Here is a 549415-nt window from a genome sequence, read left to right on the forward strand (position 1 = left end):
GCAAATTATGCCCGACACTTGTGCCTGTGATGCTCACTCTTCTCAATAGAGGAAGCCCTTTACTATTTATAAAGCTTCATAGTTGGGGGCCCTGTTACAGTTTTTGCATTGGCTTCAACTTACGCCTCCAATTCCAGCCATGTGTCAAAGACAGCTTTTTCCAAATAGATGTGAAGCAGGAGTAGTGCAGCTAAGAACTATATAAAATAAAACATCCAAAAAGCGAGTGTTGAAGCATGCAAGTGTGTGTGTACTGTGATCTAAAGTGTGCTGTGTCTTAAGTTTGACTTAAAGATTGAGTAACCTTAGATTCAGAGACTTATTTATTTACTACTTCTCTTTTATTTTTCACTTGTATATATTAATCTTATCTAACTTATCTGCACAATCCCAAGTTAGAATGTGCTCTACGATTGACAATGCTGTCCAGTGCACTTCATGTGCCATGTATTTAGTCCTTGAACAGTCATTCAAGGGTGCATAAGGCTGTACAAGATGTGAGCGTATTGCACATTTGGGAGCTGAGATCCTGGATCTAAATGAGAAGCTTGCAACACTGAGATTCATTGACAAAATGGAAAGGAGTTTACTACTTACTGAGCAGGTAATCCTTGAGGTGGATAGTGTCATGGAAGTGCAGGGTGATCACGCAGCTAGCTGGAGTGACAGCAGGAGAGTTAAAGGGAAGAGTGTCTGGGACTAGTACTGAACTGGTGCACCAAACAATTTTGCAAATTTGTCACATGATGGGAATGCCATTACATGGATAGCACTGTTGCAGCATGACAAGACCTTTGACTGCCAGGGGGATGACTGCTTGATGAAGAAGGGGAATAGAAGTGCAGGGCAGGGTAGACAAGTCCAGGTAGTGAGGGACTCCATTAAGAGTGGGACAGACAGGGCCATCTGCCACAAAGACTGAGGTCACTGAACAGTGTGTTGTCTTCCTTGTGCTTGAGTTTGACACATCACTGATCAGGTTGACAGATTACTGGGAAGGACTGATAAAGACCCAGCAGTCATGGTGCACTTTGGCACCAATTACAATGTTCGAGGTTGATGGTAGGTCTTTAAAAATTATTTCAGGAACTTAGGATGTAATTTTATTACAAGGACCTGCAAACTAGTATTTTCTGAAATACTATCTGTACCGCGTGCCACTCCTGAAAGACAGCAGGATATTAGGGGCATTAACAAGTGGCTCAGGAGCTTTTGCAGGGAGGAGGGGTTTGGGTTCCTGGAGAACTGAGCTGACATTGCTGTTGGCTACAGGTTCTACTGTAGGCATGGGCTGCATCCCAATGGGAAGGGTGGAGCTGTGTTTGAAGGGAAGATGGCTAGAAGGTTAGAGGAGTGTTTAAACCAGGGACTAGGGGAGGGCAATCGCAGAGAGTGAAAGACAGTATAGACAATGACTTTGAAATAAGTAATACAAAAGGAGATGGAGCGTTGGGAAGGGTTAATACAGTTATAACTGTCAGAAAATTAAAGTGTTGGCTCTTGAAAAAATAATGATGGAAAGTACATCTAATAAATAGTTTTGTTTTACAGTGTATTCACAGAGGAAAATGAAATGTCAGGTGAAATGTTGAATGATAAAGTAAACTCTTCATTCATCTAAAGGTCCCGTTACATGGAACGATTGTCGAATGCATAAGTGCCCGACAGCCACCCCACAGACTACTGCCTGACTATCGCTTCTGTGCTTATGCAGGAGCTATAGTCATTCAAATGAATTATGGCGAAGTGGGCTGGGATCATTCCGGTCCACCTGCATACAGTCAAAGTAAATAGTAGTAGCTCAAACATTGATTGGCTTCTGTTTACACTTCCCAATAGTTGCTTGGTTTTTAGTTGTCCAATAGTTGCTTGGTTTGCTGTCGTGGCCAAGTGAACGTGGGACAATTATCATCCAAATTTGCTATTTCCAGTGAAGATTTAGGTAATAATTGCCCCTTGTAAAGTGCCCTTTAAGCAGGAAGACGTGAGCAGCCACCTTAAAAAGATTAAAATAGAGAAATTACCAGGTCCCAATCGCATACATCCCTGGGTTCTAAGAGAATTAAGTAATGTGATTAAAGTAATGTTTCTTTGACTCTATAGTGATGGGGTCTGTTCCACTGGGGTGGTGCATAGCAAGTGTGATACAATATTCAAAAAGTGTTCAAAAAGTGAAGCTGGACAATCTAATTTTTATTGTGGGTAAAATGTTATGTTTTTTTTTAAGAGATGCTATCCTGCGGTAACTCAATGAAGATAGCTGCATAACTCCATATGAGCAGTGGTTTATGAGGGGTCGCTCCTGTCAAACCCATCTGATCAGCCTCGATGGGGAGGTAAGTTCTGGACTGGACTGAGGAGTCATTGGATCTTGTATATCTTGATTTTTCTAAGGCATTTGATAGTAATGTGATAGACCATTATTTCTTATATTCAAGGACTTTATATTGATGGGGGTCCGTTCCACTGGATTGGCGATTAGCAAATGTGGTGTCAATATTCAAAAAGAACCAGAAAGGTGAATCAAGAAACTACAGGCTCATAAGTGAGATGATATCCTGGAATACCTCAAGGAAAATAGCAATATAACTCAATATCAACATGGGTTGACGAGGGGTCACTCCTGTCAAACCAATCTGATCAGCTTCCATAAGGAGGTAAGTTCTAGATTAAAATGAGAATGCTTGGCCTGGGCGATAATATATGTAAGTGGGTAAGTAACTGGATCAGTGATAGAAAGCAGAGGGTGGTTATTAATGGTAATACTCTAATTGGGTCACAGTTACTACCATGTTCCCCAAAACATAAGACACTGTCTTATATTATTTTTTGCCCCAAAAAGAGCACAGTGTCTTATTTTCGGGGGGGGGGGCTTATACTCACCTGGTCTGCTGCTCACCTGTCCCGATGCCTCCCGATGGTCTTTGGCGGCGGCGCTGCTGTAAACTTCATCCCCCTTGTCTCACAGCTGAGCTTCTGCTGGTGATGGGGCTTTGAATACCCTGCCTCCAGCAAAGCAAGCGCTGTGATTGACTCATCAAGTGTCAGCAGCCAATCACAGCCGGCGCTCAATGAGCCAATCACAGCCATTCAGTGATAGGTCTTACTATCAGGGTAGGACCTATTTTCGGGGAAACACGGTAGTAGGATACTACAGGGTTTGGTATTCGGCCCTATTCTTTTTAAAATATATATTAGCAACCTGTGTAAAGCAATTAACACTACAGAGGACAGGATACTGTAGCAAATGGATTTGGATAAGCTGGAGGCTTGGGCAGAAAAGTGGCCAAAGAGGTTTAACACTAATAAATGTAATGTTATGCACATGGGCAGAGGAAATACATGTCACCATTACATACTTGATGGGAAACTGCTGGATAAAACTGACACGGAAAAGGACTTGCAGATTTTAGTTAACCCTAAACTTAACTGAAACAACCAGTGTCAGGCAGCTGCTGGTAAGTCAGATAGAATCAATAGGTGCATCAAAAGAGGTCTAGGGGCACATGATGAGAACATTGTTCTTCCTCTTTACAAGTCACTGGTCAGACACACATGGAATATCGTGTACAGTTTTGAGCACTGGTACTCAAAAAGGAAATATTAGAACTTGAGTGGATTCAAAGGTCGGTAACTAATGTGATGAATGTAATGGGTGGACTACAATACCCAGAGAGGTTGTAAATTAGGAAAAAGCTGAGAGGCAACTTAATAACTATGTATAAATATATCAAGGGTGAATTTCTCTCCCATCATGTATTTATACCCAGGACTGAGACTGTAACAAGAGGACACCCTCTAGAATAAAGAATGTTTCTGCACCAAAATTAAGATGTTTCTCTACAGTAAGAGCAGTGAGACTTTGAAACTCTGCCTATGGGTATGGTGATGGCAAAATCACTAAAACAGTTCAGGAGGGGCATGGACACTTTTCTTGAGTGTAACAAAATTATACGTTATGGTTGCTACATTACTTTAGAGGAATAATTGATCCAGGGAGTTATTTTGATTGCCAAATTTGGAGTTTGGAAGGACTTCTTTCCTTAAAATAAGGAAAATGGCTTCTATCTCATTCATTTTTTTGCCGTCCTCTGGATCAGCATTGCAGGATAATATGCTGAACTGGATGGACATTTGTTTTTTTTTAAAGACCTACATACTATGTGACTATAAAGAAGACTTAGCTTCTGAGCCTGCTTTATACACTTACACCCAGCATATGTGTAAAAAAGGAGATAATTAGAGATGAGCGAACGTACTCGTCCGAGCTTGATACTCGTTCGAGTATTAGCGTGTTCGAGATGCTCGTTACTCGAGACGAGCACCACGCGATGTTCGAGTTACTTTCACTTTCATCTCTGAGACGTTAGCGCGCTTTTCTGGCCAATAGAAAGACAGGGAAGGCATAACAACTTCCCCCTGTGACGTTCAAGCCCTATACCACCCCCCTGCAGTGAGTGGCTGGCGAGATCAGGTGTCACCCGAGTATATAAATCGGCCCCTCCCGCGGCTCACCACAGATGCATTCTGACATAGTTCAGGGACAGTGCTGCTGGTGCCGGAGCTGCTATAGGGAGAGCGTTAGGAGTTATTTTAGGCTTCAAGAACCCCAACGGTCCTTCTTAGGGCCACATCTAACCGTGTGCAGTAGTGTGGAGGCTGCTTTTTGCAGTGTTGCACTTTTTTTTTTTTTTTCTATATCGGCCGTGTAGAGCATTGCGTCCTGCAGTAATTTTACATTGTCCAGGGCCAGTAGTGGTGAGGCAGGGACAGAAGACATATTTAGTGTATATGGGCAGTGGGCCTTTCCAAAAACATTTGGGAAAAAAAATCTATTTGGGCTACCTGTGACCGTCCTCAGTGTACTGGGTCTCTGCTGGGTGTAGTTGTCCTAATTCATACGCAGCCAGCTAAGTGTTACAGCAGGCTTGCGCAAAATTCTTTCCTGCCTCTGTGTTGCCTCTTACATCACCGCTGTATTCCTGTCCACAAGTGTACTGGGTCTCTGCTGGGGGTAGTTGTCCTAATTCATACGCAGCCAGCTAAGTGTTACAGCAGGCTTGCGCAAAATTCTTTCCTGCCTCTGTGTTGCCTCTTACATCACCGCTGTATTCCTGTCCACAAGTGTACTGGGTCTCTGCTGGGGGTAGTTGTCCTAATTCATACGCAGCCAGCTAAGTGTTACAGCACGCTTGCGCAAAATTCTTTCCTGCCTCTGTGTTGCCTCTTACATCACCGCTGTATTCCTGTCCACAAGTGTACTGGGTCTCTGCTGGGGGTAGTTGTCCTAATTCATACGCAGCCGGCTAAGTGTTACAGCAGGCTTGCGCAAAATTCTTTCCTGCCTCTGTGTTGCCTCTTACATCACTGCTGTACTCCTGTCCACAAGTGTACTGGGTCTCTGCTGGGGGTAGTTGTCCTAATTCATACGCAGCCAGCTAAGTGTTACAGCAGGCTTGCGCAAAATTCTTTCCTGCCTCTGTGTTGCCTCTTACATCACCGCTGTATTCCTGTCCACAAGTGTACTGGGTCTCTGCTGGGGGTAGTTGTCCTAATTCATACGCAGCCAGCTAAGTATTACAGCAAGCTTGCGCAAAATTCTTTCCTGCCTCTGTGTTGCCTCTTACATCACCGCTGTATTCCTGTCCACAAGTGTACTGGGTCTCTGCTGGGGGTAGTTGTCCTAATTCATGCGCAGCCAGCTAAGTGTTACAGCAGGCTTGCGCAAAATTCTTTCCTGCCTCTGTGTTGCCTCTTACATCACCGCTGTATTCCTGTCCACAAGTGTACTGGGTCTCTGCTGGGGGTAGTTGTCCTAATTCATACACAGCCAGCTAAGTGTTACAGCAGGCTTGCGCAAAATTCTTTCCTGCCTCTGTGTTGCCTCTTACATCACCGCTGTATTCCTGCCCACAAGTGTACTGGGTCTCTGCTGGGGGTAGTTGTCCTAATTCATACGCAGCCAGATAAGTGTTACAGCAGGCTTGCGCAAAATTCTTTCCTGCCTCTGTGTTGCCTCTTACATCACCGCTGTATTCCTGTCCACAAGTGTACTGGGTCTCTGCTGGGGGTAGTTGTCCTACTTCATACGCAGCCGGCTAAGTGTTACAGCAGGCTTGCGCAAAATTCTTTCCTGCCTCTGCTGTGCGTTCCGTAAGCGAAGTCAGCCTCCAACCACAGGCCAATAAGCGGCACTTTTAATTACAGCGTTCTGTTTCTGCACTACTGGTAATACACCATGCTGAGGGGTAGGGGTAGGCCTAGAGGACGTGGACGCGGCCGAGGACGCGGAGGTCCAAGTCAGGGTGTGGGCACAGGCCGAGCTCCTGATCCAGGTGTATCGCAGCCGACTGCTGCGGGATTAGGAGAGAGGCACGTTTCTGGCGTCCCCACATTCATCTCACAATTAATGGGTCCACGCGGTAGACCTTTATTAGAAAATGAGCAGTGTGAGCAGGTCCTGTCGTGGATGGCAGAAAGTGCATCCAGCAATCTATCGACCACCCAGAATTCTGTGCCGTCCACTGCTGCAACTCTGAATCCTCTGGCTGCTGCTCCTCCTTCGTCCCAGCCTCCTCACTCCATTTCAATGACACATTCTGAGGAGCAGGCAGACTCCCAGGAACTGTTCCCGGGCCCCTGCCCAGAATGGCCAGCAATGGTTCCTCTCCCACCGGAGGAGTTTGTCGTGACCGATGCCCAACCTTTGGAAAGCTCCCGGGGTCCGGGGGATGAGGCTGGGGACTTCCGGCAACTGTCTCAAGAGCTTTCAGTGGGTGAGGAGGACGATGGCGATGAGACACAGTTGTCTATCACTCAGGTAGTAGTAATTGGAGTAAGTCCGAGGGAGGAGCGCACAGAGGATTCGGAGGAAGAGCAGCAGGACGATGAGGTGACTGACCCCACCTGGTTTGCTACGCCTACTGAGGACAGGTCTTCAGAGGGGGAGGCAAGTGCAGCAGCAGGGCAGGTTGGAAGAGGCAGTGCGGTGGCCAGGGGTAGAGGCCGGGCCAGACCGAATAATCCACCAACTGTTTTCCAAAGCGCCCCCTCGCGCCATGCCACCCTGCAGAGGCCGAGGTGCTCAAAGGTCTGGCAGTTTTTCACTGAGAGTGCAGACGACCGACGAACAGTGGTGTGCAACCTTTGTCGCGCCAAGATCAGCTGGGGAGCCACCACCACCAGCCTCACCACCACCAGCATGCGCAGACATATGATGGCCAAGCACCCCACAAGGTTGGACGAAGGCCGTTCACCGCCTCCGGTTTGCACCGCTGCCTCTCCCCCTGTGCCCCAACCTGCCACTGAGATCCAACCCCCCTCTCAGGACACAGGCACTACCATCTCCTGGCCTGCACCCACACCCTCACCTCCGCTGTGCCCGGCCCCATCCACCAATGTCTCTCAGCGCACCGTCCAGCCGTCGCTAGCGCAAGTGTTGGAGCGCAAGTACGCCGCCACGCACCCGCACGCTCAAGCGTTAAACGTGCACATAGCCAAATTTATCAGCCTGGAGATGCTGCCGTATAGGGTTGTGGAAACGGAGGCTTTCAAAGGTATGATGGCGGCGGCGGCACCGCGCTACTCAGTTCCCAGTTGCCACTACTTTTCCCGATGTGCCGTCCCAGCCCTGCACGACCACGTCGCCCTCACCAACGCGGTTACTGCCAAGGTTCACTTAACAACGGACACGTGGACAAGCACAGGTGGGCAGGGCCACTATATCTCCCTGACGGCACATTGGGTGAATTTAGTGGAGGCTGGGACAGAGTCAGAGCCTGGGACCGCTCACGTCCTACCCACCCCCAGAATTGCGGGCCCCAGCTCGGTGGTGGTATCTGCGGCGGTGTATGCTTCCTCCACTAAACCACCCTCCTCCTCCTCCTCCTATGCAACCTCTGTCTCACAATCAAGGTGTGTGAGCAGCAGCACGTCGCCAGCAGTCGGTGTCGCGCGGCGTGGCAGCACAGCGGCGGGCAAGCGTCAGCAGGCCGTGCTGAAACTACTCAGCTTAGGAGAGAAGAGGCACACGGCCCACGAACTGCTGCAGGGTCTGACAGAGCAGACCGACCGCTGGCTTGCGCCGCTGAGCCTCCAACCGGGCATGGTCGTGTGTGACAACGGCCGTAACCTGGTGGCGGCTCTGCAGCTCGGCAGCCTCACGCACGTGCCATGCCTGGCCCACGGCTTTAATTTGGTGGTTCAGCGCTTTCTGAAAAGCTACCCACGCTTGTCAGACCTGCTCGGAAAGGTGCGCCGGCTCTGCGCACATTTCCGCAACTCCAAGACGGACGCTGCCACCCTGTGCACCCTGCAACATCGGTTTCATCTGCCAGTGCACCGACTGCTGTGCGACGTGCCCACACGGTGGAACTCTACACTCCACATGTTGGCCAGGCTCTATGAGCAGCGTAGAGCTATAGTGGAATACCAACTCCAACAAAGGCGGCGCAGTGGGAGTCAGCCTCCTCAATTCTTTACAGAAGAGTGGGCCTGGTTGGCAGACATCTGCCAGGTCCTTGGAAACTTTCAGGAGTCTACCCAGATGGTGAGCGGGGATGCTGCAATCATTAGCATCACCATTCCTCTGCTATGCCTCTTGAGAAGTTCCCTGCAAAGCATAAAGGCAGACGCTTTGCGCTCGGAAATAGAGGCGGGGGAAGACAGTATGTCGCTGGATAGTCAGAGCACCCTCCTGTCTATATCTCAGCGCGTTGAGGAGGAGGAAGAGGAGCATGAGGAGGAGGGGGAAGAGACAGCTTGGCCCACTGCTGAGGGTACCCATGCTGCTTGCCTGTCATCCTTTCAGCGTGTATGGCCAGAGGAGGAGGAGGAGGAGGAAGATCCTGAAAGTGATCTTCCTAGTGAGGACAGCCATGTGTTGCGTACAGGTACCCTGGCACACATGGCTGACTTCATGTTAGGATGCCTTTCTCGTGACCCTCGCGCTACACGCATTCTGGCCACTACGGATTACTGGGTGTACACACTGCTCGACCCACGGTATAAGGAGAACCTTTCCACTCTCATACCCGAAGAGGAAAGGGGTTCGAGAGTGATGCTATACCACAGGACCCTGGCGGACAAACTGATAGTAAAATTCCCATCCGACAGCGCTAGTGGCCGAAGGCGCAGTTCCGAGGGCCAGGTAGCAGGGGAGGCGCAGAGATCAGGCAGCATGTACAGCACAGGCAGGGGAACACTCTCTATGGCCTTTGACAGCTTTCTGGCTCCCCAGAAAGACTGTGTCACCGCTCCCCAGTCAAGGCTGAGTCGGCAGGAGCACTGTAAAAGGATGGTGAGGGAGTACGTAGCCGATCGCACGACCGTCCTCCATGACGCCTCTGCCCCCTACAACTACTGGGTGTCGAAGCTGGACACGTGGCCTGAACTTGCGCTGTATGCCCTGGAGGTGCTTGCTTGTCCTGCGGCTAGCGTCTTGTCAGAAAGGGTGTTTAGTGTGGCTGGGGGAATCATCACGGATAAGCGTACCCGCCTGTCAACTGACAGTGCCGACAGGCTTACACTCATCAAGATGAACAAAGCCTGGATTTCCCCAGACTTCTCTTCTCCACCAGCGGACAGCAGCGATACCTAAACAATACGTAGGCTGCACCCGCGGATGGAAGCATTGTTCTCTATCACCATCAAAAACGTGGACCTTTTAGCTTCATCAATCTGTGTATAATATTCATCCTCCTCCTCCTGAAACCTGACGTAATCACGCCGAACGGGCAATTTTTCTTAGGCCCACAAGGCTCAGTCATATAATTTTTGTAAACAATTTTTTTACGTTTCAATGATCATTAAAGCGTTGAAACTTTCACCTCAACCAATTTTTATTTTAACTGGGCTGCCTCCAGGCCTAGTTACCAATTAAGCCACATTAACCAAAGCGATTAATGGGTTTCACCTGCCCTCTCGGTTGGGCATGGGCAATTTTTCTGACGTACATTAGTACTGTTGGTACACCAATTTTTTGGGGCCCTCACCTACAGTGTAATCCAATTAATTTTTTGCCCACCTGCACTAAAGCTGACGTTACATCAGCTGTGCTGGGCAATGCAATGGGATATATTTATGTACCGCCGGTGGCTTCCTGGCACCCACCCATGCTGTGGGTCCACAGGGAGTTGTAACTGCATGTGTCCACTTCTAAAGAACCCCAGTGTGACTGGGGCATGCAGTGTGGGCCGAAGCCCACCTGCATTTAATCGGACGTTACCTCAGCTGTGATGGGCACTGCAATGGGATACATTTATGTACAGCGGGTAGGTTCCAGGGAGCCACCCATGCTGTGGGTGCACACGGAATTCCCATTGCGGAGTTGTACCTGCCTGTGACTATTTATAAAAAACCGCGGTCTGACTGGGGCATGCAGACACCTTGACAGAATGAATAGTGTGTGGCACATAGGTTCCCCATTGCTATGCCCACGTGTGCAGCTCCTGATGGTGGTGGCACAGGATTATATTTCTCATTGCTTCTGTACAGCATTGTGGGCTATCGCCCCGCCCCTTTTAAAGAGGGTCGCTGCCTAGCCGTGCCAACCATCTGCAGTGTGTGCCTGCGGTTCCTCCTCATGGCAGACGCACTTATAAATAGACATGAGGGTGGTGTGGCATGAGGGCAGCTGAAGGCTGCACAGGTACAATTTGGTGTGCGCTGTGGACACTGGGTCATGCAGGGGGGGGTTGGGCAGCATGTAACCCAGGAGAAGTGGCAGCAGAGTGTCATGCAGGCAGTGATTGTGCTTTGTTGGAGGTAGTGTGGTGCGTAGGTAAGGTATGCATTACTAATGAGGGCTTTTCAGAAGTAAAAGTTGTTGGGAGGGGGGGGGGCCCACTATTGTGGCTTAATAGTGGGACCTGGGAACTTGAGATGCAGCCCAACATGTAGCCCCTCGCCTGCCCTATCCGTTGCTGTGTCGTTCCCATCACTTTCTTGAATTGCCCAGATTTTCACAAATGAAAACCTTAGCGAGCATCGGCGATATACAAAAATGCTCGGGTCACCCATTGACTTCAATGGGGTTCGTTACTCGAAACGAACCCTCGAGCATCGCGATAATTTCGTCCCGAGTAACGAGCACCCGAGCATTTTGGTGCTCACTCATCTCTAGAGATAATGTAAGTTTTTGTGTGCATAAAACTTACTTTTTCTTAACTTTTTTCCACAGGAAAGAGCAAACTTCGAATCATATCATTCAGGGTGTTGAGAAATCTATCTGCTGCTTTTTTATCACCTTGCCAAAAAAAGAGACACTCATCTATATACCTCCACCATTTATACAACCCTTGAGGCTAATTATTTATAAAAAGTTCCTCCCACTCAATCATAAAGATATTTGCGTACCAGGGCATGAATCGCACTCTAACTGCTGCTCCCGTCTTCTGTAAGTAGAACTTACAGATTTAATAATCACAAAGTGACAGATTCTCGAAACATACTAGTTATATCCAGTAATGTGTTTTTTACAGGTATGTTTGGGCTGGCATATTTTTAATTCACACGGTTTTCCACTTGTTTTTTTTTTAATGCATTTTTCCATTCTTATTCACTTACAGCAATGTCACTGACCTAAAAATGCATCAAAGGATAGAAAAACACCGCAAAATATACTAGTGCACATATTTTGAGGGTGTTTCACCAGAATTCTAGCTTAAGTTTTATCTCTTGTGGTGCAAGTGAATTTACTATTGATTTGCACCAAAAAATACTTTAATCCTCTCACTCATCTATTATAATGTGTCTAGAAAAGAACTCAGGGTTTGAGTGAAGTGAGGTTTTTAGACATATTTACGAATTGTGACTTAAGATTGCGGTAATGATGCACTTTAAAATAATTACCATAAATAGCAGAAAGAAAATATTCTACACCCTTTATCCTACCTTCCGCACTTTATTGATGTATACTTTATACTAGCCCCTTTGAGCCTAAGGGCTTGACTCAAAGGACTCTTCCATGGAACTGAATCAACCCTCAAAGGGATAAAACTTGTGCAGCCACTTCAAAATTCACCAATTTCACCGTACCCAAATCACCTGCGCTATTCCTGTTGCCCCTTAATGACATACCACTGGCTACATGTAAGTGTTCAGTGGTGCAACATCTGGTGAATGCAGTAACAGCCTGTATACCTAGGCTGTGGTGGCAGACTACACCTCCCCTCCCTTTGGTCCGGATGTGGTTCAGTGTTATAGAGGAGATGATGCAGATAGAGGACCTGACAGTATCATTAAAAAAGGTACTCAAGACAAGTTCAGGAAAACCTGGTTTCACTGGATTTAATTCAAAGACACAATGGAATACCATAATGCTTACAACTCCTAATTACACTAAGCGCCAGAGGGAATTCTGGGTAGCAAGGAGATTAGTCTCATTCCAGTAAAGTTGGTCACATCGCTGGAGTTGTGGCCACATGTGACCTGCCTCACATCTTACCCTTCATAAGGTAGGATCTCTCCCCCTCACCCTTTTTTTCTCTTCTCTCTTCTTTTTCTCTCCTTTCTCCCACTTGATTTTCCTAGGTCTCTGTCCCCCCACTCCCTCCCAACTAGTTGCTTTTAGAATAAGAGCAGTGGTCTCACAGTAGGGAAAGTTCAGGTTCCTGGATAGTAAGTAAAGCACAAGTTGGAAATAAAGAACCAGAACGCGGATTATATCTTACTAGGGTCTTCCTTACAATACTTAAAGAGATGAAACTGCAGGACGTGTTAGGGGGCTTATATCCCCATACGTGACTCTACTCCGCTTGATTAGTTCATTGGATGAGCTTGAATCTGGCCCATTTGACCAGGAGTTTTATGTTGCACTTAAGTAATGCAAAATGTTTATTACCAATTTTGTTTTGATGGTTATTTTCTTTATATGACCTGACAATGTCAACCGTGATGCTTGAGCAAAAGAGAAAACATTTATAAATAAAGAATTTATAAAGAAAAACTTGTGCAGTGTCAAAATAACTGATCCTGGTCCCACCAGAGCAAATGCTTCTGAGGATCAACTCTCCATCTACACAGATACAGTACCTGTTGCTTTCCCATTTGCTCTTATTACTCTACTTGCAGTGTTGCACAATGTCCCGAATACTGTAATAAATGTGTCATAACTATATCCACTCTTATGATAAATAATAATTTATTAAGTCCTAAACTTTGTTGTTATCATTGAACACAAAGGACAATCAAATGGCTCCAAAGTCAGACACAAATTCGTTTGCCCTCTGCTAAAGTTTTGGGACTCTGTCTTATAAGAAGTTCTTTGTTGCGTCAGACCCTGCTGCCTCTGAAGGATCCTCTGGTACTTTAGTAGGTTGGTCCAATACTTCCCATTTGCATAAAAAAGGTGTTTCTGTGTGGTTTTTCATGGATTCCTTGTGAAGTAGGTGACTGATCTGGGATTCAAAAATTGAAAACGTATGTTGATATACTGTCTAGAGACCCCCTCAGAAACATGGAGTGGATTTCAACATATTCCATTTTATTGACATTGTCTGTCTACAAATATAGTCCAGTTTTAATTTTCTTTTTTATACACCAATATTCATAAAACGCCATAGGTAAAAATCTTAAGCCTTTCTCTACACCAGTGTTCCCCAACTCCTGTCCTCAGGGACCACCAACAGGTCATGTTTTCAGGATATCCTATGGTAAGAACACCTGTGGCAATGTCTGAGGCACCGACAATAACTACATCACCTGTGCAATACTGAGGAAATCCTGAAAACATGACCTGTTGGTGGTCTCTGAGGACTGGAGTTCGGGGAACACTGCTCTACACTATCTATGATTCAAAACTACTTGCTCTACATCCCCTAAGTACACATTTGATTTTAAATATTAAAGGGATATGGAATAAATTCCCGATCGCTAGGGTTCTGACCACTGGGACCCCTACCATTCCAGAGAAATCGCCCCAGTGCATCCATAAATTTTTATAGCAGTGCTGTGCCATTCACTTCAATGGGAACTGCCGGAAAATAGCCGAGTTCAAGCACTTGGCAATCTCGGACAGTCCCATTCCTTTCAATGGAACAATCGGAGATTGCAAAATGCTTCAATTCTGGCAAGCCCACAAAAGAGAATGATGCATTGGCATGTATGTACAACCACCACTGCCAAAATTTCAGGGCACTCCAGGGAAGATTTTTCTGGATTTGTGGGTATCAAATGGTTCGACCCCAGCCAATCTGCAAGTTATCCTCTATCTGGTTAAGTTTCTGAGAGGGGATTACCCCTCTAACCCCTTAGTGATGGCCCCATTGTCTTTTTATGTCCTGGCTTTGTGGACTTTAATGCTCAGGGATGGAAAAACATGCATCCCCTGAGGATTAAAGCTGCAGGCCCGGTGAACATGATCGCTCCGTGCTGACAGCTACTGGAGGTAGCCGACAACCTGGAGCTGTCATGGGGGACCGTGGGGAGCGACCCTCAATCATACGATCGATGTTATCCAATGGATAAAGCCAATCTCATTAAACTGAATAGAAAGTTTAAAAAAATTAAAATTTTAGCTAACAGTACTCACCCCCATCTGCCACGATGTCCCGCAGTGTTCTGCTGTTTGAGGACCTGATGCCGGCATCTGCGCATGCGTGCCAGACGTCAACACATCACGAGCACACGCAGACTGCCGGGAGGCTGGGGAAAATTTAAAATCACCCTGCTCCCAGCTAGTATGAGTAGCCGAGAACAGGATGACGACACCAGGAGTCTTTATGCGGTTACTGGTCCCATGGATAACAGCGATCATGTAAAGTTTAAAAAAAAGTTGAAAAAGTGTTAAAGAAAAGGAAAAAAGTTTAAGTTTCATTTCCCCTCACGGGTCATATGAAATGAAATTACGTACTTAAGGCCCCCGGATTTATCCGCAAACCTTACCCCGTCTCCTGCGCATGCGCTTGTCGCCAAAATGGCGGACACATGCGCAGAAGCCGTGGATTGTGGAGGTAGTTTAAAATCTCCCTGCTCCTGGCTACCAAACGTAGCCAAGAGCCTAGAGATTTCACAGGGTGCCGCAGTACTCGTTCCCTGGTCACGTGATCGCTGCTATCCAATGGATAACGGTGATCACGTTAAGGTGAAAAAAAAGTTAAAGCTTCACCTCCCCTTACGGATCCGATTATATGTGCAGTACAAAAAAAAAATGTTTAAATGACACAATTGCCAAAAAATGAAAATCATAATTTTTCCTTCTGTTTTGCTTAAATTCATTCAAAAACTGTGTGGTCAAAATACACAGTACACACTTAGATGAATTCGTTAAGAGATCTAGTTTACAAAATGGGGTCATTTGTGGGGGTTCCCTATTGTTTTGCCCATGTAAGGGTTCTACAAGTGTGCAATGGGCCCTAAAACACCTTCAAGCAAAATGTCTGTTCTGAAAACCACTGGCTGCTCCTTTCGGTTTGGGCCCCGTTGTGCATATGGACATAAGATTAAGGCCACAATGGGTATGTTTCTGAAGAAAGGACAAACAGGGGGATCCATATTGTGGTGTAAATCCTCATTTTCATGTGCACCATAGAAAAAAATATGTCTTTAAAAGTGCAAAAATATCAAATTTAGTTTTTCTCCTCGAAATTACATTAAAGGGGTTGTCCCGCGCCGAAACGGGGTTTTTTTTTTTTCAACCCCCCCCCCCGTTCGGCGCGAGACAACCCCGATGCAGGGAAGTAAAGAAAGTTTACCGGAGCGCTTACCATAATCCCCGCGCTCCGGTGACTTCAATACTTACCGCTGAAGATGGCCGCCGGGATCCTCTGTCTTCGTGGACCGCAGCTCTTCTGTGCGGTCCACTGCCGAGTCCAGCCTCCTGATTGGCTGGAATTGGCACGTGACGGGGCGGAGCTACACGGAGCCACTCTCTAGCACGAGCGGCTCCATAGAAGACTGCTGAAGACCCGGACTGCGCAAGCGCGGCTAATTTGGCCATCGGAGGCCAAAAATTAGTCGGCACCATGGAGACGAGGACGCTAGCAACGGAGCAGGTAAGTAAAAAACTTTTTATAACTTCTGTATGGCTCATAATTAATGCACAATGTATATTACAAAGTGCATTAATATGGCCATACAGAAGTGTATAGACCCACTTGCTGCCTCGGGACAACCCCTTTAACTCCTGAAAAAACCTGTGAGGTCAAAATACTCATGACACCCCTCAGTGAATATATTAAGGGGTGTAGTTTTTTTAAATGGGGTTATTTGTAGGGGTGTCTAATGTCTATCATTCTGATAGCTATGAGTCTTTGCAATCTTGGCTTGGTGCAGGAAAATAAAATGTTCCTCAAAATGTTGATAAGTAATGTTAAATTTGTACATCTCCTAAATGGTTAAAAAAAACTAACGTTTTTTCAAATGTGCATCTAGAATAAAGTAACCAGATGGAAATATATATCTTATCAAAGATTTGTACACTATGTTTGCACATATTTGAGATATTACAGTTGAAAATGTAAAAAAAATAACAATTTTTCCCAAATTTTCCTCATTTGGGCAATTTTAATAAATATACACAAATTCTATTGGTCTATTTTCCACCTAAATTAAGTACAATATGTGGCGAAAAAACAATGTCAGAATTACTTGGATATGCAAAACTTTTACAGAGTTATGATATGTTAAGTGACACATGTCAGATTTCCAAAATTCAGCTCCGTCACTAAGGCGCAAACAGGCTTCGTCACTAAGGGGTTAACAAATAGTGACTATTAAAAGGATTGGAATTTATTTTCTTGTTTTTAAACTGATAGAGTTATATATACTTAAATTAATTGCATGAGAAATGTAAACACATTCTGCTAAATATTTGTCAAAAACGTAGAAAGAATTGGAGAAATATACGTTTCAACAGGTTATGGCACACTGATGCCCCTATTCATTAGGATAATTGCCTCTTCACAGGACTTGTAAAAATAGTCTTATTGCAATCAAGTCAAATGTTAATCAAGGTCTCATAGTGTCATAAGACGACCGTACATTATGCATACTGAAGACCCAGCTTGAGAAATTGTTATTAAAATAAGGTATTTTGAATAAAAATTTTAGAAAGAGATACAAAGAGGAATTTGCTTTACAAAAACGGTTTTAGCCCTTTTATGTACAATCTACTTATGGAGTAAGAACTACATACTATATACATTTTTTATTATACCAACATAGAATGCATTGTAATCACATATAGGAACACAATTCTAATTGCTAAAGTCAAAAAATACCCATAGGTAATATCCCCCAAAATATAATCCTATGTGGAAATTAACGACAACCAGGGCTATAGTGAGGTTGTTGTTCCCCCTGAGGACCCTGCAAGTCGATACATGTCGGGTGGCTATAGACTAGATTTTAATAGGGTTTTGGTGTTGCTGACTTATTCATTTCCACATAGGCTTTTGGAAGTTGGGCTATTCAGGCCTATGTTGTAGTGTGTATATGCACAATTACACACAGGATACTAACTGATGACTGCTGGACACATTTCATTGCTACCAGTATTTGCCCCTTTATTTTAAATATGTGATGCTCCCTTTGTCTTTTTGGAATAATAAATAGAGATGAGCGAACGTGTTCTTCCGAGCTTGATATTCGTGCGAATATTAGGGTGTTCGGGATGTTCGTTATTCGTAACGAACACCATGCGGTGTTCTGGTTATTTTCACTTCCTTCCCTGAGACGTTAGCGCGCTTTTCTGGCCAATTGAAAGACAGGGAAGGCATTACAACTTCCCCCTGTGACGTTCAAGCCCTATACCACCCCCCTGCAGTGAGTGGCTGGGAAGATCAGGTGTCACCCGAACATAAAAGTCGGCCCCTCCCGCGGTTCGCCTCAGATGCCGTGTGATTTAGATGAGGGACAGTGCTGTTTGTACCGGAGCTGCTGTAGGGAAAGAATTGGTAGTTAGTGTAGGCTTCAAGACCCCCCAAAGGTCCTTATTAGGGCCACTGATAGCTGTGTGTTGGCTGCTGTTAGCAGTGGCAATTTTTTTTTTCTCAAAATCGCCTCTGCAGACCGTTGCACCTGGCATTAGGGACAGAAGTGCTGCATAGGCAGGGAGAGTGTTAGGAGTGAGTGTAGCCTTCAAGAACCTCAACGGTCCTTTCTAGGGCCATATTTATCCGTGTGCAGTACTGTCCAGGCTGCTGTTAGCTGTGCTGCATTTTTTTTTGCTTCTCAAAATCGCTTCTGCAGAGCATTGCACCCTCCATTGATACTGCAGGGAAAGAATTGTATAGGCAGGGCCACAACACAGTTATTATTCATTGAATATATGCAGTGCTGCCTTTTGCTTGTAAAACAAGTGAAAATAATTCTATTTGTCCGGCCTCTGTCCGTCCTAAGGGCGGTGGACACGTGTCGGCTGCGTGTGACACCTTTAAAAATCATACGCACCCAGCTACGTTTTACTCCTGGCTTCGCCATTTGCTTTCCTTAATTGGGAAAAAAATACCTGCTCTGCCACAGTTAATAACTCTGCTACCCTCACGTTCTGTGACACATTAGCAGGGACACAGCACAGTTATTGAACTTCTCATGTTCATAGAATATACGCAGTGCTGCCTTTTGGTGCCAAAAAACGGAAAATAATTCTATTTGTCCGGCCTCTGTCCGTCCTAAGGGCGGTGGACACGTGTCGGCTGCGTGTGACACCTTTAAAAATCATACGCACCCAGCTACGTTTTACTCCTGGCTTCGCCATTTGCTTTCCTTAATTGGGAAAAAAAATACCTGCTCTGCCACAGTTAATAACTCTGCTACCCTCACGTTCTGTGACACATTAGCAGGGACACAGCACAGTTATTAAACTTCTCATGTTCATAGAATATACGCAGTGCTGCCTTTTGGTGCCAAAAAACGGAAAATAATTCTATTTGTCCGGCCTCTGTCCGTCCTAAGGGCGGTGGACACGTGTCGGCTGCGTGTGACACCTTTAAAAATCATACGCACCCAGCTACATTTTACTCCTGGCTTCGCCATTTGCTTTCCTTAATTGGGAAAAAAAATACCTGCTCTGCCACAGTTAATAACTCTGCTACCCTCACGTTCTGTGACACATTAGCAGGGACACAGCACAGTTATTAAACTTCTCATGTTCATAGAATATACGCAGTGCTGCCTTTTGGTGCCAAAAAACGGAAAATAATTCTATTTGTCCGGCCTCTGTCCGTCCTAAGGGCGGTGGACACGTGTCGGCTGCGTGTGACACCTTTAAAAATCATACGCACCCAGCTACGTTTTACTCCTGGCTTCGCCATTTGCTTTCCTTAATTGGGAAAAAAAATACCTGCTCTGCCACAGTTAATAACTCTGCTACCCTCACGTTCTGTGACACATTAGCAGGAAAACAGCACAGTTATTAAACTTAGATTATTCATTCACTAGAGGCAGTGGGGCCTTTCGTTTTCAAAAAAGGGAAAAAATTATATTTGGCCTGCAGTCTTGCGCCAATTTATTTCCTGCCTGTGAAATCAAATCACTGGTAATACAGCATGCTGAGGGGTAGGGGTAGGCCTAGAGGACGTGGACGCGGCCAAGGACGCGGAGGGCCAAGTCAGGGTGTGGGCACAGGCCAAGCTCCTGATCCAGGTGTGTCGCAGCCGACTGCTGCGCGATTAGGAGAGAGGCACGTTTCTGGCGTCCCCACATTCATCACCCAATTAATGGGTCCACGCGGGAGACGGTTATTAGAAAATGAGCAGTGTGAGCAGGTCCTGTCCTGGATGGCAGAAAGTGCTTCGAGCAACCTATCGTCTACCCGCAGTTCTGCGCCGTCCACTGCTGCCAATCCGAATCCTCTGTCTGCTGCTCCTCCTTCCTCCCAGCCTCCTCACTCCACTACAATAACACCTGCTCAGGAGCGGGAGCACTCCCAGGAACTGTTCTCGGGCCCCTGCTTAGATTCGAAAGTTCCCGGGGTCCGGGGGAAGAGGCTGGGGACTTCCGCCAACTGTCTCAACAACTTTCTGTGGGTGAGGAGGACGATGACGATCAGACACAGTTGTCTTGCAGTGAGGTAGTAGTAAGGGCAGTAAGTCCGAGGGAGCAGCGCACAGAGGATTCGGAGGAAGAGCAGCAGGACGATGAGGTGACTGACCCCACCTGGTGTGCAACGCTTACTCAGGAGGACAGGTCTTCAGAGGGGGAGTCAAGGGCATCAGCAGGGCAGGTTGCAAGAGGCAGTGCGGTGGCCAGGGGTAGAGGCAGGGCCAGACCGAATAATCCACCAAGTGTTTCCCAAAGCGCCCCCTCGCGCCATGCCACCCTGCAGAGGCCGAGGTGCTCTAAGGTCTGGCAGTTTTTCACAGAGACGCCTGACGACCGACGAACAGTGGTGTGCAACCTTTGTCGCGCAAAGCTCAGCCGGGGAGCCAACACCAACAGCCTCACCACCACCACCATGCGCAGACATATGATGGCCAAGCACCCCGCAAGGTGGGACGAAGGCCGTTCAGCGCCTCCGGTTTGCACCCCTGCCTCTCCCCCTGTGCCCCAACCTGCCACTGAGATGCAACCCCCCTCTCAGGACACAGGCACTACCGTCTCCTGGCCTGCACCCACACCCTCACCTCCGCTGTTCTCGGCCCCATCCAGCAGTGTAGTTCAGCGCACCGTCCAGCCGTCGCTTGCGCAACTGTTGGAGCGCAAGCGCAAGTACGCCGCCACGCACCCGCACGCTCAAACGTTAACCGTCCGCATAGCAAAATTCATCAGCCTTGAGATGCTGCCGTATAGGGTTGTGGAAACGGAGTCCTTCAAAAGTATCATGGAGGCGGCGGCCCCGCGCTACTCAGTTCCCAGTCGCCACTACTTTTCCCGATGTGCCGTCCCAGCCCTGCACGACCACGTCTCCCGCAACATTGTACGCGCCCTCACCAACGCGGTTACTGCCACGGTCCACTTAACTACGGACACGTGGACAAGCACAGGCGGGCAGGGCCACTACATCTCCCTGACGGCACATTGGGTGAATTTAGTGGAGGCTGGGACAGAGTCAGAGCCTGGGACCGCTCACGTCCTACCCACCCCCAGAATTGCGGGCCCCAGCTCGGTGGTGGTATCTGCGGAGGTGTATGCTTCCTCCACTAAAGCACCCTCCTCCTCCTCCTCCTCCTCCTCTGTCTCGCAATCAAGATGTGTTAGCAGCAGCATGTCGCCAGCAGTCGGTGTCGCGCGGTGTGGCAGCACAGCGGTGGGCAAGCGTCAGCAGGCCATGCTGAAACTACTCAGCTTAGGCGATAAGAGGCACACGGCCCACGAACTGCTGCAGGGTCTGACACAGCAGACCGACCGCTGGCTTGCGCCGCTGAGCCTCCAACCGGGCATGGTCGTGTGTGACAACGGCCGTAACCTGGTGGCGGCTCTGCAGCTCGGCAGGCTCACGCACGTGCCATGCCTGGCCCACGTCTTTAATTTGGTGGTTCAGCGCTTTCTGAAAAGCTACCCACGCTTGTCAGACCTGCTCGTAAAGGCGCGCCGGCTCTGTGCACATTTTCGCAAGTCCCACACGGACGCTGCCACCCTGCGCACCCTGCAACATCACTTTAAGCTGCCAGTGCACCGACTGCTGTGCGACGTGCCCACACGGTGGAACTCTACGCTCCACATGTTGGCCAGGCTCTATGAACAACGTAGAGCTATAGTCGAATACCAACTCCAACATGGGCGGCGCAGTGGGAGTCAGCCTCCTCAATTCCTTTCAGAAGAGTGGGCCTGGTTGGCAGACATCTGCCATGTCCTTGGTAATTTTGAGGAGTCTACCCAGGTGGTGAGCGGCGATGCTACAATCATTAGCGTCACCATTCCTCTGCTATGCATCTTGAGAAATTCCCTGCAAACCATAAAGGCAGCTGCTTTGCGCTCGGAAACGGGGGCGGGGGAAGACAGTATGCCGCTGGATAGTCAGGGCACCCTCCTGTCTATTTCTCAGCGCGTACAGGAGGAGGAGGAGCATGAGGAGGAGGAGGAGGAGGGGGAAGAGACAGCTTGGGCCGCTGCTGACGGTACACCGGCTGATTGCCTGTCATCCTTTCAGCGTGTATGGCCTGAGGAGGAGGAGGAGGAGGAGGAGGAGGATCCTGAAAGTGATCTTCCTAGTGACGACAGCCATGTGTTGCGTACAGGTACCCTGGCACACATGGCTGACTTCATGTTAGGATGCCTTTCTCGTGACCCTCGCGTTGCACGCATTCTGGCCACGACGGATTACTGGGTGTACACACTGCTCGATCCACGGTATAAGGAGAACCTGCCCACTCTGATTCCCGAAGAGGAAAGGGGTTCGAGAGTGTTGCTATACCACAGGACCCTTGCGGACAAGCTGATGGTAAAATTCCCAGCCGACAGCGCTAGTGGCAGAAGGCGCAGTACCGAGGGCAAGGTAGCAGGGGATGTGCGTAGATCGAGCAGCATGTACATCCCAGGCAGTGCAACAGTCTTTAAGGGCCTGGCCAGCTTTATGGCTCCCCACCAAGACTGTGTCACCGCTCCCCAGTCAAGGCTGAGTCGGCGGGAGCACTGTAAAAGGATGGTGAGGGAGTACGTAGCGGATCGCACGACCATCCTTGGTGACGCCTCTGCCCCCTACAACTACTGGGTGTCGAAGCTGGACACGTGGCCTGAACTAGCGCTGTATGCCCTGGAGGTGCTTGCTTGTCCTGCGGCTAGCGTCTTGTCGGAGAGGGTGTTTAGTGCGGCTGGGGGAATCATCACAGATAAGCGTAGCCGCTTGTCAACCGACAGTGCCGACAGGCTAACACTCATCAAGATGAACAAAGGCTGGATTTCGCCAGACTTCTGTTCTCCACCAGCGGACAGCAGCGATACCTAAGCAATACGTAGGCTGCACCCGCGGATGGAAGCATCGTTCTCTCTCACCATCCAAAACGGGGACATTTCTGCTTCATCAATCTGTGTCTAATATTCCTCCTCCTCCTCCTGCTCCTCCTCCTGAAACCTCACGTAATCACGCTGAACGGGCAATTTTTCTTAGGGCCACAAGGCTCACTCAAATAATTTTTCTGAACAATTTTTATAAGTTTCAATGCGCTTAAAAGCGTTGGAACTTTAACTTGAACCAATTTTTCGTTACACTGGGCTGCCTCCAGGCCTAGTTACCACTTAAGCCACATTAACCAAAGCTGTTAATGGGTTTCACCTGCCCTCTTGGCTGGCCATGGCCAATTTTTGGGATGTACATTAGTACTGTTGATACAGCAATTTTTGTGGGCCCTCGCCTACAGTGTAATCAAATTAATTTTTAGCCCACCTGCATTACAGCTGACGTTACCTCAGCTGTGTTGGGCAATGCAATGGGATATTTTTATGTACCGCCGGTGGGTTCCAGGGAGCCACCCATGCTGTAGGTGCACACGGAGTTTTTAATACATGTGTCCACTTCTAAAGAACCCCAGTCTGACTGGGGCATGCAGTGTGGGCCGAAGCCCACCTGTATTACGCACGACATTACTACCTCAGCTGTGTTGGGCAATGCAATGGGATATTTCTATATACCGCCGGTGGCTTCCTGGCACCCACCCATGCTGTGGGTCCACAGGGAATTATAAATGCATCTGTTTCCACTTATAAAGAAACCCAGTCTGACTGGGGCATGCAGTGTGGGCCGAAACCCACCTGCATTAACCCTTTCCAGTCCACTGTGTGACCTGTGAAGACATTAGGGTTTAAGGCTGTACAGCTCCGTTGTTGGTAGACGTCCGTCGGGGTTCTCTTACTGTATATTGCCAGCCTCTCTGCTGTCGGAGCCTATCCTACGTGTCAGCTCATGCAGTACTGGCTTTAGCCAGCATATAGCGCCGTTGTATAACGGCAGAAAAAGAGTAAGCCCCCTAGGAAAACCATATACAAATTGGATTGGAAAGGGTTAAGCACAACATTACTACCTCAGCTGTGTTGGGCAATGCAATGGGATATTTCTATGTACCGCCGGTGGCTTCCTGGCACCCACCCATGCTGTAGGTGCACACGGAGTTTTTACTACATCTGTACACTTATAAAGAACCCCAGTCGGACTGGGGCATGCAGTGTGGGCCGAAGCCCACCTGCATTAAGCACGACATTACTACCTCAGCTGTGTTGGGCAATGCAATGGGATATTTCTGTGTACCGCCGGTGGGTTCCAGGGAGCCACCCATGCTGTGGGTCGACAGGGACTTCACAATAGGGAGTTGTACCTGCCTGTGTCTATGAATTAAAAAGCCCGGTCTGACTGGGGCATGCAGACACCTTGACAGAATGAATAGTGTGTGGCACATAGGTTCCCCATTGCTATGCCCACGTGTGCAGCTCCTGATGGCGGTGGCACAGGATTCTATTTCTCATTGCTTCTGTACAGCATTGTGGGCTATCGCTCCGCCACTTTTAAAGAGGGTCGCTGCCTAGCCGTGCCAACCTCTGCAGTGTGTGCCTGCGGTCCCTCGTCATGGCAGACGCAATTCTAAATAGACATGAGCGTGGTGTGGCATGAGGGCAGCTGAAGGCTGCCCAGGGACACTTTGGTGTGCGCTGTGGGGGGGAGGGGGTGCGGTTGGGCAGCATGTAACCCAGGAGAAGTGTCAGTGGAGTGTCATGCAGGCAGTGATTGTGCTTTGTTGGAGGTAGTGTGGTGCTTAGCAAAGGTATGCCATGCTAATGAGGGCTTTTCAGAAGTAAAAGTTGTTGGGGGGGGGGGCCACTCTTGCCGGTATTGTGGCTTAATAGTGGGACCTGTGAACTTGAGATGCAGCCCAACATGTAGCCCCTCGCCTGCCCTATCCGTTTCTGTGTCATTCCCATCACTTTCTTGAATTGCCCAGATTTTCACACATGAAAACCTTAGCGAGCATCGGCGAAATACAAAAATGCTCTGGTCGCCCATTGACTTCAATGGGGTTCGTTGTTCGAAACGAACCCTCGAGCATCGCGGGAAGTTCGTTCCGAATAACGAACACCCGAACATTTTGGTGTTCGCTCATCTCTAATAATAAAGTATTTAGATTATATTTTAGGCTATATTACCGACGGGTATTTTTTGCCTTTGGCAATTAGAAATGAGGTCATTAAATTGAGTACCTAGCTTGCTGGGGGTAAAAGATGACTGGGGAAGGCAACCCACCCTGCAAAAGCAGCCTGCCAAGAAAACTTCACAATGTGACATCACCCTAGGAGCCAGTCATGTGTCGGTGCTTGCACCAGGGGACTTTACCTTTACCCTATATAACCTGGAGTATTCCTAGGGCAATTTCATTATACATATAGAAACACGACAATTAAAAATAATAAAAAATGAATCATAGGTAGAATCACAGTAATCATATAAAATATAGGGTAAGTAGAGAAAAGAAAGTCTACGTGCAATATTATTTAACAAAGTGTACATGTATAAATATAGCAATGAACCTCTGTCTATATAGACTCCTGAAATATTTATAATACATGGCTGCATAATAGCAATGGGTGTATCAAAGGCATAAAAAAGACCCACCCATGAAACACAGAAACATGACAGAAACACCTGTCATTCATAAGTGGGATCACACTCATCATATAAGATATAGGATAAATAGAGGAGGTAAAGGTTATACATAGTCTGATAACAAAGTGCAAGTGCATAGATGTACACATGGCAGAAAAGTATTGTACATTTTGGTAGTAAATCTCTCTCAATGAACTCCTAAAAAGTATAATATGTAGAGATGAGCGAACGTACTCGGTAAGGGCGATTTCGCAATCGAGCACCGCGATTTTCGAGTACTTCACTACTCGGGTGAAAAGTACTCGGGGGCGCTGTGGGGCGGGGGGTTGCAGAGGGGAGTGGGGGGTAGCAGCGGGGAACAGGGGGGAGCCCTCTCTCTCTCCCTCTCCCCCCCACTCCCCGCTGCAACCCCCCGCTCACCCACAGCGCACCCGAGTACTTTTCACCCGAGTAGTGAAGTACTCGAAAATCGCGGTGCTCGATTGCGAAATCGCCCTTACTGAGTACGTTCGCTCATCTCTAATAATATGATTATTAGAGATGAGAAAGCGTACTCGTCCGAGCTTGATGCTCGCTCGAGTATTAGGGTACTCGAGATGCTCGTTACTCGAGACGAGCACCACGCGGTGTTCGAGTCACTTCCATTTTCTTCCCAGAAAAGTTTGCGCCGTTTTCTGGCCAATAAAAACACAGGGAAGGCATTACAACTTCCTCCTGTGAAGTTCCAGCCCTATACCACCCCCCTGTAGTGAGTGGCTGGGGAGATCAGGTGACACCCGAGTATATAAACTGGGGCCGGCCGCGGCTCGCCACAGATGCACGCTGAGAGACATTAGGGAAAGTGCCGTCCTGCTGTAGCTGCTATAGGGAGAGTGTTAGGCTGTTATCTTCGTCTTCAAGAACCCCAATGGTCCTTCTTAGGGCCATATCTAACCGTGTGCAGTACTGTTGAGGCTGCTTTTAGCAGTTTTGCACATTTTTTTTTTTTTTTTTGTATATCGGGCGTGCAGATCATAGCGTCCTCAGTCTGCAGTCATTTTACTGAGTATAGGGGCAGTACTGGTGAGGCAGGGACAGTGGTACAGGGAAAGAGATATACTGGCTATATAGGCAGTGGCCTTTTTCAAAAAAATTGGAAAAAATCTTTGGGCTGCTTGTGACCGTGTTCAGTTTACTGCGTGTCTGCTGGGGATAGTAGTCGCTCATTAATACCCTAGACTGCTACTACTACTGAAATGGAACTAATACTGTGCTCCCCCTATATTGCTGCTTTGGAATTGTTACTGGGGCCTGTCTTGACTGCTACTATTACTGAAATGGAACTAATACTGTGCTCCCCCTATACTGCTGCTAGTGATATGTTACTGGGGCCTGTCTAGACTGCTACTATTACTGAAATGGAACTAATACTGTGCTCCCCCTATACTGCTGCTAGTGATATGTTACCGGGGCCTGTCTGGACTGCTACTATTACTGAAATGGGCGGTTGGGCAGCATGTTACCCAGGAGAAGTGGCAGCGGAGTGTCATGCAGGCAGTGATTGTGCTTTGTTGGAGGTAGTGTGGTGCTTAGCTAAGGTATGCCTTGCTAATGAGGGTTTTTCAGAAGTAAAAATTGTTGGGGGGGGCCACTCTTGCCGCTATTGTGGCTTAATAGTGGGACCTGGGAACTTGAGATGCAGCCCAACATGTAGCCCCTCGCCTGCCCTATCCGTTTCTGTGTCGTTCCCATCACTTTCTTGAATTTCCCAGATTTTCACAAATGAAAACCTTAGCGGAGCATAGGTCCCATACAAAAATGCTCGGGTCGCCCATTGACTTCAATGGGGTTCGTTACTCGAAACGAACCCTCGAGCATCGCGGAAAGTTCGACTCGAGTAACGAGCACCCGAGCATTTTGGTGCTCGCTCATCTTTAATGATTATGTATCAACCATAAACATGTCAGAAACATACAGGGAACCTACCTATGATGCAGAAGCACCCCAACGTGCGTTTTGACCTCTTTGTCAAGGGGTAATGTCTCCATCACAGATTACCCCCCTATATATAATGACTAATGAGTCTTGCGCCCTTTTTATTTACCTATTGTCCCGTTATCTGATGCATTCATATCTGCCTAACCTTCATAATATTATATGCAATTTAACTTGAATATATATTGTAAAGATGTGGTCTCCAAAGCTACGGTTGTTTCAAGTCACATGAAGAAGAATTCTTATCAACTCCGCTTACCCATGCATATAATTTTTGTGTGTGTTCTTCTCACTTTCTGGGCTCTTTTGCCCCATACTATGAGTTTTACTTTTTATTTGCTTCTTTTTAGTGGCATCTTCTTGGAGATATTTTCTCCTTTTATGCTTTGCACTGTTTATATACATTCACAATCTGATTTTATTATGAATGTTGTTACTTTTTTCATGTAGTCCTGCAGAATATCACCCAGCTTTTTTTGTAGTTCTGCAGTATGTCACCCAGCTTTTCTGTAGTTCTGCAGAATATCACTTAGTTTTTCTGTATTCCTGCTTTTCTGTGGTCCTGTATGGTTGCCTCCTTGTATGTAGGTGTGGTTGTGTATTTTGGCTCTCCTGGAGAGGGGTGCTGGGTCCCGCGGTCGAGGCGCGTCCCACCGGCTTGTGGTCCGGCTTCCGGGGGCGCGGGTGCCTGGCTAGTGGTGCGCTGGTGGCTCGCGGCGCGTGCATCAGTGAGTGCAGCTGTCGTGCACTAGCTTCCTTTTTATATAGTCTGTTGAGAGTTGGCTGTCTCCCTCTCCCTGCCCCTGGGCGGAGGCTTTTGTTTATAAGTCTTGCAGTGACTTTCAATCACTGTTATTGGTTTCCCTCAGTGAACTAGCTAGCCTGCCTCTGTCGGCCTCCTGCTCTTGTCAGCTTGTTTGCTATTTCTGCCAGGTTATTCCATCTGCCTCAGGTCTGCTTTGTATTTTTGTGTTGGTTTATTACATCTGCCTTTTCTGTAATTATTCTGCCCTTTCCATTAGGTACGCCAGCGTCCCTTCTCAGTCTCTAGTGAGTGTAGGGACTACCGCCCAGTTGCCTGCCTGGGGTTGGCCAGGAGTGGAGGCAAGTAGGCAGGGATAGGGGTCTGGGTGAGATCAGGGCAACCCGGGCTGGCGTATCAAGGGCAGTATACCTTAACATAATAACTGGCCCTTAAAATTGCCCAGCGGGGTTTTGTTTTTGCCCTCCAATGGAGGCCATGACTACTCTTGCAAGTCAGTTGCAGGATTTAGTGGGCGTGATCCAAAACCTGTCTGGTTGTATGGTGGCCCAAGAGCAGTGGGAGGTTGTGCTTGTTTCTGCCGACCCTTCTAGTCCTGAGCCCAAGTGTCCTCTTCCTGAGGTGTTTTCAGGGGAGAGGAGCAAGTTTTTTGTCTTCCACGACTTCCTGGGGGTATTCTTGGTCATATATCTGGATGACATTCTGGTGTATTCCCCAGACTGGGATTCTCATTTGCGGCATCTGAAGCTGGTTCTGACCTGTTTGCATGAGTACCAACTTTTTGTCAAGTTGGAGAAATGCAATTTTGGCATTAAACAAGTATCTTTCCTGGGTTATGTGATTTCACCCACGGAGATTCAGATGGAGTGTGATAAAGTGGCAGTAATCTCTCAATGGGTCAAACCAGATAACCTGAAAGCTCTCCAGCGGTTTTTAGGTTTTGCGAATTTTTACCGTAAATTCATTAAGAATTATTCTGTTATTGCGCAGCCCCTGACCAATCTGACCAAGAAGGGGGCCGACTTGGTAAGATGCTCGCCAGAGACCCTAGAATCTTTTAGTCATCTCAAGAGGGCATTTACTGCTGCCCTGGTACTAGTACAGCCTGACGCGCAGCGACCGTTCTTCATTGAGGTCGATGCGTCTGAGGTAGGGGCAGGGGCTGTACTGTCTCAGGAAATCAGCGGGAGATCTGGGTATAGCCCACGTGCATTCTGCTCGCGGAAGTTCAGTTCGGCAGAACGTAATTACGACATGGGTAATCGTGAGTTATTGGCGATTAAGTGGGCTCTAGAAAAGTGGCGCTCCATCTTGAGGGGGCAAGGTATCCCATCACTGTGTATACTGATCATAAAAACTTGGTATATCTCGCCAATGCTAAGAGACTCACAGCTCGTCAAGCCAGGTGGGCGTTGTTTTTCGCCAGGTTTAACTTCATCATTACATGTATTTCAAGGGAGAAGAACGTGAAGGCGGACGCCCTGTCATGGAGTTTTGGTTCGCCGGAAAGTGAGACAGTGGCTCCCGAGAATATCTTGGCACCTGGGGTGGTGGTGGCAGCTGTGGAATCTGATCTTGTTCCTCGTCTACGGAGTTGTCAGCAGGACACTCCCTTGGGGGTGCCGGAGGGCAGATGGTTTGTGCCAGAGACCTTGCGTCTCAGGGTCATTGAAGAGTCTCACTTATCTGTTCTCGCAGGTCATCCGTGTGTTCAGGGGACTCTGGATCTTTGTTCTAGACACTACTGGTGCCCAGGCATGTCTCGGGAGATCCGTGACTTTGTTAAGGGATGCTCTGTTTGTGCACGCAGTAAAAGTCGTCGTCGGTGTCCGGAGGTGCCTCTGAGACCGTTACCGGTGCCATCACGTCCGTGGTCACATTTATCGGTAGATTTTATCACCGATCTGCCTGAGTCTCAGAAATTCACCACGATCCTAGTTGTTGTGGACCACTTCTCAAAAATGGCACATTTCGTGGCGCTAAAGAAGCTACCTTCTGCGATAGAGTTTGCCAAGATTTTTGTAAAAGAAATCATTCGTCTACATGGGGTTCCCGAGAACATTGTATCTGATCGCGGGGTTCAGTTTGTTGCGCAATTCTGGCGAGCCTTCTGTAGAAACCTGGGAACGTTGCTTTCCTTCTCGTCAGCATTTCACCCGCAAACTAATGGTCAGACTGAGCGGAAGAACCAAGATTTAGTGCAATATTTACGGTTGTTTGCCAGCAAAAAGGTTCATCAGTGGGCAGAATTCCTGCCGCTGGCAGAGTTTGCGCTAAACAACCGTACTTGTTCCTCCACTGGGGTGTCTCTATCACGTTTCCTTACAGCTATTTCTACTCTGTCTGCCTGTCCTGCAGCTGATGTCCTCACAGATGCGCTGCAGGGAGTATGGAAAGAAGTACAGAAGAACCTGGAAGCAACGGGGGCTCGTATGCAGTTGCATAGTGGGAGGAGTCTGTCAGTATCTGAACCATACAGGGTGGGACAGAAGGTATATTTGTCTTCTAGAAATTTCAAATTGAAGGTTCCGTCGTTGAAACTGGCACCACGTTACGTGGGTCCCTTTGTCATTACCCAGGTAGTAAATCCGCTCACTTATGAACTTGATTTGCCAGCTACATGGAGGGTTCATAGGGTCTTTCACAAGTCATTATTGAAACCTTTTGTCCCTTCGCCGCCCAGTTGCCCGCCTGGGGTTAGCCAGGAGTGGAGGCAAGTAGGCAGGAACAGAGGTTGCGGGTGAGATCAGGGCAACCCGGGCTGGCGTACCTAGGGCAGTATACCATAACAATACTAGTATGTTGTCAGTAGTCTTGTTCTCAGTGTATAAAATCACTCATGGAGATGGGGAGGGATTAGAGACTGGATGGCACCTCATCCAATACCATGAGAGGGGTACCAATCTAGCCTGATACACAATATTTGTTGAAGTCTAGTGGTAGAAATCTTCTCACCAGATTACGGTGTACTAGATATTGATTCTAAAAAATAATTAATAAATAAATTAAAAGATCCTTCTGCTATTTCAATCCTATAATCTATATTTGTACCCTTGTATACTCCAACTAGTTATTAGTATTACTTATAGTACCAGTGTTTCTAGAAACAGCCATTCAACACTCAACAAAGAAGGACAAGAACCAAGAGAAAGGTAAGTAATCTGGGAGGAAGAAAATAGAAGAACAGGAGAGAGAAATGAAAGGGGGAAAAAGACGAAAAAAGAGTGTAGGACTGCTTGTCCAGTCGGTCAGGTGCAGATAGCCAAGGAAGTTTGTGACTAATAGGATTAATGATATCCATCTGCAGGCCCATGCACTACTTCACACCTGCATGAAAATGCCAGTCAAACATACGAATCAGGACAGTTGCAGCATGGTATAATTGAGGGTTTGGTAGGTCTGGCATGTGTCAGGATCTGAAAATTAAGTTGGGTACATCCACCTCCTCACACAAACCTAGAGAAGACCCCCTGTAAGTGTCTGAAGAATGCGTTTGGAAATTTAATGGGAAGGGCCTGAAAAACATAGAAAATCCTAAGGACTATTTTAATTTTAAGTGCATTGATGCAGCCAAACCAGGACAAAGACTTTTGTTTATCTGAATTAAAAGATGTGTCCATCTGCTCTAGAAGAGGGAGATAACTAAGGTGATAAATACAAGTTGGATCAGAAGAGATGTGGAATATGTGATTGAGAAAGTGCTGCACTGCAATGGGAATTGGCTAGAGAGGTGTTTAATGTACCTTGCAAAGAGAATCACATTTACGGCTACAGACTTAGTAAAGTTGACTTTAAAGTTGCTCATATGTCAGAATCTACCTAATTAGTGTAGTACCAAGGATAAGGATACTCAGGGTTGAGAAATGTACAACCATAAGCCATCATCATATAGAGACATTTTATAATGTCAAGATCTACCTGTAGACTGCATACACTGGGACAATGATGAAGGGCTGTCGCTAAATCTGTAATTACAATGGCATATAACAAAGAGAAAACCCTGCTGAGTACCCTTCCAAAATAGGGAAGGCTTCAAAGAGAATACCGGTAGTTTGGACTGTGGGATCCTTATAGAGAGCTAGAATTCTCGCGAGAAATTTGGGTTCCAAACTGATCTGCTCCAAGGATGCCTTCAAAAAGCCCCAGTGCACATGGTCAAAGGCCTTTTATTAAGCAAAAGAGAGGAGGCAAAGGGGGCTGCACATGACCCTGGCTCTATCAATTAATAAAAGGATCTTATTGGTATTATTCCTCTCCTCTCTATCCTTCACAAATCCAACTTGATCGTTATGTATCAATGAGGGAAGGTCTGGAGTTAACGGATTAGCCAAGACTTTTGCAAAGAATTTTACATCCAAATTCAACAGCGAGATAGAGTGATAATTCCCACAGATGGTGGTATCTTTACCTGGCTTTAGGATAACCGAGTCCATGGCCATGCGGACTGACTCACAAAGGGGGAGGTCATATACTATTCAATATTTTTGTTAGAAAAGGCCTGATGGATTCCCCTAAAAAACCTAAAGAAGTGAAGTGAATCTATAAGATCCTGCTGACTTCCCTGCTTCATTTTTGATTAACAATATGGTCAACATTTTGTACCTTGAGAGCCACATTTAACATTTCTAGAAGCCACAAAAAATAGAGAAGAGGCATAAATGAGAAGATTTTTAAAACATTTGCTAACTGAAATTTGATACTAGTAATATAGTATTCAAATTGGCACTATTTCATGGTTAGTGTAACCACAAAACCAATAATGTAAATTGCCTGTTGCCTGTGTGGTCATATGGGCACCTATATACAGAAAAACAACATAGCTGAACTACAGTGAGTGCAGAGAAGGGTGAGCAGACAAGTTATCAAACTTGTGGCTGTTCAGATTGGGGCAATCTGATTACAATGTACAAATATGTGTATAGACAGTACAATAATTATTTATACACCTAAGCTTGTAACCATGAAGAGGGGATATCCTATGCATCTAGATGAATATCTATCAGACATGGATTCTTTACTGTAAGAGTAGTGAGATTATCAGCTCTCTGCCACAAAATATAGATTATTATACTGGATGACTTTCTTAAAAAAATATATAATATTACAATTTATGGGAGATTGATTTCTGGAGATGGAACATTGATCTAGGGAGCTATTCTGACTGTGATTTGGAGTCAGGAATGAATTTGCCCCCAAAATGGAGCAATTGGCATCCACCTCATAGGGTTTTTTTCTTTCTCAGGATCAACACAGTAGGATTATAGGTTGGACTTGATAAACCTGCTTCATTTTTCAACATTTTCAACTAAAGTATGTAATTATACCTTACAATTCCTATGGTGAGCCAAACAGCAAGGCGTACTGGCCCACATGGGGCTCCTGAGCCACTGGTTGGGGACTAATGCACTATGGCATACAAAAGGTGGGCCCCGATTTATAAAAATGTGTTTTTACCATACACTAGTGTATTAAAAGTGTATCCCTATTATTTACAAATTTGACTCCTGGAACATACTGCATTTTATTAAAGGTGAAAAACATTATTCCTGAGGTATTATGTCTATAAGTGCATTTTTATATACAGCACCGTCATGGATGAGGAATCATGCACAAATACCCCTTTATGTATTCTTGATCCATCAAGTAGGTACCGTAAGCATATGTTAGAATGACTGTAGTCACAATCAGTTTAATCTTACAGCTTGTTACAAAGAATGAACACATTCTACATTGTGCTAAATTAACTTTAATGACTTAATCATGCAGAACCCCTTTAAATTGAGAATATACTGCCAGCCATGCAGTAATATAAATTGCATGTACTGATAGAATATGAAACAGTTAAGTGTGCCGGACGTCACAAACACAATAACGTATCCTTTTTGCAGAAGTAAGGTCTGCTGCACTGACCTCCTTTATTTTGCAGTTGAACATAGTTGGGCTGTCTGCCTTTCTGTAGCTCACACAGATGGAACATAGACACTAACAATACACAGCAGGGGGACAATGAGATCCATAGCACACACAGGCTGAGTCAGGTCCAGCACTGATATGCGTCCACAATGGGTATTCTATGCACCACCTACACGTCAATGCTTGGGGTGTCTCTCTCCAGTCTGACGACAGCTGGAGTGTTTAGCCTTGCAAGAATCCATCCAGATGAAAAGATCCGGTCGACCCTTTCACACAGTCTCTCTGTCTGCCGAACTTCTCTGTTGCTACTCTGGAATCTGGGAGCCCCAAACAAAAAGCATTCAGTCTCGTCACTGCTGCTTCTCATACACAGATGTCCTAGAGCCATTCCTGGCATTGTTGCCCTCTATCTCTGCTAAGCTATCGGAGGGAAACATTTCAGATGCTTTCCTACGCATTGGAGCCTCTGAACTAAGTGCCATTTAATCAGTTACAAACAATCATAATGAGGATAAAAGAACAATACAGTCATGTGAAGCGGATCATAGTATTAATACGTAGGCAGATGTAAAAAGATTATATTTCAGAATACATCATAATACATTCAATATATCCTGCCAGGGTTGTATGGCTGCTAATGCCAGCACAGACTTCTGGGAGAGTTATCTCTAAATTAACTATTGTGGCCTTTTGTTTAAGGTATAAAGGAATCGCTTACATATATGTAGTACTCCCTATAATTCTTAACAGCACCAATTTTCTTTTGTATTTACTAGATTTCTATTAAATGATACTATTTTCACATCATTTCAGTCTACAACCACTATAGCTTTAATACATGGAAGTTACTGTTTGCTGTGTACTGATAATAATAGAAATGTATCAACATTCTGCAGGTATAAAATGGATTTGCTAACATTGAAATTGATGACCTATTGCTAGGATCATTGTCTAAATTGTGGGGGGCTAACTGATGGGTCTCCCAAGGCAAAGTTGGTGGGATATGGCTGTGGCTTTTTAGTCATAGTTTTGAGATAGTTACTATATATATGGACAGAATTTTGTCTGAAGTATGGCACATATTGAACTCAACAGACATGGTCAGGGCTTGTGTTTGTTTTATAACAGCTAATTTTGTGCCATCTGCAAATGTTGAAGCAATGGGTGTAGAAGAGATGGAAACAAATCTGTCTTGTATCATATTTATTCAAATCCCGTGCTCCTGAGAAGATCCTTGGGTAAAAATCACCAATTATAAGGCCAGAGGTTTCACATCTGCATTGGAACCTCCGGTTCGAGAATCGGACGCAGATCTGGCTAAAAATGCCGGAAGAGAAGACTCTGCATGCAGCAGCTGACTGAAAAGTGGGCATACCCCATTATAGTCAATGGGGTTCACCTGGCGCTATTTGGTTCCAGCCAGAGTTGGAACCATTCGGCCACAGGGATTCCCCTTTTCTGCTCCCCGAATGGAGCAGGAAAGCAGAATCCCCAATGCAGGTGTGAAACCACCCTAACCAACATTTTTGAAGATGAACTGGAGGGTTGTGATTATAGGGAGATGAAAGGTTGCAGACGAACCCAGGCTGTAGTGCTTCAGGGGCTCCAAAGCCAATCTGGCACATATGAAGGGTACAACCCCTTTAGTATATCTCCACGGCTACAGTAGTCTAATGGAGACCAAAAGAGTATCATGTTGCCATCAGCTTGGTGTATTTCAGTAAAGTGCTTTTGCAGAAAAAAAAGAATGGAATATTTTAGGAGACTAAGGCTAACTTTACCCTGGCGATATGGCTTCCCACCATGTGAATTCCTCCTTGGATGCGAGGTGTAAAAACAGCCTCACACCACTTCGAGAAAGAAGCAATCCTCTGCCACGGCTGTCAGCCGCAGCAGAGGATCGCAGAGTTTCTACCATTGCTTTCACTGGGAGAACTTGCTATGCTGATGCTGACCCATTGAAAACAATGGCGCTGCAATGCGAGTGCACGCAGGGAGATAGAACATTCCGTGATTCTTTTCCTGCATCGCACTGCAGAAAAATAATGGGGTTCATATTTGTGCTTCACACAATGCACAAATCTCACGCGATTTTCTTGCTCGTGTGAAGCCTACCTAAGTGAAAAAAGGTCTAACCATAGTATAGCCTTCCTGTGGATTTTGATCTGCATCTAAATCCACATGTTAGATGCGTGGATTATGGTGTGGATTTTTCTGCACAACAGAATGTTCTGTAGCATCCTGCAGAATAATCTGTCCTACATAAAAGCACCCTAAGAAATAGTGCAGCATGTTCTGTTAAAATACAAGATACTAGGCCTTTCATATACTTTTGCATTATGTCCTATGAAGGATAGACTACATAAACAATCTCCAAAATTAATCAGTTATACCATTTTGCTTTGTCAGCATTGTATTGTATTAGCTATTTAAGTTGCAATAATAGTTACCTTTTTTATGGAAGAATTTGGTGAGGACTTTGAGACAATGGGCTCACTTTCTTCTCAACCTAAATCATCCTTGCAAGTGGACGATACCTCAATTTAATTCTGCAACTCAAAAACCTTATTAACAGAATTTTATCCAAACCTAAGGCCTCAGTCACACGGGCGCATCGGCGCCTGTGTTACTGCAGCCAGCAGACGGCCGTACCTAAAGACGGACATCTCTCTGCAGCGCCGGAGGAAGAACATGTGACCAGCTTCATTGCCAGTCATGTGTTCTTTCATCAGCGCTGGAGAGAGACGGCCGTCTTCTGGTACGGCCGTCTTCTAACTGACAGTCACACGGGCGCATCGGCGCCGGTGTACGGGTGCCGATGAGCCCGTGTGACTGAGCCCTAAGGCACACAGGCAAATTTGTATTGCAGAATCCAGAGCGGGCGTTTTGCCCATAGCATGCACGATTATGATTTTCCACTTGCGGAGGAGAAATCACAGCATGCGGCTTCTGTGCGGACGGCTTCCTCTGAAGTCAATGGAAGCCGTCCACACAGACCCTTCCACAATCATCATTGCGGTAAGGTTGCGGGATCCGCGCCATTCCTTAGTGACAGCGTGGCATAATTCGTACTGTGCATGTGCGCCGCACGCTTGCTGGCGCATCCGCAGCACAGATATGAAGACAGAGGACAGGTACGCAGGGGTCACTGGCCAGGCACAGGGTTGGATTCTACTGTGAGATCCCGCATGCGGAATCCGTCTTAGCTGTGTGTAGGCGGCCTTATCAAGTAAAAAGCAAATGAATAGAACTGGCATAAGTGTCTGAAATGGAAAGCATAATGAGAGAGGTCATATGGTTCTAAAAGGTTTGAACACGGGTAGAACAGGGCTACTGTTCTAGGAAATCGAGTCCCTAATAATTTTGACCCATTTACCCTAAAATAGCAAACAAAGAGCAACCAAAAAGAAAGCAGTAGTTGGCAGTGAAAAAATACCCACCTCCTATGGTAATATGCGAGCAAGGAATCCATGGTGTATTACTTTGTCTCAATCACATACACTACTTCCAAACATGTGCCAGTCAGAAAGCTAAATATACTAGGTTGAACACTGGTATAGCACCTACTTTGCCAATTCTGTAGTGCACAAAATAATATTGGCTATGTGCATTGAACTGAATAGTCAGAAACAACATATGGAATCAAACATAGAAATGCAAATCACAGTCTCTAAACAAGAATCCCTGGAAACATGGCTGGGAACCTGCAATTCTCACTGAATATGAAGAAATCATCATTTTATACTTTTAATTATAAAGGTGTTATAAGAATAGACTTGGTTGACTAACATCAGAAATTGTATACACTGCACAATATCATCTAAAATCCTCTGTGATTTATAATACGTTATGGCCCACAATAGATACACAATGGTTGACTTTTGCCCAGGACCAGAAAAATCGAGGCACAGGTTTTTGAAAGCCTCTAGATGACCCATGACTGATGCTAGGGAGGGGTAATATAACTGACTTTCACTAAAACTTGGGGCCCAGCCCACTTTCACAGTCTAAGAACCCAGCCATATGGCTATGCTGAGTTAAATTTTTACACGTCAGATTGAATGGCGTTTTCTCAAGCGACCCTGTCTCGTTTTTTTGTTGACCTGTCAGACAGAACAGCAGCTTTGACTGATCCCAGGACCCCCTCCTCCTCATTTTCCCCTCCTCCTTCTCCCAGCTGTAGAAGGCAGGGCAGCAGGTGCAAGAATCTGAAGCCGGCCTCAAGGAAAAGCCGTCAAAGGCCCCCCTTGTGACACAAAGATGGGCTGTGGTGTGGAGGGAGAGACCTGCAAAAGCCAGGGACAATAGTTACACAGCAGGGATCCTGTAGGCTAATTTACACTGTTGCCAGGTGGAAGAAATATATAAGAAACTGAAGAAACCTCTCTGGCAAACTCGATTTCCGCAACCTGTCATATTCCTGTCGAGCAAAGCTGGAGATGGATATCTACTATCCAGCTCTCATAGAACTCTAAACTCTTTGTGAGAACTGAAATTGTGAATATTCCCTAATTCTGGCCAAGACTTGCTGCTTTTACACTTTGTTATGATATTTATATCTACATAAAAGTATTTGTTACAAATTACAAAAAAAAGTATATTTTATAACTTAGAATCTATATAGACAAGAAAACATGGAGAGATTATAGGACTAAAACTAAATACAGTTGTTTGAATGAGCAGTCCAAGTTATGTCTATATTGTGTAAGGGTTGTGTAATGAGCATTGTGTAAAGGGTACTTTACACAGGGTGATTATCAACCAAATTCTTGCTGGAAACGGCAAATTTGGGTGATAATTGGCATGTGTAGATGCAGCCACCAACTCTTTAGAGTGGCTTGGTGGAGACTTTCAGCTCATGTAAACAGGAGCCGCTCAATGTTTGAGCAACTCCTGTATACTGCTAATAGAAACGAGGGGCCGGAGCCATCCCAACCTGATCCACTTTCATTCATTTAAACGACTATCACTCTTGTGTAAGCATAGGAGCGGTAGTTGGGCGGCCGTCCATGGGATGGCTGTTAGGCGCGTACGCTTACAGTTGTCTCATGTGAAGGAGCCTTAGAGGCAGTGAAAAGTCTACTAGTCCATGTTGGGGGATGTTTATATTGTGCCATTATCCTTGATATACATTTACAGACAAATTGTATTCAGAACATACTGCAAACTTGTATTTAAGACCTACCCTTCAAGTTCTACATTTTTAAAACCCTTTTCTATGGCCTCTTTGATATGGTTTTATTGCTATATAGCAGGGGAACTCAACTAGTTTTTGTAAAGGTCCAATTACCTAGGTCTGCCATTAGGTTGAGGTCCATCAAAGGCAGATAATTACTATTAAAAAGCAAATCACATCAGTACATATAAATTATAGTATGATTATAGTATACCAAATATATATACATTTATTGTTTCTTACTGCTTAGGCACTATAGAACCTCACCTATAGAAGATCATAATATACTGAGAGCCATAACTTTTTTTTATTTTCCCACTAGCGGTGCCTTGTGGGGGCTTGCATTTTTCACAATGAGTTGCTGTTTTAATTTATACTATTTTGGGGATACACGTAGGTTTTTGTCAAGTATTGTCTAGCAGAAGTAAGGGTGCATGCACACGAGCGGATTTGAATTGCAGAATCCAGAGCAGGCGTCTACCTCCGGATTCCGCAGCAAACATGACCCATAGCATCCAATGCAAAAGTGATTCCTTATGCACACGAGCAGAAACCAAGTGCGGTTTCTGCTTGCGGATGAAGAATCACAGCATGCTTCATTTGCCTGTGGTGTCTCACAGACGGCTTCCATTGTCAGTGGAAGCCATCCGACCTGTGGCCCGTCCGCAACTGATATTGTAGATGGGCCGCGAATTCCATGGGAAAAGCAGAAGTTTAAAAGAAAAAAATCTGTACTGCGCATGTCCAACGGCGAGCCGTGCAGACTATCCGCAGTACAGATGAGACTGAATGACAGGAACACACGGACGCCGCTGCTGCAGGGACGGATTCCGATGCGGGTTTCCACATGTATGCAGCCTAAGCAAGCAAACTTTACACCACCTAGGCCTGAGAATCAATCCAAAATATTGAAGTCTGTACTTCCTCCCTGTGCTTAGCGGTCTAAGGCCACTCTCACACAAGCATGTTTTACAGCGTTTAGAGCTATGTTTGAAACGCCCGCTAAAAACGTTGTAAAACGCCTCAATTGATTTCAATGGGGCTTCTCTGATGAGCTTTTCCAATGCTATCTGTTCTATTTTAGTGCATTTCGCCCATTGCAATGATGGGGTTTGAAAATGCAGTAATATGCCTGTATGAGAGTGGCTTATGGGTCATTTATGTAGATAGACTGGCTAAGTGGTATGCCAGTCTGGGAAGCATTGCAGTTAGGGCTGTATTCCCTTGAGTTGACATTACATCTCACCTGGCAATGTTCACCACCGCTCTTCTAAGAAAAGGAGAGACGGGAAACAGTGCATCAGTCACATTAGAGCAACTGGAAGGCCAAGCTCCCTTTCAGGAAGGGAAATTACATTTTCTTTCACGCAAATACAGATAACTGTAAGGTAACTGTCATAATAACATTGATATGTTAATTGGCTCTATTGCTCTGTAAGAGAGATTAGGGGTGTAGTGAGCCTGACTGAGGGAGTCATTACAGTCTGTGAACTGTGAAATACATTGGCGATATATAAGCAATTATATTATTAAATATGATCATAAATAACTGAATACCACTGTAGAGGTAGATAAAAGATCAATAGTGCAAGATTGTCGGCGTCTGTCTAGAATTGTTCGTGTTCCCCACATGCATATCCCGCAGGTCAGTGCAGCGTTCTTTATCTTCCATTGGATATGGGAGCAAAAGACTCACCAGATGCCTCTGTAATCCCCACAAAACTGGACACAGCACCTCACCTAGGCTTTAGAGATTGCTAACTGGGCGCTAGAGGACTGGCAACATGCAGAGTGGTCTGATAAGGCACGATACCAATTGTTTCAGACTAATTATAGTGTTCATGTGTAGTGCAGCCCCTATGAAGCCATGGACCCCAGTTGTCCATAAAGCACTGTGCAGGTTGTGGGGGGTTCCATACTGGTGTGAGGTGTGTACTCATGGCATGGTTTGGGTCCACTGATCAGCCTAAACACATCATTGACTAATTCCCACTACATTTCACTGCTTGGTGACCATTTTCCACCATTCATGGACATTATGTAACCCCACAATGATGCGATATTATAGAAGGATAATGCACCATGCCATTAAGCCTAAGTTTTCCAGAATTTGTCCAAGGAGCATTCTGGAGAGTCCCTTCGAATGGTGTGGCCTGTACATCTACCTGACACGAGCCCAATTGAATATTTATGAGATCCGGTGCAGTGGTAGATTTGCACCTGAGATCCTGCACTACACCAAGTTGTGGGTGGCTATACAGATGGCATGGTTCAGCATCCCTCTAGATGTCATCCATCCACTTATTGAATTGATGTCATGTCAAGTTGCTGCACTATACTAGGTTAAATAGGATCTACACAATATTAGCTCCTATCCCATGACTTTTGGCACATCAGTGTATACCACTGCAGAATGTTTCCCACATCTTACATAGTGATACATTCTTCTACAAAACAAACAACAGCATGGTAATAGGAAATTGTTTCTACACTGGTCTCCTTTAAGTGCAAAATCTGCATGGGGTGTATATGTTCCCCCATGATTGCATGGGATTCTTCTCCATAGGTTTTATCTCAAGACATTTGCTGTACTTAATGCATTTAAATAAAATATCCATTTTACATAATAAAGTAGAATTAATAAAGTTTATTCACTGTACTTTGAAAAGTTCTATAAGTTTTCTAACATATTTTGTATTTTAAGTCTTCACCATTTTTAAGTTTGCTACCAGCGAATGAGAAACTCCACAGCCTATGAATTATGGCTCTTGGAATACATTGAGGCAACAATGGAAAAATACTCTGCATCCTCCAAGCCAGAATGAGCTTTGTTTGTAAGGGGTTAATGCGACTGGGAGCTGTCATTCATACTGTCTGCACAAAAAGCATTTTTGATTGTAAAAATATGTAAAAACGTTGTAAGTGTAAAGTCACAGGTTTTCCAGCCAGTCAGCAATGATCCCAACGGTTTGGTCTTTAAGCTGAAAACAACTACAGCTATTAAACTGAGAGCCGCTGATGGCAGAAAGTCAAGTTGCATTACATGGCAACTCAGTAGAGAATGGTGATCTGATAAATAAGCAATTGTGCTGGGAAGGTTTTTGACTGATTAACATGTCTAGCAGCAGACAATGAGAAGCCTTGCACAGGCCCATGTGAGGAGTGAGGACATTAAAATGTACCTTTTATTTGATCTAATCTGGTATAAACTACACTAATGAAAAATGAGCCTAGACATGACTGCACTATAGAGTGTATTATCTTGTACTGCTATGTGTATGGGATGAATGATCTGGTCGCTGTAGTCTTATAATGACCCTGAGGCCACCCATCATCTTCAGCCTGTATTTAACCTCTGGAAAGCTAGCAAAAGTAGAACTCAAATCATAGTTTCAATGATTGATGGAAATCAATGTTCACACTCTGTCATCTATAAAACGGACAGGTTTGTTCTGTCGTTATGTGCATTATATTTGTCCCCAGTTCATTGGAGTGTGCCAGAAAAACAAATAGGAAGATATTTCTATCAGTCTGTTAATATGTATCATTTAGCAATTACCCTAAAAATGTTTCGTTGTGTGCACTCACGACAGACACTGTACACATTAACATATACAATGAACATACAAACAACAACAAAATACTTAGCATATGTACTTACAGACAAGTAGATGGTAATAAGAATAAGCTCATACGATCACATGAAAGGTCCTCATTGTCTTGTGAGTCCCTACACTAACAAGACAACTACAACAAAAAAAGGGGGACCCTGCATACAAGCAGGGCGATTGTCCTGATAGGGACAGCCTCACGCAGAAAGCTTAGGATACCTGTCTCGCCCTAGATGATAAGAGGCAGGAACACCAAACAAGGATGTAACACACAATAAATGTCTGCAGACGCAGTGAAATTCAAACACAGGACATCATTCACACATCTGCACACCTATAGACAGATAAACAAGACAAGGCCATTGCATTCACCTACCAATGGATGAAGGAGACTGAACAGAACAAGGCTCGGACATCAGCCCACTAATGGACAGGTGGGACAAACAGACTTGGACCGGGCGTCTAACAACGGACATATGCATCATCAGACGAAAAACAAACAAAACTACATGCATGTAGACGACAAAGAAGACGGACTGAACAAGACAAAAACGGAACAAAGATCTGCACAGCATGCATCCCAACACCCAGGTTTAGTTATGTCCCTTTTACGCAGGATGACAGCAGTCTAAACGACTGCACAAGCACTGATGTCACCGCTAAGGTCCATAATAGCAGAGAAAAAAAACCTATGCCAGCAGCACAACCTGAATTGCTGTTCCCAGCATGGCAGATAATAAATGCACAGTCACAGACAGGACCCCAAATCAAGGATCCACCAAATGTAGCAAAAGAAATAGTGTGACAGCATAAGTGGGGCAGAAAAGTAAAAAAAGATACTTTATTCCTCCATAAGAATGTGCGGCGTTTTGATTTGGAAAGGTTGCACATTCGTAGGGAGGAATAAAGTATCTTTTTTAGCTTTTTGCACCATTTATGCTGTCACATTATTTCTTTTGTCACTACTGAGGTCATTAGTGCTTGTGCAGAGCGTTTAGGCTAGGGTCACACAGGGCGGATTTGCCGCGGTTTTGCCGCAGCAGATCCGCCCGCGGCAAAACCGCCCGCAGCCGCTAATCCCGGGATTAGCCAGCCATGTGGATGAGATTTCTCAGAAGTCTCGTCCACACGGGACGGCTAATCCGCTGTGGTAAATCCGGTTGAAACCGCGGCTGCGGCGGCCGCAGCCGCGGTTTCAAAAGAAGCAGCATGTCCATTCTTCGCTGCAGCCGCGCTCTCCTCTATGGGGGCGCCGGCCGCAGCGCGGCCGGGTTGCTTCAAAGCCGCCGCGGCTTAAACCGTGGCGGTTCTCCCGGCGGAAATCTCGCGGTTTTTGCTGCGGCCAAACCGCGAGATTTCCGACGAAAATCCGCCCTGTGTGACCCTAGCCTTACACAGACAGACCTCACCGCTGGACCGCAGGCTTCTGGCTCAGCTCCTCACCTTCTATGTGAAGCATTGAGCAGGGAGTCTTTACACTGAACAACAAGTCCATGATCCGGTGATGGTATTTATGCTGACTGAAAGTCAGCACTAACATGGAGTGAATGAATAGTAAATAATGTTTTTGCATTTACACTGGATGATTATCATTCCAATTTTTTCATTTGACCAAATTTTGAATGATATTCGTTTCGTGTAAATGGTCCATTAGGGGATGTTAAGGTGTAAAGCGACCAGCCCCCTCTACCAAGAGACGCATGGTGATTGGCTGGCTGGAGAAGTCCACACCATCAGCCAGCCTAATCATCCACACCTGCAGCAGAGGAGTTGTCATGTCTGCTTATTTTAAGAGTGACTATAGATGCACACATCCCACTGTCATTGTCAAGGGATAATACTGAAGGCCTAAGTAAGTGAGTTGAATACATTGCTCTTAAAAGTGTAATGGTGTATTTACACACGCTGACAGCTTTGAGCAATCATTTTGCATAGGTACTAATGGGGTAAATCAGCCCTTTAGTACTTCATTGCATGTATTTAGAGAACAGCGGGTGGTCTGTTCTCTAAATACATCACTATTGTTCTCCAATGGGACAGCAGCTCTTAAAGTAAGTTATCAGCTGTTATCAGCGCTGCCCGCGGAGAACAGTGTGCGGTCCATCTTATCTTCCTGAGGGACGAGGATTTCATGCAAACCTGAAGTCAGCGATGGATGAAAAGTGCACGGTAAGTGCACAATGGGCATACATTTACACACAACGATTATTGCTCAAAAGATTGCTTTTGAGCGAATTTTAAGCGATAATTATTGTGTGTAAAAGGGCCTTTAGTCCTACTTTAAACACCATTTAATTTAAGTGCTGGTAAATTTCATGATACATCTTTATAGGAAATGATGTTGTTCAATATCCACCAATGGGGATTGGTAAACTTGAAACACATTTATACAACTCTTACTAAGCCTAATTGGAGCTGTATAAATCAAGTTCATTTACCAAATTTGTATCATATTTTACTTTTAACTCTATGGTTTTGTGAAGCTCTATGATTATTGAAGCCCTATATGCAGGGTGGGGCAACAATCTGGACACACCTGTTTAACTGGTGTAATAAAGAGAAAATTGACTTCCAATGTGTAAGAATATTCATTAGGAGCCTCGTGTGGCGCAGAGTGTAAGCTCTCACGACCTGAAGGTTGCAAGTTCAAACCCTGAATGGTTCAGGTAGCCAGCTCAAGGTCGACTCAGCCTTCCATCCTTCCAAGGTCGGTAAAATGAGTACCCAGCTTGGTGGGGGGTAATAAATTTTTAAAAAATTACCTGAAAGCACTGCGTAATAAGTTGGCGCTATACAAATAACAAGATTAGGTGAGAAACTGCGTATTTTGGTGGAGGAGATATTTTCTGTGGCTATTTTAAACTCTTCACCATATTGGTTTCAGGTTAGGTTTTTCAAATAGGAAGGGAGTCATGTGATATGTCAGTGTTGGCTATAATTTACTCAGAAATACACTAGTAGTGTCAATTTTGTCATATCTTTACTTGTTTAGGAGTTAAGTGAGAGCAAAGTTTCACAAAGTGCTTCACATGACGTGTTTGATGTATCCACTATTTTGCCAAATCCACATGATTAAACATATAATATAGTTTCCCTGAACATGCTGAAAAACTGCAGGTTACATTTTTTCACCACACTGTAGGATTTGACGTTCAGGTGAACTATATTGCATATTTTTCCCACATACTGTACACATAAATGTTCAAAGTCGTTAATTCTGGCAGCCATGCCTGCCATTCAACTGGACCACTACACCCAATTCAGTGACCAGGTAATTGCACATCCAGCCATCTGCATACAGCCATAGCAAAGTACAGAGATGCGCAATCCTGTTGAAAGTAACATAGGTACTCACTGTTCTCATTGAGCACAGATGGAAACAGGATATCCTGTAACATCTGGAAGTACTTTTCACCATTAAGTAATCTGTGAATTTAAAAAAGGCCCCTGGATGTCAGACATAATTTACCAACTTTGCCCTTACTTAATTCCTAAACAAGTAAATATAGGGCAAAACTGACACTAACAATGTGTTTCTAAGTAAATTCTAAGCAAGACTGATATGTCACATGACCCTCCTTCTATTTGAAAAACGTGAGCTGCATTCAAAATGGCAGAGTTCAAAATGGCTACCAAACAAGTCTCCTGTGCCAAAAATGTAGCTTCCCTCTGAATGAATGCTTTCACATATCAGAAGTCACTTTTTTTTTATTATTACACTAGTTAAATAGGTGTGTCCAGAATTTTGCCTCACCCTTCAGATGTATTATGATGTTTATCAGCGCAAATCTTAATACTTAAAAAAAAAAAAGAAATGTTGTTCAACGACGGTCATTTAAGTTCTAAAAAAATTCCCAAATTTCACACTAAGCCTCGTAGTGTTTTCTTTTGTGGTTACTTACCAATATAAAGTTTCCCAATGTCAGTGGTGTATTAAATACTTATTCTAATACTTTATTCTAACTACCGTAATACATAATATCCCCAGCCTAAAGAAACTGTGGATCCAGCCAAATAGATATTCGGAATACATCTTAACTGTCTATTTGCCATTGCCTTTTACTGGGTAAAAATCTGTTTGCTGAACATTTTCCTGTCGTGATCCCATTGTTTATAAGGTGTATCTCCTGGTACACACAGCATTCTTAGTAATACATTAGCTAAGTGATGTCACGCTTGTGATGTATTGTGGTTATACATTCCCATAGCAACAGCATTCTGGTAATGTATGACAGTAATATGTTATCTGGGCACCCAGTCCCTATTGATATATGAATGGAGCCTGGGAGCCAGAGGCTGCTCTCTTACAGATACCAAATGATTAGCAGAAATGTCCTATGGGAAGCTGGAATACAACACACTCTGAAAGGAAAACGTATGGGGTGATCCTCATGTCAAAATATCCTATTAGCTATCACAGCATGTCTAATACCCAGATGTCATGCTAACTTTCTAACTAACTCTTCATAACTCCCATTCCATTCTACAGCTAGAATTTATATATGTCATCCTGTTATTGCTCTTATGGGTAATCAAAGAAGTTATGTCTTGTCACAGTATTCTGCCTGGCAGCTAAGTCTTAGCTTTCTGGTGTCAAATACTGACTCCCAAAAAACATCAAAAACAAGTCAGAAAAAGTAGAATCAACATAACGTCATATCACTAAACCATAAGAAGCCATACTTACTGGTATAATGCCCGTTCTCCGCAGGATACAGACAAGTCCCAAGTTATATGTAGTTGCTGTCTATTAATATTTTGCACCTTTGCTGACTTTCCTGTGTAACATTTTGGCTTGTTTGCGCCACTTGGTAATTGGTATTTTAACCTGCCCTTGTATTGTATATCAGTAAGTATGAACTCTTTTGTCCTATTAACATATTATATTATATTATTGCATGTCAGTCAATCAATGCAGCACTCGGTTTATTGAGTGCTGCATTGATTGGTTCAGTTGCAGCACTCGAGAACCAATCAGAGCCATGACTTGCTGGAGGCGGAGTTTACAAACCCCGTTACCAGTAAGCGACCTTCTGTCGGTGGCTGACAACTGCAAGCATGCCTGCCGGGACTCTGGAGACCAGCGAGAGGGACCCGGACAGTGCCTGCTAGGTAATGTATTGTTTTTTCTTATGTAGTGTAGCTAGGGTTTATTTTCGTGGTATAGCTTATATTTTAAAGCCCCTTGAAAATATGACAGGGCTTATTCTAGGGGTAGGTCTTATCTTCAGGGAAGCATGGTAGCTACAATATATATGTAATATGTGTTTTCTAGAACCCCTTTGAACTACATTTCCAGTTTACAGGGATATGACAATGATTTGAATGCTGCATTGAAATTTCAGTGACAACATTTTAGAAATAACAGCAGTAGGACCCCTTGGTCAGTTTGCTTATCACAATCAATACATTTTAATTATAGACGTAAATGTCTGAATTGTAAATGAATAATAATAATAATAATACCAATCATTAAAAAATGTATGTAGCTAGTTTGAACTCAATCAGGGGAATTTAGCATTGAAAAATCTGGTGTAAAAAAGTCACAACATTTGAGGGAAGCCCTACTTGCTCCAAAAATTGTGATTCTTAAAAATTGACACCACTTATGCCAGAAAAGCAGGCGTGGCTTGTTGGGAGGGGGTATGGCCATCCCAACCTGACACATTTATAATTTACACCAACAACTGACAAAGTATATAAAAAGGCTATGCTAGCTCGTAGGTGGCATTGATTTCTTTTTAGGCATATGAACGTCCCGGGATGTGCTTAAAGGGGTTCTGTCATTAGAAAAAAAAAAATCACTCCTTACCTATTCTTCCCCGGGGCAGTCTTCTTAATAGATCTTCACCTCACCGAACTTCTCCTGGCTCCTCCAGTCCCCGGGTCACCTCACCACAAGCTGGCCGAATCCTCTTCTTCCTGTGATGTTACGTACATTCTCAGCATTCTGATTCCGGCAGCTCAATGTATGCTACCTCACTAGTGACGTAGAGTTCACTGCCTAGCAGGGAATGTCGAATCCTATACCGGACTATTGTCGCGACTGCGAATGCGCAATGTCTCGTGGCAATAGCATATGAACACTCGCGGCGAGACAGAGTGCATGCGCAGCCTTGTCAATAGCCCAGCATAGGATTTGGCATTCCCTGCTAGGCAGTTAATGCTATGTCACTAGGAAGTGAACTGCAGCTACATAACAGGAAGAATCTGATACAGCTTGAGGTGAGGTGACCAGGGAGACTGGAGGAGCCAGGAGAAGATCGGTGAGGAGAAGATCCGGTAAGAAGACTGCCTGGGGAGGAATAGATAAGTATAGGATTTTTTTTCTAATGAGAGAACCCCTTTAATGTATTAAGAGCCAAGCATGCATGTTTAAGGTGGAGTTTGAAGATATGTTTTGCTGATCCTGCATGCATGTTTATGGTGGAGTCAGGAAAGAAAGCTTTTTAGCCAAAAGTTATTTAGTGCTCTTTTCTTTGACACAGTTATAGTCTTTTAACCCTTTCCAATCCACTGTCTGACCTCTGAAGACATTATAATTTAAGGCTGTACAGCTCCGATGTTGGAAGACGTCCGTCGGGGTTCTCTTACTGTATATTGCCAGCCTCTCTGCTGTTGGAGCCCATCCAACGTGTCACCTCATGCAGTACTGGCTTTAGCCAGCAGATACCGCCATTGTTAATGGCAGAAAAAGAGTAAGCGCCCTACGAAAACCAGGATACAATTTGGATTGGAAAGGGTTAACTCTCTTTTCCCTTTTGTGGTCCTCCAGTTAACTATTAGAACAGACACCTATAGATATACTACATATTTTTTTCTAGATACACTTATGTGTAATAATTTATAGAGCAAACTCGAAGCACTTACCCTTGACCTCTAGTAAAACAGGTAGATTCTTAAAGATGTCTAAGATGCATCTAAGCACTTAATAACTTTCATTTGTCTAAACAAGCCAGCTGTAAATAATACATGTGGTGTGTAGACTTCACAAACCACAGGCAACTGTCGCTCTGTCTATCAATAAACATCAACATCAAGTACAAAACCAGAAAAACATTCTATGGAACAAAGAGAAAAAAACATAAGCAGCTGGGAATAAGATGAGAAATGACAGAGCTGTGGGGACTTTTAAAGCCCTATGTGATTTTTAGCCTAGAGATGGCATGGAGTGTGCAGCACCAGCTCACTCCTACTATCTATTTCTGTGATGACCATCAACAGTTCAAGAAAAGGACTAAAGACTTTTCTTATTCTGTGAGCTAATGTTTTCATGTTTATTAGTCTCAACAATGTTAACCCAGTGTAGAAATCAGATTGAGAAGTGGAAGTGGAATCGCACTCCGACATGACTCATCTGTCTATCTGTGGCTCCAGATAGTGCTAAGGAGGAAATCCACAATTTGAAAAGTTTAATAGCAGGTAGGGGAAGAACACATTGGGTAAGACAAGAGGTTTCTCTCTTCTGGTCCATCTCTTTCTTCTTTAATTCACTGTGTTCTGTGCAAGGAATAATACTGGCTCTTTGAAGCAGTAAATCAGTGACTATTGTAACAGAGCAGTGTGTGACTTAAGAGAGTCCAACTCTCCCTCTATACTTTGCATGCTAAAAGAAGACCACCCTTGAGTTCAGAGCTCCGGGTTTTAGTTTCAGGGACTGATGGTTTGAATCAATGCAGATTACGGGGGATTTACCCTATCTGTGTGTACACTAGAAGAACTCACCTACACACAGATGTCTATGACCTCCTGCAGCTGAGAATGTCAGCCCCAACGGGGAGACATGGAGAGCCTGCAGTGGGCTAGAGTGTGAGAACATGATACAATCATTAAATCATCAGCTATGTTGCTGGACACATATCAATAGATGTTTGTAAATTTCAGCACCTAATTTCTGATATCCTCATATCTGTTTAGTAAATCTGCAAAGTAAATAGACAAATATTGATCACATAAGATAATTGTACAGTCACGTTCTAATAATGACACATCCGTGAATGGGTATCCGATTATTTTTTAAGATTTTCTGTTCAGTGTATTCATGGCACATTTTATTTATTTTATTTGCTACTATTGTTATTGGATGGATTTTCGCTTTGTGTTTTATTTCACCTTTTGTTTTTTCATTATGACTTTCTATGGAAAGTTTCTTTCTTATAAAATAATAATTAACAATAGTTAACATAATGAATTCAGGTCATGGGTCTAATTTGATCAGCTTAATTTTTTCATTCAGGGCAAAAGATAAAAAGCTATGGACACCATTGGTGGCAGTTTTGTTTCCCCTTAAACGCATGTAATTTGGGCTGACAATAAGTTTTGCAGTAGGGTTTAATTAAAAATTTAGCACAGTTTGTCTTCTGCAGCTTTTACATATCATTGTACATAGACACTGCAGTTTGAGGGTTCTTTTACACAGCACAACTATCAAGTGTTTATGTGCCAACAGTCGTCACAAAGATTATCGCTCCTGTGCACACAGGAGCGATAATCACTCACTAATTGGAAGGGGAGTGCACAGGAGATCTCTTCTGGATGGTTGTCACCATTCAGAGTAAACAACTGCAGTGTCTGAGGAGCGGGTCCACAGCCGAGGAGACAGCGGGGTAGAGAAAGGCTTTGTCAAGGGGCTCTACCATCTCCTCCCCTGAAGGTAGCTCGGGACCCAATCACGTTACCGCTGAGGAAGATCACAGGGCTTGTAACCAGTGGTTATGTTAATTCCAGTTGTCATTCATGACGCCACCGTTTCATCCACTGTGGTGGATCTCCCAGATGTAATAAAGTAGTCCACACAGAGAGTAACTTTTGGAACAGGAAACGGTTGGATCTGCTCGTTTACTAGAAATTCTTGAACTTCAATCCAACAAACAGTCTTAATACAGATACAATAAGCCAAAGAAGTGTAACAGGGAGGACTCTTAGGGCATCAGGATATTCCACAGTCCAAGTTATCTGTGAAGTTCCTCTCCCCACAAACTCTCTCTCTCTCTACTGGTCAATACTCACTATCACTTTCTCCTCTTCTTGCTTGGCAGCAGGTTGCTTCTCTCCAAGCGCTCACCAGAAACACTGAGGATCCCTGGGTTGGTTAGGCCCAGGCTGAGCATCAGACCATTGCTCGGCCTCCTCCATGCTCCACAGACGGACCGACTAGTCCGGTGTGTGGGTGTCAGACACTCCAGACTTCCACTGACTACAGTACTCCTACTCCTCCTCTCTCTCTCTCTCCTCTCTTCCTTATCTCCTTCCCCTCCATTCTGCAAACACATATATCAAGCATGATCACATGACCACAAACAATACACACGAAACGCTCCATTTTCCAGACAGGACAGAACATAGCAGACATTAACCCATTCAGTCAAATGCACTCCACAAACAAGACATTGATAATACAATGGCACGAGAAGGACATATAACATTATGGAGGGGCCCTATTAACTCTGGGCCACTACACAACTAGTCATACATAAATGAACAGGACAATAGTCGCTCAGTTTTTATGCCTGTGTTGCGGTAGGGAAGGGCGGCACAGAAATCAGAAATGATGCGGACACCAAGTTTTTTTTTACCAAATAAACTTGGAAATTAGTTCGCAGTAGAAGCTTCTGTTAATAGATAAGCAATACACAGTTATTCAGAAACGTTAGACAACCTAATGGACTCTAACTAAGAAGATGCTTAAGGCCCAATGCACACGGACAAATTTTTGCTGCGGAATTCGCAGCCAGGCACCTGCTGCGAATACCACAGCATTGTCCATGCATAGCATGCGATGTGAAATGATTCTTCCACGTATTACTTGCAATTTCTGCTCGTGGAGGAAGAATCGCAACATGCTCTCTTTTTTTGAGAGACTCGTATGAACGGCTTCCATTGCAGTCAATGGAAGCCGTCCGTCCCGTAGAGATTCTGAAACATCAATTGTGAAATCACCGCAAATCTGCGTCATCACCGGCGCGATGGCGCGTCATTCTATGCACTGCACATGTGCGGCAGCGTGCCAGACGGCATATTTTCAGTGCATCTGAGGCAGGTATGCAGGGGTTACTGGCCAGCACAGGGTTGGATTTCACTGCGAGATCTCGCAGCCAGAATCTGAACTGGCCATGTGCATAGGGCCTAACTCTAACATGTGTGGGATATGGTAACAATGTTCTATAAATCACAAAGATCAGCAACAGACTTCTACTGTAAAACACGTGGTATTACCACCAAACATTTCAACCCAGCAATGGCGTCACCCTCACACAGTCTGAAAGTAAAACAAGTGTTATCCAATATCTTATCTGCAACTGCTGTATGAATATATGTTCCTCTGGTGTTCGCTTGCGCCTGTGTATTTTAACTGGCAGGCCTGTAATTAAGTCACTGCCCATGTGTTCCTGTCCGGCCTTTTCCTGAGGGCCCACCACACTTATATATCTTCAGTGTGTTTGGTACCACAATGTAGGTCACGCATCTTTGGATATCTATTGGGGGTACCCCAATTCACAGGGCTGCAGGATGATGCAAATTCTTTGTACCCTGTTTCCCTGAATATAAGACAGTGTCTTATATTAATGTTTGCTCCCAAAGATGTGCTAGGTCTTATTTTCAGGGGATGTCTTATTTTTCAATGAAGGAGAATTCACATTTATTGTTGAACAAAAAAAATGAACATCTCTTATATACTGTACAGTAGTTGTCATCACAAACCAGCATAACCAGACAAACTGTGGATCCTATCAAGAATTTCTACCATTATTTCCATGTACACACTGTCTGGAGACTTTCGCGATCACCCACTTAAGAATCAAAGTGACAGACTGGTTGCCTGACTCACACACAGGCCCACAAAAGATAAGGGCTGTAAAGTACCTGGCTTCCACACACTGTCTGGAGATTGTAACGATCACCCACAGCAGTTCCTAGGACCACTTGTACAGCAGGAACGGTATTGCAGCTTCCGGCCACCATGGGAAGCTCATCACACCAAAATTCACACAGCAGGGACAGAGCTAGGTCTTACTTTCGGGGGAGGCCTTATATTTTGAACTTCATCAAAACCTCCACTGGGTCTTATTTTCGGGGATGCCTTATTTTTGGGGGAAACATGGTAGCCGTCTCTCTAGCTGTAGTCCTTACAGCTTTGTTCTCTCAGCAACATCAGCTCTGGCGCGTTATGCAGGCAAGCATCTCAAACATCTCGTTTCTTATGCCACTGTCCCTCTCTAACAGGCACAGATTCTCCAGGGCAAATCCTCAATGGTCCCCCAAGCCAACTCCTTAGTCCTTTGACAGCTCTTGACCTCTACAGACAATGGGAAGTCGCATACAACATTGCATAAAGAAATGCACAAACTGCAGTAATGTATGGTTACCGGTAGAGGCTATTACATAGCTAAAGGAACCATAACAGTGCTCATTACAGCACAAACTGGAACCTGGGCTCCCTCCTTACACCTGTATAAAATGAATGATGAACAATAAGTGAACAAATTAATGTTTGTCGTTCAATCGTTGGCCATGTTTACCCTGAATGATTCTTGTTCTGTTTCACATGAACCAATTGTTAACTGAATGTTAATCATTTAGTGTAAAATGGCCAGTTACCAGAGAGCACCCGTTCAATAGGGCAGACTGTAGTAAAATAACAAAACTGGGGAGTACTTACCTCTCCGCTGCCACCGGGATCCAGCGTTCTGCTGCTGTACTAAAAGAAGGAAGAATAGGAATTTAGGGGAAACTGAACAAGTTTGCTGATGACACAAAGCTAGAAGGGGATGGTTAACACTGGAGAAGAGGGAGAGAAGATTCAAAAAGATCTGGATAAACTTGAACAGTGGGCGGTGACTTACAGAATGTCATTTAGCAAAAAGAAATGCAATGACCTACATCAGGAGAAGAAAAAAGAAAAAAGCACATACAGAGTGGGAGGAATTGTGCTAAGCAGCAGCACATGTAAAAATTCTTGGGTATACTAGTAGATCACAGACTGAACATGAGTCAATAGTGTGATGCAGTATCAAAAGAAGTAAACACAATTCTGGGATGTATTAGGAGAAGTATAGAGTCTAGATCACGTGAGGTAATTACCCCCCTCTACTCTTCCTTAGTCAGACCTCATCTAGAATACTGTGTCCAGTTCTGGGCAACCCATTTTAAAACAGACCGACAAACTGCAGCAAGTTCAAAGAAGAGTTACCAAGATGGTGAGCGGTCTGCAAATCATGTCCTATGAGGAACGGTTAAAGGATCTGGGAATGTTTAGCTTGCAAAAAAGTAGGCTGAGAGGAGACTTAATAGCTGTCTACAAATACCTGAAGGGCTGTCACACTGCAGAGGGAGAGGCTTGTCACCCCTGTGACTCGGAGCGCTGTTCGTGCTCAGATATCAAAGTATGTTTATTCTGAATTATCTGACTCATCTTTACACACTCTCTCCATCCTGCCACTACCTCTGGTGCCCTCAGAGTCCCTCACACAGTTAGTGTTCCACTTGTGGCCCCCACAGTACATCCAGTCTCCAAGGGAGATTTAGTGAATCCTGTATTAAGAAAACGGTTAGACCTAATGACCCTGAAGGTCCCTTCCAACTCCACCATTCTACGAATCAGTACTACTGCCCCCTTTTGTTCTGGATAATCTCTTTTTGTTACTGTTGCCCCTTTTGTATCCCAACAATAATATTGCCCCCTTAGTGCCCTACCACAAGGTAAGTGCGAATTTTAGGTCCTCAATAAAGTTATAATGCCCTCTATGTTTCCCCTACAAGATAATAGTTCCCAGGTGCCACAGCAGGATGATAGTTACCTCTTTTTGACCCCACAAAATAATTATGCTCCCTTTGTGCCCAAATAAGAGAGCAGTACCTTCTTTATGGCACTTACAAAGTAATAATACCACCTTAGTTCTCCTTTGGTACCCACATACTGTAATATGACTCTCTTAGTGCCCCTTTTGTACCCCTATGATGTGATAGTGCCACCTAGGTGTCCTTTCTGTACCCGTAGGATGTAAGAGTGCCTTCTTTATGTCCGGTGCAGAGTAATCATTCCCCTTCAGACTAGTGATCCTTTTGTGTTGCCACAACTTTCTCTGCTCCTCCCTCACTGCACTATATATCTTTGCATCAGTGAGATCCTTACCACCTCCAGTCCTCTTCACTCTGTGTAAAGCAAGCAGAAGAAGATGATAGAAGATATCACACAGCCCAGCAGCCACATAGCGTGGAGGACTGGTGTGGGAAGGATCTATCTGATGCAAATATTTACAGTGCAATCTATGTGAGTGTGGCAAGAGGGAGAAGTATGACTGCTGTAAGCCTCATAGCCATGCCACTGGTCTCATGTACATACTGTAAGGTCACCTTTATGTGGCAGATAGGTTCACATATTTTGATCAAAATGTGCACTAAGAACCTTGCATTTTCATTTGGTTTGTAAAGACAGTGTATACTAATTATGCAGCTTTATTGTCATTCAGATATTAAATGTTTGTAGTTTTGTAGTTTTGCTGGTCCAGACATGGTATACATGCACCTGTACATTTATTTCTTTTGTAGGAAGTGCTTACTGAATCGGGTTTTTGCTGTGTTCATATTTGTATTTCTATATAATCTAGCTTTGTGACTCATATACATTAGGGTCATCAAATGGAAATTTAACTCCAGTGGGCCCTTGGAACAACATAGTCACAAAGGGACTCTTAACTAAGTCAAGGCCTGAGCCAAGTGTACTGTAGAGTACAGTGACCAAGATTACAAAGGGTCCACCAAGCCCACCAATCCTTGGCCTCTACCTAGGTTTCTCTGGTGCTGGCATCAGCCCTGATCTAGTAATCTATTACCATAGTTGCAGAGATTAAATATTTTTTTATTATTTTGGAACAAACTTAAATTATCATAATGTCTTGTAATGAGTGTTTACTGCTGACACTCATTAAGGTTTATCAATGTTTCAAACAAGAGAAAGTTTTTTTTCTCCAATGTAGGTGTAAAGGCCCCCATATACAGCAATCTTTAGTTGTCTGAACCCACCGATTGCAGCAAGATGAGACAACTGTCAGATGATGTTGGAGGATAGAAGGAATTAGGCATGCTGAATTTCACTGCTTGCTCCTTCGGTACCCTCTGGAGATAAGTGACTACCAGAGCTGCCTAGCTGAAGCTTTCTCCACAAAACACATGAATGCTCAGCTGCACTGAACGTTTATGTGTTGAGGGGAGTCAGGAGAAAGTGCTGTTGTATGAAGAAAGGTTCAGCTGACAGCTATAGAAGGTGTATGGGGTCTGTATGGGGTATTTGCTGCTGTGAGACTTACCACTTGGATCCTTCGGTATTCATATATAAAAAATACAATATATTACAAATCCTGCCTTTGTAATAGCACTAGAGTGAGGATTATTAAGAGAACTAACCACCATAATGTATACACTGTCACCAGACAATAAATAGTGCTTGGTACCAGTTACAGTAGCATTTTTGGACAGTATGGCAAAACTGGCACCAAGCTTTGCATGGCATCAATAGCAGTGAAAAAGTGCTAGCAAGTATATCTGGCACCAGACCCAAAACAACCTCTGGTGTTTTACTCAGAACCCTATCAGTGCTATTTGCTATACCCAGACCAAAAATATTAGTTTTAGCACTGTACTACTGCCATGTTCCACCATAGTCAGCATTGTAAAAGTGACCTTGTACTACCACATCTTCCATTTTATCACTTCTTAATAAAAATAAATCACAGTTTTATTTTTATTGGTTATAGTAACTTCTATTCAGTCTTTATTCAAAAAAGCTTCTACTACAGTAAAGACTTGCTTTATCATTTTCATCAAGGTCAAACCTTCAGAATATAAGGTTGTACACAAATTAACATTTGAAAATATATTAATTTAGGTAATTATTAGGCTTTGTGTAGAACTCAAGTGGTTTATAAAAGTTCAAGAGAAAAACACTGAGCATTTTATTAATCTGTTGACTGCAGACATTCATAACCCCCTTTAATCTTGTCCATCTTATCACCACCAAGTGCATATAATAGAACAGCATTGTTTCCAACTTCTTGCAGAGAATGGGCGTCTCTGCTCCCTATATTTGCCTTCCTGCCTTCAGGAGTATTATACAAGCTGCAGAAATGATTGACGTATTTAATAGAAGGCTGTGGGTGTAATGGAATGTGGATGGAATCCAGGCTCACACAACACACACTACTGATACAGCTAGACCCCACTGTACACACCCGAGGGGGGGCATTCCCCGCAAAGCAGCACTTGCGTGCAAACTGACATTATCGTTGGCTTCAGTCATAAGGCTTTGTCTGTATGCTGGATGGCTAGGCCTTCAGAGGATTTAAAACTAATGTTTGGAGCTGAAGACCTTAGCTTGGTGACCTACAAGTTGGGTTGGATACAGTACTGTATAGGATTTGCATAGACTCTGCATCATAGACTGTACTTTTGCCTAATTAGCCCTTTGTCATTACATGTTTAAAGCTGGAACTGCTAACATAAAGACAGTAAATACAATATATGTGATGCAATGACATGAAGAAACATTGCTATTACCATTCATCAGATAAAGTTCTTGCACATTTATTGCATTTGTCTGCATTTGTGGCAAAATATAAACCTTGGGCATAATAGTAATAATAATTTTAGCTATAAAGCACCAGTATTTTCTGTGCAATAGGTTTCCACATACAGTTACGCATTGTGCAGGTAGACGTTATACGCTGGCTCACATCCTTCCCCTTGATTTTTTTAACCTGCCATAGACTTCTATGGCAGCTTTTTGCATAAAACGCAGAAAGATAGGGCAAGTACAATATTTTTTCTTGTGCAGGAATTGTATGTGAGAAACAAGCTCATGAGAACAAACCCAGTGAAATCAAAACGTGTGCAAACACATTCGTCTGTTTAAGCCCTTAGGGCTCCCACCCACTTGCGTTTTTTTAACACTGTGATATCGCGGCCTTTTTAAACGCGATTGTCATTGGGACTTTCTAATTTTTAAAACGCATTGCAAGTTTGTGCTTTGCGATTTTTGTGCGATGTTTTTTTAACATTAGAAAGTCCCATTAACATTCACGTTAAAAAAACTCAAGTGGGTTGGAGCCCTCAGTCAGCATCAACTTTTTCAGCCTTCGCTCCCCATGTGCATCAATGAGTCTTGGGCACCCATGATCATATTGTTGGTTCACCAGTTGTCCTTCCTTGGATCCATTTTGGTAGGTATTGACCAGTGCATACGGGGATCACACCACAACACCTGCTGTTTTGGAAATATTCTGACTCAGTCATCTAGTTATCACAATCCAGCCCTTGTCAAGCTCACTCAGATCCTTATGTTTGCCAGTTTTTGTGTTTTTAAGGGCTTTGACAGACGAGCGTGTAAAGGCCCATTTACACACGATTATCGCTCAAAATTCACTCAAAAGGCTGTCTTTTGAGTGATAATTGTTGCGTGTAAATGTGCCCATCTTTCAGTTTTCTGCCGTACGATGGATTTCAGTTAAGCTTGAAATTCGTCATTCAGCAGAACAGCTGATAAGTTGGACCGCACGCTGTGTTCTGCCCGGGGAGCACTGATAACAGCTGATTACATTGTCTCAGCTGTCATTCAATGAATGGCTGAGCGCTGACTCTGATTGGTCACAACACTCAACCAATCAGACCGCTTTCAGGAGACAGGGATTTTTAAGAAAATGCTTTAGAACAGTACAGGGGAGGACATTTAAAAGGTGCTATCCCTGCGGGGACTAACAGGAGTTAACAGCGGGACATTTAAAAAGTGCTTCTGGCCAGAAGCACCTTTTAAATGCCCTGCTGTAAGCAGTAGGTATCTATTCCCTGCTCAGGAGTTTCCATTAACTCCTGTTCCCATAGGAGTCAATGGAAACTCCTGTACAAAATGCACCTATGCTCTATCTTTTTTAGCTGCGTGCTATTTTGCACTGCAAGTTCTGTGCATATGAACGCTTCTATAAGAACCCATTGTTTTTTTTAGAAGCGTTCATTTTACACGGACCTAAAACACACTCGTCTGACAGAGCCCTTAATGTAACTCATTATCTGTACAATCCAATTGAAAAACAAAATTAAATCTTTTAGGGTTGAAAAAAATACTAAAATAATGCACACCCTAAAATAATTTTTATTTGTTGATGTACCCTTTGACTTTTTCAAATCATTCAGCCTTTTTTTAATAGGTGTCTATCAGCTTGGCACATCTTAACTAGGCAATCTTTGCTCACTCTTTCTTGCAAATGCTCTCCAGGTCAACCAATGGATTTTCAATGGGATTCAAGTCTAGGTTTTGGCTGGGCCATTTGTTGTCATGCTGAAAGGTGAAATTCTTCTTCCTCTTCAGGTTTTGGTCAGAAGTCTGAAGGTTTTGTGCCAAAATGGACTGATATTTGGAACTGTCCATAATTCCCTCCACCTTGGCTAAAGTCTCAGTTCCAGCAGCAGAAAAGCAGCCCAAAAGCATAATGCTGCCCCCACCATGCTTCACTTAAGTTATGGTGGCCTTTTGACGATGCACAGTGTTGGATTTGCGTCAAACATATCTTTTGGAATTGTGGCCAAAAAGTCCATCCTTGGTCTCATCAGACTATGACATGTTCTCCCACATACTACTGGCAGACTTGATAGAGGTTTTGGCAAAATGTAGCTGGGTTTGGATGTTTTTCTTTATTAGAAAAGGCTTCCATAATGCCACCCTACCCGACAGTCCAGACATATGTTGAATATGGGATATGGTTGTGTACTTGCCAGAAATTTCTGCAGCTCTTTAATGTTGCTGTAGGCCTCTTGGCAGCCTTCTGTACCAATTTGCTTCTGGTCTTTTATTCAATTTTGGATGGATGTCCTGTTCTTGGTAATGTCACTGTTGTAACAAATTTAATCCCCTTCTTGATGTGCTCCATGGTATATGTAATGCCTAGGAAATGTTTTGGTCCCTTTCTCCTAACTGATACCTTTCAATAATCAGATCCCTTTGATGTGCTGTAAGCTCTTTACGGCTTTTGCTGAAAAATGTAATTAAGAAAATGTCAGGAAAATCCTACTAGAAGAGCTGAATGTTATATGGCGTAAATCAGAATCACTTTACATAATGGCAGCCGTGTACGGACTACTATTTAACATGAGTTTAATGTGATTGGTTAATTCTGAACACAACCACGCCCCCAAATATAAGAAGGTGTTCACACTTATGCGATCACATTATTTTAGTTTTGTTATTTTTATTTTTGCACCCTAAAAGTTTTAATTTTGTTTTTCATTGGAATTGTAGATAACGGGTCACATTGAAGGTGGAAGTAAATCTGAAGGAATTCATCTTTGTCAGATGAAGTGTGTAACTTATTACATCCACTGTAGAAGTGATTTTAGTCAGTTAGCAGATCTGAATATAGCGCAGGGACCAATCTGATTGGTCCCGCTGAGCCAATGAGAGGCAGCAGTCACTCACCCATTCATGAATTCATGAATGGGTGTGTGAGTGAAAGCTGCCTCTGATTGGTCAGGCTGTGACCAATTAGAGGCAGCTCATTCAGCAGGCGGGGATTTTAAAGCCCCGGCTGCTGAATAGTATAGAGAAGCAGTTCAGGAAACTGCCGGCCGGCTGCGCAGAACTCCGGCTGCCGGGACCAGGTGAGTATATATATATTTTTTGTTTTTACACATTTCTGGATGAATTGCAGGGAAGGGCTTATATATTTAACCCCTTCCCGACAATTCATCCCGCGCTCGCCCGCAACGCATTGCTTTCAATGGAGCCGGCTGTATTGCCGGCTCCATTGAATTCAATGCGCTGGACAGCTCCGGCCCGTTTCTAATGAAACGCGGCTAGGAGCAGATTTTTCGGGCGATTTTTCGGCCCCGGTCACGCGATTTGCGGATGCGCATCCGTCATGCGATCCGCAAATCGCGGGAAAAAACGCCCGTGTGACTAAGGCCACACAGTGCAGAGTACTTTCTTGTATTTTCGTTACAAGCAGAAACTCTATTACATTACCAAGTAGAATGGGAACGGCTTACAATCTACAAGAAAGGGCAATAAGACAACAGGAACAAATGTAATGTTTTACTGACCCATCCAATAGCAGAAAGCAAGCTTGAATTAATATGTAGACATAAGTGCAGACTCATTATCTGTGGGTTGTGGTAGACTTCTTTGAAGAGATGGGTTTTAGTGCCCTCTTACTGCATTGTATGCTGGTGGAATGGAGGAAACATTCCAAAGAAGCGAAGTAGCAGAAGTCTTAGACACGAAGTGGGAGGTGATTACCATGCTGACAGTAGTCAGTCCCCTAGCAGAGGAAAATGCATAGCTAGTCGCATAAAAAGAGATTAGAGAAGGCAGATATAGTTTTACTGATGGCCTTGAATATTAGAGTAAGTTACTGTTCACAATTCCACTGACCAGTAAATCACCATTCTGGCTGATATTTTTCACTGGAAGGTAAGTGCCATTAAAAATAAGTATTTAGGATACCTGTACAGGAAGACTATCCGGTGATATAGAAAATATAACTCTCATACAACACCCCGTACTAAGCCACATGCCCAAAACCACACCTCTTTTATTCTGGCCAGTAATTTTGAAAGATGGCAAACTCTACCATCAATGGATCCCATTGACTTATAATTGTTCCTTTCTGGTTCAACTGTGCTGTCCATTGACAGAAAGAACAACACTGCATGCTCTGCTATTCTTCCCATCGAATATGGCAGAATCTGCAAAAAAAAGCTCCTGACAGAATCTCCATAGCAAATGTCAACACAGCCTAAGCCTCTGCTCATATGTTGATTCTTCTGTTCTGTTATAGAACAGAAAAGCAAAAAATAGTCACCAGATTTTTCAAAATGACAGATTCTGGCAGCACCTAATGGAACCCATGACCATGGGTGGGCTGGGATTGGGAGCTATGCCCCCAGCAAATGTTTGAGGCTACCCTCCCCCTGAACCTAAAAGTCCCTACCAGAACTTACAGTAGCTTCCTAACGCAGACACATAGAAAACCTGCACCTAAGGTCTGACTCTGCGGACATTCTCTTGCACCATAGCCTTGCTCCTCCTCCCCCCATCTCTGTCACTCAGCATACAGTCAACGTGGAGCTGGGAAGAGGAGTGAGGCTTTGCGGCAAAAGATAACGGGCACAACTTTAGACGTCAAGCCAAAGGTTTTGTGTGTGAGTGTGTCTCTGTCAGAAACCTATTGTAAGATCCGCAAGCAGACAAATCTTCTGGACCACAGGGAGAGACTTATGTTAAGTGAAGAGGTCACAGAGGGGCTACAGAAGGTTTCATTACTAGTTGGGGGGTACAAAAGGACCACTTACTTATTGGGGAGCCACAGCAGGGGTCCTGTTACTAATTGGGGCCATATAAAGCTCATTACTACCAAATGGGGTTATAGAGAGGTCACTATTATCAGTTGGGGCCACAGTGGGGGACCTATTACTAATTAGGGCCTGTCATGGGGCGATTATCACCGCAATTATTACTGGAAACAGTGAATTTGGGCGATAGTCGTCCTGTGTGCAAGCAGCCGTCAACAGGACACTTGAGTCACTTGGTTTAAGCTCACCTAAAAACTAAAGGCCCATTTACACACACAGATATCTTTCAAAAGATTAAAAGATCAGCAATCGCTTTGCATAAAGAACTAATAGTTGCTATTAGTACTTTATTAGCTTAATTTGCATGCAAATGAGCTTCTGGGAGCTGTTACAGAACTCAGTAGGAGGTCTGAGCTTTGTAATTAGCTACATTGTTCAGCCACAGGCTCACCTTGGAGAATTCAGCACCATTTACAGCAGACACAGCGTGCGGTTCTGCCTATCAGCTGTTCTGCTGGGAGGGCTGAGAGCTGAGAACAGCTGTAACAATGTTATGAGCTGTAATCAGCTTTCCGCGGGCAGAGCACAGTGTGTGGCCCTGCTTATTAGCTGTTGTGCTAAACGACGGTTTTCAAGCAGAATTGAAAACTGTCATTCGGCCGAACAGTGAAAGATGGGCACATTTGGACACAATGATTATCGCTCAAAAGACGTCTTTTAAGCGAATTTTGAGCGATAATCCTTGTGTCTAAATGGGCGTTAAGTGACTGTTGGGCTGTGTAAACAGGAGTTGTTCAATCTTTGAGTGACTGCCTATTTACTATGAATGGAGGCGGGCAGGCTGGAATGATCCCTAGCCCGCTCTGCCTCCATTCCCAGAACGACTATTGCTTCTGTGTAAAAAAAGAGCAGCAATAGTTACTGGGATAGCTGTGGGGCGCTAATGTGCCTGACAGTTGTCCAGCATAGAAGAACCTTCAGTGGGACCACAGCAGGGGCAAGATTACTTTTTGAGATAACAATGGGGGCACAGCGGTGGTACTATTAATAATTGGGGCTACTAAAGGATTTTATTACTAGTTGGGGCTACAGAGTGGTTACTATTACCTATTGGGGCCACAGTGGAGGTCCTATTGCTGATTCAGGCCACAAAAATCTTTTATTACTAATTTGGACCACAGTGGGGTACCTATTGGGGCCACAGAGGATGTATTATTGGGGCCACAGCAGGGGCACAATTACATAGTAAAACCACAGCGTGGGACTGTTACTATAATGAGGCACAGAGAAGTTTATGAAGGATTGCAGAATTTGGGATAGGGAGAATATGCAAAAACAAGCCATTGCTGGAAGAAATTTCAGTGGTGGTCTAGACCCAGAGAGAAGAAAATTAAATACGGACAACTACAAACAGAGACAACATCACCTCTGATCATTGAAAATAACTGCACTGCAATCACTATCTTTGTCTAGAGCTAGTATTCAACTACATTATATGATAACTGTAGACCTACAAGCAGGCTGATACTCTTGTCTGAAACTGGACATATAGAGAAGAAATATAGTTCTTGGTTCTGGTGCTGTATTTATTTTATGAACATGGTTTTGGTACTGTGTTTATGCATTGAGCTTGGTTCTGGTGTGGTATTTATATTATAAGCTTGCTTCTGGACCTGTAATTATTTACTGAGGTTATTTTGTGCTGTATTTATGTTACTAGCTTAGTTCTAATAGTATATTCAATCTATGAGCTCGGCTCTGGTGTTATTTTCTTGTTTCTGGTGTCATACTCATGTTTTGAGCTTAGTTTTGGTGCTGTATTTATATTAAATAGATAAACAAGGTAAGAATGAAACGACATGGCCAGATTTCGACCACCTACCGCTTCCAATGCCCGCCCAAGTTTTGTTTGTAATTTGTGTGACCATGGTTTGGTTGGATGTGGACAGTCGAGGCATGTTTCCACCTTCGTTTTCTGCATGGTTTCCGCCTCTAAAACCATGGCAGGAATCTTTAGCTTTTCTGCAATGGATATTGCTGTTGGTCGACACGTGGTTTAAGCCGTATCTATGGGCAATACCAATGTGTGGAATTTCCAATGCGCTTCTGGGTGAAGAAGTGACATGTGCATGGAATTATGTTAGAAATTCTGTACTCGGATTTTGTCCATTGACATTGATAAACTGCGTGTGGATTTCTGCCCCAGTTTTAAAGATGAAATACTTGCCTAAAATTCCACCACGGATTCCGCCATGTGAACATATTATGTTTAAACTGTTTCATTGGTATTATGTAACATAGTCATACAACATATGGTGCAAAGATTTATTACTCTACACACAAATACAATGCCCGTATATATTGTACACAGCACTTCGGGTATCCACATATGACGAAATATCAGTCAAATAATTGTGAGCTGTTTAGGACTGGAAACTTAGGAGGAAGCCCTTAAGGATCCCCCGGTTGCTACCATAATATAATAGATATTAACACAAACTTGGTATCCATAGCAACTGCAATCTTATGATTGTCAGTATAGCATTAGAAACGTAACCTTTTACAAACATTGGGTAGTAATGAATTTCTTAATAAAGGGAAAATGGAAGAGATAAGAGACTCAAACAGAGAGAGAGAAAAAACAAAGGCGGGGGGGGTTAAAGTGAAAGAAAGAGAAGGGGAGAGAGGGAAGATGGAAGTGAGAGGTTCCAGGCGAAGGGGTAGTAAAGAGGAGGTTAGGGGATAAAACGTATCCTGTCTAGTTGTGTTCATTTAAGTCAATATTTAAGACTGCCTTGATCTAACTACCCTAGGAATTCCTGGAACTCTGCCGTCTCTAAGAAAAGGGTCCAAGCTGACCGCTTTCCCATACAGTCCCCTGCTCTGGGTAGTCAGTCTTCTGACATTAATTCCGCCATGTATTTCAGGTGACACAATTCCTGAACAAATTCAAGTATCGTGGGGGGCCGTGTACTCCGCCAGTGCCTAGGGATCACGGCTCTCACCGCTGTGAGAAAGTGCCGTAAGAGGCCCTTTTTAATCACTGACAGACTCCCTGGGATAATGGAGAGCAGTGCTAGCTGTGCTGACTGAGTGACCACGCCATGTATCCCCCTTTCCTACAGGCAGAATACATCATTCCAGAAAGGCTTTCCCACCATATGTGGAGCATCGTCCCCGTCGCACCGTTACACCGCCAGCACTGGACTGAGACTGATGCATATATACGGTGAATTACAACTGGGCATCTAAAGCACCTGGAAAGGATCTTATAGTTCTTTTCCTGGGCAGCGCATGCCACCAGTAGCTTGTGTGAGAACAGATATGCCCTATCCCAATCAGGGTCCGGTACCGAAACGGCCAATTCTATCTCCCAACCAAGGACAAATGAGGTGACGTCTGGAGTGATGATACTCAGTAATATACTATATATCTTAGAAAGGCCATGGGAGGGAAAGGAATCCTGCAAGAACAAGTTTTCAAATGCTGTGGGAGCATCTCCCAGTTGGCAGGGTTTTGTTTGGGAAGTGAGCAAGGCTGATAGTTGTCTGTGTTCAAACCAGGAGAGCGTCTTGTCTGGTATGTGAACATATTAAGGTGGGCTGCTACTTATGGGCTGTGTTCTTGTTTCCCAGGCTATGATTGTAAGCAAGAGTGCTCTGATTCATTGAAAGCAAACTAATATCTTAAAAATGGTGGGTACATGAAAAGACATAGTACATTAGAAAGCTGTAGAACTTTTCATTAATGAATAAACAGTCATTAATGGAGTCATATTAAAGCTTCATCATTAACCTAAATCTGAAAACCCCATTAAGATAATATTAAGATAACACCTGCTTCAATACACACAAATCTTGGTTACGGATATTACTGTCGTCCATGTATTCCTTCTAGCTTTATATGCCTGATATATTTTTACAATGGAAGACTGCTGGATTGTACAAAGCACAAAGCTTTCCATTGTCAAAAGAGGAAAACAGGAAAGGAAACAATGTGGGTTTTCATTACAGAGAACAGAAAAAATGTATTTTAGCTATCTACAAACTAGAAGGTTAGAAAACTGATGCACTGTGCTATCTGTTCATTCATTGTGTTGAACATATGAAACTTCACTTTTAAAGAAATTCCACCAGCAAACAGGTTGCTATGAAGTCGGAGCATATTTTACCTTCACAAGCCAATGATCCTTTGGCATCAGTCACTTGTATTGAAGGTGACTATTCAAACGTGGTCAATCAGGTGGAATAGCACCATTGTCTGTGGGGTCTAACGAAAGTCCAGCAGATCAGCACCTAGTACAGTGTACCCATCAGCATATTTTAGCAAGATCTGTGAGTGCTGACTAAATGACGTTCAGGGATGAGATTTGTCATGGCAAGTTTGTCGCTGCAAGGCAAAGATATGACTTCTTAAAACTTAGTACACGTGCAAATCATCCTCTACTGTGACTCAAATATTAACATCAAAGAAATAATTGAAAGCAGACATTCAACATGAAAATATACAAAGATCTTTATTTGGAATATTCAGACATAAGGTTAAATTAAAAACAAGGTCATTACAGCAAGGAGGAGGGATGACAAGTTGTACAGTGAACTATAAAATCATAAAAAGGATCAGGACTGAAATATACAACAGTGCAATAAAAAGATATTGCTACAAAAAGTTACAACATGATGTTACAAATCACATATTCGATCTCCAACAATGAATGGCAACAGTCTTGATGCATGATTTGATGCAGCCTTTGTCTGGGGGTCTTCAAACATGCTATGGGTCTGGTGGACTTTATTCCTCCTTCCACTGATGTCGCCCCATTATGTGTATGACTTTTTATTTTAACCTTCTGTATGATTATTCCCAATCGAGATTTGCGTGTATTTTTATAATTGTTTTGATTAGTGGCTCTCTTTTTGTAGGTTGTGTGTTTCTAATGGTGGCATTTAAATCATATAGAGGCTTCCATACAGTAAAACATTGAGGGATTCCCCTACAAATAGCATGTATAATAAGGTGCATTAATTACTATTACTTACTAAATTGGCTGTCTTATGTATTTTATCAGCAGCAATATTTTATTTCACAAAACATGTGATTTGATTTTCTCTTTGTAGCTTTCTTTTAAATGTGCCTTTAAGTAAGAACATCATTTCGCTAAGGCATACTGAACTGCATTTATAAAGCTGAATAACAAATTTATCTTCAGTATACTTTTAAGCTTTCCCTGGTGTTGGGTTCAGACAGATTTTATTAGGACAGGATTAAAACATTAGAGATGGGCAGGGACAGCTTTTTAACCCCTTAACGCCACAGGACATAAGTTTACATCCCGGCTGCGGGGTACTTAACAGAACTGGACGTAAGCTTACATCCTATGGATAATGTGGGATCAGAGGGAGCTAGCTATAACTGATAGCTGACTTCCCGCTACAACACCGGGGATGCATAAAAACGGCAATCTCCGCTGTTAACCCTTTACATGTCGCAAATCTATATAGATCACAGCACATAAAGGGTTCACAGAGGGAGTGCGCTCTCTCTGTGATGTCATTAGATCCCTGCTATGTAATCGTGGAGGGCCGATTGGTTGCCATGATAAGAGAACACCAGATACTGGCGTCTCAGCTTGCCATTACCTGTGATCGCTATTGTAAGCAATAAGGCATTGCAGTACAGAAGTCCTGTAATGTATTATCCTAGCGATTAAGTACCCAACACGGGTATAAAAAGTGTAAAAATGAAAACAGTGTGAAAGAAAACACGTAAGAAAAAATAACAAAAAAAACCTTTTTGAGCATTTTCCCCTATTTGTATAAAAAAATGAAGAATTTAAAATCATGTCTGTAATGACCTGTACAATAAATTGAATGCACTATTTATCCTGCACAGGAAAAAACGCCCCCCCCCCCCCAAAAAAAAGAGGCAAAATGCTTATTTTGTTTGTTTTGCCTCCTGAGGGCTCAGTCAGATGGGCGTTTCTATGTGCACAAAAACGCATGCCTAAAAAATTTTGTGCGACCGAAGCGGGCGTCATGCTGAGAAAAATCGCACTTGGCCGTGTTTTTGTGCACATGAAGTGCGCTGCCCACTAATCCCTGCTGCAGCTGGGATTCCTTGCATGTGAAACCCCTGGATGCTGTCACATCCAGGGGTTTCACCTTTGGTCATTGGGGCCAGTGACAGCAGCGGCGGCCCCATTGACATACAGTGAACATTGCGATCCTCTGCCATAGCTGTGACAACTGTGGCTGAGGACTTCCTTATCTCCGCGGGGAGTCCGCTTGTCACTGAACACTGTGACAGCATTGCCAGAGGATCAAGATCTTCAATCTATGTTCTCAATGACGTCAGCGCTTCTACCGCCGGCCCCATTGGGCACAAGGTGAAACAGCATCCAGGGGTTTCACATCCAAAAAAGACGGATGCCGCAGTTACCTGCATTTTAAAATCTGCTGCCCTATATTTGCCGTTACGCATTTTTGTGTGCAGGTAGATATCGGGCATATGACTGCTGCCATTGAAAAGCATTGGTTCTTAATAGATGCAGATCGCAAATGCAGGTAACATACGCACAAAAAAAACGCCCATCTGACTGAGCCCTGAAAAATGCAATAAAAGTGATCAAAAAAGCCTTAAGTACCCCCAAATAGTACAAATAAAATCTAATGCTCGTCACGCAAAAATCAGGCCCTAACAGATGTCCGTCCATTTAAAAAAAGTTATGGGACTTTGAATGCAACAATGTAAAAATAATATTTTACAGAAAGGGTTTTTTATTGTGCAAGAGTGGAAAAGCCTAAAAAAAACACTTTTACGCCTGCATGGAAGGATAGTCCTTCAACTATCTTCCTAGCCTAACTACGGCCACTGCCATAGGCTCCTATGGGAGCCAATGACAGCGGTTGGAGAAGGGAGGTGGGAGGGAGTTTAGCAGCTGGACTGCTAAACTCCCTCCCCTTTCTCTTCTTCCCTCCGCCCCTTGCCGCTGTTTGCTTAATTTCGCAAAAGGGAGGTGGGAGGGAGTTTAGCAGTATGACTGCTAAACTTCCTCCCCCTTCTCATCTCCGCCCCTTGCATTGTTTGTTAACCTCTGCCCCGTCCCACCCCCTCCCATTGCTGGCTGCAGACAATGGGTGGGGAGGAGGCGGGAGCTCAGCTCCGCCCCATCCCTTCCCCTCCCTCTGCAAACAGTCGGAGTAGAGAAGAGTGGAGGTGAGTCGGGAAGGGAAGGGCCCCCGCCCAACGGCATATACACGGAGCCCATACATCACATGGTAGCATATATTGGCTGGCTGAGAAAACGCCAATATACACTCATGTGAATAAGCCCTAACTCTGAAAAAAAAGGCAAAATTTATGCTTTCTTCTACCTGCTCTAAAAAAAAAACTGTTTTACGATACATTAAATGTACCTAAAAATGGTACCATTAAAAATTACATTTTGCCACACAAAAAACAAGCTCTCATATGGCCATGTTGACAGAAAAACAAAAAAGTTATGGATTTTGAAAAGTGGATATGAAAATTCCCCAAAATTCATTCCGTTCTCAAGGCCAAAATAGGCCATGTTACTTAGGGGGTTAAATATTCCTGTGATAATGCTGTTACTGGAGCATCATTGTCATAAAGAACTTTGAACCTGGTATTTGCTGCTTCCGCAAGTGTAACACAGGAGGTCCCTTGTCCTATAATACTGCTTTGAGTGTCAGATGTAGCATGTGATCTGGAGACCAATACAGCTGGAACTTGGACCAATTAGGGGGGCTACAGCCCTTTAAAAGTTATACCAGAAACTACACTGCTTTCATCTGAGACCTACGTTTTGTATTGTAGCTCAGCCACATTTATGTTTGGGTGGGTTGCAGTAGTTAGACCCCCAACGATCATACACTGATAGCATATCCTACGAATAAGCACTATTGCATAGAACAAGCACTTGTTCCTCATTTGCCACCCTTTTTCCTAATAGATTGTAAGCTTTTGCAGGCACAACTATTGATGAATTTGGTTACTAGTTTTATACTGTATGTAATGTATGACTTCGTCTTTATACAAATCCTCTAAAACGCTGCAAAATATGTTTGTGTTAAAGAAAGATTTTTTTATTATAATATGTCATAAAGGTTTTCAATGTGGGAAAAAAGTTAGTTCAAATTATTGTACCAATCATTATGGATGCAATGGTACCAAACATGGTTTTATTTATTTATTTAATAAACAAAAACAGGAAAAGTACTCAAGAAAGAGATCTTCTTTACAATTTTTTGCAACTATTTTTTTACATTTTTTATGTTTCCATAGAGGACTTGAACCTGTGATCGTAAGTTTGCTCAGATAATACACTGTACTACTTTTGTACTGCAGCGTATCATTACTATTGCTGCCTATGGCAAGCCATTATAGACCCATGGCAACCCATCAGACTTTCACAATTTTATGGTGGAGGGCAAAGACGTCACAAAGGGACATTGTTCCTTAGTCATTCTTATGACTTATTCTTTGTCCTGGGATTACACAAAACACATTGGGAGTTTTTATCATCAGAGCATTTGATAGCAGTTTTCTGGCAGCTTTTTGCCCTCTCTGCTTTAAAGATGTGACATATTTATCAAATGTTGCACAAATCGTGTCCAGAGATGTGGAGTTACTTCGTACACCACCCAGCTACTGGAGTGAGCTGTACATTTTTCAACTTTTTTAATAGTCTCATATCATAAATATCCTTAAAAACCTCACTCCACTCCAACCCCATCCCTTTTCTAGACACTTCTGAAAAGTGGAATGCGAGGCGTAACATCTGTTCTTTCTGCCACAAATCAATAGCAAATTTGTCTACATTTATTTGCAGGGAAAAAGGGACAATTTATGGTAGAATTCTCACACAACACCAGTAAAAAATGTGCCCCATAGTATTTTTTCATCCAGAAAAATGCATTGAACATGAATCATGGCAAATCATCTAGACCCCACAGAATTCCCAAACACCAGAATACGGTCTAGCTGGAGTTTTTTTTCTGAAAACAGAACCCTGAGAACGTCAGCAGGCTGTTGTTGCCTAAGGGACCTTTGCCCAGTGTGGGCTGGGATGTGTCGTTAGAAATGGGACATGTAACAGGCCATAAGAGCTTGGGCGATCCAGCAGATTCCAGAGAACAAATGATTTGTATGAGAGGGGCTGCTCCTGAGTAGGTGGGCAAGAACATGAGAGAGAAATATTATGGTCTTCTACAGGCAAGTTCACAAGGGCAAAATGAAATTGAGCTGGCACGAGCTTTTACCTTCAATGGCTAGATTCTTCTAACCCTGACCGAATACAGAGCACTTGCTGTCCAAGCAATCTCTCTTTGTTCGCTTATGATTTTTTTTCTTTTTGTTTTGAGCTACACAAGTTCATCGTGAGACACGCGTTGACTATTAGGCTACTACAAAAGGCTGATTTGAGTCCATAATTTAGAGACTCATAAAAACATTATTGTCTCTGTCAGGACATTTATTTACTAGCTCAACAATGGGACTGAGTACTGTAATACAGAGGGTCAATGGGGGCTCTATGTCAATGTACAATGAATGGATAATAAACAGTGAGTTAAAGGAGTGGAGAAATATGCTGAAGATCTACAAGGGGCTGGTTAGCAGGAAAAGTTTGCTTAGCTAGTAATGTGACCCTATACACAACAAAGCTTATAATACAGTCAAAACCATAATGGGGGAGATTTTTCTCAGCTCAGTGTATCAGATTTCTAGTCTATTAGCGTCAAAACACTTTCATACATTCTTTAGGCCGAATGCAGACGGCTGGGTCGGATTCAAACTCTGAGATTCTCGCAGCGGGATGCAACCCTGTGCCCCTGCAGTGACGTCCGGCTTACCTGTGGGGCATCTTCACTCTCCTTTGCGGATATGCCAGCTGGCGTACAGCCGCACATGCGCAGTGCAGAGCCGGCGCATAAGAGATGACACGGCTGTGCGAGGCTCGCACAGAAATAGGACATGCCGCGATTTTTTTATCGTGTAAGTTTTCCACGATCAAAATCGTGGCTGGCTGCATTGGTTTGCGCAAACCAATGCAATCCTATGGCAGCGTTCAACGGCGGAAATTCCGAGCAGAATCCCGATGCGAAATTTTCGCACGTGTGCATTCGGCCTTATCCATCCATTTATTATGTTGTTGACACTTTTTGCACCTCATTCAACAGAGGGATGTGGCTTGGTGGAAAAGGGACATGGCACAAAATACTGTCAAAGGAGTGTAACTATAGGGGATGCAGAGGATGCAATTGCACCCGGGCCCAGAAGTCTTAGGGGGCCCATAAGTCCTCTCTTCTCCATATAGGGAGCCCAGTATTATGAATAAAGCATTATATTTGGGGGACCCATTACAGATTTTGCATGGGGGCCCAGAAGCTTCAAGTTATGCCTTTGGTCATCACCTAAGCCAAACAGGAGGTGGTGTAAAGTTAGACAAAAGTGTCTAAAACCTCTGTGTTCCTCCAGATAAAATCTGATGTATCTGGAGGTATAGTATTGCCCATCAAATTCTGTGAGTATTACAGGTAAATATCTCATGGATCTATAATACAGCCTTGAGAAGAACTTCAAACCATAACAACCAAAATATACTTATTTATTTAAGGGGTTAATTGATTGATGATCTATCCCAATGGTATTGCAAGCAGAGGTCCCATTCACTTCAATGGGAGGTGTGCCTGCAATACCATGTTGGGCTACTACAGTATGTATGCCACTGTGTTCTTCCAGCTCCGTACGTATAAACAGTGGCCTGGCAAACAGCGAGTAGCAATTATTTAGAACTAGACTTCTCATTTAATGTTAAAATAAGAAACAAATAGTAGCACTGAAGTGGCTCAGTTGTTAACACTGTTGCTGTCACTTTTTGCACAGAATTTGTATATTCTTCCTGTGTTTGGTTGGATTTCCTCTGGGTCTTTTGGGTTTTTTTTCCCAGACACCAAAATCATACTGATAAGTTTATTTTGAATATAGATTGTGAACTTCAGTGGGGACCGGGAGCCCATGTGAATGATGTCAATCTTAGTACAGGGCTATGGAATAGTGTATGTCAAGTATAACATTTTTGCTTAGATTGTAGGTGTTTTCCTATATAGCAGTTTTGATGACTATCACAAATTGTGTTCAATTAAAAGAACATAAAGAGATGGTAACTAAAGCTCATCTGTGTCGGTACTCACACATTCACTAGCACTGCTACTTGTATACGTGAAGTGCTAAGTGTTGTTGCCTAGTGTTTCACTATGTTTTCTAAGTGATGTTCTGCACGTTTAATGCTAGGTTTTCTTTATTGTAACCTTATCCCTTAAGGATTTAGACAAGTCATTAATTTGTGTGGACTGGTGATGCTAAATAACATTGATTTCCAATACATAAGACTAAATGACATTTAACTGGGTGTTCATAGGTCAATAATGCCATATGCAGTAACGTATAGTCAGTTACATCTGACTTGCAGTAATCACCAGTTCTACATGTTTTCCAATACATGTTTCTGTCATATAACTGAATTTTTACATATAAAAATGGGGTCAGTTTTATATTAGGCATAGGCAAAATCGGTTAATGCTGCAAGTGGATTATTATAATATAATTAACATGGCCAATGGAAAAAGAGAAATGTTTAAGACTAAATTATTCCATATATGTGAAAATATTGAGGCAGATCGGATAAAGTTATATAGATGTAATAAATATCTATTATTTAGTAGTAGACTTAATGTCACAAACAGAAAATCAGCCAAGAAACGTAGAAAACTGCTGGTTTCTATGAAAAGAAGTTAACATGGTAGCTGCACCAAGGTTTTATAAGATTAGATGAAAAAGGTGTTTTTTTTCTGCAGAAGCACTACTACTCTCATCTATGGGGTTGTCTGGGGTTGTCCGGGCTGTATATCAATGGGGAGTGTGCAGCCGAGCGGGATGGGGGGGGGGGAGAAGATGGCTAGAAGGTTGGAAGAGTATTTAATCTAGGAACTGGGGGGAGGGCAACCAGAGAGATACGGGGGAAGATAGTGTAGACAGTGACCTTGGACAAAGTAGTAGAAATGGGGGTGGAGTGGTGAGAGGGGTTAGTACAGTTAGAACTGGCAGAAAAGTTAGTAGGAATACACGTACTATAAAAAATAATCAAAACCTTCTAAACTGTATGGTAACTAATACTAGAAGTCTGACCAATAAAGTAGACAAACTAGAAGTAATAATGTCTGAGGAAAACTACGACATAGTGGGAATAACGGAGACCTGGTTAAAGGAAAGCTGTGACTGGGCGGTGAATTTACAGGGTTACAGTCTGTTCAGAAGGGATTGTAATAACCAGAAAGGGGGAAGGGTTTTGTGTCTATGTAAAATCCTGTTTAAAGTTCACATTACAGGAAGATATATGGGAGGGAGATGAACATGTGGAGTCACTATGGGTAGAAATACATTAAGGAGAAAACAAGAATAAAATCCTCATAAGGTTTTCTATAGACCACCAATATAACAGAAACCACTGAAAATCTGTTTTTGAAGCAAAAGGATGAAACAGAAAATCACAATGAGGTAATTATTATGGTAGACTTTAATTATTCGGATACAAAATGGGAGGCCAAAACTTGCGGATCTCAAAAAGGTAAGATAATTACCTCATCCTCCTTGTACAGGACCCGACTAGGAGGACGGCCATTTTGAACTTAATACTAACCAATAGACCTAACAGAATAACAGGAGGGCAGGCTGGGGGGCACATGGGAAATAGTAACAATAGTATAATACATTTCAACTTGTTCTTCAAGAGTGAGTTCTATTGGTGAGTTACAAAAATGTGAAACTTTAGAAAGGCCAAGTTTAATCAGCTTAGTGATGCCCCTAACCTTATTGACGGGGATAATGTCCTCAAAAAATAAAAGTACAAACAATAAATGGGAAACGTTTAAAAACATCCTAATTACTTACTGTGAGTGCTTCATATCTTACAGGATTAAAGACTTAGTAATAGGAGAAAACCAATGTGACTCAATAAAGATGTAAAGGGGCAATAAACAGCAAAAATAAAGCGTTTAAACTACTGAAACAAGAAGACAGCAAAGAAGCACTAACAACTTATAAGGAAAAAATTGAATTATAGAAAAATCAGATAAAAGCAGCAAAGATGGAGACAGAGAGACTTATTGCTAAAGAGAGTAAAACTAACCCGAAATTGTTCTTCAACTATATAATTAGAAAAAAGATTAATATTGAAAGTGTTGGCCCTTTAATAAAGGATGTAGGAGAAATTGTAGAGGGCAATGAGGAGAAAACTAATCTATTAGGCCTTAGTCAGACGGGCGTTTTTAGCCGCGATTTGCGCATGCGCATGCGTCCGGCGATTTTATAAAACCATTGCTTTGCAATGGTATTGGACACATGAGCGCTTTTTATGCGCTCGCCCGATAAATTATAGAACAAAAAATCGCAGATCGCACCTATCTGCGATCTGCGATTCCTGTTCTCTTCTCTATATGCGCTCAATGGGGCCGGCGGCAGCAGCGCCGACCCCATTGAGAACATATAGAAGACAAATCATTCTTCTCTGCCACAGCTGTAACAGCTGTGACAGAGAAGAACGATGTTTGCCCATTGAATTCAATGGAGCCGGCAATACAGCCACTCCATTGAAAGCAATGGGCTGCCGGCGTGCGCAGGGTTAATTGTCGGGAAGGGCTTAAATATATAAGCCCTTCCCTGCAATTCATCCTAAAATGTGTTAAAATAAAAAAAAATTGTATACTCACCTTTCCGCTGCAGCCGGAGTCCAGCCGCGGCCGCTGTCAGTTCTCCTGAACTGCTTCTCGGCACTATCAGCCGGCGGGGCTTTAAAATCCCCGCCTGCTGAATGATCTGCCTCTGATTGGTCACAGCCCTGACCAATCAGAGGCAAGTTTCACTCACACACCCATTCATGAATTCATGAATGGGTGAGTGACTGCTGCCTCTCAGCGCTGAGCCAATCAGGGGCAGGTCTGACTCACATCCATTCATGAATTCATGAATGGGTGTGAGTGAGACATGCCTCTGATTGGCTCAGCGCTGAGCCAATCAGGGGGCAGGTCTGACTCACACCCCCTTCACACCCACTGCAGGACGGCCGCGCGGAGCTCCGGCTGCCGGGAGAAGGTGGGCCCTATCAGTTTTGGGCCCTATTCTTTTTAATATATTTATTACTGACCTGGTAGAAGCATTGTGCAGTAAAATATCAATATGTGCAGATGATACAAAACTATGTAAAGAAATTCACAAGACAAGATGCAAGGAGATTGCAAGAGGATCTGGATAAGGGTACTATTGTATCTTGTCTCCACCCCAAGTATGGGTGAAGACCTAGTGATGGGCTGTATCCCCCCACAAGCTATTGATTGGCTGCCTGGAGCAAGGTCCTAGTAGTATGGGGATTGAGCTTTGGCTTTGTTGGAGGATTGGGGTTAGTCTTAGTGTTACATCTGCAAAGGAAGTGCTGGACAAGCAACTGCAAACACGCACAATAATTGCTCACAGTGTGGTGGCCAAAACAAACTAACAAATAATAAATGGGAAGTCTTTCCCTAAATACGTAATGATTGAGGGAGAGGGCCCTGCCTGACACGGCAAACTGATCATGTCAATAGATACGTGCCTGCACTCATTCCTGGGACCTAAGTAACCCTTTTTGGCAAAACTGATAAAGGACAAAACAAAATAAAACACAGCACTTAGCTTTAGTAGAATAAGCCACAGCACACAGAGCTGTCCAGAGTAAGGAACAGGGGACACCACACTGTCCATGGCAGCCCCAACTGCCAGCTCAGACAGTGAGCAAATGACAATTTACAACACTTTAGCTTCCTATCCATCCCAACTAAATATCCAGCCAATCATGCACAGATGTGAGCACATTTACATCTACTAAGCTAGTAAGCTTAACTGGAGCAACCAGTGTCAGGCAGCTGCTGCCAAGGCAAATAGGATCATGAGGTGCATAAAAAGAGGTCTAGGGGCACATGACGAGAACATTGTTCTTCCTCTTTATATGCCACTGGTCAGACCACACGTGGAATATTGTGTACAGTTTGGAGCACTGGTACTCAAAAAGGACATCAGAGCTGGAGCGAGTACAAAGGTGGGAAACTAAAGTAATAAATGGAATGAGCGGACTACAATACCCAGAGAGGTTATCAAAATTGGAAGTATTTAGTTTAGGAAAAAGATGACTGAGGGACGTCCTAATAACTATGTATAGGTATATAAGCGGTCAGTACAGAGATCTCTCCCATAATCTATTTATACCCAGGATTGTGACTGTAACAAGGGGGTGCCCTCTACATCTAGGGGAAGAAGGTTTATACATCAACATAGAAGGGGTTCTTTACTGTAAGAGCAGTGAAACTATGGAACTCTCTGCCTGAGGATGTGGTGATGGCAAATTTGATAAAGGAGTACAAGAGGGGCCTGGACTTCCTTCTTGAGCGTTACAATATTATATGTTATAATCATTAATAACTTGAAGGGTAGTTGATCCATGGCTTAATCCAATTGTCAGATTGGAGTCAGGAAGGAATTTCTTTCCCCTTAAATGGGAAAGATTGGCTTCTTTTTGCCTTCCTCTGGGTGAACATTGGGGGGTAATAGGCTGAACTCGATGGACATATGTCTTTTTTCAGCCTAACATACTGTGTTTGTTACTATGTTACAGCTTCAATAAGAGTGTTGACGAGGCTGAATGAACTGCATTTATGTGTGCTTTATAGCATAAAGCTTTTTTCAGAGAAGCGTGCTGTAACACGTCCATAATATAGATCCGTAGTATGGCCATGTTATAGATGACATTACAACTGTAAATCAGCAGTATTTTTTCAGTATTTGACTCTGTATATTTTATTGTCCACTGGGCAAATTGTGATCCGTATTTACCCAATAGAAAATAATAACAGTATGGAGGCAAAAAACACAAAAATAGATCATGCTGTGTTTTTGAAAAATAGCCCTGAAAGGTATGTCCAGTGAATAGCCTGATAGAGTTACGTTAGCTCTATATCATGGTCCCCAAAACACAGATAAAATGTAGAGCTAAACTACACTTGTCTGAAAGTGCCTTTAACCCCTTCCCGCTCCAGGATGTACATTTACGTCCTGGAGTGTCAGGGTATGTATGTGCCCTGTCTCCCAGAAAAAACGCAATAAAAAGCGATAAAAAAGGTGTACGTATTCCAAGTTAGTACTAACGGAAACTACAGGGCATCCAGCAAAAAATGAGCCATTGCTGAACTATATCGATGGAAAAATAAAAAAGTTATTGCGCGCACAAGATGACCGCAGAAAATAATTGAAAAAAATTAAATGTCTTTTAAAAAAAAAAAAGATTAGTATAGTAAAAAAAAAACTATACAAGTTTGGTATCGTAGCAATTGTACCGACCCATAGACAATACCGACAATAAAGTTGTCATGTCGTTTTTGTTGCAGTTTGTGCGCCGTAGAAACAAGACGCACTGAAAGATGGCGGAATGTCGTTTTTTTCATTTTACTCCACTTTGAATTTTTAAAAAGTTTTTTAGTACCTTATATGGTACATTAAATAGCACCATTGAAAAATACAACCCCTCCCGCAAAAAACAAGCCCTCATACAGCGACGTCGATGGATAAATAAAGGAGCTACGATTTTTTTAAAGGGGGAGAAAAAAACGAAAATGGGGAGAAAAAAGGGCCACGTCATGAAGGGGTTAAAGACATAATTCACTTTGTATTTGAGCTAAGTGTAAATAGTTAAGCAGCAAAATGCATAATAAATCTACATTTCATAAACTTTTATTTATTTTTTTTTCATTTGAATAATCATTCAAGAGAGAATGAGCTAATAGGATGTTGCAGTACAAAGGGCAGCATGATTTTGTAGATCTATTTTTTATTCCGACTGCATAAGTATTCTAATCTCTATCTATTGGGTTTAGGTTTTCACATCAGGATCTAGGATTGCATTTAGGGTATATTCCAATGCTCTGTCCTGCTTCAATACAGTAGTTGTCAGTACTGGATATGCATAGTTTTTCTAATTCCCCTAGACACACTATGCCTCCAGCTTTAAGAGTGTGCTATTTCCAGCTTTGTCGCCTGCAAGACACTCGAGAAAGCGAGAATGCAGGTAACTTCAACACCTCCTTCCACAGCCCGCAGGGGGTGTTCAGCAGGTTTGAGACTGCAAAGTGTAAGGGTGGGAAATGTGACTATTTGTATTCCACAGGAGTGTCCAGAATGACTGAGATAAACTGCTGTCCATCACATGCTGTTTTACACATGTACAAACTAGAAAAAATGGAACTAGCAGTAGTTTGGAATACTACAGCTATTAACACAAATGGCATGAATTAGGGATGAGCTTCATTTGTAATGGTCTAGCCTTCTTGCATATACATATATACAAAAATCACATCACACTCACTTGCAGATTTTCATGCGAGTGTAATGCAATTTTTATTTTTCCTATTGAAATTACATGTACAGCAATGCGATGCATTTTTCTTACAAAGCTTGCAGAGAAAATCATATTTACAAATGCAATATCAGCCTGAGTTTCTCCGACCAATATCGCACTCGCCCAGTGCAACTGTAAAAGTTGCAACACTGCTTTAAGGGCTGCACTTAAGGTCCATTTCCCAAAAAAGTTGGGACACTGTGTAAAATGTAAAGAAATGTAAAGAAAAATGATGTGTAAATCTTATATAACCATATCTTATACACAATAGAACACAGATATCAGAAGGTGAAAGGGAGACAAGTTTCCATTTCATAAAAAAAATAAGTCATTTAGAAACTGATGGCAGCAACACATCTCATAAAAGTTGGAACAAAGGTAACAAACTGCTGGAAAATTAAGTGCATTAAAAACAGGCATGATTCTGTAATGTAAATCACGGCATGGGCTCAGGAATACTTAATTGTCTGTGATGCACAAACTGAAGTTAAAGCTGCTTCATGCTATACATCAACACAATCCAGAAACACTGATGTCTTCTCTGGACCAAAGCTCATTTAAAATGGACTGAGACTTAAGCCTCATGCACATGGGCGTATTTTTGCTGCAGAATCTACGGTGGGCGCTTGCCCGCAGTTTCCTCGGCAATGTCTTTCCATAGCATGCAATGTAAAGTTATTGTTCCAGGCACACGAGCGGAAATCAACTGTGATTTCCGCTCATGGAGGAAAAATCACAGCATGCTCCATTTCTGGGCGTTTCCCACAGGGACTGCTTCCACTGAAGTCAATGGAAGCTGTCCGATCTGCGGCCTTTCCTGAATGTCAATTCCAGGAAGGTTGCGTCATGGCGCAGGGAAATCTGTACTGTGCATGTGCGCCGGCGTACTGGCCAGCACATCCACAGTACATCAGAAAGAAGAAAAATGCAGGTACGTGGGGTCACCAACCATGGTCATGGGCGGATTCTGTGCGGGATCCCCCACATGGAATCTGTGCATGCTGTGTGCATTCGGCTAAAACAGAAAATTGTTCTGTGTTTAGATGAATCAATCTTTTAAATCTTTCTTGGAAACCATAGATGTCATGTCCTGCAGACTCAGGAGAGGGACCATCCAGCTTGTTATCAGTGCACTGTTCAAAAGCCAGCACCTCTGATGGCATAGGGTTACATTAGTGCTTATGGCATGGACAGCTTACACATTCTGAAAGGCACTATCATTGCTGAGCAGTATATAGAGGTTTTAGAAGCACATGCTCCCATCCAGACAGTGTCTCTTTCAGGGAAGCACTTGCATATTTCAGCAAGACAATGAAAACCACATATTGCATCTATCACAACAGCATGGCTTCGCAGAAGAAAAGTCCAGGTACAGACCTTTCTCGAAGAAAAAACATTTGACGCATTAGGAAACAAAAAATTCAGCAAAGATGACCCAGAACTGTTGAGTGTTCAGACTAAAGAGGGACAACATTCCTCTCCCAAAACTCCAACAATTGGTCTCCTTACTTCCCAGATGTTGTAAAAAGAAAAGGGGATGCTACACACTGGTAGACATGACCCTGGTCCAACTTTTTTGAGATGTGTTGCTGCCGTTAATTTCTAAATAAGTTAATTTTTGTAAATGAAATGAACAAATGTCTCCCTTTTACCCTCTGATATGTGTTCTATTGTGAATGAAATATAGTTATATGAGATTTCCAAACCATTGTATGCTTTTTTTCTTTACATTTCTTTACATTTTACAAAGTTTGCAACTTGGAATTGAGGTTGTAAATTTCCTTATAAAAGGTTTAGTTCCTCCAGGAAGGTAAACAGAAGTTCCACTGTGGAGAAACAAATATGGCCGCAAATAGTGCAGCATCCTAAGGCAGTGGTGGCGAACCTGTGGCACGCCCTCCAGAGGCAGCACGCAGAGCTGCCGGCTGTTCACAACATTAGTGAATACCGACAGGGGCCGTGCCGCGGCTCCCTTGCCGGTATTCACTCAGCAGCGCTGATCCCAGCAGACACTGTGATGTCAGTGCGCCGGGGGGGACGTGGGGGCCGCTGTGGGATGTCACTACTACACTGGGCCCGCTGTGGGGTGTCACTATTATACTGGGGGCCACTGTGGGGTGTCACTATTATACTGGGGGCCGCTGTGGGGTGTCACTATTATACTTGGGGCTACTGTGGGATGTCATTATTACACTGGGGCCACTGTGGGATGTTACTATTACACTGGGCCCGCTGTGGGGTGTCACTATTATACTTGGGGTGCTGTGGGATGTCACTATTACACTGGGGCCTCTGTGGGGTGTCGCTATTTTATTGGGGGCCGCTGTGGGGTGTCACTATTATATTGGGGGCCGCTGTGGGGTGTCACTATTATACTGGGGGCCACTGTGGGGTGTCACTATTACACTGGGGGCCACTGAGTGGTGTCACCATTATACTGGGGGACGCTGTGGGGTGTCACTATTATACTGGGGGCCGCTGTGGGGTGTCACTATTATACTGAGGGCTGCTGTGGGATGTCACTATTACTACTGGGGGCTGCTATGTGATGTCACCATTATACTGGGGGTCGCTGTGGGGTGTCACCATTACTACTGGAGGCTGCTGTGGGGTGTCACCATTACTACTGGGGGTTGCTGTGGGGTGTCACTATTATACTGGGCGGCGCTTTGGGGTGTCACTATTATACTGAGGGCCGCTGTGGGGTGTCACTATTATACTGGGGCATCTGTGTGGTGTCACTATTATACTGGAGGCCTCTGTGTGGTGTCACTATTATACTGGGGGCCACTGTGTGGTGTCACTATTATACTGGGGGCCGCTGTGGGATGTCACCATTATACTGGGGGCCACTGTGGGATGTCACTATTACTACTGGGGGCCGTTACATGGTGTCACCATTATACTGGGGGCCGCGGTGGGGTGTCACCATTACTACTGGAGCCACTGTGGGGTGTTACCATTACCACTGGGGGCCGCTGTAGGGTGTCACTATTACCTCTGGGGCCGCTGTGGGTCACTATTACCGCTAGTGAGGGTTACTACTATCGCTGGGGCCGTGGGATGGGGGGGGTCACTATTATCGCTGGGGCCGTGGGGGAGAGGGGGGGCACTATTACCGCTGGGGTATGTTTACATGTGGCGGACATGGGCAGGGCTGTTTCAAAACAGACAGCATGCAGATTTTGACTGCTTTTTGGATGCGGAAATGCTGCAGACGTTTCCACGGAAATTTCTGCTGAGGACATTCTGCAGTATTTCCGCATCCAAAAAGCAGTCAAAATCTGCATGCTGTCTGTTTTGGAACAGTCCTGTCCTTTTTAGAATGACGGGGGTAAAAATTATATGTTGTGATAAACCCTACCCCCTGACTTGTTCGCACTTTGCGATAAATAAGTGGGTTTTGGGTTGTAGTTTGGGCACTCGGTCTCTAAAAGGTTCACCATTACTGACCTAAGGGTACCTTCTCACACAATTCAATCACTGCAGGCCTTCTGCAACTGAATACCCACAGCAATTCTGCAGGAAATCTGCGGTGGCCAAACCCACAGGTGAAGACTTGGCAGCGATTTCCTAATTGCGGATCAGCTGCAGAATTTAACCCCTGTATTTCAAGATGATTTTGCAGTGTAAATAGACACTGCAGATGTAGAATCCACAGCATTTAAAAAAAACTATTGCACCATGTGAAAGAGAGTTCTGAAATCCCCTCCAAATGGCTGCTAGTGGAAATTCCACAATATTCACTGCTTTTGTGAAAAGGGCTTCTGCAAACGGGTGATTTTGCAGACATTTTCACGTGCGCAAAAATCGCTTGCACGAACCGCAGAGAATAGAACCCATTGATTTGAATGGGTTTCCTCACATTGAGCGTAAGTGCTCCCTTTATAGTGCTATTACGTTGCGTGATCGTGAGTGTATCTACACATATGCCCATGTGCAGGAGCCCTTAATGTTCTTATAGAGAAGGTTTCATATTGTACTCACAAGAATAGAGCAAGTAAACGCATAGAGCTGTAATCTTTTAGGAAATTCAGTGTCAAGTGTTTATTTCCCCTTCAGCGCCACTGCAGGAAAGATTAGGCATTACATAACTTCCACTAAAGTCACGTAACACATGTTGGCCCTTCCAGAGCAAGAGACGTTCTTTGTATGAGTTTTCTAAAGCTGGATTATAAGGTCTATCGCCATGATACGGATCTCTACAATTACACCTTTATATAAATTCATAGCTATATAATTTTGTTTCTCTCTTTACCCTGTAAAATGCCTAACCTTCAGCTTTTTGTACATACCGCTATTCTGTGTAGCTCTTAACTGCAATAGAATTATTATAATCATTGGGTATGACCGTAGGATATAGTGTATCCATATGCAGATTTTTCAACAGGATGCAAACTGATTTATAAAATCACTGATAAGAATTAAACATTTGGGGGCTATTCCCTCCAATGGAGACTACCTAATGCACAAGGCTAGACCCTGTCCAAAAAAATAATTTGAACATAACAGATTAACTTAAGTCACAATAGCAACAATTGCTTCCAGCTATTTGCATACAGCAATTATTGCTAGATATTATCAAAATTAGTCAGCTCACACTACAAGAACGGAGTTACTAAATTATAGTTAGCACCTTTGAGATAAGTCTTTAGGATGATGCCTGATAGGATGTAAATCCCTGTCTTCAAACAATGGCTACTTCCCAAAAATGGTGGCCAGACTAGCCCTATTAGGTGCGTCAGAATATCCAAGCCAGAGAATATACCCATTAGGTCTCTTTCACACGAGCGTTTCGATTTTTGCCTGCCTGCGTTATGACCGAAAAGCGCAAGAGCTAGAGGAAGCCGCGACCAAGTCGCAACTAAATCTCGGGTTTTCTCACCCATTCAGATGGCTAGGTGTGGTGTATGTATGCTGTTGCAACACCCCAGAGGGGTGACACTGGGCACCTGGTTAACGTGAAGAGCTGGGAGGGTTAAGTGCTGACGTGTCACAGTGGCACTTACCAGGCTCTGGTCCTGGAGGGATGACACGCAATCAAGGCCAGTGTAGATTGCCAGCCAAGCTTCGACACTCCTTTGGGTGGGAGTGCCAATAAAGGGGACGAGAGGGGTTATGGTAGATATTACTCGTGACGCCACCATTCCTACACACCGTTATTCTATGCGGCGGGGTAATAACACAAAGACTTGTGTGTAGTACCTCAGGTCCTTAGAACAGTTAAGGCCCGTTATAACTTTTACTTGAAATAGACTGGAACAACAGGTATTACAGATATAATTCACTTGTAGCAGTTTTAGGCTATAGCTCAGAGGTAGGGAGGATACACAAAAACAATGTGGCCCTATAGTCCACGTTATTTTTATGTCACCAGTCCTGGAATTGGGAGCACTCCGGAGGAGGAAAAGGGTAGGAGTCACTCTACAAACACTCTGGCAGACAAATTACTCAAGAAGATGGCTTAGTCTAGATACACCCCGCACAACATCTGCGTGGGTATCACAATTAAGTACCTCTGTGCGGTGATCCTAATGACAGATGGTCGCACAGGAAAAACGCCTGTGTTGTGAATAGGTAACTGTTTTAGTAAACTGGGGTAGTGCGCTCTCTCTCTGGAAGGGACTCACTCCTCTTACATCCACTTGCCAGACACTTCGGGTAGTCACTCTTCTTCCTCCATCTTCACCTACATGGAAGCTAAAGGTGCTTTTATGCGGCTCTGTGTTAGCACTCTCTCCTCCAGAAGATGGACTCCTTTCCCGCTCTCAGACACTCACTTTCATAACCTTACTTGTACTACATGACACGGTAGGACAGATACATTCAGCAGCAGAGTTGACAGACAATGATTTTATGGCAGTTAACCCTTCAAACGCCACAGCTGTGCAACACACATACAAAAAACGGCATGACAGCTTTGCACAATGCATCAATATAAGACAATACATTCCTGCTTTCTGTAAAAAATTAACTATTTTAAACTTTGGGCTTTAAAATTTAGACTACTGAAATATACAAAATGCACTAGGAAAATAAAGCTACTAGTACTAAAAATTAGATTATGTCTCAATATGCTAATTTTATATCTGCTCCTTTAGTGAAAAGGTTGTAAATAAAGCATCTGCTATATCCAGTAAATAGTCTTGGCATACCTTGGAGGTGAGTATGTCTTCATATTGTTTTAATACATGTTAATATATGACAAATATGACAATTGCTTGTTCTCTTTTTCCTAGACTATGTTTCGCAATCTGCTCTATCTGCTGTAACAGCTAACAGTGGTGCTATGTTGTTTCTGTGGCTTTCATTCACTTCAATAAGAACTATGCAAACAACGTTGAGCTGAAGCGCTTGGCTTTTTCCAACAGATGGTTGGGAACAGAGGGCCGGGTTTTTCCATCTCGGTCATGAAAAGCCAAGATGAGAACACCCCTTTAAGGGTTGATTCTTGGATTTGGGCATAATTTAATAGAGTTGTAGTCATAAAGATTTGATCTTCCTGGGTCCTTTTAACCCTCAGGAGATTTGCACTTCTAACTCTGGAAAGTATGGGAAAGTGACACATCTGCAGGGACAACATCCCATATAGTTCAATGCTTGGCTATGGGCACTTAGTATTTCGCATAGATAATATTGCTGTTGGGTTATGTATTTCCTAAATGCAGGAATTTATAAAATGCATTATGTGTCTATGTACTATTCTCCCACCTAATTTGCATCTATCGCTTTTTTTTATGTCTTTCCAATACAGAGAGCTACTAAGGGGTCTTTTTTTTCTAATCGTCCAGTTTGTTCCAATAAACTTAATATTGCAACAAACCCATGGTCCACTGCACAAGTTAAAAAATGCCAAAGCAAATCTGGTGTAAATAACACAATATGTAGGTATAGGTCATTTCAGAGGTATGCTTTCTAAGGAAATTACAATTAAAAGTCAATTAAAAGAGAGAGAAAAAGCCATCATTCACATACAAGCATCTGGCTCTTCCAAAGAATATCAGCCAGACGGCAGCATCTCTCATTAGCTCCCATACATCATTAGCATGCACTAAGGATCGCTAAAGACAACTATCACAGTTCAACACAGTCCGGAGGAAGTTCACATTTGCACAAACACTTTCACCTCTTGTCCACACCTTCCTCCATCTGCTGCTCCTTCACTGTTTGCAGCTTGCTAGGGATAATGTAACTAATGTGCTGTTTTATCAGGCAGTAAAATCCCACTAGCCCTCACAAGTGTTGTCAGCGGAGGGCTGCCTGTGTTCACTTTTTTGTCTGTGTTCATAGCATTTTAGGAAAAAATGTGTGTTTTTTATTCTTATGTCAAAAAAGAGACCATTCAAGTCCATATAAGGGTGCACAAACATGGGCGAGTGCAATATTGGTCCAAGAAACTCGGACTGATATCATATCATGCAAGTGAGCTGCGTTTTGTGAGAAAATCGCATCACACTCACGTGCATGAGAAAGATGCCTAAAGATATCCCACTATGGCAGAAAAATCCCATCCCATTGCATCCCACTCGCTTGTATATGCAAGTGTGATGCAACTTTTTTTTCCCTCCCAGATGAATGAATGGGCAATTCTTCAACAGAGTCACCCAAACATAGGACACGCTTCAATTTTTCTCTCGCATCACTACTCACAGAGCTGCAAGAGAAAAATCACACATGTGAAGGCACTAGAGATGAGCGAACACCAAAATGTTCGGGTGTTCGTTATTCGGAACGAACTTCCCGCGATGTTCGAGGGTTCGTTTCGAACAACGAACCCCATTGAAGTCAATGGGCGACCAGAGCATTTTTGTATTTCGCCGATGCTCGCTAAGGTTTTCATGTGTGAAAATCTGGGCAATTCAAGAAAGTGATGGGAATGACACAGAAACGGATAGGGCAGGCGAGGGGCTACATGTTGGGCTGCATCTCAAGTTCACAGGTCCCACTATTAAGCCACAATACCGGCAAGAGTGGGCCCCCCCCCCCCCCTCCCAACAACTTTTACTTCTGAAAAGCCCTCATTAGCATGGCATGCCTTTGCTAAGCACCACACTAGCTACAACAAAGCACAATCACTGCCTGGATGACACTCCGCTGCCACTTCTCCTGGGTTACATGCTGACCAACCGCCCCCCCCCTCCCCCCCACAGCGCACACCAAAGTGTCCCTGCGCAGCCTTCAGCTGCCCTCATGCCACGCCACACTCATGTCTATTTAGAAGTGCGTCTGCCATGAGGAGGAACCGCAGGCACACACTGCAGAGGGTTGGCATGGCTAGGCAGCGGCCCTCTTTAAAAGGGGCGGGGCGATAGCCCACAATGCTGTACAGAAGCAATGAGAAATAGAATCCTGTGCCACCGCCATCAGGAGCTGCACACGTAGGCATAGCAATGGGGAACCTATGTGCCACACACTATTCATTCTGTCAAGGTGTCTGCATGCCCCAGTTAGACCGGGCTTTTTAATTCATAGACACAGGCAGGTACAACTCCCTATTGTGAAGTCCCTGTCGACCCACAGCATGGGTGGGTGCCAGGAAGCCACCGGCGGTACATAGAAATATCCCATTGCATTGCCCAACACAGCTGAGGTAGTAATGTCGTGCGTAATACAGGTAGGCTTCGGCCCACACTGCATGCCCCAGTCTGACCGGGGTTCTTTACAAGTGGACACATGTAGGTTACACTCCGTGTGCACCTACAGCATGGGTGGCTCCCTGGAACCCACCGGCGGTACATAAAAATATCCCATTGCATTGCCCAACACAGCTGAGGTAGTAATGTCGTGCTTAATGCAGGTGGGCTTCGGCCCACACTGCATGCCCCAGTCAGACTGGGGTTCTTTAGAAGTGGACACATGTAGGTTAAACTCCCTGTGGACCCACTGCCTGGGTGGGTGCCAGGAAGCCACCGGCGGTACATAGAAATATCCCATTGCATTGCCCAACACAGCTGAGGTAGTAATGTCGTGCGTAATACAGGTGGGCTTCGGCCCACACTGCATGCCCCAGTCAGACTGGGGTTCTATAGAAGTGTACAGATGTATTAAAAACTCCGTGTGCACCTACAGCATGGGTGGCTCCCTGGAACCCACCGGCGGTACATAAAAATATCCCATTGCATTGCCCAACACAGCTGAGGTAGTAATGTCGTGCTTAATGCAGGTGGGCTTCGGCCCACACTGCATGCCCCAGTCAGACTGGGGTTCTTTAGAAGTGGACACATGTAGGTTAAACTCCCTGTGGACCCACTGCCTGGGTGGGTGCCAGGAAGCCACCGGCGGTACATAGAAATATCCCATTGCATTGCCCAACACAGCTGAGGTAGTAATGTCGTGCGTAATACAGGTGGGCTTCGGCCCACACTGCATGCCCCAGTCAGACTGGGGTTTTTTAGAAGTGTACAGATGTATTAAAAACTCCGTGTGCACCTACAGCATGGGTGGCTCCCTGGAACCCACCGGCGGTACACAAAAATATCCCATTGCATTGCCCAACACAGCTGAGGTAGTAATGTCGTGCGTAATACAGGTGGGCTTCGGCCCACACTGCATGCCCCAGTCTGACCGGGGTTCTTTACAAGTGGACACATGTAGGTTACACTCCGTGTGCACCTACAGCATGGGTGGCTCCCTGGAACCCACCGGCGGTACACAAAAATATCCCATTGCATTGCCCAACACAGCTGAAGTAACGTCAGCTGTAATGCAGGTGGGCTAAAAATTAATTTGATTACACTGTAGGCGAGGGCCCACAAAAATTGCTGTATCAACAGTACTAATGTACATCCCAAAAATTGGCCATGGCCAGCCAAGAGGGCAGGTGAAACCCATTAATCGCTTTGGTTAATGTGGCTTAAGTGGTAACTAGGCCTGGAGGCAGCCCAGTGTAACGAAAAATTGGTTCAAGTTAAAGTTCCAACGCTTTTAAGCGCATTGAAACTTATAAAAATTGTTCAGAAAAATTATTTGAGTGAGCCTTGTGGCCCTAAGAAAAATTGCCCGTTCAGCGTGATTACGTGAGGTTTCAGGAGGAGGAGCAGGAGGAGGAGGAGGAATATTAGACACAGATTGATGAAGCAGAAATGTCCCCGTTTTGGATGGTGAGAGAGAACGTAGCTTCCATCCGCGGGTGCAGCCTACGTATTGCTTACGTATCGCTGCTGTCCGCTGGTGGAGAACAGAAGTCTGGCGAAATCCAGCCTTTGTTCATCTTGATGAGTGTTAGCCTGTCGGCACTGTCGGTTGACAAGCGGCTACGCTTATCTGTGATGATTCCCCCAGCCGCACTAAACACCCTCTCCGACAAGACGCTAGCCGCAGGACAAGCAAGCACCTCCAGGGCATACAGCGCTAGTTCAGGCCACGTGTCCAGCTTCGACACCCAGTAGTTGTAGGGGGCAGAGGCGTCACCAAGGATGGTCGTGCGATCCGCTACGTACTCCCTCACCATCCTTTTACAGTGCTCCCGCCGACTCAGCCGTGACTGGGGAGCGGTGACACAGTCTTGGTGGGGAGCCATAAAGCTGGCCAGGCCCTTAAAGACTGTTGCACTGCCTGGGATGTACATGCTGCTCGATCTACGCACATCCCCTGCTACCTTGCCCTCGGTACTGCGCCTTCTGCCACTAGCACTGTCGGCTGGGAATTTTACCATCAGCTTGTCCGCAAGGGTCCTGTGGTATAGCAACACTCTCGAACCCCTTTCCTCTTCGGGAATCAGAGTGGGCAGGTTCTCCTTATACCGTGGATCGAGCAGTGTGTACACCCAGTAATCCGTCGTGGCCAGAATGCGTGCAACGCGAGGGTCACGAGAAAGGCATCCTAACATGAAGTCAGCCATGTGTGCCAGGGTACCTGTACGCAACACATGGCTGTCTTCACTAGGAAGATCACTTTCAGGATCCTCCTCCTCCTCCTCCTCCTCCTCCTCAGGCCATACACGCTGAAAGGATGACAGGCAATCAGCCGGTGTACCGTCAGCAGCGGCCCAAGCTGTCTCTTCCCCCTCCTCCTCATCCTCCTCATGCTCCTCCTCCTCCTCCTGTACGCGCTGAGAAATAGACAGGAGGGTGCCCTGACTATCCAGCGGCATACTGTCTTCCCCCGCCCCCGTTTCCGAGCGCAAAGCAGCTGCCTTTATGGTTTGCAGGGAATTTCTCAAGATGCATAGCAGAGGAATGGTGACGCTAATGATTGTAGCATCGCCGCTCACCACCTGGGTAGACTCCTCAAAATTACCAAGGACATGGCAGATGTCTGCCAACCAGGCCCACTCTTCTGAAAGGAATTGAGGAGGCTGACTCCCACTGCGCCGCCCATGTTGGAGTTGGTATTCGACTATAGCTCTACGTTGTTCATAGAGCCTGGCCAACATGTGGAGCGTAGAGTTCCACCGTGTGGGCACGTCGCACAGCAGTCGGTGCACTGGCAGCTTAAAGTGATGTTGCAGGGTGCGCAGGGTGGCAGCGTCCGTGTGGGACTTGCGAAAATGTGCGCAGAGCCGGCGCGCCTTTACGAGCAGGTCTGACAAGCGTGGGTAGCTTTTCAGAAAGCGCTGAACCACCAAATTAAAGACGTGGGCCAGGCATGGCACATGCGTGAGGCTGCCGAGCTGCAGAGCCGCCACCAGGTTACGGCCGTTGTCACACACGACCATGCCCGGTTGGAGGCTCAGCGGCGCAAGCCAGCGGTCGGTCTGCTGTGTCAGACCCTGCAGCAGTTCGTGGGCCGTGTGCCTCTTATCGCCTAAGCTGAGTAGTTTCAGCACGGCCTGCTGACGCTTGCCCACCGCTGTGCTGCCACACCGCGCGACACCGACTGCTGGCGACATGCTGCTGCTAACACATCTTGATTGCGAGACAGAGGAGGAGGAGGAGGAGGAGGGTGCTTTAGTGGAGGAAGCATACACCTCCGCAGATACCACCACCGAGCTGGGGCCCGCAATTCTGGGGGTGGGTAGGACATGAGCGGTCCCAGGCTCTGACTCTGTCCCAGCCTCCACTAAATTCACCCAATGTGCCGTCAGGGAGATGTAGTGGCCCTGCCCGCCTGTGCTTGTCCACGTGTCCGTAGTTAAGTGGACCGTGGCAGTAACCGCGTTGGTGAGGGCGCGTACAATGTTGCGGGAGACGTGGTCGTGCAGGGCTGGGACGGCACATCGGGAAAAGTAGTGGCGACTGGGAACTGAGTAGCGCGGGGCCGCCGCCTCCATGATACTTTTGAAGGACTCCGTTTCCACAACCCTATACGGCAGCATCTCAAGGCTGATGAATTTTGCTATGCGGACGGTTAACGTTTGAGCGTGCGGGTGCGTGGCGGCGTACTTGCGCTTGCGCTCCAACAGTTGCGCAAGCGACGGCTGGACGGTGCGCTGAACTACACTGCTGGATGGGGCTGAGGACAGCGGAGGTGAGGGTGTGGGTGCAGGCCAGGAGACGGTAGTGCCTGTGTCCTGAGAGGGGGGTTGCATCTCAGTGGCAGGTTGGGGCACAGGGGGAGAGGCAGGGGTGCAAACCGGAGGCGCTGAACGGCCTTCGTCCCACCTTGCGGGGTGCTTGGCCATCATATGTCTGCGCATGGTGGTGGTGGTGAGGCTGTTGGTGTTGGCTCCCCGGCTGAGCTTTGCGCGACAAAGGTTGCACACCACTGTTCGTCGGTCGTCAGGCGTCTCTGTGAAAAACTGCCAGACCTTAGAGCACCTCGGCCTCTGCAGGGTGGCATGGCGCGAGGGGGCGCTTTGGGAAACACTTGGTGGATTATTCGGTCTGGCCCTGCCTCTACCCCTGGCCACCGCACTGCCTCTTGCAACCTGCCCTGCTGATGCCCTTGACTCCCCCTCTGAAGACCTGTCCTCCTGAGTAAGCGTTGCACACCAGGTGGGGTCAGTCACCTCATCGTCCTGCTGCTCTTCCTCCGAATCCTCTGTGCGCTGCTCCCTCGGACTTACTGCCCTTACTACTACCTCACTGCAAGACAACTGTGTCTGATCGTCATCGTCCTCCTCACCCACAGAAAGTTGTTGAGACAGTTGGCGGAAGTCCCCAGCCTCTTCCCCCGGACCCCGGGAACTTTCGAATGGTTGGGCATCAGTGACGATAAACTCCTCTGGTGGGAGAGGAACCGCTGCTGCCCAATCTAAGCAGGGGCCCGAGAACAGTTCCTGGGAGTGTTCCCGCTCCTGAGCAGGTGTCATTGTAGTGGAGTGAGGAGGCTGGGAGGAAGGAGGAGCAGCAGACAGAGGATTCGGATTTGCAGCAGTGGACGGCGCAGAACTGCGGGTAGACGATAGGTTGCTCGAAGCACTTTCTGCCATCCACGACAGGACCTGCTCACACTGCTCATTTTCTAATAACCGTCTCCCGCGTGGACCCATTAATTGGGCGATGAATGTGGGGACACCAGAAACGTGCCTCTCTCCTAATCGCACAGCAGTCGGCTGCGACACACCTGGATCAGGAGCTCGGCCTGTGCCCACACACTGACTTGGCCCTCCGCGTCCTCGGCCGCGTCCACGTCCTCTAGGCCTACCCCTACCCCTCAGCATGCTGTATTACCAGTGATTTGATTTCACAGGCAGCTAATAAATTGGCGCAAGACTGCAGGCCAAATATAATTTTTTCCCTTTTTTGAAAACGAAAGGCCCCACTGCCTCTAGTGAATGTATAATCTAAGTTTAATAACTGTGCTGTTTTCTTGCTAATGTGTCACAGAACGTGAGGGTAGCAGAGTTATTAACTGTGGCAGAGCAGGTATTTTTTTTCCCAATTAAGGAAAGCAAATGGCGAAGCCAGGAGTAAAACGTAGCTGGGTGCGTCTGATTTTTACAGGTTGCACACGCAGCCGACACGTGTCCACCGCCCTTAGGACGGACAGAGGCAGGACAAATAGAATTATTTTCACTTGTTTTACAAGCAAAAGGCAGCACTGCGTATATTCAATGAATAATAACTGTGTTGTGGCCCTGCCTATACAATTCTTTCCCTGCAGTATCAATGGAGGGTGCAATGCTCTGCAGAGGCGATTTTGAGAAGCAAAAAAAAATGCAGCACAGCTAACAGCAGCCTGGACTGCACACGGTTAAATATGGCCCTAGAAAGGACCGTTGAGGTTCTTGAAGGCTACACTCACTCCTAACACTCTCCCTGCCTATGCAGCACTTCTGTCCCTAATGCCGGGTGCAACGCTCTGCAGAGCCGATTTTGAGAAAAAAAAAATTTCCACTGCTAACAGCAGCCAACACACAGCTATCAGTGGCCCTAATAAGGACCTTTGGGGGGTCTTGAAGCCTACACTAACTACCAATTCTTTCCCTACAGCAGCTCCGGTACAAACAGCACTGTCCCTCATCTAACTCACACGGCATCTGAGGCGAACCGCGGGAGGGGACGACTTTTATGTTCGGGTGACACCTGATCTTCCCAGCCACTCACAGCAGGGGGGTGGTATAGGGCTTGAATGTCACAGGGGGAAGTTGTAATGCCTTCCCTGTCTTTCAATTGGCCAGAAAAGCGCGCTAACGTCTCAGGGAAGGAAGTGAAAGTAACCAGAACACCGCATGGTGTTCGTTACGAATAACGAACATCCCGAACACCCTAATATTCGCACGAATATCAAGCTCGGAAGAACACGTTCGCTCATCTCTAGAAGGCACCCATTGAAAATAATGTTCTCTTTCCCCCGTGCGATTGCTGTGTATCTCGTAATGCACAGAAATTGTCTGGGGAGAATCGCCTGTGTAAATGCCCCCTAAGGCTTCTTTCACATGGGCATTGCGTTTTAATGCTGCCTGCATCTCTGTTGAAAATCGCATGAATGAAGAATAGCCGTGACCGTGGTTATTATTTGCGATTTTTCGTCCATTCACACGGCTGGCTGCGGCGTAATGCAGGGAGAATACGCAGCAGCCTGGAAATCCCTTGGTCTGCAGAACTACTGGTAATTTAAATAAACTTCTAAATGCCTCACTATAGGTACCTGTCAGTGTTTAGCAGCGCTAGCTGCTGCTAATCTCCCTCTCACTCAATTTTTTGACGTGTTTCAGTCAAACAAGGCCTATATTTTTCCACAGCATGATATTTTCGGTTGCTTATGTGCTAATTTTTCAGTCGGACATTTTTGTGCGCCAAAAAAAATTAGTCGAAATGAATACATTTGAAACCAATGCTTCAGATGGTCACGTTTTTTTGCGCAGCTAAATTAAAGTAAATTAAGTAAAAATGCTCATGTGAATTAGTTCACAATAGTGTTTTTTAGGAGGAATCTATTTTACCAAAAAATAGGAATTTGAAAATGGAAGGATAGAAAGGAAAACGGATTGCTTTCCATTTCATTGATTGCAATGTAGAAAAAAAATAAATGTTTTTTTTTAAAACTGGGAACAAAAACACAGCAGTCTGCGCTCTGGTACCAGTGTAAAAAATGGAATGGAGACAGAAAATTGAGAAAGAGATTGAAACGGAAGGTCTTCCGTTTCAATGCATTTCTAGGAGCAGGAAAACTGAAATATTTATTGAATGAGTGAATTTCTTTGCATGCATGCTTGCGCAAATACAGAGCGTATTTGGGCAGGCACCGATCATTCACACGATTTAAGTAGCTAATAGGCATAAAGCGATGATAGTGATCGTGGCTATGTGCAGCATTTAGCGTATACCTGCGCGTGCAAATGTGCATGTTTGCGCACCTCCCATAGAACTAGATAGGGCTCTTTGCTTCACAAATATACACAAAATAAATCATGTCCTATTTTTTTGCCCCTGCAAAAACAGCGAAAAATAGTTAAAGGGGTTGTCTCGCGGCAAGCATCAAAATTTTAAATAACCCCATTCCCCCTGTCACCCCCCTGGCATAAAATAGCAAATTAAAGCGTTTTTTAAACCGCTTGCTACTCACCGATCCGACGAAATAAGGAGTTTAAAAAATCTTCTCCCTAAGATGGCCGCCGGTCCTTTCCCAGGGATGCACTGCGGTTTTCTCCCATGGTGCACCGCGGGTCTTCTCCCATGGTGCACTATGGGCTCTGTGCGTTCCATTGCCGATTCCAGCCTCCTGATTGGCTGGAATTGGCACACGTGACGGGGCGGAGCTACGATGACGACGCGGTGACCAGCTCTCCGGCACGAGCAGCCCTATTCACCAGGCAGAAGACCGCACAGCGCAAGCGCGTCTAAAAAAGCAAGAAGCCAGCGAAATTAGACGGAGCCATGGAGACGAGGACGCTAGCAACGGAGCAGGTAAGTGAATAACTTCTGTATGGCTCATATTTAATGCACGATGTACATTGCAAAGTGCATTAATATGGCCATACAGAAGTGTATAACCCCACTTGCTGCCGCGAGACAACCCCTTTAAGTGAGAATGAACCCATTGAAATCAATGGGCCCTGTTCTCTGCGTTTTGGGGTGGGATTTTCCTGCAATCAAAATCTCAGTAAAACACACTAGTCTGTTTAAGCCCTTACTGATAGTAATAACATTTAAGCCTCTAACACACTTGCCATGTGTTCAGATGTATTGGACACCACATAGACATCTGTCCATGTGCTGTTGGATACACAGACTTCCCACACAGTGAATGAATAAGGGCTAAAACACACTGCAGTGGGCGCAACTACGCTCGGCAGTACGGAGTGTAACTGTGCAGAAAGAGGGAGATTTTTTTCTCTCTCACCCGCAGTTTAAACTCCACGCAAGAACACAGGAGTTTGAAAAAAATAGGCGGGAAGATAGCAGCTGACCGATCTTCTCTGCACAATGTATTCACTGCTATATAAGGGTAGGAAAACATGCACATATAACATAGTAGCAGGCTGAGAAAAGACAAATGTCCATGCAGTTTAGCCTGTCCACCCCCCACCCCCCCACCCCCATGTTGATCCAGAAGACGGCAAAAAAAAACAATGAGGCCAAAGCCAATTTACCCCACCTTGGGGGAAACAATTCCTTCCCGACTCCATAATGGCAGTCAGAATAATCGCTGGATCAATTCAACACTCTTCAGATAAGGTTCCTTCCTTCCAAGTCTGGCAGTCGGAAGATCCCCTGATCAGCAATCCTTCTAGTTATTTAATGTTTATATCCTGTAATGTCTTGGTGCTCTAAGAAGACATCTAGTCCCCTCTGAAACTCTTTAATTGATTCTGCCATCACCACGTCCTCGAGCAGAGCGTTCCACAGTCTCACTGCTCTTACAGTAAAGAACCCCCTTCTATGTTGGTTATGAAACCTTCTTTCCTCTGAACATAGAGGATGTCCTCTTGTTACCGTCATAGCCCTGGGTATAAACAGATCATGGGATAAATATTTGTATTGTCCCCTAATGTATTTATAAATAGTCATTTGGTTGCCCCTTAATCGTCTTTTTTTCTAGGGTGAATAATCCCAACTTTGATAGCCTCTCTGGGTATTCCAGTCCTCTCATTCCGTTTATTAATTTAGTGGCCCTTCTTTGAACCCCCTCAAGCACTGTGACATCTTTCCTGAGCACCGGTGTCCAGAACTGTACGCAGTATTCCATGTGAGGCCTGACAAGTGCCTTATATGCTAGAAGAATAATGTTCTCGTCCCTCGCCCCCTATACCTCTTTTAATGCACCACAAGACTTTATTTGCTTTTGCAGCAGCTGATTGGCATTGGTTGCTCCAGTTAAGTCTACAGTTAACTAGTATCCCCAGGTCTTTTTCCGTATCACTTTTCCCTAGCAGTCCCCCATTTAGTGTGTATTGGTGACATCCGTTTCTCCTGCCCACGTGCATAACCTTACATTTATCAACATTGAACTTCATTTGCCATTTTTTTGCCCAAGCCCCCAGTTTATCTAGGTCCGTTTGCAGCCGTACCTTGTCCTCTGTTGTATTAATTAATATAATATAAATTGTATAGTTTTGTATCCTCTGCAAATATTGATATTTTACTGTGCAGTCCCTCTATCAGATCATTGATAAATACATTGAACAGAATGGGGCCCAATACTGAACCCTGTGGCACCCCAATAGCAATAGTAACCCAATCAGAGTACAAACCATTTACTACCACCCTCTGCTTCCTACCTCCAAGCCAGTTCTTTATCCAGATACACATGTTATCACCCAGACCGAGCTGTCTCATTTTATATATCAGCCTATTATGCGGCACGGTGTCAAATGCTTTAGGAAAATCCAGATATACAAGTTCAATAGACTCTCCCAGGTCCAGCCTAGAACTTACTTCATCGTAGAAGCTGATTAAGTTGGTTTGACATGATCATCCCCTCATGAACACGTGCTGATGAGTAGTTATACCATTGTTTTCCTTTAGGTATTCCAGGATGCCATCTCTCAGAAACCCCTCGAATATTTTACTGATTATATTGAAGTGAGACTTACTAGCCTGTAGTTAAATGTGTTTAAGCCCTAAGGTCACCTTTACACAGGTGTCAATATTGCATGAGATTTGTGTGTTGCAAGATGCACAAATCTCACACATATATGAGCGATGCTGTTAGAGTGTTCTGCTGGGATCTGTTGTTCTACATGGTTTCCCAGCAGCACAGCTCCACAGGTAGGGTTGATTGAGCTGGTTTGATGTGGATTGCTCCAACCAGCCAATCCCCCAGGTCTGCTGCTCATATATACCAGCTCCTCTGCTGCGGCTGTTGGTCTTTCCTCTATTTGTTCAGTATGAATTGTGTCATGCTCCTGCATGTCTGTGCATGTGGCCAGACCTGAGGTGTGAGTGGGCATGTTCAATATGTGTTTTGATGTGATCAGTGTCATGTTCCTGCGTGTCTGTGCAGGTTTTTGTACGTGTGGTATGAACAGTCTTGCTGTGGATCCTTTGTCATCTAGGATCAGGTAGGTCCCTAGGTTCCATCAAGGGGTCATCCCTGTCAGGATGATTGCCCCGCATGCAGGCAGGTTTCCTGGGGTTAGTTGTCTCGTTAGATTAGGGACCTGCGAGACAATGAGGACACGTGAAGTTGGCTCGCGGGCCTAAGTATCTTGGCCAAAATATGAATGAATACCTCATACATCCTATAGTTATTCCATCTGGCTATGTATGCAGGTGAGTGGTTTGTGTGCTTGGCAGTCTTTGGTTTAGGCCTGTCCATGAGTATGTAATCCACCTCTCAGTCCTGCCATATTAAAGTCTGTCCGTGAAGTCTATTTTGCTATTTCCGTGTTCTGTCTTAGTTCACCGTTTAGCGAGTGTGAAGTCTGTTTCTTAGTGTGCGTATTCTGTCTGAGTTCCTGAGTTCTGTCAATGCCATCTGAGTTCTGTCTAAATTCCTGAGTTTGGTGGTTTTGAAGATGTAACAGATGTTTTTCTGCATGGCACTGCAGCGTTTAGTGCGGCGTTTGAAAAGCCATGTTGAACGCTGTTCAAAACAGTGAGTGTGATTGTGTACTTGTGAGTTTCATGCCAGTACAATGCAATTTTTATTTTTTTCTATTGAAAGAATGAAACCTGCTGCAGATCCATGGCAAAATCTGCAGCAAAGGCAACAAATGGTGCAGATTTTGACACAGATTTTCGTGTGGATCCGCAGCAAAATCCACTATGTGTGAAGATACCCTTTAGCTTCATCAGGAAGATAGAATTTGCTCTGTTATATTCATACTCACCCTTCACACTTTTAGGGCTTCGACAGATGCAATTCACAAATAGTCCAAAGTCTTTTTTTTTGCAGTTCAAACTTCACGCAAAGAAAAGACCAAAAATTGGGTAGGACCTATCGTTTCTTGCATGTTTTTAAAATTTATGCGAGACAGAAGCTAGTGATTATGAACATTCATCATCAGAACCTTTGTTCACCAGATCATTGCTTCATTTAATTTGGGCAGCTATCAGCTGAGAAATTAGCAAACGCTCATTTGTTAACTGATTGGCTCATTTGTGCTGCCGGAAAAACCATCGTTGTTGGCAGCACATCTTCCTATGTGAAGGAGGAATGTGCTGCCAATAGCAACTAAAGCGTTTGGAGACAAATAATCCTATGAACAATCGATTGCCTCCCATATAGCCTGAATCGGCTTGTGCACAGGCTATTTAAATGATCTCATTGATCGCGCTCGTCATCTGGCTCATATCCTGCCATGTAAATCCAGTACTTATCTCTTTTTTGCTTTTCAGTTCCAGACAGTCACACAACTTTATTCATGTTTTCAAATTCCTTTATTGTTTTCTGCCCTTCTAACAGTTTACACTTGTTCCGGCTTTCTGTATAGTCAATTGTTTCTATTGTTTCCAGTGATTTCCTTTCCGGCCTACAACACTTGATTCATCACTGGCATATGTTGAAATCCATTATGTAGTTACTTCTTCCAATCCGTAGCTTACATGAAACCCATGAGTGAGATGTTAACTCTGGTCTTCAATGACTACTAACAGGAACACATTTTATACATCCTTTATACATAACCTGCAAGAGCAGTTTCTGATCTGGCTGACCCCATGCAACCATGATATGGATGGCTATTAATCTGAATGATAGGCATGTAATGCTGGGCACTGGGCACTGTACAACAATCTCTGACAATCTCTGCTCCTACCCACTAGCGATAGGTTTTCTTGCAATGCGAGAGTGAGTGAAAACACATGATTATGAAACCAATGATTTTCAATGGCTTCATTCTCATTTGCGTTGTGTGCACTAAAGCCTCACAGCATTAAAAAAAACTGTGCTATCACCCATTGTTATCAATGGGGCCAGCAGCAGCGCCAGCCAATTGAAAATATAGGGAGTGCATCGCGTTCCCCTGACACAGCTGTCAAAGCTATGGCAGTTGATTCCTCTATTTGAAAAATAAGCCCTTTCCTGAAAATCATGGCTAGCTGTAAAAAAACAAAAGTAAAAAAAAAAATCCCTGCCTCCAGAAAATGCTGCCTCTGATTGTCTCAACGCTGTGACCAATCAGAGGCAGCGCCCAGCCATCATTGAATGACAGCTGAGCGCTGCCTGTGATTGGTACAGCGCTCAGCCAATCACATGCAGCGCTCAACTATTCATTGCATTCAATGAATGACTGAGCGCTGCCTGTGATTGGCTGAGCACTGTGACCAATTACAGGCAATGCTCAGCTGTCATTCAATGATGGCCGGGCGCTGCCTGTGATTGGCTGAGTACTGTGACCAATCACAGGCAGCGCTTTCTGGAGGCGGGGATTTTTCAATCCCCGACCTCCAGTAGACAGAAGATGACTGCCGGGGCTGGAGAGAAGAGCCAGACAGCTCTTCTAGTTAAGTAAAAAATTTTTTTACTTTTTTCTACAGCTAGGCATTATTGTCAGGGAAGGGCTTATATTTCAAGCTCTTCCCTGAAAATCATGGTTGCGGGGGTTGCCTGCAACCTATTCCTTTTAATGCGGTGGCAGCAGTGCTAGCCCCATTGAAAGCAATGGGATAGCATCACGGACCTCTGCCACAACTGTAACAGCTGTCACAGAGGATTCTTTCATCCCCGTAGGGATGGAGGATTCCCCTTCTATAGCTGTCACAGCTGTGTCAGGGGAGCATGATGTACTCTCTATGTTTTCAATGGAGCCAGTACTGCTGCCACTGGCCCCATTGAAAACAATAGCCGATAGCGCAGGTTTTTCTTAGCGCTGTGAGGCTTGAGTGCACACGACGCAAATGAGTATGAAACCATTGAAAATCATTGGTTTCATACTCATGCGTTTTCACTCACTCTCGCATTGCAAGAAAACCTATCGCCAGTGGGTTGGAGTCCTAAAAGAAAAACAATATCTTCCCTGTAAAACCTGCCATGGAATCAGGTCTATTAGGCCCTGTCTGTGACAATACAATATACTACAATACAGACGCACTGCAGTATATTAAGTCTTCTATCATGACTATGGTGAGATTGAAAAAGTGATCAACAAATCATATGTACCTCATAATTGTACCATAAAAACTGTATCTCACTGTACAAAAAACAAGCCCTTAGATAGCCCCATTGATGGACAAATAAAAGAGCTATGGGTCTCAGAATATGGTAAAAGAAAGCTATTTTATTATTTAAAAATAGGGGGTTTATTTTTTAAACGTAGTAAAACACAAAAAGGCCCACAGAATAAAGCTTAAAGGAAACCTGTCACCACCAAACAGCAACATAAACTGAGTTATGGTGCTGTTAGATGAGGTGATGGGGAGCCAGGGGATGTATTTTTATACTCATGTGCTCTCATGTTCCCGCGGTGTCTGCTGGTGAAGTCTACACATGGTTCGAAAACTTGACTCTTTTCAGACTGCTATGCATATGTTCTCCCATAGATTTTTAGGGAAAGGGCATGCACAGCGGTTTAAAGAGTCACATTTTTGGACCATGCATGGACTTCACCATCGGACACCGCGGGAATGGGGGAGCCGATTAGTATGATACATCCCCTGCTGCCCATCACCTCACCGAACACCACAATAAGGGCTCTATCACACAAGAGTATGCGTTTTTTCCGTTTTCTCGCTGGTGCCGTAAAATCGTTTGAAAGGACGTTTTTCCGCCAGGGTAATTAGCGTTTTCTCGGCCAATCACACGACCATTGAGCGTGTTTTTTAGTGAAAAAATAAGTTGCAACCCGTAAAACACTCGCTCGGCTTTATTCCTCTAAATGACTTCTAATACCTTCATAGAGGCACCTGTAAGTTTTTCACAGCCTCCCCCTTCCTTTTCTCCCCTGCTCCTATAAGAGTCTATGGGACCCGCTGGCATATATTGGCCAAACATAGTTCCAGAACTATCTTTTTGCCCAACGTATATGTGTCTGCGTGTATTTCGCTTGCGTATGTTCCATTTTTCTTGGTTTGCTGTTTTTACGCGCCGTATATTCGCCCGTGTGAACGGAGGCATTGGAAACCAATGCCAAAGATGGTCTTGTAATTCGGTCGCCCGTAAAAATGCGCTGTTCATGCACTTGTGTGAAAGAACCCTAACTTAGACTATGATACTTCTCCCACCCACAGTGATATGGAGTGGAGATATGGCCCAGCTTGTGTCGCCACCACTCCATTCATTACACTGGGGCTGACGTAATTTGTCAAGTGCTTGTACTCAGCTACCTCCGGCGTTCCCATTTAAAGTGAACAGAGTAGCTATCACTCTGTTTAATCCCCTCCTCACTGCAGGGGAGAGAGGAGGAGGGGGGATACAGGTCCGCCATTCTCAGGATTGCTGGGGGTCTCAGCAGTGAGATCTCCACCAATTACAAAGTTGTCCCCTACTTTACATTTTGTGATAACCCCCTTAAAGGCCACCATTATAAAATAAAACCTGGCCTGGAAGATATACACCCTCATATGGCTATGTCAACAGAAAAATAAAAAAGTTATAGCTCTTGGAAGATGGAGAAAATAAAGCAGAAAAAGGGGTTAAAAAGGGGTGGTCTTGATGAGATAACCGATTTAAACCTAAATTTTAAAAGTGTCCCAGAAAGGTACTGTATGCAATAAAAATAGCCTGTGCCATGTGTCACAAAATGACATTTTCAATCTTCCTCAGGGCCTTAGCAAGTATGAGAGCCAGCAGGTTCACAGCAAAAAGTCCATTTAGCAGCTCATGGACCATGAATGATTCATCTCATAGCACATGGCTTTAAGTCTTTCATTCAGCCATTTATTAATCAGGAGCAGTAGAGAAAAGGAGTTTGCACATAACTTCATTCTGAGTTGGAGCAGATATGGTTAAAACACCAAAGTCCCCCAAATATGATTATGTGCACCCTCATGTTACTGCACCCATCCTTCATCATCATTTTCACTTTTTTTAAGGCTATAAAGATAGGATTGGGTTAGTTCTTTGTATTAGTTGTGTTTGACTGCTACTTTGTCTATCTTCTGGAAAGTTTTATTTCCATTGTATTTCTATTAATTTCTTGAGGAGTGTGATTTCTACATTCTACTAAGACCCAATGGAGGGGGCGGTGGGGGAGGGGGGGGTAGTGTGAGGGGGGGTGGGAGCATGGCAGCTTTTTTTACCAGTTTATTTCATATCTATAATTTTTAACTATACACTACGGCCGGATTCACATAAACATATTTGTGCATGTATTTGCACATGACACTATTGCGTGCACAATACCCAGAAAATAGAACTCAATTATTTCAATGGGTTTGTTCACAAGCATATATTGTGCATGCGCAATTGCATTGCTAGAGAAAAAAAAGCAGCATGCTCTATTTTCTTCTGCATTTGCTAAGGAAGGTGAACAACTCTTGCACTCATTAAAGAAATTGTCCATTTCAATGGCTTGGAGCATTGGTACGCAATTTTCTGCGTGCACAAAAAGTAAAGAAATAAACACAGTTGTGTGCGCAAAAGTGCAGCTTTCATTCTGCAAAAACAGCACAAAAATGTACATATGCTCACACTCGCCTGAAGCTGGTATAAGACTAACTTCCCACGGGCGAGTACGATATCGGGCTGTGAATCACGGCCCGATATCACACTCACCAACATGTGATTTTCCCGTGGATGCAAAGTGTTTTCATCTCATAACCGCCTAGCATCACAGCTGACAACCGCGGTGGAGGATCGCTGAGCTTCTCCCATTGCTTTTAATGAGGAAAAAAATCACTCATGTGTATGACCCCATTCAACAGAATGGGACTCTTAGTCGTGAGAGATTTGTGCATCTCGCAACACACAAATCTCATGTGATTTTCTTGGCCGTGGCTGGGTTTACAGGGGGCGGAATTCCTGCGGAATCCGCACGGAAATTCCACCTGCATTCCTAAGCCCAAGACTAAGCAAAGTCTGCGGGCAAGCCGCATGGAAACTGACATGCGATGCAAAATTCAATTGTATAGCCATTTTCACAGCGGGTTCTCTTCTCTCTATGGGGAGAGATTCCCACAGTGGAATAAAGGCGGACAAGCCGCTTCAACCCCGTGCTGAATGGTGCAGATTTTTAAGCTGCCTTTCCGCTGCTGAAATTTCTCAGAATTGCCATTGCAATCCCGCTGCGGACATTCCGTGAGATTTCCATGGGATTTCCATCCTGTGAGAACCCAGCCTTTTGTACAAGGGGGACCTACGCATGCAAAAATCACATGCGTAAAAAACTTGTGACTATTAGAGCTTAGCAAAGGTTTCCTATGGGAATGTTCAGATGTGGGAATCTGAGTATTTCCATAGGAAACCATTGGTTCTTACAGCTGCATGTTTTTTACATGCATGATTTTTGCGCGTGTAGGTCCCCGTGTAAATGAGCCCTGAGGGTAAATTGAATTTGTATGTGTGATAAGGAGTGAAGATATATGAATTGACCAACCATTTAAAAAAATGTAAAGTTTTAGAAAATTAAGGAAATTGGTCAGTATTTCCGTTTACAGCAGCACTGATAACGGCAGCATCTAAAAATACTGGGTATTATTAACATGCTGAATAGAGTGCTACACTGACATCCTCCAATAACACTGATGCAGAGAAGTGCTTCAATGAGTCTAGGGGCGTTTTCAGGTTGCACTTATTATTTTTCCTTAGGTCGGCATCATACGAGCCTATGCGCAAAAACATTCCCCCTAGCATGACATTTTTGCATATAAATGAGGATGTTGAGGTAGATTTGTAAACGTGTCTGCATATATTACTGTATTTTTTTTTCGCGCACAAGACCATTTCACATGCGACACACCCCTTCCGTGGATTTAATCGCTATTTAGGCCAAATGAGCTCCATAGGTGTTCTTTTCCCCGCATTTTGCAAAGTGTCACACTCTTTCCTTTATGTATTTGTGCACCTACCAAAGGCTTCTATGGGACTATTGCTGCACAAGATACAGAAAGATATAACAGATCCTACTTTTTACAGAGCGAGTAAATTTCACGTGCAGAACACTCTCACGAGAACGATCCCATTAAAAATCAATGGGTTCTATTGTCTGCGTTTAGCAGTGCGGATTTTAGTACTGAATATTCTGCAATGTTGTTTAGGAATATTCCGTCCTGTGTTAAACCTCCAAGTCCTCATTTGAAGAAGTTAAATTTCTGGTGAAAATCTGCAACACAACATGACAAGCCGTGGGTGTAAAATCTGCAGTGCAGGTTAATTTAGGCTGTGGACTTTCTTTTACAGTGTATCAATGGGATTTGTGGAAATTCCATCCACAATGCTTGTAATGTAAAACTTAGTGAATTTACAGCCAAATCTGTTGCAAAAAATCTGCAACATTTTCCAAAATGTGTGAACTTACACTAAAGGTTTTGGAAATAGAACTGTTTGATTGTGACCTAACAAGCTTTCCCATAATTTAAAAGGGCTGTGAACATTATGAAAGGGCAGCCTAGAGGTCCTCCATGGTGTAAAATAACAAAACAGCTGATACCCACCTCTCCTCGCTCCACGGCTATCCCCTGCTCTGGTCCACAATGTGCTGCATTCAGCCAGTGACGTCCCAGCAGAGCGCTGTCATTGGCTACAGCCAGTTTGGAGACAGCTCAGGCTGACCGCAGCCTCTAGAGATGATGTCCGCAGGGAGACCAGAGCCAGCGGTGGGGGACAAGCTGGGAGAGGTTAATAGCAGTTGGTTTATTTTACATCATAGGGCACCCCCTAAACTGCTGTTTCATAACTCAGACAACTCCAGTAACTATTGGGGTTACATCATTAATGGGTGAACATTATAAGTCAAGATATCCGCAAGGAAACAAATGTGAAAAAAGTTATCTAACAAACATCTTTCATGCTCATGTGCATTTGTTTCATTTGATAACAGCTAATCCACTAGGACCATTAGACAAGACCAAGACTTGTTGCAATTGACTTCCATTGGTCCAAACTAAGTTAGTAACATAGACATAATGATAGACTTTAAATGATGATGATGATTATTCGTTCAGTCGCATCCGACCTTCAGTCACTCTATGCATCAATGTTCTCCATGCATTCCTGTCTTTCCCCGCTTCTTTCAGTTTGGCGATTGACATGTTCGCGGTGGCCTTGATTGTATCTGACTATCTTGTTCTTTGTCGTCCCAGACACCCAGGTCTGCTTCACATGGGCGAAGAGAACTCGGATGTGGCCTTGCTGGTTTGCTTCTTCCTGTTTCGCGCATTGGTCTTGTCTGACTTTAAATATGATATTGTAATTGTGAGGCTGGTTTCACACAGGTGATAATCTTGCGCAAGTTTGGTGCATTGAGAGACTCACAAACTTTATGTGAATATGAACCCCATTCTCTTGAATTGAGTCATATACATTGTGGTGCGGGCCCTAATGAACAGTCCATAGTGAACAGTAAAGCAAAATCCCATCATATCTAATTTTAGGAAATGTCAAAACTTGTGAAAATATGGCATCTGTACAGGATTTAACAATCACTGAACCCCAATGATACTATTATGGGGCTTTTGTTACAAGGACCCAGATAAGGCCATCTGGATATATACCGTACTTTTTGCTCTATGAGACGCACTTGATGATATGACGTAGCTAGGTTTTAGAGGAGAAAAATAGAGAAAAAATATATATTTAACTCAGACCAGACCAGGCAGTGAGGAATAAAGAGCAGTAGTATCGCCTCGGAATGAAGATCTCCCAAGCAGAGGATGTTTCAGCCTGATCACTGGTGTACAGTAGGGAATGACTGCTGGGATCAGGACTGCATGACTTCATATACCGTAGGATATGACTGCTGGGATCATGCCTGTAGAGCAGATCATTATTGGGTTTCATGATTATTAACACGCTCCATATTGGAATCCTTAGTGTGACTTTCTCACTACGGCGTTATTCACATGACCGTATATACGCAGCTATTTAGCTGTGTCTAAAAATTGCGCCTATCTGAAGTATTGGATTCCAATGTATTCATTCAGATGAGCGGGAAAAATAGCACATCGGTGACCGTTTTCAGTCGCCGATTTTATACACTTCAGGTCTTGTCCTATTTTTGGCTGAGATATGCAGGAAGCTCCCATAGACTTCAATGGGAGCTGAAAAAAAAGGAGAGGGAGTTTAGCAGCGTCCAATGCTGGGAACAGAAGGCAGCTGGCTCTATTTAACCATTAGCAGTCATTCCGAGTATTTCTGGGATACTGCACTGCAGCGTATTCTTTTGCTGATATGCAGCAGCCGCCCGTGTGAACGGCAGAAATATCGTAAAGATGTGCTGGTAAAGATCGCGGCTATTATTCATTCATGAGATTTGTCAGCACATACATCCGAACTCAAATAAGCATACGGTCGTGTGAAAGAGGCCTAAGTGTGACTTTTTTACAATAGTTGAAAATAATATATGCAAAGGCTAAAAGTGGAAAAAACCCTTGGACGAGACAAAGTATTAGACATACATATGAAGCTGTGATTCTTGCAGAATGCTATTATAGTTGACGTTACTCAAGGAGCTTAGTGGTCATCAACATATCTGTGTATCTCTCTTGTAAGGATAAGAGGGAAATTCTTAAACAGCTACAGTATAGCCACAAAACCTTATATTATTCTGTGTTTGATGGCTGCAGCCTATCATAGTGGGAGTCTTCTTGCACTCATAAGAGGATGGATAGAGCACACAGCTGCCGTCCAGGACCGCTCCATAGCAGGGGAGGAGAGCCGCTCATACGTACAGCTGATTGGTTCACTTTTTATGGGAGTTACTAACACTGCGTAACACAAGATGTTTCCGCAAAGCCCAGCCATCTCTCACACCCCGGATGCAGTAGCCAATGGAACAAGGTGAGGCAGGCGGGACGGGGTCAGTCTCTCAGATGAGAATATACTTTCAAGACCAAAATTGGCTTTGCTCTTCAAGGGGTGTTCCCATATCAGCTTTTCATGGTTGAGATAGAAAAACCTGGCCCTCTGTTTCCAACCACCTGTTGGAAACAACCAAGTGCTACGGAAACAGTGTAGCATGCAGTCTTCTCAGCTGTTTTCATAGTCACAAATCAGGTAGCAGCGGTTTCCCAGGCTATGGGGATTTAACATATTCAACAAATACATGTTACATGCATATTTCCTGTGTACTGTGCATTACGCATGTGAAAAATACACACATAATACGTGGGCCACATACGTCCATGTGAGCGAGCCCTGGAGGTAAGACAAGTATATTTGAAAGTTTTACAAGTTTCCTCTAGAAAAAACTACTGTAAAATGTGAAGTGTGGACATCGGTGAACATATTTGGGCTCATGCAATTCTTCACATGCCCTGATACTTCTGTATAATGAAATACATTTGTACCGGCTTTGAGCACAAGAGCATCACTGGCTACACAATTTGTAAATGTACAATGCACATGACTGCACACAAGCCAAAGCACTGGCATCTCCAGTATGGACATGGTCAGTGGTAAGAAGAGCATGTCTTATTTATTCTCTGAACATAGTGGTATAGCTTTAGCGGTTACAGCAGTCACATTTGCAACCATGCCCCTTAGCTTGGGCTGCCCAAAGGCCCCACCTTCCCCAGCATAGTAGCAGCTAAAGCTGCCCACATGCCACCCTGCAACTTAAACAGTGCATGACCCGGGTATAACGGAGTCGTCCTACTGTAGCCTTCCCCCTTTGCCTTCACCTCCGTAAATTACCTAAATAACCACAGACACCTTCTTTGGATTAAATTTGCCACAGCAGCCATTTATTACAAACAACATAAAATTTAATCTCAAAACATTCCCAATCCCCAAAGAAAGGGAGATCCCTGGAGCCCCGAATAATTCTGTCGCCTTACCAACCAGGGAAATATTTGTAAGTAGCTGATATACCCAGCTTAGTCCGAGTTAATTTGGTACTGGTGTTTATCTGGTGTTCACACAGAAAATCTTATGAAGTCGTGGTTACTTTAGAGATACTGAGGGAAAAAATATGTTCACCATTTTGTATGGTTCTTTGCGTTACCCAGGAAACACCACGTGGAGGTAACTATGCGACGTTTTACTTTATATAAAATGACACCAGGAAGTGAGAGAATTAGATTACGTACGTAAAATTTGGAACGCTAATTCTTTTGCGCTTAGATATGAATTATTAAGTTGGGACCCATTAACTTTTGCTATTTATGACATAATCAATGCTCGTGCCAAATTTCAAGTTTCAATGACATCGGGAAGTGAGAGAATGAAGATTACATATGTAAAATTTGGACGCTAATTCTTTTACGCTTAGATTTGAATAATCAAGTTGGGACCCATTAACTTTTCCTATTTATGACACAATCAATGCTCATGCCACATTTCATGTTTCTACGACATCGGGAAGTTAGAGAATTAGATTACGTACATAAAATTTGGACGCTAGTTCTTTTGCGCTAGAATTGAATAATTGAGTTGGGACCCCTTTACTTTTTCTATTTTGGACATAATCTATGCTTGCGCCAAATTTCATGTTTCTACGACAGCGGGAAGTTGGAGAATCAGTGGTGAGTCAGTAAGTGAGTCAGTCATTGAATCAGTCAGTGAGTGAGTCAGTGAGGGCTTTCATCTTTATATATATATATATATATATATATATATATATATACAGATGCATCCCGCCACACACCAACCGACTCAGGAGACCCTATTTCCCAAACCACGCCTCCCACCGCAAACCAACCGACTCAGGAAGCCCAATTTACCAATTAGCCTCTAGTCGCCTACCTTCTGTCACCGAGGCCCGCTAGCCATACCCAGGCTAGCCACACTCACCAACTAGCCTCTAGTCGCCTACCTCCCAACACTGAGGCCCGCTAGCCATACCTAGGGTAGTCACACCAACCAACTTTACAGGGACTCCGGCCTGTCAAAGCAAAGAGGCAACAGACCCATCTAATGATCAATCAAAGGGGGGAAGGTAGCTATCCAGACCCTGCCTTCTCCCCCCCCCCCCCCCCCACTTTTGTGCTGACTCCAAGGACCCCCTTACCCGCTGCCATGACCAGAAAAGTAATCTCCACTTCCCTTCCAAACGGGCGGCTGGGTGGGACTCTTCACTGTCCCCTCAGGAAGTCCTTCCTGCTTCTTCACTGTTGTTCAGGTCTGGCTCCTCCCACTTCTTTCTGCACTTTTTTCTCTTTCCAGTACCTCCTCTTTTCATTAACTCTTTCCCTCCCCGTTAACTCTGTCGTGCCTGCCTCCATTTACAGCCCTTGGGCTTCAGTTCCGGCATTTCTTGACAAACTCTGCACACAGGCTGCTGCCAGGCAGAAGACAGGCGGGAGTTGGGCTGCGTGAGCCTGCATAGAGATGAAAGTTAGTCATACCCTGTTAAGGGGACAGTGTGGTGCATGGAGGGGTCCATATTAAAATGTGGAGGCACTATTGGTATTTAGAGGCACAAAGGAAGCACAATTGCTTTAGGGGGGGACAAAGAAAAAATCAGAGAGGGAACTGTTAGTTTGTGAGGGGCACAGACAAGACACTGTTGTTTTATGAGGACAGATGGGGAACTATTACTTTGGAGTAACTATTACTACGTACATGGAGAAATTATACTTTCTAGGGACACAGTGGGCATTTTTACCTTATGATGGGGCACAAAGGATAATTATTACTGTGTGGGGTTACAAAGATGGGTACTATTACTCTGGGGTATAAAGGAGGAATTATTTCTTGTGGTGGACATTATGGGAGACACTATTACTTTGGGGGGGACAAAAAAAAGGCACTATTAGAGCTCCTGCACACTTGTGCTTTTCTTGCGCGTTTTTTGTCACGCGATACCGCTGCGTTTTTTTCACGCGATTGTCAATGGGACTTTCTAATGTTAAAAACGCATTGCAAGTTGGTGCTCTGCAATTTTTGAGTGATGCGTTTTTAACATTAAAAAGTCCCATTGACAATCGCATGAAAAAAATGCACAAGAAAAACGCAAGTGTGCAGGATCCCTTACCATAAGAAGACGGGATAATGGCAGGCTGGGGAGACAGTACAGAAAAAGTTGTGGCTGAAAGTAGTCATGGCAGTCTGGGCCCAGAGAGAAGAAAAATAAAAGAGGACATCACCAATTAGAGAAGTCATGACCTGTGATCAACGGACGTAACTGCACTGTAATTACTATCACTGTGTATAGGCGGTATATGACTATAATATGATGACTGCATTATTTAGAGGTATACTAGAACTGAGATACTATATCTAAGCCCATCGTGTTCTAAGAGTTGTCTTGTAGATATGCTATCTTTATCATATTTTGAGCAGGGAGGAGCAAATTTAAAACCTAAATCTTGGGGCTTGTGCCTCTAATGTTTTCAGACCCTAGCATTATCCTTGGCTGCTAGTGGGCCACTTAATTGACCCAGTAATCCAGCAAAATGTTCCAAGTTGACCATGACTGGCAGCCGTAAAGAATAGTTGTCTCAATGTCTCAGCCTCTTTACCATCTCTAACTGGGGGTAGATTTCATGGCCAGAACACAGCTTTTCTCTAATTGAGTTTGTCACATCCCCTATAAAGTATGATCACTGTTTATTCTGTGAAATATGTAATTCCTCTGTACTAAATCCATTCTTGCGCATCAAGCTTTCAATCGCATTTAGCGCTCTGAGTTGCCCTGATGACGAAATTCCTTCGTTAACCCAAAATAAATGTTAGTCTTCGAACATCACACTCAAAGGCTGTTTTCTCCACTGCATATCATTTGGCCGTCATCCCACGCCTTCCAGCTCGTTATAAATATGCATCCGCTGCTGGCGCTACCCCAATCATCTCTGCAATCAGAGCTTTTAATTAGGTTAATTAAATTGTATCAAACCTCACAGGGACGCAGCTCACTGATGCTGATGAGGCATCCACAACAAGACCCTAACTCCGGCTTCTAATGAAGGCCCCTCTCGCTGCTTTAGCTAATGACAGTGCATAATAAATGAGATATTCCCTAGGAAGGTACATCGGGGGCCAGCGCTTAAGTAAATGATGAGCCGACTTCATACTATTTCTGGCTCAGGGTCCTGCCTGGCGCAGACATACCCTGGGAATGAGAGAGAGCTAAATAATGAATGCGCACCTCGGCCGTCTGACCTAGGGATTTATAGCTGCTAAAGCAACAGACGCTATAATAAATATTGTGCTAGGACAGATAGAGGACTTTTCAAGAACCAATCCCATTAACTCAAACAGAAAGGAAATGGGAATACAGTGTGTAATTATTATTTTTTTTACATTGACAGATGTGTTTGAACATAAACATCAATTGGTACACACACAACGGTACATCTTTCTTTGAGTAGTCGCACCTCTTCTGTTATATATGACAGGTGCTTTATTACATAAAAATTCTGGGCTGGATGAATACGACGTCCTTCATGACAATTGGCCCACAGGGTAGTACTGTCTCCTGATGAATTTCATTTACCAGCATGCTGTGCCAAATATATCTAAAGATGAAACTGACACCCATTGAAAGCCAGTATGTCCATAACTGGACCTTTTTAAAGTATCGATTGCACTTTACAATGCCCCCTTAGGCCCCCAGAAATTTTCTAACTACTCTGCAAATTTTGAGTCTTTTTCCTTCCTAAGGCCTCTTTCATAGGACCGTATGAAGATTTGCCACTATCTAGTCTCAATCTTTATTCATGCATAGGCAAAAAAAATACGCAGAAGCAATGAAAACTAGCGGTCAGTAGAAATCCTAGGAATGACAATTAATGCTTAATTAGGGCAATCTGTTTGCTTTTCCCAGCTTTTAACGCAGGTGACCCCCTCCCCTTCCTTTTTTCCAGCTTCCATAGAAGTCTATGGGAGCTTGCTGTGTATCACATGAAAAGATAGGGCAAGATCTATTTTTTCATGCAGTGTATATAAAACCGGTGAATGAAAATGGTTGCGAATGTGTTATTTTTCCCAGCACAATTATTTTCTGCGTCAAAAAATTGGATCCCGCGTCAGATCTCCTGCGGCGGAGATCTGACGCGGGATATCGCTACGCCCGTGGACAGGAGCCCTAAAGAAACTAGTAGATGCAGTGGTCAGTCTGCAATTGGTTTTCCAATATGTATAGAATAACCTCCCTGCCAAGTTTCATAAAAAAAATGTGTGCAAGTGTACCTACAAGAATTAATACTGTTTTGAAAACAAAGGGTGGTCACACCACATATTGACTAGATTTACATTTCTCTTTTGTTCAATCACTTTTTATTTTGTTAATTGACAGAAATAACTATTATCACTTCTATTTCCATTACAACACATTGTAAAAAAAATGAATAGGTCCATTCTGTCTAGTTTCAGGTTTGTTTGTTTTTTAACAGAAAAAAAAGCCCCATTGAACTCAATGAATCCATTTTTTTCTTCAAATTTCCTGCTTTTAGAATGAAACAGAAAAGTGGAAAACAAAATGCTGATGTAAACCCATTAGCGTTTCGTTTTCCACATTTCTGTTCCACCCTAAAAGCAGGAAAATTGAAGAAAAAGAATCCAGTAGGAACTGATCAGGTCAGCTTAACCGCCTCTAGATATAAGCAAGAATGAGATCTTGGATCAGGCAAGAAATATGTTTCAATATCATAAATCAAAAAAACTAATTTAAGGTAAAAATAAAGTCTGAGATTTTTGCTGTAATATTCAGATCAACAGTTATGCAATTTCATGCAGTATTGACAAAAAGTTTTAATTATGAACTCCTTCACACTGGCAAATAAGTTTTGTGTGCAACTAAGGCCGACGCATTAGCAACATGAATGAAGTGCTTTTGCGCGCGTATCAGCGCATTTTACTGTACCTTTTTGCACACGCAGGACATGTTTACATGGGCACGGGACACACGTAATTACATACTTAATCCCGTTACGTATTGTGTGCACATTTGCACTCCTCTGGTGCTCAAATGTGCACAAAATAGAGCCCCTTGAAATCAGTGGGTTCTATTCTTTGCATTTTGCGCACGCAATTTTTGCATGTGCAACTATGCTTGTGTGAAGGAGCTCTAAAAGCTCCTTCAGATGGGCATATCTGAGTGCGCAATTGCACCTAATTTGCAGAGTACAGAACCCATTGATATCCAGAGATTCGTTACTACACACCTTTTTTGAGCGCGCATTTCGGACACGCAAAAAAAAAAAATTTGAACATTCTCTATTTTCATGTGTAATTGGCACTAATGATCCCAGTAGAAGTCTATGGGAGGTGTGCAAATGCACGCTCAATAAGCACGCAAATGCCCAATATACTGCGCAATTCTGTGAAAAAAGGAAATCTGGACCTTGTTAGGCTAAATAGACTTTTGACTTATTCATGCGCAAATATGCTCCGTAATGGCAAGCGTATTTGCACATGTGCTCCTCTGTTTATGCCCTAAGGGCTTAAACACATGATCGTTATATCGTAGCCAAACATGACTAAACGAAAACATTGATTTCAATGGCTTAATTTTGACTGGAGTCATTCTCGCTCAATATTACTTCGCACAAGAAAAGATAGGACTTGCCCTGTCCTTTCTTCCCTTAGGACCTATCTTTCTGCTTTTTTTTACCATGCAAAATTTAAACTGTAAAAAAAAAGACTTTTGACTTGTTCATGCACAAATGTGCTCCGTATGGCGAGCGTATTTTCGCATGCGCTTATCTGTTTAAGCCCTAAGGGTGCCTTCACACTGGCGATAGTGATATCACTGCTGGAAAATTGCAAATTTTTGTCTATAGTCTGTATTTAGTGGGTCTGAATTCATTTAGGTGGTATGATCTCTGTATGCATTTAGCGGGTCTGCCATGCATATATATTTATGGGGTCTGGTTTAGGTCTGGAATTTGGGGTTTGAGAGTCTGAATTTAGTGGGTCTGGGGTCTATACTTACATTCTTTGTCAAAATAATCCGGGCGGGCATGGAGGCTCTACTACCTTGTTCCACCGCCTCTAGCTTGGATACAAGATGTGCTACAGGTAAGCATGGAGGCTCTAGTACCCTGTTGTACCATGTCTAGCTTTGAAACAAGATGTGATACGGGGGGCATGGAGGCTCTAGTACCCTGTTGTACCGCCTCTGGCTTGGATGTAAGATGTGATATGGATGGACATTGAGGCTCTAGTACCCTGTTGTACCGCCTCTAGCTTGGATACAAGATGTGATACAGGCGGGCATAGAGGCCTACAGGTTCTGTATGGTGTCCTGCAGCATATCGCTCAACATTTGCTGTAACTGAGCCTCTAGATCGTGCAAACTTGTAGCCTGTCAAAGTTGGCATCCCAGATGGTCCCATTTATGTTCTATTAGCAACAAATCTGGCAACCAGGTAGGCCACAGAAGTGTGACAATGTTGTGGAGGTATTCCTGTGACACCTTTTTTGTGTGTGGCCAAATATTATCCTGCTGGAAAATGCCTTTTGGAAGCCGCCATGAGAGACAACACATGTCGCTGAGATGTCATTGGCCCTTGTACCACTACAATGTATTGTATGATCAGTAAAAATTGAAACTTTATTTTCAGTCCCATCCACACAGTCATTAATAAAGAGATTTAAAAAAAAATGGGCCTAACTCAGACCCCTGGGGTACCCCACTGCTGACTTCAGTCCACTTTTAGTATGCCATTTACAGCAATGCTTTTTTTTATCAGTCCCTCAACCAATTCTATATCCCTGTGCATACATTGTCTCATAGTACCTGCATCTGAAGCTTCTGTACAAAGCAGTTGCGTGGGACAGTTAAATAAATATGCTCACACTTTCCACTTTATTGAGCAAATTTCTTAAACTGAAATATGCTGGTTCTGCAATGGTAAGCATGAAAGTAATTTTAATTCCCTTATGGCTAGAGGCATGATATAACTGCATGGTTCATCTACCTGGACAAATGCAGACATTTAATCTGCTAATACAGTCCAGAGGATGTTTGCCTACACACAATGCATATACAGTAGGTAGCTAGATAGAAAATAAATGTTTTACTCCTTTCTTTGCCATGTCTGTCTCTTGGGCTAGAGCACTCCAAAGTTTGACTACTCTTAGGTCACCCTCAAACATCCATTTTTTACTGCGATTACCGCGGTGTTTTGAACGCTGAAGTAATCGCTGTAAAACGCTCCCATTGATTTCAATGGAGCCACGCAGGCATGCACTCGAACGTGGCATTTCTAGCACTGTCTGCTCTATTTTACCACTTTTTCACGCTTTCTAACGCACCTCATAACCCATCACAATAATGGGTTGCGGGAAAAAACGTTACGGTGTCCGAAAATGGCGGTAAAATTGCAGAAAAATGCTGTGATTGAAATCGCTGTGTTTTGCCAACGGTACGTTTGAGAGTTGCCTTGGGCAGGGGTGTCAAACTCATTTTAGCCACATCAGGCTTATGGTGACCTACAAAGGGCCGATTGTAAGACAGTCTAGTAAGGGCCTGTTCACACTAGTGTATTTGCGTACATAATATGCAGTGAATAGAAGCCATTGATTTCAATGAGTTCATTCACATGATGTATATTTTCACACAGCATGACCTATTTTGTTGCGTACTACGCACCCCAATAGGCCATTGGAGTAAATGGGCCGCGCAAATACGTGGTGAATGCGCAGGAAACCGATGTATTCACTGCATATTTGCTCACCATTTCAGTGAGCCCATCTGCGTTCTTTTTTGCATAACCAAATATGCAGACATAAGCGATTTTCTATTGAACAAATATGCAGCGTATTTGTGCGACCGAAATACGATTGCGCCCATGTGAACAAGCCCTAATAGTGACCCTATAGTGGTCGCAGTAGTAATAGTGATCCCCATAGTGGTCGCAGTAATAATAGTGACCCCTATAGTGGTCGCAGTAGTAATAGTGACCCCTATAGTGCTCACAGTAGTAATAGTGATCCCCATAATGGTCGCAGTAATAATAGTGACCCCTATAGTGCTCGCAGTAGTAATAGTGACCCCTATAGTGCTCGCAGTAGTAATAGTGACCCCTATAGTGCTCGCAGAAGTAATAGCGACCTTAAGGCCTCATGTCCACGGGCAAAAGAAGAATTAAAATCCGCAGCGGATTTTAACTCTTCTCCTGCCCGCGGATCCGCACCCCATAGGGATGCATTGACCACCCGCGGGTAGATAAATACCCGCGGATGGTCAATAAAAGTGATTTTTTTAAAAATGGAGCATGAAAAAATCTGGACCATGCTCCATTTTCGTGCGGGTCTCCCGCGGGGACGGCTCCCGCGGGCTTCTATTGAAGCCTATGGAAGCCGTCCAGATCCGTGGGAGACAAAATTCGGAATTTACTCACCTGCTCCGGTTCTTCCCTTCGCCGCGGCGCCATCTTCTCTCCGTCGCGGCCGGATCTTTTTTCTTCGGGCCGGCGCATGCGCGGAGCACGTCACCGACGTCCTCCTGCGCATCCGCTGGGACGAAGAAAGAAGATCCGGCCGCAATGCAGAGAAGATGACGCCGCGGCGAAGGAAGGAACCGGAGCGGTCGAGAGGTAAGTTTATTCTTATTTATTCTTATTTTCATCCCTCATGTCCGCGGGGCAGGAGGGACCCGCTACGGATTCTCCATGGAGAACCCGTAGTGGGCCTGATTTTCCCCGTGGACATGAGGCCTTATAGTGCTCACAGTAGTAATAGTGACCCCTATACTGCTCGCAGTAGTAATGGTGACCCCTATAGTGCTTGCAGTAGTAATAGTGACCCTTATAGTGCTCGCAGTAGTATTAGTGACCCTTATAGTGTTTGTAATAGTAATAGTGACCCCTATAGTGCTCGCAATAGTAATAGTGACCCTTATAGTGCTCGCAGTATTAATAGTGACTCTCATAGTGGCCCCAGTAAAAATATTGACCCCACAGTAGGCTAATTAGTAATAGCGACCCCCACAGTGGGCCAATTAGTAATAGCGACCCCCACAGTGGCAGCGATATTAACCCCCCAGCAGCAATATTAACCCCCCCAACAGCAATATTAACCACCTCCCACCCACCCAGCAGCAATATTAACCCCCCAACCCATATACTTACCTCCTCCTCCTTGCTGTCAGCACCGCTTCCCCTCCCACATGCTGACATCAGTGTGTAGCCCGGAACGTTTCCTCGTTGAGTCCTCTCCTGCGGAACTGAAGAGCGGGGGACTCAGGGGAGAAGGATCCCGGCTGCACACTGACGTCACAGTGTGCACCGAGATCAGTGGTAACAGTTTGATTATCAGCGGGGAGCTGCGGCACCCCAGCTGGTAATCGCTTCAGTGGTGAGCAGCCGTCGGCACGCCGCGGGCCACATAACATGAGGCAGCGGGCCTTGTGTTTGACATATGTGCCTTAGGGTTTATTCAAATGCACAATGGCACCATCCTGGCCACCATGGATGTGGAATCCCTATATTCCAACATCCCACACAAAGATGGACTGACCGCCTGCCAGGCACACCTTGAGGCTGATGGGGTTGCCTCTGAATCGGCAAAGAGATATTCCTGCAAATAACCAGAATCGCTATGGGCTATAAAATGGCACTGAAATATGCCAACCTTTTTATGGCAAAAATGAAGAGTGACGTTCTGGCATACTGTTCTAGCAAACCATGGACCTACTTCGCTACATTGATGATATCGTAATCATCTGGATCAACACCAAACAAGAATTAATAAAATTCCATGAGAGATTCAATGCATTTCACCCCACCATAAACCTGACATTAGGCTACTTGTAGACAGAAATAAACTTTTTGGACACCATATAAAAATTTCAAACAACTCAATACAGACATCCCTATACCGAAACCCGATTGATTGGCCCACATACCTCAGATGGGACAGTTCCTATCCCAAGCACATCAAAAAGTCCATAGTCTACAGCCAGATACAACCGGATCTGCTCCAACCCAACAGACAGAGAGGAACATTTATACCATCTTAAAAGGACATGTTTAAATCAGGACTACCATCCCACCTTAATTGATGAACAAATCACCAGAGCCACCAGGATGCCCAGGAATCAACTACTCCAATACATGAGAAGGAAGGAAACGATTGTGCACCTCTAGTAGTGACCTACAATTCACAGCTAGAGGTACTAAGGAAAACTGCAAAGAACTCCATCATACCCTACACAAGGATGAGCATCTGAAAACCATATTCCCGGACCCTCCCCATCTGTGTAATAGGCAACCTCCAAATTTGAGGAACTTTATAATGCAGAGTGCATTGCCCTCTGACACACAAATGTGTGTAATGTAAGAAGTTGCAAGACCTGCTCACATGTACTGACCGTGGACAGGATACAAATCCCAAACACACAGCAAGACTACAAGATATCTGGGACATTCACATGTTCCACGTCTGATGTTGTGTACCTTATTCTGTGTAGTAAATGTCCTATTGGGGGCCTTTCTGTTGGAGAAACAGGACAAAAACTTAAAGGGGTTGTCCCGCGGCAGCAAGTGGGTCTATACACTTCTGTATGGCCATATTAATGCACTTTGTAATGTACATTGTGCATTAATTATGAGCCATACAGAAGTTATAAAAAGTTTTTTACTTACCTGCTCCGTTGCTAGCGTCCTCATTCCCATGGAGCCGACTAATTTTCGCCCTCCGATGGCCAAATTAGCCGCGCTTGCGCAGTCCGGGTCTTCTGCTCTCTTCAATGGAGCCGCTCGTGCAGAATGCCGGCTCCGTGTAGCTCCGCCCCGTCACGTGCCGATTCCAGCCAATCAGGAGGCTGGAATCGGCAATGGACTGCACAGAAGAGCTGCGGTCCACGGAGGGAGCAGACCCCGGCGGCCATCTTCAGCAGGTAAGTATGAAGACGCCGGACCGCCGGGATTCAGGTAAGCGCTGAGCGGTTTGTTTTTTTAACCCCTGCATCGGGGTTGTCTCGCGCCGAACGGGGGGGGTTAAAAAAAAAAAAACCCGTTTCGGCGCGGGACAACCCCTTTAAAGCGAGGATGAGATCTCTCCGCCACACAACTAAAGAAAGAAAGACAAACTTACCTGTGGCTGAGCATTTTTCTAGTCACAGACACAACATAGAACATATGAAAGTTACTCTATGAAACGGCTATTTCAAATTTCAGTACCATCCTTGATAGGCTTAAAAACGGAATGAACCTTGGAGGGGGATTTTGCATCAGTGGAGAATATGAGAACTCTGAAGCAGAGATAACATGCTGGCCTGATGACCCCCTAACACCAATTTAGAGACCATAAAACTTTCACATTCCTTATTAGTGGACTAATTAAGTATTTACTCCTCTGCTTATCCTGGTATGTGAAAATAGTCACACCATGTCTGTGCCTTTTCATATATACGAGTATATGCCTCTTCTGATCTATTTAATTTAGCCTGAGGAAGAAGCCTAAGGGAGTTCAAAAGCTCGCTATAACATCATGTATTTTTGTTAGCTATTATAAGGTATCATATCTACAAGATTACTTGGTTTCTCTTACTGAGAACAATCACATTTTGCTGTACTGGCTAACACGGTACTAACTTTTTTCGTTATATAGTGGTAATACTGTACTATATTTAGATCCAGAGATTTTAATCTCAACAGTTAAAAAAGCGTAAAACACCGCAGCTACAGTATACCATTGGGTCTGTAGAAGATTCTGCAACAAATTAGAAGCAAATGATATATGACTTAGTTCCGTATCAGTAAAGTCGTTGCAGAACTGGTTAAGTTTGCTTTGGAGCATAGGTTTAATATATATCACAAAAAAAAATGGAATACAAATGCTTGTCAGTTTTCTAGCTAAGTTGATTATTCACATTATATTTGAGCCTTCCATCTGAAGTTATACGTCAATAGGCTTTCCAGATGTGCTGTATACCTTGAACTAAAGGTTTGTCTCAATGTCACCATATAGGCATACTTTGGCACAGTTCGCCAATAAGCTCCCGTATCGAGAAAAACCTACTACAAAGTATTTTTTTGGAAGAGTGTTTTTTTTCCTTTGTATGGAAAAGCATAGCCTTCTACGCTTTTCTATACAGTTAGAAAAAAGGTATAAAGACATATTGGCCTGACAGATGCCAAACAGGCACCTTTTTGACATCCGTCAGGTCAATAGAGCTCTTTGGATACATTTGGCACATGTGCCAAAATGTAAAACTGAAATGTAATGTGAACTGAGCCTAAAATGAATACTGAACCGAACTTACTTGCGATACACAACACACAGGACAATTTTCCTCTGGGGTTGCCTTGATAAATGATGACCACAACATCACATCCCATATTCTTTTGTGTGAATTTAAATATCCCCTTAGACAAGCTTTGTGTGCCCAATGCATTCACTGAAGGCTAGCTGACTCTGGGGGTCCGGCTACTGGAAAATCCCACACTTTCTTTGGACATTGCATGGGAGGTAAACCACTACAATGTACCATCTGGAATGAACTGACATCTGCAGAAATAAAGCTATGGGCCAAAGATCCCCAATGATTTGAAGGTCATGAGCCACTTTTCAATATGACAGGTGATGCTGAGCCATACTGAATAGTGAAAGTGGCCTATTAAACCTATGGCCTAGTGATATGGCTTTGACTGTAGAACCAGGGATCCCGTAATGGTACTAGTTTCTAGAGCTGTGACAACTGTAGAGCCTCATGCATGTGGCCCAAAAGCCGCATGTGGCTTAGGCATTGGTTTTGAAACTCTGCTTTAGGTGATGCAAATATAGCAGCCATACCCAGGTGTATGACATGGCCCAAAAATATCTCTGCCCTATAGAAAGAATTCATTGTTACGAATGGACGTGGCAGGTGGGGGAGTCCTCTTAAAGATTTTGCATTAGATGCTGGTGGATCTCCAGCATTAAAGCTGTTCTTTCTAGTGATTTCACAGATGGTAGGAGGCATGTAGCAAATCTACCATTCTGTCAGTAGTTCACTGTCCTGTACTTCCTTTCCCTCACTTCCTATGCTGCATTGCACTGTTCCTGGTCCAATCACCAGGGAGGTAATGTCTGAACGCCTGCCCCTCTGCTGTCCTCGGACAATTGTAGGAGTTGGACATTTAGAGACATTGTGGCCAAATGATTAGTAAACCCAAAGTAATGTGCGCACACATGATATAACAGCAGGAGAGGGAGAGAATGTGGAGATTGTTTACACAGTGTCTGTAGATCTGTCAGTCTGTGAGTGCAGGGAACAGCATATAAATATAGCTCCATCCCACAGCTAACAAAATGTTCCAGCATACCAGCTACTACAGAAGCTTAATATCTGACAATAGGCAGTGGATTGCAGAGCAGCTGGAAGGAAGACCCCTAGTGGCAGCCATTTCAGCCTAGATCTACAATGGTAAAATGAAAAAAGTTAATGAAAGTATATTTCCAGATTGGTGAGGCACACACAAGCTATTAGATGAGCATAAGTTGTCTAAAAAGTTAGTGACTTTAATATTCTTCAGATCTTGAGAACATGTGAATCAGAAATGGTCCTCCCATTGTCAACCTTATACATTTAGAGGGTAATTATGTTCAGTTACATGAATAATAAAACGTATGTGAAATATTTTGTGTGCCATGTATTTCCACAGGCGCACACACTTCATTACTTCTCATTACAGTTCACATTGCGGATATATAGTGTGTAGAAGAAAATCTATTCTGCGGTGCGCTTTACACAGTTAAGGTGATAGTTCAGGTGTTTCTAGGCTTCATTCGATAAATTACAGCCTCAGCAGTACATATCACATAAGTGCGGGGGATATTTTGCTTCCAGCAGTTTGCTATAAACTGTGTTTGACCCTTTTTGCCTGAGAGAGATTAGCAACGCTCTCTAAGCTGGCACCATACTGAACTCCTGCCTGTAATTAATAAGAATCTTCCACTTGGGATCCAGGCAGAGACTTTTCTCTAGAGCTGCCTCTCTCAGCTGGATGCAGGAGCTTTTGATGTGAATATAAACTGTTCCTGATGGATTTCTCAGATTTACCCAGTGCTCTCTTTCATGGCATTTGTTGTATGTGTGCTTTTTCTCAGATGAATGATGTATTGTGTAATACACAGCTGTGGAACATCTCCAACCATTATGCAATGTTGCAGCCCACGTGCAATATAACAATCAGTATTCTACGGACCTGTTCACATGAGTGTCAGCTACAGTCTACTATGGTCACCATGGTATGATCTCATGGTTTTAAAAATATATACCTTTATCAAGATTGACTCTCGCTGGTATATTTATGAATAAAAAAAAAGTACTGGTATTTCACTCAAGAAATATTGGGACATATCTTGACATCAACATGTGCAAAATTATATGTCTGATATCAAGAATGTATCAAATATGTAGCAACTTCAGCTGCTCTTCTGTTCAAGGAAAGTGATACCCCAACTCAGGATGGCAACTTTGCATTGGTAGTGTAAGCCTTCTTTTTGCCACATGCACTAAAATAAAGAAAATGGGAGTGATGCAAAATTAAAGTTATGCCATCCCACAAAGGGTTAGAGGGAAGAAAGCATTATGTCCTTCTGTACTGGATGGAAAGGCATATGACAAGGATCAGAGACCACCAGCTCTGTCTTTGTTCTCTAGGCACAATTAGACTTGTGCAGCGGGCGAGGAGCGAGCCCATGGATGAGGAGATGGGGGGGGTAGAGATGTCACTTGTTACGGTGGCTCTACCATTTCCTTCCCTGTAAGGGATGAACGAGACCCATCCAGGCCACTGCTTAGAGGGAGACCTCAGAAGAACAGTGAACTGAGCTGCGGTTCGGAACTTACAGTTCGATGTCACGTGACGCCACCGTTACTTCCTCTGTGGTGAAGCTAGATGATGGAATGATAGTCCACGTACACAGAGTATAGTTGAAAACAAAGCCAGGAATGGTCGGCAATGTTGCTTTACTTGTAAACTCCAACACTAAACAGTCTAACAGTACAGAGGCCAGAGCAAAGCACCGATGCAGGCACAGTTGGTGGTGAGACAGGGAGGCAAAACTCAGGAGGACTCTCTGGCCCACAGTCTCAGTTATCTGTGCAGCTCGGCTCCTGGAAACACACTCCTTACTCTGCCAGACTCTCGACCTGTCAAGACTCACACTTTCAGCCGCTCTCAGCGCTGCGTGGTGATCTCTTTTCCTCTGCTTAGTGGAAAGAACTCCTGGGTGTAGCAGTGCCTGGGCAACTCTCGGGAAATCACTCAGCCTCTTCCATTATCCATGCACAGACCAATCAGTGTCTGTGGGGATCCAAAAGCATCTCCTCTCTCTCTCTTGCAGACTAAGGCCCAATGTCCATGGGCGGATTTGATTTGTGACACCTGCACAGGAGATCCGCAAATCAAAATGGCCATGTCTTGATTTGGGCACCCACAAGGCAGCTAAAAGCATGCAGATGTTTTTGGGGTTTTTTCTGGCGCATGGATCGCACAGCGGGAAGAAATTGCAGCATGCTTCATTCTCCTGCTGATCCCACACGGACGGTTTCCATTTAAGTCAATGGAAGCCGTCTGAATTTGTGGCACACTCACAGCTGTCACTATGGACGAGCCACGGATCTGTGGGAAAGCAGGAGATTCAAAAAAGAAAAAAAAAAGGCACTGTGCTTGCGCCAGGCACGTTGGCTAGCGTGCCTAGACACATCCGCCGTGCTTAAGAAAAAAGATTTGGGCCGGCATGGAGATCAGGAGTGGTAAGAAACTGTCTTTTTATGTCCATGGATTCCGCTGCGGGATTCAGCAGTGGAATCCATGTGTGCAAGTGGACATTAGGCCTATCTCTCTTGAAAACACTCCACCAACAACAACCCTCTCCTGCTAACTAAAAACACTCATATGAAGCATGGTCACATGACTTCCAATCTCACAACATAGAATAATACATTTTGCAGACACAGACAGCACATTTGCAGACATTAACCCTTTCATTCCTGTAAATATTAATACATTTAGCTGATTTATTCCACATTAAAGATGCTATACCCGACAATCTACATTTCATTCAGGAGGGGCCCAGTGGCTTTGGGCCACTACACTTGGCTTTGCTCTAAGTCAGGAGTAAGCTAACAAGAAGTATTTGAGAACTGGCTTACTAAAGCAGAAGGTAAGTAACATCTACTAAGTTGCCCAGACGTCCTGATATAGGCAAGACAGGGCACAGCCTTTTGTCCTACTCTTGGGACATCAGGTCACCGACAGCAGTGTGTGCAACTGGGATCCTCCCCTGATCACTGACGGCCGCACACAATGTCGCCCGCAGCAGCGCTTTGAAGACAAGAAGGAGGTAAGTATATCGGTCTCGGGGGGAGGGTATTGTGGGGGTCACTATTAATACCCTAAGTCAGCTTGAGGTATGCTGCCACGGGCAGAGTGGCCTCAGTAGTAATAGTGCCCCCTGTCACTATTACTACTGGGGACGATATAGCTGACAGTATCACTATTGAGGCCACTCTGCCCGTGGCAGCATACCTCAAGCTGACTTAGGGTATGTTTGCACATGGCAGAAATACTGCAGAATGTCTGCAGCAGAAATTTCCATGGCAAATTACGCAGCATTTCTGCATCTAAAAAACAGTCAAGATCTGTACCATTGGTGTGGATTTTGACCGGTAATCAGTCGTGAATTCACAGCTGATTTAATATTATGCAATGCTCCCCCTCACCTCCTCCGAAGGCTTCCTGCAGTTAGTGCTCCCTGGCTTCCGCTTCCCAGTGGCCTGGTCAAGAACAGCATTACTGGTCAGGTGAGGCTACTACAGGAAAACCAGAAGCTGGGGAGCGCTGACAGTGGGAGCACCACATTGTATTTCCAGTCAAAATCTGCATAAATAGTACTGATTTTGACAGTTTTTTGGATGCAAAAATGCTGCGGAATTTGCTCCCTGTCTTTTTTGAAATGGTCCTGTACTTTTTATAATGACAGAGGTAAAATTATAGGTCATGATAAGCCCCGCCCCTGACCACACCTCTCTGTCCTGCTTTGACCCTGGGAAAATCTGGTCACCTTACATCTACCATGATAATAAATGTCTTGTTTGAAAAGTGATTCTGTAAATTCTGATCCTGCAATCATAATCACTTCCATCAGACTCTCCTTGTTGCTCACCTACCAAATGCATGTTACCAGGATGTAAGGGGCAGATAACTGTGGGATTAGACTACACAGAGTTGTTTTAAAGTCTGTTATCCTGAAATTTTTAAATGTTTTTTTTAGATGCATTGAGACAATAAAAATATTAAAAATTAGCTTACAAAGGTTGATATAGCCTTTAAAGGCGTTGACCAGTTGCAAATGCCATCAATAGTAGATCAGCATAGGTTCATTGGCTAGGACTCCTATTGATCATCTGTTCCCCTGATTCAGTATGCTCATGCACTAAGCTGATTACTGCAGGAAGTACACAGCTCCATGCTCACTGCAGTGGCGAGGCTTGGTATTGCAGGCCATTCACTTAAATTGAAACTTTACTGTGATACCAAGACTAGTCACTGCAGTGAGAACTGAGCTAATTGCGGTTTTCAAAAATCAGCTCATCAAAGGGGTTCCCGGATGGTGGGCGCCTGCTGATCTAGTCTTGATAGCCTATCATATGGACAAGCCACAAAATTTTACAACTGGACAACCCCTTTAATTTACTTTTTTGGGGGGTGATGCAAAACAAGACAGCAATTTTACTGTTATTTTTTGCAATTTTATTGCTGATTATATGGTATAGCTCAGTATGAATATGGTGGCACCAGTTAAGTAATTGTTGTGTTGCTACATTCTGAAAGCCATAACTGTTGTTTATCTGTCAATGTAGCTGTACGAGGGCTTGGTTTTTACTGGACAGGTTCTAGTTTTTGTTGATATCACAATTTACTCGTATTACAGTGGGAATGGGGAAAAAAAGCGATTTTTTTTCTTTTAAGCAATGCTAACTTTATTCTATTAGTTGTAATGATTCTGGTGGTGTAAAATATACATTTTATGGTAAACTATTTTTTAAATTAAAAAATAATTTTAAATAACTACTTCCTTTCCAATGAGGTATGATGTTCTATCTGATTGATCATATTTTTCAAAACCTCCTGTCTCCTACAGGGACATAAAAAAGGTGAAAACTAAAAATAGCCCAAAAATATCAATCCATAGCTCATCACCCAAAAAACAAGCCCTGTCCATGGAAAAATAAAAAAGTTATGACTTTTTGAATGCAGCAATCCCAAAAAGAAATTATTCTGCAAACAAGGGTTTTTTATGTAAAGTCGTAAAAACCTAAAAAAATGTGAATTTTGGTAGTCATAATCGTAACAACCCACAGAAAAAAAATCATCATGTTATTTATACCACATAAACTTATTACTAAGCAACTTCAGTCAAATATTGTATCCTCCACTCCACTGTGATGACCTTTTGGAGTTTGGAGTGAAGCATCTTAATTAGGAGATCAGTGATCTATTGAGCGCTTGTTAGAAATTGACCAGTAGATCATCATCGACTGGTGGCCTACTTATGCTGAAGGAATTCAAATGCAGTAAACACACTGACCAATGGATTGAACAGAACTAAAAACTGAACCTACGCCTAAATAAATATAAACTGAGCAGAAATTCATGCCTAGACGAACAAGTGAAAAATACAAAACATGGTAATTGACATATAGTAAAAAAAGAGGCCTCTTCCACTTCAGCCACCAGCATTTTTGGAGCAACATAGTCACCGGTCAGTCACTGCATTCATATGAAGCAGTCTCAGGAACTCTACACACATACTGTATACATACAGTATATAGACTGCTGCCAGCATTACTGCAAGAGAAAAACTGTGCCGCTGGGTAGATTTAAGTATACAGAATCTGATTAGGCAAACTGCTGGAAAGAAGGAAGAATTTAGGGAGTAGCAAGAATTATGCTACAAGTAAGGCCTCCAGTTATTTAAGGAAAAAGATTTCCCCTGGGTGGCAGATACCCCACCAGCTAAAGGGTTAATTATTAAAAACATGAAATCTTTTATTTTGAAAAGTGTGTATGGATGTATTGATATTATTATATTTACTACATATTGTATTCCTGTTTTTCTAAGATGCGCAGGTTTGGTGTCATCACAAGTAGTTACAGAATCTCCTGATGGTACAATCTGTCAAGAGGGTGGAATTATAGCCAAGTGTACTGTACATGCATAGGATGTTGTGCTCGGCTGTAGCTTTTCTAATGATTTGCAGCAGAGGTTTTAACTGCATCAGCCCATGGGACACTGGTTCAGCTTTGAATTAATAATATATATCCTATTAATTACTTTACTACAAGTTAAAAGATATGACTGTTGGGATACTGGGTACCAAGAAAACCGCTATTAAATAATTAATTCATAAATAGATCATAGGGACTAAACATCAATGGAATTGAGACTGTTTCTCTCCCAATTCACAGTACAAAACCCCCTAACAAAGCATATAACACTTATTATTGCAAGGGTTGAGCTTTCCAGACATACAGAAATCACTTTTATTTATATCACCAGACTTTTTTCCCATTTTTCTACTAAAACATCTCTGGGACACCAGTTGGTCTCGCTGCTGGATAGAAGCTCATAACTAATCCTAGTATGTTTTAATGGCGGATAAAATAAAAATTATATACAGTACTTCTGTATTTGATAAGGAAATCAAAGGCTGATCATAATTACACTTACATGCAATAACATGTTAATCTGCTCTCCATGACCTACTTACAATGTTGTATGCAAATTTTGTAACTTCTATGCCTACTATACTGACTTGTGTCTGCTTCATATACAGTATATACCAGTATATGTTTATAGTAGTTGACAAAATCAAAGCCAATATACCTCTTTTTGCTGCCCGAAACAAACTTTTTGGATTGCTTTCTGTTGAAGTTGGATATGCAGCTTAATCACTTTCACCTTGTATTTAAACGTATCTTTTAGCCATATTTAAAATAAATTAATGTTTAAAGCAAGAGTTAACATTTAAAAGCATGTTTAATATTCAGACCTAAACAAAGAATGATGTCAGGTAGGGTCACTAACATCTATCCAGAGCCTTCTGATGGCCCATTTACACGCAACAATTGTCGCTCAAAATTCATTCAAACTCAACCCAGCTGCCTTTCAATAGTATTGATACTATGCTATCCTTTGGCCTTTATGAAGTTTTCTCTAAAAAGGTCAGCAAGTACCCCACAGATCAATTATATTGAATGAATGAGGGTGCACTAGGACACAGGCTGTACTCTGTCTATCATGTGAAATCAATTTCTCATTTAGCCTAGGGTGGTGCTGGATTAAACAGAAAATTGTGTATATCACATCATCACAATACAATATGTTTATTTTAACTTTATATTGTGCATGTTTACTTTGTTTCTGTATATTACATTACTATTTTATATTTGAGATCTTTGAAAAATATAAAATTTGCATATGTAATCATTAACTAGTTGCCTACCACTGCACAACTATAAATAATGGCGGTAGGTTCTTCACTGTGAGCCGCCATATACTGTATATACAGCAGCTGCCTTCAGTAACTGTAAGTAAACGGTAGCGCTTCAGATCCCTGTACTATTGTACCTTGTCGACACCGAAAGTGATGGATGTCGACAAGGGTAGGTTGTTTGACAGCCAGGTCACTTCCACAGTCCCTGATTGGCTGCACGGCTCGCTCCCCATCCTCGGCCTTTCACGTCCTGCCACTCACCACTCTGGTCTCCGTTCTCGGCCTCTCAGGTCCTGGCACTCACCACTGTGGTCTCCCTTCTCGCTGCCGTCCTCGGCCTCTCAGGTCCTGTCACTCAGCACTCTGGACTCCCTTCTCCGCTCACGGCTCGCTTCCATCGTCGGGCTCTCGGGTCCTGGCTCTCGCCACCGCCAGTCTCTGCTAGCTGCTCCTGTCCTCATACTGTGCCCATGAAACGGGGGACACTCTGTGCATGGCCCCGGCAACAGCTTGGCAGCGGCAGGAGCCGCAGCAGGTAGGGGAGGAGGATGGTAGACGGCCGGCAATGTCCTCTCAGCGTGGGTAATAATTTTTTGCTGGGATAGAGGGTTAGGGTTGGAGTTAGTTTCTGTGTAAGGCTTACATTATTTGCTATAAATGCTACCATATTACTGCGGCCCTGCCGCTCTCACATTGAAAGATTTACAGCTAATAATGTAAGCCTAACACTGAATCTAACCCTAACCCTGCATCCCAGGCATAACTAAATCCCCACGCTGTTCGGACCTTCCTGCGGACAGCCAATCAGCAGTTTTTGGGCGTACATTGGGCGGGTACAGCCCATCACTAGGTCTCCACCCATTCTGGATAGAATTGTATCTGTCCATACTGCTACTACACATCAATGGTAAGATGAAAGTCCCTGTAGCACTGCTACATTAATCCTTCAGATACCCTGAACAATAGAGACTGTGCTATTGAGGTGCTTAGAAAGATGGAAAGCGGCTGTGCATCGGCGCTGCATAACGTGATCATGGGACACCAATGGATTGCAATGGCAGCTGAGGGTTTAGAAAGCATTCCCTAGGCCCACCATGCCTATGGGGCCTGGTCAAAAGTATAGCCCAAGAGCTCCTACCCACTTGCATTTTTTTAACGCTGCGTTTTCAATGGGACTTTCTAATGTTAAAAACACATCGCACAAAAATCACAAAGCACAAACTTGTGATGTGTTTTTAACATTAGAAAGTCCCATGGACATTCGCATTAGAAAATGCAAGTGGGTAGGAGCTCTAAGAGATTGGCTGTCAGTTTATTACTGACAGACAGTAATGCTGTGATATACAGAGCTTACCAAAAAATCATTAAAGCAATCATATCACCAGTGGATTTAGAACGGGGACCAGGGGTAATCAATCCCCCTAGATCTGCGAAACCAGAGCTAGATCATCCCAATTACTATACCAGTTTCAACTTCCATCTTACTTTCACTGCCTTCATGAATGAATGAATCCTGCCTCTCCCAGCCACTAAGGTGCCTCAGAACATCAGAGGTGAAGATACAGAGCCGGTAGGAAAATTCATCAACTAACAAAAGACACTGCCATATGGTATGTGGAAGCAATAAAAAGATTGTGTAAATCGGAACTTCAGTCAGCTTAAGGGCTCCTGTCCACAGGCGTAGCGATATCCCATAGCAGGAGCCGCGGCCGGGGAGCAGGGGAAGGCTGATGGCTCTCCGCGCTGAGCCTATCTGAGAGATAGGGTCACCACGGAGAATCTGCGATTTAAATCCAGTGGGCGGAGAATTACTATGATTCTCCGCTCGTGGACAGCGGGGCTGCGCTTTTCATAGTAATCTATGGAAAGCATTCACTGCGATCCCCTCAGCCAGATTATCGCCGCGGGAAAAACAGACGATACCGCCGGTGACCCCTGCGTACCAGTCCTTCTTTTCTTTTGTGCTGTCTGTCGCACAGGCGCAGTATAGATTTACCTGTGCCGTCGCTCGGCAATGACGAGGGTCCCGCGACCTTTTCGCAATGATGATTGCGGAAGGGCCACGGAACAGGCAGCTTCCATTGACTTCAATGCAAGCAGTCCGTGCAAAGCCCGTACAAAATCGAGCATGCTGCGATTTTTCCCAAGCAAGCGGAAAATCGCAATTGATTTCCGCCATTGAGCAGGAAAAAGCACTTTTCCATAGCGTGCTATGGGCGGTATTTGCTGCAGAATCCAGAGGCGGACGCCTGCTCTAGGTTCCGCAATGCAAATCCGCCCGTGTGCAGTCGGCCTTACTAGTGTGGCTGTCAAGAGGGAACAGGGACAAAAAAGGGGCCATATTATATTGCAAGGATACTATTGCCTTATGAGGGCACTATTACATTATGGGGCCACAAAAGGGACATTATTACTTTGTGGGTGCACAAAAGAGCCATCTTTACTGTGTGGGGTCATAAAGGGAGCATTTTTATTTTGTGTTGTGCTGAACAGGGGAATTACTGTGTGGGGATAGTATTAATTTGTAAGCACTAATACTATGTAGGGGACACTGAGAGGGACAAGGACACTGCCAGTGTGGAGAAAGTGTGCAGAGATGAGACGTGGCTGGAACAAGCCTTCCTGGCTGTCTGGGCCCAAATAGAAAAGAAAAACAACAGACGTCAATTAGAAAATATATCACCTTTGATCATTGGAAGTAACTGCACTGTAATCACTATCATTGTGTTGAGCAAGTATCTGACCACTATTTTGTGACTGCCATGTTAAAGTTATATAAATAAAGTTGTCTTATGCTGTATCTGATATATATATAGTAACATGAGGGTGAGGGACTGACTGTACTGTAACCCAGCTTTTCCACTGTATGGGTCAGTGCACTGTGGGAAAGCTGGGTAACAGTGATAAGCAAAGTTGACTTTGTTCACCTCTGCATTGGAGCATTGTGTATTCATGCTCCATCATAGGAGAGCCCCAACAATTTCCAGAACGGGATACTTGTGTCACATTCTGCCATTCCTGTTGCTTCTCCCTCACAGTGACAACAGCATGAAATGAGCACTGGCTAAGCTTCTGCAGTCAGTGCTCCATTAATTTCAATGCAGCTGACAAAAATGAGTGATTGGGTTCCATTTGGGTATCTCCACAGTCTTATTGAAAGTAAATGGAACGCTGGAGCAGTTGCGCAACCAGTGCACCATTCAGTCTCCACTTCACTGAGAGGAGCAGAGGGGGTGAAGTAACTCCACAATGAGGAGGACAGGAGACACATGGCCCCCGATCTCGAGATCAGCAGGGAGACCCTGACTGATCAGCAAGTTATCCTTTATCCCATAGATAGGGAACAACTTGCAATCTTGTAAAACCCCTTGAATAAAACGCAGTATACACAAAGCCATTTTGCCAATGATACCACTATACAATGTACAAATAATACTGCCCACTCCATGACCACTAACATTTACCACTACATAGTGAATCCATATTATTACTATACTGTTATTGAACAAAACCGTATATATAGACTAATATTACCGCTATACAACTACCACTACATAGTGACTCAATAATACTGGACCACTGTTGTAACTGAATAAAAAACCCACTAGAAACCAATATTACTAGCATACAGTGACCAGTAAGGACTGTATACGTGATTACAGTACAATAACATTCACTGACTAATGGGTAACAACCCCTCTGACTGGAGTTATACATTTATCCTGTATTTTCCATCTGGCCCGGACCACCACGATCACTTCTTCCATCCATGACTTATCTCTGCAAAGTTTGCTAAACAGAAATCTTTTGACTGCTTGCATTTCTGGCATTCCACCAACCTTTTGCAAACCTATACAGACACCTCAACCTGTTGCTATCTCCAATTCTGTGCTTGCTATTGGCCCACATGCCCCTGTAACTGTACATGCTGTGTGGCACAGTGCTCTCAAATATTAGACCTCACAAATAATGCTATTAGAACTACTATTAGCCTCCGAAAATAGTGCCAGACAACACCCATGAGAACAAAAGTGCAACATAGTTCACCCAAAAATAATAGTACCAAATCTTGCCGATATTGTACCCCAGTTGGTAATTATGTAGCACACAGTAATAGATCCAACTTTATTACCCCACACAGTAATATCCCTTATGTGCCCCTACTTAGCAGTAATCGCAGTGTGCCCTCTTGAAAAATGAAACTGTGTGGCAAGGAGACTTCCCATAGAGGATCGATCACTTTAAGGATAGTCGCTCAGAAAAGTTGCTGAAGGGTACGAACGTCAGTCATTCATATGCTTTTCCAAAGAGAGCTTATTGTTCATTACATGTTTGCCAACATATAGGTATCTCTATGCAAATTTGTTTGCAAGTTGTTCAAATACAAACTATGACTTTACACCAGTCAACTTTTGATCAACCAGCGATCGTTTTTTCTGTGAGCAGAAATAAAATGACTAGTGAGTGAGTTATCACTTGTCACCCTGTTGATGGCCGTTTACACTGAACGGCTATTGGTTGCATTTGCTGTTTCAAGCGACTATTCAGTTGATAGTTGGTACTTAAACTAGTTGGATGACATTAAGTAGTGAGGTGTACCATTCATTTCTTTATGCTGACAAGTGCTTTAGGACTTTAAACTTTATCTTCTTCATCTGCTGCGTTAGATCCACTTTGCTTCACATGCAATAGAAAAAAATGCATCTGAGAACTTTGCACTTGGCAGCCAGTAGTAGAAGTTCAGGCAATAGCCCAAGTAACATCCACCAGCACATCTGACTATGCATAGAACAGCTAAGGTACATACACCCATATATGGCAGCACCACTACTATAAACTTTCCACGTGGTCTCCATTGCAGTATTTAAAAAAAAAAAAAAAACTGAAGCACACCCTAAAAATTCAGAAAGGTCTCAGGCACAAAGGGTTATATTTACTCATTCTGTTACTTGAAACATTGGTCTAAACAAAAAAACTTTGCTCGGGTCTAAGAGTAACAAATGTATTATATGGGTTGTCTCATGACTGACTTATCAGTTAGCTTACATTCGACTATCTTCGTTAGGACTCATTAAAATGAATGGAGTGGCACCACGCATGTGCAGCCACTGGTTCATCTATCACAGCTGAGGTATGTTGCACTGACTACAAGTGGGGGGCATAGAGCCGCCATTCTCGGGATCAGTGGGGGGTCTTAGCAGTGACACCCCCAGCAATCAGACTTTTATCAGCTATCCTACACCTATATGATAAAAGTCAGCCATAACTCTTTAAGGATCTCAATACATTTGTCACATCTGGCAGTACCTGCAGGCTAGCTGAGCTGCAGTAGGCCTCAGCTATAATTTACTCATTTCTGGAAGAGAGAACACACTAGTTGAGCAATTAAGGCCAGGCTCACACAAGCGGGTCACATTCGCGGAAAATAATTGTGAATGATCTTGGAAGATAGCGTATCATCCGCACAATAGAAAGATTTCTCTCTCCCCAGCATTTCTATCTATTCGCCTATCTAGTTGCGAGCGTTTTTGCCACTCTTATGCAATGTTAACTGCATATGGGCTGTGGATCGCTTGCATCCATAGTCATCTATTGAGGCCATCCACGTGGGATCGGCGTTAAAATAGAGCATGCGATTTTTCTTCTGCTCGCGGAATACGCAATTCGTACCTGCCAGTGTAAATGGAAAATTCTTTCAATGTCCGCGTTTTACCGCATATCTTTCACGTGGACGGCTATCACAGAATCCACAATTCAAAAGCGTTAATGAGAGCCCAGCCTCAAACACCCATTGGACCAATTGCAACTAATTTGCAGACTGCATGAAAACAATGATTTTGGGCCGTGCAGAGGAAAATATGGTATGGTTATACTTGTATGTATATTGCCCATATTCTGTTTGGTTTATGATGTTAATTTGGGTGTCAGCTTTTCTTTAACCCTTTAAAGGGTATCTGTCACATCCGAACAGCAGCATAAATATATTAACTACAAACCTCAAAAAAGAATTTAAAAACATTGCAAACAAGAACAAACTGCATGCAGATATTGACTAGATTTTTTTAAACTCAATTACGTATTTTTAGACATTTATGTACTTAAGGATTTTGTAATTCTATAATAGCACTTGCTATGTATTATATATGTACTGTCATATTTATGCACTTTACACTTCTGTTTTGGTACTTTTTATATACAGTATTTTATAAATACCCTTTTCTTGCAATTTATGTACTAATTATGGATTTTTAATAACATGATATGGTTGGATTTGTATATAATACATCATTGTATTTTTTTTTAACTTTTTGCAGTACATGCGATTTGGATTTTTATGAGTATTTCTTACACACAAAGTGTAAAAAAAAGTGGATCATCTATTGTTTATATAATCCCTATATGTGAGGTTTTTTTTTTATTTATTGTCACGAATGTATTTTCTTCCCATATAATTGTAGTCATTTATAGGATGAATTTTTTATATATAAAAGACATGCACACAGCAGAGCTCTACGTGCATGCGAGAGCCGTGCTCTGTGTGTGCGCACGCACAAGAGATATTCACGTAGCAGAGCTGTGTGCGCGCGCGCGAGAGAGACGTGCGCATAGCAGAGCTCTCCATCATGTATCAAACACCCTAGAGGTGCAATGACTATGACATCACCACAGGTCGTAAGCCAGCCGAGCCGGGGCAGCAGCCGTGTGCTTACATGACCTGTGATGAGGTCACCGTCATGTGATGAGTTACTGGGGTTCTGAGCTCCGCCCCTGATCATATGACAGTGCTGTCATCACAGGTCCTTCATCCCTGTGCACTGAATAAGGGATTACAGATGGACTACACCCCACACAAACCCCCACGGGGTTTGTTGCCATGGATACAAACTGTGGGTATGGCGTTTGTAACTCTTTGGCCCCTTAAATGCTACATCAATACACCAATCTATCAATTTCACTTTTTACCAACTCCAACCCCTTGGGAAGCTTCACAGGTTTGAATGTTGCAGTATAAGTATTTGTATTCTGTACATTTACTGATGTGTTTGCAATGTTCTGGAAAATTATAAATAATGCCAATAGCTTACTATTTCCATGGAAAGATTTTGACCAACTCCATAAACTCTCGCTCACGACCTGCAGGTTGTGTGTTCAATCCCCGCTTGGTTCAGCGAGCTGGATCAAGGTTGACTCAGACCCCTCCCCTCAAGTGAGTGCTTCTCATTCCTAATTTGAATATCCCTACCTGGTGACCTGAGCACAGGATTTTTATACATTTGTTTTCTTTCAAAGTTGGACATAATTAATATCACTTTGGTGTACAACATTAATAGCTAGCAGAGCGTTAAACGTAATGAGATACCATTGATGTTTTTTAGGCTTACTGAAAGTCAGCGATAACCAACTGCAAGCGAATAGTGAGCGATTTTTTTGCATTTACACTGAACAATTATTGCTCAAATTCGTACATTTGAATGAATTCTGAGCAACATTAAATTATATATATTTATTTTTCTTCTTTTAATTTGAATAACTGCAATTAAACCACAAATAACTGATGGACTTTGAAGTGTTAACTGTCACCTTGAAAAAGTGCTTCCGCATGCAATATACAGTCATATTTTTGTGAATTTCTAAACAATTAAGAAAGAAAAAAAAGTCTGTGCCCTTGAAACATTGTTAAGGTTGTAGAAACGATTTTATATACATCACATTGTTATCCTTTGCTTTGTACAGGAAATTGAATTTTATAGAATTTCAATTTTTAATATTTGTGTTAATGATTTGCACAAAATGAGGTATAAACTTGCTGGTAAAACTGTGAAAACAATGGTCCCGAGGATAACCCTGAAGAAAGATGCTCCGAATTTAAAGTTGCCAGATCTATATTCTTCTACTGCCACCTAGTGGAATATGTTTAATAAGATCCTTGTGTAGATCTAAAAAGGGACACCAAGGAAAGCGGAAAAGAAACATATACATGTAAGCCATTAGCTTAGCTAAACCATCTAGAGAGATTACTATTCATATTGCAGCCACAACAGAGCCTACCACAGTTCAACTGAACTGAATCTGGATTACCATAGGGTCCTGTGTGAATCTAAATTCATATAAAGGGAAATCTGTCACCAGGTTTATGCTACCGTCTTTTAGGGCAACAAAGTAGTGACAAAGACCCCCATTCCACAGCTGGGTCACTTAAGTTAAGAATCAATAGTTTTCATTAAATCAGAGTTTGTTTTTTTTCAGGAACAAAAGCTTTCTTCCCAAAATGTACATAGGGAGAAAGCTGTCAATCAGCAGCAGGTGATGGGAGTTAGCATACGCACGTTAGAGAGGAATCAAGTGCTCAGCTCCCACAAAAGCTCATAATCAGTGATTTTATAAGATTACAGTGACACAGTGCTGGGATCAGGGGTCTCTGTCACTTTATCCTGCCCTCCGGCGGGGCTTTATGAAAGGTGGTGAAAGAGTCTCTTTGAAACAATGGGGGGGGGAGCCCTGGGTGTTGCAACCATACTACAATTGCTAAAATGTGGCGGCAATACAGCCACCTGTGTTTTATGCATACCACCGACATACAATACAGTTGTACCACCTCTTTAAAGGTAAAACAGCATACTGCACAGTATACTTTGTCATCTTTTTGCTGGATCCCTTGAAGTAAATAGCACAGTCATGTATGTTTTTCAGTACACTGGGAATAGAAAAAAAAATGGCACACAACACCGGAAATTATGCCGAAAGGACACCATTTTAACACAAGTTGGGCATACTGCAGCCTATAGATACATTTCATGAATACACCAGAAGCATTTTCAGTGCATTTGGTGAACATCCATTGCAAAGTTATGATATACTAATTTGCTGGCTAATCAGAGCAGTGCAAAGTTCCTCAGACTTCTGATGCACAGTGTGCATTAGGAAGTTCGAAGATTGCAGCAGTCAGCTTGGATAAGTGGTCCAGTACTAGCAGATCCATGGGGCATGACACTGGTGTGTCCCATGGAAGACCAATATAAAGTCCATGGCAGCATAGGATGTACAAAAAAAAAAAAAAAAAAAGTTAGTAAATCTTTTATTCCTCCATACAATAAAAACTGGCGACATTTCAACCAAAAGAACTGGTCTTTATCAGGCTCAGATGGAAGGCCAGTGGCAGGTGATATAACACGGTCAGAGGTATATACAGCTCTAGATAGAAAGTATAGTTGGATGACAAAAATGGCACACAGTCTGGAAAAAATAAAAATCAGCTTGTCAGGCATCTCCTCTTTACTGCCGTGGCCATTACCGCTTTCTTTCTTGTTTGAATCTATAAACAGGCGCAGAATTCGCCGTTTCTTTCTTCACTTTTACTTTGCCTCTTTTATCCTAAGAGCAACAAAAGACAGAATTACAATAACTAATACAAATATCTGTCAAAGCAATAACTGGTGTAAGGGCTCAGACAAATGCCGTTTCTTGTGGCACCCAAGAACCATTAGAGAGAAGCAGAGAGAGAGAGATTGCTCACCATAAGATCTTTGCGCGCTTGTATTTTTTGACTGATCACAAACATTTTCTTTTCCCTTTCTATTCTTTGGTTCAAAATCTCATACTGAAGTTGCCTTTGTTTAGCCAGTTGCTGTAAAGAGAGAAGAGAACATATTTTACAAACACAGTATCATTGCTCTTACTAAAGTGGTTGGGTCTGAATTGGTAATATCACCTTCGGAAAATATTTAAAAGCTATGGAAACTCCCTACCCCTTTTTTGTGTGGGAGGGGGGGCCTCTGGGTGCAACTTGATACATTTTTCCCCCATTTAAATACATGTATTTTGGGCTGACAGTCATTTCTGCAATAGAAGTTACTTAAAAATTTGTCACCACTGCAGGTTCTTCATATTACTGTGTTTAGAAAAATTGCAGACCGAGTTGAAATAGGAACAGTCAGTGAAGCTGGACGTACAGCTTAGCATCCCTCTGCTCTCCTAATTGCTGGGATGACTGTTGGGTGCTTCTGTGCCCGACAGTCATCCCTCTTAAAGATCATCTTGCAAAAATACATATATTTAAAAAATATCAAATCGGAGGGCAGGACTTGTAAAAAAATAACATTTATTACATATGACTTTTCTATAAATCCAAAAAGAAAAGACACAGAAGTACACACAATCCCCACATAATGATATGAATTTTAAACACGAACTTGTGATACGGGCGTCTGGTGTTTTATGTAACGTACGAGGTTACATTTGCACAGCGGCATTTACCAATAAACATTGTGCTCTCACTTCTATAATCAATCAATTTGATGCCAATGGCCCTGTGACTAAAGGCCCATTTACACCAGCCGATGATCGCTAAAAGATCGCTCAAACGACAGTTTGAGTGACAGCTTTGAGCGATCATTTTGCATAAAACATTAAGTACCTACTCAGCTACGCAAGAGCAGTTAAGTGTGCAAATGAAGCCTTAGCTGAAAGCAGTTAATAGCCAGAGGGCTATTATCTGTGCTCAGATCCTTTGTTTTCCAGCGGGAAACAATGCTATCAGCACTACCCGCGGAGAACTGCTGATAAGGCTGAAGGACGAGTTTTAGGTTGGCCTGAATTTAACGATCAGCTAGCAGTGCACGAAAAGTGCATGATGGCCGCGTGTTTAGATGCAACGATTATCGCTCAAACGATCACTTTTTAGCGATTTTTGAGTGATCATCGCTTCATGTAAATGGGCCTTAATACACACGACTTAATAAATGAAGGATCGTGGTGTGTATTACGCAAACTGCGTTTGAATATCCATTGGAGCACATTTTTATGTATACTTGTTGGGGATAACCAACTACAGAGGGAAATCCAGCCATTTTTTTGAAGTGTTGCACCATCCTCCCTTTTTTCTCTTTTGTGTTGTTTTTGGTTTATACTTTGCTTCACACTAATGTCATCACTATTGGCTAGGATCAGTTCCTAATTTTCTATTAGGATTATTAAAAGTTATACTTTATCATTATCCTTTCAGTGATACCTTGCTATTATTAGGAACACCCGTCATGTTTATACTGAGTACGCCATTTTTCAGTGATAGCATACCTACTTGCAGATAACAAGCAGCATGCAAGTAATACTGTAGTACAAAAGGGAAGAAATAGCACAGTGTGTATACAAAAAGGTCTTACTTGTAACTCATTCATTGTAGTGGGACCCTGTACGGTCTTCTTGTGTAAAGTTTCTAAAGTAGGTCTATTATAAACTCTGTCAACCAACTCTGGAGCAGTATCCAGTTTTTTTGCCAGATCAAAGTTGCGCACTAGAGGAAAAAGAAAACAAACAAACAAAAAAAAAACCCAACATGTTACTATCACCCCTTTCAAAGCCAATCCTTACTGAACTCTTTATTGCTAAGCCCTTCCTAAAAAGAACCAATGCAACTATTTATCTGTCTCTAAACATACTGTATGGCTCTCGAATCAGGGAGATTAGAAAAAAAAAAAAAGAAAAACCTAAAAACCCTTTTTAAAGAAAATTAAAGCTGGTAATGCCCCCTCCCCCCCAAAAGGAGTATATACTCGCCAATTCTTGGGCCCTGCAACACCAGTCCTGCACCTCCCTTCTAAGGATCTCGCAGTCTATTGTAGCCAATCATAGACCTCAGTGGTCAACTGCAGCAGCCTGTGCCGTTCTGTTCATAAGCTGAATCTTCAGCTTGCAAACAGTTCTGGAGGGGAGCATGGAGGTGCGACGCTAGTGTTGTGTGGACAGGTGAGTATATGAAACAATCATATGAAAAAGACATGTACCTAATTAATGCAAGGATCACTGTAAAGTGCTTTCTATACCATTGTGAGACCTCTACACACTCACAATAGTGACATTAATGTATACAACGTGAAGATTTTCATGTGTCATAAATAACTGGATTACTGATTAAATCGGTTCGCTTGCCTTCTCTCTTTGTGTCACAGAAGAAAGTATGTCTATTCTTAGGCTTCTCTTCAGCATCCAGCAGATGGAGCTCAGACTTGAGGCGTTCAATTTTCTGCAATCATAAAAAAAATACTTAGAAGCATTTACTTTGTTCTTCATAATTGTCAATATCCGTTTGCTAGTGCCCTGAGCCACACACTGTAAGCAAGCTGATATATTTAAAGGAGTTAGGAACTGAAACACAAAAATATATTGAATAAAAAAAAATGCATGTATGTTTAACAAAGTCTTTCCACAGCTGGATGTTATCCATTTAAATCGCATCCTACTGCGAGTTCATACAACTGTTGCGAGACAAGGCTTTAAGGGCCATTTACATGGGATTATTGTGCAAAATTCGCTCAAACGAAACTGCGAGATACTCTGTGTCTAAGTGCGCAGCCATCATGCACCATTTGTTTAAGGTTCACTATTCGCGCTCTTTCAACCAACATGAAAATCATCGCTGGATCGCTGACCCCACACGCTGCATAAGCTTCACATATACAGTGAATGTGAACGACAGAATGATTTCTCGTGAGAACGAGCCAAGGATGTATCCTTCTGTATAAATAGGCTGTCCGAGCGAACTCTGACATTGTTTACTCCTTCAAAAGATCTATCGTTTGGTGCGAACGGACCCTTACGTTGGGTAGTTTGGTCAGAAACCAGTGTGCACAAGCCAACAATAAACACATTTCATTACAGTGAAAATACTACACACATTTAATCTATGTAGCATAGCCAATAAAGTGTAGCACTCCACATATACAGCTGAAGCATGTGTCAAATTATGAAGGCAAAGAGAGGCGGTCAAATTATGTTCTTTAGCTGGTTGAGCAAAAGCAAAACAAAAACAAAAGAAACCTTCCACTTTTAAGGCCATCTTCACATGGGCGAAAAAAATAAATAAATAATCGCACAGGATTTATACATTGCAAAACGCACGAATATGACCCTATTCTGATGAATGGGGTCATTCACATGAGCAATGTTATACCGCACTGCTATGCAGGAAACAAAATCGCGGTACATCCTCGCATCTCCCATTGTTTTCAATGGGGCCGGTGTCGGCATCGCACCACGTGCCAGGTGCACGCAATACTAGGTCTTCTGTTAAAACCGATGGGAGAAACTCCACGATCCTCCACCGTGACTGACAGCCACAGCAGAGGATAGTGACTTCCGTGAAGTGATGCAAGGTAGTTTTGAAAGAAAAGCGCGGTATCGGACAGTGATCCTGGTGTCGAGGGTTAATTTGTTCAAACAGACTGATCAGTTATGTTGTCGGTTCCGAATTGACCTAAGCAGGAGGAGCGCTCTTTTGAGAGACCATGCACAGACCTATACACACAGTATATGGTTTGAAACAAGTGACTCTGTTTTATTATCTGCATCTCTTGGTATTTATAGAAGATCGCCCACGCAGGGATGCGACCTCTGGTAATACAAGGAGTAACCTCATGATACATACATTCATCTGATAAAAACACATGACTTCTATATCTTACAATGACATAATCATTCAATAAACTTTGACATTTAGGCTTGATATATGACATTCAAGAAATAGCTGATTTCACATGACTTTTAGACTAGTACATTAGTAAATATAGAGAAATAGCTGACAACTTCTTTGCGGTTAGGCCATGTCTTCCGAGACATCTGGCCTTAGAACTTCCTGATTCCACTTAGATCAGACGTTTGGCCTATTACTCAATAGTCATGAGTCCTTCAGAGCAGAATAGAATATTTGCAGTAGTCAACCTTCTTGATTCAAATAGATTACTAAGTAAAATATATTAACTCCTTTTTGATTAGCGACATTTATTAATTTCTTTACAGCCCCCATTGGCCCTTATCATTCCCCCATTTTGGACATCAGGAAGTCACACACAGGAATGACAATTATGGGGAATTTTGAGGCTGAGTTGATCCAGAGGAAGGCGAAAACCCTTTTAGGAAAAAGCCAATTATCCTTGTATAAAAGGGAAAAATTCCTTCCTGACCCCAAATATGGCGATCGGAACAAGTCCCAAGATCACAGCCGACATCTGACTTTTTAAAATGCATTATTGTTTTCATGAATCTAAACAAATCTCTTATCATTTATGTGAAACATAAAGTGTATGTTTGACCGCATCACAATAGGAACAATATTCATATACATTATGAAAGGTATTCTCCTGGAAAACATTGCTCTCCTCTACATCACTATCGTTATGCACTATTGAATATATATCGCGAAGTGTCTTTATTGGAGTGGGGATAGACAGTAAGCAAGTCCGTAAAATATCTTCCCCACTCCGCAGGTTGGGCATGCACATGTGGGAAATATTCAGTACGTCCTTTGCAAAGTATTCCCACATGTTGGGGTGTCCTTCCGCCCAAACAGTCCATCTTCTTCTTACATCGACAGTTGATGAAGAATTGTCCCGAAAAGAGAGTAGTCCAAGAAAACAAAGGGTAAATAATACACCTATCCAGACTATCAATGCTGGTGTCCAGGTTGCCATCCTCCTCCCCCACCCTGGGTTGGGCTTACTCTCCACCCCCCTCGTGGTGCTGAGGCGTTGGAACTTTCTTGCAGTGTGAGGCATGGATCCAAGTGGGTTTGCCTTCTAGCTTGACCGAGGTGGGAGTGGTTAACAGCACTTGGTATGGTCCGTCAAAGCGAGGTTCCAAAGTCTTTCTGACGTGTCTCTTTACCACCACCCAATCTCCGGGATTCAGAGAGTGGGATCCTTCCAAACTATCAGGGTCTGGAATAGAAGAGAAGACTAGGTCGTGTGTTATTTTTAGCTTTTGGCATAAGTCCTGCACAAAGGAAGTAACTTTATCATGACCCAGGGATAGAGCTTGGGGGTGATACAGTCCTAACCTGGGCACGGAGCCAAAGAGAATCTCATAAGGAGACAGTCCTGTTTTCCTATTTGGTGTGGTTCGTACTGAGTAGAGGGCCAGAGGTAGGCACTCGGGCCAAGGTTTTCCTGTTTCAACCATGGCTTTCTGTATCTTAAGTTTGAGGGTGCCATTGAGTCTTTCTACTTTTCCGGAGCTCTGCGGATGATAGGGGGTGTGAAAGGCCTGTTCTACTCCTAAGGCGGACATGACTTCCTTCATTACCTCACCAGTGAAGTGAGTACCACGGTCGCTCTCAATGGTCTCTGGTACCCCAAATCTGCACACTAACTCTGACACAAGTTTTTTTGCAGTGGCCTGGGCAGTGGCCTTCGTGACCGGGTAGGCCTCAGCCCACCCAGAAAAGAGGTCAATGCATACCAGGACATACTCATACCTTCCTGATCTGGGCAGCTGGATGTAATCTATCTGTAGTCTCTGGAAGGGGTACAAAGGTCGCGGAGTGCACTTCCGAGGGGTCTTTACTACTTGACCGGGGTTGTGTAGTGCACAGATTTCACAAGCCTTGACGTATGCCTTTGCCATCCTGTCAAATCCCGGAGCGTACCACATTTTCTCCACCAGGGCTACCATGGCATTACGAGAAGCGTGCACCTTTCCATGAGCCAAAAGGGCCATACTAGGATAGGCAGCCGCAGGTAAACACATACGGGAACCCATCATCCAACCTTCATTTCCTTTTACTGCCCCTGCACTTGCCCAGCGCTCCTGCTCTTGCCCTGAGGGGAGTAGGTCCACCTCCTTCTGTGGTGGGACAGAGAGGGTCTGGTCCTCGGCAGGGGGATCAGGATCCTCCTCTGCTGGGCAGGACCTGGTCTGAACTCTGCACACGGGTGCCCTCCAGTCCAGCAGGGCTGCAGCCTTTGCTGTTCCGTCTGCCTTCTCGTTGCCTCTGCTTTCCAAGGAGTCCCCTTGGGTGTGTGCCTTTACCTTTATTATGGCTACCTGCTTCGGGAGCATGATAGCTGACATTAAACTACTTACTGCCTCACCATTCTTTATCGGTCTGCCTTGAGCTGTTAGGAAGCTCCGCGCGCGCCAAATCGGCCCATAGTCATGCGCAACGCCAAACGCGTACCTGGAGTCCGTGTAGATATTAGCAGTGACTCCCCGGGCTAACTTGCAGGCCTCGGTCAGAGCGCACAGCTCCGCTTCCTGTGCTGACATATGTGGGGGCATGGCGCGGCCTATCAGTACTTCATTCATTGATACTACAGCAAACCCTGTCACAAATCTGCCCATCTCATTCTGGTATCGTGATCCATCCACAAACATTTCAAGGTGGGGGTTCAGGAGAGGCTTATCTGTGACATGAGCAAATCCAGCTGTCTCCTGCTCCATCAGAGCAGCACAGTCATGCTGGTGCTCGGCGTCAAAAGCTTCCTCTTCGCCTAGGGAATTGACAAAAAGTTGATCCCCTGTGCTTACTCCCCCTTTTGAATCAGTGTCACCTAATGGCAGTAAGGTGGCCGGATTCAAAGTTGTGCAACGTTGAAATGAGACATTGGATGAAGAGTGTACTGCAAGTTCCATTTTGACCTGTCTAGCAAGAGAAAGATGTCTACGGCTCACCTGTGTCAGAATTCCATGTACGTCATGGGGCGTGAGGACCACAAGAGGGTAGTCTAGGACCACCTCAGAAGCTTTCTCAAGTAGTGCTTGTACAGCCAGAACTGCTCTTACACAGGAGGGTGAACCCCTGGCTACTGCATCAAGATGTGCACTGTAGTATGCTACAGGGCGCTTTTTGTCACCATGCTCTTGTGTGAGGACGGCAGTAGCATGTCCCGCCATCTCAGTCACGAACATCTGGAAGGGTTTATCATAGTCAGGCAGACCCAGTGCTGGAGCACTGGTGATCTGTATTTTCAGCTGGTGAAAAGCTGACTCGGCCTCCGGAGACAAAGCAAATGGCTTAGAACTCAGGCAGTCGTACAGAGGCTGCATGGTCATGGAGGCAGAGCGAATCCACGGCCGACAATATGAAACTAACCCCAGAAATGTCCGCAACTGAGCATGGGAGGTAGGGAGTGGCATGTCCTCCACCACCTTGGTACGTTCTGGCGTGAGGTGTTTTGTACCAGGACCTAGGCAGTGACCAAGAAACACAACATGAGATTTGCAAAACTGTAATTTGTCTTTACTGGCTTTACACCCACTGTCTGCAAGAAAACAAAGAAGGCTGAGTGAGGCCGCAACGCAGGTGGGTCTGTCCGGTGCACACAGTAGGAGATCATCAACATACTGAAGCAGGGCCACACCTGGTGGGACCGTCCATGCATCAAGTACAAGCCTCATACATCGGGTGAATTGATTTGGGCTGTTTTGTGCCCCTTGTGGTAGGACAGTCCAGCAGTACTGTTTTCCTCGGAACGTGAAGGCGAACAGGTACTGGCAATCGGGGTGGATCGGGACGGACATAAATGCATTGGCTAAATCGATCAGAGTGTACCAACAGGTTCCGGAAGGTATGGTGGACAACAGAGTGTAGGGATTGGGGACCAAAGGTGTTTCTAGGATGGTCACCTTATTGATTTCTCTTAGATCGTGAACCATCCGGTAGGTATCAGGTTCACCTTTCTTCCCTTTCTTTTTAACCGGGAAGAGTGGCGTGTTAGCGGGTGAGACGCAAGGTTTTAAAGCATTCAAGGCACATAACTCTGTAATAGTGGAGGCTATTGCGTCTTCCTGTGCCATGGCTAGGGGATATTGGCGGATCATGGGGGCTTTTTCCCCATCTTTGAGATATACCATGACTGGGGGTACGTGGAGATGGCCCAAGTCTGTCTTCCCTTTTGCCCAAAGGGTCTCTGGCACTGCTGAGAGAACCTGTGTATCTTCTGGGGTCAACACATATACAGTACAAGAAGGAGGCGGAGTGACCAAGTCTGCTGCCATGAGACAGAATACTTGGTGGTCGGCCGCAGAGGTACTGACATGAGCCTCACCGGAAGGATGGAGCTGAATACAGCACCCCAGGGGTCCCATCACATCGGTTCCCATGATGCAATCCCCAGCGGGTGACACCAGGAAGCGAGTGAGGACTCGTGACCCTTGAAAGGAGACTTCTATGGGCTCGGTCTCACGCATGGGTGTTGGTTCCCCGGACACTCCAACGGCTATGGCTATGGAGTCTGAGAGGGGAATACTAAGATCGTTGACTTGTGAGGTACTGACACATGATTTAGTAGCCCCTGTGTCAATTAAAAAGGGCACCTCCTTCCCCTGGATTTTTAGAGGCTGAAAAATTTGTGGCCCACGTGCGTCAGTAACTATAAGGGACACGGGGGAAGGAGTGCCAGACCTTCATTGGTAATTGGTATACCCGTTATTTCCCTGTGGGCGGGATGATGTGGTAGTGGCCGTACTTCCCTGTTGCCCCCTTTCGTCTGACATGTTCTGTCTAGGGCGTTTAGGGGCTCTACAATTACGGGCCAAGTGTCCAGTCTTCCCGCAGTTATAACACTTACGGGTCTCCCGCCTGGGGTCGTTAAGTCGGACTGTGTCCCCCTCCATGGTGTAATGTTTAACCATAACACCCTTTGCGTGGTCTTCTGTGTCCATGACAAATCCTACAGCTTTCTTATATAGATCACGCGGTTTGGCCTGTCGCCAATCGGGGGTACATGCTTTAACGCGTTCAGACAGGCGCTTATCTATTCCTTGCATAAAGGCTTCACAAAAAGCAGCATTACGTATTGCTTTTGGACAATCATATAAACCCAGATCTCTGCCAACTTCCTCTAAACGGCCAAAGTAACATTCAATAGACTCGCCCTTGTTCTGTCTACACTGGGTTAGGGCTGTACGTCTCTCTTGGGCTTTATCCTTAAACCAGGTTTTAACTTTGTCAACATATTGAGTACCACTAGGTAATGTCTGGGGGTCATCTGGGCGATCTTCAAGACCACAAAATTGAGCAATACTATTGTAAAGGCCCAGAGGACATTTTACATTCATAAGACATTCCATATCTGTCCAAGTGGCAGAGTAGTTTTTCTGTATGACTTCCAACTTTCTATGGAAAGCTGCTGGCTCTGTCTGGGGATCAGGCAGTTGCTGACACAGTGCCATCTGGTCTGTGGCGCTCCAGGGTCGCCATGTAGTGACTGTAGACCCGGGAGTTGGTCTATGTGCGTCCGTAGGTCTGTCATTAGAAGACGATGGTCTGTCAGTGTCCTCTTGTCTGACCGTGCCCAATGGTGGACTTGGTCTGTTTGGTTCTCTATAATGGGTAGTGGAGGTTGTAACTGGGAATAAGGGAATCGGTTGTCTACACTGATCCCTGGGACGTGGAGTCCCACATACTGTACAGAGTTCTTTAAAACAGGCATTCTGTTGACCACAACGTGGACAGTCCCAAGCCGGACCTCTATTTACTTCAGGGCCCGGGGATCCTGATTGAGGGCTGTATGGAGGTGTATCCATCTGGGCAGTAGCCTGTGGATACGTAGGAGGCAAGGGTGGCAAATTGGGATACAGAGAATTAAAGGGATTATTAGGAGACATTGGTGGAGCGGCCGGGACGACAGGAGAGACTAATGGAACCGTAGGGGTTTCCATGGGAACGTCTATTGGTGGCCAGGGCATAGGACAATAAACTAAAATGCCCTCGCCTCGGGACTCGGAGTCCCAGTGTTCGTCTTCTGCTGTTTTAGAGCAGTCCAGAATAGCCTTCATGCCTTTTTCCAAACCCTTATTTCTTATTTCCTTTCTATGCTTATCCTCATATTGTGACCAAAATTCATAATTGAATGTTCCCGCCTTCTTAAGGCCTATACGTTTGTAAACTTTATAGGCTTGTCTGCAAATGTCCTCCCCTTCTCTATCTTTAATTATCTCAATAGGAGTCTGATATATCTTAGATTGTTCAGACCCCATCTTGACCACTTCCGACTATTCTTCACTAAGTATACAGGACGTATATTTCACACAGTAAACTAAGATAATCACTGAGACTATCTGGGAACACACAGTTCCCTGTCCCGGAATAGATTTACAGAACTAAAACGTGGTCAACTTCAAACACTAGGATTCAGGGGAGACCAGACTTCGCCTCTTAGGGAACTTTTAGTAATATTATAACAGATCCAGAGTAAGAATATGACTGCCAGAAATGAGACTATAACAATAACAATTATTTCAATCTCCAATACAGACAACATGACTCTTTAAGTCCCAATGAGTGAGTTCTTCCGTCTAGGACAGTTAAATGAACTTATTCACTCTAAAATATGGACGGGGCAGAAAATATAGGAAACAGGCAACAACATACCTCTAGTCCGTTAGAGACACACAGATCAAAAGAATCCAGACTGTATAATAGTAAGATAAGCTCTTACCTGTTACACCGGTGTTTTAGTCTGGGGTCTCCGAATCCAGTATCCACGTCAACGGGCCAGGAGTTTGTTTCAGTCTACTGGTTGCGATGTCCCGTAAAGGTAAGCCCCGCCCCCTTAGTTGGGCGCCAAGAACTGTCGAGGGTTAATTTGTTCAAACAGACTGATCAGTTATGTTGTCGGTTCCGAATTGACCTAAGCAGGAGGAGCGCTCTTTTGAGAGACCATGCACAGACCTATACACACAGTATATGGTTTGAAACAAGTGACTCTGTTTTATTATCTGCATCTCTTGGTATTTATAGAAGATCGCCCACGCAGGGATGCGACCTCTGGTAATACAAGGAGTAACCTCATGATACATACATTCATCTGATAAAAACACATGACTTCTATATCTTACAATGACATAATCATTCAATAAACTTTGACATTTAGGCTTGATATATGACATTCAAGAAATAGCTGATTTCACATGACTTTTAGACTAGTACATTAGTAAATATAGAGAAATAGCTGACAACTTCTTTGCGGTTAGGCCATGTCTTCCGAGACATCTGGCCTTAGAACTTCCTGATTCCACTTAGATCAGACGTTTGGCCTATTACTCAATAGTCATGAGTCCTTCAGAGCAGAATAGAATATTTGCAGTAGTCAACCTTCTTGATTCAAATAGATTACTAAGTAAAATATATTAACTCCTTTTTGATTAGCGACATTTATTAATTTCTTTACAGCCCCCATTGGCCCTTATCACTGGCAAGCGCGACTTTGAGCAGCGATTCACAACCCACATATCGCACTCGCCTCTGTGAAGTTAGCTTTAAAGTGCAGGACAAATAATTAGGTAAATGTTATTGCGCAGGTCATTCCAGATGCGCCAATACCAAAAATGTGTGTGTATATAACTTTTTTTAAATTTAAATTTCCAAAAATCATGAATTTTGCAATTGGAAATGTTCATAAAGTCCTGGTAGGAGTTAAACATGTGATCCCCTCTGATCACTCATAATACACCGCAATACTTCCACATCCCAATGTATTATTGTCAGTCAGTGCTTAACTGTAATGGACCCAACAGGCACATAAATTTGGCAGATGCAAAGGCCTTTAATAGGTCCCTAAATAGCATGGCAACCCATTGGAACAACTCACAACCAGTGTGCAGGGGATACCAATGGGGTGACAGAGGGTTTTATCTTCCTTTCTCTAATCAGTTAGATGTTGTGGTCAGAAAATACCGTTCAAAGCAAGCTATGTCAAGTCGCTTTTATCTTCACACTTGCGGAAACAAATTGTGATTTCCACAAACGGAGGGAAAATAAATCGCAGCATGCCCTATTTTTATGCAGACTCCGCAGACTGCTTCTAGTGAAGTCAATAAAAGCAGTTTGACCCGTGGCCCATTCGCAATTGACATTATAGATAGGCCGCGGGTACCCACGTCATCTCTTGGCGACGCCGCAGCAAAAACAGACATTTAAAAATAAAATCTGTACAGTACATGACCGACGGTGAGCATCCATGGTCATCCACAGTACACAAAAAACAGGTACGCAGGGTTGCCGGCCACTGTCAGAGCCAGAATCCGCATGCGAAATCCGGCTCTGCCGTGTGCAGGCTGCCTAACTACAAGTTGTAGCTTACCTTAGACTCTGCGACTCTCTTCATCTCCACATACTTTATGTCCTGTGTTCTCATGACTTTAAGCTGCTCATCTGTGACAACTTCTGGCTCTTGCTTTATGACGTGAACCCCATCCTTCAGAAATAGCACACAGAATAAGCAAACTACACTTCTCAGGATACAGATATTGTATGAACCAATAATTACATAGTCTTAAAATAAAAAGAAAGAACAGACATTTTTCAGAGTTGAAAAATTATTTTAAAAAATTGTTACACACACTTAAAGCGGTTGTACCAGAATTAACTTTTATCACCTCAGATAGGTTAGGTCATAAAAGTCTGATCAATGGGGGGTCTCGATCCTGGAAATGGGGGTGGGAATGGAGGAGACCTGTGCCCCCCTCGTCATGTCTCTGTGGGGATGCTTTTCCCACCCGCAGTGATCTCACATTGAATAGAGCGATAGCAGCGCATGAATGGAAGCCAGTCCATTTATTTCAATGGGCCTTACGGAAATAGAGTACTCCAGCAGCCCCACTGAAAATGAATGGAACAGTGCCAGCCATTGCTCTATTCAGTCTCCTCCTCACTGATTAAACTTTTATTACCTATCCCATGAATAGATGATAAAAGTTCATCCTGGTATAACCCTTTTAAATAGCTGATCACTGTAGGTCTGGGTGCTGTAACCGCAGGGGCCACATATTTCTGTAGAAGAGGAAATTAGTGCTACATGTCATCGATTGTAATGAAAGCGCAATTATGTTAAATGATAGAAATTCCAGAGTTAGGCTAGGTTTACATGGTGACTTTGGCTGTGACATGTCATGTAACCCAAGACTGCAATGCATCTCCTCATTTAAGGGGAAAAATGCCTGCCTAACTCCAATCTGGCAATTGGAATAATCCCTCGATCACCGACACTTCTGAAGTTATTAAGGTTTATAACATAATATTGTAGTGCTTAAGAAAGGCATACAGTCCCCTTATTGAATTCCGCATCACCACATCCTCAAGCAGAGAGTTCCATAGTCTCACTGCTCTTACAGTAAAAAAAACATTTTTTATGTCGGTGTAGAAACAGTCTTTTCTCTAGACGTAGAGGACGCCCCCTTGTATTGCCCCCTGTTATATGTATACATAGTCATTAAATTGCCACTCAGCCATCTTTTTTTCTCAACTAAATAATCCCAATTTTGATAACCTCTCTTGGTATTGTAGTGCGCCCATTCCATTTATTACTTTAGTTGCCCAGCTTTGTACCTGCTTAAGCTCTGATATGTCCTTCTTGAGTATCGGTGCCCAAAACTGTCCATAATATTCCATGTGTGGTCTGACCAGTGACTTGTAAAGAGGAAGAACAATGTTCTCATCATGTGCCCCTAGACCTCTTTTGATGCCCCCGTGATCCTATTTGCCTTGGCAGCAGCTGCCTGACACTGGTTGCTCCAGTTAAACTTACAGATAACTAAAATCCCCAAGTCCTTTTCCATGTCAGTGTTACCCAGTGGTTTCACATTTAGTATGTAATGGTGACATGTATTTCCTCTGCCCATGTACAGAACCTTACATTTATCAGCGTTAAACCTCATGTGCCACTTTTCTGCCCAAATCCTCAACTTAAATAGCTCCACTTGCAACCGCCTTGTGTCCTTTCTTGTGTTAATTACTTTACATAGTTTTGTATCATCTGCAAAAATTGATATTTCACTGTGTAATCCTTCTACCAGGTCAATAAAATATGAAAAAGAATAGTACTCCAGGATAGCATCTCTTTGAAACCATTCAAACATTTTGCCCACAATAGAAGTAAGACTTACCAGCCTGCAGTTTCCAGGGTCACTTTTTGAGAAGCTTTTTAAATATCAATCCAGTGGAACAGACCCATCACTAAAGAGTCCTCAAATACGATAAACAATGGTCTATGACATTTCTTAATTCCCTTAGAACCCGGGGTGTATGCCATCGAGACCCCGTGATTTCTCTGTTTTAATCTTTTTAAGGCACATTTGCACTTCTTCCTGGGGTAGACTGGTGACATTAAAGTGGTTGTCGCGAGGAAGCAGTGAATTTTTTTTTTTGCCCAGTCCCCCTAATTAAGCATACATTACTAAGCCCCCCTGTAAATGACTTTTCTAGCTGGTTTGTACTTACAGTTCCAGCGTTTCAGCAACTTATAAAAATTTTCCCAAGATGGCCGCCGGCTTTTTTCCCGTCGCTTGCTGTAGCCCGACGTGCGCGCTCCCGAGACGCTACCAGCTGTGTCTCCCTGACAACCAGACGCCCCGCAGCCGCCGACCGGACCCCTGGATTGAACGCGGCCGACCACGGCACACAGTCACCCACCGCCAGCAGCAGGTAACCGGCGCTAGACCCCTGACAACAGACGAAGGCCCCCCCGGCCCAGCGGCAGCCCCCCCCCGGCCCATCACTTACCTTGGCGGCAGGACGGCGGGACAGCTGGGCGGCTTCTCGGGGCGGCTGGGCGGCTTCTTGGGACAGCTGGGCGGCTCAAGTTTCTGCACCTTCCTCTAAGAGAGGATGGTACAGAATGGCCGCTCCAGTGCGCTCCCGAGAAGTGACAGCTCGTCTGCGCATGCGCAGAAGAGCTGTAGCGGCTAGCAGGCTGAAGCGGCTCGTGCTGAGAGCAGAAGACCAGACTGCGCAAGCGCGTCTAAAAAAGCAAGCTGCCAGCGAATTTAGACAAAACCATGGAGACGAGGACGCTAGCAACGGAGCAGGTAAGTGAATAACTTCTGTATGGCTCATATTTAATGCACGATGTATATTACAAAAGTGCATTAATATGGCCATACAGAAGTGTATAACCCCACTTGATTTCGTGAGACAACCCCTTTAAGTGGAAAGTTTACTTTATCACTCTGCTTCTTTGCTGCCTTCTTGTTTTAGTAGTTCATACGCTTTCTTTTTGCAGCTTATTGCCCCCTTTACATCTTTACTGAGACACATTGGTGTCTCCTATTCCTAAGCCTTTTATTCCTGTAAGGTATGAACCGCTCACAGAAAGTATTTAGGTTATTTTTAAAACATTTCCCATTTATTGTCTGTACTCTTATTTCTGAGGACATTGTCCCAGTCAATATAATCTAGGGCATCTCTGAGCAGTTTGAACTTTGCCTTCCTAAAGTTTAGTATTTTTGTAGGTCCCCGATAAAACTCCCTTGTGAAAGACAAGTGGAAATGTATTATATTATGGTCACTATTTCCCAGGTGCCGCCCCCTCACCCCCGTTCCTTAATATTAAGTCCAAAATAGCTGTCCCTCTAGTTGGGTCCTGTACAAGTTGGGGTAAGGTAATTATCTTTAGCTACTGACAGAAAATGGTTACCTTTATGAGAGGCGAAGGTTTCAGCTTCCCAGTTTATATCCAGATAGTAACGTCCCCCATAATAACTACCTAATTGTGATTTGCTGCTTAATCCATTTGCCTAAGTAACAGACTTTCAGTGGCTTCTGTTATATTTTGTGGCCTATAAAAACCCACTATAAAGATGTCATTGTTTTCCTCTACGTATTTCTATCCATAGAGACTCCACAAGTTCATCTCTCTTATAGCTTCCCATAATGTGGGCTTTAACCACTTAACACTACAGGACATACAGTTATGTCCTGCAAGTTCGGGGTATGTAAGGAGGGGGATCGTGGGTCCATCAGACCTGTTAACCCTTTAAATAATGCTAATTCTGAAAGGGACATTTAAATACTATGATCGATGTTCGGGACTGCCACACTACCCTCCTTGCGATAAGATCGTGGGTTGCTGTGTGGTGGCCATGGCAGCCGGGGGCCTTCTATTCTACCAAGACCTGTCTAGTCTCCCCTGTGCTCTCCTTCCCCTTCTTACTGGAACAGTCATTCACCTGACTGCCAGAGAGCATATTGTGCTACAGTAGTGCTAACCCTGTAATGGCATCACCCTCATCTGCCAACTTTGCAAACTTGTTGGGGTGTATCAGTTCAGGATTAGCCTCCCTGGATCTCTTCCCTCTACCCCCATCACCCAGCCAGCTGCCTGCTCCTCCTGCACTCCTATACCACCATCTACCCCAGCGAGTGTCTACTCAGTGAGCAGTCAAGTCCTTTCCATGGTGCCAATAGATCTCGGTGTTGCAAGCTGTTCAATTAGATCCAGGATCTGGGCTTCCTAATGTGCAAGACACTCACATCTCATACAGCAGTATGCACGCTCTGAAAGCTGTTCAAGGACTGCATACATGGCACAACATGTACACGGGATGGCATTGGGGGATCGTACAGATAGATAAAAGTAATATATACAAAAAAATAGATAAACAGTAAATAAATACAAGTGACTCTTCCAAAGTCACACACTTAAGGCCCATTTAGACAACGATTATCGCTCAAAAGCTGATAATTGTTGTGTGTAACTGCACTGACATCGTGCAGTTTTCGTTAAGTCGTCGCTCATCGTTGTCTTTCAGCATGCTGAAAGACAACGATGAGCCTTATCAGGGATTTACAGCGGGATACAGCTGATACTATTGTTTCAGCTGTATCCCGCTCAATGATAACAGGCTGGGTATGAAGAACAGAGCGCTCCAGTTCTGTTCTCCATACCCGGCACGGAGCGCTCGGCTGTATAACAGCTGGGCTCTCCGTGCAGAAAACAGCTGGATGCAGAAGACAAGCGGGGACACCCAGCTGGCCTTCTGCATCCTCCGCTCCATGTGCTCAGCTGTATAACAGCCAAGAGCTTGGAGCAGGGGAACAGCTGGATGGAGAAGACAAGCGGGGACACCTCGCTTGTCTTCTGCATGCTCGGCTGTGTAACAGTCGGGCGCTTTGTGCAGAGAACAGCTGAATGCAGAAGACAAGCGGGGATTTCCGCTATGATTCTCCGCTCGTGGACGTCGCGGTTGTGCTTTCCATAGCAACGCTATGTAAAGCTTCAGACCGTGTGATTTGCTGATGATTTATCGCCGGCGGAATCATGCCCGTGGACATGCAGACTTAGTGGCAGTCTGGGATCTAAGACACATGCACCTTAGAGCTGAAGGCACTTGGTGCTTAGACAAGCAACGGGACCTCCTTTGCAGGTACTAGCTCAGATTTAAACTGTTCGCACCCTCCCTCTATACCAACCAAATGTAACACTGCTTTCTGGTAGACACATGCTGCCACCTGAGGCCCAGAGGTGGCACTGAGAACAAAGCAGTGATTTAATTCCACAGGTATCCTTTTCATACTTCTTGCAGATATCTTGAGTAACTGCCTAGATGACAGATCCTCTTCAATCACTTTCTCTAAATCTAGAGCTAAATGAATAATGTTGAACAGCGCCGATTACCTGGAGTTTAGTCGAGATCATTTTAAAGTAGAATTCATCGGGATTCCTCTCAAGGGCCTTCCTCCGCAGGGCATCGAGTGTCCTTTTCTTCTTTTGATAGTCACTAGATTAAAAACAAAGTGAAACACCAGAGTCCCATGAAGATACATTAAAAACTGACCAACCCCCCCCCCCCCCCCCCCCCAAACAAACTCAAAGCGAAGCTGGCATCGATCTCCACCACAAGATTTATACAATATCTGGGTGGTTGAAAATAGCTGCTATAGGAACACATGGAACAGTTCCAACCACCCAGCATAAACCCTACAGCATGAGGAGACATTACGGGGGAGAGTCATGAAAACGTCTAAAACAAAACTTGTCTTTGGTGTTTACAGCAATCCACCCCAGCACGGCTTTCATTCCTCTTAGTACTCTTGAAAAATGAAAGCTGCTGTGTGATTGGTTGCTATGGGCAAAAAAAAGAGTTTTCATGAATATGCCCCATAATCTTAAAGGGAGCCCGTCAGCAAGTAGGAGCACCATAATTTCTCTTAGGCTGGCTTCGCACAGTAAAAAAGCAGATTATGAAAGCAATGATTTACAGCGGTTTCCTTCCCATCTGCAATATTTTCACTGATGCAACATTGAAGGGATAAAAAACCGTGACTCGCTCTATCTTTCTGCGATTTTCTATCTCCCATGTATCACTATGGAGCCTCATTTTAATCGCAGCACAACAAACACACATTGCGATGTGATTTTAACATTAGAAAGTCCTATTGACTGTTGCGACAAAAAAAAAAAATGTACGATTTTATGGCGGGCAGCAGCGATGCAATGTAAGGTTATCCTTTTTTTAAAAAAAAAAAAAGAATCATTGACGCTCAAAAAAAAAAAAAATCACGGGAACAAAGATGTGATTTTCTCGCAGCAAAATCGCGGTCACCTGTGTGAAACCAGCCTTATGATGCCCATAAGTTCCCAGGGAGGTAATTTTCATAGTTGCCCACACTGTCATCCCTAAAAGTCGGTGCATGGACTCAAAGCAGTACACCGTATGCGCACAACCTTTAGCTTTCGGGTCGATGCACGGTCTGGCGGTTACCAAGAGGCAGCTGAGTATATGAGCCACCTCCCTGAGATAACTTAGATTATGGTGCTCACAGACAGTAACAGGTTCCCTTTACAGGGGTTGTAACTAAGTCTACTCTTATCAACCATCCGTTGGATAGACAGAAGTGTGATTAGAGGGGGTCCTGCTGATGAGACACCCATTGATCCTGAGAATGGCGTCCCTTGTCCCCCTTAGTAAGGAGGCAATAAAATGGAGCGACACATGTGCAGTGCTGCTCCATTCATCTCTATTGGGGCTGCTGGAGATGGCGAACGCTTGTACTCATTTCCATCAGCTCCATTGACATCACTGTGGCTTAGTGGCCCTCAGTGAAGAGAAGAGGGGGACACAGAGCTCTGCTAAGACCCTCACCGATCTATCACCTATCTTGTACAAAGGCAATAAAAGTAGACTTTGGTACTGTCTCTTTAAGAGAGGTTTACAGCTATTAGAAGTGCAGTTCCCACTGTTACCGGACGGGGGCGTGCACTCTAGACTTACTCGGCTCGGAGTTTGTAGTCTTTCTTCTTCTCCAGGAGTCCTAGATTTTTACGGAAGCCTGGCTATACCAAAAAGACAGAAAGAGAGTTATTACGTTCTGGTTTCCCACGTCATGCGCTAAACCAGACTCGTCCGGCTCTGTGCCGGAACACGGCCTGACCTGTGACCGCTCCTTATGGTTCTTCTGCCGGGACTTCAGCGCTTTCCTAAAGGCTCCAGACATTGTGGCTACAGCAGTTCAAAACTAGTCTGCGACCAAGACGAGAAACACGCTGCTGCCTGCACTTCCGGCTCGCCGGGTGACGTTCGACGATACTTCCGGTCCCACGTCGTGCGTTGCGTTCCACTGTTCCTAAGATGTAGAGGGACGCTGTAATTCTCGAGAACCGCTGACAGGTGGCGCTAGAAGCTGCACATTTGTGCCTGTATGCAGGAATTGTTAGTTGTGACCATTTTCCAATCCGCTGATTTGGGGCAATATAAATATATACTGGGTAGCAGTTGTTGGAATGTCTACAGGGAAATACATCTGGGTCTGCCGATGGGAATGGCTGGTTTTTCCCATAAAGGGGTAATTCTAATCATAATTTGTATTTAGCGACTTTCAAAGATATCCCTTGGGCCTTATTTACACGGGTGAGAATCTGGCACGACTTTTGCGCGTTGCCAGATGCACACAACTCGCATGAATATAAAATTGAATGCACTTATTCACATGAGCGATTTTTTTTCTTTTTTCCCTCGCAGCAATAAGCAATTTGAGGATAAAGTTAGCAGCACGTTCTTTCTTTTTGCGTTTCCTTGGAATGCCTTGCCCATTGTTTCAGTGGGACCTCAAAAGACATCGCATGCCGTACAATGCGAGTGCGATGTGATGTTTCCCATTGAAGTCAATAGAAAACACTTGTGATCTTCTGACACGCGTGGAATTACGTACCAGAGGCGAGGCGTTTTGAATATACAGGCCTTGTATCAGCGTGAAAAACGCACGTTGGCAAGCTCAATATCAGGCCGAGTTTCTCAGCCTGATGTTGGACTCGCCCATGTGAATGTAGCCTAAGGGCTCCTTCACACGGGCTTTTTATATCAGTGTTTTGCAAGCCAAAACCAGGAGTGGAACGTACAGAGAGAAAGTATGATGGAGAGATTTGCATTTCTTCCATATTTTGGACCCACTGCTGGTTTTGGCTCACAAAATACTGATGCAAAAAAAGCCCGTGTGAAGGAGCCCTCAGGGTTGCTGCACACTGGCGAGAGCGATATTGAGATGTGATTGACGCCCCGATATCGCTCTCGCAATCCATCTGAAGCCCTGGATGCGAGGTGTTTTTGCAGGGAAACAGCCTCCCATCCCTGCAGGGCTGAAGGAATCTCCTGCCATGTCTAAGTGGCAGGGGACTTCCCGTGGCGAGGATTTTCAGGAGGGACTTGAAATATGAGCCCCCCTCCCCCCTGAAAATAATCCATGACCGTTGAGAAAAAAAAACACTAATACATCACCTGGGAAGTGCTGTCATCTCTGGCGCGTCTTCTTGCAGGTCCCAGAACTCCTCTTCTCCTTCTCTTCCGGCAGGGGATTTTAAAAAACCCTCCCCCTGAAAGCGCTGTCTCTGGTAGGCTGAGCACTGTGACCATTCATTGAATGAGCGCTGCCTCTGATTGGTCACAGTGCTCAGCCAATATTCAACTTGTGACCCCTTTACTTTTCCTATTTAGGACCTAATGAATGGTCCTGCCAAATTTCATGTGTTCGACACCAAAAAGTTAGAGAATTAGTGGCGAGTCAGTTAAGGAGTGAGGGCTTTCACCTTTATGTATATAGATTTCTCTTCCTAGCACTGTGCATGGGGACACTCTTTAACTGATACTGTTCACTGAACAATCACTGCATTAGGCTGCATTCACACGAACGTATATCAGCTCGGTTTTCACGCCGAGCCGATATACGTCGTCCTCATCTGCAGGGGGGGGGGGGGGATGGAAGAGCCAGGAGCAGGAACTGAGCTCCCGCCCCCTCTCTGCCTCCTCTCCGCCCCTCTGCACTATTTGCAATGAAAGGGGGTGGGGCTAAGTTCCGATAATTAGCCCTGCCCCACCTCTCCCTATTGCAAATACTGCAGAGGGGCGGAGAGGAGGCAGAGAGGGGGCGGGAGCTCAGTTCCTGCTCCTGGCTCTTCCACCCCCCCCCCCCCCCTGCAATCACAGCTATCAGACATCAGGGAACAGATTCCACAAGATAGCAAGCATCCTTCATATTTCCTGCCGCAGCAGCTCAGACAGTTGGTGCAAGTTTTATGGATATATGGAAAGAGATCTCACAGCCCTTCCCTGCATATCCCAAACATGTTCAATAGGGTTATATTCTGGTGAATTTGGATGCCAAGGCAGTGTTGAGAATTCATTGTTGTGTTCCTCCAATCACTCCCTAGTCTTCCAATGACATGGAAGTGTTGTCCTTTGGAACAAGGTGGAAGCTGGGTCCTGAGGGCAAAAGGCGGGTGATTGATGCCTGATGGTATAGAGCGAAGTCTGGAAGCCGGGACACGAGCGTGTAGGGCGATAGTCTGAAACTGGGGCCTGAGGGCAGAGAGTAGAGGCCTGAAGATGGGGCCTAAAATTGAGACCTGAGGGCAGTAGTTGGAATCTGGGCCTGGGGCCGAACCTTGGAGCGCCTGAACATGGCATCTTATTCCCCTCTCTCTATGGACACTTAGCACAAACTGTATATGTATGGAGGAGTTGGGAGGAATAGCTATTAGCTGAATGAGTGCTTGGCCCTCAGTTATGTAAGGGTGCTCACATACCTTAGTAGCAGAATAGCTAATATTCTATTAGATTGTAAGCTTGTGGAAGAGTTTCTATTGCATAGGAGCTTAGGAGCAGGTTGTATTTGTCTATTTCTGTACATTTATATATACTGCAATATGCAGCATGACAGATTAGATCCTGGGTGATAGCCGATTGCCATATCTGGGGTCAGGAAGAAATTGTTTTTCCCCCCTGAGATAGAACTCTCTGGAGATTGTTACCTTCCTTTGAATCTTTGTGTCTGGCGGCTCTCATCATAGGACATTGGTGGTCTGGTCAGAAGGACCGCAGCAAGTTCTGTGGTCTCCACCGGTCCTAACCTGAGCGTCACTGTGGTCAGTGTGTAATTTATTAAAGGGACAGTAATATTTAATTACAATGTTACTTATTGCTATTCTAATAAAATAATATTCTATACATATACATCGTGGTGTTTGTCTTGATTTCTCCTTACACAGCAACCATGATGAGAGTGATCGCTGCTGCTCAATATTCCAGAAGTAGACTTATCTTACATATAATAAAGTGTATCATCTGCCAAAGATACGGCGTCACCTGCTGCAGGGCAGGAACTATAGGGGCTTCATATAGAGAGCAGAGAACATATAACTCCACCTATAGTGATATCATAATATCTGCTCCTATCCCCAGTTACAAGTGTTACAGGGGTTCCATTTCTGATGGAGGTGATAACATTGTCTGTGTCCTTATGTCTACACAACAGACTACCTGAGAAAGGCTGAAGACTGTGACAAGTAGAGCAACTGAGTACAGAACACATAAGGGGTCTTGTATGAAAATAGGATACAGACTAAAGAGGTGTCATTCACAGGGGTACAAAAAGTAGCCATGGTGACTCGATAAAACATGAAAGGGGCCTCCACTGAGCAATAACTAGTATCAGCAAATAATGGCCCACATTTACTAAGGATGCTTTTACACGAACAAATAGAGCTCCTACCTACTAGCGATAGGTTTTCTTGCGATGCGAGAGTGAGTGAAAATGCGTGATTATGTAACCAATGATTTTCAATGGTTTCATTCTCATTTGTGATGTTTTCACTCAAGCCTCACAGTGCTAAAAAAAATCTGCGCAATCGCCCATTGTTTTCAATATGGCTGGTGCAGCAGCACCAGACTTATTGAAAACATAGTGAGTACATTGATTTCCCCTGACACAGCTGTGTCATCTCCTGCTACAGCTGTCTCCTCATCCTGCTACAGCTGTCACAGCTATAGCAGAGATCCGCAATGCTATCCCATTGCTTTCAATGGGGCCGGCGATGCTGCCGCCCCATTGAAAGCAATAGGTTTCAGGCAAACCCTGCAACGATGATTTTCCAGGAAGGGCTTGAAATATAAGCCCATCCCTGAAAATCACCCCCAGCTGTAAAAATAAATACATTTTACACACCTAGAAGAGCCTCCAGAAAGCGCTGTCTCTGATTGGCTGAGAGCTGTCACCAATGAGAGGCAGCGCCCACCCGACATTAAATGGCTGCTGAACGCTGCCTGTGATTGGTCACAGCGCTCAGCCAATCACAAGCAGCGCTCAGCCAATAATTGAATTCAGCAACAACGATGTATAAATAAAAGAGTTATGATTTTTTAAAAGGGGGAAGGAAAAACCGAAAAAGGGGAAAAAAAGGCCATGTCCTTAAGGGGTTAATTGTGGTTCAAAACTGCAACAAAAAATATTAGCCTAAGTTTAATTTCACATGGACGAATACAATATCGGTCTGGGAAACTCAGCCTAATATTACACTCGCCAACGTGCGATATCCCTACCGATGCGAAGTGTTTTTATGTTAAAACCAACTTGCATCACTCCTTTTCTCTTAACAGTAATCTGAAGGGAAGGCAATCATTCTTGTTTTCCAGTTGATACAGCGATTATGAGTAGATACCCAGGAGATCCCAAGAATAACTGGAAATTTAAGGGGCGAGATGAGTTGGTAGCTGATTGTTTCTTGATGGTCGGGTTTCATGCAGAGCTCCAGTTTGATTGTATTCCGTGTGACAGGTCCCAAGGATAAGGGTGACCCATCCATGGTTTCCATATTAATCGGTATGGGTTTCAGCCTGGTGGCAATGTTTTTGTCAAGGGCGAATTTTAAGTGCATGAAACCTCCTCCTACTCCTGAATCCAACATTACTGAGCACTGCGTCTTCTGATTACCCATTAAGGGCGCCCACCCACTGGCGTTTTTTTTTCCCTGCGAAATTCGCAGCATTTTTTTTCTCCTGGGGTCTATGGGACTTGTAATGTTAAAATCGCGATCGCGCAAAATCGCAATTTACCGCGAATCGCTGTAAATTGCGATTTTGCGCGATCGCGATTTTAACATTACAAGTCCCATAGACCCCAGGAGAAAAAAAATGCTGCGAATTTCGCAGGGAAAAAAAAACACCAGTGGGTGGGCGCCCTAAGATTTCTATTGGGAGGACAAAGTGGTGGAGTGGGGGAAGGGTTTTCACACTGTCTTGAACTACCAGTGCAAAGTTGTGTTTGGTGACAACCCCTGGATTGGTCGTGGTCTTGACGTTGGCTAGAGCGAGAGTCCTTTGAGACTTATTTGGACAGTTTAGGGCATAATGTCCAGAGCTCCAACAGTAAAGGCACAGATTTTCAGCACGGTGCCTTTTTGTTCAGTGGTAGAGAGGGGTTAAGGATTTCGTCAACCTGCATCGGTTCTGGTGCAGCTTCAGTCTTCAACTGGGGACTCAAAGTGAATTGACTGAAGGGGTAAGGGGTGTTGGTGCCCAAACCCCGCAGTCTCTCTTTTTTTGTTGCTCAGAAAGTCTCTGGTCAATTTGAATGCACAGTTGGATAAAATCTTCTAGGTTATCAGGGGTCTCCACTCTTGCAAGTTCATCCTTTACCCACTCATATAAACCCTGACAAAATTGGCTCTGTTATGTGGCTGAGTTCCACGTAGTATCATTCGTCTAGCGCCGAAATTCTGCCATGTACTTTGCAACAGAACATCGTCGATGCCGTTGGTTATGTAACCTCCCTTCAGCCATAGCATAATGGTTCGGATGCATGAAGCATGAATCAGGAGCCTTCCACTTATCAACTAGAAGTGACTATGGGCTATACAGGTTGGTTGAGGATACGCTCTAACTAAAAAGTACAATGACGTTGTGCCTGTCCAACCTGGGAAACAAAGTCGTAAACAATATGAAGTGTAGCTGGCATAACTAGTCTGTGGTTTTGCTTCCATTGGTACCGCGCTTTGCCAAACGCAGATGCTCAGTGGATAGAACGTTTCAAGATAGGGAAAACCCTAGATAACCCCTAGAATAATCCACGGCGAGCAAAGTATAAATAAACTGTTTTCATGTGATAGAAATCTTGCTTGTAGTTTCTGCTTTTGCATACTGCAATAGGAAGGGGGGGGGGGGGGTGCCAGTCCTGGAGGTACTGCAATACCAGGTCAATGCACGGAGTGGACAGAGCAAGCTCTTTTTCCAGCTTCCTATTCTAAAAATCTATTTAATATATGGTCCGCAGATAGGGGACGTATCCGTTAAGAACAGATACTATACTTGATCTTAGAGAAAAGGCCAAGAAGTGATAACCAGAAAAGGTCTCGCCTGGAACCAGGCCTTCCAACCGCGCCTTCTACTTGTTGATGCAATAAGCCCTGATAGGCTTCTGCAGTCACCCACAATGTTGTGCTGCAGTTTGAAGATCTGCATAGCTCCACCTTGTTAAACGCCCCTTATTGTTCCTCTTGCCCCACGCATTCTGCCTATTTTTAAAATCACACATATTTGGTATCTCCGTATCTGTAACAACCCGTACAATAAATTGAGCACACTATTTATCCTAACGTAAAAGAAAAGCTAAAAAAACATAGGCAAAATGTTTATTTACTTCTTTTTGCTTCCCAAAAGCTGCAATAAAAGTGATCTAAAAACGCAAGTACCCCAAAAGTGTACCAATAAAATTTACAGCTTCTCACACAAAAAGCAAGCCCTCACAGAGCTCCGTCTATGGAAAATTTAAAAAAATTAAAGGACTTTGAATGCAGCCATATAGAAAAAAAATTGATTTCCAAAAAAAGAATTTTTATTGGGGAAAAGGGGAAAAACAAACAAAAAAATGTTGGTATTGTCATAATGGAACTGCAGAAAAAAGGTACCATTCCATTTATTCTGCGTGATTTAGGGCGCATTCAGATGACTCTATATCGGCTGCGTAGTCACGTCGGCCGATATATGGTGTCTCTCGCTGCAGGGGGAGGAGGCTGGAAAAGCCGGGAGCAGTGCTCTGAGCTCCCACCCCCTCTCTGCCTCCTCTCCACCCCCCTGCACTATTTTCAATGAGGAGAGCCTGGATGGGGGCAGAGCTAATTCCCGGAACTTAGCCCCACCCCGTTCCGCCTCCTTTCATTGCAAATAGTGCAGAGGGGCGGAGAGGGGGTGAAGAGGAGACAGAGAGGGACGGGAGCTCAGAGCACTGCTCCTGGCTCTTCCAGACTCCTCCCCCTGCAGAGAGAGATGCCGTATATTGGCCGGCGTGAATACCCAGCTGATATACGGTCGTCTGAATGCACCCTAAGGCTGTAAAAAGAAAAAAACAATAACAAATAATGGCAGAATTTATGTGTTTTTCTCCCTGCTCTCAAAATAAATTAATAAAAGTTTTACAATATAGTATATGTGCCCAAAAAATGGTACCAATAAGAACTACAGCTTGCCACGCAAAAATGAAGCCCTCAAACAACCATGTCGAGGGAAAAATAAAAAAGTAATGACTTTTTAAAAGTGGAGTCGAAAATCCACAAAAAATCGTTGTGTCCCTATGCCCAAAATAGGCAATGTCTTTAAGGGGTTAATGTGCAAAATCCGCATGCTAAAAAGACCAATGCGTTTTTGCATGGATCCGCATGATGTAAATTCGCTTGCAAATTTTGCCAATTGACGGCTAAATCCGTGTGTGGATCCACGGCAAAAACTGCAGCAGAATAGCTGTTGGTTTCTACTGCAGTTTTACATGCAAATTTCAGGTGGAATCTGCCATGTGAACATATCCTTATTGTCCCCTCATCTCCCCACGTGTCACATTATTACCGTCCCCTCATCTCCCCATGTGTCACATTATTACCGTCCCCTCATCTCCCCACGTGTCGCATTATTACCGTCCCCTCATCTCCCCACGTGTCGCATTATTACCGTCCCCTCATCTCCCCAGGTGTCGCATTATTACCGTCCCCTCATCTCCCCATGTGTCACATTATTACCGTCCCCTCATCTCCCCACGTGTCACATTATTACCGTCCCCTCATCTCCCCACGTGTCACATTATTACCCTCCCCTCATCTCCCCATGTGTCACCTTATTACCGTCCCCTCATCTCCCCAGGTGTCACCTTATTACCGTCCCCTCATCTCCCCAGGTGTCACATTATTACCGTCCCCTCATCTCCCCACGTGTCACATTATTACCGTCCCCTCATCTCCCCATGTGTCACATTCATTACCGTCTCTTCATCTCCCCACGTGTCACATTATTACCATCCCCTCATCTCCCCACGTGTCACATTATTACCGTCCCCTCATCTCCCCACGTGTCACATTATTACTGTCCCCAGACAGAAGATACGCCCATGTGAATGAGGCCCCGCTATCAGGACAGTCTGTATCCCGACAGGCCACTCACATTCACATGGGCGAGAAAACCGTGCAAGATGTGTGCATTACAAGGCACATAACACTCACACGAAAATACAGCCTATTATTTGTACCGCTGTGTTTATATGGGAGATTCTTCTCCCGCAGCGATGTTGTGAGATAAGTAATAGCATGGTCTATATTTGTGCGACTCACACACGATAATCGAATATGCAGGTGTGCGGTCCCCCTGTGCCCATATGTATTCCTGGAATGTCCATGTGCTGGGCAATGCGAGTCATGCCTAAGAATGTCAGACGCGACACACTGTCACCAATGTGAATGCACCCTAAAGCATCAGATCACCACACCTCTTCTCCCCGGGTTCCGTCACATTGTTAGTGCAAGACAACCGCCTGGCACAAAAGCCGGTTGGTGGAGTAGCGAGTGGATGTTTTACAGAAAGAGAGGATGCTGTGCGGATACAGACTGTCCTGACAGTGGGTGATAGACATCACTCAGGAGGTGTGGGGGCACTATTACTTTTGGGGCCACGAATAGTGGCACTGATACTATTGGGGCCACTGCATGGGGCACTGTTTCTATTAGGGCAACCAATGCTGGCACTGTTACTATTGGGACAACCAATGGTGGCACTGTTACTATTAGGGCAACCAATGCTGGCACTGTTACTATTGGGACAACCAATGGTGGCACTGTTACTATTAGGGCCACTGCAAGGGGTCACTGTTACTATTGGGACAACCAATGGTGGCACTGTTACTATGAGGGCCACTGCAAGGGGTCACTGTTACTATTGGAAAGATTTAGATTTAAGCAATTTTTGCTTGTGTAAATATATGCAGCATATTTGTGAAACTGAAATGTGTTTACACCCATTTAAACGAGCCCTGGGGGTATATGCCCATGGATGTATAGAAAGTTGTGCCTGAGATTCTAAAGCAGAACTTGGACAAGTGGTGAGAAAAGATAAGTAGCACATTCTTTGCACAAATATAGCCTGCACTAAAAATTTTAACTTTTGGGCTTTTTGCACCCCATTCCACACTTTAAGGCTGCATTCACAAGAACGTATATCGGCTCGGTTTTCACGCCGAGGCGATATACGTCGTCCTCATCTGCAGGGGGGGGGAGGATGGAAGAGCCAGGAGCAGGAACTGAGCTCCCGCCCCCTCTCTGCCTCCTCTCCGCCCCTCTGCACTATTTGCAATGGGGAGAGGCGGGAAGGGGCATGGCTAATTCATGGAACCTAGCCCCGCCCCCGCTCGTGAAAACCGAGCCGATATACGTTCTTGTGAATGCAGCCTTAGAAAGGTTGGGGACACCCAATATATTTAGTAGAGTTTACACCAGAGAACATAGCTAGTAAAGATTTCTTCTTCTGGCACATGATCAGCCCAAGACACATGTATAAAGCGACATACACTTAATGCCACAGGACATAAAGTTACATTAGTGGTTGCAATTACTGGTCCTAATAAATCAGCTCCATTGTGTTTGAACACAGAAGAAAACCGTGTTCTGTCCCAGTCCAGCACGGAGAGGGTCCTGGAGCCGATTTGGGAAGAGTTGGGAGGATCCCCAGCCCTCTTTCAATCCAATGAAATACACCTGCTGCTCTGACTGACCAGGTGAGAAGAGCTGACTCTTTCTATCCTGATGAGTCTGTGCTGCTAGTATGACCCTGCTAGCACAGAGGAGTACTAGTGAGTGATGGCTGTAAGACTGGAGCAGACAAGAGGGGTAAGACCAGTGCATAGACTGCTGATGGGGCTGTGCTGCTAGTATGACCCTGCTAGCACGGAGGAGTACTAGTGAGTGATGCCTGTAAGACCAGGGCAAAGGCTGCTAATGGGGCTTTCCTGCTACCCTGTTTCCCCCCAAAATAAGACAGTGTTTTATATTAATTTTACTCCCAAAGATGTGCTAGGTCTTTTTTTCAGGGGATGTCTTATTTTTCCTTGAAGAATTCGCATTTATTGTTGAACAAAAAAACCCAAAACATTTATTATATACTGTACAGTAGTTCTAATCACAAACCAGCATAACCAGACAAACTGTGAATCCTATCAAGCATTTCTTGCTACCATTATTTCCATGTACAACAATCTAGGGTACCTTTACCGATCCGGATATTTATGAACACAAAGCAAGATTTATCCAATGACAGTCATGTCATCATCTTCTGGAACATCATCATAACAATCCAAACCCTGTATTTCCTGGTAAATTTCTTGTGACTCCATTTCTTTCAGAATCATTAGCCCAAATCTCTCATGTCTAGCAATAGCACTGTCCTTAAATGAGTACTTCTTGTCTTGCCTGACTCACACACAGGGCCACAAGAAATAAGGGCTGTAAAGTACCTGCCTCCCACACACTGTAGATCACCCACAGCAGTTCCTGGACCACTTGTACAGCAGGGACGGTATTGCAGCTTCCGGGCACCAGGGGGAGCTCATCACAGCAGACTCGCACAGCAGGGACAGAGCTAGGTCTTACTTTCAAGGGAGGCCTTATATTCAGCACTTTAGAAACCCCTCTACTAGGTCGTATCTTCAGGGAAACACGGTAGTGTGACCCTGCTAGCACAGAGGAGTACTAGTGAGTGATGTTTGTGAGACCGGAGCAGACGAGGGGTAAGACCAGGACAGAAGCCGCTGATGGGTCTGTGCTGCTAGTATGACCCTGCTAGCACGGAGGAGTACTAGTGAGTGATGCCTATAAGACTGGATCAGACAAGAGGGGTAAGACGAGGGGATAGACTGCTGATGAGGCTGTGCTACTAGTATGACCCTGCTAGCACGGAGGAGTACTAGTGAGTGATACTTGTAAGACGGGAGCAGACAAGAGGGGTAAGAACAGTGCATAGACTGCTGATGGGGCTGTGCTGCTAGTATGAACACAGGAGGTTTTTGGGCTGCTGGGATGAGTTGGCTACTTATGTTTCTGTGAGAAATGTCCCCTTCGTAAATGGTATAATATACTGTCATATTAAGGCCCAATGTCCACGGGTGTATTTGATTTGCCACTCGGGTGTTTTTCAAGCCACCCATAGGGATGCATTAGCGTCCGCAGAACAGTAAAAAGCATGTGGATGTGATTTTTTTTTTTTTTTTTTTTTTTTCTTCAGGCGTGGAAGAAATTGCAGCATGCTTCATTTTCCTGCAGATCCCATAGGGACGGCTTGTATTGAAGTCAATGGAAGCCGTCCGATCCACGGCACACCCGCAGCTCTCACTGTGGACATGCCGTGGATCCGCGGAAAAGCAGGAGATTTTAAAACAAAAAGACAGCGCTGTACATGAGCCGGGCACATTGGCCAACGCTCCCGGATGCATGCTCTGTGCTGCTGAAAGAAGATGCAGCCAGCACAGAGGAGACCCACGCTGGTTCCGGAGAGGTAAGAAACTGTCTTTTAATGTCCATGGCCGCAGGCACGGCTGGATTCTGCTGCGGGATTCAACAGTGGAATCCGTGCGTGCAAGTGGACATTAGGCCTAAGAACGTATCACTAGTCACAAAGATTAAAACAGGCAAGTCACTGAAAAATGCCATATATTTATTGATACAGGAGGGCAGGCATGTGCATCACCTATCCCTCAGCACGCAGACAGCCAAATGAGGGGGCAAATTACACCTGTGGAGGACACCAATGAGACAGCCTCATTTGGCACTTTGGCTGTCTCCATGCTGAAGGATAGGTGGTGTACATGCCTGCCCTCCTGTATCAGTAAGTATATGGCCGTTTTCAGTGATCTTTTATCTGTTTTTAGATTTCCCTTTCATTGATACTTTACTTGTATTAGTGTAGGGACCAACAATAAGCCTGGGTTCACGCAGGGCGGATTTGCTGCGGTTTTGCCACGGATTGCCGTTACATATCCGCACTGTGGCAAAACCGCTCCGTTTGCAGTGCAATGCAGCACAAATGAGTTTTGCAAAAAACTGTTCTCACAGGGTGGGTTTTTTCCGCACAGCCGCAGTGCGGAAATGCAACTGCGGCGCGGTTTTCAAAGATGCAGCATGTCCATTATTCTGTCTTTTCCGCAACGCTTTTTTGTCCATAGACCTCTATGGACGCAGCAAAATCCGCACCAAAATACGCGGTAAAAGGAAAAAACTCTGCAGAAAAAAACGCTTGCGGATTTTTCCGCAAGCCAAAATTAACCTTTGAAGCGGTTTTGCTGCAGAAGCATTTCTTCTGTGGCAAAATCGCAACGGAAAAACCGCGGCAAAACCACAGCACATTACTGGCTTGTGAGCTCGTATTTTGGCCAAAATATCATCTAATACCTTGCATTTATTAGTAGAGTGCAGTGCGGCTTTTAAATGCCAGTAGAGCCAGGGGTGACGGGTGAAATGTGGTTCACCTTTGGGATTTAGATATGGCATCACTAATAGGTTGCTGGCCTGCATGGTGCACAACATGTACCAGAATGTCTGACACCCTGTATTTACTACTATATGTAGGTATATACACTAAGCCGCCACACCACATCAGGACCGTCTGCACACGACTGGATTTGCATTGCGGAATTCGAAGCGGGCATCTGTCTTCAGAGTCTGCAGCAAATATCTTCCATAGCATGCTATGGAAAAGGGATTCTTCCTGCACACAAGCGGAAGTCAACTGCAATTTTCCACTCATGGAGGAAAAATCGCAGCATGCTGTATTTTTGAGCAGATTCCGCTCGGACAGCTTCCATTAAAGTCAAAGGAAGCCGTTCAACATGCGAAAAAGTCGCGTCATCGCCTTGTGACGGCGCAGGAATATCTGTACTGCGCATATCTAACTGCGAGTCACACTGGAAAAATGAATTTAATTTATTCTATTTTATGCCAGTAATTGGCATCATTTATGGTGTAAATGTGAAATTCTGGTGCATGGATGGGCACTCAAAATGTGGCATATCTATTAATGGGCCTCTTAATAAATTTGGAGCGTCCTGCGCCAAGGCTTGGAACAAATTCTAGTATTAGTAAATTCTCCACTTGACTTTATTGTCATAGCAACATAGCTGTGTGATGTGGAAGCTTTATGGCTTTGCTTGGAATGAGTTGGTAGTAAAACCAGCAGTTGCACTCCTTCTTGTTTTAATTTTCTGAAATTGTACAGTATTAGGCTGCCTGCAGATGGCCGCCTCGGATCTCGCAGCGAGAATTCTCGCAGCGGGATGCGGTCCCGTGCCCCTGCAAAGCCCTGCGGCTCACCCGCTCCTGGCTTCTTCTCTCTGCTGGCTGCCGGCTAGTCAGCGCATGCGCAGAGAGGAGCTGGCCCGTCACCACTGACATTTCTGAGACCTGCACAGAAATAGAGCATGCCGCGATTTGTTTTTTCACGTGTGTTTTCACGTGCACAAATCACGGCCGTCTGCCTAGGAATGCGTTTTCTAGTGCAATCCTATGGATGCAGCCACGGGCGGAAATTCTGCGGGAAATCTCACAGCGAAATTTCTGCCCATGTGCAGGGGGCCTAAGTGCTAACTTTATTCTGCAGGGTAAGATTACTCCGATTCCATATATTTAATTTTTGTTGAAATATTTTCGTATGTGAATACGGACCAAAATAACACATACTGCGTTTTTTTTCACGCACTTAAAAAACATGTCTAAATACACCAATGTAAAGTAATGGTGTTGTATGCTGTCCGGATTACATCCGTTAAACAATAATGAACGTAATATGAATGAAAACACGCCCGCATGAATGCGGCCCTGTCAGGACAGTTTGTATCCCGACCAGCACGCTGTCTCTCTGTTAGGCTAGTTTCACACAGGAGAGAGCGATATCGCCCTTGCCATCCATGTGAAAGCCCCAGTGATGCAAGGCGTTTTCATGTGATGAAGGGAATCCCCCACCGCAGCTGTCGCTGCCACGGCAGGGGATCGCATAGTTCTCCCATTGCTTCCAATGAAGCTGTGGCTGGTGCTGCCGCCGCCGGCCCCGTTGATGCAGATGTTCAGTATCGCAAGATGATAGAACATGCTGCGATGTGTTGCCCGCAGGAAAGATCACTCATGTGTATGACCCCATTCAAATCAATGACGTTCATATTTGTTTGAGATTTGTGTCTTGCAAAGCACAAATCTCGCACGATTTTCTCGGCCGTGTGAAACCGGCTTTAGGTTGCATTCACATAGGCATAAAAATCATGCGACTTGTGTGCATTACAAGACGCACAAAACTCGCACGAAAATACAGCCCATTATTTGTAATAGGTGTATTTATATGGGAGATTCTTCTTCCACAGCGATGCTGTGAGATGATAAATCACAGCATGGTCTAGGTTCATGCAAGTCTCACAAAATATAGAATATGTGCGGTCCCCTGTGTGCCCATATACGGTCCTGGAATGTCCGTGTGCTGGGCAATGCAAGTCGCATCTGACATTCTCGCTGTCATCAATGTGATTGCACCCTAAAGCATCAGATCACACCCCCCCCCCCCCCCCCCAGGCTCCATCACATTGTTCATGCAAGACAACCGTCTGCCACAGAAGCCGGTTGGTGGGGGAGCGAGTGGATGCTTTACAGAAAGAGAGCGTGCTACCCAGATACAGACTGTCCTGACAGTGGGTGACAGACATCACTCAGGAAGTGTTGGGGCACTATTACTATGGGGCCAATAAGGGGGGCACTATAACTATTGGGGCCATTAAGGGGGGCACTGTTAGGCACTATTACTATAGGGACCACTAAGGGGGGGCACTGTTACTATTGGGACCACTAAGGGGGGTACTGTTACTATAGGGACCACTAAGGGGGGGCACTGTTACTATTGGGACCACTAAGGGGGGTACTGTTACTATTGGGACCACTAAGGGGGGTACTGTTACTATAGGGACCACTAAGGGGGGCACTGTTACTATTGGAGCCACTAAGGGGGGCACTGTTACTATAGGGATCACTAAGGGGGGGCACTATTACTATTGCAGCCACTCCAGAAAGAATGGCCACTCTGCACAAGAACTTGCTGAATTTTGGGCCTGTACAGAGTGGCCATTCCCCCTGGAGATAACGGATTGCGGGGTCGTGTCTCCTTATGCCTGACACATAAACAGAAGGAGGAAACTTGTTATATGGATGCACAAATTTCTCAATCCTCATGTAGGTGTCAGTTCATGATCCAGAAAGTCAGATAAACACTTGCTGTGAGCAGATAGAAATTCATACTATAATATATGCTATATAGCAAATCTGTCAGACTAAGGGCTTGTACACACGCAGTGAATAGAACCCATTGATGTCCTATCATGGTGCACATTATGCAACCTAGGAACTCATTGAAATGAATGCAGGAAACCTCCATTATTGCAAATATAAGGAAGTATAAAGGACATTTCCATTGGCCCAACTGCATTTTATTTTGTGTGTGCAAATAACAATAAGGCCTCACGTCCACGGGCAAAATTGAGTTGCAAAATCCGCATGGGTCACCCGCGCAGATGATCCGCAGCTCAATAAGCCCATAGACTATCAATGGGCATCCGCAGGTATTTAAATACCTGCAGATGTCATTTTTTTCCCTTATATGCGGGTCGCACGCTGGAAAAAAAATACAGCATGCTCCATCTTTCAGCGGATCCCGCAGGGATGGCTTCCATTGAAGTCAATGTTAGCCGTCCGGAATGCGGCACGCTCACAGCTAACACTGCGGATGTGCCGCAGATCCGCTGGAAAGCGGGAGATTTTCTTTCAAAAAAGGCACTGCGCATGTGCGCAGCACGTCTGCTGAGCTCATCCGCTGTGCAGAAGAAAGGAGATCCGTCCGCGAAGGAGGAGACCCGCGCCGCATCCAGACAGGTGAGTAAATGTATTTCCCCTCGTCATTCTGACAGCATACACCTGTTGGGACAGGAAGCGGAAAAACACAAAAGGTAACTCCCACCACCGGCTCACCAGTGTCTTCCTGTCCCTACAGGACAGTCCAAGCGGGGCCTCCAGGTGGGCGGGGCCTCGCTTAAAGGGGGCGTGTCGGTGCCAAATTTGAAGTTTAAAAGGCTGGATTCCCCTGCATCTCTCCTGTCTGCACCTTTACTGAAGATGTCAGCCAGAGAGGACGCTGAGAGCAGCCTGCTGGTGAGTAGACCTCCTTTGGATATGGTACCGGTGGGGAGGAAGGAGAGACAAATTATCAAGGTGCTGGAAGTTCCTTTTGCTGTCTCCGTCTCTTAGGACAGAGATGCGCAAAAGGTTAGAGAGGCCAAAAAGCGAGTGCGCAAATGTCCGGTCTGCTTGCGGCGGCTAGAAGAGGGCCACACCAAGCCACTATGTGCGGACTGTACGGAGAAAGTGGTCCATGAAGAGGGCTCCTCTGCCATGACGGACATCCGATCCATGATTCGCGAGGAAATTGAAGCCTCTCTCTCCTCTTTCTCTTCCGCCCCCTATGAAAAGGGCGAGGCGGACACACATAGAGGAGTCTGACTCTGAGGAAGGACTCCTAGAAGATTCTCCCTCAGAATCCATGCCACCAATGGAAGATGTAAGGAAATACTTCTCATCGGCGGACCTGGGTCAGCTGTTAAACGCGGTCCGACGCACCATGCAGGTGGAGGAAGAGGTGCCGCAGCAGCCATCCTTTCAAGATAACCTGTTCCGGGGGTTCCTACCGCAACAAAAACCGTCATTCCCGGTTAATGACATTTTAAAACAGTTGATCCTGACGGAATGAAAGCAGGCAGAACAAAAATTTTTCCTGTCCAAAGAATTTAAGGATCGAATGGTCTTCACACCAGAAGATATCGAGTTCCTGTAAACCGTCCCTAAGGTGGTCTCAAAGAATGCAGCCCTCCCCTTTGAGGACATTTCCCAACTGCGGGATCCACTAGATACCAAAGTGGATGCAGCGATGAAAAAGGCCTGGGAGATGGCGGCCCTGACCGTTAAAGCTAACATCACGAACACATCTGTGGCAAGGTCTATGACGGTCTGGTTGGACCAATTTCAGACGCTGATCTCTCAGAGGGGCTCTAGGGAAGACCTCTCCAACTGCCTTCCCCTCCTCCAACAAGCAACCGGCTTTCTGGCAGACGCCTCTATGGAGTCGGTGAGGTTTGGGGCCCGTTCAGCAGCCCTCTCTAACACAGCCAGGCGGGCCGTCTGGGTTAAGGCTTGGACAGGGCATAACGCATCAAAGAACAGGCTCTGTTCCCTGCCCTTCCAGGGACATAGAATCTTTGGGCCTTCCTTGGATACCCTCCTGGAGAAGGCATCGGATAAAAGCCAGGGACTACCAACGGAGAAGTCCTTCAAGCGGCCTTCCTCCTCCTACCCTTTATTCCCTCTAGAACATACAAGGGAAAAGGGAAAACTGAACGCTGGTCCTATCCCAAAGAAGGAAAGGGTGAGAATCCGCCCGCCAAGACCCTGCAAGTAGGGGGTAGGCTGATAGGGTTCGCCCTTAAATGGAATGAGGTGACCTCCAATCCCTGGGCCTTACGCCTAGTCTCGGAAAGCTATAAAATTTAATTTTCCTCCTCTCCTCCCCGGAGGTTCGTGGCCCTCCAGTTGGGGGTGCAGGAGCTGTTGTCCCTAGGGGCCATCACTCGGGTTCCCACAGAAGAACGGTTCAAGGGGTGCTACTCCCCCTTGTTTCTCGTTAAAAAAACCAACAGGTCTTAATTTGAAATTCCTAAATAAATCTATCTCATATCAAAGGTTTAAAATGGAATTGGTTCGGTCAGCAATCCCCTTAATCGCACCAGATAGCGTCATGGCCACCGTGGACTTAAAGGACGTCTACTACCATGTCCCTATACACACAGATTTCCAGCAGTTTCTGCGATTTGCCCTGGTGATTGATGGGTCAGTCTCTCACTTCCAGTTTACGTGCCTGCCGTTCAGGATTTCCTCTCCCTCAGGAGAGGCATGAGGGTCCTCGGCCTCATGACATCCTGCATCGGGGTAGTCCCTTGGGCCCAATTACATTGTAGAACCCTCCAGAACTTCATCCTGAGCAACTGGGATAAATCACCCGCTACCCTGGATCAGATAGTCGTCCTTCCCCACAAGATAAAGTCCTCCTTGGAGTGGTGGATGTCCATTACCAACCTTGCCAGAGCCACGGTTTGGTACCCCGCATCCCCAGTATCCATCTTTACCGACGCAAGTGCAACTGGCTGGGGGGCCCACTTAGGCTGTCATTATGTCCAAGGGGGCTGGAACCGGGAGGAAGCTACTCAGTCCTCCAACTACAAAGTACTTTGCGCTGTCTGGAAGGCCATTCGGGGCCTCGAGACAGAGATCAGGGGTAGACACATTAAGATCTTTTCGGATAATGTAACAACTGTGTCCCTCATTCGCCACCAGGGATCCACGCGGAACCCCCGAATCCAAGACTTGGTGGTGAAAGTTCTCGGGTGGATAGAGCAGCGGACACCTTCCGTCACAGCGTTCCACGTAAGGGGCCTAGAGAACTCCATGGCAGACCATCTCAGCCGCAGGAAGATAGATCCGGGGGAGTGGACTCTACATCCACACGCATTCCAGCTAATTATAGAAAGATGGGGGACACCAAAGGTGGACTTGTTCGCCTCTCGGGAGAACACCAAGTGTCCCTGTTTTTTTTCCAGGGGGGCAGATGGGCACTCCCTGGGAATAGACGCATTGTCCCAGGCTTGGGATTGGGACCTTGCATACGCCTTCCCACCCATCCCCCTGATCCCTCTGGTCCTAAGGAAAATTCAAGGGTCCCCAGGCTCCGTTATCCTGGTAGCCCCATTCTGGCCCAAGAGACCCTAGTTCTCGCTCCTGGCCGCTCTCTCGACACAGGATCCTCTACATCTGCCGCAGAGAGCCGACCTCCTTCAGCAGGGTCCTCTGATATGCCCTAAGGTCTGACAGTTCAGACTGGCGGCCTGGAAGCTGAGCGGGTAAAATACCTGAGCCAGGGCCTATCAGGGAGGGTAACCACTACTTTATGTGAGAGCCTCAAAAGATCCACCAGAGATATATACACTAGGGTTTGGGATACCTTCTCTAGGTGGTTGGGGCATAGTATCCATGACCTCCAACAGCCTGACATTAACAAGATATTGTAGTTCCTACAGGATGGATTAGATATGGGGCTAAGACCTAGTACCCTTAAAATCCAGGTGGCCGCCCTTGGAGCCTTCTTTGACTCCCCCTTAGGCGACCATAGGCTAATTAGGAAATATCTTAAAGGGGCAGTCAGACTCCACCCCTTTGTAAGGGAAACCATGCCCCCGTGGGACCTGAATCTAGTTTTACAGGCCCTCTGCGCACACCCATTTGAGCCCCTGGAAGATCTATCGGTTAAGATCCTCTCCTATAAGGTAGCTTTTCTAGTCGCCATCACATCCGCTAGACGGATTGGGGAGATCCAATCCCTCTCTATTAGGACTCCATATATGACCATCTTCCCGGATAAAATAGAGTTCAGGCCTGACCCTTTTTTCCAACCTAAAGTTCTCACAGACTTCCACAGAGAACAGCGCATAGTCCTTCCCTCCTTCTGCCAGGAACCCCGTAACACCACGGAACAGAGGTTCCATAATCTAGATGTTAGACGAGCAATCCTGAAGTATTTGGAGGTCAGACATTCCTTCAGGAAGTCTAACAACCTTTTTATTCAATTTCAGGGTCCACGCAGAGGAGGGGCCGCTACTAAAGACTCCTTAGCGCATTGGGTCAGGAGGGCCATAGAAGAGGCATACAGATCCCAGGGGATGCCACTCCCGGGCAACGTTAGAGCCCATTCCACTAGGGCGGTCGCCTGTTCCTGGGCAGAGAGAGCCCAGGCGACAACCGACCAGATCTGCAGGGCCGCCACATGGTCGAGCACTCATACCTTCACTAAACACTATCGCCTGGACCTGGGGGCCAGCCGTGATATGGCCTTTGGGCGGAAGGTGCTACAGGCAGCGGTCCCTCCCTAAAGCCCTTGGTTGTTGGCACTTCTCCAGGTGTATGCTGTCAGGATGACGAGGGGAAGACAGGAATTAGGTCCTCCCTAATAATTCCTTTTCTTGAAGTCATCCTGACAGCATAGGGGCTTTCCCCTCCCCTATTGTACTATGATTTCTGTATTTAAAAAATTATTGGTTAAGCAAAGCCGGGTCACTGTAGTCACTTGATACACACTGATGAGTCGGTGGTGGGAGTTACCTTTTGTGTTTTTCCGCTTCCTGTCCCAACAGGTGTCCAGCAGACAACCTCCAGTTTTATGCTGTCAGGATGACTTCAAGAAAAGGAATTATAAGGTAGGACCTAATTCCTGTTTTTTTGCCTAATTTTTGCAAGCACGGCAGGAATCCGCTGCTTGCCTGTGGACATGAGGCATAAGAATTTACACCACAGAACTGCTTCATAGCTGGTAAAGATTTCTTCTTGTGGCACAAGATCAGCTCGAGACATATGTCTTAAGGGGCATACACCTCTTAACCTTTTTAGTCACAGGACTTAAAGTTACATTACTGGTTACAGTTACTGGTATTAATAAATCAGCCCCATTGTGTTTGAACATAGGGGCTGCGGAAGAGTTGAGAGCATCTGCAATCCTTAGTCCATCCTATGAATTACACCTGCTGTTTGAGCAGGTGAGAAGAGCATCAGACAATCCAGTGGGTAGATCAGCACTCAGAGGCTTCTTAAAAATTCAATATATCCTTTTATTCCTCAGCGAAAAATAAGCTGTGACGTTTCGACCCAGATTGGGTCTTTTTCATGCTTGAATTTTTTAAGAAGCTTCTGAATGCTGGTCTACCCACTGGATTGTCTGAAGTCACGATAAGAGGGGTCTTTAGTCCGGACCCATTCAGGACCGTGCACCTATACCTTTATTCATTCTCATCTTGGAATATTGGTTGTGCTGCTATCCATACACTTACTATTGGGATCACAGATGAGAAGAGCTGACTCTTTCTATAGAGAGTAATATACTACAACATATAGAAACCTCTGTTGGACTGTATAATTTCTTAGGATATGGGAACACTGTGGAAATGCTGTGGATTCCCAATTGCAGAGTTTATTGAGACTTGGCAATCAACGGGTCAGCAGGATTCCCAAGTAGCAGATCCCCACCAATCAAGTAGTGATAACCTATCCTGTGGATAGGCCATCAATAGTTAAAGTTTTGAACAGCTTTGAAAAAATGACTAAGATGCGAAAACATAGAAGCTTTGTTCAGAGCACCAGTCAAAAAAGAGAACCAAGTGCAGGGCTGTTTTTGTAGATCTCATTGAAATAAATGGCTGCTAAGGAAACGGCATAGCCCAGCACACTACACTGTTATAAATATTCTAGGAGTTAAGGGAACAGCATAGTAGACTGTGTTATGCTGTTTCCTTAGCTTGCTTTTTCTTCAATGAGAGCTACGGAAACAGTGCTGTGCTGAACTCTCGACATAACCTGTAGGATGTGGCCGGGTGGCCGGGAGCAATGGCAGTAGTTCCCCCTTTAAGTACTTGCCTAGCACTGAATGACAATATGCCTTCACACCATCGTTCATCTTGCAGAATCTTGCTTTGAGGCCTTCGAGAGTGTAGGTCCTAAGCTGAGAGCTTAGTAGGCCCCTAGTTCAAAGTAGGAACCAGCTCAGACGCTACTACTGAAAGTATGTGTAGGTAAACTTAAAAACAGCATACATTGTAGTAAACAACAGGTTTTTATTTGTTAGCTAAATCAGCGATACAATCAGAAGTATTTTGGCAATTGGGGCTTTACTAAACAACACTGTTTCTGCCTGCCAACTTTTGTAGTAAATAATAGTCTCTTAAAGTATGGGATGGCCTCTGTGCTGGCTGGTGCGGGGCGGCCCCCTGTGCTGGCTGGTGCGGGGCAGCCCCCTGTGCTGGCTGGTGCGGGGCGGCCCCCTGTGCTGGCTGGTGCGGGGCGGCCCCCTGTGCTGGCTGGTGCGGGGAGGCCCCCTGTGCTGGCTGGAGCAGGGCGGCCCCCTGTGTTGGCCTCTGTGGTGGCTGGAGTGGGGCTGGCCTCTGTGGTGGCTGGAGCGGGGCTGGCCTCTGTGGTGGCTGGAGCGGGGCTGGCCTCTGTGGTGGCTGGAGCGGGGCTGGCTTCTGTGGTGGCTGGAGCGGGGCTGGCTTCTGTGGTGGCTGGAGCGGGGCTGGCTTCTGTGGTGGCTGGAGCGGGGCGGGCCTCTGTGGTGGCTGGAGCGGGGCGGGCCTCTGTGGTGGCTGGAGCGGGGCGGGCCTCTGTGGTGGCTGGAGCGGGGCGGTCCCCTGTGTTGGCCTCTGTGGTGGCTGGAGCGGGGCGGGCCTCTGTGGTGGCTGGAGCGGGGCGGGCCTCTGTCATGCCTGGAGCATTGCTGCCAATCCCGTCTCTGGAAAGAAAAAGAAAGAAGTGAGTAAAGCAATCAGTTTTCTAAAGGCTGGTCCCGCGTAGGGCCTCTCGGCCGGTCTGTCCCGCGTAGGGCCTCTCGGCCGGTCTGTCCCGCGTAGGGCCTCTCGGCCGGTCTGTCCCGCGTAGGGCCTCTCGGCCGGTCTGTCCCGCGTAGGGCCTCTCGGCCGGTCTGTCCCGCGTAGGGCCTCTCGGCCGGTCTGTCCCGCGTAGGGCCTCTCGGCCGGTCTGTCCCGCGTAGGGCCTCTCGGCCGGTCTGTCCCGCGTAGGGCCTCTCGGCCGGTCTGTCCCGCGTAGGGCCTCTCGGCCGGTCTGTCCCGCGTAGGGCCTCTCGGCCGGTCTGTCCCGCGTAGGGCCTCTCGGCCGGTCTGTCCCGCGTAGGGCCTCTCGGCCGGTCTGTCCCGCGTAGGGCCTCTCGGCCGGTCTGTCCCGCGTAGGGCCTCTCGGCCGGTCTGTCCCGCGTAGGGCCTCTCGGCCGGTCTGTCCCGCGTAGGGCCTCTCGGCCGGTCTGTCCCGCGTAGGGCCTCTCGGCCGGTCTGTCCCGCGTAGGGCCTCTCGGCCGGTCTGTCCCGCGTAGGGCCTCTCGGCCGGTCTGTCCCGCGTAGGGCCTCTCGGCCGGTCTGTCCCGCGTAGGGCCTCTCGGCCGGTCTGTCCCGCGTAGGGCCTCTCGGCCGGTCTGTCCCGCGTAGGGCCTCTCGGCCGGTCTGTCCCGCGTAGGGCCTCTCGGCCGGTCTGTCCCGCGTAGGGCCTCTCGGCCGGTCTGTCCCGCGTAGGGCCTCTCGGCCGGTCTGTCCCGCGTAGGGCCTCTCGGCCGGTCTGTCCCGCGTAGGGCCTCTCGGCCGGTCTGTCCCGCGTAGGGCCTCTCGGCCGGTCTGTCCCGCGTAGGGCCTCTCGGCCGGTCTGTCCCGCGTAGGGCCTCTCGGCCGGTCTGTCCCGCGTAGGGCCTCTCGGCCGGTCTGTCCCGCGTAGGGCCTCTCGGCCGGTCTGTCCCGCGTAGGGCCTCTCGGCCGGTCTGTCCCGCGTAGGGCCTCTCGGCCGGTCTGTCCCGCGTAGGGCCTCTCGGCCGGTCTGTCCCGCGTAGGGCCTCTCGGCCGGTCTGTCCCGCGTAGGGCCTCTCGGCCGGTCTGTCCCGCGTAGGGCCTCTCGGCCGGTCTGTCCCGCGTAGGGCCTCTCGGCCGGTCTGTCCCGCGTAGGGCCTCTCGGCCGGTCTGTCCCGCGTAGGGCCTCTCGGCCGGTCTGTCCCGCGTAGGGCCTCTCGGCCGGTCTGTCCCGCGTAGGGCCTCTCGGCCGGTCTGTCCCGCGTAGGGCCTCTCGGCCGGTCTGTCCCGCGTAGGGCCTCTCGGCCGGTCTGTCCCGCGTAGGGCCTCTCGGCCGGTCTGTCCCGCGTAGGGCCTCTCGGCCGGTCTGTCCCGCGTAGGGCCTCTCGGCCGGTCTGTCCCGCGTAGGGCCTCTCGGCCGGTCTGTCCCGCGTAGGGCCTCTCGGCCGGTCTGTCCCGCGTAGGGCCTCTCGGCCGGTCTGTCCCGCGTAGGGCCTCTCGGCCGGTCTGTCCCGCGTAGGGCCTCTCGGCCGGTCTGTCCCGCGTAGGGCCTCTCGGCCGGTCTGTCCCGCGTAGGGCCTCTCGGCCGGTCTGTCCCGCGTAGGGCCTCTCGGCCGGTCTGTCCCGCGTAGGGCCTCTCGGCCGGTCTGTCCCGCGTAGGGCCTCTCGGCCGGTCTGTCCCGCGTAGGGCCTCTCGGCCGGTCTGTCCCGCGTAGGGCCTCTCGGCCGGTCTGTCCCGCGTAGGGCCTCTCGGCCGGTCTGTCCCGCGTAGGGCCTCTCGGCCGGTCTGTCCCGCGTAGGGCCTCTCGGCCGGTCTGTCCCGCGTAGGGCCTCTCGGCCGGTCTGTCCCGCGTAGGGCCTCTCGGCCGGTCTGTCCCGCGTAGGGCCTCTCGGCCGGTCTGTCCCGCGTAGGGCCTCTCGGCCGGTCTGTCCCGCGTAGGGCCTCTCGGCCGGTCTGTCCCGCGTAGGGCCTCTCGGCCGGTCTGTCCCGCGTAGGGCCTCTCGGCCGGTCTGTCCCGCGTAGGGCCTCTCGGCCGGTCTGTCCCGCGTAGGGCCTCTCGGCCGGTCTGTCCCGCGTAGGGCCTCTCGGCCGGTCTGTCCCGCGTAGGGCCTCTCGGCCGGTCTGTCCCGCGTAGGGCCTCTCGGCCGGTCTGTCCCGCGTAGGGCCTCTCGGCCGGTCTGTCCCGCGTAGGGCCTCTCGGCCGGTCTGTCCCGCGTAGGGCCTCTCGGCCGGTCTGTCCCGCGTAGGGCCTCTCGGCCGGTCTGTCCCGCGTAGGGCCTCTCGGCCGGTCTGTCCCGCGTAGGGCCTCTCGGCCGGTCTGCCCCGCGTAGGGCCTCTCGGCCGGTCTGCCCCGCGTAGGGCCTCTCGGCCGGTCTGCCCCGCGTAGGGCCTCTCGGCCGGTCTGCCCCGCGTAGGGCCTCTCGGCCGGTCTGCCCCGCGTAGGGCCTCTCGGCCGGTCTGCCCCGCGTAGGGCCTCTCGGCCGGTCTGCCCCGCGTAGGGCCTCTCGGCCGGTCTGCCCCGCGTAGGGCCTCTCGGCCGGTCTGCCCCGCGTAGGGCCTCTCGGCCGGTCTGCCCCGCGTAGGGCCTCTCGGCCGGTCTGCCCCGCGTAGGGCCTCTCGGCCGGTCTGCCCCGCGTAGGGCCTCTCGGCCGGTCTGCCCCGCGTAGGGCCTCTCGGCCGGTCTGCCCCGCGTAGGGCCTCTCGGCCGGTCTGCCCCGCGTAGGGCCTCTCGGCCGGTCTGCCCCGCGTAGGGCCTCTCGGCCGGTCTGCCCCGCGTAGGGCCTCTCGGCCGGTCTGCCCCGCGTAGGGCCTCTCGGCCGGTCTGCCCCGCGTAGGGCCTCTCGGCCGGTCTGCCCCGCGTAGGGCCTCTCGGCCGGTCTGCCCCGCGTAGGGCCTCTCGGCCGGTCTGCCCCGCGTAGGGCCTCTCGGCCGGTCTGCCCCGCGTAGGGCCTCTCGGCCGGTCTGCCCCGCGTAGGGCCTCTCGGCCGGTCTGCCCCGCGTAGGGCCTCTCGGCCGGTCTGCCCCGCGTAGGGCCTCTCGGCCGGTCTGCCCCGCGTAGGGCCTCTCGGCCGGTCTGCCCCGCGTAGGGCCTCTCGGCCGGTCTGCCCCGCGTAGGGCCTCTCGGCCGGTCTGCCCCGCGTAGGGCCTCTCGGCCGGTCTGCCCCGCGTAGGGCCTCTCGGCCGGTCTGCCCCGCGTAGGGCCTCTCGGCCGGTCTGCCCCGCGTAGGGCCTCTCGGCCGGTCTGCCCCGCGTAGGGCCTCTCGGCCGGTCTGCCCCGCGTAGGGCCTCTCGGCCGGTCTGCCCCGCGTAGGGCCTCTCGGCCGGTCTGCCCCGCGTAGGGCCTCTCGGCCGGTCTGCCCCGCGTAGGGCCTCTCGGCCGGTCTGCCCCGCGTAGGGCCTCTCGGCCGGTCTGCCCCGCGTAGGGCCTCTCGGCCGGTCTGCCCCGCGTAGGGCCTCTCGGCCGGTCTGCCCCGCGTAGGGCCTCTCGGCCGGTCTGCCCCGCGTAGGGCCTCTCGGCCGGTCTGCCCCGCGTAGGGCCTCTCGGCCGGTCTGCCCCGCGTAGGGCCTCTCGGCCGGTCTGCCCCGCGTAGGGCCTCTCGGCCGGTCTGCCCCGCGTAGGGCCTCTCGGCCGGTCTGCCCCGCGTAGGGCCTCTCGGCCGGTCTGCCCCGCGTAGGGCCTCTCGGCCGGTCTGCCCCGCGTAGGGCCTCTCGGCCGGTCTGCCCCGCGTAGGGCCTCTCGGCCGGTCTGCCCCGCGTAGGGCCTCTCGGCCGGTCTGCCCCGCGTAGGGCCTCTCGGCCGGTCTGCCCCGCGTAGGGCCTCTCGGCCGGTCTGCCCCGCGTAGGGCCTCTCGGCCGGTCTGCCCCGCGTAGGGCCTCTCGGCCGGTCTGCCCCGCGTAGGGCCTCTCGGCCGGTCTGCCCCGCGTAGGGCCTCTCGGCCGGTCTGCCCCGCGTAGGGCCTCTCGGCCGGTCTGCCCCGCGTAGGGCCTCTCGGCCGGTCTGCCCCGCGTAGGGCCTCTCGGCCGGTCTGCCCCGCGTAGGGCCTCTCGGCCGGTCTGCCCCGCGTAGGGCCTCTCGGCCGGTCTGCCCCGCGTAGGGCCTCTCGGCCGGTCTGCCCCGCGTAGGGCCTCTCGGCCGGTCTGCCCCGCGTAGGGCCTCTCGGCCGGTCTGCCCCGCGTAGGGCCTCTCGGCCGGTCTGCCCCGCGTAGGGCCTCTCGGCCGGTCTGCCCCGCGTAGGGCCTCTCGGCCGGTCTGTCCCGCGTAGGGCCTCTCGGCCGGTCTGTCCCGCGTAGGGCCTCTCGGCCGGTCTGTCCCGCGTAGGGCCTCTGATTTTTTTTGAACAAATGGGTGTTAAGGTTTATAGCAGGTGAAAGATGAAGGTGTCCTTTAACTCTTCTGTTACTTGGCAAATCCTTAAATTTCACCATATTCACAGTATACCCATACATAACTCCTCCCAATTCCCTACCATCACCAGACAATACCCAGTATATTGACCTGTCCAGATAGTAAAGTAATGACATGCATCTCCAACTTATGTAGGACAATGCCATGTGGATGGCGCGGATTTAGAAGCTGTGCCTGCGCAACCTTGCAGCAGGGGTTGGCTGTTACCGATAGCCAGCCTCCTGCTGTAATACCCGAGATCAGTGAACTTTGGTCTGCGCTTTTAACCATCTGCATGCTGCCATCTATGTAGATGGCGGCATGTAAGCGATTCACAGAGGGAGGATGCTCCCTCGTGACGTCTTCGGACACTCATGATGTAATCACGGAAGGTTGCAATGACAACAGAATGCCAAACATTGGTGTCCCAGCTTGCTGTTGCCTATGATCGCTATTATAAGTGATAAAGTGATAAATGTATCATGTCATTTATGCTGCATGATTAACACGCTAAAAAAATCAATGGCAGAATTGCTGTGTTTTCTCTCACTGCTCTCTAAAAAAAATTAATAAAAGATTTACAATGTAGCATAAGTACCCAGGAATTGTACCAATAAAAACTACAGTTCGCCTCATTAAAAACAAGCCCTCATACAGCCAAGTCAACTGAAAAATTATAAAGTTATGGCTTTTGAAAAGTGGAGATGAAAATCTCCCAAAAACTGCTGCGTCCTCGTGCCCAAAGAACGAGGATTGGGTGAATGAGATCCCCCCTCTCTTGTCATATGCTCCTTCCTCTCCTGGCGGCTGCAGTAGTGGAACCATGTTGGCACATGCACACTGTGCAAATTCAGTAATAAAAGCTTAAATTAATGAACTGTGTTTTTTGGTTTTTTTTGAGGGACAATACAGAAGTCAGAAAAATAGCACCCAGTTTTTGTGAACTGTTCATGACTCCATGGACTGTTGGCAGCCATGAATTTGGGTGACTTGACAGGTTTATTGTAATAGGGCACAGTATTCTGCATACCATATGGGAAGGATGAGTACATAACGTGATTCTTATACATACAGCGCCATGAACTCCAGACAGGAAAGAAATGTTCATTTTGGCAGGTTGCCTTATTTTTTTTGCCATTTTCTACTTCGGACTTCTTCCATTGAAATACTATGTAGGAATGTACAATATATGAACAACCTCTATAGAGAAGAGAGGCCTTTATGGACCCCTAAGGTTCCTGGGACCGGGTGCAACGGCATGCCCTATATAGTTATGACAGTGGTCATGGGAGGAGGGGAGGGATGGACCCAGGTGCAAAAGTTTATCTTTGGGCCCCCAAACTTAACCCCTTAGCAAAGGCATAATTTGAAACTTCTGGGCCCCAATGCAAAACCTGTAACAGGGCCCCCAACAATAATGGTTTATTCATTTTACTGTGCTCCCTCTATACAGAAGAAAGGCCTTAATGGCCCCCTAAGGCTCTTGGGCCCGGGAGCAACCGCATGCCCTCTATAGTTACGCCAGTGGTCATGGGAGGAGGGGAGGGGTGAAGGGATTTCCTCTAACTGCTTAGATGCCACATTCAGCATTGAGTGTGAAATTTAAGCAGCTGCCATCTGTTCCCCGAAAATGAAGGTAGATGTCTGCTATGTAACACATTTGGCATCCTCCGTGTTTGGAGTAGGCTCAGCTCCTATAAATGTACAACCTTTGTTATGAAGGGGTTAATGAAATAACCAGCATTTTAGTTTTGTAATTTCAAGGGATGCAATTTTTACCAATATCCATGAAAAAGTCCTAATGAACCCGTATGTCATCACTACAAGCGCTTCAGTCATTGAAGAATAACAGAACCGTTTCCTTAGATAAACATGAAATAGATGAGGGTCCTCAATGAATACCATATAGGCCAAATATCTCAGTAGGAAATCGTATCTCGTGTATCGGCCCATTTCAGGAAAACCTAACAATGTCATATTTCTATATTTCAAGGTTTTCTGCTTAGGTGACGTTTTTCATGTTTTTTCTTTCAGCCCTCTGAATAGGTGATAACCGATAGATCGGTGAGGGTCCGACTGCCAGCATCCCCGCCAATCACCAGAATGGTAGTCCTGAAGTTTGCAGAATAAATTGAGCCGTACATAAATGCTGCTGCTCCATTTATTGCAGTAGGACAGCTAAAGGTGGCCATTTGAAGTTCATTGAGCCACCACCCCATTTATTTGGGAAACCTCAGGACCCCTATTCTGGCAATTAATGGGGGTCCCAACAGTAGGACCCCACCGATCTATCAGTTTTCAAAACATTTAACCAAATAAAAAAAAACCCTTATAACTCTATTCCTTCACATCTCAATGGCTATTCAGTGTGTGTATACATATATTAGTGTTCTGTATATAATAGTCACACCAATATACTACATGTAGAATAATCGTCCGACTCCTCCTAGAGCATTAGGGTACATCACATGGGGCAAGAATGATTTTCGGTGTGGACTTTCTGCAAGGTGAATCAGCAGCATTTACAATATAAGCCATGTGGATGAGAGCTTAACAAATCTCCCCCACAGAGTGCAGACGATCTCCCCGAGGGATACGCTGTGGACTTTATATCCGCAGCAGGTTAACTATGTGCTGCAGATTTCACCTTTATGAATCCAAAGGGTAAAATCTACAGCAAATCCACCCAAAATGCAAGACAAAATCCACAACATTAATAAACTGTGAATTAAATGACTGCTAATCTTTGTGTGACTTGGTTGCTTACGACTCCAGGTGACCCCCTCGCTGGCGCTCCTTGAGGCTGACGCTGCGGCCGGCACTGGCTTCCCCGCTGACAGCTGCAGATCACTGGTCCTATCAGGTAATAATCCAGTCCCTTATGTCTGTTCCTTCTGTCCTCCAATCCAATGTATTTGGCCCCTAGATGGGTCTCCGCTGCGCTCTTTGTCTGCCTGGTCTTTGCTACAGGATAGATCTCCTTGGACTATGACTTTCTGTTGCCTCTTCTTTCTTCTTCATCTGCCACTGTCACCATTTCTCCCCTTCTGGTTTCTCCAGCTGTTCCTGGCAAAATCTAATCCACTTGGGTTAGCTTCTTGTCAGCAAGACCAACAGTTCTCATCTGGCTTCAAGATGGCGTCTGACTGACCAACTGCCACTTTTCTTCCAGGAAGCTCCGCCCACTTCACTGCACTACACAGAGGATAACTGTTATGTCTTGTCTCACAAGCAGTAAATTAAAGGGCCCATATCACTCCATTACAATAATAAAATATAGATATAAAATATATCTAGGAATGTTAATGATGATGATCCGAGGACTCTAGGTAGGCTGGCCTCACACAGCGCATTTTTCATGTGTTTTATACATATGATCAATGATGATTATCACTGGTTATACTCGTACAATGCACATACGTTATAAAAACATGTTTTAAATCTGTTTTTTCAGATTTTTTTTTTCACTCGCGCAAAAAAAGGCCCAACTGATGTCCGCTTTTCTTCACACTGACTTCTTTCATAAGCGCAGTGAATGCGCATGTAACAGCCTAACAGTGTCTGAATACACCAATGCAAATCAATGGGGTGATATGTTTGCTTTATGTCTGTAAAATGTACGGACTGACAATACGCCCATGTGAAAAAAAGAGCTTCTGTACGTTTAACTGCTTCAGACTACGTCGATAATGATTATCATCTGAGCAGTTATATTCCTGTACATAGGAGGCAGTACTATAGCAGTAATACTCTTGTATATAGGACAGTATTCTAGTAGTTATATTCTTTTACATAGGGGCAGTATTCTAGTAGTTATATTCTTGTACATAGGGGACAGTATTCTAGTAGTTATATTCTTGTACATAGGGGGCAGTATTCTAGTAGTTATATTCTTGTACATAGGGGGCAGTATTATAGTAGTTATATTCTTATGCACAGGAGATAGTATTCTAGTACTAATATTCTTGTATGTAACAGACAGTATTCAAGTAGTTATATTTCTGTACATTGGGGGCAGTACTAAAACAGGTATATTCTACATAGGAGACAATATACTAGAAGTTATATTCTTGTACTTAGGGGGCAGTATTGTAGTAGTTATATTTTTGTACATAGTGGGCAGTAGTATAGAAGTTATATTCTTCTATGTAGGTGATAGAACTACAGCAGTCATATTGTTTTACAGAGAGAGGAGTACTATAGATGTTATATTCTTGTACAAAGGGGGCAGTATTCTAAAAGTTATATTCTTGTCTATAGGAGACAGTATTCTAGTAGTCATATTCTTTTACATAGGAGACAGTATTTTAGTAGTTTTATTCTTGTACATAGAGGACAGTATTCTAGTAGTTATATTCTTGTACATAGGGGGCAGTATTCTAGTAGTTATATTCTTGTACATAGGGGGCAGTATTCTAGTAGTTATATTCTTGTACATAGGGGGCAGTATTCTAGTAGTTATACTCTTGTACATAGGGGACAGTATTCAAGCAGTTATATTCTTGTACATAGGAGACAGTATTCTAGTAGTAATACTCTTGTACATAGGGGACAGTATTATAGCAGTTATATTCTTGTACATAGGAGACAGTATTTTAGTGGTTTTATTCTTGTATATAGGGGATAGTATTCAAGCAGTTATATTCCTGTACATTGGGGGAAGTACTAAAACAGGTATATTCTTCTACATAGGAGACAATATACTAGAAGTTATATTCTTGTACTTAGGGGGCAGTATTCTAGTAGTTATATTTTTGTACATAGGGGGCAGTATTCTAGTAGTTATATTCTTGTACGTAGGGGGGCAGTATTGTAGTAGTTATATTTTCTACATAGGGGGCAGTATTCTATTAGTTATATTCTTGTACATATGAGCCAGTACTATAGTAGTTCTATTCTTGTACATGCGAGGCAGTAACCTGCTAGTTATATGTTTGTACATAGGAGAAAATATCATAGGGGTTCTTGTAGATAGGAGACAGTGCTATAGCAGTTATATTTTTGTACATAGTGGGCAGTAGTATAGAAGTTATATTCTTCTATGTAGGTGATAGAACTACAGCAGTCATATTGTTTTACAGAGAGAGGAGTACTATAGATGTTATATTCTTGTACAAAGGGGGCAGTATTCTAGAAGTTATATTCTTGTCGATAGGAGACAGTATTCTAGTAGCTATATTCTTTTACATAAGAGACAGTATTTTAGTGGTTTTATTCTTGTATATAGGGGACAGCATTTTAGTAGTTATATTTTTGTACATAGGAGACAGTATTTTAGTGGTTTTATTCTTGTATATAGGGGACAGTATTCTAGTAGTTATATTCTTGTACATAGAGGGCAGTACTATAGTAGTTATATTCTTGGGTACTGGTGTTTTTTTTCTCCTCCACAAAAATAGGTGGAGACCTGGGATTGTGCTGTGGGAGGAATTGGGTATGCCTATAGCTGCTGATTGGTTGGGCTGCTGTCGAGGCTGTGCTATGCCCTCCTTTCTCAGCTTCAAGTGGCTTTCCCGCCGGCCACCCTGCAATCCCCCAGCTGTGACATCATGGGACGGCTGCCGCTGTGTTCAGCAAGGGCAGCATCAGCACCATGGAGCAGAACGGATATGGAGCAGCGTAATAAATACCTTATTTGACAGCAGCACTCCACAAAGCCCCTGAAATAGTGTGGATGTACAGCAAGTGGGTTGGGATGCATGCTCCAGATAGGATGGAGACTATCATCCATGAAGATCCACACCAACTTTTAGAGATGGAGCAGCATTCGGGGTGCAAAAAACTCCAATGGACGTTTACTTTAAAAGGACATTTTTGTTTATTCAATGCATAAACACAACAATATTTCGAACTTTTGATAAAGACTGCAAATAGCGGTCAAAACGTTGTCATGTCTATGGATTGAATAAAGGAATATGTCCTTTTACAGGAAATGTCAATTGGACGTTTTTGCACGCCGAATGCTGTGCCATCTTTAAAAGTTGTCCCGAGCCTTCCTGATGTTTCATGCACCACCAGGCATAAGGACTTGCCCATAAGCATTCCCTAACTGACAAAAACTGAACCAACCTACCTGCCTGCATACCTATTCCTCTCCATGGAAGAAGTGAACCTTCTTTTTTTTTAAATGCAACATCAGCGGCCAATTAGATTTTTGTAGGCCGCCGTCTCCCCCTTGTGGGCCAAATTAAAAAGGCGATCCCTTAGAAATAAAAATTATTCAGCTCCTCTGGCTTCATGGGGGTGATGCAGGATGACACATCTGCCCACTTCCAGCTGCAGCAGAGACTGCCTTAAGATGGCCGCCAAGCTCTGACAGTTATAGTTCTATACTGCCCGTGTCACAATAGACTGATGACATCACAATGTAGTCTTCTATCTATCTATCTATCTATCTATCTATCTATCTATCTATCTATCTATCTATCTATCTATCTATCTATCTATCTATCTATCTATCTATCTATCTATCTATCTATCTATCGATTTATATTATATAATCCCGATATCGTAGAAACATGAAATTTGGCACGAGCATTGATTATGTCATAAATAGGAAAAGTTAATGGGTCCCAACTCGATTATTCAATTGTAAGCGCCAAAGAATTAGCGTCCAAATTTTACGTACGGAATCTACTTTTCTCACATAGAAACTTGAAATTTGGCACGGGCATTGAATATGTCATAAATAGGAAAAGCTAATGGGTTCCAACTCGATTATTCAATTCTATGCGCCAAAGAATTAGCGTCCAAATTTAACGTACGGAATGTAATTTTCTCACATAGAAACTTGAAATTTGGCACAAGCATTGATTTTGTCAAAAATAGAAAAAGTTAATGGGTCCCAACTCGATTATTCAATTCTATGCGCCAAAGAATTAGCGTCCAAATTTTACGTACGGAATCTAATTTTCTCGCTTCCCAATGTCATAGAAACTTTAAATTTGGCACGAGCATTGATTATGTCATAAATAGGAAAAGTTAATAGGTCCCAACTCGATTATTCAATTCAAAGCGCCAAAGAATTAGCGTCCAAATTTTACGTACGGAATCTAATTTTCTCGCTTCCCAATGTCATAGAAACTTGAAATTTGGCACGAGCATTGATTATGTCATAAATAGGAAAAGTTAATAGGTCCCAACTCGATTATTCAATTCAAAGCGCCAAAGAATTAGCGTCCAAATTTTACGTACGGAATCTAATTTTCTCGCTTCCCAATGTCTTAGAAACTTGAAATTTGGCACGAGCATTGATTATGTCATAAATAGGAAAAGTTAATAGGTCCCAACTCGATTATTCAATTCTAAGCGCAAAATAATTAGCGTCCAAATTTTACGTATGGAATCTAATTCTCTCGCTTCCTGATGTCATCTATATATATAAAAAGGAATGTATGTCTGTCTGTCTGTCCTTTTTGCGCTACTACACCATTCATCTAATCGCCATGAAACCTTGGGAAGTTGTTGAGTACACTCCTGGGAAGATTACTGGCATAGTACACCTATCCTGCGAGCATCGTTGACAGTTATGCCCCCCAGACAAAGATCGTTTAATTTCCATCTCAAGCACAGAAGCAAAAGGCATTACGAGCAATGGGATGAGTGTTCAACTACAAAATGATGCATCCGCTGAACGTTTCGCAAGACAATTGCTGGATATTGAGAATGCTGAGGTAAAATGAAAGCTGTGCTCTGATTGGTTGCTATTTCTTATACTGCTGAGGTAACATGAAAGCTGTGCTGTGATTGGTTGCTATATATTATACTGCTGAGGTAACATGAAAGCTGTGTTGTGATTGGTTGCTATATATTATACTGCTGAGGTAACATGAAAGCTGCTGTGCTGTGATTGGTTGTTATATATTATACCGCTGAGGTAACTTGAAAGCTGCTATCTAGATATATAAAAACGAATGTATGTATGTATGTCTGTCTTTGCAGCAACGCGCGACGGGTACGCTAGTCTATCATAAAAACTGAAATAGAGGGGAAGCACAGCATGTGGGCTGAGATGCACGCTCCACATAGGATGTGGCGTACTCCTCTATGAAGATCCAGACCAGCCTTTAGAGATGCAGCAGCATTCGGGGTGCAAAAAACTCCAATGGACATTTCCTTTAAAAGGACATATTTCTTCATTCAATCTATAGACACAACACAGTTCTGTCCGCTTGATAAAGACCGCAAATAGCAGTCAAAACGTTGTCGTGTCTATGGATTGAATGAAGAAATACGTCCTTTTAAAGGAAACGTGCATTGGACTTTTTTGCACCCCGAATGCTGCTCTATCTTTAAAGGTTGGCCCGAGCCTTCCTGATGTTTCATGCACCACCAGGCATAAGGCCTTGCCCATAAGCATTCCCCAACTGACAAAAACTGAACCAACCTACCTGCCTGCATACCTATTCCTCTCCATGGAAGAATTTAACCTACCTTTTTTTTAAATGCAACAGCAGCGGCCAATTAGATTTTTGAAGGCCGCTGTCTCCCCCTTGTGGGCCAAATTAAAAAGGTAATCTATTAAAAATAAAAATTATCCGGCTCTGGTGGCTTTTCGGGGGAGATACAGGAGGACACATCTGTCCACTTCCAGTTGCAGCAGAGACTGCCTTAAGATGGCCGCCAAGCTCTGGCGTTTATAGTTCTATACTGCCCGTGTCACAATAGACTGATGACATCACAATGTAGTCCTAACTGCCAGACTGCTGGGATCATTAGCATACAGTGTGTTTGCATGTCTGTATTTCTATCTATTGATATAATATATATTTATAATAAAGATTATTATTAATATACAGGATAGAAACTACATATATATAATAAATAGATTATAAATAAATATATATATTATATATATATATTATATATAAATCCAGATCTATCATCCACAGCCTTCCATCATTCCGAGGTTGGTAAAATGCTAGAGTGCGGGGTGATAAGTAAATTACTTGAAAGCGCTGCGGAATAAGTTGGCGCTATACAAATAGCAAGATTTATTTATATATATAATCCCTATCTATAGTTATGTATGGTGGGAAAAAGGCCTGCTGTCTGTTTAAATCCTTCAGCCTTTGTTGAGGGGGGTGATGATGGTGATGATGATGACGATAATCTATCATTATTCTTACTAGTGCTATTAATGTCAACCCAGGGGTAGGCAATAAACCCCCATGGGGTCAAAGCCAACTTTTCTCATTTTAGGGAAAAAGTACCGTCCGTCCCCACTCAAAATGCGGCCAGCCAAAGAGAACCTTCAGAGAGACGTACCTTCAGAGGGAAACTAGTGATTGTAAAGTAATCATCCGCTGAACCATCCTGCAGAGGGGAGGGGGGGGAGGGGTGCTGCAGGCACTGCAAGCCTAGAATGCGATGCGTGAAAGAGCCCGGTGCAAGAGGAATCAGGATAAGGGGTGGGGCGGTTCACAAGGCTGTGCTATACAGAAGATTTTAAATCCACCGCAATGCATTGTGGGTGCTTGCTGAAAATGCTGCTCCATCTTTAAAGGTTGGCCCAAACCTTCCTGATGTTTCATGCACCACAAGGCATAAGGCCTTGCCCATAATCATTCCCCAAATGACAAGAACTGAACCGACCTACCTACTACCTATTCCTCTCCATGGAAGAAATGAACCTACCTTTTTTTTTTTTTAAATGCCACAGCAGCGGCCAATAAGATTTTTGTAGGCCGCTGTCTCCCCCTTGTGGGCTGAATTAAAAAGGTGCATTGTTAAATATAAAAATTATCCAGCTCCTGTGGCTTCTCGGGTGAGATACAGGAGGACACATCTGCCCACTTCCAGCTGCAGCAGAGACTGCCTTAAGATGGCCGCCAAGCTCTGACATTTATAGTTCTATACTGCCCGTGTCACAATAGACTGATGACATCACAATGTAGTCTCAAGTGCCAGACAGCTGGGCTCATTAGCATACAATGTGTATGAATGTCTGTGTTTCTATCTATTGATATATTATATAATCTATAATAAAGATTAATTATTATTAACTAATATAGAGGATAGAAACTACATATATGGTGGTGATAACACAGCCCCACTACCCCTGGGGGAGATTAAAAATTCTCAACTCTAAGGCCTCATGTCCACGGGGAAAATCAGATCCGCTGCAGATTCTACATGTAGAATCTGCAGCGGGTCCCTCCTGCCCCGCGGACATGAGCGCTGAAAATGCAAATAAATGAGAATAAACTTACCTCCGATCCGCTCCGTTTCTTCTCTTCGCGGCGGCGTCATCTTCTCTCGTCGCGGCCGGATCTTCATTCTTCGGCTCGGCGGATGTGCACGATGACGTCGGTGACGTGCCCCGCGCATGCGCCGGGCCGAAGCAAAATGATCCGGCCGCGGCTGAGAGAAGATGGCGCCGCGGAGACGAGAAGAACCGGAGCGGGTGAGTAAAATATGATTTTTGTGTCCCGCGGATCCGGACGGCTTCCATAGGCTTCAATAGAAGCCCGCGGGAGCCGTCCCCGCGGGAGACCCGCATGAAAATGGAGCATGGTCCAGATTTTTTCATGCTCCATTTTTTTTTAAATGCCTTTTATTGATGATCCGCGGGTATTTATCTACCCGCGGGTGGTCAATGCATCCCTATGGGGTGCGGATCCGCGCGCGGGAGATCCGCTGCGGATTTTAAATAACATTTTGCCCGTGGACATGAGCCCTAAAGATAGAATACAAAATATATTTTAATAGTATAAAAATACCATGTAATACATGGACCAATAGAGACATGACAGGTGAGACGTATATGTGGCAATATCATATTAACCAGGAACTGAACACCCCCTCTTTCATCACATGGACCTTGGCAACAATTATCGGGCTACTGCGGGCGCTGGAGACACTTTGACAGGCGAGTTGATGGACATTAGACCAGGTGATGAGAATACAGGCATGTGGACGAAAGGTAATGTCAGTCATCAAGATCACAAAACCAAGACAGCGACTTTACATGGATATTGGGGAGCAGGGGCTGGATGATGAGGATACAGCAATACCAGAAAACTGCCCTCGGTGTAAGGTGCACCTATGGGGTGTTGAATATTGGGGTACATCTCTGCTGTGGGATGCTGCATTAATAAACATTGGATATTATGGTTTGATATTGGGGTACAGTCTGGAAAGTTAATGAATATTGAGGTGTTAAGCGGAATGCACAGTCGTCCCTGGAGTGGGATGTTGGTGTGCATAAGGTGAAGGATATGGGGGGAGACGGGGGAAGGTCCTGATGCTGCGGGCAGGGATTTGGTAAGTGGATGAAGATGCATAATAAATAGGAGGTGCTCCAGTCCCACTATGGTGATGCACATTTCCTTCTGCTGACCATCGTCAAATTCAACCTACGATTGTGTCATCCGTTGGGTTTCTGACTTTTTCCACAAAGATCAATCAGCTATAAATAGCCCTATGATGAAACCTTTAGCAAACTCTTCCTTTTATTGAAAACCCTCTCCATGGAGTCTTATGCCCCTGTCCACGGGCAATGCGAAGTCCCGCGGCAGATCGCCGCCGCGGGAGCCACCGCCGATTTTCCGCCAGTCAGCCCTTTCTGTTAGATAGGCTTGCCACGGAGAATTGGGGCAATTCGCAGCATGATTCTCCGCTCGTGGACAGCAGTGCTATGGAAAGCGTCGGCCGGCGTGATTCGCCGGCAGTTTACCGCCGGCGAAATCACGCCCGTGGACAGCCACCCGTTGCGACATCTTCACTCCTTAATGTTTATACAGACACAAAAAACAACACTAAACCGTTTCTGTGGATGTGACATTGCCAGAGTTAGTTTCACTGACTGGGTTTCCCCTTTAATTACGTTCCCAGATCATTCGATTGGCCCAAAACTGCATCAATTTCCCTAATTTGTTTCTCTGAATATACCCTGAAAATTGCATATTGCTGCTCCAGAATGTCTGCAGCTTTTCCGCATCCAAAACGGAGTCAAAATCCGCAACATTGGTGCAAATTTGATTTGAAATAAAATAAATATATACTCATTGTGAAAAAAATCCCTTCCCTAGAAGAAAATGTTGGAATCAAACGAAAGTTTCTCTGTGTGATTGTAACATTGATATAAGCAAGTGATTAAATGATCCTTTTGCTCTGATATTGTAGTGTGGAAAACTGAACACTTGCAGGAAGGCTCTAGGACCCTGTTGTACCGCCTCTAGCTTGGATGTAAAATGTGATACAGGTGAGCATGGAGGCTCTAGGACCCTGTTGTACCGCCTCTAGCTTGGATGTAAGATGTGATACGGGCGGGCATGGAGGCTCTAGGACCTTGTTGTATCGCCAGTAGCTTGGATGTAAGATGTGATATAGGTGAGCATGGAGGCTCTAGGACCCTGTTGTACTGCCTCTAGCTTGGATGTAAGATGTGATAGAGGTGAGCATGGAGGCTCTAGTACCCTGTTGTATCGTCTCTAGCTTGGATTCAAGATGTGATATGGTCGGGCATGGAGGTTCTAGTACCCTGTTGTATCGCCTCCAGCGTGGATGTAAGATGTGATACAGGTGAGCATGGAGGCTCTAGTACCCTGTTGTATCGCCTCTATCTTGGATACAAGATGTGATATGGGGGCATGGAGGCTCTAGGACCCTGTTGTACTGCCTCTGGCTTTGATACAACATGTGATACGGGTGGGTATGGAGGCTCTAGTACCCTGATGTACCACCTCTAGCTTGGATACAAGATGTGATAAGGGTGGGCATGGAGGCTCTAGTACCCTGTTCCACCGCCTCTAGCTTGAATGTAAGATGTGATACAGATGAGCATAGAGGCTCTAGTACCCTGTTGGGTCGCCTCTAGCTTGTATTTAAGATGTGGTACAGGTGAGCATGGAGGCGCTAGTACCCTGTTAGACTGCCTCTAGCTTGGATGTAAGAAGTGATATGGGCAGGCATTGAGGCTTTGGTAACCTGTTGTACAGCCTCTAGCTTGGATACAAGATGTGATATGGGTGGGCATGGAGGCATATAGATGCAGTATGGTATCCAGCAGCATACTGGTCCACATTTGCTGTAACTGAGACTCTAGATCATGCAAACCCGGACACTGCCAAAGTTGGTAACTCAGATGGGACCATAGATGCTCTATTGGCGGTAAATCTTGTGACCAGGCATTCCTATAACAATCTTGTTCTGTGTGGCCGAGCATTAGCCTGTTGGACAATCAGATGATCCTCTATATTGGTGGTCTATGTGTTAGTGTATCTTGACGCCACCAGAAGCAAGGGATTTGACAAGGCTTCCATGGAGGAACCCCCTGGCACACCCCTAGCTCCCGATTGGTAGAAGATCCCTAGGTCCTGGAAGGTGCAGAGGTCTGTGATGCACAATCCCCGTGTGTTCCCCGGCGCAGTGCTGGCCACTGTTACCCGGCTGTCTGTGACATGAAGTCGCCGCTGCATCCTGGCAAATTGGCGGAGCCTTGTTTCATGTACCTGAACATGCTGGGGTGCTGTATGATTCCCCTGTGTAGCAGTACTGTGCTCCCCGCTATCACCCGCGCTGTTAAGGGGGGTTGTGGGTACGGCGCGCTGTGGGATCCCGTCCTGCTGTAGTCTGTGTCGCTGCCATTGTTTATTCCACCGCTGCTTTTTGCTTCCTGCTCCCTGCCGGGGTATGAACGGGGATTATGGGTAAGCCGCCGGTGATTTCTTTCTCACATCCCGGCAGCAGGGGTGGGTGCTGGCCTTCTTAGGCCACAACGATAAAGCTTCTTAACACCGCTGCTGGTTCCCTCCTTCCAAGCACGCTGTGGCCCTCTCCACCCAGGACCTTTGTGAGCTTGACAAAGGCTACAGTGGTAGCCGAAACGTCAACACTTTTTACGATATTTGAGGAATAAAGATACATCTCTGGATGTCATAATACTATTTTTTGCACCAGACTCTGCTGTCCTGCATTGCTGCTTTTCCCTGAATTAATTGTAGGTGTTTGATTTTTTTTGACAAAGAGTGTATTATTCATCCCACATGGTGAAAACCATCGGGAAAAAAAACTACATACCAGAAGTGCCTTTTTTTGTCATCTTATGATCTAGAAAAAATGTTATAGATAACAATTATTAATCCGTACATACTGCAATGGTGTCAATAGAAACTACAGGTCCCCCCCCAAAAAAAAAGTCTTCACACAACCGAATCGATACAAAAATAAAAAAGGGATGGTGGTCAGGAGATGGTGACAGAAAGCAGTTTCCTTAATAAAAATATATATTTTATTTTTTATAGGTAGTCCAACCAAAAAAACTACATACAGTGTTTCCCCGAAAATAACAACCTGTCTTTTATTAATTTTTGCGCCAAAAGAGACACACGGTCTTATTTTCAGGAGATGTGTTATTATACTTCTCTAGCAGGCTCGGTCCTGGTCCCTCCCGTTGCTCTCCAGAGCTCCGATGCGCTAAGCAGCGGCATTGATTGGCCAATTCATAAATCTCGTCTCCACAATGCGATGGCAGTGATTGGTTCTTCGGTCGCCGCTCAGACAATCAATGCAGGTCTCGATGAACCAATCACAGCCATCGCATTGTGACTTGGAGGTGGGATTTATGTATCCTGTAACCAAGAAATTATCTGAAGACTGCTAGAAGCGCATCAGAGCTCCGGGGAGCAGGGTTAGGAGCCTGGGCCGCACCTGCTAGGTAATGTGTTCCTTTTTGTAAAACGTAATGCAGCTAGGGCTTATTTTCAGAGTACGACTTATTTTTCAAGCCTCCCCAAAAATCCTAAAAAATTAGGGTAGGTCTTATTTTCGTGGAAACTGGGTACATTCGGTATTGCTGTAATTATACTGATAGAATAAAGTCAACATCTCATTTTTGTTGCAAGGTGTTTACTGTAAAAACAAGACCTACCCCATTCCCCCAAGAAAAATGGCGAAATTGAGGGTTTTTTTCTACTTCAGCTCACTTAGAAATTTTCAAAAGTTTTTCAGTACATTAAATTGTACATTAAGTGATACCATTGAAACAACTCGTCCTACAAAAATGCAAGCCCTCAGATGGTTATGTTGACGGCCAAATAAATAAGTTGTTTTTTCGAAAATGGGGAGGAAAAAACATAAGTGTAAAAACAAAAAAATGTCAGTTAAGAAACCCCTTTAAGGAAGGTCTCTTTACATGTGGATGATAATCCCTTTTGTCCACATATGCCACAAAACAAAAGCGCAGACGAGGAGGACATTGATGTCTATAGATGGCACAGCTATGTCGTGTATGTAGTAACTGAGTTGGCTCAGTGCCTCCCTCTGGTGTCTGCTTATTAAACTGCATTTAAAGGGATAATCCTACCCTACACATAATGTCATTGATGGCATTTATGGGGGCACTCTACCTAGCACTATTTATGGGGGGCACTCTGTCTGGCACTATGCATAGGAACTTTATCCATTAACCCCTTAGTGACGAAGCCTGTTTACGCCTTAGTAATGGAGCCAAATTTTGGAAATCTGACATGTCACTTAACACATCATAACTCCGTTAAGGCTTTGCATATCCAAGTAATTCTGGCACTGTTTTTTTTCGCCACATATTGTACTTCATTTAGGTGGTAAAAATAGACCAATAGAATCTGTGTATATTTATTAAAAGTGCCAATATTGGGAAAATTTTGAAAAAATTGTCATTTTTTTCACATTTTCAACTGTAATGTCTCGAATATGTGCAAACATACTGTACAAATTTTTGCTAAGATATATATTTCCATCTGTTTACTTTATTCTGGACGCACGTTTGAAAAACTTTCGTTTTTTTTTTTTTTAACCATTTAGGAGACGTACAAATTTAACATTAAACATTACTTTTCAGCATTTTGAGGAACACTTAGTTTTCCTACACCAAGCCAAGATTGCAAAGACTCATAGCTGTCAGAATGATAACCCCATTTTAAAAACTACACCCCTTAATATATTCACTGAGTGATGTCATAAGTATTTTGACCCCATAGTTTTTTTTCAGGAATTAATGCAATTTAGAGGAGAAAAAATAAAATTTCATATTTTTACAAATATGTTATTTTAAAGACAATTTTTTTTCTATAGTGCACATAAAAAAGGGGATTGACACCCCAAAATTGATACCGCTGTTTGTCCTGTGTTCCGAAATATACCCATTGTGGCCCTAATATTATGTCCGCATGCACAACAGGGCCCAAAATGAAAGGAGTAGTCAGTGTCTTTCAGAACTGAAATTTTGCTTGAAGGCCTTTCAGGGCCCATAGCACACATGTAGAGCTCTTCAGTGGCCAAAACCATTTAAAAAAACCACACAAATGATGCCATTTTGAAAACTAATCCCTTTAACGAATTTATCTAGGGGTTTACTGCCCATTTTGACCCCTCGGTTTTTGAATGAATTCAAGCAAAGCAGAAGGAAAAAATTATGAGTTTCTTTTTTTGGCAATTCTGTCATTTTAAAAACAGCTTTTTTTATACAGCACACACATGAATGAAGACTTTCACCCCAAAATGGATACCACTGTTTCTCCCGTGTTCAGAGACATACCCATTGTGGCTCTAATCTTATGTCTGGATGCACAATGGGGCCATAAATGAAAGGAGTAAGCGGTGGCTTTCAGAACAGACATTTTGTATGAAGGTGATTTAGGCCCCATTGCCCAATTGTAGAGCTCTTGAGCGGCCAAAACCATAGAGAACCCCCACAAATGACACCGATTTTAAAAAATAGACCTCTTAACCAATTCATCTAGGGGTCTACTGAGAATTTTCACCCTACAATTTTTGAATAAATCTAAGCAAAGCAGTAGGAAAAAATTACGATTTTCATTTTTTTTTGTCAATTGTGTCAATTTAAAAACAGTTTTTTTGTACAGCACACATATGAATGAAGACTTTCACACCAAAATGGATACTCCTGTTTGTGCCATATTCAGAAACATACCCATAGTGGCCCTAATCTACTTACAGGACACATGACTAGGCCTATAATGGAAGGAACACCTGTTGGATTTTATGGTACAGTTTGAATAATTCCACGCCCAATTGCCCATTTGTAGAGCCATTGAGCGGCCAAAACGATAAAGAACCCCCACAAATGACCCCACTTTGAAAACTAGACCCCTTAACGAATTCATCTAGGGCTGTACTGCATATTTTGATTCCACATTATTTTAATGAATCTAAGCAAAGCAGAAGAAAAAAATTATGATTTTCATTTCAGTCTTTTTTGTACAGTGTACATGGGAAGGAAGACGTTCACCCCAAAATGGATACCCCCTGTTAGTCCCGTGTTCAGAAATATACCCATTGTGGCCCTAATCTACTTACAGGACACATGGCTAGGCCTATAATGCAGGGAACACCCGTTGGATTGCAGGGCACAACTGAATAAAGTCTAGGCCCCATTGCTCACTTATGCGGAAAAAAAATTGACTCCCTAAAAATAATCCCCCCTTCCCAACTCCACGCCCTTTTTGGCCTTCCCTAAATTTTAGATAAAAGTAATAATGTAAACTGTGTGGTTATTTTCGAGGACATGGGTAATTACGGGGGCCTGGTTGGGATGGGTAAATCGGGCCATAAAACTGGGTATCCCCCCTCCTCTCATGTTCTTTGTGGGGTACTTCTTGACCTCAGTGGCAGGGATGGGGTGTAAGGCTGGGTTCACACTGGGCGGATTTGCCGTGGAAATTCCGTCCGGAATTTCACTGCGGCAAATCCGTCTGCGGCCGCTAATCCTGGGCTTAGCCAGCCACGTGGACGAGATTTCTCAGAAATCTCGTCCACACGGGACAGCAAACCCGCAGATTCGCAGGCCGCAACATGTTCATTTTTTTCTTCCAAGAAGAAATTGCGGAGAAGTGAGTGTCCAGGCCGCTTTAAAACCCGCGGCTAAGTGCCACGGGTTTTGAAGCAGCAGATTCCCGGCGGAAATCTTGCGGTTCTCCGCTGCAGCCAAACCGCAAGATTTCTGCCCGAAATCTGCCTAATGTGAATGCAGCCTAAAAAGTGGCGCTCTGAGTCTCCGTAAGCTTGCGGAGGTGCGGCGGTCTCACATAGAAGGTGCTCAACAAGCTGCTAATGCAACTGCAAGAAGGAGAGTGTTCCTGGGGCTTCTTGTAAATTACGGATTGCAGGCAGCGATCTGAATAACACCGGATTCACAGGGCCGTAAGTAGAATCTGCTTGCGGAGGCCCGCAGCGGATCCCAGCTGTGAGCCCGGCTGGGGCGCTGCATACAGACACATAATCTACTGAGCATAACTGCCTACTCATGCAGGCAGTCATGTGCAGTACACCTTTTTTTTGTTTGTATTTCCCACGCCGTCACTTAGCGATGTCCCGGGTACCCGCAGCCTGTACACAATGTAGTTGCGTATGGGCTGCAGGTATATCCATGACCATGGAGCACAATAGGCTCTATGCTGCGGATATCCACGGTAAAGTAGAACCTGCTGCATTCTGTTTTCTATGAGTGGATTACGTAATTCCGACCCGCTAATGTGAGCCCCCCGGGCGGTCTGTCCTGCGCGGGGCCCCCCGGCCGGTCTATCCCGCGCAGGGCCTCCCTAAACAAAAATTACAAAAATATAAAACAACCTTTTTTGCCCTCTTTCCCATTTTTGTATTAAATAAATTTTAATTCCACATTTCATATTGCGTTTGTAATTGTAGAATAAATTGAACACATTATTTATCCCGTTCACCAAAAAAATGTAACCCACCCCCCCTAAAAACGGAGGAAAATAATAGTGCAAGTGATCAAAAAAAGTTGTGTATTCCCCAAAATGTTACCAATAAAAACTACAGCTTGTCGCGCATAAAACAAACCCTCAAAGAGCTCCGAACATGGAAAAATTAAAGTTATAGACTTTGAATGCAGCGATGTAGAAAAGAAAAATTCAAAAAAGCGGTTTTTATTGTGGAGCAGTGAAAAAAAACTAAAAAAATAAGAACTTTGGTATTGTCATAATCAAACTGAAAAAATGTATCATGTCATTTATGACTGTAAAAAACAATGGCAGAATTGGTGTGTTTTCACTCCCTGCTCTCATAAACAATTAATAAAACATTTGCAAAATATAGCATATGTACCCTAAAATTGTACTAATAAAAACTACATTTTGCCTTACAAAAAACAAGCTCTCTTACAGCCAAGTCAACAAAAAAATAAAAAAGTTATGGTTTTTGAAAAGTGGAGATCAAAATCCCCCCCAAATCGTTGAGAGAATGGGGATTGGGTGAATGAAATCCCCCCTCTCTTGTCACATCCTCCTCCCTCTCCTGTCGGATGCAGTAGTGGAACCATGTTGGCACATGGGCACTGTGCAAATTCAGAAATGAAAACTTAAATTAATGAACGGCGTGTAGGCCAAAACAACAGAACTCCGGCACAGAGCGTCTAGTTGTGGGACTTCTGGTTAGGCCGCTGACCTCACTTCCAGCCGCCGGAGCAGGGAGTAGTGGAGTGCCGCAGGGGACGCTTCTCTGGGGGCCCTGTGATTATTAGGGGCCCTATTGAGTGGGTGTCATGAAGAGGCATTATTACTAAGGTTGGATTCACACTGGGCAGATTTGCCGCGTAAATTCCGTCCGGAATTTCACCGCGATAAATCTGCTTGCGTCCGCTAATCCTGGGATTAGCCAGCCATGTGGACGAGATTTCTCTGAAATTTTGTCCACATGGTACGGCGAATCCGCCGTGGCAAAGCCAGCAGAAGGTGGCGCTGCAGCGCGGATTCGCCTGCTGCAGCATGTTCATTTTTTTTCTTCTTCCGCTGTGGCCGTGTTCTCCTCTATGGGAGCGCCGTCCGCAGTGGAAGAGCGTGCGGCCAGGCCGCTTCAAGCAGATTCCCGGTGAAAATCTTGCGTTTTTTCGCTGTGGCCAAACCGCGAGATCTCCGCCTGGAATCCGCCAAATGTGAACCCAGCCTAAGAGAGCCGTAAATGGGGATTACTATGGAAGGCATTGAGAGGCGCATTGAGAGTAGCAGCAGGATGGGAAGAGTGTGTAGAGATGAGTCACAGATGGAATAGTCTTCATGATGGCCTGGATAGAGATGAGAAAGGAAAACAGATCTCACCAGAAACATTGTCAGAGGAGACATCACCTGTGATTACTTGAGGTAACTGCGCTGTAATCACTATTACTGTGTAGAGCTGGTATCTGAAAATTATATTATGGCTGCAATATTTAGACACATACTACATGTATCTAAGTCCAAAGTGGTATAGAAGTTGTCTAATAGGATATATATATATATACACACACACACACATTTTTTTTCTCTCTCTTGGGGGGGATGTGAGCCCAATTCTGAGTTTTTTTCTATGAGTTCTATTGATGCCACTGACCAAATCTATGCACTGTTTAGGGTAAGCCCCTCAACATTCATACCAACTCTTTTCTTGAATCTGACTTGCTGGCTCTTTATCTGGCCAACTCTCACAGGATCCCCACTTTTGCCCCGGTTACCGATTCTCTCTTTCTTGCACCTATGACCATCTTTCTGTTTTGCTGTGGCTACTTTAACTGATACCCTAGTGCACTCTTGTCACACTATTAATGTCTGAGACAGGCATACCTCTTTTAAATAAAGATGTAGTAAATGTTAGTTTGATAACACATTAAATATACAGTTGTAGTGAATGTAAAATTGACATTGAAAGAGTTGTGCTAAAGTTTGCTGCAACTATGTATTTAACACGTTAACTTGACATTTAAAGAGGTTTTCTGAGCATAAAAAAAGATTTTTTAAAGGCTGGCCATGCTATAAAATAACAAAAGAATCAGTATTTACCTCTCTTCTTCCCATGAGAGGAACGGTGCTGCTCTGGTGAATCTCCCGCTGTCAGCGCTGACCGTAAGTCGAGTGACCACTGCAGCCAATCAAAGGCCACAACTCCATCTCCTGTTCTCCTGGCATCAGTGCTCAGCATCCTGGTCGCCACGAAGGGCTTCTTAAAGATGCTATCCTGGAGTACTCCAAGGAAAATAGCTGTATAACTCCTTATCAGTATGGGTTTATGAGAGATCACTCCTATCAGCCTCTACTAGGAGGTAAGTTCTAGACTGAACCGGGGGGAGTCACTGGAACTTGTGTATCTGGAATTTTCAAAAGCGTTTGATACTGTGCCACATAAAAGGTTGGTATATAAAATGAGAATGCTTGGTCTGGGCGAGAATGTGTGTATGTGGGTAAGTAACTGGCTCAGTGATAGAAAGCAGAGGGTGGTTATTAATGGTACATAATATGATTGGGTCACCGATAATAGTAGGATACTACAGGGGTTAGTACTGAGCCTTATTCTTTTTAATATATTTATTAATGACCTGGTAGAAGCATTGCACAGTAAAATATCAATATTTGCAGATGATACAAAACTATGTAAAGAAATTATCACAGGCGAGGATACTATACGGTAAAGTGACAAATGAGATTTAACACTGATACATGTGAGGTTATGCACATGGGCAGAAGAAATACAGGTCTCCATTACACACTAAATGGGAAACCACTTGGAAACACTGACATGGAAAAGTTTTAGTTAATTGTAAGCCTAACTAGAGCAACCAGTGTCAGATAGCTGCTGCCAAGGCAAAAGAGGTCTAGGGTCACATGACGAGAACACTTTTTCTTCCTCTTTACAAGTCACTGGTCAGACCACACATGGAATATTGTGTACAGTTTGCACATCAGATCGGTGCTTTTTACCTGGAAATATATCATAGAGCCGGTACAATACTCAGTTGTGCATTCTACACTGTCTATTTTAGGCTGTATCCATGCTCCCTGAGGTATCATATTTTTGAATATATTTCTCCATAGTCTTTCATTATGCGCTTTGTCTCTCTCATGTAGCATATGACCTTCACATAAACAAAATAAAATTATATTCAGGCCTGAAACCTTCACACATACTATGTTACTATGATACCAGGAGTTCGGAATGGGATGCTGCAGCCCCTGATTACCTGCAGTAGTCACCTAACTTCCTGCCAGTGCTGACAGTGGGAGATTCACTGCTTCCTAGGTGGAGAAAAGTGGTAAGTATTGATTCTCTTGTTATTTTATAGTATGCCCGGCTATTTAAAAAAAATGTAAAAAAAATATACTTTTTTATACTTGGACACCACCTTCCACGTTTGCTACATCAGAACAACTAACTAACCAGCTAACAATGACAGTGTAATATGGCTAGCCTATGAGTTAGCGCAAGAGAGATTCTCTCAATTTGATAAAAGGTACATTCAAGCAGTTTGGAATTATAAAAGAGCAGTCTATGACGGGCAAAGTGAAGCCTCTGTATATATTCACTTTGGTGCGTGGACATGTATGAAAGTAAAAGCAGCATATGGCCATGTTCCCTGGGATTTACATCTACGCTTTTAAATATTGAAGGATGGCCTGAATTGGTCACTGATTGTGTATCCTGTTAAAGATCAGTTTAAGGCACAAGAAGCCAGTACATTATTCTAAACTGGAGATTTAAAAATGGCATTCAACAATGAGGTTTGGAAGTGTGCTGTTTTATTGCATATCATTTTATAATGGAACATCATAGATGGAAAAAATATATCTACCATACAGAAATACATTCGAAACCTGTAAAACTTTCTGCTTTATTAGTCAATAGATCCCAAATGGAAATCCACCTGCTATTTCTAGCAGTAAAAAAAAGCCTGTTCTTAAATGAGCATTTTATGCACTTTATCTCCATCTAGTGGTGAAGTCGGGAAGTTCAAGTGCTTACAGTGAAATCACTGGTGACAGGAGGGGAAAGGAAATGCTGACGTAGCCCAGCAGATTGTAGGCCAGTGAGGGAGTAACTGTCCTGTGTTCTTGTATTCTCCCAGCCTCCTCTGTCTGAAGAAGAAAACATCATCCAGTGGCCCCCATTTTACAACTTGGCAGAGCTGATTGGTAAATAAATGATTACTGATAATTGTATTTGCTGTATATGGGTGTTGGCATATACCCACTTGCATGCATATCTTATGCCTGCGCTTGTGATACTGTACAAGGCTTTTATTGTTTCCAGGAAGACACACATAATTCCGGCTGTACGTTTTTCTGTAAAGTTTCTAGCTGATTTCCAAGTATTACAGCATACATTTAGTTTAAAGGGGTCCTATACTACATGGCAGTCGCTATGTGGATCGCAGGAGGATTTCCACTATGAATGAAGAAATGCTTAATGCAGAGGACATATAATATAATTCTTCACAGAGGCCCCCGTTGCCTCCCCTACTCCCCTTCATAGTCATTCTCTGTTAAAATGCAGAAGTGAGACAGGGACCACAGCATGTAAGAAAGTTGCGCCAATCCTGATCCTGCCTTATGGAACACTATAAACTTACTGCAGTTTTACACAACATAGTGATTCCTTAAAGGGGTTGTCTCACGGCAAACCTCAAAATTTTACCTTACCCCATGGGCTCTGTGCGTTCCATTGCCAATTCCAGCCTCCTGATTGGCTGGAATCGGCACACGTGACGGGGCGGAGCTACGATGACGACGCGGTGACCATCTTTCCGGCACGAGCGGCCCCATTCACCAGGCAGAAGACCGCACAGCGCAAGCGCGTCTAAAAAAGCAAGAAGACATCAGAATTAGACGGATCCATGGCGACGGGGACGCTAGCAACGGAACAGGTAAGTGAATAACTTCTGTATGGCTCATATTTAATGCACAATGTACATTACAAAGTGCATTAATATGGCCATACAGAAGTGTATAACCCCACTTGCTGCCGCGAGACAACCCCTTTAAGCACGTGGTCCAATAGCTGTTGGCAGCTGCAGAACAACTTGTTACAGCATTGTTGAAATTGGTATCAAGGTTACATCAATGGAAACAGTTACGAGGCAAACAACTAAACTACTGTGCAAGCGCATACAACAGGCGTCACTGCAGTCAGCATGGAAGACTGAACTTTGCATCCATACAATATCCTCCTCCTTTCTGTCTGCTGTTTTGTTAGTTTTTTTAGGCTTCCTGCATACGAACAGGTCAGATTCCGCATGCAGGAGCCCGTAGCGTGGTCCAGCCCTGTGCCCAGACGTCGACTGCGTGTATCTGTCTTCTTCCTTCTTCATCTGTACTGCAGATCGACCTGGCTGCTCGCCATCGGACATGCGCAGTACAGATTTTTCTTTCAAATCTTTTTTTTCCTGCACCGTCGCTAGACAATGATGCGGAATCCACAACCTGTCCGCAATGTCAATCGTGTATCGGCCGCGGGTCAGACACCTTCCATTGACTTCAATGGAAGCCATCCATGCGGACACCGCACAAAAATAGAGCATGCTGTGATTTTTCCTCCACTCGCGGAAATTGCATTTAGTTTCCGCAAGTGTGCAGGATGAAGCTATTTTCCATAGCATGCTATGAATGGTATGTGCTGCGGACGCCGACCACGGATTCCGCAATGCAAATCCATTCGTGTCCAGGCGGCCTTCGTTATAGGATTGCTGTTAATGTTAATCAACATACTATTAAAGGAGTTATCCCAGAATTATCACCTATTCCTGCTGACCACTTGTACTCAGCTATTTTGGCATTGAATTGAATGAAGTGACACCACAATTGTTTGGATACTGCTCCATGCAAGCTCCTTCTCACTACGGGAGGGGTGGGGTGCAGTGAGGAGGAAAGTGGGACACAGGAAAGTGGTTCTTGGGCTTGGTGGAGGTCTCAGCAGTATGACCCAGTTCTACGGTATCAGCTATCGTGTGGTGGGTGATAAAACATGATTCTGGGAATACATTAAAGGGGTTTTATCATTAGAAAACAAAACTTCTATACTCACCTATTTCTCCCTCGCTTGTCTTGTTACTGCATCTATTACCCGCCGATCTTCTCCTGGTTCCCCCAGGTCACCTAACCTCCAGCCATCCGGATTCTTCTTCTTCCTGTGACGAAGGGTACATTGACGGCATTCTCCTTCTGCCAGCCAATGTACACTTCGTCATTAGTGACAGCATGCACAACCTAGCAGGGAGTGCTGAGCTATTGCAGAGACTGCTCATGCGTGCTATCTCTCTGTAATAGTATATGAACTCTCGTTGCAGTCTCGGCAATAGATCAACATTCCTTGCTATTCAGTGAACGTACATGACTAGTGACTGGGTACACTGACCTGCCGGAAGAAGAATGCAGAGAACGGATGCTCTATAACAAGAAGAAGAGGATCCGGATGGCCAGGGGTTAAAAGACTGCCTGGGGAGGAATAGGTAAGTATTGTTTTCTTTTTAAAGGACAAAACCCCTTTAAATTAGACCATTAGAATAAAGATAGTGTTTATCAATTTTCTTCATTAAAGGGATTTCCTCATGAAGACAAACCTTTTTGAAATCCAGTGCCATAGCCTGATGTTGTTTAGAGAAAGAAGACCTGTGGTGAATAGGCTGATATCTTAGCTGGGCCCTCTGCAAGCGACTTTAATCTCTGCTGCAGCCTGGCAGAACGAGATCCGTTTTCCTGCCACTGCGGGGGGAAAATAGAAGAATTGTAGACCCAGTTGCAGTTAACTGTAGCTGACACTTGTCAACTACACAGTAATGTTCAGTGCAGACATATACTTGGAAACAGGCTGCACTTTATGGTTACAGACGATTCATCTCAACCACTCCCTTAGGGACCTTTCACATGGGACGGAATTACGCCGCAGGACGCAGCCAAATCTGCAGCTCCAGAATGCCACACCAAAATCCGTAGGTCTAGATGCGGATTTTGATGCGGAATGGCAGACAAATTTTAAGCCATTTTCAGTTCAGCATCAAAATCCAGATGTAGGGTGACTACCCACTACAGTTTTGTTTTCACTGCGAAATTCACAGCGTTTTTTTTTCTGCAGGGGTCTATGGGACTTGTAATGTTAAAATTGTGATTTACCGCGAAATCACAATTTTGCGCAATCACGATTTTAACATTACAAGTCCTATTGACCCCTGCAGAAAAAAAAACACTGCGAATTTCGCAGTGAAGAAAAATCTGTAGTGGGTAGTCACCCGTAGCCTGCAGATTTTGGTGCTGAATTTACCACGGCTTGCGGTGCGTTGTGCAGCCTTAGAGGCCTTTCACACATGTGGATTATTTCTGCAAGATGCTCCTTAAGGCTGGGGTCATACGGGTAGTATTCCTGGCCGAAATCTTGCGGTTTGGCCGCAGCGAAGAAACGCGAGATTTACGCCAGGAATCCGCTGCTTCAAAACCCGCGGCATTTAGCCCATAGAGGAGAGTGCGGCCGCAGCAGAAGAAAAAAAATGAACATGCTGCGGCCAGCGAATCCACGCTGCAGCGCAAGCTTCTGCAGGCTTTGCCACGGCAGATTCGCCGTCCCGTGTGGACGAGATTTCTGAGAAATCTTGTCCACATGGCTCGCTAACCCTACGATTAGGGCTGCAGGCGGATTTGCCGTGGCGCAATTCCGGACGGAATTTCCTCAGCAAATCCGCCCAGTGTGAACCCAGCCTTTGGCACAAAAAATCCAGCTCCAAAATCCAGGTAATGGAGCGAAAATCTGCAGCAGCAAATTATGCTGTGTCTGGGCTTCTTCAAATAGGAGTATGCACAACTACACTCACCGCTATGGAGCAGAGTTGCGAATGAACAAGGTAAAAATCTTTTTTTTTTACCTTTCAGACTCTAAACTAGTGTGCACGAGTTTGAAAAAAAGTTGAAAGTCCTAACACCTAAGAATCCCGATGGTGGAAACAAAACCATTGATATCAATGGTGTCGTTTCGTCCCATCTTGAGGCCATGGTTTTCATGGCCGTGATTCCGGGGCTAAATTCCAGCCGTCTCTTTAAGCCCTTTAGGTGCATCTTTAGCTGTGTCTTGCAGAAATATTCCGCATGTATTAAAGGTCCCTAAAGCTGCTCTCACACAGGCCAGAATTACCCTGCAGGATGCACCCAAATCCGTAGCTGCGGAATTCCACATCACAATCTGCAGGTCTAAGGGCTCCTGCAGATGAGCATAGGCGTATATACGCTCGGGAGAGCATGACGCGATTGCTCTGTGAAGGGAGCGCTATCACGTGCTTTCACATGCGTAGCAGCGCTATTTACTGTACTTTTTTGTGCTGCCAGGACCGTTTACATTGGCGCTTAATACACCCACACTGTGATTGAACCAGCCGAGCAGTCCCAGGTGTTATCAATTAACACACCAAAAATGCAAAGCTCAATGTATCATTGCACAAAAATCGAGTATGTCATGTAGATTTTCGCGCGTACAAAAATACAATACAAAACCCTGAATATGAGGGAGACCATTGAAATTAATGGGTTCTATTGTCTGTGATTTGCGCAAGCAATTTTGAGCATGCGAAAGCACGCGCAAAAATACTCGTCTGCAGGAGCCCTAATTGCGGGTTTTGATGCCGGACTGCTAGGCAGGTTTTTAACACATTTACATTTCCACATTAAAATCTGCAGGTAGCCTGCGGATTTTGATGCAAAATTTATGGGATTCCTGCACTCTTGCGTTTTTCTTGCACGTTTTTTCACGCGATTGTCAATGGGACTTTCTAATGTTAAAAACGCATCGCAAGTTGGTGCTTTGCGATTTTTGTGTGATGCGTTTTTAACATTAGAAAGTCCCATTTGACATTCACGTGAAAAAAACGGAGCGATATCGCGTGAAAAAAATATGCAAGAAAAACTCAAGTGTGCAGGAGCCCTTACTGCGCCTAATAGACTGTATTAGACTGTATATGTATATAAGAAGCTGCATATGTTGGATGCAGACAGAGGATAGATCCTCAGACAAAAGGAACAGCATAATGCGCTACTTGCTGATGGTAGAATAACAATACTTCATTTAAAACTTTATTTCAAGGTCTACCTGCTCCTTTCTCATGTAACGGGCGGGGGGTATGTGCCTGTGTTGCAGGTGGAAGGTATGGCACAGCAGTGACAGATGGAGGCAGAGGTGGCACATTTTTATGAAAAAACAAACTACTATTAACAGATGTTATGGAAGTTAGCTGTATCCAGTTCATGGGAGGGCAAATGTACTTAAATGTCACATTAACTTGAACATTGTCAAGGGCTATGCAGGCGACCCATTAGGCCGGGCTCACATGACTGTATTGTAAAACGCTGCGTAAAAGTTGCAGCATTTTACTTGCATAGGGAATCGCATATCGCCGCGTATTGTCGTGTTTTTGGTTGCGTCTGCCTGTATGTTGTTGTAGTAATAATAATCTAATTGTGTTTCTTAAATCAGCCTACGCAAACATATGTATATATATTCATATATCCAACTTCATGTGAAATGGTTAACTGGTGCAATACTGTACACTGTTTGCGTGTTGCATTCTTGTGCGGTATCTCAAACACGCTCCTACACACAGTTCTCAGGAATTAACAAGGTCTCCAGATGTGTTTCTTAGGAGAAAGACCTGCGATGCCCACCGCTCATAGGGGAAGGGTGTCTTAACTCCTCCCTTGGATTCCTTGGTCCAGATTGGAATATTATTAAAGTCTATGCTGCTTTGGTATAAACATATATTAATCATTAGGGTCATTACATACTAGGCCAATCATGAGTTGTTATGATGTTAGGAAGGACATGCATGTAATTGGTGCGTCATATTCAGTATATTTGTATTGTACTTCCTTTCAATAAGCTAGGGGGCTGAACGGATGACATCCGCCAGTTCAAATACATTATCATGCATGAAGCTTTACATTATAACCAATCTGGAGCAAACCAGTGAAATCTTCTGGAATATGATTTATTCTCTTAACTACGTGTAAAGCGTATTTTATACGCAAGTGTGAATGGAATAATGAAAATCAATGTACCTTCATTGGTGCCATTAACCGTGTATTATGCGCGCGTAATACACAATACGAATACATTTGTGTGAATGCGGCCTAAGTATGCCATTTCAATCCTTTACAGTGTGTATACTGGTTTATTGGGGTCCCACTTACAGTTCACTGGTGGAAGGGTTGAACGACTGCCTCCGAGTGAGTGCTTTCAAGCGAGTTTGTCAACTCAGGACAAAAACAGAAGGAAGGAAGTTACAAAGTCCAATCTCTCTGGTTGGTGCTGTCCATCCAGGCTCAGCATGGCGACCCCATTCGGAGGCAGCCTCCGCCACTTCCCATGGGGTCCTCCTTTTCCTCTCACAGTGTTTGGGCCCTCTGCTGTGGCAAGCAACACACATATTCTGCTAGCCCCTCTAGCTGCATCTGCAGTCTCCCCGATAGCACCGCTTTAATTGCCTTTATACCCCAATATGACCGCCGGTTAATCTTGTGAGAGGCGGGGCTTCACTTACGTGCATTAATATGCAAATGTTCACATGGGCAAATAAACACTCACATGGGTGCATAAATAAATATTCATCCATGCATTCGCATCATACCCTAATTTCCCATTTAGACTGGGCAACAGTCATCTAAACGACTGCACGAGCGCTGACGTCACCGCTGCTGGATTCTTTCTCAGCGCTTCACATTCTATGTGCAGCACTGAGCAGGGAGTGTTTGCACTCAGTGAGAAGTCAGCGATCCAGCGATGATTTTCATGCTGGTTGAAAGTGAGCGACCCATGAAGTATAAATGAATAGTGCATGATGGCTCAACATTTAGACGTGATGATTATCGCAAAAATTTATTTTTTGAACTAATTTTGCACGATAATTATCCCGTGAAAATGGCCCTAAACACTCAGATCATTACATAGCTCTATCCTAATCTGAAGAAAAGGTGCATAGACCCAGGAACATGTTATCTGTGGATGTTTCAAATAAAGTCAAATAATGTTTTTCCCTCTTATTTAGCTATTAGGTAATGTAGATAATTGTTATAAATCAATTCTGTAATTTTAAGACTATACAATTTTGTGTTTACAGATGCAATTATGGACCAGTCTATAGCAATCCAGGACTCACTGGACAAAGAAGAGAATTGCAGTGTAGTATCCTTTATCGCACCATATGCACAGTGCTTTCAAGCGAGTTGTTCTTTGTCACCGCATCACAGATTCTTGTTGTACAATTCTGCAATATAGTGCCCGTAGCCTACGATGGATCTATACTCTACCTCTGTCTGTAGCCTGCTATGGGTCTATACTCTACCTCTGTCCGTAGTCTGCTATGGGCCTATACCCTACCTCCATGTACCCCCAGTTTTATATAGAGGCACATGGTGGTGCATTCTTCTCTCGGGCCTCCTTGTCTGGCTTGTTCCATTGGATGCCATAAACTCTTGGGAAGGGAGAAAATAACAGATAGGAAACAACACAGTTATGATTTATTATCTGCCGTATCATCCCGTACACGTTAGTGGGAATTGTCAGCTAACACTCCGAAATGGATCAGAAATGCAGCATACTACTTTTTGGGATTAGGAGAGGGTGAATTTCAATTGCAACTCAAAATTTGGAAATCTTCTTTAAATATCTCACTTTTTGTTCCCTATCCCGTTTTGATTCATTAAACACAATCAGAAACGACCAGTGAGCAGTTTATTAACAGACCCAACAGAAAAGGAGTAATGTGAAAACTTTACTACTTTCAGTGCACAGGATTTGGAGAAGGGACGGTGCTTGTCTACATTCCTACATCAATATACTGTATAGTAGACTGTTATGGACACCTAGTACTTACATTAGTCTCTACTTTTATATTGCCAACTTTGATCGCATGTAGGGCTCATTCTATTTAACAGTAAGTTGCTTATTTTTAGGATTTTTTGATCATGGCGGTCAGTACCAGTTCCTGGGGGACTGTAGAAGTCAGTATATTACTAGGAGTCAGTACACACTACCACTAGTTCTATTTTGTCAAGTTACCATTGTTGCTTGATGGTGAGCACAACATGGCATGCTGCAGTACTCTATCCAGTAAAGAAATAAACCCCTGTCACTGTTATAAATCAGTGGGATCTGTTAAGATCTATTAGGCTTTCTCAACAGAAGTAATCCTTGTCAGAATAATCTGACAGGGATTTCAATGGATTTGTATTACAGCCTCTAAAGATCCGCACATTAATTCGCCTCATTTAATGAGGCTAATCTACGTGAGAAAAACCCAACACAGATTACACGTCAAGTAGGGACATGTCACTTCTCTTTTCTGCAATATGGATTTCGAATCCATACACGAAACAAAGCTGTACTACATAGACGACAGTGCAGACGCCTATTGTGAATGATACACTTACTTGGCGCAAAGTGCTCTAGATTTCATGCAGCATCTGCTGTGTTAACAGGGCCTTAGAGGATGCAAAAGGATTCATAAGGGATCTGTCACTAGATCTTTATAAGGGTCCTGTAAAAACGTATGATGCTAATGTACTTCCAGGAAATCACTGTAACCCTTTTTTTTTTTTTTTTTTTTTAACTCTTTATTTTTCATTTTCAAGTTTAATACAAACAATATTGAGAGTCGTTGCAGAGCATATATGTGGTACAATAAAGTAGAATCGTTGTCAACATTCTTGGTAACATTTTCTTTTATAAGCCTGTCATTAACAATGGCGGTATTGCCGTCAGTTTCTAAACTTTGAGTAAACTTTAAACTTTGTGTGTGGATGAGGACCACACTTAATGTCTCATCTTAGGGTCTCTTGTTTATGACGAGGACCTGTTCTTCTATTTAGGTTCTATTGTATTTATCAGTAATCATGTCTTTCTAAAATGGTAACTTTTACATGAGTTTGGTACTCAAAGCAAACTTGCCTAGAAGAAAATGCAAACTTAGACACCAGACATGATACAATAGGAAACGTTGGAGATAGGGTAGTGGAGGAAGGGGTATGTGAAGGACAGAGAGGGATGTGGGGATGGGGGGACTCTATAACCCTGATTAGTTGGTTTCTATTAGTCTCCGGTATTCTGTTGAGTTTTGGAACTCAAGCCAGTGGAACCATGTCGTTGTGAACTTTTCTTGGGTACCTTTGAGTGTAGCTGTGAGGTCCTCCATCTCCAGAACTCCTCCAATCGTGTTAAGCCAAAGGGCTATTGATGGCGGGGTAGTCTGACGCCATAGTCTGGGTATGCAGGATCTCGCTGCGGTGACCAGATGACGTGCAACTGAATTTTTGTAAACTGAAATAGGAATCTCGTTATGGTGTAGGAGGAAGAAGGCGGGTGTTTTTGGAATAGAGTAATGGGTGAATTTGGAGGTTATCTGCCAGACTTTTGTCCAGAAGCTCGCCAACACATGACTTTCCCAGAAGATGTATAAAAATGTCCCCTGCTCCGTTCCGCATCTCCAGCACATGGGGGAGACCGAAGGATATATTTTGTTAAGGCGAGTAGGCACCCTGTACCAGCGAGATAGTACCTTATATCCTGCCTCCTGAATTTTGCTGGATATGGATGAGGAGTGTGTGAGCATGAATATTTTTTCCCTTTCTGTCTGGGACATTGTAATTTTAAGGTCCTCCTCCCATTTTCGGCGAATTCCGGGGGTTGTGGTTCTGTTTCTGTGTTGAGTATGTTGTACATGAGTGACAGTGTGTGTCTGGATGGGCCCTCTGTGCTGCATATTGTCTCGAACTGCGTTTTGGGCCGCGTGAATGCGCTAGGGTGTGAAAGGGAGTTGAGGAAGTGTCTCAATTGGACTGTTTGCCAGAACGGTATCGGGTGTGGGTCTTGTGTCCCTAAGATGTGTTCCATGGTAAGCCATTGGCCTTCATGCAGAAAATGAGCAGCTCGGAATCTACCCCTCCTTAACCAAAGAAGGAAGGCTTTGTTTTCGATCCCTGGAGGGAACGAGGGGTTGCCCAGTACTGGAAACATTGGTGAGGGTCTGGGGGCAATGTCTGGTCTTGTTAGGATTTTCGCTGCTATTGCCAAGGTAGGCCCGATTGTGGGGTGGTGGCTCAATTCAGTAGTGATTTGATCCTGAATCCATGGTAGGGCCTTCAGTGGTATGGACGTGGCAGTTTGTTCTATACTGATCCATTGTTTAAGCTCCCCGTGTCTGTGCCAACCAATTATGCGAGCCAGGTGGGTTGCTTGGTGGTACCTGCTAAAGTTAGGGAGTCCTAGTCCTCCCTCCTCTTTAGGTCTTGTCAGCGTGTCGCGAGCGATACGAGAGGGTTTATCTGCCCATACAAATTTGGATGTGAAGGAGGACCGTTGTTGGAAGAATTGTTTGGGGACATTGATGGGGAGTGCTTGGAGCAGATAGAGTACTCTGGGGAGTATGTTCATTTTGAAGATTGCACATCTCCCGAACCATGAGTGTAGGCCTTTCGTCCATGAGTTTAGGTTTGTCTTAATCTTACTCAAGAGGGAGGGGTAGTTGGCCGCGTATAGGCCTTCCAGCTCAGGAGTAAGGTGTATTCCTAGGTATTGGATGTGGCTGCCAGCCCAAGTGAATGGGAATGAATTTTTAAGCTTGCCAACTAACGACTGAGGTAAGGATATATTAAGGGCCGCGGATTTGTGGTAATTGATTTTAAAGTTTGAAAGATTGGAGTATTGTTTGATTTCGGCTAGCAAGTTCGGAAGTGAGATTCGTGGATTGGTGATAAAGAATAGGAGGTCATCTGCATAGGCAGCTATCTTATAGTCGGTGTCTGCCAGTTTGATCCCCATTACGTTCGGATTGGCATGGATTCGGGTTAGGAAAGGCTCCAGGCACAAGATGAAGATTATGGGTGATAAGGGGCACCCTTGTCTCGTACCATTTGTAATTGAGAAGGGAGATGAAATTTGTCCATTAACTCTTACCAATGCTGTGGGACAGGAGTATAGGCTTTTTAACCAACTTAACATTTTAGGGTCCAGTCCCATGTGGGTCATAGTGGCGAACAGGAAATCCCAATCCACTCTGTCAAAGGCTTTGTCTGCGTCTGTGGACAGCAGACAAGCTGGTAAGGCTAATTTTTTGGCTAAATAGATTAGGTTTAGTGCTTTTGTCATGTTGTCCCTTGCTTCTCTGAGGGGGACGAATCCGACCTGGTCTCTGTGAATTGTGTGTTGTAGAAGTTGGGAGAACCTGTTCGCCAGTATTTTTGCAAATAGTTTTAGGTCTACGTTCAGTAGGGAGATAGGGCGGTAACTCTGACATTGTGAGGGGTCTTTTCCTTCTTTTGGGATTACTGTAATGTGGGCTCTTAGTGTGTCTCTGTGCAATTCTTTCCCTGCCGTGATGGAGTTAAAGGCTTGTAGAAATTGTGGGGTTAGGGTTTCTGAGTATTTTTTGTAATATGAGAGGGTAAATCCATCTGGCCCGGGAGATTTTCCTGTTTGGGTTTCGGTTAGCGCTGTTGACAGTTCACTCTGTGTTATCGGGTCTTCTAATAAGTCTGATGCCTCTCTTGTGAGCCCTCTCATATTTGATTGTTGTAAGTATTCTTGTATTTTAGTCTTTCGTGTGGCTTTATCTTGTTCTCATGATAGTGGGGTTAAATTGTATAGCTCTTGGTAATATGTGCGGAAGGCGTCTGTAATCTGATGTGGTTGGTGCATGGTTTTGCCGGTAGGAGAGGAGATGTGTGGCACATATGTTTTTGCTCTGGTAGCCCGAAGGGCCTGTGCTAGTGTGCGGCTTGGTTTGTTACTGAATTCGTAGACGTGGCGTCTACATTTTGCTAGGGATCCCTTCGCCTGCCCCAAGCAGTGAGTTCTCACTCGGTCCCTTAGGAGTGTTAGTTCTGTACCCATGGCGATATCCTGGGTAGATTTAACACAGGACCCCAATCCTATAAGATAGCCCCTTATTACGCATTTATGCGCCTCCCAGATCGTAAGTGGATCCATGTCTGTGGCGCAGTTGTTTTCGAAGTAATCAGTTAATGCTTTTTGTATTTGTTCTGATGTCTCTTTGTTGTGGATGAGGGATTCATTTAAATGCCAGTGCCAGGCTCTGTCGTGTATAGTGGGGAGTGTTAGGGAAAGAGTTATGGGTGCGTGGTCAGAAAGTGTAATGTTGTCTATTTCTGCTGAGGTTAGTAGAGGGAGGGTCGAATGATGTATCAGGAAAAAGTCGATCCTGGAGTATGAGTTGTGTGGGGGAGAAAAGTACGTGTAGTCTCTGATGGTGGGATGTAGGATTCTCCAGGCGTCTATCAGCTGGTGTTTGTGGAGCATCTTCCTGATCCTACGGTGTGCGGACAGCGAGAGACAGCTGTTTTCCTTGGAGGTATCTGTGTGTGGTTCTAGTGTAATATTGAAGTCTCCCCCTAGCACCAGGGTGCCCTCCTTAAATTTGTCCAAATCTTCCAGGGCCCTTTCTAGGAAAGGTACCTGGTTGGAGTTGGGAAGGTACACGTTCGCGAATGTAACTGGTGTGTTGGCGAGCTGACCTTTGACGAAGATGCATCTTCCCTCGGGGTCGCAGTGTGCAGCTGAGTGTTCCCACGGGATAGAGCTGGCAACTAGGATCGACACTCCCTTCGATTTGGAGGTTGGGTTCAGGCAGGGGTAGGCATTCGTGGGTTCCCGTCGGAGTCAGGAAAGCCGAGCTCTGTGGGTCAGCACTACCTGGTCTGGTGTTGCTGTTTCCCGCCAGGGGTGTTGGGGGGTAGGTTGTGGCTGCCTTCCCTGTTTGCACTGGGCTGCCCGGGCCTGATGAAATTCCCATGTGGTAATTAACCCCATAGGGTGTCCCTGGCTCCTCTCCGGTAGCTGCAGGGGTGTAGTGGCCTCTCTGTGTGGGCAGCTGTGGGGATAGGGAGTTCGGAGGGGTCTCCTGTTGTGGGTCTCTGGTCCCCTCACTGACCTTATAATGCTGCACTTGGCGTTGGAGTGGCACTGCCGGGTCCTTCATGTTAGCTGCCTGCTCCATGTGTAGTTCTGGCGCTGTGCCAGGAGTGCCTAGGGTGCCACACGGCATGTCTGTGGGGAGTGTGCCGCCCGGTGAGCTCTCTGCCTGAGTGCTGCTGGCTAGTGGAGTGTCTCCTTCGCCGGGGCTCCTCTGCTGCTGCTTGTCTTGAAGCGGAGTCGGAGCTTCCGCCTTCCCTGAGCGGGTGAGGATGCGCTCTCTCTTGCCGTCCAGCGCCATGATGGAGGAGCTGTTTGCGGCGCCAGCAGGGCTCGTGCCACTGAGGTAGCGGCTGATCGGGGTGCCGCTTGTGAATGGCGGGTCTCCCCTTCTTCTTCCCCCTCTCTTGACCTGCACTGTAACCCTTTAACAACCAATGATGTACATATATTTCTACATCTTTTTTATACAGCTGACAGCTGTTCGCAATGACCATGATCAGAGCTAGCTCTCTACTTAAATGGCACGGTGGAGGGGAGGTTAAAGTAGAAGATGAAGTGAGAGCTGCCAACTGTGTTTCTACAGGCTCTATTTCAGGCTGTATTGCATCTAGAGCATTGATCTTGGTCTTGCTTTACAGCCAAGAATCTTTGCCTTAGGCCACTTTCATGCGGGCGACAAAATCGCACAATTTTCTCACAATGCGACAATGCTACAAATCACATGTATGTGAAGCCCATGCTTTCCAATGGTTTCATTCACGTTAGCGATGTTTTGTAGGCTGTTACATTGCGTGAAAACAAGTTTTTGTAGTTACCGTAAAATCTCTTTCTCTTTCTGTTCATCTCTTATTACAAGACTGACAAAATAAATTAGACTAACTATATAAAGTCTTTACTAACATCAAAGTAGTAACTTTGTAATCCTTGATCCATATTCTATCATGCGGTACAAGGAGTCTTAATTAACCCTCACAGCAATGAAAGCAGACTTGTTGGACTGGTAGAAAACAAGGACACAGCAGCGTAAGTATAAAAGCCATAAATATTTATAGCCTGTTTGTAACATTCTGCAGCTATCCAAAATGACATAACACCACTCCCATTAAAGTTAGAACTTGCAAACTTTGTGTTACAATGGCTTAGTGGCACAATGAGGGCAATTTAGTTTTGATTTGCCACTAAAAATGTTAAAGGGAATTCCCAACATAGTAACATAGGCCGAAAAAAAAAATGTTCATCCAGTTCAGCTTATTACCCCCCAATGTTGATCCAGACAAAGGCAAAAAAAACCCTAATGAGGTAGGGGGAAAAAATTCCTTTCCGACTCCAATCTGGCAATCAGAATAATCTCTGGATCACCGACCCTTCTGAAATTATTAATTATTATAATATGTAACATTGTATCGCCCCAAGAAAGGTGCCTCCTAATCTCTTGAAGAAAGAAGTGGGTGAGGGCTGGGGAAGGCACAAATAAGTAAACTAAGGTATACTCACTGATCAGAATTTCCCCAGTTTCATTGTAGCCATTCCGTTCTCTGCCGTTCCAGAACCAGGATGTTGTTGTAACTGTCACATGCCATTGATTGTCCTTGTGACTGCTCAGCCACTCACAGGCTTCAGTAGTCACATGCCATTCATGGCACAATCACCATTGAAGCCTGCAATTGGTTGGTCATCTGCACAATGAGAGGCATGTGACCGCTGCAACAATTTCCTTATGCTGGAGTGGCAGCTGCGATGGACACAAGGCACATGTGCATTGGTTGTTATGTTGTACCCTCCCCAAACTTCAGATACTTTTTGCAAATATCATCAAACCCCTTAAACTCCTGCAACAATCTCTAAATTCCGTATGTAAAGCTATTCAGAAATAGAGTTTACTGATACGGTTAATTTTAGTAGGATATGAAGATGGCAGTAGCATATTGTACAGAGACCTTGAAAACAAAGTTCTAAATTCTATTGGTTGGCATCAGTAGGCATCTGTAATTTGATTGCTGTTCTTTACTTGTCTCCGCAGAGTGTTTATATACAGGCATAGAAGAATGGCGATCATCGCAGAGGATGTATCTCTGGACGTCATTGTCCCATTAGCCGAAGGAGTTACTGTTGAAGAAGGTAACCTAAATTGCAGAATAGTTCTGTTAAACTGGAATAGTCTATGGTTGATTCCTGCATATCATGTCCAGTAATCAGGCCCCATATCATTAGGGACTAGCTAGTGCTGCTTCTATATATTCATAGGAACAGTATATACCTGTATCTTACCATGAGCTGAGCAATATACTTTTGGGCCTATATAATGTATATGCATGTTATGTACTTTTAGTTGCTGATACTGTAGATCAATGACAACTTTGTATATCACAATGGTTCATTAGACAGTGGATTATGTATGACTTGGCTGCAAGGAACTAAACACAAAACCTACAAGACGTTGGCATAATATAAGTTAGCTGTCACAAAAGTAATAACTAGGTCAAATTCATATCATCTGCAGTCTTCTATGGGGAAGGGACATGACAACTACTCGAGAGGCTCTGCGGTTTCCTAACTGATTGTAGATTATTTATGCAGTATATATTTCCCCTTTCTCTGGAGAAAAATTTCAAATATTATCTTGCAGCTGTCTACTGCTGCCAGCAGGAGGCAGATATGTTGTGCACATGGTGGTGACATTACAGCTAACAAATGTCTTACCTTTGAATCCTTAGTGACGCCGTATGAAAGATTGCAGGTCATTGGTAAGTGTTTTCTTTGTATCGCTGTCATTTTAGGCATAGAATATAGTGATGGCTTTGAACTAGTTATGGTAATTGTATGAAAAGGTAGAGCGTTTATTTATATGATTTCATTAATTCTATGTATGGCCTTCAGCTACATTATTCCCTGCCCTTTACATAATCCAATTACCACTGCCATTCCCCCAGTAAACTAATAGGAAGCTACATCACACATGCAATGCGATGGCTGTGATTGGTTCATGGAGCGCTACATTAATTGGCACAGCTGCGGTGATTGAAAACCAATTAGAGCCAGCACTTCCTGGAGGCGGGATTTTTTGAACTTCCTGATTTTAAATCCCCACCTGCTGAATACTTCTCAGAGTAGGGCAAGAGAATAACCGGCTGGACGTGGCTGAGCCCCGGCAGCTGCAGCGAGGTGAGTATAGATTTTTCTTTTTTTACACATTATATATTTGAAGCCCTTCCCCGAAAATCATTGCAGCGCTTGCCGGCAGCCCATTGCTTTCAATGGAGCCAGCTGTATTGCCGGCTCCATTGAATTCAATGGGAGAACATCGCACTCCTCTGCCACAGCTGTGACAGCAGCTGTCAAAGCCACAGCAGGGAATAGCGGGCAGCGCTCTTTTTGAGCATCAAAACGCCAGTGTGATTGAGCCCTCAGGCCTAATTTGTGTTCTCTACAAGTATTGGTATGCTTATTATTGCCACTCTCCATTTCTACTCCAGTGCCGGAGAAAAAAGCAACATAATAAGTATTTTATTTTTTTATTCATTCAGAAAATCCACATCTCCCTGCTAGAGTCGCTGTTTTATCTTCAGAAAAATGGTTGAGCAGCTCAGACAGTTATACCACTTTTCATCTCTATCTGCTGACTGGATAGGAATTGCAGATTCGGCGAGCATTTGATCTGCGGTAAAACATGGATCAATCAAATGCATTGGATTACACAATGCCGCTCACATTAGTGGGTCAGACTTGTGTAATCCGCTCACAGAAAATACAGTGCATCAGGTTGTATTTTACAGTGTATGTACATGACATAGAGCCCATTATTCTCTATGGACGCGGATGTACCCGCAGCCCATACGAAATGATATTGCATGTGGGCTGCGGGTATCCGCGTAATCACTAAGCAACAGTATGGGAAATATAAACAAATAAAGGTGTACTGCGCATGACCGCCTGTACATCACACGGCTATACGCAAGGTCACAGGTGGGCTTACAGCTGAATTCTGCTGCGGGTTCTGCATATGACTCTGAGAGCCCGGCCTTAAAGAGAAACTCCATTATACATTTGAGTTCCCCATTGTTATTATTTCTGTATGATTTTTTAACCTGTTGTTGAATGACCAGAGACCATTCAAAGTATTTCTTTAATTCATGGAAAATTCACGTAAAATGTGTCTATTTTTCTGTAATCTTTAGTATAGCATGACTTATGTGGCAGTAATATGTGGAATAAAAATGAAGTGTATCTGCTATCTGTCCACTTATCCTTCAGGCTCTGACATCACAGTGAGGATAAGGACTCCAGACACTGAGCTTGAGATTCAGCTTCCTTTTGGTTCTCACACACAGGAATTTCTGCACAAAGTCAATCAGTCACTTCAGGGTAAGAATTCAGTACTTTTGGGAGATTGGTAAAGTAAGGCCTCCCTCACACAGGCATTTGCAGAAACGCATCGTTTTTCAATGCTGCGTTTACTGTGGTTTCAGCAGCGCTGTCATGCATTTTTGAGAATGTTTTAGCTGCGTTTTTAGCACAGCTAAAAATGCAGCCAAGGTTGCTGGAAAAAAAAAATCAATAATCACTTAGCTGGTGATATCTAGGTCCCTGGTGCTGCTCTCCGGAGCTCCCAGTACTTGTCAACGCCGACAGAGGATTAGTCAGCAAGCTCAGCCAATCACAGCCATTCATTGAATGGTTGTAATTGGTGCATCGAGCGACGATTCTGATTGGTTCAGACGTGGCGGCTCTGCCAATCAGAGCAATCTCTCGCTGGGAGGCAGGAAATTTTAAACCCTGTCACTAGCAATAGATGTATGTTGGCTTAATAAATGTCCGGCAGCCTGCACGGAGCTCCAGAAAAGAGTGGCAGGGCCCCAGATGGTGCCAGCTAGGTGAGTATTCCTTTTTTAGGCAGTGCAGCTAGCGTTTGCGTTTAGCACAGCCAAAACCATGGTATCAAGCTGTGCCACGTTTTCAGCAGTGCTGAAACCGCTCCCCATTCATTTTGATAGGCGACGCAGGGCTGAAATGGGCAAAGATGGAACATGCATTGCTGTCAAAGCACAGTGTTGAAGACGCTTGTGTGAACAGCCCCATTGAAATGAATGGGAGTGTTGTACAGCATTTAGTGCAGTGCTGAAAAGGCAGCGCTAAACGCTGTACAAAAATGTCTTTGTGAGGGAGGCCTAAAGGGAAATTCACGATCAGCAAATGGAAACAAACATATACTGTATTATATAGCTACTTTTTATCCACAAGTAAATAAAAATATTACTAGCACCAGATGTAATCAGTAGAAATTCTTCTTCCTTTATTCAGTTTTAGCAGAACAAAACATCCAAACATAAAAAGGCACAGCCTGCCCAGTTTACACGTTTTGGCTAAAAGCCTCAGGTCCCTTTTGCATGGGCCAACTGGTTTGGATACCCTCATTCCATTGTCGTTCAGTGTAAATGCATGCACATGGTGGCAGTATTTTGGTTACAACCCGACACAGGACACGGTAAGGCTAGCTTCACACGAGCGATCGCGATTGTGCTGTTAGAAAATCACGGCAAATTCGCATCTTTTTTCCTGCAATTTTTTTTTTTTTTTTGCGCGTTAGTGATGCCTTTTTTTTTAGAATAATCTCGCATCACTGCCGGCCGCATTAAAGTCATGCAAGAAAATCGCATGTTTTTTTAACGCAAAAGCCAATAGGAATTTCTAAAGTTAACGCAAGTTTGTTGCCTTGCAAAAAGAACGCTCCATAGGGAAACATGGGAGATGCAAAACGCAGAAAGAAAGAGCATGCTGCAATTTTTTCTTCACTCAACATCGCATCAATGAAAACATCGCAGATGGGAAGGAAACCATCGTAAATCATTGGTTTCATAATCTGCTTTTATACTGACACTCACATCAGGCGAAAATCTTGTGATTTTCTCGCCTGTGTGAAACCACCCTTAGAATGCTGAAAAGAAAAGAAAAAGCAATACTCACCTTGCCGCTGCAGTCCAGGTCGCAGCCGCTGGTCTCTGCCGCTGATCCAGGCTTCCTCGGCACTCCCAAGTCTATTGCCGGAGGCCAGGTTTGAGAACCCCGCCTCCGGCAATAGAGTGCTGTGATTGGTTGTCGGTGCTTGCTCGATGCCCAATGACAGCCCTTCATTGACTGTCTCAGCCAATCAGGGCTTGCCAGCGCTGATTGGCTGAGACAGTCAATGAAGGGCTGTGATTGGGCATCGACCGTGCCGATAACCAATCACAGCACTCTATTACCCGAGGCGGGGTTCTTAAACCTGGCCTAGGGCAATAGACTTGTGAATGCAGGGGAAGCCCGGATCAGTGGCAGAGACCAGCGGCCGCGACCCGGTCTGTAGCGGCTAGGTGAGTATTAACTTTCTTTTTTTCTCTCTACCTAGCTGGGGCTGATTTTCGGGGTAGGGCCTCTATTGCAAGCCCTCACCCCGAAAATCGGCGAGCGGTTAACGCTGCCAAAAACGCGGCACCAAGTGTTGCCGCATTTTCAGCAGTGCTAAAACCGCTGCCCATTCATTTTAATGGGCGACGCAGGGCTGAAAACGCCCCAAAATAGAACTTGCATCGCTGTCAAAGCGCAGCGTTGCAAGGCGCTGCGTTTTCAGCCCTGTGTGAGCAGCCCCATTGAAATGAATGGGAGTGTTGTACAGCATTTAGCGCTGGGCTGAAAAGGCAGCACTAAACGCTGTATAAAACGCTCTGTGTGAGGGAGGCCTTAGGCTGCATTCAGACGACCGTACATTGGCTGGGTTTCACGCCGGCCGATATACGGCGTCTTTTTCTGCAGGGGGAGGAGGCTGGAAGAGCCAGGAGCAGTGCTCTGAGCTCCCGCTCCCTCTTTGCCTCCTCTCCATCCCCTCTCCACCCCTCTGCACTATTTGCAATGAGAGGAGGTGGAACAGGGTGGGGCTAAGTTCTGGAAATTAGCCCCGCCTCTCCTCATTGAAAATAGTGCAGGGGGGTGGAGAGGAGGCAGAGAGGGGGCGGGAGCTCAGAGCACTGCTCCCAGCTCTTCCAGCCTCCTCCCCCTGCAAAGAGAGACGCCGTATATCGGCTGGGCGTGAAAACCCGGCCGATATACGGTCGTCTGAATGCACCCTTAGGCATATATGTATTAGACTGTACAGTGTGCAAGTTGTCATATAGATGACAGGAGTGGTACTGCAGTTGGCGTAGCCATTAATGTTATAGTGCTTTATTGGACTTACAGCAATAAAGGAACATACTTTAATTTCCCATCTCCACATTTTTAACAACCTCAGTTTTGAGATAGACTACTGTCTTTTGTGAAAATGTTGTGAGACATCGTAAATCTAATTTCCCTTTTTACATGGGGAGATTCTGGTTTGAATGCGCACACGAGCGAGTGACGTCACCGCTAATTCGTTCAAAGTTGTTCGAACTCATGCAGTATGTTCAGACAGGCAGATCATCTATGACAATCGCTCACTTGTCATGCAGTTGTAGTGGCCTGGAAATAGGCACTACATAGCACTGTTTAGTTATGGCCCTAGGGGGTTAATCTGAGTCAGTTTACACGAGGGATGCAGGTAACCTAGCAACCAGTTAGGACGTTTTTATCCAGCTGCACAAGATAGAAAAAATGCATAGAGACTCAGATGAGACAGGTAGCGTCCAGATAGGCTGTGATTGGCTGCACACAAGCTGGTCAGGTGACAGAGACAACAAATAGCCGCACAACGGTCACAGGAGCCAGAGAGTGAGGCGCACCAGGCAAAGCAAGTGCCACAGAGGAGAGGCAGCATACTTTTAAGCAATAAGTAAAGAGTAGTGAGAAAAGAGAGGTGCCAGCAGGGAGAGAGCACCAGAAAAAAAGAAGCGTCCGACAAGAGAAAAGAAAGTGCCTGGCAGGAGAGAAAAGTGAAAAGAGACAGAGAGATCAGCCATGACAGAAAGAGAAACAAAAGAGAAATTTGAGAAACCATGAGTAACTGAGAAAGAGAGACAGCTTTGACAGTTAATAAAAAAAAAAAAGATGCAAATATGAAGACAGGGGGGATAAAGAGATATAAATACAAAGAAGGATAGAGAGAAGAAATCCAGAGTAAGCTCCCAATACATGGATGAGTTAGACACAGGTGCAATTTGTGGATCAGTAATTATGCACTGAATGTGATGAAGAAAACTACCTCATTTCACTGCCTTATTTAATAATATCGTGGTTACAACAACTTAAAGGGGTTGTCTCGTGAAATCAAGTGGGGTTCAGTACTTCTGTATGGGCATATTAATGCACTTTGTAATATACATCGTGCATTAATTATGAGCCATACAGAAGTTATTCACTTACCTGCTCCGTTGCTAGCGTCCCCGTCGCCATGGATCCGTCTAAATTCGCTGTCTTCTGGCGTTTTTAGACGCGCTTGCGCAGTCCGGTCTTCTCCCTGGTGAATGGGTCCGCTCGTGCCGGAGAGCTGGTCCTCGTAGCTCCGCCCCCGTCACGTGTGCCGATTCCAGCCAATCAGGAGGCTGGAATCGGCAATGGACCGCACAGAGCCCACGGTGCACCATGGGAGAAGACCCGCGGTGCATCGTGGGTGAAGATCCCGGTGGCCATCTTGGTAAAGGAAGAAAGAAGTCGCCGCAGCGCGGGAATTCGGGTAAGTAATAAACTTTTTTTTTTTTTTAACCCATTCCTTGGGTTTGTCTCGCGCCGAACGGGGGGCCTATTGAATATTAAAAAAAAACGTTTCGGCGTGAGACAACCCCTTTAAGGCTGGATTCACACGAACGTATATCGGCTCGGTTTTCACGCCGAGCCGATATACGGTGTCCTCATCTGCAGGGGGGGAGGATGGATGAGCCAGGAGCAGGAACTGAGCTCCCACCCCCTCTCTGCCTCCTCTGCTCCCCCTCTCCACCCCTCTACACTATTTGCAATGAAAGGAGGCGGGGCGGGGCTAAGTTCTGTGAATTAGCCCTGCCCCTGCACCGCCTCTTCTCATTGCAAATAGTGCAGAGGGGCGGAGAGGGGGCGGGAGCTCAGAGCACTGCTCCCGGCTCTTCCAGCCTCCTCCCCCTGCAGAGAGAGATGACGTATATCGGCTCGACGTGAAAATCGAGCTGATATACGTTCGTGTGAATCCAGCCTAAGAAAAATATCTGGCTCTTTGTATTACTCCACACCTCACCACTCACAACTACAAATTGTGCCTAAGGGCACTGGCGTCCGAACAAAGCAAATCACAATTACTTGCCAGCCACAAATAATAAGAAAATGATCGCTCACCATAGCTCTTTGTGGCATCACGATAGTGCTTTGTGGTGGCTTGACACAGTGCTTCACATTGCTATGTGAAACAATGAGCGGTAAGTTTTTATATGTAACAAGAAGTGAGCGAGCTGGGGTTGATTTTTATTCACATGTCCGTATATCAGCCCGGGTTTTCACGCCCAACCGATATACGGTGTCCCTTTCTGCAGGGTTGGGGGTGGGCCGGGAGTAGTGCACTGAGCTCCCGCACCCTCTCGCCACTATTTGCAATGGGAGGGGGTGGAACATAGTCCCCCCCCCCCCATCCTGCCCCTGCCAGGTCATACCCTGAGCATGCTGTGTTTTGAAAAAAAAGCCACTGACTCCAAAAACATCACAAGACACAAAACTTTGTATGTAGACAGAATTTCACTATAGACTTTAAAGTAACATCTGACCACAGCATTTCTGACTGAAGAAAGAATGCCATAGAAAACGCATTGTGTGATTTTAATCTTTGGCTATATTCACACATGCAATTTTTGTATTTTCTTTGGTAAGGATAGCTTTACACATTGAGTCTTTACAAATAAGGCTGGGTTCACATGGGACTGAAATCCCACAGAAATCTCGCAGAGAAATGCAAGGCTGCGGGTTTTGGAGCCGCTTAGCCGCCTGCATTCTGCTGCGGCTGTTTCTCCCCATAGAGAGAAGAGAGACCGCTGCAGAAACGGGGAAAGAATTGACATGCTGCGTCTTTGAATTCTGCACGGCTTGTCCGCTACGGATCAGCTGCAGGGTGTCAATGAGATTTTTGCAAATCTCGTCCACTTTGCTGGCTAATCCCAGGATAAAAGGCCGCTGACGGAATTTCCGTGCAATTAGTCTGCACAGAAATTTTGTAGCAATTACGCCCCGTGTGAACCCAGCCTGAGGCTGGATTCAGATGAACGTATATCGGCTGGGTTTTCACGCCCAGCCGATATACGTCGTCTCTCTCTGCAGGGGGGGAGCCTGGAAGAGCCAGGAGCTCCCGCCCCCTCTCCACCCCCCAGCACTATTTGCAATGGGGAGAGGTGGGACTTGAACATAGCCCCGTCCCGACTCCTTTCATTGCAAATAGTGCAGAGGGGCGGAGAGGGGGTGGAGAGGAGGCAGAGAGGGGGCGGGAGCTCAGGTCCTGCTCCTGGCTCTTCTATCCCCCCCCCCCCCCATGCAGATGAGGACACCGTATATTGGCTCGGTGTGAAAACCAAGCCGATATACGGTCGTCTGAATCCAGCCTTACACAGCATTATTTGCCAAAAAAAGGCACATCCAGATGTTGAATGTAGGCCAATAAAAATGTGAATTTTTCTGGTGTTTTTCCTCACTTTAGATGTGAGGACGTATTTTCTGCACTGATAGAGATTGGCGCACAGCTTGTTTAGAAATCGCCGTCAATATTTCTATTTATAAAGCCGTGCGGTGCATTGACAAATATCTGCGGTGTGTTAAAGTGTAGTCTTGTATAAAATCATTATTTGTACCCATGTTATTTTAACATCTCATTCTATTTTTGGAGAAGGCAGTCAAGAGGTCAGAAATTTCCTTAGTAGTTTAGATGGGTGGCCCATGCTGTATTCCCAAGCTCCAGGGAGGATCATCTAAATCTCTTGTGGCACATTTCATTGTAGCTTGTGGAATGCAAAACTGTAACTCTTCATTGCCCACCAATACCAGTACAGTGTAAATAAATCATTGTCTGAAAGTCAGCAGGACATGTGGACATCTTCTCTAGCCCAGCTAGGTTTATAATTTCTCTTGTGTTTCGTGGTTAGTTGCTTTATATATCTATATATAAACTGATTGGACACTTGAGGAAACAATACAAGTAATTTCCCTAAAGTACTTTCTATATAGTTAAGAATTAGGCTCCAATCTCACCACACGTGGCGCTTATGTCTAGTGTCACATATATGGATAGATATATGCAACTGTTCTGTACATCTGCCATGGACTGGAATAAAAAAGTATTCTGCCCCGTGTGCTTTTTTGTATTCAGTTGTATTGAAAATGCTTTTCACTAGAGTCGAGATCAACTATCCTGACCAAAGTTTAGAACACCTGGGCATCATACAGAACGACAAGTACTATTTAGGCAAAGTAGTAAAAGAGAGTAATGAAAAGGCCTTCATTTAAAAAAAAGATGTTTATGAAAATGTAACAAGAAATACAAAACTAAAATACAGGACTGAAAAAAAAAACAAAACCGCGTTGACCCAGCATCACTCAGTGCCTACATCTCCAATGCCTCCAAGGCCCCGTGTGCCATGGCCCGGTTCTGATGCTCACGTGCCCATTGTTAAAAGTTTGGTGGTGGACAGGGTTCACCATAGGCATTCCAACTGGTCCGTAGCTATGCAATCCCATACACAGAAAGTTGTGATGCCCTGTGCGTTCTAACACCTTTCTATGAAAGCCATCATTAACTTTCCATCCCATGACTGCTGGTTTACTGGCACTGTAGAATAAAGACACTTAATGGCTGCAGTAAGAAGGGCTATTGGAGATTGTTAAGAGGTTAAAAATTCTTACTACTTGTAATATGTGTAGCTTATTATACCATAAATGTCTGCTTGATGGAGGCTCAACCACCAAGACCCCTAATAATTATGAGCATGCTTGCTTTTTTCCTTCTCTTCGAAAGAGGCTGAATGCATATGACCAGCCACCTCTGCAGAGAATGGGGGACAGGGCAACACCTTTGCTGAGATTGATGGAAGTCCCAGCACTTGAATTTCTACATGGAAAATCCCTAGCATTATAAGTAGCAGCAAAGTGGATGAGAGTTTCAGATTTTCATGCCCGTGATGAAGTGAACCCCTGGGAAATGAAGGGGAGCCCCAGAGGTTCCCTTCATCGCCACTGGGGACTAACAGGAGCTTGCAGCGGGACATTTAAAAAGTGAAAACTTGCTGTTCAGAGGGACTTCGGACTGCTGCCGCAATACCTCTCTCTCATCCCTGAACTCCTGAACAGCAGCGCATCTTTTCCGTCACTCATCAGCGTTGTTTCAATGCGGAAACAGCTCGGGACTTCAGCGCGGAAAAGCGTCTATTCATGCGATTTTTCTGCGCGCAGACTTTTTGTGCGATTAGGTCCCTTGTGTGAACGAGCCCTTAATCCGTGGCATGTGAATTTATCCTGCAGATGTTCAGCGTGGATTTTACCCCTTGCAATACAAGAAAAGCATGCGTAGATGTTCATGTGCTGCAGCCGTTCTTGAGTAGCGGAGAGGTTAATAGTGTGTCTGCAGCACTGTTTCCTTTTATTTATCTTAGCAGAGAGAAGGAGGGTACTGAGCGCTCTATATATGCCGTGTATTGTCAGTTACATGCTAGCTCTGCTGTTAGACGCTGGCTTCTAAAACTTGGCCCCTATTGGATCTTTGATGTTTTTGTAAACCCAGGAAAAGTTTTTTTTATTTTTATATATGGACTCTGCATTATACAACATGGATACAAGTTGGAAATCCACTGGAAGTGTAAAACCCCTGCAGGGTAAGTACGTGATGCTACCTACAGGCAGATATACAGATGATAGGTTTCTGAATATTAAATACTAGAAGTATTGCTAGGGACACATGACGGCTGATGTGCTACAGTTAAACTTTTCTTGCATGAGACTGAGGTTAAAAAAAACACACTGCTCTGTGTAATATTTTTATTGCCCTGTATAATAGCTAATAAGATTCCAAATGAAGCAGTGTGATATTAAACAACTCCATATATAACCCTGGGAATACATATAGAGGTGGGCAACATAAAATACTTGGCAGGTTCCTCTTAAACTAGTAACATGCCATGTACCGCAGTTTTCAGCAGCATGTAGTTCCCCTTACACTGCCTGCGGGCTCTGAAAATGTTCAGAAAACTCCTCAGTCTACGAGATGTGTGTCTAGAGTCATATAGAAAATAGAAGACCGGTAGGAGGGGGATGGAGCTGAAGTTTCTCTTTTTTTCTACATTATGACTAATGGGCCTTTTATGACTGCACGAGCGCAAATGTCGCCGCTAAGGTCGTTAGCACTCGTGCAGAGCGTTTAGACTTACAGACTTCACCACTTCTCGCTCAGCGCTTCACCTTCTATGTGAAGTGGGGAGCGTTTACAGGGAACGACAAGCCCGCAAAACCTGTGAACGAATAGTGAGCGATTTCTGTGCATTTATACTGCACGATCATTGCTCGAATTTGTTAGTTTGAGCGAATTTTAAGCAGTAATTATCACGTGTAAATGGCCCATTACTGAGCGAATTAAATTAACCCCGTCGTGACCGCCGATATGCCTTTTGACGGCTTTTCAGGCTGTGCCTTATTCCACACGGCCGTCAAAAAACGGCCTCATTGTGGAATACGTCCACAGGTCCGGCAGGTGTCACAGCTGCAGTCTCTCATATACCAGAGGATTGAAGTCTCCTGTCATCTGATCGATATTGGCGACCGAATAAAAGTGAATGGTGGCGCACTAAGGGTGCCTGTTTCAGCTCCCCTCAGTGATCGGAACACTTTGGGGGGCTGAAGCGGACCTGGAGGCTGCCGCAGTCCCCTGCCGCCTCCTGCCTTCCCCGGGTCCGCTCTCCCTGTGCTGCGCCTGCAGCAGAGACCGGGGGCGGGGGGGCTGCGGTTTGCAGTCCCCAGGCACAAGGTCACTATTATCAGCGATAATAGCGAACTCGTGCAAAGTATAAAAAACATTTTAAAAAGTTAAATAAAGTAAGTCTCAGCTCCCCTCATGGATCATATCCGTGGGGGGAGCTGAGAGTTCTCACCCCCGTCCTCTGCGGCGTTCCGACCCTTCCAGGACCTGATGCCACTTTCTGCGCATTCACACCAGCCATAATAAGTCATGCACATGCACAGGGGGCCGGGAAGCCAGGTAAATGTAAAATCACCCTGCTCCCGGCTGGTATGAGTAGCCGAGAGCAGGGGGATGTCACGGGGAACTGCTATATGCGGTTCCTGATCACATGATCACCGTTATCCAATGGATAACTGCAATCATGTAAAGTAAAAAAATGTTTAAAAAAGCGTTAAAAAAAAGTTTTAAATATTTAAGTTTCATCTCCCTTCACTGATCATATCCGTGAGAGGAGATGAAATGAGGTACCTAAGTCCTCCGGATTTTTTCACGGACCTTACCCTGGCTTCTGCGCGCATTGCCAAAATGCCGAGGATTGCCGGGGTAATTTAAAATCTATCTGCTCCTGGCTATGAAACATAACTGAGAGCCTGGAGATTTCATGGGGGACCGTGGTACGCAGTCCCTGGTCACGTGATCGCCGTTACCCATTGGATAACGGCGATCATGTAAAAGTAATAAAAAGTTAAAGTTTCACCTCCCATCACAGATCCGATCCGTGAGCGGAGGAGAAATTACTTATCTAAGGCCTCCGGCGATGACCCCGATGGGATCTTTATTGGTGGACCTATGCCCAGCTTCAGCGCATGCACCTATCGGCAAAGTGGCAAACACAAGCACAGCAGCTGGGGACGGACCGGGAAATTTAAAATCTCCTTGCTCATGGCTACTAAAGATAGCCGAGAGCCTGGAGCAGTGACTAAGGGTCTCGGTGAGCGGTCCCCAGTCATGTGATCGCCATTATTTTTAGGGAGTCAATTTATTCAGTTGTGCCCTGAAATCCAATGGGTCTTCCCTCCATTATAGGCCTAGCCATGTGTCCTATAAGTAGATTAGGGCCACAATGGGTATGTTTCTGAACACGGGACAAACAGGGGGATCCATTTTGGGGTGAAAGTCTTCATTTATATGTGGGCTGTACAAAAACAACTGTTTTTAAATGACAGATTGCCAGAAATTTTCCCTTCTTCTTTGCTTAGATTCATTCAAAAACTGTGGGGTCACAATATGCAGTACACCCCTTGATGAATTCGTTAAGGGGTCTAGTTTTCAAGATGGGGTAATTTGTGGTAGTTATTCATTGCTTTGGCCGTTTAAGGACTCAACAAGTGAGCAAAGGGGCCTAAATCACCTTCAAGCAAAATGTCTGTTCTGAAAGCCACCGGCTTCTCCTTTCAGTTTGAGTCATACGGACATAGGATTAGGGCCACAATGGGTTTCTCAACACAGGATAAACAGGGGTATCTCATTTTCATGTGCTTTATAGAAAAAAATACTGTCTTTAACCCCTTAGTGACGGAGCTTTTTTTCATTTTTGTTTTTTCCTACTCCCTTTTAAAAAATCGTAGCTCCTTAATTTATCCATCGACGTAGCTGTATGTGGGCTTGTTTTTTGCGGGATGAGTTGTATTTTTCAATGGCACTATTTATTGTACCATATAATTTACTGAAAAACTTTTTAAAAATTCTTAGCGGAGAGAAATGGAAAAAAATGACAATCCACCATCTTTCGGTGCGTCCTGTTTCTACAGCACACAAATTGCAACAAAAACGACCTGATATTTTTATTCTATGGGTCAGTACGATTGCTACGATACCAAACTTGTATAGTATTTTTTTTGCTGTAGTACTTTAATTTTTTTTTTTAAGATATTTAATTTTTTGCAATTATTTTCTGCGGTCATTTTGTGCGCGCAATACCTTTTTTATTTTTTTGGCGACGTAGTTGAGCAAGGGCTCATTTTTTGCGGGATGTCCTGAAGTTTCCAATAGTATCAATTTGGAATACATACGACTTTTTGATCACTTTTTATTGCGTTTTTTTCTGGGAGACAGGGTAACTAAAAAAGTGTATTTCTGGCGTTTTTTTTTTTTTTTTTTTTCAGACAACGTTCACCGTGCGGGAAAAATAATGCACTACTTTGATAGATCTGACTTTTACGGACGCGGTGATATCAAATACATATTTTTATTTTATGATTTTGATTTTTTAATAATAGATATGGCAAAAGGGGGGTGATTTAAACTTTTATAACTTTTTTTTTAACAATTAAAAAAACTTTATTGATGATTTTTTTTACATTACTTCGAAGTCCCTGTGGGGGACTTTAACTTGCGATGCTTTGATCGCTCCTGCAGTATGACGTAATGCTATAGCATTACGTCATACTGCTTTTTTACAGGCAGTCTTTCAAGCCACCTTGTGTGGATGGCTTGATAGGCAGTCTGCTAAGGCAGCCCTGGGGCCACTCATTAGGCCCCCGGCTGCCATGACACCTGCACGGATCCCCCGATCTCACCGCGGGGGGCCGTGCGGGACCCCCGAACAGCATTCGGGGGATTTAAATGCAGCTGTCAGAATTGACAGCGGCATTTAAAGGGTTAATAGTCGCGAACGGCCGATGCTGTAATAAACAGCTGATGCCAGCGCTGTATGGAGGGAGATAGCGCCGCTACCTCCCTCCATACACGTCCTGCAACAGCAGGACGTAGTTTTACGATAGGGCTGTCACTAAGGGGTTAAAATGACATATTTGCAAAGCTATGAAATTTTATTTTTTCTCCTCTAAATTGCATTATTTCCTGAAAGTAACTGAGGTGTCAAAATACTCATGACACCACTCAGTGAATACATTAAAGGGGGGTAGTTTTTAAAATAGGGTCATTTGTGGGTGTGTCTATCATTCTGACACCTATGAGTCTTTGCAATCTTGGCTTGGTGTAGGAAAACAAAATGTTTCTTAAAATGTTAATAATTAGAGATGAGCAAACCTACTCGGCCACGCCCCTTTTTCACCTGAGCGCCGCGATTTTCGAGTACTTTCGTACTCGGACGAAAAGATTCGGGGGGCGCCGTGGGTGAGTGGGGGGTTGCAGCGGGGAGTGGGGGAGAGAGGGAGAGAGAGAGGGCTCCCCCCTGTTCCCCGCTGCTACCCCCCGCTCAGCCACGCCTCCTCCCGCCCCCCCCCCCCCCCCCGGCGCCCACTGAATCTTTTCGCCCGAGTACGGAAGTACTCGAAAATCGGGGTGCTCGATCGAGTAATTACTCGAAACGAGTACGTTCGCTCATCTCTATTAATAATTAATGTTAAATTTGTACGTCTCCAAATGGTTAAAAAAAATAGTTTTTCCAATGTGCTTCCAGAACAAAGTAAACAGATGGAAATATATATCTTAACAAAACTTTGTACAGTATGTTTGCACATATTTGAGATATTACAGTTGAAAATGTGAAAAAAATTACAATTTTTTTTCAAAAGTTTTCCAATTCTGGCGCTTGTAAGAAATATACACAAATTCTATTGGTCTATTTGTACCACCTAAATGAAGTACAGTATGTGGTGAAAAAAAGAAGGGAGAATTACTTGGATATGCAAAACCTTTACGGAGTTATTCTATGTTAAAGTGACACATGTCAGATTTCCAAAATTTGGCCTGGTCATTAAGGCACAAAACGGCTTGGTCACTAAGGGGTTAAAGAATGAATTGAAATTCACATAATAATATCTCTCTAGACAGATGTGAGGTGCATAATTATGTCCTTTTCCAACATGATAACTAAAATAATTTACAAGGAAGCAGAAAAAACCAAATGCAGTGACGGGTCCCAGCCCAATGGCTGTGATAACAAGTTGGCAGTTATCATCCAGCTGATAGTCCATCGTTTATGCACCATAAACGATGTACTATGAGCTGATCGCTGATCGCTCAGTGTAACTAGCAGCCATTCAGTACTGAACGGCCACTATGTTAAGTCAATGGAGAGAGGTGGGGGAGAGAGGTGGGGGAGCGAGGAGAGAAATCTCCAGCCGTCCAGCTGTGAGCCAGCAATACTAGCTCCCGTGCAGCAGCACAAGAGTGAATATGTGCAGGGACGAGTGTTGGGCATCGTTTGCATATTGTGCTTGCCAACATGCAATTTCCCCATGGATGCTTTGCATCACTTCTGGGAAGTAGCGATCCTAAAAGGATTGCGGTGTGTCTCCTAATGTTTTCAATGGAGTGACCTTGCATTGCACAGTGTGCAACTAGCACGGGTTCGATGCTGTCGCGCCCCAATTAAGAGCAATGCGCGATGCAAGGGCACACACAAAGATAGGACATGCTGCAAGCTATCTTAGGCTATGTTCACATCTGCATTGGGGATTCCATTTTTCTACTCCATTACGAGAGTAGGAAAACAGGATCCCCTGGCAGACTGGTTCCATTCTATGACAGACCTGATGGCATGAAATGGACCTTTTTGACTATAATGGAGTCCGTTCGGCTCCTGTCATCCTGTCTGTCATTTTAACAGATGAAAAAGTCCTGCATGCAGAATTCTTTCATCCACCATTACATGCTGGATCTGTGCCAAAGGCTCCAAAGAAAGCCTCTGTCGCAGATAAGAGTTGGCCTTATTTGCTTCTTTTTATTCACATCCCTACTGCTCAGTAATATTGTATATGATTAGAGATGAGCGAACGTACTCGTCCGAGCTTGATATTCGTGCGAATATTAGGGTGTTCGGGATGCTCGTTACTCGTAACGAGCACCACGCGGTGTTCCGGTTACTTTCAGTTTCCTCTCTGAGACGTTAGCGCGCTTTTCTGGCCAATTGAAAGACAGGGAAGGCATTACAACTTCCCCCTGTGACGTTCAAGCCCTATACCACCCCCCTGCTGTGAGTGGCTGGGGCGATCAGATGTCACCCGAGTATAAAAATCGGCCCCTCCCGCGGCTCGCCACACATGCCTTGTGACTTAGCTGAGGGAAAGTGCTGCTGCTGGTGCTGCTGTAGGGAGAGCGTTAGGAGTCAGTGTAGGCTTCAAGAACCCCAACGGCCCTTCTCAGGGCCACATCTACTAGTGTGCAGTACTGTGTTAGCACAGTATTTTTTTTTTTTTTGTCCAAAATTGGATCTGCAGAGCATTGCGCCCAGCAATAGGGACAGAAGTGGGGGTTAGGCAGGGAGAGTGTTAGGAGTTAGTGTAGGCTTCAAGAACCCCAACGGTCCTTTCTAGGGCCACTTCTATCCGTCTGCAGTACTGTCCAGGCTGCTGTTAGCAGTGTTGCATATTTTTTTTTTTTCTCAAAACCGGCTGTGCAGAGCATTGCACCGGGCATTAATACTACAGGGATAGAATTGTGTAGGCAGGGCCAGAAGACATTTATTATTCATTGAATACACGCAGTGGGGTCTTCCCTTTGCTAAAAAGGAAAAAAATTATATTTGGCCAGCCTGTGTCAGTCCTAAGGTCTCCGTGTACGTGTGTGCTGCGTGTACAACGTACAAAAATCAGACGCAACCAGCTACGCTTTACTGCAGGCTTGCGCCATTGTCTTTCCTGACTGGCAAATACCTGCTCTGCTAGAGTTAATAACTCTGCTACACTAAAGTTGTGTGTCACTTTTTCAGGGCCACACTACAGTTCTAAAAGTTATTGTTCATTGAATATACGCAGTGGGTCCTTCCCTTTGCCAAAAAGGAAAAGAAATTATATTTGGCCTGCCTGTGTCAGTCCTAAGGTCTGCGTGTACAACGTACAAAAATCAGACGCAACCAGCTACGCTTTACTGCAGCCTAGCGCCATTGTCTTTCCTGACTGGCAAATACCTGCTCTGCTAGAGTTAATAACTCTGCTACACTATACTTGTGTGACACTTTTTGAGGGCCACACCACAGATATTAAACTTCTTGTTCATTGAATATACGCAGTGGGTCCTTCCCTTTGCCAAAAAGGAAAAGAAATTATATTTGGCCTGCCTGTGTCAGTCCTAAGGTCTGCGTGTACGTGTGTGCTGCGTGTACAACGTACAAAAATCAGACGCAACCAGCTACGCTTTACTGCAGCCTAGCGCCATTGTCTTTCCTGACTGGCAAATACCTGCTCTGCTAGAGTTAATAACTCTGCTACACTATACTTGTGTGACACTTTTTGAGGGCCACACCACAGATATTAAACTTCTTGTTTTTCATTGAATACATGCAGTGGGGTCTTCCCTTTGCAAAAAAGCGAAAACATTATATTTGGCCTGCAGGCTTGCGCCAATTTATTTCCTGCCTGGGAAATCAAATCACTGGTAATACAGCATGCTGAGGGGTAGGGGTAAGCCTAGAGGACGTGGACGTGGCCGAGGACGCGGAGGGCCAAGTGAGGGTGTGGGCACAGGCCGAGCTCCTGATCCAGGTGTGTCGCAGCCGACTGCTGCGCGATTAGGAGAGAGGCACGTTTCTGGCGTCCCCACATTCATCGCCCAATTAATGGGTCCACGCGGGAGACCTTTATTAGAAAATGAGCAGTGTGAGCAGGTCCTGTCCTGGATGGCAGAAAGTGCTTCGAGCAAGCTATCATCCACCCACAGTTCTGCGCCGTCCAGTGCTGCAAATCCGAATCCTCTGTCTGCTGCTCCTCCTTCCTCCCAGCCTCCTCACTCCACTACAATGACACCTGCTCAGGAGCGGGAACACTCCCAGGAACTGTTCTCGGGCCCCTGCTTAGATTGGGCAGCAGCGGTTCCTCTCCCACCAGAGGAGTTTATCGTCACTGATGCCCAACCATTCGAAAGTTCCCGGGGTCCGGGGGAAGAGGCTGGGGACTTCCGCCAACTGTCTCAAGAACTTTCTGTGGGTGAGGAGGACGATGACGATGAGACACAGTTGTCTTGCAGTGAGGTAGTAGTAAGGGCAGTAAGTCCAAGGGAGCAGCGCACAGAGGATTCGGAGGAAGAGCAGCAGGACGATGAGGTGACTGACCCCACCTGGTGTGCAACGCCTACTCAGGACAGGTCTTCAGAGGGGGAGGCAAGGGCATCAGCAGGGCAGGTTGCAAGAGGCAGTGCGGTGGCCAGGGGTAGAGGCAGGGCCAGACCGAATAATCCACCAAGTGTTTCCCAAAGCACACCCTCGCGCCATGCCACCCTGCAGAGGCCGAGGTGCTCTAAGGTCTGGCAGTTTTTCACAGAGACGCCTGAAGACCGACGAACAGTGGTGTGCAACCTTTGTCGCGCCAAGATCAGCCGGGGAGCCACCACCAACAGCCTCACCACCACCAGCATGCGCAGACATATGATGGCCAAGCACCCCACAAGGTGGGACGAAGGCCGTTCACCGCCTCCGGTTTGCACCGCTGCCTCTCCCCCTGTGCCCCAACCTGCCACTGAGATACAACCTCCCTCTCAGGACACAGGCACAACCGTCTCATGGCCTGCACCCACAGCCTCACCTCCGCTGTCCTCGGCCCCATCCACCAATGTCTCGCACCGCACAGTCCAGCCGTCGCTAGCGCAAGTGTTGGAGCGCAAGCGCAAGTACGCCACCACGCACCCGCACGCTCAATCGTTAACCGTCCACATAGCCAAATTTATCAGCCTTGAGATGCTGCCGTATAGGGTTGTGGAAACGGAGTCCTTCAAAGCTATGATGGCGGCGGCGGCCCCGCGCTACTCTGTTCCCAGTCGCCACTACTTTTCCCGATGTGCCGTCCCAGCCCTGCACGACCACGTCTCCCGCAACATTGTACGCGCCCTCACCAATGCGGTTAGTGGCAAGGTCCACTTAACTACGGACACGTGGACAAGCACAGGCGGGCAGGGCCACTACATCTCCCTGACGGCACATTGGGTGAATTTAGTGGAGGCTGGGACAGAGTCAGAGCCTGGGACCGCTCACGTCCTACCCACCCCCAGAATTGCGGGCCCCAGCTCGGTGGTGGTATCTGCGGCGGTGTATGCTTCTTCCACTAAAGCACCCTCCTCCTCCTCCTCCTCCTCAACCTCTGTCTCGCAATCTAGATGTGTCAGCAGCAGCAGGACGTCGCCAGCAGTCGGTGTCGCACGGCGTGGCAGCACAGCGGTGGGCAAGCGTCAGCAGGCCGTGCTGAAACTACTCAGCTTAGGAGATAGGAGGCACACGGCCCACGAACTGCTGCAGGGTCTGACAGAGCAGACCAACCGTTGGCTTGCGCCGCTGAGCCTCCAACCGGGCATGGTCGTGTGTGACAACGGCCGTAACCTGGTGGCGGCTCTGCAGCTCGGCAGCCTCACGCACGTGCCATGCCTGGCCCACGTCTTTAATTTGGTGGTTCAGCGCTTTCTGAAAAGCTACCCACGCTTGTCAGACCTGCTCGTAAAGGTGCGCCGGCTCTGCGCACATTTCCGCAAGTCCCACACGGACGCTGCCACCCTGCGCACCCTGCAACATCGCTTTAATCTGCCAGTGCACCGACTGCTGTGCGACGTGCCCACACGGTGGAACTCTACGCTCCACATGTTGGCTAGGCTCTATGAGCAGCGTAGAGCTATAGTGGAATACCAACTCCAACATGGGCGGCGCAGTGGGAGTCAGCCTCCTCAATTATTTTCAGAAGAGTGGGCCTGGTTGGCAGACATCTGCCAGGTCCTTCGAAACTTTGATCAGTCTACCCAGGTGGTGAGCGGCGATGCTGCAATCATTAGCGTCACCATTCCTCTGCTATGCATCTTGAGAAGTTCCCTGCAAACCATAAAGGCAGCCGCTTTGCGCTCGGAAACAGAGCCGGGGGAAGACAGTATGTCGCTGGATAGTCAGAGCACCCTCCTGTCTATATCTCAGCGCGTTCAGGAGGAGGAGGAGGAGGATGAGGAGGATGAGGAGGAGGGGGAAGAGACAGCTTGGCCCACTGCTGACGGTACCCATGCTGGTTGCCTGTCATCATTTCAGCGTGTATGGCCTGAGGAGGAGGAGGAGGAGGAGGATCCTGAAAGTGATCTTCCTAGTGCGGACAGCCATGTGTTGCGTACAGGTACCCTGGCACACATGGCTGACTTCATGTTAGGATGCCTTTCTCGTGACCCTCGCATTCAACGCATTCTGGCCACTATGGATTACTGGGTGTACACACTGCTCGACCCACGCTATAAGGAGAACCTTCCCAGTCTCATTCCCGAAGAGGAAAGGGGTTCGAGAGTGTTGCTATACCACAGGACCCTGGCGGACAAGCTGATGGTAAAATTCCCATCCGACAGCGCTAGTGGCAGAAGGCGCAGTTCCGAGGGCCGTGTAGCAGGGGAGGTGCGTAGATCGAGCAGCATGTACAGCCCAGACAGTGCAACAGTCTTTAAGGGCCTGGCCAGCTTTATGGCTCCCCAGCAAGACTGTGTCACCGCTCCCCAGTCAAGGCTGAGTCGGCGGGAGCACTGTAAAAGGATGGTGAGGGAGTACGTAGCCGATCGCACGACCATCCTCGGTGACGCCTCTGTCCCCTACAACTACTGGGTGTGGAAGCTGGACACGTGGCCTGAACTAGCGCTGTATGCCCTGGAGGTGCTTGCTTGTCCTGCGGCTAGCGTCTTGTCGGAGAGGGTGTTTAGTGCGGCTGGGGGAATCATCACAGATAAGCGTACCCGCCTGTCAACCGACAGTGCCGACAGGCTAACACTCATCAAGATGAACAAAGCCTGGATTTCCCCAGACTTCTCTTCTCCACCAGCGGACAGCAGCGATACCTAAGCAATACGTAGGCTGCACCCGCGGATGGAAGCTACGGTCTCTCTCACCATCCAAAACGGGGACATTTCTGCTTCATCAATCTGTGTCTAATATTCCTCCTCCTCCTCCTCCTGCTCCTCTTCCTGAAACCTCACGTAATCACGCTGAACGGGCAATTTTTCTTAGGGCCACAAGGCTCACTCATAATTTTTCTAAACAATTTTTAGATGTTTCAATGCTCTGAAAAGCGTTGGAACTTTAACTTGAACCAATTTTTCGTTAAACTGGGCTGCCTCCAGGCCTAATTACCACTTAACCCCTTGAGTGGCAGGTTTCCTACCACCCTGTCGTGCCCACCAGGGCAGGTTTTTTAAAATGGTCTAATCATTGAATTTCAACTAGTTTTGCAGTTGCGTCTCAAGAGCCATAACTTTTTCATTTTTCCATTGACATGGCCGTATAAGGGCTTGTTTTTTGCGGGACAAGTTGTGATTTTTTAAACAGGGGGGAGGAAAAAAAGAAATGGGGAAAAAAGAAAAAAGGGGCCATGTCATTAAGGGGTTAAATGTATTAACTTCCTTCTCTGGGTCATTATGACGCACATGGATACCACATGTGTGACTGTATTTTTTATTTTTTACAAAGTAAAGGGAGACAAGTGTTTTTTTTATTTTTTTAATAATTTTTTTACTTTTTATTTTTTTTATTTTTTTTTGTCCCTTTAGGGGACTTCCACAGGGACCCATCAGGACCCCTGATCACATTCCAGGGGTCCGATGGTGACAGCCCTTTACATGCTGCAGTGACAGCCCTTTACATGCTGCAGTCACATAGACTGCAGCATGTAAAGGGTTAACACAGCAGAGATCGGAGGTTTTCTCTGATCTCTGCTGTAAGAGCTAGAACCTAGCTGTCCTCTGACAGCTAACAACCAGCTCTCCCTGCCACAGAGACCATCGGCTTGTTTCTGACAAGCCGATGGTCTCTATGGCAACCTGTAAACAAAGCAGGACATTGCCGACATGTCGGCAATATCTTCTGCTGGTTTTTTAAAGCCCTTGCTTTGTTCTCTGTGGGTCTGTGCAGGCAGAGCACACTGTCACAGCTTGTGGCATTGTGCTCTGCAGCTCCCATAGTGATACATAGCCCAGAAATCTTCCGGGCTATGTTGCTATGAGCAGTGGAGCTCGTCCTGGACCTTTTCCGGGCGTGCCACTCAAGGGGTTAAGCCACATTAACCAAAGCGATTAATGGGTTTCACCTGCCCTCTTGGTTGGCCATGGCCAATTTTTTTCAGGTACATTAGTACTGTTGATACAGCAATTTTTGTGGGCCCTCGCCTACAGTGTAATCAAATAAATTTTTAGCCCACCTGCATTAAGCACGACATTACTACCTCAGCTGTGTTGGGCAATGCAATGGGATATTTCTATGTACCGCCGGTGGGTTCCAGGGAGCCACCCATGCTGTAGGTGCACACGGAGTTTTTACTACATCTGTACACTTGAAAAGAACCCCAGTCTGACTGGGGCATGCAGTGTGGGCCGAAGCCCACCTGCATTAAGCACGACATTACTACCTCAGCTGTGTTGGGCAATGCAATGGGATATTTCTATGTACCGCCGGTGGGTTCCAGGGAGCCACCCATGCTGTAGGTGCACACGGAGTTTTTACTACATCTGTACACTTGAAAAGAACCCCAGTCAGACTGGGGCATGCAGTGTGGGCCGAAGCCCACCTGCATTAAGCACGACATTACTACTTCAGCTGTGTTGGGCACTGCAATGGGATATTTTTATGTACCGCCGGTGGGTTCCAGGAAGCCACCCATGCTGTCGGTCGACAGGGACTTCACAATAGGGAGTTGTACCTGCCTGTGTCTATGAATTAAAAAGCCCGGTCTGACTGGGGCATGCAGAGACACCTTGACAGAATGAATAGTGTGTGGCACATAGGTTCCCCATTGCTATGCCCACGTGTGCAGCTCCTGATGGCGGTGGCACAGGATTCTATTTCTCATTGCTTCTGTACAGCATTGTGGGCTATCGCCCCGCCACTTTTAAAGAGGGTCGCTGCCTAGCCGTGCCAACCTCTGCAGTGTGTGCCTGCGGTTCCTCCTCATGGCAGACGCACTTCTAAATAGACATGAGGGTGGTGAGGCATTAGGGCAGCTGAAGGCTGCGCAGGGACACTTTGGTGTGCGCTGTGGGGGGAGGGTGGGCGGTTGGGCAGCATGTAACCCAGGAGAAGTGGCAGTGGAGTGTCATGCAGGCAGTGATTGTGCTTTGTTGGAGGTAGTATGGTGCTTAGCTAAGGTATGCCATGCTAATGAGGGCTTTTCAGAAGTAAAAGTTTTTGGGAGGGGGGGGGCCACTCTTGCCGCTATTGTGGCTTAATAGTGGGACCTGTGAACTTGAGATGCAGCCCAACATGTAGCCCCTCGCCTGCCCTATCCGTTGCTGTGTCGTTCCCATCACTTTCTTGAATTGCCCAGATTTTCACACAAGGAAACCTTAGCGAGCATCGGCGAAATACAAAAATGCTCGGGTCGCCCATTGACTTCAATGGGGTTCGTTACTCGAAACGAACCCTCGAGCATCGCGAAAAGTTCGTCCCGAATAACGAGCACCCGAGCATTTTGGTGCTCGCTCATCTCTATATATGATCCATATGATGATGTTATGTCTGTGTGTGTTTTGAAGACAGAAAGCAAAATCAGTAGTTCTCTCTGTGCAGTCTACAGAACACAGCACAGCTACAGGCTTCTTCTACCAGCTCTGAGAGAATTGAGAATCAGATGTTCCCCCAAATTTTCTCCCTGCAGAGAGAGAGAAAATGGGGGTGGGGTCTTGTCATATAATAGCCAAAAAAAAATATTGTTATACACGCATGGCAGCTTACTCTGTAAAGGTTACTGGAAAAGCTAGGTATGCTTTAGGCTCTTTACTTCCATATACTAAGTTGTAACCTACTTTTCACATGACTCTTCAAAATATCATATATATATGAAATAACACTCCTTTTTGACATTGTGATTTGCATCCTGTATCCTGCCCCCACCCCCGTGTACGTCTGATTCTCCATCCTCTTGTGACTGGTAAGAGGAGCCTGGTTGCTATACTATGCCTGCTGTATTCTATAGACTGTACACACAGAAATGCTGAGATTCTGGTCTCTAATTGTTACACACACAGGCATAACCTCATCATGTAAAAGTTAGACACTCCGACTCTAACTAAGAATATGCTTAACTCTAATGTGTGTGGGATATGGTAGCAATCTTTCATAAATCACAAAGACTAGCGAAGCATTTCAACTGCAGAACACGTGGTATTACCACCGCTTGTTTCAACCCAGCAATGGCGGTCACCCTCACAAAGTCTGAAAGTAACGCAAGTGTTGTCTTATAACTTGTCCACAACTGGCTGATGTATATGTGTTTCTCTGGCGTATTTTTTCTGGCATGTCTATGTTTAAGTCACTGCCCGTATGCACACATCACGTCTTTTCCTTTTCCAAAAATGATAGTTGCGCTGTGGTTGGTTGCTAGGGGCAACAAAGACAGTTTTACTTTTAGACCGTGTCATAAATCTCCTCCAGTGTCTTCATGACAAATTACACTTTATATGGCAGTTTTCCCGTGTAGTTTTTTTGAGCCAAAGCCAAAAGTACAGTCAACAGTAATGGGAAATATAAGGCAAGGACATATACGACTTCTTCCTACTGGATCCATTTATGGCTTTGCTTTAAAAATTGTGTCAAAAACCTTTTGGGTGTCTTCAAAAAATGCGCGCGAAACCACACTTATGGCAAAAGAAGGACTTTGCTGGAGGCAAGCTTTAAAAGAAAAGCATAAAAAGAAACCATAATCAGGCAATCTAATGATATATTAATATAATATTTGCATTTGAAGATTTAGAAAACAGTACACAATGTTCCTTTGAAGCTATCTATATGCTTGGTGAGTGGTTAATGAATGGCACATTTGTTATCTTGACTAGGAAGACTTCCTGGATTCCCATCCCCACAGTTCATGTGGCTGCGCAAGTATTGGCGGAGAAGCCTTCCAAACCTGAACAGCTTCTTCTTGAACAATATGATACAAACAGAGGAACCTGAACAAAACAATGTCTCCATAGATGTAAGAAAACCTGAGGAAGGTATGTTATGAGTCCGACATCAAATCTGGAATCATTTCATATGGAGCTAACGTGAAGAACAATAATGATGACGGATACAATGAGCAGTTCTCTGTATTAAAGAATATCTACAAGGAGACTTACCAGCCCAATCTGATCACAAACACAACTGCACACTGGGTGTTACAGTTGCCAAAACATCCGTGTAATGTCCAGTAAATATTGGGCATGAGTCTTAATCTAATTATTTGGAGCTATGCATGGTACTCACTTGGCGTAGTATAGTTGTCTCAGCAGCTCTACCACCCAGCGTGCAGTTGCATCTCTTATTTTCTTTGGGGACTTTATTAACTTCTACACCAGAATTCTGCTTGAGCAAAACTTTAGCGACTTTTCTTCCTTCTTTCTGAAAAGTGGGTGGGGCTGGTCAAAAGGGGACATGACCGCCCCAGACGGACATATGTATAATTTATACCACAAACAGGTGTAAAATATGTCAGAAATATACGCCTGGTCAAACCAGGCGCACAATTCATTAAAGGCGCGCAGAGGTGCGGGGATACGCCTCTTCATGTATTAAATGTACCGTGCACGGGGTAAAATCTTACTAACGGAAAACTAACAGAATGGAAGCCTTTCCATCTTTTTGAAACCCCATTGAAATCATTGGGGGAAAAAATTATCTTTTTTCAGTTTTATTTCAGGTTCTCTCCTCCAAAAATGGAGTAGAGAGATGGAAAGCCTGAACTGAGCCCTAAAACAGGTGTGAAAGCTGCCATACATAGCAGTATGTATATGCATGCTGTGGAGGAAATATACTGTGGGGGAATATATACTGGTGGGCAGAGAGTTATATACTATGGGGTGTTTATTCTGTGGGGGGAAAATAGTACAGAGGAAGATATATACTATAGGGGACGTATACTGTGGTGAGAGATAGATACTTTTGGTGGCGTGATTTATACTGTGGGGGACAAAGTCTGAAGGAAGATATATACTATGGGGTTATATACTATGAGTGATGAGGATAGTATAGGAGGGAGATATATATTGTGGGGGGAGATAAAAACTGTGGGTGGCACAGACAGTTTGGGGGGATAGTACAAGGGGGAATATACTGTGGGTGATGAAGATAGTGTGGAAGGGAGATATACACTATGAAGGATTTAGGGCTCCCACACACTTGCAATTGCGTTTTTTGTTAACGTGATTGTCAATGGGACTTTCTATTGTAAAAAACGCAACGCACGCAACTGCGTTTTTGGTGCATTGCGCTGTGCTGCGGTTTTAACATAAGAAAGTCCCATTGACAATTGCGTTAACAAAAAACGCAATCGCAAGTGTGTGGGAGCCCTTATACTGTGAGGGAAGATACCGTGTTTTTCATTCTATAAGGGCTCCTTTCCACTGGCGTGGTAATCCCACGTTTTCAGTGCGATGCTCAGTGCGAGCTCTTGCAGGAAAGTCCTGCACATGTTGTTCTATGACAACCTTTCCACTAGCGATGGTTAAGGGCAAGCTGCGATGCGAGGCTTAAAAATCGCAGCAGGAGGATTGTTTCAGCGTTTTGCATTTTTCTGTCGCCCATACAGTGCAATGGCAAAACAGATTCTCGCATCGCAACGCAAAAGCTTGCGATTTTGCAGCGTTGCGATGCGATTTTAACATTGCGATTTTCTCGCAGCGATATCGCTATCGCCAGTGGAAAGAAGCCCTAAGATGCACTTTTCTCCCCCCAAAGTGGGGGGAAAAAGTCAGTGTGTCCTACAGAGCGTACGTGCCGTTTGTTTGCGCGATCGCAGGTTTAACGCACGATTGTGCGAACAATCAGGCGAAGAAGCTTGCAATCAGTTAGGAGAGCAGTTTTCTCTCCTCCCCACTGCAGCCCGTATGTACCGCTGACTGGTGGTGAGTGCCGGCGGGAGCTGTTGCTGCTTCCCCGCCTCCACCAATCGGATTCTTCCCTTCCTCCTGCCGTACACAAGCGCCGCTGTGACATGGACCTCCGGTGTTTCAGACCTCTGCTGCTCATTCTGCTCCATCACCCTGTACTATCCCCTGCGCTGTCCCTGGGTGAGTTTAGTCTGCTAGTACAGCTGACTGATGAGGGGCCTCGTTACTGTTATATTTGTAGCAAATTTAGCAGCAATACAGTTTGTGTATGTATTCAGTGTCGGCACGTGCTTTTTGTTGCGGTGTTCAACTGTGATTAAAAACTATATTAGTGAGTTGTTACACTATTTCCATAGGGCTAGTTTCATGGGGGCTAGTGTGATGTTGGGCCATGAAACTCCTCCCAATATCACGCTCGCCTATGTGTGATTTCCCTGCAGATGTGAGATGTTTTTGTATCAAAAATACTTTGCATCGCTGACCCCAGAGGTTCGCAGAGTGTTTCCCATTATTTTCAATAAGAAACCTTGCATCACATCGCAGTTGGGTGCACCTAGCATGCAGTGCGATGCTTTGGCCGTCCCATTGAAAGCAATGGGCGATGCGGGGGCACGCCCAAAGATAGGGCATGCTGCCTTTTTTTTTTTCTTCTTTCATGTGTATGACCCCATTCAAAAGATTGGGGTTCATATTTGTGCAACACATAAATCTCGTGCGAGCTTCTCGGCCGTGTGAAACCTGCCTGACTTCCATGCAAGATAATTAGAGTTCCAGAAGCAGTATGGTACAGGCTGCTTGGTTGTTTCCGTACTCAAGGCCACCATGGAGGGATATTCCCATTAAGCTGTGATGGTTCAAGCTTGGACTACCCTTTTAAATTGTATTGCGGCCCCCTTAAAGTAAAACAATACAATAGTATAGCACTTGCGCAAAAAAAAGTCCATACACCCTGGTTTAGAGGATAAATTTCATGGTTTTGATAATTTAATATATAAAAGTAGCGATTTTTAGACGGACATTTTCTGAATGACTTACCGTATTGTTCAAGGTTGGTCTGTGAAGGTTGTCGTTTTGGATGACCGTGCTGTTAGTTTAAATGACAAATAGCCGTAACGTGGTCTGGGATGCAGATCTGTCTGGCATGAACGACCTTCCAACAACCGCAATATGGTGTATGAGCTTCCATAAGTAACTGGCTTCAGCCAGCATCATACATTTATGTCACAGAAGACAAGCCGATGATTGACAAATAATCGCCTGGTCTCACACAGACGAGTTGGATTCCGCATGCGGCTCTGTCCTCGGCCGGCAACCGTGTATACCTTTTTAATATCCGTGTTGTGGAGTGGGTAGTCGTGGCGAGCTGCCGTCAGACATGGGCAGTACAGATTATCTTTTAAATTCTGTTTTTCCCACATCGTCGCTAGGCGATGACGCAGGTACGAGCGCCCTACCCGCAATGTTCATTATGGACGGGCCACGGGTCAGACTGCTTCTATTGACTTCAATGGAAGCCGTCCATGCAGAATCCGCACTAAAATAGATGCTGCGATTGAATTTCCGTGAGTGAACATGCAAATGTACTATTTTTTTTTAATGATTGTGTAATACCGCAGATCATCCGTGCGGGTGACGATCGCAGATTTCGCAATTCAAACCAGGTCGTGTGAGAACGGGTTTAGTGTTTCGTGTGTATGGCCAGTTTAAATGGGACTAAGCTTACATTACCATTCTGGGCCGCTTCACATTTATGAGGGGTCTCTCATATGAGTGGGGTTTTTCAGCTTACCTCCCGTGCGAGAGCGTGCAATGACATGCCTACTTGCTGTGTGCCGACGATCCCCATACGCTATCTTGGCATGTAGGCACTTGTAACACACACCAAGATAATGCGTGCCATGACCTTTTTTGCGTGTGCTGTGTGTGAAGACACGATTGACAGTAAATATGAGATCGGTACTATGTAATACGCGGTTGCATATACTCGCGTGAGAGAACCCTAAGGAGCTGTGATGTTTCCGTCCCCTGTGCCCGACACCCTTACCAATTTGAGTGCTTATTCACACGTCTGTATATCGGACGGGTTTTCACGCCCGGCCGATATACGGTGTCCCTTTCTGCAGTGGTAGGAGGCGGGCCGGGCCAGGAGCAGTGCACTGAGCTCCCACCCTCTCTCTCTGCCCTTAACCACTATTTGCAATGGGAGGGGACGGGACTGGGTAGAACTTAGCTCAGCCCTGTCCCTCCTATTGTAAACAGTGGCGAGGGGCGGAGAGGGGGCAGGAGCTCAGTGCACTGCTCCTGGCCCGACCCGCCTCCTACCACTGCAGAAAGAGACACCGTATATCGATAAATAGGTTCTTTCATATTTCTGTATTATGCGCAGACATCGTGGTCATGCAATTAAAAAATAGAACATGCTCAATTTTTTATGTGTGTGCTTGCACTAAAGGTCCCCATAGACGTCAATGTGGGGTGCGCAATGTGAAGGGCCCTCTTAGGCCTCCGGCAAGGTAGGGATTTTTTGGCCATGTGCTGTGTTAATTCATGGGCAGCACACGGCCCCACTAGAGCCTATGGGGCTATGCAGTTTAATGTTTTTTCATATGGATTGATGCTCCGCGTAAAAAAAACCGATCACTTGTTGTATTTCTGTCCCTAGCACTGATGAGGAAGATGACATGCTAATATATGTCTATGAGCTGTGTCTATGTACATCACACTACATGGACAGGTGTCCGTGTGCAGTCCAGTGCAATTTGCATTGGAGCATCTTGGGTACAGCTCGCACACATGGCAAGTATGCATCTAGCCTTAACCCCTGAGGCCTCATGTCCACTAGGTAATCCTATTTTCAAAATCTGCGCGGGTGTCCCGCACGCGTGATCCGCACCCATAGGGATGCATTGGACACCCACAGGTAACTAAATACCTGCGGATGTCATTTTTCCCTGCCGCGCGGATCGCACGAGCAGGAAATCACCCGCAGCATGCTCCATTTTCTGCGGGTTTCCAACAGAGACGGCTCCCACAGGCTTCCATTGAAGTCTATGGAAGCCGTCTGTGTCCGCGGCACACCCGCAGCTGAATTTCTGCTCTCCCGCACGGGAGAGCAGGAGTTTGAGAAAAAAGAGTGCACGGCGCATGTGCGCTGCAAGCTGCCGGCGTGCTGAGCACATCCGCTGGGCCGAAGAAAGAAGATCCGGCCGCAATGGAGGGCAGATCTGCAGCGTCTGGACAGGTAAGTAAATTTTATTTTCAGGCCTCATGTTTGCGGGAAAGGAGGGACCCGCTGCGGGATTCTGCATGGAGAATCCACGCAGGCCCAAATTTCCCAGTGGACATGAGGCCTTGAGGACCAAGCACAGTAAATTTTACAGCGCTTGGTCCTGAGCTTTTATTCCCGCCGATAGCAAAAATACGATACAGGATTAAAGCCCCTGCTTTTGTTAGTTACAGTTGAGAACCTGGAGAACTGGTTTTTAACTGCTTCTGCCTTCTCCTTACAAAACTAAGTAAAAATTACAGAATAAAATAAAAATATATACATAAAAAGGAAAATAACCCAAAGCCGATGCCACCAAAACCGTCGCCGTATGCTCCATGTAATCCAAAACCATACATATTAGGGCGGCTTCAGACGACCGTATATCGGCCGGGTATTCACGCCGGCCGATATACAGCGTCCCTCTCTGCAGGGGGAGGAGGCTGGAAGAGCCTGGAGCAGTGCTCTGACCTCCCGCTCCCTCTCTGCCCCTCTGCACTATTTGCAATGAGAGGAGGCGGGGTGGGGCTAAGTTCTGGGAATAAGCCCCATCCAGCTTCCCCTCATTGCAAATAATGCAGAGGGGCGGAGGGTTGGCAGAGAGGGGGTGGGAGTTCAGAGTACTGCTCCCGACTCTTGCAGCCTCCTCCCCCTGCAGAGAGGGACGCCGTATATCGGCCAGCATGAATACGCGGCCGATATACAGTCGTCTGAATAAGCCCTTATATACTAAAACACCCGAAACAAAATGAGGAACCCATTTCCATACTTTATTTTAGCATAAATATATTAAAAAAACAAACTAATAAATGTTAAAAAAAAAACAACAACTTTGCTCTTTTTTTGTGTTTTATGCACAATACAATTAAAAAATGGAGGGTGTCAGTGAAAAAAATGCAGCAAAAATAATTTGGGTGGCTAAAGGAAAAAAAAAAGGGAGTAAAACCGCCACATGGGTATAAGCCTTTAGGGGTTCTTTAGGGAAACACTATTGATAACCTCTCCCATAGATAGCTGATTGGCTAGGGTCCACCTCTGGGACCCCGGCTGATCGGCAACTACTGTCAGCGAATCTGCTGCTCCTTCAGATTGATGAGAGCTACACCTGCAGTTACAAGTGCTGGCCACTACACAGGGTGGAGGAGCAGTTTTTGCTTTGTAACCCAGTGTGTTGTAGAAGTTGACAGCAGCGCCACATGGGCTCCCACGTGCCGGATCTCAGCCAGTCAACTATCGATAACCTATCCTGAGGCTAGGTCATCAATAGTTTTTCACAGACTGTAATCCTAAATTAAAATATAACTTTTATTAACTATTTATTCTAAAATCCTATTCGGATAAGAGGGCTTTCATAAAAAAAACTTTTATAATGGGCGTGTGATGCATTCCATTAACACTTGTATATCCAATGAAGTAACTTGATATGTTGTTTAGTGGAGCAAATCTGCTATATGTGGATATAACTTCGCAGAAACTCTTACTCATAGAAACACTAGCTTCCGACCAGCTTCAATGTTTTTAGCGCACCATATGTTGTTTCGTACGCTTTTTTCTGGCTGGGATCAGATATACACAGAAAAAAATAATCTAGTCTAAGACTAAGATCCTTTTTATAAGATTCAGTTATAAATCTTTATCCAGAGAGAGATGTATGTTCTCTATTGGTTCTGTTGTGTATAGCTCGATGCGTTTCTTCGCTAATCGCGATTCGTCAGGAGCAACACTATTTATCACGTAGAACCAGATAGAAAAAGGTTAGGATCAAGCACACTATTGCAAATACATTGATCCAGTGTATCTTTGGATCCAATGTATAGTGTGCACAAAACTAGCACGCCAGTACAGATGCATTCAAAGAATAACCAAGTGGCTATATATTTGAATGATACTTAGGCATGACCATTCTAGATATTTATATAGCCTGAATGCTATCTTAAACCGGCCTCCGTTTTTAAATGGAACTGGGCTACCAGAGTACAATTCAAAGAGAAGCAAGGGTTCCAGTCACCAGTATCTATAAGTGCTAGGTAGTTTTTCAACCTCGCTAACTAGGTGCTGACCCTAGGTTCTATAGGTTGCAAGACCCTTTCTTTTAGCAAGTATAGCGATAATACACCTAAAGTCCCTATCTGATTTTTTATGAAAGCCCTCTTATCCGAATAGGATTTTAGAATAAATAGTTAATAAAAGTTATATTTTAATTTAGGATTACAGTCTGTGAAAAAATACAAGTGTCTACTGATCCCCTGTAACGGTGAAACCCTAGGTCATCAATAGTATTTCCCTGGAAACACCCCTTTAAGTGTACAGCGTATGGATACCAGCGTATGGTGTACAGCGTGTGCTGGTTCGGATGGGGTTAGGAAATGTGAATCTCTGGGATGTGGATGGCCTATGATTTTTTAGCAGGCTGGCCTGAAGGGACGTAGAGTTTGGGTAGCACGCTGCAGCTAGGGGAACCGTATAACCGTATCCCTCTCGTAGGTCTGTCCCCGTGTCTGCACGCAGTAGATATGATCAGTCCACAGCTTCCTTCCCGTACTTGACATGCAGATGGTTGGTCTGGGCGGGTCTGTGATTGGCTGGGACGGTCTGGGCGGGTCTGTGATTGGCTGTGACGGTCTGGGCGGGGTTATGATTGGCTGGGACGGGCTGCGGTGTAGCTATGGCTGACAGGCAGGGCTGACTGACAGAAAGCAGGAAGAGCCCGGGAGATGTCCGCCGCCCGTGGCTTGGAGCGCGCCGGTAATGAGGGCAGCGGGGGTTATGGTTACGGGTGTCGCCGGTCTCCTACTGACACCATTATTAGGCGGTGTTATGTGGGTGACCTGTCGGCGCAGCTATCTCTCCTGCACGGGGTTTCTGCAGGCTCAGCATAGAAGAGTCACTTTTTTTTTTTTGCTTAAACCGTTTTCCTTCAGCCACATTTGCTGCCATGACTTCGGTGTCCTGCACGTCCCCACTTTCCATGGAGCACGAGATTTATGAAGCTGACTGACTTAAAAGTAAATGCCCTTAGCAGCCAATCACAGCGCAGCTTTCACTTGGTATTCTGCTGTAAAATGAAAGCTGCTCTCTGATTGGTTGCTAGGGGCAACTAAGACTATTTTTCTACTAGACAAGAAGTCTGCCCCCACATTGGGCATCCTCCATAGGTGACAGGTGGGGTGTGAGGCGTCTCCTCATGGCTTTTTCACCCTGGTGCTGGCATTGCTGGTCTCCTTGTCGTGGTAGGTTGGTAGTGCAGTGGTGCGGCGCGCCATCACTGATCCCCATATTGCTTCCTAAGCTGTAACTATGTAGTTGGTTTTATCGTGTGTTTTGTGTCGCTGACCAATTCTGAAGTAATCAGTGATATAACGTATAATATCGTATCACACAAGAAAGGCGTCCGGCCCCTCCCAAGCACTGAAGACCTCCTGCCCACAAACGTATTGGTAAGATGCTGCGGGTCTCCCTGCGCCATGTTACCCATTGTATTTTTCTTCACCTTTTACAGCGGGGTTGCGTATGAAACTACCCCTCATACACGATGTATTGCGCACAGACAGCATTTGCATGCGCTGCCTATATAAAAGTATAGGGCTCACGCTGCATGTCTATTGACTTTCATTGACTCCATTTACTGCGTATCATGCGGCCGTGCAACACACACTACGGCTGCCTGTCCACGGGCGTTGCGCTTTAACGCTGCAGATTTCCACCGCGGGAAAACACTAAAGTCATAGTGATAAGTTCATCACGACATGCCGCGATTTTTAGATGCAAGCAGAAAATTGCGATGGATTTCTTGCTCGTGTACATCTGGCTGCGCTTTCAAAGCGTTTCAAGCGTGATCTGCATGCGATTTATCGCCGTGGATCACGCTATGAACTATTGCTTGTGGACAGTCAGCCCTAATACACAGTGAAAATACAGTCGTGGACATGAGCCCTTAAAGGGGTTGTCCCGAGGCAGCAAGTGGGGTTATACACTTCTGTATGGCCATAATAATGCACTTTGTAATGTACATTGTGCATTAATTATGAGCCATACAGAAGTTATCAAAAGTTTTATACTTACCTGCTCCGTTGCTGGCGTCCTCGTCTCCATGGTGCCGACTAATTTTCGGCCTCCGATGGCCAAATTAGCCGCGCTTGCGCAGTCCGGGTCTTCTCCTGTCTTCAATGGGGCCGCTCGTGCAGAATGCCGGCTCCGTGTAGCTCCGCCCCGTCACGTGCCGATTCCAGCCAATCAGGAGGCTGGAATTGGCAATGGACCGCACAGAAGAGCTGCGGTCCACGGAGGGAGCAGACCCCGGCGGCCATCTTCAGCAGGTAAGTATGAAGACGTCGGACCGCCGGGATTCAGGTAAGCACTCTCCGTTTGTTTTTTTTAACCCCTGCATCGGGGTTGTCTCGCGCCGAACGGGGGGGGGGGGGGGGGGGGGGGTTAAAAAAAACAAAAAAAACCCGTTTCGGCGCGGGACAACCCCTTTAATTGAATTTGCCATCACCACGTCCTCAGGCAGAGAGTTCCACAGTCTCACTGCTCTTACAGTAAAGAACCCCCTTCAATGTCAGTGTAAAAACCTTCTTTCCTCTAGATGTAGAGGGCGCCCCCTTGTTACAGTCACAGTCCTGGGTATAACTAGATCATGGGAGAGATCTCTGTATTGTCCCCTGATATATTATACATAGTTATTAGGTCGCCCCTCTGCTGTCTTTTCTCTAAACTAAATAACCCCAATTTTGATAACCTCTCTGGGTATTGTAGTCCGCCCATTCTGTTTATTACTTTAGTTGCCCACCTTTGTACCCGCTCAAGCACTTGTCCTTCTTGAGTACTGGGGCCCCGAACTGTCCACAATATTCCATGTGTGGTCTGACAGGGTGTTTCGAATTGCAGGGTGCATACGGTGACTGTTTTATGTATCTAATTTTATTCTGTAATTTATTAATTTTTTTACTTATTCCTGCAACTATGTCCCCCATGACTTCATATAGGACCTCTGGGAAACATTCACATGTGTGTTTTTTTTGTTTGTTTTTTTTATTGTCCCTGTAGGGACAATAGTCACTGATAGAGCTGATCAGGGTCTGATAGGACCTTGCAGCTCTACTATATCAGGCCGCTTCTGGTGGTCGCCGAGTTGTGTAGTAAAAGAAACTCTTCCGATTTTACTTCTTAGTACATAGCACTCATTAACAGCTTAAAAACCACTTCTCCCTTCTCTGGGTCCTTAGCGATGTCTTAACAGCTGAGACCCCGACCTGCTCCTGCTTGATTGCAAGAACAGAGGCTTTAATCCTGCACCATACATCTGCTATCTGCTGGGATTAAAGCCCAGGACCACCAAGCAGCATATATTTACAATACTTGGACCTTCAGGGGTTAAACCTCATTTGCCAGTTTTTTGCCCAAGTTCCCAATGTATGCAGATCCTTTTGCAATCTCCTTGCGTCCTCTCTTGTGTTAGGCCCAGTATCCACGGGCAGGTTAATTTGCGGAATCCACGCATCAAGCCACCCATAGGGAAACATGGGTGTCCGTGAATTAAGTAAAGCATGTGGATTTGTTTTGCGGATCTTATGGTCTGGAAAAAAATTCTCAGCATGCTCCATTTCAGTACGGATCCCGGGATCCCGCACGGACGGCATCTATTGAAGTCAATGGAAGCCGTCCGATACGCAGCCTGTCTGCAATTCAATTGCAGATGGGCCGTGGATTCCGGGGGAAAGCAGGATTTAAAAAAAACCAAAAAACTCAACTGCACATATCCCTGTTATAAGTGAGATATCGGAGGGACGAGTCCATACTGGGCTCCCCTTTCGTCAATATTTTATCTTTATCTGGCCCCTAAAAGCCATTGTTCAGCCAGAGAGAGATAACAGACTGTAGGCTGTGTCCTCAGTGGGTGTTGCGAGATTACATTGTATTCTGCTGACAGCCCTTGCAAGAACAATGCAGCTATGTGCAGAGCCCAGCCCACATACTGGGCTCTGTAAACAGCTCTGGAAGAGCTAAAGCTAATTTTATAGTTTTTATGGCGCTGCTTTACTTCCTTCTTGTTTGAGTAGTTTAGATGCGTTTTTGTTGTTCTTGTTGTCTTTTAATTGCCCCTTTACAACTTTATTGAGCCACACTGGTTTACTCCTATTCCTAACCCTTTTATTTCTGTGAGGCTAGTTCTCGCATCGCTGCCACCTGCGTTTTTTTTTTCTTTTATTGCGAAAGTCAGTAGAACTTTCTAATGTTAGAAAGGCATTGCATGGAAATCGTAAGTTCATACAATGCGATAAAAAGAAGACTCCATAGGGAAACATCACAAGAGTGAAAACCGCAGATGTGAAGGAAACAATTGAAAATCATTGGTTTCATATTTCTACGTTTTTACTCATTCTCACATTGTGCGAAAATTTTGTAATTTTATCGCCTGTATGAAACCACCCTAAGTATGAACCGATGATGGTAAGCATTTAGGGTAGTTTAACGTATTCCCACTTTGTCTGAGCTCCTATTTCTGAGGACATAGTCCCAGTCAGTAAGGTTAAGGACATCTCTAAGCTGATTGGACTTTGCCTTAGTTTACTTACTAAGTTTAGTATTTTTGTGGCCACTTTGACAAAACTTCCTTTTGAAAGACAAGTGGACTTTTTTAATATTCTGGTCACTATTTTCTAGGTATTCCCTGTGCTGTCTGTTGTCTCTAACATGATGTCCTATGCCTGTCTGAGTATTTCACACACTGAATTGCTTGTGTTTCTGCCTTCTATTAACCAAACTAATGATTGCTCACTGAATGGAGGCAGTGCGTTATGGATATCCATCGGCCCATTCAGAATAAACAGGCAGGCTTTCGTAGATCAGTGACTGCCTGTGTAGACCAGCTGACAGTCTTAGGCTGGGTTCTCACAGGGCGGATTCTTGGCGGAAATCCCGCGGTTTGGCCGCAGTGAAAACCCGCGAGATTTCCGGCGGGAGAACCGCTGCTGCAAAACCCGCGGCGGCTTTGAAGCGGCCTGGCCGCTCGCTATATGGGACCGCCGGCCACAGCGGAAAAAAAAAATAGACATGCTGCGGTCGGCAAATCCGCACCGCAGCCACGGCTTTTGCCGGCTTAGCTGCAGCGGATTTGCCGTCCCGTGTGGACGGGATTTCTGAGAAATATCGTCCACATGGCTGGCTAATCCCGGGATTAGCAGCGGAATGCGGATTTGCCGCGGCGAAATTCCGCGGCAAATCCGCCCTGTGTGAACCCAGCCTTAAGATGGGTAAGTCACAGTGACATTAGTGCTCCCCCAGGGAAGCATTAACCATATATTTTTTCTCTCTGGGTGTGATGCTACCATATCTCCTAGGCACAATACCCACTGTTTTGGGGTCATATTTGACTCTCTTCTTTAATCCCTGTATTCAATCACTTGCTCGCTCATGTCATTGTGCATTAAAAAAAACAAAATGTTTTCAGAATCTACACCCCCCCTCCCTCCCCTTCTCCTGTGGATACAGCAAAAACTTATTGTTGCCCTGATCCATTCTCGTTTTCACTACTGTAATGTGCTACTAATCCAGTCTTTCCCTCACTAAACTCTCCTCTCCAATTCATCCTGAGTACAATAGCCAGGCTCCATCTTTTTGCCCAGCTGCTTTACTGATGCCTCCACCCCGTGCCGGTCACTACTGCCCATCTGCTATAGAACTCATCCATAAAGCTCCCCATACTGCTGCACCACCATATAGTTCTCTCTCATCTGTCTAGCAACCTGCACATGGTCTTATCTGCTAATGATCTTGGACTAAACCTCCCACTCCTCCCTACAAGATATTTCCCAAGCTGCTCCAGTGTTCTAGAATGCACTACCCCACACAATGAGGTTAATCCCCCAATGCCCTCAGTTTTAACGGGAACCTGTTGGCTTGAAAATGCTGTCTAAACTGCAGGCAGGATGTAATAGAGCAGGAGGAGCTGAGCGGACGGATATATAGTTTATGGGGAAAGATTCAGTGTGACTTTATTCACTTACATCACTGCACATTCTGAGCTGAACAGTCCAATGGGTGGAGCTATCAGTGATTGACAACTACCCCTGCATGTACAGTCATACACAGCTGCCAATCACTGACAGGACCGCCCACTGTGCCCATCCTGCACATTGTGATCATGAATTAGCTGGTAAAGTTAATCGTTGGCCTCTAGCACACTGGTGTATTTTGAGGCTGTGTGCTTTCTGTATAACTCCAAATCTAGTACTTGTCTCCATATAGGCTCATGAGGCTTAAACACATGGGCAGCTTGTGTGCAAACTCATGGCACATCGTGTTCCTGTCCTCTTCATGGATGAGCAATAAGACCTGCCAATGCATGTGAATGTGCGGTCTGCTGCCAGTGGCTCTAGCCTCTGTACTCATAAATACGCTGTGCAGCAGAGTTAAGGCCTCCATCGGTCTGTGATTTCTCTCTACAGACCTTTGATACATGTAGAGCACTGCTGCAGGAAGCGTGTATGACCTGTGTGTGTGTGCCGAGATAATTCAAGAGGGTGTTTGAGGGATTTGTTGTGTTTGGTAGCTAGATCAGGACAGAAGGAAGAGATTAGGGACAATGACGACTGTAGGGAGTGTTAAAGCTGCCCTCTGGGGCTGAACAAACACAGATGGCCTCACCTCTTCTGACTACCTGATGCACACTGCATTAGTATGCATCATTGGTCTAAAACGCTGCACGCTGATCTGATTGGCCAGTGGTACCCATGGGTTAGTCACCCATAATGAGAGTTGGAATTTCACAGGCTAGAATATGGGAAAGGTAGAAACTGGCGAGCTCGGTTGGGTGTTAGATGACTCCCACTCACAGGGAGAATGGATGGAAGAATCTGAGTGTGGACCTCGAAAGTGTAATGTTAGTGATGGTGTTGGGGGATGACCTGGAAATAGGGCTACTTCTTCCCAACACAATTCCTCCTCTGTAACTATTCCCAGCTCTGGGGTTATGGAAATGGTTTAAGGCACCATTAGAGAGCAGCAAGGGAATCCGTGGCTTTGTGTGAGCGAGCAGGGTGGAGGATTTGGCAATGAAGTTGTTGTGCATGGTGGGAAGTTTGTTGCATGCTGATCAAGAGTTCCAGAGCGGACGTAAAAGAAACGGGAGAAGGTACACAACTGATGTTAACTGCTTAACCCTTTAGTGCTACAGTATGTTCACGTCCTGCAAGCTCAGGATATGTATGGAGGGGAATCGTGGATTGACCCCCGCTTCATACAATGCGGGTGCTGGCTGTTTCTTACAGCTGACACCCGCCCACAACAGCGCCAGAGGTCTTCGGGAATGCCTGTGGAGAGGCTTCATTGCCTGTCAGGTCGCAGTATAATATAATGCTATGGCATCACATCATATCACAAGTTCTTGTCCCCTCTGGGGACTAAAATAAACATCTAAAACATGGTTTTAGAAAGTTTTGTAAAAAAAAAAACCTTTTTCCATATTTATAATAAAACAACCTAAATAATAAAACCAAAAAACCTATTTGGTATCGCTGCGTCCGTAATATCTGATCTAGCAAAGTGCTGCATTACTTACCCCACATGGCGAACATAATCAACGTGTCTATATACACAAATGAGCATTACTCTCCTCGGTATACACACACAGAGGTCAGTTAATCTCCTCAGCATACAGAATATTTCCCTAGGCTTTATGGTTTCTGAGAAAAGAACTATCTGATGTATTGGGGATTTTCGCACAGCTTTTTACCCTTAGATTTAAATATTGATGTTGTGACCCCTTTACTTTTCCTATTTAAAACCTAAAGAATGGTCATGGCAAATTTGATGTTTGTATGACACCGGGAAGTTCGAGAATTAGGTGCATTATGTAAGGGGTCACTTACTTTGGCGCTTGGAATTGAATGATCAAGTTAACTCCCTTTACTTTACTTATTTACGACCTGTGAGCTGTACATGGGGAGGGAGGGGACAGGAGGAAGGAAGTTCATTTTTGCATTTCAGAGTCATTCTGTATATTTCATTCACTCTGCATAAGTTGCTTTACTTTTGGTTTAGGCCTCCTTCACACGGGCGACATGGCATTGCCACGAAAAAAAATCACACTGATATCGCATCGCTGGTCCGTGCGATATCGCTGCGTCTTCTTGCGGCAATGTCGCGATTTTGTAGCGTTACAAAGTCGTGCGACTTTGTAGCATCACATGCAAGGATTTTCGGGGGGGGAGGGGGGCTTGAAATATAAGCCCTTCCCCAAAAATAATTCACGCCTCCTGAAAGCGCTGGCTGTGGTTGGCTGATGATTAGCCAATCACAGCCAGCACTCTATGAATGTTTTTTGTTTTTCCCCCCCCCCCCTGCAGTCATAGCTTAGATTTGGCCTTGACAGTAGGATTTCCTACTGTCAAATTAGCATCGCACCGCATGAAAATCGCGTTTTCATGTAATGCAACAGAGGAAGGCTCCATAGGTAAACATGGGCTACAAAACCTCACAAGCCGCGGGCATATAGCGGGACCCACAGGGTTATTGTGTCGGGTTGTCGCATGCTACAGAACATTGCATGTAGGAAGGAACCCATAGGAAAGCATGGGGTTCACATACATGTGATTTGTAGCAACACAAAAAAAAATCGTATGACTTTGTCGCCCGTGTGAAGGAGTCCTTATAGGCAATGTTTGCTGCATAATACTGGAGTGATTGTCGGGCACTGTAGATGGGTCAACCACTGACTCCCCTATGTTGGTAAACCCCTACAACTGGCAGGGAGTTCTACACACTCTGCTGTTTGTACTTAGATGGCCTCCATATACCAATGTGTTTCTGTGAGAGACAAACTTCACGTGTAAAGAGACTCATTGCAAATAATGGGTTCTACTTTTGTGTGTTTTACAAAGCACAAGTCCTGCTTGTAAATGCCCCTTTAGTGTATATGAACAGTGCGTAAATGCTGCAGGTTTCCCCCATGGATTTCCTGCAGCATTACAGTACGAGCCATGTAGGTGAGACCCCCAACCAATCTCCTCCACACAGCGTGGAAGGACCCGCACGGAATTGACATCACATTGCAGGGTTTAATTTCCCAGCATGCCGATTGTTAGGTGTGGAGTTCATTCGTTGCCATACAAAGGGTGAGCTCCCCAGCTGATCGGCACTGGCACCACCCATCTAACCATACTATATCTTTTTGTTTTAGCCCCTCTTTGTGAGAGGAGAGTTGCTTATATACAGCTGTTCTAGGGCTTCCCTCACACAGGCGCTTTTCACATTTATTAGTGTGGCGCTTTTAGCACCGTGCCAATTGCAGTACAACGCCCCATTGTTTACAATGGGATTTGTTCACACAGTTGCAGACAGCCGCTCGATCGCGGTGCTGAAAAGATGCATGGTCTATTTTTGGGTGTTTCAGTGGTTTTAGACGCTGTGAGTCGCCCATTGAAGTGAATGGACAGAATTTTCAGCACTGCTGAAAACGTGGCACGACTTGGTGCTGCATTTTGGAAAGTGCTGAACGCCCTAGCTAACACTACATGAGAAAAAATAAAAGGAATACTCCCCTAGCAGGCGCCGTCAATGAATGGCTCTGATTGGTGCATCGAGCACTGGCTCTGATTGGCTGAGCCATTGCTTGAGAACCAATCGGAGCAATCTCTTGCTGGAGGCGGGGTTTTCAACCCTGTTACCAGCAAGAGATGCTCTGTCGGAGGTGGGCAACGTCACCGAAGCCGGCAGGGTGAGTATTTCTCTTAAGTCTGCTTTGCAGGAAATTGCTGTCTGTTTTGTTAGGCCTGTGACTACTACACTATTTTACTTTTCTGTAAAACCCAGGGACCCCTTCTGGGAAGCACCTCAGATGTCAGGCTCCAAACCTCACTGAGAGGAGCATTGACTAATGACTGAGTTTGTCTATGTGTTTTTATTTATATTTCTTCAATTTCCTATGGGCCTCCTGCTGACGGCCAGGTCGGATCCCGCTGCGGTGAATTCTCGCAGCAGGATGCAAGCAGTGGCCCCTGCAGTGAGCCGGCGCTCATCTCGTCCCAGCGTCTCACTCTGCTCTGGCTGTTGCAGAGCAAAGCCGGCACGTCACCAGTGACGATTCTGTACAGGCCTTTGTGAGACGCGCACAGAAATAGGACATGCCGCGATTTGTTTACCGCGCAAGTTTTCACGCGGTCAAATCGCAGCTGTCTGCATAGGATTGCATTATCTAATGCAATGCTATGTCAGCGGGCACAGGCGGAATTTTTGGGGACAATCCCATTGCGGAATTCCCGCCCGTGTGCATTTGGCCATAGTTTTGGTATGCAATGCGTTTTTTAATATTAGAAACTCCTATTATCTATGACGAGAAAAATGGAAGTGGCAACAAAGTTTTCGCAAGAAAAGGCATCGCTAACGCTCAGACAGCTCATGAGCAAAATTGCTTTTGTTTATTTTTGCTACTTTCACACTAGTGTGTTTTTTTTGTTTTTTTTTTTTGTTCTCTTCTTATCCGGTTTTACTAAAAATGGAAATCTGCAAAGCAGAAGTGAAACAGAGAGGGTTAACCCTTCCGAGTTATTGGAGGATTTATGACCCTAATCTGTCAAAACAGATAACATGCTTTTTGCCTAACATCTGTTTTTCAACAAATTATTACTGGTGGTAGTGATGCCTCTTCAATGACGGGCTCAGTGGTTGACACTGTTGCCTCGCAGTTCTGGGTCCTAGGTTCTCTTTTGGAAAGCTGAGTTTGCAGCAGTAAATTACATTACAGAGATGGCGCTCTTTCTGGTGATTCCCACCTATGATGGCTCATGCAGGTAATAAAAGGATGTATGGTGTGGCTGTAGAGTACTTAAGTACAGTTTTCCTAAATCTTCAGTCTGCAAACTGCTAATTGACAGGATTTTGTTCCATCACAGAGCACAGTACTGAAGTCCTGCAGAATGGACCGTGGCTGAGGACTGCACAGAAACATGACCCGTCGCGCTCTCCGCGCAGTCTACCCCGGTAAGACTATTAGAAAAATGTTTTGGAATGATACTCAACATAAGACTTAATGAATACATAGAAAGAATAGCTGCAATGTAATCATCAATCTACAGGACTGCAGTTCATTCACATACCTATGCATCTACCTAGGATGTGAATTTTTAGATTGTGTAATAGATCAGAATTTAAACAGAATTTTACAGTTTACATAGAGAAACCTGCATAATCAAATTATTCTATAAAGGATTTTACATTCCTTATTCTAGTAGTGTTTCATTAAAGGGATTTCCAAGTTGTAGCTCCTATGTAAAATCTGTTCCCCATGCACTAACATAACAAATAGTCTTATACTCTCCTCTACCTGCTCCCTGCTGTCTCCCATCTGACGTCACATTTACAGCCTCCTGTCGTTGGCTGCACAGGACTGAGCAGTGTTGTGGGACAGAGATAAGTATATGTCCATGTTACTGCATGGGGAACAGATTTTACAGAAAAGCTACAACTCCGACAACCCCTTTCAAATAGGTTCTCCTACATGAAGATCTTTGCTAAAATAGGGGTATTCTGGCTACAGCCCCTGGTTCACAGGGACCAGGTGGGCTTTGTGTCGGGGAGGGAGGCAAGGGACAATACAATATGGACATTGTCCCTTGTCTCTAGGGAGAAACAATCCGAACCCCCTTCTGCTTACTTTCTGTTGATGTGGAAAAAGCCTTTGACAGGATACATTGGGGGTTCCTGCAGGCAGCATTAAGAAAAATCGGCCTGGGGCCTAGATTACTCAACTGAAACATGGCCCTATACTGGTGTCCCTCAGCGCGGGTCCAGGTGAATAGCAGCCTGTCTAGCCCAATACAGATCTGGAGCGGTATGAGACAGGGTTGTCCCTTGTTCCCCTTCCTATATTTATTTTAGTGATGGAGATTTTGGCGAACGCCCTCAGCGAATGCTGATATCAGTGGAATTGGTACGGGACCATTGCAACACAAATTCGTGCTCTTTGCAGGCAACCTTATGTTTGTATCATATCCTAGGATAGCGTTCCCCCAGATCTTCAAACAATTTGAGAGGTTCGGTAGATTATCCAATTTTAAAGTCAACGTTTGCAAGTCAGAAATTCTAAACATCACCATACTGAACACTGTAGTCAAGTCCCTAAGGTCCTCCTTTTCCCTTCAGTGGATAGTAGTAAATAGTTAGGAATTGATACTATAGCTAACCTGGAGTTGTTGTTTTCACAGAACCATAGACCCCTTATGTCGGCCTTAGAGGAGGACTTGGCTAGGTGGAAGGGGCCGCCCATCTTGTGGTTCGAGAGGATGAATGTAATCAAAATTAACGTCCTTCCCAAGTTTCTCTATCTCTTTCAAACGATCCCTGTTAAATTACCGGGCTCCTTCCTGACACACATCCGGAAGTTGACTATGTCTTATATTTTGGGGAGTAGTAAACCCAGGCTGTAAAGAAAAATCCTCAACCGACAGAAAGGTCAAGGAGGTGCAAGCCTCCCCAATTTCACATCATACTACCAAATTGCATCAAGCAATTGTGTTCTGAACTTGATCCATAATGGGCAACAAAAATTATGGGTAGAAACGGAGCATATATCTGCGCCTTGACAATTGGCGGGCACTCCCTGGTTACCGGGAAGGAGAGGAGTCCGGCGACTGGAGCTCTCCCCATTTATAGGGAGTCTCCTTGAGACATGGGCTGGATACGCCTCCAGAATGCACCTGATTTCTAGACCAGGACCCCTAGCACATCTGGTGGGTAACCCAGACTCGACTATGTTTTTCGGAGGTGGTCCTTTATTAGACAGACTGGGGAGCTCCGTTCTGAGAGTGAGGGACCTGATGTTGAGATCAGGTCTTAGGGCGTTGGGGGATGTGTTGGAGTGGGGGGGGGGGCCTCTCAGAGAAGCTTGGTTTCAATACCTTCAGGTTGTACATTATATCAATTCCCTGGGGAAGTCTAGCTGATTGCTGGTCCCACTCGCCCTATTTGAGAATCTAAGCCTGTCCCCCAATGGGGGAGCCTGCAGGATCTCATCCTTGCACCATCTAATTTTGGAGGGAGAGTTGCAAGAGAAAGATCTGACCTATATAAAAGAATGGGAGAAAGACATGGGTCAGGAACTACTGGAGGAGTCTTGGTCCAAAGTTTTTATCCTTACCCATAAAATGTCAGTATCGGCAAAATCCAGGAGCTTAATTTTAAAATTCTGACACAGTGGTATAGAACCCCAGTGCGATTGGCCAGGATCTTTCTTCAGTACTCGGATAGATGCTGGAGATGTAACGGGGATGTGGACACTCATATACACTTATGGTGGTCATGCCCATTGATCTCAGACCGCTGGAAGGAGGTGAACGCACTCTATCATGAGGTTAGTAGGAACATGATTCGGTTCTCACTGGCGCTCCTTTCAGTGATACCGGGCTCAGTCACAAAGACCAAACGATCACTTTTAAATTTCTTCCTAATAGCAATGAGACAAATTATCCCCAGAAAATGGAGATCTCCATGAGGTGGATGTGGCTGGAGGCTATGGATACTCTAAAATACATGGAAGAGTTGTGTGCGGGAGACTAAAATAAACTTGCTAAACAATGGAGTATCTGGGTAACTTGGATTCCGCCCTTCTAGAGCAGAGTCCTCGCTTCACAATGGTGTTTAAACATCATAATCGGCCGTCTGGGTTTCAAAGCTTCATTCTAACTTTGTTTGGAGATGGGTTCACACTGGGCAACCCCCTCTCCCCCTCCTTAATGCAACCTCCCCCCATCTCCAGGATATAATTATACTCTAACAGTCACTTTTATCTGCTATTTTTCTGTTTCTGCTTTGTTCTCGCCTTAGGCGTTTATTTTCCTTTTAGGTAGGGGCTTGCTTTATTTGGTCCTGGTTTCTCATGCAAGGCGATAGGGCTTAAAACCATTATGCCATCTTGTGTACACGCTATTGACTAGATAAAAACTGGATTTCTTAGTTGTTATATCTCACTTAACTTTGAGGATTTGTATTGCATTATGTTTGCAACAGTATATGATTGAACCAGTAATTTTTGGCGTTTGTTATAATAATAAATATTTTTGAACCATAAATAGGTTCTCCTACTACTAGCTAATGGTGACCTATCCTTATGATAGGTCATCAGTAGCAGATCATTTGAGGTTCATTGCTCTGGACCCGTGGCAATCAGCAATTGTGCCAGTCTAGTCACTGTGTGTATGGCGCTCCCTTTCTGAGCAGAGATTGCGCAGTTGCTTGGGCTGGTGTTCGATGCTGAGTCTCGCTTACTTCAAAGGGACTCGGCATGTAGCACCAGCCAGAGCCAGTGCACAGAGTCTCCTTGAAGTAAACTGGACTCTGCATACAATACCAGCCAGGGCCACTGCGCTACGGAACTGTCTCTTTCAAGCAGAAAGACAGTTCCTTATACAGAGTGATTGGCTCAGGGGTAACAACTGATCACTGGGTGTCCCAAGCTACATACCCTGCCGATCTACTATTGAGGACCTAACATGAGGTTAGGTCATCGATGGCCACAAGTGGGAGAATCACTTTTAACAGTACTGCTTCTTTCAGAGCTCTAATCTCCCAGCATTCCTTGCTGCTTCAAAGTTTGCTCTTGTAAAGACCAAAACTTCCCAGAATGCACACTACAACAGACGCTGTACAGTAACCTGATGTACGAAAGAATAAGGCCTCATGTCCACGGGGAAAATCAGGCCCGCAACGGATTCTCCATGGAGAATTTGCAGCGGGTCCCTCCTGCCCCGCGGACATGAGGACTGAAAATAACAATTGCTCACCTCTCCGCACGCTCCGGATCTTCCCTTCTTCGCGGCTTGATTTTCTCTCCATCGCGGCCGGATCTTCTTTCTTCGGCGCGGCAGATGTGCTCGGCACGCCGGCTGCGTGCCGCGCGCATGCGCCGGGCACATCCACCGGCCCGAAGAAAAAAGAACCGTCCGCGACTGAGAGAAGATCAAGCCGCGAAGAAGGGAAGATCCGGAGCGTCCGGAGCAGGTGAGTTTAATTCTGGTGCGGGTCTCCCGTGGATCCGAACGGCTTCCACAGGCTTCAATAAAATGGAGCATGGTCCGGATTTTTTCCTGCATGCAGGACCCGCGCCTGCAGGGAAAAATGACATCCGCAGGTATTTAACTACCTGTGGGTGTCTAATGCATCCCTATGGGGCGTGGATCCGCGTGCAAGTAAAACGGTGCGGATTGCAAATGTTAATTTGCCCGTGAACATGAGGCCTAACTTCCTCCCTGTATTGCAGCAGCTCAGCTGTGTAAGGATGTCTGTCCGGGTTGTGATCTGTGGAGTTTTTTTCAATCCTTTTTAATGCAAAACAGGTGAATCTGACAATTCTGCTGAAATAGTTTTATAGACTTATATAAACTGTAAAATCATGTTGAGAAGATGAACATGTGCTGCCGATTTTTGTCACAGTTTTGATTTCCATATGCCCTAGTAAAGCATTTTAAAAATGACGTGTGTACAGCTAGTTAGGTAATGCCTAAGAAAGCACCTTGTCTTTCATTCACTGAGCAAAAAGTTCACCATTACTTCTTTGTTCTGAAAACGTACTTGACTTTTCAGAATAAGCTGTCGTGCATATATACATGAGAAATCATTTGTATTCAACTTTTTTTTTTTTTTTAACTTAGTTTCCCCTCTGCGTATCTGATTTTATGTTCTCTCGGGATTGGTGGGGGGAGCCTGTTTCCTATGCTATGTTCAATAGACTGTGCACAGAGAGCTGCAGATTCTCCTGTCTGCAACATGTACATGCACACAATCGTATAGTACAGTGAGTAGCTATACTGAGCAGTGTAGATGTGAATAAATTGCAATAAATTACTCACAAACAGCAAATGTGTGTGAGTCTTTCCCTTTTCTTCCCAATTTTTTCTGTTCTCATAAATGTCAATGAGCAGGATGATTCATTCCCCTCCTACAATTCATGTTCTCAGTCTTGCTGAACACAGATAACATTACTGGACAGCAAGTTAAAAAGAAGGGAGACCCCTAGTGGCCAGTATATTAGAGGGATTTTCCAGCACAGAAAAGTAATTTTAGGTAAATAGAATGAATTTCACCTTGGCTAGTTATCACATTGGCTATCATATAAGAACTAGAGATGAGCGAACGTACTCGGTAAGGCCGATTTCGCAATCGAGCACTTCACTATTCGGGAAAGTACTCGGGGGCGCTGTGGGGAGGGGGGAGGCGTGGTGGAGTGGGGGGGGTAGCAGCGCAGAACAGGTGGGAGCTCTCTCTCTCCCCCCCCCCCCCCACTCCCCTCTGCAACCCCCCGCTCACCCACAGCGCCCCCGAGTACTTTTCACCCGAGTAGTGAAGTACTCGAAAATCGTGGTGCTTGATTGCGAAATCGGCCTTACCGAGTACGTTCGCTCATCTCTAATAAGCACATGTTGTTTGAAAAGTTAGTGACTATTGAAGTAGTAATGACTTATATTGAGGGTTTATCACATCAAAAGCAACTTCAACTTCCTCTGTTTAAGACCTACTGTAGTTATAAGGAACCGCAGTAGAGGATGTGAGAAACTGTGAAAAGGGGTGGCAGTACTGGAATATAGCAGTTGTTTAACATTCCTGGAAAGCAAACCATGTCCACAATTCAAAGGAGATGGAGCAACTCCGCTTAGATATTGATCAATGGATATGGCGTATAGAAGGTGCCGCCCGTCCAAATGCCACCATCATGTGTAACAGGTCATATAAGTGCAAATGAGAAAAATAATGGGCTGTGGGTCCAACTCTTCACATTAACCAGGGAAATAATCCTATTTCTCTTTGAGTAATTGACCAGCACATTGACTTGTTTAGGACACAGCCCCTTCCTAATAATGGCTGGATAAAGCACTAATACAAATAATGAAATTCGAGTAGAGGAAAAATTTGGAACCATAGTATAAAAAAGACAGAAGAAGAAAAACAAAAAAAAGCAAAACATGTCACATCAGACTTTGATAAACTAGCATAAGATGAAATAAAACAAGTGCATATAAATAGTGGAGGTATATATGGCTCAAAGAGGTGTTCAGTAATCAATTTGTACATCAAAAGGAGAAATGAGAGAAAACCTTTGTGGAGTACTGGATCAAGTTGCATTAGTCTAAGGTTTCCTGCAGATGGGCAGAAATCCCGCGGCGGGATTTCCCGCAGAATTTCCACCCGTTCCCGCCTGCATAGGATTGCATTATCTAATGCAATCCTATGCACACAGCCGCGATTTGTCCGTGTGAAAACACGTGCAGAAAACAAATTGCGGCATGTCCTATTTCTGAGTGGGTCTCAGAGGCCCGCACAGAAACGTCACTAGTGACGCGCAGCTCCGCTCTGTGCATGCGCCAGCTGGGCGGCAGCTGGCATATAGAGCGGGGAGATGCGGGAGCAGGTGAGCCGCAATGATCACTGCAGGGGCGCGGTTGGATCCTGCAGCGAGAATTCTCACAGCGGGATCTGACCCGGCCGTCTGCAGGCAGCCTTATGCCTTGTGTGAACGATCATAGTTCCGTCGAAACAATCTGAAACTGATCGTTTAAACGCAGGCAAACAATTGACTGACGAATGTGCAGTTTAATCCTTCATCACTCAGTATTCCAGGAATGTGATAGAGCTGTATAAGTGGTGGATATGGCCAAGGAGATATTCTTCTAAAACCAAGTGAATCATTAACCTCTGTTATAGCAATTGTTAGTACATTAGGGCCTTGTATCTTCTGGAAGGGTCTATGTAAATATTTGTTGGAATGAAATCTAAAACAAAACTATGGTGGTATAATCCAATAATATTGTGGTGATGCAAAACCTCACAGCCGCGTAATAACGTGCCTGCCAATCATGATGAATGGCGTTATAATGTATAGATAAGGTCCATGATAGTAACTTTCATAAGGTAGTGGCATATTCGAGGACTGAATGTAGCTGAGCAATGGGCAGGAACATGACTTACTGGTGGGTAGGTGAAAGGACAGTCTGACCGTGCTCCAGTTAGAGGAATTGCTGGTGGCAGGCAAAGCACGTGCGGACATCTGCTGATATCGAAATGTGTTCTCTGTATCTTATATCCTGATTTTATGGCACTCTTTTGAATAAAAGCAGAACACATTTTCCTGAAAAGTCAATCAAGTTTATTGTTTCTATGGACTGCCTTGCTGACCACCGCCAGGACTGGGCGGGTTGATTCGACACAAGCAGTGTTGCTGCAGTTTCCCTGGCAGGTGAGCTTCTCTATATTTTTCTGTCCCTTATGGGTGGGAGCCTCGTTAAATGGGAGGATTTCAAAGAAGTGTACATGCATACTGGTAGGAAAGTCAGCCTGGTGTAGTGACATTGGTAATGGGGAAGCCCGGTGTAGTGATGGTGTTTTTACACCACATAGTTGATTTTATGTTGTAATATTATGAATGGAGAATTTTTTTTACTGTGATTTTATATTTGTTTTTATTTCATATATTTCATGTTCAGCTAATGATTTGAAAATTAATAATACAAAGAAACAATTAGGTTTTATAGAGATGGCAATTCGAGTAGCCATAAATGCTTTAGATATATTGGATTAGTACTTGAAAATTGTTTTCCATACAACATTGTGGTTTTATACAAATATCTACTTCGTCTTATACCACCCACTTAGTATAATGTAACTTGATCCAGTAATCAACAAAGGTTTTATCTCATTTCCCCTTTTCATATACAGAGTGCTTACTTAATACGTCTTTGAGCCATATATAGTTACACTATTTGTGTGGGTCAGCTTTTTTTTTTTGTTCTCAATTTTTATGCTAGTTTATCAAGCTTTGATGTGATTTTTTTTTTTTTTTTATTTATTTTTTTACTTTTCCATATCTGGTACTGTGGTTCCGAATTTGTCCTCTACTTCACAAATTAAATTATTTGTAATGGTGCTTTACCCAGCCCTTCTAAGGAAGGCCGCATATGACTGGGTCAGATTCCGCATGCGGGAGACCACAGTGGAATCCAGTCCTGACCGGGCGTACTGGTCTTTCGTTTTAATCTGTATTGTGGATGGTCCGGATGGCTTGCCGTCAGACATGCACAGTAGACTTTTTTTTTTTTTCTTTTAAATCTCTGTTTACCACATCTTTGCTAGGCGATGACGCTGGTACCCGCATCAATCCGCAATGCCAATTGCAGATGAGCTGCTGGTCTGTCGGCTTCCATTGACTTCAATGGAAGCCGTCTGTGTGGAATCTGCACTAAAATAGAGCATGCGTTTTTTTTCTTCACTCACAGAAATCGCAATTAGTTTCTACGAGCGTGCAGGAAGAAGCATTTTTCCAAAGCATGTTATGAACGGTATTTTCTGCGGATTCCGCAAGTTAAACCCTTTTGTGCAGGCGGCCATAGGGACCGTGTCCCCAAAATGTGTCAACGTGCTAGTTAGTTACTCAATAAAGAGAAATTAGGTTAATTCCCTGCTCTAGAAGAATTTTCCATAGAAAGGGCTGTGAACACACAGCTCATTATTCCAAATTTTTCTCTTTAACCCAAGTTTTTGCTCTTAAATCAGGGCAAAAATGCGGGAGAGAGCCTGCTCGCAAGTCAAAAAGCTTGTAAGCTGAGGCATTCTTAACCCAAGGTATCACTGTATAAGATACACTGTACAGCTGTCTCATGGGCCATTCATGCCATAAAAAGCAGGACACCCACTGACTTGTATGGGGACTGTTGTAGACATGCTCTGTGATCTGTGCAGGGGGCATTAGATAGTCACAGCTCATACCTATTGTGGGTTCTGTGTTCTCTACATAGAGGTGTTACCTCTCAGTGTAAAGTCCTTTTACACAGGCCGACAGTTTTTCAAATGAATGCAGGAGCGCAGACGTCACTGCTAAGGTCGTCAATGCTCGTGCAGAGTGTTTACAAAGAAACACTTGCCATTGGATGTCAGGCTTCTCTTCTTACTCAGCACTTCACCTCCTATGGGAAGGGCTGAGTTGGGAGCATTTATATAGGATGAGAAGCCAGTTAGGTTTCTTTTTTTTTAAGCTGAAAAGTCAGCCTTAACGACCGCAAATGACAAGTGAGCAAATTTTTTTTTTCTCGCAACCGCACTGAATGATTATCACTTAAATTAGTTCATTTGAATGAATTTTTAGCGATAATCGTTGTGGGTAAACAAGCCTTGATCCTACCTATGATGTGAGATGACTGTTACAACGCAGAACAGAAAGTATCAGACTATTATTAGGATCTGTGAGCCGTGTGAAAAAATGCAGAATTATAGGATTAAAAAATATGTATTTAGGTTGTGACTAAAAATCTTAATTTTTCTTTTTTTTTTTTTTTTAAATCTGTTAAACACTAAAATGTTTATATAATAGGTGATTTTTCTGAGGCCTTACTCCCTTAAAGCGACCCTCTGGCCTGGGCAAAGATGGTCACACTGTTCCATAGTATGCATCTTCAGTCTAAGACACTGCATGCTGCTGGTTACATTGTAATTCTGTATTTTTCTCATATTTTCATACTATCAGTAGGTATTGCCCTCGTTCGTTCCTCCTTTTTGAAGTTGTACTTTGTTCCATAAACTGACACATACATACGATAGTAGTTGCCTTTGATACCTTGTAACACTAGAACAATGGGTTTCCTTCATGCCCATAGCTATGGGTGCCCTTCATGCTCATGGCTCCGGGTGCTTGTAGTGAACGGTACCCTTGTCTGATGTTCCCATGGATGTGCTCCCATAATCCAGAAATACATTTCTCGGATTGCTCATGCTGCAGATGACTTGTGTATAAAAATTGCCAATGGCATAACTAGCACTATCATTCCCAGACATTTTGAAGTGGATCTTACTGATTTTTAACAGGATCTGACTACATAATCTTTTGTTGTATAGTCCTCTATAGCCTACTTTAGGGGACGACTGCAATCTTCAATTACTATTGAGCATGATTATAGACAGCCCTCATCTTTTCTATAGGAAGGAAATGAGCTCAGACCGAGAAAGCAACTCGTCTGGTGTTGGTGCTGATTTTGTTATTTTTTTTTCTTCTTCTTTTAGGTCCATGAATATTTTTCTGACTTGTATTACCTTTCATACATCTCCCTTTCTGGCTTCTACCAACTACCTTACGAGGGCTTATTCATAATAGAGGCTTCTGTCTTTTTTTTCTTTTCTCATATGTACGAGTATGTTTTAATGGATCAGTTTTAAATGTGCACGTACAAAAGGAATATGTAAACGAAACCGAAACAAACTGATTATAAATGGTCTTTGCTTTTAGCCATATCTCTCCTGAACCTATTAAAAAAATGAACCAAATCAGAAACCACAGGTTTTTTTTTTTTTCAATTTTTTTCGCTTGTTTGTTTTTAAATTCATTTTCATTTTTTCAAAAACTTATTCATTAAAAATGGAATGTACTGATGTGAACCAGCTCTGATTCTGGTTTTATTTGTTTTAAATGTTTTTTTTTTTTTTTTGTTTTTTTTTTTTATTTTCAGGCTCCAGAAAACCAAATCTGACATTACCGACCTGGTCCGATCAGCAGATGTCATCTCTACTAACAAAGTTGAAATGCTGCCCTTTGCCAAATTTGGTCTGCGGGATAATTTAATAAAGTCTGAACTGCTGAAGAAAGAACCCACCTATACATTCCTTCAAGACTTTAGGTAATGAAAACTTAACGCTGCCCTCTGGTCAGGAGCTTAATATTGATTCCTCAGATTTTGCTCCTTGGCTGCTTTTTAGTTCATCTGTGATTTTATGACTATGGTTTATAGTGCCTAATTTTAGGTAGCAATAAAAGTCTATGGGAGCTGCTGGCAAAGGGAGGGGGAAGGACTTGAGCAGTGCTTACCCTGCTAATTTCCCTCCCATCTCTCCCTAGCCTATGGGAGCTGCAGGGAGGGCAAGGGATTTTAGCAACAGAAGCCGCTGCTAAACTCCCTCCCACCTCCCTCCCCTTCCCTTTTTTTGACAGCTCTCATAGGCTCCAATAGGAGTCTATGGGAAACGGCTACGTACTCCGACAATGACTATTTCTCATAGAAGGTGAAAATTGATGATGTGCAAGTCAGTACCTGAGTTGGAGGGTTGCTTTTAAAAGAAATTATGAATGATAAAATGGGGGGAAAAACACTCTAAATGAGTATTGATGGTTTCAGAAATGTAAAGTTTTAGCCCAAATGAGATATTTGATCATGAATACGTTCCCCCGTATATTAAGAAGATTGAGGAACTGGGTAGTGTGTGTGACATTTAACATTTTATACATGTTCATCTTCAGGTTTTATGTTGGAACCTACAATGTCAATGGACAATCGCCAAAAGAGAACTTACAACCTTGGCTCAGTGTGGATCCTGAACCACCTGATGTGTATTGCATTGGGTATGTAATACAAGGCTATTTCTATAGCTAGGTGTTAGAATTGCATTTTTTATAAAAATGTGTTAATGTGATTATGAACTTGACTACGTCTGAACACTTTTGGCACACATGGCATAGTGAGATTTTGAAAAGCCACTTTTTTGCCTAAAAGTTAATGAGATCCTCTGCAGTGAAGTATGTATGTATATTTTAAAGAGCCTTTGCTTCGCAACCTGTTTTTTTGTGTAATATGCAAATAGGGAAGATGGAACAATACCTCCTGCAGCGCCGCCTATTGGATGTCAGCATTTCTGCAAAGCAATGCCAGAATCCATACACAGACAGCTGTTTCGGGGTGTTTGCCCCTCATCAGTATACAGTAGGATCCTGGCTTGGCTAGTGAGAGGCCTATGATGTGAGTCGTGAGGGCTAACCTCTCTCCTTAGGGACACTTTATACAGGTCTGTAGATTGTGTGTGTGTGTGTGTGTGTGTGTGTGTGAGAGATCAGGGAATTTTCTTTTTCTTTTTAAAGGGGTCTTTTAAATTTTTGTTACACTTTATATTTTACTGCCAGGTGACTTATGTTGCTTACATAAATATTTCATATAATACACTGCAATACTTTTGATTTTCGGTGTATTGCACCTTGCTTCTGGAAGAGCCTAATGGACCCCTGTAGAGGCAGGTTTTGTGGTCATTGTCAGGACTCCAGCTGCATAACAACTTGTTGCTAGGAAGCAGATATGGTAGAGAGGTCCTGCTATACCTGGCAAGTGAAAACCACTTCTCCATAGAAACGTGTATGTATCAGTATAGGACCCCTTGTTGACTGCTGCAAAAAGACATGTTGATGGTCAAAAAAAGCAGTGCTAAAAAGACCATACTAACCTAGAGTGAATGTATCATTTAGTTTACTGGTTTTAAACTAGATTGGATTTTTTTTTTATCTTCTGTTTGTATATTTTCCCCATGATTCTAGGAGCAGACATTGTCTGAGCCGTGAACAATAGTTCAGCAATGTTTGGGTCACAGCCTTTCTGGGGGAGTGTTCTAGGCATGTTGTGTGACCTGTGGAGGAGTTGTGCCATTGCCTATTGTCAGCCTGTGTTATCTGTTGTTGTTATCCCTCCTGTGATGACATGATGGCTGAGTGTAGTCTCCACAAAACAAGTGTCGGCCCTCCAAGAGCCACAGTGGCCAGTGTCAAACAATGAAAGCTTTCATGATGTTTGTATTTTATAGATGAGAAAATAAAGCAACACAATATTTTAATGTGTTTTTACACCTAGAACTTGATTTAAAGAAAACTTCTTCATCCTGTGTAATCTCTACAGGCTAGACTTTCACTGTAACTGTTATTGTAATGTCAAAACTTCCTTTCCCACCCAGATTTCAAGAGCTTGATTTAAGCAAGGAAGCATTTTTCTTCAATGACACACCCAAGGAGGAAGAATGGTTTAAAGCAGTTTCTGAAGGGCTACACCCAGGAGCCAAATATGCAAAGGTACCAGTAATATCACTAATTCAAGGTGTCAAAAACAAAAGCGTGCTGTTCTGTATTTGAGAATAAATTAATACCTAGTGTGCGTATGTAATAAGGGCATTATTTGTTACGCCTTACAAAATGCAGAAATATGAACTAATTGAGATCAATGGGTTCTATTCTCTGCTTATTGCACACACATATATGCCTGTGTCAAGGAGCCCTAAGGGCTAATTCCCATGTCCAGATTTCCGCCGCGTGAAACCGCTGCCACAGGTTGTACACAACGTTTTAGTGTCAGGAGAAATTCATAATTTAATGGTTGCGTGCCTTTTGCAAATTTGCCATCTTGCGTCAGGCGGAGCCATCATCCCTCTGAGTCAGCAGGTCACAGCAGAAACCTGACCTCTTCTCCCGCAAGATTTCAGCACCACTAGCGCTAACAGCAATATGTTGGGGGGGGCAAACGGTAGGAGAGCCTGGGTTTCTTTCGGGTCATGCTGATTGCATGGTTGCGCACCCAGTATGCAAATGCACCATCTTGAGTTAAAGGATCTCTTTGTGTACACAATGTGTCCACTGCTTGTCTCGTGTGCATAACACTATGGCAGCGGTTTTAAAAGCTATTTTTCTGCTGTTGGGTTCTTTTTTTTTTTTTAAAGCCTAATGCACAAAAACTTATAAAACAAATTCCTATATATTTATAAAATGTGCACAAGTGATCCTAATAATACATAGTACATATACGCACATATGAAGTGTATTCACAAATCAGGATGGTTATGAAACTTAAGGCCCATTTACATGGAGCGATGATCGCTAAAAAGCAATCATTTGAGCGATAATCGTTTCATCTAAACGCACGACCATCGTGCATTTTTCGTGCACTGCTAGCTGATTGTTAAATTCAGGCCAACCTAAAAATCGTAATTTGGCCTTATCAGCAGTTCTCCATGGGGAGTGCTTATAGCATTGTTTTCCATTGGAGAACAAAGGAACTGAAAGCAGATAAGGGCCCTCGGGCTTTTCACTGCTTTTAGTGAAGGCTTCATTTGCACACTTAATTGCTCTTAAGTAGCTGAGTAGCTACTTAATAGTTTATGCAAAATGATCGCTCAAAGCTGTCACTCAAACTGTCGTTTGAGCGATCTTTTAGCGATCATCGCTCCGTGTAAATGGGCCTTAACCTGCAAAATGACTTCCTGCAAAATGACTTACCCATACGTCATAGGGATAGTGCGAGATCATGGCTGATCTCCCGCTATCCCGCAGTGGGAACCGCCTGTCAGTCATAGCCGGCCTTCCGCTGCAGCAGCTGAGGTCCATCGGAGATGCGCCCCCCGCTGTTAACCCCTTCCCTGCCGCGATGTATATAGATCGCAGCATAGGAAGAATTCACAGAGGGAGCGTGCTCCCTCTGTGAAGTTGCCGGGCTCTCACGATATAATCGCAGAGAGCCCGGCCCGTTGCCATGGCAACAGGACGCCAGATACTGGTGTCCTGTGTTGCCAGTGCCTGGGATCGCTGTATAAGGTCCTGCCATGCCTTACAACACTGTACTGATGATCGCTGTGATAAGTCCCTCAGAGGGACATAGATAGTGTAAAAAAAATCTAATGTACAAAAAAGAAAAATGTACCCCCCCCCCTTTTTTTTAAATGCTTTTTCTCATATTAGCATAAAAAAGGTAAAAAAAAAATTCAAATGTCACATACTTGGTATTGTCGTGTTCGTAAAGACGTGTACAAAGTTAATCACTCTTTATTTTGTACGGCAAAAAGTGTTAAAAAAAACAGACAAAATGCAAATTTTTAGCATTTTGCCTCCCTAAAAATGCAATAAAAGTGATCAAAAAAGCCGTAAAATGGCACAAATAAAAACTACAGCTCGTCTTGCAAAAAATAAGCCCTCATAGAGCTCCGTACATTGAAAATTAAAAAAGTTACAGGACTTTGAATGCAGCGATATAGAAAAAAAAATTTCCAAAAAAGGGTTTTTATTGCAGAAAAGTGGAAAAACCTAAAAAAAAATATAAGAATGTTGGTATCGTTGTAATTATACCGACTCGCAGAAAATATAGATTGTGTCATTTATGCTGCATTAAAAAAAAAACAAAAATCTATGGCAGAATTGATGCGTTTTCTCTCCCTGTTATCATAAAAAAAATAATAAAAGTTTTACAATATAGTCTATGTACCCAAAAAAATGGTACCATCAAAAACTACAGTTCGCCACGCAAAAAACAAGCCCCTATACGGCCGTGTCAAAAGAAAAATAAAAAAGTTATGGCTTTTGAAAAATAGAGAAGAAAATCCGCCAAAAAATCATTGTGTCCTTAAGCCCAAAATAGGCCTTTCCTCAAGGGGTTAAAGAAGCCGTTTGCAAAGAACCTCTGAACCATCACTGATTGGAATATTGTCGGTGTAGTAATTTATCTCTTCCAGTCGCAGCCACTTTCTTTCTTCATCCTTGCTATCCATGAGGCATAATGTTTGTTTTTTCTCAAATATATATTTGTCAACATAGCTGGCAGGGCAGCTACAATTGCTGTGATACAAAACTTTTAGGCTGGGTTCACACAGGGCGGATTTGCCGCGGAATTTCGCCGCGGCAAATCCGCCCGCGGCCGCTAATCTCGGGATTAGCCAGCCATGTGGACGAGATTTCTCAGAAATCTCGTCCACACGGGACGGCCAATCCGCTGCGGTAAGTCCGGCTGAAACCGCGGCTGTGGTTTCAAAAGATGCAGCATTTCTGTTTATTGCTTACTTTCGTCGCGGCCGCTCTCTCCTCTATGGAGCGCCGGCTGCAACGGAAAAGCGAGCGGCTGGGCCGCTTCAAAGCCGCCGTGGCTTTTTCCGCGGTGGTTCTCCCGGCGGAAATCTCGCGGTTTTTGCTGCGGCCAAACCGCGAGATTTCTGACGGGAATACGCCCTGTGTGAACCCAGCCTTAGGCCTCATGTCCACGGGGAAAATGAGGCCCACGCGTATTTCTGCTGCAGATGCACTAGAATTGTATTTTTTTTTTCTTTTGCGGGAGATCTATTGAGATGGAGCTCTCTCACGCGTGATCCGCGTTAAAATGGAGCATGCCGCGTTTTTATTCTTGCGCGTGAAATCTGCAAATCACTTAAAATACCATCCGCAGCTATTTAATTAACCGTAGATGGTTAATGCATTCCTATGGGATGCTGATTTGCGGATTTGCTCAATATAATTTCCCCGTGGACGTGAGACCTTAGAGCTTGTTTTTTGTTTGTGTTTTTTTCCTTAAAAAAAGTGATGTAGCCAGACATGATGTATGCACTCCCCCTGATAAAAGTAACTAGATAGAATATATGTCTATTACACACACTTCAGAGATGCACAGAATTTGTGTTAAAACCGTGTCACATCACTTTGGGGGAAGTAGCAATCCTTCGCTGTGGGTTTCGGCCAGGGCGGAGGATCGTGGAGTGTTTCCCGTTATTTTCAGTGGGTAAATATCGCATGCAGCTTGCACATTGTGTGATGCTGTGTTGGCCCCATTGAAAACAATAGGTGATGAGAGCTGTTCTGTCCACAATATACCATGTGTGGTCTGACCAGTGACTTGTAAAGAGGAAGAACAATGTTCTCACCCTGTGCCCCTAGACCTCTTTTGATGCACTCCTATGATCCAACGTGCTTTGGCAGCAGCTGCCTGACACTGGTTGCTGTAGTTTAGTTTACAGTAAAAACTAAAACCCCAAATTCCTCTTACTATGTCAGTGGTTTTCCTATTTAGTATGTGCTGATGACATATTTTCCCTCTCTATGCGGATAACCTTACATTTTCAGTGTTAAACCTCATTTGCCTTTTCTTTTACCCAAGTCTCCGATTTTATCCTGTCCTCTTTTGCGTGAATTGCTGTTTTTGCATTGACTGCAAATATTGATATTTTACTGTGCAATCCTTCTATAAAGTTAACTATATAAACTCCTTCCCTCCTCATGATGTAAGGGTATGTCATGGGAGCAGGGTACTTCCCGCAAAATGGCGTACCCTTACATCATAGGGATAGCGCAAGATCATGACAGATCTCGCGCTATCCGGCAGTGGGAGCGGGCTGTCACTGATAGCCGGCCTCCCGCTACAACAGCAGGGGTGCACCGGAGATGTGCCCCCCGCTGTTAACCCCTTCCCTGACGCAATCTAAGTAGTTAGCTGCAGGGAAAGGGGTTCACAGAGAGAGCGCGCTCCCTCTGTGACTTCAGCTGGCTCTCGCGATGCTATCACAGAGAGCCTGGCTGGTTGCCATGGCAACAGGACGCCAGATACTGGTGTCCTGTATGGCCATTGTCTGTGATTGCTGTAATAAGCGAAAAGGCATTGCAGGAGAGAAGTCCTGCTATGCCTTATCGTAGTGATCATCGGTGGCATGGTGTAAGTCCCTCAGAGGGACACAGATGGTATAAAAAAAAATAAAAAATCTAAATAATGTACAAAAATAAAAAATGCAAAAAAACCACCCTTTGTTATGCTTTTTCTTAGCATAGAAAAAAACAACAAACCGCATATTTGGTATCGTTGTGTCTGTAAAGACCCATACAATAAATCGAACACGCTTTTTATCCTGCACTGCAAAAAGCGTAAAAAAAAACTAAGACAAAATTCTAATTTTTAGCATTTTGACTCCCAAAAAAGGCTATAAAAGTGATTTTGAAAAAGCTGTATGTACCCCAACATGGTACCAATAAAAACTACAGCTCGTCTCGCAAAAAATAAGCCCTTATAGAGCGTTGTCCATGGAAAAATAAAAAAGTTATAGCACTTTGAATGCAGTGATTTAGGGGAAAAAAAAGATTTCCAAAAAGAGTTTTTATTGCAGAAAAGTGGAAAAACCTAAAAAAAATAAGAATTTTGGTATTACTGTAATCGTACCGACCCGCAGAAAAAAATGTTGTAATTTATGCTGCATAATTAACGCTTTAGAATAAAAAATGTCAGAATTGATGGGTTTTCTCTCCCTGCGTTCATAAAAAAAAAAAAAAAAAAAAAAAAGCTAAAAGTTGTACAATGTAGTCTATGTACCCAAAATGGCACTGATTTTAAAAACTACAGTTCGCCACGCAAAAAACAAGCCCTCATACGGCCGCATCGACGGAAAAATAAAAAAGTTATGGCTTTTGAAAAATGGAGATGAAAATCTACCAAAAATTGCTTGGTCCTCAACGCCAAAATAGGCCATGCCATAAGGGGTTAAAGAGAATAGGGCTCAGTACTGCCCCCTGTAGTACCCCATTAGTAATGGTGACCCAATCAGAAAGCAGAGGGTTATAAATGGTACATCACTGAGCCAGTTACCCACATACTCACTTTTTTCCACAGGCAAAGCATTCTCACTTTACATACCAACCTTTCATGCAGTAGAGTAGCAAACACTTTGGAAGTCGTCACCTTTTATTTTTCCCTTTCTTTAATGACTCTGGTGCGGTTTAAAACTTGGCTTCTTGTAGAAGCTGAAAGGATTGGTTTGACAGAATCGATCTGTCTTAAACCCACGCTGGTGTGGAGTTTTATGACTATTTTCATCGAGGTATTCCAGGATAGCCTATCTTAGAAATACTTTGGCTCTTTAACCCACAACAGAAGATTGATTTACCAGTCTATAGCTTCACATTTTGACCCCCTTTTAAATATTGGCGCCAATCCTACAGAACAGACCCTGTAGCTATAGATTCCTTAAATAGAAGTACCAATGGTCTATCAATCACATTCCTTAAACCACTTTAGAACCCAGGGGTGTATGCCTACGCAATAAGGTCTCCTCGTAAACGACGGGAGTGAGAACACAGATCTCTATTGAACAGAAAATCTGCCTAAAATGGAGTTAAAACAGTATTGAACGAAGGCAGCAATTTCTTGACAACCACACTGGTGAATGTAGACCTATGGTATGTATCAACTACTTTTCTTTTTTTTTTTTGTTGCAAAGTACATTTTGTCTGCTTAAGAGAGCCACTCGAGTACACATTTTAGTTGCAAATTTGAATTTTCATACAATTTTATTTTTCTTAAAACCACTGTTTTTATTGCAAAGTTACATGAAGGTGGTTGTGTATATAAAGTAAAGGCGCAATGTACACTGGACTATTAGACGAATAATTGTAGTAAGCACTTCATTGATGCATCTGCCCTGTGTCGGCCACTGGACTGGTTGCCTGTGGACTATAGAATACAACAAACTGTCATCCATAAAGTTCTCCACACTGCTGAACTGTCCTATAGCTATACATTGCATGGTATGCGAGAGTCATGTGGTGCATTAAAGGTCCCATTGATATCAATGGGCGATGCATTCTGAGGAATGCGAAAAGATGGAAAACATTGCTCCTGTATATGACTCCATTCAAAAAAAAAAGCAGTTCATATTCGCACGTCTCAATGCACAAATCTCATGCGAGTTTCTTGGAGCAAACAGACAATACCTGTTCCAAGTGGTAATTGATAATTTCCAATAAATTTTATTACGATTAGGAAATTCTCCAAATAGAGGATCACCGTAATTCCCTTCTTCCTACTGTGAGCAACCATCTCTACTACCACTTTTGGAAATGCTCTGGTTGCAGTAGGTATGCCAAAAGGTAATCCAAAGTATAATGGCAAATCTCACATGTTTTTGATATTCAGAATCAATAGGAATATAATGGGCGTCTTTAAGATCAATGGTGCACATCAATAAGGTTGGTATCCATCAAAGAAACTATACATCCAATGGTTTCCATTTTAAATCTAAAATAAAAAAATGTATATAAGGTTTTTTGACTTATGAACCCTTTGGCTTCCCTGCTAGATAACCCAGTCCTTGCTCTTGAATGGGGACTGGAACAATTGTACCCATTGTCCCCGCCAGTGGTTCTACCTCACAATTTGAGGTCTGGCTGTGTCGGATTAAGGAGAAGGTTCCTACTCCTTCCTCACTTCCTATAGGACCATCTATGGTGGCAGGTCCTCTTGAACTGAGCACACGTAATATTATCCACAGTGGAAAATAGAATATTCCATGCAGAAAATCTGCAGCAACCATGTATACCTCGTGTGAAGAAAGTGTTTTAGAAGAATTTCCCTTGTTACTTTAGCACCTGTCTGCGAGCGAGATTTGAAATTAACCCTTTCCAATCCACTGTCTGACATCTGAAGACATTATGATTTAAGGCTGTACAGCTCCGATATTGGAAGACATCCATCGGGGTTCTCTTACTATAAATTGCCAGCCGCTCTGCTGTCGGAGCCTATCCAACGTGTCACCTCATGCAGTACTGGCTTTAGCCAGCATGTAGCGCTGTTGTATAACTGCAGAAAAAGAGTAAGCCCCCCCAAGGAAAACCAGGATACAAATTGGATTGGAAAGGGTTAAATGACTGTAAGAAGTGGATTATTCAGAAATGTCGCCAGTAATATGTAACTGCTACTCTGCAATTTGTTTGTAGATTAAGTTGATCCGACTTGTTGGGATAATGCTGCTGCTATATGTTAAGAAGGATCTGGCACGTCATGTCTCAGAGGTGGAAGCAGAGACTGTTGGCACAGGAATCATGGGAAGGATGGTGAGTTCATGGTGGATTTAAAAATGTATATTATTTTTTTCTGTTAGTGGAACAACATCTGTGATCCTATCGAGGGTTTTTCTAGCAATCCAACATCCGATACTGTAACTGTATAATATAGAATTGCTGTGTATATGTAACTTTGAAAACTTTAGAATAGGTTCATATATTAACCCTTTCCAATCCAATTTGTATTCAGATTTTCCTGGGGGCCTTACTCTTTTGCTGCCATTACACAACGGCGCTATATGCTGGCTAAAGCCAGTACTGCATGAGGTGAAACGTTTGGATAGGCTCCGACAGCAGAGAGGCTGGCAATATACAGTAAGAGAACCCCAACGGACGTCTTCCAACATCGGAGCTGTGCAGCCTTAAATCATAATGTCTTTAGATGTCAGACAGTGGATTGGAAAGGGTTAATTTTCCATTACAAAATGTAGAACTGTACAAGTGTTCAGGCCACTTAGCTCATGGATCCCAGTTCCTAATGGGTTTACTACTATCCATAAGGTTTAAGAGAGGTGGAACAACACACCAAATTGAGATGCTGAAGTATGGAATACAGATAAATCAGTACTGCTGGTTTAGAGACTGGAAGATAGGGGCTCCGAGATGCAAGAAAAATCTGTGTGTGTTTCCAGCTATTGAGACTCGTGCATAACGTCTTCCCATATCTTTGGGCATCTCTGAGCCTTGGCCAGGCCTCTATCATCTTCTAGTCCGTGATGTATTTATTCATGTGGTGGGCAATATAGACGCACTGCTGCCTCTGCGAATTTTATCTGGTGGGCACATCTATGTGAAATGCTGCATACCAATATGGCTCTGTATACCAGCAGTATTGATTTATATGGATGCAAGAAATAGTTCAGCATTTCAATTTGGTGCGCTGTTCCACCTTTTTTCTTTAATGGCAATCGTTCTCAGGCATGACATGTTACTTTTTATTTTTCGCCCTTCATTGCATTATTAAAATGGTTGTCTGCTGAAAGCCAGTAACTGTGGAGGGTTGGGCAGTGCAATATCTGTAGATCAGCACATCATCAGGAAAGGGACTGGATAGTTCTTCAACTCTTGCAACTTTTTTTTAAAGTTATAGGTCTATAGTTAAAATGAAAATCGAATGTCACAATTTAATGAAATTGCCTTTAAAAGTGATGCATTTGTTGGTTTGCCAGTTTACTTCAAGCTAGCATAGCGTTGAATGGTGGTAAGTGGCTCCCACATTGTATTCTTTGCAGGGTAACAAAGGAGGTGTGGCAATACGTTTCCGGTTCCACAACACTCACATTTGTGTTGTCAACTCCCATCTGGCTGCGCATGTGGATGAATATGAGAGGAGGAACCAGGATTTCAGAGACATTTGCTCCAGGATGCAGTTTCCACAGGTGGACCCAACACTGTCACCCCTGACAATTCACAAGCATGAGTAGGTGTCTCGCAATATGACTTCTGGTGGGGATTAGTTATTACAGTTCAAAAGAAAACTTAAACATGAATTATTGGTTCCTGCTGCTCAACTGGTCAGAAAAATTGTTATTGATCATAAAATGGTTTGCTTTATTAGCCAGAATTTTATTTTTTCAGCTTTAACCCTTTCCAATCCAATTTTGGATTCAGGGTTTCCTAAAAGGCTTTCTCTTTTTGCTGTTATACAACGGTGCCGTCAGCTGGCTAAAGCCAATGTGTGTACACCAGAGAGGCTCCGACAGCGGAGTGGCTGGCAATAGACGGTAAGAATACCCTGTCGGACGTCTTCTGACATTGGAGCTGTACAAGCTTCAATCAGAATGTAGGAAGACGTCAGACAGTGGATTGGAAAGGGTTAATGCTTCAAAAGTAAGCAGACACTCAGGTGCAACCAGGAAATGTTTGCAAGTAGCATATTGTACTTGTACAGTAGTATTACCCTTTTTGTTTAAGTCTCTGACTAAGCTTAGAACCGATGGCCAGAGACGCTGCAGGCAAGTGTTTTTGGCCTTTTTTTCTCCTGTTTCTTCATTCACTGCCATTGGTGCTAAACTTCAGACAGTAGCTTTCACATTTGAGATCCCTGGCACCACCCTTTAACAGGCAGGACAGAAAAAAGTCTCAACTTTTGCCCTTACTTTGCAAAGTATATACTTCTCATTATTGGAATTGCATTACAATATGACACAACACTACTTCCATTTTACAGTGTTGTATTGTGGCTTGGTGATCTAAACTACAGATTGAAGGACATTGACATGGAGAGAGCTAAGAAACTCATTGAATGCAAGGACTACAAAGAACTGTACATGCTTGATCAGGTATGCGTTTAGGACTGTCTTCCGTAGTTTGTAGCATTTGGAATTTCTGTTGTAATTGTGAAACTTTCATGGATACTGACGGCTGCATCTTGGCTCTCCCACCCTCACCCTCGCTGTATGAACCCAGGGCGCCCAGGATTGGCATGGTAGCATGGGGCCTAGTGAAGGATTCCCATGCTGCCATTGATAGATGCCTATTAAGCTCTATCTGTGGTATAGCCTAATAGGCAACAATTAAAAAGTACTACCGTGTTTCCCCGATAGTAAGACACCCCCGATTGTAAGACGTATCGGGGGTGTCAGGGGGGTCGGCCAATGTAAGCCGTACCCCGAAAGTAAGACATACCGTAGAAAAAAAAAATCATTACTCACCTCCCCCGGCGTTCTGTCGCGCTCCGGCAGGATGTCGCTCGCTCCTCGTCCCTGGCGCAGCATTGCTTTCTGAATGCGGGGGCTTGAAATCCCCGCCTCCAGAAAGCTAATACACACGCCGTCAGCCAGTTACAGAATGGCTGTGATTGGCTGAAGGCGCACGTGGCTTCAGCCAATCACACTATTCAATGACATCATTGAATGGCTGTGATTGGCTGAAGGCGCACGTGGCTTCAGCCAATCACACCCATTCAATGATGTCATTGAATAGTGTGATTGGCTGAAGCCACGTGCGCCTTCAGCCAATCACAGCCATTCAATGCTGTCATTGAATGGCTGTAACTGGCTGACGGCGTGTGTATTAGCTTTCTGGAGGCGGGGATTTCAAGCCCCGCATTCAGAAAGCAATGCTGCGCCGGGGACGAGGAGCGAGCGACATCCTGCCGGAGCGCGACAGAACGCCGGGGGAGGTGAGTAATGATTTTTTTTTTATTATAAGACATACCCCGAAAGTAAGACATAGTGGGGCTTTTGGGGATAAAAAGAAAGTAAGACACTGTCTTACTTTCGGGGGAAACACGGTATATACTGTACTGCAATACAAAAGTGTTCCAGTATATGGTAAAAGCAATCAAGTGATTGCAAGCTCAAATCCCCTATGGGGCCTAAAAAAAATACAGCGTAAAAATTTAAGTTTTTTAAAATAAAAAAAATCTTAAGTTAAAAAAAAATGTTTTTTGTTTTTTTTTAAACCCTTTTCTACTCTGCACTGCAATACACATAGGAGCTGGTACTTTCTGCATTAGGGTGTACTAGTATGGTGTGGCATCCGCAGCTGGTGTCAGCTGACATTCCTCTGCAAAATCCTGGATCGAGTATAACTCTGAGCCCTTATAGGCTGCCTGTCAGTGTCACCAAAGAATTGCAAGTTTTACTGGTGGGCCTGAAACGCACAAAAAATAAATTTATTGAATAGAAAAAAATAAAAAAACACCACCTTTTTTTTCCTTTCAGAAACAAATATTTCATATGTTACTACTTCTAGTTCCTCTGCTTCTAATTGAAAGGAAAAAACGTTAACTGGCAATTTGTGGGGCAATACGCATTATTGAACTGACTCTTAGTGACAGTTACGTCTGAAAATAAGTGTGTTTTTTTTTTTTTTCTGTCTTCTAAATACATAAATTGAATATTATGTAATGCCTCATGCACACGGGGCAAATTGAGCAGCGGATTCCGCGTTTGTCAACAGGCGCTGGAGATGCGCTGCTCAAAGTGCCCATTGATGTGTGTGGAGATTCCTCTCTCCAAGCACACCAGTGGATTTTATTTGTGGCCGCTATATACCGAAATATAATGGCAGCATACTCTCTTTTTAGACCGGGTACGCGTGGATGGCTTCCATTGAAGTCAATGGAAGCTGCCGTGGCACTTCTGCAATGATCGTTGCAAATCCGCGTCATCGCCTAAGCGACGGCGCTGAGAAATCTGTACTGCGCATGTGTGCCAGCGCTCTGGCACACACTGCATACAGAAGAAAAGATCATCTCACAGGTACGCAGGGTCACAGGCAGCGGGCACGGGAAGATTCTGTGCGGGATTTCCCACAGGGAATCTGTGTGTTCCTGTGTGCATGAGGCCTTAGACATACGGTAATGTTCTGAAATCTTAACATCCCATATTATCTGTTTAGCTGAAACAGCAGATGGATGAAAAGACAGTGTTTGACGGTTTTACAGAGGGAGAAATACAATTTCATCCTACTTACAAGTATGACACCGGTTCTGATGAGTGGGATACAAGGTAGGCAATGGAAAAATGAACAAAGAATGAATACATTAAGTCAATTGCTTCTATTCTGAAGAGATATACATGATTTGGTTAACATTTAATGGGTATTCCCTTGTGAAGCATTCATGGTACATACACGGGGTGGAAATCATCACCTATCATGAGAACAGAGGTTCCATGATCCTGTTTGACACGCGAGCACGTGTTGCATCTGCTCACAATGCTCCACTTGGGGAATTACAGCAGGTCTTTGTGGTCTCATGGTGCTGTCTCCACCAGAAATGGATCCAAAAGGACAGACGTAGAAGTCATTCCCTTCTATAAGCCATTCCTTTTGGAATCCATTCCTGGCCTTATCTTGGAAGAAAACAGCACTATGAAAAACTACCACGAAAACCTGTGTGTGAAGCTATCCTAAAACAATCGTTACTCTATTAACCCCTTAAGGACTGTGCAGCAGTGAATTTGAGACTTTAAAGGGGTTGCATCATAAAAAGTTATCCCCTATCCACAAGATAAAGAGCAACTTTCAGATCAGTGCAGGTCCCATTGGGATCCCCACATCCTGACAAACAGAGCTCTAAAGTGAGAGCAATAGTTGCATATGGGCACCACTGTCGCATTTATTTTAAAGGGAGCGCTTGAGATTGCAAGTGCGACGCTAAGCTTAAGCTTGCACTGCACAGTTTAATCAGGCTGAGCAGATCACCAGCTGTTCCTCTGTGTTGGCATTATCCATTAAGGAGTGCTGTCTTCTTTTTCCTGCAGTAATTATCCATTTTTGCTATAATTACCGTGTGTGTGTGTGTGTGTATTTATATATTATTATTTACACACACATATCTTTAGATGTTCAATGAAGTTGTAGAAGGGCTAATTCTTAGCGGTACGAGCTGTAGTGTTCCTTGATAACATATTGGGGTACCTGAAGCTTTTTCATTCTTTTTTTCTTTTTTTTTTTTTTAAACAGCGTTTTGTGGGAGATGATGGAAAAAGTAATTCTGGCTTTTGGGGGTGGGGTGGTGAGGGTGTTGTCACATTACTGGATAAATAACATTCTTTATATAGTGCAGGTCATTACAAATGTGTTACTGTATCATGTGTTCTGCAGGTTTACACTTTTTTCCCATGTTGAAAGGGAAAAAAAAGAAATGCAGGGAAAAAAATGTGGATATTTGTTTTCAACTTGGTGTGTGTGTGTGTGTGTGTGTGTGTGTGTGTGTGTGTGTGTGTGTGTGTGTGTGTGTGTGTGTGGGGGGGGGGGGGGGTTGTTTTTTTTTTTTTGTTAAAGCCACAAGGAGACTTGTAAGCAACTGAATGATCACATGCACAGTCGTGTGGAGCAGTGTATTATTCCTAAAAGATGCAGCCTAAAAGGCTTCAGTTTATAGCAGATGCGGAGGTCTCTGGCTACCATGGCACCCATCAGTAAACCCTTTCTATTTGGTAAACAGATGCCCGGTCACTGAGGGATTGGCAAGGATTAGAGGAACACCTCGCGGTCCATGTGAAAAATCGCTCTTGTATAACCTCATAGGCCATAAAGGGACAGAAAATACGCTTGTGTTGACAAACTCTTGGTGACTACTGTAAAAACCCATATGGATAGTCACAAAGGGGTTAATATGGTTTCTTTAGATTGTTTTCTTGGTTGGCCTGTTGTAATTATATCAATGTGCTGACATTTTTTTTTTTTTCTGTAGTGAAAAATGCCGTGCGCCTGCCTGGTGTGATCGCATCCTTTGGAAAGGCAAACATGTAACACAGCTTGACTATCAAAGTGTCATGTCTTTAAAAACAAGTGACCACAAACCAGTCAACTCTGTTTTTAAAATTGGAGTAAGTAATTCATTTGTGTACCTTGTTCTGGAGATCCAAGCAACTGCTAAAATCCTCTTAGGCCTCATGTCCACGGGGAAAATCAGGCCCGCTACGGGTTCTCCATGGAGAATCTGCAGCGGGTCCCTCCTGCCCCGCGGACATGAGGGATGAAAATAAGAATAAATCAGAATTAACTCACCTCCCGCACGCTCCGGATCCTTCCTTCGCTGCGGCGTCATCTTCTCTGCGTCGCGGACGGATCTTCTTTCTTCGGCCCGGCGGATGCGCAGGATGACGTCGGTGACGTGCCCCGCGCATGCGCCGGCCCGAAGCAAAATGATCCGGCCGCGACTGAGAGAAGATGGCGCCGCGGCGAAGAGAAGAAACGGAACGGGTGAGTAAAATCTGATTTTTTATTTATTTCTTTTTTTTTTGTCTCCCGCGGATCCGGACGGCTTCCATAGGCTTCAATAGAAGCCCGCGGGAGCCCCGCACGAAAATGGAGCATGGTCCAGATTTTTTCATGCTCCATTTTTTTTTTTAAATCACTTTTATTGACCATCCGCGGGTATTTATCTACCCGCGGGTGGTCAATGCATCCCTATGGGATGCGGATCCGTGGGCAGGAGAAGAGTTAAAATCTGCTGCGGATTTTAATTCTTCTTTTGCCCGTGGACATGAGGCCTTAGAGTTAAAGCGGTTTTCCAGGGAAATATTATTTAATGACCTATCCTTAGGATAGGTCATTGATAGTTAATCAGCCGGAGTCAGTCGCCCGGGACCCCGACCGATCAGCTGAGCGGGCACATTCTGTCATTGCCGCAAATATAGAGGTCAGAGTGGAAGTCTCTGTGCCAACCTCAGTGTTCTGGCCAGCGCTTGTAACTGCAGGCACGGCTCCCATTGATTACAATGCGAGCCGTGCCTACAGTTTCAAGTGCTGGCTACTACACAGAGGTTGTCATGGAGGCTTCCACTCCAACCTCTGTTTTTATGGCACTGACAGAATGCGCCCGCTCAGCTGATTGGTCGGGGTCCCGAGCAACTGACTCCGGCCTATCAACTATTGATGACCTAGCCTGATGATTGGATGCCATCAATGTCTGATCACTGCAGTCAGTTCATTCTAATGTTATGCAGTGGTCATAGGTCATAGCAGTCGAAGTGGTGGGGGTACTTAGAAAACTGTGCTGCTTTTTTTTTTTTTGAGACCGTATGGTCAACTACTGACTAAAATGCCACTTTGTACTAATGATCAGTGGAAGTCACTACATACAGTGATGTGCCATGGGAGTTCTATGATGCCTGCTCTGCAAAGCAAGACTACCAGCGGCTACATACATGAAAGGACAGAATGGAGGACATTTGTGTTCTCTCATGTTTGAAGTCTAAAACACACAATCAAGTAGAATTAGGATTCCACCTATTAACCCCTTCCCGCCCCATGACGTAAGGGTACATCATCGGAGCGGGGTATATCCCGCAAAATGACGTACCCTTACGTCATAGGGATAGCGAGAGATCATAGCAGATCTAGCGCTATCCCGCAGCGGGAGCCGGCTTTCGCTAGTAGCCGGCCTCCCGATGCGCCCCCCCCCCCCCGCTGTTAACCCCTTCCCTGCCATGATCGATGTAGATCTATATAGCGCGCTCCCTCTGTGACTCCGGCTGGCTCTCGCGATATCGCGAGAGCCTGGCTGGTTGCTATGGCAACAGGACACCAGATACCGGTGTCCTGTATTGCCATAGCCTGTGATTGCTATAGTAAGCGATAATGCATGGCAGGAGAGAAGTCCTGCCATGCCTTATCGTAGCGATCTTCAGTCCTGCTGTGTAAGTCCCTCAGAGGGACACAGATTGTGTAAAAAGAGAAAAATAAATGTTTAAAAAAACCTTTTTTATGCTTTTTTCTTATATTCGCATTAAAAAAATGTAAAATTTAAAATCCCACATATTTGGTATCGACGCGTCTAACGATGCGTACAATAAATTGAACACACTTTTTTTATCTTGCACGGCAAAAAACGTTTAAAAAAGAAATGCTAAAAAAACTGAGGCAAAATGCTAATTTTTAGCATTTTGCCTCCCAAAAAACGCAATAAAAGTGATCAAAAAAATGAGTGTAACCCAAAATGGTACCAATAAAAACTACAGCTCGTCTCGCAAAAAATAAGCCCTCAGAGCTCTGTCCATGGAAAAATAATAAAGTTATAGGACTTTGAATGCAGTGAGTTTAGAAAAAAAATAATTTCCAAAAAAGGGTTTTTATTGTGGAAAAGTGGAAAAAAACTAAAAAAAATAAGAATTTTGGTATCGTTGTAACCGTACCTTACCGTAGAAAAAAATGTAGTGTGTCATTTATGCTGCATAATTAACGCTTTTTTAAAAAAAACTCTCTGGCAGAATTGATGCGTTTTCTCTCCCTACGATCATAAAAAAAATAAGTAGTTTTACAATGTAGTTTATGTAACCAAAAATGGTACCAATAAAAACTCATACGGCCGCGTCGACGGAAAAATAAAGTTATGGCTTTTGAAAAATGGAGATGAAAAAATACCAAAAATCGCCAAAATAGGCCATGTCCTTAAGGGGTTAAAGATTTGACATTTTCTGTGAATACAATAAATGCTTGAAGTCTGAAATCTCACTTTGCTAATAGCTAAATGAAATAGCCAGAACACGGTAAGGACGGAGATAGCAGGGCTGTTTGTTTTATAGTGAGTTCCACGGCGAGAATGAATGGCTTCACATACACATAGGCCAAATGCACTGTTAAAAAAAATCAAACACCTAGAAGTTGTTGTTTTGCTGCAAAACTGCATGCAGTTACATCTCAGGCCGATATGCAAATGATTATAGTGGTGGCATGATTAGATGAAGGGTCTTGCCACTTGAGGCCCTAAAAGTGGTTCCATCCTTGGCCTATAAAACCCCTCTCTGAGACTACTTGCATGTATAGGACCTGTTTTTCCACGTGTGTAGAACTTGTTGACCACTAGACACCTGTACAGCACAATCGAAGAGATTTCGCCCAGTTAACAGAATTTTAGAGGGGGCGCATTTGAATACGAGAAGCTGAATAGTCGTATCGACGAATTGCCCACCACCTGGGCTGTTCTGACCAGACTGTTAGGAGGTGTCGGGACCAGTTCATACACAAGGGCTCACACATAAGGCGATCAGGCTCCGGACAACCTTAACAGACCATCAGTAGAGAGGATCATCCGACAAGCACCTCCAACTGTTTAGTTCTCTGCTATCCAGAGACAGGTGGCACTATTATTACAGGCCCCTGTGTCTGTCTGAACCATCTCCAGGCGCTTGGCTAAAGTACATTTGGTCTCACAGCACCCATTACATCTACTGCCTTTGACACCCACAGTCACCTCTGATTTGCAGTGGTGTTGTGAATGACTGACCAAACTGGACTGTTGTGGAGTGGAACTAGGTTGCCTTCAGCGATAAATCCAGATTTAGTGTTGGCACCAACGACTGCCGTGTTCGTGTCTAGAGACCTAGGGGTGAGCGGCTTAGTGCTGCCTTTGCTGTAGATTGGCACATTGCTCCCACCGCTGCTGTGATGGTCTGGGGGTCCATTGCATATGACAGTCGGTCACCACTAGTAGTGGTACAAGGGACAATGACAGCTCAGTGATATGTTCAGGACCTCCTGCAGCCACGTGTTCCTCTCATGGCGGTTTCCAAGAGGCATTGTCCACCATGATAATGCTTGGCCGCACACAGTAAGGGTATCGCAGGAATGTCCCCACAACATTGTCACACTTCCACGGCCTTCCCAGTTGCCTGATTTATCGCCAATAGAACATGTATGGGACCGTCTGGGATGCCAACTTCAACAGCATACAAGTTTGCACTATCTAGAAGCTCAGTTACAGCAAATATGGACTGATATGCTGAGGATACAATACAGAACCTGTATGCCCGTCCGTATCACATCTTGAATCCAAGCTAGAGGCGGCCAAACGGCGTACAAGAACTTCCCCTCCCCTCAAGGGGGCAGTTTTTTTGTAATGATCCTTTTGCTCAGATAGTGTTATCACATATCAGTGTGACAATCGCACATACAAAGTTTCATTTGATTCAGACAACTCCAAGGTGCCTGATTTCTGTTTTTTCTTTTTTTTTGACAATGAGTGTAAACAGTCATGTTTATTTAAAGTGATAAAAGTAGGTACAAATGCAAGATATCAAGGCATCCTAGATAAGAGAGAACTCCTCAAAAGAGACATTAAAGATCAAAAGAGCCAAACTGGATATGTAAATAGGCAGGGAACTGAAAAGCAAAACCGTATTATATTTTCTATCCAAGGTACTTGGCAAATCATTTGGGGAGGAGGGTGAGGACAGGTTCATGTGGACTCCCCCTCCCTTTAGCTGCAGTAAACCCTTAGACCATGGATTAAGCTACATGATATATTGATGAAGTTATCTAATAAGATATTTTACACCTATTCTGTCAACTGTTGCAAGACAAAGTTTTCCTCTTAACCGTGAGAGAAGCATTGCGCAGGTCAGAATATCATCATCATTAATATTTTTAAAAAGCCTGTCAGTTACTTTTAGCCCTGTGCGCTAAAATCATGAGCAAAAGTAGCTTATCCACATAGTTTGCAGTAGTGTTATACTCTCCTCCCCCATCACTACCCTGGTGAGAGCACTGAAATCCGCCACGCGGTGTGCTAAGTAGTCCTCCACTTCTAATCATATAATGGGTGGACTACTTGGCGTGCTGCTCAATGCATTGAGTGGCTGTTTTAAACGCTCACATCGGGGAGATGCCAAGTATAAACTTACATCCCTGAACTCAGCGGCTCACCTACTTTCAGTCCATAACCCCAGCTTGTAAGGTGTACGCGTCCCGCATGGAGGACTGGCACGCATGCGCAGTACAATGCATGACACTGCGGCAGTGTCAGTTGGCGCTGCCAGCGGAGGGCGGGGCCGCATATTCACGCGATACTTCTGCTGTGCTTCAGAAACCTCGCCGTGAGCATTAGCCCTCAGTATATTATTTTTAAAAACATTTTTGTGGGGATCTTATTTAAAAGGAAAAAGACTAATTTGATTTTAGAGAAGCATTAACCATATGCCGTTTTGCTTTTGACTAAAAGATGCCGTTTTCAGCAAGATGAAATCTTGCTGCAAAGTGCCTGCACCTTATCGTCCAGAGGCAGGGGGGTCTGATCGATCCAGAGACCCCTGACCACTGCTTTAATGATCCAGCAGTGTGCTAATTGATCGTACTGCAGCTGAACATTCCTGCCTCTCCCTGCCTGCTCATTTCAGAGCAGGAGCAGTCCTGTCCAGCATATGTGCCTCGGGGTGAAGGTCCTCTTCTGTACGAACAGGGACAGAACATAACCAAGATCAAAGGTCTTGCAGTAGCAGCAGCATCTTTGATGTCATAACCATGTGACCAGGAAGCAGCTAGAGAGGGTCATGTATTACTACACTTGTGGGGATTTGGTGGTAATATCAGTGTTTTAACATGCCAGTTGTGTGTGTATGTATTTAGCAGTGCTGTGTGCGCACATGTAGTAGAGCTGTATGTGAATGATGCAGAGCTGTGTTGTCCACATGTACAATATGCATGTAGCAGTACTGTGTATGTGTATAATGTGAACGTATGTCCTTGTGCCTTTGTTTGAATGGACACAATAGGTTTAATAGGAGCTGACTGTTCACGGTTAACCCCCTTTCATATATTTTATACATTAGAACATGAAAGCTAATGATGGTAGCCCCTCCACTTTATTGGGCCCCCAGGGACGGTTAAATTAGTATGAAATATTTTTTTCCCTTATGCCATTGACCGCACCAGCGAGAGCCCGCCTCCCATCCAGACAGGAAACGGGAACCTCCCAGAGCTCTATAGGCATATTAGCCTTTTACTCCCCACTTCTACACGAGCCAAACCAAAGAACCAATCACCGTGAATCAGCCATCCCAAATAAGCAATCACCGGGAATGAGTAAATCCAAACAACCAATCAGGTTGCAAATGGTGCGGATTTGGGGAGTAATATATATGCGCTCTGTAAAGGCGGGCATACCCTCCACCTTCTCAGTTCCTGTCCATAAAATAGGTTGGAGGAGGTAGCTGCAGCTCGGCTGCCTCTGCTCTTTCAAGGATTCTTCGAGATCTCTAAAGATGGTGGACTACAAGGCCTTACTACCAAACTGTATGGCATGAGAGGTTACCAGTCATTTCAGGTTATTAATCTCAGAACATGGCCATATACTGTACTTACTGACTAAGGAGGGCAGATAGCTGCATCCTCTCATCATGCAGGTAGCAGACTACCAAATGAGGGAGCTATTTACACCTGTGAGGGACACTTGATGAGACCGCCACTCACACAACCTCTTAATATAGAGGGGGGGTAGCTGCTTGGCATATACTCCCACACAGAGCGGATACAAAGTGGCAGACCTTCTGATACATGTAGTTCACCAAGCAGACCAGCAACCTATTAATGATGCCTGATAGTTCGGCGGGTTGCTCTGCACTTCAAAAAGTGAACTACATTGGTACTGCCACCCTAGGCTTCCCCTGGCGTTATAAAGCCACACTGCATGTGAATAGATTTTTATATTTCCTCTTCTGTGACGTACAGGTTATTAATCTAGTTTATTGTCTCACTGGTGCTGTCATGGGTATAAGGAAAACATGAGATTACCAATAATCGGTTTTCCATGAGCCCATGACAGCACCATTTTTCGCCTACTGCAGTATTTGAGTTAGGCCTCCTTTAATAAAATTGTAATAATCTGTAAGTATAAATAAGGGCTAGGTCTCAATTAGTTTGTGGATCTTGCTACAGAACGGAGGAGGTGAAGGGTTGTGCCTGTCTTTAGAGATCTGGGAGGTTGCTGTCTGGATGGGAGGTGATCTCTAACTGGTGCTGTCATGGGCTTTTGTTTTCTGTTTTCGGTTGTCTAAATCTGGGGTGCGTCTTATAGTCCAAAAAAATATGGTATTCATTACCTGTTTTCTGTGCAGATAAAAGTGGTTAAAGAAGATCTGTATAGGAAAGCATTTGAGGAAATTGTCCGTTCTTTGGACAAGATGGAAAATGACTGCATTCCCTCAGCTACTCTGTCTCAACGAGAGGTATAGTTATAAACTTGTGTTTTTGTGTGTTAAAGTATTGTTAGTGCACAGAAAACATGTGAGAAATTACAGTAAAATAAAGGTGCTTGGGGTTTTAAAAACCACATTCCCATGTACCAAAATAATTTTTATGCTACGCAGGACATGCGGCAGACGTGCACACATGTGCTCTATGCATAATGTATTGTGGAATTCCCATGCTAATAGTGAAATCTGCAGCACCGTTTCATTACACGGTGAAATACTGTACCCTGTCCTGAGCGGTGTTCATGTTTAGTGATTAATCCCCTAATGGCCATAAATGCACTTTTTTAATGAACGCGACTAAGAGGTCTTATTCCGATGCACATGACTTTTATACAGTTGCATATCAGAAGCCTAGTATAGATTTTTCATGCTGGGTATAGCGGGTGCTTGGCTATAAGGACACTTGATCTAATGGTTGGGTCAGAGAAATCTCAGATTTGAACCTTTTAATCTTTTGAATGCAATTGTCAATGCTAGCAACACAATTTATATCACTTACTTAGGACAGGGGCTCCCTTTTTGCACCCCTTCCCCATAAAACAAAGTTAGGGCACTGATTAATAATAAATAATCTTCATATAGAGCCAACCTATTCTGCAGCGCTTATAAAATGGGGGAACAGAAACAAAACCATGATTGCATGAAATACTTAATTGATAGAGACACTAGGGGTGAGGGTCCTGCTTCAATGAGCTTACATACTACAGATAATAGGGGGATACAGAAGGTAAAGGGGCTGGAGATGGGCATGGTATGGCAAGGTGGAGAGTGAGGGGTGCTGTACACAGACAATGATCAAATTGAGCTGTGTAGTGGCTGAATCAGTATGAGTGCAGGGGGCGGTTGATGGCGACTGGCAGGGGTTGCAGTCATTAGGACAGGGAGCATGTTATCAGGCGGAGTACAGAGGGGTTTGGTTTAGGGGATATGGTATGTCTCCCTGAAGAGGTACGTTTTTAGAGCACGACTGAAGTTTTGTTGGTCATGGATTGCCCGGCTAGTTTTGGGTAGCGCGTTCCAGAGGACTGGTGCTGCTCTGGAGAAGTATTGGAGGTTGGAATGAGAGATTTGAGTTCAAGGGGCGCCTAATCTGATTTTGTTGGCAGAGTGGAGGGCGCGGGCTGGGTGGTGAATTGAGATGAGGGAGACAGTGTAGGGCGGCACGGTGCTATGGAGAGCTTTATGGATGAAGGTAGCGAGTTTGAACTGAATTCTGTATTTATTGGGCAGCCAGTGCAGTGACTGGCACAGGGCAGAGGTATCCAAGTAATGGCTGGACAGGAAGATGAGCCTGGCTGCTACATTTAGGATGGATTGGAGATGGTAGAGTCTGTTGTGAGGGAGGCCGATCAGCAGTGAGTTGCAATAATCAAGCCGAGTGCAGATGAGGGCAACAGTGAGCGTTTTTTGCATGTCCACGGTGAAAGAAGGGCGAATCTTCACAATGTTCTTGAGGTGCAGCTGACATGTTTGGGCGAGAGATTGCATATAGGGCGTAAAAGAGATCGGAGTCGAATATAACCCCAAAGCAGCGAGGGTGCTGGGAGTTACGGTGCCACACACTGAGATGGAGATGTCAGGATGAGGTGGGTTAGCAGAGGCCGGAAACACCAGTAGGTCAGTTTTTGGTAGGTTCAGGTTTAGCTAGTGTTAGAGACAGCGGACAATGTCCTCTCTCTGACAGTCGGTGGCATTCTGAAGGAAGGGTGCTGTGATGTGACGGGAAGAGGTGTATAGCTGTGTGTCGTTAGCGTAGGGATGGTACTGAAAGCCAAATCTCCTGATGGGTTGTCCAATAGGGGCTGTGTAGATGGAAAAGAGGAGGTGGTCGAGGACCAAGCCCTGGGGGACCCCGACAGCAAGAGGGAGGGGAGGTAGAGCCTGCAAAAGATAAGCTGTAACCTCCATGAGGAGGATACGGAGATTAGCAGGGGTCTCAGCTGTTGGAACCCCACTAATCGGCCAGTTATTTCCTATCCTGTGGAAATACTAGAAGAAAAATTTTCCTTAGGACCACTGTGTTGAACCATGTGCAACTCGCGTGGCGCTAGAATCCATTTTTATGCTGCATGACACGTGCATTGTCTGCCTCACATACTTCTAAAGTTTGCTTCTGAGACTTGAGTCTTTTGTCAATCGATTATTTAGTTGTGGATCTTAGGTGTTCCAGGATGATGACCTCTGAGTCACCGCATGATCTAATTCTATCTGTTTTTGCCTCCATATTGCATTTTTGGGGGGGCAAATACAGATCAGTATTCACCCAGAAAGGGATAAAACAAATTACAGTAAATACGGATGCAAATGCAGATCACATACTGCTGACTTTCCTGACCTGTCAGGTTACGTCGGTTACCATATCTTGTTATGTCAGTTGCCATCATTTTCTGTAATTTTATTATACAGACAATACAGATTTTAACCAAGTTTCAGAAACTCGTCTGTGTTCTGTTTTTTTGCTATTAGATCCATAGGCATACAGCCTGAAAACTTTTTAGATGAGTGTTATTAGCATTTTAAGTTGCCTTTCATTGTTATGTTGTCTATTCCACAGTTTCACTTCCAGGACGTTAAGTACATGCAGCTGCAAGTCCAGACATTCGTCATTCATAATGATGGGCAAGTGGCTTGTCAGTATGAATTCATAAGTAAGCTGGATGAACAATCTTACAGTAAACCGTGGCTGCGAGCTAACCCAAGTAAAGGATTTCTTACACCAGGTATACGCGCTTGCTAATACTTGCTGACATTCCCAGTGTTCACTATATCACAACACGTTAGGCTCTGTGCTCATCTTGTTTTGAGCCTATGCAAGAGGGCCATCTCGGAAGACTCCTTCGCTGGTGTGCTGCAGCGTATCCCACTAGATAGGTCGACAGTGATTTGTTGATCCTGTGAATTTTCTTTAGTTTGTCTGTACATGGGAAAGTGTAGTTCCCTACGTGTTTGCTTCACAGTGACTAAAAGGTATGGGTACGCGTGGCAGACCAGCATATGCCAGAATAATACACTCTTAGTATATGCTGGGCAGAAGGGGGGCTATGGACAAACACTAGGTATATGTTGGGGAATTGTTTTTCCGGATTCCGCATGTGGAAAACAAATCGTTGCATGTTCCATATTAGTGTGGCTTCCGCACCGAAGGTTTTCATTGAAGTCAATGGAAGCTGTCTGATCCACGGCCTGTCCGCGATGTCCGAGGGAAAGAAGGAGTTTGAAAAAAAACTGTACTGCGCATGTGTGCTGGTCGGTGCTTCCGCATACATCCGCAGTACAGAAAAAAGAAGACCCAGACAGGTAAGCAGGGTCGCCGGCCACGAGCAGGGTCTGATTCCACTGCGGGCTCCGAACTGCCTGTGAACATGAGGCCTTGGACATAAAGAACAGTGCAAACCAATATCAGTGGTGTTCACTGCAAAATCTAACATTGTTTGATGCTTTAATTTTTTTTTTTTGTTTTTTGTTGTTTTTTTTTTTTTTTTTTTGTTTAACGTGTAAAAAAAAAAAAGGAATAAAATTTCATTTTTCAACATTTTGAATTCAATGAATGACCCAGTGCTGCTTGCGATTGACTGAGGGCTGTGACCAATCACAGGCAGCACTCAGCTGTCATTCAATGAATGGCTGACCACTGCCTGTGATTGGCTGAGCACTCAGCCAATCAGATCCAGACCTTTTAGTAGGCGAGGATTTTAAATTCCCGTCTACTGAAAGAACTTCACTGCACTGCCAGAGGACCAAGCGGCTAGATGCACCCGAGACCTGACAGCGGCGGTAGGGTATTTATTTTTTAATTTTTTACACATTAGGGATGACTTTCAGGGAAGAGCTTATATTTAAAGCCCTTCCCCGAAAATTGCTGCACGCAGCCCATTGCTTTATTTGAAAGCAATTGTGCACGGACCTCACTTGAGTATAAACCTATCCTAGGCTTATACTCGAGTGAACAAGTTTTCCCAGTTTTTTGGGAGTAAAACTTGATGCTTATACTCGAGTATATACAGTATTTTTTTAAAATGTTGTGGGTTAACCCTTGGTAACAAGACGCTATGTGATTTATTGTACAATACACTGCAGTACTTCCCCATTGCAGTGCATTGTGTTTTTAGCTCTATCCTATAACTCGTCTTACAAGAAGTATTTCAATGGCAGGCCTGGAAGTCTCTGGCTGCCTTATTAATTGCTCGGCATCCCACAATCACATTGTGGGGATGCTGGGGCTCATTGTATTGTTTGACAAAAGGAGCCACACTCCTATCTAACCAATTAGATGCCTCAGTTGCTGTTCTCATCAATAGCTAAGGGACTAAATGGCCTTGATCAGAATTATTTCCGCTTCAAGCCATTGTCTGCACTGGCTGCTTATGGTGTGAGCTCAGATCCTGTGTCCCTTCTGTACAGTTCCCTCTGTCGTACATGTATGGCAGACGTTAGGAAGGAGTTAAAGTGCACCTCAAGTTAAATATGGAGGTGGGAGAGATTTTACTTTGCTTACTTTTAATGTTCTCATTATCAGTTGGTGTATTGTAATCAATAGGTGCCTATTAGCTCACATTCCTGGGAGATGGAGTATGGCTCTATCTTAAGCCACAGCTTTAATTAGTTACAGTGTGGCATAGCCTAAAGCCCCATTTACATGAAACGATTAGCCATTGCGTGTAAATGCGTGCCCATCTTGCACTTACCGTACACTCTTCGATCATCGCTGACTTCAGGTCATCATAAAATCCTTTGTCCCGATAACAGGAACTGCTCACTGTGTTTTCCGCGGGCAGCGCTGATAACGTATGCAGCCCGCGGCAGAACAAATCAATTATATTTAGAGAACAGACCACCCGCTGTTCTCTAAATACATGCAAATAATGCTAGTTAGCCACTAATGGACTAATTAGCCCATTAGTAGCTAATGCAAAATATTCGCTCAAAACTGTCAGTTTCTGATGAATTTTGAGCATTCATCTTTGCGTGTAAATGAGCCTTAACAGTGTGTCATGCTGTGACTTAATAAGTAACATTACAGTAGGTAGGAATGTATCTTTTCCCATTAACAGTACACTCTGCCACAGCAGGCGAGACCTGAATATGGAACAGGACTGTGAAATTTCCCTGTGATGCCCATGTATTCTCTGTGCCTGACTACGGACAATTTAACAGTATATAGGATATCCCAACTGCAGACTACAGGCCGCTGCACATGGAAGTCTGCAGCTTGCTGCTTGGAGCCCAGGGCAACTACAAAGAACCTGAATTTCCTTTTTCGGATTGTCCCTGTACCAGAAGTTACTGGCTGTGTTTTCGTGCCTAGAGTTTTACATATTGTTCTTTTTACATGTTTCAAAATTGCAATCAGGTCTTTGCTTCCATTTCTAGGATCAGAAGCACAAATAGAGCTGGAGTTATTTGTCAATAATCAAACGGCTGCTCGTCTGAACCGCGGGGAGGAAGATTTGGAAGACATTTTAATTCTCCACCTGGATAGAGGAAAAGACTTCTTTTTGTCTGTGAGCGGAGACTATCTGCGCAGCTGCTATGGCTCCTCCATCCAGATGTTATGTTATATGAGGGAGCCCATCAGAGACATGTCTCCTGACACCATCAGAGAACTAGTATGCTCATCCCATCAATATGTTAGATATGCTTTAATACTACTCAGATTTAATAGATGAACTGTGTTTGTTTGTCTTTCTCTTTTTGCAACTGTAGGCACATATGCCTCTTCAAATGAAGGATGATTTTGTTGGTGCAGTGAAACCTTTAGATGTCCCCAAAGAGCTCTGGATGATGGTTGATCACTTACACCGGAATGCATCCCTGCAGGTCAGGTCTCTCCTATTCCATTTTTTTCACCAAACTACAACCATTATTGATGGCTTTATATATTGGTGACCAGTCAGGAGGGAAAAATACATTCCAGTGCCTGTAGGGGATGATTACCTGCTCTATTTGTCTTCTCAGATTTTGTGCCTTTGCTGCTCAGCTCCATTAGAGCAGAGCTGTGATCAAACTATAGTGTCTACAGGTAGTCTGAGGCACAACCCTTGGCTCAGTTGTTTAGGGAGGCACACCCCCTGTCTCATCATTGGTGCAGGCTGCTTCTGGCTCTTCCCATGCAGTTCTGTCTCCTCTGATTGGCTGCTGTGTATGAAGACAAGTCCATCAGAGAATCACCAGGACATCAGTACATGGAGAGCTGGATTCTATGGTTCAAAAGTATTTTATTATTCGCAACGGAGAATACATTACAGTCACAATAAAGTATACATTACAGTCAGGGTCAAGCCGCCATCTCGGTTCTTGGCAACTTCTGCGGCCTCCTGACATCCTGTGTGGAATTTTTGTTAAACAAGTAAAACATAACACATCAGAGTCAATCAATCGTACCCCCCTGAAACTTAAACACTAAACTTCCTATTTTTGGGGGATTTGAAAATAAAAGAAACAATAAGACTTTCGGTAGGTTTATTAGGTGGAAAAGGCCTGTATGGCCAGAGAGAAGGAGAGGGGAGGGGAGGGGGGGGGGGGAGGAGAGAAAGTGAATAAGAGAGAAGGTTGTAAATTAACCAGCTAGTGAATAAGATAAAATAGAATAGGATAGAGTAAGTTAGACTAGAATAGATTTGGAATAGATTAGAGTAGGAAAGAATGAATCAGATAAAATAGAGTAGAATAGAATACAATAGGTCCGTCCTATCCCTGAGATTTCATTTTTGCAAGCTTGACATATCATATTGACTCTAATAGTGGGGCTATCCCAGCCATTTAAAGGGCGGAAGAGCCATCACGCAACCACACCTCTAGTTCAGGTGAGGTCCTGAACTGCAGCCATACTGCCCAAGTGTTGTAAAATTTAGAATACCTCATCTCATCCTTAGCACTCAACTCCTCCATCTGTTTTAGGTTATCCATAGCTTCCAACCACATCAGACATGTCGGGGGAGGGGTTGCAGATTTCCATTTTCTAGGGATTATTTGCCTCATTGCCAATAAGAAAAAGCGTAACAGGGAGTTTTTGGTATTTGACAGTGGCCCCGGGAGAGAGCTGGATTCTATCGCAACGGCAGAATAATTCTAAAGTACTAATTACTAATCCATCAGTGAGGGGGAAAACTCATTAATTGCTTCACACATACTGAGCTAATAGGCCTTGGGTGGATCCAGGAGGGCCATTATAAAAAGCAAAACGAAATCAAATGCATTCTAATTCAGACACCAATGTTATTTGAATGCTGTTTTGTTTCAACTGTAATAACTTGTGCCTTCTCTGGATATTCCGGTTTCTCACATAGCTTTTAAAAGCATTGGCATGTCTGTGGCTTATCTAGGGAAATTGCACTGAAGGGCCACTTTTATTAAACTATTTCACGATTGGTACGTTTTATGGGAATTGGACAAATGACCTGGGAGTGCAGCATAAAATTATTTTTTTTCGTTTGTTTTTGGTGGATTAGTTTATGGGAATCCACATTAAATTGGAGAATTGAGTGATTTGAGCCACTTTGAACAAGGCCTGATCATTGCTTCTACACTAGCCGGAGCTAGTATTTCAAAAACTGACAACCTTGTGGGGTTTTCTCATGCAATGGTGTCGAGGGTATACAGAGAATGGTGTGATCAAGGAAAACCTGCAGAAAAAGGGGATCATGTTGACAAAAGGTCAGAATAGGATGTCAAGTTTCATTCTGATGAATGGATGGTGCTCAGTCAAACAAATAGCAGCCATATGCAATGCTGGGGCTTTCAAACGCATCATTCCTTAGCATGAATGGGCTATAACAGCAGACTATAACAGTATGAGTGCCTAAAAACAGGAAGGCAAGACTGTAGTAGAGAAAATGGCACAAAAATTGGATTGCTGAACAGTAGAAATACATTGCCTCGTCAAATCCAGATTCCTGCTCCATGCTGATGGGAGGGTCAGAATTTGGTGCAAGCAGCATGAATCGTTGAACCTTTCAGGTGTCCAAAGGCTACTGGATACAAATTAATGGTGTAGGAAATGTTTTTCTTGGCACACCCCGTGTCATCCTCATACCTGTGGATGGATGCCACAATAAGTTGCTGAAGTTCTGAAGGCCAAAGGGGCTCCAACATGCCAGTAGATGCATATCTCTAATAAAGTGGCCTGGGAGCCACAATTTGGTTGCTGTGAAGTGACTTCTTGCAATGTAGTTTCACAGTATAGTATTACATTATATTGTTATACATGGAGCGTGTAGAATTCAGAATTGTTTTAATGTTGAATATTGGAAGGGTTGTCCACTTGTGTGCTTGTAACTCAGAATACATAGTGTGCTAGTAAACCTAACTATACCCTTTCTTATTGTTTGATTGCAGGAAGACTTGTTCCAGCAGCCTGGGTTAAGATCGGAATTTGAAGCCATTAGAGACTGTTTAGATACTGGATTCCCAGAATCTATCCGTATCCTTTAAGACTTAAAATATAATTCAATGACAGCGGTCACAATACTTTGTGCTATTTACAAAGCTTCTGTCTTTTCTACCTGCAGTCCGATTGTTTAAAAAAAATTCATGACCAGACCGAAACGTACAGTATACGTTTGAGCAGAAAACTTGCCAGGTTTTTCTATTACTTGTATTATTAGGAGTTGTGCCATAAAGGGCTATTTTGGATGATTTATGCATTTTGGTGTGGAAATCACAGCAGCAAATTAAAACTAAAAAGCGATTTGGTATATGGAAAATTTGCACTTGTGTGAAAGGGCCCTAAATCTATTCAGCGACACTCTGGTCCTTCTACTAGAATTAAAAAGGTTCTGGGACAGATGGGCGAGTGTGGTGCACAACACATGTGGATGCAGCTACTCCTTCACAAATACAACAAAAAAACAGATTCAATCAGCACTTCCTATAAGTTTAATTTAATGTGCCGATGCCTAAACAGCAATGAGCCTCTCGGTGTAGGGTCCCAGCTATATGGGCTCATATATTGTGAACAAAATGTGGGCTAAGACCCTTGTGTCTTGCAGACATGCGCTCGATTGCTGCTTTTTCAAACGCTGTCTGCTCTCTTTTACCGTGTTTAGCGCACCTTATCACCCATCACAATGATGGGGTACATTAAAACCCGCTGGCGGAGGCAGGAACCTGCATCTGAAAAGGAAAGTAAAATCACGGCAAAACACTGTGATTGAAATAGCGGCATTTTGCCGACTGCATGTGAGAGTGGCCTTACACCACGATACAAATGTAAGGAATTTCATAATTATCTAAAATCAATGGGCCAAGGGATGACATTCCACACTTGTCAAGGAACAACAAATCTACTGTGATAATAGAGAGATTCTATGGGAAAATATCGTTTTTCTGCTGCTTCGTCTTTTAGGCTATGCTCTCACATGTGTTTGTAAGGCAGATCTGCATTTGCATCAGAAAGCTCCAACATGGATCCTGCTCCTAATCCATGGGTAAAATGTTCATGCTGGTTTCCTGACATGGGATCTGTAGATGGAGAGTTATGAGATGGATATAATAATTTCCGCACACTATTTCAAATCCCCGACTTGAGACTATGGTTTAGATTCCCATTCACACAGATTGGACACTTTTGGGCGTGGATTTGATGCAAAATCTGCTCGTAAGCATGGCTTTATACTTCAGCTCATGTCGCTGACCTATTTAGTTTGGGTTAGGATTTTCTTGAGATCGATTCTTGAGATGACTACTCAAAATAAGGCCTCCTTCACATGGGCGACAAAGACGCGCGATTTTCACATGTTGCTACAAAACACGTATGTAAAGTCTATGCTTTCTTATGGGTTCCCTCACATTTGCAATGTTTTGTAGTCTGTGACATTGTGAGTCAAAAACCTTGCAGGTTTCGCGATATGCATGCGACTTGTGAGTTTTTGTAGCCCATGTTTCTGTGATTAGTTCAACAAGCACTGGCTCTGATTGGCTGAGCGACAAAGCTCATCAGAGCCAGTGCTCGATGAACCAATCACAGCTATTCAATGAAAGAATGAATGGCTGTGATTGGTTCATCGTGCACCGGCAATGATTGGCTGAGCCAAGTTGCTCGTGTACCAATCACAGCCAGGCCTTCCTGGAGGCGGGGATTTTGATCTCCAATCCAGGAAGGGCTGGTAGACTCCAAGCAAGTGCCAGGGAGCTTCAGGGAAGACCCGCGCCGGAGATGACTGCGCCTTTTAGGTGGTGCTGTAAAGTCGCGCGACCTTGTAGAACTACAAAATTGCAGTATTGCTCGCAAGAAAATGCATGAACCACCGATGCGCTATCGCTGCGGTGATTTCATGTCACCTGTGTGAAGGAGCCCTTAGGCCTCATGTCCACTAGATTAATGGAATTGCGGATTCCGCAGCGGATTTTGCCCATAGGGAATCATTGGCCATCCGCGGTCCATTAAATTGATTTTTGCACCCGCGGATGGCATTTTAAAAGAATTGCGTTTTTTCACGCGCGGGAGAACTACGCGGCATCCTCCATTCTGCCGCGGATTCCGCACGGATCGCCAACATTGCTATCACATTGATAACAATGTGTGCGGATATCTGCATGCAAAAAAATACCATTTAAAGCGAATCCACCGCAGATTCTGCACGGGTTGTATTTTTCGAGTGGACATGAGGCCTTACTGTGAGAAATGGTTCTTCTAGAGGGGCATTTTTTCAAAGAAGCCAAATATGCATAGACAGGAGAAAAACTGGTCTTGAATACAAGGTGGTCTTCTCAAAGGTGAAACCTCCAACAGATAACTGTATTGCACAATTAGCCTAATAGAACTACTGGGTGCAGCGTAAGATGATATGGCAGTATAAGGCTATTGCTACATACATCATCAAGTCTTGGTACATGTGATACAACTGTATGAGATTTGTCCGCAGTTTTAAAATAGTTGCAAAACACCAAAGTTGCAATTCTGTTAAAAATCCACCATCTCAAGCATGTTGCAGTTGCACACGATTATATTGTTGCCTGTCGTAGAAAAGTAATGTGTAACTTTGTAACTTTGCTGCCAAAAACTCAACAAGTTTGGTTTTCGTGCAACAATGTGGTGTGGTCATGCGACTGTGTAGACAGAATTACATGCCATGTTGCCCTGGAGCCCTCGCCCAATTCTGGTAGGCCCTTGTTTTTTGTGAGCTTTTTGAGCAGAGAAATGCTTTCCTTAACGTTCTGCAAGCTGGAAGCAACCATTCTGTTGTGGAGGCATTATTGCTATTTCTAGAAGGCCTCCCAGAGCCGGTTATCTGCTCCAGCTATTATAACTGGTGTTTGGAGTGCGCTGGAGATTACAGCAGTAGTAAAGAGGTAATGATCTTAGATGTTCTCCCATCACTAGACTGCTAAGTTTAACAGATAGTTTTGACTGCTTGCAGCTGCACTCCTGTAGTTACAGCAGCCAAACCCACAGGTGGAAGGAAAATGGGATATGCACAACACTTTTGTAATACGGTTTTTCTACCTCAATAAGCCTTAGGCTGGGGTCACACAGGTTGTATTCCCGATGGAAATCTTGCGGTTTTGCCGCAGCGAACAAACGTGAGATTTCCGCCAGGAAAGCGCAGCTTCAAAACCTGCGGCACTTAGCTGCGGGTTTTGGAGTGGCTTGGCTGCATGCTTCTCTGTTGTGGCCGGCACTTCCATAGAGAGCAGCGAGGCTGCAACGGAAAAAAAAATAAAATAAACGGCCGGGAAATTCACGCCACTGCATCGGCTTTACCGTGACGGATTGGCCCTTCCATGTGGATGAGATTTTTGACAAATCTCGTCCACATGACTGGCCAATCACGGAATTAGCGGCCGCAGGCGGATTTGCCGCAGTGAAATTCCGTACGGAATTTCTACGGCAAATTTGCCCTGTGTGAACCCAGCCTTATAGAAAAAAAAAAGTGGTCTTGTTACTCAGAGCAACCAAGTAGAACTTAGTGGTCTAAAATGCAATTGTAATTTAAATTGATTGGCTGCCAGTGACCACAAGGCCACTTCTTTTTTTAACACTGACTGTTTTGGTAAATGCAGCAGAATTGCTCTCTAAGGCCAGTTTGACACGTGCGCATAATACAGACCAAGATGGTGCACGGTGTGTTTTTTGGTTTTTTTTTTCTTTTAGTCCTTTTTTTTTGTGCGAGTTATATGCATGCAAAAAAAAAGTGGCCCAATAGAAATAAATGGCTATTGGCGTTGCGTGAGCGACGTGCAATGACATTACGCTCGTATGAAAGAGGCCCCTTGGTGGTAGATCATTAGAATCAAAGGGCAGTATGAAGTCTGAATTGAGTTTTTATTAAGATTATAGTATGGATCTCTGGTCCATATGCATTGCACAGTTAGGTGTCAATCAACCATAGCATTCATCTAAGACACGAATCCATACTACACATGCAGAAATTTGGCTGTAATATACTAGTGTAAAACTGCCCTTAAAATATATATTAGCTCATCATTGAAATGGCTAAGAAAAATACGAAAACCATTAATTTTTTGTCATTTTAGATTATTTCGATGTTGCCACTGCATCATAGGAATGTGTTCAAGTGCTTGATCTCATTTCTACGGGAGCTGCTAAATAACTCATTACAGAATCATCTGGATGTGAATATTTTAGGTAAGTGCATCCATAGTGGGAAACGAAAATGAAAAATAACACTTAATTTACCCAGGGTTCATACGCATCACGGAAAACGTGGAATTTAATGAAAGTTATGGAATACCTGGAAACGTCATGGAATTTTCGGATTTGTCATGGATTTTTGTTTTCTTATCTCATTGAATGGCTGTGATTGATTAACCCAGCGCCAGCTTTCATTGGGTGACGCCGCGCTGAGTTAGCCAATCAGAGCATTAGCTTTCTGGAAGCAGGGGCATTCAAACCCCGCATCCAGAAAGCAATACTCTGTCGGCGTAGAGGAGGGAGCGACAGCCTGCAGCAGCGTCGCAGGAGGGGAGTATTGATTTTTTTTTTTTTTTCTACAGCGTATTCCCGACGTATAAGACGACTCCTGACTTGGGAGAAGATTTTCCTGGATTAAAAATTCGTCTTATACACCGGAAAATACGGTACACTTTCATGGTGACAAAATCGCTCAATTTTCTTCCAATGCGACAGTGCTACAAATTGCATGTATGTGAAGCCCATGCTTTCCAATGGGTTCTTTCACATTAGCGATGTTTTGTAGGCTGCTACGTTGCGAGAATACAAAATCGCGGCATGCTGTTTACAGTTGCGATTTGCGATGTTTTGTAGCCCATGTTTCCCTATGGACCCTTCCTTTTTGTTGCATCGCACGAAAACACTGTTTTTCGTGTTGTGCGATGCAACTTTTATAGTAGGAAATCCTATTGTAAAAGCCCTTTCTGCATAAAAAAAAAAAATACATCACCTATCAGGTGCTGTCAGCTGCTGTTGATTGAATGGCTGTGATTGGTTCATCGTGCGCCAGCTCCGATTGGCTGAGCCGTGGCGCTCGAGAACCAGTCACAGCCAGCCCTTCCTGGAGGTGGGGATTTTAAACCTCCAATCCAGGAAGGACTGCCTGGAAACTAAAGAAGTGTGCCAGAGCTGCCTAGGAAACACCCGCCGCAGCTGACAGCGCCTGGTGATATATTATTATTTATTTATTTTTTCCCAGCTAGGGTTCATTTTTGGGGTAGGGCTTATATTGTAGCGACAGAAAATCGCAATATTGCCATGAGAAAACGCAACGATATCCCATACAACAGAGATGTGAAATCGCCCGTGTGGAAGTGGCCTAAAATCTATGAATTTGGCAGTCTCAACTTTTTATCTGTTGCAGGTGTAATCTCTGTTTGTAAATAGCCTAATTTAGCACAGTGTGTCTCTTATATTTTTGTATATAAAACAATATAAAAAAACAATCTTTTGATTGCATGTATTTCGAGTTCCACGAGTCATTGAAAATCAAGATTTTGTCATGGAAAAGTCATGGAAATAAATAAAAAAAAAAAAAACCTGTATGAACCCCGTTACTACAGCACATGACTAGAGGCACTATATGCTTGCTGTCTTGTAGCGATGATACCTTCCTCATTGACTCATTAGCTCCTTCATCCTAGTAAAAGGTGTCGGTTTGTACTGGCAGTGTACACAGAACCTTACTGTACATTATCCGGTAAAGGCTTTCCTGCTTTTACACTTATTTTGTTTGTATTTATTTGCAGCCAGTATATTTGGAAGTCTATTACTCAGACCTCTGCCTGATCAATCAGCACCCAGCAACTTGGACAAGACAAAGTGTCAGGACTTTATTCAGCCGTTCCTCAGTGCAGCAGAATATCCTTAGCATCTGGATTGTCTTATTAACCATCTTTCTTCCAGAAGCTGTGCGCTCATCTGTATGTTCTGGTTATAAATAACAGTTTTTATGGAGTCTTATCTGATTTTATAATATTGTACATCTTCATGCTTGTTGAAAGAGTATGGGGGAATTTGTATGCCTTTACTAACACATACCACTGTGCCTTAGATAACCCAGTATTATAAACTCTGTAATTATGTACATGACTTAAATATTTATCTGTCCCAAACATACCATCTTCATTTACCCTCGTTACCTCACCATATCTTATGTTCATTTTGCAGCTCTATACGTTAAGGATCTCTTAATATTTCTATTTTTTTATGTCCTTTACATAAGTTTAGAAGCTGCTTAAATAGCAATTCCATAATAGCTGAGATCACAGCTTTGATCTGAATTTCTCCTCAACTACCTGCAGATCATCCGCAACCTACTGACTTTTCAGTGCTGTTTAACTTGGTGCGTTGCTATTTAAGCTGTAAACTAATGCTCTGTTCACAGCTGCTTTTGAGTTTCCCTTTTCCTGTTCTGTTATGGGAGCAGGGAAACCGAAGTCCCATAGAGATGGATCCGTCCTATGACGAAAACAAATGGCATTGGGCAAACCCTATTGAGGGGACTTGATTTCGTCCTGCACTCTAGCATTTTCATGGACAGAATAGCACAACATGCTGCGCTATCTTGTCTGGGATGTTGGGATGGATCTGTACCGGAGACTTCAAGAGAATACTCCAACACAGATATGGACAGAAGTTGATATACTGTATTTTGTATATAGTATAAAGGTTATCAAAGCTTGATTTTCATTGAAATGATCATCTTTACATGAGAACGTATGGTCTGACAATGCAAAAACATTTGTTATGGTGCTTGTGTTCTCTGGGGTCAGTAATGGTAAGCTGCAGGAGTCTGACGTTCTTTAGTGTATGGAATTCTGCTTGGATAGTCAATTCTTATAAAGCTTACTTGTTAACACAACCTAAATGTAGCAGTTCCATGTGCAGCTGTGCAAAGTAGCAATAAAGGACATTAACAATACATTCCGTTTTTGTTAACAGGAGCCATGTAATGTGAAAGAAAACAATCCCCAGCTCCTGATGACTTGTATAAGGGTGCTGTATGTTCACACGGGAGGAATTAGTGTCTGACTTTATTCACATACATTCTGCCTCAAATCTGGGGCAGAAATTTGTAGCTGTGCTGCAGATTTCTACTGAGTTGTGCACTTGTTTAGGTGTCTTCATGTGGATTTGGTTCTTCTTAGTAGAAAATCTGCATGCAGAATTCTCAACACTGATTCAGCATGGAATCTGCGTCAAGAAGTGACGTCACCACCTAATCTGCGTGTGTAAAAAACCCTGCTCCATATGGATTACAGTGCAGAATTACATATGTTTGGGTACTTTAGACATGCAGATTTTATGCGGACTCCATGGCAAATTTGCAGCAAAAAAATCCATTGTGTGAACATTGCCTTAAGAGGAGAGCAATCCAAAGTGTAAAAGAAGCACCACTAAGGCCTCTTTCACACAGATTTAATACTCACAAAACATCAATACTCACCTAGCCCCTGCCGTCCGGGTCGCAGCCGCTGATTTCTGCCGCTGCTCCGGGCTTCCTCTGCACTGCCAAATCTATTGCCGTAGGCCAGGTTTGAGAACCCCCGTCTCCAGCAATAGATTGCTGTGATTGGTTCTTGGCGCAGGCTCGATGCCCAATCGCAGCCCTTCATTGACTGCCTCAGCCAATCAGAGCTTGCCGGCTCTGATTGGTTGAGGCAGTCAATGAAGGGCTGTAATTTGTTCACGGCGCTGGCTTGATGCCCAATCTCAAACCTGGCCTACAGCAATAGATTTGGCAGTGCAGGGAAAGCCTGGAGCAGCGGCAGGGAGCAGCAGCTGTGACCCAGATGGGAATGGCTAGGTGAGTATTGCCTTTTTTGCCACATTTTCAGCAGTGCTGAAACCGCTGCCCATTCATTTCAATGGGTGAACCAAGACTGAAAACGCCCAAAGATAGAACATGCATCGCTGTCAAAGCGCATCGTTGAAGACGCTGCGTTTTTAGCTTTGTGTGAGCAGCCCTATTGAAATGAATGGGTGCGTTGTAAAAAAAAAAACGCCTGTGTGAGGGAGGCCTTAGTGAGCAGAGGCAATTTTTTTTTAGACTATACTGCACATCTTTATGTACTGGCATTCCTGTTAGGATGTGCTTTCAATGATCAATACCAATACATTAATGAAACAGCCATCTTATACACTGTAAAGAACAGGATATAAAAAATATTCCCTTACTAAAAATGTATCTGAAAAGCTGCTTTTTTTTTTTTTCTCATCCTAAGGCCGAATGCAGACGGCCCGAGTCGGATTTCAACTGCGAGATTCTTACAGCGGAATGCAACCTGTGCCCCTGCAGTGACCACCGCGGCTTAACTGTCCGGCTTCTTGACTCTTCTCTGTGGATGTGCTGGCTGGTGCACATGCGCAGTGTAGAGCTGGCGCGTCAGCCAGGCTTGCACTGAAATAGGACATGCCGCGATTTTGTTGTTGCGCAGGTTTTTCGCAATCAAAATCGCAGCTGTTTGTGTAGGATTGCATAAGCCAATGCAATCCTGTCGCAGCGTGCAACGGCAGAAATTCCGCCCGTGTGCATTCGGCCTAAAATATTAGAATTTTACATTCTTTCTCTAGTGATCTACATTGTTCTCTGCCATGAACAATAGACCATAACTGTCACCTGAGTAAGCTGAATCTGTGTTTATGAAAATTTATGCATGACATACAAAACAAATGTAATGTTAGTTACACTGTAAATTACTTATATATGTAAGTCCTTGGTATAAAGCCTTAGTGTTTTCCCACAATACTTGTTACATTGCATTTAAACTTTCCGTCGTTCTGTTCCCTCAAGGAACAGAAGAAGGAAAAGAACGGCATTCTGGAGCTCTCCAATGAGGGAAACCAGCAGCACCTGACTTGGCTATAATCTGCCTGGTTTCCTTCATTCTACCAGAAAAGACAGCCTGCGATTATTTGTTTCCACCATTTGACTGAAGACCTTGACAGAAATGTGAACAGAGCCTTAGTTGCACACAAAAGACAATAACTACATTGTATTGCCTTGTTAATTGTAATCTTGTGGTTTTAGGAATCTATTTACTGATGACATGTGACATCAGGCAGTAATGTCAGTGGTTGTATATAGTCATACATCCAGTGCCATAAATCAGTCAGCTAATTACAACCTGCAGGCATTTCCAGCAAAATGTACTGTATATTGTCCAAGCGGGATAACTGAAGTGTTTGAGACATAAATGTGTATTTTTAGACTGTAAAGTTATTTGTAGTTTTACTTAGTTTTTTTATTTTTTTAAACTCCATGTGCCACTTTTGAGATAAATCCACATTTCTGAGTTTTTATTCTTCATTGTAAACTTTCTGCTGTAAAACCTTTGTACAGACGTTATGTATTTGCAAGACACTTGATGTTTTATTTTATTGTTTTATATTAATACAAAGAATATATTTTGAACTACCGAACCTGTAAGATACTAAGAGAATAAATTTTTCTTTATCGATTTAACTTGTTTACCTAAATTTCAGAGACCCCCATTAAGGGGGTAAAAATATCTCTGGTAACTCCAACAGAGTGGATCTTGAAAGAAAAGAAAAAACATGCAGGACTAATATATGTATGTGTGTGTATACTTGAATATCACCATATTTTATTTTTCTTGTTCTAATGCACACCATACTTCAGTGTAGCAGTGTGTTAGAAAGCCTATGAAGCACCCATAGCTAGTGGACCAGGAGGCCTCTAGGTGCCATGGCAACCCATTTGGATCCCGCAATCACATTGTCGGGGTCCGATGGGCAAGAGAGGGAGCCCTTAGGCTGAATGAAGACAATGTCCATCTAGTTGTCTGTTTTAACCGCCCCCACCCCCTTATTTATCCAGAGGAAGGTAATAAACTACAATAGGCAGAAGCCAATTGGCCCTTTCAGGGGAAACAATTCCTTCCTGACTCCATAATGTAGTCAGAATAATCCCTGGATCAAACTTTAATAGTTCCTACCTGTCTGTAAGACCTGGATCAACAACCCACTGGTCACCTAATCTCTATATCCTGTAATATATCTCTACAAAGACGTCTAGTCCCCTCTTAAACTCCTCTATGGATTTTGCCATCATGGCGTCCTCAGGCAGAGAGTTCCACAGTCTCACTGCTTTTACAGTAAAGAACCCCCTTCTGTGTTAATACAGTGATAAAACCTGCTTTCTTCTAGACGTAGAGGATGCCCTCTTGTTACCATCGCAGTCCTGGGTATAAACAGATCATGGGAGAGATCCATGTATTGTCCTCATGTATTTATACATAGTTATTTGATCGCCCCCTAGTCGTGTTTTTTTTAAGGATGAATAATCCCAATTTTGATAGCCTTTCTGGGTATTCCAGCCCCTCTCATTCTATGTATTAGTTCAGTTGCCCTTCTTTGAACCCCCTCAAGCACTGTAACATCTTTCCTGATCACCGGTGACCAGAATTGTACGCAGTATTCCATGTGAGGCCTGACAAGTGCCTTATATAGTGGGAGGATAATGTTCTCGTCCCTCGCCCCTGTACCTCTTTTAATGCACCCCAAGACTTTATTAGCTTTTGCAGCAGCTATCTGGCATTGGTTACTCTAGTTTAATCTACAATCCACTAGTACCCCCAGGTCTTTTTCCATATCACTTTTCCCTAGCAGTACACCATTTTGTGTATATTGGTGACATCCATTTCTCCTGCCCATGTGCATAGTCTTACATTTATCCACATTGAACTTCATTTGCCATTTTTCTGCCCAAGCCCCCAGCTTATCTAGGTCCGTTTGTAGCCGTACCTTGTCCTCCGTTGCATTGATTATTTTGTATAATTTTGTATCATCTGCAAATATTGATATTTTACTATGCAGTCCCTCTATCAGGTCATTGATAAATATATTGAACGGAATGGGGCCTAGTACTGAACCCTGTGGCACCCCGCTAGCGACGGTGGCCCAATCAGAGTTCAATCCATTTATTACCACCCTCTGTCTTCTATCTCTGAGCCAGTTCTTTACCCAGATACACACGTTTTCACCCAATCTGAGCTGTCTCATTTTATATATCCGCCTATTATGCGGCACAGTGTCAAATGCTTTAGAGAAGTCCAGATATACAAGATCAATAGACTCTCCCAGGTCCAGCCTAGAACTTACTTCATCGTAGAAGCTGATGAAATTGAGTTCATGAGAGGTCGATCATGTCAGACCATGCTGGTGTTGTTTTCCTTGAGGTATTCTAGGTTGGTGTCTCTCAGAAACCCCTCGAATATTTTCCCAATTATTGAAGTGAGACTTATTAGCCTGTAGTTACCAGGCTCTCTTTTGGACCCCTTTTTTGTATATTGGAACCACACTGGCAGTGCGCCAATCCAGTGGTACAACCCTGGTCTTGATAGTACCCATAAAGATATGGTCGTCTAGTTTATCACATCACTTAGTTCCCTTAGAACCATTGGATGTATTCCATTTGGACCCGGTCATTTATCGGTTTTAATCCTCTTTAACCAGCTCTGCACTTCCTCCTGTGTTAGGCATGCAATATTTAGTGGGGGGTTCATTTTATTCCCCCACATCTCATGTGACTTTTCTTTTTCATTTGTGAATACACATGATTTCTCCTGCATCATTTGTTAAAGGGTCAGTGCTCTCAGTGTTTAGGGTTATTATTTTTGCTCTTTTTGGCGATCAGTCTTTCTTCCTCCTCCTTAATAATTTTGATATTTTCTTTACATATTGTTTTCTTCCCTGTATGATTTTAGTACTTCTTTGCTGCCTTTTTGACTTAGTAGTTTAAACGCTTTTCTTTTTTTTTTTGTTTATTGTCCCCCTTACCGTCTTGTCGAGCCACATTGGTTTCCTTCTACTTGTAGTTCTTTTATTTTTAAAGGGTATGAACTGCTCACGAGGTGATTAGGATGTTTTTAAACTTCTCCAATTTGTTGTCTGTACTATTCTTTTTGAGGATGTTGTCCCAATTAATGTCACCAATAGTAGTTCTAAGCTGATTAAATTTTGCTTTACTAAAGTTTAGGGGTTTTTTTTGGTCCGGTTTGTTAGTTAATAGTAAGTCCAGAGTGGCCCTATCTAATTGGCTACCGCACAAGCTGGGCAAGGTAGTTATCTTTAGGCTGCCTGTCCACGGGCGTTGCGAAATCCCGTGCCGGAGATCCGCCGTGGGAGCCATCGCCCAGGAGCAGGAGCCAGCAGATGGATCTCCGCGTTGAGCCTATCAGGGTCACCACGGAGAATCACGGCAATTCGCAGCATGCTGCGAATTGCCGGCCGTGAGTGGACAATCGCTATGACTCTCTGCTCTTGGACAGGGGGACTGCACTTTCCATAGCAACGCTATGAAAGCGTTCCCTGCGTCTGGATTATCGCTGCGGGGAATGCAGTGAGAATTCGCCCGTGGACAGAAGCCCTTAATTGTTCTGAAGACCTTATCACCCTTGTGAGATTTGCAGGGTTCGTCTTCCCATATTATATCCGGGTAATTAAAGTCCACAATAATAATTACTTCATTGTGGTTTGACACCTCTTCTATCTCCCTTAACCCTTTCCAATCCATTTATTTTTTCTCACCCATTCTCCCCAGCTCCAAATAAATTGGAGCTGGGGAGAATGGGTGAGAAAAAATACATTTTCCCTGCACCCTCCTGAACTGACAGAGTTCAGGAGGGTGCAGGGAGGGACCTGCTTACCTGTCCGGCGTCTTCCGCATTCTCCTTCTGCCTCCCGGCTCCGTGATCACGCGGTCACATGATCGCCGGGTCGGGAGACAGAAGGAGAATGCGCAAGACGCCGGTCAGGTAAGCAGGTCCTCCCACAGTGCAGGCTCCTGGCTCGGCGTTCATGTGACCGCCGGGGGTCAGGTAACACCGGCGGTCACATGATCGCCGACCGGAATCTATGCATTGCATAGCGCTAATTGAGAGCTATGTAATGTGTAAAGGAACCCTTTCTGCCTTCTCATCGGTGGTCCTCGATGAGGACCAGTGCAGGAGTGTATCTGCACCCAATGTGTCTGACGATCGGGTGCAGATCCACTCCTGCACTGCAGTGTCGGGCCTGCCCCGACATCGGAGCTGTGGAGGGAAATGATGATGTCGGGGAAGGCCCGACATTGGACTGGAAAGGGTTAAAGGGGTTGTCTCGCGGCAGCAAGTGGGGTTATACACTTCTGTATGGCCATATTAATGCACTTTGTAATGTATATCGTGCATTAAATATGAGCCATACAGAAGTTATTCACTTACATGCTCCGTTGCTGGCGTCCCGGTCTCCATGGCTCCGTCTAATTTCGCTGTCTTCATGCTTTTTTAGACGCGCTTGTGCTGTGCGGTCTTCTCCCCTTCTGCTCGGTCCAGGCACGAGCGGCATTCTGGCTCCGCCCCCTTCTACGCGGCATCGCGTAGCTCCGCCCCGTCACGTGCGCCGATTCCAGCCAATCAGGAGGCTGGAATCGGCAATGGAACGCACAGAGCCCATGGTGCACCATGGGAGAAGACCCGCGGTGCACCATGGGAGAAAACCGCAGTGCATCCCTGGGAAAGGACCGGCGGCCATCTTAGGGAGAAGATTTTTTAAAGTCCTTATTTCGTCGGATCGGTAAGTAGCAAGCGGTTTAAAAACCGCTTTAATTTGCTATTTTATGCCGGGGGGGTGACAGGGGAAATGGGGTAAGGTAAAATTTTGAGGTTTGCCGCGAGACAACCCCTTTAATAATAATGTTTCCGTTTTCTTCTGTTTCTTTTGGTGGTCTATAGGAAAGTCCTATCAGTATTTTGTTTAGTTTTTTTTCTCCCTGTATTTCTACCCATAGATATTCTACACGTTTCTCTCCTGCACCTATATCTTCCCATAGCCTCGGCATGAAGTAGGATTTAACGTACAAACCTACCCCTTCCCCTTTCTGTTCCCCACAGTCTCTTAAGAGATTGTAACCCTGTAAATTCACCGGCCAATTGCACTTATCAAGCCATGTTTCCGTTATACCCACTATATCGTAATTTTCATCAGTCATTCTCGCTTCAAGCTCACTCACTTTACCGATCAGACGTTTTGCATTCATTGCCATACAATTGATATGGTGGTTGTTCTTTATATTCATTGTGCTACTAATGGTACTCTTGGCTGCTCTGTCAGTTCTAACTGTACTTAGCCCCAGGTCGCTATCTACACTGTCTACACCCCGTTTCTTTTTTTTGCCCTCCCGTCCCTAGTTTAAACACTCATCCAGCCTTCTAGCCATCTTCTCCCCCAGCACAGCTGCACCCTCCCTATTAAAATGCAGCCTGTCACCTGCTTGAAGAGGTGCAAATACTCACACCAGATCGGAGTCACTCTTTCTTAGGATTCTTCACCCGGGATGCTGCAGGCAAGGTTGTCTCGAGACAAATTTCACCCCTCTGTGGTCCAGGCTCGCTCTACATGGAGGCCACAGGGCACTCGGTCGCCCGCTCCTGAAGCTGCCAGTATGGTCTCCGTGGGTCTGCATAGGGCAGGCGCGGCGTTCTGTCGCTCCCCTAGTTGTAGCTGGGGGGCAGAGCCTTCAGGGCCATGTGACCAGCGCGATGACTCAATTGGGGCGGGGCATGGAGAAGCAGAACGAACAGTAAATTTGAAAAAAATAAAGGAATCTGAGAGAAGTAAAGAAGGTGGACTCCATTTTTAGGATCCTGCAGTGTACAGGACCACTATCCAGCATATCTGCAGTACTACATAACATGAGTACTCCAGTATTGGACATACCTGAATCAGCTGCTTCCTCTGGGGTCATAAGTAGCCTGTTGGGGAAAATGGAATCTGGCAAAAAATGTATGTGTGTAAAATCTATGCATTTGATATGCCTTTCCTTGTTAATAAGAAGGAGGTAGTAAAGTCTGGAATAAAAAAATATGCAGCACGTGTCAAAAAGCTTCCGCCAGCATGTACTAAATACCTATGTAAAATTTGTATTGTCAAAGTAATTAAGGAAGAGTCATAGGGATTTATGGATGACATCAGAGCATTAATTAGGGAGGAAGTCTGCTCAGCTTTAGCATGTCATGACGTACACTCAGCTGTGGCCTCTTTAAAACAACAGAGAGCACAAGCAGTTCGTATTACTATTCTAATTCCGAAAAGAGCTCTCTAAATTCAGATACAGAAGAACAGGCAGAGCCCGTGGAATCATCTGATGCAGATGATTACAAAAACATTATTTTTAATTCTGAGGATAGTGCGGAATTAATCAAGGCAAATAAAGCCATGTTAAATATGTAGGAGCCCCCCCCCCCCCCAAAAAAAAAGACAGACAATGAAAGATGAAGTCTTTGGGGGCTTAGAGAAAAGGCACGGGACCTACTTTCCCCGTAGACATTAATGTGCAAAAAATGATTAGGAAAGAATGGATTAAACCAGACTGGTTCATTTTCTTCCAAAGGTATCAAGAGACGCTAACCCTTCAAAGAAGTTTGAACAGACTGAGAGGAGATACCTAGGGTGGATGTCCCTGTGGCAAAAGTCTTCAAAGACACAACTTGGCCCTTTGAGGATGCCACACAATTGAAAGATCCAATGGATAGGAAGGCCTCCCAAAAAATACCTGGGAGGCAGCCTCCAATTCCACGAACTTAGCCCCGCCCCCACCCCGCCTCTTCCCATTGCAAATAGTGCAGAGGGGCGGAGAGGAGGCAGAGAGGGGGGCGGCAGCTCAATTCCTGCTCCTGGCTCTTCCTTCTCCCCCCCCCCCCCCCCCCTGCACAGGAGGACAACGTATATCGGCTCGGCGTGAAAACTGAGCCGATATACGTTCGTGTGACTTCACCCTTTGGGTTCTTTTTAAATGCTCGTCAGGTTTATTGGAACAGTCCAGATGTTCACACGAAGTACAGTTACAACATTTCGGGCTCAACGTCCTTTGTCAAGCATATGCAGAAACTTGGAGTACTAAGTGTTATTGGCAGTCATTCAGCCTGGATATAGGTAACATCCGAATGTAGGTTAGATTGTGTGTTGCCAGTTACCTACATTCGGACACTGCCTAAATTGGAGAGGGTAGCTGGCAGGATCTGCACCTAATTACTGGTAATTGAAAGGAGCAAAACTACTTATAAATCTAGTGCACTTTGAATTTGCCCACTTGTTTGAACGTCTTTCTATGTTTTTATGTGTTTTTTCCTGCCTTTTTTTGCTTTTAATACATTAGCCTAAAAGTATATTTACAGCTTGACCACCCTCAATCTTTATAGTCACCATAGCCGTATGAAGGCTTTTGTTTTTGTTTTACAATTTGTATTTTTAATTGCACAAGGTTGTTGTACAGAAACTGTGTTGACAAACTTTAAAGTTTAAAAGTAGCAATTATGCCATTGCTTTCCTTCTTTTTTCTGTCAACAGAGCGTCATGTGGGCTTGCGTTCTTGCCCAATTTCACTTTTCATTGATACCATTTTGGTATACATAAGACAACGTTTTTGTGAAAGTTGTTTTGTTTAAATGTTTCATCGTGCAGCTCAGTAGGCTGACACCCGCTGTGGATGGCATGGTATTTATCATTTTAATAGGGCATCAACACAGGTATCCGAGGTACAAACAAAATCTTCACATAGCAGAGTAACAAACTACTAAACAATTTGAACAATAGGAGTGAGGTCTCAGTTTACAACTTGGACAGAAATATGAGTGGCGCAAAAGAGAAGTCCTTGATCTCTGGGCTGTTGTACTGTGCTGAAGCCATTCTGTGTGTCCTGAACTCCAGCTTGTTCCTTGTTCTGAAGTTGTGCTGTCCAACTTAGATTTTGACTATGCTCCAGTTGACACCTTCAGTTACAAGGCCTTGGTCTAAAGTTGCATCTGCTGCACTATTACAGGGATCACTTCCAGTGTAACTGCCTAGGATCCCACAGCGAAGCCCACATCCCAATTGGTGGGATTAATGGGTGAAGACTGGGGTACCTCAGATGTCACTTCTGGATTTGGCCCTAAGCCAAACCACTGTGTGACACAATGGATCTATATCCACTGATCGTGACAATTTTCAAGAGGTCCCCTGGAGATGGGGAAAATGTTTTGTCTCCAGAGAGAGAGTTTTGTATTCATTGGGGAAGAGCATTTGTTGACCGTTTTACTTTGCATTGATCCAATAGCTTTATGGTGGTTCTCCTCAACGGAGATCTGAGAGCCCTCGCAGATAGAGAGTAAGTCTAAGAAGGCATTCATGTCTGGCATCTGTCAGGGGAGCCTCTTTATAGATCCTCAAAGTAGTCATATATAATGAAGCTACCTCTTTAGCCATCTCAGGTGAAAATAACAGTAGACATGTCATGAGATTAGAAAATAGTGTAGAAAAAGGGGTAGCTGAGTAAGTCTGGGTAGGAGAGAGACCCCACTATTACATCTACAGCATTTATTAGGGACAGGCCGAATAACACCATTTTGCAGTCCCAATGTTAAGTGTTCAAGAGGAACCTAGTTTCCTTTATGGTACTAATGATAGTCTGTTGTGGGATTAATGGTGTATGTGGGGCCCATTGGACAATGTCATAGAGGGTTTGGAAGCATTGCTGTTTTCATGTCTGCATGGCTAAATTATTTGACATGGTCTCTCATGACTGCCTTGGGTGTGGGCCATGTCCTCTATGTGCAAAGCTATTGCTAATATCGTTCATACTTTGGGCTTTAAGATATGAAATTTGGTGAAAGTGCCAAATGTGTAGGGAACTTTCAGATCCTGCTTAGAGAAGTTGTTGGCTAAACCCTGCTTAGAGAGTTGTTTTTCTTATTTTTGGAGGGAGATCGGGGAACAAAATTCCCCCACTTTTTTTTTTTTTTTTAATTTAATTTTGATTGTGCTCAGCATACAGAATAAGTAATGTGATAACACTCTTCTCTGGGTCAGCACAATTCCAGCAATACCAAGTTTCTACGTTTTTGTTTTATTTTCTTTTTTGGAGACGATACTACTAAAGCTCAAGCATACCAAAAGAATATCTACATGTGCTTCATCGAATACATCAAGGCCTTTAATTGTGTCGACCATGACAAGCTATGGCGCCCCCCTACAAGAGCTGGGCGTATCGGCACATCTAGTCAAGCTGGTAAAATCACTCTATACCAATCAAGAAGCCACTGTGAGAACACAGTATGGGGACACAGATTGGTTTGGGATTGGCAAAGGCATCCAACAGGGCTGCATCCCCTCACCCTTCTTATTTTAACCTATATGCGGAAGCGATCATGTGTAAAATGGACCTAGACTAATTGGAAATCGGGGTGAAAATATGTGGCAGAAACCTCAACAATCTCTGTTATGTGGATAACACAACTCTGCTTGCAGAAACAGAAGCAGGTCTGAAGCAGCTGATATGGAAGATTACAGCTGAAAGTGAAAAAAGTGGCCTCTACCGAAATTTAAAGACTAAAATTATGACAACTGCAAAAAATGGCCAAATTCAAATGAAAAGGAGTACATAGAATGCATGTGAGACTTTATCTTCCTTTATATATAGATATCGGTATAGCAATTAAATACAAGTGCAAACCCCCGTTTTTCCCATAGCCATGTATGGATGTGAAAGCTGGACTACAAAAAAAAGCAGATAGGAGGATTGATGTGTTTCAGCTGTGGTGCTGGCAAAAGCTGCTGCATATGCTCTGGACGGCGAGAGTAACAAACAGTCTTGAATTGTGTAAGACCTGATATATCACTGGAGGACAAGATGGCCTGCTGCAGACTCACGGATTTTGGCCATGTAATGCAAGCAGAGTCGCTAGAAAAATCTATAACGCTTGGACAGATCAGTAGCAAAAGAAGACCCGACCGCCAAAGGACACGATGGCTGATACTGTCAGAGCTGATACTGGCATGGATATCACACAACTGAAAGTAGTGCAAAACCGAAAAACATGGAGGGAGCCTTTAGGGTCACTGAGGGTCGTGGATGACTAACAACTATTCACTGAAGAGGATAGGGAAAAATTGCCCCGTTTTGGGGACCACTGGGGGGTGGGTCGCAGCAGTTGGGACACCCACCAATCTATTGGTTTTCACCCATTGAGTGGATGTGGAAAAAAAGTGTAAAAATGATCCTGTAACTTGAATACCCCTTTAATAGTACTCCTAATCGCTGGGAGTCAGTTGCCTCCTGACCAGCGTGCAATTGCGTCTTTCCACGCCAGACGCCTGTTTGGTCGGGAGAGTATGCCTATGCAACCTCAGAAATTTTTACCATCTGGTTTTTAAAAACTTTAACGCCTGCTTGCATTGTCTGCTGTGGCCAACTATTCCAACTTGTTAACACTGGGCAAAAGCCCTCCTCCAGCAGTCGTTCCCAGTCCATAGGTGTGTCTATTACACAGAGCATGACTTCATGCTGTAGAACGAGTCCAGAGCAACAACACGTGACTCGCTCGGCGCTTCCTTTCCCCTCTGTCACGTGACCGCGCCTCTTGAATGCTTTCATTCATGTTTGTCCCTCTTGGCATTCCGTCTCTTCCTAGCAACCAGGAGAAGGAAGCGGATCAGGAAGTGGCGCTGTTCGGGCATGAACTGAGGACACCGGGGTACAGCTGGGGCGCTCACACAGGTTTGGCTATCAGCGCTGCAGGCTGAGAAGGAAAAGCTCCGCTCCTTTGTACGTGTGTCTATGGCCGCCTGCTGGACGTGGGGCCCTAAAGACCGCAGTCAACACTGAGCACACAGCATACGGACTCCCTCGGCACGATGGTCTGGCACAGCCTGTCCACGGGCAGCGATTGGTCATGCCACAACGGCCGTGCTGGGACGGAGAAAGCCTGAGTCGGACTGGACTTCCGCCACTCTCCACTGGGGAGCGCTCTTCCTGTAGTATGCATAGAAGTACAGGGCAGCAGGATGTGACTGTGTGACCATGGTGCTTCTCTGAGACTTCCCCACTTGTTGCTGCTTGGCAGTAGACTAGTAGTTCCCCTAGCAGGCTGTGTACAATGGGGGAGAACAGCCCCGAGCTGGCCCTCATGTCCATGGAGGAGGACAGCCTGTGCCCGGAGGAGCAGATGAGGAAGTGGTTCCTGGATAAGGGGGGGCGAGAAGCGGGCACGGTGTATGACACCACCACTGTGCTCATCGAGCAGGACCACCAGCCGTCAGAGGAAGACGACGATGATGAAGAGGACGACGAGGGCAACGTCGGCACCAACCTACCATTCCTGGATGCTGCTAATGAGGAAGGCTTATTGCTGATGTCCGAGCCGGACGCCATGTCTCAAGGCTACGTGCAGCACATCATATCCCCAGATCAGATCCACCTCACCATTAACCCCGGTTCTACCCCCATGCCCAGGAACATAGAGGGTGCCACGTTGACGCTACACTCCGAGTGCCCCGAGACCAAGCAGAAAGAGGTAACTAAGCCGTTAGATACATGACAGTATATTGATGCCATCTGTGAATCCACGCCTTGGAATGCCAATGTATATGCCGTGTTACCGGGATGTTATGGGACTGTCACACGTGGAATATTCTCGCATTCCACAGCTAAAAACGCAGAAAACTCTGCAGCCATATCTGCGTGTGGGTGATGGCGGTAGAAATACACAGCCGCAGATTTAGCTGCCGAATGAGCAAGGCCGGCTGCACAGAGACAGAGTGTTGGTGCGGGATCTGGAGCGGGCGACCGCCTCCGGGTTCTGTTGCAATAATCCTCATAGCATGCTATGCAAAGGTAATTCTTCGTGCACACGAGCGGAAACCCATTGCAGATTCCGCTCGTGGAAGAAAAATCACAGCATGCTACACTTTACTGCAGTTGCTGTACGGATGGCTTCCACTGAAGTCAATGGAAGCCAGACGGGCTGCGGATTACGCGGGGAAAGCAGGAGTTTGAAAAACAAAATCTATATTGTGCATGTCTGACAGCGAGCCGTGCAGACCGTCCGCACTACAGAGAAGCCGAAGAAGACAGGTCTGTGTGATCGCTGACTGCACAGGTACGCAGGGTTACCTGCCGTGGTCACGGCTGGATTCCGTGCGTACCATATGCATGAGGCTGAAGTATTCTGCCCCATGTGAAGGGGCCCTAAGAGGCACTGCCCATGGAAGCACCATGTGGTGGCACACCTACGGGTATATACAGTGGATATATAAAGTCTGCATACCCTCTAATGATTTTACATTTATTTCCATCGCAGATATAGACCAAAAAATGTATTAGAATCCTTTAAAACACATAAGTGGGCTGACAGACAACATTAACCCTTTCCAATCCAATTTGTATCCTGGTTTTCTAGGGGGCTTACTCTTTTTCTTCCATTATACAACAGCGCTATATGCTGGCCAAAGCCAGTACTGCATGAGGTGACACGTTGGATAGGCTCCGACAGCAGAGAGGCTGGCAATATACAGTAAGAGAACCCCGACGGACGTCTTCCAACATCGGAGCTGTACAGCCTTAAATCATAATGTCTTTAGATGTCAGACAGTGGATTGGAGAGGGTTAAAGACAAGGAGACATAAACTTGATTAGATAGTCGATCACTATCGGTGGTCTCAATAATAGTCAAAATCGGCAGACCCGATGGTGTATCGTGACTATGTGGTCTCAATGCGGATCTTTAATTATATGCCCAAGTTTCCAAACACAGTATGCAAATAATTGAGTTCTGTGTGGGAACTGCAGTCTATATTGAATTTGATCCGAGACAACAAAGTGGCCCAGAAAATGTCGTGCCAAGATGAATGGGCCTATATGTTAGATTATAAGCTAGGATCGTCAATTTTTGATCGAGACTGGATCAAAGTAATCCACTAAGAGGTGTAACGGCTCGATGCGTTTCCCTGCTGAAATAACCAGCAGTTCATCAGGAGCTATAAATACGTAACCCTGAGAAATATTGGATTGTTATTAGGCAGCGGACTAGTTAATGTCGATCCTTGTCAGACCAAATCTAGTGGTATCCTTAAGGTTACAGGAGACCCCTAAGTGTGATTTAGTGTCTGTCGTAATAGAACAGAAAGTCTAGATAGACTGAGAGTTTAAGGGGTAATGATAAACCCAAATATTAGGGGAGTGAGATAAACTCCAACTAACCCGCTCATTAGAGAGCATGGGTCTCAACTTATATTAAGATCGAGATGGCCTCATGCAGAGTGCCCTATTCCTGAGAGACAGTCGTTATATGGAGCCTAATATCAAACTCTCAAATGCAGCTAGGATCCCAAATAAAAATAAAAGGAGAAATCAAATGATAAAGCCTGTGGCTCTGATGAACCAAGGCATATCATTTATTTCCACCTTTAATATTACAATATTTTTTAGAAATCTCTGCTAAAAACTGATTTGTGGATGTGGTGGTGTGGGGGAGCTTCAGCTCACCTCTAAAACTACCTACAGGAGCACTCCATCATTACTAACGAGGCCTCACACCCCTGTATAATGCCAGGCTTTGTCATGTAAAAAAACCCAACAATATGAATTATTCCAGAATTCTTCCCACCGTCAGTGTGCCCCGTTATCTGTACAATGCCATTGGAAGACAAACTGATCATTTAGGGTGGAAACATTACGAGGCACACTAAATTAATGTGGTTTCATAAGTATACATTCCTGAAAACATACTTTGTTGATGTCCCCTCTGACTTTATGAAAGCATTCAGACTTTTAGGCCTCCCGCACACGGGGCGTTTTGTACAGCGTTTAGCGCTGCCTTTTCAGCCCAGCGCTAAACGCTGTACAACACTCCCATTCATTTCAATCGGGCTGCTCACACCGGGCTGAAAACACAGCGCCTTCCAACGCTGCGCTTTGACAGCGATGCAAGTTCTATTTTGGGGCGTTTTCAGCCCTGCGTCGCCCATTAAAATGAATGGGCAGCGGTTTTAGCACTGCTGAAAACGCGGCAACACTTGGTGCCGCATTTAGCAGCGTTAACCACTCACCGATTTTCGGGGTGAGGGCTTGCAATAGAAGCCCTACCCCAAAAATCAGTCCCAGCTAGGCGCTGCAGTCCGGGTCGCGGCCGCTGGTCTCTGCCGCTGATCCGGGCTTCCTCTGCACTTCCAAGTCTATTGCCGGAGGCCAGGTTTGAGAACCCCGCCTCCGGCAATAGAGTGCTGTGATTGGTTGTCGGTGCGCTCGATGCCCAATCACAGCCCTTCATTGACTGTCTCAGCCAATCAGCGCCGGCAAGCTAAAAAACACTGCGTTTCTGCAAACGCCCTGTGTGAGGTAAGCCTTAGGCTGGGTTCACACGGGACGGATTAGCCGTGGAAATTGCATGTGAAATTTCTGTGTGGCAAATCCGCCCGCAGCTCCTAATCCTGGGATTAGCCTGCCATGTGGATGAGATTTTGCAAAAATCTTGTTCCACACGGGGCGGCCAATCCGTTGTGACAAAGCCGGGCAGAACCAGTGATGCGGCGCAGAATTTACAGCCGCAGCATGTCATATATATATATATAATATATTTTTCCATTGCAGCCTCACTACGGGGAGAGAAAGCCGCAACGGAATGCCGGCGGCCGAACCGCTCCAAAACCTGCTGTGAAATGCCGTGGGTTTTGAAGCTGCGGAAATCTCATGGCTTTTCGGTGTGGCTAAGCCGCAAGATGTCCACGGGATTTCCGTCCCATGGGAACCCAGCCTTAGGGTAGATGTCCGTACAGTAAGGCTGTGTCCCACATCTTGACTTGGCATTCTTTGACCACTCTTACTTGCTAAAGTGCTCCAAATCTGTTGGATTGCGACGGCATCTTGTGTGTAGCGCCCTCTTCAGGTCAACCTACAGATCTTCAATTGAATTCAGGTTGACCTGAAGAGGGCGCTAACTCCAAAACTTTGATCTTCTGGTGAAGCCATTCTTTTGTTGATTTGGAGATCTGCTTTGGGTTGTTGTCGGACTGAAAGGTGAAATTCATCTTCAGCTTCACCTTTTGGTCAGAAGCCTGAAGTATTTGTGCCAGAATGGACTGATATTTGGAACTGTTCATAATTCCCTCCATCTTGACTAAAGCCCCAGTTCTAGCAGCAGAAAAAAAACTGCCCAAAGCACAATGCTGCCTCCAACAATTGCGGAGGGCCAACAGGTTGCTATGGCAACAGTACGCCAGATACAGGCGCCCTGCTTTGCCATTGCCTATGATTGCTATTACAATTGATAAGGCATTGCAGGACAGAGGTCCTGCAATGCCTTACTATAGCAATCACAGGTGCTATTGTACAAGTCCCCTACAGGGCCATAAATAGTGTGTGTGTTACCCTCTCTTGTGCTTTTTTTCCCCTCATTAGTATAAAAAAATGTAAAAATTAAAATCCTACATATTCGGTATCGTTGTATCCGTAACAACATGTACAACAAATTGAACACACTTTTTATACTGCACAGCAAAAAGCGTAAGAAAAAAGTAATAGGGCTTTAAATGCGATTTAGAAAAATAAATAATTTCCAAAAGAATGAGGTTTTATTGCGGAAAAGTGGAAAAAAAAATAAAAAAAAATAAGAATTTGGGTATCGCTGCAATCGTACCGACCCGCAGAAAACGCGTATCGTCGTTTTTGCTGCAAAATTAACGCTGTAAAAAACAATGGCAGAATTGATGTTTTCTCTCCCTACGGCCTCTAGGACCAGGTTTCGTCTGGTGTTGATCATTTTTTGAGGGCCGTCCAGTTCTTAGTAATGTCACTGTTGTGCGGAATTGAACCCGCTTGTTGATGACGTCCTCACTGTGCCCTGGTACATGTAATGCCTTGGAAATGTTTTGGTCCCCTTCTCCTAAAATGCTGTGTGCTAATTCACAGGCAGCACACAAACCCATTCTAGCCTAACCCAGTGATTCCCAACCGGGGTGCCGAGGCTCCCAAGCTGCGAACAGTCTGTAAATGGGTTTTCCAGGCTGTGCTCGCCAGGCGCAGCTCTCATTGAAATCATTTGGAGCTGCGCCTGCAATTACTAGCACAGCTCCAACTGATTGAGTGAGAGCTGTGACTGCAATTACGAGCGCTGGCCACAAAATTGATTTCATCCAGCGCTGCGCCCCTACGCAGGTGTTGGAGCAGCGCTTCCCCTCTGACCCTGGTGTTCTCCAGTGCTTCATGAAAATGCTGTGAAGTTTCCACAGCAAATTCTGCAGTATTTCCACGAAAGACAGTCAAAATACGTACCAGTGTGAATTTAGGCTGGAAATTGGCTGCGCTTCTGCCCCTGATTTTAGAACCTACTGCGCTCCCTCTCACCTCTGAAGTCTTTCCGCTCTTGACGCCTCCTTCACTGGGCACCTGGCGGCCTCTAGTGACTGCCCGGAATATCAGAGGTAAAATCCTGCATCGTGATGAGCCATGCCCCATAATCACCCTCCCCACACCCTTCTTGGCAGCTGTGCCCCTCGGCAAAAACTTTTCCCAGGGGTGCCCTAAGGCAGAAAAGCATGGGAAACTCTTGTCTAACCAATGGTTGGCATGAAAGAACTAAACCTGTCTTATTGTCTGTTTCGCAGACGAGACTTGGGACTTGCAAATACATGTCAATGTGTCACAGGTGGCCAATGCAAGTTGCGCCTGAACCCCTCGGGCGCAACTCGCACACTCAGCAAGTGTATGCCTGGCCCTGGGGTGTATTTATATGGGCGAGAGCAACACGAATATCGCACTTGTAACACCTGCAATTTTTCTATAATTTTGATGCGTTTTTAATGCACATTAAAAAATAATTGCATGTTCCAACAGTTATAATGTGGAAAAAATACAATGCACTCACATGCCAGTGCAATGTGATTTATTTATTTTTTAAAATTTTTTTAAGAAATGGGCAAAATTATCCAAAATTAAGACGTGCTACAATTTCTCTCGCAGTATCACTGCGAGTGAAAAATCGCTTATGTATATTACCACCCTTAAAATAATAGATTCTTTTTATGTCACATTTGTGTATCTCGTAATGCACAGAGATCATGCGTGAAAATCACCCTTGTAAATACACAATTATGATTTCACTTCATTCAGAGTCTCTGGCACAAATACGAGGCAAAATGCTGGACAGGAAGACAGATGTCCAGTGGATGCTATTATAGTCAATGGGGTCTGTCAGGCACTGTCTCTTTCGGTCATGTGACAGATCGGTTCTTGGCTGTTCTGCTTTTGTAGCCTTATTTAGAAAGTCATGTTATGGCTCATTTTGCTGTATACCTTGTGCCACATGTAGACAAACCTTGGCAGGAAATGTAGAAATTATGTCCATTTGTTTTTCATGGGTCCATCGAGACAGCATACCAGGAGGTTGCCCTCTGGTACTGGTGCATCTTGTCTCTACTGGAAGCTAGGGGTTGACCGGCCTTAGCTGGAGTTTACGCCCTGGTTACGCCCCTAGCTGCCGATTGGCTGGTGGTCTGTGCTGTTCCATCCCCATCTAAAAGACAGCGGCTGGGAACCTGGCACACAGCGGCAGAGACCTGGCAGGGGATGGAGGTATGAGTCACCACCACGCTCTGCGCTGTTGTGGCCAGCTGTCCCGAGGACTGCCAGGTGCTTTGTGGCCAGCAGCAGTAGTAGCGAGTGCAGATTTGGTGCATGGAGCTGAGCAGCCAGCAGCTGTAGCGGCTGTTGCCTCAGTGCCAGCACTGGTTCCAGCTGCATTTGTTGGTCGTGGGATGCTGGAGGAGCTGGCTGGACAGCAGCAGTAGTGGGCGATGCAGCAGTGCCGACACAGCTTCCAATGGCATGTGTTCCTGGGGACCGGGAGGATGAAGCAGGAGGCTGACCTAAGGAGGGCATGTCTGCTGCAGGCAATCAGCCGCTGGGGGCATTTCCTCATACTTGAGACTGCCAAACCATGTCTCCACCCATTATTCTGGTGGAGACATAATGCACCAGTACCCCTTTTGACCTCTATAGAGACAGGAAGATGGAGAGTTTAAAAGTACCTTCCCCACCACCTATGTCCGGTGCCTTCGAATAACTACATTGATATAGATTTCATCACTTATTAGCAGAAACAGTCGATACAATTTTGCGTCACGTGTATTATTATTATTGCACACCTAAAAGAGGGTGGGTGGGTAGAAGTGTTGTCATGATAGACTTGTGGAAACAGAATTAAAGGTAGGACATATTTCCTATACTCCACATCGTCCACTCATGACAACACTACCAGATTACAATCTCAAGGGGGGCTCGGCCTAGAGGACTTTCCGTCCAAAGGTCAATTCTCTCCTGGAATATAAGTGCAGTGGGTAATGTTTTGTAAAGGTGGAAATGTTAGACCAGGCAACCGCCCTGCATATCTGTTCCGCTGCACGCTCAGCCCAAGACAACGAAAGAACCTTGTAGAATGACCTCTAAGAGGGGACATCTCTTGTGCCCTATATGCCTCCCGGATTGCTATTCTAGTCCAACTAGCAGTGGAGTCTTTTGAGGCCGCCTCCCCTCTATTTGGAGCGTGGATTTGAACAAATAGGGTATTATCCTTCCTAAAAAGCTCAGAAGCCTCTAAATAGGTAAACACTGCCCACCTAACATCTAATTTATAAAAGCACTCTTCTCTATCGTTTCTAGGATTCTGACAGAATGAAGGTAAAATTATTTCCTCTTCCCTGTAGAAACCACTTTAGGAAGGAAGATCTAAGAATTATTCTATCCTCGAATGTTGATTAATAGGGCTCCTTGCATGAAAGAGCCTGGATCTCGCTAACCCTTGTAGCCGATGTCATTGCTATCAGGAATATAACTTTCAGAGTGAGAAATTTCAAAGATTGTCTTTTTGTTCAACGGGAGAACTACCGAGACTGCAGAGTACTAGGTTTGGATCCCAGGAGGGAACGTATTTCCTAATAACAGGCCAAAAGTTATCCACTCCCTTGAAAAATGTCCAGATCCATCTTTGTTCTGTTAAATGGGCATCGAGAGCATAAACCTGCACTTTAAGGGTTCTAGGACTCAGACCATTTTCTAGACCTGCTTGAAGAAAGTCTATTATCCTAGAAAGGTTTAGATTGTACAGGTCAGGTTGATATGAGCCACACAAAGAACAAAATCTTTTCCATACTCAAGCATATATTGAGGAAGTAAGATTTATGACTCTTGAAGAGGGCGGTATTACCTTATTAGAGATACCCTGATCTAAGAGTCTTTGTTTTTCAGCACCCAAGCCATCAGTTTTAACATCTTGGATCCTGGGAACCCAATTGGACTTGAGTTAGAAGGTCCTGTATGGGAGGCAGTGGCACGGGGTCTTGGATGGAGAAAGACATTCCTAGTTGGAACCAAGGTCTCTTCGTCCATGATGGTGCAATGAGGATCACTGTGATGCTGCTCTGCTGTATCCGCTGTAGGACTCGGGGAATGAGGGGCAGCTGGGGATGGCAATATTGGGTCCATATTCCATTCTTGTGAGAAGGCATACAGGCCTGTTGGGTTATCCCCTGGATTTAGTGAAAAGAAGCTGTCATTTTTAATTTCTCCTGGTGGCAAATAGGTCTACCTGGGGCTGTCCTCATCAGTTGATGATGGAACTGAAGAACTTGCAGTTTAGTGACGTGAAGGTTGCGGGTTCAATCCCCGTGTGGTTCAGGTAGCTGGCTCAAAGTTGACTCAGCCTTCCATCCTTCCGAGGTCAGTAAAATGAGTACTCAGCTTGCTGCGGGGTAAAGGATGACTGGGAAAGGCAATTGCAAGCCACCCCGAAAAAGAGTCTGCCAAGAAAGCGTCACAATGTGATGTCACACTAGGAGTCAGTCACGACTCAGGGGTTTACCTTACCTCCATGGGTCTAGCTTCTGCTGACACAAGTAGTTTGATATTATGTTCTGGTTGTTTCTGCCCAGGAGAGTCTTTCCGCAAGTTTTTAAAGTTGAGGATGGCTGGTACTACCCTGATGGTGAATAAAGCGTGCTGCCATTATATTTATGAGAGAAGATCTTAACATGCCTTCTGCTTACTAACTCCTCTGCCTGCTTGAGAGCCTCCCATATTGCTCTTAATTCCCTAAAATTTGAGGTTTGGGAACTGACATTAGCCAACTAAGAGCCCTGAAAAAACTGGTTTGTCCTACTTGCATCTGTAGTTGCCGACAGAAAAGGTGAGAGACCAAATCACACCCTTTTTTAAGATTAGAAGGTGACCTCCACCAGGAAAGGGATCTATTACCCTGATGGGATACTCTCCCATAGCTTGACATCCCCAGGTGAGAAAGAGTCTGTCTTTAAATTCGCTTGAGATGGATGACGTTTTCTCCGTTCTGCCCGATTCATCCATAATTAGTTGTTTTAGCATATCCTTAATCGGAAAGGCCATCCTACGGCGGGATTTTAAGCCTCCGAACATTTTGCCCTGTATGGACATGGGTTGTTGTACTTCCTCAACCCTAATAGTATGTTTTGCTGCTTTAGGCTAATTTCACACGGGTGAGCGCGATTCCGGACCTATTGAAAACAATAGGCAAGGCGTTCGAGGGGACACCCGAAGATAGGACATGCCATGACTTTTTCCAAAACTGCGATGCAAGGGAAACGCTCACGTATATGACCACATTAAAAATAATTTAATTCATATTAGTGCCAGATTTGTGCGTCTCGCAATGCACATCTCGCGCCATTTTCTCGGCTGTGTGAAAGTAGCCTTAAGAAGTTCAATATCACTAGTGGAGAAATAGTATTTTTTGTCCTGATCAATTAGCAAAGATCCAGATTTTTTTGTTAGTCCCTGTCTGAAAGATCCTGAATAGAGTCTTCAGAACTGGAGCTAGCAGGCCTAAAAGGATGCGGTTGAGGAGTAGGGGATAGAATAGCTGTAGAGGCTTGCACTTACTCTTTAACCATGCAGCTGATGTTAGGAACGTAGCTTGTTCCTCTATCTATTTGGGCTGTACATCGCATACATAGCTCTCTTCCAATTTTTTTGGCACATAAAGCACATTTCTCAGCTCCCTCCTTAATAGCAGACCTAGGACTCAGAGTTTGTCACCCGGCAAATGACAAGAAACTCTTGTTAAATACACAGCATGCTCTATTTCCTGTGCATTTGTGCAGGTAAAAAACAAATCTTAAACAAATTGACCATTTCAATGGCTGAGCGCATTTTTTTTTTTTTTTTGCGTGCCCAAAATACAGTAAGCTACACCAATGGGCACACAAATATGCCCATTTTGCAACAACAAAAAAAACTTGTGCAAATCCACTGATGCTCGTGTGAATCAGGCCTAAGTGTTACTCCACTCCCTCAGCCTTCTCTGTCCGCAGACCGTAAAATACCAGAAAGCGGTGACAACCTAGTTAAGTGACACTCCTTGTCGGGCTGGCTGTGAGGATCGCCCTGCTGGGAATGTCCCTGAAATCCTGTTCAACAACTTAAACAATTAGTTGTTCATTGTGGTTGGAAACGTTGTATGGGAAGTCCCTCGCACATCAGTGGTTGCGGTGTATACACAGACTTGCAATGTGTCGTTTCTGGCTCCTAGACATGGCCAGGACATAGACATGGCTTATACTCGCCTGGTCCACGGCGTCCTGGTGCCTTGCACTGCTGGTCTCCAGGGGCAGTCTGCAGTGTCCTCCGCGCTGAGACTTCTTCTTTCTGGTGATGGGGCTTTAAATACCCCACCTCCAGCAAAGCAAGTGCTGTGATTAGATCGAGCGCCAGCCAATCACAGCCACCGCTCGATCCAATCACAGCGCTTGCTCTGCTGTGCCAATCGCAAGCATTCAGTGATGTTCACTGAATGGCTGTAAATGATCGAGCTCCGGCTGTGATTGGCTGGTGCTCGATCCAATCACAGCGCTTGCTTTGCTGGAGGTGGGGTATTTAAAGCCCCGTCACCAGAAAGAAGAGTATATCTTGGCGCAGAGGACACGGCAACCTGCCGCAGCGCTGGGGACCATCGCGAGGGACTCAGATCCCGCGGGCCAGGTGAGTATTGATGATTGTTTTTCATGTACTACAGCTAGGTCTTATTTGCGGGTGAGGGTTTATATTTCAAGACTCCCTGTAAACCGGGGTAGGTCTTTCTTTCGGGGAAAGACTGTATGTAGATTGGGGTACATGAACATGCACATTTAAAAAGTTGTTTGTGAGATTCTCAGGGCAACTAAGATCAAGCAGCATGTGGACATCCCATCAGTGTTCGGGACGCCTTGCATTGACATGTATTGGGGCATGCAGCTTTTTTTTTTTTTTACTTGGGCTTTTTTTTTTTTTTTAATTTAGAAAAATACTCGCATTACTAGTTTTGTTTAATTTTTGGAGAAATGTTTCAGTCCAAAAATCGAATGAAAAAAATTTGCATTCACCCCTAGTCTGTTTTCCCCCCTCTGTGGAAAGATGGGTAATTGTCAGTTGTGTGACAGCAGCAAACTCTTGTGCAATGTTATGAAGGCCTCTTTTCCTGCAAGTGTTTACTCTTTTTTTTTTTTTTTTTTGAGTTGTGACGCTGCAGTTTTTACCAGAGTTACACAACAGGAGGGTGGGTCAGTAATGATAAGGCTCACAGCGTTTCACACTGCTGGGAGAGAGCAGACAGCTTTTAGCCCCAATGCCACTTGGATGCATGGATTCAACTGCGGAATCCTGCTGTAGAATCCAGCCCTGCCCGCGAACATGGACTGGAAAACAGTTTCTTGCCTGTCCAGCTCCAGCGCGGGTCTCCTCTGTGCCGGCCGGATCTTCTTTCTTCAGCACAGCGGATGCGTCCGGTTGTGCCGGACACATGCACAGTGCAGTTTATTTTTTTTAATTTCCTGTTTTCCCGCAGATGCGCGGCACGTTCGCAGTGACAGCTGTGTCTGCCGCGGATTGGACAGCTTCCATTGACTTCAATGGAAGCAATCCCTGCGGGATCTGCAGAATAATGGAACATGCTGCAATGTCTTCCCGCGAGTGCAATCTAAATTGTTTTGCGGATGCTAATGCATCCCTATGGGCGCCTAGACATTGGGCCTTACTCAAAGTGCGATGTATTATAGTGTGATCAATAAACTGACACAACACGGCACATACAACTGCTACGTGCTTTGTTACCTGATGCTTACCACAGCCAGACACCTGTTGTATCCGTTTTACACTGCAGGGGGTCTCCTAATGCTTGCAGGGGGTATATTAAAGGTAAAGTGAAGTAGCGGCTTTATAGTTTATTTTTGTATAGGTTTAGATTAGTTGCGTTTAATATACACCGATCAGCCTGAACCCTTCGAAACTACGGAGTGGTGAAGTGAATAGCATTGTCTCATGACAATTGTATCCATCAAGAGGTGGGATATTTTTTAAGGCTCATTTACACACAAAATTCATTCAAATGAACAAATTTGCGTGATGATCATTCTGTGTAAACGTGGGCAGTCGTGGACTATTTGTTCATTATTCGTTTACCGCTGGTTTTTAGCCAGCATAAAAATAGCTGTTGGGCCGTTCAAGAGATGTTCCAGTTGAACGGAATTCGTTCAGTCTTTTGAGTCACCGGATGACTTGAGTGGAGTAAACCTTGCTGTCCCCTCAGGTCCCACAGGAGGACTACTATACCCAAAACTGCTTTAAACAGTTGTCACAACACACAATATCCCAGATTAATACGTCTTAGGTGGTTTAGCTACCTGAGATGACCCCTGCCCACTGTGAAAAGCATCTAGAGGATGGTCCAAAGGTATAGACACACCTGAAAAAATGGAAATTGGTAGTTGGGAATGCCACCATCTTGGAACCAAGTTGATGCTTTTAAATGGGTTGGGCGGCATGTGACATATCTATCTGATAGAGAATTTGATATGCCTAAATGTCATGTACCTTTATTCCTGCCAAAGTTATCTATTTTTACATGACATGGAATATGATGATGATCCACTACAGGATATGCTCAATGTGCTCCTCGTTGTTTACAATCACAAAGGCTATCCTCTTCTCTCATGCATGATGGACTGAGAGACCTTAGCAGAAATGCTTGTACAGGCATCCAGAATTACTCTAGACTTGTCATCACCCCAAAGCTAGATGCCTAAGTGGGTGAGATCTAGCCAGCACGGGTGCCACTCAACCGGGCCAAGATGCCCCAAAAACTTCTTCAGAAACTGCTGATCCAAAAGTTTGAGGACATCAGGTATAACTGTCACATGCACTCCTCCCCATTTGAAAATTTTCGTCTTGGTTCCAAGATGACAACTTTCAAAATGGCCGCCATGTTGGACACTGCCCCTCATAGATTTGCCCCCCCCCCCTCACAGATTTTCCCACCTTACCCACAGCAACTTGCCACACACAGGATGGCATTCTCAACCACCGTCTTCTATTTGTTTAGATGTCTCCATTACACTTCCTCCACCAACTTGCCTTCTTTCCATGGTGCATCTTGGTGCAATCACTTCCTCTGGTAAGTGGTGCAAAAGCATCTGGCCGTCTATGCAGTATCAAAGAAAACCTGATTTATCAGACTGGGGCCACCATCTTCTACTGCTCCATGGTCCAGTACTAAAGCTCACATGCTCATTGTACAGGGGACAAGAACCTGCTGTGGTTTGATCGCTCCTGTAGTGTGATGTAATACCATAGTATTACCACATATGATCTGACAGGCCATAGGTATGGCTTGATAGGCAATCTGTTGTGGCAGACCTGGGGACTTTTAGAAAGCTCCTGGCTGCCATGGCAACAATCCAGTACCCCACGGTTTCATCGTGAAGGGCTGTACGGGACTGCCGAACATCAATTGGAGGATTTAAATTTTGCCATCGGAATCTACAGCGGTCAACAGTCGCAATCAGCATAAGTGCGAATTGCAGCTTTTGTCGCAGGTGTCAACCCCTTTAACCCTCCATACATTCCATGAACACGCAGGATGTAACAATACGTAATGTGTTGGTAAGGTCTTCCTACCCGATACCACAGAACACCTTGATTGCTCAGAGGTCTTGGTGGTACAAGGCATTCCTACAAAGCACTAAAATTCTGTACTTCCCTATTCCTCCCCCATCAGTCTACTTACAGCATCTTCTCCCCGATAATCTTCTCCTGTCTCCTGAGGTCACCTCACCTCCAGCTGGCTGATTCTTCTGCTTCCTGTGAGGTTACGTGCATTCACAGGAGTTTCCTTCCTTCCTGCCAGCCCAATGTACGTTACGTCACTAGTTCACAGCCTAGCATGGAGTGCCGAGCTATTGCAGAGACTGCGCATACCCGCTGTCTCTGCAATAGATCAGCATTCCTTCCTAGCCAGTAAATGCTATGTCACAGTGATGTAGTGTACATTGCCCGTCAGGAAGAAGAATGCGAGGAATGCCGGCTTCATAACAAGCTGGCCGGCTGGAGGTGAAGTGACCCCGGGGGACTGGAGAAGCTCAGCGAGGAGAAGTTGCCGTAAGTAGACTGCCTGTGGAGGAATAGGGAAGTATAGAATTTTTTTTTTTTAATGACAAAACCCCTTTAAGGCAATGATTGCTCAGTGAATGGAGGGGGTAGGCCGAGAATCAGAAATGAACAACTGCATGTTTACACAGAACGATGCACTGGCAGACCAACCATGATAGTTGACTTGCAGGAATTCTGCCTTCCAATGGATGGCACTGCAGTGCTATTTGTTACCATGCAGGGCGGCGCTGGGTCCCGCGGCCGGCGCGCGCCGCTCTGATGTCGGTTCCGGCGTCCCGGAGCTCGGCAGTCGGGGCTCTCCCGGCGGCGTGGGCGTGTCCGCCCATAGGGTGCCGCTCGCTCTCCCCCACCTTCCATATGCAACAGTGGGGGGTCGGCTCCTCCCACTCTCCGCCTGGGCGGAGGCTTGAAGTTAAAAGGCTGGCAGTGACCTGAGCTCACTGCCAGTTATTGGTTCTGTTAGCCTCTAGTCAGGTCTGTCTCAGTCTGTTCTAGTTGCTAGTCAGTGTCCTTCCAGTTTGCCTGTGAGCTCCCATCTCCAGCCTTGCTCTGCCTTGTAAGTTCTGTTGGTCTGTTCCACCTGCCTTTTCTGTCTGCACTCTGTCCCCCGTTAGTTATTTCCACCGAGGTAGTCGCCAGGGCAGGGACCGCCGCCCAGTTGTCCGCCTAGGGTTAGCCAGGGCCGAGGCAAGTAGGCAGGGACAGTGGGGTGCGGGAAGTTCAGGGCACCCCACCTGGCGCTCGGGGGGCAGAGTGCCGTAACGCTATTGTTCCATATCCCTTATTTGCATATTATTCTCCCTTTTGATGTTGGTGAGATGACGACTGCAAAGCTTGCTCTACAGATCAGGAAGTATCAGGCCTCATATCCACAGGCGGATCGCATTCTGCATATGGGAGCACGCGGCCGAGGACACTACAGTTACCTCTCTGGGTCTTTTGCGTGCTGTCCGGGTCTTTTTTTTTCCGGGTCTGCAGATGCGTGCGGAAGGGCCGGCACAGTGCTTTTTTTTTTTTTTAAACTCCTGCTTTCTTGTGGAATCAGCAGGCCACAGATTGGACAGTTTTGTTTGACTTCAATAGAAGCCGTCCATCCAAGATCCGCACTGAAATTGAGCATTCTGCGTTTTTGTTTTTTTTTCTGGACCAAGAGGTTCGCAAATAAAATCTGCATGCTTTATTTCCTTTGCTGACACCCATTTTTCCCTATCAGCGGCTTGATATGCGGAACTTCCACGCATCAAACCCGCCCATGGACACTGGGCCTCAGTCTATTATTAGGCTCTGTGGTCAGTGTGAAAAATGCAGGATTTTATTTATTATTTTTAAATTTCAGATTGTGACCAAAATTTTTAAAAAAAGAAAAAAAATTCTTGCAAAATATGTTTAACACAAAAACATGATTTATAATAGGTCCTTTTCTGATGACACATTCCCTTTTATTATGACTGGCGGAAACCAAGAAGTAGGACAGCCAGTGCATGTACTTGGCAGGCCCCCTCTCCCTAACCCACAAAGGGGAAAAAGTGCATATTCAGTTTCTGATGTTTATTCTGAGATGAGTTGTGCGTGATTTTTAGGAAGTGAGAGCAGAAAGTGTTCTTACTGAATATGCAATAAAATGCTTTTGAGGAAGCCTATTTTGGACAAGGCATCCTTTTTCCGGTCTTGTTTTTTTTTCTATTTTAAAGTTCTTAGAGCAAAGATACCACCGAGATTAAAGGGGTTGTCTGAATTATTAGTCCTGTTCACAGGCTCCCTATGTGTAGAAACAACACAGAAGCCTACACGGGCATCCCGTCCCCAGCAGTCTAGTAACTGCAGCCAGAGCATCCCGTCCCCAGCAGTATAGTAACCGCAGCCAGAGCATCCCGTACCCAGCAGTATAGTAACTGCAGCCAGAGCATCCCGTCCCCAGCAGTCTAGTAACTGCAGCCAGAGCATCCCGTCCCCGGCAGTATAGTAACTGCAGCCAGAGCATCCCGTCCCCAGCAGTCTAGTAACTGCAGCCAGAGCATCCCGTCCCCGGCAGTATAGTAACTGCAGCCAGAGCATCCCGTCCCCAGCAGTATAGTAACCGCAGCCAGGGCATCCCGTCCCCGGCAGTATAGTAACCGCAGCCAGAGCATCCCGTACCCAGCAGTATAGTAACTGCAGCCAGAGCATCCCGTCCCCAGCAGTCTAGTAACTGCAGCCAGAGCATCCCGTCCCCGGCAGTATAGTAACTGCAGCCAGAGCATCCCGTCCCCGGCAGTATAGTAACCGCAGCCAGGGCATCCCGTCCCCGGCAGTATAGTAACCGCAGCCAGGGCATCCCGTCCCCGGCAGTATAGTAACCGCAGCCAGGGCATCCCGTCCCCGGCAGTATAGTAACTGCAGCCAGGGCATCCCGTCCCCGGCAGTATAGTAACCGCAGCCAGGGCATCCCGTCCCCGGCAGTATAGTAACCGCAGCCAGGGCATCCCGTTCCCGGCAGTATAGTAACCGCAGCCAGGGCATCCCGTTCCCGGCAGTATAGTAACCGCAGCCAGGGCATCCCGTCCCCGGCAGTATAGTAACCGCAGCCAGGGCATCCCGTCCCCGGCAGTATAGTAACCGCAGCCAGGGCATCCCGTCCCCGGCAGTATAGTAACCGCAGCCAGGGCATCCCGTCCCCGGCAGTATAGTAACCGCAGCCAGAGCATCCCGTCCCCGGCAGTATAGTAACCGCAGCCAGAGCATCCCGTCCCCGGCAGTATAGTAACCTCAGCCAGAGCATCCCGTCCCCGGCAGTATAGTAACCGCAGCCAGAGCATCCCGTCCCCGGCAGTATAGTAACCGCAGCCAGAGCATCCCGTCCCCGGCAGTATAGTAACCGCAGCCAGAGCATCCCGTCCCCGGCAGTATAGTAACCGCAGCCAGAGCATCCCGTCCCCGGCAGTATAGTAACCGCAGCCAGAGCATCCCGTCCCCGGCAGTATAGTAACCGCAGCCAGAGCATCCCGTCCCCGGCAGTATAGTAACCGCAGCCAGAGCATCCCGTCCCTGGCAGTATAGTAACCGCAGCCAGAGCATCCCGTCCCCGGCAGTATAGTAACCGCAGCCAGAGCATCCCGTCCCCGGCAGTATAGTAATCGCAGCCAGATTGTGTGTCTCAGTGGTTTTATAATCACATCCAGAGCCTTACCTCCCCAACGGCATAACTACATTCAGAATGACTTCCTCCCCCATTAAATGAACTGCAGCCAGGCTCAGCCCCCCTCCCCCCCAATCACCTGACCTGCAGCTGGCTCCTCCCCCATCGCAAAAATGCCAGCTAGTTGCAGCCACCCTCATTAATTGAACTGCAGTACCCTCACCCCACCTCCATAGCAGGAACTGCCGCCAGGCGCTCACCCCTCTCTGCTGGCAGCGTAAGGCCATGCCTCATGGAAAGCCATCCGTGGCTCCTGCAGGACAGTGTGTGCAGCAGACTGCTGATTATTTAGCAGATGTGCCTAGCATGTGGCACATCTGCATAGATATAGGGGGAAAGGATTTTTATGCTCAACACATGCTCAACAACAGGGCTAGTCACAAATGGTGGCAAGACTAAAATATTCTGGGCACATTGGGACCATTGTACCCATCTTCTAAAGTCCTGCCATGCGGACCAGAGCGAATTGTACTGCTATAAAAAACCACATAGATCTGTCAATAATTGGGCAGTGTTTTGAGTGCACTGTCCAATCATTATGGAGACGGTACTTCTTATTTATGGAAACAATACTTTTTAGCAATATATATATATATATTTTTTTTGTAAAAAGTGTGTTTTGGGCTGGGCTCACGTGAACAAGTCAGGTTCACCGAGTGGACATCTACAGCCGAAGACTTGCGTATGGTCACCTATGCGCGCTGTTTGCCACGCAGATGTACATTTAAGGACAGCTTATCGTCTACAGGAAGAACAAATGCAAGCAGGGAATAACATCAGGAAGTTGCCCAACCCCCTGGAAACACCCTTCTCTCCCTCAGGCAACCACCCAGGCGACATTACCTTTTGTCGGTCTTGGAGTCAGGTAGCAACTTTTCAAATGGGATTATTCTGACTGCCATTATGGAGTTGGGAAGGGATTTTTTTCCCCAACAATGAGAGTAAATTAGCTTCTACCTCATTGGGGTTTTTTTTGCCTTCCTCTGGATCAACAAGGAAGGGCGATTGAAACAGGCAGAGCTGGATGGGCATTTGTCTTTTTTTAGCCTAATATACTATGTTGCTATGGATGTATCAAATAAGCCATTATTACACATTTAAAAGGAACTTGTCACCACCATCTTGCCCCTAAAACTAACTTCACTGGCTCATAGAGGATGAAAAATCATTTGCTTCTAATGCCTGCTCTTTTCCTAACAAATCCATGTACCTCCAAAATGAATTACTAAAATTACAGCTTGTTGTATGCAAATGAGCAGAGAAGAGTAATTTGGTCAATTAGAGCCATGCTAATTATGAGCTATCGAGCTAATCACACCCCTTGTCTCTTAATAGACAGCTTGACATATCACCCGTTACACAATAAGCCCTGTGTAACCCGAGAACTGGACATGGCTGGCTTGGCAGCTCATAAATCAGCATGACTCTTCTTGGCCATATAACTCTTCTCTGCTCATTTGCATACAGCAGGCTATAACTAAAGTCTACACACCCCTGTTAACATGACAAAATCATGGCATTTAAAAAAAAATCCCAATAAAGATGAATCATTGCAGATTTATTTCCACCTTCAATGTGACCCATTATCCACAATTCCATTTGAAAACAAACTAAAATCTTTTAGGGTGGAATAATAAAAATAACACAGAGATAATGTGTTTGCATAAGTGTGAACACCCTCTTATATTTTGGATGTGGTTGGGTTTAGGATTAGCCAATCGCATTTAAACTCATGTTAAATAGTAGTTCTCCGCTGCCATTATTTACAGGGATTCTGATTCAACCCGACATTCTCACCTGTACAGAGTATTAAAAGCTTTTTCACAATTTTTCAAATTTGCTCAAATTAATGAACTTGAGCGATAATTGTTGAGTGTGAATGCGAAAACATTGCTCACTTGTCGTTCACGGTTGTTCAAGCTGATTTTTCAGTCAAAAAACTTTGTTGGATCACTGGCTTCTTGTCCTGTGTAAATGCTCCCCGCTCAGCGCTTCTCGTAGGAGGAGAAGCGGGCAAGAAGCCTGAGAGCCAGCAGCAAGTCTTTTAGTTTAAATGACCTTAGCAGTGACATCAGCGCTTCGGGAGTCATTTAAAAGACTGGCAGCCCATCTAAAAGGGCCTTAAGTCTCATTTTTCAGCAAAAGCCATAAAGAGCTTACAGCACATCAAAGGGATCTGATTGTTGGAAGGTATCAGTCAGGAGAAGGGGACCAAATAATTCCCAAGGCCTCACATATACCATGGAACACAGTGAAGATAGTCCTCAAGAAGTAGATTACATTTGGCACAACAGTAACATTACCAAGAACTTGGCGTCTCTTAAAAATTGATGAACAATGGTCCATGAGGCTGCCAAGAGGCCTACGGCAACATTAAAGGAGCTGCAGGAATTCCTAACAGGTACTGGTTGTGTAGTGCAGTGTTCCCAACTCCAGTCCTCAAGGCGCCCCAACAGGTCATGTTTTCAGGATTTCTTCAGTATTGCATACATGATGTAATTATTGTCGGTGCCTCAGACATTGCCACAGGCGTTCTTACCATAGGATATCCTGAAAACATGACATGTTGATGGTCCCTGAGGACTGGAGTTGGGGACCCCTGGTGTAGTGCATGTGACAACCATCTCCCGTATTCTTCATATGTCTGGGCTGTGGGGTACGGGAGCAAGACAGAAGCCTTTTCTAAACAAGGAACATCCAAGCTCGGCTATTGTTTTGCCAAAACCTACTTTGGGGCTGTTTTTCTGCTGCTGGAACTGGGGCTTTAGTCAAGGTGGAGGAAATCATGAACCGTTCCAAATATCATTCCATTTTGACACAAAACCTTCACAAAAGGACTGAATGCTGTCATAAAGTCAATGGATACATCAACAAAGTATTAGTTTTAGGCCCAATGCTCATGGGTGGATTTCATTTATGGAAGCCACGTTATTTTAGGTTTGTTTTTGTGTTTTCTACCTCAATTATATAATTTTGTTTTTCAATGGAATTGGGTTACATTGAAGGTGGGAATAAATCTGAAATGATTCCTCTTTGTTGGATTTTGAAACCTGAAAAACCCTACTTTAACAGGGGTGTGAGGCCTTTTTATATGCTCATTAGGAAAGAGAGGGCACTAGTAGTGTTGGAGTTTTCGTTGCCGAGCGTCCTGTGAAGTTTGTTTTAGAGGTGAGATGAGAGCTTCCCTTTACACCACATCCACGTATCACTTTTTAGCAGAGATTTCTCAAAGCTATTGTAATCTTTCCCTCCTCCCGGGAAAATCACGTTTAAAACTGTACCACTATACCCATTAGAAAGAGAAAGGGGCTTGTAATATGTATAGCGCCAACTTATTCCCCAGCGCTTTCAGGTAATTTATTTATTACCCCCAGTACTCATTTTACCGACCTTGGAAGGATTGAGTCAGCTCCCTGAGCCATGCGGGAAATGAAATCACAACCTTCAGGTTGTGAGCGAGAGCTTAGGACTGCATACTGCTGCCTTAACACCCTGCGCCACCCCATTAGAAGAAACTCTTCACAAATAGTTGTAGACATGATGAGCTAACCAGATGCCATGATTTTGTATTACAGGTGAAGCGATACCAATGTACGTTTGAAGGCTGCCTCCGCACATATAGCACAGCAGGCAACCTGCGCACTCACCAGAAGACACACCGAGGGGAATATACTTTTGTATGTAACCAGGAGGGCTGTGGGAAGGCATTTCTTACCTCGTATAGTCTCAAGATCCACGTCCGTGTACACACCAAGGAAAAGCCTTTTGAATGTGATGTGCAAGGTTGTGAAAAAGCTTTTAATACTCTCTACAGGTGAGAATGTTGGGTAGAATCTGAAAAAGGGTGAATACACACTGGCGGATTTGAATTGCGGAATCCGGAGCGGCCGTCTGTCTCCGGATTCCCTAGCAAATACCGCCCATAGCATACAATGCAAAAATGATTCTTCATGCACATGAGCAGAAACCATTTGCAGTTTCTGCTTGCGGATGAAAAATCGCTGCATGCTCCATTTTCCTCCGGATTCCGCACGTATGACCCGTGACTCGTCCGCAATTGACGTTGTGGACAGGTCACAGATTCTGCGGGAATAAGGGGAAAAAAAATTCTGTACTGCGCATGACCGAGGGTGTGTCGTGCAGACCATCCGCAGTACAGAAAAAAAAGAAGAAAATAGAGGTACGCGCGGATGCCGGCTGGGCACAGGGTCAGATTCCGTTGCGGGCTCCGCATGCAGAATCCAACCTGCCGTGTGCATGCAGCCTAAAGCCCAATTGACTGATCCTGAAAATACATAATCATCAGTAGTTCAGTCTTGGAAAAGCCCTTAAGGACATGGCCACTTTTTAAAAGCCATAACTTTTTTATTTTCCCCGTCTGCATAGCCATATGAGGGCATGTTTTGCACGCTTCCTCTGTGAACCCTTTGCATGCTGTGATCAACATTAACCCTGCAAACTGTTAAAAACGGGATTCAGTGCTCTCACTTATCCCTGCTGTTGCAGGATAGGTGATAAACAGTATGATCCTTAGGGATCTCGGCACTGGAACCCCCAAGAATCTTGAACGGTGCACCACACATGAATGACCACTACTTCATTCCCCGTCTATGGAGATACCCAAGTGATGTACTTAGCTATTTATGTCAGTCCCATAGAAGTGAATTAATAGATGGGTGCTCCCATCAAATCCATTAATCACCTCTTTAAAACAGATCCGAATACAAAAAAGTTCTCAAAATATTTCTCTTCTCTTGGCCAACGCACTCAATATAGCCATTCTAGAGTCTATGTTGAACTATGTAGCAATGCTATATGACAGCCCACTTGTATCTGGGAAACTGTTCTTATCAGAATAATATATTATTGTCTACTAAGAAATATATTTAATAGTGCAGGTTTGAGTACATCACTATGAAGAATTTGGAACAAGTAAAGGCCCAATTACACTTAACGATTATCGCTCACAATTCATTCAAACAATGGCATATGAGCGATAATCGTTGCCTGCAAATGCTGCCATCTTTCACTCTTCGGCTGAACGACGATTTTAAGATGAGCTTAAAATCCATTGTTCAGCCAGAGAGAGATAACCGGGACCGCACATGGTGTTCTGCACGGAAGTCAGAGATTACATTGTATTCTGCCCCTGTGAGAACAATGGAGCCATGTGCAGAATTTAGACCACACGTGGTGCTCTACAAACAGCTCCTGAATGGACATTAGTGTCCATTAACACTTTATGCAAAACGATCGCTAAAACTGTCAATCGTTTGAAAGATTGTCTTTGCATGTAAATGGGCCTTAACTGTAGATTGGGGTTTTTTTTTGGCTGTGTATTTTATGAAGGAACTATATATGTAACCTGAGTTATCAGTATGACAGAAGCAAACTTGAAAATGGGTTGTTAATAATATAGGCTTGTATATAATTTGCCTTCCTTAGGTTAAGAGCGCATAAAAGACTCCACACAGGTGAAACCTTTAACTGTGTGACAGAAGGCTGCAGCAAGTATTTCACTACCCACAGCGATTTACGGAAGCACATTCGCACGCACACCAGGGAAAAACCATTCCGGTAAATTTTATGTCCTTTCACATCATATATTCTCTCCATGACATAGACTCCAGCTTCAGTTCATACTACTATATTTTTCTGTTCCCATTACAAGTACTAAAGCACTAATACTTGGTTTTTTTTTCTGTGTGTGAGAAGTAAAAACGGAAAGATTTGAGACAGCATAAATGTGCAGGCTAAACTTCCCCTTTTGTGAAATGTACTTGAGTATACATGCCTGTATGTAAGCATATAATAAGTTATATTACAGTGTATGCAGAGCGAATCTAAAAAATCTACAATACAAGATGCTAACATCTTGTAGATTAAAATTATAGGCTAAATAATGTAATGTTTTAATCTAATTATTGGAGCTGTAGATGTCAATCATTAGACAAGAGGAGGGGCTGTGGAAGACCAAGCGGTAGACAGGCAAGACTGCCTATCAGACGGATTGCAGCTGATTTACATAGATTGGGGAACATGCTACATATTTTATGTCGCTGTATGGAACTTGAGCCTGGGATCTCAAGATCGCTTAGATTATACACTGCAGTACTTTTGTACTACAGTGTATTATCACTATTTCTGCCTATGGTAGCCATGGCTGACTTGAATTCCATTGAGTGATGTCCAGTTGCTGAGGAAACCCATTGGCCCTCTGTGATATAATGGATATAATGGCAGAGGACCGATGACATCCGAGACATTCTGCGATCAACATTGATAAGAACACAGATTCCTTACGGTTAACTCCTTACAATCAATCTCCATTGTTGAAGTAGAAAGCCGGCTGTCAGTCACAACCAGCTCCTACTGCAGATGGAGTGAGCTCAGCTCCTGAGTGTGTGCCATCCATAGGATGTACCTGTATGTCCTTTCACGGGAACCCCTTTTAAGACAAGACATACATATATGCCCTGGGGTGGAAAAGGATTAAAGGGGCTTATCCACGACTTAAAATTGCTTCACAACCACTCTGGGCTACAGAAGATCACTGTTGTGGCCAGTGATTGGCTGCAGCAGTCACATGTCCTGGTCAGCTGCACCAGGAAGGACAGAGTGCTTGTGGAGCAATTTTAGGTTGTGGGTAAACCCCTTTAATGATTTGTGAATAAAAGCGGATTCGTTTCTCTATTTGTTTTCCCATTGTTTTCTTGGCTCTTGAAATGTGAGAGGCGTACATTCAGCAGTGCATATCAAACCATCTCTCCAAATGTAATTCCATACATGGGTAATAACCTAGCCTTAGTTTGGGCTACGTGTGTAAGAGATGCAAGCCCGATTTGGAGTGGCAACAGCACAATCTGTCCTTTCAATTTGGAATGGAGAAGAAAATGCAGATGAAAACCTCATTTGTAGATTTAAATTATGACATTTTGTACAAATGTTCCCTATGGGAAGAGTTTTCTGTTAACTTTGGTCATTGCTTATTAAATGGTAGGGTACATGTATAGTTAAATAGTATTATTTTATCATGCAGATGTGACCATGATGGATGTGGCAAAGCATTTGCCGCCAGCCACCACCTGAAAACACATGCTAGGAAACATACAGGTGAGTGGTACCATTCTGTGCCCATGTGTCCAGTCATATATATTGAGGCTATATTATAAGGTTGTGATCATCTCTTGTCTGTTTTTAGGGCAAAGACCGTTTTTTTGCACCAGTGGTGGATGTGAGAAAACATTTAGCACACAGTACAGCTTAAAAAGCCACATGAAAGGTCATGATCTTACTGGTATGGATGACTGGTATGGATTTGCCAACAATGCAGAGGTACTAAATGAACTATATTCACTACTTCTAGAGTTGTGTACATACAATAGAACAATATATTTGCCCATTGCAAAATATTACAACTCATTCACCTATGTGCAACGATCTCGTATTCAACTTGCACCATTTCTCTATGCATTTTTTTTAATGATAGATACTTTATAAGAAGTATCAATGATGTTTGCCCCTTGTGGAAACAGAGAGGGTTTTGGGGGTGACAGTCTGTAGAGGATCCATGCTTCCACCACATCCTAGCAGGCTTTATTGTGGAGTTGTAGTCCCAGTTGGAGGGGTGAGCGGCCATTCCTGGTTGGAATACATACAGCTGTGACCCATTATCTCTAGTCGTGGAGAGTAGTGCTCCTTCCAGTCTCCTCCAAAGCCCTTCTAGAATCTACCAACTTCACCACCCGTGGGCACCATATCAATCCTGGCTTAAAAGGGAGGTAGGAGCGTACCTTGCTTTTCACAGACTTGGCAACAGTAGTTGCCGAAGCTGTGGGTAAGTGGTCTTGGGCAAAGATTGGCAGAGAGCATTTCTCTTTACCCATAAGTTATCAGTGTCACATGCTGCCTCAGATAAAAACTACACAATTTTAACCAGGTGGTACAGATATCCGACCCCTCTCCACAGCATATTCTGCTCTATGCCAGAGTACACTTTCTGGTTCTATGGCACTAGAAGATACACGTATGGTGGGGTGTGATAGAGTTAAACCCTTCTGGCATGAGTTGTTCTCAGCATACTCTTGTATAAGATAGATAAGAGTGGACAACACCCTACCCCCCATGCCCATATTACTTGCCTTTTTGTGTTACCGGAGTCTGTTGCCTCTCAAAATAGAAGCTTGCTGCATTTCTGTTTGACTACAACTAGGTCTGTCATACTGCACCATTGCCACTTCTATTCCTACTATGGGTGAATGGCAACAAGAGGTAACATACATAGTAACAATGTCCATCCAGTTCAGCCTGTTTTCAACCCCCATCTGTTGACCAAGAGGAAGACAAAAAAAACCAATGAGGCAGAAGCCAATTTAGCCTATTTGCGAGGAAAAATTCCTTCCGGACTCCATAGGGGCAATCCGAATAATCCCTGGATCAACGTTGAATCACCTATGCTGTATAAAAGAGCTTGTTAACTCAGGAGAGGACTCCAAGGTTGTGATGGTCTAACAGCCCTGAATGATCAGGGGGTCTGATTTCCAAAATGTATTATCTTGAACGTTCCCATCAGACATTTCCTTATCCTCCTCTCCATATCCCCCTCCCTTTTCTCTTTCCAGTTCTATTACACAGGACGACCTGCCAGGCGCAGATGCCCAACAGAAACAAGCATCATTAGTGAATGGAGGTGGAGTTGGTCGGAGATCATTCCCCTCTGATCGCCTCCATTCACAATAAACAGGCAGTTCATAGATGAATGACTGCCTGTTTACACCGGCCAATACGTTGTTCAGTTTTTATGCATGCAGAGACTGAGCGATGAGCTAATTTATTGTTAATTGTTCAGTCGTGCATGCCTTTACACTGAAACATGTTGTTCACATTCTCGCTGATTAGGAGAATCTAAACAATATCTTGGTCCGTGTAAAAGGGCCTGAACTCTTTCGCTCCTTCTGGGATTAAAGCCCAGGACCAAGCACCGTATATTTACCGTGCTTGGTCCTTAAGGGGTTAATAGCATTTGTCTTTGAGATGAGTGGTGGAGGAGGGCTCTTCTATAACAATATGATGGGTGTATTGTTTCTGGTCTTGTGTGACCTTTATTTATCTCTTGTGTATTTAAAATGGTGCAAATTACTGGAACAGTCCAATAATTGCCACTCCACCAGCCTGAATCATGTCCTTGTCTTTCATACATTGGTAGTAATCATTTCTCCCAAATGTGTAACATATTGAAATAAGGCCTGCTTTCATTGCTGTCTAGGCTATATTGTTGATGTATATGCAAAAAACAAACTGCGAACGCGAGCTGACTCTAACCAGTGATATCACTCATCAGTTCTCCATTCCTGCTCTCTTTTAGGACGCAAAGCATTGGCTCTGCCTCAGTGATTTAAGCACTTTATCCACTGATTCGGATCTGCGGGAGAATGCAGATGGAGTAAGTCATTTTAGGAAAGTAGATTTAAAGGGTTTGTCTTATGCCCCATTTACACGGGACGAGCTGTTGGGCAAACGATGTCTGACACTCGTCCCTGTGGTGCTCGCTCCCGTGCTATTACACAGGAGCGAGTATCGCTGATAGCATGGAGGAAACGTGGGTTGGGGAGCGTTCTTCCGCCTCCATTCACAGTAGGCAGACAGTTGTTCAGAAGCGACTCACTGCTGTTTACACTGAACGGCTCATCATTCAGTTTTCTGTATGGATTTACACGGGACCTTGAGGACATTTCATCTGACCACTCTACCATATGCTGGTCACTAGGCAGAAGCGCTAGAGAAACCATGTTTCTAATTTTCTTAGCTTTTCGCAGAGGCCACATGGACTTGTCGATCGTGCAGCTTCTGAAGCCAACAGGCCAGGTGGCATGGCGCTTTCCTAGAGCTCTGCTTTAGTGATTCAACCCCCCATTTGTTAGTTTGGGCATTGATGGTACATTATGCCACCATAGTCTGACATAACACCTTTCATAAATTACACACATTTCCTGTTGTCATACATTCGCACTAGCTCTTAGGTTTCATCAATGTAAGTGCATGGAAGTGAAAAGTTAGCAGCATGCTGTATTTAAAATGTTCATATCTTCTGAGTAAATGTAGAGGATGCCTCTTGGATATCCAAGGAGGGATGTTTCTCTTTGTGGAGAGCATCATAGAAGAGATCACCACAAGGGTGCAAGGAGTCTTATATTGGCCATGTGATGCTCCCCGGGAAAAAGCAATACAAATGAGCAATTGAGTAATCCTCCACAGCGCCACCTACTGGAAGGTAGCCACTCTAGGAGTCAATATACAACAAGCCCTGCAACATGACTAGGGATGTAAGCCAAACTAGAGTACCCATGTACAGACACCTGTTTCGGGAGTTCCTGCTCTTAATCAATGCAAAGTGTGGTTGTGGTTGGCTAGGTGAGAGGCCATCAATGTGAATCCGGGGCAGATATTGTTTCATAGGGTAGCCACCTTCCAATAGGCGGCCCTGTGGGGGATTATTTTATCATTCATTTCCATGCCCTATAAATATCACAAGCCCCTGATGAAGACAAGGCAGTGTGTGTAGAGACTATGGGGAAAGTATCTTGGAATTTCATGGACCAACCAGCATATACAGTTTGTAACCTTTTATTCCCTTTTCTGGTTTAGACTCCTGGACAAGACCTGAGTTCATTATTACCACAAAGCCTGTTTCAGTCCATGTTTCAAAGTCCGGAAAACATAGACGATAATGATTCTGCTCATCAGACAGGTAGATAAATAACAGAAATGTTACATATATTATGTCAAATTATATATTTGGGCAACCCAATAAAAACTTTACCATTTGGAATCTCCTGGCTATGGGTCATGTCATTAAATGCTGGTTGCTAGAAGTCGGCCACTGAGACCCACACCTATTTGGAGATAAGCCATTTTAGCCTTGACTGCTGGTGAGAGCAGGCAGTTCACGGTCACTTACCTTGGAAATGAATGGGAGTTATAGCACTCAGCACATTCTGTAATACCATTCACTTCAGTGAAAAGTCACGTGTGCCTGCAGGGCTGACCTTCCACTAGCAGTTTATGTTAAAATGGCGCAGTGTTGGCAGGGCCTTAGGCTTTGTGCAAGCTGCAAATTTGGTCACTATTTTGCATCTAATTTTTAAACCAAACTAGGTACTGATGCATAAGTGTTTGGTCTTCATTTCTGGTTTTGGCTTAAAGAGGACCTCTTAGCTCTCCTGATATGTTTGATTTAGTAAATAATGATATCCATAACAATTCTGGAATGTATTTCTTACAATTCTGTATTGTGCTGTTACTTTGTTATTCCTCCTGGCAATATATGAATAAATTGACATTAACCCCTTAATGACCAGACCAAATTTTGGAAATCTGACATCTGTTACTTTAGCATAGAATAACTCTGTAAAAGTTTTGCATATCCAAGTGATTCCGATATTGTTTTTTTCGCCACATATTGCACTTCACTTAGGTGGTAAAAATGGACCGATAGAATTTGTGTATGTTTATTAAAAGCGCCAAAATTTGGAACATTTTGAAAAAATTGTCAGTTTTTTCACATTTTCAATTGCAATATCTGAAATATGTGCAAATATACCATACACATTTTTGATAAGATATATGTTTCCATCTTTTTACTTTATTCTGGACGCACATTTGAAAAAGTGTAGGTTTTTTTTGGGTGTGTGTTTTGTTTTTTTTTTTAACCATTTGGGAGACGTACAAATTTAACTCATAGGTGTCAGAATGATAGATACCCCCACAAATGACTCCTTAATATATTCACTGAGGGGTGTCATGAGTATTTTGACCCAACAGTTTTTTAATTAATCTAAGCAAAGCAGAAGGAAAAAAATATGATTTCCTTTTTTTGGCAATTGTGTCATTTTAAAAACCGTTTTTTTGTACAGCACACATATTAATGAAGACGTTGACCCCCAAATGGATCCCCCTGTTTGTTCCATGTTCGGAGACATACCCATTGTAGTCCCAATCTGCTTACTTGACACATAACTAGGCCTATAGTGAAGGGAACACTCTTTAGATTTCAGGGCACAACTGAATAAATTCCAGGCTCCACTGCTCACTTGTGCGGAAAAAAATTTGACCCCTGAAAAATATTGGAAATGCGGGAAGGCGAGCATTCCTGGGTTGTACATTATGTATTACAGATAGCGGTCTGAAAAACTGTATGCTCGCTTAATGTCCTGCGCATAACTGCGTACTGACACAGGCGCTCATGTGCAGTACACCTTTTTTTGTTTGTATTTCCCGCACCGTCGCTTAGCGATGACCCGGGTACCCGGAGCCCGTACACAATGTAATTGCGTACGGGCTGCGGGTATATCCACGACCATGTCGCACAATGGGCTGTCTGTGGTGGATATCCGCTGAAAAATAGAACCTGCTGCATTCTGTTTTCTATGAGTGGATTACGTAATTTTGACCCATTTGATTGATCTGCGTATTACCGCGGATCAAACGCATGCAGAATCCGCACTTTCTATTCGGTCGTGTGAGAACGGCCTGAAGGTAGATCGCTACCTTTTTATTATGTGACCAGGGCCTGCTCAACGAGGCCTGCAGTCACTGCTCCAGGCTCTCGGCAACCTTTGGTCACCGGGAGCAGAGGAGGTTTTAAATTTTCTGGTCTTCCCGGCTACTGCACGTGTCTGGCAGTTTGCCGGCGGGCGTATGCACAGGCATGATTGCGTCGGGGGTTCAAATGCGGAGTTACATTTCCTCTCACCCATCGATCTGTAGGGGGGGGGGGGGACTTAACGTTTTGAATTTTTTTTCTTTTTTACACTTTTTAAAATTTACATGATCACTGTTATCCGATGTATAACGGCGATCACGTGACCGGGAGCCGCATACAACAGTCCCCTTTGACTTCTCGCTGCAGGGAGATTTAAAATTGGCGGGGCTCTCTGGCTTTCTGTGCATGCGCACCACATCGGAGGACATCCCAGAGGCTAGAGGGAAGTATTTTCTGCTGCCCTCATGGATCCGATCTGAAGGACCAGATTGCCGCGAGACGTCGCTGAGGACGGGGCTGAGTATTTTCAGCTTACAATCCATGAGGATTTTAAAAACTTTTTATTTACTTTCATGCGATCGCTGCTATCCCTTGGATAGTGTGAACGAGGAGGGGGGGGGGGGGGTCCTGCCCCCCCCCCCCCCCCCCCTCCATGACAGTTCCAGGCTGACTGCTACCTCCGGTAACAGACAGCATGGAGCTGTCACATCCCTAGAGGAAGCGTGTTTTTACGGCCCTGGGATTAAAGCCCGGTAAAGCAGGACATAAAAAGTGTATGGGGTGGTCACTAAGGGGTTATGGTGTAGGTATTACTGTTTGGGGATCAACTATGCTAGTGCCAGTCTCTACAGGGACACGCCTTTTTGACAAGGTTATTAGTAACATCTAGTTGTAGTTGTCAGTTTGTTCATAAATTTGTAGGAAGATTAATAGGGAATCTACACGATGTAGAGTTCTAAGAAAAGTTTATTTAATGAGCACTAGCAAGGTTTTATTTAAAACGTGATGCCAACTAAATACTGACCAGGCGATTGCTGAGTGATTGTACTCAGTTATCCCTGTCAGTCCCATTGAAATGAATGCAGTGGTAGTATGTATGCGTGACCGCTGCTCCATTGATTCGGGGCACTCTGGACCTCAGTTCTTGTGATCAGTAATGGTCCTAGCAGTCAAACCCCCAGTATTTGAATACATATCCTCAATCATATGGATAGGGGATGTTATTTTTGTGGGACAACCCCTTTAAAAGGGTTGGCTACTTTATGGTTACATTTTAACAAAGTGGTTTAATATGAATAGATTTCACTTTTATTCCAACTTCTTTACCATTCTGTTAAAGTAGTGAAACCACGAACCCCACTCATCCAGCCGCCTTGTCCCATCCAGAAGATGGCTGCATATGGTCTTATGACCAGAAACGTCACTCTGCCAACTTCATAGTAGCACACCGGAATCTAAAAGGTGCAGTACAGGAGGCTCAATGACCTTTCTGCCCACATGCCCCTCCATATACAGCCATGTCTTAAGGATGGGACAAGGAGACCAGACGAGTGTGACCAACCCCATTAAAGACTTGCTGAATTTTATTTAAATTTTCCTGCATGAACCTGCCGTCTGAAGGTGTTCTCGTGTTCTCACATACAGGATGCCACAACTGGAAATTCCTGTCCGCTTGAAGTTTCTACATTTTTACAACCTAGCCACCTTACATTATAAGCATCTTATCTGACATTTATGGTTCCGTTGTAATGAATTAATGATGAGTAATACATTAAAAGTCCTATAATCCAGCATCCATCCATTAATTAAGAGTAAAGGAAGACCTGCTCCTAAAATAGGAGTGATCCTGCAAAATCATAGTCTTTAAAAGGGGCTAGTATATATCGTGGCACTACTAGGAGCTAACAGCTTAATATGGTGTTACATTATATGACTGCCCTTGTGATGAACATTTTTATCCTCTGTAACAATTATCAAAAGCTTTTTATCTTCCTTTCCTCTAGAAAGAATAGCCAAGGCTGTCCATAGACTTCAGATGGCTGTTCTTTTCAGCTGCCCCAAAAACATGCATGCTCGGCCAATCTTAAGGAGACTCGGGCAGTGGCTGGTCTCCTGAGAAAACAAAGAATTAAGGCCCTTTTACACAGGACGACTGTCTGTGAAGCGACTGCGCGAGCGCTGATGTCTCTGCTAAGGTCATTGGCGCTCATGCAGTGCATTCAAACTGAGGTCCTTCCGGCGGCTTGCGGCCTTCTCGTCTGCTTCTCACTACCTGCTCAGCGCTTCCTATGGGAGCTTTCGCACAGTTCGAGTATCCAACGAGTGCCAACGAGGTTGTTTAAACTGACAGAAAAGTCATCTTAAACAACCGTGAATGACAAGTGAGCGATGGTGTCACTTTCACATGTAACAATTATCTCTCACTTTCACTCGTTTGAACGAATTGTGAGTGATTTATCGTTGCGTGTAAAAGGGCCTTTACGCACGTCCGACCTCAACCCTTGAGGGAGAGCTGGGAGGCCTCCATACACATTATCCCGGAGAAATAGATTAGTTTGACTTTTACCTTACCTAGAGTCAGCTGAGAAAAGTGAAACTTTTGGAGTTCTGTGTATTTTGTAAATAACAATGGAAATAAAAAGCCGGCCGCCAAAAGTCAATATTCCCAGATAATTTAACTGCAACATTGGCTGCAGGGTCATTTATTCAGATATTTTACTTTTCTGGACAAATTAGCAGCAAATTAAAGTTCTGGCCTAATTTTTGAATTGTTGAATTGAAAAGGAATGCCGATATTTTCACCCCTTCGATGGTTAATCTCACCAAGAACATCTATCGCTTATCCACAGGATGGACAATAAATGTGTTCACTGGAGATGTGACTGCTGAGACCTAGAGGGATCATGAGAATGACACACCTCAGATTCCCCCTGGAGAATGGGACCAGTAGTGCGAATGTGGGACCACGAATCCATTCACTTCTACGAGACTCAGCCAAACAATGCGCTCGGATATCTTCCTGAGTCCCATAGAAGTGAATGGGAGATGGTGTACTGTTATCATGTTCCCTGGGGTCCCGGTGGTCGAACCCCTAGTGATCAAACATTTATCACCTATTCTGTGGAAAGGAGCTAAATGTGTGACTGCAGACTTATAGTGCAGAAAGCTGTTGAAGAGGGTATACCAGGTATACTTAAATTTGCATTTATTAAATTCCATTGAGGGTGTATTTACATGGGCAAATTTTTTTTTGTGCATGTTCTGTTCGATTCCGAGATGGACATAACCAAGTTATAGAAATGTCGTGATTAATGAAGCTTACCCCGGTACAAAGAAAATGAAAGAGAATGATAAAGTTTTTGATCGTTTCTTGCTCTCTGCTGTGGTTCATCGAGGGGTTCTTGTCGTGAGATAACTTCTTTAATTGCTATGAAAAAGTTTAATGTTTCTTCTTTGCCCTGCCTTTAGAGATATGTTCTCCCCAGTGCATGCACAAAATGTCATGCTTGTTTACTCAGCTTTATTTGCACTGTATGCCTTCTGTATGTTTGCTGCCAAAATAGTAGTTGATTCTCCAAAAGGAAAGGCTTCCCTCTGCTTGGATCCAACCCCATTTCTGGCATATAGAGGAAATGCAGACCAAAGATATATCACTGTGTGAATGTGCCCCTGTTAGGTGTAAACACAACTTTTCGTGAACATGATGATGTAACTATTGAGCAATCGATAGGTGTGAAAATGGAGCTTTAGAGCATTTTGTGATGTTCCATAACCACAGTTGGAAATTGGACTAATGACACTTTTTATATTGTTCCACAGAAGCGCTATTGAAAAGTTGGACCACAGAAACCCCAGCAATAGACCCTGCAGAGACCAGCACAACTGATCCTCCATCTCTAGCTATCCCTTCTAGTAACCCAAACCCTGTCTCAGACGCTTCCTTGCTTTCTGCACCTAGCACAACATCCTTGCCTTTACCATCTGGCACCCTGGGATGTGGGACTCAGTCGGCGTCGGCCGTGTCCACCACAGCACCACAACCCCTGGAAGTGCCTGTTCATAATGGGAGTCGCTTTACAGTCACCCAGGACAACTTCATAACTCCATGGACCTCGCAGCCCTTAGTAGAGGGATTGACTGTGGTTGCAGGACCCTCTCTGCCAGTAGGAGCCACTTCGGACTCTGTTTTACCGACACTGGTGCAGGCTGCAGTTTCCAATGCCAGTACAGTGCTGGGCAGCAACCCTGCCATAACGTTAACACAGACTCCTAATGCTGCCATCTTGCAGCCCAGCCTAGTGATGGATGAGCAAAATCTTCAGTGGATTATAAATGGAACTTCACAAAACCCCGAGCAATCTGTAAGTATTTGCATCAAAAACACAGGTGAAATTAAAAGTGAAAAAAACTAATATTAATCTGGCATCTGATAATCCAGGTGCAATATAAGAAGCGGAAGAGTGGGAAACTTCACCCATTTAAAAAGTTACATTGTATGTAGCTTAACATTCTATCTTAAGAGGAAGATGAAACCCTTGGACCAGGCACAGTCTTCATGAGGAACTGGAGCTTAAAGGGGTTGTCCCGCGAAAGCAAGTGGGGTTTAGCACTTCTGTATGGCCATATTAATGCACTTTGTAATGTACATCGTGCATTAAATATGAGCCAAACAGAAGTTATTCACTTACCTGCTCCGTTGCTGGCGTCCTCGTCTCCATGGAGCCGTCTAATTTCAGCGTCTAATCGCCCGATTAGACGCGCTTGCGCAGTTCGGTCTTCTCCCTTCTGAATGGGGCCGCTCGTGCCGGAGAGCTGCTCCTCGTAGCTCCGCCCCGTCACGTGTGCCGATTCCAGCCAATCAGGAGGCTGGAATCGGCAATGGAACGCACAGAGCCCACGGTGCACCATGGGAGAAGACCTGCGGTCCACCGTGGGTGAAGATCCCGGCGGCCATCTTCGCAAGGTAAGTAAGAAGTCACCGAAGCGCGGGGATTCGGGTAAGTACTATCCGTTTTTTTTTTTTTAAACCCCTGCATCGAGTTTGTCTCGCGCCGAACGGGGGGGCTATTGAAAAAAAAAAAAAAACCCGTTTCGGCGCGGGACAACCCCTTTAATTCCAAGATGGTTTGAAGACAATACCTTTATTGGATTTCAAATCAGATATAACGGGTTTCGAGTAGAGACATCTCATCATTAGATAAGTCTTCACCGAGAAGATTGTACCCGCTCCTCGGTTTTCGTCTTCCTCCTCTTGCATTGTGGATGTCCCAGTTGTTTGTCGGTGCTATACCCTATACGCAATTAAACAGTATGCTACAGCTCATTAATTTCAATACACCACCCAAATCGATGATTTGTTTTTTTGGAGATTAACAAAATAAGGTACTTTATGATAATTATCAATGTTTTTATGCAAACAAATACTGCGATCGCTGGTGGATACTTTGTGGAGAGAAAATGTAATGAGGTCAAGACTCGACTCAATTCATTTGTAAGCCCAATGTCTATGAGCAAAAATCATGTTTATTTGCCTTAGGCCACTGTCACACAGGCCGTTTTTTTAAACAGTGCACTAAACACTTTGATTTCAAGGGGGCTTCTCAGACGAGCTTTGGAGCACGGCATTTCTAATACTGGCTGCTCTATTTTAGTGTGTTTCAGCAATTTTTATAAATAAGCGCCACCTGCTGAATGGCAGCCTTCCTTCAAATCAATGTCCAACCCTTTATACAGGTCTTTAGAACAATGATTAGGAATTACATTGATTTGCAGGAATGCTGCCATCCAATAGGTGGCGCTGCAGAGGTGTTGTTCCATCTTCCTTATTTGCATATATTTCTTAGAGGAGCTTGCATGGCCTTATAAGTCTCCTCACTCACCTTCTAGGTGCTCTCCTTAAGGAGAGATGATATTCCCCCGGAGTCAGAGATTTTTAATGCACCTCATCACCCATTTGAAATGTTAAAAACGCAGCATTACAGATGCCTGTGGGAGAGCAACTTTATGGTGTATTGAAAATAATGAGCTGCAGTGTAGTTATGGCTGTTTTTCAACTACAGAGGGTAAGCGTCAAGTCACATAGTTCATACCCGATTCTTGGCGTAAAGTCTGCTGATTGCTAATACACACTATAGTCATAATGATAATGATTACCGAAGTGACAAATCCAACTTCCACAAAACAAGATTTTCTGTGGTGTCAATTTGGACACTTTTGATTAAAACATGGTCTTTTCAGTGAACGTTTGTAGGTATTTGAGTAATTTGGCTATAACATGCTGCTAATGATACAATTGACATCATGAAATTGTAAATAATGCGAAAGCCCCTTTAACCCTTTCCAATCCACTGTCTGACGTCTGAAGACCTTATGATTTAAGTTTGTACAGCTCTAAGGTTGGAAGACATCCGTCTGGGTTCTCTTACTGCATATTGCCAGCCTCTCTTCTGTCGGAGCCTATCCAAGGTGTCACCTCATACAGTACTGGCTTTAGCCAGCAGATGGCGCCGTTGTATAACGGCAGAAAAAGAGTAAGCCCCCCAGGAAAACCAGGATACAAATTGGATTGGAAAGGGTTGTATTTGTATACAAAGCATGCTATGTGTTCCTAAAATATATATTAGAAATTTTTATAGCAAAGTAGTTTTCGGAATGCAGTGTATAGGTCTAAGGCCCCCTGTCCACGGCCGTTGCAAACATCACCAGGGGGGAGACCTGCCAGGTCTCTGCGGTGAGCCTAATAGGTAGATAGGCTCACCGCGGAAAATCGCAGCATGCCGCGATTTAGATTCCGCAAGTAGAGAATCGCTATGATTCTACGCTTGTGGACTCCGCGACTGAGCTTTCCATAGCAACGCTATGGAAATCTTCACACAGCGTGATCCGTCGGCAATTTATCGCTGGTGGATCATCGCCCGTGGACATGCAGCCTAACACGTTTCTGGATGAGGGCTAGTCTGTCTCTGTGTTTTTGAGAGCACAAGCTCAATGATGTAGATGATTGTGGTTCATTTGAACTTTGCAGACCTCAATCTATTATTTTCATGCTATTTTTGCTTGTATGTGACTTTTAGGTGAAACTTTTATGATGTAACTAGATCCTGTTGTTTGCTTTCAGGAAATACATAGGGTTGGGGGGGGGGGGCACTTAATTTTAAAGATATTTTACGGATTAGTTTTTTTACTTAGTAATTTCCTATTTAAAAAAAAAAAGATATTTGGTTCGTCCAGTGCTGGTGGTTTTCTGAAGGTATGTGCAGGGAAACCTAGGTCTAAATAGTATCTATGAACTCTTAAAGTTTTGATTCAAGAAGATATGCATCTCGTTTTCTGCGTGGGTCAGCCTTTTAGCCATAAATATAATTTTTTAATGAAAAGTTACATTTCGGGCACGCAGCCACTATTTTGCGTGAGTGGGATTTTGCCAATGTATCTGCTTTGTGAAAATGTATTGAATGTTGAAGCTTAGTATTTAATTGTTTTGACATTTTATTATATAAGTTTTATTTGTAAATGTCAGGGCTCCTTCATGTGAATGTACGGTTTCACTATATTCCACACATGGGTTTTGAGCGTGGAATACGCTGTACCAACTTGCCATAGGTTCCGATGCTGCCAATTTACTCACTGAGCAAAATACATGCACAATAAAGATTGCAGCATGCTCTATCTTGGCACATATTACGCATGAATACACGCCAAGATAGTGTGTGGCAATTGGCAACCCACAGCAGGTACACAATATCGTCGTGTACTTACTGTGTGCTGCTCTACTGTCATATGGTCGTATCCTGCAGCGAATTACGCTCATGTGCAGCCGCACTCAAAAGTGTCAAGGTTCTCCTGGCCTACCGAATGCAAAATATCCAATGGTTATCACCTGGTTGTGTAGACCCAACACCAAACTTTAAATAGGTCCTCCATGTAAGCTGTAACTATTATTAATATGGCAGTAAGACCGCACTATCCCAAGCTCAGTGACATTTTCTTAATTTGAAACCAACTGTTTGCTCTGGACATGCTAACCAATTTGCCTCATATTAGACTGCCAAGAGTGGGATATCCCCAAACCCGGTGGCAGGTGTAACACCACGACCTCCCTTATCACAGCCTATACGTAATTTTGGTGGAGAATCTGCAGAAGCTGCTTAAAAATGAAAAATATTAAACTTGCTAATATACTCACCGGCTCCTATCCCATTTATCTGAATGAAGCTGGCCACCATAATAGGTGCTCCTTAAGAGCCCTTTAATAGCAATCACTAATTAGCTGTACTTTGTATCAACACTCTTTGAAAAATGGTTGGTTGTGTGAAGTGATACAGTAAAAGTGAATATGAAGATCTACTTGTGTTGTATCCTACCTAATCACGCTTTACAATAAGTAACGACCTTTGTTTCTTTACACAGCAGCAAGCTCCAAAGGTAGAGAAGGTCTTCTTCACCACTACAGTCCCACTCACTGGCACCGGAGGTAAAGTTTCTCAAAATGACTTTTTTTTCTCTACTGTTTCCATTTTGTCCATACATTCATACTTTTAATATGAGCATAGAGTTAAAGGGGTTTTCCGACTAATGACTACTATCCCCTATCCATGTTTATCCTGGTATCTGCACACCCCGGGTTTTCCAAAAGAACTCATGGTATGCAGATTTCGGGATCCCTGGGATTCCCAGTGGTCTGACACCACTGATTTGCAAGTTATTCCATGGCCTGTGGATAGGGAATACCTTGCAATTGTGGCACTACACCTTTAACTTCTCAATCAGGATGTACATTTATGTCATGAAGGTTCAGGGTATGTATAGAGGGGGATCGCGGGTCGATTCTGCTCCATACAATGTGGGCTTCACTGTTTCTTACAGCTGACATCCGCCTGCAACAGCTCCAATCAGCAATGTCGCTGATCTTAGCTGTTAGCCCTTTAAATGCTGCCATCAATTCTGACAGCGGCATTTAAATGCCCCAATCAGGGTTCAGGGGGTCCCAAATGGCCCACCACGATGAGATCGTGTGGTGCAGTTTGGTTGTCATGCTGAGGGCCTTCTGAAAGCCTCCAGGGCTACCCATTGCAGATTGCCTATCAACCCATGTCTATAGCGTGGCTTGATAGATTGAATGCCAGATCGTGGTATAATGTAATATTATGGTATTACATCATACGCAGGAGCGATCAAACCAGCGCAAGTTCTTTTCCCCTCTGGGGACTAAAAAAAAAAAATTCGAAAATTAGTTTTAAAAAGTCTTATTAAAAATAATCAAATTTTAAAACCCCTCTTTTGCTATATTTACAATAAAAGAATATAAAAAAAACACATTTGGTATCACTGCGTTCATAAAAGTCCAATCTATCAAAGTAACACATTTACCTCGCATGGTCAACATCATCAGAAAAATAAAACCTGCCAGCATTGCGTATTTTTGGTCAACCCATCTGGAGAAAAAATGTAATAAAAAGCTTGTATGGCTCAAAAGTCATATTAACTCCAAAATAGTACGATGGAGACTACAGGAGTCCTGCAAAAATGAGCCCTCGCACAACTATGTCGATGGAGAAATAATGGCTATGACCATCAGAAAATGGCGGCCGAAATTTCTATTCCCTAAGATATTTTATATTTTAAAAGTAGTACAGCAAAAAAAAAAAAAATATTATATATATATTTTTTTTCAATGTCACTCCCCTTAGAATTTTTCTTAAGGTTTTTTCAGTACATTAAATAGTACCATCTCGTATATAGTATACAGCTCGGCCCGCAAAAAACAAGCCCTCAGGTAACTATTGATAAATAAAAGAGTTATGATTTTTTAAAAAGTGGGGTGGAAAAACAGAAAATGGGGAGAAAAAAATGGCCGTGTCCTCAAGGGGACATGGTTTGTTATTAGGGATGAGCAAGTATACTCGCTAAAGCACTACTCGCTCGAGTAATGTGCCTTAGCCGAGTATCTCCCCGCTCGCCCCGAAAGATTCGGGGGCTGGCGCGGGGCGGGAAGCTGCGGGGCAGAGCGGGGAGGAACGGAGGTAAGATCTTTCTCTCCCTCTCTCCTGCCCGCTCTCCCCTGCTCCCCGCCGCAACTCACCTGTCAGCTGCGGCGGCCCCCGAATCTTCAGGGACGAGCACAGCGATACTCGGATAAAGCAAATTACTCGAACAAGTAGTGCTTTAGCGAGTACGCTCGCTCATCTCTATTTGTTATAGATTTGTGCTGTTTATAATTTACTCCCATTGTAATTTATGAAAGTTTGCTGGGCTCTCACCAAAGATTTAACTAAACTCTATAATGTGCAGACGTTCCATCGCCATTGTAATTGTGTGCGTTCGATGTTCGGTATACTAACATTGCCTGGCTCTTTTAGGTAACACCGTGCAGCAGATTGGTTTGAGCCTTCCGGTTATCATCATAAAGCAAGAGGAGTCCTGTCAGTGTCAGTGCGCCTGCAGAGACTCTGTTAAAGAGACATCCGTGAAGCGCAAAAGATGTTCCAATTCGGAATCTACCAGTGATCCGCCACCAGCAGCTGAGCCTTCCCTTCCTGACACTGTACCCCTTCCACCACCCCCTTGCGAAGGAAGCAGTGAACATTTAATGGACTCTACGGACTCTCAGCCATGAACACCACCGTCTATAGACATCTCAGACTTCCTGTCCCTCTTCTCTGGTCCCTGCGGAAGCCTTACTGCAAGATGACTGGAAAATCAGCCAATGGACTGTTAATTTGAATATTTTTGTAGTCTTCTTACTCGCAATACACATCATCCATCTCCGGCTACATAACTGACAGCTCTACATTCAATCCAGTTACATTTTTGGTAGATCAGCAGAGTCTTTCTATTGTATAAACCCCCCGGTGGACGAAAAAGAAGCAGCTTTACCCCGATGAGGGTTGTCGGCTGGGGTACCCACAGTAACCCATTGCTTTATTGCACTATAAGTCACTTTGTTTAATTTCAGGGGGTATGTGTGTATATATGTATATTTATATACACCGAGAAGTCACTGGAGTTCAGGTTATATAAGATATTGTTCCTAGACATTTTACAATGGGGCGGATATATAAGAAAGATATTGGTTTTATTGCACCCAGTTAGTCGTCATCTTCGTTACTTCTAAATTCCAGATGCTCAATTTTTGGTTTTAAAAGAAAATATTTACCCAACAATAACATAAAGTGATGATTAGAAAGTAGCATCGGGCCGAGGGTTCCCAACAACAGAGCCAATACTTCCCCACCACCAGGATTAGCTTGTGATAACATAGCTGCTAGTACACAAATAAGGGGCGCCCTTAACACTCTTAACAACCAAACCATCAAACTGAAATTAAAATCATTGATTTAATATTGACTGCTTTTTAAGATGTGTTTTTTTCTATGTAATGGCATGACCGTATGGACCAGTGGTATATGACCTGCTCTGCTGATATTGCTGTTAGGAAGTATTCAGGGACCTGATGCATCGTTACATTGTGCCTTCCATTGGCAGTAAAGACGTTCTTTCTGAATATCCCATATACTGAATATAATTTACTGCTCCATTGCCTTGTTATAGCCAGCCGATGGTGTTCGCTCTGCCTCCTTGATGACCATGCTCGGTACAAGAGATTCTGATTGCCCCCATTAATGCTGTAGTCAGGATCTCCTATACGGAATACAGAAGGTAGTACAGGCTCTATGGCTTATACAAAGTAGCTTGTGGATCTGCTGCCTGTAACAAAATGGAACAAGACCCTTTTGATTGTTATGGTTGGCTTAATGTTAAACTGTATCTGAAATGCTTATGCCTCAAATTCATGATGATGGCACTGGACCCATGAAAAACACTACTAGAAGTACAGCAGGCCATACATGTCTCTGATCTGCCATCAGTGTAGCATGGTGCTGACCGGACCGTATGAATGATCCAGCGTACAATCAATCCCTTAATCTAATGCCCATGGTCAGCTTTAGAGCAGTGGCCAAAGTTTTTTGTAATTGATTCTTTTAGTTACAGAGATATTGGAGTTTTTGTATTCATTTGTGATGGCCATTTTTACAACCACATTGTGACGTAGCCCTGCAGAAAGGAAATTCTGTCCTTTAGGGTGCATTCACACGAACGTATATCGGCTCGGTTTTCACGCCGAGCCGATATACGTTGTCCTCGGGTGCAGAGGGGGGAGGATGGAAGAGCCAGGGCCACGAACTGAGGCTTCCGCCCCTCTGCACTATTTGCAATGGGGAGAGGCGGGACGGGGGTGGGGCCAATTCCAGGACTTTAGCCCCGCCCCCGTCCCGCCTCCTCTCATTGCAAATAGTGCAGAGGGGCAGAGAGGGGGCGGGAGCCTCAGTTCGTGGCCCTGGCTCTTCCATCCTCCCCCCTCTGCACCCGAGGACAACGTATATCGGCTCGGCGTGAAAACTGAGCCGATATACGTTCGTGTGAATGCACCCTCATCCCCATACTTGTTTGGATGTAGATGCAATGTAGTACTAGTTACTGAAAGCTCCCATACAAATTAGGGAAAATTTGTCTGATCCTGCCAATTTTGGAGAATCCAGCTGACTTCCAGGTGTATGGCAGCCCCTCAACACTCAGAGGAGAGCAGTTACCAACCCATCCCTTTCTTCTTACTGGGGATGAGCCGCAGCTAGTGGCTTACTCCCCTCTGCCCACTGCAAACACAAGAACACTCAACAGTATTAGCAGAACCTTCCTTACCCAATTCAAAAGTAGCAACCAGCATGGCTGCTGTTCCTGTTGTTGGTTTTCAATAATGGCCGCCACAAATAAACAGAAAAAAGCTACTATCTATGTAAGTAAATAAAACAGAATTCCCAAATTGAGGCTATTGATCTGGCTTCAGCTCTACTAATACATGACCAATTTTACACTTAGCATGAAAACCTGAAACTTGGGCTTATTTATACAAGCATATATTGACCGACGTTTTCACGGCTGGTCGAAATACACTTCCATCTAAGCAATTCCCCTCTTTCCTCCACTCTGGCGTTTGCAATGGGAGGGGGTGGGGCAGAGCTAAGCTCCGCTCTGTCCTGTCCACTCCCATTGCTGGCTGTGGACAAGGGGAGGAAGCTTGGCTCCACCCCGCCCACTCCCATTGCAAACCTCTTGGAGGGGAGGAGAGAGACGGTGAGGGAGAGGGAAGGGGGGAAATGCTTAGATTTAAGCGTATATCGGCTGGCCAATATACGCTCGTGTAAATAAGCCCTTAGGCAGCAAATCTGTCATAACACTATTTATGAAAGAACTGAAATCCCCAACTATATCTTCTGACCAATCAGCACACACAGTTCTGTACCGACAAGTAAATGAGGTCAGACGATGAAGATTTAGGGGGTGTGAAGAGAGGACGGGTGTTTTGAAGCAGAATTTCCGCTGTAGATTTTGCAACAAAATCCACATATAATCTGCTGCAAAATTCCCATGTGTTTAATGTGGATTTAAAGCAGATTTTTCTTTGGATTTGCCATGGAATTCACCCTATACATTGTAGAGAACGAATTCCACCCTGGAAATCCACGCTACAAAAAATAAAATCTGATTTCTATGGATTTTTTTTGCAGTATGTGGATGAGATTTAGTAAAATCTCATCCACTTTGTGCAATAAGATGCTGAGGATTTTCCTCATGCAATTCTGCATCAGAAAACCTGCAGTTAATCCATGCGATTTCCCACTGAAGCACTTATTCCCTATCCATAGGAGATAAATGTCTGATCACTGGGAGTCTGACCCCAGCAATGCCAAGACCGGAACACCCAAAAGCTCCATGTGAATGTGTGATCACCACTCCATTCAGTTCTATGGGACGCAGGGAGATCGCTGAGCATAGGTCGAGCATGTCCATCGCCACTCTGTTCCCATGGGGCATTACGTTGCACCACGCTCGGGATTGCTGGGGTCCCCGCAGTCAGTCGCCCACCTATCAGATTATTGGCTATCCTGTGGATGGAAATAAAGTACTGAAATGGGAAAACTTACAGACATAACATATACTTCTTCATATACGTAGTTTTTTTCCTTGAACTCAGACCATTGCTTTCCACATTGACCAGTGTTCTGCCATGTGCTGACAACGGGGCCTTATAGATGCGGTTCCAGCTGATTTTTAGCTGGTATTCTCTTTAACCATATGTAAATATCTATATTTGTGCACATGTCCATTTGTATTTACAGCCTACTGTGAGAATAGAGCTATTTATTAATGCTTTGTATATATAAATTACCTAGTGCTACATGGATTTAATTCTGCTAACGTTAACCCTTGTCTCTTTCTTGGATGGTTTAGGTTCAACCTCAGAGTCCAAAGGCACTAAATAGTACTGTGTTTTCCTGAAAATAAGCCCTATCCTAATTTTTGGCTATTTTTAGGGGAGGAGTGAAATATAAGCCCTACCCTAAACTAAGCCCTGGCTAGACAACATAAAAAAAGATTACCTAGCAGCCGCTGTCTGAGTCCCTTCCGCTGCTCTCTGTGCTTCCTGCAGTCCTCGGTCGCCGACCGGACATCAATTCTTGGTCACAGGGTTCATAAATCCCCCCTCCAGGAAGTGATGGCTCTGATGTTCTGTTGGCTGCCGAGGAGTGCAGGACGTGTGGTGGAGCTACAGAACTTAGGAGAGCAGCGGTGGGGGACCCAGACTGCGGCTGCTAGGTAAGGAAAACGACCTAGTGCCTTATATGGGGGTAAACTTAATATAAGACAGGGGCTTATTTTGGGGAAACCACGTTATATGGAGCCATACTGTACTGTTGTATATCGTCAAAATTATACATGTATTTAACGTAATGTGTGAATCTGACAGAAAAAAAGGACGTTTCATTGGGCTCCCTTTTTTCTGAGCTATTTTTCCCCATAAGCATAATACAGTACAGAGTGCCTATTGCTCAGGCACGGTCTCCATGCGTATGAGACTTAGAGGGAATGTGTCAGCAGAAAATGAGCTACTGTAGAAGTCAAGTTTTTATGTTATACATGTTTTTTTAACTTATTTTTGTCATGATTTATTACAAAAAAAAATTCAGCAGTTTTCATCCTGACCACAGAGCCTAATAATAGTCTGACACTTCCTGATTTATACAGAAAACACTTCAATAGTCTTCTCATTATCACAGGGAGGATTACAATGAAAGGCAACATCTATATTGAGATTAGACAGGATCCATAATTCACAATAGCTGATGGTCACAGCTCACCTCTTTCCCCTCCCTGCATAATAACCAAGTCACACAGCATGCCTAAAACATAATTCCAGAGAAGTCTATGGGTCAGCATTTCTGTGCAGCAAAGGTAAGACTGCAGCCCCTATAGTCAGATTAGAAAAGATGGAAACTTTTTCACTTTCTGGTTTTTGCTGCACTAAAACGCCAACTGAAAATCGCCGCCATCTGAAGCTTTCAAGTGCGTTTGTTCAAATGGGCGATTTTCAGTTGAGTAAAATTGGCTGACCGGAAAAGATAGCGCATACAGTGCACATTCTGGCCGGCCGCTTTTACGAACAGCCGGTAAAGCCAGGACTTGTCCTATCTTTTGCCGGAATACGCCGGCCGTTCCCATAGACTCCTATGGGAGCTGCCAAAAAAGAGAGATGGGAGGGAGTTTAGCAGCGGCTCGCGTTGCTAAAGTTTCTCCCGTTCCCCTTGCCGGCAGCTCTCATAGGATTCTATGGGAACTTCTATTGATGCCATCAGCCGGCAATGGGGAGGGGGGAGAGACCTTAGTTATAAATGATGGATTGTAACTAGAGCTGGAAGAAAAAAAACCTCAAAGAACTTTGGACCTTATTTATCAAACTTGTCTAATAGTAAAACTGTCTTTGTTGCCCATAGCAACCAGTCACAGCTCAGTTTACCAAAGTAGTATGAGAGCTCTGATTACTTGCTACGGGCAACACAGACAGTTTTACAGTACTATTTACACTGGTCGACAGTCACCCGAGTAATTGCGCAAACAAGTGAATACGGGTGACTGTCATCCCTTATAAACATGGGATCAGACAGGCAAGTGAGCGAGAATTGCTCACCTGTCTGAGTCACCTAAAAACTAAGGGACTGTCCACCCACGTTAACAGGCAGCAGTTCACACATGAACAGCTGCTTGTTTACTGTGAATGGAGGCAGGCAGCTGGAAAAGATCCCAAGGCACTCCGCCTCCATTCAGTGAGTGATATATCGCTGCTGTGTGAAAGCAGAGGAGAGATAAGCGCTGGGACAAGTATTGGGCAGGTTGGCGCCCCACAGTCATCCTGTGTAAAAGTACCTTACCCATTAAGGGCACTGCCTTTTTTTTTTTTTTTAACTTTCCATTTTCCATAGGCAATCTGAAGTGGCAGCTTCAGGGCTGTCATGGCAGCCCTTGAGATTATCGCGGGGGGCAGTGAGACCATCGAACATCAGTCGGGGCATTTAAATGTCGCTTTCAGTATTGATGGCGGCATTTAAAGGGTTAACGGTTCTGATCAGCGGTGCGGCTTCTTTGAGCTGTTGTGGGCAGGTGTTGGCTGTAAGAAGCAGCAGCATTGCATACATACCCCGCATTTGCAAGACGTAAATTTACATCTGGTAGCTTTAAGGGGTTAACTGGCTAGTTTTGATAAATGGGAGCTTTTTGACTCAGTTTAAAGGGGTTTTTCGAGATGTTTAATTTTAATAAAATCCGCTTATGTTCACCTCTGCCTGCTCCAGCAGTGTCCTGCACCACAACTCTGGGTTTCCCCTCTAACATCACATTTACAGGTTTCCCCAGCCTGGTTACAGGATGTCACAGGCGCTGCAGCCAATAACAGCTCAGCGATTGAGCACTGAGATTTATTATTGGCTACAGTGCCTGTTACTTCCTGTAAACTGGGCAGGACTGCCAACTGTACCCAAACAGCGGGTTCAGGACACAGCGGGGCGGTATTAGTGTATCTTGACACCACCAGGAAGTCCTGATGGAGACAAGACTGACAGCTGTGTCATACCTCCTGAAGCTGATAGGCTGCATAGGTGTCGCCCCAGCAGGGCCTGGTAGCCCACTAAAATTGTGCTCTTACCTCCTGGCTCCGGTCTCGGCTCCTAGCAGTGATAGAGTGCGCCTGCTGCCTGCAGGAGTGGCTCCCAGGCCGTGTGTCACAGTTGACCGGCTCGCCGCTGCAGCTCTTTATTCCACGGTGGCTGTAATTTCCCACCTGCGGTCCCGATGCTGCTGCTTCTTGGTTGGCAGTTTTGCGGAGCTGTTCGTTATCCCCGAGAGGGCTGTATCCTTGTACAGTCGCGCCTCCCTCCCTCTGTCCAAGGCTCCCCGCTGCAGCTGTATACTCCCTCGCGGCTGTACCGTTGCACGTGCTCGCCGGTCACAAAGCAGCACTGACAGCCTGCACCTCTCACCCCTCCTAGCGTCCGTGCGGCTGCTCAGTACGGGAGAAGACAGCAGAGACGGGCCGGGCCCCACATGTGAGTGCTACTCAGCGGCATTGCCATACGTTGGAGGACAGTTTTGGGACCGCCGGCGGCCTGCATGGGTATTATTTTGGCTCAGACACACAACATACTGCAGGACAGTATGTGGAGTGGCGAATGGCTATTAGTGTATGTTGTCGTCCACCTCGAGGACCTTGCCGACTTGACCTAATGGGGAGCTAGGGGTGTGACAGAAGCGTTCCTGCATGACAGACCTGTTAAACCCCTAGCTTCCGGTGGCGTCAAGATACACTAATACCCAGCGGGGCGAGGTGAGTATATCACTATTTGTTATTTTATGGCAGGGGGGTTGGATGATATGGAAATTATACATCTCACTTAACTACTTTTAAAGTTCTTACTCACTATGCTGTGATTCCAAGTTTCACACGACTGGTTCTAAAAGTCAGGGGGTGCTTGTCAAGGTGTTTCCAATGAGAAAGTGAAAGAAACTCAATTCTAGGGAAATAAATTTGCCAAACATCAAGACCATTCAACATACCGCCAACAACACTGCGAGTAAAGCATAAGCCGCTCTATATGTATCCTTATATAGTGCAACTTGTCCAACAACTGAACCCAGATGATAAGCCACATTGACAAGAATTTACTACCAAAATACTTGATCATCTCAACAGTCTACATTTCATCTGTCACGATATGGGGAACGTGTCTGAGAGAACCCAGAATTGAATGTTTGGTTCAATGAAGTCTGTTTATTTTTGGTGAACATACAGTAACTGACCTCGTATACCTTGGCATGTTAGAAGAGTTCCTGTATCCCCCAAGAAGCCGATCTACAATCTAGCATCATCTTTCAGTAAGAAGGGGATCCCCCACATAGGAATATGGATGTTCAGAGTTCTCTCGGGAACACCTTTCCAGATCGCGGGATTGGACCCGGCGGACTAATTTGGTAGCCGCCCATTTCATCAGATCTTCTTCCTCTGATATTACAGGAAGCATGGTGTATTTGTGGCTGCAGTCAATGGTTTCCCAGCTCAGTGACTACGCATCCGTGATACAAGTGCTACTCTAACAGTGGACATGTTGGGGAGACTGGGGCAAGACGTTACAGACTGAATATTTTTCATGTTGGGGCACATGGAGAATTAAGTTTGAGTTGTTCTTGCATTTCCTGCAGTTTAATTTTCCTACCATTCATACGTCCTGCTCTGCAAACTGATAAATATTGGAGGTCTGACTGGAACACGGTGTCATATATTTTACTGTAATGGACCATAGGTCACTACGTCTGATAGTAGGGATCACTGAAGGCTTCTGCTTTGGCTGTCACAACTACATTTTGTGTTCACCTCAGCATTGGAGCCTCTGCTGCTGATCTGTGTGGAAATCCCAGACACAATACTGCTGCGTGCTGTACCAGACATTTGATAGAAACTGACCGGACACCATAATAGTCAGTGAGGTCCGTTCAGTAGAGAGGAGCGAGCATACTCGCTAAGGGCAATTACTCCAGTGAGCATTGCCCTTAGCGAGTAGCTGCCCGCTCGGAAGAAGAGATTCGGCTGCCGATGGAAGCGGTGAGTTGCGGGAGTGAGCAATGAATATCCATGAAGCTCCTGTGACGGCACATTGCAGCATTCTGCTATATTATGTATAATGACCAAGCTGTCTGTAGTAAAATGATGAAATAAAAGGAAAGGCAGCAGGAGGGACATTATATACGGCTGGTTCCTCCCTTCCTGTACAACTCCTCGCAGCATTTCCTGTGAGCTGGAACGCAAGGACTGAGGCGACGAGGCGCACACGTCACCCCGCTGACGTCATCACCCCGGGACGGCGCCGCGCTGACCTCGGAAGTGTTGTTCCTCACACGTGGTTGTTCGGGAAGCCCTGTCAGATGAGGCTGGCCGGCCGGCTACAAGGAGTGGCATCCGCGATGGCCTGTCAGCCTCCGGTTAGAGAGATGGTCAGTACAGTGATGAAGATGCCGGGCGGATCTAGTGGCTGTAGGAACGGCCCGGACAAAGATGTCAAAGGTGAGGCGTGCGAGTGGAAGAGCCGTCAGGGTGGAAGCCCGGGGGCTGACAGCTGTATCTAAGGGGACAGAGCCATACAATATATTGCGGGACCGCACTTTAGGACCAGTGTGTACGGTACACTGGGGGGACAGTACCATAGGGGTCTCAGTATGTACACTACACTTGGGGGGGACGGGACCGTAGGGGGCCGCCGTATGTACGCTACACTGGGGGGGACGGGACCGTAGGGGGCCGCCGTATGTACGCTACACTGGGGGGGACGGGACCGTAGGGGGCCGCCGTATGTACGCTACACTGGGGGGGACGGGACCGTAGGGGGCCGCCGTATGTACGCTACACTGGGGGGGACGGGACCGTAGGGGGCCGCCGTATGTACGCTACACTGGGGGGGACGGGACCGTAGGGGGCCGCCGTATGTACGCTACACTGGGGGAGGGGGGGGGGAACGGGACCGTAGGGGGCCGCCGTATGTACGCTACACTGGGGGAGGGGGGGGGGGGGGAACGGGACCGTAGGGGGCCGCCGTATGTACGCTACACTGGGGGAGGGGGGGGGGGAACGGGACCGTAGGGGGCCGCCGTATGTACGCTACACTGGGGGAGGGGGGGGGGGGAACGGGACCGTAGGGGGCCGCCGTATGTACGCTACACTGGGGGAGGGGGGGGGAACGGGACCGTAGGGGGCCGCCGTATGTACGCTACACTGGGGGAGGGGGGGGGGGAACGGGACCGTAGGGGGCCGCCGTATGTACGCTACACTGGGGGAGGGGGGGGGGGAACGGGACCGTAGGGGGCCGCCGTATGTACGCTACACTGGGGGGGGGACGGGACCGTAGGGGGCCGCCGTATGTACGCTACACTGGGGGGGGGACGGGACCGTAGGGGGCCGCCGTATGTACGCTACACTGGGGGGGGGACGGGACCGTAGGGGGCCGCCGTATGTACGCTACACTGGGGGGGGGACGGGACCGTAGGGGGCCGCCGTATGTACGCTACACTGGGGGGGGGACGGGACCGTAGGGGGCCGCCGTATGTACGCTACACTGGGGGGGGGACGGGACCGTAGGGGGCCGCCGTATGTACGCTACACTGGGGGGGGGACGGGACCGTAGGGGGCCGCCGTATGTACGCTACAACGGGGGGGTAGACGGGACCGTAGGGGGCCGCCGTATGTACGCTACACTGGGGGGGGGACGGGACCGTAGGGGGCCGCCGTATGTACGCTACACTGGGGGGGGGACGGGACCGTAGGGGGCCGCCGTATGTACGCTACACTGGGGGGGGGACGGGACCGTAGGGGGCCGCCGTATGTACGCTACACTGGGGGGGGGACGGGACCGTAGGGGGCCGCCGTATGTACGCTACACTGGGGGGGGGACGGGACCGTAGGGGGCCGCCGTATGTACGCTACACTGGGGGGGGGACGGGACCGTAGGGGGCCGCCGTATGTACGCTACACTGGGGGGGGGACGGGACCGTAGGGGGCCGCCGTATGTACGCTACACTGGGGGGGGGACGGGACCGTAGGGGGCCGCCGTATGTACGCTACACTGGGGGGGGGACGGGACCGTAGGGGGCCGCCGTATGTACGCTACACTGGGGGGGGGACGGGACCGTAGGGGGCCGCCGTATGTACGCTACACTGGGGGGGGGGGGGACCGTAGGGGGCCGCCGTATGTACGCTACACTGGGGGGGGGGGGACCGTAGGGGGCCGCCGTATGTACGCTACACTGGGGGGGGGACGGGACCGTAGGGGGCCGCCGTATGTACGCTACACTGGGGGGGGGGGGGACCGTAGGGGGCCGCCGTATGTACGCTACACTGGGGGGGGGGGGGGACCGTAGGGGGCCGCCGTATGTACGCTACACTGGGGGGGGGGGCCGTAGGGGGCCGCCGTATGTACGCTACACTGGGGGGGGGGGGCCCGTAGGGGGCCGCCGTATGTACGCTACACTGGGGGGACCGTAGGGGGCCGCCGTATGTACGCTACACTGGGGGGGACGGGGGGGACCGTAGGGGGCCGCCGTATGTACGCTACACTGGGGGGACCGTAGGGGGCCGCCGTATGTACGCTACACTGGGGGGGACGGGGGGGACCGTAGGGGGCCGCCGTATGTACGCTACACTGGGGGGGGGGGGGGAACCGTAGGGGGCCGCCGTATGTACGCTACACTGGGGGGGGGGGACCGTAGGGGGCCGCCGTATGTACGCTACACTGGGGGGGGGGGAACCGTAGGGGGCCGCCGTATGTACGCTACACTGGGGGGGGGGGGGGGAACCGTAGGGGGCCGCCGTATGTACGCTACACTGGGGGGGGGGACTGCGCCGTAGGGGGCCGCCGTATGTACGCTACACTGGGGGACTGCGCCGTAGGGGGCCGCCGTATGTACGCTACACTGGGGGACTGCGCCGTAGGGGGCCGCCGTATGTACGCTACACTGGGGGACTGCGCCGTAGGGGGCCGCCGTATGTACGCTACACTGGGGGACTGCGCCGTAGGGGGCCGCCGTATGTACGCTACACTGGGGGGGGGGCCGTAGGGGGCCGCCGTATGTACGCTACACTGGGGGGGGGCCGCCGTATGTACGCTACACGGGGGGGGGGGACGGCGCCGTAGGGGGCCGCCGTATGTACGCTACACTGGGGGGGGGGGGGGAACCGTAGGGGGCCGCCGTATGTACGCTACACTGGGGGGGGGGGGGAACCGTAGGGGGCCGCCGTATGTACGCTACACTGGGGGGGGGGAACCGTAGGGGGCCGCCGTATGTACGCTACACTGGGGGGGGGGGGGAACCGTAGGGGGCCGCCGTATGTACGCTACACTGGGGGACTGCGCCGTAGGGGGCCGCCGTATGTACGCTACACTGGGGGACTGCGCCGTAGGGGGCCGCCGTATGTACGCTACACTGGGGGACTGCGCCGTAGGGGGCCGCCGTATGTACGCTACACTGGGGGGGGGGCCGCCGTATGTACGCTACATGGAGGGGGGGGGGGGGGGACGGCGCCGTAGGGGGCCGCCGTATGTACGCTACACTTGGGGGGACGGGACAGGGACTGTGGTACGTACGGTACTCTGGGGGGACGTAGGTGCGTACGGTACTTTGGGGAAGGGGGAGGCTGTGGTGCGTACAGTACACTCGGGGACAGGACCGTAAGGGCTGCGGAATCTGTAGTTCACAGGAACAGCTGTAACTAGGTCTAGTAAGCTCTAGGCTGGACCAGGGAGAATCTATTGATCTCGTATATCTGGATTTCTCTAAAGCCTTTGACACTGTGCCACATAATAGGCTAATATACAAAATGAGGCAGCTCGGATTGGGTGAAAACGTGTGTAAGTGGGTAAAAAATTGGCTCAGAGATAGAAAGCAGAGGGTGGTAATAAATGGCTCATACTCCGATTGGGCCACAGTCGCTAGCGGGGTGCCACAGGGTTCAGTATTAGGCCCCACTCTCTTCAACATATTTATTAATGACCTGATAGAGGGGCTGCACAGTGAAATATCAATATTTGCAGATGACACAAAATTATACAATATAATTAATGCAGCGGAGGACAATGTACGGCTACAAACGGACCTAGATAAGCTGGGGGCTTGGGCAGAAAAATGGCAAATGAAGTTCAGTGTTGAAAAATGTAAGACTATGCACATGGGCAAGAGGAACGGATGTCACAAATATTCACTTAATGGGGTACCACTAGGGAAAAGTGATATGGAAAAGGATCTGGGGGTATTAGTGGATAGTAGACTAAACTGGAGTAACCAATGCCAGTCAGCTGCTGCAAAGGCAAATAAAGTCTTGAGGTGCATTAAGAGGTATAGGGGCGAAGGACGAGAACATTATCCTTCCATTATATAAGGCACTTGTCAGGCCCCACATGGAATACTGCATACAGTTCTGGTCACCGGAGCTCAGGAAAGAGGTTACAGTGCTGGAGGGGGTTCAAAGAAGGGAAACTAAACTAATACATGGAATGATGGACTGGAATACCCAGAGAGGCTGTCCAAGTTGGGATTATTTACTTTGGAAAAAAGACAACTAAGGGGCGACCAAATAACTATGTATAAATACATGAGGGGATAATACAAGGATCTCTCCCATGATCTGTTTACACCCTAGACTGCGACGGTAACAAGAGGGCATCACCAACACAGAAAAGGGTTCTTTACTGTAAGAGCAGTTAGACTGTGGAACTCCTGTGCCTGAGGAGGTGGTGATGGCAAAATCCATAGAGGAGTTTAAGAGGGGACTTGATGTCTTTCTACAGTGGAAGGATGTTAAAGGATATAAATTTTGGGTGACCAGCGGGGTTCTTGATCCGGGTCTTACAGACAGGTAGAAACTATTGCAGGCTGAGCTAGATGGACGTTGTCTTCATTCGGCCTAGCATACTATGTTACTATTATAATTTCTAAACCATTGTATTATATTTTTTATTAACTGACGTTGACCTTCTGCGGTTTGTACTGTTGGGCAGTTTACTAGACGGGTCCTGCTGCTAGGCTGCCATATTAGTGTGGAAGCCAGTACCACATGGTCCCACGGCCCCAGCTCCTGCCCTGAGCACTGTAGCTGCCAGCAGGGCACTGGTTGGCACAGACAGCGGGCGGTGTGCAGCTCAGCATCACTCTGTACGCAGTATAGCAGGGCCATGGATGGGGGGGTAACCAAACACCAGGTTACAGACATTATTCCAGTCCTTGTACATGCCCCTGACCGGTGGATTTTTTTGGTTTTGTTTGTATACAATAGGGGTTTTATGCTGTGCTGTCTTTACTAGAGATGAGCGAGCACGCTCGGTTAAAGCAGTTACTCGAGCGAGCATCACTCTTCTCGAGTAACTGCATACTGGTCCGAGCAGATTCGGGGGTTTAGCAGGGGGGGGGGGGGGGGGAGAGATCTCTCTCACTCGCCGCCGCCGCCCCCCTGAATCTGCTCGGACCAGTATGCAGTTACTCGAGAAGAGTGATGCTCGCTCGAGTAACTGCTTTAACCGAGCGTGCTCGCTCATCTCTAGTTTTTACTATTTTGTTCCTGTTTGTATCAGTAACTTTTTGCCCCTCTTCTCTCCAGGCTGGAAAGAGATCCTAAATACCTCTGTGGGCGTCCTACAACAAGGCGGAGTGATCGGTGTGCCCACTGATACCATCTATGGCATTGCATGTCTGGCACAGAACTCTCAGTCCATTAAGAACATTTACAATGTGAAAGGACGCAACGGGACCAAACCACTGGCTATCTGCGTGGGGGCCATCGAGGACATTTATAAGTTAGTGAGAACACTTTCATCTTTCTGTATAGGGGGCTTCCGTTTCCTCAGCTACAACAAATTAAGATACATAAATATTTAGTTAGTATTCACTGCACTAAAGAAATAAATGGCTTTAAAGGGGTATTTCCACTTTAAAGGGGTTTTTGAACAAATGGCAGAGGGTAGGAAATGGTAAAAAAAATAATTACACTTGCCTCTCTGATTCTTCCGTCCTCACCGCTGATCTTGATTATAACTTTGGCTGCAGCAATGAGGTTCTGTAAACGCATGTCAGCACTGTAACCAATCACTGGCCTCGCTAGTCTCGAGCTGTGTACTACCTAGGCCAGTGATTGGCTGCAGCGTTCATCTGCGAAGTGAATAAAAAGGGTGGGAGCCTTGTCGTTGGACTGGCATGGGATCAAGAGTTGAGTGCAATTTTTTTGTTTTAAACGGTTTCCTTCCCTCTGTCTAGTTGTACAAGAACTTGGAAAACAACATAAATATCTAATGGTTGCAGGTCCCTCCCCCTGAAGAGGTTGTACCACTTCTGTAGGAAGCATGCAGTTCCCTACATTACGAAGTCACCCAGTTAGGTACTGCAGGCTGAATCCCATTCACTTCCGTAGGACTCTGCCTGCAGTACCAACCTGGGCCACTACGCTTTGGACGGAGCTGTCTGCTTCCTGCAGCAAAATAGCTTTAACAACTGCTTAAGGCTGCCTGTCCATGGGTGGATTTCCGCCGCGGGAGCTGCCGCCCGGGAGCATGCTGCGAATTGCCGGCCGCGAGCGGAGAATCGCAATGATTCTCCGCTCGTGGACAGCGGGGCTGCGCTCTCCATATGGAAAGCTTGCATTGCGTTCCCCGCAGCCGGATTATCGCCACGGGGAACACAATTCCATAACGCCCGTGGACAGGCAGCCTCAAGGAGACCGGTGACTCCTAATTGCTGCAGTATCAAAGTGGAGAAGTGTCCGTGAATACTGTGGAAGCTCTATGACATGTAGTTTATCTCCGACAGGAGGGGTCACAAGCTGTTCTGGGGGATCTGCCTAGTTTGCTGCAGTGGGAGGGGAATTCTAGTGCTGTATGTATACATTGTACTTAAAGGGGTTTTCCAGGGAGAATACTGCTGATGACCCATCATCAGGATAGGTCATCAATAGTTGACCAGCTGGTGTTCAACGTTCGGGACCCTGACTGATCAGCTGAGTGGGTGCATGCTGTCAGCACTGCAAATAGTGTGTCTGCACCGACCTCTGTGCAGTGGCGAGTGCTTGTAACAGCAGGCACGGCTCGTGTTGATTTCAGTGAGACCCTGAACCTGCAATTTCAAGCGCCGGCCACTAGACAGGTCGGCGCACAGGCTTCCGCTCCGATCTGTGTTATTGTGCGCTGACAGCATGCGCCTGCTCAGCTGATAGGCTGGAGTCTGCCGCTTGGGACTCTGACCAATCAACTTTTGATGACCTATCCCAAGGATAGGTCATCAGTAGTATTTTCCTGGAAAACCCCTTTAATTACACTAATTGTTGCAGTAAGGCATATTAAAGGGAGGGTCTAACTTAAGCCCACCTATTAGTTGCTCCTTAGTAGAAGGTCACAATCTGTCGGTTTGTGGCCCTATCTGATGACGGCGGCAGCCTGCAGTTTGTTAGTAAAGTGTGCGTTGGACACATCACACTACATACCTAATGTGATTCTCTGTTGAATGCAGATACTGCCAGGTTAATGTCCCGGACCACTTGCTTAGAGACCTGCTGCCGGGGCCGGTTACATTGGTGATGGAGAGATCAGATGAACTTAATAAGGAGCTGAATCCGTTCACTTCGGTAAGTATAAACCTTATTATGTCCTCCTGTAGGGGAGGGGAAACGCTGACTTCATTATATTGGGAATACGTTTCTAGGTCTCTTGTAAAGTAATCCAGCACAGTGCTGTGTCCGTTAATACCCCTCCTGGTCTTACTCCGTAGAACCGCGTAGCCGTGTAGAGCCAGAATACTGCACCCCTACTTATATTGGACCTGCATGTCGCCAGTTTAGCAGGCCTCACTGCGATGTGCATGTAACTAAACAGGATGCCCTCGCACCTCAGTCGGCCAACAGATTGTGCACAACTCATACGCCAAATCGTCCTCACGCCCAGGAACATCTGTGCCGCCACCACCTGCCAACCATGAGTGGCGTGTTGTAACGGATCCTCTATGGAGATGCTTCAGTTCTTTAGGGCAACAAGGCAGAACTGTTGGCAGAAGCTTGACTTTAATGGGGTCTTCCCACAAGAAAGTGTTTATAGGTAAATTTAGCTCCTAATTATAAACATTTTTTTTTTGTAAATGCACTTAAAAAAAACAAAACATAAGAACTTCCAGACATGAAAATGAGATTCCATAGAAACAGCAGCCGGCGCTATTCTAACCTTCATCCGGGAATATGCGTACAAATACAAACCATTTAACTATAAATAATGGCCCTTATTTATGAACCTGTTTCCAATAGATTCGTCTATAAAACGGTTTAGACAAATTTACAGATAGTTTATGCCAAAAAAACAAAGTACACGTGGCAAGCTTCATCCTGCTGACACGTTTATGAAGCATTAGTGCTACTAAAAGAGAGTCGGTGAAAACTGGCGATAATAAAAGTCGGAGTAAATGAAATGACATTTGTTGCAAATTTTTGATGCACCCTTGTTTGGCACTAATCCAACTACATGGATAGTTTTTGCCACCCCTTGTGTTTAAAATTAGTAATTAGACTGCTGTTTAATTTTTTTTTTTAATTAATACATATAGCAGGATTTTATTTATGGTGCAAAACATTTTTCCGAATACACATTGGCACAAGCAGCACTGCAGTTTGAAAATTGGCACATTTTTGGTGACGCTTTACATTTTTATTTTTTTTGGTGCAGCTTTAATTGTGTCAAATTCCCTGTCCCCCTATTCTAAATTTGGCGCAATTTAAGACTGTGGAGTCCTAAAAAAGAATTGGCGCAATATGTGCCAATATTTATAATTAAGGACCAGTATTCTTTGTGGGCCAACCACTTAGTGAATGTAAAAAAGGAATAGGGGTTCACCTCACCAGCAGTGCCTCCGTCCGGTATAGGGGAAAAAACAATATCTGTTTCCCAGCGGGAGCTCCGTCCTCAGATGGCCATTGGCAATCGGCTAAACTTCATGGGAGGAACTGTAGATATGGAGAGGGCTTCAACCATTAAAAAGTAACTTTATTGATTAAAACGCATGCATCTAACAGGTAAAAGCTGAACTCGTTTCGGCCAGACAGTGGCCTTTGTCAACAGCTGAAAGATGTAGTTCACACATAACTTTTATAGCAAGATACAAATCTATGCCCCTGGTTAAAAGAAACAGAGTACCTGTGTTAGTCAGCCCAGTGGAGTGAATGAGTCGCTGAGTGGGTGTGTTCAGAGTACCTCTTGAATGACTAAGCTATTTTCTTAGGGTTTTTTTTGTTTTGTTTTTTTTCATTATCATTTTGGATTACTTTTTTCCCTTCATGCTGCAGGTCAATCCAATTACAGTGATACCAAATTTTTTAATTTTTTTTTAAATTACTACAGACATTAAAATTAGATCTGCATTACTGCAATCCAAAACCCATTTACAGAGCTATGTCAGATCTTGTTTTGTGTGGAAAAAGTTGTACTTTTCTATTACACTATTTTGGGGTGCAAACAACTTTTTAATTGCTTTTTTATTTTTACTGCATTTTAGGCTTGGTCAATGCACAAAATTAGCATTCTGTTTTGTATGTTTTTGTTTTTTTTTGTTTTGTTTTCTTACTAAACTGTTAAACTTTTTTTACACTATTTTTGTAGTCCCTCAAGGGGACTTGAATATGTTTACAGTGATTGGTCACTAAAGGGTTAAAATCCAATGGTACTTATCTTACTAGTTAAAAAATAACACAGGATACCTACAGTGCCCTCCAGCAGTTTGGAAACCCTGTTTTAAATGGCAAATTCACTGGTCATATACCAGTCTGACTCTCTGACAGACCGGAAACGTAAGTTGATCCACTGCATGGTCAGAGTATATGAGGGTGGCATACAGGCAAAGGATGAATATTTCAAGGAGTCCAAAAGTTATTGCCAAATTTGAGTTTTTTTTAAATTTATTTTATGGTTTTCTTGTTCCATAGACATATACTTCACAAAGGAGCTATATTTTTGACTATTTCTTCCCAATCTTACATTTTTTATTTATCGGCTGCTTCTGAGCTTCTGGGGGTACTGTACGGTGTGCAGAAACACTTATTTACAAAAAACTACGAGAAAAGTCAATACGTAGCAATACTGTATAGTTAAAAGCCTTTGGCCGCCTGCACACGGGAGGAAATCCCGCGGCGGGATTTCCGCCGATCAAAGCCTGCATAGGAGTGCATTACAATACGCACTCCTATGCAGACGGCCGCGATTTGGCCCCGTGAAATGTCGCGCGGCAAACAAACCGCGGCATGTCCTATTTTTGTGCGGGGCTCGCACTCACCCGGCCGCCGGCTCCGGTCTGCGCATGCGCCGGCACATGAAAGAGCCGGGGCCGCTGGGCGCGGGTGAGTACGCGCTCGTCTCTGCAGGCGCTCGGGTCGGGTCTCGCGGCGAGAATTCTCGCCGCCGGATCCGACCCGCTCGTCTGCAGGCGGCCTTTGTCTGCTTCGGGGGACATGAGTAGAAACTTAAATCCTATGGAATTTGGTCCCCAAGTTCTATCGTCGTGGTGTAAATGGCCGATTATTTTTGCCCGCCTGAGCTTGGGGATTGGTTGTATAATATAGCACCATACACCGGCAGGGAGCACCTATAGGCCTGTAGTATGAACCACAGGGACTGTGTGCGCCTCCCCGCAGCTGAGCATGAGGCCTTATGCTGAGATCTCCATTATTTAGGTTTAGAGGATGCCCCTTTCTCTACAGACCTGAGTATAGGAGGTTAATTAGGTATTTTCTTGTACTGACACTGTTTGTGTTTTTTTTGTTTTTTTTATCTTTTAAAGAGGTTTTCCCAGGATGATGTTTTATCACTTATCCACCTGGTAGGTGATAAACCCCTGATTGGGTAGAGTCTTCGGCTACGAGTCACCCGCCCCACGGCGATGAGGAGCTTGAATGAAGGCAGCAGTGCCGCTCCATTATTTTTCAGTGGAACAGACATAGCCACGCACTTGTAGTGGCTATTTCTAATAGCCCATTAAGAGGAATGATGGCGCCTAACTGTGACTCTATTCCAGCTCCCCCATGCTGTGGGGCTGCAATGAGGGGAACACAGGACTCCAAGGATCAGAGTTTTATCATGTATCCTATGGATAGGTGATAAGTCTTGATTCTAGCATACGCCTCTAATTTGTTTACCCCTTAGGCATTCTTTTTATCTGAAAGCAGTTGTCTGGTTGTAAACTGTTAGCTCAGCGGGAGCCTACCGCCTAGGACCCCCACTGATCAGCTGTTTTCCAGGCTGATATGTGTGCGCACTGACTTCAGCTTTGTTCCCACTGCAGTGGCCTGGCTTCGTTTGCAGGCAAAGTTCCAGTTAAAGTGAAGGGTAACTTTGCTTGCAATACCAAGCCTGGCCATTGCAGTGAGAATGGTGCTGTGTGCATTAGTGCACCAGCCTGGCGAAAATCTCATCAGCGGATATCCCTGGTGGTGGATAATGGTAGGTCATCGATAGTTTACAACTGTACAACCCCTTTAAACATGCCATCCCTAATCTAATACAGTTATTTGCTTTTGTTTGTTTTTCCTTATTTGTACTGATTTTTTATTCCTGTCGTCTTCCAGTTGGTGGGTGTTCGTATACCAGATCATGCATTTATCAGACAACTGGCACAGATCTGCTCCGAGCCATTAGCACTGACTAGTGCGAACCTCAGCACCCAGCCAAGCACATTATCAGTTGAGGTATTATCACTAAAAGTCATTTAGTGGGTGTAAAATGTTATGTACTCTGTTATAATATAAGGTTTATGTATTTAATGCTCAGTGAAATCCTTAAACAAGAGAGAAATGTTATTGTGATCTACGGCGGCAGAAAGAAATCCAACCAGTGGGGGCGCCGCTCCTGAAATACTGACAGTTATAACATCACATTTGTTCCTGTTTAAAAACGCCCTTTTTTTTTTTATTTATTTATTTATTTTTTAAATGAGCAAGCAACCTGTAATTGTGTGTTTCAACTCCATAATGGGTTCTTCATCAAGCTATTTAGACTAGACCTAGTATTTATAAAACCAAAGAAGCATGGACGTTCCCTGGTGGGGGGACAGAGGTACAGCGGATAGGCTAATCAACCTATGAGTGATCGCCATATGCAACAGTCATCAATCATAAAAGTTGCATGTGGATTAAAATATACATAGTGCAATATGATAGATTAGTAATTAAATGCAATCCATCGTTCATGAATGATTCTCTGTTCATTATTGTTAACAAACCACAAGATATTCTTACATCTAAATACACCCCATTTACAAAGGATGTTAAAAACCAGGCTAGAAAAAGACTGAATGAAAGTGCAACCCACGAGGGACAAACACCACCGGAGCAGAAGCATGCATTTCAGGAGCAGTAGAGGATTCGCTGTCCAGGTTGGCCATCACCAGATGCCAGTGGCCTAAAACATAACGGGCACTGAGCATCCCTGCTGGGTAGCAACCTGGCACTTTTTATCCGCAAGGAGCACATTGGATCTCCACACAATCGGGCAATAATGGCATGATGAGAGACAGAGCTGACAACCCTGCTGATGTCAAGTGACGGGACACTAAAGGTCTATAGGAAGCGGTGCAAGGAGCTTTCCACGTGGCAAGCAAGCCCTTCTTGCTTACACAACGAATCATATAAACTGAGGGATATAGCCATATAATAAACTGATTTAGATCTAAACCTAAAATAAAACACAAACCGTTAGCCAGAGGTATATCCTAATTGGATAACAGCTATAGGGCTCCTAAATCAAACCTTTCCCACGACACCATTAGGCCTCGTTCACACAGGCGATATGGCATCGCTGCGATAAAATCGCTGTCATGCCGCATTGCTGGTACATGCGATATCGCTGTGGTTTCTCGCAGTGATACCACCACTTTGTAGCACCCCAGAAAATAAGCCGTAGCTGAAGTAAAAAAGTATACATCACCTAGAAGCGCTGTCCGGCTGCGCTGCAGCTTCTCCATGGGTCCCCAGCACTGACTATTAGCCAATCAGAGGCAGTCCAGGTTGGCCATCACCAGATGCCAGTGGCCTAAAACATAACGGGCACTGAGCATCCCTGCTGGGTAGCAACCTGGCACTTTTTATCCGCAAGGAGCACATTGGATCTCCACACAATCGGGCAATAATGGCATGATGAGAGACAGAGCTGACAACCCTGCTGATGTCAAGTGACGGGACACTAAAGGTCTATAGGAAGCGGTGCAAGGAGCTTTCCACTTAGCAAGCCATTCTTGCTTACACAACAAATCATATAAACTGAGGGATATAGCCATATAATAAACTGATTTAGATCTAAACCTAAAATAAAACACAAACCGTTAGCCAGAGGTATATCCTAACTGGATAACAGCTATAGGGCTCCTAAATCAAACCTTTCCCACGACACCATTAGGCCTCGTTCACACAGGCGATACGGCATCGCTGCGAGAAAATCGCTGTCATACCGCATTGCTGGTACATGCGATATCGCTGTGGTTTCTCGCAGTGATACCACCACTTTGTAGCACCCCAGAAAATAAGCCGTAGCTGAAGTAAAAAAGTATACATCACCTAGAAGCGCTGTCCGGCTGCGCTGCAGCTTCTCCATGGGTCCCCAGCACTGACTATTAGCCAATCAGAGGCAGCCCTTCCAGGAGGCAGGGATTTTTTAGTCCCCGGGCAGGAAAGAAGACAACCAGGGCCGTGGACTGGGAGGAAGACGCGGCCGGGCTGACAGCGCTTCTTAGGTGAGCTAAACTGTCTCCCCACACCCAAAGGCATTGTGGCCTCAGCGTATATGTGCTGGGTCCGTGCTGTCTGAATGGGCACACGTAAAAACTCGTACGCCCGTGTGAATCCAGCCTTAGGGGAACTCCTAGAAGTGATGATGCACGGCTACAGTGGATATAAAACTTCCACACACCTCTGTTATAATAAAGGTTTTTGTCATGATAAAGGAAAATCCCAACAAAGATGAATCCTTTCCGATTTATTTCCATCTTCAATGTGACCCGTTATCTGTACAATTCTATGAAAAACAAACTGAAATCTTTAGAAAAAACCCTCACTCCTGCAACCACATTATATACGTTAACACCCTCTTATATCTGGCATGTGGTTTGGTGCAGAATTAGCCAATCGCATTTAAACTCCTGTTAGTCATTACACAGCTGCCATTATGTAAAGTGACTCTGATTTACCCCATATAAAGTTCAGCTCTTCTACAAATAGTTTTGATATTTTTTAGTTACATTTCTCAATAAAAGCCGTAAAGCACTTACAGCACATCAAAGGGATCTGATTGTTAAAAGGTATCATTCAGGAGAAGGGGACCAAAAAAATTTCCAAAGTATTACATATACCATGGAACACAGTGAAAACTGTCATCAAGAAGTAGATTACATTTGTCACAACAGTGATATTACAAATTGATGGAGAGACTAGAAGATAATTGGCTGCTAAGAGGCCTACAGCAACATCAACCCTTTCCAATCCAACGTCGGGCCTGCCCCAACATCATCATTTTCCTCCACAGCTCCGATGTCGGGACAGGTCCGACACTGCAGTGCAGGAGTGCATCTCCACCTGATCGTCAGACACATTGGGTGCAGATACACTCCTGCACTGGTCCTCATCAAGGACACCCGAGGAGAAGGCAGAAAGGGTTTTTAACCCTTTCTGCCTTCTTTACACACTATATAGCGCTCAATTAGCTTTATGTAGTGCACAGAGATTCTGCCCAGCGATCATGTGACCGCCGGGTGTCACCTGACTTCAGCTATCACATGATCGCTGAGCCGGAAAGATGAAAAGAGAATGTGGAAATTACTTCTGCGTTCCGCCCCGGCGATCATGTGACCACCAGGTGCCACCTGACCTCAGCTGTCACATGATCGCCGAGCCGGGAGGCTGAAGGGATGTGGTTATGTGAAGGAATGATGGTGATGTGACCGCCGGCACCCTCCTGAACTCTGTCAGATCAGGAGGGTGAAGGGAGAATTTTTTTTTTTTTTTTTTTTCCCCCTCACCCATTCTCCCCAGCTCCAATTTATTTAAAGCTGGGGAAAATGGATGAGAAAAAATAAATGGATTTGAAAGGGTTAAAGAAGCTTCAGGAGTTCCTAGCAAGTACTGTTTGTGTAGTGCATGTGACAACAATCTCCCATATTCTTCATATGCCCGGGCTGTGGGGGAGGGGACAAGACTGAAGCATTTTTTAAACCAGAAACATCCAAGCCCGGATAGGTTTTGCCAAAACCTACAACAAGTCTACCAAAAGTATGTGGGAGAACGTGTTCTGTCTGATGAGACCAGGGGGAACTTCTTGGCCATAATTCTAAAAGTTATGTTTGTTGCAAATCCAACACTGCACATCACCAAAAGACCACCATATCCACAGTGAAGCATGGTGGGGGCAGCATTATGCTTTGGGCTGTTTTCCGGCTGCTGGAACTGGGGCTTTAGTCATTTTGGCACAAAACCTTTAGGCCTCTGACCAAAAGCTGAATATAAAGAGGAATTTCGCCTTACAACGACCCAAAGCAAACCTCCAAATCAGCAAAGAATGGCTTCACCAGAAGATCTGTTTTGGGATGGCCCAGACCTGAATCTTATTGAAGATCTGTGGGTTGACTTTTCCAGAGTGCTACACACAAGATGCCCTCACAATCTCATAGATTTGGAGCACTTTTGCAAGGAAGAGTGGTCAAAGATGGCCAAGTCAAGATGTGCTATGCTGATGGACACCTACCCAATAAGTCTGAATGCTGTCAGAGTCAAAGGATACATCAACAAAGTATTAGTTTTAGGGTGTGTATATTTACTAAGCCGGCTTCTGTCTCTGCAACTGTGACGCTGTCATGGCTCTTTGTTTTCTTGTGCTCTTGGCACTGTGAATCTATCAAGTATGTGGTTCCCAATGCTCAACAGGTGTCGTTGGACTTCATTGACAGTGAGTGGAGGGTAGCCGGATATAAGAACCACTCATCTGGGAGTATCAAGAAAAGTGGTGATGGAGTCAGTGGCGTCACAGCTGCAGAGCTAGAACACCAGTCTCTCTGACTTTACAATGTGACAGGTTCTCTTTAACTCATTAAGCATACTGCCCACGCCCCCACCCCTTCTTTTGTGTCCCCCATTCAACCCCACTTAAGAAATAAATAATCACACCTTTTATTTATCCATCAGCATAGTCGTCGGAGGGCTTGTTTTTTAGCAGGACAAATTGTACTTTTCAGTGGTACTAGTTAATGTTCTGAAAAACTTTTCCAAGTGGAGTGAAATGGAAAGAAGGAAAAAACAAAAACACAATCCCACCATCTTTGGGGATTCTTGTTTCTATGGTGTACACACTGCAGAAAAAATGACATAACTTTATTCTAAGGGTCAGTACGATTACTACAATACCAAATTTATATCATTTTTCATTTGCTGTACTACCTATAAAAAAGGGAAAAAAAATCTTTTGAGAAAAATAATTTTATTTTATGCAGCCATCTTCAGACAGCCATAACTTTAAAAAAATTTTTCCACCTACATACTTGTGAGAGGGCTTGTTTTTTGCAGAACATCCTGTAGTTTTTATTGGTACCATTTTGGAGTACACATGACTTTTTTTTATTACTCTTTATTTCATTTTTTTTCTTGGAGACAGAGCGACCAAAAAAAGCACAATTCTGCCATTTTTATTTATTTTTTTCTGATGATCACCCTGCGAGATAAATAATGCGTTAGACTGCCAGCACTCGGACAGATTTGCATTGCGGAATCCGGAGCTGGTGTCTGCCTCCAGATTCCACAGCAAATGCCACACATAGCATGCAATGAAAAAGCGTTGTTTTTTTTTTTTTTTCTTCTGCACACAAGCGAAAATCAATAGCGATTTCGCAGCATGCTCTATTTTTAGGCGAAGTCTGTGCGGAGGTTGTCCAACCCGCAGCCCATGCGCAATCATCGTTGCGGAAAGGTCGCAGGATCCGCGTCATCGCCTAGCAGCGGCACATCACAATCTGCACTGCACATGTGCGACAGGGTGCTGGCCTAGCCATACGCGACACAGATAAAGGAGACTTCTGACACGTACATGGGGTCACCGGCCAGGCACATGGTCGGTCGGATTCCACTGCGGGATACCACATGCGGAATCCAACCAGTCTGTGTGCAGGCGGCCTCACTTTTGATAGATCAACGTTTTACAGACACATCGATACCAAATCATGTTTTATTACCTTTTTATTTTTAAATTAACTTTGTTTAACCCTGTGAGCGCTGCCAATGATACTCGCTCCTGTGTAACAGTACAGCAGTGAGCACCACTGGGACGAGTTTCAGACATTGTTTGCCCAACAGCTAATCCCGTCTAAAAAGACCATTAGCAAGTGATGTACGGACTGTAGAGCCTTTGTACAGGGGAACCGCCTTATCTGCTGTGCCACATGCCTGAGACGGGTTATGCTGAGGCAGCCTCTGTCTCTGGAGCATGGAACAACTGATAACATGGCTCCTCCTACAACGACTCTACAGTCTGACACCACTGGCTAAGAAGTAGTGTATGAATATATTTAATCAAATGTGAACACAACTTTAGGGACTCTCTTTAACCCCTTAAGGATCAGGCTGCCTTGTACCTCAAGGACCAGACACTTTTTTTTTTTTTTTTAAGGATTTTACCCATGTGGTGGTTTTACTTTTTTCTTCAGCTACCAAATGATTTTCTTTTTCCGTGACATGTTGGGCTATTTTTTTAGATATTTTTCACTTTATTTTTTAACATTTTATAGGTTTTTTTGTTTGTTTTTTAAATTAGTATATTTACGTGTGGGAAGGAGTTCCTCATTTTGTTTCGGACGTTTTGATATGCAATATGTATTGTTTTGCATTACAGGGTGCATACATTAACTGTTTTGCTTGGCGTCTGCCTTGGGTTCTTTTCTTTTTCAGGTATATATTTTTATTTTATGTTGTAAATTTTTTTTATACTTATTTATGTAAAAAAAAAATTATATATATATAAATTTTTTTTTTTTTACTATGCCCCCGTGATGTCATATGACCCCTGGGAGACATTTACATGTTTTTTTTTCCACTGTAGCTGGGGCATCCATAAGAGCAGCATCCATAGGAGCCCCAGTTACAGGGAAAACCTCCCCAGTAGTGACAATAGTCACTGGCAGAGCTGATCAGGGTCTGATAGGACCCTGCAGCTCAGCTGTGCCAGGAGATCCTGGCGGTCAAGTGATCGCTTGCTCGTGTATTGGAAGAAACACTTCCACTTTAACTTCTTAGTACAGAGTGCTTATTGAGCACTATGTACCTGGGAAAGGAGAAGGCAGAAGTGGTTAAAAACCGCTTCTCCCCTCCGGGTTCTCAGCTGTGACTAACAGCTGACAACCTGACCTGCTCCTGCTTGATTGCAGAAGCAGGGGCTTTAATCCTGTGCCGTATATTTACTATCAGCCGGGATTAAAGCCCGGGACCAAGCACCCGTAAATTTATAGCACTTGGTCCTTAAGGGGTTAAATGAGATTTTGATTTTACATGTGAATGAGTTCTATACGTGGAAGACCTATGAGTAATTTCTTACTGGTTGCAGGAGTTTAAAGACCTGTGGCCCATGTTGTCGCTAGTGGTGGATGGCGGACCTATTGGAGACTTGTCCAGTCCTGAATGCAGATTAGGATCAACTGTAGTGGATCTTTCTATTCCTGGGAAGTTTACTATTATTCGACCTGGATGGTAAGTTCTGCATTATCATGGGATTATTCACTTCCACCGTCTTGTGTTTCATCTATATATGTATATAAGAAAGCATTTATTCTCAAACTCTGTTATTGACCTCATGAAAGGAAGGACTGAATATATGAGGTGGTATCTGCAGCATTCATTAAATAGGAGTTCTCAGGTAAAAGGGACTATTTTACTGCCCGCTGTGTGTAATCTTTAGATTTATATTTGCAAAGGAACGTTGAACTTAAAAAAAAAAAAAAAAAAAAGTGCTCCGGTAGAGTAAGTTATACTTTACCTGTTGGAATTTAGGTTGCTCTTTAGAAAGGTTGTTGACTGAACTCCTTATTTTCTCCGATCAGTGTTCCATCTAACCATTTGTAGCAGGCCAATTAGGGACCTGGGTACTGTTACCTCTAAATTTGGTGATCCAAAATATCAGCAAATAAATGTTGCTGTATACCTCCACATAGTGAATATAGGAGTTAGTGGTATTTGGACTATTCTCAGGATAGGTCATCAATATTTGATCGTCGAGGGTCCGCTGTTTGGGATCCTGGCTGATCAGTTGATCCCTTGGCTTCTGTCGATGGTCATAGCCGGAAGTGTAACAGAAAGGCTTTGCAATCAATGGGACCGTGGTATCTTCCGACTCCTCCTTGTGGTCACAACTGGAAGTATAACTGAAAGCATCGCTCCAAATGATTTCTATTACTGGAAAACTCCAGCCAGTCAACTATTGATGCCCTGTCCTGAGGATAGATCGTTAATAGTAGATGCCCAGAAAAAAACGCTTTTTAATGTCAGTATTCTTGATGGTCAGAGTATTCTCCTATTGGTTAATGCCCGTATTCCTGGAGGTCTAGGGCAGATGGTGAGATTTTGTCATGCTGTCAAATAAAACCATAAGTTAGGCTGTCAGTGATGCAATGGATGTGCTCCATTTCTTGTGATGCAATGTAATAAAAAGCGGCGACACTGATGTGTTTTTAATTGCATAATATTAACCAACCTTCTATAACTTGTTTTTATTGCAGTGCTCTGATTCCAACATTGGAAATCTTGAAGAACAAATATGGCTTGTCATCTGTGTCCTGACATCTCTCTGCTGAGCCAATGATCTCTAGCAAATCTGAGACAGAGATAATCCATGTGATGACAGCAAACCAGCGCACATTTAATGTCATGGGCTGCAAGCACTGGTGATTTGCAGAAAGTGCTAAAAACTGTGGCATGCCTTAGTAGACTTTAGTCTGTGGGACCTTTTTCAATAACTTGATTCTCTATGAAATATGGATTTCAATGAGAAAGGAACGTTGAATACACCAGGAAAATGATTAATTTATTTGACGGATACACTGTTACATTGACTTGTTTTGTTGCTCTAATGTTAAAGGATACAACAAGTTCTCCAAGTCCTAGTCGATTGCAGATGGATGCTTTGTTTTTAAAGGACCAGACTTAAATTATTACTTGAGCCAGTTTCAGAAAAGTACATTTTTTTTGCACCCAAATTATGTCTGTATATACCAGGTTGACCGCTGGTGAAATTATCTTAACTAAAAACCTCATGGGGATCTAAGAACGCTCATTAGACTCATAGTTGGACCAAGATTTGCAGGCGTAATATGGGTACAAAAATGTGCTTTCCAAATAGAGAAAAGCCAATATCTAGCTAATGGAATTCTACCATTAAAAGGTTCTTTATTGGAAAAGACTCCATTAAACGTATAGCAAAGTTCACACGGACACAATAAAAACTGAAGATGTGTTTCAAATGCACTCAATCATTCTTGACTATGGGTAAGTTTACACAAAGCGGTAAACAGAGTTAACCTTTTCCAACCCACTGTCTGACGTCTTCCTACATTCTGATTGAAGCCTGTGCAGCTCTGTTGTCGAAACATGTTCGGCAGGGTATTCTTACTGTATATTACTGGCCGCTCTGTTGTTTGGGGGGCTCTCCGGCATGTCACATAATGCAGTACTGGCTCTAGCCAGCAGATGGCGCCATTGTAAAATGAAAGAAAGAGAAGGGCCCCCTAGGAAACCCTGAATCCAAAATTGGATTGCAAAGGGTTAAAATTCACTGGTCACTATAGGTCTCCTAGTATCTGCTGCACTGACTGATTTAGGTGGTGTGTTAAAATGGATCTTTTCAGCGGATGTTTTTGCTTGTAAACCATTAGTGATCATGTAACATAATGTTTTCATATTTAAAGATGGTGGTTTAGGGGGCTTAGGCAGCCGTGATTAAGAATGCTTAAGTGTGTTTGAAACACAATGGCATTTTTATTGCATCCATGTGAACTTTGCTATACTTCTAATGGAGTTTTTTTCAGTATAGAACCTTTTATTGGTACAATTTTGTGAGTCGGCTTCTGTTTTTTTTTTCTCTAGTTGGAGGTCTTAACAAGCATCTATCTGCCCTGCAATTGGACTTGGAGAGATGACAGGCAAGCTGGCATCCAGTGATAACTTTGCAAAAATGTGCTCTTCTGAAATCTGCTTAAAACTGGATTTTTATAAAAATGAATTTTAATTCAAGTTTAAAGTAAAATAAAAACTATCGGAACTGTTTTCAGCGGTGAGATGGTCACTACATGTGTGCTTTTGCTTTATTTTAAAACACTACAGATGCAGAATACTACGTTTTTGCCCGTAAGCACAAGCAAGAAAGTAAATGTTATTGTACAGCTGCTGAACTCCACAAGGCTTTACAAATATCAACTATGACAGCGATCGTTAATCATTTAGGTGTCTTGTACAGTTTCATGCATACTAATGCATGCCGGTCTTTCAATAAATTGTGTTGTAAAACCACAATCTGAGCATCAGTGTTGGAATTCTATGAAAGAGCCTCAAAAAGAAAAAACTTATCAGAAGCGGAACTTAAAGATGGGTGTCATGTTTTAAGGCACTTTACAAGCAACCTGTCAGCTAATTCTATCAATAAGACCTATTTGGTGAGATCTCCTACAATTGTATTGAAATGCTGCACTGCAGAATTTTAGAGAAGACCTAGTTTTACTAAGGTTTGTAGCCCTAGGGAGAAGTGTTCCTGGATGGCTTCTTTCAGGCTCATTATGATAGATTTCTTGTTGTATATGTCACTAATTTGCACCATTCTCAAACAAGAGGGGTCCAGTTCATGCACTTGGGCCTAAAACTCATAAGGAAAAACGTCCTTACAAGTAACACAGTTCCTTTTTGGTATGTAGGAAGCTGAAAAAAAGGAGTGACCGTAAGGATCTGAACAACTTTGACAAGGGCAAAATTAAATATTAAGTGGAGGGACAGAGCTATGAGGAAACGGCAAATAAGGGCAGTGAAAAGCACACTAAGGAGGATGGCATTCGGCTCGTGCTTGCGGTCTAACCCTGAAGGAAGAGCTGACCGCAAGTCTAGGAAACATCCCAAATGGCTTGAAAATTTTGCAAGGTTTTCAAATCGCACTCCTTTTCATACCCACCTCAGTTAGATGGGCAGCAGAAAGCTCAGAGGCAATCCAGGAAACGAAGGCAATGTGGAATGAAAAGAACGGGTCAGATGCTCGTAGGGTAAAGTACACCAGACCTAAGGAGGCACACTCTTGAGGGAGGCCTCACTCCTAGAGACCTCCCATGCAGAAATGTAAGCCAAGAGAAAGGGTGTCCTCATTCAAACGGGCTTCAGTATAAAATTTATTTATCTGATAGTCGGGCAAGGTGTACATGAATCAAGAAACATGCAATGTGTTTCAGGACTGCTCTGGGCCCCTTTCTTGAGCAAATATACAATCAAAAGAACAAAAAACTTTACCTTTTATAAGAAATGCCATCTTAATTGGAGTCTGGGGCGTGTTGGTGTTCGTGATGGGATTATGGCATTGCATGTTTCCTGTTTGATGTACACCTTGCCTGAATATCGGATGAATAAAATTTTTTACTTGAGCCTGTTTGGCTTACATTCCTGCATGGCAGGTCCCTAGGAGTGAGACCCCCCTCAAAAGGAAGTGTTCCCCTTATATCTAGTGTACTTTACCCCTATGATCATCTGACCCCCTTCTTTTTATTCTACATTGACAAGGGCAAAATTGTGATAACTGGATCACAGCATCTCCAAGATGTCAGGTCACGCGGGGTGTTCCTGGTGGTCAGTAGTCAGTACCTATAAAAAGTGGTCCAACGAAGGACAACTGACGAATAGTTAATAGATACTGACGTCTCGTTAATGCAAGTGCTTAGGGAAACTAGCTGTCTGATCGGATCCCTCAGAAGAGCTACTATAGCATGAATTGCTGAAATATCAGTATGGAACACAGTGCATCACAGCTTGTTGCTTAGGACCTTCTTAAAGGCAGACCCCTGTCCATTGCCAAAAGTAACCTACAATGAGCATGTCAGCAATGGAAGGTGGCTTGGACCTGATGTCATGTAGAGGTCTACTGGGTCTACAGCAGTATTTAGGTAGATGATACGTGTAAATATAATCATGTGAATGCCAATGAACCGTTACCCAACAGTATATTGCCTAGAACATCACCCTGCCTCTGCTGGCTTGTCTTCTTCCTATAGTGCATCATAGTACCATCCTTTTCCAGGTAAGAAACACACATGGCTGTCCACACAAAGTAAAGAACTGATTCACCACATCAGACACCCTTCTTTCATTGCTCTCTGGTTCAGTTCTGTTGTGCTTTCAGTGGTGGAAAGAGGACAGCATGAGCATTCTGACTGGTCTGTGACTCCCCAGCTGCGATGCATCTGTTTGTTACATTCCGCATTAACATACTTGGCAATTTGTGCTACAGTAGATCTTCTGTGGGATCAGGGCAGACCGCTTCCATAACTTCTCCCATCAAAGGGGAGAGATGACATCTGATGGAGGCATCAGGCATACTTTGTTAGTACTGGTGGCGCCTGCAGTACCCTCTTTAGGTTCTCTCTGCTCATGCTCGCCCCTGCTGAAGATGGTGAAACCACACATGTGGTTTCCCTGCATAGAGAAATACAGTGATCCCACTGAAAGAAGAGGAGGTAGAAATGTGAATGCTTGACCACCCAATCACGGTCGGCTACAGAAGCAACAATAGGTAAGCACAGTGATAGCATGGGGTCCTCTGGGCAGTAAAAGATTTGCAATGGTGCACTTCTGAAAACTGAATATATTGAAAACATCTTATCAATAGACAACACCGAGCCACCAACAATCTGGGGAATGCTACTTTAAAGCCAATTGGCTACAGTGAAGAAGTCATGAGCCTGGCATAAATGATTGATTGGGCAGCTATAATTTGAACTGGTTGAGAAGACTGTTGACCAATTGTACTGATCAGTTGAGTTGCAGTAACGCTTCAAAGTTTCTTTTTGATGTCCAAGGAGCAATTTTCTGCACTATTTTTTACTCTTACTGAATGTTATACTGCCATGTTCAGCCCAAGCACTAAGTGAAGACTTCTAATTCATTACATACATTCCAACAGAAAATGTAAGGAGTAACCACATTAGCAGTATTGTGTAACCAGTCTCTAATAGAATGTTTCATTGAACACAATGTCCAGATCTAGCAAACATTAACTTGACACATCGCATTACTGTACATACACCACACAGTTGCAACAAACTTTAACTTGACTTTTCAATGGTTTTTATGGTATTGTCAATTTAAAGTTTGCAACAACTCTGAATTTAACCCCTTAAGGACATGGCCTGTTTTGGGCTTAAGGACGCAATGATTATTGGTGGATTTTCTTCTCCATTTATCAAGTCATTACTTTTTTTTATTTATCCGTCGACGCGGCGGTATAAGGTCTTGTTTTTTGCGTGGTGAACTGTAGTTTTTATTGGTACCACTTTTGGGTACATAGACTATATTATAAAACTTTTTTTTTTTTTTTTTTTTTATAGCAGGGAGAGAAAATGCATCAATTCTGCCATAGATTTTTATTTTTTTGTTTACAGCGTTAATCATGCTGCATAAATGACGCAATCCATTTTTTCTGCGGGTCGGTACTGTTATGATACCAAAATGCTAACTTTTTTTAGGTTTTTCCACATTTCTGCAATAAAAACCCTTTTTTTGGAAATCTTTTTTTTTTTTTCTAAATCGCTGCATTCAAAGTCCTGTAACTTTAATTTTTTTATGTACGGAGCTCTATGAGGGCTTATTTTTTGCGAGACGAGCTGTTTTTATTGGTACCATTTTGGGGTACATATGGCTTTTTTGATCACTTTTATTGTGTTTTTAGGGAGGCAAAATGCTAAAAATTACCGTTTGTGTTTTTTAGTGTTTTTTTAACGCTTTTTTCGTGCACAGTCAAAAGCATGTGCAGCTTATTGTATGCGTCGTTACGGACGCGACAATACCAAATATGTGGGGTTTTTATTTTTTTTTTTCCTTTTTTTATGCTAATATGAGAAAAAGCTTAAAGAGTTTTTTTTTTTTAAACTTTTTTTTATTCCTTTTTTTAATCTTTTTTTTTTACACAATGTGAGTCCCTCTGAGGAACTTACAACACTGCCCTAATGATCGCTGTGATAAGGCATAAGTAGCCCTGCCATGCCTTATCACTTATACAACGATCTCAGGCACTGGCAACACAGGACGCCAGTGTCTGGCGTCCTGTTGCCATGGCAACAGGCCGGGCTCTCTGCGATTATATCGCGAGAGCCCGGCAACTTCAGAAAGGGAGCACGCTCCCTCTGTGAACCCTTCCCATGCTGCGATTTACATTGATCGCGGCAGGAAAGGGGTTAACAGCGGGGGGGTGCATCTCTGATGCACCCCCCGCTGTTGCAGCCGGAGGCCGGCTGTGACTGACAGCCGGCTCCCACTGCGGGATAGTGCGAGATCATATGTGATCTCGCGCTATCCCTATGACATAAGGGTACATCATTTTGCGGGAAGTACCCCGCTCCCATGACGTACCCCTACGTCATGGGGAGGGAAGGAGTTAATGCATTGCAATTTGCTACATGCGTACTGCTCCCATAATACAACATTACTCATTCTATAAACTAGATGCTTTCACCTCAGTGATGTTCATGGGGAATACAAGTTCTAATAACTATATTAGTTGTTTAACCTCTTGATGACCTGGCCTATCTTGGGCTTAAGGACGCAACGATTTTCGTGTGATTTTAATCTCCATTTTTCAAAAGTCACAACTTTATTTTTTCTACCAATATGGCCGTATGAGGATGTGGCGAACTGTAGTTTTTATTGGCATCATTTTGTGGGTACATACAATGTATTCTATAACTTTTATTACATTTTTATGTAAGAAAGGAAAAACAGCTCAATTTTGTCATTGTTTTTTGTGGGGGTGACATGGCATTTTTTTTCTGCATGTTGGTACGATTCCGACAATACCAAAATCAAGAAACAAGTGAGGGCTTGTTTCTTGGGTACATATGGCTTTTTTTTGATCACTTGCACATTTTTTAGGAGGTGAAGTGAACAAAATCAGCATTTTGGCTCTATTCTTTAGGGATTTTTTTAAACATTTTTATTTTCATGCAGGATAAACAGTGTGTTCAATTTATTTTACAGGTTATTATGGACACAGTGATACAAAGCATGTTTGTTTTTTCATTAATTATTTTGAAAAGGGGGGAACCTTAAAAGAAATAATAACAATTTTGCTTAAAATATATATATATATACACTACCGTTCAAAAGTTTGGGGTCACCCAAACAATTTTGTGTTTTCCATGAAAAGTCACACTTATTCACCACCATGCGTTGTGAAATGAATAGAAAATAGAGTCAAGACATTGACAAGGTTAGAAATAATGATTTGTATTTGAAATAACATTGTTTTTACATCAAACTTTGCTTTCGTCAAAGAATCCTCCTTTTGCAGCAATTACAGCATTGCACACCTTTGACATTCTAGCTGTTAATTTGTTGAGGTAAGCTTGTGAAATTGCACCCCACGCTTCTAGAAGCATCTCCCACAAGTTGGATTGGTTGGATGGGCACTTCTGGCGTACCATACGGTCAAGCTGCTCCCACAACAGCTCAATGGGGTTCAGATCTGGTGACTGCGCTGGCCACTCCATTACCGATAGAATACCAGCTGCCTGCTTCTGCTGTAAATAGTTCTTGCACAATTTGGAGGTGTGTTTAGGGTCATTGTCCTGTTGTAGGATGAAATTGGTTCCAATCAAGCGCTGTCCACTGGGTATGGCATGGCGTTGCAAAATGGAGTGATAGCCTTCCTTATTCAGAATCCCTTTTACCCTGTACAAATCTCCCACCTTACCAGCACCAAAGCAACCCCAGACCATCACATTACCTCCACCATGCTTAACAGATGGCGTCAGGCATTCTTCCAGCATCTTTTCATTTGTTCTGCGTCTCACAAACGTTCTTCTTTGTGATCCAAACACCTCAAACTTGGATTCATCCGTCCACAACACTTTTTTCCAGTCTTCCTCTGTCCAATGTCTGTGTTCTTTTGCCCATCTTAATCTTTTTCTTTTATTGGCCAGTCTCAGATATGGCTTTTTCTTTGCCACTCTGCCCTGAAGCCCAAAATCGTGCAGCCGCCTCTTCACTGTAGACGTTGACACTGGTGTTTTGCGGGTACTATTTAATGAAGATGCCAGTTGGGTACCTGTGAGGCGTCTGTTTCTCAAACTAGAGACTCTAATGTGCTTATCTTCTTGCTTAGTTGTGCAACGCGGCCTCCCACTTCTTTTTCTACTCTGGTTAGAGCCTGTTTGTGCTGTCCTCTGAAGGGAGTAGTACACACCGTTGTAGGAAATCTTCAATTTCTTAGCAATTTCTCGCATGGAATAGCCTTCATTTCTAAGAACAAGAATAGACTGTCGAGTTTCAGATGAAAGTTCTCTTTTTCTGGCCATTTTGAGCGTTTAATTGACCCCACAAATGTGATGCTCCAGAAACTCAATCTGCTCACAGGAAGGTCAGTTTTGTAGCTTCTGTAACGAGCTAGACTGTTTTCAGATGTGTGAACATGATTGCACAAGGGTTTTCTAATCATCAATTAGCCTTCTGAGCCAATGAGCAAACACATTGTACCATTAGAACACTGGAGTGATAGTTGCTGGAAATGGGCCTCTATACACCTTTGTAGATATTGCACAAAAAAACAGACATTTGCAGCTAGAATAGTCATTTACCACATTAGCAATGTATAGAGTGCATTTGTTTAAAGTTAGGACTAGTTTAAAGTTATCTTCATTGAAAAGTACAGTGCTTTTCCTTAAAAAATAAGGACATTTCAATGTGACCCCAAACTTTTGAACGGTAGTGTATATATATTTTTTTTTACACACTTTTGATGTCTTTGTAGGGGACTTGAACTCACGATCATATGATCACTATGATTATACTCTGCAGTACATCTGTACTGCATTGTATTATCCCTATTGCTAGTGATCATGTGCCATGGTAGACCAGGACTCCAGGCAATAATCACAGCCGACTCCTGCTGCATATTTTCCTTTCCTAGTGAAGCAGCTATTCGTAAGTAAAAGCTGATTTGTTTGCTACAGGTATCCACGTTATTTCATTACTGAAATAATTCTGATACATGAGTCTCGGTATACTGTATTCATCTATTTACTGCTTTACTCATCAGTTTAGCTGAAAAGGGGTTGTCCAAGTTATAGTTTTTCAGTAAAAAGCCTTTCCCCAGTACTAAAATAAAAATGATACACTCTCCTGCTGTGTCCTGCCGCGCTGCTCTAGGTCTCCCCTCTCACGTCATGTTTACAGGCTGCCCCGGCCTGTTTACGGGACATCACAGCTGCTACAGCCAATAACCGAGCTCGACAATCTACCACTGAGCTCTATTATTGGCTGCAGCACCTGTGATGTCCCGTAATCTTGGCGAGACTGCAGCTTGTCAACAAACACAGGCATAGAGGACCGAGCAGACGCGCTGGACACAGTAGGTGCGGGGAGAGGAAAGTATATCATTGTTTGTTATTTTAGTGCCTGGAAAAGACTTTTTAAAGAAAAACTCAGTATAACTTGGACAAGCCCTTTAGGAACTAATTAAGCGACATGACCAGCTTACCCTCAGAGTATTCATTGCTGGCCTGCTACAAACATTATATTTGTATTCAAGTTTTTATTCTACGAATGCCATTGTACAGTTCAGATATAAAGGGGTTGTCTGAGTTTCGATAACATAATCTTTCATCAGTCGTATCTTATATTACAGCTCTTTCCCATGGCATTTTCATAATTTATCCTGTAATTTCTTTATAGCCGTACATGTTGATACTATTGCATTTATTTAATTCATTATGTTGTGGAGATGTAGATTCAAAGGCTGAAGATTGCTTACGTAGAGTTCAGCAAATATGTCTTGTATTTGTAAGCATCATTTTCCTCTACACTGTACAGGCATTCTGCTTTGACAGCCATGGGGCTTTTCGGAAGGCCCCCAGATGCCATGACACCTGCATGGCCCCTTGCGATCTTATCCCACATCAGTTGGAGGATTTAAATGCCACTGTCAGAATTGATAGCGGTATTTAAAGGGTTAACAGCTCTGATGAGCCGCGTGGCTTATCAGAGCTGTTGTGGGCGGGTGTTGGCTGTAAGAAACAGCCGACACCCACGTTGTATCTCCCTTCACACATACCCTGACACTGCAGGACGTAACTGTATGCCCTATAGTGTTAAAGCGTTAATATGTTTATCATAAAAATATGGTTTATAGAATGTGTGATTTTCAGATGATATGTTTTTAAAAGTGGCTGAGTATCAATAGCGTGTACAAAAAACAGATAATGGGACCTTGATCACTTTGTCCTTGGGAGGGTCAGGTTCTGGGTAAATAACAGGTGGGGGTAAAGACTTATAAACGATATCGTGGCCACTGTCCACAAAAAGCAATTTTGGGTTGGTTTAGCCACTTTGTTATTGCATGGCCAGAGGCTCGGCATATGTGAATGTGGTTTTAAAATACTACAGTTCTTAGAGGCATACATAGAACTCATCAGCCTGCCCCCAAAAATTATATTAGAGGCCGCATATCTATAACATGGAAAGCTTCTGGCCCATTTATACGTAACGATTAATTGCTCACTTGACGACATCTGGCAAGAAATAACCTCCCAATCCCAGACCCTAATCTCTCATTCTCTGTACTCAGACCAACGACAGAGGAAGAAGTCTTCAGATTGCTTTCCTCTGCTAACCCCACCACCTGTGCTAGCGACCCTCTTCCCTCACACCTCCTCTGGTCCCTCTCCTCGGTTGTCATCTCCCACCGTAACACTATATTCAACCTCTCTCTGACCTCTGGCATCTTCCTCTCTTCATTCAAACACTCTATCATATCCTCACTGCTAAAGAAACCAAATCAAATCTCCTCTTCATATCCAAACTATTAGAACGTCTGGTTTACTCCCACCTTATGAGCTCTCTCTCAGAAATCTCTCTCCTTGACCCCCTACAGTCTGGTTTCCGCCCTCTGGACTTGACAGAAACCACCTTGACTAAAGTGTTAAACGACTTCCTGATGGCCAAATTGAGAGGTGACCACTCCCTACTGATCCTCCTTGACCTCTCCGCAGCGTTTGATAATGTTGACCACAAACTCCTCCTCAGTATGCTTCGCTCCATTGGACACTGCTCTCTTCTGATTCTCCTCGTATCTGGCTGCTTATTCAGCGTAGCGTATCCTTTGCAGGCTCTATCTCCTCTCCTTTTTACTTTGCTGTTCAAGGCCCCCTCTTTTTCTCCATCTACACAGACCCTATTGGACAAGCCATCAGGAGATTTGGCTTTCAGCTGACAACACCCAGTTGTACACCTCCTCCCATCACAGCACCATTCCATCAGAACACCATCGACGGTCTGTCCGCTGTTTCTAACACTATGTCCTCTCTCTATCTAAAACTGAACCTCTCAAAAACTGACCTACTGGTGTTTCCGGCCTCTGCTAACCGACCTCATCCTGATATCTCCATTTCAGTGTGTGGCACCACCATAACTCCCAGCACGCCCACTCTCTTGGGGGTATATTCATCTCCGATCTTTCCTTCACCCCCTACATCCAATCTCTAGCCAGAACATGTCACCTGCACCTCAAGAACACAGCAAGAATTTGCCATTTCCTCACCATGCAGTCATACAGATTTGCCCACTATTCGGCACAATTTGACCATTGTCTGTGTACAGCATCCCTCACTCTCCACCTCGCCATACCATGCCCATCTCCAGCCCCTTTACCTTCTGTATCACCCCACTATTTGTAGTATGTAAAATCGTTGGAGCAGGACCCTCACCCCTACTGTTTCCTTCAATTGATTACTACGTTACTGTAGTTTTGTTTGTTTCCGCCTACTTTGTAAATGCTGCAGAATATGTTGGCGCTATATAAATACAGATTATTATTGTTATCTCTGACTTTAAATCAACATAAAAACTATTGCTGGATCATGGGCTTTTTGTTCCGTGTAAATGCTCCCCGCTGAGTGCTTCATATAGAAGGTGAAGTGCTGAGCGAGAAGCCCGCAATCCCACCATAAGTCTTTTCGTCTAAACGCTCTGCGTGAGCGATGACCACCTTAGCGGTGACATCAGCGCTTGTGCAGTCATTTAATTGACTGTTTGACCATCTAAAAGGGCCATTAGATATACTGGCTCAGCTCTAATATACCTCTAAACAATGCAGTCACCATATATTCACTGTAGAAACACAGTGATAGTGATTACAGTGTAGTCACTTACCTCTGGTGATCACAAGTGACGTCTCCTCTGATTTTTGTTCATCGGGATCCAGACTGCCATGACGTCATCTTCCAGCCACGACTTGTCTCTGAACCTGTTACTAACCCCACGTAGTACTGGCATCTCCTCTGTGGCCCCACATAGTGCTGGCTTTTACTCCCCTCTCTGTGTTTCACCTTCCTCTAATGTCCAGCCAGCAGCACCACACTAAGCACTAGGACTCTAACACTAATTTTTTTCAGTAACATACATTCTAGCTGGTCCAGACACGGTGCAGGCTGCATTCTCCCTCTCACCTCTGCTTGAATTTTCTTCATTTTTGACTATTTATGGAGGACACTACGTGTAGGTTTCAATAATTTAATACATAAAATTGATTTCAATGCATACTAATAAATAAAGATAAGTAATTCATAGGTCACACTGGAAGGGGAAAGTAGATATCTTACACCTGTGGCATTTTGAATGTGGTAATATATAGAGATGAGCGAACGTACTCGGATAAGCACTACTCGTCCGAGTAATGTGCCTTATCCGAGTACCGCTGTACTCGTGCTGAAAGATTCGGGAGCTGCCGCTGCTGACAGGTGAGTCGCAGCGGGGAGCGGGGCAGAGCGGGCGGGAGAGAAGGAGAGAAAGATCTCCCCTCCGTTCCTTCCTGCTCTCCCCTGCAGCTCCCCGCTCCGCAGCGCGTCCCGAATCTTTCAGCACGAGTACAGCGGTACTCGGATAAGGCACATTACTCGGACAAGTAGTGCTTATCCGAGTACGTTCGCTCATCTCTAGTAATATACCTTAGGGTTCATTTTGATTTTTTGATATTGCAGTTCACCTCCATTAACTCGAATGGCGATGACATGCAATACCAGAAACAACCAATGAACATACATGGCGCTGTTTCTCTTAAAAAATACTGTGAAAATATTGAATTGTATTCTGATAGTATTGAATTATATTTTATGCAGCCGCGTGCATAATATTTAAGCCATGTGCATAGAAAGAAGTATGTGTGCAAAAGACAGGCATTGTAGTGCCATTTTTACTAACAGGGTCTCAGCATGCAGCTTTGTCATAATTAACCCTTGTAATGTTTTACTAAGAGAGAAGTATCACACATGTTGTAGACTTTGAATTATTTACTTTGTGAAGGATGCCCAAACTATATAGCCTCTTGCATTGGAACAATAAAACAAAAGAGCTTATAAACATCACTTCAATGTTTTTCATTGTTTTCTTCTCTGATGCAGTAAATAATCATTAGGCATACTTGATAAGGCTATGATATCCTTGGAGTAACACCTAAAGTAAGTGATTACTTCAATAACTGCACTTTCTTTCTAACCTGGACAAACCTCTTTAACTGCTGCCAGGATTAGAGAAGCTTGTGAGGCCTGCAGTTGGTGGGAGAAATATGACTGGCAGGTTTTCATTAAAAGAAAAAGTCAAATTCTGCCATCGTTAGACCTTAGTTAATTTTAGTTAATGCCTAGTTAATTTTCCATGTATTTTTCATTTTCAAAACATAAATTTATATTTGTGCCATCAACCTGCAAACTAATTATTTGACAAGGAAATTATTTGGACTAAAACATGTGTTTTGGGAACAAGATATTCCAGGTTCTACATGCAAAACGTGAGTTAATAAATGTGGGCAGAAGGTGATGGTATGGGATCCTTGTGGATTTAACTCCATTGTGAAACATAGGTTTCCTTAGGATTGGCCATAAATATCAGATTGGCTGGGGTTCTTAGAGTTGGATTGCCACTGATCAGCTGATTGAAGGGGTAGTGGTGCTCCAGAGAGTGCCATGGCCCCTTCATTGTTTACCAGACACAGATATGTACTTAACAGCTTTGAGTAGTAATACAGTTTGCAACTGCATTCTGTTGAAGTTAAAGGGGCAGAGCTATAATAGCTGTTACACAAATTACATAGTTGTTTACGTTTAAACGATGAAGGGAATACCGAGATCACTGATCGCTGGGGTTGCCAAATGTGTGACCCTTACCAATCTGCTATAGATGTCCTATCCTAAGAATATGACTTTTGTACATCAAGAGAACCCCTTTAACCAAAGCACAGAACAGCTACAACTAGCTGCTCCATTGTTCCCCAGGGGAGTACATCTATGGATAACACAGACGACTGACTGCGATGGGCGCTGTGTAATACTGTGAATTGAACACACGCTAGCAGTTTCAGAGAATATTCAGTCTTGTAGAGCCTTACAGTTTTCTCACAAGTTTATTGAAGGTAAACTTTTCTCACACAATATCAGACAAACCCCACTTTGCTTTCAAGCTGCCGACTAATAAGGCTGGGTTCACACAGGGCGAATTTGCTGCGGTTTTGCCGCGGCAAATCCGCCCGCGGCCGCTAATCTCGGGATTAGCCAGCCGTGTGGACGAGATTTCTCAGAAATCTCGTCCACACGGGACGGCCAATCCGCTGCGGTAAGTCCGGCTGGAACCGCAGCTGCGGCTGCCGCAGCCGCAGTTTCAAAAGAAGCAGCATGTCTATTTACTTTTTTGTTTACTTTTGTCGCGGCCGCGCTCTCCTCTATGGGAGCGCCGGCCGCAACGGAAAAGCGAGCGGCCGCGGCGGTTCTCCCGGCGGAAATCTCGCGGTTTTTGCTGTGGCCAAACCGCAAGATTTACGACGGGAATACGCCCTGTGTGAACCCAGCCTTAGTCTTCCAGCCACAAATGCATGCTCCATCAGAGTATGGTCCATGGCACAACTCTGGTACATCTTGAGATTCGCAGATTTACCTACGGAAGGTTCAAAAAATTGTTTTACCGTCTTCCAGGTAAAAATCTTGTCACATAAGCTCACATAAGCCATTGTTCTTTCTCCTTATTGAAATGTTCGGCCCATTTCCTTGTAAGAACAAGGTAGAGATCAGACTGGTGGGGCAAATAGTCTAAATAGAGACGAGTGGCGGTTTTCTTTGGAACGGCTTTCTCAATCTGGGTACCTTCATGCCACTCATTGAAAGATGTGATGGAAACAATTTCAGGTCGGACAGTGAGGGCAGCTTGAAGAGCCGTTTCATAGTACTTCCCATTGACTCTGTTCCTGGTGTTGTGATTGTTCCATGGTCTGATGCTCGTGTCTATGTAACCAGGACCAACGCTTGGTACAAACATGAGATTGTTGGTATCACAAAAGCTTTTGATAGTTTTCCAGTTTTGGTGTGAGGAGCCAAAAGAGAAACCATTGGAGGCAAAGTATGTGTAAATGCCATCATAGCCAGCGGTAAGGATATCATGCTTGTGCCCTTCCTCTACCAACAGGCCAATAAAGACCGCATCGTAAGGGGTGTTACGGACAGAATGTGCGCCGGTCACCGTCAGCAGGTTTGCCCATGATTCAGGTGGCGTTAGGTAAGAGTCATATATGTAGAAAAAAGGAAGGCTTTTACCAGTACTTGTTTTATATCTGTAAAACGCTGCATGGGATCCAAAGCTAAAAAGACAGGAATATTACACCATAAACAAGATATGCAATGGAGCAGCTAACCGCATTGTCACACATGCACCGTGCTACTTCTGATGGTACTGCACAGTCACGTTACTCCGCGTGTACCTCACGAGGCATGAAGATGAACAAGTGTGTGAAGCAGGATCAGCAAAATATGGACTTACTAGTTACTAGCTGAAAATTAACAAAAAAGATGTTCTTGCCGTTGGGTATGACCAATAGTGGCTGCGCATTTCCAATCACTTCTGAACTCTCAGTGCTTATGAACTGCATCGTTAGAAAACAAGAAAGCGAAGATATTGCCCAAGGGGCATGGATGGGGAAGACCGATGCTTTTGGTGACAAATCCCCAAACTACAATGCAGGGGCGTAGCTATGTGTGCGGATAGGGAGGCTTGAGCTAGGAGTAGTCCGGTAGTAATGTGGAGGGACTATACCATGTAGGTCTATGCTATGGTCTCCTCTTCATTTGTGTATTGTATATGTACTGTATATGTGTGTAATGTCTGTATATACAGTATAATATAATGTACATGTGCATATATGTGTGAAATGTGTATGTGTGTATATGCGTGTAAGCATTTGAGTGTACAATACAACTACTATTTAGGTGCGCAGTTTAGCAGTACAATTACTGTGTACAGTATAAAGATTCTAGTTGTGTACAGCATAGTGGTACTACTTTTATGTATGGTATAATAGTGCTATTATTGTGTACAGTATGGCAGTACTATTTATGTGTATATGGTATAAATTTAATTGTGTGTGTGGTTATAGCGGTGCAATTATAGTGGACAATATAGCAGTATTATTTATGTGTACCGTACAGCGATGCTATTTATGTATGTAGTAGAATAGAATAATTTATATATAATTTACTACCGTGTGTGTCATAGGGCTGGGCAACATGGCCTAAAATCTCTATTATTTTTACCATGCAGATAATTTTAATCTCAATTTTCCTTTTTGTAGATAGCCAAACTAAAAAAATATTAACAACTCAACAGAGTTTTTTTTAATTTCACATTGACATATTTGGTGTAGGTTGAAAGCTTAGATGCCAAATAACTTTTTTTCATTGGCAAAATAAAAAAATAACGTTCTACTAAAACCAGACAAGCTGGGTGCTGTGCCCGTAGAACTCTCCTCCAACAGCAAATGGTGCCGCTACTGTATATTGTGTAGAATCTCTGTGTGCGGTGCTATAAGTACCAGTAATACAGCAGCACAGAGATATATTACAGTACTAAATCATGGCAGCACAATTAGATATAATACTCACAATGTGCTGCTGTATTATTAGTGCTAGTATGGCAGTGCAGTGAGATAATACTGTAGCATGCTAATATTGCTGTATATGGGGGTTGTCATTCACCGCTGATTAGTTTAGTCCTGTGCTTATAGAACTGCTTTAAAGGGGTTGGCCCACATTTAGTATTTATCCCTCACCCTATGCATATGGGATAAGTGTCTGATAAGTGGGGTCGGACTGCTCGGACCTAGACCTATCAAGAAAATGGGGGTCCCGTATACCCCTGAATAAAAGGAGCTGCAGTTGAGTATGTGTGCTGCCGCTCCATTTATTTTAAATGGAGTGCTCGGAAAAGCCTAGTACAAGCATTCGACAATCGCTGTTAGTCCCACTGAAACAAATGGAGTGGCAGCATGTGTTTTTGGCCACCGGCCCATTCTTTTGGTGATACATAGGACCCCTGCTCTCATGATCAGTGAGGGTCCCAGGATTCAGACAATCGCCAATCCTGGGACCTTCACAGCCCTTTTATATCATGTGATTTTTCCAGTAGATGTGATACTACAAGTCACAGCATGCAGGGTCACTCAAAATCTCTTTGATAGTGACAGTGGGTTCCAGGATTTGTTGTGCGACAACCTTTGCATAATAATATGTATGTAAGCTCTGCAAGTCGCAAATCGTGAGCTGCTAGCACTGCATCCTTTAGTAGTGTGTGCTGACGGGTATACAAGCACTGATTTAGTGGGTTCTCTGTGCTATTTGGTCAGTGAGGAGGTCCTGCACCAACCAGACAGCAGGGGGAGCTCACAGGCCTGCAAACATCTCAAATTGCTACTACAGTTCTGCAGTATGAGGGCTTAGTCACACGGGGGCATCGGCGCCCATGATACTGCAGGAAGAAGACGGCCGCACTTCAGGACGGATGTCTCTCTGCAGCGCCAGAAGAAAGAACATGTGACCGGCTTCATTGCCGCCCATGTGTTCTTTTTTCGGCGCTGCAGGAAGTTGTCCGTCTTGAAGTACGGCCGTCTTCTTCCTGCAGTAAGGGCTCAGTCACACGGGTGCATCGGCGCCCGTGTGACTAAGCCCTCACACCAATCTTCCTCTCCAAATTTAGTAGTGCTGTTTCTCCCCTCTAGTTACAGAAAATCCATCTTTTCGGGAACCGTGGCTCTTCTGTCCTGGTGAGGTGGGGCTTATATCAATTTCTTGATTCTGGGCAAATCCAGAATCTTGGTGACCTACATGGTTGAAATAATCTAACTATTTTGATTAATTGCCCAGCCATACTGTGACATCGAATCACTATTTCAAGGCCTCCTGCACACAAGCATATGTGTATTCGCGCGTGCCTGAGTGCTGCGTATTTGCGGAATGAGCCATGCTTTTTTTCACGAGCATCAACGTATTTTACTGTACTTTGTGTGCCTGCAAGGCATGTTCATTTGTGCAGGAAACAAAGACGTACTGATTGAAATGGCTAATTAGTCTGATGAATTCCAGATTTGTTCATTTTCCTGAGCAATTATGCAGTGTTTCACGCATCACCTAGCGTATTTTCTGTGCATTTGCGCACCCCCATTGACTTTGATGGGGACTTTGGGTGCACAAATGCACAGGAAAATAAAACATGCTGCGTTTTTGTTTTTGCACGACTGAAATGCAGAAGAAAAATTGTGCATGTGAACAAACCCACTAAAAATTCTAAGGGGGCCTTACTGGTTATGTATTGTTGTCAATCCAAATTACAACTGTATTCTTACTGCCCGTGGAAATGGGATTATGACATAGGCTTTACTTTACTGTAACGGTGCTGGAGCATTTTGGAAATGTGCGAGTATGCATAAGCAATAAATACACACACATATATGCCTCGCAGTACACTTTATGTGTTAGGAGGGATACATTTAGGGCTTGTTCACATCAGCATCTGAGGTCCTGTTCAGAAAGTCCGTTGCAAGCCGCGCTGTAGACTCCGGCAACATGTTGGACTGCAGGTCAGAAATCAAACTGACACCATTCTAGTCAGTTGGGGTCCATTTGGTTCCGTTATAAGACCGCTCCATTCGGCCAGGCAGTGCCGTTCTGATGCTCCCCGAACGGAGCAGGGAAACTGAACTCCCCGATGCTGATGTGAACGAGACACTAGTTAAATAGAAGCTGCCAGTATGTTTATACCGCCCTATCTGGGGACGACATGAAGTAGCAATATACTCTGATTTCAGTATTGTCTGTTATTTGTAATTTTTACTGCAGTTTTCTAAAACTCATAGTTTAATAGCTGCAGCGCACTGCTAGCAACGTGCCCTATGAGTCTGATGTGTTCATGAGATGAAGGTTTCCCCTTCTGCCACTGATTGACAACTTTCTCCCTATTAGGCTGCATTCAGACGAACGTATATCGGCTCGGTTTTCACGCCGAGCCGATATACGTCGTCCTCATGTGCGGGGGGGGGGGGGGGGGGGATGGAAGAGCCAGGAGCAGGAACTGAGCTCCCGCCCCCTCTCTGCCTCCTCTCCGCCCCTCTGCACCATTTGCAATAGGGAGAGGTGGAACGGGGCTAATTCGCAGAACTTAGCCCCGCCCCCATCCTGCCTCTCCCCATTGCAAATAGTGCAGAGGGGGGGAGAGGAGGCAGAAAGGGGGCGGGAGCTCAGTTCCTGCTCCTGGCTCTTCCATCCTCCTCCTCTGCACACGAGGACAACGTATATCGGCTAGGCGTGAAAACCGAGCCGATATACGTTCGTGTGAATGCAGCCTTACTGTGCAGACAGAGAATTTCTGTCAATCAGCATCTGCAGGGTGGGACGAGCCTGAAGCCCCACCCTGCATATGCTGAATACAATGGATTCCTGAATACAATGGATTCCTTGGTCACAGAGCCGGCAGATCACTGCAACTATTAAACTGTGACACTACAACATATTTACAGTTAATAGACTGATGCTGAAATAAGCTTGTCTGTCACTACATTATGGGCCATTTATACGGGACAATTATTGCTCAAAATCCGTTCAAACAAATAAAACTGAGCGATAATCGTCCCGTGTAAATGCAAAAAAAATTGTTTACTGTTCATTATCACTGACTTTCATTCATCGCTGGCTTCTCATTGTATGTAAACGCTCCTCACTTCATTGAAAGTGAAGCACTGAGCGAGAAGCCCACGATCAGTGGTGAAGTCTTTCAGTCTAAAGCCCCATTTACACAGGACGAATGTCAGGAAAACGATGCCCGACACTTGTCCCAGCACATACTAGCTCTTGTGCTGCTGCACAGGCGCTAGTATCACTAGCTCACAGCGGGGCGGATGGAGGAGATTTCATTGCTCGCTCTCCCCTGCCTCTCCCTATTCATTTAACAAAGCGGCTGTTCAATACTGAATGGCTGCTGTTTCACTCATTGTTCATCGTTCAGGATTTTAAACAGCCTAAACGATAGACGATGAGCTGAACGCTGATCGTTCAGTGTAAATAGCAGCTGTTCAGTACTGAATGACCGCTATGTTAAGTAAATGGGGAGGGGCAGGGGAGCGCGAGGACTGAAATCTCCTCCAGCTGCCCCGGCCCCTGCTTGCTTCTCTGTGAGTGAGCCAGCGATACTCGCTCCCATGCAGCAGCACGGGAGCGAGAACACAGGGACGAGTGTCAGGCATCGTTTTCCTGACATTCATCCCGTGTAAATGGGGATTAAATGCTCTGCATGAGCGCTGACAACCTTAGTGGTGATGTCAGCGCTCATGCAGTCGTTTAGACAACTGTCATCCCGTATAAAAGGGACATTAAGCTGCCCTCAGATGAGGAATCCTAAACTTCCAGGCAGGTTTCTTTTAAAGGGGTTTTTGTACTTCTTATAATTGCTTCACATCCCCCTTGTTCTTCCTAGTTGTTGCTGACCAGGACCAGTGACCTTCTATAGCCAGTGATTGGCTGCAGCAGTCACATGTCCTGGTCAGCAGAAACCAAGAAGCACACAGTGCCTGTGGAGGAGTTTTAAGTCTTGGGAAAACTCCTTTAGGTTCTAGGTCTGTGTGTTGTGAAGAGGGCGCTACACTACAATAAAGCTTTACCTCAGGTACAAGAAAAGCCTAGCCAGTGATAAAACAATGGAAATGCGCATAACATGGTCAGACATTGAATGTACAAGTGAAAATTCGTTCAACATGCTTCCAAGACTCCAACAATTACAAAGCGGCTGTTCAATACTGAATGGCTGCTGTTTCACTCATTGTTCATCGTTCAGGATTTTAAACAGCCTAAACGATAGACGATGAGCTGAACGCTGATCGTTCAGTGTAAATAGCAGCTGTTCAGTACTGAATGACCGCTATGTTAAGTAAATGGGGAGGGGCAGGGGAGCGCGAGGACTGAAATCTCCTCCAGCTGCCCCGGCCCCTGCTTGCTTCTCTGTGAGTGAGCCAGCGATACTCGCTCCCATGCAGCAGCACGGGAGCGAGAACACAGGGACGAGTGTCAGGCATCGTTTTCCTGACATTCATCCCGTGTAAATGGGGATTAAATGCTCTGCATGAGCGCTGACAACCTTAGTGGTGATGTCAGCGCTCATGCAGTCGTTTAGACAACTGTCATCCCGTATAAAAGGGACATTAAGCTGCCCTCAGATGAGGAATCCTAAACTTCCAGGCAGGTTTCTTTTAAAGGGGTTTTTGTACTTCTTATAATTGCTTCACATTCCCCTTGTTCTTCCTAGTTGTTGCTGACCAGGACCAGTGACCTTCTATAGCCAGTGATTGGCTGCAGCAGTCACATGTCCTGGTCAGCAGAAACCAAGAAGCACACAGTGCCTGTGGAGGAGTTTTAAGTCTTGGGAAAACTCCTTTAGGTTCTAGGTCTGTGTGTTGTGAAGAGGGCGCTACACTACAATAAAGCTTTACCTCAGGTACAAGAAAAGCCTAGCCAGTGATAAAACAATGGAAATGCGCATAACATGGTCAGACATTGAATGTACAAGTGAAAATTCGTTCAACATGCTTCCAAGACTCCAACAATTAACAGAACGTACTTGTCAATGATGTATTTAATGTTTTCATGAACTGTGCGGTCATCACGCCCCTTGTATGGCTGGATATGAAACGCCACCTGTAATAAACATGAAATATGACAGCTTTCATTTTAATGGTATATGATAATTCTGCTACTTTCAACAGATATTATATTGTCATTCATTTTAAAGTGGCATTTATTCAAGGGCGCTGTAAATATGGAATACTCCACAACAGCGTTGCACAATAGGCTATCCCAGAATTTGGATGCAATTTTTTTACGCACCTACTCAAAATGACACTCATGTGAAAGAGGCCTTAGTGTTGCGTTGTTTAGACTGTCTTTCTGGGTTCCTGACCCGGCTTGAGTTTAGGCCGGATTCTGATTGACCTTGCTTTGTTAATACAGATTCAATTCTGACCCTGGATGGTCCTTACTCATAGCATGTTAATATCCAGTAATACAACACCTTTCATAGCAACACTATCCAATAAGAATACCGCTGCACATATAGGAGAGCGAAAACTTTGGGAAATGAATTATCTCTAATTTATTTAAGTTTGAATAAAAAGTAAACTCAATCTCTAACCCGCTTAAATAGTGCAGATACAGATACGGCTCATACCTGTCATTATGTTCAAACATGCCTTTTTTATGAATAGTTGTGGCAGTCAAAGATTTGTAATTCAAGATTATATGCATCGTAATTCCTAGTTTTTGGTAAATCCCATCATGTGCCTTGAACGTAACCTTAGAGGCACATCTAGGAAGTTAAAGACACTTCTCAAATCTAATATTAATAAGCCTACAGGCTTTTTCCTGCACCAGACTTTGACCCCTTTGTCTGACCTATGGCGGACGATTTTGGTGTCATTAGATTAGTGACAACCACACAGGCGCCGTAAAATCCTAAAATTGGAGATTGGTACAGCGAGTGACCTGTGAGGGCAGACCAAACTTCCTATATTAAGTCTATGGGCGCATGCCTGGGGACAGTGAACCGTTGCTAAGCAAGTGCGAGCAGGCGGTACTGAAGCAGAGCAGCCGATACTGAATGACAGCGGCGAGTGTTGATGGGGAGTGGCCGCTACTGAATGGCGGCACTGAAAGACAGCAGGGCAACACAGAAGAGACATCGGGGCGGCGTAGAAGAGACAGTGGGCAGCACTGAAGAAGAGTGGGTGGCACTGAAGAGATAGCGGGGCAGCGTGGAAGCGACAGCGGGCAGCACTGAAAGAGAGTGGGCGGCGCAAAAGGTACAGCGGGCAGCGCAAGAGGGCAGGCGGTGCAGAAGGGACAGAGGGTGGTGCAGAAGAGACAGCGGGCGGTGCAGAAGAGACAGCGGGCACCCAATGAAGGACAGCAGGCGTCGCAGAAGGAGAGCAGGCGGTGTGGAAAGGGCGGTGCAGAAGGGACGGTGGATGGTGCAGAAGGAGAGCAGGCGGTGCAAAAGGAACAGTAGGATGACTCTGAAGGAGAGGAGCGGAGCTGAAGAGACAGCAGGGCAATGCTTAAGGAGAGCGAGTGGTGCTGAAGGAACAGCAGGGTGGTGCTGAAGGAGAGGGGTGGTGTTGAAGGAACAGCGGGCGGTGCTGCAGGGACAGTGGGCGACGCTGAAGGGGCAGTGCTGAAGAGACAATTCAATTCAAAAATCCAGCCTCAACGATGGCTGTGATTGGCTCATCCAGCACTAATATATATAGATACATATATATTGCGGGGCGACCTCTCTTCATACAGCGTGGGCGCCAGCTATTTATTACAGCTGACACCCGCGGGCAATAGCTGCAATCGGACACTATTAACCCTTTAAATGCCCCGAACGATGTTCAGGGGTCCCGTACAGCTCCATCGCGTGAGATCGCAGGGAGCCGTACAGGTGTCATGGCTGCCTTAGGAAACTGCCTATCAAGCCATCCCCGTGGGGTGGCTTTATAGACTGCCTGTCAAGTCGCAGTATGACGTAATGCTAAAGCAGTACGTCATACTGCAGGAGTGATCAAAGCATTGCTAGTTGTAGTCCTCCTGGGGGGGCTTAAAAAAAAAGAAAATAAGACCAATAAAGTTTTATTAATTGCAAATTTAAAAAAAAACTTAGAAAAGTTTAAATTACACCCCTTTTGCCATATCTATAATAAAAAATCTAAATAATAAAAGAAAAATACATATTTGGTATCACTGCGTCCATAAAAATCTGACCTATCAAAGTAGCGCATTATTTACTCCACAGAGTAAACGTTATCCGAAAAATGGAATTATAACGTCACAAATGCACTTTTTCAGTCACACTGTCTCCCAGAAAAAATGCAATAAAAAGCGATCAAAAAGTTGTATTTATTCAGAATTGGTACTAACGTAAACTACAGGACGTCCTGCAAAAAATGAGCCCTCACACAATTACATCAACGGCAAAATAAAAAAATTATTGCGTGCAGAACCTGGCGGCAGAAAATGAAAAAAAATAAAATGTCTTAAAAAAATAAATAAAAGTAGTACAGTAATAAAGAAAACAATACAAGTTTGGTATCGTAGCAATCGTACTGACCCATAGAATAACATTATCATGTCATCTTTATTGCAGTTTGTGGGCTGTAGAAACTTGGTTTTCTTTTACTCCACTTAGAATTTCGTAAAAGTTTTTCAGTACATTATATGGTACTTTAAATAGCACCATTGAAAAATACAACTCGTCCCGCAAAAAAACAAGCCTTCATGCAGCGACGTCTATGAATAAATAAAGGAGTTACGATTTTTTTAAAGGGGGGAGGAAAAAACTAAAATGGGGGGAAAAATTGGTCCGCGTCTTTAAGAGGTTAAACAGTATAGTCGTTCTTTAAGATCTTTTAGAGTAACAGACATTAAAAGAGTTAAAGAACACAAACAGGGAGGTGACTGTAGACAAATGTTATTGAAGCGGGAGGCTTATTGGATTCTGCGTCTTCAGACGACAGCTCCATATGGTATGAATATTAAAAGATATTTCGTGTTGCACGTTTGATATGATATTTCAGTTCACAAGTTTTTGTATTCTGATCATCGCAACACTGTTTTTTAATGTTGAGTAGTTAGAGCTGCTCTGGAGGTTGCCATGGTAACATGATGCTCCGGCTCCCTGCACCGGTGTCCAGCCCCTCGGCCTCCTCAGCTACTACTTTAGAAGTCTCCTCTATAAATCCGATAGTACTGGGAACATTCCAAGCAGCCACTAACACAACAGCAAGTTCCTATATACACGAACATGCCAAAAGTCATGGGGTAGCAGTATGTAAATTGATTATAAGGTGGCGGTCCCTCAGGTGACGGCTTGGGAACCTCCACACCTGTATAAAATTGTGAGGTGTTATCTTGTGAGTGAGGTTAAAGACTGGCCAGCGTGCTCATGGTAAAGTGCACTATCAGACTTGGAACCAGGCATGATCATAGGTAACAGACGTATGGGTCATTCTATTTCCGAAGTTGTGCTGGGAATTTAAAGAGACTTTGACTGCTACTTTTAGTCCTACCAGCTGAGCTTATGGCCTGAAAGTAGGAAAGTTTTTTTCTGAGGAAAATGAGATTATGCCTGAGGAAAGACCGTGAGAGGTTGGAAAGCTCTCTATAACATCATGTATTTTTGTTAGCCATTAAAAGGTATCATATCTACAAGATTACTTGGCTTCTCTTACTGAGAACAATCACATTTCAATGTATAGCGTCATGTTTGCAGTGGGAATACGTCAGAGAAGGAATTGCCATCCACAGTTGACAGCATGGTGGCCGCTGACGAGTGCTTAAAAAGACAAGAGAGACTGGCAAAAATCACATCCACATGCAATACAGGAGGCTCTGCACGCTTATTTGCAGGTCAGTGCAGCGTTCTTTAGCTTCCATTCAATATGAGAGTAGAAAACCCATCAGAGATACCCTCTGTTAACATAACAGCACCTGACACGGCGCCTCACCTGGGCTTGTGAGTTTGCTAACTGGACCCTAGAGGACTTGCAACATGTGGCAAGGTCCAATGAATTACAGTACCAATTGTTTTCTGATGGTAGAGTTTGTGTATGGTGCAGACCACATGAAGCCGTGAACCCCAGTTGTCGGTAAGGCACTTTGCAAGCTAGTGGTGGTTCCGTACTGGTGTGAGGTGTGTTCTCATGGCATGGGTTGGGTCCATTGGTCTGCCTAAACACATTATTGACCAGTGACTGCTACGTTTCACTGCTTGACCTTTGGCAGCCCTTTAAAGACTTCATGTACTCACACAATGATGCAATATTCCAGAAGGATAATGCACCAGGCAATCGAGCCCAAGTAGTCCAGAATTGGAGAATTCTGGAGAGTTCCTACAAACATTATCCTGCTGAAAACTGACTGTTAGAATCCCTGCCCGGACAGGCAACAAATGTCGCTGTAGGATTTCCTGCACATATCACTGAACTGTTAGTGTCCCTCATATCACTACTTGGGGTGACTGACTATCATATGCAATGGCCCCCAGACCATCACAGCAGTAGTTGGGGCAGTGTGCTACTGCACAACAAAGACAGGCTTGAAGTGTTCACCACAAGACCTCCATACTTGAATACGACTGTCATCGGCTTCTAAATAGAAGCTGGATTCACCGCTAAAGACAATATAGTTCCAGTCCTTAGCAGTCCAGGTTTATCGTTCACAACACCACTGCTAATGAAGGTGATGGTGTTGGGGTGTTAATGACAGAACACATAATGGGCTCCGTGACACCAAATTTCCTTCTGCTAAGCACCTGAATATGTTCTGGGACAGGGGTCTAGAAAAAAGGTGCCACCTATGTCTGGATGGTGAATAACAAAACTGTTAGATCTGCTCCTGCTTGTCGGCAGATTAAACCATCCCTTCTGTTGGTGGTCTGTCTGGGTCGTCTGTTTGTCGTGTATGTATGTCCTCACGCAACCACTGCTGCCAACACCTAACAGCTTGGCCAGAATGGCCTAGATAGTGAACAAGTTGTCAAAATGACCATCCTGCTTCCAGTGATGCACCCACCTCAAATTCTGTTAGATAGGCAAAAGGTCTTTGAATGCATATCAGAGGCTTGTCCAGCAGTCAATGATCTCTCAACAAGAGGTACACTACACAAAAGTAGCCTTTGAGAGCCTTGCTGCCTTTTTATATGGCAACGGGGAAAGCACTTTTACAGCCTCTGGTGGCAAGACCCAGTGTCTGTTCATACCACAACTGGAAACATTTGTATAACTGCAAGCCCAATTTTGTTGCCCTCCGACATTTCTGTCTTGGAGCATTATATTTTTGTCAATGAGTGTAATATATGTGTGTGGCATAGATGCCAGTGAACCCAGCACTTCCCCTTGTTTGGCTATTGTGGTGATCCTAGCGTGGTCTACATTTAAGCCATGTATATCTGCTGCTCTTGTAAGGTAAGATTGTGGTATTAGTTTGCTATGCTGTCAGATTGATGTCAGCAATACGGCTATATACATCCTAGCTGCATAGAGCGTATATAAATGTCCACTGCATATGATAGGAATACAGCAGGCTTGGGAGCCGAGCCCGCTCCACGCACAATGGGTATTGGTTGTCTCTGAAAGTGGACAACTGCCTGCCACAGCCACAACTGAGGATAAGACCATTCGCAGTTGTTAATCCTTTAAATGTCACTGTCAATTCTGATAGCAGCATTTAAATGTTCTGAGCGATCAGGATTAAAGTGTCACAAATGGCCGCACCGCAATAAGATCTTGAGGATGCTGTCTGAGTGTCATAGCACCTTGAGGCTTTCTGAAGGCCTCCAAGATTGCTATAGTTGTTTGCCTATTAAGGACGTGCCATACGTCTGTGGCATGTCTTTATTAGAAACCATGTTAAAACACTGTATAATGCAATACCACAGTATTGCATCATACTGTATAAGCAATCAAATGATGACCGATTCAAGCCCCCTATATGGATTGAAAAAGGAGTAAAAAGAAGTTATGTAAAGACTTTTACTTATTACAAAAAAATTAAGTTTTTTTAAAAACGTCTTTGCAATTTTTTTTCTTTATTTAAAACTGTAAACATTGTTATTGCTGTGTCCTCAAAGGTCTGATGTGTTAAAATAACACGTTATTAATCCTGCATGTTGAATGTAATCACAAAAAAAAAACACACAATGCCGAAATTGTGCTTTTTTAGATCACTTCGTTTCTAAGAAAAAAACTGAATAAATAGCGATCAAAAAGTATTATGTACCCTATAATGGAACTAATTAAAACTACGTGTCGCCCACAAATCAAAAGAGCCCTCACACAGCCCCACCAACAGAAAAAAATAAAAATTCTATGGGGGGTCAAAAAATAACAACAGAAAGCAATTTTGTTTAGGTACTACATTAAAAAAATTGAAAAACTACATAAATCTAATTTAGCTGTAATTGTACTGCCCCACAAAATAAAGATAACATGTCACTCTTACTGCACCGTGGACCCCGTAAAACCCCTTCCCCCAAAATAAAAAGATATTGCAATCACGTTTTTCCCATTTTTCCTCACTTAGAAATTTTTAAAAGTCTTCAAGAATATATGTTTTAAACTATGTGGTTCTACTGGAAACTACAACTCTTCCCGCAAAAAATAAGCTCTGGTGTGGCTAATTCCCGCCTCCATTCACAGTGAACAGACAGTCGTTCCGAGATTAACGCCTGCCTGTTTACATGGGTCAATCCATCGTTCAGTTTTTATGCATGCAGAAACTGAACGACAAACCAATTTATCGCTCACCGTTCAGTCTAGCATGCATTTAGACTGGATGATAATCGATCAGATGCTTGCTGATCACAGGCATTTTAATGATTTCTCGGCCCGTGTAAAAGTGTCTTTTATCTCTAAGTAAATTACAGACTGTACAGCCTTCACCCTCTCATTTTGGCATCATGTGAAGTGAGCAGAAGAAATGTAGCAGGTGAAGGCAAATTAGAATAGGTGGGAGAATGGAAGTATGAGGGGCAGGCAAGACTGAAGAAGAGGAATGGAGGGGGGAAGAGGCAACAACTAGCACAATTGGATGAACCAGGCAGGGAGGCTTTTATGGTGTCAATGCAGCAGCCAGAGTGTCTAAAATCAGGCTGCCGATCAGTAGGTGAGGTCCCACCCAGGGAAAACCAGGACGTAGCCACAGAAGCTACAAAGGAGGTAGAATAGGGAGATGGGAACACCCTTTTACAGAAATATCAGACATATATGAGACTAATATGTCCAACAGGAAACAGCCTCTTCTTCCAAGGCTCTGCTGACTCCAACTTTGTCCCACATTGTGGAGGTACACATGTCTTAAACATGTACTGCTAAATAAGGATACAGACATATATTTCGGCACTAGATTGTTTTTTAGACTCTCTTCACTCTTTTTTCTGGCCATTACGGGAACAGCAAAATGGAATCCCTGCAGAGAACGGATCCATCCTGTGACAGAACAAGATGATGCCGGATCGATCCCACATCTGACCGGCTTCCGTGTTGCCTTCTGGCATTTTCCTGGATGAAATAGAGCAGGATGGAATCCACGTGCAGGATTTGTGAACGGAGCAGAGCCTCCCAACGCAGATGTGAACGGATCCTTAAATGTTTCTTTTAACATATCCAAAAGAGTATACATTTTGAATAGACTGTGTAACGCTATCCTGTGATATAATAACATTTACTCAGAAGGGAGAAGCATCTTTTTAAGCATATCTGTTACCTTTATTTCATATTTGTGGGCCGCATCCAGAACCAATGGCACCAGGTTTTCCACTGCTTCCCCATTCTCATCTGCTGTACCGAGGGGGTACCACGACAGCACTAATACTCCTTCAACAGAAAAAAAATTACGTTTCTCGGTTTTCACTGGTTACACACAAAAAAACATTTTACCAGCACATGTATGCTACTTTAATTATCTATCACTAATATATTAACCCCTTAACGACACAGGACGTAGTTGCATTCTGTGCGTTTGTGGTTTATATGTAGGAGGATAGGGAGTTGATCCCGCTCCATACAATGCGGGTAGCGGCAGCTTCTTGCAGCTGACAACTGCAGCTGTTAACTACATCCGTAAAAGTCTGATCTATCAAAGTAATGCATTATTCATCCCACATGGTGAATGTCATCAGAAAAAAAAAGACAATGCCAGAATTGTGCTTTTTTAGTCACTTGATTTAATAAAAAGCTATCAAATAGCAGTATCTACTGCAAAATGGTACCAATAGAAACTATAGGACGTCCTGCAAAAAACGACCCCTCAAACAACTATGCCGAAGGAAGAATTAAAAGCAGATATGGCAGACAGAAGATTGTGTTTTTTCTCATTTTATTTCACTTAAAATTTTTAAAAAGTTTTTCAGTACTTTATGCGGTACACTAAATATTACAATTGAAAAATACAACTCGTCCCACAAAAAACAAGCCTTCAGACAGCTACGTTAATGCATGAATAAAAGAGTAATGATTTTTTGAAAGTGGGTAGGAAAAAAACTAAAATGAAACATGAGGGGCTGGTTGTTTAGGGGTTAAAATGAATATTACTCCTCAGCTTACCTATAGCAGCTGCTCTAAGCTGCCTCATATGTTCTTCAAGGACCTCTGGATCTTTAGAACTGTAGGGTCCCAACTCAGGGTAAAAGCTGGAACCAATGTCTTCAGGTGGACTATGTCTACCTTTAGGGTAACTTGCTGATATTTTTGGGTCCCAATGAGGGACCATCACATGATCCCAGTGGATATAGTTATTATCAAACTTAGGATTTCCATACCACATGTAGTAGAAAACATGAAGATCATAATACACTTTTGTTTGGTCTGCTGCATTTGCCGTGCCTTGTGGTTGGGAAATAACGTCACTGGAAATAGACCGTTTCTCTGATTGTTCTCCAAAGGGCATAAGTTCTAGGCCAGGAGCCAGGTCAGAAAAGCCATCCGTCGGCTTCAAAGTTCGCAAACCCATCATAGTTCCAAAAATGAAGAGAGTGAAAAGGAAAAGAGCAATACATGCTTTCCTTCGAAGCCTTGCCATCTCAGAAATCAATGTTTTGATCTATGATACCCAGAATACCGTTCTTTAACTATCAGGTCGATATTACCCCATCAGCTTCTGTGGAGACTGATCTGTAAAAGAAAAAAATATGAATATAATTACTAACACAATCTGATCAGCCAAAATATATCAACATTGCAATGTCCATGATAGTAACATTGTATCTTAGGACAATGTCCATTAATTCAGGCTGTTTCGACTCTCCCCTTGTTGATCCAGAGGAAGGCAAAAAAAATGATGCAGATGCCAATTTAACTCATTTGGAGGAAAAAATTCCTTCCCGGCTTCATAATGGCAGTTAGAATAATCCCTGGATCAACATTTGAGTTCCTACCTAACTCCAAGACCCGGATCAAACCCACTGGTCACCTAATGTCTATATCATGTAATACCCTAGCGCTCTAGAAAGACGTCTAGTGCCCTCTTAAACTCTTCTGTGGATTTTGCCATCACCACGTCCTTAGGCAGAGAGTTCCACAGTCTCACTGCTCTTACAGTAAAGAACCCCTTCTATGCTGGTGATGAAACCTGCTTTCTTCTAAATGTAGCGGATGCCCTCTTGTTACCGTCGCCGTCCTGGGTATAAACAGATCATGGTAGAGATCCTTGTATTGTCTCCTAATGTATTTATACAGAGTTATTTGGTCGCCCCTTAACCGTCTTTTTTCCAGGGTATATAATCCCAATTTTGATTATTCACTGGGTATTCCAGTCCTCCCATTCCATTTATTAATTAAGTTGCCCTATGATATGTGCCTTCTGTGTACCAAATTGCTGTTGTATTTTATAACCTTACGGGCTTTTACCCACTAGCATTTTTTTTTCGCTGCAATTTTGCTGCATTTTTTTTCCAAATGTCAATAGAACTTTATAATGTTAAAATCGCAAGTTTGTGTTGCTGTGATTTTTGTGCAATGCGATTTTAACATTAGAAAGTCCCATTGGCATTTGGAAAAAAAAAAAGCAGCAAAATCGCCGCAAAAAAAAAACCTGCTAGTGGGTAAAAGCCCTAGGGCTGAGTTCACACAGGGCGGAATTGCCTGTGGAATGTCCGTGCAGGTTTCATCACAGATTCCTGTGCAGAAGAGAGGGGGTGAGTTTAGCAGCGGAAATTATGATACAATTGACATGTCGCGGATTTGAATTCCGCACCGCAATGAAGTTTCCGCACAGCTTTTGTGCGGGTGTTTTCCGCAGCATTTGGACGAGATTTTCAAAATCTCGACCATTCTGATGCTACTGTAAATGCAGTGGAATTTCCACGCGTAGGGTTCGCAAGGAAATTTCGTAGCAATTCCGCCGCATGTGAACCCAGCCTAAAAGGAGTTGTCTCACCTAGGTAACCCTATATTAATTAGAAGCTGGTTTCAGTAACACCCATCAATCTTCTGTTAACACCAGGGTTGCTTCTGACCACGCATTTCTCCTGCAGTGGCACTCAGTTCTGACTATAACATGTAATTTTGTATCGCTCAAGAAAGGCATCCAGGCCCCTCTTGTACTCTTTTAGTGAGTTCGACATCACCACTTCCTCAGGCAGAGAGTTCCATAGTCTCACTGCTCTTAGACCTCCTGCACACGGGCGGATTTGCATTGCGAAATCCGGAGCGGGATTCTGCAGCAAATCCAGCCCATAGCATGCTATGAGAAAACGCTATTTCCTGCCAAAAAGCGGAAATCTATTGCGGGCTACGCACGGCCGGCTTCCATTGAAGTCAATGTAAGCCGTCCGTCCCGCGGTCATTCTGCAATCATCATTGCAGAATGGCCGCAGCAGCTGAGTTTTCAATATAGCGACGCCGCGGCATCCTCTCAACTGCGCATGTGCACTGGCCGGCACATTCTCCGCAGAGGAGGCAGCGTCATAGCCATAGCAATAAGGCGGCGTCCTCTGTACTGCGCATGTGCCGCACAGGAGAAGACCTGCGGAGCGGTAAGCTGGTGTCACCATCCGGGCATCAGGTCGAACTCCGCTGTGCGAATCCCACATGCGGGGTCCGATCTGCCTGTGTGCAGGTGGCTTTACAGTAAAGAACCCACTTCTATGTTAGTGTAGAAACCTAGTTGTAGAGAATGCTTCATTGCCACAGTCCTGGGTATAAACAGATCATTGGAGAGACCTCTATATTGACCTTTGTTATATTTGTTGATATTTATTTTTTTCTAAACCAAATACCCCTCATTTTGGTAACCTCTCTGGGTATTGTTATTCGCCCATTCCATTTATTTACTTATTTGCCCACCTTTGAACCTGCTAAAGCTCTGCTATATCTTTCTTCAGCACTGGTATCATCACTTATAGTTGGCGATGGTCCGAAAGCCAGTACTCCTGGGCACCTCGCTGTGCCTAGAAATACAGCTGGCTAGGGTGCCACTAAGCAGGCAAAAACTGACGGTGGTACAGAGCTAAATCAGTGCTGCAGCATCTTTATTCTCAAGATCATTAAGGGTCCCTGTACCCAAAACTGTGCCTCTAAAACTAAAACATTACCAGGTCACCAGCTCATATGTTTATCCCAAATCCTGGCGCCCAGATTCCATCTTAATAAGACTTTGGGGGTTGGGGGGGGGGGGCAGAAATGTATAATCCAGCTAGAGAGAGTACAAACTTTATTACAGCAACATATTGTTCCTATGCAAATATTCAAAGAGCATGTTCCAAGCTTAAGCGTCTTGAACGCAGGCCATGTCCTTAGTCATAGCATCACAATATTCCATGTGCGGTATGTCAAGTGATTTTTAATGGTTTAGTAAATCCATTGTTTTGACATTAGACAATTAAACCCCTTCTGAAGTACTTGATGTGCAGCTATATAAGACTATATCTATATCATGTCATTCATACTTACTCCTAAAGGACATCTGTTGAGCGGCTTGTATTTCATCTGAAAAGGCTAGAATTCTCTTTAGGATATTACATTTCACTGAATCTTTAAGTAACAGAAGAGAAACTGACTAGTCACAAAAAAGACAATGTGGGAGACACAGTAGAACACTGAAAGCTGATCACATAGCACTCATCCATCCTCCTCGTACAGTAGATGGACATGTATTATTAATGCCCTTGGTCTACACTGGAACCTTTACAATGTAAAATGGAAATGTACAGATGCAAGAATGGCAGAAAGTAAATACTGTATTTATAAGTAATGCATGCCTTTCTGTCCAAATATACCAGTATGCCCTCAATTTTCCTTGTGGGAGTAGCAGTTGGTGCTCTGATGCCTTGCCTATAATGGCGAGATGTATTCAGCCAGTCATAATCCTATAGGCATATGCATACAGAATTTTTTAAATCCTCAAGTCTGCTAACATTCAAGACATCCAAGAAAAGCACTCTAACCCCAAGGCAGGAATACTGTATGTGTGCTTGGAATAGAAAGCAAGACAGAAGAGAACCATAAAAATATGGTGAATTCAAATTGCGGACACGTAGCTGGAAATATTTTCCATTAGAGGGTTTCTTTGTGGAGAACGTAAAAACAACTCCATTTCCAAAGACTTATGAATTCTCTTTTGCTAATCTCGTAGTACAGACTGTTGCTAAATAGGAGAAATTGATTGCATGTTTACTCACACCTTGGAAAAGACATAATTTGTGCTTAATCCATTTTTATTGAAAAATATTTTTGTTTTAACAAAACCAAAAATAAACAATTTTGCTGACAAACAATATTTTAGTATATTACCTATTATGTCAGAATCCAGTCTATTGATTAGATACCAGGGGTGATAAATTCCTCATTAGACTGCTAAAGCTCAATCAATTTCAACCTCCATTGAATGAACCAAGAATTGTACTTTTCTAAACCCAACTCTGAGCTTTCCTATATCCTAGCCCCTAAGTAGGACTACCCAAATTAAATATTCTAATAGGGAGATGGAGGGAAGGAGAAAAAAAAACAACAACACAAACTATCCACACACCTTACACATGTCATTGGAATAAGAGAGTTACTTAATATAAAGATAGCTAAGGGGAAGATATTCAGAATTATCCCTCCTCAATCGCCAATGTATCCAGGGACTTCAAATGCGTATAAACTTCTCCTGACCATCCCTCTCCTCCGCCACCAACTCCTCATAGTCATCAGCTCATTAACCTTCTGCATCCATTCGACCATTGTCAGGAGCTTTTGTATTTTCCCGTATGACTGAGTGTGTGGCTGTTAGAAAGAAACGCAGCAGATCTTTTTTGATGGTAGACATTGCACCAGGTAGCATAGACAAGAGCGCTATCTGCGAAGAGGGAGTAATAGAGTGTTTCTCCTTGTAGTTGGAAAACACTATATCCCAAAAAGCCGCAATGTTAGGACAATTCCAATAAACATGCAGCATGGTTCCTATTTCCCTTTCACACCTCCAGCAATTTGGGGAGACAGTGGGGAAAATGCAATGAAACAGAGCCGGAAACCTATACCATCTAGTTATTATTTTAGAATTCCTTTCCTGAGCTCAACAGGGCCATGGGCAGCTTGTGGGCCAGTAAAAAGGCCCTCTCCCAATCCCCGGGTTCTATTGCACATTCAAGATCCTTTTCCCACTTTTTCACGAAGGCAGGGTCCCAGTTAAGGGTATTCTCCATAATGTCTTGGTAAGTCTAAAGGCCCATTTACACGGAGCAGTGATCGCTTAAAGATTGCTCAAAACGACAGTTTGAATGACAGCTTTGAGCAATGATTTTGCATAAACTATTAAGTAGCTACTCAGCTACTTAATAGCTATTTAATTTGTGCAAATGAAGCCTTAGCTGAATGCAGTTAATAGCCCGAGGGCTCTTATCTGCTTTCAGTTCCTTTGTTCTCCGTCGGGAAACAAAGTTAGCAGAACTCCCCATGGGGAACTCCTGATAAGGCTAAACGACGATTTTTAGGTTGGACTGAATTTAACGATCAGCTAGCAGTGCACGAAAAGTGTACGGTGGCCGCGCATTTAGACCCAACGATTATCGCTCAAACGATCGCTTTTTTGCGATTTTTGAGCAATCATCGCTCAGTGTAAATGGGCCTTTAGATAGACATCTAGGTGGGGGTGAATCATTGGTAAACAAGTGGAGTCGTGAAGTTTGAGTAATTGGATTTAAGGAAGTGTAATAATTGCATATATGAGAACCATGAAGGCAATTTTTCGGGGTTGTGCTGCTCTTAGCTCCTCGTACGTTGGTGCCCCCGTATTTCTCAAAATCTGATACATTGTAATGCCACTTGTTATACGACCAACACAAAAAGTTGGAAGCCTCCCTGGCAGGAGGAAAATCTGGGTTACAAAATAAAGGGGTTAATGGCCCCTATTCTTGGACAATCCAAATCTTATCACTGCATTGTCCCATAATTTCAGGAGATCTACCGCAAAAGGCGAACGCTCAATAGTATTGGGTCTCAATGTTTGTGCCAGCCAGGGTAAACCCCCTACTTTTGTTTCCAACAAATCCTCCTCCAATCTTTGGAGTCCCTGTGGAAATGCCAGTCATGCAGGTGCATCATTACACAGGCTAGATGATAAATCCTAAGGTCAGGTAGCCCTGCTCCTCCCTTACCCCTGAGTCTCATAAGTGTCCTCAAGCCTATCCTACTATGGTTCCCTCCCCACAAAAAGCAAGAAAATGTTTCTTTTGAGTTGCTTAAAGAAACCCTCTGGGGGGGGGGGGGGGGGGCAACGGGGAGTGCAGGAAAGACATAATTTATATTGCCTCATTGCCAATGAAAAGTTTAGCAGGCTTGCATTTTTAAATGTTCCTACTGTTTTGACTCTGAAGCTCCTCTACAGAACTGTGTGACTCCATAGTAGAGGGCAACAGACAAATTCTTTGTCGTCTTCTGCAGTTATATTCTCTTTCAAATATCCCTTACTTTTTGAAAACTATTCATTAAAGGGTTAATCCCATGTTATAAAGTCATGGGGTATCACGGTATTAGTGTATCTTGACGCCACCAAGAAGTCCTGGTGGAGACAAGACTGACTACCTGTTGACTCCCCCAGAAGATCATTGGCTGCTGAGAAGGCTCGGCTGCAGGTCGTGGCAGGTAAGTATAATGATGCCTTTCCCTGTGAATACAGGCTTGTGCTGCTGCATTGCCATCTGTGCTGCTGTTATGCCCGCTCATCGTCTCCCCTCCCACTTGTTACTGCTTCCCGCACCCGAACGTTAATTGTGTTCCCCGCGTCCGGCTCCTCATACTGGTCACCGGGTCAACATCTCCCCTGCGACTTTCCCTGGGACGACGGCGGGCGGCAACCAGCAAACACAGGTAACTGGAGAAATGTGTTCCGCCAGCATGGGGGGAGAGCACTAAGTGCTGTGAGTGCGGGAAAACCACAGCGCAGCGGGACAGTTGCTGACCTGCGTCCCCGCAGACAGCTGTAGCCAAGTGCGGGGGGGGGGGGGGGGGCATAGTGGTAGGCACAAGGCACACACGACAGCAGCACTAGGAGTACAGCAGGGGGGGGGACGCCGGGTACCTGCTGTCAGAGCGCCGCAGCACTACAAGTACAGCAGGAAGGAAACGCCGGGTACCTGCTGTCAGAGTGCTGCAGCTCAGCGCCGGTGGCGGCCGCTGGAAGAAAAGAAAGGTAGCAGGACCTTTAGCTCTTGACCCAACCAGAAGCTAGGGTTGTGACAGGGGGTGTTACTCATCCAAGCCCTGTCAAACTCCTAGCTTCTGGTGGAGTCAAGATACACTAATACCGTGTAGCTTCTAGTGGCGTCAAGATACACTAATACCGGGTATCACTAGGACATGCCATCACTTTATATTTGGTGGTGGTTCGAAAGCTAGTACCCCATACCAGGGAAATACAACAGGCTGGGGTGCCACTGAACAGAAACAATTATTAAAGGTGAAGCAGCTAAATCAGTGCTGTGGCATCTTCATTCTCAACATCAGTGAGGGTTCCTGAGGTCGGAATCCCACCAATCCTAAACTGATGGCATATCCTAGCAATATGCCATTAATAACATGTTAAACCTTTAAAGGGATCCCAACTAAACAACATTTGCTGTATTAGCACATATAAATGTATTAGAGAAGCCTTTGGAATAAGTAGCTGCCACCCTGGCATGACTGCATAATGCAAAAATGAAGCGGTTGAACCAGAGTCAACTTTTATAATTGTTTCCATAGGATGGGTAATAAAAGTTTGTTCGTGGGTATCTTACCACTAAGAATCCTACCAATCCTGAGAACGGGGGTTCCCTGTTCCGCTCTTTTTGTAATTGAAGGAGTGCAGATTTTGCGTGCACAAATACTTGCACAAACATGGTAGTGTGACTCTGCTCTAAAAGGGATTTCTAAGAGAAGTAAAAAAACAAATATATAGCTTTCCCTGGCCCAAAACAATAAAGCAGTCTAGATTCACTTGTTTGAGGTCCCCAATCCTACAGCGGCACCTCTGTGTTATCTCCGCCGCTGCTCTGTTTACAGGCTGCGATCAGCCTGTTGGCAGGATATATCACAGGCTATTACAGCCAATCACAGAGCAGCAGTGAAGTTTGGTTCACAGACTGCCTCTGCAGTTTGTAAACAGCCGCAACAGGGACAACAGAAAGGTGGTGCTGGAGGTGCAGGGACTCGACGCGGGTATCACGGAGTGAGCCTCTGTGACCTATCCCCCCACTTCCTTGTAACCCTCCAAACAATACGCTACTACTTCTAGTTTGGATAATTTTTGGCCACAGCGGCCATTTATTTAACTTTAAATTTAACAATGGGTAAAAAACACATTAAAGAATAAACAACCCACCAAAAAGGGGGAAGTCCCCGGAGCCTACAACCCCCTCTGTCGCCTCACTACACGGAAAAGGATCTTCCGTACTGCCTGCCGCCGCTCTCCCACTATCCGACTCGGGAGACCGAAGATCCCTCCCGCTACCGCCCTCCCGTCGCCAGACCGCCGACTCGGGAGGCAACACACACACGGTTGCCCCTAGTCGCCCACCTCCCGACTCAGAGACCCGCTAGCCGTTCCTAGGCCAGCCCACTCGTCTCCACAGGGACTCCGGCCTGACAGAGCCAGGAGGCGACAGACCGACCACACACTGTAAACCAACAATGGGGCGGGAAGGGGGGACAGGCAGCCATCGGTCCTCCGCTCTCCCCCCCCCCCGCCCCGCATCCGAACTGGCTCCGAGAACTCCACACCCCCCTCCATCTGCCGCTATGACAATGTACATATCACCTACAAACCCCCCCCCCCCCCTCCCCTAACTAAACCTTAACCCCTAGTTGCTAACATACGGGCGGGTGGGTGGGACTTCCTCGCTGTCTCCGTCTTCTTCTCTTCTGCTGCCGACTGAAACTCCTCCTCCTGCTTTTCCCGCACTTTCTAACTGCTCCCCCCTCCCTATTCTTCCCCCCCATCTCTACACTACTGTTAACCCTAGCCTCCCCGTTAACCCCGTCATGTGCTGCCTACATATATGCGCCTGCGGCTGATATTCCGGCGCTTCTGGACATGTGAGTATAGGCTGTTGTATTGTTTGGGGAGATAGGCAGTTTGATTTTTTTTAACCTCATAAGGATGTATATATTGTTATTTTATTCTGTCATTTTTTTAAACTTTTTTTCATAACTATTTTACATCTATGTCCCCCATGGCGGCTTATAAGACCATAAGACCTCTGGGGGACATTCACTTTTTGTTTTTAATTTCACATTTTTCCATAGGAGTCCCAGTACAGGGGAAAACAACCTCTTGTTATGACAATAGTCCCTAACAGAGACGATCTTGGCCTGCTAGGACCCTGCAGATCTGCTGTAAAAAGGGGCACCCAACCGGCACACGATCACCTGGTGGAATAGTGGAAGTAACACCTCTGCTTTTTCTCTGCACTACATAGCGCTCATTGAGTGCTAAGCAGCCTGGAAAGGAGAAGGCAGAAGTGGTTAAAAAAAAATAAATCGCTTTTGCCTTCTCCTCCGGGTGTACGGCTGTCACAAACAGCCGAGGACTTGACCTGCCCCTGCTAGATTGCAGGAGCTTTAATTCCGCCCATATAACCATTTGTTTTCCCATCAACTGGCCTGTGTGCATATACGCACAATAAGCTGATGGACAAGCTCATTCATTGGCTTATTGTGTCTTTTATGTGGGCATAGAGATGTGCGAGTATGCTGCCAACAAATGCATTCTGTATGGGAATGAATAATCATTCATCCACATACTAGCGATAATCTTTCTGTGTATACATTAGTCGCTACCACAGGCGGATTATTTGCCCATGCAAAACTGCCCTTAGTGTTCACATAGCCAAACAGTAAATGAACCTAATGATCTGGCGAGGGACAATGTACCATTATTTCAACTTCATCTATACTGATATGAGAAGTCATTGGGATCACAGCAACTGTTTGCATGAAAACGCTGTATTACCATGGCCTTTAAACAAAAGCGACTCATCTTAAATCCTGCTGCAAAAGTAATCTGTGTCCTACCACTTTTACCAGATAATTGCAGAATGGAGGGCTGCCAACATTGTACTGGCAGATTTTTTTACACTTAAGCATTTTATTTCCTAAGCCCTTGGAATACATGTAGAGCTTATCCCCATAGCAACTCACAATTAGATTTCTATCAGACGTGTGACCAACGCAGTATCTCTGTATCTCACCGTCTGACATGATTTCCTGCAGATATTCTGCTTTCACTAGCTGTAGTATGTAGTGCACAGAATATTACCAAAGTATCACTAGAATATATCAGATCAAACGAATGTCTATGAGCACTGTATATTTATCACAGAAGCTTACATCCTAGTGCCGTACAGCATCCTACAGGCATTAATATGTTTGGTTCTGGTAAAACTGCACTAAAAACCACATTGGCAAAAACGGTGTGCTTTTTTTCATGGCTTTGCAGCATTTCCAATGTGGTTTTTACCTTAACCAAACCACCCCATGTGAATGGACCCCAACTATGTGGCAGAAAGACCTTTCCACTAGCACTGAGTGAAGCTATTCTTCACAACAGATTGATAAGACAAGTCAATAATGATAATTAGAAATAAAAAGAACTACATTAGCAATTAGCAAATGTCTCATCCTGGGCAAACCGGTAACATTATCTACATATCCCTGTCTGAAAGACCTGGTGTGGGCAAGGCTGGAATGAGGGCATCACAGCTCAACAAAAGGAAAACAGTTGTTTAATTCTGTTGGTAAAACTTTTTTTTTGCAAAACTTAATATAACTAAACTTTTATATGTCAGAAGTTTTGATCTGTGGGGGTCCGTGTGCTGAGATTCCCACTAATTTCTAAAACGAAGTGCTCAAAAGGCTGTCACTGCGAATGGGGTATGTACTCCACAGACTGTATGCCACTCCAGCTGCCATGTGTCATTAATACTGGTGTCTTCTTTTGTGAGAAAGTGGCCTTTGATTCTAGGGGTCGTGGAGTGGGGGGGGGGGGGGGGGACAATTTGCCTAAACTGCCTAGGGCGCAAAATCATCATAAATGGGCGCTATTTACACTGAGCGATCAGCTTATCATCCATCGTTTATTCAGCATAAATGATTAATGATGAGCTGATTGTTCAGTGTAAATAGCGGCCATTCAGTAGTGAACGGCCACTGTGTTGTGTCAATTGAGAGGGACGGGGGAGCAAGAGGAGAGAAATCTTATGCACTGCCTCGCCCCCCTTCTGGCCGCTCTGTGAGCGAGCCAGCGCTTTTAGCTGCCATGCAGGAGCACAGGAGTGAGGACACACAGGGATGAGTGTCGAGTATCGGAAGGGAGGGAGGCGCGGAGTCTGGAGGGCAGCGGCGGACACTGCGGGAGCGGTGCAGGGCCGCAAGAGCCGCTTCCCCGTCACCCTCCCTGAACTGTGCTGCAGCGGCCAGGGAAGCACACAGGGGGTGCGGGACCTGCGGGGCTGACAGGAGGCTGCAGGATGAAACAGAAAATAAAGGACCTTCCAGCCGTGAGCCAATTGGGAGCTAGGGGTGTGAAAGGGGCGTTCCTCCTGTCAAACCCCTAAGCTTCCGATGGCATCAAGAAACACTAATACCTTCAGCATGTATGCACATTCCCCTATCCCCTCCTGTCCTTGTTTGGGTTATGTGACGTATAGGTCGTCACTTCTACGGCTTGCACAGACGTAACAGCTTTTGCGGATCTGCACACGGATTTAGCCCAGTTCAATGGGAAAAATAAGCATGCAGATTTCTGGATGCCGATTCTATGTCAAGAATTGTCACGTCTTCCGGATACCTGTTTATCTCTTGATATCCCTGTACAATTTGTTAAAACCTCAATAAAAATTTCATTTGAAAAAAATAAAGAATTGTAACGTCTTTTTTTTATTTTTGAACACGTGGATTTAAAATCCTTGAGAGAAAACATAAGGCCATACAGACTATGACACTAATTTCTGTACAAGTGAAGGAGACAATTTTGAACACAGATTTGATGTGGAATCCACAATGAATCCATGCGGATTCCACATCAAATCTGTGGCGAAATGCACCATGTGAGCATAGTAGAACCTGTCAAGAAAACGCTGTACAATACTATAAGTAATACACAAGTAGTCCCGCGATCCCAAAATACATACATGCGTGGGTTCATCATTCTTTTATAGATTTTATTCGTTTTATGATCATGTACGTTTGTATTGGCTACTTGGCTCCACAGGGTTTTCCCAGACCTTACGGCAGAGAGTGCTTACACATGAATGAAGTTCGGAGAGGTCTATAATCAGCCTGTCTGCGCAAATTACCGTAATTTTGGAGCACAGAGCCAGTTGACAGGCACTCATAACACAACCTTTCCGTGGAATTGAATGGTTATTAAATAATGGCTTTAATAGGGACAGTTATCTTTTTTCCTGAATTTTGGACAATGCCTCACCCTTCTCCTTGCGCAGCGAAACTGCTATAGAAGTCTATGGCAGGTGTGCAAATACACAAGACACAAAGACAGAGCAGGAATTATTTTCCTGCGAGCGGAGATTTGGCAGGCGCACAAACACGTCTGGACCTGCGTATCACCATGTAAGGCAGCGATTTTTGCCTGCGCATGATAGCGTATCTCGCACATTGTCATGCACGGGCTTTCTGGTTTTATTTTTTTAATTCCCCGCTCTGTTTGTTAGCGAGGTTGCGTATAAACGTCGCACATATGCAATCTACTCGCGTATGTACAGCGTTTTGTACGCACCCATCAAAAATCAATGTATTTGAACTGCCAGGATATACCATGTATAATACACGCATAATAAGCAATTCAAATATGCTGGTAGGAGCCCAGCCTAAAGATAATTGCTATCACTGAGCCCTGTCTTCAGACAGTGGTAGTTCCTGCTTCAGAAGTATCAATAAGTCCCTCTCTTCTTTTTCTTTGTTATGGTAAATACAGAGTCTGCTGGCCAGTCCCACTGAATGACCCCAAACAGGAGAATATGGGACTGCTGTGCCCGGATTAGGAGGGATCCATACATAACATATAATGGGATCTACTTTCCAACCCTGGAAAGGGCCTCCCATTATTGTCAGTGCTAATCAGCATTCACTGCAGTGCAGTACAGCCACTCAAAGGCAATGCTTCCTGCTGCAGGACTGCTAATGCCAAATCAATAGGTCAGGAACATATTTCTATGGATGATTTAAGCCCCTGTTAGTGCAGCTAGCCAGGGGAATCAGAAGCGTTCAGACTCTGGGCTGGAAACGTTGTGAGTGCATCTAATAAGGGATGTGCCGACTAATCTTGTCTGCTGCTCATTAGAGTGTCTGATTGCTGACTAAACCTGTAGGCCTATCTCATCAACGCATTAGTCATGTGAGTGCCTAGACTGTCGTTCCCATTTAGCCATATTACATCATTTCCTACGTCCATATTCACATCAAGAGGGGCTTCCATAGCCACAATATGGGATCATTTCTATAATGTGCTATAATGAATTTTCTTACTTTTAGATAAACTTGCTATTTGTTTGTATTAGGCTAAGGTGACCAGACGGCCCGATTTAGGTGGGACAGTCCCGCTTTGGTACCCATGCAGGTGATTACCAGCGCCCCCGCGCTACGCCTGGATGCACACACTGCCATCATTGTGTGCATCTGTGATCTTCCTCCCCTGACCTCACCTCCTTGGTTTCGCAGGAGGAGAGGAGAGGAGAAGGTAAGAGGCGTCCAGCCGCACACACTTCCGCCCACAGCAGTGCCAAGGAGACGAGGAGGAGATAAGTATATCCATCTCAGGGGGGCTTCTGTGGGGGTCACTATTAATACTGGGGCCAATATAGGGAATATTATTAATAATAGTGTCTCCTATATCGGCCCCAGTAGTGATAGTATTATTAATGGAGCTACTGTGAGGTCACTATTACTACTGGGGCCACTGATATAGGGGACCATTATTACTACAGAGGCCACTGTTGGGGACACTAGTACTACAGAGGCCACTGTTGGGGACACTAGTACTACAGAGGCCACTGTTGGGGACACTAGTACTACAGAGGCCACTGTGGGAGACACTATTACTACTGGAGCCACTGTGGGGGTCACTATTGTTACTGAGGTCACTGTGGGGGACACTTATTACTGAGGCCACTGTGGGGGACACTTATTACTACTGGAGCTACTGTGGGAGTCACTATTACTACTGAGGCCACTGTGGCGGTTACCATTACTACTAAGGCCACTGTGGGGTCACCATTACTACTGAGGCCACTGTGGGGGACACTATTACTACTGAGGCCACTGTGAGGGGGCACTATTACTACTGGAGCTACTATGGGGGGTCACTATTACTACAGAGGCCACTGTGGTGGTCACTATTACTACTGGAGTTACTGTGGGTGACACTATTACTACGAGGGCTGATATAGGGGACACTATTACTACTGAGGCCATTCTGCACATGGCACTATACCTCAAGCCGACTTAGGGTATGTTTACATATGGCGGAAATGCTGCGGAATGTCCGCAGCGGAAATTTCCACGGCAAATTCCGAAACTTTTCCGCATCCAAAAACCATTTTGACTGGACATCAGCTGTGTACCTGCACCTAATTTCATACTATGCAGGGCTTCCCCTCAGCTCCTCCGAAGGCTTCTCACTGCCATTGCTCCCCGGCTTCCAGTTCCCAGCACTGCTGGTCAGGTGAGACAACTACAGGCCGCTGGGAACCGCATGCCGGGGAGCGCTGACAGCTGGAAGCCTTCGGAGGAGTTGAAATGGAGCGCCACATAGTATGGAATCAGCTGCGGGTATACGGCTGATTTCCAGTCAAAATACACACCAATGGTACAGATTTTTACTATTTTGTGGATGCGGAAATGCTGCGGAAGTCGCTCCCTGCCTATTTTTGGAATGGCCCTGTACTACTTATAATGACGGAGGTAAAACCATACGTCGTGATGAGCCATGCCCCCTAACCACACCCCTTTGTCCCACTTTGACCCTGGGCAAATCTGGTCACCTTAATTATGCCCAATTGTCATCTTGGGTTGATAAAATGTCATTGAGCACTGTTTATAGATCAGATATGGACAGAATCCAGATACTGCATATTTCCAGGCAACATTAACTTCTGCAGGGAGAATGGGAACAAACTACAGTTTCTGATGGAATATGTCAGATATTTAGAAAAGCAGACAGTATAACAAGATACAGTGTGAGGTTTCATGACATGTCTACTAAACACTTCCCAATGAAATAACACCACTGGAGTCTTGCGCTATTCCTCTGTTAAGGTATGTGCACACGTTGTGGATTTCCGCAGCTAAAACCTACAGCAGCAAATCTGCACCAAACCTACAGCTCATATTTGTGGCAATCTGTAATCCGGGCAGGTCAGACCCCGCATGCGAGATTCCTGCAGCAGAGTTTGACCCAGTGCCAAGCCGATGACCCCCTGCATAACTGTCCGGTGTCTCTTCTCTGTGCTGCGGATGTGTCGGCCTGCACTCTGGCACGCATGCGCAGTACAGAGGACGCCGCGCTGTCGCTATGGCTATGACGCAGCTCCTGCGGACATTCTACAATGATGATTGCAGAATGGCCGCAGGACAGACGGCTTCCATTGAATTCAATGGAAGACATCAGTGCGTAGCACGCACAAAATTGCGGCATGCTGCGATTTCTTCTCCGCGGGCAGAAAATTGCAAATGATTTCCGCTTGTGGGCAGGAAATCGCGTTTTTACATTGCATGCTATTGGGATGGATTTGCTGTGGAGTCCAGTGACGGAATTCCGCTCCGTACTCCGCAATGCAAATCCGTCCGTGGACAGGAGCCCTAAGTTGTAAGAGTCCCTTATTTTCATTAATATTTCCTCCAGGAAAATCACACACACAAAAAAAAAACCTAGAAGTTTTATTGTCAACATATTTTTGTGTCATATTGCTTGACCTGCTTGTACGTGGCAACTCGTTTACTCAGGTCACGCAGCAATATTTTGGTCAGTATTTAGCTTCAGTACTTGTAAGCTAAAATCAGGAAAGGGTCCAATAATCAGGAGAGGTACATATAAGGGTCCAATAATCAGGAGAGGTACATATAAGGGTCCAATAATCAGGAGAGGTACATATAAGGGTCCAATAATCAGGAGAGGTACATATAAGGCTCCAATAATCAGGAGAGGTACATATAAGGCTCCAATAATCAGGAGAGGTACATATAAGGCTCCAATAATCAGGAGTGGTACATATAAGGCTCCAATAATCAGGAGTGGTACATATAAGGCTCCAATAATCAGGAGTGGTACATATAAGGGTCCAATAATCAGGAGAGGTACATATAAGGGTCCAATAATCAGGAGAGGTACATATAAGGGTCCAATAATCAGGAGAGGTACATATAAGGGTCCAATAATCAGGAGAGGTACATATAAGGGTCCAATAATCAGGAGAGGTGCATATAAGGGTCCAATAATCAGGAGAGGTACATATAAGGCTCCAATAATCAGGAGAGGTACATATAAGGCTCCAATAATCAGGAGAGGTACATATAAGGCTCCAATAATCAGGAGTGGTACATATAAGGCTCCAATAATCAGGAGTGGTACATATAAGGCTCCAATAATCAGGAGTGGTACATATAAGGCTCCAATAATCAGGAGTGGTACATATAAGGGTCCAATAATCAGGAGAGGTACATATAAGGGTCCAATAATCAGGAGAGGTACATATAAGGGTCCAATAATCAGGAGAGGTACATATAAGGGTCCAATAATCAGGAGAGGTACATATAAGGGTCCAATAATCAGGAGAGGTGCATATAAGGGTCCAATAATCAGGAGAGGTACATATAAGGCTCCAATAATCAGGAGAGGTACATATAAGGCTCCAATAATCAGGAGAGGTACATATAAGGCTCCAATAATCAGGAGTGGTACATATAAGGCTCCAATAATCAGGAGTGGTACATATAAGGCTCCAATAATCAGGAGTGGTACATATAAGGCTCCAATAATCAGGAGTGGTACATATAAGGGTCCAATAATCAGGAGAGGTACATATAAGGGTCCAATAATCAGGAGTGGTACATATAAGGCTCCAATAATCAGGAGTGGTACATATAAGGCTCCAATAATCAGGAGTGGTACATATAAGGGTCCAATAATCAGGAGAGGTACATATAAGGGTCCAATAATCAGGAGTGGTACATATAAAGGTCCAATAATCAGGAGTGGTACATATAAAGGTCCAATAATCAGGAGAGGTACATATAAGGGTCCAATAATCAGGAGAGGTACATATAAGGGTCCAATAATCAGGAGAGGTACATATAAGGGTCCAATAATCAGGAGAGGTACATATCTTCCCATTATACTTCTCTCTGGTTGTATTCCACTCCTGCTTTTTTTTTTTATGAAGCAAAATGCTGCCCAAAATACTAGCATATGAATGAGCTCTTGGGGTCATGCCCAAGGCCATATGGCAGACCCGCAGCGTCTTACGCATTTGGCAGCCACACGCTCTGCAGGCAGACAGCACGTATGGCACTGCGCATGTATGTGAATTACTCACACGCAGACATGCGCAGTGTGATTTTTTTTTTTTTTTTTCTTCTTTTCCCGGGTTTTCAGAGCAGGGATGTGTGTGGAAACCCTGCCCATATGCAATGTAATGTGTCTGGACAGCGTTGCATATGTTGCTCATACAGGTGTATAGGGCTCACGCTGCATACATATGCAGAGAAATAGAGCATGCTGCGATTTATTTATCTTGCGTTTCAATACGCTGTGTCAACACGCCGGTGTGCATACATTAATGAAAGTCTATTGGCTTTCATTGACTCCATTCACTGAGTATCACACTGTGAAAATACATTGTGGACACGAGCCCTTAGGCCGGTTAGACACACTGTGTATTAGTTGCAGAATTTTTTTTACTATAACTCCGCAACTACATAAAATACAATGTTAGTCAACTGGGTTTTAACCTCTTAAGGGCCAAGCACAGTAAATATATGAGAGCTATGTACTAAGAAGTGAAAATGGAAGGGTTTCTTCCACTACGGACCTGGCAATCACGTGACTGCAAGGTCCTATCAGGCTGTAATCAGCTCTGCCAGCGACTAATGTCACTACCGGGGGGGATGTTTTTCCCTGTTACTGGGGCTCCTATGGATGCCACAGTTACAGGGGAAAAGTGTGTTAAAAAAAAAAAACACAACATGTGAACGTCCCTAGAGGTCTCACATGACAGGGGGGTTCATAAATGGTAAAAAAATAGTTACAAAAATAAGTAAAAAAAATTATAATGACAGAGTAAAATAAAAATATATGCATAAAAAGGTAATTGACCCAAAGTCGACGCCAACCAAAACAGTCGCTGTATGCGCCCTGTAATCCAAAATCATTAATTATATATGAAAACGTCCGAAACAGTTACCCCTAATTAAACTAAAAAACGGGGGGAAAAAATCAGAGGAAAAGATTTTTAAAAAATGGCTGAATATGTCACAGCAAAAAAAACAAAAAAACAGCAAAAAATAATTTCGGTCGCTAAAGGGAAAAAATAGTACAGTAAAACCACCACATGGATAAAATCCCTAAAGTGTCTGGTCCTTAAGGGGTTAATAAGCCCTATTCTCTAACAGCAAAAAAGCTCCGCTACAGATTCAAATCTGCAGCACACTCAATTTGTCCCAGAAAGTTCACTGCAGATTTCATGCATTTCAATGTAAAAAGTGAATTCTCATGGCTAAATCAACAACAAAATCGGGTGTATACTTCATTGTGGAGTGTTTCTGCCAAGTAAGCTGTGGTAGTGTTCTACTGTGTGTGAAACTAGCCTTAGACCAGTTTCACACAAGTGTATTACAGCCACATTTCTGCTTCTGTAATATGGACATGTGTCCCAGTCCGACTGCAGACTTACAGACCCAAACTGTCACCATCATAGGAATCTATGATGACTGTTGAGCTCAGTAACTCGCAGTGTCCACACGCCGGTGTGCATGGAACAATGAAAGTCCATTGACTCGATTCAGCACGTCTCACGCAGCCGGGCAATGCACATGTGATACGTGCTGAGGACATTGTTGTGTGCGTGAGCCCTAACATGTAATATTGTAACGCTCAAGAAAGGTGTCCAAACCCCTCTTGAACTCTTTTAGCAAATTTGGCATCACCGCGTCTTCAGGCAGAGAGTTCCACAGTCTCACTGCTCTTATAATAAAGAGCCCCCTTCTATATTGGTGTAAAATCTTCTTTCCTCTAGACGTAGAGGGCACCCCCTTGTTACAGTTACAGTCCTGGTATAAATAGATGATGGGAGAGATCTCTGTATTGTCCCGTGATATATTATACATAGTTATTGGGTAGCCCCTTAGGCATGTCTTTTTTCTAAACTAAATAACCCCAATTTTGATAACCTCTCGGGGTATTGTAGTCCGCCCATTCCATTTATTACTTTAGTTGCCCCCCTTTGTACCCACTCAAGCTCTCATATGTCTTTCTTGAGTACCAGTGCCCAAAACTGTCCACAATATTCCATGTGCGGTCTGACCAGTAACTTGTAAGGATGAAGAACAATGTTCTCGCCATGTGCCCATTGACCTCTTTTGCTGCACCCCATGATCCTATTTGCCTTGGCAGCAGCTGCCCGACACTGGTTGCTCCAGTTAAGCTTACAGTTGTCGCCAAGTTCTTTTCCATGTTAGGGCTTAGTCAGATGGGCGTTTTTTCGCGCGATTTGCACGTGCGCATGTGTCCGGCGATTTTTCTCTGTAACAGCTGTGGCAGAGAAGAACGATGTTCGCCCATTGAATTCGATGGAGCCGGCAATACAGCCGGCTCCATTGAAAGCAATGGGCTGCCGGCGAGCGCGGGATGAATTTTCGGGAAGGGCTTAAATATATAAGCCCTTCCCTGCAATTCATCCAGAAATGTGTAAAAATAAAAAAAATATATATACTCACCTGGTCCCGGCAGACGGAGTTCAGCCGCGGCCGACGGCAGTTCTCCTGAACTGCTCTCTGTAGTATTCAGCAGCCCGGGATTTAAAATCCCCACCTGCTGAATGAGCTGCCTCTGATTGGTCACAGCCTGACCAATCAGAGGCAGCTTTCTCACACCTATTCATGAATTCATGAATGACAGCTGAGAGCTGCCCCTGATTGGTCACAGCCTGACCAATCAGAGGCAGCACTCACTCACCCATTCATGAATGGGTGTGAGTGAGAGCTGCCTCTGGTCACAGCCTGACCAATCAATCAGAGACAGCTCATTCAGCAGGCGGGGATTTTAAATCCCTGGCTGCTGAATACTACAGAGAGCAGTTCAGGAGAACTGACGCCGGCCGTGGCTGAACTCCGTCTGCCAGGACAAGGTGAGTATATATATCTATATATTTTTTTTTTTACACATTTCTGGATGAATTGCAGGGAAGAGCTTATATATTTAAGCCCTTCCCGAAAATTCATCGTGAGATCGCCCGCAGCGCATTGCTTTCAATGGAGCCGGCTGTATTGCCGGCTTCATTGAATTCAATGCGCTGGACAGCTCCGGCCCGTTTCTATTGAAACGCGGCTAGGAGCAGTTTTTTCGGGCAATTTATCGGCCCCGGTCACGCGATTTGCAGATGCGCATCCGTCATGCGATCCGCAAATCGCGGGAAAAAACGCCCGTGTGACTAAGGCCTTAGTGTTACCCAGTGGTTTCCCAATTCCCCATCAGATGTAGGAAGAGGCCTTAGTGCTTGCCTGAGCGGCCACAGCCTCTTCATTGTATTCAGAATACAAAGCCATACATTGCATAGTGGCTATGCCTGATAAGCAGCTTAATCCACTCACTTAAATGGACAGTGCTTCAGAAGGTTCACGTGACTGATGAATATGATGGCCACAGATGTAGTGGGGGTTGGATCACACCATGACACCTTCAAAATGCTGAAGAATAGGTCATCATTATTAAAAATACTAGTGAACCCCTCTGAGGTCCAGATAAATGGACATTGAAAGAAATAATTCTTGACTGATAAAAGCAGCCTCCTACGCAGGTGATCTGTCCCCTCTTACGGTATATACAGCCTGTTATATAGTTTCCTTTCGGTTTTCTACATGGCAAAGCAGTGACAACCAAGAATAGCAGCATTCTAGTTTCACATAGATTGTCCCTCAGCTTTCCAGAGACTGTGAAAGGCAAATAAAGCTGAATTACTTGCAAAATTAAAGGGAACCTGCCGGGTACTTTATGCTGTGCTCACTGAGGACAGCACAGTAGTGTCAGACATGCAGGAATTCTGGAGAACTTACAGCTTGTTTCTGCAGATATCAGCAAGAGTTGAGTTCAGTTTATTTATGAGGACATAGTAACCCCATCCACCTGCTCTGACGGTCTTGTAGTTATTATACTGTATTCTGAGAAACCTGCCAACCACAGGTAGACGGGGTTACTGAGTCCTCATGAATAAGCTGGACTCGACTCTTGCTGAGAACTGCAGAAACAAGCTGTAAGTTCTCCAAAATCCCTACACATTACCCTAAGGCCTCCTTCACACAACCGTATGCATTTGTACGCTAGGCCAGTCGTGGTTAAAAAAAAAATCAGATGAAAGAGGAATAGGCATGATCAAGTCCCGATCTTAAATTCGTTTTATTTATTAATGATAAGCAGTCTGTGAGACACATAATAGAAAAGGTTTGTACAGTACATATAAGCATAAACAGAAACATATTCGTATTTTAAAGGTTAACATCAAACTTGTTACTGTGTCTTCCAAACTATCCGTCTGTAACTTTATTAACAATAAACATTTTCAAACTTATATAAACCGTAAGTTGAGTTTTGCTCTTCCTTATTTTGGGTCTTAGTGGTTACAGGTCTTCCAGGCGCTTGTCAGTGGGGGGGGATGTTAGGGGGTGGGGAGGGGGAGGGAGGGGATTAGCGTGCATTGGGTTTAAATTTCAGTTGGTGATCAGAGTAGAGTAAGAGTTTAGCCAGGCTCCCCATACTTTTTGGAATTTAGCCGGGCATCCTCTGTTTTGGTATATGATTTTTTCATACGAGGTTACAGTGTTTACGTTTTGAATCCAATGTAGGGTCGAAGGGGGTTCTGTTGCCATCCATTTCATGGCAATTTCTTTGCGGGCCAGGAATAGTGTCTTTTGTAGGAAGACCCGAATATGGAATGGCCACTCCTCCTCCTCCAGTAAACCAAACAGCGCCACCTTAGGGTCCGGTTCAATGGATAATGGGGGTTGTTGCAGCGAGTTTACCAGATTTATTACTTCTGACCAGAACTCCCTAACGTACTGACATTCCCAGATCAAGTGCCAGAAGTCCGCCCTTGGTTGGCGGCATCTCTGGCATGAATCCGAGGTCGTATTGCGCATTTTGTGTAGCCGATTGGGAGTGAGGTAGGCTTGGTGTATAATGTATAGCTGGATTAGCTTGTTATTTACAGCTGGTGATACTGACAGGTGGGATTCAGAAATATCCTGCCATTCCTCAGGTGTAAGGGAAGCAATGGCAAGTTTCCATTTATCATATGCTGGGGGGGGGGTCAGGATTTATTTTAGCTGAGAGGAGGTGTGTGTATAGAGCTGATATTAGGCCTTTGGGTCCTTGGGATTTGAGAATTCCTATTGTGGGGAATTTGGATATGTGGGCCGAAGGGGGGGGGAAATTGGGAGTTTAGTGCATGTCTTAACTGAAAGAATCTGAACAGTTGGAGGTGTGGGGCCTGTAGTCTATCTCGCAGTTGTGTAAAAGTGGGGAGTATTCCGTCTATATATATGTCTTTTAAGTCCCGATCTTAATTAGCGTTTTCTAATCTATTCAAATGAGCGACTGCGACGTATCGGCAAAAAAACGCGCTGCTACGCAGAAATGCCTTAGTCTGTAGAAATCCTCAGAATGACTGCTAATGCTTAAATAGAGCCAGCTGTCTTCTTTTCCCAGCATTGGGCACAGCTAAACTCCCTCCCCCTCCCTTTTTTCAGCTCCCATTAAAGTCCTGAATATCTCGGCAAAAGATAGGGCTAGACGTATCTTTTCATGTGCCGTATACAATCAGTCGCCGTTTTTGGTCGTCAATGTGCAATTTTTACTGGCGCTAAGTTCCGCCTGTCCCCCCCCCCCTCCTATTGTAAACAGTGGCGAGGGGCAGAGAGAGGGCGAGAGCTCAGTGCACTGCTCCCGGCCAGGCCCACCTCCTCCCCCTGATGAGAGGGACAGCGTATATTGGCCGGACGTGAAAACCCGACTGATATATGCCGGTCTGAATAAGCCCTAAAGGGGATTTCTGGGCAAATACTATTGATGACTTATACAATAAACAATAGTTGACCACCAGAAATGTGAGAGGTAGATTCACTGCCATTGAAAAGGGGAGAGAAGCCGCCTCTGAGACTTCCTGCTCTCAACCCAATGCACAGCTGGAAGGGTAATAATTGGCTTTGCTCCCATTGATTTTAATGACAGCAAAGTCACTTCTGAGATTTCCAGCTCCGACCTTAATGATGACATCTGGCCCCACTGCACTGACAGAGGGCGAGATTATCAGCTGATTGCCGGGGATCCCAAGGCATGGATCCCTGCTGCTCAACTATTGATCTTTCCATAGGATAAGTCATAAATAGTAGTTGTCAGGCAACATCCTTTTAGTCTCTTAAACTGTTAAAATTAGGCAAGTATGGCTTAAGCTGGTTTCGCACAAGAATATTAGCCTTATTTAGGCCCAAGATTTTTAATATAAAACAGTCAGTTCTGGAGATCAAAATGCCAAAGCTGACAGGACTGATACAGAGGACTCCTTCTCCCTTAGGGCGCCTGCAAACGAGTGGAAATTCCGCCCCTGGAAGCTGCCATAGAATTGCGTTTGTTAACGCAGACGGCCGCAAACAAATCGCGGCATGTTCTATTTCTGTGCGGGGCTTCCCGGCAGCTGGCACATAAAAAGAGACGGGGCCGCGGGAGCAGGTGAGGGATGCTCTGCTCTCTGCTGACACTCGGGTTGGGTCCCGCTGCGAGAATTCTCGCAGCCGGATCCGACCTGGCCGTCTGCAGGCGGCCTTAGGTTGCCTACCCGCTAGCGATAGTTTTTCCTGCGATGCAAGAGTGATGATTATGAAACCAATGATTTTCAATGGTTTAATACTTACTCGCGTTTTTTTTACTGCAGTGTTTTCAATGGGCCGGCGGCAGCAGCGCTAGCCCAATTGAAAACATAGGGAGCACATCACAGATTTCTGTCCTAGCTGTGGCAGAAGTCTAGGATGCTATCCCATTGCTTTCAATGGGGTCGGCACTGCTGCGGCCCTATTGAAAGCAGTGGGTTCCAGGCAACCCCGCAGCGATGATTTTCAGGGAAGGGCTTAAAAAAGTAAGCCCTTACTTGAAAATCATTCCTAGCTGGTGAAAATAACCTAAAAATGATATACTCATCTCTCTGCCCATCAGGTGCGTCCCCTGGATGGCTTCCCGGCACTGCTGTGAAGCTCTTTCAGCAGGGGGCGGATTTAAAACGGGCTGTGCTGATTGGCTAAGCGCTCAGCCATTCACAGGCAGCACACAACCATTCATTGATGAAATGAAAAGAAAAAAAAAAAAAAACGCTAGTGCGTAAGCACCCTTATTCACACTCCTTATACCCAATCATTAACCGAGTTTTCTACAATGTAGGCCATTAGAGCAGGAGTGTGTCTGTCAATCATAGCTGCTCTCCTGAAGGGAACGTGGGATCTATGCGCCTGATGTACATAAATGACATGGTGTATTAAAGCAAAGCAACCCACGAAGTACAAAGAAAATTACTAAGTTCCATGTGAAAGGGTCTTTTTTGCTCCAGAAATGCATTGATGTACCTCATTCTTATTTTAATGTGACTTATGGGGCTGGAATGAAGTTCACTGTTAATTTTTCCTCCTGTGGAGCTAGACTTTTTCTTCCAACATAAGGGCCACAGAATTTTGGTCAGACAATTTTTAGTGATCTTATGCATGAGGTGGTTTAATGGCCCTATTTTCTTCTTAGGCTACACCAAGATTAAGTTTGCCGTGCTTTTTTTGTGGCATATAGGACTGATTTTTCAAAGAAACTTTTACACTGAATTTTTTTTTTGAACTAGGGGTAATGTGTACAAATAGTTTATAAAATATTTATAGTTCTCTATTTTTAAAATTATTACATTAACAAGAAAAATACAGAAATGAATTGCCCATTTTTTTCGGTCATTCCTATATTCACTCACTGAGCACTATATAGGCTGGAAAATAGAATGCAGAAATGATTATAAACTGCTTTTGTCTTCTCCTCGGCTGTGTGGATAGCAGGAGCTTTTAAAACCTGTGTTTACATTTAGGGCGCCCACCCACTGGCGTTTGCGATTTCCGTGTGTGAAAAACGCAGCGTTTTCCGCGGCGTTTTCGCGGCATTTTCGCGGCTTTTTCGCGCCATTTCCATTGACATTCATGGGTGCATTACGAGAAAAATAAGGACACATATGCAACTGACAGTTCCTATGTTAAAAAAACGCAACGGACCGAAAAAAAAAATGCCAGTGGACAGGAACACATTCAAAACTAATTGCTCTTGAGAAAAAACGCAAAACGCAAAGGAAAAAAAAACGCCAGTGGGTGGGCGCCCTTACAGTGGTATGGGTTTTAGGCCTCTTTCACACGGGCTACAAAATCATTGCTACAAAAACACATGTATGTGAAGCCCATGGTTTCCAATGGGTTCTTTCAAACTACAAAACATCTCATGTGACAAAATCCATTGGAAACCCTGGGTTTCACATATATGCTTATGTAGCAAGATTTTGTAGCCCGTGTGAAAGAGGGCTAAAGTCCAGGATCAAGCACTGTACATGTATGGTGCTTGATCAGATTTGGGTTAAAGTACCCTAAGGCGTTACAGGGGTTGTGCCATCAGGGAAACCACAGTCTTCTGGACCCCTCCATAATTGTCATACATGTCTGTCTTATGTAGGTGCACTGTGCAAATCTGTCATGTCTATTTTCTGTGTGTGTCTTGCACAGCTGCAGCGTCTGAAGGGTTAATTCCATTAAAATCATTGCCTGGGAGCTTTGCTGCATGTTGAATGTATCTATCTTACAGTGTCATGTGACGTGGTGTGTAAGAATCTATAAATATGAGTGATTGGGTTCCAGGAAAGGAGTTCCATCTTGTCTGCTGCGGAGCGCCCATCTTCCATCTGAGGGTTTGCTACCACAGAGGCGCAGGAGGACACCATTAGTCCTTGTGCTGCTGAAGATGGAGGAGAAAGAAAAACTGCCTAAACGTATGTGAAGCGCATGGGAGTGAGTGAGCCTAAAGGTTTCTTCCCCAAAAGTCCCATTATCAGAGAGCTATTGTAAGTAACTACCTCTTCTACGGCAAGGCCAGTGCAGAAGTCTACTAAACCTCTGAAGATAATCTCAAGTCTGTTTATGATCCCTATGCAGACATCTGAAGTCTGGATCACCGTATAGTGGTACACCTTTAACTGACACCCACGCATGCTGAGATCTATGAGAGCGGGGTGATAATTACTGCCATTGACTTTCCTGTCAAGTTTTTCGGAATAATACTAATCTGCCTGTACTGTAAAGTCTGCCTGCTGAAGTTTGTTGTACCGTGTTTAAAAGTCACTGTTAAAGTTTTACCAGGCCTCTACCCTTCCGGAGGACCCTGAGATACTGTACACTTGTCCAGTGTTATTAATCCGCTGTGTATGAATGCCAGTGTGTGGAACGTTGGCATCACGAACTGACAACTACTACCCACCCTCATCCTGAGGACTACTGGCCCTATCCTATGCTGCGGTAACTCCTTCCGGGACTAGGAGTTGGTAAGTACCACCGTGACAGGCCCATGCACTACACCCTCCCAACTCAAGCTGTATGCTGGGGTAGTTAGCCATTTCCCTGCACTATCCTACGCATGGGTCGTTGCCACCTTTGGCAGTCACTCACAGGATATATTTATATCTAACTTGTGCGTTACATATGGATGCCACATGCAGTGGCTCTCTCACTCAAACTTGCATCAATCAGAGAGTAAAGGCCCATTTAGACGGGACAAATGCCAGGCAAACGATGCCCGACACCCATCCCCGCACATACTAGCTCTCGTGCTGCTGCACAGGAGCGCATATTGTTAGCTCTCAGAGGGGAGGCTGCAGGAGATTTCTCTCCTTGCTCTCTCCCACCCCTCTCCATTGACATAGCATACAGTACTGAACGGCCACTATTGACACTAAATGATGATCGTTCAGCTCATCGTCCATAAACGATGCGTAAACGATGGACGATGAGCTGAACGCTGATTGTTCTGTGTAAACAGCAGCTGTTCAGTATTGAATGGCCGCTATATTAAGTCAATGGAGAGGGGTGGGGAACAAGAGGAGAGAAATCTCCTGCAGCCTCCCCGCCCCCTGCTGAGCCAGCGCTACTAGCTCCCGTGCTGGAGCACGGGGTGTGAGTATATGCGGGGATTGGGCATAAATTGCCCGACATTCATTACGTCTAAATGGACCTTAAAACCACAGCAAAAAACTACTACCACTCTGGCAGACTTAACCCCGGAATTCCTACGGTTTCTGACTCACATGGACCCCCAACATGAGTCTGTATCACATGTTGTGCAGCTAATGTGGTTTCAAAGGACCATTTTCTTAAAGGGGTTGTCTCGCGGCAGCAAGTGGGGTTATACACTTCTGTATGGCCATATTAATGCACTTTGTAATATACATCGTGCATTAAATATGAGCCATACAGAAGTTATTCACTTACCTGCTCCGTTGCTGGCGTCCCCGTCGCCATGGTGCCGTCTAACTTCGGTGTCTTCTTGCTTTTTTAGACGCGCTTGCGCAGATGGATCTTCTCCCTTCGGCTGGTCTCGGAAGCATCGGCGTTTTGGCTCCGCCCCCTTTTCGTGTCAACGCGTAGCTCCGCCCCCGTCACGTGCCGATTTCAGCCAATCAGGAGGCTGGAACAGGCACACGTCATGGGGCGGAGCTACGCGATGATGCAAAAAGGGGGCGGAGCCAAAACGCCGATGCTTCCGAGACCAGCCGAAGGGAGAAGATCCATCTGCGCAAGTGCGTCTAAAAAAGCAAGAAGACACCGAAGTTAGACGGCACCATGGCGACGGGGACGCCAGCAACGGAGCAGGTAAGTGAATAACTTCTGTATGGCTCATATTTAATGCACGATGTATATTACAAAGTGCATTAATATGGCCATACAGAAGTGTATAACCCCACTTGCTGCCGCGAGACAACCCCTTTAACTATTTGTTACTTTCTGTTATTTCACCATTAAGTGGTTGAAAATATCACTAACACACATTATAAGTTATCCTTGAAACGTTATTAATCTCTTATGTTACACAAGATACTGAAACTAGTGTTACCAAATAATACTGCACTGTTAATTTACTTTTTGAACATTTTTTGCCTTTCCGTGTAACTGAAGAGTGTTCACTGCAAACACTATGCTTACAACTATCACATACGTCCTTCCTTGGGGTGACATAAGTGGCACCTACTGTTCTTCAATATATTTGAAGTGAAAACAGTTGAGCTTCCACTGCCATAAGGAGTAACAACATTGTCTATAGACTAAGTGATGGTTTTCTTGAACCGAATCTGCAGCTAGGATCAATAAGGCCGCCTGTCCACGGCAGCGACAGAATATCGCTAGGAGGAGGGGGTAGCGCTAAAAGGTCTCCATGATGAGCCTATATTAATGATAGGCTCACCGCAGAGAATCTCAGTATGCTGCAATTTTAATCACACGAGCGGAAAATGGCTATTATTTTCCACTCATGTGCAGTAGGCTGCGCTTTCTATAGTTATCCTATGGAAAGCGTGTCATGCGAGCTCCGTGTGTGATTTATCGCTGCAGATCTCGCAATGACACCTCGCCCGTGGCCAGCCAGCCTAACGAAGACTTGTTTGCATTCCAGTCAGGATTCTTCAACAATAAGACTATATACGTACGATGCAACTGCGGCTACATCAATGCAGTTCAGAAGTACTGTGAGTAGCCATCTCCAAGTTTTTCTTTCTTTGCAGGTGTGTACCATCTGATCAAGAGTGAAGAATTATTTCTGGTCTGCCAGTCTTCCGCAATAACATGAGAGCTGCGGTGCATTGTACAGAGAAGCACAACTCTTTCCTGCTTTGTTCACAAGGGCACTAAGGAGAGGTCTCTTGCGAAATCAAAGAGAAGTTTCTACTGCCCAGTGTTTACTGGGAAGACATTCCTTTAGTATGAAAGTTTCGCTCTGTGCCAACCAGTGTTAGCCCAATCTTCGGTAAGTTGAGGTAAAGACATTGTCCACGATAATATTTCGATGGGTGCTGAAGTACTCTATTGCCAATTCATTCACCGCCTGGAATGCAATACTTGTCCCCCTCACGTTGCTTTCTTTACCCAAGTAGGGTAAGCCTTTCAGTGTGTAAAAGTAGCTGAAGTCACATATCCAGAAGATCTTTATTCCATATTTTGCTTGCTTTGAACTGACAAAAGCAACAGTGACCTGAGCCCAATTGCTCATCAATAGTGGGATTCATACCTGGAAGGTAGTAGCGCTTCTGAAGATTGGGATCGGTCTGGTCCCATATTTCATGAAAAGGTGCAAATTTATCTGTAGCCCTCCGAGCACTTCTTGACCACTAGTCATCACACCTCAAAAACTTCATTATGTCTTCAAATCTCCCCTTCCCTTGTGGCATGGAACATTGGAGGACCATATCTCTTGCTCCACAGAATACGGACGTTTGAGAAATTGCTTTTCAAGTGGCCTGAAATGATCAGCAGTCCAATCAAAGCTCATCTGGGACTTCGCTCACAACACTCACGTAATCCTCTTCATGGTCATTTGGCTCGGGGAAGAAAGTCGTTGTCGCTGAAGTGTATGTCATTGTTGTCTTCTTCTGCAAGCAAACAAGTTATTTCGGCGTCACTCAGTTTTCTTTTTGACATGCCGCAACACCAGTAGCAGGGGAACAATTCTGAGCATTATGATATATCTCTCACAATTGTGGTAGGATCTACCCCAAACTACTGCGATACATATCTGCCGTCCACAGCAAAGCACAAACGCGGGAAGAACCAGTGACCCACAAAATAGCTTGTGAGTCCGTCAGACTCATGATAGAAGTCTATGGAACAAAATTAAGCCATAGCATTTATCTGGTTTATACATAACGTAGAAAGAAAGTATTGTATGTCAAACAACATGATGGAGGAATAGTGAAGGGACCATTACACATAGCTAAAAGGAAGTAGGGACTTCTTGTTCTGTCGTTGAGTCGCTGCATGCATTTACACGGGACCACGTGCTCCCAGGGGAATTTGAATGATTCTAGGCATTAACCCTTTCCAATCCACTGTCTGACGTCTGAAGACATTCTGATTAACCCCTGGGAGCCTGGTACTTCCCACAACAGGACGTACTGGTACGTCCTGGAGATAGCGCGGGATCACATAAGGTCCCGCGCTATCCCGCAGCGGGAGCCGGCTGTCAGTCACAGCCGGCGTCCCGCTGCAACAGCGGGGGGACATCGGAGAGCCCGGCCTGTCACCATGGCAACAGGACGCCAGACACCGGCGTTCTGTATTGCCTGTGCCTATAATTGCTGTACAAGGAATAAGGCATGGGAGAGCAGTAGCTCTGCCATGCCTTATAACAGCGATCATCGGTACAGTGTTGTAAGTCCCTCAGAGGGACTCAAATAGTATAAAAAAAAGAAAAATGTAAAAAAAAAATGTAAAAAAACCCCTTTTTTTATGCTTTTTCTAATATTAGCATAAAAAAAATTTAATCCCCACATATTGGGTATTGACGCGTCCGTAACGACATGTACAAAAAGTTGAACATGCTTTTTATTTTGTACGACAAAAAGCCTAAAAAAAATGCTAAAAAAGAGAGGCAAAATGCTAATTTTTAGCATTTTGCCTCACAAAAAAGGCAATAAAAGTGATCAAAAAAGCCGTACATTCCCCAAAATGGTACCAATAAAAACTACAGCTCGTCTCTCAAAAAATAAGCCCTCATAGAGCTCCGTACATAGAACAATAAAAAAGTTACAGGACTTTGAATGCAGCTATAGAGAAAAAAAAAGATTTCCAAAAAAAGGGGGTTTTATTGCAAAAAAGTGTAAAAACCTAAAAAAAATATAACAATTTTGGTATCGTTGTTACCGTACCGACCCGCAGAAAAAATTTAGTGTGTCATTTATGCTGCATGATTAACGCTGTAAAAGAAAAAAAAAATCTATGGCAGAATTGATGCGTTTTCTCTCCCTGTTATCATTAAAAAAAAAAAAAAATTTTACGATATTGTCTATGTACCCAAAAGTGGCACCGATAAAAACTACAGATCGCCACGCAAAAAACAAGCCCCTATACGGCCGCGTCCACGGAAAAATAAAAAAGTTATGGCTTTTGAAAAATGGAGATGGAAAAATACCAAAAAATTGCTTGGTCCTCAACGCCAAAATAGGCCGTGTCATTAAGGGGTTAAAGGCTGTACAGCTCTGATGTCGGAAGACATCCGGCAGGGTATTGTTACTGTATATTGACAGCCACTCTGTTGTCGGGGGGCCTCTCCAGCATGTCCCATACTGCAGTACTGGCTCTAGCCAGCAGGTGGCACCATTGTGTAATGGCAGAAAGAGAAAACTCCCTAGGAAACCCTGAATCCAAAATTGGATGGTAAAGGGTTAATTGTCCCATGTAAAGAGACCATTAGAAGGGCTGTCTGTTTAAATAATTACACAAAATACATCATTGCACGGCTACAATAAATGGAAAAACTAGATTTTCTGTGATATAAAGACAAAATGAACACATTAACAACAAAATGTACTGAGACCGTAGCAGTAATTAGCTCATTCCAATATTAAGCTCTGTTCAGCGTCTCTGCTAGAGTGCTGTAGTCCGGCTGCATCATAGGCACCGAACAACTAAAATCACGGAAGCGCCAGATCCAACACATCACTGATCCGAACGGTGTCCAAAAACGCCTATTGATATAAGGTCCGCCAGGTTTCCTACATTCAGCACCGCATTTGAATAGTCAAAAAGCATGCTGCACTATTGTGTTTGGATTTTACAGGTAATCTGCGACGGAGGCTCTGAACGCCATCCCCAATGCGGTTGTTACTACATTCCACAGTATGCCGATGTGTGCCATGTTCAATATAAATAATACATCTCCATTGTATAACACAGTTTGTTCCAGGCAGCCAAGCACTCAGTGATTCTAGTACCTTCTGTACCTGACAATGAAGCTGCTTAAGACAATATATCGACACCATACGTAACGTTACAGTGCTCCCTAATCATGTAATGGTGCATTCTCTGTCAGACGCCTCCATTTCTTTATCATACAAATGGGTCAATAGTTATTTCTGCACAGAAGTCACTTCTATTGAACTTTTTCTTATAGAGATATAGATGGATCATGTATTAGGTGGAAAGCTGATAATCTAGCACTAGGTTACAGCTCACAGATATAATATAACCCCCTCCGTGCACGTACGTTATTGGTGGGAGGGGCATCCTGCATGATGTCACATAGGTATGTCATGGTACTTGTACGGGCACACCTGTGCCCATGACATCACCCACAGAAGTGGGGCCCTTATTTCTAGTTACATCCCCACACTAATGATGGAGATTGGAGAAGACTCTGATCTCAACCATTTAAGCTGATCATAGTACCGGGGCGACATTTGTTCACGACGGTGATCCCCAGCACTGCGATCACCAGGGCTGACGATTTAATGCTAACAGCCCTGGGCCTAACAAAGCACAAGGGTCATCCAGTATCAGGGCTCCTGTCCATGGGCTTTTCGGTAAAACGCTGCGGGGGGTTGTAAATGCTGGCTCTACTGGCAGAGAGCCGGCAAAGACTGCATATGAGCGGCGAGCACATTGTGCATGTGCGCGGATTTTCTTTTTCGATTCATTACTCTGTTTCATAGATTGTGAATCGTCGCAATGTCTTGCGTATGGACAGCATTTGCTGCCTATATAAAAGTATTGGCTCATGCTGCAGGATACTCCGAGAAATAGAGTATGCTGCGATCTATTTCTCGCATGTATCTACAGCAGTGTCTACACACACATGTGCATAGATCAGTGGAAGTCCATTGACTTTTATTGACTCCATTCACCAAGTATTACACGGCCTTGCATTGCAGTGAAAAAATGCCCGTGGCCACGAGCCTTTAGTGCCTATAACTATGACATATTTGTGTATTTCACACGCAAGAGCAATAATGTGATGTCATAAACCAATACGACATACGCTACACTTAAAAAGTGTAAGGCCTCATGTCCACGGGGACAGATCCACAGTGGGTGTCCCGCACGCGTGATCCGCGCCCCATAGGGATGCATTGGACACCCGCAGGTAGTTAAATACCTGCGGATGTCATTTTCCCTTGAGGCGCGGATTGCGTGTGCGGGAAATCACCCGCAGCATGCTCCATTTTAGTGCGGGTCTCCCGCAGGCTTCTATTGAAGCCAATGGAAGCCGTCCGGATCTACGGCACACCCGCAGCTGAATTCCTACTCTCCGGCGCGGGAGAGTGGGAGTTTTTTAAAAAAAAGTGCACGGCGCATGTGCGCGGCACGCTGCCGGCGTGCCGAGCACATCCGCCGGGCCGAAGAAAGAAGATCCGGCTGCGACGGAGGGAAGATTCTGCATGAAGAATCCTCGGCGGGCCTGATTTTCCCCGTGGACATGAGGCCTAACAGTTTAAAAGGAAAGGTCCCATGAAAAAATGTTAATAATTAGATACATTTTTCCAGTAGAGAAAATGGCAACAGAAAAAAAGTGGTAGAATAATGAAACACTTCCACATAGATGCTCCAAAATAATGCCTTAAAAAGTATCATCTTGAAAAAAAAATCAAGGTCTTAAAATGCCTCATTGTAGACCTAAAATAAAAAAATATTACTGAGAAAAAGCAACAAGGCAAAAACAAGAAATTTTCCCCCCAAATACATTTGTCACCTATCGACTGCAAACATGCTGGGGACCCCAATGTGCGTTGCAGTTTTCCTCAGTCCCAACAGAGGTAGAATAAAAGGCAGCATGCAAGCTCAACCACTGCGTCATTCACAGTCATCCTCGGTGCGGTTGTGCAGATGAGGAAGAACAGGGCATTTGACAGCAAGTTCTAGTGATCTTCAGCGTCCCAGTAGTGAGGCCTCAAGGGAGGATGCAATGGATAGATGATAAACATGTAATTATTAGGACATTACAGTACCAGTGTTTCTGGTGGAGCAATGCGCCACACAGCTCTGATACATGGTACATCCATTATGATCCCCACACATCACACACACAGCTCTACTACATGCATCTTGATTCCAACACAAGACAAACACAGCTTGTCTACTCCCACAGCAGTGACATCACCAGAGGTCCTTTAGCTCAGCGGATCTCTGTGGTGGAGGTAGGTCAGTGTCTTCTGTCAGGACCGCTGAGTTGTGTCTGAGATAATAGTGACTTAGTTGTATTCTTATTTTAGTATTTTTGTCCTCCCCTTCCAAGAGCCCTTATTGTGTTGTTCTTCTGTCAGTCAGGCTTTGTGTTTCATATATCCTATAGGACCTGCGATAACGTCACCAGGGAGCGGAGCATGAGAAGAACGCACAAACAGTACTTTCTGCCAAACTACAGAATAGCTCCTCCCACAGCAGTAACGTCACTACAGGTCCTTTAGCTCACCAGATATCTGTGGTGAAGATAGGTCGGAGTCTTCTGTCAGGACTGCCGAATTGTGTCTGAGATAATAACGTCTTGGTTGTATTCTCATTGTATTATTTTTGTCCCCCCCCCTTTTCAAGAGCCCTTACTTTGTTGTTCTTCTGTCGGTCAGGCTCTGTGTTTTATATATGTTGTAGGACCTTCGATGATGTCACCAGGGGCGGAGCATGAGAAGCACTCACATACTCACTGACAAGAGATCGTTAGTAGTTTGATGCATTTTTCGTGAAAACCCTTTAAAACCAAAAGTGGCTCAACCCTTAATGTTATGGACACCTTCATGTTTGCAACTTTTTAATAAATACTTTTATTTTTGTATGTAAAACATTTTTCTAATTGGGAGTCATTAAAACTTGTCAACCATTTCTTTGCTGTGTTCACAGTATATTCTAACACATTGCAAGCTGGAGGACTAAGATTCTTGTACAATCGTCAGCAGACTGACTGATGCATTCTTCTCCAGTTCAGAATGTAATGACAGCAAGGATACTGGAACAGATGCACAATGAGCAGTTTATTGTTGGAGAAGGAGAAGATGATCAAAGCAGAGCAGATTCACAGAACTCAGAGTATGATTGAGAAATTGCACTGTCAGCCTTCCTTCCCCCGTCACACACACCTGACAACATGATGTACACTTCAGACTCAACTTCTCCTTCCCTTCAGCAATAATCAATATCCATCATCTCGGCCCCTCTCTTCCCCCACTGTAACATGAACTGTCAAGTTCTCCTTTTGGCAATAAACTGCTTCCTCTGCATCTCCTCCAGTCATTCCATTCTCAGCTAGAGAACAATCCATCAGTCTGCATGGCTGATGCATTTCACAAGAATCTTAGTCCTCCAGGTTACAGTGTGTTGGTGTATACTGCAAGCACAGCAAGGAAATGGTCAGAAGACAACCAATTCGAGAAATGTTTTATGTGGAGAAAAATATGAATTTATAGGACAAAAAAATTCCAAATGATGGAATAACATGGAATTTCACAGAACAAGAATCAGAACTAACCCGCAATAATTAACCAGACGATAATTAAATAACAGTGTATTTTGTGTTAGAATTTTACTTTTTTTCTGAAGGTTTTTTTTACACTTCCATATGAATTTTCTAGGAATGTCCAATAAACCAGAATTTTCTGATAATCTGGCATTTACTAGGTGACATTAAAGAACATTTAAAGGGCTTTGTCTTACTAAGGGTAATTTTACACGTAGCGGTAATCGTTCACCTGAGCAAACAGTGACACAGATGGCTTGTTCACCTGAGCAGTCAGTTTAACATGAAGATTAGAGATGAGCGAGCGTACTCGCTAAGGCAAACTACTCGAGCGAGTAGTGCCTTAATGCAAGTACCTGCCTGCTCGTCTCTAAAGATTCGGGTTCCGGCGGGGGAGAGTGGTGAGTTGCGGGAGTGAGCAGGGGGGAGAGAGTGAGATCTCCCCCCCCCCCCTTGTTCCTCTCCGCTCTTTCCCGCCGCTCCCGAATCTTTTGAGACGAGCGGGCAGGTACTCGCATAAGGCACTACTCGCTCGAGTAATTTGCCTTAGCGAGTTTGCTCGCTCATCTCTAATGAAGATAAATTGTTAGTTCTGTTTTTAACATTGGCTGTGGAAATTTTCTATAACAAATCCAACAAAATCCGCAGAGAAATGCACAAAAAACTGTGAGGAGTTTAATGTATATTTTCCTGAGGCATGGCTAGTTCACATGGCCGGGGAATCACCGCATCTGATTTAACTCTTTCCGAACCACTGTCTGATGTCTTCAGACATTCTGATGGAAGGCTGTACAGTTCCAATGTCGGAAGACGTCCAGCAGGGTATTCTTACTGTATATTACTGGCCACTCTGTTGTCAGGGGCATCACCATGTCCCCTACCGCAGTACTGGCTATAGCCAGCAGATGGCGCTATTGTATAGCGGAAGAAAGAGAAAACCCCTAGGAAACCCTGAATTGAAAATTAGATTGCAAAGGGTTAAACGGCTAACAAGTTAAACAACGTGCTTGTATTTGCAAGTACATACAGCATTTTGTGCATACCCTAGCGTACAGATGCACCACCCATAGACCTCTATGGGCCTCTGGCGCACAAAATAGAACATGTCATATTTTTTTGTGCCCGCAAGAACTGCATGCGCAAAAAAAAAAAAAAAAGGAACAGCAAATGAATCCATTTAAAGGGGTTGTCCCGCGCCGAAACGGGTTTTTTTTTTTTTCAACCCCCCCCCCCCCGTTCGGCGCGAGACAACCCCGATGCAGGGACGTACAGAAAGCTCACCGGAGCGCTTACCTTAATCCCCGCGCTCCGGTGACTTCTATACTTACCTGTGAAGATGGCCGCCGGGATCCTCTGCCTCCGTGGACCGCAGCTCTTCTGTGCGGTCCACTGCCGATTCCAGCCTCCTGATTGGCTGGAATCGGCACGTGACGGGGCGGAGCTACACGGAGCCCCATAGAGAACAGGAGAAGACCTGGACTGCGCAAGCGCGGCTAATTTGGCCATCGGAGGGCGAAAATTAGTCGGCACCATGGAGACGAGGACGCTAGCAACGGAGCAGGTAAGTATAAAACTTTTTATAACTTCTGTATGGCTCATAATTAATGCACAATGTATATTACAAAGTGCATTAATATGGCCATACAGAAGTGTATAGACCCACTTGCTGCCGCGGGACAACCCCTTTAACTCAATAGGACCTATTCTCGGTGTACTGGTGAAACAGGTGAAACAATAGGAAAAAATGTTCATGTGACACAGCCCTCAGCATTACAAAGTGCCATGAAGCAGTGACAGTGTCCTTCATGGAGAGTTTACGACTTCTGACATATGGAGACGTAACCTGAGAGAACACCAATGTGGGTCTAGAGATTGGGTCCCACATTTTTCCCAAATAAAGAGGGGTTAAATGTTCTGAAGACATTTGCACTCCTTGATTGTCTCCAAACATCCCCAGGGGCACCATGCTTAGAACCAAGTGCCATCAATCTTATATTGAACTCTCTAAGGACCCGGATGTAAGCAGTTTTTTTTTACTTAAAGGGGTTGTCCCGAGGCAGCAAGTGGGTCTATACACTTCTGTATGGCCATAATAATGCACTTTGTAATATACATTGTGCATTAATTATGAGCCATACAGAAGTTATAAAAAGTTTTTTACTTACCTGCTCCGTTGCTAGCGTCCTCGTCTCCATGGTGCCGACTAATTTTCGCCCTCCGATGGCCAAATTAGCCGCGCTTGCGCAGTCCGGGTCTTCTGCAGTCTTCTATGGAGCCGCTCGTGCCAGAGAGCGGCTCCGTGTAGCTCCGCCCCGTCACGTGCCGATTCCAGCCAATCAGGAGGCTGGAATCGGCAATGGACCGCACAGAAGAGCTGCGGTCCACGAAGACAGAGGATCCCGGCGGCCATCTTCAGCGTTAAGTATTGAAGTCACCGGAGCGCGGGGATTAAGGTAAGCGCTCCGGTAAACTTTCTTTACTTCCCTGCATCGGGGTTGTCTCGCGCCGAACGGGGGGGGGGGGGGTTGAAAAAAAAAAAAACCCGTTTCGGCGCGGGACAACCCCTTTAAGTGAAGAATGACAATGTTGGTGGAATACTGACGTGTCTGATGCTTTAAACACGAGTTCAAAAAATCCATCACTAAAACATGGTTGTAAGGGTTAAATATATCTCTTCTATGTGCAACTATCATCATGTGACAGGCTTACAACTGATACAGATATCTCTTCTATGTACAGATATCATCATGTGACAGGCTTACAACTGATACATATATCTCTTCTATGTACAGATATCATCATGTGACAGGCTTACAACTGATACATATATCTCTTCTATGTGCAGATATCATCATGTGACAGGCTTACAACTGATACATATATCTCTTCTATGTGCAGATATCATCATGTAACAGGCTTACAACTGATACATATATCTCTTCTATGTGCAGATATCATCATGTGACAGGCTTACAACTGATACATATATCTCTTCTATGTGCAGATATCATCATGTGACCGGTTTACAACTGATATATATATACTGTATATATAAATATATCTTGGCATGTGCAGATATCATCATATGACAGGCCTACAACTGATACACATATCTCTTCTATGTACCGAAATCATCATGTGACAGACTTACAACTGATATATATATATATATATATATATATATTCTTGGTCTGTTCAGATATCATCATGCGATAGGCTTACTACTTCTAATACACATATCTCTATGTGCAGCTATCATCATGTGACAGGCTTACAACTGATACATATATCTCTATGTGCAGATATCATCATGTGACCGGCTTACAACTGATATATATATATATATATATATATATTCTGTATATATAAATATATCTTGGCATGTGCAGATATCATTATATGACAGGCCTACAACTGATACACATATCTCTTCTATGTACCGAAATCATCATGTGACAGACTTACAACTGATATACATATATATATATATATATTCTTGGTCTGTTCAGATATCATCATGCGACAGGCTTACTACTGATATACATATCTCTATGTGCAGCTATCATCATGTGACAGGCTTACAACTGATACATATATCTCTATGTGCAGATATCATCATGTGAATTGGCTTAGTACTGACACACATATCTCTTTTATGTGCAGATATCATAATGTGACCGGCTTACAACTAATATAGATATATATCTTATGGTATGTGCAGATATCATCATGTGACAGGCTTCCTACCGATACATGTATTTCTTGTATATGCAGGTATCATCATGTGACAGGCTTACAATTGGTACATATATCTCTTCTATGTGCAGATATCATTATGTGACAGGCTTACTACTGATACATATATTATGTGACAGGCTTACAACTGATATATAAATATTGGTATGTACATATATCAACATGTAACAATCTTACAACTCAAACATATCTCTTCTATGTGCAGATATCATTATGTGACAGGCTTACAACTGATACATATATCTCTTCTATGTGCAGATATCATTATGTGACAGGCTTACAACTGATACATATATCTCTTCTATGTGCAGATATCATTATGTGACAGGCTTACAACTGATACATATATCTCTTCTATGTGCAGATATCATTATGTGACAGGCTTACAAGAGATATTTATCTCTTAGTATGTACAGATATCATCATGTGACAGTCTTACAACTGATACACATATCTCGTCTATGTGCAGATACGGGCTTGCAGTAGACGCCTAGGTCTCCCAGTATGTAATACAGTGTAGTATGTATATGTATAGATACACAATCCCTTATAGATAAATGTGAACAAGTGTGAGGTATATGATACATATCTGACCCCATATACGCTGTACCTACCTCACAGGGTGGCCATGTTACCCCGAGGGCTGGTGCCCATTGTGTCCGGACCAGGCTCACAATGACGGGGGCTGCAGTTTGCTAGCTGATACCAGTCATGGTGGTGCGGTGGCATCAGCAGCTATTGTACTGAAGCCTCCTCCGTCCTGACGGTCAGTGAGCATGCAGTGCACTGGATGATGCAGTGTGCCGGGAGGAGGGGCAGCGAGGACCACTCTGCATCTCACACTGCATACGGGGAGCGGGCGACGCTACAACTCTGCTCATCCTGGGTCCATCCAGCGCGGTGCATTCACAAGAAATGCCAGGGACCTACCATCACACACGGGGGGGCACATCAACAGGTGCACATTTAGAAGCGGAGACACTCGGAATCATGTAAAGGGATTCCAAATCGTGTAGATTTATGTTACAATACAGACAATTATTACCCTTTTGAAATAAAATGTTGTATGGGAGCAGATGGAGCCGTTATAAGAAATGTGCTCCTAAACTCCCCTACTTTCAGCCGGTGGAACAGCCCATGCGAGCGCTCTGCAGTGGGGACAGAAGGCGGCTCCGTGTGGGCTTCTGGTCATTGTGTTATTATGTGGAGATGAAGTCATGGTCGTGTCCCACATACCAGCTCACACAGACATGAAGTTATGTCCTCACATGCTGCCATGTACATGGCAGCCTTATCACGGATGTGTGCTCAGTGCTAGAGGGGGAAACACAATGCAGCAGGAAAGCTGACTGAAAATAAAATGTATTGCTGAAATATTTGTGATATTTATTTAAAAAGTACACAGCAAGGCCAGATTCCACCTGCAGAATCCCGCAGCCGAATCCGGCCCTGCCAGCAGCGGCGTCCGCACGTACCTGTCCTTTCAGCCTTCACTCTGCACTGCGGATGGTCCGCACGACTCGCCGTCAGACAAGCGTGGTACAGGGGTTTTCTTTGAAACTCCTGCTTTTCCCATGGAATCCGCAACTTTCCGCAATTACATTGCAGAAGAGCCGCGGATCGGACGGCTTCCATCGACTTCAATGGAAGCCATCTGTGCGGCATCTGCTGAAAAATGGAGCATGCTACGATTTTTCCTCTGCTTGCGGAAACCGCAATTGGTTTCCGCAAGTGTGGAGGAAGAATCAAATTCTCATAGCATGCTATGAGAGCCACTTGCTGCAGATTCTGCCCAAATCTCAAATATACTGGCCAAAGTGGGAGCCATGATGTTAAGGACAGTTCCCCCATAGCAGATGCAGCACCCTGATTTATGCCCTGCGCCTCCAGAAAGTGCTGTTCCCTCAATAATGATCATAACAAATCAGTGCCCCATTCCAACCACTGTGCCACCATAGCAATTGTGTGCCCACAGCAGCCATAGGGTCCGTGTGCAGTATGTCCAAGTACTTGTCTGAATTAGGCCGGCTGCACATGGGTGGATTTGCTTTGCGGAATCCAGTGTGGGAGTCCACCTCTGGATTCCGCAGCAAATTCTTGCCATAGTATGCTATGGAAGAGTGATTTTTCCTGCCCACAAGCAGAAATCAATTGCAATTTTCTGCTCGCGGGGAGGTAGCAGAGTTTCTTCCATTGTTTTTAATGGGGATAACTTGCATTGCACCGCGTGCACCTAGCACATGGTGCAATGCTGCCACTGCCCCCCCTCCCCTGGCAATAATGGGAGATGCGATAGCATGCTCAAAGATAGAACGTGTCGCAATTTGTTTTTTGCATCTTAGTGCAATGCGATGGAGGAACAAATCGCTCGTATGACCAATATTTGAGTGTCTTGAAAATCAGGAAAATGGAAAAATTCCTCTACAGCGCCACCTATTGGATTGCAGCATTCCTGCAAATCAATGTCCAGCCCTTTATACAGATCTTTATAACAACGATTGGGAATAGGAAACCAAGCCAGAATCCATACATAGACAGCTGTTTCAGGGTTTTTGCCCTCATCAGCGTACAGTAGGATCCTGGCTTGGCTGGTGGAGGTCTGTGATGTGGGTCAAGAAGTGTATCATCCCTCCTTAGGGAGAGCGAGGAAACTTATAAGGCCATGCATGCTTCTCTGGGAAAGTAGGTTCGCTCTCATTTTTCATTTTCGCATGCGCGGAAAAAAACCCACAGCATGCTCCCTTTTAATGCACATTTGCACACAAAGGACCCCATAGGAGTCTACATTTAAAAGAATGTTCATGTGAAAACAACCTCACGCTACTTCGGGGATGAAGGGAAACCCCCGCCGCGGCTGTCATGGAGTTTTCTCACTGCTTTCAATGGGGCTACGATGCGAGATATAATATGCCGCAATTTGTCCTGCATAGCACTGCATCGCGGTACCAGGCAGGAAAAGATCGCTAATGTGTATGACCCCATTCAAAAGAATGGGGTTCATATTTGTGCGTCTCGCAATACACAAATCACGCACGATTTTCATGCCAGTGTGAAGTCCGGCTTATTGGCCATTTTCGCGGGATGATTCACTTAAAATGTGAGCGATAATCATCCAGTGTAAATGCACAAGAAATCGCTCACTTTTCATTCACAGATTTTTTTAAGCTGACCATCCCTGGATCACGGCTTGCCATCCAATGGAAACGCTCCTTGCTCAGCACCTCACATAGAAGCGGTGCAGTCGGTCAGTGTAAACGCTCTAAATGAGTTCTAGCAACCTTAGCGGTGACGTCAGCACTTGTTCAATTGTTTACCCAACTGTCGCTTGTGTAAAAGGGCCATTACCCAAGCCCCTGTCGCAAAGCCACACAGCCAGCCCCACTGCTTGAATTAAAGGGGTTGTCCCGCGAAAGCAAGTGGGGTTATACACTTCTGTATGGCCATATTAATGCACTTTGTAATGTACATCGTGCATTAATTATGAGCCATACAGAAGTTATTCACTTACCTGCTCCGTTGCTAGCGTCCTCGTCTCCATGGTGCCGTCTAATTTCAGCGTCTAATCTCTCGATTAGACGCGCTTGCGCAGTCCGGTCTTCTCCCTGGTGAATGGGGCCGCTCGTGCCGGAGAGCTGGTCCTCGTAGCTCCGCCCCGTTATGTGTGCCGATTCCAGCCAATCAGGAGGCTGGAATCGGCAATGGACCGCACAGAGCCCACGGTGCACCATGGGAAAAGACCCGCGGTGCATCGTGGGTGAAGATCCCGGCGGCCATCTTGCTAAGGTAAGGAAGAAGTCGCCGCAGCGCGGGGATTCGGGTAAGTACTAAACGTTTTTTTTTTTAACACATGCATTGGGTTTGTCTCGCGCTGAACGGGGGGCCTATTGAAAAAAAAAAAAACCCGTTTAGGCGCGGGACAACCCCTATAAGAAGGTGCTGTGCCACCTCCACTATGTGGCAAAGTGTCTTACTGTCCTACTGTCAAAGTTGCATTGCACCACATGAAAATCGTGTTTTTGTGTGATGCAACAGAGAGGAAGGCTCCATAGGGAAACTTGAGCTACAAAACCTCACGAGTTGCGGGTATATCGCCGGACCGGCAAGGTTTTTGTGTCGGGTTATTGCATGCTACAGAACATCGCATGTGTGAAAGAACCCATAGAAAAGCATGGGCTTCACATACATGCGATTTGTAGCATTGTAACAACGTAACAAAATCGCGTGACTTTGTCGCCCGCGTGAAGGAGGCCTAAAACGTAGTTTTTACTCATATCATTAAGGGCTTAAACAGACAAACGTGTTTGTGTGCGTGAATATTACCCCCGCAAAATGTGACAACTAGAACCCACTGATTTCAAAGGGCTCATTCTCACATCCAAGAAAAGATAGGGCCTGCCCAATTTTTCTGCGTTCTACAAACCAAGCTGCCATAGAAGTCTATTGCAGGTTCAGAAAAGCAAGGGGAAGAGTGTGACACTGTGTACAATGCAGGGAAAAGAAGATAGCTGGTCCTCAGGCTTTACATAGCGATTCAATTCCACAGAAATGGAGTATCACGCAGACGTGTGAACTGGCAAAAATTACAGTACTATGCGCGGACATGTGTGTAACAGCCTGATTATTGCCATCTCCAAACCTTACTCATACACAAATTCACTGCACTGCGCCAAGCGTATACATTCATCTGTCGAGGCCCTAAAACACGGTTCCAGCAGAATACGGCAAGCATAGTGTACGTGTTCAGTCAAAAAGCCATAGGCCGCCTGCACACGGCTGGATATTTACTGCAGAATCTGCGGTCAGCAGAATCCACAGCAAATACTGCCAGTCACTTCCTACGGAGACCCACTGCTTCCTACACACGTGTGGAAATCAATTGCCATTTCCGCTCGCGGAGGACAAATCGCAGCATGCTCCATTTTCATGCAGGCTCCGCACGGAAGGCTTTCATTGAAGTCTATATAAGCCATGCCCTACGGCCCCAACCGCAATAAACATTGCGGACAGGTTGCAAATTCCGCGTCATCGCCTAGTGACGACGTGGGAAAAAAAATATTTAAAAAAAATCTGTACAGCGCATGTGTGATATACTTACGGACGCCGCTGCTCCCAGAGCCGGATTCCGCACGTGAAATCCGGCTCTGCTGCGTGCAGGCGGCCTTATTCATAGTCTGCAGACTATGAGTAATGACCCTTTTACACAGGTCGGGAATCTCACCATTCTCGTTTGCTTGAGGAACAAGCTGGTGGCGTCATCACCAGATCGTTCAGGTTCAGGTAGCCCATGTAGACTGCAAAATTCTCGTTAAATATCATGCAGTCTTCAGGCACTTATCATTCAGTGTTTCACATTCCTATGTAAAAATACCTCCACAGCGCCACCTATTGGAAGGCAGCAATGCCTGAAGTCAATGTTAGCCTCTTTATACAAGCCTTGCAAAAATAACGAGGAATTGAAAGCAAAGTCAGAGCCTATGCACATACAGCTGTTTCAGAGTTTGCTGCCTTCCAATAGGTGATACTGTGCAGGTTTCATCTCCCTTATTTGCATATTACCCAGACAAGCGTCAATGGCCTTATAAGTCTCTTCACTCACCATCTAGGTGCTCTCCCTAAGGAGAAAAGAAAGTGTTTCTGGCCATATTCTTATGTGAAGCATTGAACAATCAGTGTTTAAACGGCACAATATGTACCCCAGTCGGTGCTGGTTTTTATGCTGACTGAAACAGAACGACGAGTGAGAACCTCACAATTCTCACTGGTCAATCAGTCGTTTGCCCATGTTTAAACTAAACGCCATTCAGTTTAGTTCGTTTGGATGATTTTTTGAATGATAATCAATCCGTCTAAAGGAGTCATTAGCCTTTTTTGCACGTTTGTAACTACATAGACACTCACTTGATTCAGCACTTAGATCACTGCACAGCAGACTCATCTCCTGGGATAGGGATACCTTTCCTCAGCCTCCATTCTCTTCACCACTTGACGGTTAAAGGTACCCCCATGTGGCCAGCACTCTCACTCCTCTTACTACCATTAAAGGTTATGAACTTTCGCAGCACATCCCAATCACTCACATTTAGGCCTTATGCACACGGCCGTGACGGACTCCACAAGTGGAATACCGCAGCGGAGTCCGTCATGGCGCCCCCCCAAAAACCCCATACCTCCAGATCCGCTGCCCGAAGTCCCGCACGACGCTCCGGCGCAGTACAGCGCAGGACGCGCTGGCGATGTCACTTGACCCGCCGGCAGTGTCATATGACGCGGCCGGCGGTGGGTGCGGCGCGTATTCACACTATACTTCCGCTGTGTTACAGCGGAAGTATAGCGTGATGGGTGGCTTCCATTGACTACAATGGAAGCGGTCTGCGCAGATACCCGCAGCAAATAGGACATGCTGCGGAATTCCATAGCATGTGCATTGAGCTATTAGGTTCAACAGAACCTAATAGCTGCAGTGAAACACCGCAGATTTCCGGCCGTGTGGATTAGGTCTTATAGAGTACAAACATCATGTGACTAGACAGATATTGATACTTTTCCAGACATATCCCAGCCATTTTCAGACATTAACCTCTCATATGCTGCAACCGTGCAATATAAATAACAGCAGACAAGACACTTTGCACAATGCATCCACATTGAAGACATGACATGTATGACAATTGTGGAGGGGCCAGAAATAGGTGTATTGGGCCACTACACTGGCTGTATTCTGTTGCTGGAATCATGCTTTAAGTCTATGAATAACCTATGTTTTATTCTAATGATATGCCTGGTGATGGATTTATTTTTCCTATAAATAAGTAAATGGTACCAATTTTGCACGTTTGAGAACAAGAAGCATGTTGGAACATTGGGACATACAGATATTTTAAAACTGGGTTTCTAAAGAGGGGCAATAAATCTGGAAATATTTTAAATATTAATTCCACCCACTCCCCCCTTTGAGCCCCACACAGTAAATGTCCCCTTATGGCAATTCTGCTTGCTATAATATAAATGCAGCACTAGAGTTAAGTTCATAATGTAAATACAGCCCCAGAAGCAAGCTTGGTACATAATTATAGCACTACAATCAAGAACATAAATACAGTATCAGATCAATACAGGAATAATTTGCAAAGTGAGGTCATACCCTGCTATATTGGTATTATGTGAAATCACAGCTCTCAGTATAACCTGAACAAAAATTAATAAACTTTGGGAGTTGTTAAAGGGGTTTTCCAGGAAAATACTATTGATGACCGTAAATACTGTACACAGAGATCAGAGCGAAAGCCTCCATGCCAACATCTGTGTAGTGGACGGTGCTTGTAACTGCAGACACTTAATTTCAATGAGAGCCGTCCTTGCAGTTACAATCACCAGCCACTACATGTGAGGTCGACGTGGAGACATCTGCTCCAACCTCTGTGTATTTGCGGCACTGACAACATGCGCCCGCTCAGCTGATCGGTCTGGGTCCCAAGCGACGGACCCTGGCTGATCAACTATTGATGACCTATCCTGATGATAGGTGATCAATAGTATTTCCCTGGAAACCCCCTTTAATTCACAAGCAAGAATGCTACAACCCATCATCACAGGCAGAATAAATAATGGCAATTAATGACTCACAGGTGACTTCATCTCGGATTTCCTCTTCTTGTCCATCCAGCCCAAACTGTAATGACAACTTCTTCCGGCGTCTCTGTAGAGTTTACCACATAGATATCTTTGGCAGTTCATTTGTTAATATCCTTAATGCTTATACTAAGGCAAACTGTTAATAGTGCCACACGCAGTGATGCCTGAATATGTAATTACCAAAACTCTTTTTCAACAAGAAATATTTAGCCACACCGTGCCCCCTAAATAAATGTAAAACACCACTGTGTCCCTTCAATAAAGAGATAGTGTCACCCTTCCTCCCAATAAATAGCCCTAAATAGTAATACTGCAGTTGTCAGCAGCCCCAATAGTAATAGTGCTCTCTTTAGTGGTCCCAGTAGTAATAGTACCCTCTCAGTGACACTGTAGTGGGACTCAAGACACCGAGGCAGTTTCTTTAGAAAAAACAGCTTCTTTATCTGCATCAATACAGATTCAGAAGAGAAATCTCGTATTTGGAACCAAGAACACAGGGGCCATACAATTTATATACAACTTACACAAAATAAATTCATTTCTTATCTATATAAATGCTGATTGGTCACATTTTGCTGCATTGCGATGCAGGCATAGTAAACTTTCCTCGTACAAGTTGCTGTCTCATTTCCTCGCTCATAAATAGGAATACCTCCATCCTCCATTTTATGGCATTTGCCATTTCACTTGAATTAACCCTTTTTTATCTACTACAACCCCAAGTTGAAATAGGCCCTCTGGTGGCCCCAATTTAAATTGCTATTAAGCCAAATGAGATGTCAGTGTTTGTGGGTAAGTATAGCATTTTTCACGTATTCATAGACCTCTATGGGGCTCTTTGGTGCGCAAATGCGTACAAAATATAGCAGGTTCTATGTTTTTGTGCCTGCCCCTTGAGAACCGCACGTGCAAAAAAAAAAAAAAAGAGAATGAGTGCATTAAAATCCTGTTTGCAAAACATTCGTCTGAGGAGCCCTCAGGTTGCTACTGCAGATTCCATGGCAAATAGGCTGCCTCCTCTTGACCTAAACACCCCTGTTGATATGCACCATTTTAAAGACCTTTTTACTCTTGGGGGTATGGAGACCAGCAGATCCACAGAAGAGGGGGCCCGATGCCACTTTCTGAGGACAAAGGACTGCAGGGTTCTGCCGTGGAGCTGATCCCAGGGAACCATCACAATGCAGGATGTCATGAGGCCTAGAACCCTTATACATTCCCTAATGGATACCTGGGATAAGTGAAAGAGGGTAAAACAAGCCTCCAGCACCGCCTGCCGCCTTGCGAAGTGAAGAACACTGAACGTGTGAGTCAAGGACTACCCCCAAAAACTTTTTACGGCGCTCTGGGTTGAGACTGGATTTAGCACTGTTCGTAATCCAGGCGAGAGTACGAAATAAGTGAAGGGTAAAATCTACCTGAGCCCGGAGCCCCAAATCCAAATCTGTTATTAGCAAAAAATTGTCCAAGTATAGAACAATCATGACATTATAGGCACAAAGGAAATCTACCATCTCTAACATGGGCGAGGGGCCAAAGAGATCCCAAATGGTAAACACACAAATTGAAAATGGTGGACCTACCCCTCGTTGGACAACGCAAACCGCAGGAATTGTTGGGAGTCTGGATGAATAGGGACATAGTGGTAAGCATTAGAGATGAGCGAGCACCAAAATGCTCGGGTGCTCGTTACTCGGGACGAAATTTTCGCGATGCTCGAGGGTTCGTTTCGAATAACGAACCCTATTAAAGTCAATGGGCGACCCGAGCATTTTTGTATATCGCTGATGCTCGCTAAGGTTTCCATTTGTGAAAATCTGCGCAATTCAAGAAAGTGATGGGAACGACACAGAAACGGATAGGGCAGGCGAGGGGCTACATGTTGGCCTGCATCTCAAGTTCCCAAGTCCCACTATTAAGCCACAATAGCGGCAAGAGTGCCCCCCCCCCCTCCCAACAATTTTTACTTCTGAAAAGCCCTCATTAGCAATGCATACCTTAGCTAAGCACCACACTACCTCCAACAAAGTATAATCACTGCCTGCATGACACTCCGCTGCCACTTCTCCGGCTGCCCAACCCCCCCCCCCTGCACGACCCAGTGTCCACAGCGCACACCAAATTGTCCCTGCGCAGCCTTCAGCTGCCCTCATGCCACACCACCCTCATGTCTATTTATAAGTCTGCCATGAGGAGGAACTGCAGGCACACACTGCAGAGGGTTGGCACGGCTAGGCAACGACCCTCTTTAAAAGGGGCGGGGCGATAGCCCACAATGCTTTACAGAAGCAATGAGAAATCCAATCCTGTGCCACCTCCATCTGGAGCTGCACACGTGGGCATAGCAATGGGGAACCTATGTGCCACACACTATTCATTCTGTCAAGGTGTCTGCATGCCCCAGTCAGACCGCGGTTTTTTATAAATAGTCACAGGCAGGTACAACTCCGCAATGGGAATTCCGTGTGCACCCACAGCATGGGTGGCTCCCTGGAACCCACCGGCTGTACATAAATGTATCCCATTGCAGTGCCCTGGACAGCAGAGCTAACGTCAGATTAAATGCAGGTGGGCTTCGGCCCACACTGCATGCCCCAGTCAGATTTCGGGTTCTTTATAAGTAGACACATGCAGTTACAACTCCGTGTGGACCCACAGCATGGGTGGGTGCCAGGAAGCCACCGGCGGTACATAAATATATCCCATTGCATTGCCCATCACAGCTGAGGTAATGTCATGTTAAATGCAGGTGGGCTTCGGCCCACACTGCATGCCCCAGTCAGACTGGGGTTCTTTAGAAGTGGACAGATGCAGTTGCAACTCCGTGTGGACCGACAGCATGGGTGGCTCCCTGGAACCCACCGGCGGTACATAAATATATCCCATTGCATTGCCCATCACAGCTGAGCTAATGTCATGTTAAATGCAGGTGGGCTTCGGCCCACACTGCATGCCCCAGTCAGACTGGGGTTCTTTAGAAGTGGACACATGCAGTTACAACTCCCTGTGGACCGACAGCATGGGTGGGTGCCAGGAAGCCACTGGCGGTACATAAATATATCCCATTGCATTGCTCATCACAGCTGAGGTAATGTCATGTTAAATGCAGTTGGCCTTCGGCCCACACTGCATGCCCCAGTCAGACTGGGGTTCTTTAGAAGTGGACACATGCAGTTACAGCTCCGTGTGGACCGACAGCATGGGTGGGTGCCAGGAAGCCACCGGCGGTACATAAATATATCCCATTGCAGTGCCCAGCACAGCTGAGGTAATGTCATGTTTAATGCAGGTGGGCTTCGGCCCACACTGCATGCCCCAGTCAGACTGGGGTTCTTTAGAAGTGGACACATGCAGTTACAACTCCGTGTGGACCGACAGCATGGGTGGGTGCCAGGAAGCCACCGGCGGTACATAAATATATCCCATTGCAGTGCCCAGCACAGCTGAGGTAATGTCATGTTTAATGCAGGTGGGCTTCGGCCCACACTGCATGCCCCAGTCAGACTGGGGTTCTTTAGAAGTGGACACATGTAGTTACAACTCCGTGTGGACCGACAGCATGGGTGGGTGCCAGGAAGCCACCGGCAGTACATAAATATATCCCATTGCAGTGCCCAACACAGCTGATGTAACGTCAGCTTTAATGCAGGTGGGCAAAAAATTAATTGGATTACACTGTAGGCGAGGGCCCCAAAAAATTGGTGTACCAACAGTACTATGTACCTCAGAAAAATTCCCCATGCCCAACCAAGAGGGCAGGTGAAACCCATTAATCGCTTTGGTTAATGTGGCTTAATTTGTAACTAGGCCTGGAGGCAGCCCAGTTAAAATAAAAATTGGTTCAGGTGCAAGTTTCAATGCTTTAATGAGCATTGAAACGTATAAAAATTGTTTACAAAAATTATATGACTGAGCCTTGTGGGCCTACGAAAAATTGCCCGTTCGGCGTGATTACGTGAGGTTTCAGGAGGAGGAGGGATGTTTTTTATGGTGATAGAGAACGATGCTTCCATCCGCGGGTGCAGCCTACGTATTGTTTAGGTATCGCTGCTGTCCGCTGGTGGAGAAGAAAAGTCTGGGGAAATCCAGGCTTTGTTCATCTTTATGAGTGTAAGTCTGTCGGCACTGTCGGTTGACAGGCGGGTACGCTTATCCGTGATGATTCCCCCAGCCGCACTAAACACCCTCTCTGACAAGACGCTAGCCGCAGGACAAGCAAGCACCTCCAGGGCATAGAGCGCGAGTTCAAGCCACGTGTCCAGCTTCGACACCCAGTAGTTTTAGGGGGCAGAGGCATCATGGAGGACGGTCGTGCGATCGGCTACGTACTCCCTCACCATCCTTTTACAGTGCTCCCGCCGACTCAGCCTTGACTGGGGAGTGGTGACACAGTCTTGCTGGGGAGCCAGAAAGCTGTCAAAGGGCGTAGAGAGTGTTCCCCTGCCTGTGCTGTACATGCTGCCTGATCTCCGCGTCTCCCCTGCTACTTGGCCCTCGGAACTACGCCTTCTGCCACTAGCGCTGTCGGATGGGAATTTTACCATTAGCTTGTCCGCCAGGGTCCTGTGGTATAGCATCACTCTCGAACCCCTTTCCTCTTCAGGTATGAGAGTGGAAAGATTCTCCTTATACCGTGGGTCGAGCAGTGTGTACACCCAGTAATCCGTAGTGGCCAGAATGCGTGTATCGCGAGGGTCACGAGAAAGGCATCTTAACATGAAGTCAGCCATGTGTGCCAGGGTACCTGTACGCAACACATGGCTGTCCTCACTAGGAAGATCACTTTCAGGATCCTCCTCCTCCTCAGGCCATACACGCTGAAAGGATGACAGGCAAGCAGCAAGGGTACCCTCAGCAGTGGGCCAAGCTGTCTCTTCCCCCTCCTCCTCATGCTCCTCCACCTCCTCAACGCGCTGAGATATAGACAGGAAGGTGCTCTGACTATCCAGCAACATACTGTCTTCCCCCGCCTCCGTTTCCGAGCGCAAAGCGTCTGCCTTTATGCTTTGCAGGGAACTTCTCAAGAGGCATAGCAGAGGAATGGTGACGCTAATGATTGCAGCATCGCCGCTCACCATCTGGGTAGACTCCTCAAAGTTCCACCGTGTGGGCACGTCGCACAGCAGTCGGTGCACTGGCAGATTAAACCGATGTTGCAGGGTGCGCAGGGTGGCAGCGTCCGTGTGGGACTTGCGGAAATGTGCGCAGAGCCGGCGCACCTTTCCGAGCAGGTCTGACAAGCGTGGGTAGCTTTTCAGAAAGTGCTGAACCACCAAATTAAAGACGTGGGCCAGGCATGGCACGTGCGTGAGGCTGCTGAGCTGCAGAGCCGCCACCAGGTTACGGCCGTTGTCACACACGACCATGCCCGGTTGGAGGCTCAGCGGCGCAAGCCAGCGGTCGGTCTGCTCTGTCAGACCCTGCAGCAGTTCGTGGGCCGTGTGCCTCTTCTCTCCTAAGCTGAGTAGTTTCAGCACGGCCTGCTGACGCTTGCCCACCGCTGTGCTGCCACACCGCGCGACACCGACTGCTGGCGACGTGCTGCTGCTGACACATCTTGATTGCGAGACAGAGGTTGCGTAGGAGGAGGAGGAGGAGGGTGGTTTAGTGGAGGAAGCATACACCGCCGCAGATACCACCACCGAGCTGGGGCCCGCAATTCTGGGCGTGGGTAGGACGTGAGCGGTCCCAGGCTCTGACTCTGTCCCAGCCTCCACTAAATTCACCCAATGTGCCGTCAGGGAGATATAGTGGCCCTGCCCGCCTGTGCTTGTCCACGTGTCCATTGTTAAGTGGACCTTGGCAGTAACCGCGTTGGTGAGGGCGCATACAATGTTGCGAGAGACGTGGTCGTGCAGGGCTGGGACGGCACATCGGGAAAAGTAGTGGCGACTGGGAACCGAGTAGCGCGGGGCTGCCGCCGCCATCATGCTTTTGAAAGCCTCCGTTTCCACAAGCCTATACGGCGGTATCTCCAGGCTGATCAATTTGGCTATGTGCACGTTTAACGCTTGAGCGTGCGGGTGCGTGGCGGCGTACTTGCGCTTGCACTTAAACACTTGCGCTAGCGACGGCTGGACGGTGCGCTGAGAGACATTGGTGGATGGGGCCGAGGACAGCGGAGGTGAGGGTGTGGGTGCAGGCCAGGAGACGGTAGTGCCTGTGTCCTGAGAGGGGGGTTGGATCTCAGTGGCAGGTTGGGGCACAGGGGGAGAGACAGTGGTGCAAACCGGAGGCGGTGAACGGCCTTCGTCCCACCTTGTGGGGTGCTTGGCCATCATATGTCTGCGCATGCTGGTGGTGGTGGCTCCCTGGCTGATCTTGGCGCGACAAAGGTTGCACACCACTGTTCGTTGGTCGTCTGCACTCTCAGTGAAAAACTGCCAGACCTTTGAGCACCTCGGCCTCTGCAGGGTGGCATGGCGCGAGGGGGCGCTTTGGGAAACAGTTGGTGGATTATTCGGTCTGGCCCTGCCTCTACCCCTGGCCACCGCACTGGCTCTTCCAACCTGCCCTGCTGCTGCACTTGCCTCCCCCTCTGAAGACCTGTCGTCAGTAGGCTTAGCAAACCAGGTGGGGTCAGTCACCTCATCGTCCTGCTGCTCTTCCTCCGAATCCTCTGTGCGCTCCTCCCTCGGACTTACTCCAATTACTACTACCTGAGTGATAGACAACTGTGTCTCATCGTCATCATCCTCCTCACCCACTGAAAGCTCTTGAGACAGTTGCCGGAAGTCCCCAGCCTCATCCCCCGGACCCCGGGAACATTCCAAAGGTTGGGCATCGGTCACGACAAACTCCTCCAGTGGGAGAGGAACCATTGCTGCCCATTCTGGGCATGGGCCCGAGAACAGTTCCTGGGAGTCTGCCTGCTCCTCAGAATGTGTCATTGTAATGGAGTGAGGAGGCTGGGAGGAAGGAGGAGCAGCAGACAGAGGATTCAGAGTTGCAGCAGTGGACGGCGCAGAACTCTGGGTGGTCGATAGATTGCTGGATGCACTTTCTGCCATCCACGACAAGACCTGCTCACGCTGCTCATTTTCTAATAAAGGTCTACCGCGTGGACCCATTAATTGTGAGATGAATGTGGGGACGCCAGAAACGTGCCTTTCTCCTAATCCCGCAGCAGTCGGCTGCGATACACCTGGATCAGGAGCTCGGCCTGTGCCCACACCCTGACTTGGGCCTCCGCGTCCTCGCCCGCGTCCACGTCCTCTAGGCCTACCCCTAACCCTCAGCATGGTGTATTACCAGTAGTGCAGAAACAGAACGCTGTAATTAAATGTGCCGCTTATTGGCCTGTGGTTGGAGGCTGACTTCGGTTACGGAACGCACAGCAGAGCCAGGAAAGAATTTTGCGCAAGCCTGCTGTAACACTTAGCTGGCTGCGTATTAATTAGGACTACTACCCCCAGCAGAGACGCAGTACACTCAGGACGGTCACAGGCAGCCCAAATAGATTTTTTTGTCCCAAATTTTTTTGGAAAAGCCCACTGCCTATATAGACAGTATACGTCTTTCACCTTTTTCACTGTCCCTGCCTCAGCACTACTGGCCCTATACTATGTAAAATTACTGCAGACTGTTTCCCTCTGGACAGGATGACAGCGGTGAGGTAACGGGCAACGCAGAGCCAGGAAAGAATTTTGCGCAAGCCTGCTGTAACACTTAGCTGGCTGCGTATTAATTAGGACTACTACCCCCAGCAGAGACGCAGTACACTCAGGACGGTCACAGGCAGCCCAAATAGATTTTTTTGTCCCAAATTTGTTTGGAAAAGCCCACTGCCTATATAGACAGTATATGTCTTTCACCTTTTTCACTGTCCCTGCCTCAGCACTACTGGCCCTATACTATGTAAAATTACTGCAGACTGAGGACGCAATGCTCTGCATGGCCGATATACAAAAAAAAAGTGCAACACTGCAAAAAGAGGCCTCAATAGTACTGCACACGGTCAGATGTGGCCCTAAGAAGGACCGTTGGGGTTCTTGAAGCCTAAAATCACTCCTAACACTCTCCCTATAGCAGCTCCAGCATCAGCAGCACTTTCCCTGAGCTATGTCAGAATGCATCTGTGGCGAGCCGCGGGAGGGGCCGATTTATATACTCGGGTGACACCTGATCTCGCCAGCCACTCACTGCAGGGGGGTGGTATAGGGCTGGAACATCACAGGAGGAAGTTGTAATGCCTTCCCTGTCTTTCTATTGGCCAGAAAAGCACGCTAACATCTCAGAGATGAAAGTGAATGTAACTCGAACATCGCGTGGTGCTCGCCTCTAGTAACGAGCATCTCGAACACGCTAATACTCGAACGAGTATCAAGCTCGGACGAGTACGTTCGCTCATCTCTAGTAAGCATCCTTGAGGTTGATGGTGGCCATGATGCCATCTACCGCAATAGCCAACCGAACTGACTCCATTTTGAATCTTTTGTAAATAATGAGCCTGTTTAGAGACTTTAGGCTAATAATGGTCCTATGGGAAACATTCGGTTTCTTAACAAGGAACAGGGGGGAGTAAAACCCCCTGAACCTGTCCCCCACAGGGACCTGTCCAATGGTCCCCAGGGACAGCAACTCCTGTAGCCCTAGCCATAGAGCCTGATTGAGTGAAGGCGACTGGCAGGGGGTGAGCACGACCCTTCGGGGAGGGGGAGAGGAAAATTCAATCCTGTAGCCCTCAGCGATGAGGCACAAGGCCCATGGACTGGACGTCAGTCCCTCCAACCAGGAGGCAAACTGGGTCAATCTACCCCCTACTTGCAGAACCTGGGTCGTAGATGGCCCTGCGGGTAGAATCTCACCCCTTCCTCCCTTAGAGTAGGACCAACGTCCGGTTTTCCACTTCCCCTTGTATCTTTTGAAGTAAAGGAAGGGTGGAGGATAAGAAGGGGGTGGGATGTATATAAGGTCTCTCTGTTGGGAAACCGTGGCTTTTCTCTGAAGCTTTCTCCAATGAGGAATCATGGGATGGCCCGAAGATCCGGTGACCCTGGAAGGGTAGGGCACAGAGCCTGTTCTTAGATTGGCTGCCTCCAGCCCAGGCCTTGACCTACACGGCCCTTCTAGCCATGTTGGACAGCACCGCCGAGCGGGCTCCAAACCTCACGAACTCCATTGATGCATCCACCAGAAACCTTGTCGCCTGCTGGAGAAGAGGCAAACAGTTGGCAATGTCCTCTTTAGGGCCTCTTTGGGCAACTGGCGATGCAGCTGGTCTTACCAGACCATCATGGATCTTGCGACAATCATGGCTGCAATATTTGTTTTAACGGCGAGAGGGGAAACCTCCCAAGCCTTCTTCATTGTGCTATCCACTATGGCATCTAATGGGTCCTGTAGATGCAAAACATCTTCGAATGGCAAAGCCGACCTTTTCAACACTCTGGCAACTGCTAGGTCCACCTTAGGGGTAACCTCAAGGAAGTCAACATCTTCTGGCGAGAAAAGCAGACAATCTCTGAATTCCTTCGGCAAGGGAAATTTATACTCCGCGTGATTCCACTTAGACAGGATCAGCTGTTTTAAGATTTTATTCATGGGAAACCTGGGTCTATGCTGAGGCTGAAGACCCCCCCCCCCCCAAAATTGTCCTGGAACGAGAGCTGCTGCGGAGCTTCTTCCTCCACCTGCATGGTGCGTCTTACAGTGCCCAGCAGCTGAGCCATATCAGAGGTCAAGAATAAGTACTTCTTATTATCTTCCGTTGTATCCTTAGTAAAGTACCCTTAGTAAATGTGGGCTATTGTTTGCCGATAACGGTCATTGCTGAGTGGCACTCCCTTCCATGTTTTATCGGGTCACCATGGCTACTTTTTGCATCTTTGTGAACGACACCTCGTTAGGGCTAATGCCCACGAACGCATTATCACTGCGGAATTCGCGGTCAGATACCCGCCATGAATTCCACAGCAATGTCCGTCCATAGACATGCTCTGGCAAACGATTCTCCCATGCCCATGAGCGGAAATCAACTGCGATTTTCCGCTCGCGGGGAAGAATTGCGGCAGGTTCTATTCTATGCGGACGGCTTCCATTGCAGTCAATGGAAGCCATCCATCCCGCGATACTTCCGCTGTGAGCACAGCGGAAGTACCGCAAGAATCCGCGTGACCGCATGCGCACTGGGTGAGACACTCGCGGAGGATCCAGAGAGGTAAGTATAGCGTTTCTGGGGGGAGCCGGGTCTAATTCTGCTACGATATTTCGCAAGCGGAATCCGACCTGACCATAGGCATGAGCCCTTATAGTCTGTGTCCTATTTTTATACAAGACCCCATGTGTTTTCTGTACTCAGTTGCTCTTCTTGTTACAATCTTTAGCCTTTCTCAGGTAGTCAGTTGTTTAGAGGTGAGGACACAGACAACGTTAGCGCCCCCATAAGAGACTGATCCCCAAAACACTTGTAAGTGGAGATAGGCACTGACAATATTAAATCACTATAGGGGGTTATATATTCTTTGCTCTCTATACGGAGCCCCTATATGTCCTGCCTGCAGCAGGTGTCACCGTGTCTTTGGGAGATGATACACTTTATTATATGTAGGATAAGTCTACTTCTGAACTATAGTGCAGCAGCGATCACTCCGATCATGGTTGCTGTGTAAGGAGAAATCCAGACAAATGACAAACAACACAATGTATACGTATAGTATTCTGTTTTATTAGCATAGCAATAAGTAACATTGTAATGAAATATTTCAGACCCTTTAATAAATTACACACTGACCACAGTGACTCTCAGGTTAGGACCGGTGGAGACCACAGAACTTGCTGCAGTCCTACTGAGCAGTCCACCAATGACCTAAGATGAGACCCGCCAGATCCAAAGATCAAGAGGAAGGTAAACATCACTAGAAAAGTTCACAGAGTTCACCTTTAGCAGTCCTACTGCAATAAATGGAGCAGCAGCTTGTGTGTATGGCCACCGCTCAATTCATTCTGTGAACTTCAGGTCTACCATTCCGGTGATTGGTGGGGATGCCGGCAGTTGGACCCTCACCGATCTATCAGTTATTACCTATCCAGAGGACAGAAAAAGAAAACATGAAAAACGTCACCTAACCAGAAAACCCTTTTATATAGAAAGGGTTGTACTTTGCCTGCGTGGGACAGAATTGGACCCTCTTGCATTTTATTTTTAGCGTGTGAAAAATTCGGGGGAATACGCACCAAACATGCACTAAAAAGGCATAAAAACACAGCATTTTTCACAGAGCAAGATTGCATTCGTCCTTGTAATTAAACCCTACCTGATCCTTCTGCAGGTGCATGGGGAGAGTTCCAACCACGCCATAACATCATTTTTTCCTGTAATTAAAAGTGGAGGTAAAACAATACCCACACCGGCCTCCAGATGTAATTATTGCTCAGGCCGCTCATTTAACGGCAGGGTAGCAACCCTAGTAATGAATGGGACGTACAGGGAGATGAGGGGACAGTAAAGAATGTGACACATTAGCAGATGAGAGGACAGTAATGAATGGGACGTACGGGGAGATGAGGGGACAGTAATGAATGTGACACATGGGGAGATGAGTGGGCAGTAATGAATGTGACATATGGGGAGATGAGGGGACAGTAATGAATGTGACACATGGGAAGTTGAGGGGACAGTAATGAATGTGATACATGGATAGATGAGGGGACAATAAGGATATGTTCAGACGGTGGATTCCGCCTGGAATTCTATTCTGCTGTAGTTTTTGCCGTAGATCCACATGCGGATTTAGCCGTCAATCGGCAAAAATTTGGAAGCTAACTTTCCGACACGTATCCAAGAAAAGAAGTCGCATATTACTCCTTCATGCGGATCCATGCAAAAACGCATTGGAAATTCAGCATGCAGATTTTGCCCATTAACAGAGCTAAATCCACGTACTGATCCAGAGCAAAAGCCACGCAGAACAGCTGCAGATTTACAGGTGGAATCCATTGTGTGAACATTACCTAATAAATGTGTCACACATGGAGATGAGATTGCAGTAATGACTGTGATTCACATAGAGATGAGAGGAAGCTGATGAATGTGACACGTGAATGTGACGTAAATAGTATAAGATAGTGAGTGCCCCCATTGTGCCAGACAGAGAATGCCCCCATAAATAGTATCAGATGGAATGCCCTCATAATGACACAGAGAGCGCCCCCATAAATAGTGCGAGATAGCGAGTGTCACCCTGGTGCTAGACAAAGTGCCCTCATAAAAAAAGAATCCCCACAAATAGTGCCAGATAGTGCCCATGTAAACACATGCTAAATAGAGAGTGCTCCTATAAATAGTGTTAAATATAGAGTTTCCCCATAGACAGTGCCAGACTGTGCTTACATAATTACTTAACCCCTTAGTGACGGCCCCATTGCCTTTTTACGTCATAGCTAAGTGGGCTTTAATCCTAGAGGACATAAAAACATACATCCTCTTTGGATTAAAGCCCTCCTAGCTGAGGACGTGACAGCTCCATGCTGTCGGTGCCCGCAGGTAGCCGACCGCATGGAGCTATCATCCTGGGCAGTGGGCAGCCACCTCGGCAATGCAATCGGCGCTATCAGATCGCAATAATGTGAAAAATAAAGTTTAAAAAGTTAAAGATTCAGATGCCCTGATGGATCGAATCCATCAGGGCAGCTGAAATTACTTACCCGCCTTCCCTGAAGTGTGCCGCGGTGAAGGGGTCCTCCGGGACCCGGCGCCACTGTTCTGCGCATGCGCGCCAGACGGATGACGTCACGTGCGTAAGGCCGTGAGCCCCGGTGAATTTAATATATCCTGGCTCACGGCTCCTGAGCGGTGAGCGGTCCCCGGGCCTATGATAGCGGCGATCACAAAAAGAAGTTTTTAAAAAGTTGAAAAAAAAGTTAACTTCACCTCCCCTCATGGATCGGATCCATGAGGGGAGGTGAAAATACTCACCCCGGGTACTCCGCGATGTCCCAGTCTTCCAGAACCTGAAGTCCCCTTCTGCGCATGCGCGCCCGATGTCAATCATCGGGTGCGTGTACAGAGGGGCTTAGGCCCCGGGAAATTTAAAATCCCTTTGCTCATAACAGTGATCATTTAAAGTGTAAAAAAGGTGGTAAAAAGTTTTTTAAAAAGTTTCAAAAAGTAAAAAAAAAAGTTTAAAAAGGTTGCGTTTCATCTCCCCTCACGGATCATATCTGTAAGGGAGGATGAAATTACGTACCTAAGGCCACCGGATTTATCCGCGGACCTTACCCCAACTTCTGCGCACGCGCCCATCACCAAAACGGCAGACGCATGCGCAAAAGCCGAGTATTGCCAGGGTAATTTTAAATCTCCCTGCTCTTAGCTACGAAACTTAGCCGAGAGCCTGGAGATTTCACAGGGGGCCGCGGTGAGCGGTTCCTGATCACGTGTAAAAGTTAAAAAAAAGTTGAAGTTTCATCTCCTCTAATCGATGCGATTGGTGAGAGGAGATCAAACTTTTTACTGGAGGCCTCCGTATTTGAACCCCGACGGGTTCCTCCTCCGTGGACCTTCCTGACATTCTGCGCATGCAAATGCCAGCATAATGCTGGACACATGCGCAGGAGGCGGGGAGCCCAGGAAACCTAAAGTCTGCTTGCTCCCAGATTACGCATGAGTCTGATCCACGGCAATATGCAGATCAATACTAATGACACCACTCAGTGAATATATTAAGGGGTGTAGTTTTTAAAATGGGGTCATTTCTAGGGGTGTCTGTCATTCTGACAGCTATGAGTATTTGCAATCTTGGCTTGGTGTAGGAAAACAAAGTGTTCCTCAAAATGCTAAAAAGTAATGTTAAATTTGTACGTCTCCTAAATGGTTAAAAAAACGAAAGTTTTTCAAACGTGCGTCCAGAATAAAGTAACCAGATGGAAATATATATCTTAGCAAAAATTTGTGCAGTATGTTTGCACATAATTGAGATATTACAGTTAAAAATGTGAAAAAAATGACAACTTTTTCAAAATTTTCCCAATATTGGCACTTTTAATAAATATACACAGGTTCTATTGGTCTATTTTTACCACCTAAATGAAGTACAATATGTGGCGAAAAACAATGTCAGAATTACTTGGATATGCAAAACCTTTACAAAGTTATGATATGTTAAGTGACACATGTCAGATTTCCAAAATTTGGCTCCGTCACTAAGGCGCAAACAGGCTTCGTCACTAAGGGGTTAATGCATAATGTTCCCATGCATAGTGCCAGACAGAGTGCCCCCATAAATAGTGCTAGATAGAGTGCCCCCATAAATGCCATCAATGACATTATGTGTAGGGTAGGATTATCCCTTTAAATGCAGTTTAATAAGCAGACACCAGAGGGAGGCACTGAGCCAACACAGTTACTACATACACGACATACCGTAGCTGTGCCATCTATAGACATCAATCTCAGGGAAAGGCAGCAAGTGAATGGGATCTCTCATCCAGAAAACATGAAAAAGTCGGGTTAAAAGTAACTTCCCCACTTTTATTAAATAAAAACTGGCATCTTACAGCAGCGACGTTTCGGCCAAGATCACTATGGCCTTTGTCAAGCTATTACACCAGAGACTGAACATACATATATATATATTAAAAACAATAGCACTCACCTGTGTACATCCGGAGGTACCATTAGCCATGTTTCCCGCCTGTCACAACAGCGTCAAGACAGCTCTACTGCGCATGTCCCCAAAACGTAATGCCCTCAAAGTATCTGTGGGCAAATCGCCTCAAAGCAGAACTGCGCATGCGCAACTATCGCGCGGCCAATCGGGAAGAAGCCCAGACCGGAGTCATAGTGCACATCATCGGCGTGCATCCGGCGTCATTACGTACGCCTAAAATGTGTAACACAGTCAAACACTGTGTCCGGATATTCACCCAGCCGGGTCCGGATTGAGGCTTGCAAGGCGAGTACCTGTATTGAAAGGTACCATTAACTACGTGGTGCTGCTGTGATCTGCGTGTTACATCTATAGACATCAATATCCTCCTCGTCTGCGTTTTTGCTTTGTGGCATATGTAAACAAAAGGGATTATCATCCACTTTCCTTAACAGGGTTTCTTAACTGACATTTTTTAGTTTTTACACTTTTGTTTTTTCCTCCCCATTTTTGAAAAAACAACTTATTTATTTGCATTTTTGTAGGACAAGTTGTTTCAATGGTATCACTTAATGCACCATTTAATGTACTGTAAAACTTTTGAAAATTTCTAAGTGGGCTGAAGTAGAAAAAAAACCTAAATTTCGCCATTTTTCTTGGGGGATGGGGGGAGGTCTAGTTTTTACAGTAAACACCTTGCAACAAAAATGACATGTTGACTTTATTCTATCAGTATAATTACAACAATACCGAATGTACCCAGTTTCCACGAAAATAAGACCTACCCTAATTTTTTAGGATTTTTGGGGAGGCTTGAAAAATAAGTCGTACTCTGAAAATAAGCCCTAGCTGCATTACATTTTACAAAAAGGAACACATTACCTAGCAGGTGCGGCCCAGGCTCCTCACGCTGCTCCCCGGAGCTCTGACGCGCTTCTTGCAGTCCTCAGATAATTTCTTGGTTACGGGATACATAAATCCCACCTCCAAGTTGCAATGCGATGGCTGTGATTGGTTCATCGAGCGCTGCATTGAAGTATAACAACACATCTCCTGAAAATAAGACCGTGTGTCTCTTTTGGGGCAAAAATTAATAAAAGACAGGGTGTTATTTTCGGGGAAACACGGTACGTAGTTTTTTTTGTTGGACTACTTTTAAAAAATAAAATATATATTTTTATAAAGGAAACTGCTTTCTGTCACCATCTCCTGACCACCATCCCTTCTTTATTTTTGTATCGATTCGGTTGTGTGAAGCCTTTTTTTTTGGGGGGGGGGACCTGTAGTTTCTATTGACACCATTGCAGTATGTACGGATTTTCTATAACATTTTTTCTAGGACATAAGATGACAAAAAAAGTCACTTCTGGTATGTTGTTTTTTTTTCCGATGGTTTTCACCATGTGGGATGAATAATACACTCTTTGTGAAAAAAAAATCAAACACCTACAATTAATTCAGGGAAAAGCAGCAATGCAGGAAAGCAAAGTCTGGTGCAAAAAATAGTATTATGACATCCAGAGATGTATCTTTATTCCACAAATATCGTAAAAAGTGTTGACGTTTCGGCTACCACTGTAGCCTTTGTCAAGCTCACAAAGGTGCTGGGTGGAGAGGGCCACAGCGTGCTTGGAAGGTGGGAGCCAGGAGCGGCATTAAGAAGCTTTATCGTTGTGGCCTAAGAAGGCCAGCACCCACCCCTGCTGCAGGGATGTGAGTAAGAAATCACCGGCGGCTTACCCATAACCCCCGTTCATACCCCGGCAGGGAGCAGGAAGCATGCAGCGGTAGCGGAATAAACAATGGCAGCGACGCAGACTACAGCAGGACGGGGGATACCACAGTGCGCCGTACCTACAACCCCCCTTAACAGCGCGGGCGACAGCGGGGAGCACAGTATTGCTGCACAGGGGAATCACACAGCACCCCAGCATGTTCAGGTACATGAAACAAGGCTCCACCAATTTGCCAGGATACAGCGGCGACTTCATGTCACTGACAGCCAGGTAACAGGGGCCAGCACTGCGCCAGGGAACACACAGGGATTGCGCATCACAGACCTCTGCACCTTCCAGGACCTAGGGATCTTCTACCAATCGGGAGCTAGGGGTGTGCCAGGGGGTTCCTCCATGGAAGCCTTATCAAACCCCTAGCTTCTGGTGGTGTCAAGATACACTAACACCTAGACCACCAATATAGAGAATCATCTGATTGTCCGACAGACTAATGCTCGGCTACACACAATAAGATTGTTATAGGAATGTCTCCACAACATTGTCCGGTCACAAGATTTACCGCCAATAGAACATGTATGGCCCCATCTGAGTTACCAACTTTGGTAGTGTACGGGATTGCATGATCTAGAGCCTCAGTTACAGCAAATGTGGACCAATATGCTGCTGGATACCATACTGCACCTATATGCCTCCATGCCCACCCATATCACATCTTGTATCCAAGCTAGAGAAGATACAACAGGGTCCTAGAGCCTCCATGCCACCCATATCACATCTTACATCCAAGCTAGAGACGATACAGCAGGGTACTAGAGCCTCCATGCCCGCCTGTAACACATCTTACATCCAAGCTAGAGACGGTACAGCAGGGTACTAGAGCCTCCATGCCCCCCATATCACATCTTACATCCAAGCTAGAGGCGGTACAACAGGGTCCTAGAGCCTCCATGCCCGCCTGTAACACATCTTACATCCAAGCTAGAGACGGTACAGCAGGGTCCTAGAGCCTCTATGCCCCCCATATCACATTTTACATCCAAGCTAGAGGCGGTACAATAGGGTCCTAGAGCCTACATGCTCACCTGTATCACAATTTACATCCAAGCTAGAGGCGGTATAACAGGGTCGTAGAGCCTTCCTGCAAGTGTTCAGTTTTCCACAATAAATTATCATTTTGCTCTTATATTGTAATCACTTGCTTATATCAATGTTACAATCACACAGAGAAACTTTCATTTGATTCCAACATTTTCTTCTAGGGAAGGGATTTTTTTTACAAGGAGTATATATTTATTTTATTTCAAATCAAATTTGCACCAATGTTGCGGATTTTGACTCTGTTTTGGATGCGAAAAAGCTGCAGACATTCTGGAGCAGCAATATGCAATTTTCAGGGTATATTCAGAGAAACAAATTATGGAAATTGATGCAGTTTTGGGCCAATCAAATGATGTTGGAACGTAATTAAAGGGGAAACCCAGTCAGTGAATCTAACTCTGGCAATGTCACATCCACAGAAACGGTTTAGTGTTGTTTTTTGTGTCTGTATAAACATTAAGGAGTGAAGGTGTCGCTAAGGGTGCCTTATGGTGTATTGCTATGGAAAGCGCCGGCACCTGTCCACGAGCAGAGAATCATTGCGATTCTACGCTCGCGGCGGGCAATTCGCAGCATGCTGTGGATTGCCCCGATTCTCCGCGGCAAGCCTATCTAAGAGATAGGGCTGACCGGCGGAGAATCAGCGGCGGCTCCCGAGGCGGAGATCTGCCACGGGACTTCGCATCGCCCGTGTACAGGGGCATAAGACTCCATGGAAAGGCTTTTTTAACAAAAGGAAGAGTTTGCTAAATGTTTCATCATAGGGCTATTTATAGCTGATTGATCTTTGTGTAAAAAGTCAGAAACCCAACGGATGACACAATCGTAGGTTGAATTTGACAATGGTCAGCAGAAGGAAATGTGCATCACCATAGTAGGCCGGGAGCACCGAGACGAACAATTCACATATCTGGTGTTAGAAGTAGCTGCTCCACAATCCGCTGCTGGTGACATTATGCAGAGTATATGGACAGATTACTGCAGCATTTATCAACATTGCCCCAACACTTCACACTGCACCCCAACATTCAGCACCCTCCTATTTATTATGCATCTTCATCCACTTACCAAATCCCTGCCCGCATCAGGACCTTCCCCCGTCTCCCCCATATCCTTCACCTCTGCACACCAACATCCCACTCCAGGGACTACTGTGCATTCCTCTTAACACCTCAATGTTCATTAACTTCCCAGACTGTACCCCAATATCAAACCATAATAGCCAATGTTTATTAATGCAGCATCCCACAGCAGAGATGTACCCCAATATTCAACACCCCATATGTGCATCTTACACCAAGGGCAGTTTTCTGGTATTGCTGTATCCTCATCATCCAGCCCCTGCTCCCCAATATCCATGTGAAGTCGCTGTCTTGGTTTCGTGATCTTGATGACTGACATTACCTTTCGTCCACATGCCTGTATTCTCATCACCTGGTCTAATGTCCATCAACTCACACGTCAAAGTGTCTCGAGCGCCCGCAGTAGCCCGATAATTGTTGCCAAGGTCCATGTGATGAAAGAGGGGGTGTTCAGTTCCTGGTTAATATGATATTGCCACATATACGTCTCACCTGTCATGTCCCTATTGGTCCATGTATTACATTCTATTTTTATACTATTAAAATGTATTTTGTATTTAATCTTTATAGTTGAGAATTTTTAATCTCCCCCAGGGGTAGTGGGGCTGTGTTATCACCACCATATATGTAGTTTCTATCCTCTATATTAGTTAATAATAATTAATCTTTATTATAGATTATATAATATATCGATAGATAGAAACACAGACATTCATACACACTGTATGCTAATGAGCCCAGCTGTCTGGCACTTGAGACTACATTGTGATGTCATCAGTCTATTGTGACATCATCAGTCTATTGTGACATCATCAGTCTATTGTGACACGGGCAGTATAGAACTATAAATGTCAGAGCTGGGCGGCCATCTTAAGGCAGTCTCTGCTGCAGCTGGAAGTCGGCAGATGTATCCTCCTGTATCTCCCCCGTGAAGCCACAGGAGCTGGATAATTTTTATTTTTAACAATGCACCTTTTTAATACAGCCCACAAGGGGGAGACAGCGGCCTACAAAAATCTTATTGGCTGCTGCTGTGGCATTTAAATAAAAAAAAAGGTAGGTTCAATTCTTCCATGGAGAGGAATAGGTAGTAGGTAGGTCGGTTCAGTTCTTATCATTTGGGGAATGATTATGGGCAAGGCCTTATGCCTTGTGGTGCATGAAACATCAGGAAGGTTTGGGCCAACCTTTAAAGATGGAGCAGCATTTTCAGCAAGCACCCACAATGCATTGCGGTGGATTTAAAATCTTTTGCATAGCACAGCCTTGTGAACCGTCCCGCCCCGTATCTTCATTCCTCTTGCACCGGGCTCTTTCACGCATCGCATCCTAGGCTTGCAGTGCCTGCAGCACCCCTTCCCCCCCCCCTCCCTCTGCAGGATGGTTCAGCGGGTGATTACTTTACAATCACTAGTTTCCCTCTGAAGGTACGTCTCTCCAAGGGATCTCGCTGGCTGCATTTTGAGTGGGGACGGACGGTACTTTTTCCCTAAAATGAGAAAAGTTGGCTTTGACCCCATGGGGGTTTATTGCCTACCCCTGGGTTGACATTAATAGCACTCTAGTAAGAATGATAGATTATCATTATCGTCATCATCATCACCATCATCACCCCCCTCAACAAAGGCTGAAGGATTTAAACAGACAGCAGGCCTTTTTTTCCACCATACATAACTATAGATAGGGATTATATATATAAATAAATCTTGCTATTTGTATAGCGCCAACTTATTCCACAGTGCTTTCAAGTAATTTACTTATCACCCCACACTCTAGCATTTTACCAACCTCGGAATGATGGAAGGCTGTGGATTATAGATATGGAATATATATAAATTTATAATCTATTTATTATATATATGTAGTTTCTATCCTCTATATTAATAATAATCTTTATTATATATATTATATCAATAGATAGAAATACAGACATGCAAACACACTGTATGCTAATGATCCCAGCAGTCTGGCAGTTAGGACTACATTGTGATGTCATCAGTCTATTATGACACGGGCAGTATAGAACTATAAACGCCAGAGCTTGGCGGCCATCTTAAGGCAGTCTCTGCTGCAACTGGAAGTGGGCAGATGTGTCCTCCTGTATCTCCCCCGAAAAGCCACAAGAGCTGGATAATTTTTATTTTTAATAGATTACCTTTTTAATTTGGCCCACAAGGGGGAGACAGCGGCCTACAAAAATCTAATTGTCCGCTGGTGTTGTATTTAAAAAAAGGTAGGTTAAATTCTTCCATGGAGAGGAATAGGTATGCAGGCAGGTAGGTTAGTTCAGTTCTTGTCAGTTGGGGAATGCTTATAGGCAAGGCCTTATGCCTGGTGGTGCACGAAACATCTGGAAGGCTCGGGCCAACCTTTAAAGATAGAGCAGCATTCGGGGTGCAAAAAAGTCCAATGCACGTTTCCTTTAAAAGGACGTATTTCTTCATTCAATCCATAGACACGACAACGTTTTGACTGCTATTTGCGGTCTTTATCAAGCGGACAGAACTGTGTTGTGTCTATAGATTGAATGAAGAAATATGTCCTTTTAAAGGAAACGTCCATTGGAGTTTTTTGCACCCCAAATGCTGCTCCATCTCTAAAGGTTGGTCTGGATCTTCATGGATGAGTACGCCACATCCTATGTGGAGCGTGCATCTCAGCCAACATGCTGTGCTTCCCCTCGATTTCAGTTTTTATGATAAACAGATAGATAGATAGATAGATAGATAGATAGATAGATACACAGACATGCATACACACTGTATGCTAATTCATACACACTGTATGCTAATGAGCCCAGCTGTCTGGCAGTTAAGATTACATTGTGACATCATCAGTCTATTGTGACACGGGCAGTATAGAACTATAAATGTCAGAGCTTGGCGGCCATCTTAAGGCTGTCTCTGCTGCAGCTGGAAGTGGGCAGATGTGTCCTCCTGCATCACCCCCGTGAAGCCAGAGGAGCTGAATAATTTTTATTTTTAAGGGATCGCCTTTTTAATTTGGCCCACATGGGGGAGACAGTGGCCTACAAAAATCTAATTGGCCGCTGATGTTGCATTTTAAAAAAAGGAAGGTTCACTTCTTCCATGGAGAGGAATAGGTATGCAGGCAGGTAGGTTGGTTCAGTTTTTGTCAGTTGGGGAATGCTTATGGGCAAGGCCTTATGCCTGGTGGTGCAGGAAACATCAGGAAGGCTCGGGCCAACTTTTAAAGATAGAGCAGCATTCGGGGTGCAAAAACGTCCAATTGACATCTCCTGTAAAAGGACATATTCCTTTATTCAATCCATAGACATGACAACATTTTGACCGCTATTTGCAGTCTTTATCAAAAGTTCGAAATGTTGTTGTGTTTATGCATTGAATAAACAAAAATGTCCTTTTAAAGTAAACGTCCATTGGAGTTTTTTGCACCCCGAATGCTGCTCCATCTCTAAAAGTTGGTGTGGATCTTCATCGATGATAGTCTCCATCCTATCTGGAGCATGCATCCCAACCCACTTGCTGTGCATCCACACTATTTCAGGGGCTTTGTGGAGTGCTGCTGTCAAATAAGGTATTTATTACGCTGCTCCATACCCGTTCTGCTCCATGGTGCTGATGCTGCCCTTGCTGAACACAGTGGCAGCCGTCCCATGATGTCACAGCTGGGGGAATGCAGGGTGGCCGGCGGGAAAGCCGCTTGAAGCTGAGAAAGGAGGGCATAGCACAGCGTCGACAGCAGCCCAACCAATCAGCAGCTATAGGCATACCCTATTCCTCCCACAGCACAATCCCAGGTCTCCACCTATTTTTGTGGTGGAGAAAAGATACACCAGTACCCAAGAATATAACTACTATAGTACTGCCCTCTATGTACAAGAATATAACTACTAGAATACTGTCCCCTATGTACAAGAATATAACTACTATAATACTGCACTCTATGTACAGGAATATAACTGCTTGAATACTGTCCCCTATATACAAGAATAAAACCACTAAAATACTGTCTCCAATGTACAAGAATATAACTACTAAAATACTGTCCCCTATATACAAGAATATAACTACTAGTATACTGTCCTCTATGTACAAGAATAAAACTACTAAAATGCTGTCCCCTATATGCAAGAATATAACTACTATAGTACTGCCCTCTATGTACAAGAATATAACTACTAGAATACTGTCTCCTATGTATAAGAATATAACTACTATAATACTCTCCTCTATGTACAAGAATAAAACTACTAAAATACTGTCTCCTATGTAAAAGAATATAACTACTAGAATACTCTCTCCTATAGACAAGAATATAACTTCTAGAATACTGCCCCCTTTGTACAAGAATATAACATCTATAGTACTCCTCTCTCTGTAAAACAATATGACTGCTCTAGTTCTATCACCTACATAGAAGAATATAACTTCTATACTACTGCCCACTATGTACAAAAATATAACTGCTATAGCACTGTCTCCTATCTACAAGAACCCCTATGATATTTTCTCCTATGTACAAAGCTATAACTAGCAGGTTACTGCCCCCTATGTACAAGAATAGAACTACTATAGTACTGGCTCATATGTACAAGAATATAACTACTAGAATACTGCTCCCTATGTACAAAAATATAACTACTAGAATACTGCCCCCTAAGTACAAGAATATAACTTCTAGTATATTGTCTTCTATGTAGAATATACCTGTTTTAGTACTGCCCCCAATGTACAGAAATATAACTACTTGAATACTGTCTGTTACATACAAGAATATTAGTACTAATATACTATCTCCTGTGCATAAGAATATAACTACTAGAATACTGTCCCCTATGTACAAGAATATAACTACTAGAATACTGTCTCCTATGTACAAGAATATAACTACTAGAATACTGTCCCCTATGTACAAGAATATAACTACTAGAATACTGTCCCCTATGTACAAGAATATAACTACTAGAATACTGCCCCCTATGTACAAGAATATAACTACTAGAATACTGTCTCCTATATACAAGAGTATTACTGCTATAATACTGCCTCCTATGTACAGGAATATAACTGCTCAGATGATAATCATTATCGACGTGGCCTGAAGAAGTTAAACGTACAGAAGCTCTTTTTTTCACACGGGCGTATTGTCAGTCCGTACATTTTATAGACATAAAGCAAACATATCACCCCATTGATTTGCATTGGTGTATTCAGACATGCAATGGTTTATGGTTTTGGTTTGCACCATGTCTTATTTTGATTCATATTTACAGAACAAAACTGCACATTCAAATCTACAGAAGCGTAAAAAAGGTACGGAGCGGCTGTTACATGCGTATTCACTGCGCTTATGAAAGAAGTCAGTGTGAAGAAAAGCCGACATCAGTTGGGCCTTTTTTTGCGTGAGTGAAAAAAAAGATCTGAAAAAACAGATTTAAAACATGTTTTTATAACATACTAGCGTACCCGTCGCGCGTTGCTGCGAAGACAGACATACATACATTCGTTGCTGCGAAGACAGACAGACATAGCTATCCAATCCAGTTATTTACACTTTGCTTGTCTGCCTGCGTGCCGTGGATTATTCTAGGGGTTTTCCCCAGCTCGCAACATTGTATCCAATAAGCGAGTTCTCCACTAAACATTGTTCTCCATGAAAGAACTGAGCGTACCTTTTTTAAAAATGACGGCAGCAGCGACCAATGAGATTTTGTAGGCCGCTGCTTCCCCCTTGCAGGCTGAATAAAATAGCCGTTGTGTGGAACATCCAATTTATCCGGCTGCTGTGGCTTCTTGGGAAGATAGCCTAGTACATGTTTGCCCACTTCCAACTCCAATGGAGACTGACAGTAAATGGCTGGCGTGCTCTAGTATTTATGGTTCCAACCTGTACGTGTCATTGCATACAGTCTATCTATCTATCTATCTATCTATCTATCTATCTATCTATCTATCAGGGTTATTGCATACAGTCTATCTATCTATCTATCAGGGTTATTGCATACAGTCTATCTATCTATCTATCTATCTATCTATCTATCTATGACATCAGGAAATGAGAGAATTAGATTCCGTACGTAAAATTTGGACACTAATTCTTTGGTGCTTTGAATTGAATAATCGAGTTGGGACCCATTAGCTTTTCCCATTTATGACATAATCAATGCTCGTGCCAAATTTCAAGTTTCTATGACATTGGGAAGTGAGAGAATTAAATTCCGTACATAAAATTTGGACGCTAATTCTTTTGCGCTTAGAATTGAATAATCGAGTTGGGATGAGACATAAGGCCTTGCCCATAAGCATTCCCCAACCACCAAGAACTGAATCTACCTACCTGAATGAGATTTTGTAGGCCGCTGCTTCCCCCTTGCGGGCTGAATAAAATAGCCGTTGGGTGGAACATACAATTTATCTGGCTGCTGTGGCTTCTTAGGAAGATATCCTAGTACTTGTTTACCCACTTCCAACTCCAATGGTAATTGGCTGGCGTGCTCTAGTGGTTCCAAGCTGTACGTGTCATAATAGAGCCTTAATGACATCACAATGCAGCTTTATAGAACATGTTGGGGCATGTTCAAGGGCGTCCGATGTTGATGACATCAGTGATGACATCACAATAGCAGGTGGCTTACTTATTCGATCTACGTGGGGGGGTGGTAACTTTCGACGACGCTCGCGCGCGCGCCATTTATCGTAGGATATTTGTACTATGCCTATAATCTTCCCAGGAGTGTAGTCAACAACTTCCCAAAGTTTCATGGCGATCGGATGAATGGTGTAGTAGCGCATAAAGGACAAACACACACGCAGACACGCACGCACGCAGACAGACATACATTCAATTTTATATATATAGATGTGCATTGTACAAGTATAACCAGTGATAATCATCATTGATCATATGTATAAAATGCATGAAAAATGCGCTGTGTGAGGCCAGCCGACCTAGAGTCCTCGGATAATCATCATTTACATTCCTATATATATTTTATATCTATATTTTATTATTGTAATGGAGTGATATGGGCCCTTTAATTTACTTCTTGTGAGACAAGGCATAACAGTTATCCTCTGTGTAGTGCAGTGAAGTGGGCGGAGCTTCCTGGAAGAAAAGTGGCAGTTGGTCAGTCAGACGCCATCTTGAAGCCAGATGAGAACTGCTGGTGCTGCTGACAAGAAGCTAACCCAAGTGGATTAGATTTTGCCAGGAACAGCTGGAGAAACCAGAAGGGGAGAAATGGTGACAGTGGCAGATGACGGAGAAAGAAGAGTCAACAGAAAGTCATAGTCCAAGGAGATCTATCCTGTAGCAAAGTCCAGGCAGACAAAGAGCGCAGCGGAGACCCATCTAGGGGCCAAATATGTTGGATTGGAGGACAGCAGGAACAGACATTAAGGACTGGATTATTACCTGATAGGACCAGTGATCTGCAGCTGTCAGCGGGGAAGCCAGTGCCGGCCGCAGCGTCAGCCTCAAGAAGCGCCAGTGAGGGGGTCACCTGGGGTCGTAAGCAACCAAGTCACACAAAGATTAGCAGTCATTTAATTCACGGTTTATTAATGTTGTGGATTTTGTCTGGCATTTTGGGTGGACTTGCCACAGATTTCCCCATTTGGATTCATAAAGGTGAAATCTGCAGCACATAGTTAACCAGCTGCGGATATAAAGTCCACAGCGTATCCCTCGGGGAGATCATCTGCACCCTGTGGGGGAGATTTGTTAAACTCTCATCCACATGGCTTATATTGTAAATGCTGCTGACTCCCCTTGCAGAAAGTCCACACGGAAAATCATTCTTGCCTCATGTGATGTACCCTAATGCTCTAGGAGGAGTCGGACGATTATTCTGCATGTAGTATATTGGTGTGACTATTATATACAGAACACTAATATATGTATACACACACACTGAATAGCCATTGAGATGTGAAGGAATAGAGTTAAAAGGTTTTTTTTGATTTGGTAAAATGTTTTGAAAACTGATAGATCGGTGGGGTCCTACTGCTGGGACCCCCATTAATTGCCAGAATAGGGGTCCTGAGGTTTCCCAAATAAATGGGGTGGTGGCTCAATGAACTTCAAATGGCCACCTTTAGCAGTCCTACTGCAATAAATGGAGCAGCAGCATTTATGTACGGCTCAATTTATTCTGCAAACTTCAGGACTACCATTCTGGCGATTGGCGGGGATGCCGGCAGTCGGACCCTCACCGATCTATCGGTTATCACCTATTCAGAGGGCTGAAAGAAAAAACATGAAAAACGTCACCTAAGCAGAAAACCTTGAAATATAGAGATATGACATTGTTAGGTTTTCCTGAAATGGGCCGATACACGAGATACGATTTCCTACTGAGATATTTGGCCTATATGGTATTCATTGAGGACCCTTATCTATTTCATGTTTATCTAAGGAAACGGTTCTGTTATTCTTCAATGACTGAAGCGCTTGTAGTGATGACATACGGGTTCATTGGGACTTTTTCATGGATATTGGTAAAAATTGCATCCCTGGAAATTACAAAACTAAAATGCTGGTTATTTCATTAACCCCTTCATAACAAAGGTTGTACATTTATAGGAGCCGAGCCTACTCCAAACACGGAGGATGCCAAATGTGTTACATAGCAGACATCTACCTTCATTTTCAGGGAACAGATGCCAGCTGCTTAAATTTCACACTCAATGCTGAATGTGGCATCTAAGCAGTTAGAGGAAATCCCTTCACCCCTCCCCTCCTCCCATGACCACTGGCGTAACTATAGAGGGCATGCGGTTGCTCCCGGGCCCAAGAGCCTTAGGGGGCCATTAAGGCCTTTCTTCTGTATAGAGGGAGCCCAGTAAAATGAATAAACCATTATTGTTGGGGGCCCTGTTACAGGTTTTGCATTGGGGCCCAGAAGTTTCAAATTATGCCTTTGCTAAGGGGTTAAGTTTGGGGGCCCAAAGATAAACTTTTGTACCTGGGTCCATCCATCCCCATCTCCCATACCACTGTCATAACTATATAGGGCATGCCGTTGCACCCAGGCCCAGGAACCTTAGGGGTCCATAAAGGCCTCTCTTCTCTATAGAGGTTGTTCATATATTGTACATTCCTACATAGTATTTCAATGAAAGAAGTCCGAAGTAGAAAATGGCAAAAAAAATAAGGCAACCTGCCAAAATGAACATTTCTTTCCTTTCTGCAGTTCATGGCGCTGTATGTATAAGAATCACGTTATGTACTCATCCTTCCCATATGGTATGCAGAATACTGTGCCCTATTACAATAAACCTGTAGACTCACCCAAATTCATGGCTGCCAACAGTCCATGGAGTCATGAACAGTTCACAAAAACTGGGTGCTATTTTTCTGACTTCTGTATTGTCCCTTAAAAAAAAAAAAACACAGTTCATTAATTTAAGGTTTTATTACTGAATTTGCACAATGTGCATGTGCCAACATGGTTCCACTACTGCAGCCACCAGGAGAGGAAGGAGGATGTGACAAGAGAGGGGGGATCTCATTCACCCAATCCTTGTTCTTTGGGCACGAGGACGCAGCAGTTTTTGGGAGATTTTCATCTCCACTTTTCAAAAGCCATAACTTTATAATTTTTCAGTTGACTTGGCTGTATGAGGGCTTGTTTTTAATGAGACGAACTGTAGTTTTTATGGGTACAATTCCTGGGTACTTATGCTACATTGTAAATCTTTTATTAATTATTTTTTGAGAGCAGTGAGAGAAAACACAGCAATTCTGCCATTAATTTTTTTAGCGTGTTAATCATGCAGCATAAATGACATGATACATTTATCACTTTATCACTTGTAATAGCGATCATAGGCAACAGTAAGCTAGGACACCAATGTTTGGCATTCTGTTGTCATTGCAACCTTCCGTGATTACATCATGAGTGTCCGATGATGTCACAAGGGAGCATCCTCCCTCTGTGAACCGTTTACATGCCGCCATCTACATAGATGGCAGCATGCAGATGGTTAAAAGCGCAGACCAATGTTCACTGATCTCGGGTATTACAGCAGGAGGCTGGCTATCGGTAACAGCCAACTCCCGCTGCAAGGTTGCGCAGGCACAGCTTCTAAATCCGTGCCATCCACATGGCATTGTTCTACATAAGTTGGAGATGCATGTCATTACTTCACTATCTTGACAGGTCAATATACTGGGTATTGTCTGGTGATGGTAGGGAATTGGGAGGAGTTATGTATGGGTATACTGTGAATATGGTGAAATTTAAGGATTTGCCAAGTAACAGAAGAGTTAAAGGACACCTTCATCTCTCACCTGCTATAAACCTTTCGTATTCCAAAGAAAAATTTCCCCTGCGCTCGTGGGTTCCAGCAACAATAAAGGATTCAATGTCCGTAGGTAACTTTAAATGGTTTATTCCTTTGTTGCTACACGTTTCTGCGGGATAACCCGCTCTCTTCAGGCATATCGCCTGAGTCCCTTATTGTTGCTGGAACCCACGAGCGCAGGGGAAATTTTTCTTTGGAATACGAGAGGTTATGCAAACAGCCCGATCACGGCTGTAACCCCAGCGATGCTCTCCGGTGATCGGATTCGGGACTCCAGGGACGCTACAAGCCAGCTCGGATACAAGGTGCCGGTCAATCTCCTGGGTAGGAGTTTTGGCCGAGCACCAGGTGAGTACTCAAAAGTATATCACGTTTTGGAAAATCGTTTAGTGTGAGTAGGCGCTGATCCTTGTTCTTTTTCACTGCTATAAACCTTAACACCCATTTGTTCAAAAAAATCCGAGAGGCCCTACGCGGGACAGACCGGCCGAGAGGCCCTACGCGGGACAGACCGGCCGAGAGGCCCTACGCGGGACAGACCGGCCGAGAGGCCCTACGCGGGACAGACCGGCCGAGAGGCCCTACGCGGGACAGACCGGCCGAGAGGCCCTACGCGGGACAGACCGGCCGAGAGGCCCTACGCGGGACAGACCGGCCGAGAGGCCCTACGCGGGACAGACCGGCCGAGAGGCCCTACGCGGGACAGACCGGCCGAGAGGCCCTACGCGGGACAGACCGGCCGAGAGGCCCTACGCGGGACAGACCGGCCGAGAGGCCCTACGCGGGACAGACCGGCCGAGAGGCCCTACGCGGGACAGACCGGCCGAGAGGCCCTACGCGGGACAGACCGGCCGAGAGGCCCTACGCGGGACAGACCGGCCGAGAGGCCCTACGCGGGACAGACCGGCCGAGAGGCCCTACGCGGGACAGACCGGCCGAGAGGCCCTACGCGGGACAGACCGGCCGAGAGGCCCTACGCGGGACAGACCGGCCGAGAGGCCCTACGCGGGACAGACCGGCCGAGAGGCCCTACGCGGGACAGACCGGCCGAGAGGCCCTACGCGGGACAGACCGGCCGAGAGGCCCTACGCGGGACAGACCGGCCGAGAGGCCCTACGCGGGACAGACCGGCCGAGAGGCCCTACGCGGGACAGACCGGCCGAGAGGCCCTACGCGGGACAGACCGGCCGAGAGGCCCTACGCGGGACAGACCGGCCGAGAGGCCCTACGCGGGACAGACCGGCCGAGAGGCCCTACGCGGGACAGACCGGCCGAGAGGCCCTACGCGGGACAGACCGGCCGAGAGGCCCTACGCGGGACAGACCGGCCGAGAGGCCCTACGCGGGACAGACCGGCCGAGAGGCCCTACGCGGGACAGACCGGCCGAGAGGCCCTACGCGGGACAGACCGGCCGAGAGGCCCTACGCGGGACAGACCGGCCGAGAGGCCCTACGCGGGACAGACCGGCCGAGAGGCCCTACGCGGGACAGACCGGCCGAGAGGCCCTACGCGGGACAGACCGGCCGAGAGGCCCTACGCGGGACAGACCGGCCGAGAGGCCCTACGCGGGACAGACCGGCCGAGAGGCCCTACGCGGGACAGACCGGCCGAGAGGCCCTACGCGGGACAGACCGGCCGAGAGGCCCTACGCGGGACAGACCGGCCGAGAGGCCCTACGCGGGACAGACCGGCCGAGAGGCCCTACGCGGGACAGACCGGCCGAGAGGCCCTACGCGGGACAGACCGGCCGAGAGGCCCTACGCGGGACAGACCGGCCGAGAGGCCCTACGCGGGACAGACCGGCCGAGAGGCCCTACGCGGGACAGACCGGCCGAGAGGCCCTACGCGGGACAGACCGGCCGAGAGGCCCTACGCGGGACAGACCGGCCGAGAGGCCCTACGCGGGACAGACCGGCCGAGAGGCCCTACGCGGGACAGACCGGCCGAGAGGCCCTACGCGGGACAGACCGGCCGAGAGGCCCTACGCGGGACAGACCGGCCGAGAGGCCCTACGCGGGACAGACCGGCCGAGAGGCCCTACGCGGGACAGACCGGCCGAGAGGCCCTACGCGGGACAGACCGGCCGAGAGGCCCTACGCGGGACAGACCGGCCGAGAGGCCCTACGCGGGACAGACCGGCCGAGAGGCCCTACGCGGGACAGACCGGCCGAGAGGCCCTACGCGGGACAGACCGGCCGAGAGGCCCTACGCGGGACAGACCGGCCGAGAGGCCCTACGCGGGACAGACCGGCCGAGAGGCCCTACGCGGGACAGACCGGCCGAGAGGCCCTACGCGGGACAGACCGGCCGAGAGGCCCTACGCGGGACAGACCGGCCGAGAGGCCCTACGCGGGACAGACCGGCCGAGAGGCCCTACGCGGGACAGACCGGCCGAGAGGCCCTACGCGGGACAGACCGGCCGAGAGGCCCTACGCGGGACAGACCGGCCGAGAGGCCCTACGCGGGACAGACCGGCCGAGAGGCCCTACGCGGGACAGACCGGCCGAGAGGCCCTACGCGGGACAGACCGGCCGAGAGGCCCTACGCGGGACAGACCGGCCGAGAGGCCCTACGCGGGACAGACCGGCCGAGAGGCCCTACGCGGGACAGACCGGCCGAGAGGCCCTACGCGGGACAGACCGGCCGAGAGGCCCTACGCGGGACAGACCGGCCGAGAGGCCCTACGCGGGACAGACCGGCCGAGAGGCCCTACGCGGGACACTTGTTTGAAAAATTGATCGATCTATTCACTTATTTCTTTTTCTTTGCAGAGACCGGATTGGCAGCCATGCTCCAGCCAACAGAGAGGCCCGCCCCAGCCAAGACAGAGGCCCGCCCCGCCCCAGCCAAGACAGAGGCCCGCCCCGCCCCAGCCAAGACAGAGGCTCGCCCCGCCCCAGCCAAGACAGAGGCTCGCCCCGCCCCAGCCAAGACAGAGGCTCGCCCCGCCCCAGCCAAGACAGAGGCTCGCCCCGCCCCAGCCAAGACAGAGGCTCGCCCCGCCCCAGCCAAGACAGAGGCTCGCCCCGCCCCAGCCAAGACAGAGGCTCGCCCCGCTCCAGCCAAGACAGAGGCTCGCCCCGCTCCAGCCAAGACAGAGGCTCGCCCCGCTCCAGCCAAGACAGAGGCTCGCCCCGCTCCAGCCAAGACAGAGGCTCGCCCCGCTCCAGCCAAGACAGAGGCTCGCCCCGCTCCAGCCAAGACAGAGGCTCGCCCCGCTCCAGCCAGCACAGAGGCCGTCCCATACTTTAAGAGACTATTTTTTCTTACAAATGTTGGCAGGCAGTGTTGTTTAGTAAAGCCAACATTCCAAAGATATTTGAAACTGTGCCAAGTTTTGTAAATGTATCGCTGATTTAGCTAACAAATAAACACCTGTTGTTTACTACAATGTATACTGTTTTTAAGTCTACCTACACATACTTTCAGTAGTAGCGTCTGACCTGGTTCCTACTTTGAACTAGGGGCCTACTAAGCTCTGAGCTGAGGACATACACTCTGGCAGGCCTCAAAGCAAGATTCTGCAAGATGAACGATGGTGTGAAGGCATATTGTCATTTAGTGCTAGGCAAATACTTAAAGGGGGAACCACTGCCATTGCTATCGGCCACATCCTACAGCTTATGTCGAGAGTTCAGCAAAGCGCTGTTTCCGTAGCTCTCATTGAAGAAAAGGGAAGCTACGGAAACAGCATAACACAGTCTACTAAGCTGTTCCCCTAACTCCTAGAATATGTATAACAGTGTAGTGTGCTGGGCTATGCCGTTTCTTAGCAGCAATTTATTTCAATGAGATCTACAAAAACAGCCCTGCACTCAGTTCTCTTTTTTGACTGGTGCTCAGAACAAAGCTTCTATGTTTTCGCATCTTGGCCATGCAAAGCACAGATGGGAATACCATTTTTTGAAAGCTGTTCAAAACTTTTACTATTGATGGCCTATCCACAGGATAGGTTATCAATACTTGATTGGCGGTGATCTGCTACTTGGGATCCCTGGTAACCCGTTAATTGCCAAGTCTCAATTGAAGGGGTTAAGTCTGCTGCAGATCTGCATCAAAAGCTGTCAGTGGTGCAGAAGTTGACGTGGATATGAATATGCAACAAAATAAGCAACAAATCAGTGACATGGGAAAGCAAATGGCGGATTCCATTGCGAAATGATAGACTTGTATGGAATCCACATGCTATTCTGCCATTCACGTGCAGCGGATCCGGATGCAGATTTGGCCTAGTCAGTGGGTGGGCAAAATTTGCATGTAGATGCTTTGATACTGCATGGATTTGCATGAAGTACATGTCTCTTTCCCCCACCCTTCATTAAAGGGGTTGGCAGAGTTTTGTTTTTTAAATTCTAGCTCAACATGCCAAAAACAAAAAAAAAAGGAAGTAAAAAACTAAAGGATGTGACGCTGGAGCTCCACGAACCCAGGAGAAGGGAGTACACATTACTTTTGTAATACATTATTTTATGCACAGCAAGCAGGAATATAAAGAGAACCTGTCACGTCCCCAGCGCACCATAAACTATGTTATGTCGCCATTAGGTGACTTGACAAGGAGTCAGGTGATTTATTTTTTGATATTCATCGATTCCCACGATCCAGTGATAAGTCCCATACACATGTTTTCCAATAGACTTCTATGGGATCACTGGTGTACCGTCAGGGGTCACAATGGTGACTTGGCCACTGCACTAAGGGGGCCCAGAGGCCGCCCTCCACCATAAACAAATGCACATTCAGTGCATTAACGGCTGGTCGCACTGTCAGCTGCGCTGCACCAATCACGCAGCCGGAGAGGACGCCGAAGCAGAGCGTAGCAAGATGATGTCATCAATGATGACTCATTATCCTGCTGCTCCTGGCTCCTGCTGTACGGCGTCCGTGTCTGTGTACCATGCTGCTCTTCTCACCAAGAGAGGTGGTCCGGGTCCCAGAGTATATATGAATTTATCTGTCTATCCATCTCTCTGCCATCTCTCTCTACTGCTGGTATACGTTACACATCTCCCTGTATATAATTGCACACTTTACACACAATTAAAAATGGATCAAACACACATGTGGTTTTTAATAGTGTATGCAGTTTCTTAAAAATGTTTGTGGTCTTTGAATACTGCATGCAGTTTTTTACTGCATTTTTCTTAATTGTGGTTCAAAAGTCCAACAAAAAGCATGAACCCACTCTTACACATGCGTTCAGAAAATGCATCTTGAAATCGTAGCATTTTTACCGCAATTTCGAGCAGCATTTTTGAATGCATTGTACAGCGTTTTTTAATACACCCCATCATTGCGATGGGTGAGGAGGTGCATTAAAAAAACGTGAAAATGCAAAAATAGAACAGGCACCATGATTTGGGTATGGGTCTAGGTATGATGGGGGCCCGAGCTGAACTTTTGCACCTGGGCCTCTGAACTTTTAGTTACGCATGCATGCACAGGACTCTAAAAAGAGTGCCATGCATCGTTTTCAGAGGGGGCATCGTGGGAGTGTCTAAAAAAAATACATCACCCAGCTCCCTGTCACAAGTACTAACGGCGCCATAACTCAGTATATGGTGCTGTGGGAATGAAATGGGTTTCCTTTAGTCTCATTTCTTTGGTCTCATCCACATTCCTGGTTCTATAAAACACTGCAGACTTTTCACAATAAACTGTGCAATGGGGAATCCACAGCATTTCCACAGTGTTTCCATATCCTAAGAAGGTATACAGTACAACAGAGGTTCCTCTATGTTGTAGTATATTATCCGGCTGTACAGAGGGGACATTTCTCACAGCAATATAAGTAACCAACTCATCCCCGCAACCCAAAAGCCTCCCCCATGACAGCAGGGTCATACTAGCAGCACAGCCCCATCAGCAGTCTCTGCCCTGCTCAGTCTCTGCCCTCTGCACTCACTAGTACTCCTCCGTGACACCAGGGTCATACTAGCAGCACCAGCCACAGCTTCATTGAAAGCAATGGGAGAACTCTACGATCCCATGCCGTGGCTGCGACAGCTGCGGTGGGGGATTCCGTTCATCACATGAAAACGCCTTGCATCACTGGGGCTTTCACATGGATGGCAAGGGCGATATCGCTCTCTCCTGTGTGAAACTAGCCTAACAGAGAGGCAATCAATAGGAAAAAGTCCCTCACCTTTACAACAGGTCGTGCCCACTCCCGTCTTGTCTTTAGTTAGTATCCTCCTTTCAGCAGAGAGAAACCTTCCATCCAGTGCCACTCGATCCTGGAGGCTCCTTGGATCATAAACAGCATATAAGACAGGAGCTTGGATGTGTGAAAGTAACATTCTTCTGCTTTATACAATTAGTGCTTCATACAACCAGGCTACCACATATTCCTGGAGGAGGGGTTTCGATCTCCCAGATCTTGATCACCTCACTCCCATAATGCAGTTCCCTTCCTTAAAAACAATTGCTATTAGGATATCACCTGTTGATTAACCCCTTCATTTTCAGAAAGAATGTGTGTATGGCTCGGATCTCCTGCTCCCAAAAGAGACCCAGACCAAAAAACACCTTCCTGTGTTACTACAAAATATATAAGACAGCAAATATAAAATCGATGTTCATCATATGCATAACAAAACAGAACAAAACATCAGCAACTCCACAATTCAATTATTCTCCAACTCATTTGTAGTTGCATACAATGCTTGCAGTAATTAGACACCTATACGGACAACACCTTGTTTGAACAGCCTATCCCGTATATTAATTTTAGCCCAGATTACATAGCTATCCAAACAAAAATATGCCTCCCACATCTTTGCAAATCTAATTACATTGTGTGGTCCGAGACCCTCTCCCTCGGTAAACCCTTTGGATGCCATGATCGTCATAGATTGCGGCATTTAGGGGGTTAAAAGCAGAGATAAATATTCTCATTGATCTCAGTTGTTGCTGCGGCTGTAAGATGGCGTGGGCTCTGCTTCTGATCCTGCTCCGTCCACATGATGTAAGTTTATGTCCTGGTGCGTTAAGTACCAAACTGCCATGATGTCAATTTACGTCCTGTGCTGTTAAGGGTTTAACAGAGCTAAATCCACCTACTGATCCAGAGCAAAAGCCGCAGCAAATCAGCAGCAGGTTTAGACTGGGTTCACACGGCGTAGTCCCACCGGAAATCCCGCGGTTTGGCCGCAGCAAAAACCGCGAGACTTCTGCCGGGAGAACCGCCACGGAAAAAGCTGCGGCGGCTTTGAAGCGGCTCGGCCTCTCACTCTTCTGCTGCGGCCGGCGCTCCCATAGAGGAGAGCGCGGCCGTAGCAGAAAGAAAAGATAAATAGACATGCTGCATATACTGAAACCCGGTTCCAGCCTGACTTACCGCAGCAGATTGGCCGTCCCGTGTGGACGAGATTTCTGAGAAATCTCGTCCATATGGCTGGCTAATCCCGGGATTAGCGGCCGCAGGCGGACTCGCCGCGGCTAAATTCCGCGGCAAATCCGCCCTGTGTGAACCCAGCCTTACAGGCGGAATCCATCCTGTGAACATACCCTAATAAATGTGTCACACATGGAGATGAGAGGAAGCTGATGAATGTGACACCTGGAGAAATGAGGGGACAGTGAGAAATGTATTACACGAGGATATAAGGGGACTGAGTAGTGAGGTGAGCATGCTGGTTGTTGTAGTACCTGTGGAGCCTGAAAGAGACCATGAGCGGATTTTGAACTCAGTGCCCCCATAAATAGTGCCAGATGGAATGCCCGCATAGTGGCACATAGAGTGCCCCCATAAATAGTATCAAATAGAGTGCCTCTATAAATAGTGCTAGATAGAGTGTCTCTATAAATAGTGTCAGATAGAGTGCCTCTATAAATAGTATCAGAGTGCCCCATAAATAGTATCAGATAGAGTGCCTCTATAAATAGTATCAGAGTGCCCCATAAATAGTATCAGATAGAGTGCCTCTATAAATAGTATCAGAGGGCCCCATAAATAGTATCTGATAGAGTGTTTCTATAAATAGTATCAGATAGAGTACCTCTATAAATACTATCAGATACTTTCGCTGCCATATGCAGGGTCACGGACGGGCTCACAGTTGTTAACCCCTGCAGGTTTCCGCCTACAGCTTTCTGAGCGCAGCCTTAAAGTGTTTTTTTAACGGCCATCTTTTCTTTATTACACTTTAGTTTTTTCCTCCCCACTTACATAAAAGTCACAACTTATTTATTTGTCCGCCAACATAGCCACCTGAGGATTGTTTTTTGCAGGACAAATTGTATTTTTCAATAGTGTCATTTTATCTATCATATAATGTACTGAAAAACTTTTACAAATTTCTAAGTAGACTGAAATGGAAAAAAAATCTTTTTTTGGGGAGTGGAAGTGGAGGTGGGGGGTGGGGGGAGTCTTGTTTCTACAGTAAAAAACCTTGCAGCAAAAATGACATGTAGCCTTATTCTGTCGGTAGAATTACAATACCGAATGTATCTAGTTTTTTTGTACTACTTTTAAAAAAATATATACTTTATAAAGAAGGAAATTGCTTTCTGTCACCATCTTCTGACCACCATCCCTTTTTTTATTTTTCTATCGATGGGGTTGTGTCGAGGCTTTTTTTGGAGCAGGAGTTGCAGTTTCTTTTGACACCATTTTGGAGGTTGTTTGGATTTGAATCTTTTTTTGAAACTTTTTCTAACATTTTTTCTTGGAGATGCGGGTGCATTCAGACGACCGTATATCGGCTGGGTTTTCACGCCGGCCGATATACGGCGTCTCTCTCTGCAGGGGGAGGAGGCTGGAAGAGCCAGGAGCAGTGCTCTGAGCTCCCGCCCCCTCTCTGCCTCCTCTCCACCCCCCTGCACTATTTTCAATGAGGAGAGGCGGGAGGGGGCTAATTCGCGGAACTTAGCCCCGCCCCGTCTCCTCTCATTGCAAATAGTACAGAGGGGCAGAGAGGGGGCGGGAGCTCAGAGCACTGCTCCTGGCTCTTCCAGCCTCCTCCCCCTGCAGAGAGAGACGTCGTATATCGTTGTAAAAAAAAAAGTGCAATTTTGGTATGATGTCTTTTTTTCTGACGATGTTCACAGTGCGGGATGAATAATACACTCTTTGTCCAAAAAATTTCAAGCACCTAGAATTGTTGTTTTGCTGCAAAACTCGGCATGCAGTTATATCTCAGGCCGATATGCAAATGATTATAGTGGTGGCATGATTAGATGAATGGTCTTGCCACCTGAGGCCCTAAAAGTGGTTCCACCCTTGGCCTATAAAAAGGCTCTCAGAGGCTACTTGTATGTATTGGACCTCTTTTTCCTCTTGTGTAGAGCTTGTTGACCACTAGACGCCTCAAAGAGATTTTGCCCAGTTAACAGAGGTTCAGAGGGAGTGCATTAATGGAATGTGAGAACATGGATGGTCGTATTGATAAATTGCCCGCCACCTGGGCTCTTCTGACCAGACTGTTAGGAGGTGTTAGGACCAGTGGATGCATGAGGGAATGCACACAAGGCAACCGGGCCCAGGATGCCCTCGACAGACCACCAGTATAAAAGATTGTTTGGTCATCTGACAAGCATGAGCAGCTCCAACTGTATCACTGGCTGCCATCCAGAGACAGGTGGCACCATCATTACAGGCCACTGTGTCTTTTGTCGAAACCTTTACTAGCCACTTTGCTGATGGCACCCATTATGTGTACTGCCTTTGTCATCCACCTGCCGTTTGCAGTGGTGTCATGCACAGTGACACTGGACTACTACGGAGTGGTACCAGATTGTCTTCAGCGGAAAATCCAGCTTTAGTTTGGGCACTGACGACGCCGTGTCCATGTCTGGAGACCTAGGGATGAGCTCCTCAATCCTGCCTTTGCAGTGTATCGGCACACTGCCCTATTGTGTATCGGCACAGTGCACCACTGCTGGTGTGATGGTCTGGGGGACATTGCATACAATACTCAGTCAGCCCTAGTAGTGGTACGAGGTACAATGACAGCTCGGCGATATGTTCAGGACATCTGCAGCCACATGTGTTCCTCTCATGATAGGGCTTCCGAGAAGCACTTTCCAGCAGGATATTACTTGGCCGCACACAGCAAGGGTGTCACCGGAATACCACAACATTGCCACACTTCTGTGGTCTGCCCGATCAACAGACTTATCGCCAATAGAACATATTTGGAACCATCTGGAATGCCAACTTCAACAACCCATGAGTTTCCACGATCTAGAGGCTCAGTTACAGCAAATGTGGACCTATATGCTGCAGGATACCATACAGAACCTGTATGTCTCCATGCCCACCCACATCACATCTTGCATCCAAACTAGAGGTTGTACAACAGGGTACTAGAGCCTCCATGCCCTCCCGTATCACATCTTACATCCAGGTTAGAGGTGGTACAACAGGGTACTAGACCCTCCATGCCTGCTCCTATTACATCTTACATTCAAGCTAGAGGGGATACAACAGTGTACTAGAGCCTCCATGCCCAACCGTATGACATCTTGCATCCAATCTAGAGGTGGTACAACAGGGTACTAGAGCCTCCAAGCCCGCCCGTATCACATCTTGCATCCAAGCTAGAGCTGGTACAACAGGGTACTAGAGCCTCCATGCCCGCCCTTATCACATCTTACATCCAAATTAGAGGTGGTACAACAGGGTACTAGAGCCTCCATGCTCAACCGTATCACATCTTGCATCCAAGCTAGAGGTGGTACAACAAGGTACTAGAACCTCCATGCTCGCTTTTATCACATCTTGTATCCAAACTAGAGGCAGTACAACAGGGTACTAGAGCCTCCATGCCCAACCGTATTCCATCTTGCATCCAAGCTAGAGGTGGTACAACAGGGTACTAGAGCCTCCATGCCCGCAGCTATCACATCTTGCATCGAAGCTAGAGGTGGTACAACAGGGAACTAGAGCCTCCATGCTCACCCATCTCACATCTTACATCCAAGCACGAGGTGGTAGAAAAGTGTACTAAGGCCTCTATGCCGGCTCGTATCACATCTTGCATCCAAGCTAGAGGTGGTACAACAAGGTACTAGAACCTCCATGCCTGCCCGTATCACATCTTATATCCAAGCTAGAGGCACTACAACAGGATACTTGAGCCTCCATGCCCGCCCGTATCACATCTTACATACAAGCTAGAGGCGGTACAACAGGGTACTAGAGCCTCCCTTCAAGCTTTCAGTTTTCTGCAATAAATTATCCTTTTGCTCTGATATTGTAAGCATTCACTTATATCAACATTACAATCACACTTGTAAGGTTTCATTCAATTCTAACAACTTCTTCTAGGAAAGGGATTTTTTTGGACAATGAGTATAAATTTTAATAGTGGTGATCATTGATCGCTTATACAGTATATTGCAATACTTCAGTTTCACTGTATATTGTACTCTGCAAGCATTCTATTAAGTTAAGCCCTGCCACAGGCACATCTTAACACTTTAGGGACAGCCCCATTGCCTTTTTACGTCCTAGCTAAGTGGGCTTTAATCCTAGAGGACATAAAAGCATGCATCCTCTTTGGATTAAAGCCCTCTTGGCTGAGGACATGACAGCTCCATGCTGTCGGTGCCCGCAGGTAGCTGACAGCATGGAGCTGTCATCTCGGGCTGCGGTAATGCGATCGGCGCTATCCAATGGATAGTGCGATCACAATAAAGTTAAAAAGTTTAAAAAAGTTAAAGATTCAGCTGCCCTGATGGATCACATCCATCAGGGCAGCTGAAATGACTTACCCGCCTTGTCTGTGATGTCCCGCGGTGAAGGGTTCCTCTGGGACCCGTCGCCGCTATTCTGCGCATGCGCGCCAGACGAATGATGTCAGGTGCATGCGCAAAAGGCCAGGAGCCCTGGTACATTTAAAATCTCCTGGCTCACGGCTCCTGAGTGGTGAGCAGTCCCCGGGCCTGTGATAGCGGCAATCACAAAAAAGTTTTAAAAAGCTGAAAAAAAGTTAGTTTCACCTCCCCTCATGGATCGGATCCATGAGGGGAGGTGAAAATACTCACCCGGGGTCCTCCGCGATGTCCCAGGACCTGAAGTCCCCTTCTGTGCATGCGCACCTGACGTCAATCATCAGGCGCGTGCACAGAGGGACTCAGGCCCCGGGAAATTTAAAATCCCTCTGCTCCTGGCTACCATGTGTAGCCAAGAGCAGAGAGATGTCACCTGGGACGTGATCACTGTAATAACAGCGATCATTTAAAGTTAAAAAAAGGTGTAAAAAAAAAAAAGAAAGATTGAAAAAGTAAAAGAAAAGTTTAAAAAGCTTACGTTTCATTTCCCCTCATGGATCATATCCGTTAGGGAGGATGAAATAACGTACCTAAGGCCCCCGGAGTTATCCGCGGACCTTACCCCAGGTTCTGCGCGCGCGCCTGTCGCCAAAACGCCAGTCGCATGCGCAAAAGCCGTGGATTGCCAGGGTAATTTAAAATCTTCCTGCTCTTGGCTACAAAACTTAGCCGAGAGCCTGGAGCTTTCACGGGCGGCCGCATTGAGCGGTTCCTGGTCACGTGTTCGCTGTTATCCAATGGATAATGGCAATTACGGAAAAGTAGAAAAAAAAAGTTTGAAGTTTCATCTCCCCTCACCGATGCAATCGGTGAGAGGAGATGAACCATTTTACCAGAGGCGTTCCTCCTCCGTTCACCTTTCCTAAATTCTGTGCATGCGACCTCTGGCAAAATGCCGGACACATGCGCAGGAGGCGGGGAGCCCAGGAAACATAAAATCTCCATGCTCCCGGCGACCAACGTTCGCCAGAAGGCCTGGAGCAGTGAGCGGTCCCCAGTCACATGATAAAAAGATAGCGATTTACCTCAGGCCGGTCTCACATGACCTGATAGGAATTACGGATTCCATATGCATCTGATCCGCATAATACGCAAATCAATTGCATTGGATTACACAGTTCCGCTCCATTAGCGGGTTAGAATTACGTAATCTACTCACAGAAATCAGAACGCAGCAGGTTCTATTTTACCGTGGATATCCGCAGCATAGAGCCTATTGTACTCCATGGTCGCAGATATACCCACAGCCCATACGTAATTACATTGTGTACGGGCTGCGGGTACCCGGGTCATCACTAAGTGACGGTGCGGGAAATACAAACAAAAAAAGGTTGTGAGTAGGCAGTTATGCCCAGTACATTATGCGTCCGTATGCAGCACCACAGCTGGGCTCATAGCTGCGATCCGCTGCGGGCCTCCGCAAGCAGATTCCACTTACGGCTGTGTGAACCCGGCGTTATTCAGATCGCTACCTGCAATCCATAATTTACAAGAAGCCCCGGGAACGCTTGCCTTCCTGCACTTCCAGGAGCAGAGTGTTGAATGGCTTCTGTGTGAGACCGCTGCACCTCAGTGAGAGCGCCACTTTTTACACCCCATCCCTGCCGCTGATGTCAAGAAATACCCACCAAAAAGGATGATAGGAGGGGGGCTACCAGATTTTATTGCCCCATGTACCCATCCCAACCAGGCCCTAGTAATTACCCCTGTCTTCGAAAAAAAACACACAGTTTACATTATTACTTTTATCTAAGAGTTGGGGAAGGCCAAAAAGGGTGCGAGGTGTGTGTGTGTGCGGGGGGATTATTTTTAGGGAGTCAATTTTTTTTTTCCGCACAAGTAAGCAGTGGGGCCTGGAATTTATTCAGTTGTACCCTGCAATCCAACGGGTGTTCCCTCCATTATAGGTCTAGCAATGTGTCCTATAAGTAGATTAGGGCCACAATGGGTATGTTTCTGAACATGGGACAAACAGGGGGATCCATTTTGGGGTGAACATCTTCATTCCCATGTACACTGTACAAAAAAAAACAGTTTATAAATTGACAGAATTGCTAAAACAATGAAGATCGCAATTTTTTCCTTCTGCTTTGCTTAGATTCATTCAAATACTGTGGGGTCACAATATGCAGTACACCCCTAGATGAATTCGTTAAGGGGTCTAGTTTTTAAAATAGGATCGTTTGTGGGGGTTCTCTATGGTTTTGGCAGCTCAAGGGGTCTACAAGTCCATCAGAGCCGCAGGCGCTACCTGTCTTGCTCTGTCCCTGCCTCTTACCCCTGTCTAATCCAGCTAGGACTGACACTGTAGGGGTTCTGTCTTTCCTGGTCTCTATGAAAGAACTTTGAATGGAGTATTATCCCCCAGGTCTAGCCGAAACAACCCTCTATTCTCTGAAGCTAACTCTATCTGAGACTTATATTGTTACTTACCTGAGCTTCATCTGTGTAGGCAGTGCCCTCAGCACACACAGCCGGGATAACTACCAGCTGTGTGAGAAGGATCGGCCATAGATCCTGGAGAAGCATTCGCTTTAACAAACACTGAGAGACAGAACAATTTCCATCTGGGTATTGCATTAATCCACACTGGTCACAGAAATCTACAGACCAATGCAAGTACCCTAATGGATATTGCAGGAATTCTCTAGGAGGGTATCACCTGGCCTTGCCGTAGTAGCCGGTGACTAAGCCTGATTAAAGGGCGCCATCTGCTACACGGAAGTGCTATCTGAGGCATTCAAATACTGGCACATACCATCTTATATGCCAGATGGGATGAATGACCCTCTCCCTCTCTGAATATTCAAATAGAGAGCCCGATAGCGGTACTAACACAGATACCGCACGGGAAGTGACAAGCAAGAAGAGGTGACTATCGAACAGGTGGCATCACCTTAGCAGTATCAAACTGCAGCAGGACTATGTCCTGACGCACTAATCCTGTTGCTCTATTATCTTTACGTACTTTTCGGGCAATAATTACCCGCGCTCCTGAGGAACTGCCCCCTACATGGGTAGGGAAACGCGTCGAGCGAGCTTTCCGAAACGTTCTGGTCAGCATCACTGACACACAATGAGCCCATGTGTTTAGCACCTGTATACACAATAACTGTGCTACCAATGGGAAGTTATTAAATAAAGTGTTCTAGCAACAAGAGTACACATAAGAATATACTGTGCCCTAGTACAGGTACCAATTCCTGTACCATATCAACATCTAAGTACAAATAATCCTTAGACGTGGATATCACTCTTTCACCTTCTGGAGTTCTATCCTCTCTCATTTGTATGAGCGGCAGCTATCTCTAAAAATCTATCCGAGAGATACGTTGTCTTACATATATCCATAAGGGCCTATTCTTTGCTTATATGTTACCTGTCCTTTTTACGTATTGTCTATAAGTGTTATATGTGAGCCCACAATTTTAGAAATTTTCAATAAATGTCATTATATTTTAATCTATATCTGTGAAGGGGTTCTCCTCTATATTGTATTAAAGAGGTTCTGTCAATACAATCTGTATTTTTTCCAATAAATCTGCCCTGCCGGCACAGGCGGTTGTCAACAACACATACATTCAGAAGTAGTAATTACCTGGGCTCCATTTTCACCTCCATGCTCTGTTTACATGTTCAGCCCCTCCTGCTAAAAGGTCATCTCCCACTTCCGCCCTCACAAAGCTACTTCCACCCATTCAGTGAATTGCCTGAAGTCTACCAAAACCTGCCAGTGTTTCTCTTTGCCTCTGTCCCCGAACACCCAACATTTCCCAAGGGCGTCCAGCTCTTCCTTACAATCTCACAGTAGCCCCTCACAATAATCACTCACAGCAATCACTCACAGTAGTCACTCCACATGGTAAAAACAGGAAACACATACCTGGGTCTTTTTCCCTCTTTGAATATTTCCCATGCAATGTATTGTATGCGTGTATATATATATAAATTTATCTATGCGTATATATATCAAGATGCATATGGAGATATGTGTATATATATATATATATATATATATATATATATATATATACACACACACACACACACACACACTGCATAGGACATGTAATAGAGAGCATACATGCACTTACACCTGTGTACGGCTGCCCTCAGAGAGATAAAAACGTGCAAAACAGTGTGTGCAATTGCACTTACATCTATGTAAAGCAGGTCTTATTGTATGTATGTATGCCCTGTTGTACCGCCTCTAGCTTCGATACAATATGTGATACGGGGGGCATGGAAGCTCTAGTACCCTGGTGTACCACCTCTAGCTTGGATGCAAGATGTGATATAGGTGGGCATGGAGGCTCTAGTACCCTGTTGTACCACCTCTAGCTTGGATGCAAGATGTGATATAGGTGGGCATGGAGGCTCTAGTACCCTGTTGTACCACCTCTAGCTTGGATACAAGATGTGATATGGGCGGGCATGGAGGCTCTAATACCCTGTTGTACCGCCTCTAGCTTGGATACAAGATGTCATATAGGTGGGCATGGAGGCTCTAGTACCCTGTTTTACTGTCTGTAGCTTGGATACAAGATGTGATATAGGTGGGCATGGAGGCTCTAGTATCCTGTTGTACCGCTTCTAACTTGGATACAAGATGTGATATGGGGGGTATGGAGGCTCTAGTACCCTGTTGTACCACCTCTAGCTTGAATACAAGATGTAATATGGGCGGGGATGGAGGCCCTAGTACCCTGTTGTACCGCCTCTTGCTTGGATACAAGATGTGATACGGGCGGGCACGCTGCCACTTGGGATGCATTATGCATTGACACTTGGGGGACAGGATAAAAGTATGCTGACAATAGAGGGCAAAATATTGCTTTATGTCTTTGGTGATGTTACATTCATTACCTCTGATTTTATACTATTTCAGCCCAAGTACCTCAGACCAATATAGTGCAAGGCAAATATGCGAGTGCTGTGCGCTTTGTGAGAACAATGCATTGTGATGTACTTGCATATGTATGTATGTGTATAATATATATATATACATACATACATACACACAGATAGGTAGAGCTATATGTATGTATATGAGCAAAAAAAGGTGTGGGAATCCGGACACATGGATAAAATTTTTCCTTTGCTTTATTTCCATATCACGCTTGCATAGTCAGGTACATGGTTTCACAGGTACATGGTTTTACAAGTACAAGAACGCGTATCGGCGTAAAGCCTTGTTCACCTCAATGTACAAAACATAAGACTGCTTATTTATAGGTTAAAAACAATCACTGCTGATACCAAATGTCTGACATGTTAACTCCTTCGTTACTTGCTGGTTGTCTGCTGGTTTCCTTCCCTCAAACCTGCAGCTCAAACCATATTCATTAATAGACTTTTACAAATTGTTATTAAACCTTATGGTACTAGTTAAACTGGGACTTTTAGGCATGTCATAATCTTAAAAAGATTCCTTTTATGTGATATAATAGTGAGAGAAGTATCTTTCAAACATAATTACCAACGTTATGACAACATCATTGTATGGCTTTTATCATGATAAAAATAGTATAATCATTGCAGCATAAAGTGGCATAACATATAAGTGAGCATTTACTTACTATAACTCATGTGTATCTTTATATGACATATACAAAACAAACGCATTGGAACCGCATACTAATATGGAAACATTCTACTAGCGGTAATAAGTTGCTCCTATTGTTCAAATATCATGGCTTTAATTATTTATATATGATTAGATGTAACACCCACAAGAAAAAACGCATGCAAACTGCATGCTGGTATTAATGCATCATATGAACAGATATTTCTTATCTTTTTACAGACTACTATTATATATCTGTTACCTCATGACCCACGTTGTGAACGTATTGAATAATCTTTATATTAGGAAGACATAAATCTTATGAATAGACATTTTCTTCAAGTTAAACCCTGAAGAAACATACAAATTACAAGCCAGCATCAAAAGGTCACATGAAAAAATATATATGTACATATATCCTTGACCTATTTTTCTCTATATTAATGGAATATTGAATCTTTGTAAATAAACGCTTCAACATTGTGTGTGCCATATCTTTTGTATCATACTTATATTGTAGATGCATAAAAATCATATGCTGCCTATTATAGTATAGCTGTTGTGAATGCATTATGTTTGTCTAGAAATTAAAGAGAAAAAAAAAAAAAAGAATAATTTCAAAAAAAAAAAAAATTTTTTTTTTTTTGTGTGTGTATTCTTAGCATAATAAACGCATTGAAAACGCATTGAAAACGCATTGAAAACGCATGTTACCATAATAATAGCCTTGAAAACACATTGAAACCACCTACTATCTATCATGGTATTGCTGTTATAAACACATTAAGTCCAATTTATTTTGTGGTAATTATGCTCTACCTATCCATAAATCACATTTAAATAACATGAAAAATGCATAGAACCAATGGTAACTATGCATATCACTTGTTATATTACACCGTATCCATATAATAGCATATTCAAGATGTTCTTCTCTTATAGAAATCTAATGGATATGAAACAGAATGCCAGAATCCCTTTAAACTGCAAAAAATAGTTGTTGGCTCATAATCAAAGTTTGATATGCCCGTATATGCGATGATATTCATCTTACATCAATGCTACACTAGATAGGAAGAATAGATTATAAGAGAATATATTCTTATACTCAATATATATATAGTAGATCCGTTTTAACATTAAGTCCTTCTGGTTGCCTCGTGTTCAAGGTGAGTATCCAAAAACCCTCACGCTTGAACACTTCCGTACGATCCACTTTTTGTTTTCTATGTCTCGTTAATTTTTCTATGCCAAAATATCTTAGATTTTTAATATTTCCACCATGGGTTTCAATAAAATGTTTCACTACTCCCGAATGTTGTTTATTCCCTTTTTCTATATTTCTGATGTGTTCCGTTATGCGGGTGCGTAACTTGCGTAAAGTGCAACCCACATACATTAGTTTACATTCTATACACATTATTATGTAGATTACATTAAATGAGTTGCAATTCATATACTCTTTTATTTGGAAACATTTATCATTTGAGCTATTGCTGAAGCTATTACATTTGTATGCGTATTCACATGTACTTCGTTTCCCAAAACTTCGTTTTATTTTTTGCTATGATAATCCATTTAGGGACCGCATGGTGTGGTATGCTCGCTATATAGATGATATTATTGTCATTTGGAACAATGAATTGAAAGAGGATATGAACATCACCTTAGAAAAATTTAGTTACCTAATGTACCCGTACCCCAGGTTCGTAGTTAATTGATAGTTTCTGGAGGCATCTCGTACGGGGCAGCCCCCTGTATGGCGATCTCCCTCCCCAAGTGGCTTTTGCTACTTTATTGCTGCTTTCGTCTCTAATCTAAAACGGAATGATTTGCATTTCATGTGATCATTTTACGTTTATGTAATCCTTCTTTACATGCTTCTGGAGACGTTGATCTATATTCTGTCTGTTGATTGTTAAAAACTCAAAATGTCAATAAAAATTTGATTAAAAAAAAAAAAAAAAAAAAAAAAAATTTTTTTTTTTTTTAAATTTTTTTTTTTTTTTTTGAAATTTTTTTTTTTTTTTTTTCTCTTTACTTTCTAGACAAACATAATGCATTCACAACAGCTATACTATAATAGGCAGCATATGATTTTTATGCATCTACAATATAAGTATGATACAAAAGATATGGCACACACAATGTTGAAGCGTTTATTTACAAAGATTCAATATTCCATTAATATAGAGAAAAATAGGTCAAGGATATATGTACATATATATTTTTTGATGCTGGCTTGTAATTTGTATGTTTCTTCAGGGTTTAACTTGAAGAAAATGTCTATTCATAAGATTTATGTCTTCCTAATATAAAGATTATTCAATACGTTCACAACGTGGGTCATGAGGTAACAGATATATAATAGTAGTCTGTAAAAAGATAAGAAATATCTGTTCATATGATGCATTAATACCAGCATGCAGTTTGCATGCGTTTTTTCTTGTGGGTGTTACATCTAATCATATATAAATAATTAAAGCCATGATATTTGAACAATAGGAGCAACTTATTACCGCTAGTAGAATGTTTCCATATTAGTATGCGGTTCCAATGCGTTTGTTTTGTATATGTCATATAAAGATACACATGAGTTATAGTAAGTAAATGCTCACTTATATGTTATGCCACTTTATGCTGCAATGATTATACTATTTTTATCATGATAAAAGCCATACAATGATGTTGTCATAACGTTGGTAATTATGTTTGAAAGATACTTCTCTCACTATTATATCACATAAAAGGAATCTTTTTAAGATTATGACATGCCTAAAAGTCCCAGTTTAACTAGTACCATAAGGTTTAATAACAATTTGTAAAAGTCTATTAATGAATATGGTTTGAGCTGCAGGTTTGAGGGAAGGAAACCAGCAGACAACCAGCAAGTAACGAAGGAGTTAACATGTCAGACATTTGGTATCAGCAGTGATTGTTTTTAACCTATAAATAAGCAGTCTTATGTTTTGTACATTGAGGTGAACAAGGCTTTACGCCGATACGCGGTCTTGTACTTGTAAAACCATGTACCTGTGAAACCATGTACCTGACTATGCAAGCGTGATATGGAAATAAAGCAAAGGAAAAATTTTATCCATGTGTCCGGATTCCCACACCTTTTTTTGCTAATGAACAAGCCATAGGACCGGATGGCTAAACGGATCTAAGGTTGTTTTTCCTTTGGGCAGACAAACTACAAGCACCGCAAAAGCTCTTCTATAGGTGAGATAATTTTTTCATTATTGCAAAAAGACACTTTATGTATGTATATGCATGTAGATGCACAAGCAGAGAGATGGGTAGCCGTAGCGAGACGCAGATAGTTGCGCGCACACACGCACACACACACACACACACACACACACACACACACACACACACACACACACACACACACACACACAAAATCTTATGGCCTCCTAAATGTATGTTTGCATATACATATATATGGCGGCGGCTGTGTGCATGCGCGAGATCACGAAACATCGTGATACCCAGACGGACGGGGAAAGACAGTGCCGTACGCTGATTGGAGCGGTGGAGACAAGCCTCCAGAGGAGGAAGGTGTGGAATTGGCTATTTAAGCCTCACAAGGCCAACCACTGACCATCTATGCTCTAACGGCCACAGATCAGGTGGCTGTTCAGATCTGTCTGTAATATCACAAACATGTAACCATCCTGATGACGTAGCATTATCTACAATAGCTACAGAAACGCGTCGATGGGGGGGAGGGGGAATGCAGATTAGTTAGATCTAGCCCCCTTAAGAAGTTAGCCATCACTGTTGGCAATAGAAACTTAACTACTTAACGACCGCCCCATCGGGAAACTACGTCCTCAGTAAGTGGGCTTTAACCCTAAAGGACGTAGTTTTATGCATCCTCTTTGGATTAATGCCCACTTGCCTGAGGACGTGACAGCTCCATGCTGCCGGTGCCCGCAGGTAGCCGACAGCATGGAGCTGTCATCCCAGGATGCGGGCAGTCCCCCCCGGCATTGCGATTGCAAAAAAGTAAATAAAAAGGTGTAAAAAGTAAGATATTCAGCTGCCCTGATGGATCGGATCCATCAGGGCAGCTGAAAATACTCACCTGGCTTGTCGGCGGTGTCCCCCGGAGATCAGGTCCTCCCGGACCCGCCGCAGGCCTTCTGCGCATGCGCACCAGAAAATGACATCACGCGCATGTGCAGAAGGCCGAGAGCCCCCGGCAAATTTAAAATCTCCTGGCTCCCGGCTCCTGAAGGTAGCCGGGAACCAGGAGGTGTTACCGGGGACTGCTGTGAGCAGTCCCCAGGCCCGCGATCGCCGCTATCCATTGGATAGCGGCAATCGCGAAAAAGTTTAAAAAGTTTTTTTAAAAAGAAAAGTTTTACCTCCCCTCATGGATCAGATCCATGAGGGGAGGTGAAAATACTCACCCCCAGTCCTCAGCGGTGTCCCGGTCTTCTGGGACCGCAGTCCCCTTCTGCGCATGCGCGCCCGATGATTGACATCGGGCGCGTGCACAGAGGGGCTCGAGCCCCGGGAAATTTAAAATCCCTCTGATCCTGGCTGCCATGTGTAGCCAGGAGCAGAGGGATGTCACTGGGGGCATGATCACTGCCATCCAAGGGATGACAGTGATCATGTATAGTAAAGAAAAAAAGTGTAAAAAGTAAAAAAAAGTTTCAAAAAGTAAAAAAGACTTGCGTTTCTTCTCCCCCCACGGATCATATCCATGAGGGAGGATGAAATGACGTACCTAAGGCCCGCGGATTTATCCACGGACCTTACCCCAGCTTCTGCGCACGCGCATGTCGCCAAAATGGCAGGTGCATGTGCAAAAGCTGTGGTAATTTAAAATCTCCCTGCTCCTGCCTACAAAACTTAGCCGAGAGCCTGGAGATTTCAGGAAGGGCCGCGGTGAGCGGTTCCTGATCACGTGTTCACCATTATCCAATGGATAATGGCGTTCACGTAAAAATAAAAAATAGGTGAAGATTCATCTCCCCTCACCGATGCAGTAATACGCAGATCAATCGGATTGGATTACATAATTCCGCTTACATTACTGGGTTAGAATTGTGTAATCTATTCACAGAAAAGAGAACGCAGCATGTTCTATTTTACCGCGGATATCCGCAACATAGAGCCCATTGTGCTCCATGGTCGCGGATATACCCGCAGCCCCTATGCAACTATGTTGTGTACGGGCTGCGGGTACCAGCGTCACCGCTAAGCGACAGTGCGGGAAATACAAACAAAAAAAATATATATACTGCGCATGACCGCCTGTGTGAGTAGGCAGTTATGCGCAGTACATTACACGGCCGTACGCAGGGTCACAGCCGGGGTCACAGCTGGGATCCTCTGCAGGCCTCCGCAAGCGGATTCTATCTACGGCTGCGTAAGCCCGGTGTTATTCAGACTGCTACCTGTAATACGCAATTTACAAGAAGCCCCGGGAACGTTCGCCTTCATGCAGTTCCAGGAGCAGCTTGTTGAGCGCCATCTGTGTGAGACCGCCGCATCTCCGCAAGATTACAGAGACTCACAGAGCGCCACTTTTTACACCCCATACCCGCTACTGAGGTCACGAAATACCCCCTAAAAGCATGAGAGGAGGGGGGATACACGGTTTTATTGCCCCTTGTACCCATCCCAACCAGCCTCTGTAATTACCCCTGTCTTTGGAAATACTACACAGTTCATATTATTACTTTTATCTACGATTTGGGGAACGCCGAAAAGGGCGCGGAGTGTGTGTGTGTGTGTGTGTGTGTGTGTGTGTGTGTGTGTGGGGGGGGGATTTTTTTAAGGTGTCAATTTTTATTCCGTACAAGTGGGCAATGGATCCTGGAATTTATTCAGTTGTGCCCTGAAATCCAACGGGTGTTCCCTCCATTATAGGCCTTGCCATGTTTCCTGTAAGTAGATTAGGGCCACAAGGGGTATGTTTTTGAACACGGGACAAATGAGGGTATCCATTTTGAGGTGAAGGTCTTCATTCCTATGTACACTGTACAAAAAAAACTTTTTAATTTGACAAAATTGCCAAAAAAATGAAAATCGTAATTTTTTCCTTCTGCTTTGCTTAGATTTATTCAAATACTGTGGGGTCAAAATACGCAGTACACCCCTAGATGAATTTGTTAAGGGGTCTAGTTTTTAAAATGGGGTCATTTGTGGGGGTTCTTTATCGTTTTGGACGCTCAATGGCTCTGCAAGTGGGCAATGGGGCCTGTAATTTATTCCGTTGTACCCTGAAATCCAACGGGTGCTCCTTCCATTATAGGCCTAGCCATGTGTCCTTTAGGTAGATTAGGGCCACCAGGGGTATGTTTCTGAACACAGGGAAAATAGGGGTATCTATTTTGGGGTGAAAGTCTTCATTCATGTGGGTGTTGTACAAAAAAAGCTGTTTTTAAAATGACAGAATTGACAAAAAAAACGAAAATCACAATTTTTTCCTTTTGCTTTGCTTAAATTCATTCAAAAACTGTTGGGTCAAAATGGTCAGTACACCCCTAGATAAATTCGTTAAGGGGTCTAGTTTTCAAAATGGGGTCACTTGTGGGGGTTCTCTTTGGTTTTGGCCGCTCAAGAGCTCTACAAATGTGCTATGGGGCCTAAAACGCCTTCAAGGAAGATTTATGTTCTGAAAACCACTGACTACGCCTTTCGTTTTGGGCCCCGTTGTGCATCCAGACATAAGATCAGGGCCACAATGGGTATGTTTCTGAACACGGGAGAAACAGGGGTATCCATTTTGGGGTGTAAATCCTCATTTTCATGGGCACTATAGGAAAAAAATATGTCTTTAAAATGACATATTTGCAAAAATATGAAATTTTATTTTTTCTCCTCTAAATTTAATTAATTCCTGAAAAAAACTGGTAGCGTCAAAATACTCATGACACCCCTCAGTGATTACATTAAGGGGTGTAGTTTTTAAAATGGGGTCATTTGTGGGGGTATCTATTATTCTGACATTCATGAGCTTTTGCAAACTTGGCTTGGTGCAGGAAAACAAAGTGCTCCTCAAAATGCTGGAAAGTAATGTTAAATTTGTACGTCCTCTAAATGGTTAAAAAAAAACCACAAAAGTTTTTCAAGTGTGCATTCAGAATAAAGTAAACAGATGGAAATATATATCTTATCAAAAATTTGTACAGTATGTTTGAACATATTTGAGATATTACGGTTGAAAATGTGAAAAAAATGACAATTTTTTCAACATTTTTCCAATATTGGTACTTTTAATAAATATACACAAATTATATCGGTCTCTTTTTACCACCTAAATGAAGTACAACATGTGGCAAAAAAACAATGTCAGAATCACTTGGATATGTAAAGCCTTTACGGAGTTATGCTACATTGAACGACGCATGTCAGTTTTCCAAAATTTGGCTCCGTCACTAAGGCGCAAAAGATCCAGCGTCAGTTGCTGATAGTGCATCAATCTGACACGATTAGGTGTGGTGCTGGACAAATTAAGGCTGGAAGCTGCCAGTTGTATAATACTTTGGGCATAGGCAGCTGACCTATGGAGCATGAGAACTAGATATCTGGCTTTATATTGTAGTTGAGCCTTTTTGCATCTTTTAACACTTAATGAGATCAATTAAAGTGATATGGTGATCCTGAGAAGTAACAGAAGGAGATCCGGGGACACATGTCTGCTTAGGTGTAACTGACACAATATATATGCTATTGAGGACGAGGACATATATATTATATCATATATATTATTCTTGTGTCCATTCATATATATATGGACACAAGAATAATAAAATTCCAGAGTGACAAGTTGTATAACACCTGGTATGGCCTCACATCTTCATTCATATGCTGGTAATTAAACTGCAGTAATTGAATAAAGTTTGGTGTTAAACCTAAAAGACAGGAAGAGTCAAAATATACTGTTCTCATTAAGTGTATATTTAGTGGGGGGACTAATATCACCCACGTATTGGTTTTTACACGCACTAAAATGTATTTTAATCATTATTTAATAGAGGTTATATTTTAAGTTTAATGGTTTCCTTCGGTGGCAAATACTATTTCTAATAAGGAATATGTATAGATGCATACATATATACCTGCATGCACACACACACACATATATATATATATATATATATATATATATATATATACACACACACGTATACATTTAAAAGGCCGTAAGATTTTTTTTTGCAAAGGGGTGGATGGATGGCAATAAAAATAAAAAACACAGGTGGCAGGATAAGCTTGTTTTTCCAATAGCTAATAGAAATGTATTCTGCCTGACAAAAATGTCAGGAATACATTTCTATTGGTGGCGAGTGGGCAAGCGCCAGATCCCGGTGTAGCCCATGCACGTACGTAGCTCTCTTTCTCTCGCGGGTGTGCTCGCACCGTGGTCTCGCCTGTGCGCACTCGTACAGACTGCCGGTACTTGTGTACCTTGACACCAACGGAAGTGGTGGGTGTACACCAGTGCTAGGCTGTTTGACAGCCAGGTAACGCCAACACTTCGTGTTAGGCGTCCGTGTGTAAACCACACCCCACGAGCGCTGCCGCCACGGCCCCTGCTGCCGATCCTCGCTCTCCGTCCCCTGTTGTCACGCTCCCCTACGGCGCTGTAGCCTCCGCTGTTGGCCCACTCCTCCGGCTGTATCGTTCCCCCGCTGTGAAGGTCCCCATGTGAGCCTCCTCTGTTGCGCCACTGCTCTGCCTTCTCCCCTGATGCTCTGGCGCTGAAGGACCCTCGCTCTGAAGCTCCCCTGTGTTGCAGGAGCCTCTGCTGCTGGGCCACTGCTCTGCCTTGTCCCTTGATGCTCCGGCGCCGTTAGGCCGTTGGACTCCCGCTCTGAAGCTCCTCTGCGGCGCCACTGCTGTGCCTTCTCCCCTGTGCCTTTCGGTAACCCCCTATCAATGTGCCTGGTGCCCAGCCAATGAGGAAGTGGGGGCGTCACCTGGCTGTCAAGCAGCCTAACAGTGGTGTACACCCACTACTACCCGTGGCGTAAAGGACACCAGCCGTGCATTCCGCATTTCCTGCCTGGGCAATGAACGCTAGGTCACTAGTGACGTATGCGTACATTGACCTGCAGGAAGCAGAATGTAGCACAATGTACGTTACATCACCGGATCCAGCTAAATCAGGCAGCTGCAGGTCACGTGACCCAAGTGTCAAGAGGATTCAGGAGAAGATTTGGGAGGAGAAGAGGAGAGGTAAGGTTTTCTGGGAAGCAATAGGTAAATATATATTTTTTTGTTTTTAATGACAGAACCCCTTTAATTCCTGAAAAAAACTGTGGGGTCAATACTCAGGACACCACTCAGTAAATATATTAAGGGGTGTAGTTTTTAAAATGGGGTCATTTGTGGGGGTATTTATCATTCTGACACCTATGAGCCTTTACAATCTTGGCTTGGTGTAGGAAAACAAAGTGTTCCTTAAAATGCTGAAAAGTAATGTTAAATTTGTACGTCTCCTAAATAGTTAAAAAAGAAAAAAGTTTTTCAGACGTGCGTCCAGAATAAAGTACACAGATGGAAAAATATATCTTAGAAAATATTTGTACAGTATGTTTGCAAATATTTGAGATATTACAGTTGAAAATGTGAAAAAATTACAATTTTTTCAAAATGTTCCCAATACTGGCACTTTTAATAAATATACACAAGTTCTAACGGTCTATTTTTACCACCTAAATGAAGTACAAAATGTAGTGAAAAAACAATGTCAGAATTACTTGGATATGCAAAACCTTGACAGAATTATGATATGTTCAGTGACACATGTCAGATTTCCAGAATTTGGCTCTGTCACTAAGGCGCAAACAGGCTTCGTCACTAAGGGGTTAATAGACAGAAATGCATGGCAAGGCTGGGGGCCTGGTCTGTCATGACATCAGAACACCACCCTATGATCTCATTGCACGGGTAGCCATTTGAGAGCCAGAGAGGGCTCACTTCCTTTGTTGGGTTGTTTAGATTTAACAGTGGCATCTAAATGGTTAATAGCTAAGGTCTGAGTTATCTCCGATCGCAGCGATTGTGGGCAGGTGTCAGCTGTCAAAGGCAGCTGGCACCCACGGTATATGGAGCAGGCTCAGTTTCAGGGCCAGCTTCATACAAACCACGCCACTGGTGGCATACGCTCTTTAATGTGATGGGGTTACAGTGCTTCATGTGTGGTCGGTGGGGTCAGGCCGACACTCTTACCCTGATCAGGAAAAAAAAAGGGGGCCTAGTTCAGTAGCAGGGCCACCGAAACCCTGCAGTAACCATCACAGCATAATTCTTGCACGTGTCAGGTACTGCAACAATACGGCTGAGCTGCGGTACCGGACATAGCCACATGGCAGAGAGTGGCGCTGTGTCAGATACTGCACTACAAGAGTCATTGTTTTTCTGTTCATGGTGGTGACAGGGATCAGATTGCCACTGACAACACAGAAATACGCCATCAGTGTTGGAGCACAGAAATCCCCTTTTGTCAAAGGGGTTCAGCAAAGTGCACACAACACAACTCAGCTAAAGCGTAGGTGATATTAATGTAATGTTATAAAAAGAAATGCCTCCCCCATCTCGTACCAAACACCATTATCATCTAGTTTTAAACATTGTGGAACATTATCAAGGCTTATCTTTATAATTACTAGCTACAGGCAGAGTGGTGAGTCACAAGACATGCCCGGTAAAGGGGCAGAACTTTACCTCCATGGCCTCTTGTGAACTCCAAGGCCCTCCAAGCCCTTGCTATGTACCTAGCACAGCGTAACTTTTCTGGATCTTGGAACATTTTTAATTTTTCTGTCCATTTAGGCTGCAGCTTAATCTGCTGCTACAGATTTCCGCTTTATAACCCATACATGTACGTGGGGAATGCAGAATTTTCTGCGTCTTTAGATGAGTATTGCAAAAATCTTCTACTTGTGTGAAAGGTTCCCCTAAAGCGGAGTTCACACCAGCGCTTTGGGGCTTCGTTTTCCAGCTAGGAGTTGAGCAATGGTAAATCTAGAAGTGCCAGATGCACACGTCAAACCCTAATGGCACCCGATAGACCCAGGGGCGTACCTAAAGGCTCAGGGGTCCGGGTGCAAAAGTTCAGCTCGGGCCCCCCCTTGGGCCTCCACCCCACACTTTCCCGTACCCATACCCATATCGCGCTACATACATGATCTGCCCCCTTGGCGTAATCTTTCCAAAGCTGACGCATTTCCTGAACATGAAAATTTGTTTGTAGCCCCGCAGGCTACTCTCTCACACACCTCTTTTTACCGCTATAAGCACAGCGCCCTGAGCGCCGTACTAACCGCGGTACAACACTCCCATAGATTTTAATGAGGTTACTCAAATTTGCGCTCGAACACAGCGTTTCTAATGCTGTGATTTTCACGAACTGTCTGTTCTATTTTTGGGTTTTCATACTTTTTAACACACGTCATAACCGATCACAATAATGGGGTGCATTAAAAAGCGCTGTCAAACGCTGTAACCTGTGTTCGAAAACGCTGCTTGAAATTCCGGTAAAAATGCCACGATTTCAAGCTGCATTTTCTGAACACGTGTGAGAGCGGCCTCAGGGGGGTCATGTATTTGTTGCACATTAGAACCACAATTAAGACACATAAAAAACCTGCATGCAGTATTTAAAGACCGCGTACGGTATTAGGGTGACTGCCCACTACAGTTTTTTTTCACAGCGAAATTCGCAGCGTTTTTTTTTTCTGCAGGGGTCTATGGGACTTGTAATGTTAAAATCACGATCGCGCAAAATCGCGATTTCACGGTAAATTGCGATTTTGCGCGATCGCTATTTTAACATAACAAGTCTCATAGACCCCTACAAAAAAAAAAAAAGGCTGCGAATTTCACCGTTAAAAAAACTAGTGGGCGGTCACCCTAAGGCCTCATGTCCACGGGCAAAATATGATTTAAGATCCGCAGCGGATCTCCCGCATGCGGATCCGCACCCCATAGGGATGCATTGACCACCCGCGGGTAGATAAATACCCGCGGATCGTCAATAAAAGGGATTTTAAAAAAAATGGAGCATGGAAAAATCTGGACCATGCTCCATTTTCGTGCGGGTCTCCCGCGGGGACGGCTCCCGCGGGCTTCTATTGAAGCCTATGGAAGCCGTCCGGATCCGCGGGAGACCTAAAATAGGAATTTAAAGTATTTACCATCCGTAGCGGACCGGGAAGGTCTCCTCTTCCTCACGGCCGCATCTTCCTTGCTTCGGCTCGGCGGATGTGCCCGGCGCATGCGCGCGGCACGTCGACGACGTGCCGGCGACGTGCCGCCGGCGTCAGGAATTCATCCGCCGGCCGAAAATGAAGATCCGGCCGTGAGGAACAGCTGACCTTCCCGGTCCGCTACGGATGGTAAATACTTTTAAATTGCTATTTTCGGCGCTCATGTCCGCGGGGCAGGAGGGACCCGCTGCAGATTCTCCATTGAGAATCTGCAGCGGATCTGATTTTCCCCGTGGACATGAGGCCTAAAGCTGCAGACACTATTAATAACCGCATGCGGTTTTCATGCGTTTTTTGATTGTGTGTAAAGGGTGCAAATAAATACAGTAAATCCAGGGAGATGTATAACTTATACCCGGGATAGAGAGAGAGAGAGAGAGAGAGAGATGAGAGAGAGAGATGGGAGAGGGAGAGGGAGAGGGAGAGGGAGAGGGAGAGGGAGAGGGAGAGGGAGAGGGAGAGGGAGAGGGAGAGGGAGAGGGAGAGGGAGAGGGAGATAGGGGAGAGGGAGAGGGAGAGGGAGAGGGAGAGGGAGAGGGAGATAGGGGAGAGGGAGAGAGAGATAGGAGAGAGAGAGAGAGAGATAGGAGAGAGAGAGAGAGAGATAGGAGAGAGAGAGAGATAGGAGAGAGAGAGAGAGAGATAGGAGAGAGAGAGAGAGAGAGAGATAGGAGAGAGAGAGAGATAGGAGATAGCTAGATAGATATGAGATAGATAGATATGAGATGGCAGACAGATATACACTTACCCCAGGGCTCGGTCCACTTCTCCTCCATGTGACAGCAGCAGCTGGAGAGGTAAACTCAGAGGCTTCCGTGCAACAGGAAGCAGGGGGGCAGCACATGATCATTGTGCCCTGCCGTCCCATGTGACTTCCTTCCTCCTCCCCTGCCGGCCCATGTGAGTACCTCCCTGCTTTTCCTCTCAGGCTGGCCATTCAGGCTGCCGCATCATGCGGGGGAAAGAACGGCCAGCCATTAATGCACTGAATGTGCATGTAAGTATGGCGGAGGGCGGCCACGGGGCCCCCTGAGCGCAGGGGCCGGGTCGCCATGGCGACCCCAGCACCCCCTGACACTACGCCAATGGATGGACCCCATAGACTATAAATAGGGTCTGCTATGCTGCATGTACTGCTTTGAACGGCGGCCCTCCAGTGCATATCTGAAAACAGCCTTGTAGTGCTAGCTTTTCCATTCATATAATGGGACCAGCAAGGGCATGTAATAGTGCCAACCGCAGTCTCTGCATAATAACGTTAAGGTCATTTCACTTTCTGGCTTTAGGTCTCTTCCGGAATATTTCCGTCTGGGTAGGGTTCTCTTTATTTCTGGCAGTTGTGTCGGACAGAATAGTGTGATTTTGTTGCAAAATTTTTCCACAAAACTAACCTGGTGCTGAGCTGGTGTAACTTTTGGAAGGCTGACTTGTTGTAAGGCCGCCTGCAGATAGCCAGGTCGGCCAGAATTCTCGCAGCATGACCCGACCCACGCCCCTGCAGGGATCAGTGCAGCTCTCACCTGCTCCTGCGGCTCTGGCTCTGTGATGTTCCGGCTGCTGGCACATCACAGTCCATATAAAAATACCAGTTGCAGTCAAACTACTAATGACAACTTGTCAGTTAGTATGTGAGTGCTTCTGATGCTCCGCCCCTGGTGATGTCATTGCTCTGCCCCAGGTTACGTCATCACAGGTCCTACAACATATCTAAAACACAGAGCCTGACCAACAGAAGAACAACACAGTTAGGGCTCTTGGAAGGGGAGGACAACAATAACAAAATGACTATACAACTTAGCCATTATTATCTCAGACTCAACTCAGTGGTCCTGACAGGAGACACCGACCTACTGTCACCTCAGAGATACGGTGGGCTGAAGGACCTGCGGTGATGTCACTGTTTTAGGAGGAGCCATTGTGAAGTTTGGTAGAAAGTACTGTATACTGGATAAACCGACAGCATCTACTACCAGGACTTGTGATGACGTCACCGTCGTGTGATCACCCGTTTGGGTGGAGTTAGGAATCACATGACCAGGGGCTCATCACTGTTTCCAGGAGTCTGGTGATGTGTGAAAATCAGGATGCATGTGGATGTAGCAGAGCTGTGTGTGTGTAATGTGCATAAATCAGGATGTAGCAGAGCTGTGTGTGAATCAAGATGGATGATCTGAAAACATGATAAAAGGGGAAACCCAGTTGGTGAAGCTAACTTTGGCAACAATGCCACATCTGCAAAAACTGCATAGTGTTGTTTTTGTGTACGGATGAAGATTAAGAGGTGAAGATGTCGCTAAGACACTCTGTCACGGCCGGATCTTCTTTCTTCGGCCTGGCGGATGTGCTCGACATGGCGGCAGCGCACATGCGCCGTGCACTATTTTTTTGAACTCCTGCTCTCCTGGGCCGGAGAGCAGGAATTCAGCTGCGGGTGTGCCGTGGATATGTATGGCTTCCATAAGCTTCAATAGAATCCTGCGCACTAAAATGGAGCATGCTGCGGGTCTTTTCCCGCACACACAATCCGCGCCTCATGGGAAAATGACACCCGCAGGTATTTAATTACCTGCAAGTGTCCAATGCATCCCTATGGGGCGTGGATCACACGTGCAGGGGATCCGCTGCGGATCTGTTCCTGTGGATATGAGGCCTAAGGCCTCATGTCCACGGGCAAAAGAAGAATTAAAATCTGCAGCGGATTTTAACTCTTCTCCTGCCTGCGGATCCGCATCCCATAGGGATGCATTGACCATCCGCGGGTAGATAAATACCCGCGGATGGTCAATAAAAGGGATTTTTTTAAAAATGGAGCATGAAAATATCTGGACCATGCTCCATTTTCATGCGGGGCTCCCGCGGGGACGGCTTCCGCGGGCTTCTATTGAAGCCTATGGACATGAGCGCTGAAAATAGGAATATAAAAGAATTAACTCACCCGCAGCAGGCCGGTAAGGTCTTCTCTTCCTCACGGCTGGATCTTTCTTGCTTCGGCTCGGCGTATGTGCCCGGCGCATGCGCGCAGCACGCTGGCGACGTGCCGCCGGCATGACGAGTTCATCCGCTGGCCGAAAAAGAAGATCCGGCCGTGAGGAAGAGAAGACCTTCCCGGCCCGCTGCGGCTGAGTTAATTCTTTTAAATTCCTATTTTCAGCGCTCATGTCCGCGTGGCAGGAGGGACCCGCTACGGATTCTCCATGGAGAATCCGTATGGGCCTGATTTTCCCCGTGGACATGAGGCCTTAATGTTTTCCCCACAAAGTCCCATCACAAGAGAGAGCCGTAGTGAGTAATTACCCTTGCAAGTGACAAGAAGTTTATACAGATATATAACAGTGCAGAAGTCTACTGAACCTCTGAAGATAATACTGAGATTTATTGATGATTCCTATGCGGCCGTCTGAAGTATAGATCACCGTATAGTAGTACACCCATAACTGACACCCATGTATGCTGAAGTCTATGAGAGCGGGGCGATCATTATAGCCATTTTGTGACCACTGACTTTTATGTCAAGTATTGCTGAATATGTACTAAGTTTTCCTGCACTGTAAACTCTGTATACTGAAGTCTACTGTATTTCTTGGAAAAGTCACTAGTCAAGTGTTACCGGGCCCCCACCGTTCCGGAGGACCCGAGGTACTATGCACTTGTCCAGTGTCATTAATGCGCCGAGTGTGAATGCCGGTGTATGGAACGATGGCGTCATGAACCGACAACTACTACTCTTATCATTGCCTGTCGTTACAGGTAACAAGAAAATTGGTATATACCGTTTTTTTCGCTTTATAAGACGCACCTGATGATAAGACGCACCTAGGTTTTAGAGAGAGGAAAGTAGGAAAAAAATATTTTTGGCGCACATTGGAAAAACTTTCGTTTTTTTTAACCATTTAGGAGACATACAAATTTAACATTACTTTTCAGCATTTTGAGGAACACTTTGTTTTCCTAAACCAAACCAAGATTGGAAAGGCTCATAGGAGTCAAAATGATAGATACCCCCACAAGTGACCCCATTTTAAAAACTACACCCTTTAAGGTATTCACTGAGGGGTGTCAGGAGTATTTTAACCCCACAGTTTTTTTTAGGAGTCAATGCAATTTAGAAGAGAAAAACTACAATTTCATATTTTTGCAAATATGTCATTTTAAAGACAGGACATTTTTCTATAGTACACATGAAAATTAGGATTTGCACCCCAGAATGGATACCCATGTTTGTCCTGTGCTCAGAAACATACCCATTGTGGCCCAATGTGGATGCACAATGTGGCCCAAAATGAAAGGAGCAACCGGTGGCTTTCGGAACAGAAATTTTGCTAGAAGGAGATTTAGGCCCTATTGCCCACTTGTAGAGCCATTGAGTGACCAAAACGACGGAGAACGCCCACAAGTGACCCCATTTTGAAAAGTAGACCCCTTAACGAATTTATCTAGGGGTACGATGACTTTTTTGACTTCACAGGTTTTGAATGAATCTAAGCCAAGCAGAAGGAAAAAAATTATGATTTTCATTTCTTTGGCAATTGTGTCAATTTAAAAACAGGTTTTTTTTGTACAGTATACATAGGAATGAAGACGTTCACCCCAAAATGGATACCCCCATTTGTCCCGTGTTCAGAAACATACCCATTGTGGCCCTAATCTACTTAAAGGAAACATAGCTAGGCCTATAATGGAAGGAGCACCCATTGGATTTCAGGGTACAACGGAATAAATTCCAGTCCCCATTGCCCACTTGTAGAGCCATTGAGCAGCCAAAACGATAAAGAACCCCCACAAATGACCCCATTTTGAAAAGTAGACCCCTTAACAAATTCATCTAGGGGTGTACTGCGTATTTTGACCCCACAGTATTTGAATGAATCTAAGCAAAGCAAAAGGAAAAAATAACGATTTTCATTTTTTTGGCAATTGTGTCAATTTAAAAACAGGTTTTTTTTGTACAGTATACATAGGAATGAAGACGTTCACCCCAAAATGGATCCCCCCGTTTGTCCCGTGTTCAGAAACATACCCCTTGTGGCCCTAATCTACTTACAGGACACATGGCTAGGCCCATAATGGAGGGAATGCCTGCTGGATTTCAGGGCAGAACTGAACAAATTCCAGGCCCCATTGCCCACTTATACGGGAAAAAATTTGACTTCCTAAAAATAATCCCCCCCCCCCACCCCCCTGCCATCCCCATTTTTTGGCATTCCCTAAATATTAGATAAAGGTAATAATATAAACTGCGTTTTATGTCCGAAGACAGGGGTAATTATGGAGGCTGCTTGGGATGGGCACATGGGGCAAGAAAACCGGGTATCCCCCCTCCTCTCATGTATTTTGGGGGGTATTTCGTAACCTCAGCGGCGGGGATGGGGTGTAAAAAGTGGCCCTCTGTGAGGCTTTGTAATTTTGCTGCGGTGCAGCGGTCTCACAGAGAAGGCGCTCAACAAACTGCTCCTGGAACTGCATGAAGGCGAGCGTTCCCGGGGCTTCTTGTAAATTGCGTATTACAGGTAGCGGTCTGAATAACGCCGGGCTCACGTAGCCGTAGGCGGAATCCGCTTGCGGAGGCCCGCAGCAGATCCCAGCTGTAAGCCGGCCGTGACCCTGCGTACGGCCGCGTAATATACTGCGCATAACAGCCTACTCACACAGGCGGTCATGCGCAGTACTTTTTTTTTTGTTTGCATTTCCCGTGCCGTCGCTTAGAGATGACCCGGGTACCCGCAGCCCGTACACAATGTATTTGCATATGGGGTGCGAGTATATCCGCGGTTATAGAGCACAATGGGCTCTAGGTCGCAGATATTCGCGGTAAAATATAGCATGCTGTGTTCTGTTTCTGCGAGTGGATTACGTAATTCCGACCCGCTAATTGGGGGGGAATTGTGTAATCCAATGCATGCAATTGATCCGTGGATTACCGCTGATCAAGCGCATGCAGAACCTGTAATTCCTCTCCGGTCATGCGTGACCGGCCTAATGTTAGATCGCTACTTTATCACGTGACCGGGGACCGCTCAGCGAGGCCACCTGTCACTGCTCCAAGCACTCAGCGACCGTTGGTCGCTGGGAGCAAGAAGATTTAAAATTTCCTGGGCTCCCCGGCTCCTGCGAATGTATCCGGCATTTTGCCGGCGGGCGCATGCGCAGCAGCCGGAAGGGTCCATGGAGGATAATCGCATCTGAATGCAAATGCGGAAGCCTCCGAGAAGATGTTTCATCTCCCCCCACCGATCGCATCGGTGAAGGGAGATGAAACTGCCACTTTTTAAAGAACTTTTACGTGATCGCCATTATGCATTGTATAACGGCAATCACGTGACCAGTAACTGCATACCACGGCTCCCCGTGACAGCTGCTGGCTCTTGGCTACCTCAGGTAGCCAGCAGCAGGGAGATTTTAAATTTCTTGGGCAATATTTCACTTTTGCGCATGCGTCTGCCATCATGCTGACGGGCGCATGCGCCGAAGCTGGGGTAAGGTTCGCGAATCAACATCCCATCAGGAAACAAATCCGGGACCTTGGGTACGTAATTTCATCCCCCTTACGGATATGATCCGTAAGGGGAGATAAAACTAACTTTTTAAACTTTTTAAAAATTTTTTACCTTTTAACTTTATATGATCACCGTTATCCGATGGATAACAGTGATCATATGACTGGAAACCGCATACAGCGGTCCCCAGTCATATCTCCCTGCACTCGGCTATTTGTGACAGCCGGGTGCAGGGAGATTTTGAATTTGCCGGGCTCGCCAGCCTTCTGCGCATGCGCGCCACATCGGCGCATGCGCAGAAGCCAGCGGGGGTCCTGACACCGGCCGGAGGACATCGGCGGACCTGAGGTGAGTATTTTCACCTCCCCTTATGGATCCGATCCATGAGGGGAGGTGAAACTTTTCTTTTTTTACACTTTTTTTCACTTTTCCACGATCGTCGTTATTCATTGAATAACGACGATCGCGGTACCGGGGACTGCTCACCGCAGTTCCCGCTGACATCTCCTGCCTCCCGGCTACTTACAGGAGCCGGGAGCCAGGAGATTTTAAATCTCCTGCGCCGCCGGGCCTTCTGCGCATCGGCTGACGTAATGCCGCCTGGCGCGATGCGCAGAAGGACGGCTACGGCGCCCGGAGCATCGGGACAGTGCGGAGTCGTGCGACGGACCTCAGTGACTAATTTCAGCTACCCTGATGGATCGGATCCATCAGGGCAGCTGAATCTTTAACTTTTTTTTGCAGTTTTATTTACTTTTTTGCGATCGGCGCTAAGTCCGGCCCCGTTCAAAGCAATGGGAGAGCAGTGCGATCTCCTGCTACTGCTGTGACAGCTGTTACCAGGAGATTCCTTCATCTCCCCAGCATGTCCCCTCATCACTGGACAGTGTGACAACAGTGTCAGAGTGTCCAGTAATAAGGGGACATGCTGGGGAGATGAAGGAATCTCCTGGTAACAGCTGTCACAGCAGTAGCAGGAGATCGTGATCTGTAGCAGTACTTTCAATAGCAGAGGATAGCGATTCTCTGCCATTAAAAGTCAAAATAACACCAAACATGCCCCCCCCCCCACACACACAGTGCCCCCTCCACACTGCCCCCCCACAGTCCCACCCTCCACAGTGTCCCCCTCCAGTGTCCACACACAGTGCACCCCCCCCAATGACCTCCCACAGTGCCGCCACACAGTGCACCCCCCACAATGACCCCCCCACAGTGCCCTCCACAGTGCCCCCACCACACACATGCCCCTCCAGTGTCACCCCCCCACAGCGCAGCCCCCACAATGACTCTACCACAGTGTCCCCCCAATAATGACCTCTCAGTGCGCCCCCCCCCCCCACAATGTTCCTCCCCCTCCACAGTAACCCCCATCACACACATGCCCCTCCACAGTGTCACCCCCCCACAGTTCCCACACACAGTGCACCCTCCACAATGACCCCTCTCAGTGCTCCCCTCACAGTGCCCTCCACAGTAACCCCCATCGCACACATGCCCCTCTAGTGTCACCCCCCACAGTGCACCCTGCACAATTCCCCCACCAGTTCCCCCCTTCACAGTGTCACCTCCCACAATGCCCTCCCAAAGCGCCCCCACCACAGTTCCTTCTCCACAGTGCGCCCTCCACAGTACCCCCCCATGAGCCCTACACAGGACCCCCCCCACAGTGCACACCCCCCAATGACCCCCCACACTGCCCTCTACAGCCCCCCCCCTCCACAGTGTCCACACACAAGTACACTTAAGGCACCCCCCGCCCCCCCCCCCCACAAGTACACTGACACCTGTATATAGATAACACAGGACCCACCATTCACAATAGACACAGCTCACCTCCTCCCCTCCCTGCACTGGCAGGATTACCCTCTGTGACAGCCCCCTGCCCACCCCACAGCGACAAATTACTGTGACAACACCCCCCCTCCCACTCGTTCCCCGGCGACGCGTCTATGTGACAGCACGCCCCACAGCGACACGTCTATGTGACAGCACGCCCCACAGCGACACGTCTATGTGACAGCACGCCCCACAGCGACACGTCTATGTGGCAGCACGCCCCACAGCGATACGTCTATGTGGCAGCACGACCCACAGCGATACGTCTATGTGGCAGCACGCCCCACAGCGATACGTCTATGTGGCAGCACTCCCCACAGCGACAGGTCTATGCGGCAGCACTCCCCACAGCGACAGGTCTATGCGGCAGCACGCCCCACAGCGACGCGTCTATGCGGCAGCACGCCCCACAGCGACGCGTCTATGCGGCAGCACGCCCCACAGCGACGCGTCTATGCGGCAGCACGCCCCACAGCGACGCGTCTATGCGGCAGCACGCCCCACAGCGACGCGTCTATGCGGCAGCACGCCCCACAGCGACAAGTCTATGCGGCAGCACCCAACAGCAACAAGTCTATCTGACAGCACACCCTATGGCGACAGCACTACCCCTTCCCCCAAACACCCAACCAGCACACTGACAGCAGCCCCCCCCCTCCCCCCAGATACCCGCCCAGCAGTCTGACAGCAGCCCCCCTCCCCCCAGACACCCGACCAGCACACTGACAGCAGCCCCCCCTCCCCCCAGACACCCGACCAGCACACTGACAGCAGCCCACCCCTCCCCCCAGACACCCGACCAGCACACTGACAGCAGCCCACCCCTCCCCCCAGACACCCGACCAGCACACTGACAGCAGCCCACCCCTCCCCCCAGACACCCGACCAGCACACTGACAGCAGCCCACCCCTCCCCCCCAGACACCCGACCAGCACACTGACAGCAGCCCACCCCTCCCCCCCAGACACCCGACCAGCACACTGACAGCAGCCCACCCCTCCCCCCCAGACACCCGACCAGCACACTGACAGCAGCCCACCCCTCCCCCCCAGACACCCGACAAGCACACTGACAGCAGCCCACCCCTCCCCCCAGACAAGCACACTGACAGCAGCCCACCCCTCCCCCCAGACAAGCACACTGACAGCAGCCCACCCCTCCCCCCAGACACCCGACAAGCACACTGACAGCAGCCCCCCCTCCCCCAATAATGACCCACACACACACACACACAATGACCTCTCAGTGCGCCCCCCCACAATGTTCCCCCCCCAGTGCCCTCTACAGTAACCCCCACCACACACATGCCCCTCCACAGTGTCACCCCCCACAGTGCCCACACACAGTGCACCCCCCCACAATGACCCCTCTCAGTGCCCCCTCAACAGTGCTCCCCCCACAGTAACCCCCTCAGTGCTCCCACAGCACACATGCCCCTCCAGTGTCACCCCCCACAGTGCACCCCGCACAATTCTCCCACCACAGTTCCCCTCTCCACAGTCACCCCCAACAATGCCCTCCCACAGCGCCCCCACCACAGTTCCTTCCCCACAGCGCCCCCACCACAGTTCCTTCCCCACAGTGCGCCCTCCACAGTATCCCCCCACAATGCCCTCTACAGCCCCCCCCCCTCCACAGTGTCCACACACAAGTACACTAAAGGCACCCCTGCCCCTCCCCCCCACAAGTACAGTGACACCTGTATGCATATTAGTAGTTTACGCTTCAGTTATTCCTGCTGCCGATTCCAGCCAATGAGGTGGCTGGAATCGGCACCATGTGACTTCCCATTGTGCACGAGCAGTACAGTTCAGCTGCCGTGCACGATGAGAGCTGTGCCCGCGCCTCACGTGACCGGTGACGTCACCGATACTTGAATTTGCCCGCGAATTCCGAGCGCTGGCATCTACAGAGGAAGCTGATGGTTGGAGCCTTTTATACTACTTACAACGTGGGAGAGGAAGATTTGTGCGCTGTGTGGTGAGTACCTACCTGAGATTAATGCGCTGTGTGGTGAGTACCTACCTGAGATTTATGTGCTGTGTGCTGAGTACCTACCTGAGATTGATGCGCTGTGTGGTGAGTACCTACCTGAGATTAATGCGCTGTGTGGTGAGTACCTACCTGAGATTGATGCGCTGTGTGGTGAGTACCTACCTGAGATTGATGCGCTGTGTGGTGAGTACCTACCTGAGATTGATGCGCTGTGTGGTGAGTACCTACCTGAGATTAATGCGCTGTGTGCTGAGTACCTACCTGAGATTAATGCGCTGTGTGGTGAGTACCTACCTGAGATTAATGCGCTGTGTGGTGAGTACCTACCTGAGATTAATGCGCTGTGTGGTGAGTACCTACCTGAGATTAATGCGCTGTGTGGTGAGTACCTACCTGAGATTGATGCGCTGTGTGGTGAGTACCTACCTGAGATTGATGCGCTGTGTGGTGAGTACCTACCTGAGATTGATGCGCTGTGTGGTGAGTACCTACCTGAGATTGATGCGCTGTGTGGTGAGTACCTACCTGAGATTGATGCGCTGTGTGGTGAGTACCTACCTGAGATTGATGCGCTGTGTGGTGAGTACCTACCTGAGATTGATGCGCTGTGTGGTGAGTACCTACCTGAGATTGATGCGCTGTGTGGTGAGTACCTACCTGAGATTGATGCGCTGTGTGGTGAGTACCTACCTGAGATTGATGCGCTGTGTGCTGAGTACCTACCTGAGATTGATGCGCTGTGTGCTGAGTACCTACCTGAGATTGATGCGCTGTGTGCTGAGTACCTACCTGAGATTGATGCGCTGTGTGCTGAGTACCTACCTGAGATTGATGCGCTGTGTGGTGAGTACCTACCTGAGATTGATGCGCTGTGTGCTGAGTACCTACCTGAGATTGATGCGCTGTGTGCTGAGTACCTACCTGAGATTGATGCGCTGTGTGCTGAGTACCTACCTGAGATTGATGCGCTGTGTGCTGAGTACCTACCTGAGATTGATGCGCTGTGTGGTACGTGTGGTGAGTACCTACCTGGGATTGATGCGCTGTGTGGTACGTGTGGTGAGTACCTACCTGGGATTGATGCGCTGTGTGGTACGTGTGGTGAGTACCTACCTGAGATTGATGCGCTGTGTGGTGAGTACCTACCTGAGATTGATGCGCTGTGTGGTGAGTACCTACCTGAGATTGATGCGCTGTGTGGTGAGTACCTACCTGAGATTGATGCGCTGTGTGCTGAGTACCTACCTGAGATTGATGCGCTGTGTGCTGAGTACCTACCTGAGATTGATGCGCTGTGTGCTGAGTACCTACCTGAGATTGATGCGCTGTGTGGTACGTGTGGTGAGTACCTACCTGGGATTGATGCGCTGTGTGGTACGTGTGGTGAGTACCTACCTGGGATTGATGCGCTGTGTGGTACGTGTGGTGAGTACCTACCTGGGATTGATGCGCTGTGTGGTACGTGTGGTGAGTACCTACCTGGGATTAATGCGCTGTGTGCTGAGTACCTACCTGAGATTTATGCGCTGTGCGCTACGTGTGGTGAGTACCTACCTGGGATTAATGCGCTGTGTGGTGAGTACCTACCTGGGATTAATGCGCTGTGTGCCACGTCTGGTGAGTACGTCACCTGAGATTTGCGCGACGCCACCTGACGAAACCTGTCTTTTTTTGCAGATTTGTGCGCTCCGTGTGGAGACGCGGCCACCCGAGATTTGTGAGCTTTTTTGCAAACTTGCGTGTGGAGATGATCCTGACGTTTGGACGCGTTTTGAGAAGAATTTCGCTTCGCTTGCACACAAGCTGACATAACTCGTCGAGGTAAGCTGCTGCATCTGCTAAAATTTTCATTGCGTGCATCTGCTCATACGTGCTTATTTTGCGCATATTTGCAGGTTTTCGTGTGTGTGTGTGTGTGTGTGTGTGTGTGTGTGTATAATATATATAAAAATAAGATTCTTGATTCTTCTGACCAGGTTGGGGGAGTAGTGGTCAATGTAAGTGGGTGGAGCGGATCTAGGGATCAGTAATACTGGTGTGATGTGACTGTTAACCTGCTGATTTTTCATCATTTCCTGCAGATCTGACGTCCTTGAGAATGGGAAGGCTGTCCGACAGTGAAGAGACCCTCGACGTTCAGCAATCTTGAACCCCTTCGTTTTATGGACTGCTTTTTGCCGGTGACTCACCTTTTTTTTGGGGGGGGGGGGGGGGGTATTTTTGGATAGACTAAGCTTTTATTTATTTTCTTGCAAACTTTTTTCTTTCTTCTTTACAGGTTATCTAAGGTATTTCAAGATTACCACACTGCGTTTGCTCACAATCGTTGTTGAAGCAGCAGAGAGACTGACGGTCCTAGATGTTGGCTCAGTAGGACGGTCCAAGATGTTGGCTCAGTAGGACGCTCCTAGATGTTGGCTCAGTAGGACGGTCCTAGATGTTGGCTCAGTAGAACGCTTTCAAGATGGGCATGTTTGCAAATCGACGTGATTCTTACATTGTTTTTTCTGTGCCTTGTTGTACTTCGTTTAAGTGGTAAAAATGGGCAGTTAGAAGTTGGGTATATTTATTAAAATTAATATTGACAGTTTTGAAGACATTGTAATTTTTTAACATTTACAAATGTTATATCTCATATGTGCAGCATACTCTACAAATCCTTGCCAACATATATTTCCATCTGTTCACTTTATTCTGGACGCACATTTGCAAAAACATCCTTTGTTTGGAACCATTTTGGAGACATTCAAGTTGAACCTCATTTTTCCTCATTTTGCTAAATCCTTTTTCCTCCACCGAGCCAAGATTGCAAAGGCTCGTGGGTGTCAGAATACATACCCCCTAAAATGACCCTATTTTACAAAGTACACCCCTTTGTGTTCACTGAGGGGTGTCAGGAGTATTTAGATCACACATTTTCAGGAATTAATGGAATTATGATAAAAAAAAAAATTATAATATGGCTTTATTTCGGCTAATGTGCTATTCTAAGTTTTTTTTCCACCAAAAATCATCATTTTCATGTGCACTGACACCCCAAAATGGATACACCTGTTTGTATTGTTTTCAGAAATGTACCCGTTGTGGCCCTAATGTTATGTTAGTATGCACAAATGGGACCCAAAATGTAATCCATGCAACTAACCCTGTGCTAAAGGGGGGGGGTCGACAGTGGCCCAACCTAAGCATAGACATCGCCCAAATAAGAGGGCGGCCCAGCGGTCTTCGGAACTGGGCCATAGCTGATCCTAGGAGCCACAGAACAGGACACACGCATGGCATATAACAGAGACGGAACAGAATACACAGAGATAGAAAACACTGCATACAGAAGCCAAAAATGCAACCACTACTAACAGATAGGCTGATTATAAAGAACAGGTATTACTTGACATTTTAGACAAAACGTGAAGCTAGCGGGCGAACTTCATGGCTCCTGGTTATACCGCTATTCCCTACACTAACCATGAGTCCAGGAGACCCGGACAATACTGCCCACTTGGCCTGTAGCAGCAGCCACAATGCATACTCGAGTATAGCCGATCCCAGTGTTAGCCAAGGTACCTAATATTACCCCTTGGCTTATACTCAAGTCAATAATTGACCCCAGGTTTTTGGGGTAAAAGTTGGTACCTTGGCTTATACTCAGGTCGGCTTAGACTGAAGTATATCTGATTACATACAAAAACCTAATGAAATAAGAGCAATCGTTGCATGCAAAGCATTAACCCTTTCCAATCCATTTATTTTTTCTCACCCATTCTCCCCAGCTCCAAATAAATTGGTTCTGGGGAGAATGGGTGAGAAAAAATACATTTTCCCTGCACCCTCCTGATCTGACAGAGTTCAGGAGGGTGCAGGGAGGGACCTGCTTACCTGTTCGGCGTCTTCCGTACTCCTTCTGCCTCCCGGCTCGGCGATCATGTGACTGCTGGGGTCAGGTAACACCGGCGGTCACATGATCGCCGGCCAGAATCTATGCATTACATAGCGCTAAGTAATGTGTAAAGGAGAAGGCAGAAAGGATTAAAATCCCTTTCTGCCTTCTCCTCGGGAGTCCTCGATGAGGACCAGTGCAGGAGTGCATCTGCACCCGATGTGCCTGACGATCGGGTGCAGATCCACTCCTGCACTGCAGTGTCGGGCCTGCCCCGACATTGGAGCTGTGGAGGGAAATTATGATGTCAGGGCAGGGCCGACATTGGACTGGAAAGGGTTAACAGCGGGAATCTGTTGGCCTCCCACAGCCAGAGGGGATGGGTGAGACAACTGTCATTAGCAACAGTCTTCAGCAGTAGATGGTGTGGGCTCAGATCTGTAGGATGCAAATGCAAGTCCATTCCAGAAAGCTGCTTCCTAACATATACATACATTCACGTGCTGCGGTGGCAAGGGG

At 45.1% G+C, this 549415-nt stretch overlaps 5 protein-coding genes, 1 long non-coding RNA gene and 1 pseudogene across 12 annotated transcripts; 4 read left to right on the forward strand and 3 right to left on the reverse strand.

The window, feature by feature from the left end:
- Window positions 1-139980: 139980 nt before the first annotated feature.
- On the reverse strand, window positions 139981-159999 carry UTP11 (UTP11 small subunit processome component). The gene is made up of 8 exons (XM_066574784.1): window positions 159843-159999; window positions 159683-159744; window positions 158086-158188; window positions 152776-152889; window positions 142847-142940; window positions 142081-142211; window positions 140436-140546; window positions 139981-140293 (listed from the first exon to the last, which is right to left on the reverse strand). Exons 1-8 carry the CDS (start codon window positions 159903-159905, stop codon window positions 140210-140212), a joined length of 762 nt encoding a protein of 253 aa, XP_066430881.1. The 5' UTR covers window positions 159906-159999; the 3' UTR covers window positions 139981-140209.
- Window positions 160000-165892: 5893 nt separating this feature from the next.
- LOC136593609 (U2 spliceosomal RNA) lies at window positions 165893-166072 on the reverse strand (annotated as a pseudogene).
- Window positions 166073-208880: 42808 nt separating this feature from the next.
- INPP5B (inositol polyphosphate-5-phosphatase B) lies at window positions 208881-320108 on the forward strand. 6 transcript variants are annotated; one of them, XM_066574790.1, is made up of 25 exons: window positions 208881-208898; window positions 209709-209775; window positions 216729-216793; window positions 223482-223561; window positions 224559-224656; window positions 225253-225282; window positions 226790-226900; window positions 250101-250259; window positions 268287-268374; window positions 278874-279041; window positions 279659-279760; window positions 281131-281245; window positions 288677-288793; window positions 290035-290222; window positions 290973-291084; window positions 293150-293259; window positions 294951-295086; window positions 302092-302202; window positions 304784-304949; window positions 307600-307835; window positions 307933-308046; window positions 310564-310648; window positions 313391-313518; window positions 314704-314815; window positions 316390-320108. In XM_066574790.1, the coding sequence occupies exons 3-25, from the start codon at window positions 216737-216739 to the stop codon at window positions 316509-316511; spliced, it is 2745 nt and encodes a 914-aa protein (XP_066430887.1). In that variant the 5' UTR covers window positions 208881-208898; window positions 209709-209775; window positions 216729-216736; the 3' UTR covers window positions 316512-320108. The 6 variants fall into 6 exon arrangements, with proteins under 6 accessions (XP_066430887.1, XP_066430889.1, XP_066430891.1 ...); XM_066574792.1 differs by lacking the exons at window positions 208881-208898; window positions 302092-302202 and having other exon boundaries at window positions 209655-209775; XM_066574794.1 differs by lacking the exons at window positions 208881-208898; window positions 209709-209775; window positions 216729-216793; ... (2 more) ...; window positions 225253-225282; window positions 226790-226900 and adding an exon at window positions 227956-228020.
- A 9910-nt stretch (window positions 320109-330018) lies between these two features.
- MTF1 (metal regulatory transcription factor 1) lies at window positions 330019-371965 on the forward strand. The gene is made up of 10 exons (XM_066574809.1): window positions 330019-330975; window positions 351654-351892; window positions 353524-353655; window positions 355118-355191; window positions 355280-355413; window positions 357443-357520; window positions 358723-358825; window positions 364439-364980; window positions 369029-369092; window positions 370978-371965. The coding sequence occupies exons 1-10, from the start codon at window positions 330559-330561 to the stop codon at window positions 371232-371234; spliced, it is 2040 nt and encodes a 679-aa protein (XP_066430906.1). The 5' UTR covers window positions 330019-330558; the 3' UTR covers window positions 371235-371965.
- A 7910-nt stretch (window positions 371966-379875) lies between these two features.
- Window positions 379876-401084, forward strand: YRDC (yrdC N6-threonylcarbamoyltransferase domain containing). Its single transcript, XM_066574810.1, has 6 exons — window positions 379876-380063; window positions 385140-385335; window positions 387038-387152; window positions 391125-391244; window positions 398128-398270; window positions 399296-401084. The coding sequence occupies exons 1-6, from the start codon at window positions 379925-379927 to the stop codon at window positions 399354-399356; spliced, it is 774 nt and encodes a 257-aa protein (XP_066430907.1). The 5' UTR covers window positions 379876-379924; the 3' UTR covers window positions 399357-401084.
- Window positions 401085-413186: 12102 nt separating this feature from the next.
- MANEAL (mannosidase endo-alpha like) lies at window positions 413187-476349 on the reverse strand. Of its 2 annotated transcripts, none has more exons than XM_066574816.1 (5): window positions 476297-476349; window positions 429241-429807; window positions 428402-428511; window positions 420723-420799; window positions 413187-414429 (listed from the first exon to the last, which is right to left on the reverse strand). In XM_066574816.1, exons 2-5 carry the CDS (start codon window positions 429713-429715, stop codon window positions 413793-413795), a joined length of 1299 nt encoding a protein of 432 aa, XP_066430913.1. In that variant the 5' UTR covers window positions 429716-429807; window positions 476297-476349; the 3' UTR covers window positions 413187-413792. The 2 variants fall into 2 exon arrangements, with proteins under 2 accessions (XP_066430913.1, XP_066430908.1); XM_066574811.1 differs by lacking the exon at window positions 476297-476349 and adding an exon at window positions 469288-469554.
- Window positions 476350-544735: 68386 nt separating this feature from the next.
- LOC136573539 (uncharacterized) lies at window positions 544736-547614 on the forward strand. Its single transcript, XR_010785892.1, has 4 exons — window positions 544736-545004; window positions 546697-546840; window positions 547101-547199; window positions 547298-547614. It is a non-coding gene; the product is annotated as an uncharacterized lncRNA (long non-coding RNA).
- The last annotated feature ends 1801 nt before the right edge of the window (window positions 547615-549415 follow it).

The sequence above is a fragment of the Eleutherodactylus coqui genome, chromosome 1 (assembly GCF_035609145.1).
Source record: "Eleutherodactylus coqui strain aEleCoq1 chromosome 1, aEleCoq1.hap1, whole genome shotgun sequence".
Lineage (NCBI taxonomy): Eukaryota > Metazoa > Chordata > Amphibia > Anura > Eleutherodactylidae > Eleutherodactylus > Eleutherodactylus coqui.

Bases quoted from the DNA above. Each gene is read 5' to 3' on its own strand.
- UTP11 (XM_066574784.1), bottom strand. From the start codon at position 159,905: ATGTCTGGAGCCTTTAGGAAAGCGCTGAAGTCCCGGCAGAAGAACCAT. The intron at 158,189-159,682 runs GTAAGTCTAGAG...TTTTTAATCTAG, and splicing joins GACTACAAACTCCGAGCCGA to TGACTATCAAAAGAAGAAAA. The intron at 152,890-158,085 runs GTAATCGGCGCT...CTATTTCTGAAG, and splicing joins TGATCTCGACTAAACTCCAG to GATGGGGTTCACGTCATAAA.
- INPP5B (XM_066574790.1), top strand. From the start codon at position 216,737: ATGGACCAGTCTATAGCAATCCAGGACTCACTGGACAAAGAAGAGAAT. The intron at 304,950-307,599 runs GTATACGCGCTT...TTCCATTTCTAG, and splicing joins TAAAGGATTTCTTACACCAG to GATCAGAAGCACAAATAGAG. The intron at 308,047-310,563 runs GTCAGGTCTCTC...GTTTGATTGCAG, and splicing joins ACCGGAATGCATCCCTGCAG to GAAGACTTGTTCCAGCAGCC.
- MTF1 (XM_066574809.1), top strand. From the start codon at position 330,559: ATGGGGGAGAACAGCCCCGAGCTGGCCCTCATGTCCATGGAGGAGGAC. The intron at 355,414-357,442 runs GTACTAAATGAA...GCTCTCTTTTAG, and splicing joins GATTTGCCAACAATGCAGAG to GACGCAAAGCATTGGCTCTG. The intron at 358,826-364,438 runs GTAGATAAATAA...ATTGTTCCACAG, and splicing joins TGATTCTGCTCATCAGACAG to AAGCGCTATTGAAAAGTTGG.
- YRDC (XM_066574810.1), top strand. From the start codon at position 379,925: ATGAGGCTGGCCGGCCGGCTACAAGGAGTGGCATCCGCGATGGCCTGT. The intron at 380,064-385,139 runs GTGAGGCGTGCG...TCTTCTCTCCAG, and splicing joins CCCGGACAAAGATGTCAAAG to GCTGGAAAGAGATCCTAAAT. The intron at 391,245-398,127 runs GTATTATCACTA...TACTGGTTGCAG, and splicing joins CAAGCACATTATCAGTTGAG to GAGTTTAAAGACCTGTGGCC.
- MANEAL (XM_066574816.1), bottom strand. From the start codon at position 429,715: ATGGCAAGGCTTCGAAGGAAAGCATGTATTGCTCTTTTCCTTTTCACT. The intron at 428,512-429,240 runs GTAAGCTGAGGA...TTTCTGTTGAAG, and splicing joins GCTTAGAGCAGCTGCTATAG to GAGTATTAGTGCTGTCGTGG. The intron at 414,430-420,722 runs GTACGTTCTGTT...CTGTCTTTTTAG, and splicing joins ATTAAATACATCATTGACAA to CTTTGGATCCCATGCAGCGT.